At 34.9% G+C, this 551,571-nt stretch overlaps 71 protein-coding genes, 5 long non-coding RNA genes, 2 other non-coding genes and 12 pseudogenes across 152 annotated transcripts in view; 45 read left to right on the top strand and 45 right to left on the bottom strand.

The window, feature by feature from the left end:
- The first annotated feature begins 1,790 nt into the window (after nucleotides 1-1,790).
- On the top strand, nucleotides 1,791-2,506 carry PSAK (photosystem I subunit K). Its single transcript, XM_018114668.2, has 3 exons — nucleotides 1,791-1,981; nucleotides 2,079-2,159; nucleotides 2,231-2,506. The coding sequence occupies exons 1-3, from the start codon at nucleotides 1,901-1,903 to the stop codon at nucleotides 2,456-2,458; spliced, it is 390 nt and encodes a 129-aa protein (XP_017970157.1). The 5' UTR covers nucleotides 1,791-1,900; the 3' UTR covers nucleotides 2,459-2,506.
- Nucleotides 2,507-4,298: 1,792 nt separating this feature from the next.
- Nucleotides 4,299-12,676, top strand: LOC18607075 (DNA damage-binding protein 1). Its single transcript, XM_007041057.3, has 19 exons — nucleotides 4,299-4,577; nucleotides 4,808-4,856; nucleotides 5,009-5,068; nucleotides 5,158-5,249; nucleotides 5,800-5,851; nucleotides 5,988-6,050; nucleotides 6,160-6,209; nucleotides 6,626-6,701; nucleotides 7,101-7,310; nucleotides 7,422-7,528; nucleotides 7,683-7,791; nucleotides 8,508-8,708; nucleotides 8,806-9,021; nucleotides 9,296-9,406; nucleotides 9,680-9,955; nucleotides 10,234-10,508; nucleotides 11,052-11,400; nucleotides 11,502-11,786; nucleotides 11,933-12,676. Exons 1-19 carry the CDS (start codon nucleotides 4,474-4,476, stop codon nucleotides 12,512-12,514), a joined length of 3,267 nt encoding a protein of 1,088 aa, XP_007041119.1. The 5' UTR covers nucleotides 4,299-4,473; the 3' UTR covers nucleotides 12,515-12,676.
- Nucleotides 12,677-13,442: 766 nt separating this feature from the next.
- Nucleotides 13,443-15,129, bottom strand: EDA35 (temperature sensing protein-like protein). The gene is made up of 2 exons (XM_007041060.3): nucleotides 15,024-15,129; nucleotides 13,443-14,632 (listed from the first exon to the last, which is right to left on the bottom strand). The coding sequence occupies exon 2, from the start codon at nucleotides 14,587-14,589 to the stop codon at nucleotides 13,585-13,587; it is 1,005 nt and encodes a 334-aa protein (XP_007041122.2). The 5' UTR covers nucleotides 14,590-14,632; nucleotides 15,024-15,129; the 3' UTR covers nucleotides 13,443-13,584.
- A 4,309-nt stretch (nucleotides 15,130-19,438) lies between these two features.
- Nucleotides 19,439-34,776, top strand: LOC18607077 (ABC transporter C family member 2-like). Its single transcript, XM_088803370.1, has 28 exons — nucleotides 19,439-19,597; nucleotides 20,014-20,431; nucleotides 21,342-21,520; nucleotides 21,694-21,733; nucleotides 21,920-22,076; nucleotides 22,489-22,603; nucleotides 22,689-22,769; nucleotides 23,127-23,151; nucleotides 23,901-23,957; nucleotides 24,498-24,563; nucleotides 24,656-24,730; nucleotides 25,838-25,945; nucleotides 26,388-26,522; nucleotides 26,706-26,812; nucleotides 26,931-27,024; nucleotides 27,672-27,839; nucleotides 28,078-28,218; nucleotides 28,695-28,895; nucleotides 29,181-29,279; nucleotides 29,384-29,536; nucleotides 30,141-30,526; nucleotides 31,114-31,294; nucleotides 31,555-31,878; nucleotides 32,102-32,858; nucleotides 33,152-33,273; nucleotides 33,432-33,677; nucleotides 33,818-34,244; nucleotides 34,418-34,776. The coding sequence occupies exons 2-28, from the start codon at nucleotides 20,099-20,101 to the stop codon at nucleotides 34,513-34,515; spliced, it is 4,875 nt and encodes a 1,624-aa protein (XP_088659496.1). The 5' UTR covers nucleotides 19,439-19,597; nucleotides 20,014-20,098; the 3' UTR covers nucleotides 34,516-34,776.
- Nucleotides 34,777-35,082: 306 nt separating this feature from the next.
- Nucleotides 35,083-53,925, top strand: LOC18607078 (ABC transporter C family member 12). 4 transcript variants are annotated; one of them, XM_018115241.2, is made up of 29 exons: nucleotides 35,083-35,405; nucleotides 36,323-36,364; nucleotides 36,462-36,807; nucleotides 37,180-37,358; nucleotides 37,796-37,835; nucleotides 38,508-38,664; nucleotides 39,152-39,266; nucleotides 39,352-39,432; nucleotides 39,583-39,607; nucleotides 40,037-40,093; nucleotides 40,347-40,412; nucleotides 40,873-40,947; nucleotides 41,130-41,237; nucleotides 41,843-41,977; nucleotides 42,596-42,702; nucleotides 42,796-42,889; nucleotides 43,483-43,650; nucleotides 44,163-44,303; nucleotides 45,693-45,893; nucleotides 46,018-46,116; nucleotides 46,206-46,358; nucleotides 47,129-47,520; nucleotides 48,082-48,262; nucleotides 48,658-48,981; nucleotides 49,529-50,285; nucleotides 51,150-51,271; nucleotides 51,846-52,091; nucleotides 52,344-52,767; nucleotides 53,647-53,925. In XM_018115241.2, the coding sequence occupies exons 3-29, from the start codon at nucleotides 36,475-36,477 to the stop codon at nucleotides 53,739-53,741; spliced, it is 4,875 nt and encodes a 1,624-aa protein (XP_017970730.1). In that variant the 5' UTR covers nucleotides 35,083-35,405; nucleotides 36,323-36,364; nucleotides 36,462-36,474; the 3' UTR covers nucleotides 53,742-53,925. The 4 variants fall into 4 exon arrangements, with proteins under 4 accessions (XP_017970730.1, XP_017970731.1, XP_088659497.1 ...); XM_018115242.2 differs by having other exon boundaries at nucleotides 35,083-35,299; XM_018115243.2 differs by lacking the exon at nucleotides 35,083-35,405 and adding an exon at nucleotides 35,813-35,965.
- Nucleotides 53,926-55,987: 2,062 nt separating this feature from the next.
- Nucleotides 55,988-60,719, top strand: LOC18607080 (ABC transporter C family member 2-like; annotated as a pseudogene). Its single transcript, XR_016024759.1, has 7 exons — nucleotides 55,988-56,122; nucleotides 56,656-56,874; nucleotides 56,986-57,717; nucleotides 58,452-58,573; nucleotides 59,016-59,261; nucleotides 59,497-59,913; nucleotides 60,597-60,719. The product of XR_016024759.1 is annotated as an ABC transporter C family member 2-like (transcript).
- Nucleotides 60,720-60,941: 222 nt separating this feature from the next.
- On the bottom strand, nucleotides 60,942-65,680 carry LOC18607081 (benzoyl-CoA reductase subunit C, putative (DUF630 and DUF632)). 2 transcript variants are annotated; one of them, XM_007041067.3, is made up of 7 exons: nucleotides 65,420-65,680; nucleotides 64,956-65,188; nucleotides 63,682-64,520; nucleotides 62,822-63,003; nucleotides 62,325-62,545; nucleotides 61,557-61,887; nucleotides 60,942-61,433 (listed from the first exon to the last, which is right to left on the bottom strand). In XM_007041067.3, the coding sequence occupies exons 3-7, from the start codon at nucleotides 64,472-64,474 to the stop codon at nucleotides 60,984-60,986; spliced, it is 1,977 nt and encodes a 658-aa protein (XP_007041129.2). In that variant the 5' UTR covers nucleotides 64,475-64,520; nucleotides 64,956-65,188; nucleotides 65,420-65,680; the 3' UTR covers nucleotides 60,942-60,983. The 2 variants fall into 2 exon arrangements, with proteins under 2 accessions (XP_007041129.2, XP_017971930.1); XM_018116441.2 differs by lacking the exon at nucleotides 64,956-65,188.
- A 4,969-nt stretch (nucleotides 65,681-70,649) lies between these two features.
- On the top strand, nucleotides 70,650-76,943 carry CCC1 (cation-chloride co-transporter 1). Its single transcript, XM_018116197.2, has 13 exons — nucleotides 70,650-70,964; nucleotides 71,043-71,192; nucleotides 71,427-71,505; nucleotides 71,974-72,065; nucleotides 72,374-72,488; nucleotides 72,643-72,743; nucleotides 72,930-72,991; nucleotides 73,280-73,504; nucleotides 74,004-74,118; nucleotides 74,583-74,777; nucleotides 74,906-75,306; nucleotides 75,448-75,609; nucleotides 75,741-76,943. Exons 1-13 carry the CDS (start codon nucleotides 70,813-70,815, stop codon nucleotides 76,829-76,831), a joined length of 2,940 nt encoding a protein of 979 aa, XP_017971686.1. The 5' UTR covers nucleotides 70,650-70,812; the 3' UTR covers nucleotides 76,832-76,943.
- Nucleotides 76,944-79,347: 2,404 nt separating this feature from the next.
- Nucleotides 79,348-82,391, top strand: LOC18607084 (cationic amino acid transporter 1). Its single transcript, XM_007041072.3, has 3 exons — nucleotides 79,348-79,481; nucleotides 79,858-80,273; nucleotides 80,749-82,391. Exons 2-3 carry the CDS (start codon nucleotides 79,859-79,861, stop codon nucleotides 82,146-82,148), a joined length of 1,815 nt encoding a protein of 604 aa, XP_007041134.2. The 5' UTR covers nucleotides 79,348-79,481; nucleotide 79,858; the 3' UTR covers nucleotides 82,149-82,391.
- Nucleotides 82,392-84,445: 2,054 nt separating this feature from the next.
- LOC18607085 (cationic amino acid transporter 1 pseudogene) lies at nucleotides 84,446-86,397 on the top strand (annotated as a pseudogene).
- Nucleotides 86,398-87,940: 1,543 nt separating this feature from the next.
- AIR9 (Outer arm dynein light chain 1 protein) lies at nucleotides 87,941-105,131 on the bottom strand. 2 transcript variants are annotated; one of them, XM_018115618.2, is made up of 38 exons: nucleotides 104,654-105,131; nucleotides 103,192-104,060; nucleotides 102,417-102,488; nucleotides 101,786-101,851; nucleotides 101,592-101,663; nucleotides 101,431-101,496; nucleotides 101,259-101,321; nucleotides 101,087-101,152; nucleotides 100,907-101,006; nucleotides 100,636-100,737; nucleotides 99,858-100,090; nucleotides 99,618-99,732; nucleotides 99,201-99,321; nucleotides 98,904-99,079; nucleotides 98,283-98,418; nucleotides 97,647-97,747; nucleotides 97,502-97,549; nucleotides 96,711-96,895; nucleotides 96,499-96,616; nucleotides 96,194-96,321; nucleotides 95,725-95,893; nucleotides 94,822-94,940; nucleotides 94,494-94,662; nucleotides 94,268-94,352; nucleotides 94,091-94,164; nucleotides 93,886-94,005; nucleotides 93,580-93,775; nucleotides 93,365-93,486; nucleotides 92,913-93,120; nucleotides 92,566-92,639; nucleotides 91,920-92,058; nucleotides 91,561-91,742; nucleotides 91,047-91,202; nucleotides 90,189-90,320; nucleotides 89,518-89,576; nucleotides 88,985-89,017; nucleotides 88,757-88,888; nucleotides 87,941-88,353 (listed from the first exon to the last, which is right to left on the bottom strand). In XM_018115618.2, the coding sequence occupies exons 2-38, from the start codon at nucleotides 104,038-104,040 to the stop codon at nucleotides 88,177-88,179; spliced, it is 5,163 nt and encodes a 1,720-aa protein (XP_017971107.1). In that variant the 5' UTR covers nucleotides 104,041-104,060; nucleotides 104,654-105,131; the 3' UTR covers nucleotides 87,941-88,176. The 2 variants fall into 2 exon arrangements, with proteins under 2 accessions (XP_017971107.1, XP_017971108.1); XM_018115619.2 differs by lacking the exon at nucleotides 104,654-105,131 and adding an exon at nucleotides 104,208-104,349.
- A 3,487-nt stretch (nucleotides 105,132-108,618) lies between these two features.
- Nucleotides 108,619-111,355, top strand: ACD11 (Glycolipid transfer protein (GLTP) family protein). The gene is made up of 4 exons (XM_007041077.3): nucleotides 108,619-108,908; nucleotides 109,088-109,260; nucleotides 110,433-110,578; nucleotides 111,168-111,355. Exons 1-4 carry the CDS (start codon nucleotides 108,717-108,719, stop codon nucleotides 111,272-111,274), a joined length of 618 nt encoding a protein of 205 aa, XP_007041139.3. The 5' UTR covers nucleotides 108,619-108,716; the 3' UTR covers nucleotides 111,275-111,355.
- A 1,095-nt stretch (nucleotides 111,356-112,450) lies between these two features.
- CPSF30 (cleavage and polyadenylation specificity factor 30) lies at nucleotides 112,451-117,974 on the top strand. 3 transcript variants are annotated; one of them, XM_007041078.3, is made up of 8 exons: nucleotides 112,452-113,074; nucleotides 113,634-114,011; nucleotides 115,035-115,197; nucleotides 115,408-115,518; nucleotides 115,773-115,841; nucleotides 116,086-116,172; nucleotides 116,754-117,680; nucleotides 117,791-117,974. In XM_007041078.3, the coding sequence occupies exons 1-7, from the start codon at nucleotides 112,674-112,676 to the stop codon at nucleotides 117,639-117,641; spliced, it is 2,097 nt and encodes a 698-aa protein (XP_007041140.2). In that variant the 5' UTR covers nucleotides 112,452-112,673; the 3' UTR covers nucleotides 117,642-117,680; nucleotides 117,791-117,974. The 3 variants fall into 3 exon arrangements, with proteins under 3 accessions (XP_088659949.1, XP_007041140.2, XP_017971687.1); XM_088803823.1 differs by having other exon boundaries at nucleotides 112,451-113,074; nucleotides 113,634-114,047; nucleotides 116,754-117,974; XM_018116198.2 differs by having other exon boundaries at nucleotides 112,453-113,074; nucleotides 116,754-117,974.
- A 757-nt stretch (nucleotides 117,975-118,731) lies between these two features.
- Nucleotides 118,732-119,103, top strand: LOC18607090 (uncharacterized). Its single transcript, XM_018115189.2, has one exon. It carries the CDS (start codon nucleotides 118,750-118,752, stop codon nucleotides 119,101-119,103), a length of 354 nt encoding a protein of 117 aa, XP_017970678.1. The 5' UTR covers nucleotides 118,732-118,749.
- Nucleotides 119,104-119,241: 138 nt separating this feature from the next.
- LOC148763887 (F-box/kelch-repeat protein At1g57790-like) lies at nucleotides 119,242-120,595 on the top strand. The gene is made up of 2 exons (XM_088803242.1): nucleotides 119,242-119,257; nucleotides 119,409-120,595. Exons 1-2 carry the CDS (start codon nucleotides 119,242-119,244, stop codon nucleotides 120,593-120,595), a joined length of 1,203 nt encoding a protein of 400 aa, XP_088659368.1.
- A 728-nt stretch (nucleotides 120,596-121,323) lies between these two features.
- LOC18607091 (uncharacterized) lies at nucleotides 121,324-126,503 on the bottom strand. Of its 3 annotated transcripts, XM_018114627.2 has the most exons (16): nucleotides 126,201-126,503; nucleotides 126,027-126,077; nucleotides 125,217-125,336; nucleotides 124,570-124,629; nucleotides 124,361-124,462; nucleotides 124,160-124,243; nucleotides 123,961-124,079; nucleotides 123,753-123,854; nucleotides 123,441-123,557; nucleotides 122,961-123,059; nucleotides 122,734-122,800; nucleotides 122,214-122,267; nucleotides 122,050-122,139; nucleotides 121,915-121,974; nucleotides 121,760-121,798; nucleotides 121,324-121,627 (listed from the first exon to the last, which is right to left on the bottom strand). In XM_018114627.2, the coding sequence occupies exons 2-16, from the start codon at nucleotides 126,027-126,029 to the stop codon at nucleotides 121,508-121,510; spliced, it is 1,236 nt and encodes a 411-aa protein (XP_017970116.1). In that variant the 5' UTR covers nucleotides 126,030-126,077; nucleotides 126,201-126,503; the 3' UTR covers nucleotides 121,324-121,507. The 3 variants fall into 3 exon arrangements, with proteins under 3 accessions (XP_017970116.1, XP_007041143.1, XP_007041142.1); XM_007041081.3 differs by lacking the exon at nucleotides 126,027-126,077 and having other exon boundaries at nucleotides 126,201-126,502; XM_007041080.3 differs by lacking the exon at nucleotides 126,027-126,077 and having other exon boundaries at nucleotides 122,961-123,026; nucleotides 126,201-126,500.
- Nucleotides 126,504-127,705: 1,202 nt separating this feature from the next.
- LOC18607092 (uncharacterized protein At5g08430-like) lies at nucleotides 127,706-134,762 on the bottom strand. Of its 2 annotated transcripts, none has more exons than XM_088803167.1 (11): nucleotides 134,494-134,762; nucleotides 134,216-134,376; nucleotides 133,642-133,721; nucleotides 132,894-133,081; nucleotides 131,719-132,589; nucleotides 131,061-131,170; nucleotides 130,596-130,655; nucleotides 129,997-130,047; nucleotides 129,676-129,747; nucleotides 129,100-129,352; nucleotides 127,706-128,458 (listed from the first exon to the last, which is right to left on the bottom strand). In XM_088803167.1, the coding sequence occupies exons 2-11, from the start codon at nucleotides 134,311-134,313 to the stop codon at nucleotides 127,935-127,937; spliced, it is 2,307 nt and encodes a 768-aa protein (XP_088659293.1). In that variant the 5' UTR covers nucleotides 134,314-134,376; nucleotides 134,494-134,762; the 3' UTR covers nucleotides 127,706-127,934. The 2 variants fall into 2 exon arrangements, with proteins under 2 accessions (XP_088659293.1, XP_088659292.1); XM_088803166.1 differs by having other exon boundaries at nucleotides 131,719-132,595.
- A 1,698-nt stretch (nucleotides 134,763-136,460) lies between these two features.
- On the bottom strand, nucleotides 136,461-138,736 carry LOC18607093 (Exostosin family protein). The gene has a single exon (XM_018115294.2). It carries the CDS (start codon nucleotides 138,170-138,172, stop codon nucleotides 136,667-136,669), a length of 1,506 nt encoding a protein of 501 aa, XP_017970783.1. The 5' UTR covers nucleotides 138,173-138,736; the 3' UTR covers nucleotides 136,461-136,666.
- Nucleotides 138,737-140,804: 2,068 nt separating this feature from the next.
- LOC18607094 (disease resistance protein At4g27190-like) lies at nucleotides 140,805-145,363 on the top strand. Of its 3 annotated transcripts, XM_088804116.1 has the most exons (3): nucleotides 140,805-141,698; nucleotides 141,886-143,997; nucleotides 144,152-144,339. In XM_088804116.1, exons 1-3 carry the CDS (start codon nucleotides 141,330-141,332, stop codon nucleotides 144,206-144,208), a joined length of 2,538 nt encoding a protein of 845 aa, XP_088660242.1. In that variant the 5' UTR covers nucleotides 140,805-141,329; the 3' UTR covers nucleotides 144,209-144,339. The 3 variants fall into 3 exon arrangements, with proteins under 3 accessions (XP_088660242.1, XP_017970780.2, XP_088660241.1); XM_018115291.2 differs by having other exon boundaries at nucleotides 141,886-145,363; XM_088804115.1 differs by having other exon boundaries at nucleotides 141,575-141,694; nucleotides 141,886-145,363.
- Nucleotides 145,364-145,590: 227 nt separating this feature from the next.
- LOC18607095 (putative disease resistance protein At1g61300) lies at nucleotides 145,591-172,420 on the bottom strand. 7 transcript variants are annotated; one of them, XM_088804121.1, is made up of 3 exons: nucleotides 149,784-149,936; nucleotides 147,302-148,680; nucleotides 145,591-147,169 (listed from the first exon to the last, which is right to left on the bottom strand). In XM_088804121.1, the coding sequence occupies exons 2-3, from the start codon at nucleotides 148,665-148,667 to the stop codon at nucleotides 145,758-145,760; spliced, it is 2,778 nt and encodes a 925-aa protein (XP_088660247.1). In that variant the 5' UTR covers nucleotides 148,668-148,680; nucleotides 149,784-149,936; the 3' UTR covers nucleotides 145,591-145,757. The 7 variants fall into 7 exon arrangements, with proteins under 7 accessions (XP_088660247.1, XP_088660246.1, XP_017970781.1 ...); XM_088804120.1 differs by lacking the exon at nucleotides 149,784-149,936 and adding an exon at nucleotides 172,321-172,420 and having other exon boundaries at nucleotides 145,591-148,675; XM_018115292.2 differs by lacking the exon at nucleotides 149,784-149,936 and adding an exon at nucleotides 172,321-172,420 and having other exon boundaries at nucleotides 145,591-148,680.
- LOC148763888 (uncharacterized) lies at nucleotides 158,094-165,531 on the top strand. Of its 4 annotated transcripts, XM_088804109.1 has the most exons (11): nucleotides 158,094-159,308; nucleotides 159,386-159,532; nucleotides 159,616-159,732; nucleotides 159,810-159,956; nucleotides 160,038-160,154; nucleotides 160,232-160,375; nucleotides 160,514-160,636; nucleotides 161,344-161,470; nucleotides 161,587-163,156; nucleotides 163,298-164,918; nucleotides 165,248-165,531. In XM_088804109.1, the coding sequence occupies exons 1-10, from the start codon at nucleotides 158,218-158,220 to the stop codon at nucleotides 164,878-164,880; spliced, it is 5,166 nt and encodes a 1,721-aa protein (XP_088660235.1). In that variant the 5' UTR covers nucleotides 158,094-158,217; the 3' UTR covers nucleotides 164,881-164,918; nucleotides 165,248-165,531. The 4 variants fall into 4 exon arrangements, with proteins under 4 accessions (XP_088660235.1, XP_088660232.1, XP_088660234.1 ...); XM_088804106.1 differs by having other exon boundaries at nucleotides 161,587-164,918; XM_088804108.1 differs by having other exon boundaries at nucleotides 160,044-160,154; nucleotides 161,587-164,918.
- Nucleotides 165,743-169,207, bottom strand: LOC18607097 (disease resistance protein At4g27190-like; annotated as a pseudogene).
- Nucleotides 172,421-173,379: 959 nt separating the features above from the next.
- Nucleotides 173,380-180,499, top strand: LOC18607098 (disease resistance protein At4g27190-like). Of its 5 annotated transcripts, none has more exons than XM_088804111.1 (11): nucleotides 173,380-173,400; nucleotides 173,583-173,888; nucleotides 173,961-174,068; nucleotides 174,428-174,526; nucleotides 174,612-174,728; nucleotides 174,805-174,948; nucleotides 175,096-175,218; nucleotides 175,931-176,096; nucleotides 176,215-178,948; nucleotides 179,232-179,886; nucleotides 180,163-180,499. In XM_088804111.1, the coding sequence occupies exons 2-10, from the start codon at nucleotides 173,587-173,589 to the stop codon at nucleotides 179,846-179,848; spliced, it is 4,410 nt and encodes a 1,469-aa protein (XP_088660237.1). In that variant the 5' UTR covers nucleotides 173,380-173,400; nucleotides 173,583-173,586; the 3' UTR covers nucleotides 179,849-179,886; nucleotides 180,163-180,499. The 5 variants fall into 5 exon arrangements, with proteins under 5 accessions (XP_088660237.1, XP_088660239.1, XP_088660236.1 ...); XM_088804113.1 differs by having other exon boundaries at nucleotides 176,215-177,784; nucleotides 177,926-178,948; nucleotides 179,232-180,499; XM_088804110.1 differs by having other exon boundaries at nucleotides 179,232-180,499.
- A 330-nt stretch (nucleotides 180,500-180,829) lies between these two features.
- LOC108660602 (disease resistance protein At4g27190-like) lies at nucleotides 180,830-187,000 on the bottom strand (annotated as a pseudogene).
- On the top strand, nucleotides 183,802-185,913 carry LOC108660911 (uncharacterized). The gene is made up of 3 exons (XR_001926618.2): nucleotides 183,802-183,887; nucleotides 185,006-185,059; nucleotides 185,878-185,913. It is a non-coding gene; the product is annotated as an uncharacterized LOC108660911 (long non-coding RNA).
- A 726-nt stretch (nucleotides 187,001-187,726) lies between the features above and the next one.
- On the bottom strand, nucleotides 187,727-190,595 carry LOC18607099 (disease resistance protein At4g27190-like; annotated as a pseudogene).
- A 7,631-nt stretch (nucleotides 190,596-198,226) lies between these two features.
- Nucleotides 198,227-199,785, bottom strand: LOC108660832 (uncharacterized). 2 transcript variants are annotated; one of them, XR_016024858.1, is made up of 3 exons: nucleotides 199,709-199,785; nucleotides 199,396-199,517; nucleotides 198,227-198,808 (listed from the first exon to the last, which is right to left on the bottom strand). It is a non-coding gene; the product is annotated as an uncharacterized LOC108660832 (long non-coding RNA). The 2 variants fall into 2 exon arrangements; XR_016024857.1 differs by lacking the exon at nucleotides 199,709-199,785 and having other exon boundaries at nucleotides 199,396-199,663.
- Nucleotides 199,786-200,068: 283 nt separating this feature from the next.
- Nucleotides 200,069-206,391, top strand: LOC18607103 (uncharacterized). Of its 2 annotated transcripts, XM_018115421.2 has the most exons (7): nucleotides 200,069-200,969; nucleotides 201,141-201,437; nucleotides 201,512-201,655; nucleotides 201,758-201,886; nucleotides 202,151-202,316; nucleotides 202,436-205,749; nucleotides 206,031-206,391. In XM_018115421.2, exons 2-6 carry the CDS (start codon nucleotides 201,145-201,147, stop codon nucleotides 205,709-205,711), a joined length of 4,008 nt encoding a protein of 1,335 aa, XP_017970910.2. In that variant the 5' UTR covers nucleotides 200,069-200,969; nucleotides 201,141-201,144; the 3' UTR covers nucleotides 205,712-205,749; nucleotides 206,031-206,391. The 2 variants fall into 2 exon arrangements, with proteins under 2 accessions (XP_017970910.2, XP_017970908.2); XM_018115419.2 differs by having other exon boundaries at nucleotides 202,436-206,391.
- A 213-nt stretch (nucleotides 206,392-206,604) lies between these two features.
- Nucleotides 206,605-210,515, bottom strand: LOC18607102 (disease resistance protein At4g27190-like). Of its 2 annotated transcripts, XM_088804117.1 has the most exons (3): nucleotides 210,286-210,515; nucleotides 210,090-210,189; nucleotides 206,605-209,654 (listed from the first exon to the last, which is right to left on the bottom strand). In XM_088804117.1, the coding sequence occupies exon 3, from the start codon at nucleotides 209,633-209,635 to the stop codon at nucleotides 206,708-206,710; it is 2,928 nt and encodes a 975-aa protein (XP_088660243.1). In that variant the 5' UTR covers nucleotides 209,636-209,654; nucleotides 210,090-210,189; nucleotides 210,286-210,515; the 3' UTR covers nucleotides 206,605-206,707. The 2 variants fall into 2 exon arrangements, with proteins under 2 accessions (XP_088660243.1, XP_017970911.1); XM_018115422.2 differs by lacking the exon at nucleotides 210,090-210,189 and having other exon boundaries at nucleotides 210,239-210,515.
- Nucleotides 210,516-210,821: 306 nt separating this feature from the next.
- LOC18607105 (mitogen-activated protein kinase kinase kinase 17-like) lies at nucleotides 210,822-212,546 on the bottom strand. Its single transcript, XM_018115424.2, has one exon. The coding sequence runs from the start codon at nucleotides 211,995-211,997 to the stop codon at nucleotides 210,906-210,908; it is 1,092 nt and encodes a 363-aa protein (XP_017970913.1). The 5' UTR covers nucleotides 211,998-212,546; the 3' UTR covers nucleotides 210,822-210,905.
- Nucleotides 212,547-212,671: 125 nt separating this feature from the next.
- Nucleotides 212,672-220,970, bottom strand: LOC18607106 (Beta-glucosidase, GBA2 type family protein). Of its 3 annotated transcripts, none has more exons than XM_088803721.1 (20): nucleotides 220,807-220,970; nucleotides 219,974-220,053; nucleotides 219,404-219,508; nucleotides 218,600-218,656; nucleotides 218,415-218,485; nucleotides 217,920-218,019; nucleotides 217,438-217,508; nucleotides 217,185-217,285; nucleotides 216,982-217,085; nucleotides 216,844-216,897; nucleotides 216,695-216,750; nucleotides 216,475-216,513; nucleotides 216,208-216,352; nucleotides 215,531-215,680; nucleotides 215,354-215,453; nucleotides 215,072-215,144; nucleotides 214,941-215,002; nucleotides 213,921-214,848; nucleotides 213,281-213,571; nucleotides 212,672-213,056 (listed from the first exon to the last, which is right to left on the bottom strand). In XM_088803721.1, exons 2-20 carry the CDS (start codon nucleotides 220,046-220,048, stop codon nucleotides 212,780-212,782), a joined length of 2,859 nt encoding a protein of 952 aa, XP_088659847.1. In that variant the 5' UTR covers nucleotides 220,049-220,053; nucleotides 220,807-220,970; the 3' UTR covers nucleotides 212,672-212,779. The 3 variants fall into 3 exon arrangements, with proteins under 3 accessions (XP_088659847.1, XP_017970912.1, XP_088659848.1); XM_018115423.2 differs by having other exon boundaries at nucleotides 215,354-215,421; nucleotides 215,499-215,680; XM_088803722.1 differs by lacking the exons at nucleotides 218,415-218,485; nucleotides 218,600-218,656; nucleotides 219,404-219,508; nucleotides 219,974-220,053; nucleotides 220,807-220,970 and having other exon boundaries at nucleotides 215,354-215,421; nucleotides 215,499-215,680; nucleotides 217,991-218,009.
- A 1,255-nt stretch (nucleotides 220,971-222,225) lies between these two features.
- LOC18607107 (cytochrome c) lies at nucleotides 222,226-224,415 on the bottom strand. Its single transcript, XM_007041102.3, has 3 exons — nucleotides 224,172-224,415; nucleotides 223,583-223,716; nucleotides 222,226-222,593 (listed from the first exon to the last, which is right to left on the bottom strand). The coding sequence occupies exons 1-3, from the start codon at nucleotides 224,281-224,283 to the stop codon at nucleotides 222,501-222,503; spliced, it is 339 nt and encodes a 112-aa protein (XP_007041164.1). The 5' UTR covers nucleotides 224,284-224,415; the 3' UTR covers nucleotides 222,226-222,500.
- Nucleotides 224,416-225,300: 885 nt separating this feature from the next.
- LOC18607108 (plasminogen activator inhibitor) lies at nucleotides 225,301-229,599 on the bottom strand. Of its 7 annotated transcripts, none has more exons than XM_088803950.1 (4): nucleotides 229,341-229,599; nucleotides 228,865-228,952; nucleotides 226,917-226,994; nucleotides 225,301-226,775 (listed from the first exon to the last, which is right to left on the bottom strand). In XM_088803950.1, exon 4 carries the CDS (start codon nucleotides 226,676-226,678, stop codon nucleotides 225,485-225,487), a length of 1,194 nt encoding a protein of 397 aa, XP_088660076.1. In that variant the 5' UTR covers nucleotides 226,679-226,775; nucleotides 226,917-226,994; nucleotides 228,865-228,952; nucleotides 229,341-229,599; the 3' UTR covers nucleotides 225,301-225,484. The 7 variants fall into 7 exon arrangements, with proteins under 7 accessions (XP_088660076.1, XP_017970972.2, XP_007041168.3 ...); XM_018115483.2 differs by having other exon boundaries at nucleotides 225,301-226,769; nucleotides 229,341-229,598; XM_007041106.3 differs by lacking the exon at nucleotides 228,865-228,952 and having other exon boundaries at nucleotides 225,301-226,769; nucleotides 226,953-226,994.
- A 2,400-nt stretch (nucleotides 229,600-231,999) lies between these two features.
- On the top strand, nucleotides 232,000-238,531 carry LOC18607110 (putative serine/threonine-protein kinase At1g09600). Its single transcript, XM_007041109.3, has 8 exons — nucleotides 232,000-233,491; nucleotides 233,820-234,104; nucleotides 234,542-234,859; nucleotides 235,219-235,446; nucleotides 236,135-236,235; nucleotides 236,680-236,794; nucleotides 236,938-237,444; nucleotides 237,749-238,531. The coding sequence occupies exons 1-8, from the start codon at nucleotides 233,006-233,008 to the stop codon at nucleotides 237,953-237,955; spliced, it is 2,247 nt and encodes a 748-aa protein (XP_007041171.1). The 5' UTR covers nucleotides 232,000-233,005; the 3' UTR covers nucleotides 237,956-238,531.
- Nucleotides 238,532-239,432: 901 nt separating this feature from the next.
- On the top strand, nucleotides 239,433-240,711 carry GXM3 (glucuronoxylan 4-O-methyltransferase-like protein (DUF579)). Its single transcript, XM_007041110.3, has one exon. The coding sequence runs from the start codon at nucleotides 239,572-239,574 to the stop codon at nucleotides 240,454-240,456; it is 885 nt and encodes a 294-aa protein (XP_007041172.2). The 5' UTR covers nucleotides 239,433-239,571; the 3' UTR covers nucleotides 240,457-240,711.
- Nucleotides 240,712-241,175: 464 nt separating this feature from the next.
- On the top strand, nucleotides 241,176-244,433 carry LOC18607112 (ras-related protein RABD1). Its single transcript, XM_007041111.3, has 8 exons — nucleotides 241,176-241,333; nucleotides 241,439-241,511; nucleotides 241,716-241,763; nucleotides 241,885-241,932; nucleotides 242,632-242,703; nucleotides 243,361-243,516; nucleotides 243,780-243,883; nucleotides 244,199-244,433. The coding sequence occupies exons 1-8, from the start codon at nucleotides 241,320-241,322 to the stop codon at nucleotides 244,287-244,289; spliced, it is 606 nt and encodes a 201-aa protein (XP_007041173.1). The 5' UTR covers nucleotides 241,176-241,319; the 3' UTR covers nucleotides 244,290-244,433.
- Nucleotides 244,434-245,062: 629 nt separating this feature from the next.
- Nucleotides 245,063-247,149, bottom strand: RAB11C (RAB GTPase 11C). The gene is made up of 2 exons (XM_007041112.3): nucleotides 246,773-247,149; nucleotides 245,063-245,766 (listed from the first exon to the last, which is right to left on the bottom strand). The coding sequence occupies exons 1-2, from the start codon at nucleotides 246,935-246,937 to the stop codon at nucleotides 245,284-245,286; spliced, it is 648 nt and encodes a 215-aa protein (XP_007041174.1). The 5' UTR covers nucleotides 246,938-247,149; the 3' UTR covers nucleotides 245,063-245,283.
- A 242-nt stretch (nucleotides 247,150-247,391) lies between these two features.
- LOC18607114 (putative 12-oxophytodienoate reductase 11) lies at nucleotides 247,392-250,830 on the bottom strand. Its single transcript, XM_088803309.1, has 5 exons — nucleotides 250,457-250,830; nucleotides 250,103-250,258; nucleotides 249,444-249,574; nucleotides 249,147-249,308; nucleotides 247,392-248,657 (listed from the first exon to the last, which is right to left on the bottom strand). The coding sequence occupies exons 1-5, from the start codon at nucleotides 250,525-250,527 to the stop codon at nucleotides 248,065-248,067; spliced, it is 1,113 nt and encodes a 370-aa protein (XP_088659435.1). The 5' UTR covers nucleotides 250,528-250,830; the 3' UTR covers nucleotides 247,392-248,064.
- Nucleotides 250,831-251,088: 258 nt separating this feature from the next.
- On the bottom strand, nucleotides 251,089-253,563 carry LOC18607116 (putative 12-oxophytodienoate reductase 11; annotated as a pseudogene). Its single transcript, XR_016024533.1, has 5 exons — nucleotides 253,119-253,563; nucleotides 252,652-252,792; nucleotides 252,319-252,449; nucleotides 251,900-252,061; nucleotides 251,089-251,821 (listed from the first exon to the last, which is right to left on the bottom strand). The product of XR_016024533.1 is annotated as a putative 12-oxophytodienoate reductase 11 (transcript).
- Nucleotides 253,564-254,013: 450 nt separating this feature from the next.
- On the bottom strand, nucleotides 254,014-256,529 carry LOC18607117 (putative 12-oxophytodienoate reductase 11). Its single transcript, XM_007041117.3, has 5 exons — nucleotides 256,280-256,529; nucleotides 255,442-255,582; nucleotides 255,211-255,341; nucleotides 254,905-255,066; nucleotides 254,014-254,820 (listed from the first exon to the last, which is right to left on the bottom strand). The coding sequence occupies exons 1-5, from the start codon at nucleotides 256,348-256,350 to the stop codon at nucleotides 254,228-254,230; spliced, it is 1,098 nt and encodes a 365-aa protein (XP_007041179.2). The 5' UTR covers nucleotides 256,351-256,529; the 3' UTR covers nucleotides 254,014-254,227.
- Nucleotides 256,530-256,689: 160 nt separating this feature from the next.
- Nucleotides 256,690-259,035, top strand: LOC18607118 (dolichol-phosphate mannose synthase subunit 3-like). Its single transcript, XM_018115335.2, has 4 exons — nucleotides 256,690-256,955; nucleotides 257,938-258,070; nucleotides 258,170-258,277; nucleotides 258,646-259,035. The coding sequence occupies exons 2-4, from the start codon at nucleotides 257,969-257,971 to the stop codon at nucleotides 258,703-258,705; spliced, it is 270 nt and encodes an 89-aa protein (XP_017970824.1). The 5' UTR covers nucleotides 256,690-256,955; nucleotides 257,938-257,968; the 3' UTR covers nucleotides 258,706-259,035.
- Nucleotides 259,036-259,782: 747 nt separating this feature from the next.
- Nucleotides 259,783-263,352, top strand: LOC18607119 (elongation factor 1-gamma-like). The gene is made up of 8 exons (XM_007041119.3): nucleotides 259,783-259,892; nucleotides 259,995-260,040; nucleotides 260,661-260,810; nucleotides 260,908-260,968; nucleotides 261,056-261,108; nucleotides 261,215-261,316; nucleotides 262,102-262,615; nucleotides 262,704-263,352. Exons 2-8 carry the CDS (start codon nucleotides 260,032-260,034, stop codon nucleotides 263,081-263,083), a joined length of 1,269 nt encoding a protein of 422 aa, XP_007041181.2. The 5' UTR covers nucleotides 259,783-259,892; nucleotides 259,995-260,031; the 3' UTR covers nucleotides 263,084-263,352.
- Nucleotides 263,353-263,531: 179 nt separating this feature from the next.
- LOC108660922 (very-long-chain aldehyde decarbonylase CER1-like) lies at nucleotides 263,532-267,154 on the bottom strand. Of its 3 annotated transcripts, none has more exons than XM_018115329.2 (10): nucleotides 266,808-267,154; nucleotides 266,476-266,702; nucleotides 266,152-266,384; nucleotides 265,861-266,068; nucleotides 265,381-265,759; nucleotides 265,171-265,278; nucleotides 264,879-265,079; nucleotides 264,176-264,271; nucleotides 263,913-264,086; nucleotides 263,532-263,820 (listed from the first exon to the last, which is right to left on the bottom strand). In XM_018115329.2, exons 1-10 carry the CDS (start codon nucleotides 266,865-266,867, stop codon nucleotides 263,656-263,658), a joined length of 1,851 nt encoding a protein of 616 aa, XP_017970818.2. In that variant the 5' UTR covers nucleotides 266,868-267,154; the 3' UTR covers nucleotides 263,532-263,655. The 3 variants fall into 3 exon arrangements, with proteins under 3 accessions (XP_017970818.2, XP_088660138.1, XP_017970817.2); XM_088804012.1 differs by having other exon boundaries at nucleotides 265,198-265,278; nucleotides 265,849-266,068; XM_018115328.2 differs by having other exon boundaries at nucleotides 265,849-266,068; nucleotides 266,808-267,147.
- Nucleotides 267,155-269,957: 2,803 nt separating this feature from the next.
- LOC108660604 (purine permease 1 pseudogene) lies at nucleotides 269,958-271,001 on the bottom strand (annotated as a pseudogene).
- Nucleotides 271,002-278,775: 7,774 nt separating this feature from the next.
- LOC18607120 (very-long-chain aldehyde decarbonylase CER1-like) lies at nucleotides 278,776-280,226 on the bottom strand. The gene is made up of 4 exons (XM_018115332.2): nucleotides 280,020-280,226; nucleotides 279,316-279,411; nucleotides 279,051-279,224; nucleotides 278,776-278,958 (listed from the first exon to the last, which is right to left on the bottom strand). The coding sequence occupies exons 1-4, from the start codon at nucleotides 280,224-280,226 to the stop codon at nucleotides 278,794-278,796; spliced, it is 642 nt and encodes a 213-aa protein (XP_017970821.2). The 3' UTR covers nucleotides 278,776-278,793.
- A 195-nt stretch (nucleotides 280,227-280,421) lies between these two features.
- LOC148763889 (very-long-chain aldehyde decarbonylase GL1-5 pseudogene) lies at nucleotides 280,422-281,536 on the bottom strand (annotated as a pseudogene). The gene is made up of 3 exons (XR_016024488.1): nucleotides 281,293-281,536; nucleotides 280,990-281,209; nucleotides 280,422-280,900 (listed from the first exon to the last, which is right to left on the bottom strand). The product of XR_016024488.1 is annotated as a very-long-chain aldehyde decarbonylase GL1-5 pseudogene (transcript).
- Nucleotides 281,537-283,669: 2,133 nt separating this feature from the next.
- Nucleotides 283,670-284,456, bottom strand: LOC108660605 (purine permease 1 pseudogene; annotated as a pseudogene).
- A 9,147-nt stretch (nucleotides 284,457-293,603) lies between these two features.
- LOC148763890 (uncharacterized) lies at nucleotides 293,604-294,385 on the bottom strand. Its single transcript, XR_016024736.1, has 3 exons — nucleotides 294,248-294,385; nucleotides 294,006-294,180; nucleotides 293,604-293,921 (listed from the first exon to the last, which is right to left on the bottom strand). It is a non-coding gene; the product is annotated as an uncharacterized LOC148763890 (long non-coding RNA).
- A 1,037-nt stretch (nucleotides 294,386-295,422) lies between these two features.
- Nucleotides 295,423-298,717, bottom strand: LOC18607121 (very-long-chain aldehyde decarbonylase CER1-like). Its single transcript, XM_007041124.3, has 10 exons — nucleotides 298,627-298,717; nucleotides 298,295-298,521; nucleotides 297,971-298,203; nucleotides 297,668-297,887; nucleotides 297,200-297,578; nucleotides 296,991-297,098; nucleotides 296,699-296,899; nucleotides 295,996-296,091; nucleotides 295,731-295,904; nucleotides 295,423-295,638 (listed from the first exon to the last, which is right to left on the bottom strand). The coding sequence occupies exons 1-10, from the start codon at nucleotides 298,684-298,686 to the stop codon at nucleotides 295,474-295,476; spliced, it is 1,863 nt and encodes a 620-aa protein (XP_007041186.2). The 5' UTR covers nucleotides 298,687-298,717; the 3' UTR covers nucleotides 295,423-295,473.
- Nucleotides 298,718-301,340: 2,623 nt separating this feature from the next.
- LOC18607123 (elongation factor 1-gamma-like) lies at nucleotides 301,341-302,327 on the top strand. Its single transcript, XM_088803748.1, has 2 exons — nucleotides 301,341-301,795; nucleotides 301,884-302,327. Exons 1-2 carry the CDS (start codon nucleotides 301,483-301,485, stop codon nucleotides 301,979-301,981), a joined length of 411 nt encoding a protein of 136 aa, XP_088659874.1. The 5' UTR covers nucleotides 301,341-301,482; the 3' UTR covers nucleotides 301,982-302,327.
- A 415-nt stretch (nucleotides 302,328-302,742) lies between these two features.
- LOC108663946 (very-long-chain aldehyde decarbonylase CER1-like) lies at nucleotides 302,743-306,041 on the bottom strand. The gene is made up of 10 exons (XM_018129866.2): nucleotides 305,967-306,041; nucleotides 305,635-305,861; nucleotides 305,310-305,542; nucleotides 305,007-305,226; nucleotides 304,537-304,915; nucleotides 304,323-304,430; nucleotides 304,031-304,231; nucleotides 303,333-303,428; nucleotides 303,068-303,241; nucleotides 302,743-302,972 (listed from the first exon to the last, which is right to left on the bottom strand). Exons 1-10 carry the CDS (start codon nucleotides 306,024-306,026, stop codon nucleotides 302,808-302,810), a joined length of 1,863 nt encoding a protein of 620 aa, XP_017985355.1. The 5' UTR covers nucleotides 306,027-306,041; the 3' UTR covers nucleotides 302,743-302,807.
- On the top strand, nucleotides 303,310-305,175 carry LOC108663947 (uncharacterized). Its single transcript, XR_001930040.2, has 2 exons — nucleotides 303,310-303,632; nucleotides 303,768-305,175. It is a non-coding gene; the product is annotated as an uncharacterized LOC108663947 (long non-coding RNA).
- Nucleotides 306,042-315,754: 9,713 nt separating the features above from the next.
- On the bottom strand, nucleotides 315,755-318,649 carry LOC108663945 (very-long-chain aldehyde decarbonylase CER1-like). 2 transcript variants are annotated; one of them, XM_088803745.1, is made up of 8 exons: nucleotides 318,562-318,649; nucleotides 317,893-318,430; nucleotides 317,568-317,787; nucleotides 316,939-317,308; nucleotides 316,751-316,858; nucleotides 316,365-316,661; nucleotides 316,123-316,291; nucleotides 315,755-316,033 (listed from the first exon to the last, which is right to left on the bottom strand). In XM_088803745.1, the coding sequence occupies exons 1-7, from the start codon at nucleotides 318,619-318,621 to the stop codon at nucleotides 316,211-316,213; spliced, it is 1,674 nt and encodes a 557-aa protein (XP_088659871.1). In that variant the 5' UTR covers nucleotides 318,622-318,649; the 3' UTR covers nucleotides 315,755-316,033; nucleotides 316,123-316,210. The 2 variants fall into 2 exon arrangements, with proteins under 2 accessions (XP_088659871.1, XP_088659870.1); XM_088803744.1 differs by having other exon boundaries at nucleotides 316,118-316,291.
- A 3,842-nt stretch (nucleotides 318,650-322,491) lies between these two features.
- Nucleotides 322,492-325,301, bottom strand: LOC18607124 (very-long-chain aldehyde decarbonylase CER1-like; annotated as a pseudogene). Its single transcript, XR_016024490.1, has 9 exons — nucleotides 325,211-325,301; nucleotides 324,856-325,079; nucleotides 324,542-324,774; nucleotides 324,217-324,436; nucleotides 323,588-323,957; nucleotides 323,399-323,506; nucleotides 323,012-323,308; nucleotides 322,760-322,933; nucleotides 322,492-322,675 (listed from the first exon to the last, which is right to left on the bottom strand). The product of XR_016024490.1 is annotated as a very-long-chain aldehyde decarbonylase CER1-like (transcript).
- An 11,850-nt stretch (nucleotides 325,302-337,151) lies between these two features.
- Nucleotides 337,152-340,108, bottom strand: LOC18607128 (very-long-chain aldehyde decarbonylase CER1-like; annotated as a pseudogene). The gene is made up of 9 exons (XR_016024667.1): nucleotides 340,029-340,108; nucleotides 339,674-339,897; nucleotides 339,360-339,592; nucleotides 339,033-339,252; nucleotides 338,404-338,773; nucleotides 338,215-338,322; nucleotides 337,828-338,124; nucleotides 337,576-337,749; nucleotides 337,152-337,491 (listed from the first exon to the last, which is right to left on the bottom strand). The product of XR_016024667.1 is annotated as a very-long-chain aldehyde decarbonylase CER1-like (transcript).
- A 4,103-nt stretch (nucleotides 340,109-344,211) lies between these two features.
- Nucleotides 344,212-346,270, top strand: LOC18607129 (uncharacterized). The gene is made up of 3 exons (XM_018116028.2): nucleotides 344,212-344,385; nucleotides 345,192-345,462; nucleotides 346,015-346,270. Exons 1-2 carry the CDS (start codon nucleotides 344,310-344,312, stop codon nucleotides 345,425-345,427), a joined length of 312 nt encoding a protein of 103 aa, XP_017971517.1. The 5' UTR covers nucleotides 344,212-344,309; the 3' UTR covers nucleotides 345,428-345,462; nucleotides 346,015-346,270.
- Nucleotides 346,271-346,897: 627 nt separating this feature from the next.
- Nucleotides 346,898-350,295, bottom strand: LOC18607130 (RNA-binding KH domain-containing protein). Of its 3 annotated transcripts, none has more exons than XM_007041136.3 (8): nucleotides 350,161-350,295; nucleotides 349,914-350,037; nucleotides 349,466-349,551; nucleotides 348,965-349,104; nucleotides 348,620-348,754; nucleotides 348,426-348,542; nucleotides 347,592-347,735; nucleotides 346,898-347,508 (listed from the first exon to the last, which is right to left on the bottom strand). In XM_007041136.3, exons 2-8 carry the CDS (start codon nucleotides 350,015-350,017, stop codon nucleotides 347,350-347,352), a joined length of 885 nt encoding a protein of 294 aa, XP_007041198.2. In that variant the 5' UTR covers nucleotides 350,018-350,037; nucleotides 350,161-350,295; the 3' UTR covers nucleotides 346,898-347,349. The 3 variants fall into 3 exon arrangements, with proteins under 3 accessions (XP_007041198.2, XP_007041199.2, XP_017971516.1); XM_007041137.2 differs by having other exon boundaries at nucleotides 349,914-350,040; XM_018116027.2 differs by lacking the exon at nucleotides 350,161-350,295 and having other exon boundaries at nucleotides 349,914-350,050.
- Nucleotides 350,296-352,038: 1,743 nt separating this feature from the next.
- Nucleotides 352,039-358,471, top strand: LOC18607131 (regulator of nonsense transcripts UPF3-like). 2 transcript variants are annotated; one of them, XM_007041139.3, is made up of 13 exons: nucleotides 352,039-352,469; nucleotides 353,045-353,151; nucleotides 353,524-353,619; nucleotides 353,714-353,833; nucleotides 353,964-354,043; nucleotides 354,485-354,598; nucleotides 355,038-355,185; nucleotides 355,381-355,454; nucleotides 355,809-356,250; nucleotides 356,478-356,570; nucleotides 356,680-356,792; nucleotides 356,891-356,944; nucleotides 357,707-358,471. In XM_007041139.3, exons 1-12 carry the CDS (start codon nucleotides 352,330-352,332, stop codon nucleotides 356,927-356,929), a joined length of 1,566 nt encoding a protein of 521 aa, XP_007041201.2. In that variant the 5' UTR covers nucleotides 352,039-352,329; the 3' UTR covers nucleotides 356,930-356,944; nucleotides 357,707-358,471. The 2 variants fall into 2 exon arrangements, with proteins under 2 accessions (XP_007041201.2, XP_007041200.2); XM_007041138.3 differs by having other exon boundaries at nucleotides 353,735-353,833.
- A 672-nt stretch (nucleotides 358,472-359,143) lies between these two features.
- Nucleotides 359,144-363,488, top strand: LOC18607132 (FAD/NAD(P)-binding oxidoreductase family protein). 2 transcript variants are annotated; one of them, XM_018116527.2, is made up of 10 exons: nucleotides 359,144-359,464; nucleotides 359,541-359,764; nucleotides 360,226-360,336; nucleotides 360,827-360,880; nucleotides 361,150-361,437; nucleotides 361,666-361,857; nucleotides 361,960-362,118; nucleotides 362,261-362,497; nucleotides 362,634-362,957; nucleotides 363,366-363,488. In XM_018116527.2, the coding sequence occupies exons 1-9, from the start codon at nucleotides 359,176-359,178 to the stop codon at nucleotides 362,946-362,948; spliced, it is 1,869 nt and encodes a 622-aa protein (XP_017972016.1). In that variant the 5' UTR covers nucleotides 359,144-359,175; the 3' UTR covers nucleotides 362,949-362,957; nucleotides 363,366-363,488. The 2 variants fall into 2 exon arrangements, with proteins under 2 accessions (XP_017972016.1, XP_017972014.1); XM_018116525.2 differs by having other exon boundaries at nucleotides 359,145-359,464; nucleotides 363,189-363,488.
- Nucleotides 363,489-367,151: 3,663 nt separating this feature from the next.
- LOC18607133 (shaggy-related protein kinase kappa) lies at nucleotides 367,152-372,261 on the top strand. Its single transcript, XM_007041142.3, has 13 exons — nucleotides 367,152-367,462; nucleotides 368,579-368,818; nucleotides 369,018-369,110; nucleotides 369,226-369,285; nucleotides 369,379-369,651; nucleotides 369,983-370,057; nucleotides 370,416-370,472; nucleotides 370,552-370,692; nucleotides 370,787-370,837; nucleotides 371,172-371,267; nucleotides 371,356-371,439; nucleotides 371,568-371,670; nucleotides 371,786-372,261. The coding sequence occupies exons 2-13, from the start codon at nucleotides 368,672-368,674 to the stop codon at nucleotides 371,872-371,874; spliced, it is 1,269 nt and encodes a 422-aa protein (XP_007041204.2). The 5' UTR covers nucleotides 367,152-367,462; nucleotides 368,579-368,671; the 3' UTR covers nucleotides 371,875-372,261.
- A 1,180-nt stretch (nucleotides 372,262-373,441) lies between these two features.
- Nucleotides 373,442-376,492, top strand: PUR2 (Glycinamide ribonucleotide (GAR) synthetase). Its single transcript, XM_018115965.2, has 4 exons — nucleotides 373,442-373,827; nucleotides 374,147-374,517; nucleotides 374,849-375,379; nucleotides 375,889-376,492. The coding sequence occupies exons 1-4, from the start codon at nucleotides 373,554-373,556 to the stop codon at nucleotides 376,303-376,305; spliced, it is 1,593 nt and encodes a 530-aa protein (XP_017971454.1). The 5' UTR covers nucleotides 373,442-373,553; the 3' UTR covers nucleotides 376,306-376,492.
- A 200-nt stretch (nucleotides 376,493-376,692) lies between these two features.
- On the bottom strand, nucleotides 376,693-379,017 carry LOC18607135 (Octicosapeptide/Phox/Bem1p family protein). Of its 3 annotated transcripts, none has more exons than XM_007041147.3 (4): nucleotides 378,858-379,017; nucleotides 378,548-378,615; nucleotides 378,067-378,343; nucleotides 376,693-377,859 (listed from the first exon to the last, which is right to left on the bottom strand). In XM_007041147.3, exons 3-4 carry the CDS (start codon nucleotides 378,242-378,244, stop codon nucleotides 377,009-377,011), a joined length of 1,029 nt encoding a protein of 342 aa, XP_007041209.1. In that variant the 5' UTR covers nucleotides 378,245-378,343; nucleotides 378,548-378,615; nucleotides 378,858-379,017; the 3' UTR covers nucleotides 376,693-377,008. The 3 variants fall into 3 exon arrangements, with proteins under 3 accessions (XP_007041209.1, XP_017971455.1, XP_088659730.1); XM_018115966.2 differs by having other exon boundaries at nucleotides 378,959-379,011; XM_088803604.1 differs by lacking the exon at nucleotides 378,548-378,615 and having other exon boundaries at nucleotides 378,858-379,005.
- A 1,972-nt stretch (nucleotides 379,018-380,989) lies between these two features.
- LOC18607136 (uncharacterized) lies at nucleotides 380,990-381,835 on the bottom strand. The gene has a single exon (XM_007041149.3). It carries the CDS (start codon nucleotides 381,655-381,657, stop codon nucleotides 381,166-381,168), a length of 492 nt encoding a protein of 163 aa, XP_007041211.1. The 5' UTR covers nucleotides 381,658-381,835; the 3' UTR covers nucleotides 380,990-381,165.
- Nucleotides 381,836-382,596: 761 nt separating this feature from the next.
- Nucleotides 382,597-387,414, top strand: LOC18607137 (MACPF domain-containing protein At4g24290-like). Of its 3 annotated transcripts, none has more exons than XM_007041150.3 (7): nucleotides 382,597-382,751; nucleotides 383,368-383,723; nucleotides 384,212-384,450; nucleotides 384,681-384,882; nucleotides 385,162-385,354; nucleotides 385,689-385,855; nucleotides 386,321-387,414. In XM_007041150.3, exons 2-7 carry the CDS (start codon nucleotides 383,463-383,465, stop codon nucleotides 386,981-386,983), a joined length of 1,725 nt encoding a protein of 574 aa, XP_007041212.2. In that variant the 5' UTR covers nucleotides 382,597-382,751; nucleotides 383,368-383,462; the 3' UTR covers nucleotides 386,984-387,414. The 3 variants fall into 3 exon arrangements, with proteins under 3 accessions (XP_007041212.2, XP_088659636.1, XP_017970932.1); XM_088803510.1 differs by having other exon boundaries at nucleotides 385,168-385,354; XM_018115443.2 differs by lacking the exon at nucleotides 382,597-382,751 and having other exon boundaries at nucleotides 383,561-383,723; nucleotides 384,208-384,450.
- A 286-nt stretch (nucleotides 387,415-387,700) lies between these two features.
- On the top strand, nucleotides 387,701-392,633 carry LOC18607138 (MACPF domain-containing protein At4g24290-like). Of its 3 annotated transcripts, XM_088803508.1 has the most exons (8): nucleotides 387,701-387,945; nucleotides 388,231-388,522; nucleotides 388,811-389,049; nucleotides 389,368-389,569; nucleotides 390,174-390,240; nucleotides 390,356-390,544; nucleotides 391,017-391,183; nucleotides 391,695-392,633. In XM_088803508.1, exons 2-8 carry the CDS (start codon nucleotides 388,274-388,276, stop codon nucleotides 392,385-392,387), a joined length of 1,806 nt encoding a protein of 601 aa, XP_088659634.1. In that variant the 5' UTR covers nucleotides 387,701-387,945; nucleotides 388,231-388,273; the 3' UTR covers nucleotides 392,388-392,633. The 3 variants fall into 3 exon arrangements, with proteins under 3 accessions (XP_088659634.1, XP_017970930.2, XP_088659635.1); XM_018115441.2 differs by lacking the exon at nucleotides 390,174-390,240 and having other exon boundaries at nucleotides 387,702-387,945; nucleotides 390,358-390,544; XM_088803509.1 differs by lacking the exon at nucleotides 387,701-387,945 and having other exon boundaries at nucleotides 388,030-388,522.
- Nucleotides 392,634-394,157: 1,524 nt separating this feature from the next.
- LOC18607139 (MACPF domain-containing protein At4g24290-like) lies at nucleotides 394,158-399,408 on the top strand. 2 transcript variants are annotated; one of them, XM_007041152.3, is made up of 8 exons: nucleotides 394,158-394,303; nucleotides 394,762-395,066; nucleotides 395,367-395,605; nucleotides 395,959-396,160; nucleotides 396,725-396,793; nucleotides 396,908-397,094; nucleotides 397,567-397,733; nucleotides 398,245-399,408. In XM_007041152.3, exons 2-8 carry the CDS (start codon nucleotides 394,806-394,808, stop codon nucleotides 398,929-398,931), a joined length of 1,812 nt encoding a protein of 603 aa, XP_007041214.2. In that variant the 5' UTR covers nucleotides 394,158-394,303; nucleotides 394,762-394,805; the 3' UTR covers nucleotides 398,932-399,408. The 2 variants fall into 2 exon arrangements, with proteins under 2 accessions (XP_007041214.2, XP_017970929.1); XM_018115440.2 differs by lacking the exons at nucleotides 394,158-394,303; nucleotides 394,762-395,066 and adding an exon at nucleotides 395,152-395,260.
- A 706-nt stretch (nucleotides 399,409-400,114) lies between these two features.
- Nucleotides 400,115-404,020, bottom strand: LOC18607141 (multidrug resistance protein). 9 transcript variants are annotated; one of them, XM_088803156.1, is made up of 4 exons: nucleotides 403,586-403,817; nucleotides 402,424-402,525; nucleotides 400,911-401,339; nucleotides 400,115-400,482 (listed from the first exon to the last, which is right to left on the bottom strand). In XM_088803156.1, the coding sequence occupies exons 3-4, from the start codon at nucleotides 401,187-401,189 to the stop codon at nucleotides 400,339-400,341; spliced, it is 423 nt and encodes a 140-aa protein (XP_088659282.1). In that variant the 5' UTR covers nucleotides 401,190-401,339; nucleotides 402,424-402,525; nucleotides 403,586-403,817; the 3' UTR covers nucleotides 400,115-400,338. The 9 variants fall into 9 exon arrangements, with proteins under 9 accessions (XP_088659282.1, XP_088659283.1, XP_088659281.1 ...); XM_088803157.1 differs by lacking the exon at nucleotides 403,586-403,817 and adding an exon at nucleotides 402,710-403,556 and having other exon boundaries at nucleotides 402,424-402,520; XM_088803155.1 differs by lacking the exon at nucleotides 403,586-403,817 and adding an exon at nucleotides 402,710-403,556.
- A 1,283-nt stretch (nucleotides 404,021-405,303) lies between these two features.
- On the bottom strand, nucleotides 405,304-408,485 carry LOC18607142 (large ribosomal subunit protein uL3y). Its single transcript, XM_007041155.3, has 6 exons — nucleotides 408,374-408,485; nucleotides 407,364-407,469; nucleotides 406,871-406,981; nucleotides 406,382-406,686; nucleotides 405,854-406,263; nucleotides 405,304-405,749 (listed from the first exon to the last, which is right to left on the bottom strand). Exons 2-6 carry the CDS (start codon nucleotides 407,446-407,448, stop codon nucleotides 405,491-405,493), a joined length of 1,170 nt encoding a protein of 389 aa, XP_007041217.1. The 5' UTR covers nucleotides 407,449-407,469; nucleotides 408,374-408,485; the 3' UTR covers nucleotides 405,304-405,490.
- A 4,623-nt stretch (nucleotides 408,486-413,108) lies between these two features.
- On the top strand, nucleotides 413,109-414,722 carry LOC18607143 (alkane hydroxylase MAH1 pseudogene; annotated as a pseudogene).
- A 7,186-nt stretch (nucleotides 414,723-421,908) lies between these two features.
- LOC18607145 (uncharacterized) lies at nucleotides 421,909-426,586 on the top strand. Its single transcript, XM_007041159.3, has 2 exons — nucleotides 421,909-424,855; nucleotides 425,842-426,586. The coding sequence occupies exons 1-2, from the start codon at nucleotides 422,290-422,292 to the stop codon at nucleotides 426,240-426,242; spliced, it is 2,967 nt and encodes a 988-aa protein (XP_007041221.2). The 5' UTR covers nucleotides 421,909-422,289; the 3' UTR covers nucleotides 426,243-426,586.
- Nucleotides 426,587-429,910: 3,324 nt separating this feature from the next.
- On the top strand, nucleotides 429,911-436,721 carry LOC18607146 (uncharacterized). 3 transcript variants are annotated; one of them, XM_007041160.3, is made up of 10 exons: nucleotides 429,911-430,045; nucleotides 430,973-431,038; nucleotides 431,445-431,506; nucleotides 432,135-432,288; nucleotides 432,888-432,952; nucleotides 433,107-433,463; nucleotides 434,095-434,592; nucleotides 435,125-435,337; nucleotides 435,834-435,998; nucleotides 436,297-436,721. In XM_007041160.3, the coding sequence occupies exons 2-10, from the start codon at nucleotides 431,011-431,013 to the stop codon at nucleotides 436,474-436,476; spliced, it is 1,722 nt and encodes a 573-aa protein (XP_007041222.2). In that variant the 5' UTR covers nucleotides 429,911-430,045; nucleotides 430,973-431,010; the 3' UTR covers nucleotides 436,477-436,721. The 3 variants fall into 3 exon arrangements, with proteins under 3 accessions (XP_007041222.2, XP_007041226.2, XP_088659886.1); XM_007041164.3 differs by having other exon boundaries at nucleotides 432,135-432,213; XM_088803760.1 differs by having other exon boundaries at nucleotides 429,945-430,065.
- Nucleotides 436,722-437,239: 518 nt separating this feature from the next.
- On the top strand, nucleotides 437,240-441,191 carry LOC18607147 (Pseudouridine synthase family protein). 3 transcript variants are annotated; one of them, XM_088803230.1, is made up of 10 exons: nucleotides 437,240-437,622; nucleotides 437,802-437,858; nucleotides 438,175-438,252; nucleotides 438,569-438,622; nucleotides 438,741-438,823; nucleotides 439,605-439,704; nucleotides 439,787-439,849; nucleotides 440,016-440,195; nucleotides 440,531-440,591; nucleotides 440,712-441,191. In XM_088803230.1, the coding sequence occupies exons 1-10, from the start codon at nucleotides 437,380-437,382 to the stop codon at nucleotides 440,816-440,818; spliced, it is 1,026 nt and encodes a 341-aa protein (XP_088659356.1). In that variant the 5' UTR covers nucleotides 437,240-437,379; the 3' UTR covers nucleotides 440,819-441,191. The 3 variants fall into 3 exon arrangements, with proteins under 3 accessions (XP_088659356.1, XP_007041230.2, XP_007041228.2); XM_007041168.3 differs by having other exon boundaries at nucleotides 438,744-438,823; nucleotides 440,016-440,294; XM_007041166.3 differs by having other exon boundaries at nucleotides 437,241-437,622; nucleotides 440,016-440,294.
- A 700-nt stretch (nucleotides 441,192-441,891) lies between these two features.
- Nucleotides 441,892-442,632, top strand: LOC148763891 (uncharacterized). The gene has a single exon (XM_088803344.1). It carries the CDS (start codon nucleotides 441,987-441,989, stop codon nucleotides 442,344-442,346), a length of 360 nt encoding a protein of 119 aa, XP_088659470.1. The 5' UTR covers nucleotides 441,892-441,986; the 3' UTR covers nucleotides 442,347-442,632.
- A 91-nt stretch (nucleotides 442,633-442,723) lies between these two features.
- LOC18607149 (DNA-binding bromodomain-containing protein) lies at nucleotides 442,724-446,770 on the bottom strand. 4 transcript variants are annotated; one of them, XM_007041171.3, is made up of 8 exons: nucleotides 446,654-446,770; nucleotides 445,598-446,195; nucleotides 445,400-445,477; nucleotides 444,756-444,999; nucleotides 444,368-444,464; nucleotides 444,140-444,260; nucleotides 443,658-444,062; nucleotides 442,724-443,142 (listed from the first exon to the last, which is right to left on the bottom strand). In XM_007041171.3, the coding sequence occupies exons 2-8, from the start codon at nucleotides 446,189-446,191 to the stop codon at nucleotides 442,948-442,950; spliced, it is 1,734 nt and encodes a 577-aa protein (XP_007041233.2). In that variant the 5' UTR covers nucleotides 446,192-446,195; nucleotides 446,654-446,770; the 3' UTR covers nucleotides 442,724-442,947. The 4 variants fall into 4 exon arrangements, with proteins under 4 accessions (XP_007041233.2, XP_007041234.2, XP_017971778.1 ...); XM_007041172.3 differs by having other exon boundaries at nucleotides 445,598-446,225; nucleotides 446,654-446,764; XM_018116289.2 differs by having other exon boundaries at nucleotides 445,598-446,191; nucleotides 446,654-446,696.
- A 440-nt stretch (nucleotides 446,771-447,210) lies between these two features.
- On the bottom strand, nucleotides 447,211-447,570 carry LOC148763892 (putative AP2/ERF and B3 domain-containing protein Os01g0140700). Its single transcript, XM_088803260.1, has one exon. It carries the CDS (start codon nucleotides 447,568-447,570, stop codon nucleotides 447,211-447,213), a length of 360 nt encoding a protein of 119 aa, XP_088659386.1.
- Nucleotides 447,571-452,090: 4,520 nt separating this feature from the next.
- LOC18607151 (uncharacterized) lies at nucleotides 452,091-458,740 on the bottom strand. Its single transcript, XM_088803345.1, has 12 exons — nucleotides 458,518-458,740; nucleotides 457,666-458,260; nucleotides 457,398-457,475; nucleotides 456,686-456,929; nucleotides 456,062-456,359; nucleotides 455,210-455,442; nucleotides 454,686-454,897; nucleotides 453,921-454,343; nucleotides 453,633-453,836; nucleotides 453,413-453,505; nucleotides 453,230-453,337; nucleotides 452,091-453,140 (listed from the first exon to the last, which is right to left on the bottom strand). Exons 2-12 carry the CDS (start codon nucleotides 458,155-458,157, stop codon nucleotides 452,745-452,747), a joined length of 2,781 nt encoding a protein of 926 aa, XP_088659471.1. The 5' UTR covers nucleotides 458,158-458,260; nucleotides 458,518-458,740; the 3' UTR covers nucleotides 452,091-452,744.
- A 1,358-nt stretch (nucleotides 458,741-460,098) lies between these two features.
- On the top strand, nucleotides 460,099-461,078 carry LOC18607152 (transmembrane protein, putative (DUF679)). The gene has a single exon (XM_007041175.3). The coding sequence runs from the start codon at nucleotides 460,325-460,327 to the stop codon at nucleotides 460,988-460,990; it is 666 nt and encodes a 221-aa protein (XP_007041237.2). The 5' UTR covers nucleotides 460,099-460,324; the 3' UTR covers nucleotides 460,991-461,078.
- Nucleotides 461,079-461,509: 431 nt separating this feature from the next.
- Nucleotides 461,510-461,912, top strand: LOC18607153 (uncharacterized). The gene has a single exon (XM_007041176.3). The coding sequence runs from the start codon at nucleotides 461,529-461,531 to the stop codon at nucleotides 461,796-461,798; it is 270 nt and encodes an 89-aa protein (XP_007041238.2). The 5' UTR covers nucleotides 461,510-461,528; the 3' UTR covers nucleotides 461,799-461,912.
- Nucleotides 461,913-464,341: 2,429 nt separating this feature from the next.
- LOC18607154 (putative DNA (cytosine-5)-methyltransferase CMT1) lies at nucleotides 464,342-471,115 on the top strand. Its single transcript, XM_007041177.3, has 22 exons — nucleotides 464,342-464,658; nucleotides 464,757-464,797; nucleotides 465,199-465,292; nucleotides 465,397-465,504; nucleotides 465,606-465,728; nucleotides 465,828-465,927; nucleotides 466,102-466,286; nucleotides 466,392-466,457; nucleotides 466,543-466,824; nucleotides 467,029-467,087; nucleotides 467,172-467,238; nucleotides 467,359-467,688; nucleotides 467,766-467,834; nucleotides 467,940-468,026; nucleotides 468,102-468,189; nucleotides 468,797-468,918; nucleotides 468,999-469,103; nucleotides 469,188-469,231; nucleotides 469,320-469,389; nucleotides 469,482-469,585; nucleotides 469,913-470,109; nucleotides 470,198-471,115. The coding sequence occupies exons 1-21, from the start codon at nucleotides 464,443-464,445 to the stop codon at nucleotides 470,082-470,084; spliced, it is 2,532 nt and encodes an 843-aa protein (XP_007041239.2). The 5' UTR covers nucleotides 464,342-464,442; the 3' UTR covers nucleotides 470,085-470,109; nucleotides 470,198-471,115.
- LOC18607155 (uncharacterized) lies at nucleotides 470,780-474,104 on the top strand. The gene is made up of 7 exons (XM_007041178.3): nucleotides 470,780-471,334; nucleotides 472,013-472,153; nucleotides 472,369-472,524; nucleotides 472,632-472,753; nucleotides 472,859-473,020; nucleotides 473,447-473,507; nucleotides 473,705-474,104. Exons 1-7 carry the CDS (start codon nucleotides 470,885-470,887, stop codon nucleotides 473,888-473,890), a joined length of 1,278 nt encoding a protein of 425 aa, XP_007041240.2. The 5' UTR covers nucleotides 470,780-470,884; the 3' UTR covers nucleotides 473,891-474,104.
- A 1,131-nt stretch (nucleotides 474,105-475,235) lies between these two features.
- On the top strand, nucleotides 475,236-477,433 carry LOC18607156 (uncharacterized). The gene is made up of 6 exons (XM_007041179.3): nucleotides 475,236-475,488; nucleotides 475,574-475,864; nucleotides 475,953-476,061; nucleotides 476,425-476,554; nucleotides 476,875-476,932; nucleotides 477,038-477,433. The coding sequence occupies exons 2-6, from the start codon at nucleotides 475,581-475,583 to the stop codon at nucleotides 477,219-477,221; spliced, it is 765 nt and encodes a 254-aa protein (XP_007041241.2). The 5' UTR covers nucleotides 475,236-475,488; nucleotides 475,574-475,580; the 3' UTR covers nucleotides 477,222-477,433.
- A 537-nt stretch (nucleotides 477,434-477,970) lies between these two features.
- LOC18607157 (ion channel DMI1-like) lies at nucleotides 477,971-483,958 on the top strand. 3 transcript variants are annotated; one of them, XM_007041181.3, is made up of 12 exons: nucleotides 477,979-478,811; nucleotides 479,001-479,069; nucleotides 479,434-480,063; nucleotides 480,255-480,437; nucleotides 480,646-480,705; nucleotides 480,792-480,995; nucleotides 481,421-481,669; nucleotides 481,932-482,030; nucleotides 482,263-482,457; nucleotides 482,583-482,675; nucleotides 483,131-483,397; nucleotides 483,523-483,958. In XM_007041181.3, the coding sequence occupies exons 1-12, from the start codon at nucleotides 478,215-478,217 to the stop codon at nucleotides 483,739-483,741; spliced, it is 2,865 nt and encodes a 954-aa protein (XP_007041243.3). In that variant the 5' UTR covers nucleotides 477,979-478,214; the 3' UTR covers nucleotides 483,742-483,958. The 3 variants fall into 3 exon arrangements, 2 of the variants coding, with proteins under 2 accessions (XP_007041243.3, XP_088659575.1); XR_001926741.2 differs by lacking the exon at nucleotides 483,523-483,958 and having other exon boundaries at nucleotides 477,971-478,811; nucleotides 482,599-482,675; nucleotides 483,131-483,270; XM_088803449.1 differs by lacking the exon at nucleotides 479,001-479,069.
- A 175-nt stretch (nucleotides 483,959-484,133) lies between these two features.
- On the bottom strand, nucleotides 484,134-485,532 carry LOC18607158 (glyoxylase I 4-like). Its single transcript, XM_007041187.3, has 3 exons — nucleotides 485,199-485,532; nucleotides 484,359-484,687; nucleotides 484,134-484,267 (listed from the first exon to the last, which is right to left on the bottom strand). Exons 1-3 carry the CDS (start codon nucleotides 485,384-485,386, stop codon nucleotides 484,179-484,181), a joined length of 606 nt encoding a protein of 201 aa, XP_007041249.1. The 5' UTR covers nucleotides 485,387-485,532; the 3' UTR covers nucleotides 484,134-484,178.
- Nucleotides 485,533-488,729: 3,197 nt separating this feature from the next.
- On the bottom strand, nucleotides 488,730-490,876 carry LOC18607160 (Ubiquitin carboxyl-terminal hydrolase family protein). The gene has a single exon (XM_007041189.3). The coding sequence runs from the start codon at nucleotides 490,858-490,860 to the stop codon at nucleotides 489,592-489,594; it is 1,269 nt and encodes a 422-aa protein (XP_007041251.3). The 5' UTR covers nucleotides 490,861-490,876; the 3' UTR covers nucleotides 488,730-489,591.
- Nucleotides 490,877-493,635: 2,759 nt separating this feature from the next.
- On the top strand, nucleotides 493,636-493,708 carry TRNAK-UUU (transfer RNA lysine (anticodon UUU)). Its single transcript has one exon. It is a non-coding gene; the product is annotated as a tRNA-Lys (tRNA).
- Nucleotides 493,709-493,778: 70 nt separating this feature from the next.
- Nucleotides 493,779-551,571, top strand: part of LOC18607161 (embryogenesis-associated protein EMB8-like) — a 63,441-nt gene continuing 5,648 nt past the window's right edge. Inside the window, exons 1-14 of one of the 2 annotated variants that reach the window (XM_007041190.3) lie at nucleotides 493,779-494,162; nucleotides 494,272-494,361; nucleotides 494,440-494,501; nucleotides 494,647-494,753; nucleotides 494,873-494,962; nucleotides 495,080-495,202; nucleotides 495,755-495,832; nucleotides 496,530-496,615; nucleotides 496,701-496,749; nucleotides 497,069-497,125; nucleotides 497,194-497,324; nucleotides 497,891-497,974; nucleotides 498,340-498,403; nucleotides 498,604-499,241. In XM_007041190.3, the coding sequence (XP_007041252.2) occupies nucleotides 493,795-494,162; nucleotides 494,272-494,361; nucleotides 494,440-494,501; nucleotides 494,647-494,753; nucleotides 494,873-494,962; nucleotides 495,080-495,202; nucleotides 495,755-495,832; nucleotides 496,530-496,615; nucleotides 496,701-496,749; nucleotides 497,069-497,125; nucleotides 497,194-497,324; nucleotides 497,891-497,974; nucleotides 498,340-498,403; nucleotides 498,604-499,041 (1,827 nt within the window). In that variant the 5' untranslated portion in view covers nucleotides 493,779-493,794 and the 3' untranslated portion in view covers nucleotides 499,042-499,241. Of the gene's footprint in view, nucleotides 494,163-494,271; nucleotides 494,362-494,439; nucleotides 494,502-494,646; nucleotides 494,754-494,872; nucleotides 494,963-495,079; nucleotides 495,203-495,754; nucleotides 495,833-496,529; nucleotides 496,616-496,700; nucleotides 496,750-497,068; nucleotides 497,126-497,193; nucleotides 497,325-497,890; nucleotides 497,975-498,339; nucleotides 498,404-498,603; nucleotides 499,242-538,997; nucleotides 539,062-551,571 lie in introns of those variants that run through there. The other variant, XM_088803251.1, reaches the window with a different exon arrangement.
- On the bottom strand, nucleotides 501,109-545,683 carry LOC18607162 (uncharacterized). 2 transcript variants are annotated; one of them, XR_016024480.1, is made up of 7 exons: nucleotides 504,693-505,046; nucleotides 504,142-504,217; nucleotides 504,026-504,043; nucleotides 503,429-503,503; nucleotides 503,313-503,330; nucleotides 501,924-501,998; nucleotides 501,109-501,825 (listed from the first exon to the last, which is right to left on the bottom strand). It is a non-coding gene; the product is annotated as an uncharacterized LOC18607162 (long non-coding RNA). The 2 variants fall into 2 exon arrangements; XR_016024481.1 differs by lacking the exons at nucleotides 501,109-501,825; nucleotides 501,924-501,998; nucleotides 503,313-503,330; ... (1 more) ...; nucleotides 504,026-504,043; nucleotides 504,693-505,046 and adding exons at nucleotides 545,465-545,560; nucleotides 545,655-545,683 and having other exon boundaries at nucleotides 504,204-504,217.
- Nucleotides 501,157-501,307, bottom strand: LOC148763893 (U4 spliceosomal RNA). The gene has a single exon (XR_016024960.1). It is a non-coding gene; the product is annotated as a U4 spliceosomal RNA (small nuclear RNA).
- Nucleotides 507,742-551,571, bottom strand: part of LOC18607164 (uncharacterized) — a 47,966-nt gene continuing 4,136 nt past the window's right edge. The window contains exons 2-7 of the mRNA XM_088803254.1: nucleotides 509,822-510,030; nucleotides 509,115-509,132; nucleotides 508,899-508,925; nucleotides 508,426-508,455; nucleotides 507,991-508,167; nucleotides 507,742-507,904 (exon numbers count right to left, since the gene is read on the bottom strand). Of these exons, the coding sequence (XP_088659380.1) occupies nucleotides 507,755-507,904; nucleotides 507,991-508,167; nucleotides 508,426-508,455; nucleotides 508,899-508,925; nucleotides 509,115-509,132; nucleotides 509,822-509,989 (570 nt within the window). The 5' untranslated portion in view covers nucleotides 509,990-510,030 and the 3' untranslated portion in view covers nucleotides 507,742-507,754. The remainder of the gene's footprint in view (nucleotides 507,905-507,990; nucleotides 508,168-508,425; nucleotides 508,456-508,898; nucleotides 508,926-509,114; nucleotides 509,133-509,821; nucleotides 510,031-551,571) is intronic.
- LOC18607166 (uncharacterized) lies at nucleotides 539,895-542,458 on the bottom strand. Its single transcript, XM_007041197.3, has 4 exons — nucleotides 542,173-542,458; nucleotides 541,154-541,336; nucleotides 540,909-541,067; nucleotides 539,895-540,543 (listed from the first exon to the last, which is right to left on the bottom strand). The coding sequence occupies exons 1-4, from the start codon at nucleotides 542,395-542,397 to the stop codon at nucleotides 540,376-540,378; spliced, it is 735 nt and encodes a 244-aa protein (XP_007041259.3). The 5' UTR covers nucleotides 542,398-542,458; the 3' UTR covers nucleotides 539,895-540,375.

Consider the following 551,571-nt stretch of genomic DNA (forward strand, 5'->3'; position numbering starts at 1 on the left):
GACTATTCATAAAGAATAGGAAATTGTTTACTACTTTAAAAGTAATTCTTAAAATTAAAGATAGAATTTTAATTTTTGGTGATTCATAAATAATAGGAATTTGTTTCATAGTTTAAAAGAAATTCTTAAAATTAAGGATAACATTTTAATTTAAAAAATTCATAGGAAATAGTTTCCTACTTTAAAAGAAATTTCTAAAGTTATGTGATAGCATTAAACTTTTCTTAAAATTTTGGTTTGACTAGAAGTTTTCAAAATTTGTTAAGTCACCATTTAGGTAACTTGAATAAGATACAATTTAGGAAACTAATCCATGATCTAAATGTTAGAAATTAAAATATTGTTGTAAAAATGTTTTAGGAAGTTTACCTAAAATAAAGAGTTTTTCAAAATTAAAAGGAGTTTTAATTATGGAAAGAATTAAAATGGAAAGTCTTAAAATGAAAAGTGTTATTTTAATGAATTTCTATTTAAGTAAAAGGAGTAAAAATGTTTACTTTAAGTGTTTTGAAAATGGGAATTCTTAAACACTAAATTAAAATAAAAAAATACAAAATAATTTGAGTTTAGCACTTTAAGTGAATTAATTGATACTTTTCTCAAATAACACACAAAATCACCAAATGCCATTGAGCTTGCATTTATTTCTATACTATTGATTGTGATTATAAAACATGAGAATGAGTATAAACTTAGACCTTAGAAGATTAGGTCATGAATGGTTAAATTTATTTCTCATTATATTTATTTTAAAATAGGATCTGCGCACCCTACATTATCTCTATTTTCTCTAGATTATAAAATTTTTTTTCTCACCTAGCTCCCTTCAAATATAGCTCGAGACTTCTTGATTATAGAATGTAATTAATTAAATCAAAGTGTAAATCTAGGGTTAGATAATAACATTTTTGTAACTTGAAGATAGAGATACAAAGACACCATAGAGATTCAAGGAGATTACAAATAAAGCTTGAAGACTATGTTTAAAAATCCTCTAGGAATTTGACCAACTAACCCTAATAGAACAAATTTATAGTAAATTAAATCTCTTTCTTTTTTTATTTGTTTATTTTGTCCTCTCATTCTTGTATAATTGAATTACTTAACAACAAAATCCATTTTCTAGAACGCCAAAAAACACTTTCTTTCTCACGTGTAGATTTCTTCCCCTTTATTTGATTTTTAAAGTCAGGGCCAATGTACCTGATTCCATGTTGACATAATCATGTGTTTTGTACATGATAATCATGTCCAGGATTCAAAACGTAAGCTTAGCTAATTAGGATGTTGGGTTAGACTACTGAAACATAAACAAATTTTTTATAAATATTTTTTAAATTATCATACATTAAATTAATCGTGTTGTATTCATATTTATTTATTTATTTATTAATACTCTAATATCATAGATGATAAGGTTACGACATGAATTCAAAACTATAAACTCAACCACTTATTTTCTGAATTTATGAAAGAAAATAAAAATTAAATGCGAAACTGATGCTTAACTCCAATGGTTGAAACAATTGGCCACAAAAGAGGGGAAAATGAAAGAGAATTGTAGAAAAATGACATCTTTTAAATCTTAACTATTTTAACTGTAGCAGTTCCAGCTCAGCATATACGCAAAACCATCAATCTTTAAGAAAAGGAAAAACTGCAACCTTATCCAAGTGAGAAGGAACCCAATGGAGCACTGCCAAGTCATCGACAAGTATCAAAGTGTATCCAATTCTGGCTTTCTAAAGCCACAAATTGCTCATGTGGCTCCAAGGGTCTGCTAGGTTTATGTTCTCTTTTAAACCCAAAGTGAAAAGAAAAAATCATCGAAGTGTCAAACTAGAAACAGAGGGAGAGAAACTGCTTTTGATTATCATTTCTTCTGCTTTGAGATTAGCAAATGGCAGCCACTGCAATGACCACTCTCCCTCAGTTCAGTGGGCTAAGACCCAGAATTTCTGCAGCTCCAGTTAGGAGCCTGGTTAGTGATTCTTTCAACTTGGTCTTTCTGGTTTTGTAGGTTTAGTATGAACTTTCAGTTCATAAGTCTTGCTAGTTTAATTGTGTGGAAAACGCAGGCAGCGGTTCAGCCAATGAGGCGCAAGGGGAAGGGAGCTTTGGGTGCTCGCTGTGGTTACATTGGTTCTCCCACAAATTTGGTGAGGATTTCATTGATTGTTTTCAGATCTTTTTAGTTCTTGATTGACTGATATTTGGGGTGTTGGGACAGATAATGGTGACAACAACAAGCCTTATGCTCTTTGCTGGGAGATTTGGGTTGGCTCCCTCAGCAAACAGGAAGGCCACTGCTGGGCTGAAGCTCGAAGCAAGGGACTCCGGGTTGCAGACTGGTGACCCTGCTGGTTTTACTCTCGCAGACACCTTGGCTTGTGGCTCTGTTGGCCACATTATTGGTGTTGGGATTGTTCTAGGCCTTAAGAACATTGGTGCTCTGTAAAAATTTAAAAATAAAATAAAATTTAAGCACTGTTCTTTTTTATTTGAACCAAGCTTCTCGATTTTATTTTACTGATATTTTTTTCATAATTTTACATTACTATCTCCTCACAGCCTCGAGCCACAACAATTTGAACAAGCAATTAAGAATCTCGATGATCATAAGCAAATTCAGCTTGCTTCTTACATGCATTGGTTTCGTGATGGTCATGTTGAAGAAAAAAGAAAATTTAAAAAAAATAAAAGAAAATTGGAAGAGAAAGTAAACATGGGCTTCCAATTAAATCAGCCTACATCTTTTTGGTCTCTTGGGCCAATTGCCCATTAGGCATCGGAGCTTTTGGATCGAGTTTGAGTTTTTTGTTTTTAAATAATTAAATAAAATATAAAATTTAAATTCAAATTAAATACATTAAAAGACTAAATTAAAATTTTAAGAAGTTTAAATATATATATTGAAAAATAGAAATACAGTTTTTGACGTTTAATAAGCAGTGATATAATTATGTATATAAAAAATACTTTTAATTAATTTTTTATATATATTATTGATATCTTTATTGAATATGATTAATTTATTAATTTTATTTTTAAAATTAATTTTACTGAATATTTAAAATAACAAAACTTTTCGAATTCCATCTAAAAAATTTATTTAAATTTTGTCTCAAATTTCAACTATGAAATGTTATAAACTCACATTTTAAACTTAAAAAATACATCCGATAAGTGATGAAAAATCTATATTTATACAATTAATATATGTAAAAGGGAAGGACTTTTACATTAGTTTGAGTTTATCTTGACTCTTATATGTTTTATGGATCTCACGTAAGTAAAAATCTAAAGTCTACTCTTATACCATTTGTCATAAGTCCATATATTAAATTTAAAAAATATATCTAATTGATTATGAAAAGCTTATATTTATATACTTAAAACTCACTTCATCTTAAAATTCATGACACAAAGTACGGACCCTATTATGCAAATATCTCAATCTTAACTCTTAAATAGATAAGAGTTGATACATCTAAATCAATATTTAAGAACAAGTCAATCAATTTGAAAAAAAAATTAAAAGAAAAAATATTTTAAATACTATATTTGGAAATTGAAATTACTAGTAATTTAATTATTTGTTTTAACATATGTTATCTAATTTAACAATTAAAAGACCATAACGGATGAATATGTATTAGTGTATTTTCTCTTTCTGTTCTTAAATGTATGTTTATTTTTAAATTTTATAAAAATTAAGATAAAAATTTTGATTTTGATATGTTTTATATTAAAATTTAAATTTTTTATAATAAAAATAAATAAAATTATTATTTAAAAAATGTATAACAAATTTTATATTTTAAATTTTAATATAATGTAAATTCTTAAAAAATATAAAAATGTAAGAATATCAAGAATTTAAAATACAAAAAACTTCATTTTTTATAATATAAAATATATTAACAATTGAATTATGGAAAAACTTTTTAATAATATAAAATATTAAAAAAACTTTTTAATATAAAAATATTAAAAAATTTTAATATAAAAACTTTTTAATTATGGAAAAACTTTTTAAAAATTTTAAATTTTTTTAATAATATAAATATTAAAAAACTTTTTAATATGAAAAGGTAAATAATTATTTGAAAAGTAAATTTATAATATAAAAATATTAAATATTAAATATCTAAATAGGAAAAAAAACTTTTGAACATTTCAAATAAGAAAATAAATAAATAAAATAGTAAAAGAGTATTTTTTTAAAAAATAATTAAATCTAAAAATGAAAAAAAAAAAAAAAAGGTGTGGTGCTACTAGAAACGAAGGGAAGCCATGACGTGTTACCTAAATACCGGCTGTCTGCAACACCAGCGCCACTGTAACAGCGAAGCGAAGTCGCTAGAGGAAGAAAGCTGAGCTTCGCAACCTTTCCAGAAGCAAAGCCAGTTGCGACAGACTTACCCTAGGGCTTCCCCCCCTTTCAACCAGAGATCTGCCGGAAGAGGAAAAATGAGTGTATGGAACTACGTGGTGACGGCGCACAAGCCTACCAACGTTACTCACTCTTGCGTCGGCAACTTCACCAGCCCTCAAGAGCTCAATCTCATCATTGCGTATGTCTGCTTTCCGGGCCCCCTCTCTTTCTTTTTTCCATTCTGATTATAATTTCTTTGCCCTAATTTTCACTTCTTGAATTTTTTTCCTTATTTGTTTATTTTTCGATAATACAAGAGCTAGGGTTTTAACGTAGCTGTGCAATTTCGGTTTTTATTGATTAATAGCGAGGAATTTGAGTCCAGCAACTTATAATTACTAATTCGATTAAGTATTCTTCTGCTTGCAGGAAATGTACTCGGATTGAAATCCATTTGCTTACTCCTCAAGGATTGCAGGTGTCTAGTTTAATTTCTGGTTGGAGATGAAATAAAATATGAAAATTAGTGGCTTTTCATATTTCTTTTCACTGCACAATTAGAAATGGTTTTTTTTGTCTTTCCTGGTTAGGAAAAAATAAATTTTGAGAATTGCATTTTTCATGTTTCAGCCGATGTTAGATGTGCCAATATATGGAAGAATTGCAACACTTGAACTTTTCCGTCCACACGTGAGTAAATATCTTTGTTATTCTAAATATTCTTTCAGAGTCGAGCCGGATAATATTTAATTTAATATAAGTTGTGCATTTTGTAACAGGGTGAAGCTCAGGATTTTCTATTTATTGCAACAGAGCGATACAAGTTCTGTGTTCTTCAATGGGATGCTGAGACATCCGAGCTTATTACAAGGTTTGAAAAAAGAAAAAAATATATGTTTTACTTATTTATTTTCGTATGGTTCATTTTCTCATCCTTAAACTAGTCAGACTTTATGTGTGCATACTTTATGTTATAGCACTCAGTTTGCCTTGAACAATTAGTTTTGGCATCTAACTCACATCGGTTTCTCTCGTGGGACTATTGTTTTTGTTTGTTTTTATTTCCCTAAATTTAGGTATGATTTTTCTTGGTGGTTCTAATCACAAACAACATCACATCTGTTTATGAAGTTAGACAGAGGTGATCTGTACTGTGTATGAAGCCGTGGGGAATTTATCTCATCTGTCTGCTGTGTGATTCTTGTTAAATTACTATTTTTGTTAAAAAAGAGGAAAAGGTGGAAGACAACAGTGGTCCATCTTCTTTCTTAGATTGTCTATTGTGGTCGTTCTTTTCTCCAAAGTCTTCTTCTGTTGATGCAATTTGGGCGATGATGATGTCTATAAGAATTTGTGGGGTGTGTTTCTGATTTTCTTTGAGCAACATTCTTTGAGCTAAGATCATAGGCTGTTACCTGCAGAGCAATGGGGGATGTTTCAGACCGTATTGGTCGACCCACAGACAATGGACAGGTAATTATTGTTTATTTCAAAGTGATTCTTGTGGTGGGTACAAATGTTTCTCAACAATGCAAAGTTTATTTTTTGTTGCATCCTTCAGCAAAATTCTTTTCATTGACTCCTTCCCCCTTCTTTCCATTTTCTACAGATTGGCATAATAGATCCTGATTGTAGGTTAATTGGACTCCATCTATATGATGGGCTTTTTAAGGTATGCACACTTGGTGTGGCAAATTCCTACTTCAAGTCTATATAATTTGTTGTTTATTATTCTCATTTCTTGAGACAGTTGTACATCATATTTTTTGTGGTTTTCTCAGGTTATTCCTTTTGATAATAAAGGGCAACTCAAAGAAGCATTTAATATAAGGTATTCTTCTTCTTCTTCTTCTGTTTTTCTTTTCTCCAGTCATTCTGATCAATACAAGGTTCTTTTTTAGTAAGTAAAGAGATTGGTTATGATCCTAACCAAGAGTGAATAGTAGATGCTGGATGAACCACAGTTTTGGTAAACCCTAAATTTAATTTTTCTTACATACTGCTTCACTTTTGTTGCAATAAACTGTTTATCATAGATTAAATGCTGCAGTAGCTCAAATTAGTTTTGGGCCATGGCTTGTATTTCAATGAGCATCTGATTGTTTCTTTATATTACCTCTTTCTGTGCTGTCAATAAATCTTTTAACTGATCAAAACAAAGTTATTATGTTCAATTAAGAGCATTAGATATTCATTTAAATTGGTGTCCTTGATTTTATTTCCGTATGACTGCTATTTGTTTTTCAGGCTTGAGGAACTTCAAGTTTTGGACATCAAGTTTCTATATGGTTGCTCAAAGCCTACAATCGTAGTTTTATACCAGGTCCCAATTTTCTTTCTAAATGCATATCTTTATTCTAGATTTGTGCATTATCTCTTTTTTTCTTTCTTTTTTTAACATTTTCCAAGTTTAGGCACAAAACTTCTAAATTTTATTGCCTTGAGCTAAGACTTTTTTAAGTAATCTGAACTTAGTTAAAAATAATAAAAGGAAATAGTAGTAACTGGTGCTTGAATTTTACAATACAGAAGTAATTTGATTGAGTTTTTGCCTGTTATTAAGCTCGAGTCAATAGGATATTGTCATTTTGTTAGCTGTATTTGTTGGTAATGGTCTAGTTCTCTTGCATTTATTTCATGGATTGTATTTTATCATGTAAACAACACAGATACACTGGGATAATTGTTTCTGTTGCCTTTTATTTTGTGCTCTTACATACAGGACAATAAAGATGCACGTCACGTTAAAACATATGAGGTTGCTCTAAAGGAGAAGGACTTTGTCGAGGGACCATGGTCCCAAAACAATCTTGACAATGGAGCTGATTTGCTCATACCTGTACCCCCACCTCTCTGTGGTGTCCTTATTATTGGAGAAGAAACAATTGTCTATTGCAGTGCGAATGCATTCAAAGCAATCCCAATCAGACCTGTAGGTCACCTATGGACTTACTGCTTAATTTTTATAAGTTCTCTAAAGGATCTTCACAGTAATTCCTTGTAGATTTGACATTTCTTGCTGATATTTGATGTGTACTTCTAGTCAATTACAAAAGCCTATGGAAGAGTTGATGCTGATGGCTCTAGGTATTTGCTTGGCGATCATGCTGGCCTTCTTCACCTGCTTGTCATAACCCATGAGAAAGAAAAGTGAGTGAGCTTTCATTCTTCTTTTTAAATGTTTGTTATTGAACAGTAGAAGATATTTTGTGATTGAAAGAACATATCAAAGCTTGGTTTGGTTCTAGACAGGGTGCATTACTGGGGCATTCTTAAGAATATGTTATTCATGTGCATCTTGCAGGGTTACTGGGCTCAAAATCGAACTCTTGGGGGAAACTTCCATTGCATCGACAATATCATATCTTGATAACGCATTTGTCTATATTGGCTCAAGTTATGGAGATTCACAGGTATGGTAGACATGAATATTACTTTTGACTTTTTTGTCCTATAAAGCTATCTCATGATACATTTATTATCTCTGAACTTTTTGAGTTCGATTTTATACTGTTTTCCCAAGCTACATGAATGAAATAACTTATATGTTCTGAGTGTGACCTTAGTTCAATTAAGTGCAAACTACTTTCCAGTTAGTTTATGCTCTATGCGCTATTACCATTACAACATGATTCAATATAATTACCAAAAATAAACTGAGGGGTAAAGAAGGGGTCACAAGTTGATAATTATATGGAGTACTCTACTCTCAAATCAGAAGGGTTGATGTAATTGAAAAAAGTGAGGTTTTTAGGGAGTTATGATACTCATGCTCAACTCCAAACTTTCTCCCCCCTCCCTTATGGAAAACTCCCAAACAAATTAGAAAGAAAAAACCCTTTACTCTCTTTCGATCTACTCTTCTACTCTCCCTCTATCCAAACTCACTGTAAGAGTAATATTCCTCTCAATTGAAGAACACTTTCCAATGCCCCAAGGATGTTTTCTTATGTTGGCCTCTTCTGGACCTGCTTGATACGATACAGATGTGAGTGAAGTGTCATATGTGATCACATACTTGTATGTAAATATTTAATGACTAGGCTGCCTGACCCATGCTTTTCACCTCGTCATCATTATAATGTCATTTGTGATAATGTATTGACATTCTGTTATGGAATCAATGCAGCTGATAAAGTTAAATCTACAACCTGATGCAAAAGGTTCATATGTAGAAGTTTTGGAGAGGTATGTCAATTTGGGGCCTATTGTTGACTTTTGTGTGGTTGACCTTGAGAGGCAAGGGCAGGGTCAAGTTGTAACTTGCTCTGGAGCTTATAAGGATGGTTCCCTTCGCATAGTTCGAAATGGAATAGGAATCAATGAACAGGTCCATCTTGTGTTTTAAGGAATTTCTTTACGCTTAATAAAGTTAACCTTTTTATATTCACATAAGTTACATGTTGTTACTGTTATGCATGTTATAGGCCTCAGTAGAACTTCAAGGTATCAAAGGAATGTGGTCATTGAGATCCTCTACAGATGATCCATTTGACACGTTCCTGGTTGTTAGTTTTATTAGTGAGACGCGTATTTTGGCAATGAATCTTGAGGATGAGTTGGAAGAAACAGAGATTGAGGGATTTAATTCTCAAGTGCAGACATTGTTCTGCCATGATGCTGTTTACAATCAACTTGTACAGGTGAGAGTTTTTGCCATCAAGTTGGCAGCAATCATTGCATGAGCATACAGTAGGTGAAGTTTATTTGTGTAACGTTGCTGTTTTCATTTAAGCCAGTGTTAGCATCTACATACTCTAGCTTTTCTTTTTTGTAGTTTTACTTGCCCTGCGAATAGAGTTTTATTAGATGATCACTAGCTCATATGATTTGCCTGTTGATAGTAAGAGCAAGCAATATGTTTATGACAAAAAAATATTATATGTACTTCATGCCAACTGATGAGCATCATGGCAGGTCACTTCAAGCTCTGTAAGGCTTGTGAGTTCAATATCTAGAGAGCTACGGCATGAATGGAATGCTCCACCTGGGTATTCAGTCAATGTTGCCACTGCTAATGCCACCCAGGTACCTTTTCCTATCCCTTTCTAAAATGTCGAGACTGGCAGTTTTGTTTGTATGTAGGTTTCAAAACATGTTTATACAAACAAATGCCTTTTTCCTATCTTTTTCTAATGATAATAATCTTTCCTATTTCTTTCCAATGATAATTTTGTCCTTTTTTGAGATGGTTTTGCAATGGAAAAGCTTGATGTAAATCTTCTTCTGCCTTTCTACTCTTCACAAATGCCTTTTATATAAGGGACTTCTAGTTAAGTCTTTGCATTGTTTGTATTACAGGTTTTACTCGCAACAGGGGGTGGTCATTTGGTTTATTTGGAAATTGGTGATGGCACATTGACACAAGTAAAACATGTGCAGCTGGAGTATGAAATCTCATGTCTTGACATTAACCCCATCGGTGAGAACTCTAACTACAGTCAGCTGGCTGCAGTTGGAATGTGGACAGATATAAGTGTGAGGATATTTTCACTCCCTGACCTGAATCTCATCACAAAGGAGCAATTGGGAGGAGAGATTATTCCTCGTTCTGTTCTTCTTTGCTCCTTTGAAGGGGTATGAGTTTATTTGATGTTTCTTCAGCTTTAATCTTATCTCACTGATTTATTTAGCTTCTCTTATGATGTGTGTGATATTGCTAAGTGTTTTAATGTTGGCCTAGCTGCAAAGCAATACATTGATTATTCATCTCAAACTTGTATAATAAGAGCACTGCAGTTAAGACCGTGCTGGCCATGTGGAACTATGATATTTGGCATTTGTCTTTCTGTGTTCTTGATTAGTTAACTATGTTGTCATACCTATGTTTAAAAGTCTTTTTGTTCCTTTTGCAGATCTCTTACTTGTTGTGTGCCCTTGGAGATGGTCATCTTCTAAATTTTCAATTGAACATGAGTAGTGGTGAGTTAACAGATAGGAAAAAGGTTTCTCTTGGGACCCAGCCCATAACGCTTCGTACTTTCTCCTCTAAGAATACCACCCATGTATTTGCCGCATCTGATAGGCCAACTGTCATTTATAGTAGTAACAAGAAACTACTCTACAGCAATGTCAATCTGAAGGAAGTCAGTCATATGTGCCCTTTTAACTCTGCTGCTTTTCCAGATAGGTATGCTTCTCCTATTCTTTTTCGTAGATCTGTTTTTTCTAACTTGAAAGGAAAATATTTCTCTCGTTATATTGGTTCATTTGAAGTTCTGTCTATCCTTAGACCAAGTTATTTTTTCCCATAATTCAGAAGGTTTTGCATGCAAAATTAAGCTTTGCTGCGGTGCATATGACAGAGGCTAACAGACTAATATTATTAATCTGAAATTTGGTGCTCAGAAGTGGCTTAATTTACATTGTTTGATCATACTGCATAGTTTCTCTCAGTATTGAGGTAAACTTGTATATGAAACATGTGTGTAGCATTTATTATTCATAATATGTAATACCTTCTGCTTCTGCAATTCTTTGCTATGTAATACTAGCTCCAGTCTGAAGTAACCTATTGAAGGTCAATTTCTGTAGTATTAGTGCTCTAATGACCAGATACTAGCATTGATTGGTTTGGAAGTTTAGTGCTGGCAAATAAGCTTTTTACTATTTAGAGTTCTTTCTTAAAGACATACTTGGGTTAGGAGTACTTATTACTGTCTTTTTTCACCAGCCTTGCCATTGCGAAAGAAGGTGAACTTACTATTGGCACTATTGATGATATCCAGAAGCTTCACATTCGCTCTATCCCACTTGGGGAGCATGCTCGTCGCATCTGCCATCAGGAACAGTCTCGGACCTTTGCAATATGTAGTTTGAAAAACCAGCCTAGTGCTGACGAATCTGAAATGCATTTTATCCGCCTGTTAGATGATCAAACCTTTGAGTTCATTTCGACCTACCCTCTTGATACTTTTGAGTATGGTTGCTCCATACTGAGCTGTTCATTCTCAGATGATCCTAATGTATATTATTGTGTGGGGACTGCATATGTTTTGCCAGAAGAAAATGAGCCGACTAAGGTGTCATTTCATTCTTGTTTTTTACTCTTTTTAGTTTTTGTTTTTAAATCAAAGGCTTTTATATGAAAATTTCTAATTTCAATGTTTAACTTTCTTCACAGGGCCGTATATTGGTTTTCATTGTTGAAGATGGGAAGTTACAGCTTATTGCCGAAAAGGAAACTAAGGGGGCAGTTTACTCTCTAAGTGCTTTCAACGGCAAACTACTGGCTGCTATTAATCAAAAAATCCAGCTGTACAAGTGGATGCTTCGGGAGGATGGCACCCGGGAACTGCAATCTGAATGCGGACATCATGGCCACATACTTGCCCTCTATGTACAAACTCGTGGGGATTTCATTGTTGTTGGTGATCTGATGAAATCAATATCCTTGTTAATCTACAAAGTAATTAGGCTTCCGAAACACTCTGCTAAGCCTTCACTTGCAATCATGCTTATTTTCTGTTTGTGTGCATTTCTTGGCTTCATTGCCAGTGATTTAGATGTCAAACAACTTCTGTTCTTACTAATTGGTGCACAATTTGATTACAGCATGAGGAAGGTGCAATTGAGGAACGAGCCCGTGACTATAATGCTAACTGGATGTCAGCTGTTGAGATTCTTGATGATGACATCTATCTTGGTGCTGAAAACAACTTCAACCTCTTCACAGTTCGGAAGAACAGTGAAGGGGCCACTGATGAGGAACGGGGCCGTCTTGAGGTGGTTGGTGAGTACCACCTTGGGGAATTTGTCAACCGATTCTGTCATGGTTCCCTTGTTATGCGATTGCCAGATTCTGATGTAGGCCAGATTCCAACTGTTATTTTTGGCACCGTTAACGGTGTCATCGGTGTCATTGCTTCACTTCCTCATGAGCAGTATGCCTTTTTGGAGAAGCTCCAATCGAACTTAAGAAAGGTAATAAAGGGTGTTGGAGGGCTGAGCCATGAACAATGGAGATCATTCAACAACGAGAAGAAAACTGTGGAAGCCAAAAACTTTCTGGATGGTGATTTGATCGAATCATTCCTTGATCTGAGCCGTGGTAAGATGGAGGAGATTTCCAAGGCGATGAGTGTTTCAGTGGAGGAGCTTTCCAAGAGAGTTGAGGAACTGACGAGGTTGCACTGATAGGTTGTTGAATTTAATTTTTTATTCTTTGTTTGGCCTTGTTTAGAGACCCTTTTTATTGGCATGCGTAGAAGAAGATTTGCATTTTCTTTGAAAACTGAGATGCATCTGTATTATAATTTTATCATCTCGTTGTTCATATGACATTTCTTTTGCACTTGATGACCACTCCCATAGCTATTGATTTGGCAGTTCTCAAGGAATTCCATCTCTTTGGCTCTGTTCTGAAGTTCTCTACATCCGAAGTCCGATCATCTTTGTATTCCTGTAACTTCATACTTTTTATTTTGTTGTGGAGAGTTTTATCTTGATATTTAGCCTTGCCACGGGATTATTAACCTCTTCTCGAAGAGTTAAATCTTTTTTGTTCGATTTTTAAAACGTTGGACGTAGACTGTTTTGATATCATTTACGTTTATAATTTTTTTTAAGATCTTTTTATCTATTTAATATCTGATGTGAAATTGAAATATTCTATTTACATGTTAAAAAAAAGCGTACCGAAATTCTTTCGCCGTTATTGCAACGAATTTCAAATTGAAAAATGTTAAAAGAGGTTCTTCTATGAAGAAAATGTAAAGAGTTTGATGTCCGGTTTTCGTCTGCCTTGGCACGTTATATTCTCAAGGCACGCATGCACCATTAGAGGTAGTCTCAAAACAGGCTTGCTTGTCCTTCAAATGTTTGAAAACTACTTCCTTCGCAGAAACAGATGCAGTAACAAAGTAGAAGAGAAAGACAACTCGATCACTGCGTACGATCAAAATTATCTCGAATCTGTTTTTTCTTAGTCAGTTTGTCACAGGCAGCATTGCAGAGCGGTTGAAGTATGCTACACCTTCCATCAAACCAACCATAGATAATCGAAAAGGGTGAACACCAACAAGGAAAGTCACAACTGTTAGAGGCTCGTAATAAGAACTCAAAATTTTGCAGTTCCTGAATAAAGTACTGATCATGCATTAGATAACAAAGTAGAAGTTCTGGATCATGCATTTGACTTGGTGATACATGTCTTGGGAGGAATGACTATTACAACATCAACATTGAAAACTCAAAAATGAATGTCCTCAAGCTCCTGCTTCAGGAGACCTGGTTTGTAGCTGCAATTCTTCATCAGCATTTCTCAGGAATTGGTCCCAGCCACTCCCGGGGCTAGTATCCAAGTAATCATATGGAACCGCTGTCTTCAAACCTGGCCGAACAGCACATTGGCTCTCTACAATTCTGAATTCCAAGCAATCTCCTTCTCTCGGTTTTTGCTCCAATTCCTCCCAGGTAAACAGCAGAGGCAGTGTAAATGCACCCCAAGGATTGAAATCCAACACCTTGACACGCTCATCCTTTGTAACATAAACATCAAATGTGTAATCTTCTGATTCAAATTGTAGCCTCACATTGTCATTGAAGAATTCTTTAACCAACATTTCAAGATCATTTTTCTTCTCACAAAGAACAGGATAAAATGTAGTGACCTCCCGCTGTGAAACTCCAACAAGGTGCTGGCCCTGGACAAAGCAACGGAATTCCATTTCTGGTCGTAGAGATGGATACCACTTACGAAGGGCAAGGAAGAAATTTGGGGGTCTTGACATGTTTTTGTCACTGCATGAATCATATGCATGACATAAATCATGGGTTAAGGAGTCAGATGACCGAAGCAAGAGAGCAATCTCGCTGAATGTAGCACAACGGAGAGTCCCAGATGTGCTTATCCATGCAGAGTCCTTTGGTGCACTCCAATTCAACTTAGGAAAGACCGCACCTCCTAAGGTTTCAATCGACTCCTTAATCTTCAACTCAAGTTCGGGGAAAGAAGGGGGCACTGAAGGTTCTGCTTCATCTCCAGATCCTTCTGATACTTGATAGTCTTCTTCCTCTTCAGGATTATGAATCCTATTTGGCAAGGCATCCTCATTTGAGATGGAAACAGGGAGCAGAAATGGTCCAGAATCATCAAGCAGGTACTGGACAAATGATTCAGGAAGCTCGTGAATGAGGGTTCTAATTGACACTGACTTAAATTTTGGGTACCATTCTTGAATCTGACATCGATTTACTTCTTCTTCCTTCATTGCTGCAATGATGCAGTAACTGAAGACTTTTCAACTTTGCTATCTGGTGTCAAAAAGCCAATTCAACATGATCAAATTCAGCATCAATGAATTCATATACCATTTCCCTCGAACAACATTCTCAAACAACAGAAGAAGAGTCACAAATACATGCATACATACATCCATACATAATCAATCGGTAAGAGAGTAATTGATATTAACGAACTAACAAAAAAGAACCATAAAAAGGGTCTATGGAAACACCAAATTTGAGATGAGAAACAACTGAAAATCATAGGAAATTTTACGATTTAAAAAGGAACCCAGACGCAAATCAATGGTACTTGGCACTAACAAATGAATTCTCTCTCTTAGCCATATAATTTTCTCAACCAATATTGTGCTAACCACACTTTGCCTAATCACAATTAATTAAAGAACAAAGAGCTAACCTCCTTTCAGGGTTTTGCAGGCGACGGCAGCAGAAAAGGGTTGCCGGAACGATTGAGAGAGAGTGAAGAGTGCTTGCGGAAGCAGAGGGTGAAAGCAGAATATCCTGAAAAAAGAAAAAGCGACTGGGCTTTAGAATCGAAATAGAGATCCAAAAAGAAAATGATTGGGCCACCTAGTTGCTCAGTAATGACTACTCTTGGGCCATGTATTTGGGTTCAATTCTGGGCCAGATATTCTGATTATACAACATTATGTTGGCTCTGTTCATTTGATTTTAAAATTTTAAAAATCGAATTTAATTGAATTTTAATAAAAAAATAATTAAAATTGATCAAGTTATACTTAAAAAAATCGAAATTGATATATTTTAATCAATTTGATCAGTTTTAATTATTAATAATATCAATATATTTATATAAAATACATTTTAAAAAATGTTGATAATATTTTACTATAAAGTCTAAATACCTTTAATTTAATCGTGTATATATATATATATAATACTATCAATCATTTATTTTTATTATTGGTTCATATTATATATTTTGGACATAAAAAGTTAATCAAAATAATTAAATAAATTATCTCTCTAACTAATTAATATCGAAACCCAAAAAACTATTAAATTAATCGAATGATAATCAATTTATATAGATTAATACTCACATTCACAAATGTATCATTGTCCTTATTTCTTACCCAATCTTTCTTTCTTTCTTTATATTTTTAAAAAGAATTTAGAAGATATATAGGTGGGGTCTTTGTTATCCAAGATTTGATTGACATATCTTATCACAATGGAGAAGATTCATGCTCTTTTACTATTTTTCGTTTTGTCATTAATGGCCCATTATAAAAAGCAATTTTCACTAATGCTGGTTCTATTCATGATCAGTGGTAGAGTCAAAAATTTCATGTTTGGGACAAAAATAATATTTATAAAACAGTTATATTAGAAGTTTAATATTTGTAAGGATCAAAATTATAAAATTTATATATATAAAAAAACATAATACTCAAATAAGTCCTTAAACTATTTAAAAATATTCAAATAAACTTTTATAATTAATAATTAACTACTTACCATTAGTAAAAATGTCAATTATTGTTTTATATCCACATGACATTGATATGATATTGATGTGAATGATGAAAAATATTACATGATTAAATTATCATGTCAAATTAACATATCATGTCATTATCAGTTATGATATATTAACATACCATATCATAATCAATTATGATATTTTAGCATGCTACATCAACGCCATGCAATATAAAATAATAAATGAGATTTTAACTAAGTCAATATTTAGTTATAAGGACTTATTTGACTCAAAATAAAAAGTACAAGAGTTTATTTTGATCAAAATAAAAATGCAATAGCTTAATTGAACACAATAAAAAGTATAAAAGTTTATTTGATTTTTTTATAATTTAAAGGTTTTTTTGTATATTATGTAAAAAAAATTTAAAATTTTAAAATTTTTTGAGGCATGAGAACCCCTATTAGTCCCCTCCCTTTGCCTTTGCTCTAACATGAATCATGTAACAAATATATATATATATATATATATATATGTATATTAAAATTTCTCCAAGTAAATATCTAGTACAATCGGTAGTTGAATTTAACGAGAATTGATTGATTTGTCAATTTTGTATATTTGTTTTATTGTTTTTGTAATACTTTATCTCGTATCAGATATAAATGAAATCATTACGATTTATATTAGAATTTTAAGTCAATTACTATTAATAATTTGAACTTAAATTTTTGACAACTATATGATTTAGACTTGAAAATAATTAAACGAAGTAGTGTTTGAATCTACATCATTTGAATTTTAATACCTTGAAAGGGAAAAACCAATTCCTATCGTGAAGAAAAGGCGAAGCAACCAATGGTTTTGGATCTTGTTTTCATCAATCAAAAATGGGTGACTCGATTGATAACCTTTTTTGGAATGCAAGCATAGCCATAGAAAATTACAATGTGGATAATGGGAAGCCAAAACTTTTCACAGGTTTGGAAATTGATAAAAGCCTTTCTGGTGATAAGACAAGGACAAGTAGCTAGCCAGAATCTTTTGATTCAAGGAACAAGAGTTGCCATCAACATTAGGTCCTACCTTGCTTTTCTCCCTCACTCTGTCTGTATAGTTATCAAAGCAAAATGGACAAAAAAATTGGAGTTAGTCTTGTCTGCCATAATGATCAAAGCAACAGAAAAGATCCTTTTATTATCGCATATCATGTACAATTGTACGAAAATGGTTTTTAACTTTTAATGTAAAATTTTTTTGTTATTTATCTCAAATTAAATAACACTATTCATCTCAAATTTTCTTTAAAAAAAAAATACAATGATTTAATTAAATAGAATAGAAGAATAAAAACTTATTTCAATTTCTTTAAACAAATTTTTAAAGTTTTTCTTTGAATGTTGTATAAATTGCCAATACTAAATATATTATCTTTTAAAATAATAAAATCCAATTGTTTTCGTAATTTCCTCGTAAATCTTGTTGTCTCCATTGATTCAATGATCCACGGTTGCCCATAATTACCTTAATTAAATTGGAAGACAAGTTAGGGACCAAATCAGGCTGTTAATTGTGATTGAATATGACGGATTCCTGCTAGTCAGACCTACAAGTCACACCTAACATTTCATTATTTCTTTAAGTCACATAATCCAATCTTAATCTGGCACCTGCTTTGGGTTCATAGTGTTTTTATTACCAAAGTTGTCTTTAATTGCAGTTTCCTCCCCAATTTTATTTATTTTTTTCAAAGAAGGAAAATGAAAATAGTATACATTATCCAATGGTTATCAGGTCCAACTCATTTGCTAACATTCAATCTTGTTAGGCCGTTTGAACTATTGTTTTTTTCTAATTAAGTTCTTAATTTTATATGATATGCAAATGAGTCCTTAATCTTTGATTTGCACTTAAATAAACTTTTAACTTTAACAAAAAAAATTAATTATTATTAGATATAATACCTAATTGTTTTTTTTTTGGTCAAAATAACATAAGCTATTGACATAATTTACACATTTTTTTGTGTCAATTATCATGTGATTACGTTAATTGTTATGTAATCATATCAGTTTATCACAATAGCATAAAATACCTAGTAGTGTTGAGTTTTACAATGGTTAATTTTTCATTAAGGTAAGGATGTATTTGAATAAAAATCAAAATTTAAAAACTTAAGGTCAAGGGGGGTTAAGATGCAAAAAATAAATTCTTCGGCGGCTATGTATATTTTATCAATTAGATGAGTTCAAAGTCCAAATAAGGAAAAGATTGGTGTCTTGCCTTACCAACCTCTCGTGATTTAGTCAAAGTATTATTCACTTTACTTAGACTGCTAGTCATTACTTTTTTTTTTTCGAATAAAATGCACATAAAATATTTTTGTGGTAAATATTGTTTTTTTAAATAATTTTTAGTTTTCTTGGTAGCCAAGTTGCATATTTTGTTTGGAGTCAACGAAAATGATGTTAAATTTAAAATTTAATCCCTTTTTTAGACTTCACATTCTATTTGAATTTCTAGGTTGAACTGTGTAATGATTATATCGTAAAATAAATTAACAACAATTAAAATAGGGAAAAATTTACTTGAAAAAAGGAAAAAAATTTGGGGTGGACTTGGAAATAAAGGAAATAAATCACCAAAGACAATTGGTCTTTAATTAAATTAGCGTCTAAATATTATTACTTTGAGGTAATTTCATCTACATTTTTGTAATTTTAATTTTTTTATCATGACATTTCGTGATTTTTTTCATATAAAAAATAAAAATCTCGTATTTTTTTTCTCATTATTTATGCTCTTAATTTTGAAATTATGAGGATTTTTGTTGCTATTTATGAGATACTCTAATCAATTTCCTTTCCTAAACTATTGTATTAACATATTAAAAACCTATTTTAATAGCTAAAATTTACAAAATTTTCTCAAAATTGAACATTAATTTTATTATTGTAACTTGAATTGAACCATACATTTTGGACCTTGATGAGAACATGACCAAAGGAAAACAAAATGATGATACGTCCAATGTCTTCAATTGTCCAAAAAAACCTCAAAATTGTGGACTTTCCGCTTCGTAAATTATTGGCTAATAATTACGCAATTATTCCCGTCCCCTGAAATTTATCACTCTCGAACTTCGTAAGCGGTGACGCAGATATTTTCGTCGCCATAAACTCTTTTTTGTTTTTTTTTCCTTAAATATTCAGAAACATATTTGTTTGTAGTACCACCGAGTAACGACGTTGTGTCTTTCGTGTGACAGAGAATTCGATTCTCCTCTCGAATCCAACTGGGAAAATAAAGAAAGAAAAGATAAAAGAAAAGGGTAAGAGCATGAGAATCTGTCGGTAAAACTTGTAAGCCTTTTTGCGGGAACGAAAATGATTTTTTGTTCCCTTTAGAAGTGCCAGACATTGATGCCCTTTCTGTTCTGACTCGCTTTTTGATCCAACAAAACTTGTGTTCTTTATTTTTGAAGCTTTCTTTTAAGTTTTTTTGGCTCAAACCTTGTATTACCGGTAATTTTTTTTACCCTTTTTTTCGTATGGATTTGTTCTATTTTTGATTATTTTTAATGAAATGATTTTGGGTTCTTTTTATTTTCCTTCTTTCGAATTCTTTTTTGTATGTTTTGGCCTCATTTCTTTTTTTTTTTTCCAGCTTTGGGTTTTATCATAAATGCTTTTTTTTTCTAGTTAAAATCCTTTTTTTTATCGATATAAACGAAGAAGAGTTGTTCCTGCTTGTTGTGGGGACGTGTTTTTGTTTGGTTACTGAGAAAACATGGTAAATGAAGAAGACTTTAATATTTGAAGGTCAACCACCATTTTAGTTTAACAAAAAGCAAACGGAAGGAAGAACATACTCTCTCTTTATGCTTTATATATTTTGATTCTCTTTATTTGACGCTAAATTTATTTTAAATTGATCGCAGGCAGAATGATGAGTAATATATAGGAGGCTGGAGGATTATGTGCTTTTAAGTGAAGAGAATTGTGTGAAGAAGCAACAAGGAAATAATGGCTTTTGAGCCATTGGTTTGGTACTGTAGACCAGTGGCCAATGGGGTATGGACAAGGGCAGTGGCTAATGCCTTTGGTGCATACACACCCTGTGCAACTGATTCTCTGGTCATCACCATATCCCATTTGGTATTATTGGGCCTTTGTGTTTATCGGATATGGCTGATCAGGAAAGATTTCAAAGCTCAGCGGTTCAGTCTGAGGTCTAAATATTATAATTATATGCTGGGTTTGTTGGCTGCTTATTCTACTGCTGAGCCTTTGTTCAGATTGATCATGGGGATTTCAGTTTTAAATTTGGAAGGACAGCCTGGTCTTGCTCCATTTGAGGTAGATTTTTCAACCTTATGCTGCCTAATCATTTATATATTTGTTTTTGTTGGCTTTGGTGATATTTTGGTTGAGTCTATATTTTGTTGTACATCACCCTTTGGATGAGCAGTTTGAATTTGATATGAATTAGCTTCAAGTTTAATGTGAAATTGGGTTATATTTTTGTGTAACTGCTTTCATTCCTATTGGAGGGTGGAATAAGATGATAGCCATTGAGCTGCATTTCATGAGCATGGCCACATGCAATCTTTCTTCCCATAAGATAGGGAGGAAATTCCACAAAGTAGGGTGGCAAAGACGCTTTAATCTATTCTGTATAATGTTACTGGAATAAGTTTTAAGTACATTGATGGTAGTTTGTAGCATAGTTTCTTCTACAGCCAGCTGCTCTTTCTCATTATCAGTTTTCTTGGTTGGAGAAGCATTCGATAATTGAACTCTCGTGGTGAATAAAGAAGTTTTCTGTGTCCGAATGCTGCTATATGGCTTAAAGGCAATTGGCATTGCAATGTTCAATGTTCTATATATACATCTGGGAAGAAAAAGGATGTGTGTTGGTCTGAATTGTTCCATTGACTATTTTCAAGAATTTTTCTAGGTTCTAGTGCTATTCTCTGTTCCTGTTGTTCAGGAATATTATTGCCCTCGATGGAAGTATGTTATTTCTAAAGGATTCAGGAGTCTAGGATGGAAACTTTATTGTTAACAATGATTTTATGGATTCCGGGAATTTTTAACCCTTAAGAACATGACCGTCTATTCATGCTAAGTTGAAAAAGTTATCTTCAAGGACTTGATTTTGTCAATTAAAAATGCTTGAGCAGTTTATCTGTCAACCATATTTAATCTAGTACAGTAGGCTAATGCAAATCATATCTGAGGCTTTTTATTTTCATTCGTTGAGCAGATTGTTTCTTTGATTGTGGAAGCTGTCACATGGTGCTCTATTTTGGTCATGATTGGTGTGGAAACTAAAGTTTATATTTGTGAGTTTCGATGGTTTGTCAGATTTGGCCTCATTTATACTTTGATAGGGGATACAGTGATGCTCAATCTCATTCTTTCAGTAAGGGAATTTTACAATAGGTATGTTTCTCTTGGATGCTTAAACTGCCTTTGTTTTGGATTGAGATGGCCTCTTTTCATGTCTTGATTCTCTTCTTCTTCCTTTTCCCTCAACTACTGTGTTGAAATTTGCATATTTTTTCAATAAATACAGTTTGCCTTGATACACTCACGTTTGTATTATACTTGTGCAGCTCTGTCCTGTATCTGTACTTCAGTGAGGTCTTTATGCAGGTGTGCTATCTTACGTTTCTTTTATATCCTCAAAAGGCTATTGTTAGGGACAGTTATGAGTTTGCCTCAAAGGCCTGAGGACAACAATGACATGGCGGGTGATGCAATAATTACATTGCATCAATTATCATTGCTTGTTTCGTGTTATGATTACACTATTAACGATTGGCTGATGTTTTGGTTTAGGCTTTGTTTGGTATATTGTTACTGGTGTATGTTCCTGATTTGGATCCTTATCCCGGTTATACGCCAATGTGGACTGAATTTGTGGATGATGCTGAATATGAAGAACTTCCTGGAGGAGAGCAAATATGTCCTGAGAGGCATGTTAATATCTTTTCCAGTATGTATACCTTTCTGTAATTTATCTTTGATGCCTAGTTTTGAGCCCTGAATGACCATTATATGTTGATTAAGATATAGATCCTTATTCTCAAAAATGAGAAAATTGTAAATTGTATGCTGCCATGGTTGGACTACATATGACAGTTCAGCCAGTATTACATACTCATAATGAGTAATTTTAACTTTTGAAAATGATGACATCACTTGTTTAATTGAAATGGTAGTTCTATGTGCTCATTGCTTTCTAACCATGCAATTATCGTGAAGGAGAAATGGATATAAGGATGATCATTCTAGCGATACTTTACTGTATTTTAATGCTACCTGTTGGTCTCTCTGGAGAATCAACAAATAAATTTTGTACTTGTGATTTGTTAAGAATTCTCTTTTATTCATTTCCCTTTTGCTAGAAATATTTTTTTCCTGGATGAGCCCCTTGATGAAGCAAGGCTATAAAAGACCTATCACGGAGAAGGATGTCTGGAAGTTAGATACTTGGGATCGGACTGAAACACTAAACAACAAGTGTGTGCCGACTTTCTAGTTATTTTGAATACTTGAATATTTAATGTATCACAAGGATGTATAATATCTGTTTCTGACTCTGTAGGTTTCAAAAATGTTGGGCTGAGGAATCACGAAGGCCCAAACCATGGCTTTTAAGAGCGTTGAATAGTAGCCTTGGGGGAAGGTAGTAAAATATAGCTTACTTATGAGTCTTATCAATTTTGGTTGTGTGACTTAAGTTAGCACGTGGCTTTCTTGTTGATAGTATTTCATTAGCTAATTTCAGGAAAAAAAGAAAGCGACAAGTAATTAGATAAATAGCAGTGAAAGTGGTAGTAACATTGTTTCTAGTGGAGATTGACATATTGTCTGAGGAAACTATCAAAATACAAAAGTAGTTAAATTTCTGAGCTATGGTCCTTTTGTATGTATATGGATGAGAATGATATTCATCTATTGAAATAGTTAATACTATATACTGTGTTGTGCAAAGTTTGTATATCTTCATCTTTGTCTAATTCATCCCCTTCTCTGTTTTTAGGTTTTGGTGGGGAGGCTTCTGGAAGGTAACGAATTCATCTTAAATATTGCATTCATTATTTGGAAAATTAATTTGATTCTTAGAGAGGCACAATGTTATAACATCTTTAATGAATTGCAAATTGTTTACCAACCTCTGTTTTCAGAAATGTCTGGATTTATTTATTGTGTTCTGATGCCTTGCATTCATGGAGCTTTTATACTCTAAGCTGTTTTTATAGAGTTATAAATTTTTTGGAGAATTTTGGGTAAGTCCAATGCTTTGTGTGTCTTGAAAGTGTCAGCTTCGATCCTTCCAAGCTTTTTATGCTTGTGACATGAACATCCGAGAGACTTTTCTATTTGCAACGCCTGATCATTTTGTTTCATAGCATCCTCAATTAAAATGTAAGACTGAATGTGAAAGAATCTGTTCAAAGCATCCTTACTTCATGTTTTCCACTATTCGACCATGAGGTCTGGGCCCAATGGTCAGGTACTCCACTGTAAGGCAGGGTAGAGGTCTGCCGGCTGAGTATGAAACACCAATCCTGCCTACCAGGGAGTGTATCCCCTTCAAAGAAATTGCCTAGGAAAAAATGGTCTTGCATTTTTATAATTTTGATGGCTTTGGAGGTTTGTTTTTCTATATTTTAGACATGTCCTTTTTTTAAATCTTCATTTGCTAATGGTATGTGAAGTTTCTCAGTACAATAATGCTAGTGTCCGTTGTGGAATTGCATTACCCTTGATATTTTCTCCGTTAAACCTGCTGCCTTGTTCTTTAAACCTGTAGATTGGCAACGATATTTCTCAATTTGTGGGGCCGCTTATATTGAACCAACTGTTACAGGTTTGCTACTTGTATCTATGCTTTCTTCTGTATTTGTCTGTGATCAAGTTCTTTTTAGTGTATGGAATTATTTAATTTTTCTGAATAACTAAGTTTGTCTCATTTCTTTTTTAGTGAATGAAAGCTCTCCTTAACTTCTGATGTCAAACGTAAAAAAAATCAGTGAATGGAAGTCCTTTGTTTATGTTGCATATACATGTTGTAGAATTACACTTCATGCTTGTAATATCCTCTTATGTCCTTTGCGAATATTCTGATTTTCTCTTCTAAATGGAAGTACTTTTATATTTATATTATTTCCTCAATGCTAATATTATTGCTTGACTCATTTAAGTATGTTAAAAAAAAGAGTAAATTATGATGGAGAGCCCATGTTATTCAGGCACAGAGGTAAAAAGAAACAGCTATCACTAAGAAATCTACGGTTTTCTCTTACTATTGGCCAACTAACACACATTCTAAAGCACACATGTATGGTTGATCCATCTTTTTTCTTTATCACCTAATATTTCCCTGTATTTGTTGAATGAATTGCTGCAGTCAATGCAACAAGGTGATCCAGCTTGGATTGGTTACATCTATGCCTTCTCAATTTTTGTTGGAGTGGTATAAATTTAATCCTTTGCTTACATTGGAGGTTCTAGTTGCTTTCTTAATAAAAATGCACATGGAATTTGATTGGTTGAAACTTGATCCAGGCCCTTGGGGTGTTATTTGAAGCTCAATATTTTCAGAATGTCATGCGAGTTGGTTTTCGGCTGAGATCTACTTTGGTAATCTTGTATTTATCTTGGGAACAATTTATTTCATTCAGATTTGCTTGTCTTTTGGAATATCAACAAGCTTATTTATTTCTTTTTCTTTTATTTTCTTCATCTGTGGGAGAGGTTGTTGAAGACCTGGCTAAGAGAGCCTTTTGTCTCAATATAATGACCTTGCATACTTAGTACTTTTGGATCTTTTATTATCTAGGTTATTTGACTTGGTTTTAGCTTGCTACGGTTGAAATTTGTCTTTTTTGGAAGATTTGTTTGGCAGGCCTAGCTTGGCTTATTTATTTTTAGGCTTGGTTAAATTATCTGCTTCTTGTTCACATTGACGTTGGTTGCTTCTGTTGCCAGAATTTTAATGGCCATTTTGCCATTGGAGATATTTAGCTTGGCCTTGAGAAGCCCCATCATGGTCTTAAGCCATGAATGAATATTAAAGATCATCATTGTTACATCATTCTGAGCTTTCTCTATTTGCAACTTAGCTAAGAAGTTATGGTTTTGGGTCATATGACTTAAATTATTGCGGGGCCCTATCCTGGTTTTAGGCCAACGAATGACTATTAAAGATCATCGTTTTTACATAATTCTGAGCTTTTTCTATTAGCAAATTAGCTAAGAAGTAATGGTTTTGGGTCATATGACTTAAACTATAGCCAGCAGTGTAAATCTTATTTGATACCTTCGAATTGTGTGTCAGTTATTATAGTTGAAGGTTGTTAGCACTGTTGCTATTATTACATTCTGTTTCATAATTCTGAATGTATATTAACTTATTGATTTTTTTTTTTTTGAGAAGAAGTTATTGATTAGTTACCATCATCACTAGTTAAATAGATCACATGACTTGAATTATTGCCACAAGTGTAAATCTTATTGAGGCCTTTGAACTGCATGTTTGGTGTAATTGTAGGTTGTGAGCACCACTAGCTCTCTCTATAATCAACTATCATTTTGTTTGGTAATGCTGGATACATGTTAGACAATGTCTTAGATGACTTGTCTGTATAAGAGCCTTATATTATGGAATTCCGTTCTGTTTGTTGTAGAAAGTTACTAACGTTTTGCTTCTGCATTATATTTTCCTGACTATACTCTTATCTTCTCTAGGTTGCTGCTGTGTTTCGCAAATCTCTTAGGCTTACTCATGAGGGCCGCAAGAAGTTTGCTTCTGGCAAAATAACCAACTTGATGACAACCGATGCTGAAGCACTTCAGGCATGATCTTCCCTTACTACATCTTTATGTGTATTTAAAATTTTTTATGGTGCTAAAACTAGTCTGACTTTCTATGATGTGGGATGGGATTCTGTGCAGTCTATTGTTTCTTCTAAGCATGTACTCTACTAGCTATTAGAATTGCACTATGCCCTTAATCTTTTTGGTTTTCCGTTTCTCCTCTTCTCCTGAATAATGTCCTGAAGCTGGTAGTAGATGTTAAAAGTGGTGTATCTTCTAGGCATGTAGCTACTAGCTATTGACGTTGGATCTTTCTTTTCTAAAAGTTTATAATGAGTTTCCATTTAGAGCCTGGTTGTTGTTGTTTATGGGGAGCAAGAAACGGCAAAACTCTGGTTGTGAAAACAAATCAGTGCATTTTTATTTATTTCCTTTCAGCTCTTTCTGTCTAATGAATTATTCATCCTTGTTCTTTTTGCAGCAAATATGCCAATCACTTCACACTGTGTGGTCAGCTCCCTTTCGAATAATTGTTGCAATGGTACTTCTGTATCAGCAGTTGGGTGTTGCTTCACTTCTTGGTGCATTAATGCTAGTCCTTATGTTCCCTGTGCAAGTACGTGATTTTCTCCCTTACATTTCTCATTTTCTATCTTTAAGATAAATTCTTATTTTTTTAGTGGATGTTGCACTTTTTATTCCTTGAATTGATAGGGTGGTGTTAAACTTATATCGTCCTGCATTTTATTGTCCTTGTTTCTGTCTTCTATCTTACTCTCTTTTGTCCTTTTGCAAACAGACTGTAGTTATAAGCAGAATGCAAAAATTGTCAAAGGAGGGCTTACAGCGTACAGATAAGAGAATAGGCCTTATGAATGAAATATTGGCTGCAATGGACACTGTAAAGTATGATTTATTTCCAGAACAACTCTTTCATTTTCCTTTCAAGGTTTTTTATAGACCTTTTGAGTATAGTACAAGGTTGCTTGGTTACAACTCTGATTATATGCTGGAAATGTCTCAGATGTTATGCTTGGGAGAATAGTTTTCAGTCTAAAGTTCAAAGTGTCCGGAATGATGAGTTGTCATGGTTCCGCAAAGCTTCCCTTCTTGCAGCGGTATTCCTCTGATATATGCATCTAATTCCCTCTGTTGCTTTCTGTTTGTGGAAGTCTTAATTTAACTATGATATATACATGTTAGCTCTTCGTGTTTTTGAAGCATGATGCACTTAGAAGAAAAATGTTAGTCAATTACCATAGTCCACATCTCTGTTGTGTTCAACACCAGGTGGCCAACTTAAAAGTGACATTGTGTACATGCTAATGGTTTCATGCTATTGCTTTTACAAGTTTTATATGACTGTTGCTGTTTGAGACAAATGAGTTGTATTAAATGATTGTTTCTCGAAAAAAAAAAAAAAAGGTGGTAGTATCTGTTACAATGTGTTTTTGTATGATTCTTGCATGCATGGGATGGGTTATCACTTTTTTTTTTTGCAATTGTTTAATAAAATATTTATTAATCAGAAGAAAAACAAATAGAGCAGACTTTTGGGTATTTAAGAGAGAGTTACAGGTGGCAAACTAAATTTTCTTCACTTCTGCTATGTGGGTAGAGTTGTGCATGATGTATGCTTTTCATGGGTCATCAATTTAACTAATTGTGATCTGATTGTAAGTGTTGGTATGGATATAGGTGTTTTGCGTAGGGATCATAGCAGCAGCTCCTTTTCTCTTGTCTGATTTTATCTCTTGTTTTGCAGTGTAATGGCTTTATACTGAACAGCATTCCTGTTGTGGTGACTGTGGTTTCATTTGGCTTGTTTACTTTGCTTGGAGGCGACTTGACACCTGCAAGGGCATTCACATCTCTCTCTCTCTTTGCTGTGCTTCGTTTCCCCTTATTCATGCTTCCCAATATTATTACTCAGGTTATCCTCCTTGCCTCTTTCAACTATCCATGCTATCCATTTAGTGCTGTGGCGTTTTAACTGGCATTTTGGTTGTAGAGAGGACATATGATTGTCTTTCTCCGCACTTTGAATGGCTTATTTTCTGTATCATTCTCTGTTGTGTAAAGGTGGTATACTCTTCTGGTACATAGAAAGGGGGAATGCACCAAAACTAGTGGTGTTGTTTTTCTTGGTTTCTAATGCTGAAGTTTGACAGGTGGTAAATGCAAATGTATCACTAAAACGTCTGGAGGAGCTGTTCTTGACTGAAGAGAGAGTTCTTCTACCAAACCCTCCTCTTGATCCTGAACTACCAGCCATCCAAATAAAAGATGGTTTTTTTGCATGGGATTCAAAGGTCTTGTTTTTATATTATCACCTTAAACCTTCCTTTCAGTCTGTATTTTGCATGAATATGTACAGATTACATGTTTAAGTTAATCTATAATTAATTCTTATTCTGTAAACATAAATTGTTGGTTATTTTAATAATTTGCTTGTTTATTCAAGAACGGCTACATTAAAATCTTAATATGATAATCCCATTAAGCAACATAAATTCATGAACTTTAAAGATGGTTGTTACAGAATAGATCTTTTATCAGTTGATTTCTTTCACTTAGTTGAAATGAAATGTTGGTTCTGTTTGTACTAACCCACTGAGACAAAAGTTCTATACTATGTTGCTTTGTGTCACTATTTTCTTTTCCTTGAAAATTTTTTTAGTTAGATGAAGGTTTTACAGCTTCTTGTTATGTCCTTTGTGACTTTGCAAATATTCAAGTGTGCTCTTTCATTTATTGCTTACCTTATAAAATCTTGTTTTTGTTTCAGGCAGAGAGGCCCACATTGTCTAATATTAATTTGGATATACCAGTTGGAAGCCTGGTTGCAATAGTTGGCAGTACTGGTGAAGGAAAGACCTCGCTTATATCTGCGATGCTTGGGGAGCTTCCTCCAATGTCTGATGCTAGTGTTGTTATCAGAGGAACAGTTGCTTATGTTCCTCAAGTTTCATGGATTTTCAATGCTACTGTAAGTTTTGGCTTGCTTACCTCTGGTATATATTTGTGTTTGTGCATGTTTCTGGGCTATCTCACTTGTTTAGTTATTGGCAATCAGTCATGATACTATCTTGAGGAATTTTATGGAAATAGGCAATATAGGAGCATATGTAATCTCCTCCAAGATGATTTAGATATCTTTTATAGTGATTTTAGATTTACTTAGCTTAACATGATAAAAAGTCTGTACTTTTCAAATTTTAGAAGTTTACTTGCTGTTATGTGAATTATTAATCTTTGGAGTTTATACCTGCAGGTACGTGATAACATATTGTTTGGATCTCCCTTCGAAGCAGCAAGATATGAGAAGGCAATAGACATTACTGCATTGCAGCATGATCTTGAGCTATTGCCTGTAAGTGTTTCACAAAGTTGTAACATGACGGTGTAGTGAAAGGGCAGAAGTCGCTATCTATTCAACAGTTTTGGATCTGATAGTGTGTCTGTCTTTTATGTTAGGGTGGTGATCTTACTGAGATTGGTGAAAGAGGTGTTAATATTAGTGGTGGTCAGAAGCAAAGGGTTTCCATGGCTAGGGCTGTGTATTCCAATTCAGATGTGTACATTTTTGATGACCCATTGAGTGCTCTGGATGCACATGTGGCTCGACAGGTAACTGGTTCACAGTAGCATTTTGTTGGTTCTATTTGCACCTTAGGCCTTACTTTGTACTTCTGTTTTTTCTGAACAGAATTATGTTTATTGCCATGTAAAAAAACCTTGTCTTTATTGATCTTACTTAGGATATTGCCCCAGAGAGATCACAGTGGCAAAATAGAATCCATGTACTTAGTTCATTGATGTTGTTGCATGTTTAATATCCTTGGTCCCTCTTTTTTTCTTGTTAATAACTATATGAAGGTTGTCAAGATCAGGATTCCTAATATCAATATGATGTTCAAATTGTGGGACGGAGTAGGACGAACTATACTAACCTATCAAATTAGGAAAAAAAAAATCATGCATGCCTGCATAAAATCTGATTGTCTATGTATTATAATTGTGAAAATTTTGATTTATATGAGTTACTGTGCATTACATATTTTTATCTAATGTATTTTTTTTTTTAAATTTCATATCGCCTATAGTATTTCTTTTTTTATTAAATATTCCTCACTTATTGCAGACTTTATTTGTTTTCAGAAATTTGATAATGATAGTGTGGTTTTTATTTTGATAGAGCATTGGCCTGATTTCTGCTACCAATTATGTTCAGGTTTTTGATAAATGTGTAAAGGGAGAATTGAGAGGCAAAACAAGAGTTCTTGTCACAAACCAGCTGCACTTCCTTTCACAAGTTGATAGAATTATCCTTGTTCATGAAGGAATGGTAAAAGAGGAAGGAACTTTTGAGGACCTCTCCAATAATGGTGTGCTGTTCCAAAAGCTAATGGAGAATGCAGGAAAGATGGAAGAGTATGAGGAAGAAAAGGAGAACAACCATACAGTTGATCAGCAGGACTTTAAACCTGTTGCTAATGGGGTAGCAAATGACATGCCCAAAAATGCTTCTCAAGCAAAAAAATCAAAAGAAGGCAAATCTGTTCTCATTAAGCAGGAAGAGCGAGAAACTGGAGTGGTTAGTTGGAAAGTTTTAATGAGGTAAAATATGTTGATTTCACTCCTGTTTCAAAATTGCATTGTTTCATGTATGTAATGCTAGTAACATGTCTTTAGCTCCACCAAATTCAATGATAACAAGCTACTCATCTCTACCTAAGTAGACTGATAGATGTAGAAAATAAGAAAGGCATGGTGTTCCTTTCAACCACAACTTTCCCCGTATTCAAGATTATCAATCACTAACTTTTCACCCTTCTTTTATGCTTAGAGGAAAGGTGACAACATATTCTCCTGCTGGTGGCTCTCATCCAAATGCAACCTCTCAATACAACTGAATTAAAAGAGTTATCTCACTGAAATACCATTACTTTCCTGTCTTCTACTAATAGTTTTGGTTCTCTGCTTTTCTGCTTTGTTAGTGAGGATTTACTGAGCACATTTATGGTTTTGTTATGTTAAGTAAATGTGTGAAGGTAATTGGCAAGCCATCCATCTTGTATGACTTGGGAGTGAGGGAGGGATTTTTAACAATCCCTGCTGTGATTTTTGCTGAAACCTTTTTTTCAATTTTTGTTAAAAGAAAAAGAAAAGGCAATGAATGCAGTACCTTTCTCTTCTCTTCCCAGGTACAAGAATGCATTGGGAGGTTTTTGGGTGGTAATGGTGCTCTTTGTGTGTTACGTCCTGACAGAAGTTTTACGAGTTTCAAGTAGCACATGGCTGAGTTCTTGGACAGATCAAAGCACTAAGAAGACACATGGACCTGGTTACTACAATTTGGTCTATTCACTTCTATCAATTGGTCAGGTATGAGCTTGTTCGATGTTAATTGGCTTTAAGTTTCATTACACAAGTTCCTCTTGCTCAGCCTTCAGAAGTTCTCTTTTATTTACATGAGACGAGAAGCTTTATTTTCCTGAAGAGTTAGGAAGTTTTCTTTTCCTATTATTCCAACAAATAATTGTATCTTTATTGTCAGAAAAACTTTCACCACATTTTAGTGAATTGTGTTACTGGTTTCATAGCTCATATTTTTATATATTTTGTTCTTCCCCATGTGGTTTCAGGTCATGGTGACATTGGTAAATTCATATTGGTTAGTCATATCAAGTCTTTATGCTGCCAGAAGGTTGCATGATGCCATGCTTACCTCCATACTTAGAGCTCCAATGGTCTTCTTCCACACCAACCCACTGGGACGAATTATTAATAGATTTGCAAAGGATTTAGGTGACATTGACCGAAATGTTGCTCCATTCGTCAATATGTTTTTGGGACAAGTGTCGCAACTCCTTTCTACTTTTGTCTTGATAGGAATTGTGAGCACTATGTCTTTGTGGGCCATAATGCCACTTCTGGTTTTGTTTTATGCAGCTTATTTGTACTACCAGGTAAATGAACTTTGACCTCATCTTTTATTTATTGATATATTGGTTTTCTTTTCTAATCCTGAAAGCCATAATCTCTTTTCTTGTAGAAAGTGCCTTTCTTTTACCATTTCTGATTCTCTAGCTGTCTCGGTTACTAACACCTAAAATTGAACATATGGAGGTCTCTGCAATTGGATGTTTCTGTATGTTTCTCATGTAACCATTATTTTGTTTGATTTCACAGAGCACAGCACGCGAAGTGAAGCGTTTAGATTCTATAACTAGATCACCTGTATATGCACAATTTGGCGAAGCACTTAATGGTCTGTCAACTATTCGTGCATATAAAGCTTATGATCGCATGGCTGACATAAATGGGAAATCCATGGACAATAATATCAGGTTCACTCACGTTAACATGAGCTCAAATCGCTGGCTTGCAATCCGTTTGGAAACTTTGGGTGGGCTCATGATTTGGTTTACAGCAACCTTTGCTGTCATGCAGAATGGAAGGGCAGAGGACCAGCAGGCATATGCATCTACTATGGGTCTACTTCTTAGTTATGCTTTAAACATTACAAGTTTATTGACCGCTGTACTCAGACTTGCCAGTTTGGCTGAAAATAGTTTAAATGCAGTCGAGCGTGTTGGCACATATATAGAGTTGCCTTCAGAGGCTCCACTTATTATTCAGAGTAACCGTCCCCCTCCTGGATGGCCTTCATCTGGATCTATCAAGTTTGAGGATGTTGTCCTTCGTTACAGACCTGAACTTCCTCCAGTCCTGCATGGGTTGTCTTTTACAATTTCTCCTAGTGACAAGGTGGGGATTGTTGGAAGGACAGGGGCTGGAAAATCAAGCATGTTAAATGCTTTGTTTCGAATTGTAGAGCTGGAAAGAGGAAGGATCTTGATTGATGATTGTGATATTGCAAAGTTTGGACTGATGGACCTTCGTAAAGTACTTGGCATTATACCTCAGTCACCAGTTCTTTTCTCTGGTATGCCCCACCTACAATCTAGATTGTAATGTTGATGATAGCTGTGTTTCTCCCATAATTTGACTTAAAATCTTTCTATCTCTTTTGCTAGTGTTATATGTATGTTCTTTGCCTGAATATCTGTTGACTTATAAAGTGGAGCTAATCTGACGGATGCCATTTTTGTGGACTTGCTTTTATACTTTTTACTAGATTATCCATTAGTTTGTAGGCTCTGCATCCCATGTCACCTTTCTTATTTTGTTGCTATTAAAATATATGATATTAATAATGATTTTGTTTATTTTGTCCAGGAACTGTGAGATTTAATCTCGATCCTTTCAATGAACACAATGATGCTGACCTTTGGGAGGCTTTAGAGAGGGCACACTTGAAAGATGTCATTCGGAGGAATTCTCTTGGTCTGGACGCTGAGGTGTTTATGAAAAAGTTTCTAACAGAAATTTCTTTAACAGTTTGCAGTTGTTGGGAAAATAGAAATGATTAATTGGTGGTTTAATTTGAAATGTTCATAGTTGCTGAAGTCAGCATGGTTCTTGGTTAACAACCATGGAATTCTTATGTTTTGTTCAGGTTTCAGAGGCAGGGGAAAATTTTAGCGTTGGACAAAGGCAATTGCTAAGTCTTGCTCGTGCATTGTTGAGGAGATCAAAGATACTTGTTCTTGATGAAGCAACTGCAGCTGTTGATGTCAGAACTGATGCTCTTATTCAGAAAACTATTCGGGAAGAATTCAAATCTTGTACCATGCTCATCATTGCTCACCGGCTCAATACTATAATTGACTGTGATCGCATTCTTCTGCTTGATTCTGGCAGGGTATATGCACAATTTTAAATCTTGTTTAGCTCACCTTGAAAGACTTCTAAGCTATACAAAGTGTAATTTATTCATCAGTAGTTACTATCTTTTTCCCGTTTGGCTATTGGTTGATGTATTAGTGTTTATTCTCACCCCAGGTTCTGGAATATGATACACCGGAGGAACTATTGTCAAATGAAGAAAGTGCTTTCTCCAAGATGGTTCAAAGTACAGGGGCTGCTAATGCTCAATACTTGCGTAGTTTAGCACTCGGAGGGGAAGGAGAGAACAGGTTGGGCAGAGAAGAGAATAGGCAGTTGGATAAACAGAGGAAATGGCTGGCATCTTCTCGTTGGGCTGCTGCTGCCCAGTTTGCACTTGCTGTTAGCCTCACTTCATCACAGAATGACCTTACGCGCTTGGAAGTTGAAGATGAAAGTAGCATCCTCAAGAAAACAAGGGATGCCGTGATGACTCTTCAGGGAGTTCTGGAAGGGAAGCATGACAAAACAATTGAAGAGTCGCTGGATCAGTACCAGATGTCCAAAGATGGATGGTGGTCGGCACTTTACAAAATGGTTGAAGGTACAAAAGGAAAATGCCGTATATTTGAATTTTTATTATTCTTCTTTACAGGACTCGAATCAACGATTCTGCCTTTCTTATACTGTAATTTTAAGAATTTGTTAGTTTACGTAACAGAGTCAAGATTATGTTTAATCATCATATCTTATATATCTATGTTTTCCTTCTTCCAGGTCTTGCTATGATGAGCAGATTGGCAAGGAACAGGCTTCAACAATCCGATTATGGTTTCGAAGACAGATCCATCGACTGGGATCAAATTGAAATGTAGAGAGCAATCTCTCTCCTCTCTGGTGCAATAGGTCTGATAGCCTTGCTTACGACTGTCCATGACTGGATATTTTTGTAGTATAGTAATCTAGAAAATTGTCCAAAGTTTCCCAGCAAGGATGATAACCATGAATCATTGTAATCTTGCACAAAGTTTTGTTCCCCGTTACTTTTGGGCCCTTCAGAATTAACATGCTTATACTTTTTTTTTATATAAAAAAGATAAGTATAGTTATTTATATAATTTATAAACTTATGGATATGCTAAAGGATCATCACTCACTCTTTAAAAAAATTTTGGTCCATTGCGTCCGATAGAAGATACCGGCCCTATGGTCAGGCCTATCTGAGAAGCCTTAGGGGTCGGATCAGCCGACAGTGGGGTGATCCAATTCTCCCAATTATATTTTGAAAAAATCATTTTCATTTTTTACTAGTGTAATTTTATTGTAAGCACTATAGCTGTAAATAGCCACGTGGCGGACTAATATAAGTGCCGCGTGGCCTGAATGGAAACGCTTATTGGTGTATCACAAACTCACCGACATTCGGTGAACGCTATTTTTAGGCTTGCTAAACATTTGCAGACCAAGAAAGGAAAAATCGTGGCTGCTCAGTTTTAACTATTTTCTGATGAAGCCGAGTTCTATGCATCGGCGCAGGGACAAGGGAAGCGTTTGCTTGAATCAAGAAGACGGCGTTACCTCGCCGGTAGACATACTCGAATCTCGCAAGCCGAAATGCAGGACCGGCGGGAAAATTCATTCAATCGAAGAAGAAAAATGGTAATTCAACCCCGATTGACAGCGTTCACTAAATATTGCACTACGGGTCATCGGAAAACCGTTAGGGTTAAGAGTATCAAAGAGGAGGGGAAAAGAGTTAAATTGGGTAAAGAAAGATTCTCATTTTCTATTCAATTTCTCCTTTCTTTTTCCAAAAAAGGAAACTTTCTTTTACAATTTCGAGTTTTTCATCTTTCTTTTTGGAAAATGTTGATTTGGGTAAAGAAAGACTGAAGAAAGATTCGCAAATACGAAGGGTCTTTTGTTTAATATCCAGCTCTATACAGAATACAGAGAGACGAGTATTAGCACTTAGCAGTGTATTTTTTTTTACGTGTCTTTGTCGTTTTGCAAATTATACAAGCGTGTCACGTAAGCCGTGACGCATGTTTGGCTACATCTATTTTTGGTGTTTTCTGACTCTTGTCTCTTTCTCAACTTCCTTTCTCCTTTTGTATATTGTAATAATAATACAAGGTTCTTACTTATTCTCTGACTCTTTTTCAAACTATATATACATAGTAAGTAACCATGCATTTGGCATATAGCAACACGGTTCTCCCCCAGAATCTTTGGTTTTTTGTATCTTTTGTCCATGTTTCTCTTAAGGTTTACTTCTTACAGCCTATAATCTACAACAACACTGTCCTGTCCGCAGTCGCCGAGGTGGCAATCTGAACTTTTGGTTGCAGAGAGATGAATGACGATTCTGAACTTTTGGATTTCTTGTTGCTTTGAAACGGAACAACTTAAATATTTATTTTACATTGAGTGGGGATGATTGTTGAAACTCGAATCTTTAATCCCATTTTCTTTTTATGAACAGAGTTGGTTCTGAATCATCATAATTTGAAATGGTTTCTTGGTCAGGCCGAGAAGTTGTTTTAGTTGCAAATTACCTTTTTGGTTTTATTACATCTGAATCATGGTTACAAATTGAATTCCTTTTTTTGTATAATTCTCGTTGGGATGCCTACAATTTTTAAATGATTGAAGCATGATTGTGGTTTGTTCTCAATGCAGATTGTACATTGTGTTGAAGGGCAAAGCCTGTGCAGTGTTTTAGTAAGTGCTTAACCAGGCATAAAATTTCCTTTAACATTTCTATCATGAGAAGGGAAGATGAGTTGAGTGAACATCTAATCTGTTTTGTGTCTTGCAGGGCGTGGCTACTGATGGCGATTGAACCCCTGGTTTGGTATTGTCAGCCCCAGGTCAATGAGGCTTGGGCTAAAGAGGTTGATGGCGCTTTTGGTGCATACACACCTTGTGCTATCGACTCTGTGGTGATTTCCATTTCTCACTTGGTTCTTTTGGGCTTGTGCTGTTATCGGATATGGATGATGAAGAAGAATTCAAAAGTCGAGAGGTTTTATTTGAGGTCAAAATGCTATAATTATGTGCTTGGCTTGTTGGCTGGTTATTGTACCATCGAGCCATTACTAAGGTTGTTGATGGATATTTCAATCTTTAATTTGAATGGAGAGACTGGTCTTGCCCCCTATGAGGTGCGTTTCTGTTAAGCTAGTAGGTGGCCCTGTATTTATTCGTGGCTTTAGTGATTTGAACTTTATCTTCAAATACAACTCTTACGCACAAGAACAAGTACTAAAATTTAACTATTACTAGTTTAAAATGAAGTTCTGTATTTTTAGTTAAAATTATGGAGGACTGTTATAGATACTATTATTGCTTTAAAAACAGACCACTGGTTTAGTTATGCTGAATTTGTTTTTCTTATTTCATCCTATTTACTTTATTTGGTTCCAGGTGATGGTTAGATGTTACATTAGTTCTTGCAATTCCATTTGTTTATCTGCTATGCGCAACACAGAAGTGTGCTTAAACTTGTCTATGCTTTATATTTTACACTCTTGCAGGCAACTTCTTTGATTATTGAGGCTACTGCTTGGTGCTCTGTGCTTATCATGATAGGATTGGAAACAAAAAGTTACATCAAGGAGTTTCGGTGGTATGTGCGTTTTGGAGTTGTTTATGTTCTGGTTGGGGATGCTGTGCTGCTAAATCGTGTTCTCCCGATGAAAGATTTGTACAGTAGGTCAGGTTCCACCCATTCCTCAATTTAGTTTCTTTACCAAAAGCCTTTAAAAAAAAAATCCATAAGCATTTTACCTTTTTTTTTTTTGTTTTGGGTGGGGGGGGGGGGGGGGGGGGGGGGGGGGTTGAGTTATTGCTGATTCTAAGTACTAGGGAATATGAGGAATAAATTGTTATATATGACTTGCAATTCTTTTCTTTTATGCATGTTCTTTTATAAGCCTGATCCCATGAATGTGATTGAATCATTTAGTAAATGTTTGTTCAGAAATCTCTGACCAAAAATAGCTTACTGGTAATGCAATTTATCCTTTTTATTTTTTTTTATTCTCAAATACTGGCATTTATAGAAGATAATGACTCTTTAACTACTTAGATCATAAAGAAATTTGACCATATATTAACTTCTCACAGTGGCAAGTTTATTTGCTCTTGCAGCTATGCACTGTATTTGAGCATCAGCTTGGTTTTCTGCCAGGTTTGTTGTGTATATTTGCCTTTTATCCTACTCTGTCTTTTCAAGTGTTTTTATAAAAGTGGCCTTTACCTGCTTTTTTATTTGCCTTGGTGCCACAACACCTGTTTTAATTTTATGTAGCCACTTGATATCTGGCTAAAGTTGTGTCCATTAGCAAGCTATGATGTATAAACATTAGCATGAAAGTTATAGAGAGGCATAGCTCTCTCTCTCTCTCTCGCGCGCGCGTGCGTTCACTGTTCCCACTATGATTGTCTCTTGAAATATTATCATCACCACTTTTTCCAAATATTCATCACCCTGACCATTTACATGCCTACTTTTAGGTTGACATCAATTAGCTTATTTTAGCCACCTCCTTCCTTTTATGGGTTATAAGTTAGCACTTTCTCACTTACCATACTGGAAAGTCATAGATGGACAAAAGATATAAGCCTGTCTTAAGTAGCATGACTAGTTTTTGTGCAGAATGCTCCTAGATAATTGAGGCCATTATAACTTCTTGGGATTTTGACGTAATTAAGTTGAACTCCTGGTAATGTAATGTTTGCTGGGGCAGTCTTAAATTAAATCCTGTGGGACAGAAAAACCTGGATTCTTTCTTTGACAGAGAATTTTAATGCTTTTATCTTAAAGCAGTTTCATTTATTTGTGCTTATTTTTCTGATGTAGGTTTTATTTGGGATTCTTCTATTTGTTTATGTTCCCAATCTTAATCCCTGTCCTGGATATATTTTGATAAAAAGTGAGTCTCTTGATGATGAAGAATATGAACCACTTCGTGGAGGAGAGCAAATATGTCCCGAGAGGCAAGCCAATATTTTTTCAAGTAAGTACTCTGATACCATTTTTTTCAAGTGGTCAAGATGCCACATGTTAGAAAGTTAAAATGGCTGCAGGTTTGCTAGCTATTTGTAGAAAAGCATCATTTTGATGGAACTATAACTGGATAATGACTTGGCTAGACCGTGAATAAGCGACCAGCATAGTAGCAATATGTGCAAGTTTTGGGATGTTCTACATTTGAAATATTTAATTCTTTGTTAGAAGTCTGGTATCCATAGTGTTCTTTTTCTTTTCAGTTCTTTTCACCTGTGTCCTGTCTGTCCCCCAACCTACTCCTCTCTCCAAGAATGGCCATTTAGCAAGATATGGTCTGTGGGTTGTACTAGGAAAGACAGTTGAGTTTGGTTTGCTGAGTTTAAACCTTCACTATTATGTTACAATATCAGTTTTGGAGTAATCTCTGGCAAGTGATGCTTTACTATAAACTTGTGAGCTTCTAATTGAAAGTTCACTGCAATATGCTATGACAGGAATTGTTTTTGGATGGATTACTCCCCTCATGCGGCAAGGTCATAGAAGACCTATCACTGAAAGGGATGTTTGGAAGTTAGATACATGGGATCAGACTGAAACACTGATTCAGAAGTTAGTATTCTGTTGCTTCCCTTGCATTTGCTTCCACATGATAACATATACAGCTATTCAGTGATAACAATTTTTCCCTTTGCAGGTTCCACAGATGTTGGGTTAAAGAAACTCAAAGACCTAAACCATGGCTTTTGAGAGCATTGAATAGTAGCTTAGGAGGAAGGTTAGTTAGCTATGTGATAATGTTTTTTTCTTCCTTTCCTATATGATTGGTAACAAGAACTTATGCATCCTGAATAGTTTCTCTTCCGAGCATAGATGTCATCTTGTCTTACTTATACTAACTCTCTTGTTTCATAAATGAGTCATGCAGGTTTTGGTTAGGAGGCGTTTTCAAGGTAATGAGCATTGCTCTCATATTTCTTTCATGGAATTTCGCATCCTTATGTATGGAGATGTAGTTTATTGGAAGTGATGTTCCTTCAATATCTACTATCTGAAACTGTAATACTTAAGTTGTGCAATATTCATACTGTTGACGGGCATGTGTCATGACTGTAATAATTTTGAGCTAAAATGCACATAATCTCATTTTCTCAAGAGATTTTTTATTGAGCTTTTTGATTCTTGTTCTTAAATATAAAGTTATACCTAATCTCATGATAAATCTGCTGACCATGCACATTTTGTATAGATAAAGTGTGAAGTTTTCCTTCTAGAAAATGTTATGGAGATTTAACATTTCATGAAGATCTGACTATGTTGTGTAAAGAATCTGAAACAAATTTGTGAATGCAAGCTTATAGCTTCTTATTTGATCATCACAGATTGGAACTGACCTTTGTCAGTTTGTGGGGCCTATGTTATTGAACCATCTCTTACAGGTCAGTGCTTTTTTTCCCCTGGCTAAGGCCTGTGTAAAAGATGACCTTGTTTTTCTTTGTTTGGTTTGCTACAGGAGAGAAATATTAGCTTTTTATTTTATTTTGATAATTTTTTCTACAGATTTACTAACCCTATATTAGTGATGATGGTAGTCAATTTTTTAATTCTATCCCATTTTAGATATAACATGACCCTACTTTGTGCATTCTATCTGTTGTGTTAATTTTGTAACTCTCTTGTTATGGTCTGCAGTCAATGCAACGAGGTGACCCAGCCTGGATTGGTTATATCTATGCCTTCTTAATGTTTCTTGGAGTGGTATGATCCTTATTCTATGTGTTTCCTTATGAGGAGTTATGGTTTAATATAAACCAAAATCTCTCAGTTTAGACACGGTATCTGCTATGGATTATGTTTTTCTTTTCAACTGTTTTTGAATTGGTGGGTGTGTTTCACCCAATGAATGTATTTTAGGGTTTTATTGAAGTTTCTCTCTCATTTCTTCTGTAATTTGATTAGCTCTGTTGATATCCTTGTCTTTATCAATGTGTTTGTTGAGAACTATCGGTTTCTGCAATCCTTATAAATGCCATTTCATGGCCCTAAGTGAAATGTTTGCATGAGCAAAGTAGGTTCTTAGTTTGCTCTTTCAGCAAAAGATAAAACGCTGCTTCCATTAGCTCTTCCTGTGATTGATATAATTTAAAATCAAAGAAATGATTCCTTGTAAAGCTGTTGCTGCAGTTCTGATATTGTGATTTTTTTCAACTCATGTCAGTTATCTGTTGTACTACTCGAGTCTCAGTATATGCAGAATGTCTGGCGAGTTGGTTTTCGTCTACGGTCTACTCTGGTAATATATTTCCTTCATCCTAAAATGCTTACAAACAAGCACATGGAGCTATTTGAGTGTGTTAAACTTAGCCTCCTTTGACTTTCAAGATTTCACAGTTGCTTTCATCGGAGCATATTTTGGTTTTTGAGTTATCTTTTTCAAATTGGTTGGCTAATTTTATTTTACTGTTTCTGTTTTAGGTGGCAGCTATATTTCACAAATCTCTGAGATTGACTCATGAAGCTCGCAAGAATTTCCCATCTGGAAAGATAACAAATATGATCACAACAGATGCTAATGCGCTTCAGGTATGGGTCTTGTTCAATTGCTGTGAAAATGCATATGTTAAGTGATGCTAAATATGTATATTATGCATTCAGAATCAGAGTCCACATGAAGACAAAAGACAGTATATCACAGGAAACTGTTAGTAGATTCCTGATATATTTTAAATTTATGCCTTATGTCATTACTTTAAGAAAGATGATTGATCCTTTGACAGTAATTATGAAGAATGCAGTATTGATGTAATCAATATAACTGGCCAGTTGAAATTTGAGAATTTGAAATATCAAATGAAGTACTATGCCTCTATACCCCTAAATATGGGATATATTGGCCAATTTTGCTTCAAAAACAAATATTTTAGAGTGTGGAATTCTGATGTTTGAGCTAGAGAAGGCTTTTTTTTTTTTTTTAATTGTGTTAAAATTGATGTGTACGTTAAAATCTGATAACTTCTCCTATGGTAAATTGTTTTCTCGGAACTCTGGTACATAACTTGTTGACCTAGTAAGAGGAACATAACCATTGGGGAACATCTAGAATGTTGCAGATTCGGGAACAAAAGCATAACATTTGCATATTAGAGGGTTGACTTAAACTATTATTGATACTACTTTATTTTTTGCAGCAAATATGCCAACAACTTCATGTATTATGGTCAGCTCCATTTCGTATCATTATTTCCATGGTTCTTCTTTATCAGCAACTCGGTGTTGCTTCACTTCTTGGGGCACTAATGCTGGTTCTCATGGTCCCACTGCAGGTAAAAAAGTTTATCCCTCTTTTTATTGAAACTCTTCTTCATTAATCGTTTCTACCAGTTTCACTTTTTTAAGATGTTAGATTTATGTATTTTTGGATAATTAAAAAAGAAAAAGGAAAGTAACATCTTAAAATGTGAAACTTGTGAAACAATTAATGTAGAATCTACTTGATGAAATGTAACAGCTTAGATTTCATTTTCCTATCAAAGAGAGAATTTACTTGAGGAATTGATGCTTGCCATTGTAATTTCTGGCAGCCTACAAATATGTAATGCTGTAGTTTATTCCCCTTTCTCTAGAGTTAACAGACAACTGATCTCCATAATTCATGCAAACTCCTACTAGATCAGAGAGAAAGAAAGAAAGCAAAAGAGCATCAGGAGTGGCAGAGGTAGGAAAACCAAATCATTGGATTAAATCTTGTCTAAAAGAGAAACCTGCCAGTCAAGGCAAGCAACTGTGATGATTTTAAGTTGGGAAATGATTGTCCATGTCGATGATCTTCTAATATCTGCTGTTACCTATTTTTCTTGCCATCCAAGATGAAATTATTTAAACAATATCTCTGATGATTAATCTTGTCTTGTCTGATTTTTCTTTATGTCTTCTGGGGACAGACCATTGTGATTAGCAAAATGCGAAAAATGACTAAGCAAGGACTGCAGTGGACTGACAGGAGAGTCAGCCTTATGAATGAAATTTTAGCTGCTATGGACACCGTGAAGTATGGTTGATTCAGAAAGCACCGTCCATAGATTTCAGTATATTTTCTTGCCATTCGACAGTGACGCTGGCTCTATGCTTGAAAATGTTTCAGATTTTATGCATGGGAGAAGAGCTTTCAGTCTAGAGTTGACAGTATACGGAATGATGAGCTGTCATGGCTTCGGAGAGCTCAATTACTATCTGCTGTATGATATTTGAAATTCTAGTCCTGCTTCCTTTTGTGCGTGTCTTTTATTTGAAAATGCCAAAACACGATATGACATTGCTTGTTGCCATGTGAAATTTTGCTTTCACCAATGTTTGCTCTGGAAAATGTAATTGTGGTGGTCACCAACCATAACATTGGACATGTTATGCTTTCACTATTTTATGCATTTTCTTTTGCAAGGGAAAATGTGATTATGATGGGCTTCATCCATGATATTGGATCCACAAGTTTAAGCCAGTTTATGGGAAAAGGTGGCTTACATTATTGCTACCCTGATTCTGCTCTATGACCAGAGTATCATATACTTGCTTTTGATGTGTGTTTGTACATTTAAGTGTAGAATGAAATGACACAAATCCATGGTCTATCACTGCATTGTAGAGTATGTAGGTTGGTTATGCAAGTTGCATACAACAAAACATGGTTGGATGCTCATTATCGATCTGGCTGATCTGAAATTATGCATGTTGTACCAGCTGTTTAAGCTACTAGCCTTCAAGCTACATGAAGTATGAATGGGTTTTTACCACTCTTTTTTCATTCTTTTTAACAAGTTGCCTTTTCTTGCAGTTCAACAGTTTCATACTGAACAGCATACCCGTTGTCGTGACAGTAGTTTCATTTGGGACATTCACTTTGCTTGGTGGGGGTTTAACACCCGCAAGGGCATTCACATCACTTTCTCTGTTTGCATTGCTTCGAATGCCTCTGAACACACTTCCTAACTTGTTAAGTCAGGTTTAACTTATTTCACCCTTATACCATTATATTTAGCAGAATTCAATTGGCTTGCAGCTTTATGTCTCCCATTGCTAGAATCTTATTGTTGGGAAAACATTTTAGGTACAGTTTGTTTATCCGATATATTGTCTTTGTAGTTTACTGAAAATTTGAGTTTCACACGGTCAATTTGTTCGTACCTTAGTCTTTACACCTGTTTAGTTGTCCAAAGTTATCATAGTGCTTAATTAACCTTTCTCAGTCTGTTGTCTAGACAAGAAAGCTGTTCAGTTACTCATTAACTGAAGAGCTTATTGATAAAATTAAGGAATTTATGGTGATGAAAAGAGAATAACCTTAAAAGATGTAAAATCTATTTAAATTTTTTGTTGATCATTATCTGCAATGTAATGTAGTTGGGACAATTTCGAGGTTCACTAATCATTAAGTTTCTTTACTTTAGCAGTATTGCTAAAAAATTCAAATAACTTTTATTGTCTTCTCGACAGTCTAATGCCCTGGTTTTTCAGGTTGTAAATGCAAATATATCTTTGCAACGTCTTGAGGAGCTTTTCTTAGCAGAAGAGAGAGTTCTAGTGCCAAACCCACCCCTTCAGCCAGGGCTTCCAGCCATCTCAATTAAGGACGGAAACTTTTCATGGGATTCAAAGGTCAATCTATAGTTTTATTCGGTTTTTTCTTAAATTATGAGTCAATTACTTTGAGAAAATGGGACTTTTGCATTTGATTTTGCTTATTAAGGGTTTACTAATGATCAGTCAATACATTGAGTTTGCATCATGCTTTGCAAGAGATTGGAAAGGCAGAGTTGTTAGGTATTGATTTCTTCCTCAAGGCATCTGGCTGGAGCATTATAGCTTTGGATGTAATAAGGGTTAAGGGAAGGAATATCAGAAATGCTGCAAGTATCCTTGATGTAAACATTACTTTGCCCCCATATTAATAAATTTATACTAACCTAATAAATTGGGTGCTATTTTAGAGGGCTTCCATCATTTTAGGTCTTTAAAAAAAATAACCATCACAGAAGCAGATTAATGATGGATGTAACTAGATTTCTTTTGGTTCACACAAGAGGATGCTTCTTTAATGTCATCATGGAGCACATGTCACGGGGGTTTTCTCTTGACCTGTGCGGGCTAGCCTTTGCCTTGCTTAAGGTCGGTTAGAAAGGCTAGCAGCCTTCTCAAGTTAGAAGTTAGGATCGATTTTGGCAAGCACAAGAGAGTTGAGAGAACAAAGAGAGAGCTTTTATTGATAGAAATTCCAATACAAGAGTCATTAGTCCCAAATGAGGGGGCTCAAGGGGTTTATATAGCCTAGGAACCCTTGGAGCCGTTACAAGGCAGTTCCCAACGGCTAGGGGCTGTTTTGAACTCTGCTGGGCCCCTCTGACGCACCTCTGGCACTGTTGCCAACGGCAGGCAACGGCTGCCCCGCAGGCCTCAGGCTGGACAGTGTTTCCCGCGCTTCTGGCAGACTGCCTGGGCAGTTCGCGCCCACCCGCTGCGCGTCAGTCTGCCAGCTCTGCTGGGTGCCATTTTCCTGCGCGCCTGCGCACCCCCGTCTGCGTACTGGCCCGCGCACACTGCCTGTCTAATAGCTGGCCTGCGCGCTCATCCGCCCATGGGTGCCAATGTCTCAAGTCCCTTGGCGCCAAATTGGGGTTGCAGCCCTCATTGCTCGCCCATCTTCGAGCTGGCTCACCCACTCCCGAGCCTCAAGCCCTTGCCATCGGGCTGTCCTGCCCTCCTCCAAAAAAGGGGCGTGACACAAACACTTGTTTATCTTCATTACAAATTATTTACTTACCAAATCAACCACATAAGCGGCATATTTACAAACATGTAACTCTTTGGTTGGTGCTTATGATAAGATTGGCTAACACATATACTAAGCAGAAGCCTAATGACCGACCATGCACTATTCCCAGCTTTGTAATAAGGAAGTTCTCACGTACTGTATTATCATAAACATCGTTGATATTCCAATGTGCTTCTTTCCTGGATGAAGACAATTTTGAAATTTTATTTTTCCAGGCAGAAAAGCCCACTTTAGCAAATATCAATTTAGATGTGCCAGTTGGCAGCTTAGTTGCAATTGTTGGTGGAACTGGAGAAGGAAAAACATCACTTATATCAGCAATGCTAGGGGAGCTTCCTTGTGATGCAAATTCAAGTGTTGTCATAAGAGGGACTGTTGCTTATGTTCCACAAGTTTCATGGATTTTTAATGCTACTGTAAGATGCAGGTTGCTTTTGTTGTTTGCTTTCATTTCAAATATCTACCACTTCCAGTATTTATTGAATATTAAAGTTTCCTACTACCATGCGTGCATCTGACCGTCAAAATTTATTTTCACAGGTTCGTAATAACATATTGTTTGGGTCTAGCTTTCAACCAGAACGATATTGGAAGACCATTGATGTGACAGCTTTATGGCATGATCTCGACATACTTCCTGTTAAGTGGATTTAATACATCTCTCTTTGTAATTTCTTTATTGTGAAATGTCTCCATTACTAATTAACTAATCTGATATTGCCCTTCAGGATCATGATCTCACTGAGATCGGTGAAAGAGGGGTAAATATTAGTGGTGGGCAGAAGCAGAGAGTTTCCATGGCTAGAGCTGTCTACTCCGATTCGGATGTGTACATATTTGATGACCCTTTAAGTGCCCTTGATGCACATGTTGCACAACAGGTAATCTGTTTACTCTGATCAACATTCGCAAATTTTGTCACATTCTACACTGCTTGTAGTACATTTCATATTATGTAGACGGGAAAGAGGCTTTATCAAACTGACATGAACTTATTACGTGTATACGAAATGAGAAAATTAGGTTTTGAGGCTAAATTTTAGGGTTAATTGAGGTCAAAATGAAGGGAAATTGTCAGAGCAGCTGTATAAGATCTGGTATAGGTTTAAACTTGAGGTGAAGAAATGAGAGTCCCAATGTGAAACATAAAAGCAACAGTGCTGAAAAGTTCTATGATGATATTTTGTTTTCGTAGTGTAAAGATCACACCAATATATAGATTCATAACACTCCAATAAGAAACTACTGAGCTAGTACTTAGTGTCCAGCAAGGACGAGGAGTGCTTAGGCTCTAGTAAAAACTTTGTTTAAAATAGCTCCAAAACCATAAACAAATCATAACATCAGGAAACCCAAAAGAAACAAGGACCATAATCACAAATATTCTTGGAATTGAATCTTGGCTTCTCTTCACATCTTTTCTATCTCCATCATGACCAGTGTTGTTGAAGGATGGTTTTTTTTTCCTCAGCTTGTCTGAAATATTCTTTGGAAATAAAATGTACCGTCTCTTCTTTCTTAAGAGAAAGGATTTTCAGTTCCTATCTGGATTTATTTTCAACTTTTTGGGAATAATCATTCATCTTCTCCGATCTCTAAAAATGAGTTCTTGAGGTTATGCCATATTGGTCTAATCTGAAGTGATTTGCAGGTTTTCAACAGGTGTATCAAGGAAGAGTTGCTAGGGAAAACTAGAATACTTGTCACAAACCAGCTACATTTTCTTCCACATGTAGACCGGATCCTTCTTGTCTCAGATGGTGTAATTAAGGAAGAGGGTACCTTCGAGGAAATCTCCAAAAACGGAAGGCTATTTCAGAAACTGATGGAAAATGCTGGCAAAATGGAGAAACAAGGAGAAGGAAAGGAAGATGGAAAAAACTCTGACCTGGAAGACTTAAACGCAACTTCAAATGAGATGGTTGAGATAGATGAGCTGCTAAAAAATGCAAATCCTGCAAAAAAGAGAAAAGGAAGGAAAGCTGTACTTGTAAAGCAAGAAGAAAAGGAAACAGGTGTTGTCAGCTGGAATGTTTTGATGAGGTAATTTGTGATAACACTCTAGACTTTACAACTAAACCTATCAAACTAATGCTTTTCAAAATAACTTTGATTTTAGTAATTGTTTTTGTTGAAGACATAAACTCAGCTGGGAAAATTATATTCTTCTTGGTCAGCTTCTTTTGGTTAATGATGTCTGTCTCTCTATAGCACTCCAACATGGAACAAGAATTTCTGTGAAGAGTTGGAAATTTTAGTGGTGATAGAATTTGTATATAAAAGTTGGGGCCCTTTTCTGTCAAGTTAAACTGTTGGGTAAATGGTCACTCAACTTACATTGTACCAGAGTAGAGGTCTTGTGTTTGCATCCAAGAACCTTACCTACTTTTCACTGATTATTTACCCAATCTTTTACTCATTGGACTTTATGGAATTGCTCTTTAACCCTTATTTAGCTCTCACTTTTTTCTACATATTAATTCACATGTAGAGCCCATTAATAATTAATTAATTTACTTGTAGACCCTAAACCAAATGCATATTATATCAATTCAGCTTGTGATGGGCATAGAACTGATTTTCTTTTATTGTTTCTATTTTCAGGTATAAGGATGCTCTAGGAGGCCTATGGGTGGTTATGATACTCTTTACATTCTACTTTTCAACTGAAGTTCTTAGAATTTCAAGTAGCACTTGGTTACGCTTTTGGACAGATCAAAGTACTTCAAAGAGTTATAAGCCTGAATACTACATTCTCATTTATGCTGTTCTAGGATTTAGTCAGGTACGTTTGTGTCTGCAGCTAACAAATGGTCTGCATTGATAATCATTTACACTCATGGCTTGTTCTGGATTGAAAGCTTATAATCATGGCTTACTTTTCAATATGATTTTTCAGTTATTCAAAGAACATTAAGTTCTTTTTTAAAATGAATAGTAGTTTAGAATGATACATGTTTTATGTACTCAGAAAATGCAATGAATGCAGGGTTAGTGAGAAGAAATTCCTTGAAGTACAAAAACATAAACTTTATAGCATAACATGTTAGGCAGTTTATCAGTGTGTGTGTGCGCCTGCCGCGACTGTAAATTTAATTCCTAATCTAATCTGGCACAAACTTTTTATCTTCTACTTTGGTGCTTATTATAATGAGTTGTTTATCATTTTAATGGATTCAGGTAACAGTGACACTGACAAACTCTTTTTGGTTGATCACTTCAAGTCTTCGTGCAGCCAGAACATTACATGATATGATGCTAAATTCCATCCTAAGAGCTCCAATGTTGTTTTTCCAGACCAATCCAATTGGGCGAGTAATTAATAGGTTTTCAAGAGATCTAGGTGATATAGATCGTAATGTTGCCAATTTTATGAATATGTTTATGAATCAGGTGTGGCAGCTTCTTTCGACTTTTGCACTGATAGGATTAGTGAACACATTTTCATTGTGGGCCATAATGCCACTTCTCATCTTGTTTTATGCAGCCTATCTATATTATCAGGTATGCCCCATAATTGTCAGTCAGTTCCCCACCTGTTTAAAAGCCTTTGATTTTCATGTTTCCTTACCTGTGAGATTACTGAAGGGTACCTGTGTGCCACATGTATTTGTTTTAATGAAATTTCATAATGCATTAATCATAATAGGGAACCGTCGTTCACCTTTTACAAGGATTTTGCAAGGCCATGCCCCTTACATAAGTTAATAGGGGTATACCAGCACAAAATCTCCCACAATGCCCTTAGGCCATCTCAGAAGTTTCATAACATGCTGTGCCACAATGCCCTTACTGAAGGGTACCTGTGTGCCATATGTATTTTAACAAAACAAATTTCGCTGTTAATTATCAGATGATGCTGAGACTTCTTTCCAGCATCATAGGATGCACTCATTTGGTGGAATGGCATTTTATTTTCCTAGTTCACTGTTTAATATAAGCAAGTGTTCTACCTAGTGGCATGTACATCTGAATATTCTTTGGTGATTATTGTCTCTCATATAACACATCTTTGCTCTGAACAAGTCTCAATGTTCATTTGCTATTGCAGAGCACATCTCGTGAAGTGAAACGCTTAGACTCCATTACCAGATCACCAGTGTATGCACAATTTGGAGAAGCCTTAAATGGTTTGTCATCCATTCGTGCGTACAAAGCTTATGATCGGGTGGCCAATATTAATGGGAAGTCAATGGATAATAATATCAAATTCACCCTTGCAAATAGCAGTTCAAATCGCTGGCTCACAATAAGGTTAGAAGCATTAGGAGGTCTCATGATTTGGTTGACAGCAACCTTTGCAGTTCTGCAGAATGGAAGAGCAGAAGACCAGGCAGCATTTGCGTCAGCAATGGGTCTACTTCTCAGTTATACTTTAAATATCACTAGTCTATTGAGTGGTGTTTTAAGACAAGCAAGCCGTGCTGAGAACAGCTTAAATGCTGTTGAACGTGTGGGAACATATATCAATTTGCCTGCAGAGGCTCCAGATGTAATAGAGAGCCACTGTCCTCCCGCTGGTTGGCCTTCATCTGGGTCAATTCAATTTGAGGATGTTGTCCTACGGTACAGGCCCGAACTTCCGCCAGTCTTGTGTGGATTGTCCTTCTCTACTTCTCCAAGTGAGAAGCTAGGGATAGTTGGAAGAACTGGTGCTGGGAAATCCAGCATGCTGAATGCATTATTCCGGATTGTAGAACTGGAAAAAGGAAGAATCTTGATTGATGGTTGTGATCTTGCTACATTTGGACTGACAGATTTGCGAAAGGTTCTTAGCATTATACCACAATCACCTGTTCTTTTTTCAGGTACTAACTTTGACTTTTGAGTACACTCTGTCAAGTGCTCGGATTTATTTTTTAGTATACTTGGTCAACCCTATAATTCCTGTTCATCAGGTTTGCAGAAATATTTTTCCATGATCAATGCATTGTCACTTTTCTGTGTTGAAATTATTAGAGACTGTTACTGTATGGTTTTATGACTTGTGGCATTTTACAATCAACTAGATTGGTGTAGGAAGAGTGAAATACCACGTGAATTCTTGGTAGTATTCTTAGACCCGGAAACTGTAATCAATGCAATTTCTTGGCTGTGAGGATGAAGATACTCACTGTTAGCTACCGCAGAGCGGAGAAATGAGGGAAGAAGAAAACTAATAAGCCTTTCTTTTATGTAAATAAAAATATGTGATGAACATGAATTATAACAGAACTAACATTAGGCTTGATTAATGCATTTTTTTTTTTTTTTGTGTTGCCCCCAGGACTATTTTACAATTAATATAGGGTATTGAACTGGATGAATCCTAGATAAAGTAAATAATGGAGGATTTGGAGACAAAAGATGGTTAACTCTTGGATTTTTTCAGCAAGGTTTCCTCTGTTGTGACCGCAAATCATATTCCCCAATGTGACAATCAACCTAAGAATTAAATGTCTGTTGTGCTCACTCCTTGTAACCTTGTCAATCTATCTATTTGGTTACCTGTTAATTTTTAACTTTGCTGTACCATTTTTAGACACAGTTATGTTTTGCTCAAACTACAATATATCTTTAAGTAGGAAGAAACATTCAAGAGTGAAAAGTTAATCCATTTCTCTTTCTCCACAATATTTTCTAATACACTATTTAAAGTGTCTCATTTTTATGGTCATTTTTAATTTATCCAGGAACTGTGCGATTAAACCTTGATCCATTCAATGAGCACAATGATGCTGACCTTTGGGAGGCTTTAGAAAGAGCGCATCTGAAGGATTTCATTAGGAGGAATTCTTTTGGTCTGGACGCTGAGGTATAGGGCTATGCTCATGGAAGAATTTTTTTTCCGATTAAATTTAATTGGACAAGAACTATATTTCATAATTGTACTTGCCCTGAACTCAATTTTCTGGTAATGGCTTGCAAAGGCACTTGGGTTGATTGGCTACCTAATTTCAGTAAAGATGCCAATAATCTGCTGACATGTGTCGGTCTCCTTCCGACTTATTAAACAAATTGAAAATGTATTCTGGAATTCAACATGGTTTTTAGTTTTATGTTGAAAGTAAAAGATTTTCAGAGTTTTGTGGTCAAACTAATCTGAATTAACTTCAATTGTTGCATAAACTACAACTAGGTTTTGCTAGAGATATAACATTGGCATGCATTAAGATTGATGGTATTGAAGATGGAAGTTAAGTAAAATCAAGTGTTTCTGTAAACAGTCCCTTGAACTCTATGTCTTAAGCTTTCCATGGTGTCTAAAGTAAAATTAGGAATATGTATAACCATCTTTGATTGAACAAATTTTTTTTTTTTGGTATATATTGCTTAAAACAAGAGAAAGCGAAGTATTGATGAAATGATTCTGCTTCAAATGTGTTAAGGTTTTGGAGGGTGGGGAGAATTTCAGTGTTGGGCAGAGACAATTATTATGTCTTGCTCGAGCATTGCTGCGAAGGTCAAAGATTCTTGTTCTTGATGAAGCAACTGCAGCGGTGGATGTTAAGACTGATGCTTTTATCCAGAAAACCATTCGTGAAGAATTCAAATCATGTACGATGCTCATTATTGCCCATAGACTAAATACAATCATTGACTGTGACCGGATTCTTGTGCTTGATGCTGGCCAGGTGTGCCTTCTTATTATTATTCTTGGGTATTTCTGGTTTATTTATCTGTCTGCAATTTTTCACCCCATTCAATAGACATCTGTAGCTATATGATATCCATAAGGGATGATTGACTCCATTCCAGGAATGACTTGGAAAATATTTATACATGAGGACTTTCTCTATGCTTGTTTAGCTCTTCTTTCGATTGGGAAAAAATAAAGAAGATGCTTATTAGTTGTGACTAGATAACTTCCAATGTTGCTCTTTCAGGTTTCTGAACATGATACTCCAGTGGAACTGCTAACTAATGAAGAAAGCACATTCTCTAAAATGGTTCAAAGTACAGGGCCTGCAAATGCTGAATACTTACGTAGCTTAGTTCTTGGAGGAGAGGAGAATAGGTTGAGCAAAGAACATGGCACGCGGTTAGATGGTCGGATGAGATGGCAAATTTCATCCCGCTGGGCTGCTGCTGCACAGTTTGCCCTAGCTGTTAGCCTCACTTCTTCACAGAATGACCTTCAAAGGTTTGATGTTGGAGATACGAGCAATATCCTCAAGAAAACTGAAGATGCAGTCATAACACTGCAGGGTGTTATGGAGGGAAAGCATGATGAAGTTATAAATGATATGCTCCAGCAACACCAAGTACCCAGAGATAGATGGTGGTCAGCTCTTTACAGAATAATTGAAGGTACACATATAATATCTCTCCATACATGTAAACTCCACTCAAGAAATCCACACATAATGCACACCAACACAAGCATGTGTGTCATGCTAGTCCATACCTTCTTAATGAGGTCCTTGTCAGTGATGATGATTAATTTACTTGAATATCAGATGACCATAGGGAATAAAAAGGCACATAACATTCAGAACATAAAGAAGCAAACAAGACTTTTAGCATTACAGAATTCTATAATGGTAGTCAAAACCCCTGACAACTGATAGAGAACCAAACCCCCACCTCCCCAGTTTAAGAGAAAATTAGAACATACAAGGAGGCGAAACCCCTGAGTGACAACTGATAGAGATCCCCTCCCTCAATTTAGTGTCAATCAGGAGAGCTAAGAACATTGGGCAAAGCTCCATGGTTTTTTTTTTTTAAAGTTAAATATTATTATTCACTCAGAGGAAACGAATGGTTCGCCTCTGGAAGGAGTACAAACAATTCAGACTGGTCACTCCCTAAAGCAAAACTCCATGGTTGACGTTGCAATGAGTCAAGAGATGATCAAAATGGGGTGTTCCTTGTGATTTACAAGTTTTATTCATTGTTGTCCTAGTAAATATTGTACGTTAAAAGGGAATAGTATGACACCTACTGTCTCCTGAGGAAGAATGGCTCCCTCAACTACAAAAATGTGAAACAACGAGCTAGTTCACCGAAAGAATTTGACTGCTTTGTCTTAATGCATGGAACAATTTAAGATCATTTCTGGCACAGGCAATAGCAATCATAGCATAAATATTTGTATCTCTGCTATAATGAATCCCCATGCATTAACACTGAAGAATAAAGTTTCTTGTTATCTACTCTTTGTGATCGATGATTGATCCTGTGTTTCAGGTCTTGCTACATTGAGCAGGCTAGCTCAACATAATAGGCTTCAACAATTAGAGTTTGACTTTGAAGACAGATCCCTGGATTGGGATGATACATAAACAGATAAGGGAAACATTCGAGGTAAATATTTGTAATTGAAGATTGGAGTGGACAGCTGCATCCTGATGTGCCTGATATTAAAATGTCAATTTTCTAATTGATCTGATATTCTTATACCTGTAACTGGTCTCAAACAGAAAGCTATCATCATCAATTTTTAACAAAATTTTTATTTTTGGTTTAGTTTCCAGTATGTGGTGGAAAGGGACTCAATGCCCGTGCCAATTTTAGCTTGAAATCAGTATTTTAAAAGATAATGGCTTGATGGGATTTTACGGCTGTTGTGGATTCTTGTAGAAAATAAGTTTGTTTGTGGGAGTTTGAAACGAGCTGCACAAAATGAACCAGGACAGGAGAAATTTTTTAAGAATATATGGATAAAATGATTTTGGTGGGACAATATTCATTTCCATATCAGATCTTCCTTTCTCTAGAAGTATGTGATTATTGCTTTTTGGGTTTCAAGATACGGCTGTGTTCTATGATGAACCAAGAATAAAATGGCACCAAGCATGGAGGAATTCTGATGGCCTGATGAGGGAGAAGCTTTTTCCAGTCATCGGCATCAGAAAGTCGTGAATGATCTTTGATGGGAATGGAATTTTCTTGCCGTGAAGAGGAAAAACTACATTCTATTATAATTTTCCATGTCATATTTACAGTGTGTTCCCATGCTACTATAATCAGAACTCCATAAATTTAAAGTATTCATCGTTCTCTAACGTGGCAAACAGTTGGGTATCGACAATTTCAGACAAAAACATTTCAATCAATTCCTCAGTTCGGTCAAATTTAGTTTGAAGATCTCTGATGCAGTACGAGGAATTTCTGACCGGGAGTAGCCATGAATGGCCTCGAAGGCCTGAGCAGAAGCTCTCGAGAATCCCACCAATGCCTGAAATACATTGGGAAGGCTAGTTTTTAGATTGTTTAAAGTGAGAATGTTTGCCTCTCTCCACAGCCTACGAACTGTGGATGGGCAACGATTCTGTTGGGGGTCATCCACAAGGCAATCAGTGAGTTGGATCCACCTGTACAGTGTTCTTACATACTCGGACAGAAGCTGTGATGCCAGAAAGAAACCTCAGTCTCAAGCTGAGTTGTAGCCTCACAATTGGATTCCGTAGTCACGTCCATGCTTAAAATATCAGTGAGATCATTCGACTGCTGTGAAATATGGTTCTGCACTTGATGAGATTTGTACATCATTTCCCACATCTCCATCAGCCTGTAACTTGGAAGATTAGACAATTTGAGCAAAACCACGATTCGATCTTATGCACTACATAAATATAAACCATTATTCAATCTTCCCATCAAAAACTACCCAAGGCTTGTCGAGAATTTCCCTTGGAAACTGACATAGAATTTCAAGCATCACCATGCTTCTCAAAAAAAAAAAAAAAAGAATCGCTATTACCTTCACTTCCTCGTAAAGCTTCTGCTCCGCAACATATAGCTTATCAAGGGTAATGCAACGAGCTCCAGGCTTGCATGGTTCCATAGAAGACCAGCTCCATGACAACACATCAAAAACCTTTGCAGTATTGCAGCTCTTTCCTGTAGTGTGGACATGTATGGAAACAGTGAGCATTAAACACTATGCAGCTACCTGATGCTGGCTATTTGTTGAACAAATCACGTACTACAAGATCAAATAATGATTACCAACGCAAACGATTTAAAAGAAATCACTATAAGGCCTGGATTAGAATTCATATTGCCAAGACAGCAAAAGAACAATCAGCAAAAAGCGCACAAAGCATGAAATGCAAATCTAGTTCCACCCAGGTTGGCATTCAAATGTAAACTAGCCAGTAGCAAAACTCACCATTGTTACCGGCTTTTCTTGAACCAGGCCTAAAAGAAGAAGGTGATGGAGAAGGAGGCAACTAGAAAGGTGGAGAGGGAGACAATGTCAGGCCATTAGAGGAGGGAAAAGAGCTAAAAAAAAGACGAATTTGAGAAAGCGATCGCATTGCCAGTGGTCACATTTCCAGGTCTTTTTTTCTTTTTTTGGTTTTCTTCTTGGAAAATGTTGACTTGGGCAAGGAAAGATTTACGAAAGACTCGCAAAAGGCAAGGATTCTTTGTCGTTTCCCCAATACAACTGTGTCAGCGTCCGCCGTGACGCTTGTTAGCCTACATCTATATTCTTTTTCTGGTGATTTTTGACTCATTCTCAACTTCCTTTCTCCTTTTGTAAATTTTAATAATTCAAAGCTGTTACTCATAATAAGTAACCATGTATTTGACATATAGCAATACTGTCCTCACCCAGAATCTTTGGTTTCTTGAATTCTTGTCCATGTTTCTCTTAAGTTTTACTGCTTAAAAGCCTTTCCACTACGACGACACTCTCTTGATTCCAGTTACACAGGTACCAATCTTGGTTACTGTTGTTCTTGTTATGTTTGGTTGCAGGGAGATGAAAGACGATTCTGAGCTTTTAAATTTCATGCTGCTTCGAAGTGGAACAAGTTTAATGTTTCCATTCCCCTTAGACTTACGTGCTTAGTATGCTTTTTGTTGTACGAGTGGGGATGATTGTTGAAACTTGAATCTTTAATCCCATTTTCTTTTTATGAGTTACAGAGTTGGTTCTGAAACATCATAAATTGAAATGGTTTTTCTGTTCCTTTATGCCCAGAAGTTGTCATTGTTGCAAATTAACCTTTTTGGTTCTATTACCTTAGAATCTTGCTTTCTGTATGCTTCCTGTTGTGATGCCTAAAATTATCATTTGCTACAAATTTTTGAATGACTGAAGCATGGCTGTGGTTTGTTCTCAATGCAGATTGTGCAGTGTTTTAGTAAGTAATTAACTAGGCATTTAAAACTTCCTTTTACATTTCTATCATGAGAAGGAGAAGATGAGTTGAGTGAATGTCTAATCAGTTTTGTGTCTTCCAGGGCGTGGCCTGTGATGGCGATTGAGCCCTTGGTTTGGTATTGTCCGCCAGTGGCAGATGCGGCTTGGGCAAAAGAGGTTGATGGTGCTTTAGGTGCGTACACACCTTGTGCTATCGACACCGTCGTGATTTCCATTTCTCACTTGGTTCTTATGGGCCTGTGCTGTTATCGGATATGGATGATGGAGAAGAATTCAGAAGTCCAGAGGTTTTGTTTGAGGTCAAAATGCTATAATTATATGCTTGGTATTCTACATTTGTGGCATGCACATCTAAATATTCTTTGGTGATTATTATCTTTCATATTGTACATCTTTGCCTGCTATTTCAGAGTACATCTCGTGAAGTTAAACGCTTGGCTTCATTTACCAGATCGCCAGTTTATGGGCAATTTGGATTCGTGCATACAGAGCTTATGATGGGGAGGCCACTGCTAATGGGAAGTCCATGGATAATAATATCAGATGCACCCTTGCAAACACTAGTTCGAATCTTTGGCTCGCAATAATATTAGAAATATTAGGAGGCCTCATGATTTGGTTGACAGCAACCTCTGCAGTTCTGCAGAGTGGAAGAGCAGAAGACCAGGTAGCATTTGCATCAACAATGGGTCTACTTCTCAGTTATACTTTGAATGTCACTGTTCTATCGAGTGATGTTTTAAGACAAGCAAGCCACGCAGAGAACAGCTTAAATGCTGTGGAACGTGTGGGAACATATATCAATTTGCCTTCAGAGGCTCCAGGTGTAATAGAGAGCCACCGTCCTCCCCCTGGTTGGCCTTCATCTGGGTCAATTCAATTTGAGGATGTTGCCCAACTTTGTAGGCCTGAACTTCCGCCAGTCTTGTGCGGATTGTCCACCACTGCTTCTCCAAGTGAGAAGCTAGGCATAGTTGGAAGAACTGGTGCTGGTAAATCCAGCATGCTGACTGCATTATTTCAGATTGTGGAACTGGAAAAAGGAAGGATCGTGATTGATGGTTGTGATCCTTCTAGATTTGGACTGACAGATTTGCGAAAGGTTCTTAGTATTATACCACAATCACCTGTTCTTTTTCCAGGTACCCAATTTTGCTTTTGAGTATACTCGGTCAAGTGCTCGGTTTACTATTTTAGTATACTTGGTCAACCCTATAATTGCTGTTCATCAGGTTTGCTTGAAATCATTTTCCCACAAATTTGGATCAATGCATTGTCACTTTTCTGTGTTGAAAGCATTAGAAAGTGTTACTTAATGCTTCAAGAACTTGTGGCATTTTACAATCAAGTAGATTTGTGTAGGAAGAGTGACATACCACGTGAGTTCTTGGTATTATTCTTAGACCTTGCAACTGTAATTAATACAATTTCATGTCTGTGAGGATGAAGAGACGATCACTTTTAGCTACTGCAGAGTGGAAGAAATGTGGAAGAAGAAAACCGATAAGCCTTTCATTTAGGTAAATAAAAAGATGTGATAAACATCAATAATAACACATTAGCAGTAGGCTTGATTGATGTAATGTTCTTTCTGTAGTGCGCAGGACTCTTTTACAGTTAATCGAGGGATTGAACTGGATGAATCCTAGATAATGTCAGTAATTGAGAATTTGGAAACAAAAGATGGTCAAGTATTGGAAGCAAGGGTTTCTCTTTGTGACTGCAAGGCATATTCTGCAATGTAACAATCAACCAAGTATTAGATGTCTGTTGTCTCCAGTCCTTGTGACCTTGACAATCTATCTTTTTGATTATCTGTTAGAATATGTTTTAACATTAAAGTGTCTCAATTTTATGGTCATTTTTTATTATCCAGGAACTGTGCGATTAAACCTTGATCCATTCAATGAGCACAGTGATGCTGACCTTTGGGAGACTTTAGAAAGTGCACATCTGAAAGATGTCATCAGAAGGAATTCTTTTGGTCTGGATGCTGAGGTATTGGACAATAACTATATTGAATAACTGTACTTGCTCCATGCTGTCATGTTACTTGAGATCAATTTGCTTGCAATGGCTCGCAAAGGCACTGGGTTGATCGGCTACCATATTTCAGTGAAGACGCCAATAATCAGTTGATATGTGTCTCTCTCCTTCCGACTGGTTACAAGTTGAATATGTATTCTGGAAATCAGCATCATGTTTAGTTTTTATGTTGAGAGTAAAAGATTTGCAGAGTTTTGTGGTCAAACTAATCTGAATGAACTTAAATTGTTGCATAAGCTTCAACTAGGTTCTGCAATAGATATTACATTGGCATGCATAAGATTGATGGTATTGCAGATGGAAGTCAAAAGTTAAATCAAGAATTTCTGTAAACAGTCCCTTGAACTCCATATCTGAAGCATTGATGAAATAATTCTGCCTCATCTGTGCCAAGGTTTGGGAGGGTGGGGAGAATTTCAGTGTTGGGCAGAGACAATTATTGTGTCTTGCTCGAGCATTGCTGCGAAGGTCAAAGATTCTTGTTCATGATGAAGCAACTGCAGCAGTTGATGTTATGACTGATGCTTTGATCCAGAAAACCATTAGTGAAGAATTCAAATCGTGCACAATGGTCATTATTGCTCATAGACAAAATACCATCATTGACTGTGATTGGATTCTTGTGCTTGATGCTGGCCAGGTGTGCCTTCTCGTTTATTGTTATTCTTGGATATTTGTGGTTTCTTTTCCTTTCTGCAGATTTCTCACCCCATTTAATAGACGTCCTGTAGCTATATGACGTCCATAAGGGATGATTGACTCCATTCCAGGAATGACTTGGCAAATATGCTTGTTTAACTCTTCTTTCAACTGGGAAAAAAGAAAGAAGATACTTATTATTCTTGAATAGATAACTTCTGATGTTGCTATTTCAGGTTCTAGAACATAATACTCTAGAGGAGCTGCTAACTAATGAAGAAAGCACATTCTCTAAAATGGTTCAAAGTGCAGGACCTGCAAATGCTGAATACTTACGTAGCATAGTTTTTGGAGGTGAGAGAATAGGTTGAGTGAAGAACATGCCACGTGGTTAGATGATCGGATGAGATGGCAAGCTTCATCCTGTTGGGCTGCTGCAGCGCAGTTAGCCGTAGCTGTTAGCCTTACTTCTTCACAGAATGATCTTCAAAGGTTTGATATTTGAGAAGCGAGCAATATCCTCAAGAAAACTGGAAATGTAACCCTGCAGGGTGTTTTGGAGGGAAAGCATGATCAAGTTATGGATAACATGCTTCAGCAACACCAATTTCTCAGAGATAGACGGTGGTCAGCTCTTTACAGGATAATTGAAGGTACACATATAATATCTTTCCATACACGTAAACTCCCCTCAAGAAACCACACATAATGCGCACCAACACAAGCATGTGTATCATGCTAGTCCATACCTTCTTAATGAGGTCCTTGTCAGTGATGATGATTAATTTACTTGAATATCAGATGACCATAGGGAATAAAAAGGCACATAACATTCAGAACATAAAGAAGCAAACAAGACTTTTAGCATTACAGAATTCTATAATGGTAATCAAAACCCCTGACACCTTATATAGAACCAAACCTCCGCCCTGAGTGATGGCTGATAGAGATCCCCTCCTCCCTCAGTTTAGTGTCAGTCAGGAGAGCTAAGAGATGATCATAAGGGTGTTCCTTGAGATTTAAAAGTTTTGTTCACTGTTGCCCCAAGTAAATATTGTATGTCAAAAGGGAACAGTATGACACATCTACTGTATCCTGAGGAAGAATGGCTCCCTCAACTACAAAAATGTGAAACAACGAGCTAGGTCACCCAAAGAATTTGGCTGCTTCCTCATAATGCATAGAACACTTTAAGATCAATACTGGCACAGACAATAGCAATCATAGAATAGATATTTGTCTCTCATCTATAATCAATCCCAATGCATTTAACACAGAAGATCTAATGTTTCTTTTTACCTAGGCTTCATGATTAATGGTTGATCCTGTGTTTCAGGTCTCGCTGCAATGAGCGGGCTAGCTCAACATAACAGGCTTCAACAATTAGAGTTCGACTTTGAAAACAGGTCCCCGGATGGGGATGATTAATAAGCAGATAATGGAATTTTGATCGCCTGATGATGGAGAAAACAACATTCTATCAGAATTTTCCATATCATATTTGCAGGGTGCTCCCAGGTGATATTTTCTCTGTATCATACCAATTTTTTTTGTTTTATCATTGACATTATACAAGCTACTATAATCAAAACTTCATTAATCCAAAGTATTTATCATTCTCTAACATCGCTAAGGCCTTGTACTCTCGCTCTCTCCCTCAGTTCAGCTCACATATGGAGTATTGACTAATTCGGGGCACAAAACTATTCATACAATCCACAAATCAGTTTGACGAGTTCTCTGATGCATTACAAGGAATTTCTGGCTGAGGAAGGCCATGAATGGCCTCAAAGGCCTGAGCAGAAGCTTTCGAGAATCCCATCAATGCCTGAAATACATTGGGAAGGCTAGTTTTTAGATTGTTTAAAGTCATGGTCTTGCAAACATGGACTGAGTTTAGATGTTTGCCCTTCTCCATGTCAACCCGCTTCTTTAAGGCCTCAGTTTTGGCTCGCTTCAACAATAAAGGATGCTTAGGGCTTAGGGTGGAGTTTACGTCTGAAGCAGCTACACTACCCTCAACCTTTTTCTCCATCTCAGTCAGTGACATTAACTCCTTCTCCAACCTTCTCTCAAGCTTATCAGATTTCTTTTGCTGGTTGTGTTCCTCAACCTGCTGTCGGATTATGGATTGGATGGCCAACAAAAAGCTCTTAATGGCCTCTGAAGCCACCTGCAAGCACAACAGATTAGTAAGAGATAGCTCCAAATGATACCACCAGATGAGATACTTCAACAAAGGGCTGATTATGTGATACATCCCTTATGCTCATATAATGATCATGGCAAAGTGTACCTTATCAGGTAATTTGTCAAAACCACGCTGCCATTCTTCACAGAGCCTACGAACCGTAGTTGAGCAATGATTCTGCTGATGGTCACCCACAAGGCAATCAGTGAGTTGGATCCAGCTGCAGAGTGTTCTTACATATTCTTGCTGAGATTTTACAAGCTTACAGAAGCTGTGATACCAGAAAGAAACCTCAGTTTCAAGCTGAGCTGTAGCCTGACGATGGGATTCAGTAGTCAGGTCCACGCTTAAATTATCAGTGAGATGATTCAACTGCTGTGAAATATGGTTCTGGACTTGATGAGATTTGTACATCATTCCCCACATCTCCATCAGCCTGTAATTGGAAGATTAGACAATTTGAACAAAAAACCATGATTCAAATTTATACACTACATAACATAAACCACCATTCAATCTTCCACTCAAAAACTACCGAAGGCTTGGGCAGAATTTCACTTGGAAACTGAAATAGTATGGGGAAGATATATTTAAGTTGGAATTTTAGTTAAGAAGGCTTCAATCAAACACTACTGTTGGTTTTTTTTCCTTGAATTGTGGATTCATAACTTTCATTAAAAGTTCCTTCAAAAATAAGGGTCAAGAAAGAAATTGAATCATTTTAGATTATCTTGCATTGTGAGGAACCTTGTTGCATTAGAACTGTGAGGCTTTTGGAGTATCCAAAAAATTATTTCTTATTCTCCATTTAGAGTATCACCAAACCCATTTTAAATTTAAAAAAGAAAATTGAAATATGTGACCAAATCTTACCCCGAAGTCAATGCAACCAGCTGAGGATGTAGCTCCTTATCAATGAGCTCCAATATAGATGAGCAGGTTGTACTTATTGATTGTTGCAGCCGACTTATGTCAGTCTCCAAATTCTCAACACTTGATCGGATTTTCTCAGTCTTGGTCCAGTCATGGTTTTCGTCTTGCCTTTGTAGCAACATCAATTTCCTTTCAAGCTCTAATTTTGCAATTTCTTCCTCCTACAAACGTCATTATCCATGAGGATGCAAAGACTTATACATATGAGAATATGGAAACAGAAAACTGAGGCAGAGCATACTCATAAGATAGTCATCATCAACGCCACCAGTCAGGCATTGAAAAAACTCCAAAACTACCACGAAACTATATACATATTACATAAAGGAATATGGAGATCCAAAGGCAGCAAAAATTTGATGGAGAAACCATAATCAAAATGCAAATTCTGATTATTGAAGAATTGATGTAATGACCACGCTAAGTATCACTCTTACCTTTACTTCCTTGTAAAGCTTCTGCTCTGCAACATATAGCTTATCAAGGGTAACGCAATGAGCTCCAGGCTTGCATGGTTCAATAGATCCACACTCAACAGCATCTCTAGCAAACTGAAGGGACTTAGAAGACCAGCTCCATGACAATGCACTAAAAACCTTTGCAGAATTGCTCCTCTTTCCTGTAGTGCGGACAGTATGGAAATAGTTAGCATTGAGCACTATGCAGCTACCAGATACTGGCTATTTGATGCACAAGTAATTTACTACAAGATCAAACAATAATTACCAAAGCAAATGATTTATAAGAATTCACTGAAAGGCCCGAACTAGGATTCATATTGCGAAGACAGCAAAAGAACAATCAGCAAAAATCACACAAAGAACGAATGCAAATCTAGTTCCTCCCTGGTGACACTAAAAAGTAAATTAGCAAATAGAAAGTGATAAAAAAGTCAAGCTCTTAAGTGGACTTGCTCTTACATCTTATGGTTCCCATCTCTCCCTACATCCTTGGGATTGGGGGTTAACATCATTGAGTAAAAGAGAAAATATCCTTCTACTGATGAAGGATTGGACCTTAGATATTTAGGACTTTAGGGCCCAATCCACTGGCAATGAGAGCTGTACACTGGCACCAAATGCACCTTAGAAACAGGTTTGAAGCCATCCTCACTTTAAATTTATATAAATCAATAACTTTCTGCAATTAGAACAGAAAGTACAATGATGCATAAATTATAAAAGAGTCAATTCCATCAGATAGAACTTCCTATCCAAGTTGATACCGTAGAAAATCAAGTAGCAAACAGAAGGAAAGAAATACACATAAGTAGTGAATTGTTGAAAGGTTTGCTTACTTTTGTTTTCCTTGAGTTTCCATGGAAGAGAATTGTCCCCTATGTTGATGTCTGTAAAAACAGCAATTTGCTTCCCACCAGCTGATGCTTTCAAAAAATAGTCATCTAACTCCTTTATAATTCTCTCCAACGTCTTCTTGTTCTTCCATACTACCATGGACACATCTGTAGAGTCTTTATTATACCAGCTCATCATTGATGAGTTATCATCAACAATTTCCCCAGGCTGACGCTTCTCAGGGAGAGGACTTACTGCAGTATTTTCAACAAGCTCCTCTTCCCTATCTTCATCCTCAAACTCCATCTTACTCTCAGCCCAATTTTCTTCCTCAACTGGTTCTACAGCTTCACTCTGTTTTGGATGATGGAGAGGTGAATTAGCCTCCCAAAAGTCCCAATAATTCCATGATGAGCTTGCACTAGGAGGTGGTGGGGTAGAACAATCATCCTGATTAATCTCTATGCTTTCTTCTTGGGCAGCTTCTCCTTTAACATTTTCACCGGCCTTTCTTGAATCAGGGCTAAAAGAAGGCGGTGGTGGAGGAGAAGGAGGCAATGGGGAAGGTGGAGAGGGAGGCAATGTCAGGCCATAAGAGGTATTTTCAAGTTCCAACGTGTCCGACTCAGTAAACTGCTTAAGAGTTACACCAGTATTCTTCAATGCCCTCAAATAGGCCAACTGCGCATCTGCAAATTCTCCTCTATATCCCACCAATTGTTTCATAAGCCTCTTCCGCTCCTTACAAACCTGAACCCTTCCTTCCTTATCGATCCTTGAAGCAACACAGCCCATTTTTTCAATCAGGGATCATAAAAGTCTTTGAACTCTCTAATTTAACCTGCAGTAGAATACATTAAACACAAAGCAATCTCAATTTTCTACACCATATTCTGTTGAAAAAAGACAAGTAAGATCCCAGCAAATTTATAAGGTTGATCAGATATTCTCCAAAAGCCAAATTTGCAATTCTCATACATATGCATTCCTTTCCTGGAAATTCAAAGACCTCAAATATAACAGAAACAACAGCAAAACGATCAGTCAATGCCAAGATCTCTACAACTCGTAAATTACTCAGGAATGAGTGCTTTCCCTGCTAATAATTTAGTTCCACAGGCTAAAATGATACTCATAACCAAAAATTCCAGCTTCTACAGAAACTTCACACCTTACTTTTACGGTGATCAAAGGCCTCATAGAAGACAAAAGAAAAGAAAAGAGACTAGAAAACAGGAATAACCAGTTTCTTAATATACTACCATCATCCACCTACCCATAAAGTAGCAATAGATTCAAATGGATGCCCCTTTGATTCGATGATTCTAAACAAGGTTTCTCAGCCAAAATGATGATCTTTATAACGCAAAGATCAAAACTTTCAAGCCCAAAATTTCTCTCACACTAAATGCATTTTCAACGTCTGCTGATGCAGATCCTCAGACAAGACAACAAGAACACCACCCCAGATGCACCCAACTTCAAAAATCTCCATAGCTCAAACTAAAGCTGCAATAGAACAATCGAGAAAAACAGTTTAAGACCAAAAAAGGGTCTTACTCTTACGAGAGTCTTACAAAATATTTCACTAGTAATATTTAAAAGAAAAAAAATGAAGAAAAACGACAAGAAAACAACGTGGCTGAAATAGAAACTGCCAGAGACAGAGATTTGCTTGTTCTGTTTTTTTCCTGGAAAATAAAATAAAAAAAACAGTAAAAACAAAAGGAACCAATATACCTTATTACTGAAACAAAGGATCTTTTGGTTCTGGGTTTCGTTTGAAAGCGTTAAAACTCAAAAACAGAAGGGAAATGAGAGCAATGCTTTCAAGGTGATAGAACTTGTGGAAAATCCCACCAAAGAAGAAACTTGGAAAGATCTCTTCTTTGCTTAGCTTTTTCAAAGAGGAGGAAAAGAAAGAAGGAGCTCGACACCCGAGGACAGACCCCATTACCATGAGAGAAGCATCCAAAGCAGAGGGAAGCTGAGCTGGCGCATTATAGCAACTCTCAAAGGGTCAAGTCCCGACATTTATTTTTTCTTCCTGCTTTAATTAAAGAAAAAGCCTTTTCCACGCCAGCATGCGTGCCTAGGATTAATCCGTTTGAAAAAAGGTCCACGTCACTCGCTGACTGCGTACTATAGTGTGTGCCGGCAGCTGCGCACGTTAGCCTCCGACGGCTGTACAATTTAGCATTAGACCATAAGATAAGACATACTCCCTTTTTTATTTACATTTAAATAGAAAATATCATTTAAACATTTTGTGAAATTTTTTTTTCTTATTTTAGTTGGTAAAAATGAAATTGATGAAATATTTGTTAATTTTGAATTATCCGAAATCAAATTTAATTAACACTTAATTATTCATATCTTACTCAAATCCAATTAAAAATCAATATCTAACACTCAAACTTTATTATTAATATTTGTTAAAACAACGGGAACTCTAATAATAAAAATGAATATAAAATTAAATTTTTTATATATCATTAATAAAAATAAGAATAATAAATTAAAATTTAGAATTATATTTTAAAAAATTAATAAATTCTAATAGGTATTAAATTAATCACAAATCATAAGTAATTTATAAATAAAAAGTAATATATAAAATTAAAATTTATTTATAATCAAATTTTGATAATGGATATCCTATGACCATTATTCGAATTTTATAAGAACCCTAATAATAAATTTTTTATCTAAATCTTATCCAAATTCAATTATACTAAATTCAAGCAGCCAAAAATCAAATAAGGATCAAAAGTTGTTTGAATGTAGGCAGCATAGTAGTTTGACTATTTAGTTTCTACCATTTATTTTTCCTTGTGCTTTTTCTTTAAAGCATATGCCATGTCAGAAAAAGGATAAAAAAAAAAAAAAGGGTGCGCAGTTTAGCTGAGGGTGGTTGGTTAAGTTAAAGCGGTCACTTTATTTGTAAAACAAGACAAAAGGAAATCCAAGTTCTAAGCCCAACCAGCTTTAAGCATTTAAAAGGAAGCAAATCTTTTGGTAAAATGCCCTTTCCGGGTGACTAATGATAATGATTTGTCTCCCTAGGTTTAGTTACTTTCAGCTGTTCCCTTTTCTCATGTCGCCCACTTTGCCTCCTCCTCTCTCATTCCTCCCTTTTCTTTTCTTTTCTTTTTTTATTTAAATGGATATAATGACATAAAAAAATAAATCTTTACAAAAAGAAAATTACTAATATTTACGATAAATATTTAAAAACGGAAGGAGTACTATGTTATTTATATATATATATATATATATATAAATCTTTATTTTAAAACTAAACTAAAATTAAGAATTTTTTTAAAAGAATAATATAGAAGAAACAAAAACGAATAAAAGATAGATAATATAAAATATCTCGATCCTATAGCAGTGTCCCACCCATTATGATTTTTCACTCATAGAGAAAAAAGATTCACCTTGATCCGAATTTATTTTGATATTCGTATCTACATTAGTGAGAAATTAGATAAGTTTTAATATTATTTATTACGAGTTAATATTTTTAATTCAAAAAATATATCTATTAAGTAAAATAATATTCTTACTTATAAACTCATTCTCTTTTTTATTAATTTGAGATAGTGGAATTAGTACTTTTGAAAAAAAAAATATTTCTCTTTATTGCATATGTGTATTAGGCTCCAAATGTTTGTTTATCCAAATCATGAATTGGGTTGGGATGGGGAGATGGAATTTTAATTTGGGTTGGGCTTGGTTTTATTTATTGGGTCTAGGACTTAAATTGGGGCCGAATTGGCCACGAGGCCATCTCAAGTGTTAGAGTCAAATGCGCTAAAGAGCATTACCACATTCTCCAGCATTTGAAATGATCATTTCAATTCAGAACTATTCTCGATCAATAATCATTTTAGTATTTGATTTATTTATTTATACTAAACAATAATTATTTCCCAAAATATTTATTTCGTAAAATTTTTGAATAATTATTACCGACTCTCTTCCGATACTAGTAACATTATATTTACTAACAAAAACTTTGGTTACCATAAAAAGTAAATAACCAACTGTTGCTTACATACACTTTCCACCAAACCCCTTTTTTTGGCATGGATTTGGCTGAGATATAGCATTCATACTCTTTTCCTTTGCTAAGCAACAATTTCCTTCCAACTTTCACGCACGTGACTTCTTCTTTTGTGCTTTGTCATTTTTCATTAAAAGATGTTATTTATTTGTTAATTCTCGTCTTCATAAATTAATTAAAAATATATTTAGTGCTTGGTTGGTCTAATTTTTTGTTCAATTTATCTACCTCTTAAAAATAAAAGTTAGACCAAATATAAATTTTAAAAAGTTATTAAAAAAAGTAATTTTTTTTAAAAAAAATAAAATTTTGAAAAAAAAATTTCTTGAAAAGCTACTGTGAAGAGTTTTTTCTTCTTTTCTTTTAAAAATATAAAAAAAATTTATTTTTATTTTAAAAATATCTTCATCTGTTAAATATAATTACAATATTACTCTCTTAAAAAATACATTTTATAATAATTTTAACTAAAATTATAACTTATAAAAAAATTTATCAAACGACTTTAACTTAATTTTAAAACCTATTATTTTTCATAATAATTTTTAAATTAAAAAAAATCAAGCCAAACAAGCTCTTAACATACAAGATAATAAGATTAAAAGTTTTTCACCACACTGACACTTAGTCACAATCGAGACTCCAATGTGACGAAAAAACGTTTGAAAATTTTTCACCGTACTGGAACTTAATGGCCATCAAGGTTTCAATGTGATGAAAAGCCTTTCATTTGTTTCAATTTAATAAAGAAACGAAACTTTAGAATTAAAATGAATGTAGGTTTTGAAAAATTATTATTGTTATGATTAAAAATTAATATCTTTATTGGTATTTTTTTTATTTATTAAGAAAAGTAAAAGGAAATTATATATATATATAAAAAAAAAACTCTTTTGAGTGTCTATATGAAATATAAAAACCTAACTTGCTCATGAAGGATGCCTCCATCACACTCACAGAGTCTCTCACATGAATCAAATTCACTGCAATTTACAACTAAAAAAGTGTCCTGCGAAATCAGCTTGTCCCCACTCCATGATTCTTTGACGGACTGGCGGCCAACATGAACGTCCCATAAAAATAAAATCACATTTCTTTTGGAATAATGTTCTCAGCATGATAAAAATTTTATAGTACAACATACATATTTATAATATATATAAAAGTAAGATATTTTAATTTTTTTCAATTTGTTTTAATTGAGTCTTCAATTGAATGACAAGTGTCATTCAATTAGAACACTTTTTTATTTTTTAGACCTTTCGTTTTTTATTGAATTAATTTTTTTTACACCTTATGTCAAAAATAAGTTGTTTTTACATTTGATGAGTTTTTTTTATATTTATTTATTTTAATAAAAAAACTTAAAAATAATAATTTTTAACTTTTAATAATTAAAAAATAGATTCATTTAATATTTATCAGTTACAATTTAATATCTATAATATATATAAAAGTAAGATGTTTCAATTTTTTTCAATTTGTTTCATTTGAATAACAAGTGTCATTTAATTAGAACTCTTTTTTATTTTTTGGATCTTTCGTTTTCTATTGAATTAATTTTTTTTACACCTTATGTAAAAAATAAGTTGTTTTTGACATTTGATGGGTTTTTTTTTTACTTTTATTTATTTTAATAAAAAAATTTAAAAACTATAATTTTTAATTTTTAATACTTAAAAGATAGATTCATTTAATATTTATCAGTTACAATTTAATATTATTTTTATCTATATTCTCTTATTCTGCATGAATCTGCAACTATAGTATATAGATATATCTTTTATACTTAATATTGTATAAAAGGCCTTTTAAATTAAAAAAAAAACTCATAATTATGTCTATTTACATCAATTTTAAATTTTATTTTTTTATTGTACTAGGTCTTTATATTTTAATTTTTGTTCAATTTTAATAAAAATATAATAATTACTGAATTCAATGTCAATCGATATATTTAGCCACGTAATAATATGAAAATTAATGTGATCACAACAACTGCCATATGAACAAAAAATACTCATTGATATTATATTTGACCACAATTAATTATCTATTAAAATTAAGAATTTATACGAATATAAATTAAAACATAATAATTTTTTAAATACAACAAAAATATAAATTTTTTTTCACATAACTATAAATGATTCAAAGGTTTTTTTTTAAACCTTTTAACAATGTTGTACATGCCACTACTAAGATCAAAATGGCAACCTAACTCGGAGAAATAAAAACGGATATAATAAGAGATAGCGACATCGTAGAATCCAGGATTTGGATCATTAATTTTTCTTATTTTTTTATTAGAGGTGCCTAAATAAAGTGCTATTTTACTTTGACCTACACCGAATTTGGAAAAAATATTATTTTTTTTTGGAAGATAAATGTATTCAAAGTTGAAGATTCTTTTTTTCAATAAAATTTTTTTATAAGAATATAAATAAATTAGCCATAACATCTCTTAATAAACAAGCAATTACAGTTATGTAACTTTTTTTTTCCCTTCAAAGTTACCTTCATATTTTTTACTAGTAGTAAAAAAATTGAACATTTATATATGTATAAATTAACTCTGATTTCACCTAATTAAGATGGTAAAAACATATAATTCTCAAAAAATTTATTGTAAGCATTAACGTGTGATGGATAAATTTAAAAAAAATTATATATTATAATTATTTATTTTTTTATTACATTTAAATAAAATTTTTAAATTTTTTATTAGTTTTCAAAAAACACGAAGAATTGAAGATTCAACGTGGCTTTAAAAGTCTAATTTAAGTTCGTTTTATTTATTTATTTTATATTAATACTATCATTCAAGGGAAGTTTCCTCTTATATTAATCAAAGAAAAGTAAAAAAAAAAAGGGAAAAAGAAAGAAAAAATGTCGCCATTACCGTAATCCGGTTTATATAAATAAAATCCAATTTTAATCTGAGATCTCTCTGGCTGGCTTTCCTTCCCTCTCTATCTTTTGCAAATTGGGCATTTCATTTCATTTTTGGATCTGAATAAGAAGAATTTAGATCTAAAATTTACTTGAAGGATTGAATCCGAAAATGAACAATGGGGATTTAGAAGGCGGCGGGGACGAAGGCTTCCATGGAGGCGGCCGCAAGTACAGGCCCGTCGTGGCGCACGATCGCGCTGTTCTCGAGATGTCCTCCATGGATCCTGGATCTTCTTCCTCCGGTTCCCAATCTTCTATCAGGTAATCCTCCGTTTTGTCTTTCTCTTTTGCTGTGAGTTTTTTCTTTTTCTCATAATGGATAGTAATATATATTGGCAGGAAAATAAAAGTGGTAACGCAGGGGAACTCGGATTCTGATGGAAGGGAAGGTTCGATTCCTGAGAATGGTGGGGCCAATGGTCCTCACAGGGAAAATAAATTGGAATTGTTTGGTTTTGATTCTCTCGTCAATATTCTTGGTCTCAAAAGGTATGTGGTTTGTTTTCCATTAATGCTTACACTCGCATTTTGTGCGCAATGATCAAACGATGTTAGTATTTCCTTTCATGAAGCATATAGCTATGCTTCTTCATGTTAGTACTTGCTAATTAATGTTTCTTGGTAATTAACCAATGAATAGTTTGGGTTGGCCGGACAATTTTCCTTTACGTAAGTTTTTTTTTTTAACTTATGATCAGTAGCTGCTTTTGACTTGTTTTCCAGTATGACAGGAGAGCAAATCCCGGCACCTTCTAGCCCAAGAGATGGTGAAGAGGTTTCGATCACCAATGGGCATCCAAAGGTAAGCTATCCTTTCACTTTAGCCTGATTGATTATACTACTTCCATTTTTCATTACTGGCATTGTGTTTCATCATCAACATCAATGTTGTTATGCTTGAGCAAAAGCAAATAAGCTATGAGACGAGGATTAAATTAATAAATTGTTGAAGAATATGGGTGATATTGGGGTATTTACCCTGTTATTAGTTTTTGAATTTTTCTGATATGTAATATGACGAAAGAACAAAAAGATACTCTTGTTTAGTTTCCTTCCGCTAGGTCCGCTAGGCATATAAGTTAATTATGTCTGACTTGGTCGAAATAGTAGTGAGTATTGAGAAATTTATGTACGGGCAACGAAATACTATGTATCAGATTGTTCTTTGTTTTTTTTTTTTTTTTTTTTGTCTTCTTTCTTAATGAAAATTAGAAAACTGTACATTACAGCCTTCTGATGCTGTTTTATGTTATGTGCACACATCATGCAGCCCTCTGATGTCAAAATGGGTACAATGATGGGGGTATTTGTCCCATGCTTGCAAAATATTTTGGGTATTATCTACTATATCCGGTTTTCTTGGTAAGTCCTATTATCTCACCTTTATTTTGTCTCAGTACAAAAGTGCAGAAGTGCATGTGCAATTGTAAATTCAATGTGTGCTTTGTTTCTAATTGATGCTGCTGTTTTTGAATTTAAAGCTGAGCTTCTTTTCAATAATTTGAATTTCACAAGACACTGTTGCTTTATATTTGATATATGGTCTACAGACACACACACACACACACACACACACACACTCTGAGTTACGCCCTTGAACAGTACCCTATGCAGTAAAATAGGTGGATTTGGTAATTTTGGGTTCTAAGGTTCAGTTATGAGAATTTCAGGATTGTTGGCATGGGTGGCATTGGCGAATCACTGCTTCTGGTATCGTTTTGTGGTCTGTGTACTTTCTTGACAGGAATATCATTGAGTGCAATTGCAACTAATGGTGCAATGAAGGTACAAGTTCTTTATATATCTTCAACAGTCATTTTTCAGTTCACATGTGATGCCTTAAATGGATAATTTACTTAGGAGTTGAATTCTGGTGTTGTTACCTTGAATTTGGAGGTTTTTTCACTAAATAGTTGTGTGTTGTTATAATTACTGCTAGGGTGGTGGTCCATATTATCTCATTGGTCGTGCCCTTGGTCCCGAGGTTGGAGTTAGCATTGGACTATGTTTCTTCCTTGGCAATGCAGTGGCAGGAGCGCTGTAAGTATATCTTCTGGTCCTTTCATTTTTTTTATAACACTATTTCGTGCATGGTTCAAGGATGTAGTTTAATGGAATCACTCACCATGATATATGCTATCTTGATAGCATAATGTATTACGTATTTAACAATATTGTACACATGCTTATACTGGTATCTTCCTTGTGCTTTGGTTGTGGTTGTAGTTATGTGTTGGGAGCTGTAGAAACCTTTCTAAAAGCTCTTCCTTCTGCTGGGATTTTTACTGGTAATGATTGATTGCAATTGACAGCACAATTGTTGTTTTATTTTATTTTTAGAATCTTTTTGCCTTTTTAATTATCGCTTTTAAAGATTTTGAGGCTCTTGTCGCCGCGCTTGTGTCTGGTCTTTAGCTGATAACTTGGTTATATACATTACTTACACTAAATGTGTAGTGATGGCTACACAACAAGCATGGCGAATGGCTTGGTATCAGCACAATAGTATAGATTCAAATGTGTTTAAAAAAATCTTGTTCCAATTCGTTTCTAATATCCTCGTGCTTGCGATGCAGAGACCACTACAAAGGTGAATGGCACGGTATCAGAACCAATACAGAGTATAAGTACACATGACTTGCAAATTTATGGGATTGTCGTGACTATCATCCTATGCTTTATTGTGTTTGGTGGGGTGAAAATGATCAATCGGGTTGCCCCTGCTTTCCTTGTACCTGTTTTATTCTCGGTATTCTGCATATTTATTGGGATCTTTTTGGCAAAGAAGGATGACCCTCAACGTGAGTGTCTTCTTTATATTCTTTTTGCCCTCTCTCTCTCTCTCTCTCTTATTTTGCCCCAAGAGAACAACTTGTAGAGTTGATTCCTAAAGTGTCATGCTTACAAGGTAGTGATGTGTAGCTCTTGAGCATGATAGGATAAGCTATTTTGGTTGGATAAGTGTTTGGTGTGTCACTACATTTTTACTTACGTTAAAAATTTGTTTCATTGGACATATTGCTCTTGTACCAATGCTCATGTCATTAACTTATCATTTGTGGCTTTTGCATTCTTATGAAGTTGGTCTTAAAGTCAAATGGCATAGGCATACATGCCTGTCGATATTTGTCCCAGGTTGAATACAACAGTGGCCTATTCTTTGGTGCGAGCCATATGTCATTGCTCAAAATCAATTTGAATTTCCCCTTTGTTGAGTGTGCATGCGTTTCTTGTCATTTTCTGTCCTGATATCTGGATTTATGTGGATATACGAAACATGTTACTTGTGATGCTTGACAGCTGGAATTACGGGCTTGAGTTTGGAAAGCTTTAAAGATAACTGGAGTTCAGATTATCAGAATACAAACAATGCTGGTATCCCTGACACTGAAGGAAAGGTGCACTGGGACTTTAAGTAAGAACCTTCAAGGCTGCTAGCATTGTACTTATTAGAGTTAAATTTTCTTGGATTCTGAATGTGTTACATTATCAAAGGATGAAGCACTATTTCTGGAGGGCTGGTTCAGACAAACATCTGCTCTCTTGATTATTTTCAATTCCTGTTGTTGATTGTACAAATATAGCCCTAATAAGCACACACTCACCTAATAGCATTTGGAACTTGTTTGATAATGGAGGTCTGGAGGAGTATGGATTATAAGTATTAAAATTGGTGGCCATACTGCTTGTCCAAAAAGGAGGAAACAAGTTCATTGCCCCTACCTCCACCTTTTTAACTATCAAAAGAAAAGGAAAATGTTGTTCCCCTACTATCAAGTTTTGATGTGTGTTAACCACATACTTTTCTCATATCTGATGAAATGGATGTAGCTTCTTTCATGGCTTTTCTAACTCCTTTTTGTTTATATACTTTTTCAGTGCATTGGTTGGTCTCTTTTTCCCAGCTGTAACAGGAATCATGGCCGGTTCAAATCGATCAGCCTCACTTAAAGATACTCAGCGTTCGATCCCCATTGGGACATTGGCTGCCACACTTACTACTACTGCGCTTTATATTGTTTCTGTCTTACTTTTTGGAGCTGTTGCCACCAGAGATAAGCTTTTGACTGACAGGTATCATATTTTCTAGTCTTACACGAAAGTTTTCCATGGATTCTACTGGTAATGTTTCCCCTGTGCATTCTTGTATTTAAGATTTAAGGTTTAGATATTGTTGTAATATTAAACCACCTTCGATGCAGGCTTCTTACTGCTACAATTGCTTGGCCTTTCCCAGCTATCATTCATATTGGAATTATTCTTTCAACTTTAGGTGCAGCACTTCAAAGCCTGACTGGTGCCCCTCGTCTTCTTGCAGCAATAGCCAATGATGATATTCTTCCTGTTCTCAATTACTTCAAAGTTGCAGATGGTAGTGAGCCTTATATCGCTACCCTCTTTACTTCTTTCATCTGTATGGGGTGTGTCATCATTGGGAATCTGGATCTTATCACACCAACTATAACTATGTTTTTCCTTCTATGTTATTCGGGTGTGAACTTGTCTTGCTTCCTTCTGGATCTTCTAGATGCTCCCAGTTGGCGTCCTCGGTGGAAATTTCACCACTGGAGCCTCTCTCTCCTTGGAGCATCACTGTGTATAGGTATGCTTTCATTGCATACAGTGCAATTTTAGATTTAACATTTTGTGTCCCTTTTAGTTGAAAAAATCCTGCATACTAGCACCGTTGTATTTTCATTAGAGGCTGATGCTCAGCTGTTTTCTTTGCTTTTGTTTGTTGCAGTGATAATGTTCTTGATCTCGTGGTCATTCACTGTAGTGTCTCTGGCCCTCACCAGCCTCATATATTATTATGTGAGCATTAAAGGAAAGGCTGGGGACTGGGGGGACGGTTTCAAAAGTGCATATTTTCAACTAGCCCTTCGCAGCCTTAGATCTCTGGGAGGTACTTGTTTTGTTATGCGTATCTTTATTAACTCTGTGCATGCATGTGTATGCATGCTCTACTTGTGTTTTGTACGTAGACATGAGTAGGCCTCCTGTGTTCCTGTCGTTGACCTATTTATTTATTTGCAGCAAACCAAGTTCATCCAAAGAACTGGTATCCCATTCCTCTTGTATTCTGTCGGCCTTGGGGTAAGCTGCCAGAAAATGTACCTTGCCATCCAAAACTTGCTGACTTTGCCAACTGCATGAAGAAGAAAGGCCGTGGAATGTCCATATTTGTCAATATACTAGATGGGGACTACCATGAACGTGCTGAAGATGCCAAGGCTGCCTGCAAGCAACTTGATACCTACATTAACTACAAGAACTGTGAAGGTGTTGCAGAAATAGTGGTAGCACCTAATATGACTGAAGGCTTCCGTGGAATTGTGCAGACCATGGGTCTTGGCAACCTCAAGCCCAATATTGTAGTGATGCGGTACCCAGAAATATGGCGTCGTGAGAACCTAAATGAAATCCCAACCAGATTTGTCGGTATAATTAATGACTGTATTGTTGCAAATAAGGCAGTTGTCATTGTCAAGGGCCTCGATGAATGGCCCAATGAGTATCAAAGGCAATATGGTACCATTGATTTGTATTGGATTGTGAGAGATGGCGGTCTCATGCTTCTTTTGTCACAGCTTCTTCTTACTAAAGAGAGCTTTGAGAGCTGTAAGATTCAGGTCTTCTGCATTGCAGAGGAAGATGCAGATGCAGAGGGTCTCAAGGCTGATGTGAAGAAGTTTTTGTATGATCTTCGGATGCAAGCTGAGGTGATTGTTATAACAATTAAGTCTTGGGATGTGCAACCAGAGGGTGGCTCTCAGCAAGATGAGTCGCTGGAGGCATTTAGTGCTGCTCAGCAGCGGGTAGCTGGTTACTTATCGGAAATAAAGGAAGCAGCGAAGAAAGAAGGGACCCCTTTGATGGCTGACGGAAAGCCTGTAGTTGTGAATGAGCAACAAGTGGAGAAGTTTCTCTATACCACTCTGAAGCTGAATTCAACGATATTAAGATATTCTCGAATGGCTGCAGTTGTGCTTGTAAGCTTACCCCCACCTCCTGTCAGCCACCCAGCTTACTGCTACATGGAGTACATGGATTTGTTGGTAGAAAATGTGCCGAGGCTTTTGATTGTAAGAGGATACCGTAGAGATGTTGTAACTTTATTCACATAGTCTTCCGATGATTGAATCATGACTGTAATTTTGGTACTGTTCATATAGGTTTTTTCCCCGAATTTCTTGTAGTCAAAGTGTTACATTCATTCTTTTCAGCCATTTTGATTCATGGCATTTTTTTTAATTCATTTAATAGGTTTTTTCCCCCTCTGAAAAGAAAAAGAAATTTTGCAGAAGTATTCCTTTTGGGTTGAGCTCTGACTTGTGATTTCTTCTGGTCTGGATTACTGGAACGACTGATATTCAATAGACAATCAAATTTCTGTATTGCCCCTTGCCGGCTATAGTTGAGGTTCATTTTGAACCTAAAACACCCTGAATCTGAAATAGTTGGAACTCAGAATATCATCAAATGTTAACGTAACATTCATTTCAAACTCAAACGTGTTGTTCAAATCTATATTTATTTTAAACGGAATGACTAGAATCCAAAATGATCAAACACGTCTCTACGATACATAAAATTCAAAATGATCGCTATACATAAAAACCCTATAAATCCTGGACTGAAGCACAAGGGCAATACCGAAAGGCCTGCATAACAGGCTTTGTTTTGGCCTTTTGGTAGTTGAGAGCTTTACACGATGACAGGAAAACAAGAAACCAAAGGGAAACACAGGCTCAAGCCCATCACTGGAACCTGTAGCTGCCAGTTCGGCCTAGTTGCAATAACTTTCCCTCGCTTGTCCTTGTATTATTATAGCGTTTCATAGATTAAGAATAAAAAATATATATTTTTGTTAAATGAAAAGGCAATCGGGAGCCGTAAACCGGAACATCTATTTTGCTTTCTTTAGAAAGTTCAAAGCTAGACCACATGGTCTTAGTTTTCCATCCCACCCTATCGGATTAGTCAAATGATAAAGCTCGACATTGAATCCCAAAGTCTCCCACCTAGTACCCTCTTTCTGAATTCTACCCACCACAGCTTATCTTATTTCCATTTGTTTACATACTTGTTCACATCACAGCCTGGCTTTTTGCTTTAGCCATTTGACAAGCATTTTTGTATTGCAGGAACTAGAACAAGAAGTCGACTTCAAAGATATTAGTCCATGTCGACGACGACCTATTTTGGGTGTTTTCCAAGTCGGCCAAAGCACGTCGCTGTGACCATGACCGCTGCCTGTTATTGTCAACACTCCAAACCAATTCTGAGGTGGATGAGCCATCTGCCAGCTTCAGCAATCTATAAACACTGCGTGTGGTTATCTTCTAATTCTACTTTCCCATACTTCCCTTCACGTAACCTTTATCTGTACCAAGGCCATCTCTTGTAAATCGAAGTCGTTTTGATACCTGTCTGTACCCCCCAGTCAACACCTCTATTTCCGACCATAAAAAAAGGGGTCTCTCTCCCAAATGATAATGATGATTTCATTGATGTGTAATGACATGTGCATTTGACTTGATATATTAAAATAGTCTAACATAGACCATTTTTTATTTGAAGAAAGAGCATAAAGGATTGGAATAAACTTCCACATCCAATTCATAAATACACTCCCAAGAGTTCATTTCAATTTCAAATTTCAATATAAGATGACATTTTTTTTGAATTTATCTTCAATTTTATCTCAAATTCATATATATATTGAACTATTATTATGAAATATATATATATATGTGCATTTTATCATTAAATCAAACATTTAAATATTTTAAGGTTTTAGTATTTTATTCCAATATTTTGTAGAAAATTGAGTTGAAAAAAATATTCATATGAAAATCAGTCAAAAGTTTTCAATTTATTTTTTTTGGAAAAATATATAAGAATTTCATTAAGAGAAAGATTTACAAAAATTATCCTATAGTAGTAATGTAAGAGAGAAATAAAATCTTACTTATTTTATAATTAATTAATTTTTTTTAAAAAAAGAGAATTTGAATTCATACTTTTTAAATAAAAAAGTATATAATAATTAATAAATCAAGTATTCAAATATTATAATTAATTATTTTACGTTATTTGATTGGTTTAAATAAAATTAAAATATCATATAGTCAGATTCAAGTAAGATTCTATTACCGTAGGATTCAATATTCAGGTTACAACAAATTAATAAATAAGAGAGTATCAAAAAGGGGAATGTTGTTATCTTTTTTTGTTTAAAAAGGAAGTCCAGCTGTTAACTTAGAGATGAAACCTGAGCCGTGGGATTGGCACGTCGACCTTTAAAATAAGAACAAACACAAAGATGGCGTCCAAGTACACCCACGACTCGCGTCCAGCGTTCACATTCTTAGCGTCGTAACGCAACGGTATCGCTCTTTAAATAAATAAATAAAAAATAAAAGTCGTAATCTCGGCTAATTATTCGGTAAAACCACTAGTTTAGGCCCCATAAATTACTTTGAGTTATCAGTAATTCAGTTAATCCCGCAAAAAAAAAGTTAAAAACAAGGAGCACCGTAACTGACAGTTTGGCCAAAACTTAACAGCCAGCTGTCGTTTTGACTTTCCAACCCAGCTGGAAACAACCCGCTCCCACCACTCTCCCTCACTGCTTCTCCTTCTCCATATAAACTCTCACGTGCTCTCACAGATTTCCCGCGTTCAATTATAAGAAGGCCTCTCTCTCTCTCCCTTCGTCGTCGTGTCATTTCAGACAACCACCGGCCGTCAACGGATTCTCGCTTTAACCAGGTTTTGTATCGTTTTAGATTGTCGTTTTGTTCTTTAAATAATATAGGTGTTAACGTGGAATCTCTGCTTCTTGTTTATTGATAGTTATGGTGATTAGGTTAATCAATTGTTTATTTGTTGAAATTCTTATCGTGATTGAGTAATGGAAAATTTTCAAAATTTTTTTAATGAGGTGATGGATATGTATTCGTATACGAATCCTTGTTTTCATCGTAACACTTTTTGTCTTCGTATCTTTCGCCGGATTACGACTCTAGCTTTGCTCTTTATTTAACATTCGAATTTCACTGTCTCTTTTGTATGTTTGGTTTGTGAGAAAAAAGGGTAAGAAAATTAAATAAAAGCATTGGTTTTTATTTTTGGTGGTGGAAAATAGGATGGGGGTGAACGGTGCAGTCGGAGAGGAAGGGATCAGGAGAAGAGGATGTTCATGCACAAAAGACGATTTTCTCCCTGAGGAGTCGTTCAAGAGCTGGGGCAATTATGTACAAGCCCTCAAGGAAACTCCGAGCCGGTTCATGGACCGGGTGCTCACCCGATCGCTCGACTCGACGGAGCTCCACGAGATTAAGGGTCGGAGCCAGCATGAGATGAAGAAGAACCTCTCATGGTGGGACCTCATTTGGTTCGGTATCGGTGCCGTCATCGGCGCCGGCATTTTCGTTCTCACCGGACTCCAAGCGAAGGAAGTCGCAGGCCCCGCCGTCGTGTTATCCTACGTGATTTCCGGTGTCTCCGCCATGCTTTCCGTGTTTTGTTACACTGAGTTTGCTGTTGAAATTCCTGTTGCAGGTAAAAAAATCCTACCATACTAAATTTACTAGGTAATCCGTATTCGTTCAGTTTTGATTTTATCAGTATATAGGCTTTGAAGAATCTTTACTCAACCGGTAAAAAGGATATCAAAGTTTCAAAGAATCTGGCTGAATATCCCACGGAATTTTGGCCCCATTTACTTTAACTAGTATATCAAAGTTGACTTCTGAGTTGATAGGAAAGAGATAAGAATGGGACCCAGAGAGACGTAATTATTTCCAAGTGTTGAAATTAGCAAACCTGCGAAGTTCTAAAGTAATTGGTCACTTTTCTTTTCTTTTTTGTATTTACAAGGGATCTTGTAATGAATATTTAACAATTTAATGAAGATTTGGTGGGTGGGATTGATTTCCATGGCTACTTGGAGCTTGTCGACGTTGAATCCTGATTGCTTTTTCCCTGCAGTTTTTGACCTGATTATAAAATAATTGCTTTACCATTTTGCTTTCAGGTGGCTCGTTTGCCTACCTTAGAGTGGAGTTAGGTGACTTCATGGCCTTCATTGCAGCTGGTAATATTCTCCTGGAGTATGTTATTGGAGGTGCTGCGGTGGCCCGGTCATGGACTTCCTACTTTGCCACTCTCTGCAATCACCAACCTGAGGATTTCCGCATCATAGTCCACAGCATGCCAGCGGACTATGGGCATCTTGATCCTATTGCTGTTGTTGTTGTCTCTGTCATCTGTGTCCTCGCTGTCCTTAGCACCAAGGGCTCATCGCGCTTCAATTACATTGCCTCTGTCATCCATGTTATCGTCATTCTCTTCATAATCATTGCTGGCTTCACGAAAGCTGACCCCAAGAACTACAGCGATTTTACTCCCTTCGGTGTTCGTGGTATTTTCAAGTCTTCAGCTGTGCTTTTCTTTGCATATGTTGGTTTCGATGCTGTTTCAACAATGGCTGAAGAGACCAAAAACCCTGCTCGTGATATCCCTATTGGTCTTGTTGGCTCGATGGTTATAACCACGACTGCATATTGTTTGCTTGCTGTGGCATTGTGCCTAATGCAACCATTCTCGCAGATTGATAAGGATGCCCCATTTTCAGTAGCATTTGAAGCTGTCGGGTGGTCATGGGCTAAGTACATCGTTGCTGCTGGTGCGTTGAAAGGCATGACAACTGTTTTGCTCGTCAGTGCTGTTGGTCAAGCACGATATCTCACACATATTGCACGAACCCACATGATGCCACCATGGCTCGCACAAGTGCATCCAAAGACTGGGACGCCCATCAATGCTACCATTGTCATGCTTACTGCAACAGCAATCATCGCCTTCTTTACAGATCTTGGCATTCTCGCAGATCTTCTATCAATATCAACATTATTCATCTTCATGCTTGTTGCTCTTGCTCTTCTCGTTCGCCGTTACTATGTCAGTGGTGAGACGACTATGGCAGACCGTAACAAACTCATCGCCTGCATCGCCCTCATCCTTGGATCTTCAATTGCATCAGCTTTGTACTGGGGTATAAGTGATGACAACGATTGGATTACATACGTGATTACAGTACCAATCTGGTTCTTTGCCACCATGGCAATTCAGATTTTCGTCCCTCATGCTAGGAATCCAAAACTATGGGGTGTACCATTGGTACCATGGCTACCATCGGCTTCCATTGCTATCAACATTTTCCTCCTGGGATCAATAGATGGAGCATCCTTCATCAGGTTCGGTATTTGGACTTGTGTCCTGCTATTGTACTATTTCTTCTTTGGATTACATGCATCCTATGATACCGCAAAGGAATCAGGAGAAAACAAGGTTGCAGATGGATGGAAGAAAGTCGAAGAAGGCGTCACCTCTTCAGAGGCCAAGTCTGGCTTACAAGTTACAAATTCTAGTTAGTTTAACAGTATGTTCACTTTAATATATGGGAATTGCGATCAATGTGTGTGTAATTGGTCTTTTATTCTTATTGTCTTACTTTCCGGAACTTCTCTCTCGAAGGAGAAATGAGTGTTTGTTTATATAGGAAAGTACAAAGATTTTCTGTTCATGTTGTCGCAGATTCCTTTCGGGGTTCAGTGTGAATATTTTATCTGTGAAAAAAAAAATAATAATAATAACATGAAAAAGAGTTTGATTTAATCATGCTTTCCACACTTGGTATAAGCATGAGATTTCGTGATTAATATTCCCCTAATCTCCTCTCCCGTGCGGAAATTGAGCTCCTACAAATTTCTTCCTTAATCATTTGTCGCCGTGTTCTTAATTGTTTAAGAGTTTCTATTTAATATCTACAATATTAATAAATTAAACAAAATTCAAACGATACTTTCTTTATACATATACCGATAGATTATTGTCCTATTCTTTCTCAACAACTATATTCAAATTTGATTCAGTACATATTCTATTATATGATTGCAAGAAATCTATAGGTAAATGAAAATTTTCTTTTATTTGACTACCCAAAGAAGCAGAAAAATCTGCTACAGTTTATCCAAGGGGAAAACAGTACACAACATTGAAAATTTGAGACCCCAACTTTCACATAATCTCGTGTTTCGTGTCTTAAATGATCACCTGCCGCCGCAGGTGGGGTTGTGATCATTGATTATGCATGGGAGGGAGGTCTGCTAGAATGTCTGCAAGATTTTCTAGCTTTGCAGACCAAGCTAAAACGAAAGGTAAACGATGCACATGCAAGTGAAAAAATTAAGCTTAGGGAAAGTTGGTTAGCTTTAATCCTTAAAGAGAAAAATGATTTTCTTAGAGTCATATACTCCACCCACTTTTCGAATTTGTCCATGGAAACTTCTCAAAGAAGTAAGTTTCTAGTCTGAGTCTTCTTACAAGTTACAATTGGTTTTCACCATGAAATTTTCACCATGTCTGCGTAGAGAACAGATGGTCATGACCTACCATTAATGTTGCATGTTATTTTGACCAGATTCAGTTAGCAATTTAATAAAACCACGATCAGACAAAGACTTGATCTTTTATTTCAATTAATAAAATAAAATAAAAAATCCTGCTTCCTTATTTATTAGTGCATGAAACAAGAGGCAATTAAAGTTTTCATGCCATTTTTTGCTTTACAGGTTGTCCATTTAATGATCCTTTCAGCATGCTATCACCACGTTTCAAACCATAAGCATGGAAAGTGACATGTTCTTCTCCTTCTTCACCTTAATTAAAAGCTAGTCTGAATTTAATGTCCAAGCCTCACCTCAATTTGTTTTCGTGCCAATCTTCTAATTCCCAGCATTCTTCTTTTATTTCAATGTGAAAGAGGATCATGGTTAAGCTGGCTAGCTATAATATTTTCTTTAATTAACTTTGTTAAATAGTAAAATTGTCTTAATGAATTATATGTATGTGTATATATACGCGTGCACGTTTATATATCGCAGAAGTGTAAATGGACTTTTTCTAATATTTAGGCTTTATATCCAGTGCTTTGCATGAGATGAAGACAGTTCCACCTAAACAGTAAACTAGATATCAACAGATAGATTGGATCAAGGTAGAACGGGAAATATTCTCAATTTTCTCGCGTATATTTAGCCTTGACCAGGAATCTGTAATCCCATTGGCCATTGTTTCATAATTATCAGCCTTCAGAGTTCAAAGAGAGCTGTTTTTCCATCTGTTTCTGCCCTCCAGCTTTACTCAGCTTTCAAGCTTTTTCAAGGTATGATTTCTTCCTCTTTTTCTCTTGCTCCCTCAGTCCCAGGCACACACAAAATCATTCCATTTTCTGGTATGCTGTATGGGGTGTAATCTTTGCTATTAGAAAGCAACAAACTAAGAAATATAAGAACATAAACTATAAGAATCTGTTCGGATGAGTAAGACAGACTTGTCAAGAAAAAAAGGAGCAGGTTAACTGCATACGATCTGCTTTTGCCTTCCCATTTTCCTTATCTTTCTTGGTTATATATTTAAGTTTTGAATTATTAATGTTAGTCTCCTTTGCATTGAACCCAGCCTTAGCCTTGGATTTGGGCTTCTAGGTAGAGCCGAAACCAAGACCAAGACCAATCCCAATTTGGAATGTCCCTCAAGCCTCTGAGGCAGCCTATGGGCCTTGTACAAACAAAACCATTTCGGAAAATGAAACTGATAATTTCGTAACGCTTTAGTTGTTCGATTTCCCCAATGCTGATACATGATTCATTTTACTATTTCTTAGTAAAAAATGGCGATAGAAACTAATGTTGGTGATGGCAATGGTAATGATCTTAAGAAGAGGCGATGTGGTTGCAGCAAGCAAGATTTCTTACCAGAAGACTCATTTCAGAGTTGGACAAGCTATGTCAATGCATTGTCCAACACAAAATCTAGGCTCAAAGACCGTCTGCTGGCACGTTCCATGGACCACGTAGAGCTGCATGAAATGCGTGCTCGTAGCCAGCATGAAATGAAGAAAACCCTGACTTGGTGGGATCTCATTTGGTTCGGCATGGGAGCTGTGATGGGTTCTGGGATATTTGTCCTTACCGGTGAAGCTGCCAGGAACCACTCCGGGCCTGCTGTCGTGGTTTCTTATTTTATTTCAGGTATAACTGCATTGCTTTCAGTTCTGTGCTACACTGAATTCGCCATCGAATTGCCTGTTGCTGGCGGCTCTTTCACGTATCTCAGAGTGGAGCTTGGCGATTTCATTGCTTACGTTTCAGCTGGAAACATTCTCTTTGAGTATGTAGTAGCTGGTGCTAGTGTGGCAAGGTCCTGGACTTCTTATCTCGCTACTCTGTTCAACCATGCTCCCGACAGTTTCCGCTTTCATGTTTCATCCTTTTCTGAACATTACAGCCATTTAGACCCCATCGCAGTTGCTATTTCAGTAGTCATAGGCATTGCCGCAGGTATAAGCATGAAAGGGTCAGCCAGGTTTAACTCTGCCGCCACCATTGTCCAGCTGGTAGTCATCCTTTTCATCCTCATCGTTGGTTTAACCAAGGCTGACCCCAACAATTACTCCGACTTCGCCCCAAATGGGATCCCTGGCATTTTGAAAGCTTCCTCGATTCTCTTCTTTGCTTACGTGGGGTTCGATGGAGTGGCAACCTTTGGAGAAGAGATCAAAAACCCTGGTCGAGATATACCCATCGGCCTAATCGGCTCCATGTTGGTTATCATAACGGTGTACTGCCTTCTCGCAGCGACACTGTGCTTGATGCAGCCATACTCCCAGATCGATGTCAATGCACCATTTACACTGGCGTTCAAAGCCGTAGGCTTGAAATGGGCCCACTACATTGTTGCGTTTGGTGCATTGAAAGGCATGACCACGGTTTTGTTAGCCAACTTGGTTGGCCAATCTCGCTATTTCACCCACATCGGTCGCACCCACATGGCACCACCGTTCCTTGCACACATCAATGAGAGGACGGGAACACCGGCTAACGCTACGATCATGATGACCATCTTGAATTCCATTGTGGCATTCTTCACCAGCCTTGAAGTGTTGGCAAACCTCCTTTCCTTAGCCACATTGTTTATCTTCTCAATGGTTGCATTGGCTCTCCTCGTTAGACGTTACTATGCCAAAGGTGAGACGACAAGCTGTGACAGAAACAAGCTCGTCGGGTTCCTGGTCCTGATCTTGGCATCCTCGATTGCTAATGCGGTGTACTGGGCCGTAGGCAAGAATGGGTGGATCGGCCATGTAGTGACTGTCGCAGTTTGGTTCTTGGCAACGCTTGGGCTAAAATTGCTGGTGAAGGAAGCGAAGAAACCCAAGCTGTGGGGGGTGCCGTTGGTTCCATGGTTGCCATCAGCTTCTGTTGCCATTAATGTGTTCATCATGGCCTCAGTCGACGGGGCATCTTTCATGAGATTTGTGGTATGGACGTTGGTCTTGCTCGTCTATTACATTTTCATTGCACTCCATGCCTCGTATGATGCAGCCAAGGAGATTGAGGAAACAAGAGCCACCGCAACAAACCTAGAGGTTGGACAGCTTTAGGATTAATGCAACTATTGTTTCCGACGAGTTTATAATGTTCATAATTTTTGTTGATGACACGTACGGTACTAGTCTATAGCTCCTTGCCATGGCAATAAAATCCAAACAGACAATGCACAAGAGAGTGATAATTTTATGTCAAAACCTTTAATCAATCTGATATAAAATTCATAACTTGGAAGAATTTTTCATTGTTTCCCAGTTTATGTGATTGGCTCCTAGATCTGTTTTTTTGTAATCAGGAGACAATTTTTGGACAAATGTGCAGGTAATGAGAGTAACCTTTGTTGCCTCAATCCTCCATTAGGGAAATTCTATACTTTTCAAAAAAAAAAAAATAGATTATATATTTTTCAAATGTTTTATATAGTTTCGGGATGTGTGGTGACATATACATAGGCTCATGATCAATTGAAAAATTCATGATGATGTTAATTCTAAAACAATGTTTTTTGTTTCAATGACCATTCTGCTTACTTGTATACAAATTTGCCTTTTATCTAAAAACTTTTGATTGGTGATTAATCTAATACATGGTAACACTATAGTTTTTCCATTTCATTCTCAAGATTTTATCTAAATTGTTTAATAGAATGCCAAAATGAAAGGCAAGAAAATGGATCACAAAAGTCAAGAGTAATTAAAGACAAGAAAGAAGAGAGAAATAGAGAATACAAAGATTAAAAAAATTCATACAATAATAAAACCGAAATGCATAAAAAAGAAAAAAAAATACAAATTGCAAATAAAAAAAAGTAAAAAATAAAGAAGAACAATAATTAAACAAATCAAATATTAAACAAAACAAAGAAAAAAGCAAGAAAACAAATAAATAAAGCAAAAAAAAATAAAAAACGAAAAAAGAATACATAAAGATGAGAAGAATGGAGAAAGTAAAAAAGAGTCAGTGGAGAAACCCAGGAGAATGGAAAAATCTGGAAGTTAGCAATGGAGAAAGTAAAAGGAGGGAGGGAAGAGGAGCCTAGATGGAAAGGATAAATCTAGAAGAATACCAGTAAAATATCAAAAACCCATGACCCGAAGATCAAAAGATCAAACTCATGTCTGGAAGCCTCTAAACTTTACCAACCCACGTGCTAGATAACTAAAATGTCAAATGTCGAGGCAAGAGCTTTGGTTTCTTTTTATATATAGTTATAGAAATTTAGTTATATAAGACAAGATCAGTATTACTAAGTTATTACATTTTACAAACCTTTCAACAATATTATCATATATTTTTTAAAAAAATTACAAGTTAAATGTCAACTTGTGAATGCTCATATTTATGTCCTATTTCAATTTCAAAGTTCTGATCGTGGATCAAAATATTAGCTATAAATATAAAAGCAACACCAAGGCATTATATATATATTGAGGGAGAATATATTACCAATTAATTTTATATTGATCTAAAATACTCTTTAACGATAAATATGCACACTAATATTGATCTCAGCAGACAAACCTCGAGGGTGGAGCACGAGGATGAATGCGTATGCCATTGCTCTCCGCCTCTCCCACTCTCTCTCTTCTCGTCAAGGTTAGACCGCTAATTGCTTTGGACAATATCCAAAGGTTTTTTCAAGCATTCATGTTCGAAAAGGTTTAGAACCTAAAGGAGTTTTTGGCTACTGGTGGTCTCTTTAACATGTTAAAACTTTGATCCTTCCTCGAACCGACAAGGCAAAAAGGATCAAAATAAGACGAACTAAAAATATTGCCAATAGAGAAGAATATTATGATTCGAATACTGAGATACACAATAAGTGAAACACCCCTTCCCAATGCATTGAACACTGAACACTGCATGTAAAAAATATATTAAGATGGCAATGAAATATGGCACAAATGGGGAAGAAAGGAGAAAAAAAACCCCTTTGGTGAGAGAAAGCACACAGACCTAAAAACCCTACGGTTGAATGCTTTTTGATGCGTTTACATTTTCTGACCAAATTATGTCTCTATCTTGAGTAGAGAATTGAGAGATGTACTATTAAACCGCTGAGCAAGACCACGGATGACAAGAACAATAACATCCCTGAGGTGTCGTGAATGCACCATGAGGTCTACTTCATTCTCGCTGTCCACCACGATCCTAAGTCGACGTTGGTCATTTCGGAAAAGCTCCACCTGTCATAACCGACCTGGAACCTTTAGTTTTTATGAAAAATAAAGAATTCATAAATGAATGGCCTAAAATATCAGTATCCCTACTTTAACAGCCTACAAATCTTCTCCTAAAATGCTTCATTTGATGATTCAGGTACCGAAAGAGGCCTACTCCTAATTTCTTGTTTAGGCCATCAATTCTTGAGTCTTCATAAGCAATCATTCATCACTAATTTATTATTATTATTATTATTTTTCAGTTATATTAAAAAAAAATTCTACTTTTAAAAATTTTGAAGGTTCTTGAATAGAGTTTATCAATTCATATGATCCTATAATTTAATGGACCAACTAAAGGAGAGCAGCCGTGGATTGCCTTGTCCACCAGAGACATAAAATCAGCTCTAACAAGAAACAAGCTTACATGAAAAGGAGGAGCATAGCTTCCACGCATTTCAGTAGTAGGAAATGAAGTCTTTGATCCTGGCTTCACAACCTTGACTCGTTTTCTATTAATTTCTAGGACTCTTCTCTCAAGACATCCTTCTCCTGGAACCTGCAATATAATAATGATAAAATAGATCATTTTTTTTTTCTTTTTGAAAAACAATAACCACATCTAAGAAGGACAAGATAGAAATGAAATAAGAACCTTTTTAGGATTACGGTCCTTGTCACATAGTACCTGTTTCAGAGATTTAAGCAGTAAGTCTAGGAAATTGAAAAGTATAAACGAACTTTGCCAGTCCAAATGTCAAGTCATATTGTCTAAATTTTTTTTTCACTAGGATAAGTCTTCTGGTAAATTTCTAATTAATTCCCCATTTTGGCTCCTTTATTTGGTTTGTAGTACTTAACAACTTTTCTGAAATTGATATAACATTGATTTATAAAAAAATTTTAAAGCATCTCTTAGGAGCTTCACGAAATTCTAAGGAATTTCCTAAACTGGTCTTGAGACTTTTGATGTTGAACGAGTAAGGGCAGATTGTTTACCTGTATATTTCATAGTAACAAAAGTAAAAGATACTCCGCTTGAAAAATCCTTTTGTTATTTGCTTTTTACTATTTACCTTTTGTTTTCTATTCTTTTTTTTTTTTGGTTTCTATTCATTTTTTGCCAAAAAAAAGCAAAAGCATTATGATTAAAAGAAAGTCAATAAAAAACAAGGAATATAATCTCACCTCAAACTTTACAGAACCAAGATCAAGCTTCTGTTTCACTTCTTTAAAAACATCAGGCTCTGCAAATTAGACAATGCCCAAATAAACAACAGTATAGAAACAAAGAATATGTTAAAAGTTAGAGGACAATATGTACAACAGTACAAAGCACCTGCACCATGCTGAAGTCCGCCTTTCTTGTAAGACAATGTATACATCTAAATCATTCACGTCTAATAACTAAGAATGGAAATATGAAAAGTTATCTAATACCAGCTAAAACCCAGCCAAAATATAATCTTTATGCAGAGCTCAATCAAACCACCTGATGTGAGTTTACCCAACAAGAATGTGATGAAAACTTCCATGAATAAAGAGATGGATACAATTCAGCATGTTAACTTAAACAGACAAGAAAATTCACAATAACAAACCTTTAATTTGGCATTTTTAGAGTACAATGTAGGTTACCCAAAAAAACATAGAATTATGCTTTCAAAACATTTTTGTAAAAACTATGAGCTGCACCCCACAAAGTTCAAACGAAGTTTAGGTTTTTATTTGTCTGAATGCTATACGACATTAATGAAAAGTTGTTCATTTGATGTCATTTTGAACATCATGGTCTACAATATTAATACCAGTAATAATTATTAAGTGAAAAAAGAGTAGGAGGTGAGCCTCAGAATTACCAACTGCAATTGGCTCTGTTGATGCAGAAACAGGTTGCCCTTCAATGCCATCCTCTCTTACTGGGGTATAAATAGCCACCAACCTGTACCCCACATCATCCACATTAGCTTCATACATTCTCCCTGTTTCACCTGCAGCATCAGTCAATCTTTCAGAACATATAAATAGAAGGTTTGGAACTTGGATATTATACTTTAAATTTTCAGTTAATTTCCCTTATAATCTAATAAGAGAAGTTAAATATCTTAAGAAAAGAAGGTTAAAGCTGTCAGCACGTAGCCAGGCACTACATACATTATATATTACTTTTCCGCAACGTCCTACAAAACAAGATCAAAGGTAGCTATTTGAACTACAATCAGATACCCCTCACTCCACTGAACTTGCTGATATGACGCTGAAAACATAAGTTCTTTTTTGTGCCTTTACACCGAATTGCAAAGTGTCACAGTGCAAGCCAATAAGTTGTCTGTTCAGGTAATATGGCTGGAAGCATATTGTTAACAAGCTAACATCAAGTTTCCACTTTCTCACAGATCGTAATGTCACTGGATCCTTTTGATTCAGTAAACAAAAATGGAGGCTCAAGAATGTAACCGCATAACAGTCGGTATTATGCTTAATAAACTAACATCAATTTCAAAAAGTAATGCAGGGTTGACTTGATTATGTTTCCCCTTCATTGCTGATGTCTCTGATTCCAAAATAAATGTTTCCTACTAAGAAAATTAAATTCTCAACTTTTGACCAGAAACAAGGGCAAAAATACATTCTGCTGGAATCCAATGATTGGATATTTCGACCAACCAACCATGTCAATAATTGAAATCCTTAGCAGGCCCAATGATTTAGCATACCTGGTATGGAGATAAGATCAGGACTGCCAACCATTGACCTAAGCCACTGAATCTTACTTTTTCCTTCTTTTCCTCCAGTATAAATGCCACGGACAGCATATAAATTGGTGTGAAAGCCCCTTCCTTCAATCTCTAGCTTATCAATTCTAGGAATCCCTGAATATAAAGAGACCTTCAGTATCAAATGCAAAAACAGATGAAAAGAATAAATAACTAAATGATTCTTAATATAAAAACAACTGCACTAATAATTCTTATTTAGGATGTCTTTTGATATCTCCAATTTCTATTAAATTATTTCCTCCACCAACGCAAGCACCTGTTTTGCCTAAAGAGGAGTTTTATCCTGACTTAAAAACTGGAACCTAATATTACTATACCTCACTCAAGATGATTCTGACTTTATGACCATTTCATTTGAAAATGAAGATAAATTAGTGAAAGAGCTATAATCATACTAATTTCTTAAGCAAGAGAAACTTTTCCTTCCGAGTGAATGTTAAATGCAAATAACCTGGCAATACAGATGCAGTCTCAGCATATGCTGGCTCACTTGACCTTCCAAACACATCAGTCACAATACATTCGCATCTTAGGCATCTACCAATGTCCTCATACCGAACTTTGAAAGAGCAGGAACGTTGTGAAGGTAAAGGCTCAAAGGATTTTCTATCTCCTGTTTCTGATGAAAAGAACCTGCAGGATCCCATATGTCACATTTAAAACAAAATGAAATAGCAACTGCTGATATGAGAAAACAAAAAAGTATTTTTATTGCATTGTTTATGTTCTAAGCTTTTTAATGCTTCAAATTGATTCCCTTCACAATTGAGGTTCATGTTAAAAGAGTTCATGGTGACATGGAGACAATACCATTGATAGTGGACATCTTTCTTGTACTTGCTCCAAACACATTGTTGAATTTCACTTTTTGGAATCACTTCAACAGCAGTTAGTACATCACCTTCTATTGCCTTTCCAGTGAGAGCGAGCATCTCTACTATTGGAACCTCTGAAGGGCAGGAATTTTTTCAAGTCAAATGAAAATGATGTTTTTCAAGTTGCAGAAAATAACTGAATATATATTTTGTACTTAGCATCAATTAGGATGTGTTCAAGTGTGAGGGGAGGTTAGAGGTTTGGATAGAAATTCTACGATTGAGTGGTAATACTCTCCTCTCATATACCAAAAATATGCAAGAATACATTGGTTGCTGATATGAACACCAACAACTTAGTTAAATGAAATGAATATGGTAAATTGTCAAGTTCACGCCTCAGTGGACAGGCTTGAAATCATAACTCACATAATTGAAGCTGAAATATACAAGGGCAACATGGCAGCAGGACTAGACCAGATGGAACAGGGGATGCAAGTAAAGAAGAGAATACATAACAAACAAATGATGAAATGCTTGTCTTCTTGATGAGATGAAAATTCCATATCGTCTTGCCCTCTACAAAAATAACTATCTCAAATAATGTTTCGCTTCCCAACAAAGGCAAATGTTTCACTTACCAGGGAGAACAATTTCAGTTGGTTCAGACAGGCTAAGCTCTCCAACAACTGAATCTGAACGAACTGGTGTGTACCTGAGAAGCATTTCACAGCTTAAAATGAACATACAACTAAATGTAAGCAATAAGGCTTCTAATGGTTTGGATATTAAATTTAGAAGGGTTAATACACTATGTTCTATGTAAAGAAAACTCAATACATGATCCTGACATTCAACAAATTTCTAAAAGAAACAAACAAGACAATAAGCAGTCAAGTTTCAGGAAAATTATTTGGTAAGGACCAGATAATACTTTTCTTAGAGAATATCTAGCCTCCTAGTCAAAGGAGTATAATGGAACACTAACCCAAACAACAAACGGCTGTTGTAATCTGCATCAGTGACTTCATAAGTTTTACTGTTAGCCCCATTGATAAGAATGATTGTTCCATCATTAGCTTCTCTGTACCAACTAAAGAGACTTGATCCCTCATATCCACCAGAATATTCTCCCTCCCCAGAATATAGCCCTGAAGCCAGCTTCTCCACATGAACACTAGAAACTACTGGAGGAGCTGCAATATTTTTCACATTTAATGTGTTAAAGGAAAAAAGGATTCGAAAAGAAATAACAAATGCAGCATCTGCATATTATATGAACACTCAACCATTCAAGCTCAACAAAAAGTTTTTAACCATGAATATCATACTATGATAAGATAATGCTTTGTAAAGACTTTGGTTGGCAGGTGCACAGGTGCATGTCATTCACTATCAAGCAAAAATATATGAAGTATAAGTGAAGGAAAACAGATATACCTGGTATAACTGGTGAGTTGGAAATTGCAACTAATAGCTTTCCAGATCTGCCGTCAACACGAATGGGTAGCCAATGTAATGCTAAATAAGCACCCACATCTTCAAGTGATGGAGTATAAGTGCTGCCAAAGTAGCAGATCTTAATAAATGTTTATTTTATAGATGCAGAACAAAATAAAAAATCCTGGAACCTATCACATCATATTAAAACTTACAATGTTTGACCACACGTGACAACATCTTCAGAAGAACTAGATATATCTGTCAATGCCGACCTGTCTAGCTTAGTCTTTGTTCTGTACCAAGTGTACTCTCCAACACCTTCCAGTCCACCAAAATATGTTTTCTGAGGGACAACCTCCTGGTTCTCATGGCAATCAGGAATGACAAGGTCCAACCCCACTGGGTCCGCTGATACAAGAAAATTTTGGGTTAGGTGAGAGCAATAGGCATGGGATCAAGTGCAGAAATAAAAAAATAAACAAACAAATCAATAATCAGCTGTTCACCATACAACTCACCAGGAGAAATTTCACCAGTTATTACGCTCTTAGGATTCCCTTTGACTCCATCTTTGCGCATGGGAGTATAAACAAGTTCAATACTTCTTCCCACATCATCAAGAGTTAAATCCAGAAACTCTGGGAAGATACGCAAGAATTTCAGCCTTGCACCTCCAAATGGCTATCCAGAATATTATAATTAACATTCAACAACAAAACTCACCATCAGTACTTAGTTTCTCCTTGACACCATTGTTTTTCACTCTAAACCATTCATGGAAACAGTCTCCCCTCTCCCTGAATCACAAACAAGAAATTCAGTTTGACATGTCTGATTACTACAAGTAGGATACAAAACTCAGCCTCATCAAAGATGATGGCATATCACCAAGGGTCTCACCCTCCAATATATGAAGCAAGGAAGCTCAGCCGCTGTCCCTCCATCATTGATCCAAGAAACTCCAGAGATTGACAAGTAGGGGGACCTGCATTTCAAATTTAATTTTCAGTTTACATCTATTTCCATTATTCAGAACTGAAAGAGGTAACCCAATAGGTAAACAAATGAATGAAGAAAAACAGCAAAAAGAACGTTCTAGAAAAATCTCAGAAAGTTAACTCCATACCAGCGACTATAGGTCCAATTTGTTCAGAAAGAACAATGGGACCACGAGCCCAATCACTTCTCACAGGCTCACATGAAACTGAAATAAAGAAGCCAATATCATCAACTGACAGCATATATGATGAGGCACTGGCACGCCTAATCTCACATTGCGAACCATCTGAACTAGTCTGCAGATACAAATTCTTGATTAATAAGTCACAGAAAGAGCAAATAAAATTCTACAACGCAACAAACATGAAAGAAGTGTAATAAAATTTCACCCATTTCAGCTCAGAAAACCATTAAGTTTTTTCAAGGGCTTTACAGAAAAACAGTCAACTAATTACCCGAAACCAGCGAAAAACTGAATCTCCCTCTTCACCACCCCAGTACTTTTTGTCAACACTCAGAACAGTCCCTTCAACAGCATGTCCAACTATCTGCAAAGCAAGTAATCTCGGGCTTCCTGATCATAAGAGGCACTCAGCATAAGAATAAAATTAAGTTGTTCCAAATTTAACAACCATAAATTCACCACAATAAATTCTCCTTTAGAAGCAGCACAAGACAAGCAAAAGGGCTTCGTTGACAGGGCAAAAGAAACAAAGATTACTCCATTATTAAATTGCAGAAAGAAAAACAAAAATGGATATCAGACATGCAAAAAAAAAAACGTGTACTTAAGTGCATTCTAGATTAGACATGTCACAAAGTGGATATGGAACATGTATTTACTATGCTTCCCACCAAAAGCATATTATAAGAATCGCATATTTGATAGTAAAGCCACCATATTTATCCAATACAAGTTTATTCGTGCATCCTTTCTAGTAAATAGGGTTATTTTTGCAGTATGACAATAAGGAAAATGTACTAAGTTAGAGAAGACGTAACTTATAATGGATTTCAGAAGAAAACAATATATTAAGATGGTGGCTACATTTGAATCAATCCAATACAATCTAGACCGTCTCGCTAAAATAAGCACAAAGCCATCAAGTAGATGAAACTGGGTAAAAATGAGACAATCTTACAGTCCTAAATAACAAACTTCTCTCAAATGTCACTTTTTCCAATTCAACAATCATTCTCCAAATAATGTAAATGATTACAAAATACTTTTTTCCAATTCCACTACAAAAGTTCAACTAGTTAAAATTTAACATGTTGGAGGAGGAAAGAACAAGATAGCATATGATTATACACTTAAATTTTAAAAGATAAATGTTGAGATAAAGATAAAAATTTACCAGGACGAACACGATCCTGTCCCAAGCAAGTTCTTGGCTCACCTACAATCCCATCATCCCGCACTGGGGTACACTGAAAAGAGATGAATTTACCAATCGCATCTTTGGTTACGCGATACTGAAGAAGCCCTGAAACCTCATGAATCAGAGCACCAGTGTCATTTTCAACCTACAGATTCCAAGAACATATAAGTTAGTAAGAGCAAAATTCATGTACAAACTTATGTTGAATGCATCTAATGCCTTTCTCTTTTCTTGATATTTTGGTAGTATTTTTGTATTCTCTTGCCCCCCCTTTTTTTTCTTTTCTTCTTCTTCTTCATAATTAGAATAGAATCAAAAGATTAAAAGAGTTTCACATGAAGCTTAATACATTTAAAACATCAAACTTAACATTGGGAGTAAACTCAACACCATTTTGCAAAGTTAACAAAACCATATGAGAACCCTAGGTAACAGAAATATATACCTCATGAAGGTACCAATTGTATATACTCTTTCCTTCATGACCCCCTATATAGCCATATGATGCTGTCAGGATACTGCCTTCAGTGTAATCACCCGTGATAGATAAGAAATTTAGGCTGGGGGGAAGAGCTGTAATGAAAAGTATATAAACATGTACATGAATTACATAAGTGACTTATGGAAACCAAAAGGACAAAAAAGGTTGAGATCAAAGCACCAGTTAATACTTTAACTAGACTTCCCTTATAATTCTCTTCCATTAAAATCCAACATGAAAAGTCCAGAAATAGGAAAAAGTTTACTTACTCTCCACTGCTCTTTCCGATATAACGTATACTGGTTCACCAGATTCACCATCAGGAGTCATTGGAGTATATTTTGCAACAATATAATAGCCAACTGCTCCTAAGGGTATTCGGAATGCCTAAATAACAGTTTGGCTCAAATAAGAATTCGCATCGAGTATACAAGTGCAAAGATAAGAGACTACATGCGCAGATGTTTTAATCACCACCTACCTTCGCAACCTTGGACGTGCTCATTGCTTCAAGGTCATTCACACCATTGAATGTCGAAGAATTTGTCTTAAACCATTGTACTCTGCTTGAACCTTCAGTACCTCCAGTGACTGAACCAGTCACAGTAACCTTACTGTTTTCCCTCAAATCACCAATTATCTTAACATTTGTTACTTTCGGTGGAGCTGGAAATATAAAAAATAAGGCCTCAAAACCAAAGAATTTAAGAACAGGAAAGCAAGTGTGCAATTACACATCATGCTGACTAAGCATTAATCGTCTTCTATAAGGATGATAAACAAGGACTGAAATCTCAATATCATTGCTAAATTTCTCATCCCAAGTAGGAATGTCATATGAATAAGATGGTAGAGCACAAATAATAAACAAGCTGGAAACGTAAGAATAGCTTGCAATCAGTATAAACAGATAACAATACCTCAACATACAAATTAAAACTATTTTAGGGTAACATTCAATAAGTCTGAAGTCAAAGACAAGTGAGAAGTTTCCAGAAAATATTAGAAAGGAGTACTACAATTGTCCTTTACAGTAATGATGATAGAGAAGGTGCCACAGTTTGCAGCAGACTTTTATTTTTTTTTAACAGGTTATGCATGATAAAGAGTATAAGAATCCACTCCTAAAAGCAACCTGAGAGTTGCCCATAAAAATTAAGTTAAATCACTATGATATCAGTTTCTCAAACACCAAACTTTTTTAATAATGGATCTACTACCAGTTTAATAAACAAACAATAATAAGAGAAACATAAACATAAATGGGCATACCTTGCCTCACTGTACCAGAGACTATTGACACAGATTCCCCTTCCTGTCCTGAAAATTGTGAATACCACCACATTACTATACAATTCAAGGTTCCTCGATGGTAAACAAGCATGTAAAACTTCAAAACAAGGGGACGTGGACATACCCTCAAAGTTTATAGGTATATATGTGAAAGCCAAGCGTCGACCAACATCTTCTTTGGTCAAAGTATACTCAGATGTACCACTTGTCACCAATAAAAAGTCTCTGTCAACAAATTCCAGTGAATGGAGATGTGAAAAACTTAACTAAAATAAAGTAATGTAGCAAAACTGTATGAAAAGAAAGTTTAGTAAAAGCCTCTAGCAATAATGTTATAATCCACTCATCAAAATAAGGGAATTCTTGAGAAGTTATTTCCATACAGCAGAAAGTACAACTCAAACACAAACATAAGAGAGCCTAAGTGAACAATGAAACCATATAAAAATAAGGCAACATAACAAACTGTACATAATTTATATTAAATATGAAGATAGATGAAAAGCTTAGGAAACAATTTTCTAAAAATAATCCAGCCATCAAGATAAAGAAGTGCCCATGAAGTTATCCATACACAACAGAAAAAAGAGCTGTGTGCGTAAGAGGAATGCCCACAACAAATATATATAGCGAGAAAGAACACAAATGAACAACAGTCTGTAAACAGAATGAGATTAACTTCAACTTTTGAACAATACAATAGGTGAAGAATTTTATTTACTTATGTACTCATTGCAGTCATGGAACAAAGTGTACTAACCCAGTCTCCTTATTCTCACGTAACCACTCAAACTTGCTGGGACCCTCTCTTCCTCCAAAGTAATTGCCAACTCCTCTGATAACATTTCCTTCTACAGCATCTCCAATAATTCGGACATTACTGACGGACGGAGGAGCTGCAAGCATGATCATAATCATTTAAAATTGAAATTGCAAAATTGGAATAAAAACAGAAGAAGAGGAACAATAGGGCATATGCTCCCCATAACATCTAATTGCAGTCCTCAACTTGGAATCTCTTTGTTGAACTGTAAAAACAAGGAACAGATGACCGGCCTCAACAGAAATGTAAACCTGAATCTAATTACAAAGATGCCAAGCCTTCAAGAAGACATCAATGTCTTTTGAACAATGACCCGACAAAGTATAACATGCAGCTTACATGCATACAACAATGTGAATCAGCTGATTCAAATCCAAACAACTACCATAGAAATCACATACAACTAATATGGAAATAAGTTATCTGCCAGAAAGAAAGCGAAAGCATAAATTAAAAAATTGTGATGCAACCAACCAACTTTAGTGATAGATTTAAGAAACAAAAGTAAATTAAATCAAAGCTGGAAGAACAAGTTATAGACAGATTTTGCCCACGAACCTGCTTTTACAAAATCAGTATACTTATATTGAGGCTCCCCTTTAGCACCTTCCTCTGTGACTGGTGTATACATAAAGACCAAACTGGAGTCAATGTCAGCTATGGTCAATCGATACTCCTCATCCTCTGCTCCAGTGATTACCACTGGGCTGCTGTTCCACCTTCTCCTTAACCAGCTGAAAATAGTGGACAACAAACAAGTTATCCATATAGTTTCCTTCAAAACGAATCCACAAGCAAGCATGTACATTTATCAGTTTATACAAGTCCTGAAACTACTTTAAGTGGCATTTGTACCTAGCAACACCCTTCCCAGGAGTCCCGCCACACCATGCAACCTTAGCATGACCCTTGATTATGTTACCTTCCACCAGTTCCCCATCTACTTCAAGGTTTACAACCTTTGGAATTCCATTCCCTTCACAAGGCAGAGAACTAAGCTTTAAAAGTGGTGAATATAAGACTGATTTGTACAAAATGATTAAACACACTGACAGTGTGCTTGTGCATAGACATCCCACAGACATGCATGGAGATTCTGCTATCTGCATGCACACTCACAAAGGCATATTGCAAAACAAAGAAGCAAATTATGTTTTTGATGTGAATCCTTAATTACAATGTCAAAAAATCATCATTAAGCTAACACAAGTTCAAAAGCTAAATGCCATATAGACAAGAAAAAACTTAATAGCTACAGGGCGTAGGGTATACCTCGTGCAATTGGGGACGATATGGCAAAAATTGGAGGATACTCAGTTTGCCCTAAAACTGGAGTACATTCCACTTTCAAAATTTTACCTATTTCGTCATGCTTTGGCCAGTAAACCTACTTATTACATGATAATATAATAGATTTAGCCCAAAAAAAATAAGAAAGAAAAAGATGCCATTATAAGCCACAAGATAGAAGTATTAATTGACCAAAAAGATTAACGCACAAGAATCAATCACCTCTTCATCAGCATCAGGAATAGCAATGAAATTCGAAAGTGTTCTCTCTCCCAAAAACCATTTATACTTTAAGATTATATCTGGATCAGTGCTCAGCGTGCTCTCCTGACCAAAAACAATGTGGCAGTGACAAGCATCCTCTTCAAAAGGCTTGTCAATGGAGGCTTCTTTAAGCAGATATCCAGGAGGAAAATGATCCTTCCATTGCTCAAACAGGAAGCGAAATGTTGAGTCTGCTGACAAAACCATACATTAAAACACACAACTTCTACAGGAGACCATGTATGATTTTTACATGCAATTATCCCCATGCAGAATACTGAGTTGAATCCAGCAATCCTAAACTCAGCCCATATGCCACATATGCTTTAGGATCAACTAAAAAGCGAATATTCAAGTCCAATGAATATATAAATGTTAGGAAAATATAAAACATTTCAAGGCCCAACTACACTTCATCTTTGTCCCTTTTCTGTTATTGCTGTAACAATATAACAACATCAAAGAAGAATGCTTTCACAAGTACATATCCCTCCCTCCCCTTTTTTACTGCCATATGAACCTATTGCTGGAATCACATTAATCACGTGCTATTCACAGAATGACATTTATGCATGAAACTTCTCCTAAAACAAGTGGCATCATATACTCGACAAATTGTGCATACTGTTAACTGTCCCAAAGATGCAATGCAAGCTTGATACACTATTGAAACTATGGCTATTAGCAATAATTAGCAAAGGAAATGATAATAGGGAGTGTGTTACAAAATACAAACCTGCTGCCTGCTCTGGACGGGAAAACTCCCAACCATCCCTGATGCACAAAGCTGTATGTGTAGGATAGCGCTTTGCAAGTGACAGCTCATCTCGGGAAAGATCTATGAGAATATCCCATTTTAATCCCAAAGGGCATTGAAGCAAACTAACTTATAGATAGTAAAAAACAATGTTTCTCTCTCACTTAGAAATAGATAATGCATAGAACAACAAAAGAAACACTCTGCAGTTTCCTAAACCAATATATAAATATACCAAAAATAATAGTACCTCTATCATTAAATTTCTTCAAGGTAGGACCAACAAGCAAAATGGAAGCTGCTTCCAGATGAGGCATCTTAAGTACAGGGTTCTCCTCCACTCGCAAATGCTGCAACACAGCAGAATTAGAGAACACATTATGATGTAGCATATACAAGTTCATATTACAAACTCATGGCACTAACTAACCTCAAGGACAGGAAGATAAGGAAAACCCTTTAGAGTTGATATTCTGTTTTTGCTGGCAGCTAAAACCTGTGCAGGAAAATATGAAACAAATTATATCAAGAGTATACAATAAACCACGAAATTAAATGAAGAACAACCAATAATAAGCAAACAATCAAAACAGGAAACAAACCTGTAATCGAGGTTGGCTTGCCATTGAAAGAGACTTCAACTTGTTTTGAGCAACAGAGAGAAACTAGAGAAAAAAGGGAAAAGCAAAAAAAAGTGCAAATATTTAGAAGGCCATAATAAAATGTAAATTATGAAACATGATCATCAAAATAGATACTCCTTTAAGAGCTCACCTCCAAGTTAGGAAGCTGAGGTAAGCTAACAAGTGAAGTGATTTGGTTGCCAGCAAGATATAATTGCTACACAAGCAATAAATATATCAGGACCATAATGCATGGAGGACACCAACATTCACTCTTGGCATTCAAGAATGAAGTATGCAAGAGAGGCAAACCTGTAGAGCTTTGCAATTCTCAAGAGGTTCAAATCCAGGCCCTTTAAAATCATTAAAGCTCAAATCAAGAACCTGGAAAGAATTTAGTCTAAAATCAATTACCAAGTTAGTCATAAATATAAATATAATAAATAATTTCCTACGTGTCTTTAGGTGTGTGAGAGACAAAATGTGTAATTCACAAATTAACAAACCTTCACTCGTGTCAATATTTCAACTCCTTCCAGTGTTGATAAGAGATTGTCTCTGAGATAAACAAACTGCCCAATAAAAGAATTAGTAGAAGGAACAATAATAGGAAATTCAGAAAAACTTCTCAAGTAATATTCTATTCTCATCACATAGTCCTGCCAATATGAACAATAAATATAATTATATGAAACTGATTTCACTTCAGTTCCTAAGTTGCTTCGTCCGTGCCTCAAACTTATATTCTCGATAATAATTATGAGCACACAAGCTTTACAGTTATACAAAGTTGTAGGAATCAAAATTTATTAAAACATCAATAATAAATTTAGAATCCAGGCTCTCAGTCCCTACGTCAACGAGTAAGCATGTCAAGTTCTCAAAGTTCTCAACAAATGGGATCTTAAAATGGAGAATACCCCAAACAAATGAGCAAATGTAGAAGCCATACACTAGCAACCAAAGGGCTAAGTGTCTTATCAGACCTTAATTATAAAGAAGTTTCAGAGGGCTTTTACAAGCGGAAAAAGAGAGAGGAAATTGTCTGAGATGGTGCAACGCTAAATTACATAAATTAACAAAATTTGATTAATGGGATGGATTTATATTAGTATATCTGATAAGGAATTAGTTTACCTCTAGGTTTGGTGACAAGTTCAAGCCACTAGCATTGAGGCTGCGCACTCTATGGCCCCTAAGATCCAATCTCTGACAATGCAATGGGGAAACAAAATAACTGTATCAAATAGAAGCTTAGCCAGAAGAAATATGACATTTGATGAGTAGTTATCTAAACAGCCATAGGAGAATATAAATGTGTGCGTGTGTAGGTAAATTTACAAACACAATCAACAAAAAGTACGACTTCAATAACAGTGTAAAGGACTGGCAGATATCTACTTGGGGAAAATGGCTCATCTTATACACGTCTAGGCTATAGTTTTGGTCTTCCTAGTATGAGCAACAGTCAAGTATTCATGCATGAGGAAATCAGCAAATAAGTGATGTCCCTAAAACATAGTTGATTCAAAGATGAGTTTTTCTTACTGCAATCATTCTTACAATGGTCACTTTAAGATAAATCCTATAAAGCAGACTAGATGGTTCCACAAGCATATCAAGGATTACTATACCTGTTTTCCAGAATTGGGACCAAACTTAAGGTGTGGCAAAATCCAATTGTAAAGTATACATGTTGAAATCAACAGAAAAAGCAATGTCACTGAAACATATTAGGTTCTTTATTCATATTGCTAATGCACATATTAGGTTCTTCATTAACACCAAATCCTAGAAAGCAGACTAGGTAGATCCAGAAGCATACCTATGATAACCATGTCTAAATTAGGGACACAGTTAACAATATTGATGCATACCATCACACATGCTCTGCTGTGACAAATATTCTTACCACATCATCACCAGCTTTGATCTCCACCTGTGGAAGAACAATGAAACGTGAATCTCTACTTTCTGGGGTGGCTGCTTTCTTCCGCCCAGATAAATTAGAACTCCTATCCAGAGATGATGACAAAGACCCGGCTCTTAAACCACTGGATACTGAAGGTGACCTAGCAGTTGGAGAAGCAACCTTTGAGATTGTCTTTCGACTTGTGCTACTCGCAGTGCTGTCCAGTGATGAAGAAGTAATCTTTTTCAAAGAAGAAGAGGTTGATAATGCAGGCTTTACTGTAGATTTTCTCACAGTCTTTTGTATACTAGTATCGGATGCAGTCGATGTACTTAAGCGTCCTCGGAGCATCTCCGGTGACACCGGAACTGATTTCCTAGTCTCTGAAAGGTTTGCTCGAGATGTGTGTTTTATTGCCACTGAAGGCAGTGAACTTCTTCTGAGTTCTGGTAGGGACCGCCTAACTGACTCAGTAGCTGAAGGAGTGGTGGGTTTCTTGCCTGCAATAGTATTAGCATTATTTTGCTGTCTTGCATTAGAGGCTGATGACTTCTCAGGCACGCCCCCAGTGCTGTTTCTTCTTATCGCCGCAACAGAATTTGATGATCGCAGTGAGGAAGATACAGTTGATCTGGCAAAACCTGAACTCAATTCAGATCCATTTCTAGTATCACTTCTCTTTTTGGTTGAATTAGTCAGTTCTGAGACTTTTGACTCTGCTGCTTCACTAGATTTCCCAGATTTATTAAACTTTTTCACGCTCTCTGCTGGACTTGCGGCGACCTGGTTCTCCAAATTTAGGGGCTCTTCCACCGGATCTTCGCCAGGTTGTGCTTCGGGGTCCTCCATTTTAAGCTACGAAGCTAGTTCTAGCAAATCAAAAACAAATGCGTCATTCAACTCCGCGAGAGTTCTAATCAACAAACTCAAAATTGAAACTTTCCCACATTGTTCTCTGTTTAAGAAATACCAAAAGGCAAAAGCAAAACGAAAGGAAACTAAACAGTTATGCTTACAAGAAATTTGCTGCTCATCTATCTTAATTGAGCTTAACCAAAATAAGTTAAATTCCCAGTTGCTTCAAAAGCAAATTAAATTAAATAAGTAACCAAATTCATTCTTAAATTTCATTTTCTTTGTAATATGAAAGGTGATTTGGTCACCGACAAAACATGGTTAAAAAAGAAAAGAAAGCAAAAAACAAGCATTGACTTTAAACGTTCACAATGTTCACTCACTGTAACCACTGTTTAAGTTAAGGCGTCTCTTTCAGTCCTTTAAAACCAACCCGAATACAAAAATAAAGTTAAAAAACAAAATGGGAGCTCTTTTTCCTTCCCACTTCCCTAACTTTTCTTAGCTACCAAACGGATAAGAATGCAACCAAAACCGAACCATATTACGCCTAACAAAATTCAAAAATGAACCAAAATTAAAAAATTTTTTGAAAAAAACGACTTACAAAGTGCAAGGTTCAGCAGATAAGTTTGGTATGAATATTATATGAAGAGAAAGATCATGCTTGGATCTGGCAGAAAATGCAGGTTCTTTAGCTAAATTTGAAGCGTTTTTACTCGATCTGACGGGGAGAGTGTGTTAAAAAAGAGAGAAGAAGTCGACGAGGAAGACAAAAGCAAAATGTGAAAGAAAAAGCAAAAAGAAAAAGAAGAAAAAAAAGAGAGAGAATCTTTATGGTCTTAGCTGAATGCAGAGCAATGTAGATCTGGTGAAGGGAAAGTACGAAACAGTTCTAGAAAGAAATTAGTACTAATTACTATTAGGGTTCTTAGATTTTAGCAGAAAATAAGAAAAAGAAGTGATGTTGGTGAGAAAGGGGCACACAAAACAAAGATAAAAAAGGTAAAGTAGGAGAGAGAGAGACAAAGAGAAATGGGGGAGTTGGAGAAGATAAGCTGAAAGGATTAGAAAAAGAGAGAGAGAGAGAGAGAGAGCAAAGACAGAGAGGAGAGAGTGCATGCGCTTGTTTTGTTGTCTTTAAATAACTTATATTTTTGAAAAATGTTTCTATGTGTGATTAAATAATTGACGCCACATTTTGAAATGGCGGAAAATACTGTTTGAAAAATCTGACGAGCTCACTCACTCAGAACTCCTCCACCTGAGTTAAAGAGTCTGACTCGAATCTGTTTTTGGATAATACGTTACTTTCAAATCGTTTTTCCTTCGTTTTTTTGGGAGGGCCGATTTGAGACAATACAAGGAGTGAGTATTGGGTGGATTTAGATCATTGGGTCTATTTAATTTTAAATTTTTGAATATTTTATTAATCGAATTCTTTGACAAAATAATAGAACTATATTTAAAATTAAATTTAATCAATTTATTATTTTTAGATTTTATATTATATTATAAATAATAAATAGTTAAAATTAATCAAAATAATTGAATAAATTAAATTCAATAATTTCAATCTCAATGATTTATTCGAATCCAAATACAATCATAACCTAACAAAGTAAGAAAAAAACAAAACAACGTCTTTAATTATATAATAATTAAAAACATTATACATGTATTATAAGATTTTTTTTCATTATTAAAAGTAACTTTTAATAATATTATTCATGCTTACTTTTTTTACAATAAAAACTTGAATTACTATGAAATAATTATGAAAAAATTAAAAAAAAAAAACAACTGATCCCAAGAATTTATGCTCGTAAGAAATAAAAGAAACTATTGATATTTAAGGTAAGAGGAAAGGACATTCAAACATTTAGTTCATTCATTAATCTCAATTTAAAAAGTACAATTTGAATTTTTTTTAATAAAAAATTAAAAAAATGTGATTAACATTAATATATATATATGGTTAATCAATATATATATATATATATATGTGGAATTAATAGCATACTAGCATATTATATTAGAAGAATAGAGAATCTAGAGGAAGAAAATAAAGTACTGCTAATCGGATTCAAGTGCTTGAATGTCAAAGCTCCCTTCAACTTTTGGCTACAGGCACCGAGAGCACGTGAATGGTGAATCATAGCTTTAGTCCCACCAACAAAATTGCAGCCTATCAAATAATCAAAGTCGTGCCTCTTTTTCGACCAAAAGGAAAACACATTACTCTTTGGATGAATAAGAGAAACAAAAAGTTTATATTTATCGAATTATGATTATTTTTATTTATATTTATATAAAGTCTTAATTTTAATAAAAAATTAATTAATATCATTTGATATTATCTATTCATGTATATATATATATATATATATATATGACACAAACAAACAATTAATATAGTTAGTTTATATAATCATAACAACACCGATTGTCAAGTCAAATGTTAAGTAAATATAAAACAATAATTTACATTAAAGTTCATAATAATTATTTTTATTAAAATTAAAAAAATTTGAATATAAATTAAAATCTTGCACAAATACGATGTAAATAAAAATTAATTGAAAAATAAATTTAGTCTAAGATTTTTTACTATTTAAGAAAAAAAAAAGACAAAACTTACAATTTCTTGATAAATTGAAGGGCTAAATTTTCCGTTGGTTTGAATAAACATGGAAGTCATTGGCATGACTACAAAAACAAGAGGGATACACGTTAATTAGATTAGTGTTTTATTTTCAAAAAAAAAAAGATTATTGTTTTTTAGTTCATTCAAAGAATGGGCGGAACACAATTGCCATGGAAACACAGTAATTAGATCATTTAAATACTTGCACAGATCAAAAGATAATTTAAAATAACAACTACAAAAAAGGAAAAAATAATTGAAAATTCCTACTCTCTCTCTCTCTTGTCCAAAAATTGAATAAGCAACACAATAAGAAAATAAAGACAAAAATCAGAACCAAAAATACTCTCAAGAATTAGTGTTGAAAGGCAAAACTGAAAAGAAAATAAAACCAAAATGCTCAATTAAATTGAAGTACCTGAAAGATTGAATCATTTTCTTCAACGTTACTGTTCGGCACCATGATCAAGTAGAAGGTAAATAACAGCTGATCCAAAAGGTCAATCGTAGCTCTCCCAATCGACTTAAAAACTGCAGAAGAAGAATAAATTTCAGACGAAATCTTGGAGTAAATTTACCGCAGAGAAAAACAAATTTGGAAGCCATCGTTGAAGACAATTTTAGACGAGCAGTGTAGGAGAAGAGGGAAATTCGAAGAAGGGATTTTATTTTGACCGCCCCCGTCACGCTCTCAATTTCAAAATTGGGTCGTACAAGAAGTGGGCTAGTGTTTGGGCCCTATACATAGCCTGTCCAATAACAATTAACGTCTAAATTTGAAATTAATACAAAAAAATTACAAATCGTGATTTATTTAATTTAGACATTATATCTTATATCTAACGATAATTTACGTTTTAATTTGAAGTTAACACAATCACATTCTCAATCGTAATGTGTTTGATTTTAATCTTGCTTTTAAAATGTGAAATTTTATAATAGATCTATTATGAGTTATTAACAGGATTAATAATTTATGACGCATTAATTATTCGATAAAAAAATATTAATATATATAGTAAATTTAAGGATATGAATGGCTTGTATAACTTGTTCTTTATGCAATAAAAGGAAAGTTGACGTCTATATGCAATACAATATACTCCTATGTAAATATACATAAATAGTTTGTATAACTTATTCTCTTTGTATAATATCATCAAATTTTGCACTATGATATAAGATAATTATTTTCATTGAGTAACCTAAGACTAGATTGACATCAATATGTACAATAAAAAAAATCAAAGTATGAATAGTTTCTATAATTTGTTACTTTGTTTTGAAAGATGAATTGTATGTAAAGATAGTACTATTATCTTCTTGTTAAGGGAATAAGTTTTATATTTTATATTAACATAATTTAAATAGAGCCCCGAGATCGGGAAAATCTTAAAAAGTTTTATAATATCATAAAAATTTTGTAAAGTTGAATTTTTTAAAATTAAGTCATCATGACATCCCTTTCAAAGTTCCAATTTTGCTTATTTATTGTCCAATTAAAGCATGTTTATATTGTTTTATGATATTTTTGTATAAGAAAATATAGAAATTAAAACTTGAGACACATGTTATGTGTATAAATAAATAATTAAAAAATAAAGCTAATAGCAGTTTTTAATCATAATAAATAAATTTAATAATAAAAAATGAAACAAGATCATTTACAAGAGAAAAAAAAAGGGAGAAAATTAGGCATTGAGCTTGATAAGATTATTACTAAGTAATTTTAAGTAAGAATAATGATATATTTACAACACAGGATAATCTAGATCACGTGGACAGGACAAAAGCTATACGGCTGAGCTGTTCGAGATCCAAAACCAGCGCCGGACAATCTTAATCCGTAACAGAATATACCGCATTAGTAGCCAAACAAGCGCCAAATATTGTCCCCTGGATGCCTCGTTCTTTCGGCGTCCTAGTGCAGCAAAGAACATTCCCCTCGCTAATATTGACCAGACACAGACAAAAGAATTTAACTTCTGATAGGCAGAGAGAGAGAGAGAGAGAGAGGTCAACAATGGTGGATTTAGAGAACGAAAAGACACTGAGAAAGATCTCTGATGCGTTCAAGGAACTTGCAGCAACCGTAAACTCGCAAGCCGCGGATATGGATGTGGCTCCTTTTTCACGCGCCTGCTCTTTAGTCTCTCCCTTGTTTGGTTGTTTGGGCATCGCCTTCAAGTTCGCGGAAATGGATTACGTCGCCAAGGTACGGATTTAGTTGATTCGAGTAATTTGAAATGTTTTGATTCAATAAATTTTACGAGAATCGAGCAAAAAATAGGAAATAGCAAAAAATGTCAGACCAAAAAAGCGTTGCCGAATGATTCCTAATAATCATTGATTTTGGGAAACTGTTTGATTTTGTGAAGTGGTTGGTGATAACAGGTTGATGATCTTGCAGAGGCGTCGAAGTCAATTGCAACGCTAAACGCAATGCTCGACAGGGATGTAGAGGGGAACTGCGTTAGGAAAGCTGGGAGTCATACAAGAAACCTTTTGAGAGTGAAACGTGGGCTTGACATGGTCAGGGTACTCTTTGAACAAATTCTAGTTACAGAGTAAGAGCCCAATGCCTATATTCAATTGAAACTAAATCATCAAGCTGCTGCCAATTTATGTATAACTCAATATGATTAGTTTGTGAGAAATGTATCTTTGCTGTTACAAGTTGTTTGCAGACTTTAACACCAAAAGAGTATAACATTCTCTAGTATCATTATGACTTGATAATGGAATATAGATGGCCTCTTGTGCTAGCTGTCTGCTAGGATTTCGAAATGTATACTTGACTTTATGGCATGTGGCTCAGCTCTGGGGCATCAAATCTTTTTTTCCAATTTTTCTAAGGTTTAGGTTTGTTTTTTATTCTTTTCCTCCTTAAAGGCATGAGAAATTTTGTTTGCAAAAAGATTTTGAGAACTCAAATAACCTTGGTCTGCCAGTGTACAACAGTCCTTACTGTTTGATTGAAGTGTAACCAAAGTATTAACTCATGGCTGGGGTGATTGGTACTCATTGAAAGTACGTTGATAAGTGTTTGAGAAAAAAGAGAAAATAAGCAAATGACAAGCCACTGTGATGTGTGAATCAGGTCATATGGATCTCTTATGTGTTCTTTAATTCAGGTGACCTTGTCCGTTACTCCTGTTTTATGTAGTATTATTGCATCTAACTAATTAGGCACCGCTTTAGTTAGAAACCATTGTTCTCCAATGAGCTCCAAAGAAATAAGCAATTGATGATAGTCTTTACTATAATCCATGCTACATGGGATAGAAACATATGCATCTTCCAATAATCTTCTTTAAGAGCTTCTTTGTTTGCTGCAGGGTTATATATGTAATTATGTAATCTTTCTATATCCTTTTTTTTCTCTTAATAGAAAATTTTCTAGATCTTTAGAGTCACTTTTTGTTTACATATAGTTGAAAGTCAGCTTTAGAATGCTCAGAAGAATGATTGAGAAAATTTTCCTTTGTGCAGATCCATAAGTATTATATATAGACAAGAGCTGTTAATGCTCCTTTCAATGCTAGTTTGCCTAGTATATTAACTTTGTTATGTTGTGACCTTTATGGTTTACTATTCAGCAAATTAATCTAAAATTTATTCTATAGAATATTGAGACAGGAATACTCATGTGATTGCAACTTGCATATATAAGCAGACTGCAATTAATTGTGAGGTTGAAATTGTTGAATGAGTTTACTCATGGATCTTTCCTTGGCAGGGGGAACTCCTTGAAAGATCCAGCTTCCAGGGCCTATGCGCAGGTATTTGCACCCCACCATGGGTGGGCAATCAGGAAAGCTGTAGCTGCAGGAATGTATGCTCTCCCTACAAGGGCGCAGCTGTTAAAGAAGCTAAATGAAGATGGTGAGCATGCATGATTTCTTTTTTGCAATCAAATAACTCTTAATAAAGTACTTGATGCAGATGATGTACTTGGTATTCTTATCTGTTTCCATTAGCTTTTGTTTGAAAATTGTGCATCCCGATAGAGTGCAGGCGTTTGGTGACGCAAAACTAAACCTGTCAAGCATTAACCTATGCCACCTATGGTAGATTGAGCATATGTGGAATTGGGACTGTGTTTACATTTGGTGTTTCCATTTTTCTCTAGGAAGATGTTTAATGATTATGAAAACAGATTAGTAGAAGGATACGGTTCAGTCTGTAGCATAGGGCTTGGTTTGCAATCAAAATATTGCTTCAAGATTGGATGAGGTTGTGTCTTTGGACATGTTTGAAAAACCATAGTTAGAATTTGTATTGGTTGAAAGATGGCTTAACTTTAACTTTCACACCATTAATGTTTTCCTCTTAAAAGGGAAGTGGCTTCTCAATCCACTCTGCACTTAATAGAGGTAGACAAACGTAGATCAACAAATGGGGGCTTTTGTTTTAAAAGTACTTGACTCGTATTGATAATTTGATGTCATTTCTCCACTTCCTTTTCTTGCAGAGGCATCAGCAAGGATTCAAATGCAAAACTATGTAACAGCATCTGGCCCCATCATTTTGTACATTGACCAACTGTTCCTTTCAAGAGAATTGGGTACAGATTGGTAAAAGATATTGTATTCATGGATATCTATTTATTGTGATAATTTCAATCAAGCAAAATAAACCGGATTTGTCCAGTTGTGTCAATTATTCCATTTTTTCTGCCTCTCTTTTGCCTCATTTTCCTCTTTTAGAACATTGTCTAGTATAATTGTACAGATCCTATTAAACTATTGGATGGTCGAAACCAAACATGAAACATGATTGACACCATGATGTGAATTAAATTTTCATAGCTCTGCTTTATTTGGATCAGATCATATTGAAACCAAACATGAAACATGATTGACACCATGATGTGAATTAAATTTTCATAGCTCTGCTTTATTTGAATCAGATCATATTGCTTGCCGGTGTTTTAATCTGCAGAAAATAATTTATAGCAAAATTACTAGCAGCAGGTGCTATAAACTTGCTGGACAAGGAACTGGAAATCATGAGTACCATTTCCATAATGTGCCTTAATGGGACTTGCATCTGGTTCAGAAGTCCAGTTCACCATTATATTCTCATTTCTTCTATCTTGCATTGCTGCATGGATGCAATGTCCAGTCAAACATTTTCCAACCGTTGTTTATATCTAATCTCATAATATATGATGAACATAATTTGATTCCAGACCTCCATGTGCTTGGATTTCATTAGGTTTTTTGTTTTTACCAAAATTTGTGTTGTTAAGTACCATTTTGTATTTTATTAAAAATGTGATTATTGAGAATATAATATTATAACATTTGTTATATGCAAGAAAATGTTTACAGGAACGTAATTATTGGACAGATTACTGTAATAAATAGAACATTTCAAAATTTCTTTTTCCATTTCTTTGAAAAAAATATTGTTTATGCAATTTTATTTTTTAAGATTTTTTCAAACATTGTAATTTTACATTCTCAAAATCACTTTTAAAACAATTAGAAATCATGAAATCTTAAAATATTTAACATCATTTATATCCTTTTGATATATATAAAAAAATCAAAAGACATGGAGTTCATTAATTTGGAAATTCATATTTAATTTTAAGGAAAATAGATAGATTTTTTTTTAAATAAGCAAATTGCAAATTGTGAGTGTTTCACCAGCAGTAAATTAACCTCCAAATGAAATTTACAATAGTATAATTAAGAATATACGTGAACCCATTTAAAAAGGACCAACAAAAAAATGGAAAGACAAAAAATTCTAATCGTAATAAGTACATAAGAAAAAAAAAAAAAAAAAAAACACTGCAACCTTTCTTTGCAAATTGAAAATTCGAAGTTAGAAGTTCGAAATTCTAATTCTAGCTCCGTTACCCTCTCAATCTCTCTCTCTCATGATTTCCGACAATAAACCCTAAACCAACCAGAAGAGTGAAAAAAAAAAAAAAAAAAGGAAAAGACGAAAGGTCACGCGCGTCGAAATGGATGACTCGGAGGGAGGTCTCAGCTTCGATTTCGAGGGCGGTCTCGATGCGGGTCCCGCCGCGCCAACTGCCTCCATGCCCGTTGTCAACTCCGATCCTTCGGCCGCCGCCAACAACAACAGCAACAACAACTCGGCGGTCCCAGGCGCTGCCCCTACTTCGACAAATGATCCCGCCGCCGCTGTGGGTGGCGGAGGAGCTGGGCGAAGGAGCTTTCGTCAGACTGTATGCCGGCACTGGCTCCGCAGCCTCTGCATGAAGGGCGACGCCTGCGGTTTCCTTCACCAGTACGACAAGTCCCGCATGCCGGTCTGCCGGTTTTTTCGGCTTTTTGGTGAGTGCCGGGAGCAAGATTGTGTCTACAAACACACCAACGAGGATATTAAGGAGTGTAACATGTATGCTCTTTTTCTTTTACTAGTTTAATTGCTTGCTTTATTGTTTCTTGTTCTTTGTTGTACGGAATGTACCTTATAGGATTGAGCTGAATTAATCTATAACTTTTATCTTTACTGAATTTTGTTAATAGCTGATAGAAATTTTGCTTTAAATTGGTAAGGCTAACTGAAGAAGACAATGGATATTTTGTTTGGAAGTCATTCGATCTCCAAATTTGTTTATCTAAGTGAAAGGAGGAAGAAGCTAAAAAGAAAAAGGAAACCTCATATTATGGAAGCAAGTAAAACCAAAGGGGGTGGGAAGATGAGGCTTTAGTTGCATAGAGAATGTGTACTAACTGGACAAAAGACCTATTTGGCTTTTCTTTAATGCAGACTTAAGCAACTGGGAGATTATCTAGCTAGTTTATTAGTTTCTTTTGGTGCTAATATTACTCCCAAAGATGACTTACCTTGAATGCACTGTAAAACACAAACCGTGGAATTTCTTGAATATATTAGTATCAATTCTGTTTTCTCATTAGGATGACTGCTTATACACAAAATTTCATGGTTGCAGGTACAAGCTAGGTTTTTGTCCTAATGGTGCTGACTGCCGATATAGGCATGCAAAGCTCCCAGGACCTCCACCTCCTGTGGAAGAAGTCCTGCAAAAGATTCAGCAATTGAGTTCTTACAATTATAACAAATTTTTTCAACAAAGGAATTCTGGCTTTGCCCAACAAACAGAAAAATCTCAGATTCCACAAGGACAAAACAATGTAAACCAAGGAGCAGGTGGAAAACCTTCAACAACAGAATCTGCTAACATGCATCCACAGCAGCAAGTTCAACAGCCTCCACAACAGGTCAGCCAGACCCAGATACAAAATGTCCCCAACGGTCAGTCTAACCAGGCAAACAAAACTGCTATACCTTTGCCTCAAGGAATATCTAGGTGTGTTCAGAGTCCTGGGGTCTTTAATTGGGTTTTGTAAATCGTTAATTGTATTTTATTTTGGACATATTTATGAGATGTCCGTTATTCAACAATAATTGCCTAAAGGAATTCTGTCATCATCTATGAGGTGTATTTAGTTTCATACAAACCTAAATTAGTTGTGCTTTTTTCTACACATTTATGCTGTATTATTCAAATTTGAGAATTGAATGATTTCCTATTCTTTTCTGTGTTGTTTTCATCCTTCAAGCTCTTGTATTTTTTATTTTGCAAGGGCATCCATAAAAAGGTGAATCTAGTGCTATCTACCTGTAACCTTTTGGCTTAGATAGTGCAGTTAAGGACTGAATAGATTAACTCTTCTCCTTTTTTTTCTTCTAAACTTGTTGAAGCTTAGATGCAACAAACAACTTTCTTTTGATGGTGAAAAGGATTATTCTTCTATACCGTTTTAGGGTAAGGGAAGAAAACTAACATGTCTTGTCTTTGATTTGTATTTTAGAATTTTGGAGTATTTTTCTACAACTAGACCAACTTATTTACAAGGATGTGATAAAGTCTTGTGTTATTGTGTTTGTTGGTTTAGAAGTATGAAAGTAAATCAGTCGCTGTTTTCGTATGTGCATGCTTATTTTGCTACTTTTGACTATTAAGTTACAGCTTCATGTTTTTTCTACTTTATATGTTAAGATTCTAGAGTTTGAGGATCACTATAATTAGAAGTTATAGTTGCAACGCTAATTTTGAACAAATTGAAATGCTCAGTAATAAGAACCCTAAGGTTCAAATCTATGGTTAAGTTTGCCTAAAAATCCTTGGAGTAGTATTTTATTGGATTTGCTTTTGTCCATCTGTCAAATGGGTTGAAAACTGATATGCCTAAAAATCCTTGAGTTTATGTTCAGGCTTATAATTGACAATCTAACATTAACAAACCTTATGCCTACTATGATACTTTGTACTTAAAAAAACTGCATTGACTTAATGATTGATTACCGGCTCATGTATATGGCACCCTAGGTATTTTATTGTTAAAAGTTGCAACCGCGAAAATCTGGAACTATCTGTTCAACAAGGAGTATGGGCAACTCAAAGAAGCAATGAGGCTAAACTGAATGAAGCTTTTGATTCTGCTGAAAATGTGATTTTGATCTTCTCAGTTAATCGTACTCGGCATTTCCAGGTAGTTCAGAAATCTAATATCCTCTATCTATTCAATTTGAGAATCAGCACCTGTGTTGTTCCTAAATAACTTGTTACCCATGTCTTACTAGGTCTTGCATAACTATCTAGTCAGTCCTTTATTTGGTCTTATGATATTATCATTAGTCCAAAATTTTGCCTTTTCGTCTTTTATGATGTGGTAGGCATTACATTGTCTTTGGCTTAATAGGGTTGTGCCAAGATGACATCAAAAATTGGTGGATCTGTTGCTGGAGGGAACTGGAAATATGCTCATGGAACTGCACATTATGGACGAAATTTCTCAGTAAAATGGTTAAAAGTACATTTCTACACCCCCTTGTTCTCTTCTCATTTTGAGAACAAAATTTTCTGTAATGCTAAGTTCTAAGGAACTAAAAGAGTTAAAAATATCTTTAGCATGGAGCTTATTTTGATATTTTTTGTTCATTTGATTTAATTTTGCTACATTTTTAGTGTTTGAGTTGTTTAATGCCCTCTATCAGGTGCAATATTTTGATAATTTTTTGGGCATGCATAAAGATCTATATACTTACGGCTGTTCTTGATATGTAGTTATGTGAGCTGTCCTTCCACAAAACTCGCCATTTGAGGAACCCCTACAATGAGAACTTACCAGTAAAGGTACAATTTGAGGCCCTCAAGGGTTAATCCATAAAATTGGTTGAGGATAATTTTACTTAGAAAAAGTTTTGTCAATTAATTAGTTTAATGTTCTGGTTTTTATGAATTATTATCTACCATTTTACCATGTATCTTTATCTGCAGTAATAGTGTCTGCAATAGGTGATATTTCCACTTACATGTTGCTGTTGGTTTTGAGTCAATTTTACTTTCAACCTTATTGGTGTACTTTGTGCAAATGCAGATAAGTAGAGATTGTCAGGAGTTAGAGCCTTCTATTGGTGAGCAGTTGGCCTCCTTGCTTTATCTTGAGCCAGATAGTGAGCTTATGGTATGCTTATTTTATTTTAATTTTTCTAACATCTGAGTTCCAAAACAAATAGAAATAGAATTATTAGAATGGAATAGAGAAATGTTAAAAAAAAAAAGGGAAATAAATGAAAAGAGAGGGAAGCAAGTCTTGCGTTCTAGTGCTTGCTTGGATGCAAATTAGTGTGATCTCATTTATATACCATAATATGAGGTCCTTGTATGATATAAGTATGAATTAAAGACTCATACAGGCTAATAGCCTTCTAGGAAGTTAATAGCCTTCTAGGAAGTCATGCTATGCATGTGGATTTAGTGATAAGATTGTCTAGAGTGGTTTAGGGGAATTGAGCAATGATGTTGGGCTTACAAAATTACACTATTATTGTTTTGGTATACTTAAAGTAGAAGATGCAGTTGAACCATCTTTGTTTAGTTTATTACATAGCTTTCATTTTCCTTGCTTTTGGTTGTTAAAATAAAAGGAGGCAGCCTAATACTCAGATGTCTGTATTGCATATTGACTTGCCCTTCATTTTATTGGATATCCACAATAAATGAATTTGTATGGTGTATTCAATTTTTTATTCCCTTGGGGTACAGGCTATTTCGGTGGCAGCAGAATTAAAACGAGAAGAAGAGAAAGCAAAGGGAGTCAATTCAGATAATGGAGGAGAGAACCCGGACATTGTGCCATTTGAGGACAACGAAGAAGAAGAAGAGGAAGAAAGTGAGGAGGAGGATGAAAGCTTTAGTGCTGCAGCTCAGGGAAGAGGAAGAGGCAGAGGAGTCATGTGGCCCCCTCACATGCCACTTGCCCGAGGTGCCAGACCCATGCCTGGTATGCGAGGTTTTCCACCTATGATGATGGGTGGTGATGGCTTTTCGTATGGACCCGTAACACCTGATGGTTTTGGGGTGCCAGATCTTTTCGGTGCTCCCCGTCCTTTTCCACCATATGGGCCAAGGTTTTCTGGAGATTTCACAGGTCCTGCATCTGGCATGATGTTTCCAGGGCGACCTCCACAACCTGGGGCTATGTTTCCTGCTGGTGGACTTGGGATGATGATGGGTCCAGGTCGTGCTCCATTTATGGGGGGTATGGGGCCCACAGGTGCAAATCCTGTTCGAGGTGGCCGCCCAGTCAGCATGCCCCCTATGTTTCCCCCACCCCCAGCACCTTCATCCCAGAATTCTGGCCGGGCAGTTAAGAGAGATCAGAGGACACCAACCAATGACAGATATGGTGCAGGATCAGAGCAGGGTAGAGGTCAGGAAATGGCTGGTCCGGGAGGCAGGTTGGATGATGAGACACAGTATCAGCAAGAAGGACAAAAGGCTCACCACGAAGATCAGTTTGCTGCTGGAAACAGCTTCAGAAATGATGAGAGTGAAAGTGAGGATGAGGCACCGAGGAGGTCAAGGTATGGCGAAGGGAAGAAGAAAAGAAGAAGCTTAGAAGGAGATGATGCCAATGGTTCTGATCACTAGATGCGAATGGCTCTGAAGTTGTTAGTGATACTGCCATCAGTTATGCCTGCTCGCAACCACAATCTCTCTATGGTGTTTCCTGCCATTGCAGAACATTTTTAAGAAACGGACTTTGCCTATCTAATATCTTTTCATCTTCCAATTTGCAGTTTTGGAGAGATGGAGAAAGACTTAGGCGCAGATCTTCCTTTTTTTTTCCTTTTGGTGAATTGTTTTTGCTCCAAAATGCCGAATTATATTGTTTATTGTGTATAATCATGCACCAGAAGCTGATGGGAAGGGTTATAGATACTTGTAGCATGATATATTGTTAAGTACAGTGTTATCCTTGGATGTTTGTGTAAGATTCCCTATGTACCAAAGCAAAAGGGAAAAGAAAAAAAATTGCTTTTCAAAGTAGAAGAAAATTAGTTAAGATGACAAAAATAGAATGACTATTCTATTCTTCTCAACCAGACATGCTAATACTTACCCCAAAACAAAACCTTCAAGATTGTCGATACGAAAGCGCTTAGATCGAAAGAACCCATCAGCAACTCGAGCAAACTCTACTTCGTACTTTCTTGCTCATCTTTCAACATTTTAATTTCTATATTTGTGTACTTAATTTCATTGTCATCTTTTTCGCTACAGTCTTGAATTAGTTTCAAACTCAACACCCTCCTTCCATTAATCTCATTTGTACGTAGTTAATTCAGTTATGCATGTTAGGAGCCTTGACCCAAAGCCCACCAGTTGCTGATTTTACCCCCATAGCTCTGTAAAATCATTGCACAACCTGTTTGAGAGTAAGAGATAACAAAAACGCAAGAGACAACAAAAATAGAAAAATAACATTTAAGAAATAAAAAAAAAAGAAAAAAAGATTTAATTTAAGATGATTACATTATATTACGTAGAAGAGTAGAGAGTGAACTTTGAGTTATAATACAATATTAGTTAAATTATAATATCTAATTAGAATTATAATAAAATAAAATTAATCTTATATATATATATTATATCAGATTAATCTGTTTTTTTTTAATCGTGTTTGAAAGCGAGAACCAACGGCCAACCAAATTGCTTGCATAAGCACGAGGATGAGGAAGTGACAGGAAGAAGGGAGATGGCGGCAGCGTCGTTCAGGTGGATACTCCAACTCCACAAGGACGTTCCGAAGGCGGCTAAGTTCTACTCCCAAGGGCTCGACTTCTCTGTAAATATCTGCACTCCTCGGTGGGCAGAACTCCAATCCGGTCCTCTCAAGCTTGCCCTTATGCAATCTCCCAGTGATAATGTGAAGCAGAATGGATACTCCTCACTTCTGTCATTCACAGTGAACGATATTAACAGTACAGTAGCAAAATTAATGGGATTAGGAGCTGAACTAGATGGTTCCATCAAATATGAAATCCATGGAAAGGTTGCTGCCATGCGATGCATTGATGGTCACATGATTGGCCTCTATGAACCTGCATAAATGCTCTAGAGATGAGTCCCTTCAGCGCAGTTGACCAACTCACGGTTTAAGTCTTTCGAATACATAGAAAAGACATGAGAAACTTTTCCTTTCTTTGGATTCCCTTCAACTATTGTAGGTGATTTTTTATCCAAATCAATGACAGTTGTGCATTGTGTGTAAAGAGTTAGACCTGAAAATAATGCCAATAGCGTGAGCTAGTAACCATTGAAGAGAAGATTAATCTGTTTTTTTAACATATATAATTATATCATACAAGATTTTGATGAATTAAAACTCTCTTTTTTATCCTTTTTCTAACGAAGATGAAGGTATAACTTTGAGAAACAAAGAAAGAGATTGGTCTGACCTTCCCAATGATATTATTAGAAGCATAATGAAAAAGCTTTATTGGTCGCATCGAATTCGGACGCGTGCAGTTTGCAAGAGCTGGCTGCAGACAGCCCTCTACGGGAGCTGGCTGCAGATGCCCTTCTATGGGATTTCCACCATTAATGAAGTTGTATCGTTAATGCCTGAAGTTGCATGGCTAATGCGTTTCGGATGTGGGTTTGACGGAATCATTAGTTTTTGTAATCTTATTAGCATCTCTACCTGCAAAACCATCGACGTTGAAGGAGGCATTAAGGGGGAAAAGAGACTCCTTTTTCAGACTTCTAGATGCGGTTGGGTTCTCTTCGGAAGAGGTCCAGAGGAGAGTCCCAATCAATGCTACAGCTTTTTCTTGTACTCTCCCTTCACTGATGAGATCATCGAGCTGCCCAAGTTGGATTTAGATTGTGCTATCTTCCCCTCGTCCTTGGTTGCCACGTTTTCGTTGAGTCTATATAATCCAGATTGTCTTGTTTTCTGTTTGCATATAGGAGATAGAATTATCGGTGTTAGCACATGTCGTTCAGGTGACGAGACTTGGAAGACTTTGAAGTTCCAAAGATTTCCTTCGTCTAATCGGCCACGTAGTGCAACCTATTTAGATGGATCCTTTTATTGTGTTTTCTCAGACGGTCAATTGGGTGCCTTCAATGTTGCTCTCCAGGAGTGGACTTTAATTGGAGAATCATCATGGCCAGGCTCCGCTTATCCAACTTCAAATTCACCAGTTGCTCTCTGGAGGTGGACGACTTTACTTAAGAGAATCATCATGGCCAGGATTTGGTTATCCATTTGCTCTCCAGAACTTGAAGAATCATCATGGCCAGGTTCTGCTTATCCAACTTCAAATTCAGCAGTTGAGTTCATTGCAACTCCTAGATTAATGCCATGTCGACCGTATCACCGTTATTCATTTTTAAGGTTTGATTTCTCAAAGAAGTGTTGGGTTAAGGAATTGGGTACCATATTCGAATCGGATCCTCATCGAAGAATCTTACCATTACCAAGCGAAGTGTTTGAGTCATCAAAAACGAAGTTGCATCTTAATGCATGTGTACCTAATTTACTTCATGTAAACCATTCTGTACAATCTATATATATTAAACTTACTTCGACGTAACTAGAAGACTTTCAGGAATTCAAGTAATTTTTATATATATATTTTTTTGTATTACTGTTTTTTTAGAATTGTTTTCAGGAATTTAAGTAATTTTTATTTTTTTTCCTATTACTGATTTTTAGGGTCTAAGCTTTATCAATTGGTCGATGGTCTCAAAAATATTAAACACCTGATGAGACTTGCTGTATAAATGGATTATACAAATCAAATTATATAAATCTACATGATAATTTGACATACTAAATGTATTTTCAGTTTCGTAGCTTAATACAATATAATTAGTTAAATTATATTATGGTCAGGCTCTGGTTTTAAAGTTTGATTTCTTGGGACTCGACCCTCATCCAAGAATCTCAAGAATCTTTTCAAGCTCTCAAGCAGTGGGTGAGACAGCAAACACGAACTTGCATCTTTATGCATGTGTATCTTTGCCAGTCATTAGTATGTATATGGGGATGCTGTGGAATGCATATGTATTGATTTTTTTGGAGTAAAATCTTTGTTTTTTTTCCTATTAGTGTGTTGGATTCTTTTTTTGAAAGAACTATGCAATATTGAAGACAACCCAAAACAGTATATATACAATAAAAAAATCTCCTTTAGTTTCCATTGTTAGGGCCTTTTAACTGACAGAAGCTGTTATTCCCTTGAAACTAAAGGAATTAAATGATTATTGAAGGTGAAGCAAAGAAACGAAGAAGCTTATGCAATACAAAAAAGCCAAGAACTTCGCAGAATACAATTGTAAAACAGTACAACATTTCTAATCAACAAAACATATTTACATTGTCATTCAATGAATAATGAATAACAATCTCTTACATCCAAATTTCCTCACAAATTTACAATCCTTTACCTTGTGAAAAAAAAAAAAAACCATATGATTGAGAAAATCATTTGTACTCTAAATAATTAGTGAGTGCTTTTGTTAACTGATTGTTGGTAAGGATCAACCCAACATTTGTCCTGGTTGACAGCATTTTCCCATCTTTTACGGAACATTTGCATTTCAATGAAGGACTGTCTTCTCACCTGCAAGCATTTTATAGTTTGTATGTATGTATTATAATGGTTGCATATGTATGTATAAGTATCTATACTGAACTATGAGAGAAAATGGAATATGTTAAACAACTTATAAAGCAATGTCTAAGTGGCCCTCACTTCAGGTCTATTGTCAACTTTATGAGATTCAGATGGTGCCTGCAATTTAAAAGAAGGTGAACAATGCTATTAATTAAGAAGCATTTGTGTTAAGCAAATTCATGTTCAGGAAACATAGCATTTGTGTTAGGCAAATTCATGTTCAGGAAAAATACCAATGTTTCCGAGTCAGAGGAGGGCTGCCTCCGAGTAATGTTAACTCGTGTAGAATTTAACTGCATCATAAAAAAATGATAGACAGTCAATAACTAACAATGAATTCCATTTACCTGGATTTGATATAGACTTGCCTCATTTTCAGCCAAAACACCAAGTGTAGAAAGACCCAAATGAACTATGTACTCAGCATCAACAACACCAACATTTTTCATACGATCACCCTGAAAGAGAGTCCAAATATCACTGGAATGCCCACAAGAATCAGAAAAGGATGTCACATGGTTTGAAAAGTTACTTGTGCACAATAACCAAGCTGCATATCAAGGCCCCAAGCATGGATCAAGTCATTCTGTAGGGCAAAGGAATATTAAGAAACGGTTACTATAAAGGTAGATGCAATGAATACAAGCAAAAGCCAAATTGAGATCTTAAAAGATACCCAAACAACCAGCTGCTATATGAATTTGAGGTTAAACTTTCCTGAAGTGTACATGGGATTTATTTCATGGCCTTTTTTGTTTTTTATAAAGATCAAACAAATCGTGCAATTTCGGTACACAAGTAGTATACATGAAGTAATGATTTTTGAATACTTTCAGCTAATAGAAGCAAATTAGATAGAGAAGAAAACAAAGTAACTGAATCTTATTTGAAAAATGCCTTGCCATTATGTTGCACAGTTTACCATGAAGTTCAAAATGTTGTTGGGCCACTCAGTTCAATAACAATGGCCAAAAACAATGAGAATTCAAGATGTCAAATACTCAGCCTTTGTGCAGCCAATATGGCTGAGTGCATACGAAAATATTTCTTACCTGGATCATATACCACGCACAGCGCCAGGCAGCTCTTGAGAATACAGGGGCCATCATTTCCACCCAACTGCAAAACAGATTTCATTAACTGTTGCTGTCTGGTCATAGCTGATGTCTCCTTTTTCAAATAATTGAAAAGCAAATACTCAAAAATAAACTAGGATATCACATGAGAAAAATATTAAATTTTAAAGAAAGCATCCAAGAGCTGTGTAGTACTAGTTTACCCTATACATGGAGGAGCAGTGCTGCGGCCATCACACCTTCCACTGCCTTTAAACTTGTACATCCTTCTGTTCAAACGAGATGGATTTATAGTGTCATAACTAGCAAGATTAAAAGGACATCATTAAGACATACAGGAAAATACGTCCTCTGATCTTCATGAACAGTATAATGAGATCATAAGACAGATTTGTCAGTTAAAAGGAAGGTTTTAGCTCTTAATTGTGACAGCTTGGCTACAAAAACACATAATCTACTCTGCAACCACTGAGACATGTCCATCTATTACCGTGCTACTGAAGAACCAAACATCTTTTGTATTGCAAATGGCATGTTCTACACAATAGGAATTTCAGTTACACTGAAAATATTTTGAACCCTTATTAACATGTAAAAGCTAATTCTCCAGTAGACAAGGTCCTGGTCAGACCAAACAGGGGACTTGTTCTTGAAAGGATCTTCCAATGGTTTACACAACTGACCTGTGCACTCTTGAATTCCTTCTGCGAGCTGTGATTTGATGATGCACCTCTGACTTAACAGGATCAAGTGCTGGTTGTGATATCTCCAGCCCCTCATCTTCAACTATAGACAAATATCTACAAAAAAGTTTGGTATATTTTAAGCTCAAAATCTAAATTACAGTTCTAGTAAGTGTGTGTGCAGACAATGTTACAGACCAAGCTAAACAGAGCTTGACATTTAAGTATGTATGCATGCTGATGTGCATAGGAGTTTGACGTGAAGGACTATGAAAATTTCAGACTTTTTTCACATAAATGTAGAATACTTACTGTTTTGGATCAAAGTTATCTACTCCAAGGTCCTCATCCCAGAGAAATAAGTACTTGTAATCAGCAACTATGTCTGGATGCAAGAAACGTTTGGCAAACCACCTATAACAACATATCTTAACAGCTGATTAGCATGGATATGACATATGTATCAGGTGCACACTGCTGTGAACAAGAAAGATAAACATTTGGGACTACACAAAATTACCATTTTGTTTGATTCACTGCAGAAACATGTATGGCATGATCACTCCACTCCAAATCTCTCCATTCATCCACAATACCATCATAGTGGAAAAGCATCACAACAAAATCACTTGAAGGGAACTGCAAATTAGTGATCAGTATTAAGCCTAAACATAATAATATAATTTTGAAATAAAAAGGCATTTGAGAAGTTGAGGTACCTTTTTAATAATTTGATTTACAATTTCCTTTTGCTTAATACCTACAGCAATGGCTAACAAGTTTGATGATGGCTCTAGATTGCCCTGAAATTGCAGTATAAGCATATAAGACAATCAAATAAGATCAATCAAGTAGCACATGAAAGTGTCTGTGTGTGTCTTAGTCTAGAAAGTTTTCAACGTAAAGTATTAAAACAGTACATTCTTCACAGTGTCACTCCATAAAGGTCGCATTTCCAAGTTTGATGTTTTGACCACAATTCCTTGAGGTAATGCCTCACTTCCGGGAGGCCTGCATCGAATCTGTGTGGGAAAAAAATGATTTATAGAAAATCATATATCACAATACATTTCAAAAGACTTGACATTTTATTCTAAAACAAAACATTCTCTGCCTAAAGAAAACCAACCTTGCATATATTGGATTTTGAATTCTGAAGCATATTAATCACCTCCCATCTCGATAACCTCTGTATACATGATTTACAGAAAGATAATCTCAGCAAAAAATCTTTCAGACATGGTGTTCCAAGAGAAGACATCCATGAAAAGTTGAAGTCACATTGAACCATGAAGTTTGAAAACAAAAAAAAGGTTTGGCAAAACCAAAGCATGGAATTTAGATTGTGTTCAACAAACAGTTGCGTGATTAATTTAATTAAAGCTGTTTTAAACTTCATCTGACAGTGAAGACCCTTGCATGTGGACATACTATTTTTTCCCTTACCCAACCGTGGTAAGTTTCTATAGATTTCCTTTATTTCATCCGCCAACCAATCTGATATTGCACTTTCATGCATCAACAAGTGGAATAGAGCTTGAATTTTATAACACTGTCACGGGAAGTTGACAGAGTTAGAAGGATTCCGTGTTAGCTTTAACTACTTTTTCATATGCCTTAAGCAATGCTGAGTATAACACAGTTCCAAATTCCAAGATAAGGAACATTTTCACCAATCAAAATCCATGAAAGAAATGACTCAACACCATACCATTCTGCCTCACGAAAAGGAAAAAGTAAATTTCAACAAAGAATTACAAAAGTAGAAATACGTACATCTTTGTATTCCTTAGCAATAAATGCACCACTAATGAAGTAGGCACCACAAATCAAAGAAGCTACAACAAAAAGACGGCAGAGGCATGACCTAGTCTTTGGATCCGACACTACAGAAGCCTGCAAGGAACATTCAAGCAAGAAGAATTATAATTATATTCCATATCATGACAAGATTAGAATCTCGAATAGAACAGCAAAAACAAAATAACTAAGAAATCCCTGATCAGACACCATGCACTGAAACGAGGAAATAATAAAAGGAGTGACGGAGACCAACTGAAAATCAGGCAAGTCACAGGCCAAATCATTCAAATAGCTTTGTAAAAAACAATGCAATCCAAATAAAATTGCAGTCAGTTTTAGTCATTATAATAGAAAAAAAAAACATAATAAAATATTCAAAATTCAAAATCCTCTGTTCTCTGCAATCTTCTCTCCAACCAAACCGTGGATTACAAAAGTTCACTGAAGATTCTGTACCAGATTAAATCAAACTCAAAAGCAGAAGAATCACCACATACTTTTGTCACAGCTAAAACACCAGGAAGGAAAATCAAATAAGAAAATTAGAACTTAACTTTGAATCATGAAACAAACAAAATAGGCTTCCCACATTTATAAAACAACAGTAACAGTAGGACTCAACATGCTGCAGATTCTATCACAGCTCTTTCTTTTCTCAGCAACCAAGCAGGAGCTAAAAAAAGCAATTATGATGGTAACAATCAAGACCAGCAAACTAATCTTCCCTACTTATTCAGTTCTAATCACTCAAATTATAATCACAAGTAAACCAAAAACAATCACCATTCCTCATGCTCCACCAAAACCAAAAGACCCTTTCAAGTTCATTGGACACTGAAACAACAAAAAAACCAAAGAAGTAAAAAAATTGAAGCAGACAATCACGAAAATGAAAGAAAAGAAAAACAACTTCCAACCCATAAATTATTGAAGCAGAGAGTTCTAAACAACACTTACACAATTGAAAGCCTTCATCTTTTTGCATTGAAAAAACCCAAAACCCAGATAGAGATAGAGAGATACAGAGATGCCCAAACCAAAAAAAGTTTTCTTTTTGCTATGACTTACAGCATGAGAAAGTCTACAGCAAAAAGCAAAGAATGAAAAAGAGAGAATATATATTAAAGTAGCCAACTTCTGCAATGTAAAGAAAACGATGTCGTAATTTGAAAGCAAAAGCAGAAATCCCTCAGAATCAAAGAAACAAAGAGCAAAATCAAACCACTGCCTTTAAAATAAAAATGGGTAAAAAACATTTTGAGAAAGAGAGAGAGAATGCAGTGAAGCATTTTAAAAAGTTATTTATTTATTTATTTAATGTTAGTTGGCTGTCGTGTTCATTTGATGGATTTCAGGTTTTAGTAAGTTGCAAAGATATACAAACGCACGCGCCGGATTCGACGGAAAGATGGTAAGAACGTGCGAGTAGTGGAAAGAAAGTGGTCTGTTCGAGTGTAGGAAACAGAGTATACTCGCTGTTATGTAATCGCCACGTGTCAGACACAGTCCAATGTTTTTTTCGACTTTTTTCAGGTCTCGTAGACTGAGAATGTGGCTTGCCAGTTGGACTCAACAAACGTGCCCCTGTCTTAAAATAGTAACTTTTTTATATTAAAAAATTTTTAAATTTTTTTATAATATGAATATTTAATATTTTTTAAAAAATAAATTTACAAGGAAGGGATATAATTTTATATTTAAGTTTAATAGAATTCGTTAATATTAAAATAATATGTAACATGGCATGATGTCTCAACAAGGTATCCCTTAACTTATACTGTTAAGAATAATATTAAGAAAAAGGGAAAGGGCAAAATGAGAATGGAATCTCCCCAATAGCAAGACATGGGGAAGGATACTTTGAATTTAGTTTAAGTCAAGTGTTCTATCAATTGCAAATTTTTTTTATTTTAATTTAAAAAATAAGATAATCTTTTCTTCTAACATGATCTTATCTGAGATTCTAAGTGTCATCAGTGGTTGGAAGTTGGTTTTGGATACTATATTATTATAATTATTATAAGGACATGAAAAGAAGTTTTCTTTACATGTGTCATTTTTTCGGTTTTATTTTTTAATATGTCTTAAAATGATTTTTTCGTTAAATTTTGAAAAAACCCAAAAAAGAAATAAACATTTAAAGACATAGAAAGTATAATTTATGATTCATCGAAATCAGAATCATTTGAATAAAATTATTTATCTTTTTATGTAAAGTTTTCTTTTGCTCATCATTTTTATGTAGGTAAACATGAAGATCAGTTTGAATAAGAGTTTATCATTTATTTTATTTTGACTACTTTATGAAAAGTATCTTTTGTTCCCCACTCTAATCTCCCCATGATCTTTCCATTACACCAAGAAATGAATGAATAAATTTAAAAAAAAAAATTGAAGAAATTAGGATGGAAGCTGCTGAAAATGGAAAGAGAAGGATCCCAATTCCCATGCCAGCCTACAAATTCAGACCCAAACTTTAGTCGTAGGATTTCTTTTTCCACCAAAAGGGGTATGTCTGTATTTCACTATACTGCTTCATGCACAAAAATTTGGTAATTTAACTAAAACAAACTATAAGTATTCAAAAATGTTTGAAGTTCATATCAGAAGTTATTGTTCTATGCTCCTGTTGCTGGCATTGCTCTTTTGTGCCTCCGGCATGTCTTCTGGACAGCAAACGGTATTCCTTGACTAGCTGTTGAAAATCCGTGGGATAGCATCGGTCAGAAGAACTGCCTCTTCTGGTCTCTGACCACTCTTCAAAACCTTGAATTGTAACTGGCAACAGCTAGACTCACTCCATTGTTTAAGCACTGTCATAGAGTAAGGGCCCTTGATGTTACCGGTTGGACTGATACAATACCAATCCCGATCCTCGAATGGTTGCTGGCTCACTGCAACCTTGGCATCTTTTTCATCATCGCTTAACATAATCACTTCAACTTGCTTTTCCACTTCACCAATGTTTGCTGGCTGATTTACCTTTTCCCCAGCGGCATCACTATGTTGCTTTTCCTGATAAACAGTATTGGTTTGGCCATCAGAAAATTGTTTTGGCAGTAACTGAGGAACAGATGTCCCGGGACAGCTCTGTTTTACTTGTTGAAAATGTTGATTCCTTTCTGTTTTATCACCTTCAACTCTAGTAGCAATAAATTTAGAGTGATGAAGATGATCATCAGAAATAAATGCTTTCGTGGGTTGCTGCTTTGCTTCTGGAATAGGTACACCAAAAGCTTTTCATTAGTGGCTCCAGCAGCTTTGTCAAAAAAAAAAATCATATAAACTTGCACATGGAAAACTTTTATGAGATATCTTTTTGTGATTAAATGAGACAATTTTTTCAGTCCATAGCAGTAAACTTCAAGAGTTTTGCTCAATGATGGCAACTTTCCATGCGGGGATGAAGTTTATTCAAGATTGTTTGATCTCAAATTTCATCAAAAGGAATTAACTTAGGATTTGCTTGATATATTTTTCCTGAAACTCAGGGCACTGGCTTCCCTGAATGGTATCATGCATGTGAAGGACAAGAATTTGGGTCTTCCCCTGCTATTGCATGCAAAGTAGGAATATTGAATTTCCTCGAGACTCAAAAAGTTAAATCTACATTTGACTATTTGATTTTGGATGCAATTGTGGAATCAGTTAATTCCATAACTAGATATGACAATGTAGAGATAACACAACAACAAAACAGCACCAGAACAAGTTAGATGAGAATTACTCATTAATGCTCTATTCTGATTGAAATTAGATTTCACCTTTACTGTTCGAAATCAATTTCATCATTGAACAGAAATAGAACTGTAGAAATTATGACAGAAACAAAGTGCAAATCATAAGCACGTCATACCTGCATCATCCATTCCATCATTCCGGCAACAAGAAACTCCATTGTTCTCCAAGATACTTGTTTGAATTCTAGAAACCGATCTGAGGGTTGACTCTGACAAGGTTTTATGTTCTTCTTTGTCTTCTCTGGGAGAGTTCTCAGAGGCAGGTTCAGGCTCTGCAACATCAGCAACCACTTCTGGAATCTCATGTATTAAGCGTGATTGTTCTGCAGGCATCTGAAGCAATAGCATTCTATCCGTGTACTCAGAGAGTGTAAAAAAATAACAAGGTTAAGGGTTACTTTATCTTCTTCTTGAGATATGTATCGTACCTGATAAATAAACAAACCAAAACTGGCAGGGGCGTATCGTGTGTGAGAGTGAGCTTTTAGATATCTAGAGAAAGTAAAAATGAAACTAGCATTATGTTCATATTTGGCATTGCAAAAGCATATTAGAAAATGTCCGAACAAATGGATGACTTGGGAATGATACACCATTGTTATTGAGTATCCTACCCATTGAAATACTGATTAATTATTGATAACTTTCAGTATATCTTACTATATAAACTCGTGAAACATTCTCAAAGGATATTCTCTCCTCCATCCTTTCTCATTTGCCCGATTGATCTGGTTTTGCAATAGAACCAGCTCCCTCATAATCCACTTGTATATTTTTTCAGGACAATGCAGCAAAGTTAGAAGTAAAAAGTTAATTATAACATCAAAGGCAAGAAGAGCAAACAGAAAGAATGCTTAGAAGTCCCACTGAACATGGTTTTACAATACTCAATAATCACCCATCAATTCTCAACATATCTAAAATCCATCTAGAAGTTATTGCCTCGTGCATCCCCGCAGTTATAATATAATTCAAAACTCATAATTCTTAGATATTGTATTCAGAATACCTACATGTTTGGTTATATCCTTATGTAGGCTTCTGGCTTTCTGCTCAAGCTCCACCTGTCAAACAAGGCATTCAGGTTAATATTTTTTTATTTTTAATTTCACTCACTAATTGTCATTTTCTCATATAAGGTATGCAGCTCTTTTTTGTTTGTGTCTTTTCATTCCCCTTCTCCTTTCAAGGGATAGTGCATAATTATGTTCAAGCATGCAAAGTAGTAAAAATATGAAAATACTCTCACATATCTTGAAGGAAACATGTTAATGGAAATATGATACAAATATAATGGTAATAGACTGATAAATTTCCTTGGCAGATGTTAACTTGGTCCATAATAAGATGGCACAACCCCATTTGGTGTTCATTCTGTGAAAGCAAAATTTCTTGCAGAAACAAAAACTTGTAAACACTAATCGTTTATAGCTAAGTAACAATGCTATCATTATTCACCATAAATGTCATCAATGTTTGAAGGATGCTTCTAGCCCACACAGTATATAAAGAAATGTGAAGAAAACATATCTATATTATAGCTGATTTTCAAGAAGTGATCCTGTAAACCAGCTCTAAGTCCCTAAAAATAATGTAAAAATTAAGAACTTACAACAGTTGGCCTTTCAAGCCGGCGACTTCTCATTCGCTGATATAAATCCTCACATTCTTCCTGCAAACAGGACTAGACAGGTAAGTCCACTATCACTATCTGGCAATTTGTAAATGAAGAAAATGATAAAAAATCTCCAAGAAAATCACATCATTCTTAGAAATGGATCATTAGAATTCATATTCAAGAAATTTCTATTTTAACCAATTGTGAACAACCAAAATCCTCACAGAAACCTGTCCTTGGTTTCCAAGAATTTTACTGCAGCAAGTCTCACAACTGAAATTAAATTGATATAACTTGAAAATTCAAGATTTTATAGAGTTGTCAGGGATAAGAAACTTTTTATTCCAGTTGATTCTGACCTGCTAACTATTAAGATTCTGTAGTTCCTGTTTCAAAAGAAAAAGATGGAAGGACCAATCAAAAGAAAAGGAAAATTCAAAATATTAACATCATAATTACCTCAGTGAAGTCATCATCTGATAGCTTGCAAACAGGAACATCATTCACCATGTTAGAAACTTGCAAGAGAATTATAGAATTCATACCTTCCTTTGAAGTTTCTTTTATGCCTGAGAAGAAGCAAAATAACACTATGAAGCGAAGGCTGATCAGTTAAGTTCGAAGAAAGTTTAGATATAAATATATAAAATAATAGCATTCCACGTTAAGAACATCAACTGTTGAAGCAGTGAGGGTAAACCATACCAGTAAAGATAAAAAAATAATAATAAGCCAGATTTTTTTTCCTAAAAAATGATTACATAATTCCTAGGGTTGCTATTTCTCTTCAGTCTCCCTTTGAATTTTTTCCCATATGGCACCTGCTGTAGTTCAGAAATATTGTAAATGCTTCTTAAGGGGAAAATTATGCCCCAAGCATATCCAATAAGCCATAACTTGGATGAGAACTACTCCCAAAATACATTTCACTTTTCTTTCGTTTTACCAGGACATGGGTAAGAAATATTGACATCAAATTAGAGGAGCAACTACCACAAGTTGTATGCATTATAGATAGAGAAGATTTCCTCAGTTTCTTTGTTAAAAGTACAAATTAATTAACAGTATATGATGCTATCACTTGCTTAAAGAGATTAATAGTTGTTTAAACAATTACCTTTAACTTGCACTAGCATGTGAGAATTTTTCTGCAAGTAGTCATTTGGGTCTGACTTTACCCTCACAAAACTCCCCATCATTTTACCATAAAATGTATCAAGTTGTTTTGATAGCTCCTGTACCAAACTCCTCTTCAGATAGACAAGCTTTATATTTGCAGAAACTATGGCTGCCCAATAGCCTTGCCGTGGATTCAGAGCTATTTCCTTTTCCTCAAACTTTTGATCAGGGCTAGACTTTCGCTGCCGTTTACAAGGAACTAATATATTATCATCATCTTCTTTTGAACTAAATCCTACTGAATCCTCTGATTGCTCCCAGTTCTCAGCAAAATGAACTGCCAGGAGCTTATAAATACCATTTTTGTTGACTGATTTCCTTCCCAAAAGAGACTGCAATCTTTCATCACAAACAACTTTCTTCTTTTTTTCTGGGTCAAACAGCTTGTGTTCTCTGCAGTATTCTGTAACTATGGTAGCCACATCATGCTGAGACAATTCTTGCATCACACTTTTACCAGCAGATGTGAGGAATTCAGTAAGTTGTTTTGATGCCCATCCGAGGAATTCCTTTTTGTTTGGCTTTCCCTTTCTTTTAGTCAGAGAAAGCTTTACTCCCTTTCTTTTCCTACGTTGCACTTGGTTATCACTCAAATCATCATCCTCAGAAACAGTAAGCTGACCATCATCTTTAAAGTCACTGGCTTCTTCTTCTCCATAATTGTTTGCTTGAAAATCATAATTTTTGCCATCCTTCAACAATTGATATGAAGAATGCACTTGTTCTGAAGTTAACCCTTCCTTTTCTTTCACCAACTTCCAATAGCCTTTGAAAAAGAATTCATACGTTTCTCTATCATTGAAATCTACCTTCAACTACAAATCAACTTGGTCAGTCAAAGAACAAGGAGTAAGAAACCTCAAGTTCATTTTGTCCAGACAAGAAATGAAATCCTAAAAAAACATAGTGTAGCACTTTATCAATTGAATTTCAGAGTTAACATGTATCAATGATCTTTGGCTGAAAAGAACATGGTAGTGACTTATTGAGAAAGTCATTTTACACCGCTATTCTTCCTTCAAAAATGAATAAGTAATATATCCCAAAAGAAATGGAATCTCACAAGGAGTTCTAAATAAATTTTCGCAGAACTTAATACGAAAAAACCCATACCCCATTGGAGTTGGCGTCCTTCTTGTCTTCTATAAGCAGAACAAGCTCTAAACATGTATTGCAGAAACCCCTTTTCCCTTTGACTAACGCAAATTCAGCATCACAAAGACAGCGCCCACACACAGCAGATGGACAAGAAAAGCAATGAAATTTGGCAGGTTTACTGCAAATGAAGCAAAAGTGCCAACCTGAAAGATAGATGCACCATGTAAGCCAATACAATATGTTCTACTAATGATGCATCATGGAGTAAGAAAGAAAAAAAAACTCTGATAATTTTTAATTAGTCCAGCCTGTTACTCTGTTTTAAACTTCCAATCATCCTAAGAAAGGATTGAAAACATGCAAAAATGTTAGTGTGATTAGCGAACACTATAACATGTTTTCTCCAATATTTAGTTGTCAAATGCAATAGCGTCAGGTTAAAATTTAGTTGAAGTAAGAAATTACATGAGACATAATTTAGCAGTGATGAATAGCAAATTAACTTCTCTAATCATTCAAGACTACAAGATTTAATTATCTTATCAAGGTAATTCCCATAACATGTTTAAGTTAATACAGGTGAATAGGACAAGGGTTTCTATGAACCATTCAATGTTGTTTCTTTCACACCATTTTGAATTGCAACGGAACATCAAGACTCCATTTGATTGCAACTATTGGAACTTGCTTTTTGCTTTCACAACTAAAGCAGAAAAACATAAACAGCTAAACAATAAAGTATGCTTGGCTACCAAACACTTACCACAAAACCAGCGTTCTTCAGTCTGCAACAGAGAATCGTCCCTTCCCACACACTGGGGATGAAAACTTTTGAGACACTTCCTGTAAGAATCAAGTTGCAATAATGAAGTTTTCGAAAAGAAAGGCCGCCACCGGGCATTATACTAAATTTTTGAGCTAGCCAAAAGTTTGATTTTAAACAGATTAAGATTGCTCTAATCACAATAATTTGATAATAACAACCATTATTATTGATAACATTGTTACACCCCAAGTATATATATATTTTTTATTCAGGAATTGGAGAAAGGGGAAGATTCCAACTTTGCTCTTTTGAAGAGAGGGACTATACATGGATTGCGTCAAATGCTCTGGGTGTAGAACAGTAGAAGTTTAATTTTTTTATTAAAAAAAAAAAAAGATCTACCCTTGGGGCACTGCGCAGAGACAAAAATGCTCGTACCATCTCCAACTCAGCCATGTTAACATGTATCCTTTATACATAAATAAATGAATGAAACAACGACTAAGAGTTCACCTTGTCCTGCTTGTACAAGTACTAATAATAAGTTGGGCTATGGGTTTAGAGTACTCACCTATAGTCACAGACCCTGAGCAACCCACCATCTTTGCAAAAGAAGCAGTAATCTTCTGCTATGTCTTCCTTCTTTCTCCTACTGTTCTTCCTCCCCATTTTTCTTCCTTCAAACTCCCAAAGCTACTATCTTTGGAACCCCAATTGTTTCTCCCAAACCCTCTTGAAAAATCAGTAAAAAAAAAAAAAGGAAGAAACATAGTAAATCTCAACTCTTAAAACCAACAATTACAATGCAATTCGTCTCCCCTGGTGATCGACCCAGAGATGGAAACATACCTTTGAACTTCCAAACGTCAAGACTTTAATTTTGTAGCTCTGACAAAAATATTTTGTTTTTCCTTTTAGGAAAGTAAAGCCTCCAGAGAGAATTAGAATGTTTTGAGACGTTTCATTGCCTGGAAAAAGAAGAGAGTGAAGCAAACGTGGCTTGGTGTTAGAATGGAATGCGCCGGAAGCAGCAGCAACGAGGAAACCATTACACCTGAAAACATTTGCCTCGAAAAAAGAGACCAAAAACCTCCATGGTGGCAACTGGCAGGGGAAGATCAAAAGTACAACTCTGATTTAGTGACGAGGAGTATAATATTTTATAAAAAAGTAATGGTAAATTGTGGTAATTACTAATTAGAGATTTTTTTTGTTTTAATTTTCATAAAAATTAAGATTTTATTATAATTGATGTCAACTTTTGAAATTTCTAATAATACAAATATTTAACATTTTTTAATAAAAAAAAGAGTATAAAGTATTTAAAAAAAGAAAAATATTTTAAAATATCTAAAAAAATAGATGAAAAAAAAGTAATTTTTTCTTTTCTTTTAAATATTATATCTATTTTTTTTTAAAAAAGGCTACCCATGAATTATGCATGTTTCTCGGTAAGTCATGAGTAATGCATTTTAGGAAATTTATACTGTAGACTAATACGGTGATTAGCCATAAAAAATATTACTATGTATGGTAATGAGTGATGACTAAGATATATTTTAGCCAATTGAAGAGTGATAATGCTAGTGTGGTTCAGCAATAAATGCAAACACATAATTAAAATATGAATTTTCCAGGGATAACAATAGGTGGTAATTAGAATACTAAAATTTATAATCATAATTAAGGATATTTAATTAAGATATTATCCGAATTAAAGTTGCTCCAAATATTTATTCTAGGAGCATATATATTGTCTTTTATCATAACGAGATTACACCTTAATACATTGGAATATAAGTAATCATCCTCGTCTCACTTCTTCTTCTTATAGTGAAATAAATTAATTTCGTAATTCTCTTAAAAATAGGAGAGAAAAACAAAGTACTTTATCGAGAAAAAATATATAATACTAGTAATACTAACAATTGAATAATTAAAATTTAATGAAACCAAAGTTACTAGTAAAAATAGTCTCACAAAATATGAAACATGTACCCTAATTAACGTTACAATTTCTTTCTTTTTTGGGTTAAATCAAAGATATTTATTAAGTAATCAAAACATTATAAAACTAATCAATAATTAACCGATCAAATAAAGTTGAGTGCTGATTTGCACAAAATTTGAGTAAATATTTTGGATTTGCTTCGGATTTAAAATTTTTTTCAGATGGGTAGATAAATTATTTAGGTGAGAGTTTTGATTTTTTTTTTTAATTTTGAATTGAGGAGATTTAGTTGTGATTGTTGAGATTTAATCCTAGGAGATTTGTCAATTAATCCTATGGAGAGGGGACATCATATAATGCGGGGACTTGAAGTTTAAATTTCTAGTTTTAGCTTAGGAAGGGGTAGTATTAGTGTTGTTTTGTTTTTTGAATATTTTAAATATTTGAAAACCGAAAGCTATGATATAATAAAAAATTACATATTAAGTGAAGGAATTTTATTTTTGTCTGAGTCTATTTTGATTTTGTTATCTCTCATAGACATTAAAGAGTTAAGTCTGCTTTGATATCATTAATCACGGACCTATTAATTCCTTATTTATTAATTTAAGACATATCTCATTTTTTATATTGAGATTCGTGATGTTTTCACTTTAAATGCAATAAGTACATATTAATCGAAATAATATCACTCTTTCGAATTATCAACGAAAATAAAAACATTTTGATCTGTTGACGCCAAATATATTTCACCAAAACATACAAGAATGTCTTCCATGGATGTCAAAATCTAGCAATATGAAGGTGAGGGTCCCCAATCCCCATTGTACTTTTCTTCGTCCCCACTGCATTTAAAGTCAAACCAGAACTGAAAGCTTTAAAGCATTATCTGCAATAAATAGCCGATATCGTTCATGCATGCAAAGGGCAATCTGTAAGCAAAGATCAGAACGTGGGTATGCATGTTCACTCGTGTAAGCCACGTACAAACTGAAATTAATTCACAACAACTACCTCTGCACACACTTCGTTTTTATGAATTTATTGGCTCTATCCTTACTCTAAAGCTAACTACCTAGACGCAGCAATGGCGTTGTCGTCTTGTATTTTGGTCCTAACATGGTGTGCCAGGGCTTCAAGCGCAACGTCGACAGCATCTTCAAACCCGAGATCGGTACTGCTCGCATTAGGGTGCGCGTAAGTGAGCCTTGGGATCATATCGATCACCGTAGCTCGCATTCTCTCCACCTCTTCTTCCGATATCTTCGACAGCTCCTCTTCTATTCTTTTGCTTCCGTTGCCTTGTTCATCAATATAAACCGAATATTCCGACGTCTTCTCAGGCAAAAACCAAGCGTACTGCGTGTACGCCGTGTGCCGGGAGAAGAACACCGGTATACAACCGGAAAGAATAGAGTCGAACGTTGACCTCCTCGTGAAGGAATCGCCGGGGGCTTGCAGGCAAAACTGGGATTCTCTCATCACTCTTAAGATTTCGGCAGGGTTGTAGCACTTGGGGTTTCCATGGTTACATTGCTGCAGCTTGCACCGGGTGGACTCCGCGCATTGCTTTATCATTTCGTCCCTGATGGCTGCTTTGTCGACGCCCTTTCGTGGGGCCCCGATGAAGGAGAACAAGTAGGGCCGATTTGATCGCCGCATCATGCGCTGCCATGTCAACATTTGGTCTGACGTGGACGGGTGGAAGTAGGAAGGGTAAGGGATGCCGTGTTGGTTTGAGCCTTGCCAGGGATTCCTCTCCACGGTCAGCACCGACATGTTTTTCACAGGTGGCAGATTTAGAAGACAGTTCGCACCGAAATCGGGCCCACTCTCAATTCTCATGAAATCCCATGAGGTTCTCCCCAGAGCAATGAAGTGGTCCTTACCGTAATGCTCGCGCCACGCGGGTTGGTCTTGGAGGTAGTCACCCAATCGAACGGCTAACGCGTCGCGCATTGTGTGATTCTGCTCGCGGAACTTGCTGGACACGTGGAGACCACCGTAGAAAGGAACGTAGAAGAGATTGGCCTTAGCGGGATCCCTCGTGCGACAAGGGTGGTTCTCCACACGTGCGTGGAAAATCATCTCCGCTATGAACTGGTGGGTCGAGAACCAGGGATTGACGTCGCTCGAGCCGAGGTCCATGTTGTCCAGCGGCTGGCCTAGACCGCGGTTAGCCACATGGGGACACATGTTGGTGTAGACATTCAAGTGGCTGCAATCCTCCAGGAGGCCGACGTTAAACTCCGCAGGCAAATTATACACATAGACTGACACCCTCCCGTTGCATTTGGGAGATGACAATGTTGCCGTTGTTCTGGGATTTTGATGAACTCCATAAGAAGTGGTGGTGGTGGTGACGGCGGCAACGGTGTTGGTGGCGTATTGGGTTTTTGTCGGTGGGAACCAAAACACTTGTAACAAAAACCAAAAGGAGAGAAACACGAAAAGAAAGGCAGTGTATCTAAAGTGGGGATTGAGCAAGAACTTGAAGTAAACGTCTTTGCTTTTTTGGTATTTTTCTTTCTCTATCCATGGAACTGCAGCAGAAGGCTGCTTTTTGGACAGAAACATGAAGATTAAGACAGAGACAAGGAGATGGAGGAGAGAATCAGATCAGTAGGAGCAAGCAGGTTTTGCTGGTGGGCACTTGGAAGACAGAGACTGCAAGACCTCCACATAAAGAAAAGAAATTCTTCTTCTGAATCAGTCCTACTTGTCTACTAAAATAAAGGAGAATTATTCCATAAACTATACCTACCACAAAAGAAAAAAAAAATGAAGGCAGTGGGAAGATGGAAAAGAAGGCAACACCTAAATTTGATGCGTTATGAGCTGGGGCAGGAACAATCTATAGGAAAGCGTTTAGTCACTTACTGTTTGGTAGTGAAGAAAATGGAAAAGAAAACAACAGAAACTCAAAGGGTGGGGACAAGATTGAGTGAAGAAGACAAATGGTGTGGCCAGCTTCCATGCACATGTGTGTCACGATCTTACGACGTTGACAACCATGGAGAAAAAGAATTGTAGGTTCAACCATGTGCTTGTCGTGAAATGTACACTTAGCCCTATAGCCAGCTTCCACGTTCACCAAGCTTGTTGTCACACTCCATTGAAAAAACTTCCCCGCCCAGCCAAATCAACTCGGTTTTTCCACTAGCCATGGAGCGTCTGTAGGCATAGAAAGAAAGCAAGCAATACAGAAAGAAAAGTCAAGTCTATTAATTGAAAATTAAAGAAGAATATGAAGATTCCCTGGAAACAATGAGTTTTCAAAAGAAGAAGAAGAAGATGACAAAAGACTGAGAATAGAAGAATCAATCACCCCATTGATTTTGCTGCATTCGACTAGGTAAATCCCAATTTATATATTCTGATTCATATAGGCTAGTCCTTTTTTTTAATCATTTTTTTAGAATAAATTTATTTTTCATAAATTTTTATTTTTTTCATATTAAAAAATATTGAATATCTATGTTATAAAATTTTTTAAAATTTTCATATAAAATATATTAAAATTTTGGTCTTAATTTTCGAAAAGACTGTCGAATATGTCACACAGCTAAGGCCCCTTCTAAATTGTGACTAATTAAAGATCAATAACATAATCATATTTTAATACCTATTTATTTATTTAATATATGTTGATGTTTCGTAGCCTAATAATTTGTTCAACAAAAAGAAAAAAAATGGTTGTTAAATTTGGTAAATGATGCCATTGGTGGATTTAATTAGAATGCTAGACAAATGTTTGAGTCAGGATTTAATTCAAATGTCCTTGCAGCATAATAAATTATGCTTGAAAAAATGAGTTTTGTTAGTTAAATTATTGAGTTGAATATGATTAATTGTCAATCAATCATGCTCTACCAAAATTAAAAAACAAATTCATCAATAATGAACCAACATTAAGTGACATTCTAACAAGTCGTATATTATAATGATTTTATAAAAAGTTTTTTTTCAACTATTTTGAATGTGACTAAATGGAAGAAAAAATGTTGGACATTTTTAATTTAAATCAAATTAAAGTTTCTAAATTTCAAAGAAATTTGGTAACAATTTAAAATGATTTTTTAATTTTTAGAAAATTATAAATTGAGAGTTTTTAAATTAAAACGAGGACGAAGGATGGTTTTCTTTGGAGCATTAAGAGCGTAAACTTTCATTAATTACATATGAAATAAGAAATGGTAGAGAATAAAAATAATTGAATAATTTGAATAGCACAAAGATTTTGACATAAAAATTTATTAATTATTCATTTAAATAATACTCGCTAAATCATTATAGGTTCAGGCATATGTTTCATTTTGATTCCATTTTAATTATATTTTATTATTATTATTACTGAGTATAATGTGACGAAAAAGAAAAATTTAAACTTTAAATCTTGATATTGTACTTAAAAAGTAATATTTATGGACCGTCAATTTTTTATTTCTGTATAATGTTAAATAAAATTCTTAAATTATTTTTAAAAAAATTCAAATAAGTATATATTCTTCTATTACGTTTAATGAAGACCCTATATTTTTACTTTGAGTTAAATGTACTCTTATGACTAACAATTCCTTATAATTGATAATTAACTAATTATTTTAACTAATGACAATTAATAAACGATTAATGGTTAGGATTTTCTTTTGATTGAAAATATAAAGATTTGATTACAATTTCTTGCATTTGTTATCTAAAACTTTATGCTCCTTTTATTATTTTTTTTTATAATTAGCATGGTAATGATGCTTTTCATGGAATTAATTTGACTTCTTAAAAATATTTTTACTTCAAAAGATTTAAAAAAACTTTGTTATCTCAATGTAAAAATAGTTAAAAAAAGGTCAAAAAAAGGATAATTTTAATGGGGAGTCCCATTTAAAATAATTTTGGGTTAAAGAGCCCACAGGGTTAGAATCAGGCCCATTGGAAATAGTTCAACTTTGTACGAGCTCTCCAGGTCCACATGGGCCATTGTTAACTGCCCAGCCCAATATTAAAAAAAAAAGAAAAAAATATTATCTAAATCTTTTCGGGTCATATTCAGTCAAGATGCTCTTCGATGAAAAACCTTCAAATTCTGCAGATATTAGTATCCCTTGCGTCAAGTAACTTGACTTGAATACAATATTCTAATTCATATTCAAGAAGTTGCTTGTACTTGTTAGAATAAACCAAATGAAATTGACTGTCGTATCAGATTTCTTTGATCGTTCTAGTGTTCTGCTTTTGTCATGGACGACTGTTCCGGGACCTGTCCACAACGGCACTGGAATCTAGTTAATATTTTTTGTTCAAAACATTTCATTGTGACCAATTCTCCTTCTCTTCTCTCTTTTCCTTTCTCTTCCGCTTTCTCCTGAGTTTTCAATCGTTTCTTTCTCAATTTTCGTTCAAGGTTCATTCCCCTGTTTTCTCAAATCTCTCCCATCTTCGGTTTCTCTTGTCATATTCTGTTGGTTTGATAATTTGTGAAAGATTTGAAGTAGCAGAGCAGTTGGTTGATGGGTTCTTTTCAGCATTATGGTTTGCGGGTGTGTTTTGGGAGGGACCCTGACTGAAACCTGATGAATGATAAAGCCTGGAAAAACAGGGGAGGAGAACCCGCACTTTCCTGGAGCAGCAGTTCATCTCATTTACTATATTATGTTTTGTTGGAGTTGCTGCCTCTGGTGAGCAGCAAAACAATAGATGTGGCTCTCTCTTTTTGAATTGGATTTTTGATATAGTCATGCAGCTCTTCAGGAAGCTCCTACGGGACAGCGATTTAAGCGAGACGCTCTCGTTTCCAACCGAAAGTTTGAAGGCTTTTAATTTACCTGATGGAGCTGATCCTTCCATGGAGTTTGAAGCAGAGGATGCCATGGGGCATCCCTGGCAGTTCCAACTCACCATTCAACCGCACGGACCTGATCGCCTCCATCCCGAACCAACTCTCAGCTCAGGCTGGTTTCACTTCGTTTCCCAAAAGGGTCTCAGGGCAGGCGATGAGGTCGCTTTCTATAAGAAGGAAGATGGGAGCAGAGGACCGCCATTCAAAATTGAAGTTCAGAAAGTGAACACATTCTCGAATCCTGATATACAGCCCACTGTGCAGTACGTATGTACATTTAAACATTTTACTCTGTTTTCTTTTTTTTTTAAAATAATATTTAAGGAATTGGGTTCAAATTTCTTTTCTTCCGAATCGAAAAAATATAACAAATGATATCTATAGAACTTATAGTACTTGTATGATGCTCTCAAGCTATTGCAATGTGGAAAGAATTGATCGTTGGCATTTGCAGATTGAGAATGGGAAGGATCCAAATGGCAAACAGGGCGTAGCTTCTGATATTCAGTCAAGTGAACCAGAGCCTGATGATCGAACTGTCACTTCTGCAGTTATCACCACATCCAGTGGCAAAATGCAGAGTTCAGACAGCAAGCTTCCAAATTTGCGGTTCCGCCAGCAAGCACGTCGGAAGGTACACTGTGATTTTTTTTATCAAAACCGTAAAAAGTTTAAACAAAATAAGGAGGTGAGGAAGAAATGTAAGGTGTTGAGCAGGAAGAAGGATGCTTTGCTCCTACTTTTATCTTATCCCATGGTTATGATGGACAAAGATCAATCGGAGAAATGGATTGCCGAGTCACAAAAGATCATGAGAGATGTGAAATCAAATGAAGAAAATTTGTTTGGTGAAGAGGCAGAAGAATGGCAGAAGAGGCTGCAGGGACTTTCTGCACGTGTGCAGAAGCAGCTGGATGTTCCCCTCACGGATGATGTGGAGGGAGTTTTACCAGGAGACATAGTTGAGAAACTGTTTATGTCTGCAGAAGCTAATATAGGGCCCCAGTTGGAATTGGATAGAAACCGGAACTTGGTTTCCGGAGAGACATCAGAGTCTACGGTCTCATCAACACACTGTGAAAGGGAAGTAACAGGAGAGCAAGATAAAACACAGCTAATGGCTTCAACAAGTTATGCTGATCAAGTTGAAGAAGTTGAGTTAATCGCGCACGAAGCACTGCCTGTGCCAGAAGAAGTATTTGATGTTGCAGTTGATTTCGCTGTTCGTCAGACTTTGGATTGTATAAAGAGGGGAGATATTAACCGTATTCGAATAACTGGGAGAAACGAGCAGAGGGTGATAGAGGCTATAAAGCACCATCAAGATGTGGCTCCTGAATTTAGATATATCCTTGGTTTCACTTTACCGGAGCATCAAAGTAGTGCAGAGGTTCATGAAGTTATTGACCGGCAGTTGGATCTTAGGCTAAGCAGATGCTCTGGTTCTATTAACCTCGCACCTGAATTTAAACTGTCTGACAACTTGCAGTCCTTAGGAATTTTTTTGCTTTTGGAGGATTCTTACAAAAAAATGAACTTTGATAATTTGAGTCTCCCTTTACAGATAAACCTTAATGATTTGGATAATCATTTACATCCAAGTGTCATGATCTTTAATTCTAAAATGGCAGCTGATCTGGAGATTAGAATGGAGGATCATCTATTGCCATGGGAGGTCTTCTGCAGGAATGCAGGTGAAGTTCTGCTTTCACCTACTATCCGACAGATAGCAGCACGTATAGTTAAAGAGTGCCGAGGAAATCTAGAAGCCATCCTTCTAATGGCCAGGTCCTTGAAGACCGTTACTGATGATGTCAGCCTGTGGGAACTTGCGGTTCAAAAATTGTCCAGGCAGCCGACATCTGAGGTAGAAGATATTGACTATGTCATGGTTAATGCATTAACATTCATTTGGGAACGCATGAACAATAAAACAAGACATTGCATCAAACTTTGTACATGGTATCCCTTGGGAGAGAAGATTGATAGAGCTTCACTAATATGCCATTGGATCCAGGATTGTCTGGTTGACACGTATGATGAAGGAAATGATATTCTCCAAAGCCTTGTCGATGCCTTCCTGGTGGATAATTTGCCGGAGTTAGATTGCATCCAGCTGCGAAGAGAGATCTATGATGTCTTAGTGAAGGTTCTTATACCTAGAATGAGTCCAGTATTTCTCATGCTAGGTAGTCTAAGATTGACTGAGCCACCAAAAGACGAGGAATGGGATGCCAAAGAGATACACTTGATGGATAATGAACTATCTGAGCTACCTGAGTCTCCAAAGTGCCCCTCTCTGATTGCGTTGTACCTGCAGAAGAACTTGGATCTGATGGCTGTACCTTCCTCTTTCTTCAAGCACATGCCAAATCTTCAAATCCTGGACTTATCACATACCAGTCTCAAATCTCTGCCAGAATCACTGTCCAGTTTGGTTACACTGAGAGAACTCATTTTGAAAGGCTGTGAACTCTTGATGGAACTGCCTCGCTATGTTGGAGAATTGAGGAATCTTGAGAAACTTGACCTTGACAAAACTGAGATCATAGATCTCCCAGCAGAGGTTGGAAATCTTTCCAAATTAAAATTTTTGAGAGTGTCATTTTACGGATTTATGAACTGTAGCAAAACAAAGTTGTGCCGGGACACTATTATTCACCCTGGAACAATATCAAAGCTCTCTGAGTTAACCGAATTAAACATTGATGTCAATCCAGATGATGAGCGTTGGAATGCAACTGTGCAAGCTGTTGTTGAGGAAGCGTGCAGCCTGAAAGCTTTAAGACAACTCAATCTACACCTGCCAAACATCCAAATATTGCAAAAACGTAGAGCAGGTAGCACATCTTTGGTGCATTATCCATTACCTCGATTCAGATTTACTGTTGGTTATCATAAGCAACAGGTCATATCACGAGTTCCAGAAGAAGCTGAAGCTCACTTCAAAAATGGGGAAAAATGCTTGAAGTTTGTGAAAGGCAGGGATATCCCAGCTGAGATGAAAATGGCACTGAACCACAGCACAGCATTTTTCCTAGACGGGCATGCCACTGCCAGGAGCTTGTCTGATTTTGGGTTAGAAAATATCAAGCAGCTTAAGTGCTGCTTACTAGCAGACTGTCATGAGATCCAAACCATTATTGATTGTGAAGAGGCTCACGAAGAACATGATTCACTCGAAAAACTACAGTACTTGAATGTATACTGCATGAAGAATTTACAGAGCATTTGGAGAAGGCCTGTTCGTAAGAATTGCCTAGCTAGCCTGAAGTTCCTTGCAGTTCACGCATGCCCCAAGTTGACTACCTTGTTCTTGCCGGATTTGCTTGCTAATCTTGTTCTGTTGGAAGAGCTTATAGTTGAAAAATGCCCACAACTAACGAGCCTAGTGAACCTGACAGACCATTCATTCTCTAACCCAGCAACTGATTGTTTTCTTCCTAGCTTAAAAAAGATTTCTCTTCTTTATCTACCAGAACTGGTTAGTATTTCTAGTGGTTTGTGCATTGCATCAGAACTGGAAAGTGTAGGCATTTACAACTGCCCAAAGCTCGAGAGCCTTTCTACAGTGGAAATTTCAAGTGAAAACTTAAGAGTGATCAAAGGAGAAAGTAAGTGGTGGGAAGCATTGAAGTGGAAAGAATCAGAATGGGGAAATCGGCTAGATTATCTGAATGGTATCTTTTCTCCAATTATCAGGGAGAATGATATAAAGACACAATTGGCAGCAGAGGGACTTGTAGAACTTAGTTTTAACCAATAGACAACAAGAATGGTAGGTAGGCTTGGCAACTGCAGGTAATTTTCGTTGTAACTCTCAGAATGTCCAACTGCAGGTACTTGAATGTTACAGCAAAATAGATGAATGAAATATTCAATTCAGTCTTTGTATATTTAGTAGCAAAAATACTTTCTTTTTAGGAATCAATTTCTGTAGTTTCATGTTTTATGGAATTTTGCCATTTCATTTCCTTTTGCTTTTTGCCCCAAAATATGTCAAAATCAAAGAGGACAAAATTTTGATTTGGAGAGAGTCGAGGATTATATCTGGTTGGAATTTACATCAATTTGATAGTTTGGGGGCGAGCTTGCTTATACCTGTACAACTAGGAAAAGCATCAATAGCACCTGTTAAAAACTAAAATCAAACACAAAGTCCAACAATATGTCCTTGGCTAAAAAATTATGAGGAATCTCCAAATCCAACAGCTGTTAACACTACGAAGCTACAACATCCACTCAAACTAAAGCAGTTAAAATCTTATGTTGTTCTTAATTGTTATCATTACAGCAGTGCAACCTAGAATAACCAGAAGAAAACATTCACCTGAGGCTGCAGAAGGATTGAAGGTGGTCTCTAACCTCACTGTCTTGCCACTGCAATGCTTCCCACCATAGTTGTTCTCCTTCTATTAATTTTAGCTCTGTTGCATTGTTTTTACTGAAAGGTAGTGATTTCACCTTGGGACATCCAAATATCTTAAGCACCTTTAACTGGGGCCATGCCAATGACTCATCCCCAGATATAGTTCTTAATTTCGGCATGTCAACCAGTTCCAAAATCTCTAGACTTGGAAGCTCAATCAACTTTTCTATCTTGAAGCAACTTTCCATTACCAATTTTTTGAGTTTTGAGAGCTGTTGAATCACCCCATTGGAAAATAGCTTTGTCAACATTGGACAACACTTCACTACAATAGTATGTAGTTTTGACAAGCTTTTTCCTGAAATGGGGCCTTCGAAAATGCTCTTCAGAAGGAGCAAATTCCTTAAATGTAACTGTTCCAAGATCGGTAGAATGTCCATTTCTCCTTCCCTTTCGGCATCTATAGTACTTGTGATTTTATCGCATCGCTCAATCAGACAACTGCGAACATGGTTCAGGCTGGCAACATTCATGAAGTCTGATAGACATTTGATGTTGTTGTGACCGATCAATTCCAATGCATCAGTTTTAGGAAGGACATCACGAACTGTAGAATCATCATTGCCAGTATAGCAGTATCGCATATATCTATTTACCTTGTATTCCAAACAGTCAAGAATCAGAGGGTTGTTTTCGCTTTCACAGCCAACAAAAAACCAAAATGAGGTTAATTGTTCGTGATCCCTCCATGATGGCCTGTTTTCAATAAACATTTTGAGGATCTCTGGTCGCGGAAAGCTTATTCTGAGAGTAGTTAAATTCTTCAAGAAAGCCACCTCCTGAATGACTCTTTTTGCAACATCAATGCACCAATGGCCATAGGGGGTCACATCAATCATCAGTTCCTCCAATCTTGAAAGACTTGAAATCACTTTGTAATCAATTTCCTTATCACGATAGTCTTCTGTATTGCTGCATTTATGGTATGACATGCGCAAGCACCTCAGGTAAACTAATTTGCCAATAAGAAGAGGTATGAATATTATCTTGCAGCCTCGAATGTCAAGCACCTCAAGAAAACGAAGTTCTGCAACTTGGGGAGGCAACTTTGTTATGCTGGGGCAGTCATTTAAGAAAAGAGCCTTAAGTCTAGTCAATGTTGATACAGATAATGGCAGTGATGCTATTCCTGTTCTGTACAAGTCCAAAACTAGAAGTTTCTGCATGTTCTGAAAAAATGATGGTGGGATGGTAGCCAAATTGGGATTTCTTTGAAGCAATAGCGACAAAAGCTTGTTGCAATTTGGACTTTCTGGCAACTCATGCAGTTTTCCTTCAATCATAGAGATCCTTCTTGCCTCTTGCCAATCTGTAATATTTTGAGGATAAGATGAATGTTCACCTTTTAAAGCAATGAATTTGCAATCAGGCTCTTGTGAGGAAATGTATAAGGCAACTTGTCGGACACTGTTGTTCACTTGAACATAGATCATTTTCTCACCTTTCTCTAGCAATGACACATTGACTAGATGCCCCAATATGTCACGTCCTTTATCCCGTGCAACTCGAAATTTCCACCTGTCATCAATAGTGCCAAGTAGTCCTTCAGCAGCCCAACACTCCACTAAATGATCAACATATATCTTGCTATCAGCTGGATATAATGCACCATACAGAAAGCATTTCTTTTTCTTCTCATCCTTCAGCTCATGATAACAGAACTTAAGGAATGCATGCATGTTTGTTAAGCCTGGGATCTCAATTTCTGGCCATTTTTCAAGTTCTCTCAATCCATTCCTCCATTCAGAATCACTGTCCTTTAATTTAAAGGAACTTGCCACTGTTCTGATCACAAGTGGGAGTCGATCACACTCATCTGCTACCAGCCGAGCAACTGGTTCAACATCAGGGAGATCTATTTTCTCAGCTGCTATCTGTTGAAACATCCTCCATGCCTCATCTGAAGATAATCGATCCACTTTGACCATTCTTTCTGTCATTGACGAACAAACATGACGGAATTCAGTAGTCAATACCACTTTGCTACCATTTCCATTATCTGGGATTCCAATCTGCTGCAAATCAATGGAGTCCATGACTTCATCTAGGAGCAGCAAATACTTCTTATCCTTCATCTCTTCTGATATGATATTTGCAAGTTCACCAGGGCACATAGCAACTTCCGTCTTGAGTTTAAGTCGCTGTGCAATGTTCAGTTGCAGTTTCTCATCATTCCTCTCGCTTGAAACATTTACCCAAATGACTATATCAAACATTTTGGCAACTTCTTCGTGGTTATTCAAGTTCTTCATTATTGTTGTTTTCCCAACTCCCACTGTGCCAAAAATGCCGATTCCTTTTAGTTTATCACTTCTTAGCAACTCCAGTATTTCTTGTAATGATCTTTGGAGGGTAGGAAATCCTTCAAGGTCTGGTGCGTTCAACTTTAAGATGGCTTCTGGAGGCTTATCTACCAAAAATCCTCCTTGAAAATCTCCCTCTTCCACAAGTCTCTCAACTTTCTTGCACATGGTAATGGCCTTGCTACTATAATTTGAGCCGTGCCTCCAATCTGAGGCTCGCACACTATCATATTCAGCTCTTAATGTTTCCACTTGTTGAAGAGTCTTTGCAACGCTGCTAAGCCACTTTTTGTAGCATCTGGTGGTTGTTTTTGTTCTATTTTGTTCCACCGTCCCCTCATGATCATCCCTTTTTGCCTGGAGCTTTTCTGCAGCAGTTATCATCATGTCGAAATTATTATCCATGTTGTTCCATGAACTATGCTTCCCCATAAGGTAGTCGAAAGCTCCTTTTGCCCCATCTTTTGCAATTTCTTGTAGCAATTCCTTTGCCAATTCAGCCATTGTAACTTCTATGCTGCAACATAGCATTGTGACAAAATCAGATGCCTGCTCATATTTATTGGAAGGAAAGAATGGAAGAAAGCATGAAAGTATCACAAATTTCTGAAGTGATCAGGCTAAGATTTTGCAGCCAAAATATTTCTGTTTCTTTTTAGGAAAATTGATTGATTTCTTTGTGTAATGGTTCTGTCTATTCTCCTATTTTTGTATTTTAGTAGCAGGATTTTTTTCCTTTTCTTTTGGATAAATAAAACTTTTTACTTCAAAAAAAAAAAAAAAACAGATGCATGCTGAGCACCGGCAATTGTTAAACCCCAAATAAGCTGATCATCTCATCATAACTTGCCAATCTACCTTTTTCAATGCACCATTCAATCCTAACTACATTATCTAGAGGAGGGTTCAAAGCTTCATGCATAAACCTGAAATCTTACCCAGAAAACAGAAGTAGAAATGGCTCTCCAGATTCATTCCAACAGTCACAATCCAATTATATTTGTTCCAACATAAGAAAAAAAACATATATCAAATTTCTTACCTTTTATTTGCTCTCGACTTCAAGTCATGAAAAGAGTTTCATGCAACAATCTGTGGGCTTATACTCTTTATGTTTTTTTTGTGTCTTGTTTCTGGTGTGGTGTTGTGCTGGTTGTAAAAGAGTCTGTTATGAACTGGGTCTTTGGGGAGCTCTGCTTGTATCTGGGCAGGGGAGAAACAGGGTTATTTTCCTGTTTCAAGATTCTGAGTCTACAGGGTGTGGATGTTGTAAGGAAGAATTATCTGTTGTGTTTCTTGGGTTGCTGTGAGCAGACAAGGAGAAGAGGGACTCCCCTCATCTAGAGGGGAGGTTCTTCCCTTGACTCTTGTTGCAATTAATAAAATTCAACGGGTTTACTTGAGAGTTTCAAACTAGTTCAAAGAAACAAGAAAAATCTAGCTAAGGTTCAAAGATCAAAACACAATCAATCAATCAATCAACCAACTTTGATTGAAACGACAAGCACATAAACTACTTGGTCTTGTACTGTCCCGAAGCATTCTCAAAAGCACCCGACAAAGATTTATGTTTCAAACCATATTTTGATGAATTGTGTAATCTACTAACAGAAAACTTACATATGTCTACTGGCAGATGATGGACCGTTGACTCAGGAGATGCAAGAGATTTTTTGGCTCTGATCTGGAATGCCCATACACCACTTGAATCTCATGACTCACTTTTCATATGTCTTTGTAAATAGATAGATTATTGTCTTTGCTAGATATAATGCAAGAACTAGTTATTACATCTGTAACATACAAGAAGTTTCAAATGAGCTTCCTCTAGCCACGTGGAAGATAAAAAAAAAAGAGAGGTAGAAAGAGAAAGAAAAAAGCATGTGAAAAGGAGGTTGAAAGAGGCCCGGGCCATAGTCTATTATTCTTAGATGTTATCTCCTGATCAATAATTGTATGCCATGACACCATTGTCCTGTCCAAACTACTGTAGTCAAAGTCAATGTCTGGCGCTAAAATGTCAATTGTGGTTTGCCTTGGTAGGTGTATTTTTTTTTTTTAAAAATAAAGAATTTAAATTCTACTTTTCTTTCTTCAATAATTTTTTTATATGAAAGAAATATATTAACTTAAACCAAAATTACATCACCTTTGACCAAATAATATCAAATATATCTCAAAATAAAATAATAAAAATATTAGATGGTGGTCTATCAAAAACATGTAAGCCTAATGAAAGATTATTATGATGTGTTGCCATCCAATCTACACATTGATTGACTTTAGGATGTACGTGAGTTACACAGCAGTCTCAACTTCTCTGTAACAGATCTTTGATCATTTGCAGTAAATTAGCATAAAGGTCCAAGTTAGAAATTTTTTTTGTTATTTTTTGGAGCACCAGCAAAGAGTCAGTTTCTACCAATATCTTTCTGTAACCTCGTTTCCAACATATTTCTAATCCTTGATATAAAGCCCATAGTTCTGCTGCTAGAGAGTAAGTAATTCCTATTTTGCATATGAACCAAACTAACCAGAAACCATTTTCATCTTTGACAATACCACCTGCTGTTGTGAGACCTGGTTGTCCTGGAGCACTACCATCTACATTAAGTTTGACAAAAGAGTGCAATGGTTTTGTCCAATGTATCATCACTTCCTGCCTGGTTCATCCTCCTTGTTTCCTTAAGATATCCCAGTCTTCTTTAGCTCTTGTCTAGATTTGTTGCCAGTCATTGTTAGGCCAAACAAAAGATGCATTGGACACTTGTAAATTCTGTCAGTACCACAAAAGCCAAATTCCATGAATGAAAATAACGGTCCATGGTATATCTTCAATCTCTGCTGTATTAAGTACATTGGAAGTCACCCGCTGGTTTAAATCCATCTGATAAAATTTTGATTGGATAAATGAAGGCTTTATGCGACTCCACAAGCTCCTTACGCATCTACAATCTCTAACCGCATGTAATATGGTTTCCTCATGACTCTCACATCTAGGACACAAATCCATATTGCTTATATTTCTTCTTGAGAGCCAATATCCCGTTGGCAAGGAATTGCGTAAGACCTTCCAAATGAATAAACAGACTTTCCTAGCACAAGGCAACTTCTAAATAATTTTTCAGAAACTAGAGTTGGCACTAGCACTTACTTGTTGGCATTTGTAGGCTGAGTTAGCCGTGAACTCCCCGTTGCTAGTAAGTATCCAAACTGTGGCATCATCTTTTTCGCTATTGGGATCAATGAGAACCGCTGCAATACGTAGAACAATGTGCATAGGTAAAGCTTGATTCAGGTATTCTAAATCCCATTGTCCATTTTCATCACAAAAGCTTACAACTAGTAAGCTGGCTTCTATATTTGATATGTCCCTATTAGCATAATCAATCAAAGGTCCACAGTAGAGCTAAGAATCAACCCAGAATCTCGTTGCAATGCTATTAGTGACAACCTTCCCCAAGCCTTTCACTAAAGCATTTCTTGCTTTCAAAATACTTCTCCATACATGAGAGTCCGATGACTTAACAGTCACTGTCATGAGATTATCATCTCGCAGATATTTCTTTTGTAAGATATCTACCCATAGATGGTTTGTATCCATTAACAACCTTCAGCCAAGTTTCCCCAGTAGTGCTAAATTTAAAAATCTTAAGTTTCTAAGTTGCAATCCTTCTTCCTCTTTAGATGAACAAAGTTTCTCCCAGCTTACACCATGATTCTTTTTATTACCACCAAAATGTCCCCATACAAAGTTTCTATTCATCCTTTCAAGCTCTTGAATCACATTTTCTGGTAGAAACGAAGTCTGCATCAAGTATGCAACTATTGAGCTTGTTACAGACTGTACCAATGCTACTCAGCCTGCCATTGATAATTGTTTGTTGCTCCAGTGTTCTAGCCTTGCCTTGACTTTAATGATGACGTCGGTGTAGGTAGTTTTCGAAACTCTACCATGTATGACTGGGGAGCCTAGGTATTTTCCAAAATCCTTGGTCAATGGAATTTTCGCAGCATTACTCAAAGCTCTTGCTCTTGATAGGGGAACATTGGAAGACACTAGCATTCTAGATTTCTCAAGGCTTACTTTCTGAACTGAAGCTAAGCAAAATTTATCAAGAACTCTCATTATAATTTGAACTTGCTTCACTGAGGCTTTTTTGAATAGCATCAAGTCATCCGCAAAACAAACATGTGTTAAATAAGGACCCCAGGTTGTCACTGCTAATGGTTTCCATCTTCCAAGATTGACTTATTCATTTATCAACTGTGAGAGTTTTTCCAAGCACAAGACAAAAAGATATGGTGAGAGAGGATCGCCTTGTCTTATTCCTCTGGTGGGAGTAAAAGTTTCAATTGGTATCCTATTCCAAATAATCGCAAAAGTTGGTGATCTCACAATGAACAGAATAATGTTGATCCAAGATAAAGGCATACCAATTTCCTCCAGAACTTCTTGAATGAAATCCCATTTGAGTCTGTCATAAGCTTTCTCTAGATCTATCTTGATTGCCAATGCACCCTTCTTCCTTTTTAATCTTCGCATCGTATGAACAGCTTCTTGAACCATAATAATATTGTCCGTCGCTTGTCTCTCTGGAATAAAACTGCATTGTGTTTTTCCCACTAAGTCATTTAATAGCAGGCTCAATCTATTAACTAGAACATTGCTAATTAATTTCATTGGAATTGTGCACAGACTAATAGGACGAAATTGAGATATCTTCTCTGGTTTCTCTATTTTTGGTATGAGAGTAATCAATGTGTGATTGAGTTCAGCAGGGAAATTACCATTTTCATAAGCACGTTGTACAAATTTAACCAAATCATGACCAACAGTCTCCCAATTCTTCTGAAAGAAAGTAGGTGGAAATCCATCAAAACCTGGGCTTTTATTAGGTTGCATGTCGAACAAAGCTCTTTTTAACTTCCTCAAATGTAATGGGTCTGGCCATCTGTTCAACTTTATCATCACTAAGCTTCCTAACCAAAGAAGAGTTTAAAGGGACTCGTATACCATCATCTGAATAGAAGTTTGAGTAAAATTCCACCACCATCTTCGTTAGCTCTCTCTTGTCCAAACACCATGAGTTATCATCCCTCTTAAGAGTATTAATCTGCTTCTTGCGTTGCCTCCCTTCTACAATTGCATGGTAATATTTTGAGTTGCAATCTCCATACTTTAGCTAATCAAGCTTAGCTTTCTACTGCCACATGACTTCCTCTTGATACAGAATGAGATTAAACTCCTCTACTAACGCCACTTCTAGATGCTGTAGATAGTTATTAGGGCCTTGAGCTAAACGTATGTGGATTCCTTTTAGTCTGGCTAGAAGACGCTTCTTTTTCTTAGCTAAATCCCCAAAAGTCTCGAACTTCCATTTATTCAATGCTTCTACCAATTTTCTTAACTTTGTGGAATTTATAACTCCATCACAATCCTAGTGTGCTTGGAGAAATTGCTGGAAGTCAGGATGGGCCATCCATGCATTTTCGAAGCGGAATGTTTTAGCTAAATGGATATTTCGGCATGCTTTTAGACAATTTACCAGTACTGGATGATGGTTTGAATGAGTTCTAGGAAGATTAAAGATTTTGGCTTCAGGAAACATTGTACTCTATCTGTCATTTGCCACTGCTCTGTCTAATCTCTCTCTGGTGAAATTGAAGCCATCATATTTCCTACTCCATGTGTATTTTGCACCAAAAGCTCCAAGATCTGATAGATTACAAGAACATAAGCAATCAATCATCTGTTTATAGTGAGCCACATTGACGCCATTCTTGCCAGTCTTCTCATCTGGCGAAAGAACTTGGTTAAAATCACCTATAACCATCCAGGCTAGATCATGTATCTCACTAGACAGTTTCAAAGAATGCCACAGCCATTTGCGTTCTTCTGCCTTCGGACTACCATAAACTGCTATCAAAAGCCATTCATCATTATCTGACCTAACTGTCATATGAACTAACTGAGATGAATATGCCAGAATATCTATTTCCACAGCTGTTGATTCCTATAGCACCCATATGCCTTCTGAAAATCCTTCCGCCTCAACTAGAAAATACTTCGAAAGTCCAATTCTTCTATAGATTAAGTTGGCCTTTTCCCCTGCAATTCTGGGTTCCAAAATAACTACAATGTTTAAACTATGGAAACGGATTAAGCTTCTAATATTCCTAATGCTTCTACGAGAGGAAACTCCTCTCACATTCCGACTCAATATTTTCAACATAAATTAAACTAACAAGTTGGATATAAATATCAAACTTGCAGATTTATATCTTCATAACTTCCATCACCTCTGCTCCTTGATCACTGTCGGCATTAGCAGGAACAATGTCCATTTCAAAAGAATCTTCCATGCTATTGGTTTCTTTCTCTCTTGCTACGCCATTCACACCTACTCCCACTTGATCCTTTGACCCCTCTTGATTGCAAACTGTATTACCATTGACCAAATTATCTTGAGGTGGTTGGTTGTTCATATCAGATTTGTCTTCCAGCCCTATAGTATGAGTCTTCATTGCCAAATTGCTCTTCTTAACAGCTTGATCTATGCCTGTTCCATCATTTTGTTTACTTAGCAGGTCCGAATAGACTACACGGACTGCACTTGCCACCTTTCCTTTGCCTTTGGTGCTAGATGAGGCTAGGTTTCGATTTGACATCTATACCACACTTTGTAGACTCTTTTTTAACTCCTCTTTATTTTTACCCCCCACCATCTGCTGCTTTGTATTTGCCACATTGTTTCCAATTGTGTTCTGTTCCAGTGATTCCGGGACCACTACTTCATTATCAACATCAGAGAGATCTTCTTCAAGAACTGTAAACCGAGAACCAGTGTTAGTTGTCTTTTGTGTTGTTGCTTCTTTGTCTACTATTTTGACTCTTGAGCTTGGTGGCTTTCTATAATTCTTTCTGGCTATCATCCATGGCCCAAATTTTTGGTTTTCATACTCCTTATTCCAATTGTTGTTCTGCTCTTCCATATTCAAATCTTTATCTTTATTTTCAGTTGCTTAGTTCAGATTCTTGGCAGTGCAAACTTCTGTGTTATGCCCAAACCTCCCACATTGAAAGCACACCATCCGAATACCTTCATACTCAACTTTCTGCCAACGTCTACCGAAAAACACTTTTGGCACCAAAGGTTTTGGAAGATCCACCTCGACACACAGCCGTGCAAATTTTCCTCCGGAAATATCAACTGTGGTGCGATCAGTTTCCACCATTCAGCCTACTGCATTTCCAATCCTCGTTAGTACAACTTGATCATAGAACTCTAGTGGCATTCCTGGCAATCTGATCCATGCTGCAACGGAGTCCACAGTTCCTTCTTCTGATCTAAATCCTGGAGACCAACGTCTAATGGTGAGATAATGTCCTGCAATGATCCATGGCCCATCAGTGAGAACATAAAAATAATCCGATTTGTTGTTGAACCGAACGCAGTAATACCCACTGTCCAAGTTTAACGATTGAAACTCTCCTTGTAATGACCATAATTGCCTGATTCTGTTGCATAGATAAGTACAACTGATGTCATGACCTAGCAGCTTCACAATCAGGGTATGCTTCCAAGGCTGACGGATGCATTTCTTTTCCTCCTTAGTCAATCGAATAGAGGGTCCCTCTGGTGCCTGGTCTATGGTTTCATCATTAGAATCAGTTTCATAAATAAACTCTCCATCCTCCTCAGTATTATCATTCTCTAGTCCGGTAACATGGCTATCTCTAACAAGCATATTGCGATAGGAGAAGTTCGCATTCTCTTCTAGTTCTGAGTGTGAAATGTGCCCAGTTTCAGTATTCTGCCCAGATCTATCAACGGTTTCTTCGATGCTTGACCGAACTCGTTTATATCGTGCTTTCTCGTTTGGTAAGGATTCACGAAAACCAGCCAGTGAAGGAGGCTCCCCTGCCGGATCCGCCTCCATGAAGAGACAGAGGAAAATTTAGGGTTCAGTGAAGTAAATTTTGCTTTTTAAGTAAGAGATTAAAATATTGTGACAAGGGACAAGGGCGTGCCGACCAAAGTTTGGTTTTCGCTAGTTCAAAGAACATATGGGCGTTTCTTCAACTTGCTCTTCATTGTTTCATTTGACTAAATTCATGGAGCAGATCTTGGGAGTGAGCGGGCGGCTCTCGCTTCTTCTCACATGAAGTTTGAAAGCTTTCAACAACGCTACCGGAGTGTGGAAGAGTCCATGGCAGATAGGCTATTGATGAGATGGGAATTAATCATGGGGGGTTGATGCTCAGCATTTAACAGGTTGGTACCCGAATCCCCTACATATGCAAGCCAGATTGGTCCTTTTTGTTGGATGAATCATCCTCCCAGGGATTAGATTTTTATATTTGAGACGTAATTTTTATGCAAAGAAGACTAATAAGATTTAATTACACAGGTGGAGCACTTGATTTCCCAAGTTTTACTACATTTGGAAGCTCTCGTCCTCCATTCATTGATTACTAGTGAATTGTTAACCGGCATTAGGGAAGTAAAAACCATCTGCCAAACTCGTATCAAGGTATAGCTGGACACAGTAAGAGTACAATTTCAAGTTTAACTGAGCCTGGAAATTGTTAACTCTGAGCGCTCAACTATAAATTGGATACGACAAACTTTTCCTGCTAATTCTTTCATTTTCCAACCCTTACGGACTTTTTTTTTTTAATTTGACAACTTATTCTCGATTCCTGGTGCAAATTACTACATGCTTTCAGCTTCGAATTCACTAATTTTCTATTCTTAGATGCCAATGTCCTGCTACTTTTTGGCTTGTATTCAATCACACTTGCTGGACGAAACCTTATCTCCTATTGTCGAGATTTTATGGTAGTACATCTAATTCTTTCTTTCTTTTTTTTTTTTTTTTCCAATAGAGACATGGAGAGCTGGGAACGTAAGAATGTTAGAAATGAACTAAGACAAGGAAGGAAGCTAGCAAAGCAGCTCCAAGCAAATCTCAAACAGTCATCTTCCTAAGAAAATCCTGAGTTAGTCCAAAAGATCGTATCTTCCTTTGCAAAAGGCACTTTCAAGGCTTAACTGCAGCACCTCCTCTATGACAGCCAAGCTGCAGCCCATAGCTCACGGCTCGCTTGCTCGTGATGGAAGTCACCAGAGTAAGGACTCTGACCATGATATCATGGAGCAAGAATTCAAAGTTTAAGATTTCTTCATGAAAAGGTACATGTAGACATATGGGAAATTTATGATGACATAAGATGGAAACCTAAACCAATTTATGCTTAATTGCAGTGAAGTAACTGAGTCACAGCCTAAAGGACTTGCAACTGGAATGTCTAAATTCCCGCCTCCTTTTAGTGGAAGCTTCTCAAGTATGGACTCCTCAAGTACGGGAAATTTGGAAGCCTTTGACGGGTATGTTTCCTCTCCTTTTTATGAAAGCGATACGGACTCTGACTATGGATTCAAGGAGCAGGAGTTCAAAGTAAACTACGATATCAATAAAAAAGTACTTTCTCTATTTCTTTTTTTATCTAATTTTTTAAATGTCATATAATATATTTCATATTTCTAATTTATTTTTTCTATTAAAAATATTAAATATTTACTTTATAATTTTTAAAAATTTTAATATAAAATATTTCAAAATCAAAACTTTAATTTTAATTTTCATGAAAAGAGTACTTGGCAGGAGTACTTAAGATGATCTATAAAAGGGAAAACTAAACCAATTTATGCTTGAGTGCAGTGAGGCAGCCGAATTAAAGCCAACAACTGTTTATGATAAATAAATAAATATACAAAAAAGCTGCCGCCGGAAATAAGATATATAAAATAATATTAGAAACGATTGTTATAATAAATAATTATTGGAGAAATATTGGAACTGATTTTGCAAAAATAGGCAATAATATTTGCATTGACTTAGCTTTTCTTTCTGTTTTTCAAAGTCAAATAATTTGCCCGAAAGTGTTCAAGGCGGTTCATGTCATCATCTACCCAAAAATTTCTGCTCCTCTCTTTCCCTTCTCTATCCCCGAAAGGACCTTTCTTCATCAGCAGCATCGTCGATCATGGACTCTCAATTTCACGCCGGGGAGCCACCGTCAAAGCGTCAGCTACAAATCCAAGGTCCACGCCCCCCCCCTCTAAAGGTCAGCAAAGACTTCCATAAAATCAAAAAACCACCTCACCCACCATCCCACGCCGCTGGTCCCGCAGCAGCAGCAGCAGACCAACGCCGTCCCGAGCCAGTAATCATCTACGCCGTCTCACCAAAAGTCATCCACGCTGAAGAATCCGATTTCATGTCTATCGTGCAACGCTACACCGGACTTTCATCCGGTACCTTCTCCGGAGACGGCGACGTCTACCGGGCGGCGAGGTTGGCAGCGACGGAAAAGGCGAGTTCTAGCTCGAGAGAGAAAATAGGGGACGTGGGGGTCGCGGGTGAAGGTGCGATGGAAGAGGGTTTGATTCGAGCACTGCCAGGGATACTTTCTCCGCCGCCGGAGACGTTGCCAGAGGTGGCGGTGGGATTCTTTTCCCCCGTCGTAGCAGGGGGGACGTTCTTATCGCCGGCGGCGAGGTTGGCAGGGACGACAAAGGGGAATCCTAGCTGGAGAGAGAAAATAGGGGACGTGGGGGTCGCGGGTGAAGGTGGGATGAAAGAGGGTTTGATTCGAGCACCGCCAGGGATACTTTCTCCGCCGCCGGAGACGTTGCCAGCGGTGGCGACGGGAACATTCTTTTCTCCCGCCGTAGCAGGGGGGACGTTCTTATCGCCGGCGGCCAGGTTGGCAGCGACGGAAAGGGCGAGTCCTAGCTCGATAGAGAAAATAGGGGACGTGGGGGTCGCGGGTGAAGGTGGGATGGAAGAGGGTTTGATTCGAGCACCGCCAGGGATACTTTCTCCTGCGTCGGAGACGTTGCCAGCGGTGGCGGCGGGAACATTCTTTTCGCCCGCCGTAGCAGGGGGGACGTTCTTATCGCGGGCGTCGGAGGCGAGAATGATGTCGGCAGACATCATATATGGTCAATCAAATAGTTGCAGTTTGAAAGATGAGTCAAAGCCTGCGGGACTTGCAAACATAATGTGTAAGTCCTTGTCTGGCTATAACTTGGAGGAGCAAAAGCTCACAGTAAGTGATGCTTCCAAGAAAAGGTGTGTATAACAGGCATATGGGCAATTTATGATGATATAAAAGGGACAACTAAACCAATTTTGTGCTTTAACTATAGTTCTGCAGGTGAGTTACTACCCACAGAAGTTGAGTTTAAAAAGCCCAAATCCTCGCATTATCTTGGCGAAAGCCTCCCAAGTAAGGACTCTGACTATGATTTCAAAGAGGAGCAAGAGCTCAAAGTCAATGAAACCTTCAACAAAAGGTATACTGTATATATATTTATGGGTAATTTGTGATGATAATTAAAAGGAAATCTGAACCGATAATTTATGGCCAATCAAATAGTTGCAGTGTGAAAGATGAGACAAAGCCTGCAGGACTCGCAAACGTAATGTTTAAGTCCTTGTCTGACTATAACTTGGAGAAGCAAAAGCTCACAGTCAGCGATGCTTCCAAGAAAAGGTGTGTATAACAGGCAATATGGGCAAGTTATGATGATATAAAAGGGAAAACTAAACCAATTTTGTGCTTAACTATAGTGCTGCAGGTGAGTTACAACCCACAGAAGTTGAGTTTAAAAAGCCCAAATCCTCGCATTATCTTGGCGAAAGCCTCCCAAGTAAGGACTCTGACTATGATTTCAAGGAGGAGCAAGAGCTCAAAGTCAATGAAACCTTCAACAAAAGGTGTGCTGTATATATTTATGGGTAATTTGTGATGATAATTAAAAGGAAATCTGAACCGATAATTTGTGGTCAATTAAATAGTTGCAGTGTGAAAGATGAGACAAAGCCTGCAGGACTTGCAATCGCAATGTTTAAGTCCTTGTCTGACTATAACTTGGAGAAGCAAAAGCTCACAGTCAGCGATGCTTCCAAGAAAAGGTGTGTATAACAGGCATATGGGCAATTTATGATGATATAAAAGGGACAACTAAACCAATTTTGTGCTTTAACTATAGTTCTGCAGGTAAGTCGCAACCCACAGAAGTTGAGTTTAAAAAGCCCAAATCCTCGCATTCTCTTGGCGAAAGCCTCCCAAGTGAGGACTCTGACTATAATTTCAAGGAGCAGGAGCTCAAAGTCAATGAGGGCTCCAGCAAAAGGTATATATAAGGGCATATGAGCAATTTATAATAATACATTGCCAACTAATCAAAAAAAAAAAAATTACATTGCAAAGAGAAGGCCTCAATTAACCTTTTATCTTAAATTGGTTTGAACAAAACAATTTCATGTTGCAGGAAGGATAGGGAGAGGAGGACAGTATTGGTTCACTCTGGTACGGTCCTAGGGGAACTTCCTCCTGATGGTTACAATTGGAGGAAATATGGACAGAAAGTTATTCTTAATGCAAGATTTCCAAGGTAGAGACACTTTCCTCTTTTAGCGCATATTATTAAAAGCAAGATGCAATTGATGCTTTAATTAAGGCTCAGACCGCTCCGTTTAGTTGTTATTTTTTCTGTTTTTTTTTCTTCATAAAGCCATTAAGTGTGTTATTTAGGGTTATAGGTTAATCAGTTTATTCTTTTGAGAGTTAAAGTTCACACTTTTCTTTTTTGGTATATGGAGAAGATTTTCTTCCTTCCTTATTATGTGTTTCATATAGCCATTTTCGTATTTCCCTTCAGAATGCATTGCTTTAGAGTAACACTTGAGACCTTCAGTAAAAAAAAAAAAAAAATTGCTGAAACATTATCACATAAAATCAATGTAGGCCAAAAACCAACTCTATGTGGACAGCTTAAACTGGACTTTTATTCCTCTGCAGTTCCATTATTATCTGTTCCAAGCAAAAGATGTTTTATCAGTATGAGCATTCTTGACTGCATGCTAGTGCAGCACCTTGGTGCCTAACCAATGGCATGATTTAATATTTTTTTCTGGATTTAATGTAGAATAACTGTTCTAGACAATTGTGTATATTTGATAATAACTCCCATTTCCTTGAGAGCTAGTGTCCCAAAGACATGCCATGTAGATGTATTTCATATATCCTATTTTTGATGAAACAAATTTCAAAATTCACTGAGCTTTAAACATGAAATAACCTTTCTTCTCTGTCTTACAGAAAGTACTACAGGTGTGAACATCGACACAGCCAAGGCTGTAAGGCTATAAAGCAAGTCCAAAGAGAGGATAAAGATCCAACGATTGCCTGGGTTACTTACTATGGAGGACACACTTGCACACTAGCTGTACAAAACCTACTTTTTATCATGTTCCATTTAGATTAAGGTCTTTCTTAGATAGATTAAATTAATTTAGATACTGATATTCTAGTGATATAAGTATTTTTCATGTATGTTTGCAGCCTTTGGATACTGTACTTGGCGCCTATGGAGATGACAAAAAGGATTCACAATCTAATCTTCAGTCAAGTGTACACAGTCCTGACAATCAAACTTGCATTTCGTCAACCGAGCTGACAAGTGAGGTTCCAAATTTAGGGCTCAACCTGAATGTGTTTCCTGAGAAATCATTTGAGTCATATCCAATGTGGGTAAACTTTCATGAAAATGAAGTGAGGAAGAATTGGAAAGTGCTGAACAGGAAGAAGGATGTGCTACTCTTACTTTCATCTTATCCTATGATTATGATTGACAAATCTGAAACAGATAAATGGATTAGTGATGTAGTGGCAATCATGAGACATGTGAAATCAACAGAAAAGATTTTATTTGGTGTAGAGGTAGCGAAACATTTGCCAGGAATCACTATGCTACACAAACTTTCTGGACGTGTGCAGAAGTTGCTGGATGTTCCCTTGATGAATGATATTGAGGGAGTTTTACCGGTAGACTTGGTTGAGGACCTATATAGGCCTACAGAAGCTGATTTAAAACCCCTGTTGGAAGTGAAACACAATATAATTAGCGGAAAGACATCAAAATCTAGAGGTTCACCAAGTAACAGTGAAGGGGCAGCAATAGAAGCTGAAAAACAATTGCAGCCAATGCCTGCAAAATGTAAAACTCTGGTAGAAGATACTGAGTTGTCAGCCAAAGGAACACTGAATGCACCAGAAGAAATATTTGACTTGGCAATTTATTTAGCTGTTTGTCAGATCGTAAAATGTATAAACAAAGAATATATCTGGTGTATTACAATCAGTGGAAGAGATAAGAAAAGGGTGCTAGAAGCAATAAAGCAGCACCAAGATATAGGTTCCGATTTTGGATATATCATTGTATTCACTGTGTCAGAAGATCAAAGTGGGGCAAATGTTCATGGTGTCTTTCACCTGCGGAAGGGTATTTGGCTAGGTGGATGCGTTGATCCTGTTCACCTTACACATAAATATTTTGACAACTTGTGCTCCCCAGGAATTTTATTGCTTACAGAGGATGATTATGACAAGAACATGAACCTGGATCACTCTACACTCCCATTTTCGATAAACCTTAACAAGTTGGTTGACCATAAACATAGTGATTCAAGGTTCATAATCTTTACTTCTGAAATGGCAGCAGACATGGAGATAAGAATGGAGGATCATTTGTTGTCATGGAAATTGTTTTGTAGGATTGTGGGTGAAGGTTTGCTTTCTCCTAGTATCCAACAGATAGCAGCAAGTTTGGTGAAAGAATGCCGTGGCAATCTCCTCGCCGTCATTCTAATGGCCAGGTCCTTGAAGAAAGTTGTTGATAATGTCAACTTGTGGGAACTTGCTTTTAAAAGATTGACGATGCTACCTCCATCTCAGATAGAAGATATAGACAATGTCCTGATTAATGCATTAGCGTTCATTTGGGAGCGTATTAACAATAAAACAAGACATTGCATTAAGCTTTGTACTTGGTATCCCAAGGGAGAGAAAATTGACAGAGTCTCACTAATACAACATTGGATCCAAGATTGTCTGGTAGATACCTATGATGAAGGTACCAACATTATCCAAAATCTTGTTGATACATTCCTGCTTAATATTGTGGAATTAAATCACGTCCAACTGCGAAGAGAGATCTATGATGTATTAGTAAACCCACTAATTCTTCAAATGCATCCATTATATCTTATGCTAGGCGGGGCGAGATTGATTAAACCACCAGAAGAAGAGGAATGGGATGCCAAAGTGATCCATTTGATGGATAATAAATTATCTGACCTACCAGAATCTCCAAAGTCACCCTCACTAATTGCATTGTACCTTCAGAATAACTTGGATCTCATGGCTATCCCATCTTGTTTCTTCAAGCACATGCCTTTGCTTCAAATCCTAGACTTATCACATACCAGTATAAAATCTTTGCCAGAGTCAATTTCGAGTTTGGTTAACCTTCGAGAACTCCTTTTGAAAGGCTGTGAACTCTTAATACGACTCCCTAGGCATGTTGGAGAACTGAAGAATCTTGAGAAGCTCGACCTTGACGAAACTCAGATTATAGATCTCCCAGCAGAGATTGGACATCTTTCCAAATTAAAAATTTTGAGGGTCTCATTCTATGGATATATGAACTGTAGCAAAACAAGGTTGCGGCAAGATACAATAATTCCCCCTGGAACAATATCAGGTCTCTCTGAATTAACTGAATTAAGCATTGATGTTGATCCAGATGATGAACGCTGGAATGCTACTGTGAAAGCAATTATTGAGGAAGCTTGCGACCTGAAAACTTTATTACAGCTTAATTTGTACCTGCCAAACATCGAAATATTGTGGAAACGAAGAACAGGTAGCACATCATTGCTCCATTACCCCTTGCCACGTGTCAGATTTACTGTTGGTTATCACAAACAGCAGGTCATATCTCGAGTACCAGAAGAAGTAGAAGCTTACTTCAATAAGGGCGACAAATGCTTGAAGTTTGTCAAAGGCAAGGATATCCCAGCTGAAATGAGAATGGCAGTCAACCACAGCACAGCATTTTTCCTGGAAGGTCATGCTACAGCTAGGAGTTTGTCGGATTTTGGAATTGAAAATACCAGGCAGCTAAAATTTTGCTTATTGACTGAATGTAATGAAGTCCAAACCATCATTGATTGTGCAGAGTTTCCTGAAGAGCAGACTGATGCACTTGGAAACCTACAAGACTTGACTATATATTACCTGAAGAATTTAGTGAGCATTTGGAGGGGGCCTGTTCATAAGCACTGCCTAGCTAGCCTGAAGTTCCTTGCACTTCATAAATGCCCCAAATTGAGTATCATTTTCTCGCCAGATTTGGTTGCTAATCTTGCCAATTTAGAAGAGCTCATTGTTGAACACTGCCCTCAACTGACCAGTCTTGTGAGCCTAATAGGTCATGCATCCAGCAACTCAGCACCACAACCAAATTGCTTTCTTCCAAGCTTGAAAAGAATATCACTGCTTTACGTGCCAAATCTTGTTAGCATTTCTAGTGGCTTGTGCATTGCTCCAGAGCTGGAAAAAGTAGGCTTTTACAATTGCCCGAAGCTTAAGAGTCTTTCTGCGATGGAAATTTCAAGTGAAAATTTGAAGATGATCAAAGGAGAAAGTCGCTGGTGGGAAGCATTGGAGTGGAAGAACTCAGAGTGGGGGAACCGGCTGGATTATCTGCATAGTATCTTTTCCCCACTTATTAAGGAGAGAGATGTGAAGGCACAATTGGCCGAGGAGGGAATTATGCACCAAGCTTCAACTTAAACAAGGAGAGAGATGTGAGGGCGCTGGGCAACAGCCAGGTAATTTCTTTTAAATTAAGAAGGTGTCCTTTTATTTGTCATCCAAGTAGTACAAGTAAATAAGCAGATAATGGGCTTAATAATGGAGGATGAGCAATTCACGAAAGGCTAATATCTGACTCCCCTAACCCCACACCTCCCCACAACCCACCACCACCCCCCCCCCCCCCCCCCCCCCCAAAAAAAAAGAAAAAAAAGAATCAACAAAAACAGTAATAAGAACCACTGGGCACTTCTGTTCTTTTGTTTTTTGTCAGATTTCTCTATGTTCTTCAGACTATACTTCTCATGATTTAAGTGATTAGTCTTGGACAAAACTGTATTTCCAGGAGTCCAAGAGCTAAATGTGGAACCATGACAGTTTACATTGGTGGCTCGGATTTTGAATAAATTGAAGGTCAAAACCTCACACCAACATGGATGATAGTTTATTTTGTCTGAGTAGGCAGCTGCAGGCGTAGCTTGCCGATAGTGTATGCACCTTTTGTTTTTTCCTGATATTAAACCTTTTATTGGATTTCTGAGAGATACATTTCTAACATGTATATCATCACGTTAAGGGTTCAATGCCAGAACATTGGCGGGTATTTCAAGAATTAGTTGTTTGCTATAATCCCTGTCAAGTTTTATTCTGATTATGTTGAAATTGTGATAAAGAGCTTTTGCATCCTTTTTTGTCCTCTTGCAATCTCTGTTCTTTGAATGAAAAAAACTGAAACTCTGTGAGGATTTTGAACCAATTGCTTTATAAAATTTCAAGCATATTGACGTATCCTCGAAGCAACCTAGAGTTAAAGCAGCAAATAAAAATTTGTTTGGGACCTAGAGTTAAGGCAGTGCAAATTTTAGGCTTATGTCCAAAGTTTTTCTTTGTGCTATAGTAAAAGGTAACTAGTATGAGGAATCTACAACATCATTCAAACCAAAGCAGTGCAAATCTTTTGTTGTTCTTAATTATTCTCATTACAGCAATGCAAACTTGAATAACCAAAGAAACATTCACCTGAGGCAACAGAAGGATTGAAGGTGGTCTCTAACCTCACTGTCTCTCCACTGTAGTGCTTCCCACCGTATTCGTTCTCCTTCTATTAATTTTAGCTCTGTTGCATTGTGTTCACGGAAAGGTAGTGATTTCACCTCGGGACATCCAAATATCTTAAGCACCTTTAAATGGGGCCACGCCGATGACTCATCCGCAGATATAATTCTTAATTTCGGCATGTCAACCAGTTCCAAAGTCTCTAGATTTGGAAGCTCAGTCAACTTTTCTATCTCGAAGCAGCTTTCCATCACCAATTTTTTGAGTTTTGAGAGCTGTTGAATCTCCCCGTTGGAAAATATCTTTGTCAACATTGGACAACTCTTTACTACAATAGTATGTAGTTTTGACAAGCTTTTTCCTGAAGTGGGGCCTTAGAAAATACTCTTCAGAAGGAGCAAATTCCTTAAATGTAACTGTTCCAAGATCGTTAGAATGTCCATTTCTCCTTCCTTTTCGGCATCTATAATGCTTGTGATTTTATTGCATCGCTCAATCAGACAACCCCGAACATGGTTCTGGCTGGCAGCATTCATGAAGTCTGATAGACATTTGATGTTGTTGTGACCGATCAATTCCAATGCATCAGTTTTAGGAAGGACATCACGAACTGTAGAATCATCATTGCCAGGATAGCAGTATCTCATATATCTATTTACCTTGTATTCCAAACAATCAAGAATCAGAGGGTTGTTGTTTCTTTCACAGCCAACAAAAAACCAAAATGAGGTTAATTGTTCGCGATCCCTCCATGATGGCCTGTTTTTAATTAACATTTTGAGGATCTCTGGTCGTGGAAAGCTTACTCTAACAGTAGTTAAATTCTTCAAGAAAGCCACCTCCTGAACGACTCTTTTTGCAACATCAATGCACCAATGGCCATAGGAGGTCACATCAATCATCAGTTCCTCCAATCTTAGAAGTCTTGAAATCACCTTGTAATCAATTTCCATATCAGGATAGTCTTCTGTATTGCTGCATTTATGGTATGACATCCGCAAGCACCTCAGGTAAACTAATTTTCCAATAACAGGAGGTATGAATATTATCTTGCAGCCTCTAATGTCAAGCACCTCAAGAAAACGAAGTTCTGCAACTTGGGGAGGCAACTTTGTTACGTTGGGGCAATCATTTAAGAAAAGTGCCTTAAGTCTAATCAACTTTGATACAGACGACGGTAGTGATGCAATTCCTGTTTGGTACAAGTCCAAAACAAGGAGCTTCTGCATGTTCTTAAAAAATGATGGTGGAATTGTGACCAAATCGGGGTTTTTTTGTAGTAATAGAGACAAAAGTTTGTTGCAGTTTGGACTTTCTGGCAAGTCATGCAGTTTTCCTTCAATCATAGAGATCTTTTTTGCCTGTTGCCAATCTTTCAGCCTGTGGGTATAAGGTTAAGCTTCACCTTTTGGAGCAAAAAATTTGCAATCAGGGTCTTGTGAGGAAATGTAAAAGGCAAATTGTCTGACACTATTGTTCACTTGAACATAAATCATTCTTTCACCTTTCTCTCGCAATGACACATTGCCACATTGGTTAGATGTCCCAATATGTCATATCCTTTATCTCTTGCATCCCGAAGACTCCTCCCGTCATCAATATTGCCAAGAAGTCCTTCAGCCGCCCAACACTCCAGTAAATAATCTGTATATATCTTGCTATCAGCTGGATATAATGCACCATACAGAAAGCATTTCTTTTTCTTCTCATCCTTCAGCTCGTCATAACAAAACTTGAGTGCTGCATACATTTTTGTTAAACCTGGGATCTCAATTTTTGGCCATTTTTCAAGTTCGCTCAATCCATTTCTCCATTCAGAATCACTGTCCTTTAATTTGAAGGAACTTGCCACTGTTCTGATCACAAGTGGGAGTCGATCACACTCATCAACTACCAGCCGAGCAACTGGTTCAACATCAGGGAGATCGATTTTCTCAACTGCTATCTGTTGAAACATTCTCCATGCCTCATCTGAAGATAATTTATCCATTTTGACCATTCTATCTGTCATTGGCGAACAAACATGACGAAATTCAGTAGTCAATACCACTTTGCTACCATTACCATATCTGAGATTCCAATCTGCTGCAAATCAATGGAGTCCATGACCTCATTCAGAAGCAGCAAATACTTCTTATGCTTCATATATTCTGATATGATCCTCGCAAGTTCACCAGAGCACGTAGCACGTTCCGCCTTCAGTTTAAGTCGCTGTGCAATGTTCAGTTGCAGTTTCTCATCATTCCTCTCCCTTGAAACATTTATCCAAATGACTACATCAAACATTTTGGCAACTTCTTCATGGTTATTCAAGTTCTTCAGTATTGTTGTTTTCCCAACTCCCTCTGTGCCAAAAATTTCGATTCCTTTTAGTTTATCGCTTCTTAGCAACTCTAGTATTTCTTGTAATGATCTTTGAAGGGTGGCAAATCCTTCAAGGTCTGGTGCATTCAACTTCACAGTTTTTTCTGGAGGCTTCTCTACCAAAAATCCTCTTTTAAATGCTCCCTCTTTCACAAGTTTCTCAACTTTCTTGCACATAGTAATGACCTTGTCACTATAATTTTTTTTTTTTAAGATTAAAAGTATTTCCATTAAATCAGGGTGAAATCCCCGATGTACACAAAATGGAAAGGACTAGGAGAGACTTGGTCCAGGTGCCCTTCCTGAAGCTTGGCATACAAAAAAGCCAGCTGAAAACAAAATGCTATACAACTACAAAATTTGATATAAGCAAGACTCAAAGAAGTTACAGCCACCCTTAACAGCCAAAAAGGGCGAAGGGAGAGCAAGAGTGAGAAACATGGCCATTTTGGATGTTTCTCCCTCTTGCAAATCCATACTCAAGCAAAACAACCCAAAAAGCTATTGGCCTTATTATGCAAAAAGTGATCTGCACCAGCAACATAGCAGTAAACACAGTCAAAAGCATGCCCAATCACTCAAGCAGTTATGGAAACACACATAGCAGATCATGTCACTATAATCTGACAGCCACATAGAAAGTGAGGACCCTTCCGTTTCATACTCAGCTTGTAAATTTTCCACTTTCTTTTAGAGTCTTCACAACTTCAGTAGGCCACGTGTTGTAGCTTATGGAAGTTGTTTTTGTTCCGTATTGTTCCACTGTCCTCTCATTGTCGTTCCTTTTTGCCTTGAGCTTTGCTGCAGCAGTTTTCAACATGCTGATATTATCATTATGCTATTCCATGAACTACGCTTCCCCACAGCGTAGTCCAAAACTCCTTTTACCCCATCTTTTACCAAATCATTTAGCAATTCAGCCATTATAACTTCGACGCTGCAACTGGCATTCAAATTAAAAAAAAATCAGATTTTTTTGTAATTGTAACCAAATCAGATGTCTGCTTATATTTAAACTGTTTGGAGGGAAAAAATATACAAGTCAGATTCTGTAATTTGTTCTTTTCTTATTTTTTCGTATTTGTTTAATTGCTAGTCCAGTTAAAATAATGGATACCAACTGTTTGAAGAAAGTTCTGCAGATAATGGGTCTGTCTATTCTCTTATTTTTTTTTATCTTTGTAACAAGATGTTGTTTCCTTTTCTTTTGGATAAATAAAACTTTTACTTAGAAAAAAAAAAATCAAGTGCAAGCTCAACACCAGCAATTGTTAAACTCCAAATAAGCTGATCATCTCACCATAACTTGCCAATCTACCTTTCTCAATGCACTAAGACGTTGTGAAGACATCAATCCCACTAAGGTAAATAATAGTTAAAATCTCATTTATTTTCTGAAAAAGAAAATAAACACTTCTGTTTATTTAAAATTTTTTTTTTATTAATTCTCAACTTAGATGTGTCTAATAATTAACTTAATAGGATTTTATATAACTATTCGTAAGGAAGAGAGCTTTTTACTTTTTTTATGTAAGATTATTATATTTTTTAAATAAATTAAATAAGAAAGTAATTTAATTTAAATTTATTTATAATACAAGTAAAGTAAAAGATAATTAAAAAAAGATAATAATAGAAATAATCTTTCATAACTTAACACGCAAGTAACTTAATATCATAGTTATATGTTTAGTATATTTAGTTGAATGTTACAGTAAAATAGTTGAATGAAATATTCAATTCAATCTTTGTATATTTAGTAGCAAAAATACTTTCTTTTTAGGAATCAATTTCTGTAGTTTCATGTTTTATGGAATTTTGCCATTTCATTTCCTTTTGCTTTTTGCCTCAAATTATGTCAAAATCAAAGAGGACAAAATTTTGATTTGGAGAGAGTCGAGGATTATATCTGGTTGGAATTTACATCAATTTGATAGTTTGGGGGCGAGCTTGCTTATACCTGTACGACTAGGAAAAGCATCAATAGCACCTGTTAAAAACTAAAATCAAACACAAAGTCCAACAATATGTCCTTGGCTAAAAAAATATTGAGGAATCTCCAAATCCAACAGCTGTTAACACTACGAAGCTACAACATCCACTCAAACTAAAGCAGTTAAAATCTTATGTTGTTCTTAATTGTTATCATTACAACAGTGCAAACTAGAATAACCAGAAGAAACATTCACCTGAGGCTGCAGAAGGATTGAAGGTGGGTTTCTAACCTCACTGTCTTGCCACTACAATGCTTCCCACCATATTTGTTCTCCTTCTATTAATTTTAGCTCTGTTGCATTGTTTTTACTGAAAGGTAGTGATTTCACCTTGGGACATCCAAATATCTTAAGCACCTTTAACTGGGGCCATGCCAATCACTCATCCGCAGATATAGTTCTTAATTTCGGCATGTCAACCAGTTCCAAAATCTCTAGACTTGGAAGCTCAATCAACTTTTCTATCTAGAAGCAACTTTCCATTACCAATTTTTTGAGTTTTGAGAGCTGTTGAATCACCCCATTGGAAAATAGCTTTGTCAACATTGGACAATACTTCACTACAATAGGATGTAGTTTTGACAAGCTTTTTCCTGAAATGGGGCCTTCGAAAATACTATTCAGAAGGAGCAAATTCCTTAAATGTAACTGTTCCAAGATCGGTAGAATGTCTATTTCTCCTTCCCTTTCGGCGTCTATAATACTTGTGATTTTATCGCATCTCTCAATCAGACAACTGCGAACATGGTTCAGGCTGGCAACATTCATGAAGTCTGATAGACATTTGATGTTGTTGTGACCGATCAATTCCAATGCATCAGTTTTAGGAAGGACATCATGAACTGTAGAATCATCATTGCCAGTATAGCAGTATCGCATATATCTATTTACCTTGTATTCCAAACAGTCAAGAATCAGAGGGTTGTTTTCGCTTTCACAGCCAACAAAAAACCAAAATGAGGTTAATTGTTCGTGATCCCTCCATGATGGCCTGTTTTAATTTCTGAAGTGATCAGGCTAAGATTTTGCAGCCAAAATACTCCTGTTTCTTTTTAGAAAAATTGATTGATTTCTTTATGTAATGGTTCTGTCTATTCTCCTATTTTTGTATCTTTGTAACAGGATTTTTTCCTTTTCTTTTGGATAAATAACACTTTTTACTTCAAAAAAAAAAAAAAAAAAAACAGCTGCGTGCTGAACACCGGGAATTGTTAAACTCCAAATAAGCTGATCATCTCATCATAACTTGCCAATCTACCTTTCTCAATGCACCATTCAATGCTAACTACATTATCTAGAGGAGGGTTCAAAGCTTCATGCATAAACCCGAAATCTTACCAAGAAAAGGGAAGTAGAAATGGCTCTCCAGATTCATTCCAACCCTCACAATCCAATTATATTTGTTCCAACATAAGAAAACACATATATCAAATTTTTAACCTTTTATTTGCTGTCGACTTCAAGTCATGAAAAGAGCTTCATGCAACAATCTGTGGGCCTATACTCTTATGTGTTTTTTGTGTCTTGTTTCTGGTGGGGTGTTGTGCTGGTTGTAAAAGGGTCTGTTATGAACTGGGTCTTTGGGGAGCTCTGCTTGTATCTGGGCAGGGGAGAAACAGGGTTATTTTTCTGTTTCAAGATTCTGAGTATACAGGGTGTGGATGTTGTAAGGAAGAAATATCTGTTGTGTTCCTTGGGTTGCTGTGAGCAGACAAGGAGAAGAGGGACTCCCCTCATCTAGAGGGGAGGTTCTTCCCTTGACTCTTTTTGTAATTAATAAAATTCAATGGGTTTACTTGAGAGTTTCAAACTAGTTGAACGAAAGAAGAAAAATCTAGCTAAGGTTCAAAGATCAAAACACAATCAATCAACTTTGATTGAAACGACAAATACATAAACTACTTGGTCTTGTACTGTCCCGAAGCATTCTCAAAAGCAGCCGACAAAGATCTATGTTTCAAACTATATTTTGATGAATTGTGTAATCTACTAACAGAAAACTTACATATGTCTACTCGCAGATGATGGACCGTTGACTCAGGAGATGCAAGAGATTTTTTGGCTCTAATCTGGAATGCCCATACACCACTTGAATCTCATGACTCACTTTTCATGTCTTTGTAAATAGATAGATTATTATCTTTGCTATATATAATGAAAGAACTTGTTATTACATATTCTTAAATGTTATCTTGTGATCAACAATTGTATGCCATGAAATTGAAAATGACACTACTGTCCAAAATGATGTAGCCAAAGTCTGGCTCTAAAATGTCATTTGTGATTTGCCTTGGCAAGTGTATTTTTTTTTAAAAAGAGAGAATTTAAATTCTACTTTTGTTTCTTCGATGATTAAAATATTGGGTAGAAAACCGTGAATGATTAAAGTATGGACAAGTGACAATGGCGTGCGGACAAAAGTTTGGTTTTCCCTAGTTCAAAGAACATATGGGCGCGTATGCAACTTGCTCTTCATTGTTTAATTTGACTAAATTCATGGAGCAGATCTTGGGAGTGAGCGGGCGGCTCTCGCTTCTTCTCACATGAAGTTTGAAAGCTTTTAACAAGCCTACCGGAGTGTGGAGAGTCCATGGCAGATAGGCTATGAATGAGATGGGAATTAACCATGGGGGGTTGATGCTCAGCATTTAACAGGTTGGTACCCGAATCCCCTACATATGCAAGCCAGATTGGTCCTTTTTGTTGGATGAATCATCCTCCCAGGGATTAGATTTTTATATTTGAGACGTAATTTTTATGCAAAGAAGACTAATAAGATTTAATTACACAGGTGGAGCACTTGATTTCCCTAGTTTTACTACATTTGGAAGCTCTCGTCCTCCATTCATTGATTACTAGTGAATTGTTAACCGGCATTAGGGAAGTAAAAACCATCTGCCGAACTCATATCAAGGTATAGCTGGACACAGTAAGAGTACCATTTCAAGTTTAACTGAGCCTGGAAATTGTTAACTCTGAGCGTTCAACTATAAATTGGATACGACAAACTTGTCCTGCTAATTCTTTCATTTTCCAACCCTTACGGACTTTTTATTTTAATTTGATAACTTATTCTCGATTCCTGGTGCAAATTACTACATGCTTTCAGCTTCGAGTTCACTAATTTTCTATTCTTAGATGCCAATGTCCTGCTACTTTTTGGCTTGTATTCAATCACACTTGCTGGACGAAACATTATCTCCTATTGTCGAGATTTTATGGTAGTACATCTAATTCTTTCTTTCTTTCTTTCTTTTTTTCCAATAGAGACATGGAGAGCTGGGAACGTAAGAATGTTAGAAATGAACTAAGACAAGGGAGGAAGCTAGCAAAGCAGCTCCAAGCAAATCTCAAACGGTCATCTTCCGAAGAAAATCCTGAGTTAGTCCAAAAGATCGTATCGTCCTTTGAAAAGGCACTTTCAATGCTTAACTGCAGCACCTCCTCTATGGCAGCCAAGCTGCAGCCCATAGCTCACAGCTCGCTTGCTCGTGATGGAAGTCACCAGAGTAAGGACCCTGACCATGATATCAAGGAGCAAGACTTCAAAGTTAAAGATTTCTTCATGAAAAGGTACATGTAGACATATGGGAAATTTATGATGACATAAAATGGAAACCTAAACCAATTTATGCTTAATTGCAGAGAAGTAACTGAGTCACAGCCTAAAGGACTTGCAACTGAAATGTTTAAATTCCCGCCTCCTTTCAGTGGAAGCTTCTCAAGTGCGGGAAATTTGGAAGCCTTTGACGGGTATGTATCCTCTCCTTTTTATGAAAGCTTCCTCGATACGGACTCTGACAATGGATTCAAGGAGCAGGGGTTCAAAGTCAACTACGATGTCAATAAAAGCTATTTTCTCTGTCTCTTTTTTTTATCTAATTTTTCAAATGTTATATAATATTATTTATATTCTTAATTTATTTTTCGTAATTTTTTTATTTTTTATATTAAAAAATATTAAATATTTATTTTATAATTTTTTAAAATTTTAATATAAAATATTTGAAAATCAAAACTTTAATTTTAATTTTCATGAAAAGAGTACTTGGAAAGAGTACTTAAGATGATCTATAAAGGGGAAAACTAAACCAATTTATGCTTGAGTGCAGTAAGGCAGCCGAATTAAAGCCAACAATAATTGGGACCGAATTTGACCATGATTTCATGGAGGAGCATGAGCTCAAAGTCAATGAAACCTTCAATAAAAGGTATACTATATATATATATTTCTGGGTAATTTGTGATGATAATTAAAGGGAAATCTGAACCAATAATTTATGGTCAATGAAATAGTTGCAGTGTGAAAGATGAGTCAAAGCCTGCAGGACATGCAAAAGTAATGTTTAAGTCCTTGTCTGACTATAACTTGGAGAAGAAAAAGCACACCGTCGGCGATGCTTCCAAGAAAAGGTATGTATCACAGGAATATGGGCAAGTTATGATGATATAAAAGGGGAAACTAAACGGATTTTCTGCTGAACTATAGTGCTGCAGGTGAGTCACAACCCACAGAAGTTGAGTTTAAAAAGCCCAAATCCTCGCATTCTCTTGGCGAAAGCCTCCCAAGTAAGGACTCTGACTATAATTTCAAGGAGCAGGAGCTCAAAATCAATGAGGGCTCCGGCAAAAGGTATATATAAGAGCATATGAGCAATTTATCATAATACATTGCCAACTAATCCAAAAAATTAAAAAAAAAGAATTTACATTGAAAAAAGAAGGCCTCAATTAATGTTATATCTTTAATTGGTTTGAACAAAACATTTCCATGTTGCAGGAACGCTAGGCGGAGCTGGACAGTATTGGTTCACTCTGATATGGTCCTAGGGGAACTTCCTTCTGATGGTTGCAATTGGAGGAAATATGGACAGAAGGATATTCTTAATGCAAGATTTCCAAGGTAGAGACATTTTCCTCTTTTAGTGCATATTATTAAAAACAAGATGCAATTGATGCGTTAATTAAGGCTCAGATCGCTCCGTTTAGATGTTATTTTTTCTGCTTTTTTTTTTCTTGATAAAGCCATTAAGTGTCTGTTTATTTAGGGTTATAGGTTAATCAGTTTATTCTTTTTAGAGTTAAAGTTCACACTTTCCTTTTTTGGTATATGGAGAAGATATTTCTTCCTTCCTTATCATGTCTTTCTTGAAGCCATTTTCGTATATCCCTTCAGAATGCATTGCTTTAGAGTGACACTTGAGACCTTCAGTAAAAAAAAAAAAATTGCTGAAACATTATCACATAGAATCAATGTAGGCCAAAAACCAACTCTATGTGGACAGCTTAAACTGGACTTTTACTCCTCTGCAGTTCCATTATTATCTGTTCCGAACAAAAGATGTTTTATCGGTATGAGCATTCTTGACTGCACGCTAGTGCAGGACCTTGGTGCCTAACCAATGGCATGATTTAATATTTTTTTTTCTGGACTTAATGTAGAATAACTGTTCTAGACAATTGTGGATATTTGATAATAACTCCCATTTCCTAAAGAGCTAGCGTCCCAAAGACATGCCATGTACATGTATTTCATATATCCTATTTGTGATGAAACAAATTTAAAAATTCACTGAGCTTTAAACTTGAAATAACCTTTCTTTTCTTTCTTACAGAGAATACTACAGGTGCGCACATCGACACACTCAAGGCTGTTTTGCTACAAAGGAAGTCCAAAGAGAGGATGAAGATCCAATGTTCATCACTGCTACTTACAAAGGAATGCACACTTGCACACTAGCCCCAGATTTGATGCCTCCAGGACCACCTGAGATACTAGCTGTACAGAACCTACTCTTTATCACGTTCCATTTAGATTAAGGTCTTTCTTATAGATAGAATAAATTAATTTAGATTCTGATATTCTAGTGAAATAAGTACTTTTCATGTATATTTGCAGCCTTTGGATACTGTACTTGGCGCCGATGGAAATGACAAAAAGGATTCACAATCTAATCTTCAGTCAAGTGTACACAGTCCTGACAATCAAACTTGCATTTCGTCAACCAAGCTAACAAGTGAGCTTCCAAATTTAGGGCTCAACCTGAATGTGTTTCCTGAGAAATCATTTAAGTCATATCCAACGTGGAAAAACTTTTATGAAAATGAAGTGAGGAAGAATTGGAAAGTGCTGAACAGGAAGAAGGATGTGCTACTCTTACTTTCATCTTATCCTATGATTATGATTGACAAATCTGACACAGATAAATGGATTATTGATGTATTGGCAACCATGAGACATGTGAAATCAACAGAAAAGATTTTATTTGGTGTAGGGGTAGCGAAACATTGGCCAGGAATGACTACGCTGCAGGAACTTTCTGGACGCTTGCAGAAGTTGCTGGATGTTCCCTTGATGAATGATATTGAGGGAGTTTTACCGGTAGACTTGGTTGAGAACCTATATAGGACTACAGAAGCTGATTTAAGACCCCTGTTGGAAGTGGAACAGAATATAATTAGCGGAAAGACATCAAAATCTAGAGGTTCAGCAAGTAACAGTGAAGGGGCAGCAATGGAAGCAGAAAAAGAATTGCAGCCAATGCCTGCAAAATGTAAAACTCTGGTAGAAGATACTGAGTTGCCAGCAAAAGGAACACTGAATGTACCAGAAGAAATATTTGACTTGGCAATTTATTTAGCTGTTCGTCAGATCTTAAAATGTATAAACAGGGGATATATCTGGTGTATTACTATCAGTGGAAGAGATAAGAAAAGGGTGCTAGGAGCAGTAAAGCAACACCAAGATATAGTTTCCGAGTTTGGATATATCATTGTATTCACTGTGTCAGAAGATCAAAGTGGGGCAAATGTTCACGGTGTCTTTCAACTGCAGAAGGGTTTTTGGCTAGGTGGATGCTTTGATTCTGTTGACCTTACACATGAATATTTTGACAACTTGTGCTCCCCAGGAATCTTATTGCTTACAGAGGATGATTACGATAAGAACATGAACTTGGATCAGTCTACACTCCCACTTTTGATAAACCTTAACAAGTTGGTTGACCATAAACATAGCGATTCAAGGTTCATAATCTTTACTTCTAAAATGGCAACAGACATGGAGATAAGAATGGAGGATCATTTGTTGTCATGGAAATTGTTTTGTAGGATTGTGGGTGAAGGTTTGCTTTCTCCTAGTATCCAACAGATAGCAGCAAGTTTGGTGAAAGAATGCCGTGGCAATCTACTCGCCATCATTCTAAAGGCCAGGTCCTTGGAGAAAGTTACTGATGATGTCAACTTGTGGGAACTTGCTGTTAAAAGATTGACCATGCTACCTCCATCTCAAATAGAAGATATAGACAATGTCCTGATTAATGCATTAACATTCATTTGGGAACGTATGAACAATAAAACAAGACATTGCATTAAGTTTTTCACGTGGTATCCCAAGGGACAGAAAATTAACAGAGTCTCACTAATACAACATTGGATCCAAGATCGTCTGGTTGATACCCATGATGAAGGTACCAATATTATCCAAAATCTTGTTGATACATCCCTGCTTAATATTGTGGAGTTAAATGGGGTCCAACTGCGAAGAGAGATCTATGATGTATTAGTAAACCCACTAATTCTTCAAATGCATCCATTTTATCTTTTGCTAGGCAGGGCAAGATTGATTAAACCACCAGAAGAAGAGGAATGGGATGCCAAAGTGATCAATTTGATGGATAATAAATTATCTGACCTGCCAGAATCTCCAAGGTCACCCTCACTAATTGCATTGTACCTTCAGCGTAACTTGGATCTCATGACTATCCCATCTTGTTTCTTCAAGCACATGCCTTTGCTTCAAATCCTAGACTTATCACACACCAGCATCAAATCTTTGCCAGAGTCACTTTCTAGTTTGGTTAACCTTCGAGAACTCCTTTTGAAAGGCTGTGAACTCTTCATACGACTCCCTAGCCATGTTGGAGAACTGAAGAATCTTGAGAAGCTTGACCTTGATGAAACTCAGATTATTGATCTCCCAGCAGAGATTGGACAACTTTCCAAATTAAAAATTTTGAGGGTCTCATTCTATGGATATATGAACTTTAGCAAAACAAGGTTGCGGCAAGATACAATAATTCCCCCTGGAACAATATCAGGTCTCTCTGAATTAACTGAATTAAGCATTGATGTTGATCCGGATGATGAACGCTGGAATGCAACGGTGAAAGATATTATTGAGGAAGCTTGCAACTTGAAAACTTTAAGACAGCTTAATTTGTACCTGCCAAACATCGAAATATTGTGGAAACGCAGAACCGGTAGCGCATCATTGCTCCATTACCCTTTGCCACGTTTTAGATTTACTGTCGGTTATCACAAGCGGCAGGTCATATCTCGAGTACCGGAAGAAGTAGAAGCTCACTTCAATAAAAGCAACAAATGCTTGAAGTTTGTCAAAGGCAAGGATATCCCAGCTGAAATGAAAAAGGTTCTGAACCACAGCACAGCTTTTTTCCTGGAAGGTCATGCTACCGCTAGGAGTTTGTCTGATTTCGGAATTGAGAATACCAGGCTGCTAAAATGTTGCTTATTGACAGAATGTAATGGAGTCAAAACCATCATTGATTTGTCACAAGGTGGTGGACACTCACAAGTTTACACAAGAGGAAAAGGGAAGAGCGAGTCACTGAGTATGTGATAGGACTTCCTTCAAATGATTTTTTTTTCCTCTTCTTGTTATCATTTCGTTTCATTACATAGGTATTTATACTACTCAATAGATGATTCTAGACTCAAACATTAAATTTAAAACATTCATTTAGATTTACGAATAATTAGGTTCATGAATACCTTCATAAATAGTAATGTTCATCTAGCTTCATGAATAATTAGGTTCATGAATTCATATTAACTTTAAGTTTAATATCCAACAACTGAGCAAAAAAAAGTTTAATATCCAACATGATTGTGCAGAGTTTCCTGAAGAACAAACTGATGCACTTGGAAATCTACAAGACTTGAATATATATTACATGAAGAATTTAGAGAGCATTTGGAAGGGGCCTGTTCATAAGCACTGCCTAGCTAGCCTGAAGTTCCTTGCACTTCATAAATGCCCCAGATTGAGTACCATTTTCTCACTAGATTTGGTTGCTAATCTTGACAATTTAGAAGAGCTCATTGTTGAACACTGCCCTCAACTGACCAGTCTTGTGAGCCCGACGGGTCATGTGTCCAGTAACTCAACACCACAACCAAATTGCTTTTTTCCTAGCTTGAAAAGAATATCACTGCTTTACGTGCCAAATCTTGTTAGCATTTCTAGTGGTTTGTGGATTGCTCCAGAACTGGAAAAAGTAGGCTTTTACAATTGCCCAAAGCTTAAGAGTCTTTCCGCGATGGAAATGTCAAGTGACCATTTGACGAGGATCAAAGGAGAAAGTCACTGGTGGGAAGCATTGGAGTGGAAAAACTCAGAGTGGGGGAACCCGCTGGATTATCTGCAGAGTATCTTTTCCCCACTTATTAAGGAGAGAGATGTGAAGGCGCAATTGGCAGAAGAAGGAATTATGCACCATGCTTCAACTTAAACAAGGAGAGAGATGTAAGGGCGCTGGGCAACAGCCAGGTAATTTCTTTTGAATTAAGAAGGTGTCCTTTTATTTGTCATCCAAATAGTACAAGTAAATAAGCAGATAATGGGCTTAATAATGAAGGATGAGCAATTCAGGAAGGGCTAATATCTGATTCCCCTCACCCCCCACCAAAAAAAGGATCAGCAAAAACAATAATAAGAACTACTGGGCACCTCTGTTCTTTTGTTTTTTGTCAGAGTTCTCTATGTTCTTTAGACTATACTTCTCATGATATAAGTGATTGGTCTTGGACAAAACTGTACTTCCAGGGCTCCAAGAGCTAAATGTGGAACCATGACAGCTTACGTTGGTGGCTCGGATTTTGAATAAATTGAAGGTCACAGCCTAACACCAAACGGGTGATAGTTTGTTTTGTCTGAGTAGGCATCTGCATGAGTAGCTTGCCGATAGTGTATGCACCTTTTGTTTTTTTATGATATTAAACCTTGTATTTGATTTCTGAGAGATACATTTCTAACATGGATATCATCACGCCGAGGGTTCAATGCCAGAACATTGGCGGGTATATCAAGAATTAGTTGTTTGCTATAATCCCTGTCAAGTTTTATTCTGATTATGTTGAAATTGTGATAAAAGAGCTTTTGCTTCATTTTTTGTTCTCTTGCAGTCTCTGTTCATTGATTGAAAACTGAAACTCTGTGAAGATTTTGAACCAATTGCTTTATTAAATTTCAGGCATATTGACGTATCCTGGAAGTAACCTAGAGTTAAAGCAGCAAATAAAAATTTTTTGGGACCTAGAGTTAAGGCAGTGCGAATTGTAGGCATATGTCCAAAGTTTTTCTTTGTGCTATAGTAAAAGGTAACTAGTATGAGGAATCTACAACATTTATTCAAACTAAAGCAGTGCAAATCTTATGTTGTTCTTAATTATTCTCATTACAGCAGTGCAAACTTGAATAACCAAAGAAACATTCACCTGAGGCAACAGCAGGATTGAAGGTGGTCTCTAACCTCACTGTCTCTCCACTGTAGTGCTTCCCACCATTTTCGTTTTCCTTCTATTAATTTTAGCTCTGTTGCATTATGTTCACTGAAAGGTAGTGATTTCACCTCGGGACATCCAAATATCTTAAGCACCTTTAAATAGGGCCATGCCGATGACTCATCCGCAGATATAATTCTTAATTTCGGCATGTCAACCAGTTCCAAAATCTCTAGAGTTGGAAGCTCAGTCAAGTTTTCTATCTCGAAGTAGCTTTCCATCACCAATTTTTTGAGTTTTGAGAGCTGTTGAATCACCCGTTTGGAAAATATCTTTGTCAACATTGGACAACTCTTTACTACAATAGTGTGCTGTTTTGACAAGCTTTTTCCTGAAGTGGGGCCTTCGAAAATACTCTTCTTAAGGAGCAAATTCCTTAAATGTAACTATTCCAAGATCGGTAGAATGTCCATTTCTCCTTCCCTTGCGGCATCTATAATGCTTGTGATTTTTTTTTTTTGAATAATAACGACTATTATTAGCTAGGTCTGGAAAATGAATACAACCCTGAAGGAAGAACAAGACAACAAGGTAACAAGGGAAACAGAGATTTGCCTGATAGATCTCTGTTTCTCATAGTACCCAATCCAAGACTCAATCCCCTGAGTAATCGGAGCATCATTCAAAACAAAAGAACAACCAAGCTCCTTGAGAAAATAAAAAGTGATGTACACTCCCCTGACAAAAAGAACACAACCTCCCTTATTCTAGACAGCAGAACCCCAGAACCTCTTCCCAGACTCCAGCCCTCTAAGATGAGAAAGGAGAAGAAACAAAGGGGGGCACAGATTCATGACAATGCTCACATAGCATCAAAGTTCTGCCTAACATCAACCTGCCTCACCATCAATTTAAAACATACACAATGTTCCAGAGCCAAAATTCGCTGCATTTTTGGCGAGTATATCAGCCTCCTGGTTTGCTTCCCGCAGAGTGTGAGTTATCTTCCAAGGCCCTAGCTGTTCCTCAATCATTTCAATTAAAATAACCCATATGCTTGTGATTTTATTGCATCGCTCAATCAGACAACCGCGAACATGGTTCAGGCTGGCAACATTCATGAAGTCTGTTAGACATTTGATGTTGTTGTGACAGATCAATTCCAATGCATCAGTTTTAGGAAGGACATCACGAACTGTAGAATCATCATTGCCAGGACAGCAGTATCTCATATATCTATTTACATTGTATTCCAAACAGTGAAGAATCCAAGGGTTGTTGTCGCTTTCACAGCCAACCAAAAACCAAAATGAGGTTAATTGTTCGCGATCCCTCCATGATGGCCTGTTTTCAATTAACATTTTGAGGATCTTTGATCGCGGAAAGCTTATTCTAAGAGTAGTTAAATTCTTCAAGAAAGCCACTTCCTGAATGACTCTTTTTGCAACATCAATGCACCAATGCCCATAGGAGGTCACATCAATCATCAGTTCCTCCAGTCTTAGAAGTCTTGAAATCACCTTGTAATCAATTTCCATATCATGACAATCTTCTATATTGCTGCATTTATGGTATGACATCCGCAAGCACCTTACGTCAACTAATTTTCCAATAAGATGAGGTATGAATATTATCTTGCGCAGCCTTTAATGTCAAGCACCTCAAGAAAATGAAGTTCTGCAACTTAGGGAGGCAACTTTGTTACGCTGGGGCAATCATTTAAGAAAAGTGCCTTAAGTCTAATCAACTTTGATACAGATGACGACAGTCATTGAATTCGTGTTTGGTACAAGTCCAAAACTAGGAGCGTCTGCATGTTCTTAAAAAATGATGGTGGAATTGCGACCAAATCGGGGTTTTTTTGTAGTAATAGAGACAAAAGTTGGTTGCAGTTTGGACTTGCTGGCAAGTCATTCAGTTTTCCTTCAATCATGGAGATCCTTTTTGCCTGTTGCCAATCTTTCAGCCTTTGGGTATAAGGTGAAGTTTCACCTTTTGGAGCAAAAAATTTGCAATCAGGGTCTTGTGAGGAAACGTACAAGGCCAATTGTCTGACACTATTGTTCACTTGAACATAAATCATTCTTTCACCTTTCTCTAGCAATGGCACATTGGTTAGATGTCCCAATATGTCATATCCTTTATCTCTTGCATCCCGAAGACTCCTCCTGTCATCAATATTGCCAAGAAGTCCTTCAGCCGCCCAACACTCCAGTAATAATCTGTATATATCTTGCTATCAGCTGGATATAATGCACCATATAGAAAGCATTTCTTTTTCTTCTCAACCTTCAGCTCGTCATAACAAAACTTGAGTGCTGCAGACATTTTTGTTAAACCTGGGATCTCAATTGTTGGCCATTTTTCAAGTTCGCTCAATTCATTTCTCCATTCAGAATCACTGTCCTTTAATTTGAAGGAACTTGCTACTGTTCTGATCACAAGTGGGAGTCGATCACACTCTTCAACTACCAGCCGAGCAACTGGTTCAACATCAGGGAGATCGATTTTCTCAGCTGCTATCTGTTGAAACATCCTCCATGCCTCATCTGAAGATAATTTATCCATTTTGACCATTCTATCTGTCATTGACGAACAAACATGACGGAATTCAGTAGTCAATACCACTTTGCTACCATTACCATTGTAATACCCCTCACAAAGTATTTATTAAAAAAAAAAAATTAAATTAAAATTATTAAGTTATAGTTTTATAAAGATAATAAGTAGATATTATTTTAGTATTTTATTTATTTGCAATTATGATCTTGGGTGTCTTAATAAATAAAAAAAAATAGAAAAAATGGTTTTTAAGTAAAAGAAGAAGTTTAATTAAGTCAGTTTTATTATCACGTTTAAGTTAGTGGGATTAAGGGTCAGTTTATTTATCCCATTTAAATTAGTGGGGTTAGGTAGTTTATAAGTTTTAAAAGAACAGACAACAACTTACGTTAGTTCATTCATCAGATTCAAACAACAGACAGTCAGAAAAACTTAATATCAGGGAAGAAGAAAGACAGAGGAGAGGGAAAGATATTGCTGATTAAGGTATGTTTGGGAATTATATTTTCATAATTTGGGTACAAAAACCCTAAATTAGATATATTTTTTTATTTTTTTTATTTAAATTCGGCACTTTTCTGATGACTTTCCGGTAGCATGATGGGTACCAATGGAAAGGTCTTGAAAAGATCTTTCCAATGGTTTTTGTAGCATCTTGTTTGGCCTTATGGTTAGGAATATATGAATTTTTGAAGTTAATTAGAAATCTAGTTTTCAACAGTTTTGACAGCCCGACTTTGGGTCACCGGAACTCCATATTCCGGTGACGTTTTTGGTCGTTTCTTTGAGGGCTTTTGAAGTATGAAATTAGATTTTTAATTTGGCGTCAATGTCTTGGTTAGAGGCTTCCTGTGTTAAGAGAATTAAAGCCTCAAAGTAGGCTCATTGATACTGGAAACCCAGAAATCTGGGTATTTCTGTGATGATTTCTTGAATTTTGGCTTTCGAAACTTAGGAATCTTGTGGTCTTTTTAATCGAAACAAATTTTGGTCTTGTATTATGATATGCATACTTTAAATTGGTGTTGATTTCATCACTGGATATAATTCGGGTTAAAAGATATGAGAGCTTGAAGTAAGCCAAATGGCCATCCAGATTCTGAAAATTCCAGAAAACAGAAAATTTCTTTTTTTTAAATTTGTTTTAAAAATTGATTTTAATTATTATGTGATAAATTCTATTGTAAATTTCATAAATATTGGATATGTGATTTCTACTGTATTTTTATGTTAAGAAGTATGTATCTTTATATTTTATAAATTTATTTCTTAAATTAGTAGATTTTATTAAAATATCAAAATTTATGAAATTAATTACAAATATGATTTTTACAAGTGAAATTAGTATTATTTCTCTATCTGAAATTTAAAGTCCTTACTGATTTTATGATTTAAGTTTAATTCTCAACCTTATTGAAAATTTTGTTTAATTCAAAAATATAAATAATAATAATATATTACCTTATTAACAAAAAAAAAAAAAGTTCATAAATTGTAATAGGAGTCGCTACACACCCTAAGTGCTTAGGATGGTCAACGAAAAGTCGCCTTGTAGGATCTGTTTGCAAATTTAGTTCTGATTTTTGTGTTTCTCGAAATACTAGGCTACTAAGAGGATTTTCGGATTTGCTACTTGAAAGTAAAATTTACGAGATCAAGTAAGTGACTGATATCCCTTCGGTGTTTTCACACCTTAAAAATTAGCTTCAATCTGAATTTGTACATGAGATATAATATTTTGTCCTATGATTTATTAAAATTGGGTTGAGCATGCAAAATGTATATGTATATAAGTTTATATGTTAGATTTAAAATGTGATTTATGCAAAACGTGATTTCTGAATTGGAAATTTGTTCATGACTTGGTTTAATGTATACGTATATGTTTTTGCGAATATAAACATAAATGTTTAGTTTGAAACGAATATGCTTTTAAGGTGTATGAGATATGCTTGAGAAATTTTATATACTGTTTTATGAACTTTGGGTAATCTAAAAATATATATTTCTGTTTTGTCTCCTAGTATGGCTATGCTCTGATCCTGCCAATGGGGGTTAAATGTTGGCCATGTCGACATGTATTCTGTGATTAGAGATCGATCTCCCAACCGCACCACCGGTTACAGAATAGTGGTATCTGTGATATCTGTTCAGTGCAGCCAATGGTTGCTTCTTCTGACCCATGCCACTGGGGTTAATTGTGGTTCTATTTCTGACCTATGTCACAGGGGTTAAGTGTGGTCGTAGCATGTTATAGGAGACCATTAAAAGTTAAATATTGTGAATATATTTGTTCTGTTATTTGAATGCGCAAATTTTGAAATATGTGATTCCAAATAAGATTACCCAATATTTTGTCTTAGCATTTGTAAATGATATTTTGCCCTGAATGTTTTAAGCATGCTTAATTCGACCGAAGGGATGTTAGTTACTTGCTGAGTAGTTGGACTCACCCCTTCCTTCAATTTTTTTTCAGGTTGTGATTTGGTCAACCACGCGGGAACTTTGGGGAGTGATGTTTAATTTAGTAAGACTTAAATTATCTAGGATTTATTTAAATATTATGAACATCGTACTATCTTAATTAGTATTCAGACTTTTATCTTGACTTAGTAGCTTTATGGTTTTGGAGATTTAATTTTGAATATTGTCGAATTATGATATTTGGAAATTCTGTCAACAGATATAGTTTATAAATCACTAAATTCTTCAGGTATATCAGTATCTTTTAGTAATAGTTTAAGATATATATTTTAGAGCCTTGCATGTCTGTAGAATTATACTTTACAGGTATGCGACGTCTGTCATGTCTCGGGTCTGGGGCGTGACAACCATATTTGGGATTCTAATCTGCTGCAAATCAATGGAGTCCATGACCTCATCCAGAAGCAGCAAATACTTCTTATGCTTCATATATTCTGATATGATCCTCGCAAGTTCACCAGAGCACGTAGCACGTTCCGCCTTCAGTTTAAGTCGCTGTGCAATGTTCAGTTGCAGTTTCTCATCATTCCTCTCCCTTGAAACATTTATCTAAATGACTATATCAAACATTTTGGCAACTTCTTCGGGGTTGTTCAAGTTCTTCATTATTGTTGTTTTCCCAACTCCCACTGTGCCAAAAATTCCGATTCCTTTTAGTTTATCGCTTCTTAGCAACTCCCGTATTTCTTGTAATGATCTTCGAAGGGTAGGAAATCCTTCAAGGTCTGGTGCATTCAACTTCACAATTTTTTCTGGAGGCTTATCTACCAAAAATCCTCTTTTAAATGCTCCCTCTCTTTCACAATTTTTTCGAATTGTGCACCCAGCTTCAACTTAAACAAGGAGAGAGACGTAAGGGCGCTGGGCAACAACCAGGTAATTTCTTTTGAATTCAGGGGGTGGCCTTTTATTTTTCATCCAAGCAGTACTAGTAAATAGGCAGATAGTGAGCTTAAATATGGAGGATGGACAATTCACAAAGGGCTAATGTCTGATTCCTCCAACCCAAAAAATAAACCCAACAAAAACAATAAGAAAAACCACTGGGCACCTCTGTTCGTTTGTTTTTTGTCAGAGTTGTCTATGCTTTTTAGAATATTCTTCCCATTGTTCATGATTAAAGTGATAGGTCTTGGACAAAACTGTATTTTTAGGAGTGCAGGAGCTAAATGTGGAACCATGGCAGTTTACATGGGTGGATCTGTTCTTGAATAAATTATCTAAAGAAATGCTGAAGGTCGAAGCCTCACCAACATGGGAGATAGTTTATTTTCTCTGAGCAGGCATTTGTAAGTGGTATATGCACCTTTAATTTTCCCTGATATAAAACCTTTTATTGGATTTAGAGAGACACATTTCCAACAGGATATCATCACGCTAAGGGTTCAATGCCAGAGCATTGACAGGTATTTCAAGAATTAGTTGTTTGCTACAACCCCTGTCAAGTTTGATTCAGATTATGTTGAAATTGTCTTTGGCAAATACCTATAACTCCATGCAGCAGTTGGAAATAAAGAGCTTTTTCATTATTTTGTTTTCTCCTGCAATCTCTGTTCTTTGATTGAAAACTGAAAATCTGTGAAGATTTTTAACCAACTGCTTTATTGAAATTCTGGCATATTGATTTTGTATCCTGGGAGTAAAGCAACAAATTTCAGGCATATGTTCAAAGTTTTTCTTTATGCTACACTGAAAGGTAACTAGTACGAGGAATTTCCAAATCCAACGGCTTCTAACATTTCAAGTCTACAACACCCATTCAATCAAAGCAGTGCAAATCCTATGTTGTTCTTAATTGTTGTAATTATAGCTGTACAAATTAGAATAACCAAAAGCAACATTCACCTTAGGCTGCAAAAGGATTGAATATGGTCTCTAACCTCACTGTTTCGCCACTGCAATGCTTCCCACCATATTTGTTCTCCCTCTATTATCTTCAGCTTGGTCGAAATGTCTTCGTTGAAAGGTAACGATTTCAACTCGTGACATCCAAATATCTTAAGGACCTTTAAATACGGCCATGCCAATGGCTGTCCTGCGCATATAGTTCTTAATTTCGGCAAGTCAATTAGTTCCAATATCTCTAGGCTCGGAAGCTCATATGAAAATGGTTCAACGCCCCAACAGTTCTCAATCAATTCTTCTACCTCGAAACAGCTTTCAATTGCCAATTTCTTGAGTTTGGAGACCTGTTGAATCACTCCATTAGACAGTATCTTTCTCAACATTGGGCAACTCTTCACCACAATGGTATGTAGCTTTGACAAGCTTTTGCCTGCAATAGGGCCTTCAAAAACACTCTTCAGACAGAGCAAACTCCTTAAATGTAACTGTTCCAGAATTGGTAGAATGTCTATAACTCCTACCTTGTTGCCATCTAAAATAGTTGTCATTTCATTGCATCTTTCAATCAGACAACCACGAACATGGTTCAGGCTGGCAACATTCACGAAGTCTTATAGACATTTGATGTTGTTATGACTGACCAATTCCAATGCATCAGTTTTAGGAAGGACATCACGAATTGTAGAATCATCATTGCCAGGATAGCAGTATCTCATATATCGATTTACTTTGTACTCAAAGTAGTCAAGAATTGGAGGATTGTTCTTGTTTTCACAGCCAACAAAAAACCAAAATGAAGTTAATTGTTTGTGATCCCTATATGATCGCTTGTTTTCCATTAACATTTTGAGGATCTCTGGTTGTGGAAAGCATATTCTGAGAGTAGTTAAATTCTCCAAGGAAGCCACTTCCCGAATGACTCTTGCAACATCAACGCACCAATGGCCATAGGAGGTCACATCAATCATCAGTTCCTCCAATCTTAGAAGCCTTGAAATCACATTGTCAACAATTTCCACATCACGACAGTCTTCTGTATTGCTGCATTTATGGTATGACATCCGCAAACACCTCAAATAAACTAATTTTCCAATAAGTGGAGGTATGAATATTATCTTGCAGCCTCGAATGTCAAGCACCTCAAGAAAACGAAGTTCTGCTACTTGGGTAGGCAACTTTGTTATGCTGGGGCAATCATTTAAGAAAAGAGCCTTAAGTCTAGTCAATGTTGATACAGATAATGGCAGTGATGCTATTCCTGTCCTGTACAAGTCCAAAACTATAAGCTTCTGCACGTTCTGGAAAAATGATAGTGGAATAGTAGCTAAATTAGGATTTCTTTATAGTAATAGAGACAAAAGTTCCTCACAGTTTGGACTTTCTGGTAACTCAAGCAGTTTTCCTTCAATCATAGAGATCCTTTTTGCCTGCTGCCAATCTGTCGCATTTTGAGGATAAGGTGAATGTTCACCTTTTAAAGCAATGAATTTGCAATCAGGCTCTTGTGAGGAAATGTATAAGGCAACTTATCGGACACTGTTGTTCACTTGAACATAGATCATTCTCTCACCTTTCTCTAGCAATGACACATTGACTAGATGCCCCAATATGTCATATCCTTCATCTCGTGCATCTCGAAATCTTCTCCTGTCATCAATAGTCCCAAGGAATCCTTCAGCCGCCCCAACACTCCACTAAATGATCAACATATATCTTGCTACCAGCTGGATATAATGCACCATACAGAAAGCATTTCTTTTTCTTCTCATCCTTCAGCTCATGATAACAAAACTTAAGGAATGCATGCATGTTTGTTAAGCCTTGAATCTCAATTTCTGGCCATTTTTCAAGTTCTCTCAATCCATTCCTCCATTCAGAATCACTTTCCTTCAGTTTGAAGGAACTTGCCACTGTTCTGATCACAAGTGGGAGTCGATCACACTCTTCGGCTACTAGCCGAGCAACTGGTTCAACATCAGGGAGATCTATTTTTTCAGCTGCTGTCTGTTGAAACATCCTCCATGCCTCATCTGGAGATAATCGGTCCACTTTGACCATTCTTTCTGTCATTGAGGAACAAACATGACGGAATTCAGTAGTCAATACCACTTTGCTACCATTACCATTATCTGGGATTCCAATCTGCTGCAAATCAATGGAATCCATGACCTCATCTAGAAGCAGCAAATACTTCTTATCCTTCATATGTTCTGATATGATCCTCGCAAGGTCACCAGAGCATGTAGCACTTTCCATCTTAAGTTTAAGTCGCTGTGCAATTTTCAGTTGCAGTTTCTCCTCATTCATCTCCCTTGAAACATTTACCCAAATGACTATATCAAACATTTTGGCAACTTCTTCGTGGTTATTCAAGTTCTTCATTATTGCTGTTTTCCCAACTCCCACTGTGCCAAAAATTCCAATTCCTTTTAGTTTATCACTTCTTAGCAACTCTAGTGTTTCTTGCAAAGGTCTTTGAAGGGTAGGAAATCCTTCAAGGTCTGGTGCATTCAACCTTACAATGGCTTCTGGAGGCTTATCTACTAGAAATCCTCCTTGAAAATCTCCCTCTTCCACAAGTCTCTCAACTTCCTGGCGCAAAGTAATGGCCTTGCCACTGTAATCTGATCGGCGCATCAAATGTGAAGATCGTTCCTTATCATACTCAGCTCGTAATCTTTCCACTTTTTCAAGAGTCTTCACAACGCTGCTGAGCTACGTTTGATAGCATCTGGTGGTTGTTTTTGTTCTATTTTGTTCCACTATCCTCTCATTGTCGTCCCTTTTTGCCTGGAGCTTTTCTGCTGCAGTTATCATCATGTCAAAATTATTATCCATATTGTACGATAAACCACGCTTCCCCATAAAATTGTTGTGTTTTGATGGATATATGAGAAGTATGAAAGCACAGCAAGTGAAAAAGAGTTTTCTGGAGTAACAGAAGCTTAATGTTTTTGATATGCATTAACTTAGTTTTTAATACATAGCAAAGCTTAACTAGTAAGCTTAGATCAGTATAAGGCACAAGAATACATGCTAATCATTGCATAAGTCTTTCACTAGATGCATAGCTATCATAATAAGATAGGAATCTAGCTGTCTTAATACAAAATGATCACATATGATCCTAAGGTTAATAGCATGCACTGATGTGGTTTTCAATGCAAGTCCTATTTCAACAAAAATAGTTCCATGCTTCCTTTGCCAATTCGATTGTGACTTCCAGCCCATCGTTAGCCATTATAACTTCTACGCTGCAACTGGCATTCCAAATTGCAAAAAAAAAAAAAAAAAAGGATCAGGTGTCTACTCTGCTCATATTTATATACTTTAGAGGGTAACTCAAATTCCTGAAGTGGTCAGGCTAAGATAATTTGCAGCCAAAGTACTCTTGTTTCTTTATAGCAAAATTCTTCTTTTATGTCTTTATTCTTCCTAAACCCCAAACAATGTCAGTTACTATCTTCTTTAACCTCTTCCGAGTTCAATTCAAAGCTTCATGTATAACCCTGAAATCTTACCAAGAAAACAGAAGTAAAGAAATCTCTCTCCAGATTTATTCCAACCCTCAGAATCCAATTATATTTCTTCCAATATAAGAAAAAGATATATCAAATTTCTTACCTTTTATTTGCGGTCGAAGACAAAGAAACTTCCACGACATGCCCAGCAGTTCCTGGTAGCTTTTTCTACACCTCGGCTGTATCTCTTCCATGCACTGAAATTCCAACTGGAAAACAAGAACACAAACGTGATAATGGCTACCTGATGAGATATACAATTAGAAATTGACTATGTTCATTTGAATTCAGAGTTTTAAAGTACTTTTACTAAAGAGAAAGATCGAGCTAAGGTTCAAAAATTAAAAAAAAAAACAATCAATCAACTTGGATTGAGGTGATTAAAGATTCTCTTAACATTCGGGATGTTCCATCTTCCCTACTAGATGGTGACAGCCCCATTTTCTCTTTGTGGTAAGCTTCAACTAGTAGTTGCCTTGGTAACTCTATTTCTAAGAAAATATAAATATAATTTCTACTTTTGTTTCTTCAATAATTTAAAAAGTTGAAAATCATAACTTTGTGAGTCTCGCGTCCCCTTGTCTGCTTCCCATTGATTAAGGAAAACCCTTAGGCTTAACGCCGATGGTTCAACTACCTGCTCCTGTCGAAATCCTTGGGACCCCTTCAAGTCTGGGACAGGTGACAAGGTGACAGCTGGGAGATGGAGAGAAAACAGTGCATACCAGCCTTCTCACATGAAGTTTGAAAGCTTTGAACAAGCCTGCTGGAGTGGTGGAGGCCGTGGCAGAGAGGCTGAGTATGAGATGAGAAAAACAGGGGAGTTGCTGCTCAGCATTTAATAGGTTGGTCTAAGCTTGTTTCGCACAAGACTTCTCTCCCGCTGATACAGATACATATGCAAGCCAGGTACTCGAATTCCTTACACTAAGCAATTTGTTTGCATGATTTTTTTTTTATTAAAAAAAATAGCCCATAAACCAAGTTGATCCTTGTGGAAGCACTTCAAGAATAAAATTTTGAATGCACTAAGTCGACGTTAGAGAATGTGCCTTTAAGGTTGTCTGGGCAAGATTGTATCATTAATGCATGCTCATCATCTTACCTTGCGTATTATTATTATTATTATTATTTGATAGCTAATTCTCGACTCTTAGTTCATATTGCTACATGCTTTCAGCTTCGAATTCATTAATTTTCCATCCTCAGATAACAATGTCCCGCTGCTTTTGTCTTGTATTCAATCACATTTGGTGGACGACACCTCATCTCCCATTGTCTAGACTTTATGGTACTACATCTTACGTCTTTCTCTTTCTCTCTTTTTTTCTTTTTTCGATAGAGAAATGGAGAGCTGGGAACATAAGAATCTTAGAAATTAGCTAATACGAGGAATGAAGCTAGCAAGGAAGCTTCAAGCGTATCTCAAAGCTTCCAAAGAAGCTTGTGAATTACAGAAACAGATTCTATCCTCCCAAGGAAAGGCATTTTCAATTATTAACTGCAGCACCTCCTCCACGGCAGCCAAGCCAAAGTACATAGCTCACAGCTCGCCTACTCGTAAGGGAAGTTGCCGGAGTGAGGACTCTGACCATGATTTCAAGGAGCAGTAGTATGGAAGGCACACTTGCAATATAGCCTCAGATGTGATGCCTTCAAGACTACCCAAAATACTAGCTGTACAGAACCTACTCTTTATCATTTTCTGTTTAGATTAGGGTCTTTTTTATAGATAGATTAAAGTAATTTACATACTGATATTATAGTGAAATAAGTATTTTTCATGTATATTTGCAGCCTTCGGATACTGTAGGTGATGTAGATGGATATGATAAACAGGATTCAAAATCTAGTCTTCAGTCAAGCGTAAACAATCCTGTTGATCAAACTTGCATTTCATCAACCGAGGTGACGAGTGAGCTTCCAAATTCAGAGCTCAACCAGAATGAGTTCCCAAACCCATCATATACGTCACCTCTAACAATCCTTTATGAGTATCAAGTGAGGAAGAACTGCAAGGTGCTGAACAGGAAGAAGGATGTGCTACTCCTACTTTCATGTTATCCTATGATTATGATTGACAAATTTGACTCAAAGAAATGGATTACAGATGTATGGCATTCATGAGAGATGCAAAATCAACAGAAAAGATTTTATACGGTGAAGAGGTAGCGGAAGATTGGCCATTAATAATGAGGCTACATGAACTTTCTGTACGCTTGCAGAAGCTGCTCGATGTTCCCTTGACGAATAATATTGAGCGAGTTTTACCAGGGGACATAGTTGAGAATCTATATAGGCCAACAGAAGCTGATTTAAGACCCTTGTTGGAGGTGGAACAGAATATAATTGCCGGAAAGACATCAAAATCTAGAGGTTCACCAAGTCACAGTGAAGGGGCAGCAATGGAAACTGAAAATGAATTGCAGCCAATGCCTGCAAGATGTAAAACTCAGGTAGAAGATACTGAGTTGTCAACCAAAGAAACACTGTCTGTACCCGAAGAAATATTGGATTTGGCCGTTGATTTAGCTATTCATTAGATCTTAAGATGTATAAACAGAGGAGATATCAGGTGTATTACAATCAGTGGAAGAAATAAAAAAAGGGTGTTAGAAGCAATAAAGCAACACTGAGAAATAGGTTCCACGTTTGGATATATCATTGTTTTCACTGTGTCAGATAATCAAAATGGGGCAAAGGTTCACGGTGTCTTTCACCTGCAGAAGGGGTTTTGGCTAGGTGGATGCTCTGATGCTGTTGGCCTTACACCTGAATATTCTGACCACTTGTGCTCCCTAGGAAACTTATTGCTTACGGAAGATGATTATGATGAGAACATGAACCTGGATCACTTTACACTCCCATTTTTGATAACTGGTTGACCATAAACATAGTGATTCAAGGTTCATAATCTTTACTTCTAAAATGGCAGTAGACATGGAGATTAGAATGGAGGATCATTTGTTTTCGTGGAAATTGTTTCATAGGATTGTGGGTGAAGTTTCGCTTTCCCCTAGTATCCAACAGATGGCAGCATGTATGGTGAAAGAGTGCCGTGGCAATCTACTTGCCATCCTTCTAATGGCCAGTTCCTTGAAGAAAGTTACTGACGATGTCAAATTGTGGGAACTTGCTGTTCAAAGATTGACCATGCTACCTCCATCTCGATAGAAGATATAGAAAATGTGGTTAACGCATTAACATTCGTTTGGGATCATATGAACAAGAAAACAAGACATTGCATTGAGTTTTATATACTGTATCACAAGGGAAAGAAAATCAACAGATTCGAACTAATACAATGTTGGGTCAAGGAAAATGTGGTTGGTACCTATGATGAAGGAGACCGCATTCTCCAAAGTCTTATTGATATATTCCTGCTTAATTATTTTGTGGTGTTAAATTGTGTCGAACTGCAAGGAGAGATCTATGACGTATTAGTGAACCTAGTTATTCCCCAATCCCAAATGCATCCATTATGTCTTATGAAAGGAGGGTTGAGATTGATTAAACCACCAAAAGAAGAGTTATGGTGGGATGCCAAAGAGATCCATTTGATGGATAATAAATTATCTGACCTACCAGAATCTCCAACGTGCCCCTCACTATTTAAACTGTACCTTCAGAAGAACTTGGATCTGATGGCTATCCCATCTTGTTTCTTCAAGCACATGCCTCTCCTTGAAATTCTAGACTTATCACACACCAGTATCAAATCTTTGCCAGAGTCGCTTTCTAGTTTGGTTAAACTTCGAGAATTCCTTTTGAAAGGCTGTGAACTCTTCACACAACTCCCTAGTCATGTTGGAGAACTGAAGAATCTTGAGAAGCTTGACCTTGATGGAACTCAGATTATAGATCTCCCAGCAGAGATTGGACATCTTTCCAAATTAAAAATTTTGAGGGTCTCATTCTATGGATATATGAACTGCAGCAAAACAATGTTGCGGCGAGATACAATAATTCCCCATGGAACAATATCAGGTTTTTTTGAATTAACTGAATTAAGCATTGAAGTTGATCCGGACGATGAACGCTGGCATGCAACTGTGAAAGCTATTATTGAGGAAGCTTGCAACCTGAAAACTTTAAGACAGCTTAATTTGTACTTGCCAAACATCGAAATATTGTGGAAATGCAGAACACGTAGCACATCATTGCTCCATTACCCCTTGCCACGTTTCAGATTTACTGTCGGTTATCACAAACAACAGGTTGTATCTCGAGTACCAGAAGAAGTTGAAGCTCACTTCGATAAGGGTGACAAATGCTTGAAGTTTGTCAAAGGCAAGGATATCCCAGCTGAAATGAGAATGGCACTCAACCACAGCACAGCTTTTTTCCTGGAAGGTCATGCTACCGCTACTAGTTTGTCTGATTTTGGAATTGAAAATTCAAGGCAGTTAAAATTTTGTTTACTGACAGAATGTAATGAAGTGCAAACCATAATTGATTGTGCAGAGTTTCCTGAAGAACAAACTGATGCACTTGGAAATCTACAAGACTTGAATATATATTACATGAAGAATTTGAGGAGCATTTGGAGGGGAACTGTTCATAAGAACTGGTTAGCTAGCCTGAAGTTCCTTGCACTTCATAAATGCCCCAGATTGAGTACCATTTTTACACCAGATCGGATTGCTAATCTTGCCAGTTCAGAAGAGGTTATCGTTGAACACCGCCCTCAACTGACTAGTCTAGCGAGCCTAATAGGTCGTGCGTCTTGTAACTCAGCACCACAACCAAATTGTTTTCTTCCAAGCTTGAAAAGAATATCACTGCTTTACGTACGAAAACTTATTAGCATCTCTAGTGGTTTGCACATTGCTCCAAAACTGGAAAAAGTAGGATTCTACAATTGCCTGAAGCTTAAGAGTCTTTCTACGATGGAAATGTCAAGTGAAAATTTGAAGGTGATCAAAGGAGAAAGACACTGGTGGGAAGCATTGGAGTGGAAGAACTCGGAGTGGGGGAACCGGCTAGATTATCTGCATAGTATCTTTTCCCCACTTATTAAGGAGAGAGAAGTGAAGGCGCAATTGAGAGAAGAGAGAATTATGCTCCATGCTTCAACTTAAACAAGGAGAGAGATGTAAGAGCACTGGGCAACCGCAAGGTAATTTTCTTTTGAATTAAGAGGGTGTCCTTTTATTTGTCATCCAAGTTGTACTAGTAAATAAGCAGATAATGGGGTTAAAAATGGAAGATGAACAATTCACGAAGTGCTAACATCTGATTCCCCTCACCCCCACAAAAAAAAAAAAACATCAACAAAAACAATAAGAAGAACCATTGGGCACTTCTGTTCTTATGTTTTTTTGTCAGATTTCTCGATGGTTTTCAGACTATACTTCCCACTGTTCATGATTTAAGTGATTGGTCTTGGACAAACTGTATTTCCAAGAGCCCAGGAGCTAAATGTGGAACTATGACTGGAACAGGTTGTATGATTGTGTCTCAGTATGCTTTGTTTATGTTCGTTTGTGATGTCTGGAACAGGTTGGTTCTGGTTGATGGTTTGCTTTAATGATGGCTGTTGAGGGCATGATAGGAGTCTTTGCTTCTGGAATTCTGTGTGTACAGTCTGGCATGGGATTGGCTCTGTTATTTTTGGTTAGGGCCAGTTTTGTTTTCTGTCTTTGTAGTCTCTAAGCTATGGGAATTTTGTGAAAGATGCTTGCAGAAGTGTACATAGGGGACAGGATAAGGCCTGTGAGAGGATTTTGGTATGTTATACTCGAGTGGAAGTGTAACAGGTCAAAATCTTGTACCTATCAGAAGGTGAACAATGGTTCCCTCTTTTTCCAATGAATTCATGACTTATCAAAAAGAAAATGTGGAAGAAAATCAGATAATTTAGAGGGGAGCTCAAATTCATGAAGTGGTCAGGCAAAGATAATTTGCAGCCAAAGTACTCCCGTTTCTTTATAGCAATATTAAAATATTTACTTGAACCAAAAAATGAAAATCGGATGCAAGTTGAACACCGGCAATAGTTAAAACCCCAAGTAAGGTCAGTGCTAATACCCTCTTCCGAGGAGAGCTCAAGGCTTCATGTATAAACCTGAAACCTTACCAGGAAAACAGATCCAGATATATTCCAACCCTCACAATCCAATTATATTTGTTCCAACATTAGAAAAAAGATATATCGAATTTCATACCTTTTATTTGCTGTCGGTCGACTGTTGCTAGCTGAAAACAATAACAGTCTTGCCTATGCAATATGTAAATATGCTCAAATTGATTGTAAATTACTAGCAAATAACTCGTGTAAGTGTACACGGTCGTGACAAGTAGTAAGTAATGAGTAGGATGTCGAATCTCGAAGAGTTGGTATAATGATTGCTGTTAATTACCAAAATTGACACAAGCTAACCTTATCCAAAGAATTAATTTTGAACTAAGATTAAATAGAAAATGTAAAATAATTAACTAGAATCTACTTTAAGTGATGCAATTAATAAATGAAAATGGTATCAATGGTCTATTAATCTAGGATTATGGTGTCCTCTATTACTTCAATTAGAATTGACCTTGGTTAGTTATTTAATCTTAATGGAATTTGATATTAGTCTAGGATCTTAAGTTATGTGTAATCCTCTATCAAGGTATTGCACACTTGCCTAATCTATTTGCCTCCTTATATGTTTATAAGAAACAAATAATTTAAGCTCTTTAAGTTAAAGAAGTCCTTAATAACTAAGTGTGGCAATTAGTTGTGTTTCCACCCTAACTACACATCAAAGCACCAACATTCATTTTTAATGTTTTGAACACACTCTACTCAAGCCTAAGTCCAATTTAGATTAACTTTTTCAAGTTTCATCCAAATACTCAAACTCAATTAATTGGTGATCAATCAATTAAATGAACAAAAGATTTCAACTTGAATAAACATCAAGATTTGCATTAAGAATAAACAATCAACCAACCAATATCCCAACTAATTAATAAAGTGAACCATAATCCTAGGTAAATGGGTTTTGCTCAACATTTCAAATAAATAGAGTACACGATACAGCAGAAAGAGCATAATTTTACAAAATGAGAGAGAGAGAAAGCTTCAAATCTAGAGAGAGAGAGCAAAACAGTCTGTTGCAGCTTTAGAATCTCCTCCCCTTTTAATCTTCCTTATTTTCCCGTTTTGTTGCAGCTCCTCTTGCCAAAAATGTCTCCTCCCCAATCTCCTCTTTTTCTGTGCCAAAGGATCTATTTATAGTCCCCTCATTCACCCTTTACCTAGGTTTTCGAGACAGAATATTCCCCTTTCTGAAGCTTTCTCGCTGTAGTGAGTTTGGATTCTCGCTGCAGCAAGCTTAGCTGACCTGGCATCTGCAAAGCTCGCATTTCTCGCTGTAACGAGTTTGGATTCTCGTTGCAACGAGAATCTTTCTGCTTCCTTATGTTCTGTTCTCGCTGCAACGAGAAACTCTCTGTCTGGACAATTTGTTGCTGCAGCCTTGAGCCCTTTGCCACCATGCTCTCCTCCTTTGAGCCACCAAATGCAGGGTTGATGAGGTCCATTCTTCAGCTTTACTTTCTACCACCATTCTTTCAAAAAATCAAAACGAGATTAAAAATAGCATAAAAGGGATTTTTGACAAAACAGATAGAGTTCAAATTGACTAAATGACACTAGACACAGTAAAAACTTGACTCCTACTAAAAAGTATGAAAATTTGCTAAGAACTATGCTAAAAATTAAAAGAATAAGTATAATTCATGCTCCCAAAATTGTATGATAACTCTATGTAATCGACTTCAAGTCATGAAAAGTGTTTCATGCTACAATCTGTGGGTCGAAGACAAGGAAACTTCCACCATGTCCAAGCAGTTCCTAGTAGCTTATTTTCTTCATCCCGGCTGGTAAACATCCTCCATGCACTGAAATTCCAACTGGGTAAAAAAGCATTTTTATTGATTTTACTTGAGAGTTTCAAACTAGTTGAACGAAAGAAGAAAAATCTAGCTAAGGTTCAAAGAGAAAAAGACACAATCAATCAACTTTGATTGAAACGACAAGTACAAAAAATACTTGTCCTTGTACTGTCCCGAAACATTCTCTAAAGCACCCGACAAAGATTTATGTTTCAAACTATATTTTGATGAGTTGTGTAATCTACTAAGAGAAAACGTACATATGTCTACTCGCCGATGAGTGACCGTTGACTCAGGAGATGCAAGAGATTTTTTGGCTCTGATCTGGGAAATCCAGCAAACGACATCCGAAGCAAACTTCGTGAGTTATGAAGATCTAAACCTGGAATTACATGATGCAAGTCAACATTTCTGTAAACTCTAGAAGTAAAGATGTTGCTTAATTATTAGCAATATTTTAAACATATTTCTTTATCGAATTACCAGTAGAAGTAAAAGAAAAAGAAGCATGCTAGATTTGGAAGGGACTTAGTGTGAAAAGGAGGAATGAAAATTTTGCTTTAGAAAAAGCACCTAGCCAAGAACTTTGCTTTGAATGTCAATAAAATCCACTAAATGAATCTCATGACCCAAACTTTTCACACATCTTTAGAAGTAGTTAGATTATAAATACAAATGTGTATCCAATCTTGCTATATAGAATGGAAAAACGTGTCGTTCACGTATTATTAGAATGTGATAACTAGTCAATAATTGTGTACTTTAATGGATCTCTACCTCACTCCCCTTTCCCACATGTACCCCTAAAGAATAACATAACATGATCATTGAGCTGGACCCCAATGATTGGCACACCCCCTTAGGAGTTTTGAACACCTGGTAGATTAAAAGTAAAATGAAAACAAAGAAAACAGTGCATATAGTGCAAAAGATATCATGGAGCAGATCTTGCGAAGCAAGTAACAGTTTAGCCACGGTAAGCAGGATGAGAGCCTTTTTGTTGCGCTGACTTTTGTGTGAATAGGGATAGGGAGAGTTTTTGACTTCTGTGCAGATCCTGTTATGAGCTGGTTAGGGCGATTTAGCACTGTTAATCTCAACTGTGTCTAACAGGGCTAAATCTTCCTTGTAGGCTCCTCAGAGGGGAACGTTTGCTTTCCTCTGTTTTATTAATACCCATTGAATATTCAAAAAAAAAAAAAGGTCTCACTTTGAAATTCATTCAGCTCTAAGTTGCTAGGTTTGGAAAAGAGCTACATTCTGAGACCGGGTAACGATATGGCAGACAGCCTAGCCAAGGATGGGGTGGGAAGAGTAGGTGATCTGTTACGTATTTATCCTTAATGATGCTGCTTTATATGCTGTGAGCTGGCAGGTTCTTTTTTCTGCTCCTTTTGCTTTTATCTCTATGATGTTGAGGAATTTGAAGCTCCTGGTGAGTTTCCTTCCATGTGTTCTGTAAAGGTGCTGTTTTTGCTCTTGTGATCCTAGGCTAGAAATCAGATTTATGCCAGTAAGGAAGGGAAACGGAAAGTCTGTTGTTTCCACTACTTACTGGTATTCGACCTGAGATATTTGGATTCTTGATACTTTATAGGAAAGCTTCTTTCGTATAGAGCTCTTTGTAATGGCCGTTTTTTGCAAGCCAGCTCGGCATCTGACCATAACACAAAGCCAGAGCCTTTTGTAAGTTCAGGGATTCCCTGCTTGATCAATGAAACTACTCATTACTTATTCAAAAGACAAAAGTCTCACTTTGAAGTTTGAAAGCTTCTAACAAGCCTGTTGTAAGGTGGAGTCCGTGGCAGATAGGCTGAGGACAAACTTTTTCCTGGTAATTCTTTCATTTTCCAACCCTTAGTTCATATTGCTACATGCTTTCCAGCTTCAAATTCATTAATTATCTGTCCTCAGATACCAATGTCGCTGCTGGTTTTTGGCTTGTATTCAATCACACTTGCCGGACCAAAAACCTTTATTTATTATTATTAGTTTTTTTCCATAGAGAAATGGAGAGCTTGGTACAGAAGAATCTTAGAAAGGAACTAAAACGAGGAATGGAGCTAGCAAGGAAGCTCCAACTGCATCTCAAAGCTTCAAAAGAAGCTCGTGAACTACACCGACAGATTCTATCTTCACAAGGAAAGGCACTTTCAATGCTTAACCGCAGGACCTTCTCTATGACCAAGCCACATTCCATAGCTCACAGCCCGTCTGCTCACAATGGAAGTCCCCATAGTGACGGCTTTGATCTTGATTTCCAGCAGCAAGAGTTCAAAGTCAAGGATGCCTCCATGAAAAGGTACACAATAGACGTATGGGAAATTTATGATGTACATAAAATGGAAAACTAAACCAATTGATGCTTTACTGCAGTGAGACAGCCGAATCAAAGTCAACAATAGTTGCATCGGAAGTGTCTAAATCCCCATCTTTTCTTTGTGGAAGCGTCCAGAGTAAGGACTCTGACTACGATTTCAAGGACAGAGAACTCAAAGTCAATGAGGTGTCCACCAAAAGGTATACATAAGGGCATATGAGCAATTTATAATGATACAAGGCCAACTAATCCACAAAAGAGAAAAAGACTTTACATTGAACAAAACAATTTTCATGTTGCAGGAAGACAATGTCGAGCTGGACAGAATTGGTCCCATCGGATACGGACCTAGGGCTAGGGGAACCCCTTCCTGATGGTTACAATTGGAGGAAACATGGACAGACAGATATTGTTGGAGCAAGATATCCAAGGTAGGGAAACTTTCCTCTTTTAGTCCATGTTATTATCATTATGAGCATTGCTGACTGCATGGTAGTGCAGTACCCTGATGCCTAACCAATGGCACGATTTAATTGAATCTATGTTCTTCTCGATTTAATATAGAACAACTGGGCTTAGACATTTGTGGATATTTGATAATAACTCCCATTTGCACCCCAAAGACATGTCATGTAATGATTTTCTAGATTCACCGAGCTATAAACATGAAATAACCTCTCTTTTCTTTCTTACAGAACGTACTACAGGTGCGCACATCTACTTACTGTAGGCTGTTTGGCTACAAAGCAAGTCCAAAGAGTAGATGAAAATCCAATGATCTTCAGTGTTACTTACTCTGGAAAGCACACTTGCAATCTGGCCTCCGATGTGATGCCTCCAAGACCACCCCAAATACTAGCTGTACAGAACCTACTCTTTTGTCATTTTCCATTTAGATTAGGGTCTTTTTTATAGACAGATTAAATTAATTTGGATACCGATATTCAAGTGAAATAAGTATTTTTCACCTATATTTGCAGCATACGGATACTGCATGTGGCGTAGATGGAAATGACAAACAAGATTCAAAATCTAATCTTCAGTCAAGTGTATACAATCCTCACGATCAAACTTGCATTTCATCAACAGAGCTGATGAGTGAGCTTCCAACTTTTGGCCTCAACCTGAATGTGTTTCCCGAGGAATCATCTGAGTCATATCCAGTGTGGAAAGACTTTCATGGATATCAAGTGAGAAAGAACTGGAAGTTGCTGAACAGGAAGAAGGATGTGCTACTTCTACTTTCATCTTATCCTATGATTATGATTGACAAATTTGACTCAGAGAAATGGATTACCGATGTACTGGCAATCATGAGAGATGCAAAATCAACAGAAAAGATGTTATTTGGTGAAAAGGTAGCGGAATATTGGGACGTAATAATGAGGCTACATGACCTTTCAGGAAGCTTGCAAAAGTTGCTGAATGTTCCCTTGATGAATGATATCGAGGGAGTTTTACCAGGAGACATAGTCGAGAACCTTTATAGGCCTGCAGATGCTGATTCAAGACCCCTGTTGGAAGTGGAAAAAATTATAATTAGTGGAAAGACATCAAAATCTAGAGGTTCACCAAGTCACAGTGAAGGGGCAGCAATAGAAGCTGAAAATGAATTGCAGCCAATGCCTGCAAGATGTAAAATTCAAATAGAAGAGACTGAGTTGTCAGCCAAAGAAACTGTACCAGAAGAAATATTTGACTCTGCAGTTGATTTAGCTGTTTGTCAGATCTTAAAATGTATAAGCAGAGGAGATATCAGGTGCATTACAATCAGTGGAAGAGATAAGAAAAGGGTGATAGAAGCAATAAAGCACCACCAAAATATAGGTTCCAAGTTTGGATATATCATTGAATTTACTGTGGCTGAACATCAAATTGTGGCAAAGGTTCATGGGGTCTTTCACTTACAGAAGGGTTTCTGTCTAGGTAAATACTCTGATTCTGTTGAATATTCTGACAACTTGTGCTCCCCAGGAATCTTGTTGCTAATGGAGGATGATTATAATAAGAACATGAACCTCGATCACTCTACACTCCCATTTTCGATAAACATTAACAAGCTGCTTGACCAGATACATAGTGATTCAAGGTTCATAATCTTTACTTCTAAAATAGCAGCAGACATGGAGATCAGAATGGAGGATCATTTGTTGTCGTGGAAATTGTTTTTTAGGATTGTGGGTGAAGGTTTCCTTTCTCCTAGTATCCAACAGATAGCAGCATGTATGGTGAAAGAGTGCCGTGGCAATCTACTTGCCATCATTCTAATGGCCAGGTCCTTGAAGAAAGTTACTGATGATGTCCAATTGTGGGAACTTGCTGCTCAAAGATTGACCATGCTACCTCCATCTCAGATAGAAGATATAGATAATGTCCTGGTTAACACATTAACATTCATTTGGGAACGTATGAACAATAAAACAAGACATTGCATTAAGCTTTTTACAAGGTATCCCGAGGGACTGGCAATCCACAGAAGCTCAGTAATACAACGTTGGATCTGGGATTCTCTGGTTGATACCTATGATGAAGGAACCCATATTCTCCAAAGTCTTGTTGATGCATTCTTGCTTAATATTGTGGAGTTAAATTGTGTCCAACTGCGAAGAGAGATCTATGATGTATTAGTAAAGCTACTAATTCCCCAAATGCATCCATTATATCTTATGCAAGGCGGGTTGAGATTGATTAAACCACCAAAAGAAGAGGAATGGGATGCCAAAGAGATCCATTTGATGGATAATAAATTATATGACCTACCAGAATCTCCAAAGTGCCCCTCACTATTTGCATTGTACCTTCAGAAGAACTTGGATCTGATGGCTGTCCCTTCTTGTTTCTTCACGCACATGCCTCTGCTTCAAATCCTAGACTTATCACATACCAGTATCAAATCTTTGCCAGAGTCACTTTCTAGTTTGGTTAAACTTCGAGAACTCCTTTTGAAAGGCTGTGAACTCTTCATACAACTCCCTAGCCATGTTGGAAAACTGAAGAATCTTGAGAAGCTGGACCTTGATGAAACTCAGATTATAGATCTCCCGGTAGAAATAGGACATCTTTCAAAATTAAAAATTTTGAGGGTCTCATTCTACGGATACGTGAACTGCAGCAAAACATGGTCGCAGAGAGATACTATAATTCACCCTGGAATTATATCGGGTCTCTCTGAACTAATTGAATTAAGCATTGATGTTGATCCAGATGATGAACGTTGGAATGCAACTGTGAAAGCTGTTATTGAGGAAGCTTGCAACCTGAAAACTTTAAGACAGCTTAATTTGTACCTGCCAAGCATTGAAATTTTGTGGAAACGCAGAACAGGTAGCACATCATTGCTCCGTTACCCCTTGCCACGTTTCAGATTTACTGTTGGTAATCACAAACAGCTGGTCATATCTCGAGTACCAGAAGAAGTTGAAGCTCACTTCAACAATGGTGACAAATGCTTGAAGTTTATCAACGGCAAGGATATTCCTAATGAAATGAGAACGGTACTCAACCACAGCACAGCTTTTTTCCTGGAAGGTCATGCTACCGCGAAGAGTTTGTCAGATTTTGGAATTAAGAATACCAGGCGGCTAAAATTTTGCTTATTGACAGAATGTAATGAAGTCCAAACCATCATTGATTGTGCAGAGTTTTCTGAAGAACAAACTGATGCGCTTGGAAATCTACAAGACTTGAATATATATTACATGAAGAATTTGGAGAGCATTTGGAAGGGGCCTGTTCATAAGAACTGCCTAGCTAGGCTGAAGTTCCTTGCACTTCATAAATGCCCCAGATTGAGTACCATTTTCTCACCAGATTTGGTTGCTAATCTTGCCAATTTAGAAGAGCTCATCGTTGAACACTGCCCTCAACTGACCAGTCTTGTGAGCCTAATAGGTCATGCGTCCAGTAACTCAGCACCACAACCAAATTGCTTTCTTCCAAGCTTGAAGAGAATATCACTGCTTTACGTGCCAAATCTTGTTAGCATTTCTAGTGGTTTGCGTATTGCACCAGAACTGGAAAAAATAGGCTTTTACAATTGCCCGAAGCTTAAGAGTCTTTCTACGATGGAAATGTCAAGTGACCATTTGAAGGGGATCAAAGGAGAAAGTCGCTGGTGGGAAGCATTGGAGTGGAAGAACTCAGAGTGGGGGAACCGGCTGGATTATCTGCATAGTATCTTTTCCCCACTTCTTAAGGAGAGAGATGTGAAGGCTCAATTGGTGGAAGAGGGAATTATGCACCATGCTTCAACTTGAACAAGGAGAGAGATGTAAGGGCACTGGGGAATAGCCAGGTGATTTCTTTTGAATTAAGAGAGTGTCCTCTATATGTCATGCAAGTAGTACTAGTAAATAAACAGATAATGGGCTTAAAAATGGAGGATGAACAATTCACGAAGAGCTAATGTCTGATTCCCCCAACCCTCCCCAAAAGAAAAAATCAACAAAAACAATAAGAAGAACCACTGGGCACTTTTGTCCTTTTGTTTTTTGTCAGAGTTCTCTATGTTTTACAGACTATAGTTCCCATTGTCCATGATTAAGTGATTGGTCCTGGACAAAACTGTATTTCCAGGAGTCCAGAAGCTAAATGTGGAACCATGACAATTTACTGCCTAAGGACATGCTGAAGGTCAAAGCCTCACCAACATGGGTTATGGTTTATTTTCTCTGATTGGGCATCTGCAGGCGTAGCTTGCTGGGAGTGCATAAACCTTTTCTTCCTGATATAAAACCTTTTATTGGATTTAGAGAGATACATTTCCAACATGGATATCATCACGGTAGGGGTTCAATGCCAGAACATTTGGAGGTATTTCAAAAATAAGTTGTTTGCTATAATCCTAGTCAAGTTTTATTCTGATTATGTCGAAATTGTGTTTTTAGTAAATACCTACAACTGCAGCAGCAGTTGGAAATAAAGAGCTTTTGCATTATTTTGTTTTCTCTTGGAATCTCTGTTCTTTGATTGAAAACTGAAAATCAATGAAGATTTTGAACCAATACATTTATTAAATATCTGGCATATTGACATATCCTGGAGCTAAAGCTGCAAGTAAAAATTTTTCTTGGACCTAGAGTTAAAGCAGTGCAAATTTCAGGCATATGTTCAAAGTTTTTCTTTGTGCGATAGTAAAAAGTAACTAGTATGAGGAATCTATAACACCCATTCAATCAAAGTAGTGCAAATCTTATGGTGTTCCTAACTGTTGTAATTACAGCAGTGCAAACAAGAATGACCAAAAGAAGCATTCACCTTAGGCTGCAAAAGGATTGAAGGTGGTCTCTAACCTCACTGTTTCGCCATTGCAATGCTTCCCACCATATTTGTTCTCCCTCGATTAACTTTAGCTCAGTCGCGTTGTCTTTGTTGAAAGGTAACAATTTCAACTCATGACATTCAGATATCTTAAGCACCTTTAAATATGGCCATGCCAATGGCTCTCCTGCACATATAGTTCTTAATTTCGGCAAGTCAACTAGTTCCAATATCTCTAGACTTGGAAGCTCATATGAAAATGGTTCAATGCCCCAACAGTTCTCAATCAATTCTTCTACCTTGGAACAGCTTTCAATTGCCAGTTTCTTGAGTTTTGAGAGTTGTTGAATCACTCCATTAGACAATATCTTTGTCAACATTGGGCAACTCTTCACTACAATAGTATGTAGCTTTGACAAGCTTTTGCCTGCAATAGGACCTTCAAAAACACTCTTCAGACAGAGCAAACTCCTTAAATGTAACTGTTCCAGAATTGGTAGAATATCTATAACTCCTACATTGTTTCCATCTAAAATAGTTTCCATTTCATTGCATCTTTCAATTAGACAACCACGAACATGGTTCAAACTGGTAACATGCATGAAGTCTGATAAACATTTGATGTTCTTGTGGCCAATCAATTCCAATGCATCAGTTTTAGGAAGGACATCACGAATTGTGGAATCATTGTTGCCAGGATAGCAGTATCTCATATATCGATTTACTTTGTACTCAAAACATTCAAGAATTGGAGGATTGCTCTTGTTTTGACAGCCAACAAAAAACCAAAATGAAGTTAATTGTTTGTGATCCCTCCATGATGGCTTGTTTTCCATTAACATTCTGAGGATCTCTGGTTGTGGAAAGCATATTCTGAGAGTAGTTAAATTCTCTAAGGAAGCCACCTCTCTTATGACTCTTGCAACGTCGATGCGCCAATGGCCATAGGAGGTCACATCAATCATCAGTTCCTCCAATCTTTGAAGTCTTGAAATCACCTTGTAATCAATTTCCATATCGCAACAGTCTTCTGTATTGCTGCATTTATGGTATGACATCCGCAAGCACCTCAGGTGAACTAATTTTCCAATAAGAGGAGGTATGAATATTATCTTGCAGCCTCGAATGTCAAGCACCTCAAGAAAACAAAGTTCTGCAACTTGGGGAGGCAACTTTGTTATGTTGGGGCAATCGTTTAAGAAGAGTGCCTTAAGTCTAATCAACTTTGATACAGATGATGGCAGTGATGCAATTCCTGTTTGGCACAAGTCCAAAACTAGGAGCTTCTGCATGTTTTTAAAAAATGATGATGGAATTGTGGCCAAATCAGGGTTTCTTTGCAGCAATAGAGAAAAAAGCTTGTTGCAGTTTGGACTTTCTGGCAAGTTATGCAGCTTTCCTTCAATCATGGAGATTCTTTTTGCCTGCTGCCAATCTTTCACACTTTGGGTATAAGGTGAAGTTTCACCTTTTTGAGCAATAAATTTGCAATCAGGGTCTTGTGAGGAAATGTACAGGGCAACTTGTCTTACACTGTTGTTCAGTTGAACATAAACCATTCTTTCACCTTTCTCTAGCAATGACACATTGGTTAGATGTCCCAATATGTCATATCCTTCATCCCGTGCATCTCGAAGCCTCCTCCTGTCGTCAATATTGCCAAGAAGTCCTTCAGCCACCCAACACTCTACTAAATAATCTGTATATATCTTGCTATCAGCTGGATATAATGCACCATACAGAAAGCATTTCTTTTTCTTCTCATCCTTCAGCTCATCATAACAGAACTTGAGAAATGCATGCATGTTTGTTAAGCCTGGGATCTCAATTTCAGGCCATTTTTCAAGTTCTCTCAATCCATTCCTCCATTCAGAATCACTGTCCTTCAATTTGAAGGAACTTGCCACTGTTCTGATCACAAGCGGGAGTCGATCACACTCCTCAGTCACCATCCTGGCAATTGGTTCAACATCAGGAAGATCAATTTTCTCAGCTGCTATCTGTTGAAACATCCTCCATGCCTCAGCCGAAGATAATCTATCCACTTTAACCATTCTTTCTGTCATTATATAGCAGACATGACGGAATTCAGTAGTCAATACTACTTTGCTACCATTACCATTATCTGGGATTCCAATCTGCTGCAAATCAATGGAGTCCAAGACCTCATCTAGAAGCAGCAAAAACCTCTTATCATTTAGCTCTTCTGAGATGATCCTTGCAACTTCACCAGCGCATGTAGCACCTTCCCGACTCAGTTTAAGTCGCTGTGCAATGTCCAATTGCAATTTCTCCTCGTTTCTCTCCCTTGACACATTGACCCATATGACTACATCAAACATTTTGGCAACTTCTTCATGGTTATTCAAGTTCTTCATGATTGTTGATTTTCCAACTCCTACAGTGCCAAAAATGCTGATCCTCTTTACTTTATCATTCGTTAGCAACTGTAGTATTTCTTCTAATGACCGCTGAAGTGTAGGAAACCCTTTGATGTCTGGTGCATTCAGCTTCACAATGGCTGCCGGAGGTTTATCTACCAAAAAACCTCCTTGGAAATCTCCCTCTTCCACAAGTCTCTGAACTTCCTGGCATATATTCATGACCTTGCCACTATAATCCGATCTGCGGATCAAATGTGAGGATCTTTCTCTGTTATATTCAGCTCGTAAGCTTTCAACTTTTTCAAGAATCTTCATAACGCTGCTAAGCCACATGTTGTAGCAGCAGGTAGTAGTTTTCGTTCTATTTTGCTGGACGGTCCTCTCATTGTCATCCCTTTTGGCCTGGAGCCTTTCTGCAGCAACTATCATCATGTCGAAGTTACTATCCACATTGTTAGATAAACTACGCTTCCCCACTAAATAATTCCAAACTTCTTTTGCCAATTCGATCGCGACTTCCAGCCCGTCGTTAGCCATGTGAGAATCTACCCTGCATCTGGCATCTCAAATTATTAGATGCAAGTTCAACAGTTGGAATAATCCAAAAAAGGACAGTCACTGTGTTTCTTCAATTTCTTTTCTATTGCAATCTTCAGTTATAATTCCTTAAAGAAATTTGCACAACTCAACTCATCTCCCATAATTTTGGCCATCTGAAATACCTTTCTTAACATATCATTTAATCAGTAAGCTATCTGGGATACCTCTATAACTAAGAATAGTTAGAAGTTTAAGCTCAGTTTCAGATTTTGTTTGCATCATGGACCATACATCTTTAGAAAATGAATACAAGAATGTGCAAAGCTTATAACAGAACTGAGAAAGCTAGGACTGGAAATCAACCAAATCAATCTTCAGAACATTGAAAATGAACAAGAAGGAAAAAGAATAGGAGCTAAAAATTCAACAAAACAGAAAAATTATGACTAACCCAGATAATATTTATCCAGATATTGTAAATTCGGCAGCAATTAGATATTCCAAATCAGTAGATCACAGATAAATGCCAGTAGGGTTCTGGAACCTGGAGACTAGAAAGTTTTTTGATTAAGTGAGTGAATTGATCAAAGAAAAACTTACATGTTTGAAGACACAAGCTGTGAATTAAGTTAGTCTTGCTGCTAAACCTGACAGATTATGTCTGTTGACTCGACAGAAGCAAGAGATTTGGCTTTGATATGAGAATACTACAGATGAAGTCTGTCAGAAACTGGGAGAAACCCAAGACTTTGTAGCTTATGAAAATGCAAAAACTGGTATTACACGGCTTGGAAAATGCAACCATAGATAGACTTTCCTTGAGACGACCTGACATCAATTAGTCAACTTTTCTGTAGTCATTGGAGAAAAAGATGTGCGTAGATAGCCGAGTTTTGTTGACCAAAACAAATTGGGCAAGAAATTCTTATTCCGCTGTTTTTCTTTCATATATATCCCAATGACAGAATCAAGATTATTAGATTCTTATGCTTATAGATAGATGTTATTCGATATGTTCCACAGCGGTTGGAATTAAAGAGATTTTGTAATCTCTTTCAACCTATGCAATCTAATTAAGAAATGAAAATCTGTACAAAGATTTTGATGCCTTGTTAAAATTCTGGGCTATTGATGTATCCTGGAAGTGAACTGGAGTTGGCATTGAAGTTTTTCTCAAGGAGTATAGTTGCACAACCTATTTATTTATTCACTGCACATTCAGATTCATCTATCTATTATTACAAATGTCTTTTGGATCAGATGAAAACTACAATTGTCCACCAGATCTAACAGTAATCCAATCTTCTAACGAATCCAGGGCACTTCCTGCCTGCTGCCTTCTGACTGTTCCCTTCCTTTGAATACAATGCCTTGTGGAAAATGGGTTAGTGTACAGGGACTCTCCCTCATTGCAACTCTCTGACTCATCTGAATCATAATCATAATCATCATACATGCCAATATCTAAAATGCTTGCAGGTGAACAAACATCATCTGTGCTGGAATTCCTGACTGATCTTCCTAATATAAATGGATGTTCAAGCAATTCCTCTGCTGTCCACCTCCTCTTTGGATGCCTGTCCAAACATTTACTCAAGAAATCCAACCCTTCCTTCGAAAAGTTTGATGGAAACCGAGGCATCTCGTTGCTACATGCAATCTTCAACATTGCTGCTGCTGGATTTGAAACCTCATCACTCCAAGGTGGCCTGCCTGTGGCCATTTCGATCACTGTGCACCCCAGGGACCAAATGTCTGAAGCATAATCCAATCCTTCATTTCTCAATACTTCAGGAGCCATCCACAAAGGAGTCCCTCCAGCATATTGCTTAGACGGCCCTGACTCCCCATTGTTTTTCATGTACTTGAGCCTCTTTGCACATCCAAAATCTGTCAGTTTTACATCTCCCGAGGAGCCTAAAAGCACATTCTTGCACTTGAGATCACAGTGCACAATCTCATTCTCGTGAAGGTACTTCAAACCCTGTAGGATCTCTCGGGTGTATAACCGGATCACTTCTTCACCCAATGCTCCACCGAATTTCTCTGCCACATCAAACAAACTACCACCAGCCATATACTCCATGAATATGTTGATTCTACGTTCACCGTTTGATCCATGGGATAATTCCTTCCCTATGCACTGAATAACGAAGGGGGAGGTCAGCCCTTCAAGAATGGTAGCCTCATTCTCTAGAGATTCAAGTCCAGCACGAGACTCTGTAGACTTCACAACAAAAAGTGCACCGGTAACCTTGTTCATGGCTAAATGGACAGTTCCAAAGGATCCTGACCCAATAACTTTGCCCTTCACCCACTCCCCAGGAAAAGGGAATGAACAATGGCGACTCCCGGCCATTTCTCTGAATTCTTCGTTAAATATGAACGAGAATCTATGCAACTAGTCCTGGATTGGGTACAGAGACCCAATTCACAAGAAACTTTTAATCCTTTGATAATCATACAGTTCGCAAAATCACAATGATAAAAGACCCAATTGCCTTCGGTTACAGGAAGAATGATGAACAAAGGGATTTCACAAGACTTGAAATTTCATTAAAAAAAGGGAAAAACTAAAAGAATTCAACAACTGGTAAAGGTCTCACTTGATGAAAAATGAAATGGAAATCTGAGGAGCGGTTTCCCATGAACTGGAAAACCGCCCTTTGCTGAGCAAGATAGTTTTGTAGCAGAGATCGTTGATGTCTTTGGTATCAATCAATGCCAACAGAGTTCTTGTGGAAAAGGAAGATAGATTTAAAACTTGTAAGAAACAAGCGGATTTTCTAGACAGAGGAAGTTAAGAATGAAAAAAAACGGTTGATCATCCTATTTTTATGGAAACTCTTTGGTTGGCTGAAACTGGTCAGATAAATAGGCAGTTATAGTTATTTACCGTTAGCCTTATCAGGTTGGATGTTACTTGTTTTTCTTAAATCCCAAGGTACTATGACACATGAAATCAAACTATGTACTAGCAAATGAAGAAGAAATCAGGAACCAGTTAAAAGAACAAATCAACTATACAAACACTTAAAAATGCTATCTTGAGTCGAAGATTGACTCAAGTTTTCCGATTATTGAATAATAAATCCTCAAAGCCACTGTACAGTGTACACAATAATAGTTACACGCACCTAATTAAATCAACATTCTCTTGCAAGTATAGTCGAACATAACCTGTAAAAGGCTCCTGGTTCCTTGCTCTTCGGGCAACTTTAGAAGCCGAGCAACTTTGGAGAATCCGGCATGGTGTATACGTAAGGAATCTGCTTTCAATTCAGGTTTTGGCTCCTGCTTAGGAAGCTTTTGTCTTGATAAGGCCCATTGCATAGCCCATATGGCCAAAGGGCGCATGTAAGCTAGAGATCTGTACTGATCATCTACATTCCAAGCTTCCGGAGTTTGAAATGAGTAACTGTCGACAGAATAGCAACACATTGGTGAACGAAAAAGACGAATATTCAGCCAATAGTTATCCATGTGATATTTCAGGAAGTGGGAAAGGAAAGTTACATAATCTGTAAATTCCATTCAGTTTTAAAACCTTCAGTCTATTCGTATGTTACTCAAACTTTAGGGGGTCAGTTTTCCACAAAAATCATACCAACTTTAGAAAGAAAGAAGGAAAAGCCATCTCACCCAAGTCCTTTTTCAGACCAAACCGCTTCAAAGATTCCACCTGCAGTATGAAATGCCATATCCACCAAATCTTCATGGATCATTGTTGCAGCCACCGCATATGTTACTCCAGACCATATTTCTCTTGATTGCATTGATGACATATCAACTCTTCCATCAGGCAGCATCCCATTTACAGCCCCCCGCTTTCCATCTTTCACTTTTAAGACATTGTAATTGTATATCTTCTCTAATGTGCTTCTCGCTTTGTCTTCATCAACTATTGGCAAAAGACCACATGCCCTTGCATACCTACAAAGATCCTCTAATTCATCACGGCAGACCAAAATAATGTAAAGAGATTTAGATGGGGTGGAAAAGGCACATGCAACAAAATGAACATACATAAGATTCTCAAACCTACAAAGTTCATATGCATGCAAATATACCAATAAATAAATTCAAGTCAGCATCATTTTTTAGATGTGATGGTTATGTTTTCTAACCAGAAAAGAAATAGGAGAAATTCCGATGTTCAGAATTAAGAAAATGCTTTTGAAGTGCAAATTAAGAAATATAAAATTCTAACCAAAAGCATGTTCTAGATTATCTGAAAGTAAACACTGAAACTAGAATACAAGTTATATCCATCATTACAGACCATTGTCCAGCCAATTGATCAGCCTGAATAGATGAGCTTGTGCGACTGCCACTGTCGTCGTAATTGAAGTAAGAGCCGTTCCACAATTTTTGATAGACAGCTTTGGCCTTCAGAAACTTGAACCAAAAATAATCTTCAGAACCCTTGTCTCCTACTTCACGTGCAAGGGCAGATGCAGCCTGTAAGGCTGCGACCCATAGCCCGCCACTATAGGCACTTACACCAGACACAGACCATGTATCATATGTCTGATCAGGGAAGCCTTCATTCTCAATCATCCCATCTCCATCCTTGTCAAATTGATCCATATAAGCCATTGCAACATAAACTGAGGGCCAAACAGCTTCTGCAAACCTCTTGTCACCAGTGGCAACCACATCCCTATAAACTTGGAGAACAAATTTTGGATTCAAGTCTTTCCATCTATCAGTGTCATAAAGGCAGTATGCATTTACTTCAAACCATGGGTCATCGATTCCAATATCATGTGGAACAGCTCCAAGAACCTTTCTTGGAACCCATTGTCCATCATGTAAAAGTTTCATTTTACTAGGATCGTGCATCATTACTGCAGCTGCAAAGTCTCTCTGGATACTGAGTTGAAGTTTTGGAAACAACATGATTAGTGCAAAAGAAGCATAGAAATGAACATCATACGTGTTCCACATGTGATATTCAATTCCTTCAAGATAAAGGAATTGACCGATGTTTTCTTCTCCTTCTTGAAGCAAATTTGTTCCAAAAGCAGAATTTGAAGCAATTGGAGTGTGTATTTGCTCAAGTATTGAAGTCATCCTTCCGAGAATGTCAATGGCAGTACCATTTTGATGGGGAACATCAATAATGCTTTTCAAACCTAACTGTGATCTATCAAGGGAAAACTTCCTTCCTCCAATGCTTACTAAACTATGGACTGGAGGGGATCCATCTGCAGCAAAAAAAAAAAAGGGAGGGAAAAGATAAGCACAAGCCCTTGACAAGATATCCAAATTTTGACAATTGAATGCAATATCTAGGCACCTGTCCAAATTGTTCCCCCTGAATTAAGATAATAGAGCTCATTGAATAAAGTGACAGGGTACCTGTGAGAGGGTTCAGAAGAATTAGAGCCTGATGGCACAAGCAATTGCAAATATTAAGTCTGAGCTAACCATTCAGGAAGCCTCTTGTCTTCGAGTATAGGCCTTTGCCATGCTTCAATCAGTGACTCCCAATGACTGTGCCCTATGTTTCAGGAAAAATAACATGACATGCAAAATAAGTATTATAAATAATGATAAATTTTACTAAATAAATTACAATAAGAGGCTGGTGAACTTAAATATTGAGGCCTAGAATTTCCAATAACAATCTTATTTCCTAAAACTTATAGAAAATATATTCTTCTAAAATTGAAAACCACAATTAACATTATGAGAACAGAGAATTATTACCAAGAATAGCATCGTGTGCGATATTTGCTGCAACATCCCCATCGGTTCCATAGAATTTTGTATAACGCCTGTAGATACACCTATTCAGCATGCAGATAATCTTTCAAAGTAGTGATATTTCTTGTACAAGAGTTTCATCAAACACCTGTGATAAGTCTTTCCACCAAGAAAGTCTACCTCAGGACAGTCCCATGCCAATGAAAAAGTAACAGTGCGTACAGCATCAGATGGAATTGTCAGAGAAGCTGCAATGGCTGCCCCAATAGAGGAACCCGGCTCTGAAGGCACTGATGCATCAGTGGACTTTAAATGCTCAAAGGAGCCATGCTATAGAAAAAAAATTGAGCAGTCTCCAGTTCAGTGGAAGCAAATATTACATTTTGCTTTTGGAGGAAAAGGAAGCAGCAAAAAAAGCAACCAAAACAGAGCCAAAACATTCTTGCTGGCCTAAACTTTGAACCATGCTTAAGTATCTCTTAGAGGCAAGTTTGCATTAACAAAGACTTAAGCACTGAGTGCTTATAAGGGCAACAGCTATTTTGAGAAAAGCTACAATGACTTAGATCACTACTAGGCTATCACAGCTTATATGCACCATTGTGGCTATAATTGAACTGCTATAAAGCAAACAGGGGCATTTATCTGCAACTGTTGCATATCCTTGTCAAAAAAGAAGATATATGAGAAAGATAACAAACCCCAGCAAAGTGTAGATAACTCAAGTCTCCTCAATCACAGTCATCGAAATATAGTTAATGATATGTGAAAGTTAATGGCCAAAACAGAGATGGAAGTTAATGATCATAACATACATTGTGGACAATGGAAATTGGGAAAAAAAAAAGTCAGCAAACCTCTTTTATTTCTTGCCACATGTCTTTTGCAGTTATGCCTTGTGAGTTCCCTGATATCAAAAAGCAGGGGCACTCTGAAACACGAACACCATCAGTCTCCTGTGCAGCAATTGCAAAAGTCACAGGAGGTAGTCCATCTGCAGTCCTGTACCAGTAAATACGGGGTGTTACTTGTAGAAAGCAGAAAGATGAAATGCAAAGCTACTGAACCAATCAAACCAAGTTGAAATTTTTTTTTTTTATCTCCCATCTACACCATGACCTTACATGTGATGTAAAAGGATGCCATGCACGCTATCCTTCATCCTAGCAAAATCAATCACTCGATAGGTTAGTATGAACCACAATATGTTACAAAGAGATAAGGAATATTCCATTAGAAAGAACTAATAACTAAACAATTAAATTCATAAATGAGTAAAATTGAAAATCAGCACAAGCACACACATATATAAAAGTCAAGCTTAAGGAAGCATAACAGTCTTACATTATTTTCGAATTGGAGTGACGACCAGAAAATTCAGAAACTCCTCCCACAGAATTCTGAGTAGACATGCACAATATAATTTCTCATGAGTGCCAATGGTTAATCAAGTTGAGTAAAAAGACATAAAAGGAAACAAAAAAGTTACTCACAGCCCAAGTGAAAAGCAAGGTAACATCTGCAGTGGTCTTTCCAGTATTATATACCTGAAAAAAAAAATTCAACTGATAAATACCCAAGCAAGTTGTCTTCACCATACCAAAGCAAATTTTTAGAAGACCCATTCTCACAGTGAAAGTAAAAGCTGAAACAGGAAAGCTGCTTTCTTTGTAATTATCAGGAATAACAGGTGAAATTTGGCGACAAACAATTTTAAGTTCGGGGTCAGGTTCACCTGCATTTTCAGACACAAAGGTGACCAACCTATAAGATGATATATCCAAGGATAAGGTCCTAGATAACAAATAAGTTCATCATTTGATAATGCAGATACCTTCATATACTGTCCAAGCCCTTGGGTATAAAGCATGATATGTGGAATTATTACCCTTCAGATTCCAGTCCCAAGAACCAATTCCTGAGACTGCATTTTCTCTGTTAATGCACACAATATTTGTAAGATAAACCTTTTCTGGTTCTAACTTTGATATCTTTTCTATCAAATTCATACATAAACGACAGTACTGCTCTCAAGAAATCATGGCATTCAATCATTAATCATAAGAGACAAAAGAATATTTGCTTACTTAAGCAGCTCAGGACTTGCTGGGCACAGTACACTGGAATACTTCTCACCATTGGAGCGCGAAACAAAAACCTGCAGGAAGCGTTTACATTTGATTGAGACAGATTAATATTCTTTTTTGCAAACAAACAATTATAAAATATTCTGACCCATCTTACATATCACTCCTAGGATTCAAAAGAAATGGTAAGGACAGTTCAAAAAGAAAAGGGAGGGGCAAGAATTCTCAATCACAACCCTATCATCTTGCGGTCACTTGTTCCAGAAAGCCATATTCATCAAAAAGTATTAGCAATGTCACAGACTCACATATTTAAAGAAGCAATGCATAATATGCTCAATAGGAGATTTTCAGCTTTATAACATGCCTACTTTTCATAGGACATGCATCTGTTTTAAATTAATTATTGCTGCTGAGAATAGCAATTATGGAACACCAGCAGATTTCCTTTTCTCTATTCTGGCTAGAGATATCCAACTTACAGAAAACTGATTTGCTAAAACTGGTTTCTCTTCACATATTCTAGGGAATAGTTGCCAGCGCTGAAATTCACCTTTGTAACTTCTTCCAATGCTCCCGGCGCTGAAAGTTGTGATTGTGAAGGGGGAAAGAGAGAGAGGGAAATATTAAAAGCATTAGTCACAAGATAGTCAATAAAACAAACAAGCACAGAAAGTAAGTACAACTGAAAATTTCATTCAACCTTATGATACTGCCAACATTTTCTTCACATAAATTTTGCCATATCCAAAAATCCACCAAAGCTATAAATATGTGCAGCATGTCTACATGCTTAAATAATTTTAATCATTAAACTATTTCATTTGATTAGTAATTTAATAAATATAGGAGTAGCTTGGGTTGACTTCACAACATGTCTCTAAATAAACACTTAACCACTAAACGAATAAAACCATTCATTCTTAACCATTTAAGTAACAGGCAATTAAAAATTTGTGCAAGTAAGGAAGACCTACCCGACACCACCTAGAGGAACACCATGACAAGATGTGATATAGCGCTTAGCAAATGGGTTGATAAAAACCCGCTGCAAAAGAAAACAAGAAGATGTAATGTCAGAAATGGACAGGAGAAACTAGGTTAAATGGTAATCTTAACTATTTATAACACATCATGCTGAGAATGATGTTTAAAAAATTACCCTTCCTTTGGTTGATTGTTCTCGGATATGCTGCAAAAGCCGAATACCTATAGGAGCCTATCAAAGAAAAAGAAACCAATAGTGTATGTAAATAACAAGAAAAGGCATGCATTTTCCATATACCTCTAGCAAATGCATATTATACTGTATAGAACTTCTCTTATCTGGTTTAAAAAAAAAGGCCAAAACATAACAATATTTGCCACTGAAAAATGTGTTAAATGTGTGTCAGAGTCTGTCTTCCCCATGTACTTCCGCTTACCAGAATCGAACATCAGGGTGCTATAATTTATTGGAAACTTGCTGGATGTGTTGGCTATAGATATTTGAGAAGACTAATCTCGTCTTCACTATATCTGACATGATGTGATAAATTTTAAAAGCTTTAATTCATTAACATAAAATTTATTGAAGATCTTGTACAGTTTTATTCAGAGAATTCTAGAACTTGTATGATTTTTCTACAAACAAGCACACTTTCTCAATCATAGAGTAATACATTCACTTATACCAAAACAAAAGGGTGTGTGATTCACATAAACAAATTCCTATGCAGAGTTTTAGGACTTTCCACGTTCAACAGTGTACACACAACATGTGCCTGTTCACAGTCATTGCGACAATCTATAGTTCAGCTTAAGCTATTTTCTGTTTAGCCAATTAAAATAGTGTCTCTATGAGCATTGCAATGCATTTTACTTACACTTCAAGGAATAAAAATTAAATTATGCAATGTATACATCAAGAGGTTTATGATATGTAAAGACTATGAAAACTTTTGTTGTTTAAATTTTGTAAACATACCATATGAAGTTTCTCCTGAAACGTCAGAGTGAACATTGAAGGAACATATCCCTCACCATTTAGTTTTCGATTCCAAGTTAGTGGTGCAGGTTTCCTGGGGTCAACCTTGATCCAAACATACAAAGTAGTTACAGATGTAGATATGTATAAAAGAGCCTTCAAAATGTAGAAATGTAATATATCAAATAAAATCATAATAAGACATTAAATGCACTTCTGAAACATAAAAGCAGTAAGGAAATTGACTGTCATCAATGAGGGATTCATTTATCAGAGAATATTTTGTAGACTTATAATGTCATAAGCACCCTTCATCTGTATATTGCCAGCCAAAGGATGGCTTCAAGATGTAAATGCAGGACAGGAATAAATCATGAAAATAATCTGACTTTCCGATCTGGTTGCACTAGGTTTTACACTTCTTTCTTTCTCCAATAAGGATCAGATGCCTTTAGGTCACTTAGAACCTTCATATGAAGGCTTCTAACCCAAATGAAATCAAGTCAAACACTAGCAGATATGGCCTTATTGCAATTCTATAAAGCTGAAGGAGCTAAGAACATAGATTACTTTATTTATTGAATGATTGGATGCATCTTTATCTCCTTCATCAAAACCATTATCCAAGATCTTTCTCTCCGACATCTTTCCTGAATTAACAAATTACAAATAAATCAGCTCAATTGCATTCAAAAACTCACAACAATGAAACAAAAATAATAAAACTAAAAATTTTGTTAAATTGGTTCTGATTTTGCATATAGTTTTCCCTCTCTCCATCCTTCATACAATCACCAAGAAGTACAAATCTTCCAAAGTTAGAATTATTCAGGCAGTACTTTAGAATTATCATACCACATCAAGAATGCCACAATAAGGCATCAAGAAGCATCACCAGATGCATCACCAACATACTTTTACACACCGCAAGCAGATGTAGAAAGCTTGGATCCAATCCAAATTCCTTTCTTAGCTTGCTTTTTTTAAAATTTTTTAAACTAAATTGATCAGATTAAAAAACTGAATATAAGATCCATAGACTGCTAATCAACTAAAACAATATTCAGTTGAACCAAGATTTCCCAGTTCCCGGAAATCGATTCTAACAGACATAAACTAACTGTAGACACATTCATACCCCCATGCCTACACACATACATTCATACGTCCCTCTCCAACCAAATACATACATACATACATATAAGTGGTCAACGGCTAGAATTCCATATCCATTGACAACCCATTGCCCCTGCAATCCATGATCATCTGCATGGCCGAGAAACTTCATACACATTCAACATACATAAAATATACTAATGAATTACGTGTAAAACACCAAAAAAAAACATGGAAAAAATAATAAAGCTTGATTCAAAAAATAAATGAACAGTGAAGTCTCGAACCTGAGATAGAAACTGAAATGGGTATTTGGAAAAGAAACTGCAAGGGTAGAATGTTAGAAACTTGAAAGAAGGATCAAGTTCTTGAATTATGGGATTTACTGAATAACATCAGTTTTAAATTAGAAGACTGTTCCTTTGTGTTTTGTATCCCCCGGAGTTTCTGATTCGGACAAGATATTGTTGCCTAATTATTATGTAATTACTGTAGGCCCCTGGTATTTTAGTTTGTTTTCCTTTTAAATCCAAATTAATTTATTTAATTTTCTTTCCTTATCAACCAACATTCAAAAGGAAACCTCCTACGCAAAGTTTTTTTTTTTTTTTTATTTCTTAAGAGTTACGAATACGTTTTAATGCCTTCAAGAAGGTTTTATTTTTTATTTTTTATTTTTTATTTTTATGATTTCTGTGGAAAGAAGAAAGGGCATGATTGAAAAAAAACTTAAATCAATAGAGGCCAAAGTGAAAATAAGTGAAAAATTGGACGAACAAATCAAAGAAAATTACATGATTTTCTTCTTGTGTTGTTTCTTCTTGGCTGTGTAGCATATTATTGCCATTGACTAATTCTCCGTGGAAAGTTCCAACAATGCCCGTTTCGCAGTTGCAATCAAGAGCATGTACTTTGTCAAAGTTCCTAATTCCAATTTTCACCCCAAACAAAAGGTACAATTACATATATGGAAAGGTAAATTGGTGGAATTATTAATTTCATCTAAAATTTAAAGTCTCTTCAATACAATTTTTTTTCATTTACAACAATTTCATTTATTTAGATCATTTCTAATGATTCGTATTGTAGTGTTATAACCATATCGTGTTTACGTAAAGTATTAATAATTATATAAATAAATATATCTACAAAACGATTGATTAAACAAGTTAAAGTTTTAAATACATGTACAGATGCGTTATTACACATATATTATATAAATTGATGCATATTAATAATCATGTCATATACAGGTTAATCAAATTGGCTCATCGTATCCTAAACGTAAATCGGTATTATGTTATCGAGTCACATATGACAAAAGTCAAACCTAGACACCCTTGACTACTCGATCAATTGCATATTCTAGGGAAAAAGAGTCAAAACATGGAGGGCCACCCTCATTCCAGCACTTATCAACGGCCCAAATTCATTTAACCATCGACCATCCCAATCGACGAAAGCAATGTATATTGGTCCAATTGGACGGCAGATTCCTGGCCAATCTAGAGAGGCAGGAGCAGGCTCACGTATGTCTACTTTTTTTTCTCTGCCACAAACGGACGAACGCAGAATCTTTGCTTCTGCCTAACTCAAGTAGTTAACAAGTACTATTTGGGTTTGACTAGCCATATGTCAAGGGTCAGGAAAAAATGTTATCCCCATCAAGATATCATAACAAGTGAACAGCCAGCAAAACAGTGCAATTGTCAATAGGCTCAGAGCCTAAATAAATCATCAAATGTTTGATGGAAAATGTGGAATGCCTCACCATCATGAGATTGGTCTTGCACAAAATCTTTCCACTACTTTGCTACAACTCCAGAACCCAAATTATCTTGGACCCATTAATGGTTTTTTTATTTCAAGAATCGCGTAGTTTTCTTCATGTAAGAAAAAAAAAATAAGAACTTCAGAACCTAGAATCATTGATCAAAACTCTTCATATTGTTCCAAAATAGCTGATTATAAGGCAGATGCATCAGGCAGTTGATTCCTTCAGATAAGCAATGAGGTCGACACGTTCCTGTGGCTTCTTCAATCCAGGGAAAACCATCTTTGTCCCAGGGATGTACTGCAAAAGCAAATCAGCAAATAATTAATTGTTATAGTAATTCGACAATGGAAATTCCATGGTCAAGGAGAAAAAAGAGAGTGGTAAACTGAAAGTGAGAAAGTGCTTTCCTCACAACCCAAGATCCAAATCAAGCTAACTCAGGTTTGTTAGTATAGATATATCTACTTCGTACCTATCTAAAGTTAGTCAATTGCACCTAAAGCACAAAGCCACCAGTGTGGAAACATAGTACCAGCTAATGTTAATGCAACAATCAGCAATCATGATAAAATCACAGAAAAGAATTCTTCCTACAATGAGAAAAATATGCTAGAAAGCATAACTCTAGCAATAGAAACCAACATTAACAACACAGTGCAACTATAAAAGAACAATCTTGTAAGAAATCACCATTGCCACACAGTAGCAAAAAGAGATGATTTCTCAGAGTCCCATAATATGCTCCTTGTTTATACATGGAGGACATTCTTGCCAGTTGCCAGTTCATGTCAAAAGAACAGAACTGTACACTATATTTTAAGCTAGATAAAAATCCTTTGTGCACCTGAATTTCATTTATGACACTAAAGGTCCACCAGTAGCACTAGCATACCATTACTCTTATGTGACCGACAAGGTAATCAATATCTATCACTTCCATGTTATCAGTTCCTCATGATGGTTTTATCCTAGTTTGAATGCAGAGAATAGCTAGCCTCAACTATAAATGATCCCAAATGAAAATTGTTTATTAAAAAACACATGACTAGTTCATAAGACAAATTAATATATTAGCCTATACTATATATGATCCCAAGTGAATGCAACATTCAATAAAGAAATGAAGCGGCTCTACTTAACAGTAGTATTTCAAAACCATAAGACAATCCATGCCGATGAACACTTCAAGCAATTCATTCTTTGTATATTCAAAAGCTAACGAACTTACAATATCACGCAAAACTCACAAGCATCATACTGAAGAGGAAACAAGATTTGTGGCATACCTTCTTAGGATTAAGCAAGTAGTCATATAATGTGTTCTCTTCCCAAATCACAGCCATGTTCTTGTTAGCAGCAGAGTAGGAGTATCCTGAAGTTGTGCCGGACTGCCTCCCAAAAAGCCCATTCAAATTCGGCCCTGCAAATATCAAAATCTCAACTTATATTTCCCTAAATTTAAATAACAATAAAAAAAACCTTCAAATTCTATCAACAGGCTATCAGAATCAATAGAAAATTCGGTATGAATCAACTTGTTTCAATGTATATCTAAGTACATTAATATCGTATCCTTTCTTTTCCAAATTTAAAGCCTCTTTCTAATCAAACCAAATTAAACACATACTTAATCAGTTAGCAAATCAGAACTAAAGAGCTATTGAATCTGACAACAACAAAGATTAAATAACTTCAACTAAAAAAGGTTTAAAAGGTATCAACATCAAAAAAGAAAAGTCAGGAGAAAAACAGGTAAAATGACATGAAAGAAAAGGCTAAAAAAAAAAACTGATAGATGTTAAATCTCATTTGACGTGAAAACAATCAAAATCAAAGAACAATAAAGTCAGATCTGAGAGAGAGAGAGAGACCGACCTTGCTTGTGACCAGCGCCTTTCTCGACGGTGTGACACTGGGCGCACTTCGTCTTGAAGATCTTCTCCCCGGCTTTCGCATTTCCAGGCGGTGCTTGATCGAACGAGGCCATTGCTTTTGATTTCAGTTGAGGATTTTGTTTTGCCTATTTGATCAAAGGCTTTCCTCGTCAATGGTTTTTGGATCCAAGGTTCAAAGAACGGTAGAGCTTTCGTTAGGGTTTTTGCGTATATTAATATAATAAGGAAAGTTTAAATGTAGTATTTAAGAAAACTGCATGAATAAATCATGCGAAGCACGCGCCGGCGCCAGTAGTCTAAGACCAATCGACGGTTGACTCCGAGAATGACCATAATGCCCATTTTCGGTAGATTAATCTTAAATTAGCCTTTTTTGTGGAAAAAATAGTAATTTGCATTAAGTTCTCGTTTAAATTAATTAAATTAATCAAATAAATTAAAAATATCCGGTTAATTTAAATTAATTTGATTAAATCGATTAATTTAATCGATTTTGATTTGAAATTTTTTTAAATTAATCGAATTACAGATTTTAATATTTTTTTGTTTATTTTATTGAAACATTTTAATATTTTTTATGTTATTTAAAATATGTTAATGTTATTTAACATATGATGGTATAATATTTTCATAATTCAAACTAAAATTAAAAATTTTAAATTTAAGTAAATTAGAATTCATGAATGAAAAATTTTTCCACTAATTACATTACTAATTAATTTAATTTGATGATTCAATTAATTATTAAATTATATAATTAACTTGATTATAAAAACATTTAATCGGATTTTCTTGACAAAAATTGTGAGGGCGGGTACAGGTAATATTCCATACTCGAGAAGTTGTTTGTCACATTTTCAACCTGTTCAACTTAGCTCCTATCAAGATTTGTCGTCGATTCTTCAGGAAGCTGTTTGTTCTTTAACTTTTCTACCACTGCTAGAAAATCATCATCTCACTATGCTAGACCGGCCGTCGAGTTCTCCGGCAATACGGATTAACGTTGACGGTAACAACAGAGTACTTCAATCCCCCATCAAACAATTAATAAAAAAAAAAAACTATAACTTTAAATCATGAATGCAGATGAAAAAAAATGGCTATAAGAATGTTACAAAAGGGGGATTCCGATTATAAATTCCATCAAGCAAAACCATCAGATCTAAAATTAGAGAAAAGGAAAAACAAACCAAGAATAAAAATCCTTATTGAAGCTAAACCCTTTACAATCAGTTTTTCTTTACCACAAAATTGATATTTCACCACAACTACGCAGTTTTCTTGCTCACTTTTTTAGGGTCCATGAACATGTATAGGAGGACGCATCGGCCAGCCCAGAAGAGGAGGTGATCCTGGTGGGGTTGCATCTCGGCTGGGAGAGAAGAGGCTCAGTTCCACGAATGCACCAGCCGAGGTCTCATCTTTTTCAAAAGTCCGGAAAGAAATTGATCCACGCTTGGTAGAGGCATCGGAGTTCCTCTCGGGGCTAATTCCAAGACTTCCTTCAATATGGCTCTGATTAGCGATGAGAGAAACAGTGTCATTCTGATCATCAAGAACAACCCTCCTCCTAGCCTCCAAGTCATGAAGGTTCCCCAGGGCTAGACAATCCGCAATTGGGCAGTATACAAGCATGAAAATACAGACCAAAGCACAACACAGTAGAACAAGAAAAGCTGAGAATGCAAGAGCTTCAAACAGGAATTGCTCTGGTTCAGATAAAACAGATAAACCAAGTAAAAGAACCCTTAATGGAAGGAAACTTGTAACCGAGAATATTAAGGTGTAAACTCTCTTCTGCAAACCCTTATTGATAACCAATTTCAAAATCCGCCTTCCAAGCCAAAACAAGTAGGCGGTCAAGACGGTGGCAAAAAGCCCAAGAAGGATGGTATTCAGTAAAGGGTAAGTGCAAAGAGAAACGTCATCAGAATATTGCGGGGCAGCTGTTCTTGTGAAATACAACGGTAAATCTCTCCTATCCTTGTTTAACTCTGGTCCAATCACAATAAGAATTAGTTGAAGAACAAAGAGAGGGAGGCAGTACAGAAAAACATAGCCTGCTGTTTTCCCATTCCATTTTCTGCTTAGAATTCCTGTGTCCATCTTCTGTAAAGGTGCACGAAGAAGAAACACTAGAGTAAGGAAGAGGCAAGGTTCTGCAAAACCTAGATTTGAGACAATGTAACATTTGCAGACGTTTTCTTGCCATTTCAAATTGAGTGCATTCAACACTCTTCCTTGCCGTCTTAGAAAATTTAGCCGTATAATTTCACCCAAACCCCACAAGATGGCAAAAAAAATGAATGTGATTCGGATGATCCAAGGACCACTGAAATAACTGAGCTGAATAAATCCTTGTCTAAGAACACGAGAACGCAAGTAAAACGAGTATGCGATGCAGACCAAACCAAGAAGAATCAACAGAGCAACTAGACAAATTGTCAACACACCGAATGCATCGGCAGAATATCTCGTCAGGGGCATTACCCGAAACACAGATTCCACGCATGCTCTCTGCCAGCATGGATACAAGGATCCTCTGATAGTGCACAAGCTTCCTTCTGAGAATTATTTCCTGAAGCTATTACCGAATTAATACAAGATGATGCTAAGATTAACTACATGAGAGGATGAATAAACAGCATTATCAACAGAAATCATGTATCTTCTTGCCAGTCTACCAGAACCATGTATGTCAAGCATTAACTGATTCAAAACTTACAAATTTCACATTTAGACTGCTGTTTCAGCCAACAACCTTCAAGCTTTAACTCAAAATTGGATTATTCGATCGAAGAACCTGTGGAACAGGAAACAAGAGTAAATCAACAAATAGACCAAAAAATTATGAATAAAACTCTAAAACAAAAAGAAGATAGATTTCTATAGCATGCAAAAAGGTATGATAAAATCTGCCACCTTCAGCTGCACACCTAATACACAAAACAATATCACAAGAACTTCACATGTGTTGTAGGTAAACCCTAATAGAACCAGTTATATAGCCGCATAGAGGACACAAAGACAGACATGAAAATTAATTACTCGGCACACATATGTCAAGTTGCGCTGGTGCAGACTCACTCAAGCTACCATATAAATCAGCATTAATTCCGGTCTCATTTACAGAAATGCGTTTAGGAAATATCATCATTAATTGTCAGTGAGAAAGAAAGAACATAAGTATTCACTGCCACGTGCATCACTATCAATGTCTTACGTCACTTGGGAAACAATTTCTTACATGTCACCTTAATTAACATTTAAGATGACAACTAGAGATACAAGAGAGGCCATAAGCCCCCACATCAACAAAAGCAACAGTAACGCCGCATATTGACTATCACAAAAAGAACAAAACAAGTGTTATTGGTAAACCCTAATTGAACCAATTCTATAGCCAAATAAAGTACAAATAAACAGAGATGAAAAATTAATTACTCAGCCCACATATGTCAAGTTGCGCTGGCACAGACTAACTCAAGCTACCAATAAATCAGCATTAATACTGGTCTCATTTACAGAAATGCATTTAGGAAATATCATCATTAATTGTTACTGAGAAAGAAAGAACACAAGTATTCACTGCCATGTGCATCGCTATCAAAGTCTTACGTCACTTGGGAAACAAATTCTTACATGTCACCTTAATTAACCATTTAAGACGACAACTAGAGATACAAGAGGGGCCATAAGTCCCTAAATCCACAAAACCAACAGTAACGCCACATATTGACTAGACTAGAATACAAATATTAGCTAAGATCTTAATAAAACATTTAAGTAATCATTGATGGTAAGAGAGACAACCTAAGTTTATACTAGATTAGCAAATCAAAATCAATACTTTACGTCGTTTAGAAAACAATATTAAAATCACTTCCTTAAACCGGTAACTGAGCAAAATCCTTTATGAAGCAGATGTTCAACTAAAACATCCAAATAGGTTTGTAAGCAAAACAGTCACATACAGTTCTGAAAACTATGATTAACTAATAATTACCCCAAAATTTGCTCCATTTAATCAGTCCCTGATCCCAATTAACACAATTCCAACAATATGCTTAACCATGCCCTTAGCTACAAAGATGATGAAACAATGTTAGAGCTATCCATATGTCACTAACATACTAAGGACATTACATTAAAACTGTCTTATGAATGAATTTCGAAGCTTACACCTCCCTTACATATCTATTAATGTCCCTCCTGGTAGAAAATTTTCAGCATAACAAGACACGTAACTTAAACAATGTTAGAGCTACAACGATGATGAAACAATGTTCGAGCTATCCATATGTCACTAACATACTAAGGACATTACATTAAAACTGACTTATGAATGAATTTCGAAGCTTACACCTCCCTTACATGTCTATTAATGTCCCTCCTGGTAGAAAATTTTCAGCATAACAAGACACGTAACTTAAACAATGTTAGAGCTACAAAGATGATGAAACAATGTTCGAGCTATCCATATGTCACTAACATACTAAGGACATTACATTAAAACTGTCTTATGAATGAATTTCGAAGCTTACACCTCCCTTACATGTCTATTAATCTCCCTCCTAGTAGAAAATTTTCAGCATAACAAGACACGTAACTTGGTTTCCTAATCATGACACTCTCAATTTCAAGTCACGGATATTAAATCAATGGCCTAAAACCTCATTGCAAATCCAAGCCAGTTAACATTGTCTGCCATCTCTTTGAGCTAAAAAAAGAACACTGCTATCGAAAAGGGAAACTTTTTTCCTGCAATTACCATTGGAGCATATAAGTACGATTTTCTCAAATTTTAATAAGAATTAACACAGATAAATTGCAAATCTATAAATATTTTCTCCCTCCGCTTGTCATCAACGATAAATTATTCAAAACAAATCAAAGACAACACCTCCAGCTAACGAACACTTCAAATCTAAGCATTTTGCAACAATTAAAATCAAAATAGACAGATTAATTTCAATTTTCTAACGTTCATTGTCAGCACTACTGCATGCAGTACAATCATTAAGCTAAAAATGCCACCAAAATTCCTTAAAAAATAAATAATCCAATAATTTCAGTGACACCACACAAAGAAAAAAAATCCCAAAAAAAGAAACAAAATGAAGAAAAGTCGGATCAGTGGAGAGCTTACGAAGAGAAGTATCTTGATCCGGCGAGGACGGGAGACGAAACGGGGAAGCGCCAAAAGGAGATCGACAAAACCCTAAAACTGGTTTGTAAAGTGGAAACGGAGATGCACAGAGAGAGAAAGAGAGAGAGAAAGCAAGGAAGAGGAGGACGAAGAAGGAGAGAGAAAGGGAGAACGTAGTTAGGGGAATAGGTGAGTGGGACTTTGTTGGTGACAGCCTGTCTCCAGCTGTGTCGTCCGAGCCTCTTGCTTCGGAGTTCCTCGATGGGTTAGGCTCGTCTGTTTCCCTTCCCTACGTGGCTTTTGCCTTGGCGGCGTTTTCGGCGACTGCTTCTCTTTTTTCTTTTTCTTTTTTTCCTTATAAAGATCATAAATTTATTTAGATGTAAAAATTAATATAAAAAATAAATATTTAAATGTAAAAAGTAATTTATTTCTTACTTATTATGGAAGATATGAATCTATCAATATGGAAATAAAATCCTGCATGAATGGATTTGAAAAATCAAGGATGAATAGGACATAAATTAACTATTATAAAAATGATAATCCAAGAATGCTTGATATCTTGGGTGCAAAGTTCCAACCATATACAATGTATTATTATATTTCATTAAAATAATTCAATGTATATTATCTATACATTATTACTTTATCGTAGAATCACATATCATAAATACGAGGTGATTATAATTGATTTATAAACAATATATATACGAACAATACATCAAATATAATTTAAAAAAAAAACATGTTTAATTTCGATTTATAGATAGTATTTTTTTCAATTATTAGTAAATATTTACATGTTATCACTTAATTACAAAATGATACCTTATAAATATGAAAATGTAAAGATTTAAATTTATTTACTAACAAATATTGTATAAAATTTATATATTAATAATGTATCTAATATAATTTTTTTAATTTTATGTTTAATTTCGATCAATGGATAATATTTTTTCCAATCATTATTAAATATTTTAAATCAATCAAGTTAATGATTGATTTACTAGAGTTGTTGTTTGAAGACATTGTTTTCTTTCATGTTATGTCACAAATTCATCAAAATAATTAAAGAATGATTAACAAATTATTTATTATTTAATTTAAATAAAAAAAAAAACAAAATGAAGAAACCCTCTAAGACAATTGATGGGTCATGGAGGGTCCCATTGTTTAGCACTTTTCTTTTCCTTTTTCTGTCTGATTTTATGTTATTTCAAAGTATTACTATTAAGCTTTTTTATTTGTCAAAGTATGCTGGCTAAACCATCTTAATTAAATTTGTGTGCTTTTACTTGTATATAAAAAGCTCGAACCGACCGAAGAGATGCCAATGGATAATATACTCGATACTATTGAATATGTTTAAATAAAAATTAGATATCTTATAAACGGGTTTAAGTAGAATACAAGATAATAATTTTAAAATATTTATTATTTGAATTTAATTATAAATAATAAAATTTTATTTTAAAATTTTAAATTTTATATTATTTTTTAGTATATATATTATTTATAACTGACAAATTATTTATTTCAATTTTATAAACTATCTAAAATATAAAATTAATGTTGACTTTATTATTTTAATTTTGAATAATCAGTACACTAAAAAATACGAAATTCTATTTTTTATAATTAAATTTGAGTCGAGCGAAATTTTATAACAAATGCCGATGTAATTATTAACTAAATAAACTGATTTAATTTTAATAAAGTATTGTTAATCTAATTCAAATTAAATATGATATCCATAATTGTTTCAAATGAACTGCAAATAGAAATAATTGTTTAGAGCTTTTTTGTTACTCCAAAAATTGCAATGTTGCGATAAAAGCTTGATTAGTTGAATAATAGACTAAGTAACAACTTGAATGTTTTTAATCCTTATCATCGCCTGCCTTGAGTGCTACATTCCTTCAAACAAAGGTGTGTAGCAAGGAAAATCCACTATATCTTTCTTACTCCAAAAAAAGTAAAAAAGTAAAAAAGTAATAGCAAGTTTTTTTTATATATATTTTTATTTTTTTAAGCAAAAAAAAATCTTATGAATTGTGATATATCTTTTTTCTTGAATTACATGTCCTTAGATACTATTGAGTATTAATAAAAATATAAAATGAAAAAAAAAAGGAGAAAACTTAACATTTTTATAAATAAAGGATAATTAAATGTTTAAATTTTGATTAAAGAAAATGAATGAATTTTGATTTTTAATATGAAATAAGAGAGAATTCGAATATAGTTTTTTAATTAAAAATATATGTGTTCGATATTGAATCAAATAATTAGATAAGCATTTTACTCGTTAATTAATGTATGCTCTCTCTACATAAAAGAGTAAGATTCGATTTTTTTTTAAAATTAAAAAAAAAAGAGAAATATCCGGACGAGAATGTTGTTTTGGGTCATTGAACCATTGGGCTCAAAGTGAAAAGGCCTAGCCTCTCATTGAGCCGAAAATATCAACCGACTCAGCCCAGCCAAGCCCAACCCCTTCGAGTCACGTCGCTGTCACCTAGGATATTTCTCAGTGGGGACCGCATCCAATTCTCCCCTCTGGTGTCAACACCATTGCCACGTGGCATAACCTCCACTCTCCACCCGTGCGGCGCGCTTAAGCAGAGATCCCATCTCACTCTCCTCCTCCCCTTCTCCCTCCCACGAGCTTCCTCTTTTCTGTAAACAATCCTTTTGTTTTCTTTCTCCTCTGTTTCAAAACGAAAATCAGGACAAATTTTATTTTCTTCTCTTTTATATTATTTTACATTTTCAGATTACAAATACATTTTTATATTTTGTTTTTCCATTTTCGTTTTCTTTTTTTCGGGTTCAAGCAGAAAAAATGAAGCTGATTTTGTTGAGTTGGAATTATGGACACTCTGTATTAGCCAAAATTATTATTTAGGGGCTGTTCATAGTTCTAGGATTGATACCCAGATCCGCATTTCTCTCTATAAGAACGAACATTCTCACAATTCGCCATGTTCTAAAAAAAGGAATATGTTTTTTTCAAGTAAAATAAAATTTTCAAAGACCTGGCAAAAATATTTTTGGTTAGTTTTTGCCTAGGTTTCGTTGTAATTTTTTCTTTATGACACACTCGCTTCATTTTTCTGTCTTTAACAAATCTAGACAACAGAATTATTACATATTTACAAAATATAATTGCTATTTTTGTTTTGTTTTTTGAATTTTCATTGTTGGTTAATTGACAGTTTGACACCTGCATTTTTTTTTGTTCCATTTGTTCTTTGAGGGGGGGCCAAAGATGCCTTTTGGGGTTTCATAATTTGGGTCAAGGAATCCCCATTTTGATCCGTTTCTAACTTTTTGAGTTTTTTTCTTTGATTTGGGGATCTGGGTTGTTGTTGATTTGTAGTATAATCATTTTGGGATCTCTCAAATTAGCATATGATTTTGATTTGGGATCTGGGGTCTTCTTCATTAAGTCGAAAGTTGCATTTTTTTTATACCACCCAAAATCAAGAAATTTTCATATACACCAGAGAGAAGATTAAGACACATTTTTTTGAGGAAGGTGGATTGCTAATCCTGAGAGCGTTATTTATCTGGGATCATTGAATTCTATAACATAGGAGAAAAACTGCATTGAATGAGGCAGTTTCCTGTTTGGAAAACGACAGGGGCTCTAAATTATGGGTTGCATTTGCTCGAAAGGAACTCGAGCAAATGAATATGTTGAAAACAACCGTCGCAAAAGAGACAAGGCCCACAAGGACTCCGGAAAAACATCAAAAAAGTTGTCTGTTTCGTCTAAGAGGGACAATGTTGTGGTGGAGGCAGATGCCACTGCACGGCTGATATCGAATCAGCAGGCAAATCACAATGCCGGTTATGCGCCAGCATCCTCTTCTGATGATGAGGAAAAGAAGGAAGCATTGGCGGTTGTTGAGAGCTCTAAAAGGACCCCACCCCAGCTGCAAAGGCGGGCAACAATGGAGGCCGGGCTAAGGGGCGGACAAGGGCAGCAACCGAGGATGTCAAGGATCATGAGTGCAGCGGGTGGCGAGAGAGGGGCACAGGTGGAAGCTGGTTGGCCTTCTTGGCTAGCAGCTGTAGCTGGAGAAGCCATCAATGGGTGGATACCTCGAAAGGCAGACTCATTTGAAAAGTTGGAAAAGGTCTGTACAATAGATGTATTTTTTATGACTTATTCATTTATAGCTTTGTTTGGATTCTTGTGTCCTGTCCATTCCTAATTGTATTGAGTGGCTCAGAAATTTGTGTTTTTCTTATTTGTGTTTACTTTGAAATTTATATATTAGCTAGTACAGTGCGGTGCCTAGGTTTTGTTTTTCAAAAATAAAAAACAAGAGCCTATGTTTTGTTAATGTGCATTTTCATCCACATTATTGCAACCTGCAAGGGGCTAGCTCTTTGATTTATTCTTGCAAAAAGATCATATTCTTTTCTTCTTTCAATAACTTAACTGTCCTGCTAATTATGTAGATCGGTCAAGGAACTTACAGCAGTGTGTATAAAGCTCGTGACCTTGAATCAAACAAGATAGTTGCCTTGAAGAAAGTGCGATTTGCTAATATGGACCCTGAAAGTGTTCGTTTCATGGCAAGAGAAATTATTATATTGCGTAGGCTTGATCACCCTAATGTCATGAAGCTTGAAGGTCTAATTACTTCTAGGGTGTCTGGAAGTTTATACCTTATATTTGAATACATGGAGCATGATCTTGCAGGCCTTGCAGCAACATCTGGGGTTAAGTTCACTAAGGCCCAGGTATAGTCATATCTTCTATATTTATTGATTATATCATTAATGTTGTTCAGATCAGAGTAAAACTTGTGATTCCATAATCTTCTGTACTTCAAGACAGTTATATCTGTGATGGAAGAACACTATATTATGAGATGTCTGTTACATCATGAACTGTGAATGGCTTTTCATTGGTTTTTGACAGTACACTTAATGCATGATGCAAAAACTTGTTACAATTTACATCTCAAAGGGAAAAGAAACTTGTTGGAAACTCCTTTCTTTGGACATTAGCTGCTTGTACATGTGGTAGCAATTTTATGTTGAACCTTCACTATAATGCGCCATTATGAGATGGTGAAGAATCATATATAACCCATTTTTAGTTTCTGGCTCAAATGAAAAACAATGAACTCAGTTGTTTGGGTGTTCAAGTGCTGAATTTCGTGTTATCTATGCAGATCAAGTGTTATATGCAACAGCTGCTTCGTGGACTTGACCACTGCCATAGTCGTGGGGTTTTGCATCGTGACATCAAGGGCTCAAATCTCTTGATAGACTATAATGGCAACCTCAAAATTGGTGATTTTGGACTGGCAACCTTTTTCTGTCCCAGTCAGAAGCAGCCTCTAACAAGTCGTGTAGTAACTTTATGGTACCGCCCTCCTGAGCTTTTGCTTGGTTCTACAAACTATGGAGTCGCTGTCGATCTGTGGAGTTCTGGTTGCATTCTTGCAGAATTATTTTCTGGAAAGCCTATCATGCCTGGAAGAACTGAGGTACTTATTTCAGTTTTTGGGGTATTCACACTTATATATTTTGGATCTTGTTATGTACAACAAGATTTAAATGAATTTTTTGTTTCTTTTGTTTGAAAAAAAATCCTCCTTATGATGACATAGAATTATAACCATCTGTATGTATGTATGCATGGCCGTATATTTGTATGGTTGTGTGTGTTTTTGGGTGTGTGGATATCAGTGCACAACCAAAAATGATGATCTCATTTAGGGATTTGGTAATGAATTGTCTATAAGTCATGCAAAATTTACCCATAGAACTGTCCAAAGGGTAGTACACTTGAGTTTTGTAGTACAAAATTTGGGGGTGCAATCATCTCAGCATATATAATTTGTAGGTGGAGCAACTGCATAAAATCTTCAAACTCTGTGGATCACCTTCTGAAGAGTATTGGAAGAGGTCCAAATTGCCACATGCAACTATTTTTAAACCTCAACTTCCTTATAAACGTTGTGTTCCTGAGACATTCAAGGACTTTCCTTCATCTGCTTTGGCCCTTTTGGAGGTTCTTCTTGCAATAGAACCTGAGTGTCGTGGAACTGCTTCTTCAGCACTTCAGAGTGAGGTAAAATTTAATGTTGTGTTCCTTGTAGTCATTTATTTTGATCAAGATAATAAAAGCTTTTTTAGCCACCACCTATTTACATGTTCATCTTTTGGGATTAATCTTTCTGCTAACTGCTTCTGTTTATTCTTTTTCCCTGAGAACAATGGAAGGTGGTACCTCTCCATGTACAAGCAAGAAGAGATAGGGACCCTCATGCCTTAATGGCTTGAACTGTATTTTGACATATTACCATTCACAATCTTCATAAGAGTACCCTTTAATGCTCAGTTGCTAATTTCAGATGTGCTTATTGGTTAGTTTGCTAAAGAGGAACAAATCCTTCTTATGATATTTCAAGAAGCTTCTTTTTGCATATTAACTGCACTTGAGATATTAATTTGTTCTTTGTAATTGTAACCTTTTATATTTAGTTGGGAATTTCCAGATATCCAGCTTGTTGGTTTATTAGCAAACAGCAGCTCTTCTTTATACTTGAGAAATGACATGTTCGCTAAAGTTAACTATGAAATAGTTACTGCACAGCATGTCTCTGGGTCCTGCTGGATAGTTGTCATTGGAATGTCAATTAGATTGGTTGCTTATGATTATCCTACCTTTTCATCCTTAATACTTGTCATCTTAACCTTCTTGTTGTTTACAATCTTTCATTTTGGTGATTTTTTTAACTCTTAAATTTGTCTTACAGTTCTTTACAACAAATCCTCTCCCATGTGATCCATCTAGTTTGCCCAAGTACCCACCTAGTAAGGAGTTTGATGCCAAGCTTCGAGAAGAGGAATCTAGAAGGTATTCTGCTCCTACTTTTTTTTGGCCCAGTTCTGCATCTACTTTGTATTGAAAAATTTTGATTCCTTATCAAAGTATTTTAGAACAAAAATTTGGTGAAAATTGTCATGTGGCTAATTAAACTTTTCTGTAAGTGTGGTGACATTTACTCATTGTGGTAGAAGCTCTAAAATTTCTTCTTTGTGATTTGCATATGATATTATGTGGCGAGAATTGGGAAAATCATGATCCTTTTGGCTCCCATCCTAAACATAAATTTTAATGGCTCATTAAATAAGAAAGAAAAAACCGAAGAAACTAAAATCTCTCCTCCCACCAGAAAGGGATGAAAATTCTCAATTGACTTAGCTTCTGTTATTGATTATGTTAAATTAAGCACTCTCTAAATTTTCCCAAAAAAGTATAAAAACAACTGTTCTACTTGTTTGGTAATCGTAAAACCAGGCGAAGACCAGCTGGTGGAAAAGTACATGAACATAATCCAGTTAGAAAGGTTTCCAGAGAATCTACAGCCGTGCCAGCCCCAGATGCCAATGCTGAGTTACAGGCATCCATACAGGTACTTTTTAACTTGCAAGGTTTATTTGCTTATGCATAATACATCTGTTTGTGACAGTATGTAACTATGGTGTTTGAACTTTTTTCAATGGAACATTAGCCCCTTTTGTGTCATGACAAATATTTATTCTTTTGCTTGTACAGAAGCGGCAAGGACAGTTCAATACTAAAAGCATCAGTGAAGTACACCATCCTGAAGAAGACAGGGGCGCTGGCTTTCGTATTGAGCCTCCAAAAGGAACAGCAAGAGTTGTATACTCTCATTCTGGCCAGTCAATGCACCCAAATAACTTTGGATCATCACGGAATATGAAGGCACATGAGATTGAGTCTATGAAGGCTTCTGCTCGAGCATTTGGTTCTCCAAGGAAGCCTGAAGAGTTGAGAACTCAGACAACATATGTCCATCGTGGAGCAGTGGAATTGTCTAGATTTTCTAACTCCGTTGCAGTTAGAGGCAGTTCACGATTTGCTATGACCAAAGAGACTAGCATAAATCCCCACTGGCCAGAGGAGCGTTTTACTGCCAGATATAACCATATGGATAATGCTGAGCCCTCTGAAAAGCATGAATGGTCCCATCATTTACTCGATAGGCCAAAGACTTCCCATGAGAAGGATGAACAGCCATCTTCCAAGGAAACGACAGTGGTAAGGGAATTCCTGACATAGAATCAGTTTTGTCAATCATGTTTGTTGTTTTAGACATCCTGTTTCTTTTCCTTTAGTGACAGATCCAATCCCTGTTCTCGTGAAAACTGATTTCTGAATATAAGGCTTTTATTTGACAGCCGTGAAAATTTGAAGCTAAAAGCATTTATTTGGCAAAGAACATAGTTTGCAACTTTTCCTACTGCCTTAGTCTGCTTTTACAGTTTTCATGGCATAATGGAACACAACATCCACAGTCTAACTGTCTGGAGTTACATACTAACACTTTTGTGTGTGAATCCAGGGTTATGTTCCCAAGAAAAATCGAATCCACCATTCTGGACCATTGCTGCCTTCTGGAGGAAACCTTGAGGAAATGCTCAAAGAGCACGAGAAACGAATCCAGCAAGCTGTCCGCAAAGCTCGTTTAGACAAGACAAAGACAAAAAATGACTTCGATGATAATGGACAAACTGAATTGCTGCTTTACCGCACGAGAAATGGCAGGTGACAATTGGAAAGAAGTTTATACTGGCATTATTTTGATGCAGAAGCTCTGCAGTGTGTCATAATTTAATTATTAGAAAGAAGTATTGTCTGTTGGAGGTCTGAACAAGTCTTGCTGCTAGAAGAGGTTCAAATAATCATAAAATTCCTATGAATTTTCAACCCAGCAGCTTGGTACCTTTTTTGTCTTAAGTTCACTTCTAACCACAGAAATCTTTTCTGTTTTAAGTTCACTATGAAGTTCTAACCACAGAAAAACGGTAGAAGATTGAGAATGGTGGGTGGTACATGGTGATTGCTGTTGAGATTTGCATGCTGGCCATTTTTTTGGTTGCCTTAGGGAGAGTTCCCTGACCTTATTCAACTTTTGGAACTATGCTTTGTACAGCTAAAGTAAGTTTCTTCCAATTAAGTATACTGCATTCTTTGTAAATGTCAAATGATCTGTTCGAATTTAGTGAACTTCACTCACAGGCTAACATTGTATTAAGACAATAGCCACAAAGACTGGTCCTTACAGAACACATCAGTTGGATCTCCAATTTTTCTTCTTTCTTTTCTTCCTGCTATTTCTTGTCAGCCAATTGTTTCTGATAACGTTTTATCATATTATCTTTACACGATCGGTACTTAGGATGCAAGGGCTATCGTGAGCTCCCTATAACATATTTCCTCGTTGTTTCCTGTGAACATTGCGTGATGTTATGTGCCATATCAAAAATTTAAGAAGAAATAGACATATCAGGTAGGTAGGTAGGTAAGGCATCTTGAAAAGTTTATCATCGTAAGTGTCATACATTTTTATCAAATTAATCTTTTGAGAGAAAGTAATAGTCTCGTAATAAAGTGATATAAAAGCGAATTCAATTTAAATTTGATTCACGTTAAACACTTTCAAAAGAGAAGTAAGCAAGGTGATCATCAGTAACGAGGGCGTTGACTGTTGCTAAATTGAGCGGGGGGGAAGGAAGCACTCACCAATGCACTATTTGATGGCTGGTACTGCTTTGTCATCTAAGCTTTCTTAATCAGAGAAATACTAGAAATGAACAGTAATGGTGCCCCATTAACCAAAGGTAAGAGTATAAAACAACTGAAATAGAAAAACAAACTTCCACGTCCCTTTCAATCACAACCATTAGTCCATTACTGTTAGCAAAGATCAGTCAGCCAGCAATCCTGAAAACAAAGGCTTCTCTAATCACCCATCGCTGTTGCACCTTAAAAATAATGTTGGGGCAAAGAAACAAATTGGGAAATTTTGGAAGAAGGAACCATGTCAATATCCCATTAACTTGCCTAAACAGAAATCAAGCCCTGATTTCTAATGAATTCCACCAAACTTGTAGATGTGCCAACCGTAGTGTTGCTTCATCCAGAATCCATGTAGCTCTCTTGTCTTCATCAAGTATCCGATGTCCCTTCGCTTCATGTCCAAGCATAATGAAACAGTTTTCTGTTGCAACACCAAAATATAACCATACATCACCTAATAGGCTAATACTCCAAACCTCCATATCTTTCAAGGATTTTTTAAAGCTCAATAATATCAGAAAGGGGAAAAGATACGATCAGTTTTTTGTGTTTCTCCTGCTGATCTTTCAAACAATTCAGACCAACATGAGGCCTAAATCCAGTCAAGCTCTAAGCCTTAAGGTCCTCCTGCTAGGGGTTTTCTTTGCTTTTCTCCTTCTTTTTGTGTTGAGATCGAGTTTATCATCTTCCCAGGAAAATTCTCCATCTCCCATCTTACAAACCTTTTCACCAGCTAAAACCTCTAATGCTATTAAAGAGAGCAAAACTGCAGCAAACTGCTCGCCATCTTGTGACAAGATACCACGTTCTCTCGCCCAAGCTCTGATCCACTACTCAACTTCAGCGATCACCCCACAGCAAACACTGAAAGAAATCTCAGTGACAGCCAGAGTTCTAGAGAAAAAATCACCCTGCAACTTCCTGGTATTCGGCCTAGGCCACGACAGCCTTATGTGGAGTTCACTCAACCATGGTGGACGAACAGTTTTCCTTGAAGAAGATGAAGCCTGGATAGAGCAAATCCGACGCCGGTTTCCCATGCTGGAATCCTACCATGTCGCGTATGACAGCAAGGTGAACCAAGCTGAGAATCTCATGGATGTGGGCAAAGGACCTGAGTGCACAGCCGTTGGTGACCCTAAATACTCAATGTGCCAACTTGCATTGAAAGGTTTGCCAAGTGAAGTTTATGAGATGAAATGGGACTTGATCATGGTCGATGCACCAACCGGGTACTACGAGGAGGCTCCAGGGAGGATGACTGCAATCTACACTGCTGGCATGATGGCAAGGAATAGAGAGGAGGGAGACACTGATGTGTTCGTGCACGATGTGAACAGGGTGGTTGAAGACAAATTCTCCATGGCATTTCTCTGTCAAGGGTACATGAAAAAACAAGAAGGAAGGCTAAGGCACTTCAGAATCCCAAGCCATAAAGATGGCCCGGACAGGCCCTTTTGCCCAGAGTGATCGATTTCACAATTTTGTTCCTGGCCTTTTTCCCCTTCATCAATTCCCTTTTTTTTGATGCTGTTTCATGGGAAAATTATCCTTTTCTGTGTGCATCTATTTCCAAAAGGCAAAATAGGTGAAGATATATGGCATGGACAAATTCTCCATTGCAAATTGTTATGCATGCATGATGCCAGAGCCTGTAACGTTTTCATCCATCTGATATACAACTGCAGAAAGTTTAATAAAACATCAATTCAAAAATTCTCTCTACACTACTCTCTATTTGTTATAATTTGATTTTTATAAATAATTTGGTTTAAATTTACCAATAAAGACCTCGACATGTCAGATAATACTAACATGATATTGATATGTCTTCATCTACTGATTTTTGTTTTAATATCTAAGATTTATAAATTAAAATATAATAAAAAATGAAAATAAAACCAATTTAAAAGAGTAAGAGTAAATATTCAATTACAATGTGGGAATAGAAAAAAGGGATTTGCAAATTGGGGTACTTAACCCTTGTTAAAAACTTGAAAAATACATAATTTATTGATTATTAAATTCAATGAAATTGAATCCTTATCCTATTTTACTATTTCTTTCATGATTCCTTCGTTATTGGTCATTTTACCAAAAGGACGAAAACGAAAGAAATTAAAAACTGACAACTGCCCCACGAATCCATTCCACACATTAAGGTTATTTCCGACATTTCACCTAATTACTACAGAAAATGGAAATTTTTAAATAAATAAATAACAGGAAAAGACCTCGGTTTCCGTTGCAATAAAAACAGAAACTTTCCCTTTCTCTGCCAAACACACCGCAATTCGTCGCCAAAGATTTTCCTGTTTTTCAATTTCCCAATCATGAGCAACGAATAGTGAGCCCCGCTTCCCTTTCCCCTTCCATTTGATTTCTACTCACATTTCTTTCAAAAGAATAATTATTCTTTTATTTTTTGCTTTTTTTTTTAATTTTTGTGTAGCGATTATCTGTTCAAGCTTCTGCTCATCGGCGACTCCTCCGTCGGAAAATCCTGTTTGCTTCTCAGGTTCGCTGTAAGTAATCTCTTGTGGAACTTTTCTTTATTTAAATTTGCTTTTTCAGTTGTTATTTACTACTTGTTGTCGGATTGTCGGTTTGGCTTTTTAGTTTAAACAGTAAATTAAGAAGTAGAGTGATTAATGAGCTTGATTTTGAGGTTAATCTTAGAGTAATTAAGGTTAAGAATTTTAAGTTTTTTTTTTAAATTTTTTTTTCAGGATGATTCTTACGTGGATAGCTACATCAGTACCATCGGTGTTGATTTCGTTAGTTTCTTTCTCTCTGTACAATTTTTTTTTTTTACATTTTAATATTTTTCTATATGTATTATGGAATTTGTTTCATGGACTCAAAATTTGAAATTTATTTAATTGTTTTTATATTTAGAAAATTAGAACTGTGGAGCTGGATGGCAAGACAATCAAGCTGCAAATTGTGAGTATACTATGTTTCTTCACAGAAAGTTTTTTTTTTTTTTAAGTTTATTTACAATGCAGTTGCACTCAATGTTCATTTAAGCCTGTAATTTCATTCTTTCGAAGTTTAATTCGGCTCAAACCTTGTTTGAATATTGGTATCTTCAAGCTTTTTTTTTTTAATCTTTTTGAAACTTTTTGGGACTTTTAACTCTTATGATTTCATGTGCCATCCAAGAAAGCTATATGACTTGCGAGATTCTTGAGTCAAGTTGTTGTTTTGGAAGAAAAATAAGCTACAATTTAGATTATGATGTTGAATTATACTATATCTTTGAGCATTATGGCTACTGTCTAAAAGGGCCACAGCTAATGTTTTTCTTGACTTATAAGATGGGTTTTTTATAAATGATTGAGCAGAGATACTCCTCTGTATTAGTGTGCTAGTAAGCTATGGCTTACATATCTAAATCACTAGAGTTGGTTTGTAACACTGATGCAGGAATTGTCCAGTGTTTGACCCATAGGAAGGTGTTTATAAGACAAGCTTGTTTTCTTAATCCAATTTGATTATTTTCTCACATTTGACTGAGGCTGTCTGGTGTTGGAAACATTACGGAAGAAGAGTTGTGCTTTGCTCCCCTCTAAAGGATTTTTCCCCCTTTTTTAGTTGGCTTTCAGTTAATATATGACATTTTATTCTTGTTTCTTTGTTTAGTGGGATACTGCTGGACAGGAGCGTTTTCGGACTATTACAAGCAGCTATTACCGAGGCGCACATGGGATAATAGTAAGAAACCGAACCCAACTGATTTGAGGATCATAAATTTTTATCCCAACTAGACCTTGGGGTTGGGGTGTGGGGGTGTTTTTCAAACAAATTTGATCATCAAGTTATCTTTTTTTTTTGGCTCAGTACTTTCAGATCATCAAGGTATCTGTTAATTAATTTTCCTTTGTCTTTCTTGCATATATAATAAACTTACAGTCAATATTCTGGGGTTGTTTGTTTCATTATGCAAATTGTGATGTGAGCCCAAAAGTACCTTTGTTATTATGTAATTCTTGAATGGTGAAAGAGAATGGGGCCTGCAGTAATGAATATTAGTATTACTGGCTTTCGAAATGCCGTTTTGAATGTGTTGTTCCGGAAGTTGTGTTTCTGAGTCTGTGATAGTGTTTATTTCCAATCAAGAATGCAGGTGAGTATCATTATTATGTTCACATCTGTCTTCCCCCTATTGAATTTTTATCAGCAAGGTTTCTCTTAAAACTTTCTTGCCAACCAATTAATCAAAACATTATCAAATCTTAGCATGTCAAACAGCAGATAGGTAGAAAATGATGCGGTTTGCTCTTCTGAAATGATTGTTAACGATATCACTTATTTCATCTTTTGATCCTGTAAGTTTTTCAACATCCTTCTTGTATATTGGGATTGCAACAGATTGTTTATGATGTTACTGAGATGGAGAGCTTCAACAATGTCAAGCAGTGGTTGAATGAGATTGATAGATATGCTAATGACAGTGTATGCAAGCTTCTAGTTGGGAACAAATGTGATTTGGTTGAGAATAAGGTTGTTGACACACAAACAGCAAAGGTTTGTTATGTTATTTTTAGAGTTTTTGCTTTTATTTACCAAGGTTGTTAAGTTCATTGTCTTATTTACCAAGGGTGTTTCTCGAAGGTTTTAATCTATTCCTTGGGTATTTTTGGTTTCCCATTTGAAACTTATTTTGAATTATTGATGATTAAGATGACAAATTGGCTGAACTAATGGAATCTTGCTGCTCCTGATGAGATAATTTACTGCAGGCATTATAATTTGATTAATTTGCGATTCTGTTCTTCAATGAACTGCAGGCATTCGCTGATGAACTTGGGATTCCCTTCCTGGAGACAAGTGCTAAAGATTCAATCAATGTGGAGCAGGCTTTCTTAACAATGGCTGGCGAGATCAAGAAAAAGTAAAATGAGTTCCACTCTTCTTACTTCCCATTTCCCAAATGATCTATTTACCTCTTTGCTAGTAATTGATTTACTGTTTATTGGTAATATGTTACCATTGTCACCTACCAATAGGTTCTCAACATACTTCAGATCATTTAATATGATGCTCTTGCTTTTGATATGTTAGTCTGTCGCATTGCATACTTTTTCTGGAGTTGATGAGTCCAGATCAACTGAAAATCATTTCCCATTGTTGTCCAATCCTTATTTGATTTTTCCATATTCTTAATTATAAAGTTTACCTATATGATTTTGTATCAAATTCTTTGCAGAATGGGTAACCAGCCAACTGCGAACAAGTCAGCAGGAACTGTCGAAATGAAGGGACAGCCAATCGAACAGAAGAGCAACTGCTGTGGCTAGTAATCAATGTTATGATTTAACTCTGTTTTAGACAAGTAAAACATGTTGCATATCATATGAATCTTTCAGGAACTGAAATGCTGCCTGCTTGAACCCTTCTTTGTGTAAGTGCTAAGTCGAAGTTGTGGTGCTTGTTCATGCGTATCTTCGTATTTTCCTGATAGATTAGATTTACTTACCATGTATTTGCTTAAAAAGCCGAACTGGAAAAGACAGAAAACAAAGGGTAAAGTGGTCCACCTTACTGGAATTAGAGCCAAAATGTCTCCCAGTTTTACACCAATGAAGGTGGAACCAATTACAAACAATGGCTTCTTACTAACTCCCTAATACTCTGGGACCAGCTGCTTCACTTCCTGATGGCCCTGTCTAGCCGACAGAAGGTTCTTGTAGCCAGATTTCTCAGCCACCCGTGAGGTTGATAATGGTTAGCAGTGGTCAATTTATTGCCCTATTCCTTCCAGATGTAAATCTCAATTCAGCTAGCAATTTCCATGAAGGTTATTGCCCACCCGGGAGAGTCATTGTGAAGAAACAGAAGGGTTTCAAAGCCAAATATATAGGTGGCAGGAGATTGGGGCAATCACCATCACTCCCTGGAAGCTGGAAGCTATGGGATAAATTTATGGTGCACTGTAAGAATTTCAAAGGTAAATTGTGAATCTCTTATCCGTTGTGTATTAATTGTTTTTGTGAGACAAACCAAAAGTAAACAATTCATACAGATAGTGCTTAAAAAGCATGACACAAGCTGGGAATAAAAGGCAACCGAATGCAACTTCAACCCATGACAAAATCATCACTAACTTGCAAGTGCAACAATCAAAGAACATGAATAGTTCAAAAATTTTCAAATATTTGTAATGATACAAAATAAAATATGATAGTAATCAAAAGAGCCGATAGTAAAACCCTTGCCTTCGAGAGGAAAAAGGAGGAGACACAAATTTAATACAAAAAGAAGAATGAAAATTGTAATGAATAAAGATCATGTTCAAGATGATGAGCAGCAAGCCTTTTTCGTGTTGGCCTCTTGTGCTCCGACAATGATGGTCTTCCCTTCTTTGATACTTGCAGGTGCCGGCTCATCTGAAGAAAGCGACTTCTTACTAATTATGCGGTATATTTCAGAGAGAATGGTCTGGAAAGCCTTCTCAACATTTGTTGCTTCCAGCGCAGATGTCTCGATGAATGAAAGGCCTTCTTTCTCCGCATAGCTTTGACCATCCTCCGTGGCAACTGCTCGGAGATGCTTCAGATCGGTCTTGTTCCCAATCATCATAATCACAATATTAGAATCTGCATGGTCCCTGAGCTCCTTCAGCCATCGGCTCACATTTTCAAATGTTGTTGGCTTGGTAACATCGTAGACCAGAAGAGCTCCAAGGGCACCCCTATAGTAGGCACTGGTTATTGCTCTGTACCGTTCCTGACCAGCAGTGTCCCATATTTGAGCTTTCACAGTCCTTCCCTCGACCTGACAGAAAGTATGTTAGGAACATTTAATAACACCATTCGACCAGCAAGTGTATTTCTTATGGCTAACATTCAGGAGAAAAGGCTAAGAGAAAGACAGACATATGACAGTCCTTGAGCCTAGGTCTCTGCCAAATAAGATAAGCACGCAACTCAAGTGCGTCTCAATTTTCGAAAGGTTCAGATAAAGAAGGGAACATCATCAACATAAAAACCGACATCTCCAATCTTGTTTCGATCATAACAGCAATTCTAGAACAAGCAATGAACACATCATCTTCTTCTTCCAAAGTAATTTTCACCAGATACGAAGTGAAAACTATCAATACATGTAGAAGGACGATTTCGATTAACTCATTCACTAAATTAAAGCTTAATATCTTGTTCTAACATTCAACATTTTAGTATTAAAAAGATACCCTTTAATCCAAAAACATCAGTAACAAAGAAAATTTGCATACTTTTTCCAATCAAAATGTGGATTAGCATAGCCAAGAGGACCATGTTACAATGCTTAGGCTCATTGGATTAGCAAACAAAAGCCCATAAACGTAAAAACCATTTCCTTAATTTGGGCTGATACCATATCCCAAAGCAACTAAACTGATGGGATCGCAAGTTTCCATATTTCCCCTAAAGAATTCATTGATTGACTGAGAAACAAAGCCCAAAAACCAAGACTCGATAAGAAAGATTACATTTTTATTCAATTTTCTCATTGATTTAACACAATTCAATCATAATTCCATGAGAATCCATCAATGAGTTAATTTCATTACTGATTGGCTCAATCCAAAAACGATCTAAACACTTTTTTTTTTAAAATTCAAGAAAATTACAGAAATTCAAACAAAAAAGACAGATTAAACAATGAACAACTCAGATCTACTGCATGATTAGAACTAAACATAATTGATCTAAATCTAAACATCTAAAAATCAAAAAACCCAAAATTAAACATCATTAGAGAAATTCAAATAAATTAAAATAAAAAAGTGGAGATTTACTTGGAGAGTGCGGGTGGCGAATTCGACTCCGATGGTAGATTTAGATTCTAAGCAAAACTCGTTGCGAGTAAATCGGGAAAGCAAGTTAGATTTTCCTACACCCGAATCGCCGATTAGAACAACCTTAAACAAGTAATCGTACTCCTCGTCCGGTCTCCTCGCCATTTTTTCGTTCCTGTTGGCTTTTTTTTTTAAAAAAAATTTTTTTGGTGTAGATAAATATAGAAAATGAAAATATCAGGGAAGTCCTTTTCTTTCCCAAGGAGCGGTCTCTATGAGAAAAAGAAAGCTTGGGAAAACCAATTGACGGGATTTTCAAATCAAAAGGCAGAAGCCCAAAATTCCGTTTACGCCTACACCATTGGGGGAAATTTGATGTGATATTATATCCGCTGATTCATGCGGCGATGATGATTTTGATGGGCAATATTGACTGAAATGCCCTTAACGTTACTATATATTAGTGCCACATGATAGTGGTATAATGGGAAATTCAGCTATTTTTTTCTCTCTTATTTAGATATTTTTTATCAATGAAAAATAAATAAATTCTCAAAAAAAAAAATTTTATTTGGTTCCTTAATGAGTTAAAAAAATATAATTATATAAAAAATAAATATTAGATAAATGAATTGCATACCTTTGAACTCTTAATTACGCACACATGAACATTTAATTCAATAGAGACTCGAGTATTTCTTAAATTGTTCTTGATGAAAATGATGGGGTGTAGCTGGCATGTGGGTGCTGTAGGGGTAGTTATATTTAGTGCTCTTTAACATTAAGACAAGCATGGAGTAGTAGATGCAAGAACTAGACTTTACATATGAATCAGTGTGCCAACTCTTAACCTTAAAGATACATACTTGCTTTCCCTGTCAACGTTTTGCTCCCCTGCCATGGCCAAACTCTCTGCACATTGTTTTGTCTAGGTTTATGCATCTGTAATTCTTGGCCTTCGATGGATGGGGATCATAGATTCGGAGTCCTGGGGCTGCTATATGCACAAAGGGAGACACGTTCGGCAAGTATGCCAAGTCGACAAAAGATCAGAGTTGCATCACTGGAACATCAAGCATGGCTTTGCAGATGAACTTCATGACACCAGAATCCATTTCATAAAAGTAAAACATTTTCACCTTGACCAGTTTTGGAATTACTTGCTGACACTTATAATCTCCATATGGACCATATTTGTACTCTTAACAGCAGATGCATGTCCAAAACGTATATAGGAATGACAATTTCATTCCTTGAAAGTATTTTAAGGTCAAAAAATGGTTATATAGGACTTAAGGCTCTAGAAATGGATAATCAGTATAGCCAATGACTGGATCAGAAAGGTAGAAGGTGGTCTCATCATATCTATTTAGAGGAGCATTTAGCTCCAACCGCCTTGGCAAGTCTGGATTAGCCAAGAACAATCGTCCAAATGCTACTAAATCTGCATAATTACTAGCAATAGCCATGTTCCCATCTTCACTGTTGTACCCCCCAGCAACAATAAAAGTTCCCTTGAAGGCTTTCCTCATTGGAAGAAGGCTATAAGGGGTTTCATACTTGTCATTTATTTTAATTGCCTTCCCTCTTTGCTGAATTACGTGAAGATAAACAATACCAAATTTGTTAAGTGCATTTGCCATGTAAAGGCCTAGTGCTTCAGGGTTGGAGTCACCAGCTTCCATGCCTTTGCTGTAAGGTGAAAGTCTGATTCCAACTTTGTCTGGTCCAATTTCATTAACCACAGCTTCAACTACTTCCAAAGCAAAGCGGCACCGATTTTCTAAACTTCCACCATATTGATCGGTTCTATCATTTACTTGATCTTTCATGAACTGCTCGATTAAGTACCCATATGCACCATGGATCTCAACCCCATCAAATCCTGCAAAGCAAAAAGCATATTTATGCAAGAAAAAAAAGGATGTTAGTCCTTAGTGCCTGAACCACAATCCTAAGATTTTCAAAAGCTTGTGCCGTTGTTGAATGTTAAATTCTCTTAGCCTCATGTATAACTAATAAAATCAATTTAACCGAGGCTATGGTATTTCCAAGCTTGAATACTCAGGTTAACAACCAAAACATGCAGTATCTTTTATAGTTTACAGCGGTAGCATATATTCTGCTGAGGTAGAGTTTCTCTCTGTATTATCTTAGTATCTTAAAAGTATGGTCAAACTGGAAATCAAAAAACAAAATCATGTAGTTATGTATAGAAGATGCAGAAACTTGATGCTAAAAGATTAAGTGTACTATTGTAAAAATTCTTGTTTATCTCATTATTTGTATACATTAATGGTTATGAAAAACAAAAATCGACCATTGTTCATAAGCTGATCACTAATTTACTTGACGAAGACAGGATAATGCTCACCTGCCTCAATGGCATTACATGCAGCAAGCCTGAAATCATTAATAATGCTAAGGATTTCATTAGTCCTTAGCCGTCGAGGAGGTGACCAATCTTGTCCATCAAGGCCGGGTGTCAACCCCTTGTCAGTACATGAGATTGGAGCCACCCCATCAGGCTGAAATGCTGCATCACATACAGTTTATTAGATATTAGACTTGTCCTTTTAGTTTGAAAGGAATAAATATAAACAGGTCCAAATTGTGCCAAAATCTTATCAAGAAATAGCTAACCTATCATGAGATTTTACTTCAAGCATACCATAATTAGATGCGCGGCCTGCATGGCAAATTTGGCAAAAGAAGATGGCTCCCTTCTCATGTACAGCTTCCACAATAGGCTTCCATGCTTTTACTTGCTCTTTTGTCCAAATTCCAGGTATGTCTTGGTAACTTCAAGCAATGCTATTTACAAAAATTAGTTACCTGAATACTGCTCATAATACATAAAGATCAAATCTTTTAAATACTGAATTACATTTCACTTCTATATTCAACAATAACAACAGTATTTACTTGGTCGACATGCATGTCAGCAATCATGAGCATCCATGTGCTAAATGCTCGACATCCACATGCATCTGTCATCCACAGAGGCTCTATACTCAAGATTGAACAATCATGATACTTCTGAGATGTGACTGTCTTTTAGCATTTTCCATAACGAAAGCAAAAGCACTTGGGGACTAACATTTCCCCTCCCCTGTACTTGTTCAGATGAAACTATACTGTTATTCTCACTGACTGACTAGTAAAATTTATAATTCTTGTTGACTGTCTCAGAATAACAACATTCACTGCTAATAATGTGCATTTGGTGGCATTATTTTGATATTTCCCGTACAATTTTGTTCTAATCAAAACTTAAACTAGTTCAGAAAGGGTGATTATATAAAATGAATTGAAGGAGAAAGAAATTACCCTTGTGCAGTACTAGCAACCCCAGTGGCTTCAGAAATGAGGAAACCGCCGTTGGTTGCACGCTGAGTGTAGTACAAGACAGCATGTGGTTGGGGTACATTGTTGTATGATCTACATCTTGTCAATGGTGCTAAAACTATCCTGCAATCAAAGTAGCTTCATAGAGCACAAATGATCAACAGATCAAAATAAACTTTCCTAAAGGCCAAAATGGCACTAAATTTTCAGTCCAACATCCCCTCTTTTCACACAATTTAAGTATCAAAATACTAACTAAGAGAGGTGAAATTCCATGACCCAGAATTTCAAAGTCACCATAAATGAACTCTTCTTCATGATTAGAGAAGTACAAACCTATGAGAGAGGTTGAACTTTCCCATCTCGTATGGAGTAAGAAGAGGGATCATCGCTTCCTTGCCTGCCATGGGAAATATTTCTTTCTCCTTCTGCAGCTTCCTTTTCCCTTTCACAGCACTAAACTTCTCAACTGCATTTCTATGCAATTCCAACAAGGCTACTCAACAAGAACTGTGCGCCAAAGGAAAATCATAAGGAAAGAATGGGATGTTGAAACGATTGAAGAAAAACAAAGATTGGCGGCGGTCACAGTTTGAAGCCTACTCAGTGCCCACGCAAATTCTCCGACAGGAAGAAAGAAGAGACTGGAACTGAGAAATGAGACAGTCCTTGAGATTGCCTACAACTGGCGCTACGTTACGGCGGTTAAGACTTGCATCCCCCAATCGTCGGATTAGTGTCCGAACCACAAGTGCCACGTCATAAAATTACAACATATTAAACGAATTTGGGTTTAAAATATTGGTTTCTATCTTAAACATATTGATACCTTTAAAGATATGACAATGTCATGTTTTAAACTAGTCAAATTCATGTAACCTACATAATCTACATATAATAAATTTAATTCATTTAATTAATCATGTTATGTTTATAATTCATTTATAATATTGATTAATAATAAAAAATGAAACATGAACAAATTTTTATTGATTCACTTGGAGAATGACATTGATCTCTTGATCTTTCAGCACTTCAATTTCCATATCCCAAATTTTCCATGAAAATCAGAATTACACAAACGGAAAACAGACAATTTCCTTTCCTTGTATATGAAAACATCAAATTTCAATTCAAGTAGAGGTTTCAAGAAATGGGTAATCAGTGTAGCCTAGGACAGGATCAGAAATGTAGAAAGTGCTGCGATTGTACTTGTTAAGAGGAGCATCCGGTTAGCCAAGAACAATCTCCCGAAGGAAACCAAATCCGTGTAATTATCAGCCACAGCTTTGTTACCATCTTCTCTGCCATAGCCTCCAGAGGCAATCAAAGTCCCCTGAAAAGCTTTTCTCATGGGGAGAAGGCTGTGAGGAGTTTCAAGCTTGCCATTTACTTCGATCATCCGAGGTTCAATCACGTGAAGATAAAGAATGTTGAATTTGTTGATTGCATTTGCCATGTGGACGCCTAATGCTTCAGGGTTTGAGTCAACAGCCTCCATGAAATCGCTGTGAGGTGATATTCTCAGCCCGACCTTGTCTGCTCCTATTTCATTTGCCACAGCTTCAACTACTTCGAGTGCAAATCAACACCTGTTTTCCAAGCTTCCACCATACTCATCGGTTGTGTCATTTATTCCATCTTTCAGGAACTGCTCCATTAAGTAACCATTTGCACCATGAATCTCAACCCCATCAAATCCTGTGTAACAACAAGAACATTAAGCAAAAGAAGGCCTAAAGTTTTACATATATAAGCTACTAAAGAGGTGGTTCTGACCTGCTTCAATGGCATTGCGAGCAGCGAGCCTGAAATCATTGACAATGTGGGGGATTTCATTGGTTGTTAATCTATGAGGGGGAGACCAATCTACTCCATCAAGACCTGGTGTCACCCCTTTGTTAGTGCAAGAGGTTGGAGCTTCACCATTAGGCTGATACCCTGCATTTATATGCTGTCAATTAGCCGATTTGGGAACTTCTTTTACTTTTAAAATGTAATCAACTGAGGATAAGATTCAGGATTCCATTTTCTTCCTTCCCCTAGCCTTGTCCAAGCTATTTTTTTTTTTTTGTATTTTAAAACAAGAATATAATCAGAATATCAGATACCAATGGGTCCTGATTCCTGAATCACACTTCAGGAATAAGTATCAGATGCAAGGTGTAAATAGGTGTACATAGAACTTACAAGCGTACCATAAGTAGAACAACGGCCAACATGCCAAATCTGGCAAAAGAAGATGCCTCCCTTGGCATGAACAGCTTCCACAATCCGTTTCCATGCTTCCACTTGCACTTTTGTCCAAATTCCAGGTGTATGTGGGTAACTTCAAATCAAAATGCAAGTTATAATCCGTGTTCTAACTTCTAAACAAATCACAAGAAGAAAAATAAAGGGAAACCTCTTAAGATTCTGCCTTTATTCTGACCAAAATCTTTTGAATGTTAATGAACGAATCTATCTCCATTTTTCTGTCACATAAACACTTCCATAATAAGAACATGAGAGGTGAAGGGAAAAAGAATTACCCTTGAGCAGTATCGGAAACCCCAGTTGCTTCAGCAATAAGCAATCCACCATTGGTCGCACGTTGAGAGTAGTATAAGACCGCATGTGGTTGGGGTACATTGTTGTATGATCTACATCTTGTCAATGGTGGCAAAACTACCCTGCAATTATTTTATTTCAGAGCTAAAATCAGAATGAGAATAATCATTGCAGACATTTTAATTAAGGCTGGATTGAAGCCATAGTATCTTTAATTTCTATGAAAAGATTTGCTTTAAAAAACCAATAAATTCTCTTCCTCCAGTCATGGAAGGTTCTTTGTCAATCACCAAAACTTTAGCAAAAATTGCAGGAACCACTTTGCATAGAAATCAGATTAACAAGCAGAGGAATGTATTTTTCTGGGGAAGTTTGTCTTAGACTAGAACAGCAATAACTAGCACTATCTGTAAGAGTTAAACGAAATATATTTGCTGGAAATACAAACCTATGAGAGAGGTTGAATCTTCCCAATCTATATGGACTGAGCAGAGGAATGGTGGTGTTGGCTGCCATCTTTTCTTCTTCTTTTCCTTCTGTTTTCCTTCAGGGACTTCAGCTTTCTTCCTTTCTGCAAGCACTGCCCCGTCTCCTCACCTGAGGTTTTATACAATTGTTGTTAGACTAACAACAGGCTACCATGATTAAGCAAAAATCAATAAAATAACACTCAGAAGATTCTGGGAAATTAGCTTGAAAAAGGAACAAGAAATAGAGACACTGACTGCTAATCAATAGGATTTTAGTAATATGAATCGACCAATGTTTGGTATAAACATAAGAAACTTGAAGGGGAGTTGTACCTTAGCTAGAATTTAATAAAAATAAAAGGGAATTGACCCAAATATAAAATTTGTAGCATTAAGACTGAACCTTTTCCCCCAGATATAAAATGTTTCTGTACACTGAATTTTGATATAGATACAATTGGCTCTTGTCAAACTCTGGTTGAAGCTGTAGAACTACCCCTGGTTCTGCTTGGCGGCTAGCGTTAGCAGCCATTGAGCACTACCGAAAGGTGGCGATTAGAAAAAGTTTTGAAGTATAAATAAATAAAAGTGGTACATTGGATTCTTTGTTTCTTTCCATTTTTAAATTCTAACTAATATATATAACTTCATTTGATCATTTGTCGAGATGGAACGTGCTTGGATTTACACCTTGTTGCCTGGATGCTGTTTTTCATGGAAGGCTGGAAGTAAAGTAAACATTTTGCTCACTCCAGTCACTTCATACTAGCAATAACAATGATGGAAATTGAGGTTGAAATGTGACTGTAAAGCCGATAGGAGTTTGCAGTTGAGCTGTTCAGGACAACAGACTTAAATGGACACTCATGTTACTTTCGATTATGAATAAAATAATAATTATTATTAAAAAAAATAACAATCCTATTATTGGATAAATTATCCGTCTTTGCAACAATTTCAATTAATAAACTTATACTAGAGATAGAGAGACATCCCAAATCAGTTGAATCCAAACTATTTTGAAAACTTAAATATAATAACATGATATTAGAGTAGACACTGTAACCTTTCGTTGATGATTTTTGGGTTAAGAAGAATGTTCAAGGAATGGGTAATCGGTGTAGCCAATGACCGGATCTGGGATGTAGAAAGTGTTGCGATTGTACTTATTAAGAGGAGCATTCAGCTCGAATCGCCTTGGCAAATCCGGATTAGCCAAGAACAACCGTCCGAAGGCAACCAAATCCGAGTAATTATCAGCAACAGCCTTGTTACCATCTTCTCTATTGTACCCTCCAGCAGCAATGAAAGTCCCCTTGAAGGCTTTCCTCATTGGTAGGAGGCTGTGAGGAGTTTCATACTTGTCATTTATTTTGATCATCCGTGGCTCGATGACATGGAGATAAAGGATGCCCAACTCGTTAACTGCATTGGCCATGTAAAGGCCCAATGCTTCAGGGTTTGAGTCAGCAGCCTCCATGTAACTGGCAAATGGTGATAGTCTCATTCCAACCCTGTCTGCTCCTACTTCAGTCACCACAGCTTCGACTATATCCAGGGGACAACGGCACCTTTTTTTTAAGCTTCCTCCGTATTCATCTGTTCTGTCATTTACTTGGTCTTTCATGAACTGATCAAGCAAGTAACCATTTGCACCATGTATCTCAACCCCATCAAATCCTGTTTGATGCAAAACCATTTTTATTAAATACAATTCTAGTTAAGATCTCATGATTATAATTGCCTAAATTGGGTAATTCTCACCAGCTTCAATGGCGTTTCGTGCAGCCAGCCTGAAGTCATTGACAATACCAGGGACTTCATCGGTTCTGAGCCGACGAGGAGGTGACCAATCCATCCCATCAAGGCCTGGTGTCACCCCTTTATCAGTACATGAGATTGGAGCTTGACCATCAGGCTGGAAAGCTGCATTTCAAAATTGTACTTGATTAATCATCATTTTCTCATGGAAACTTTACATCAGAGAGTATAATGCCTTCCAATAATTGAAACCTTGGGGTTGTTTTGTGCGTTTTTGCAAGGGCAAAATGAAGATGCTAATGCACATACCGTAGCTAGAGGCTCGACCTACATGCCAAACTTGACAAAAGAAGATGCCTCCTTTCTCATGAACAGCTTCCACAATTGGTTTCCATGCTTCCACTTGCTCTTTTGTCCAAATTCCAGGCGTGTCTGGGTAACTTCAAATCCAATCCAACACCATAATTTAAGAAAGTTAAAAGTACTGTCGACACCCACTTTTTTCAAAAAAAAAAAAATGAAGGAAAAGAAATAAATTACCCTTGTGCAGTATTGGAAACCCCAGTTGCTTCAGCAATGAGAAATCCACCATTGGTTGTACGTTGGGAGTAATACAAGATGGCATGTGGTTGGGGAACATTGTTGTATGATCTATTCCTTGTCAATGGTGCTAAAACCACCCTGCAAAAATATTAATTTCAAATGGTTAAAAATATATATAATATTTTATTAATTAGATGTAAAATAATGTTTTCTTCCACTGCTTTTATCTTTCACCAAAATTAACATAAAAATTTTTATTTTAATATATTTCATATTCAAGCAAGGGTGAGTAAGGCCTGCTGGATTTGAGTTCAATTCGAATTAAACGTGAACAAGACCTGTTCGATCTGAACTCAATTCGAATCAAATGAGTTGATAGGATTAATATTTCCAAGAGTGGAGGAAGAGACGGGAAGAGTGATAATAATAGTAAAACATGCATGGGGCATGGCCCTCGCGTAAAAATGAAAGGCAAAAAAGAAAACCTTCAAAATATCTCTGCAATGGTGGTCTTTGTCAATCACTACCATTTTCCAAAAGCTTTAAAAACAGATACAGGACCACAAATTTTGTATCCACAAATATCATTGCTTTTACTCACTTGTTTTTTCTTTTGTAAAAATGAATGTTCATATAATTTACTACTAGAAATTAGCAGCATGATCATTCTTTTTTGACCCAACGAGTCCACATTAATTCTGTATGCTTAATGCATATGTTGTTCTATAAGATTTGCATACTAAAGGATCAATGGAGGAAAATAGAGAGAAAGACTAAGAATTACATACTGAAGATCATTTGACTGACCAATATTTTACTTCTACACGAAACAAACCTGTGAGAAAGGTTAAAGTTTCCCATTTTATAGGGAATGAGAAGAGGAATGGTGGTGCTGTTGGCTGCCATATTGCTTCTTTCTTCTCCTTCTTCTTTTCCTTGATCTTCCCCTCAGCTTGTACTTCTTTTCCTTGCTAAATTTTCTGCATGCAGCTAGTACTAAACTTCCCAGATGATCAGTTTTCAACTTTCTATCCATATTCCAGAACAGCCACAATTTTGCATGATTAGCTACAGGAAATTGATAGTGATGGCTTAAAGGCAAGAATGGTTGAAAATGGAGAAGGCTCTGCTTTTTGCAAAGCTTGGCATTTGGCTAGACGGGTTGGGCTTCCAAGTTTTGAGTCCTTTGGGCTAATCTGAGCCTCGGCCCATGTTTTGTTTCTGCAGCATTGTTTTTTACTATTTCGTTGAACTTTTTTTTATCTCAGCGGAAGTCACAGCGGCGCCACCAGCCACCCCGCTACCTTCCTGCCTTCCTCGGTTCTTCACGACTCTTTCTTCTTCTCCGTCTTCCTCTCTCTCTCTCACGACTCTTTCAGTTTTCTTTCTTCCTCTCTCCATAACTGCTCGATCACAGCCGTCTTCCTATCTCTTTCGAGCTTCACAGTTGGTCCGGATCGTCTTTCTGTGGAGTTTCCTTGATCGCTTTCAAGAAATCGTTGCTTTCGAAGGTAAACCCAGACTCTGATTCACCAATTTTTTTTGTTGAGGTTTAATTTTCAGAGCTTTTTGATCAATTTCCATGGAAAATGTGCGAAAAGAGAAGGAAAATTAGAGTTCTATAATTCTTTTAATTCAACGGTTCAGATTGGACCTCTTGTTTTGATTTTCTGCTAGGTGTTATTGGTATCTATGAAAAAACTGGTTTTCTGTGACTAACCACAACAAGGGAATTGATTTAAGAGTCTCAATTGATATAAACTTGTGGAAATAATTTCCTTTTGCATTCACACATCAAAAACTTGATGTAGTCTTTTGGTTTCATGGAGAATAAAAGGGTTGTGATCAACTAAGGAACTAATCTACGTGACTTAAGTAGTTGTTCTGTGTTGGTTACTTTGTTTGCGACTTTAAGCTTTGCACAAATGCTGGTCCTTTTTAACAAGCTAGATGTTCTTGGAACAAAAACAGATCCAATAATGAATAATTACAGTGGGAAATTATGCAATTTGACTTTACTGTTAACCATCCCTCCTATCTTGTTCCTAAGCTTCCTTGTAAGCAGCTTGAACAGATATGAACCGAAGAAATGCCTGTATGTTCAAAGTCAGATAGCAGAAGAAGGGATTAGATTGAGTTAAAAATTTCAAGCTATATGTTTCTGTAGTACTTTATCAATCACTTTGAAAATGGGTTTGTTTGTCACCAAAATGAATAAAAGAACTATTAGCCCTTGGATGCATCCGAATTTCATGCATTATGTTCAATTTATTATTTTTGAAATGTTGGTATTTGGTTCGAAATGAAAGATTTTTATGAATTGCTCATTAATTTCCATTTTGGCTTCATAAAAGATCTTTATCAAAATGATTTATATATGTCAAGACTTGAGTCTTTTATACATCACTAGATTGTATGATGCGTTTTGCTTTTTACCTAAATACCATCTGTCTTTATCTGTTTAAAGTTTTAAGTGGTTTGAAATAAAATCAGGACTTGTGAGCTAATTATCATTGCCAATCCGATGAAGCATGTTTTGAAGATTTTCTCTCTACTGGTGGCCATCTCTGGGCTTTGGATTGGCCTCTTGCAGGCATCCATAATACCACGAAGCCATACTTGGTTGGTGAGTTTCCTTTTATGCCTTGATATTCTTGTTTTATTTATATCCACTTGCTCTAATGCCTTACCACTTACTTTGCACTATTGCTGTAACTTTTTCCAGCTACCGATCTACTTTATCGTGTCACTTGGATGCTATGGTTTATTAATGGTTGGAGTTGGTCTAATGCGATTCCCAACGTGCCCCCAAGAAGCATTGCTGCTGCAGCAGGTATTTCAGTTCTCAATTTTTCAACCGATCAGCTGATGAGTCATTTTAGGTCATTATCATTATAAGTGTTCTATGAATTAATTGGTAATTAATGATGAATTTCTTTCGCTTTTCCTTTCCTCTCCTTTTGTTCTCCCCATAATACTTTGAGCAGGATGGTAATGTGTCGTCTAATGTGGTTGCGACTTGAACTTTGTTTTGTATCTGCCAAAAGCAACTTGAGACTGTATTTGCCCAGCTCATTAGACTTTCCGAAAACTTTTAATAAATTGGTGGTTACAATTATCAAAATTTGTCTTACTTAGAGATCAAATTCATTGGTGTAATTTGTTTTTCTGCGGTTCCATAATATGTGGTATGCTTTATAGGATATCGCAGAGGCCAAGTACTTTCTGAAGCAAAGAGGGGTTGATGTTGACTCCGAGTGATGGTTTCTTTCTAATTTCAGTCCTCGCCTCGAGCTTTACCAACGGGATTGCTGTTTCCGAACCAGGTAGAAGAATTACAGATTGGTACTAACTTCGAAGCTTAAGAAAGGATTACAAGCCTTTCTGAGGGAGAGCCACTTTTGGATGCCAAGTTCTTTCAAGTGATTTTGCCCCCTGTTAAGAACCCTGTAGATTTCTTGTCTGTCAATTTTCATTTGTGATTCTGGTGTTACACTGCCAATGCTTGTTATGATATCTTTGTAATCCTTTGTTTTAATCCCACAGTATTTTTTTTTCATTTTTAAGAAACATAATATTTTTACTTTTTTATATTATAAATTTATTTTTTTACTTTTTCATATTAAAAAATTTGACTACATATATTATAAAATTTTTAAAAATTTTATATAAAATAATCAAATTATAATTTTTATTTTAATTTTCATGAAAATAAAAACAAAGGATGAAGAAAAATGGACGAAAAGAGTAATATTTTTGTATTAAATAAAAAATTAAAGAATTATTAGATAAATGGGTTCTCGTAAAATTTTCATGACCTATCTTGTTTACATTTTTGCAGTGGAATCTTTATATTTGTATCGTGTCTAATTAAATTTTTTCTTTTATTTATACTCAATTAAGTTTTTATTTTTTTATTTTATATAATTGAGTCAATAACACGTAAATTACAATAAATTCCATATCATTAGTTTTTTTTTTGTTTAATTAATACATCACGATAAATTTCATGTATACAATTGACAATTGTCATTGAAAAATGAGAATAAATTCATTGCATTTTTTTTACGATAAATTCATTACATTTTTTTTACAAAATAAACTTTGTTATGTAATATAATTATAAAAAAATAAAAGCTCAATTAAATATAAATAAAATAAAATAAAATAATTAAAATTGAGTAAGGTAAAAATATAAAAACTTAATTAAAAAAACGTATATAATGTAATTTAAAGATTTTTATTATTATTTTAACCAAAATAAAATATCAGGTCCAAAATTTAGAAACCGCGGATAATAAAAAAGTGGATCCGGTTCCGGATCCGAACCGATCCAAAAAGATTCTTAACGCATATGCCCCCTTCTCGCCCAGTCTACAAAAACCCTAGTCCGCCTCATATGTTTCCCTCTTCCTCTCACACTCTCTCCTGCTTGCTGCGGCTTCAAGGTTCTCTCATTCTCTTCCTCCCTTCTTTTTCACTTTAATAGGTGGGAAACAAGCATTTCTCTTAGGAGATTGTTTCTAACCTTAATTTCATTCTGTTTTCAGATCTGAAATCAGAGCTTCCCTGCTTTCCAATTAAGCCATGGCTCTGGTGAGTTTTTATTTTTATTTTAATTTCGTTGCTTTTTGTTAACTCAACGGTTAAAAAGAATTGAAAGAAGTGATTTTCAAGTGGAGTTCGAAGTGAAATGTAAAGTAGCAGTTTTGGATGTGTGCTATATAGTAAGTAGAAAATGAATATGTTTTGTGTTCTTTGTATTATAATTCAATGGAGTAGTTGAGTGATTTAATGATATTAATAACAATCGGGAATGGATTTTTAAGTGTACTGCTTTCGATATCAATTGCGATTAACCAGCAGAAAGAGAAAGATGGAGATGCTAAGTGTTCTCAAGTAGTTTGAAATGTGAAAGTGATTATTTTTTAAGATCTTTAAAAGAATTTCTTAAAGGAAAAACAGATCTTTTTTCGTTTTCTTTTGGGGTGTTGCTGAAAGTAGATCTTGGTTGAAATAAATATTTGTATCTGGACTCTAGTATTCGGCTATTTGTTTTTAGAGTGAAATTTTTTTTTTCATGTGCTATATATATGTTTTTGTTGTTTGATTAGTAGTGTTTTTCTGTAGCGATTGGATGTGGTGTTCGATATTTGATTAAGTTTTTAGACATTCTGGTTGTTATTGACTAATGTGGTTGTTTGATATTCTTGCAGGTCTTGCACGCGGGAAAGAACAACAAAAATGCCGTCAAGGCACTCATTGCTGCACAATACTGTGATGTCGAGGTCAAATTAGCTGAAAACTTTGAGATGGGTGTCACAAATAAATCTCCTGAGTTCCTCAAGATGAACCCTATCGGGAAGGTAAGCATGCCTATTCATATATTAAGTATAGGTGGGGAATATACTTTTATATTGAAACCTTTTTTTTATTTGCTGATAAAATCTTTTACTTTTCTAGGTTCCCGTTTTGGAAACACCTGAGGGTCCTGTATTTGAGAGCAATGCCATTGCTCGTTATGGTTAGAAGACATACTGGCTCGATATCCTACATTTTCTTCCTCTAATGTTTGTTTGAAACTAATTGGTATCCTTGCTTTTCTCTGCAGTTACTCGCATAAAGGCTGACAACCCTCTATTTGGTTCTACATTGATCGATTATGTAAGAGGCTTTACTACCATGATTCTTGTTGTTCTTCTAGCATCAATTAAGATGATTTTAAACCATTGAACTTATTGTTTGTATATATTTGCTAAATTTCTCTCAGGGTCATATTGAGCAGTGGACTGATTTTGCAGCCATGGAAATTGATGTTAATATTTCAAAATGGCTCTATCCAAGACTTGGATATGGTGTACACCTTCCTCTGGTAAGTTCTATTACTGTAGCTTTTGAGACTTTTTTTTTGTTTTCCCCAGTTCTCTTGTCATTCTAATTGGGCTTTATTTGCTAAGATCAGAATTGGCATTTGATTCTATACTATTATAAGAGAATAGGTCACAAGTTACAATTGGACTAAGTTAACTTTATCCGTTGATTTATTTCTACAACAATAAACTTCTTTTGTTTATTGCAATATCGATTATAAACAATAGACAATGAGATTTTGATATTTTAGAAACTGAACTTTGCTAGTCTACATGGTATGCACTATGTGTTCAGTAAAAATAAATAAATAGTTAGAAAAAACTATTAGATGTTAATATAGGCAGAGAGCAAATAGGACTGAGTAAAGTGAGTTAAGTACAACTTTTTAAAGAGATAATAGTTAAGGGAAAAAAAATACTAGTTTTATACAATTTTAATGAGAATTGTAAAGGTAGTATGACAACAAGCAGTAATGATGGTAATGTTTTCTGTTCATAATGTCTGGACTGGGATGGACACAAGCAGTAGAAATCAAATTAATTTTATGGTACAAAAGATGCCCATTGAATTGATTAATCAACTAGGCTGGCTTTTTTATTTGAATTTATTTTGAATAGATTAGGATGTTTGCTTTCTCCCATCCTAATTTATTAATCTATATTAGGAATCAAATTGTTTATGTTTTATAAATTCACTCACGAACACATTTTTCCTTTGATTTTGTCATTTTTGACCTTTTAGTCTGACTTAAATTTCAATTTATTTATGTGAATATTTTGCATGTAGGCTGAGGAACATGCTATTGCTTCATTGAAGAGAGCACTAGACGCATTAAACACTCACCTTGCTTCCAACACCTATCTGGTTGGACATTCAGTCAGCCTTGCTGACATTGTCATGACATGCAACCTCTATTTGGGTTTCTCCCAGATCATGACTAAGAGCTTTACCTCTGAATTCCCTCATGTTGAGAGGTACTTCTGGACCATGGTTAATCAACCAAATTTCAAGAAGATTCTTGGTGAAGTGAAGCAAGCAGAGTCTGTGCCACCTGTTGCCTCAAAGAAGCCTGCTGCCCAGCCAAAAGAAACTAAACCAAAGGCCAAGAATGAACCAAAGAAAGAACCCAAAAAGGAGGTTGAGAAACCAGCTAAGGCAGAGGCTGCTGAGGAGGAAGAGGCACCAAAGCCCAAACCAAAGAATCCTCTTGATTTGCTGCCTCCAAGTAAGATGATACTGGATGAGTGGAAGAGGCTGTACTCTAATACAAAGACCAACTTCCGTGAGGTTGCAATTAAAGGTATCCTTGTTGTTTCCGTTATAGTACTGTCATCTCAATGAAGATCTTTTGTACTGTGTTTCGTGTACTTATTCCCTGTTTATTACAGGATTCTGGGACATGTATGATCCTGAGGGATACTCACTCTGGTTCTGCGACTACAAGTACAATGAAGAGAATACAGTCTCATTTGTCACCATGAACAAGGTAGGGGGATTCCTGCAGCGAATGGATTTGGCACGCAAGTATGCATTTGGGAAGATGCTCGTGATCGGCTCTGAGCCCCCATTCAAAGTGAAGGGATTATGGCTTTTCCGTGGACAAGAGATCCCCCAATTTGCCCTCGATGAGTGCTATGACATGGAACTCTACGAGTGGAAGAAAGTTGACATCTCAGACGAAGCCCAAAAGGAACGTGTCAGTCAGATGATTGAAGACTGCGAGCCATTCGAGGGAGAGCCTCTTTTGGATGCCAAGTGCTTCAAGTGATAAAATTATCTCTTAAGCTTTATGTTTACTATTGCTATTTATTGCCTTGCGGTCTTTTGGTAGAGTTGTGTGTGTTTCACTATTTCAGGATTCAGATAGACCCAATAGTAACCATATAAACCTTTGTTCCTCTTGTCTCATTTTTGAGTTCGATTCAGATATCTTTACAATCAAGTCGACTTGTCAGATGTCTGAATGTGGATTCGGAATGTGCTTATTTTTGTTCTACAACTTGTTTTTTTATATATTAAAGAGGTTTTGTTAAAGCATGAGGAAGGAGTTTAGCATTGCGTCATGTGCTGTATTATGTCTAAATTCAATTTCTCACGTTTTCATAATAATTAAGTTTAAAGTTTATGAAAAATGAAAAATATTATTTTTTTAAATTAATTAATTAATTATTTATTTATTTATATATGCATGCACCGCTTGCGTGGACACGTATATGTATATGGGTAGAAAAGGTATGAACTTCATAGATATGATGTCCAATTTATTGCTGATAAATTTTACGAAACAAAAAAGCCTTGTCTGTGTAGAGATTTCTTATTCTTTGAGACAATGGGCCATAATTAGATAGAGAGTGACAAAGGGCAAAACCCATGGTGGAGAGTGGCCTCCCAAACTTTGTCCATGCTAAACATGGTTTGACCGCATTCATGGACGTTCCATCCTTCCAGACCATGAACGATCCCAGCCACACGCCATGCACTTATCACCCTTCTTGCCAACCAATTCTGTCATCATTTTTATTGTTTATCATGTGCCAAATTAAAATTAAAAAATCAACTAAATAGGAGAAAATAGACCTGTACATGTATATGCTAACCTCGCAAGAGTGAATGTTGTCAAGAGATTTTGGAGCCACCATGGCAGGAGTAGTGTGGTAGTAGCAGTCCTTGAGCAGTTTCTTTGGTGGGAATTGCGTGAAGGGAATAAACACTGTCCCTTTGGTTGCCTTGAGCTGCTCTTTGTCTGTCAATCCTTCCCCCACCAACCATATCTGCCCAAGTTTGCAAATTATAACCTGTCCTGATTCTTTAAATGGGATTAGGAGTTGGGGGCTTGGGACCAAATTTTTCATAAATTTACCTTTTGGTCATAGTTTTCTGCAAGAACCAAGTTTTTACCAAACTGGCAGTCACTGTCTTGTAACTTCTGGTACTCATCCTCATTCATTGCAGCCACCTGCCTCATCATCAAAATTAATTTGTACTTTGTGAGTTTATGTCATGGCCGAACCAGGGCAATCTTGATGTGTTAATGAGCAGTTTTAGAGTTAAAAAAAACCAAGCAGCCGAATGTTTAGCAAATGATGGAGTCAGACGACATGGTTTGAACAGCTCTGCATGCCCTACTTTTTATTGCTCTTCAAAGAGATTAAGGCCAGGTTTGATGGTGTTTTCTCGCTTGCTGAACCTGATGTGAAGAACTGATCTTACATGTTGATTTAAGTTCAGATGCTTTTGAGTTATTGAATCATGATGTTGAGTGCATATTTCTGGTTTTGTCTTTGAATGATCTGGTGGAACAGGCAACAATACATGGAAACTCATGCCCTGTGTTTGTGTTTGTTTTGGTTGATTGATTTTGCTTAATTGTACATAGACGTCAGGGGATGTTTGTAAGGGTTTGATTTTTTGTTGATTGACAAACCTGATTCGAGATGATATGCTGGTTTGGGCATAACATCTTAAAATCAAGTGCTGTTTCTGGAATCACAAGGGTGCTTTCCCTGTTTCAGAAATGAAATCTTTTAATTTTCAAAAAAATAAAAAATAAAAATTTGAAGTACCTGGACACCTTTCTGGCATAAAGCAAGGGCTATGGCATAACCAACTTTAGAAATCCTGCCTGTCAGGAGAACTTGGGTTGTTTCTTTGGGAATGCTGTTCACCACCACAGCAGCAGCTAAACTGCTCCCATCCACCAGCTTGATTCTAAGCTGAGGTTGCCTCTGGATATAGAGCTCTCCATTCCCATTAAGCTCTTCATGCTGCATAATTAACATTGATTTAGTTTGAAGGAGTATGAAATTAAAGTAGTAATTGGAGGAGGGAACGATGATTGGGGAAGCATAAGCATGCCTGGTTCAGAAGGCCTAAGCTCACCACCTTAGCTCCCTTGCTATCAGCTTCTAGCAAAGCCTCTTCGATTAAGTAATTGAGATCCTTCTGCTCCCTTTGCAAGAGGTACTGGGAAAACGATCATGTAAATCAAATTGATAAGTATACCAATCTGAAAGAAAAAGATATAGAGGGGTAAAAGGAAGGAGAGAAACATGATATTGTTTTTACGTGCATGGTGTATCTTGGAACCACCCAAGATTGCAGTTTGAGGTCATTGAAGGTGTTGCTCTCTGAAACAAATGTACGGCCATAGAACCAAGCAAGGACACGAGACCAACATGACAGAGGCCACATCGCCATGGTGAAGTACCACTTGAAAGCGTAGGGCTTGGAGGCCAAGGAAGCAAAGCCGAGCCGCAAATGGTAGATGGAGTCTGTCGTGGTTAGATGCGTCAGGTGTACGATGTCTGGTGACTCTTCCTGCCTTTTCAGTGAAGTCTCGTACAAATCATCCGAGGACTTGTCCACAGTACCGTATAAGTAATCGTACATGGGCATGAATAGCGAGTAATTGGTCCGAAACTGAGTATGATGCAAAGAGTGATACCTGGAACAATAATTCAGTGATCATGCTACGGAAAAGAACAGTTTTAATTCAGGTAATTTAGGTATATATGATCAAATGGTAAAACTTACGAGGGAGTGTACATGAGAAACTTGAGAGGGGGGAAGGTCGAGAAGACCCACTTTGGAACCAGTTCGAAGTTGCAGTGTCCCATATTGTTCATGAAGTCAGTGTAAGTTATGTAACTAGATATTGCTGCAATGGAAGCTGTTCCGGTTAACACCATTGTCATTAAAGGTATTGCAAAGAGCAAGAAGTATGCAACTTCTTCTGCAAACGGGTGGATGACAGCTGCAAAAAAGAACCATGTATAATTGATTTGTCTTGCGTTGGAATTCATTAGTTCCATGACATGGATTAGAGTTGTGGCTTACAGGTAATGGGCTCAGTGGCAATGGAGGAATGGTGATGGGAGTGGTAACGAGAGTAGAGGAAATGATGGTGCAGTGCCCTGTGCAACCAATAGTACAGGAACTCCACAGGACCCATATGGAGTAGAATTACGATTATAAATCCATCTGATCTCCATAGGGGCAAGTGAGATGCTCCTGGCATTATCATATTTGCCAAGTAGAACAGAATTCCGTTTAAAACGATCTGGTCATCCCTGCCAACCATCCATCATTTCAGAATATCAGGCCCAAATCGAAAGAGAAGAATAACATAGATATTAGCTGGAGCTAATTACTGACTAATACCAGTTGCTTTCTCTGTCAACTTGCTCAAAGTCGATGCCCTTGTCAACGATCCTGTTTTTTCCTTTGGCAGTTCGGTAACGAGAAAGAGAAATCCATATCTGATTGTGAAGGACTCTTGTCATAAGTAATGGGAATATGAGTAAGTAGCCAAGGTCTGCCTCCTTTTCCCCTTTACTCATCACCAAAGAGTAAGTGCTGTGAATCACCCATGGAGTCAAGATAGCATACTGCACCATGCAAACAATGCGTCCTAGCAGTGATCAGTCAATATAATATACAATTCCAATCACACTTTAACAAATGTAAATAAACATGGAGATCAAATCAAGGACCTTGAAGTTCCCAAGAGGTTTCCAAGGCCAGTCTGTGAGAACGCCTGGTTTGGTTGCCATATTTCTCTGCAGCTTGCCGTGGCAGTCTGATCTCCACGCACCCCCTAGGCCAACACTTTATAAGGAAGTACACTACTTGGTGGCAGTTGGCACAGTCCCATCGAAACTACCGGTAATTAAGAGTTTGATGTGTTTTAAGGCTTCAGTTATTTGAGGATATGTTTATGTTAAATGAGAAAAATGAAATTCAGGAAAACATTTTAAGAGATGGAAAAACATGAACCCTTGCAACTCCCAATATTCTACCATACTTTCCTCATGTTGCATGCGGTGCTTCAAGGAAGGAAAAGCATTCAATTTGCCTACCCATTCTTGTGCTTTTGCATCAACAATCCTAAGTCCTATTCTGCCAGCTCTATATACAAATTCTAAATCCAAAAAGATGGATCGAACCTTGATTTCTTCCTTTGATTACGCTTTTGTTACTTACTTTTTGCTTGAAAAATTAGTATATAGTAAAAGTAATACCGTAATTGATTTAAAATGAATAAATAATTAAAATATAATATTCTAATTATAGAGAATCATGTATTTCTTTATCTATAAAAGAATATAAATCATGCATGCAATCTTTCAAAATTTTATTTATTTTTATATCTAACCACACTTTTTATATTTTATTTTTTCAAACAAAAACACCATGAAACTAGACCTTTGATTTTAGTTTCGCTTTCCTAGTTAGCCATCACAATTATCTCGAGCAACTCATGTGAGGAAGACTTTGATGAATACCCTCTTTAATTTATTTATTTTTCCCAACTAACTTAGTTGAAGTTGAACAAGACAGGAGACACAATTTTAATCGTTAACGTTTTGGATTTATACGATATTGTTCGGATCAAATTTCAATACACTATGTAGGTGACATATACATATGCATTTAAATTTATACAAATTTATATATGGATCATATTTCGTTATGCTATTTGGTTACGAAAATATTGTTGTGGGTGGCATTTATTGTGTTTAGCTTTTTGTTGTACTGATTGGATTTTATTAGGCCATGTGGGTAAAATGTTGTTGGTAATATTTATCATGTTTGGGTTTGCACGATATTGTTCAGATCAAATTTTGATACACTATGTGGGTGACATGCGTGTGCATTTGAATTTATACGAAGTTATAAATGGATCAAATTTTGTTACACTATGTGGTTAGGAAAATATTGTTGTGGGTGACGTTTATTGTGTTTAGCTTTTTGTTGTACCGATTGGATTTTATTAGAATAGGTGAATAGAATGTTGTTGGTAATATTTATCATGTTTGGCTTTGTACGATATTGTTTATTGTGTTTGTACGATATTATGAATAGATTTTATATAGAATGATTTTTTATTAATTGATATTTAATTTCCATTTTCAATACACTACTTGTTATTAGTTAATCACAATGATTATGGTTATAACTTACTACCAACAAAGTCAATCATAACTTCAAAAATTAGAAATAAGGATAATTACTTTTTTGGAATATTAAAATTTTATTGAGAAATAAAAAATAAAAAGGTATTTGAAATTGGAATTGGAATATGAATAATATATTTAATTCTTTGTTAATGACTTTAAAGAGTTAAGATTGATTATATATATGAAAATAAAATATGTCCTAATAACTTTTTCTAAATGACACAAAGAAAGATTTTATACTTTAATTCACTTCATATTAAATTTAAATACAATGCGGTGTTTATTAATTAAATGCAATGTGTGATAAGATCATTATTATCTACTTACATGGTCTATTTTAAATATTAACGTGGTTCATAACTAATAGTGCCGCAACTGATGTCTTCCAACTCCGTACAAAGCCAATATCGTACTTGGCTGCAATATTAAATACAGTGTTTAAACTGCCTGCAATATTTGCTTTGGAAGATGCAACACAATCTCAAGAACTCTGTTGATAATGGCATGTGCAGTTACGTACTTGTAGTTCATGGGCATTTGTTCAAAACTCTAATAACTGTGTTGTTCTTGTATGACCATTTCTTAGATCTAAATTTTTCTAAGAATCAGTGAGAGAGAGTTTAAACAGGAAGAAAAATTATTTCATATTTTATATAATTAAATGTTATAAATTATTGATATTTATTTTTAAGGATTTAATGAATTTTAACTTTGTTTAATGATAATGTGTCATTTTTGTGATTGACTGACAAAGTATAACTTTTATAAATTATCAATGCATCAAACATAAAACCTTAAAATAGACCATATAAGGAGATATTAATGATCTAAGCCACACACCACATCTAGTTTATGTAGTTTGGAACACATCAATTGTGGTCCTATATATTTGCTATGAACCAGCTTAATCTTCATTCATTCCTTTAAACTAAAAACATATATTCATGGCCTAAGTCGTACGTCACATTTAATTTATGTAGTTCGGAGTTGGAAGACATCAGTTGCGGCACTATTAGTTATGAACGACATTAATATTTAAAATAGACCATGTAAGTAGGTAAGAATGATCTTGTTACACATCGCATTTACTTAATAAACACTGCATTGTATTTTAATTTAATATGAAGTGAATTAAAGTATAAAATCTTTCTTTCTGTCATTTAGAAAAAGTTATTAGGACATATTTTATTTTCATATATATAATCAATCTTAACTCTTTAAAGTCATTAACAAAGAATTAAATATATTATTCATATTCCAATTCCAATTTCAAATATTTTTTTATTTTTTATTTCTCAGTAAAATTTTAGTATTCTAAAAAATTAATTATCCTTATTTCTAATTTTTGAAGTTATGATTGACTTTGTTGGTAGTAAGTTATAACCATAATCATTGTGAATAACTAATAACAAGTAGTGTATTGAAAATGGAAATTAAATATCAATTAATAAAAAATCATTCTATATAAAATCTATCAAGTAGTGTACTAAAAAATGTTGTTGTAGGTAAAATCTTACAGTGTGAACTGTCTTATATGGATACAAGTAATTTATCTTGGCAAGCATGTAGCTTTAAAAATGATGAATTCCATATAACTACTAATTTTTTTTCCTAGTTTAATAACATAATTAAATGGAAGTGACTCACAAACCATTTTTTTTCTCAACCAAGATATAGATTTCATTAATAAACTGCATAAATCAACAATATTTACAAGCACTACATGGTATCTATCAAAACCACCAACATATACAAGTGAAGGTCGTACACTCTTGCTAGTAGACATGAACCACACAAACTAAACAATGTGTACGACAAAACCGAAAGCTTGGAATTAAAAGAGATGCAAAATAACTTGAGAGCCACTAAAACTTGAGAGATACAACCATGCTGAAACATGGAAACCTTGTTAACACCATGCTTAAGGGTTTCCAAAGTATATACTAGGCCATTTCTGTTTCTGAAGCTTGATTTTTCTTCTTGTTTTCTTTGAGCTCACCATAGAAGTAAGACAAAGAACCCCAAAGAGATAAAGCTTCGAATATATCTTTTTCAGCTTAGAACTTTTCATGGAAAAACAATACAGATAATGATTCTGTCACCGGAAGTAAAGCTCTCTTGAAATTGCCTCAAATTATTTGTGAAAATGCATCCCAATGGTGCAGAAAACAATAGCTGAAAATGACATAACCATTTACATCTCCATTACCAAGGAGTAAGAAATAGTCTACTTTGCTTTCTTGTATGTTAACTCAATCATCGGTAACACAAATCCATAAAGTACTGAAGTGGCAAGTGTTATAAAAGATCTCAAGTAATATTGACGGTTGGATTTTTTTGCTGGGCGATCAGAACTTATATGGAGAGCAAGAACCACTGCTCCGATAGTTAATAGAAAAACCGAGTCGATGGAAAAAGATGTGAACTTCTACTTGACCAGTAGAAAGGCAAAAGCAGTAGTAAAAGCCAATTGGGTTGAAACTATCAGAGCTGAGGTAGAGACTGAGAGGTGAATAACACCATAAGCATACAAAAAGTCACCACACCAGTAAAATAACAACACTAGCCAGAAACAAAGGAGGTTTAATGAAGAAAAGCTCAATCTGAGGGCCCTTCTTTCACCTTTCAAGAAGTAAAGCCTCATTATAAGGGGACCACCAACATTGCCAAGGCTAAAAGTGTGCAATTCAACACAAGCAAGGATCTCTTCAAGCCTTTGCTCATTTTCTCCTCTTTGTAGGGTACTTGGTTGTCGCTAGTGCGAGTATCCCTTGTTAGAAATCAAAACACAAAATGAAAGACCAAACAAGCAAACATCATACTTCAATAGAAACAACTGATAAAATGCTCCTTGAATGACTGATAACTCTATAATATAGAGTTATTTGAACATAATTTTGATAGTATTTTAACTTAGTTCTTGTATAGAAATTAGTAGGTTTTATTTAATTATTTTAGGTTAGTTAATTTAGGTGAATCAATCTAATCTTAGTTAATTTTAAGCTTAATTTGGTGTTAATATGATTAGGATATATTGTTGTTCATTTATTTGTACTTTTATAGGTATTTAATGAAGGAAAAATTTTAATGGAAGAAGGAGAGCAATTTCAAGGTGCAAACTTTTACTGCATCTATTTCAGTATTTTTACCATAACTCTCTCTACAGAGCTCTAAATGAGATGATTTTTGAACCATTAGAAATAATAAAAAAAAAAGTTACAACTTTCATGTTTACCACTTTGCCCAATTTGGTTTGAAAGGTAGTCAAAAATATTGTCGAAGTTGGTGCACTGCAGTAGTCCTAGAACAATTACGATATTTGCTATTTAAATGGTCAAGGCCTCAGCCTAGGTAATCTGATGAGGAAATTCTTATTAGAATGGACTTCTTTTTTCACATAACTTGACTTAACTTCAAAGCCCTACAAAAGTAACATTTCGGAGGACTTTTAAGATATAAGAAGACACTAGATTGATAGTTGAGATTCAAGCTACAAAATCGTGGAAAGAAAAGTCTCATTGGAGCTGAAAGAAAATTAAAAGATTCAAGAAGATTTGGAGATCAAGAGTTTCACTCTTGGAGTTTCTTTATTTTTTTTTCTTAGTTTAGTTTCAATGTTTAAACTTTATTTGATGATGATTTGTGACTTGATGAGGAACTAAATTGTTTATTTAAGATTATGATTTAACTCAATACGTAATCTGATTTATTTATTTTTCTTTTGCTTATGTCTGATGGATTTAAGTTATTTATTTTATTCTACTCTTAATGCTTCTGATTGACTGATCACCAATTAGATTGAATTGAAAACTTAAGTTAAACATTGATGAAAGAAATTTAACTAGACCTTGAATAGAATGGCGTATGATCGAATACACTTAATTGATTAGGTGATTTGATTTGCATATAGGGTAAACATACATCTATAACCCATACGTAGCCAAAATTAGAGTTTGAACTTAATGAATCTTTCTCTAATTTAATTTGTACAGACATATAGTAAATTAGTTAGCAGAGATAGTTTTATGAGAAACTTGACAGAGACTTGTAAATAATTTAGGACTCTAAGTTAGCAACTTAATCTATTAAATTAAGTTAAGAGATAGAGACAATAATCAGAAAAACTATTAAGAGATATCATAATCTTAGGTTTGGAAGTCATTCGAATTTAATAAAATAATTTTGTTAATAAATTTTAGATTAGTTTTAATTATTAGTTTCAATTTTTCGTTTTAATAATTAAGTTGTTTGGATGTTATAATTTTTATAGTTAACAATTAGGAAATAATTCAATTTTTTGTAGAAATGAATTCTACTTTCTATTATATTACTTGTTAATGATATATGCAGTTGGATGAGAAATCAACAACAATGACCAAATATGGGACTAAAAAACTAACCAATGTTGTTGAGAGCTAAATTTCTATGAGGAGCCCATCCCATGAATGTTCCAAGATCGCAACCACATTGTAGGAGAAGAAGCAGAAAAAAAAAGTGATGCTTGCAAAACCCAGAAGGACAGAAAAACATAACAACTTAACTAAAATCCAATGACAATGCAGGAACCCAACCAGACGATAGAAATGAAAATGTCAGCAATCAGCAACCATCAAAGCCAATCTAATAGGCAAAAACTCAAAAGATTCAAAAATAAAAAAGAAATAATCTTACAAGGAAGATTTTTCCATACTCCAAAGATTATTAAGGATGATGTCCTCAAACACCTTGGAATTAATCCCAATTGTAAGCCAACATCCCATATGGCCTATGCTTCATTTGAAACAATAGCCTTTCTATTGTAAAAATCCCCATCAGAAGATGATGTAAGGCCATGCTGATCGTTGGGAGATGATGTATTAGAAGATAGAAAGTCATCTTCAAGATTTGGCAAGCAACCTGGGCAATCAGTGGAAAATTCACTTACAAAAAGTTGATAAATCAAATTACCCATAGCTAGATGCACATGTTCTTGAATGGTTTTTTTTTTTTTTTTTTTGTTTATGGTGATGAGCATGGTGCCTCTCTCAAAAAAATTCAGCTTAGATGATTCTTCTCCCAAACAGAGATAAAATCCCCATAAAGCACCAATTCAATAAAAAGTGCTATTATTCCAAGCATGAACAAGAACCCCTGAAATTGAAAGCCAACAATGCCTTTTTCTAGTTTCCACATTAGGGGACCAAGGTTGAACATTAGAAAACCATTCATCAAGCCAGTCCCAATTTGTAGATTTACCTTGCTCAAACGTCAGATTATCAGGAAAAGAAATGAGGTAATGAAACCCAAATAATCGTTTGACATCAAAACCCAATTTTCCACAGCATTTGAAAGATTTTAACACATCCTCCAGTTCCTGTTTATTTTTGTAGTAACCCACAACATAACTCTCTAACCAATGAAGAGCTTCATCTTCAATGTGACCCAAGCGAAATTTGGACGACTCAATGGAAAGGGGAGGAGGAAAAGACGTCAACGGTTGTTCAACAGGAAGAGGGAAAGGTTGTTGCCCCATTAAAGCTTGAAGATAGCATTTACCTCTATTAGTTTCAGCAGAAGAATTTGTGTTAGATTTAAAAGCTTGGTTTTGTTGAAGTTCAGAATTAAGTGAGGGAAAATATGGGAATTGGGGATAACTTGGGTTTGTTTGGGATTAGCTTAAGACTGACTATGAGAGCTTTGTTGGTTTGGGAATGAAGGTCTCTTTCTTGTGGCAGGCCTAGGATTTGACTGATGTGCTAGATTCAAGGCCAGCCGATGATAAAAAAATCTGACTCCATTTAATCTACTCATAACCTTGTAAACCTCACTCGGAGAAGCAAAACGAGCAAAACCTTAGACCCTGCCAAAACGAGGTTGTCTCTGTAGGATAAAAGTATCAACAACGTTGCCATGATTTCTACAAATCGTGAAGAGCCATTAATTTGTGATGCGAAGAGGAAGATTGGCAATATGAATAGTGGTGATATCATCTGAACAATTTCGATTGTTGCCATCAAGGAGGTGCCAATCACTAGAGACCTTTCCCATTCCCTTATTGCTTTTATCAATGAATGAAGTTATGGCAAACAATTATCCTATTTCATGTATGCCCTTTCTTTTCTGAAATTGAGTACTTCAATCCAAACATCAAGTTAGGTTTAATTTCTACCTAATTTAAGGGCATGCTAAAGGGAAGCCCGAGCCAACAGAATGTGGAGGTGGATTCCAATGGGCATGTTAAGCAAAAGCAGGCATTGCTCAGTTTGTCAAGTTTGGTTCTCAGAGTCAAAAAAGTTACTTTCTAACAATCCCGATCAAGGTCTTAAACTGACTCATAAACCATTTTAATTAAATTTAGCCTAAAATTCTAGACCAATCAGAGTCCAATTAACTCATTTGTTTATGGTATAATGCTCAAATAAGTTTGTCAATTCTTATTTTTTATTTAAACTATTCAAAAAAATTTAAATAAATTTTTATTTTTTATTGCATTCAATTAAGTCTTTGTATTATTATTTTAGGTCAAATAAATCCTTATAACTAATGATTGATTAATTGTCTTTAATCAAAATATCACTTATTACTTTATATCCACATGGCACTAACGTTGATATGAAGAGCTAAAAATATCACATGGTCATATTATCATGTTAAATTAGTATATCACATTATCATTAATTATAAATATGTTAATATATTACATCGTCATCAATTATGATATGTTAGCATGTCATTTCAACGTCATGTGTCATAAAATAAAAAATGATATTTTGACTAAGTCAATTATTAGTTATAACTTATAAAGGCTTATTTGACTCAAAATAAAAGTATAAAGATTTAATTGAACACAATAAAAGTATAATAACTAATTTGAATTTTTTTGAATAGTACAAGAGTTTTTTTTTTTAGATATTATGTCTTTGTTTATTATGTGAACATTGTAGACATAGTAGTTATTTGATTAAGCTCAAGCCCAAATTCTAAGGCCACGGATTAACCAAAGAAAAAATTAATTATTTTTTTGCAATTTATAATATTCACATATGAATTCTTTTATCCTTATTTTCTCTTTCTTCCTTGTTTTCAATAAAAAATACCTTATTTTTTTTAATTTTAAAAAAATCTCATTTAAATATATAAGCCTTTAAAGTGATTGAGTCGTTGCTGCACACACATAGAAGCTACTGACCTACTATTAAACCAAGAAAAGAAAAGCAGCCATTGCATTTGTGTTCAATTCTCATTACCATTACTTTCTTAATTTAGCTTTTGTTATAATTTATTATAGTTTTGAGTTTCATAATAAATGTATTGAAAAGAAATAAAAAAATAATAGAGGTGAGTTCAATTTTTATATTTATATCTTTTAATTATGAAAAATCTCGTTATACCATATAGCGAAGAAAACATTTTCTTGAATGACATCTGCATTTCACTCTCTATGAATCTGATTTCGTTAGATCATGCAATTAAAAAATGTTATTATGGTTACATCTTTTCTGTTTGACCTTTTAAAAAATTATATTAATAAAATATCGTTAGATCATATAATTAAGAAAATATTATTGTGAGTGACATATGCAATGCCTAGTTTTTTACAGAAGTGTATAAATTAGATTTTTGGTAAAGATTGTTACATTTACCTTCAATTTTGGTCAAAAAAAGTCATACCGGTATCAATTTTTCCAAGGAAAGGGGCAATAATGCCTAGCATCCTTACGGTTTGTATAAAAAATTGAACCCAAAGTCATGATTAAACATATATATGTATCAAAAAGATTATTAAAGATTTTATGCATAATTGGATATGAAAATTAATTAAAGAAGTATGAACATGAAAACCTAATTTTAGGCTCGTTTTTTATGTGGTTTGAGATGTTCTTTGGTAAGTAGAAGATTTCTTGGTATGTAATATAACCACGTGTGGACCTATCATCCATAAGATTTTTTGGTATGTAGCATGACCACGTGTCGACCTATCACAAATAAAGGACCAACTTGTCATTAAATAAAAAGGGGTGGGGAAAGAGAAGGTAACACCTTAAAGATTTGATTATTTGCAAAGCTAAACTAAGTTTACGAAATAATTAATATGATCAATTAAAAAATAAAAATGCTCTATCCATCAAACTTCAAATGCTAATAGGAATATCTACAGCAATGGGCAAAGTCAAAATCTAATATAGAAAAGAGAGACTAAATTCATTTTTAATTTTACCCAACTCAAAATAATATTAATTACTGATTATTAAGCTAAGCAGCTTCAGAAATTATGTGATCAAAACATATATATTGTTGTTAAAATATTGATAAAAGAAACTTCATATCAATTACATTAGAGATATCATGGATATATAAACTCTTTAGTATAGACCTAATTGAAAAATTATAAGACAAATTTATCAATACAACTTATTTTATAATTTTTTTAAAAGCATGAGTCTATCGATTGACTAAAAAAGAGTACATAAATGTCGATTCAAATCTGCTGTAATGAATAAATGGACTGCAGACTCTTGGGCATCGAAATTACTTCAAAAAGGATAGTCCCCCTTCCCCCCTTCTGTTGTAATTATATAAACTCTTTTAACTTGCTTAATCAACGTGTACCAGAAAAATTGCTAATTTCATTCAGACTTGATTTTATTGAAGAATAATAAAAATTTTACACAATAAATTATTTTCACACCTCATCTTAAAATTCAAATCAGAGATTGAAATTTTAAATTTTAATTATTAAAAGATGTTTCATTTGAGATTATCCCTATAGATGTTTATAAAATCAATTAATTGGCATTCGAAAACATTACAATAAATTACAAGGACTTTATTAATTATCATCTAAATATAAATGATATATTAATATTTGTTCCTCAAGGCTCTAAGTGGAGATTGACAAAGGACAAAACCCGTGTTGAAGAGTGGCCTCCAAACCATGAATTATCCCAGCAACTCCTCATTACCATTCTGGGCAACCAATTCTGTATCACTTTAAGTAGGAAAGAAAAATTAATTTATTGGAATTAATCTTGCATCTTAAGATAAGGATGAATCCCAGCACTAACCTCACAAGAGTGCATGTTCTTAAGAGATTTAGGAGCCACCATGGCCGGAGTACTGCGGTAGTAGCAATCTTAATTTGCGAACTTTCCTTGGTGGGAATTGGGAAAATGGAATGAATATTGTTTCTTGTGCTGCCTTCAACTGTTCTTTCTGGGTCAACCAATCTCCCACCAAGCATATCTGCAAAATATAAAAGTGAAGTGAAAAAATTGAATATTTCAATATAATTTTCTTAGGGTCAAAATACCTCAACAATCTCTTTACTCGAAATGCAAGCACAACAAACTACTTTCCATCAACTCTAAACCCTTAGTTTTGATTATATATTGCTTTATTTTGTTGTTTTTTCTTTTCTTCCCTCATGTTTTTTTTTTATTTTTTTCTCTTTTTAATTTTTTTAATAGTATAAGGTTTATTTTTTAATATTATGTTTTTGTTTATTATGTGAACATCATAGACATGATAGTTATAAGATTAAGCCCAAGCCCAAATTGCAAGGCCAAGGATTAACCAAAGAAAGGAGCCAAGTCCAATATAAAGTGCTTTAACCTATTTTTATATTAGGTGCCTTTAGAATATATAGTATTACAATGCTATAATTAATTAGTTATATGTCAAAATCAGAAAAATAAAAAAATATTAAATTGGGTAATATTTATTGTTCGATATTGTCGTAATTTTTTATTTATTTATGAATTATATCATTTTGTTTATTCGGATAATGTATCGTCAAATAATAAATGTAAGGTAAATTAATAATATACAACGAAAAAATGGTTGGCTATTTTTAGTGCAAACACATAAATTTGCTTGTAAAAAAGGGACAAAAGTTTTCGTAATTCATGAAATTAATTTTACCTACTAAATCTTTATATTTTATTAATTTCCTGTATAATAGTGCTTATTATTGAATTAATTAATCTTTTTTAATATTACAAAAAAATAATATTATATAATAATTAAAGGATTGTTAATTAACTGCAAACAGCGACAAAGGGTGAAACCCATGATGAAATGCAGCCAGCCAAGCTTTCTTGACGCTTAAAATAATATTTCTTGACGCTTCCGAATTTATTAATCTATATTAGGAATCAAATTGTTTATGTTTATAATTCACTGATGAACACATTTTTCCTTTGATTGTCATTTTTGACCTTCTAGTTTGACTTAAATTTCAATTTATTTTTGTGAATATTTTGCATGTAGGAATATTTTGTCATTTCGTCATGTGTTGCATTATGTCTGAATTTAATTTCTCACGTTTTTCATAATTAAGTTTAAAGTTTACTAAAAATAAGAAATATTATTTATTTAAAAAAATTACATATATATGCATGCATACGTGTGTATATGAATAGAAATAGCATGAACTTTATAAATATAAAGTCCAATTTATTGCTGGTAAATTTTACGAAACATAAAAGCCTTGTGCGAGTAGAGATTTCTTATTGTTCTTCTGTGAGACAATGGGCCATCATTAGATAGAGAGCGACAAAGGGCAAAACCCATGGCGGAGAGTGGCCTCCCAAACTTTGTCCATGCTAAACATGGTTTGACCACATTCATGGACGTTCCATCCTTCCAGACCATGAACGATCCCAGCCACCCGCCATGCACTCATCACCCTTCTTGCCAACCAATTCTGTCATCATTTTTATTGTTTATCATGTGCCAAATTAAAATAAAAAAATAAACTAAATAGGGGAAAATAGACGTGTACATGTATATGCTAACCTCGCAAGAGTGAATGTTGTCAAGAGATTTTGGAGCCACCATGGCAGGAGTAGTGTGGTAGTAGCAGTCCTTGAGCAGTTTCTTTGGTGGGAATTGCGTGAAGGGAATAAACACTGTCCCTTTTGTTGCCCTGAGCTGTTCTTTGTCTATCAATCCTTCCCCCACCAACCATATCTGCCCAAAGTTTGCAAATTATAACCTGTCCTGATTCTATAAATGAGATTAGGAGTTGGGGGCTTGGGACCAAATTTTTCATCAAATTTACCTTTTGGTCATAGTTTTCTGCAAGAACCAAGTTTTTACCAAACTGGCAGTCACTGTGTTGTAACTTCTGGTATTCATCCTCATTCATTGCGGCCACCTGCCTCATCATCAAAATTAATTTGTACTTTCTGAGTTTATCTCATGGCCGAACCAGGGCAATCTTGATGTGTTAATGAGCAGTTTTAGAGTAAAAAAAAAAACCAAGCAGCCGAATGTTTAGCAAATGATGGAGTCAGAAGACATGGTTTGAACAGCTCTGCATGCCCTACTTTTTATTGCTCTTCAGAGAGATTAAGGCCAGGTTTGATGGTGTTTTCTCGCCTGCTGAACCTGATGTGAAGAACTGATCTTACATGTTGAGTTAAGTTCAGATGCTTTTGAGTTATTGAATCATGATGTTGAGTGCATATTTCTGGTTTTGTCTTTGAATGATCTGGTGGAACAGGCAACCATACATGGAAACTCATCCACTGTGTTTGTGTTTGTTTTGGTTGATTGATTTTGCTTAATTGTACATAGACGTCAGGGGATGTTTTTACGGGTTTGATTTTTTGTTGATTGACAAACCTGATTCGAGATGATATGCTGGTTTGGGCATAACATCTTAAAATCAAGTGCTGTTTCTGTAATCACCAGGGTGCTTTCCCTGTTTCAGAAATGCAATCTTTTAATTTTAAAAAAAATAAAAATAAAAATTTGAAGTACCTGGACACCTTTCTGGCATAAAGCAAGGGCTATGGCATAACCAACTTTAGAAATCCTGCCTGTCAGGAGAACTTGGGTTGTTTCTTTGGGAATGCTGTTCACCACCACAGCCGCAGCTAAACTACTCCCATCCACCAGCTTGATTCTAAGCTGAGGGTGCCTCTGGATGTAGAGCTCTCCACTCCCATTAAGCTCTTCATGCTGCATAATTAACATTGATTTAGTTTGAAGGTGTATGAAATTAAAGTAGTAATTGGAGGAGGGAATGATGATTGGGGAAGCATAAACATGCCTGGTTTAGAAGGCCTAAGCTCACCACCTTGGCTCCCTTGCTATCAGCTTCTAGTAAAGCCTCTTCGATTATGCAATTGAGATCTTTTTGCTTATTTTGCAGGAGGTACTGGGAAAACGATCATGTAAATCAAATTGATAAGTATACCAATCTGAAAGAAAAAGATATAGAGGGGTAAAAGGAAGGAGAGAAACATGATATTGTTTTTACGTGCATGGTGTATCTTGGAACCACCCAAGATTGCAGTTTGAGGTCATTGAAGGTGTTGCTCTCTGAAACAAATGTACAGCCATAGAACCAAGTAAGGACACCAGACCAACATGACACAGGCCACATCGCCATGGTGACGTACCACTTGAAAGCGTAGGGCTTGGAGGCCAAGGAAGCAAAGCCGAGCCGCAAATGGTAGATGGAGTCTGTCGTGGTTAGATGCGTCAGGTGTACGATGTCTGGTGACTCTTCCTGCCTTTTCAGTGAAGTCTCGTACAAATCATCCGAGGACTCGTCCACAGTACCGTATAAGTAATCGTACATGGGCATAAATAGCGAGTAATTGGTCCGAAACTGAGTATGATGCAAAGAGTGATACCTGGAAAAATAATTCAGTGATCATGCTACGGAAAAGAACAGTTTTAATTCAGGTAATTTAGGTATATATGATCAAATGGTAAAACTTACGAGGGGGTGTACATGAGAAACTTGAGAGGGGGGAAGGTCGAGAGGACCCACTTTGGAACCAGTTCGAAGTTGCAGTGTCCCATATTGTTCATGAGGTCAATGTAAATTGGGTAACCAAATATTGCTGCAATGGAAGCTGTTCCGGTAAACACCATTGTCATTAAAGGTATTGCAAAGAGCAAGAAGTACGCAACTTCTTCGGCAAATGGGTGGATGACCGCTGCAAAAAAGAACCATGTATAACTGATTTGTCTTGCGTTGGAATTCATTAGTACCAAGACATGGATTAGAGTTGTAGCTTACAGGTAATGGGCTCGGTGGCAATGGAAGAATGGTGATGGGAGTGGTAACGAGAGTAGAGGAAATGATGGTGCAGTGCCCTGTGCAACCAATAGTACAGGAACTCCACAGGACCCATATGGAGTAGAATTACGATTATAAATCCATCTGATCTCCATAGGGGCAAGTGAGATGCTCCTGGTATTATCATATTTGTCAGGTAGAACAGAATTCCGCTTAAAATGATCTGGTCATCCCTGCCAACCATCCATCATTTCAGAATATCAGTCTCAAATCGAAAGAGAAGAATAACATAGCTATTAATTAGAGCTAATTACTGACTAATACCAGTTGCTTTCTCTGTCAACTTGCTCAAAGTCGATGCCCTTGTCAACGATCCTGTTGTTTCCTTTGGCAGTTCGGTAACGAGAAACAGAAATCCATATCTGATTGTGAAGGACTCTAGTCATAAGAAATGGGAATATGAGGTAGTAGACAAGGTCTGCCTCCTTTTCCCCTTTACTCATCGCCAAAGAGTAAGTGCTGTGAATCACCCATGGAGTCAAGATAGCATACTGCACCATGCAAACAATGCGTCCTAGCAGTGATCAGTCAATATAATATACAATTCCAATCACACTTTAACAAATGTAAATAAACATGATCAAGGACCTTGAAGTTCCCAAGAGGTTTCCAAGGCCAGTCAGTGAGAACTCCTGGTTTGGTTGCCATATTTCTCTGCAGCTTGCCGTGGCAGTCTGATCTCCACCCCCTAGGCCAACACTTTATAAAGAAATACACTGCTTGGTGGCAGTTGGCACAGTCGCATCGCAACTACCAGTAATTAAGAGTTTAATGTGTTTTAAGGCCTAAGGACTAGGATTAACACGTCCCGGAAAAGCTTCAGTGATTTGAGGATATGTTTATGTTAAATGAGAAAAATGAAATACAGGAAAACGTTTTAAGGGATGGAAAACATGAACCCTTGCAATTCCCAATATTCTACAATACTTTCCTCATGTTTAATGCGGTGCTTCAAGGAAGGAAAAGCATTCAATTTGCCTACCCATTCTTGTGTTGGAGTTAATGCTTGCATGTATTAAGTGGAGACAATGACAAGTGACAATCCACTTGGATATCATGCATGTTTGTATGTTTTTTGCTTAGTGTTGAAGACCACTACGTGTAGCTATGCATGTTACTATGATAATAATGTTTTACACTTGTTTCTCATTTATTAACAAGTGTTATATCTATTGATGATTTATGATAATGAAGCTGTATATATATTTGTTGACTATGAATGAAACTAGTGTGACCTTCTCTCTTTGTTTACAATGTTTTAGAGATATAAAACAGAAACCGCATCCAGTAGCCATTTACTCTCTTTCTCCCAAAATTATAAAATCTTGTGCTTTTGCATCAACAACCCTAAGTCCTATTATGCCAGCACTATATACAAATTCCAAATCCAAAAAGATGGATCGAAGCTTGATTTCTTCGTTTGATTACGCTTTTGTTACTTACTTTTTGATTGACAAATTAGTATAAAGCAAAAGTAATACCGTAATTGATTTAAAATGAATAAATAATTAAAATATAATATTCTAATTAGAAAGAGTCACGTATTTCCTTATCTATAAAAGAATAGAAATCATGCATACAATTTATCAAAATTTTATTTATTTTTATATCTAATCACGCTTTTTGTATTATATTTTTTCAAAAAAAAAAATATGTGTGCATTTGAATTTACACGAAGTTATATATGGATCAAATTTTGTTACATTATGTGGTTAGGAAAATATCGTTGTGGGTGACATTTATTGTGTTTAGCTTTTTGTTGTACTGATTAGATTTTATTAGACCACGTGGATAGAATGTTGTTGGTAATATTTATTATGTTTGGCTTTGTACGATATTGTTTAGATCAAATTTCGATATACTATGTGGTTTAGAAAATGTTGTTGTAGGTAAAATCTACAGTGTGAACTGGCTTATATGGATACAAGTAATTTACCTTAGCAAGTATGTAGCTTTAAAAATGATGAATTCCATATAACTACTAATTTTGTTTCCTAGTTTAATAACATAATTAAATGGGAGTGACTCATAAACCATTTTTTTTCTCAACCAAGATATAGATTGTATTAATAAATTGCATATACCAGCAATATTTACAAGCACCTATAGAAACCACCAGCATATACAAGTGAAGGTAGTACACTCTTGCTAGTAGACGTGAACCACACAAGCTAAACAATGTGTATGACAAAACTGAAAAGCTTGGAATTAAAAGAGATGCAAAATAACTTGAGAGCCACTAAAACTTGAGAGATACAACCATGCTGAAACATCGAAACCTTGTCAACACCATGCTTAAGGGTTTCCAAAGTACATACTAGGCCATTTTTGTTTCCGAAGCTTGATTTTTCTTCTTATTTTCTTTGAGCTCACCATAGAAGTAAGACAGAGACACCCAAACAGATAAAGCTTCGAATATATCTTTTTCAACTTAGAACTTTTCATGGAAAAATAATATAGCTAATGATTCTGTCACCGGAAGCAAAGCTCTCTTGAAATTGCCTTAAATTATTTTTGAAAATGCATCCCAATGGTGCAGAAAACAATAGCTGAAAATGACATAACCATTTACATCTCCATTACCAAGGAGTAAGAAATAATCTACTTTGCTTTCTTGTATGTTAACTCAATCATCGGTAACACAAATCCATGAAGTGCCGAAGTGGCAAGTGTCATAAAAGATCCCAAGTAATATTGATGGTTGGATTTTTTTTTTCTGGGTGATCAAAACTTATATGGAGAGCAAGAACCATTGCTCCGATAGTTAACAGAAAAACTAAGTTGATAGAAAAAGATGTGAACTTCTGCTTGACCAGTAGAAAGGCAAAAGTAGTAGTAAAAGCCAATTGGGTTGAAACTATCAGAGCTGAGGTAGAGACTAAGAGGTGAATAACACCATAAGCATACAAAAAGTTATCCACACTAGTAAAATAATAACACTAGCTAGAAACAAAGGAGGTTTAATGAAGAAAAGCTCGATCCCAAGGCCCTCCTTTCACTTTTCAAGAAGTAAAGCCTCATTATAAAGGGACCACCAACATTGCCAAGGCTAACAATGTGCAATTCAACACAAGCAAGGATCTCTTCAAGACTTTGCTCATCTTCTCCTCTTTGTAGGGTACTTGGTTTTTGCTAGCGCGAGTGTCCCTTTTTAGAAATCAAAACACAAAAATAAAGACCAAACCAACAAACATCATTCTTCAATAGAAACAACTAATAAGATGCTCCCTAAATGACTGATAACTTTATGATATAGAGTTATTTGGATATAGTTTTAATAGTATTTTAACTTAGTTCTTGTAATAATGTATAGATATTAGTAGGTTTTATTTAATTATTTTGGGTTAGTTAATTTAGGTGAATCAATCTAATCTTCGTTAATTTTATGCTTAATTTGGTGTTAATGTGATTAGGATAGGTTGTTGATTTATTTGTGCTTTTGTAAGTGTTTAATGAAAGAAGAATTTTAATGGAAGAAGAAGAGCAATTTCAAGGTGCAGACTTCCACTGCATATATTTCGATATTTTGATCATAACGCTCTCTACAGAGCTTTAAATGAGATGACTCTTGGACCATTAAAAACAAAAAAAAAAGTTACAACTTTTATGTTAACCACTTTGCCCAATTCGGCTTGAAAGGTAGTAAAAAATCTTATCGAAATTCAAGCACTGCAACAGTCTTAAAACAATTACGATATCTTTTATTAAATGGTTAAGGTCGCGACCCACGTAGTTTGATGAGGAAATTCTGATTAGAATAGGCTTTTTTCTTCACCCAACTTGGCCTAACTTTAAAGCCCTACAAAAGCAACATTTCGAAAGACTTTTAGGATATAAGGAGACACTAGATTGACAGTTGAGATTCAAGCCACAAAATCATTGAAAAAAAAAGTCTCATTGGAGCTGAAAGGAAATTGAAGGATTCAAGAAGATTTGGAGATCAAGAGTTTCACTCTTGGAGTTTCTTTATTCTTTATTTTTCTTGGTTTAGTTTCAATGTTTAAACTTTATTTGATGATGATTTGTGACTTGATGAGAAACTAAATTGTTTATCTAAGATTATGATTGAACTCAGTACGTAGTTTGATTTATTTATCTCTCTTTTGCTTATGTTTGATGGATTTAAGTTATTTATTTTCTTTTGCTCTTAATGCTTCTGATTAACTAGCCACCAATTAGATTGAATTGGAAACTTAAGTTAAATCTTGACGAAGGAGATTTAGGTAGACCTTGAATAGAATGACGTATAATCGAATACACTTAGTTGATTAGATGGTTTGATTTGCATAAAGGGTACACATACACCTATAAGCCATATTTAACAAAAATTAGAGCCTGAACTTAATGAATCTGTCTCTAATTTAATTTGCATAGACATATAGTAAATTAATTTAGAGAGATATTTTTATGAGAAACTTGACAGAAACTTGTAAATAATTTAGAATTATAAGTTAGCAACTTAATTCATTAAACTAAGTTAAGAGAGAGAGAGAGACAATAATCAAAAGAAGTATTGAGGGATATTATAATCTTATGTCTGGTAGTCACTCGAATTTAATAAAATAATTTTGCTAAGAGAATTTAGATTAGTTTTAGTAATTAGTTTCAATTTTTTTCTTTTTAATAATTAGGTTGTTTGGACAAGATTAAGGTATCATAATTTTAGTAGTTAGCAATTAAGAATTAATTAATTTTTCGTAGGAACGAATTCTACTTTCTATTATATTACTTGTTAACGAAACGTGTACTTGAATGAGAAATCAATAATAAGTTTTTGACGCTGTTGCCGGGGAATTGATTTTCAATTCTTTCTTGTTAATATTAATACTAAGCATTCCTAATCTTACTTCAGACTTTTCTTTTCTTTATCTTTCTTTTCAATTATTTTATTTTATTTATTTATTTGACATTAATCTCTATTTTTTTTCTTTTTGTAGTAAAAAAAAATCCTCCTACAAGTGACAATGAGGAAGATGACAATAAGGAAAAGGAGGAAGATTATAGCTTCTTCAAATTCATTTAACCGTAAGGGGAGTATTCTTTACCTTTTCTTTATTTTTTCTAACATTAAGGATGATGTTTAGTTTAAGTTTGAAGGGGTAAATTTATTTTTCTGGTAGTGAATATTTTGTGAAAGTTTTAAATTGTATTTTATTTGCATGTTTATCTAGATTTATAAATAATTTAGAATTAGTTGGTAAATGAATTTATTATTTGTTCGAATTTTAGGAATCTAAAATAAAGTTGTGCCAAATTTTTCGATAATTTCTCTATCCAATAATGATAACTAGTTATCTTGAATTCTTATCTTTTAGTGAAAAAGGTTTTTGCTTGAATTCATGCTAAATGCTTTTGTTAAGTATCATCGTTAGAATGTGATTTCCACAATTTTGAGCACTTTATCTTTTATTTTGAGTTACGGTAAATATTTAGAGAAGGTTCATATTGATGTAAATTTTAGATTATGTCATGAATTTTAGAATTTGCTTGATTTTTTCTCAAGGTAAAATTCTAGGCAATTCTTAGTTAGGGAGATGATTTATGCCATCTTTGGGCCGTTTGAGCATAAAAAACCTTGTTAAATTTTTATCCTTAGTGTAACCCTTTGAACCTAATTTCTCTTTTCTTTTGTTTAATTACATAATAATTGAGCCTAACCTTAATATAAAATTTCCAATTTTGCAACCTTCATTCCTAAGAATGTATATTATTTTAGGAAATATATATTGAGCTAAATGCATATGGTAGAAAGGTGATGTTGATGAGAAAAATTCAAAATATTAAAAATCATCCCATTACTTACAATAAAAAAAAATAAGTTTGGAGGTGTGAAATTGTGAAAAAATGAAAAAGAAAAGTTCAAATGTGGAAGAAAATGTGTACTTGGAGAAGGAAAATAGAGCTTTATGTATAGGTCATAGAATAATTATGTGCTTAGGATGATTTGAGCCAAATTATTATCTTTTATCCTACCTTGACCTTAGCCATACATTACCAGCTTATTAAAGTCCTATTGATCCCTAGCTTAGTGTTAGTCTACATTAGTGAAGAAAGAGATGAAAAGTAAACTTATGGTGTTCTAGTATTAATTTGAAATTTGTGTAGGTATAAATTCATCTGGATGTTATGATATTCTTGATAAAAAATTCACACACACGAAAATTCATTCAAAGATGTGCTTGCATTGGAATTGAAACATGAATTTAAATTATGTCTATATTTTTCCTTAAGTTAATGATTGATAGACATACTTTTGAAGAAATTATAGGGAATCATTAAATTGGTGCACTTTAGTAGTAGTAGTAGTAGTAGAAAAAGTAATAGTACTAGTAGTAGTAGTAACTATATTTATTGTAGTTTTCATTAATTGAATTTGATTTTTGTAAGTTAGTTTCTTTTTTCTGTTTTGCTCTAGGATTAGCAAAATCTTAAGTTTGAGGGTGTGATAACTCTATGATATAGAGTTATTTGGATGTAATTTTGATAGTATTGTAGTTTAGTTTTTGCAGTAATGCATAAAAACTAGTAAGTTTTATTTAATTATTTTAGGTTAGTTAATTTATATGAGTCAATCTAATCTTAGTTAATTTGATGCTTAATTTGACATTAATGTGATTAAGATAGGTTGTTGTTGATTTATTTGTGCTTTTGTAGGTGTTTAATGAAGGAAGAATTTTAATGGAAGAAAGAGAGCAATTTCAAGGTGCAAACTTTCACTGCACACGTTTCGGTATTTCAATCATAACACTCTCTCTATAGAGCTCCAAATAAGATGATTCTAGAACCATTGGAAAGATAAAAGAAAAAGCTACAACTTTCATATTTATCACTTTGCTCAGTTCAGCTTAGAAGGAGGTCAAAAATCTTATCGAAATTAGAGAATTACAGCAGTCCTAGAACAATTATAATTTCTACTATTTAAATGGTTAAGGTCGCGGCTCACGTAGTCTGATGAGGAAATTCTGATTAGAATAGACTTCTTTTTTCACCAAACTTGGCATAACTTTAAAGCTTTATAAAAAAAACCTTTCGAAAGACTTTTAGGATATAAGGAGACACCAGATTGACAGCTGAGATTCAAGCCACAAAATCGTTGAAAAAAATTATCATTGGAGCTGAAAAGAAATTGAAGGATTCAAGAAGATTTGGAGATCAAGAGTTTCACTATTGGAATTTCTTTATTCTTTATTTTTCTTGGTTTATTTTCAATATTTAAATTTTATTTGATGATGATTTGTGACTTGATAAGGAACTAAATTAGTTATCTAAGATTATGATTAAACTCAATATGTAGTATAATTTATTTATCTCTCTTTTGCTTATGTTTGATGGATTTATGTTGTTTATTTTATTCTATTCTTAATGCTTCTGATTGACTGACCACCAATTAGATTGAATTGGAAACTTAAGTCAAATTTTGAAGAAAGAGATTCACGTAGACCTTGAATAGAATAGCGTATGTTTGAATACACTTAGTTGATTAGGTGGTTTGATTTACACATAAGGTAGATATACACCTATAAGCCATACATAATCAAAATTAGAGCATGAATTTAATGAATCTGTCACTAATTTAATTTATACAAACATATAGTAAATTAATTAAGAGAGATATTTTTATGAGAAATTTGACAAAAATTTGTAAATAATTTAGGATTTTATATTAGCAATTTAATCCATTAAATTAAGTTAAGAGAGAGAGACAATAATCAGAAAAAGTATTGAGAGATTTTATTATCTTAGGTTTGGTAGTTACTTGAATTTAATAAAATAATTTTGTTAATAGATTTTAGATTAGTTTTAGTTATTAGTTTCAATTTTTTCGTTTTAATAATTAGGTTGTTTGAATAAGATTAATATGTTCTAATTTTAGTAGTTAGCAATTTTTTGTAAGAACGAATTCTACTTTTTAATTGTGTTACTTGTTAATGATACGTGCACTTACGTGAGAAATCAACAATAATGACTAGATACAGGACAAAAAAACTAACCAATGTTGTTGAGAGCTAAATTTCTATGAGGAGCCCATCCCACTAATGTTCTAAGATAGCAAAGACATTGTAGGAGAAGAAGCAGAAAAAAAAAGAAAAGAAAAAGCGATGCTTGCAAAACCCAGTAGGACAAAAAGACAGAACAACTTAACTAAAAGCCAATGACAATGCAGGAACCCAACCAGAGGATAGAAATGAAAATGTCAGCAATCACCAACCATCAAAGCCAATCTAATAGGCAAAGACTCAAAAGACTCAAAAAATAAAAAATAAAAAAGAAATAATCTTACAAGGAAGATTTTTCCATACTCTAAAGATTATTAAGGATGATGTCCTCAAACACCTTGGAATTAATCCCAATTGTAAGCCAACATCCCATATGGCCTATGCTTCATTTGAAACAATAGCATTTCTATTGTAAAAATCCCCATCAGAAGATGATGTAAGGCCATGCTGATCGTTGGGAGATGATGTATTAGAAGATAGAAAGTCATCTTCAAGATTTGGCAAGCAACCTGGGCAATCAGTGGAAAATTCACTTACAAAAAGTTGATAAATCAAATTACCCATAGCTAGATGCACATGTTCTTGAATGGTTTTTTTTTTTTTTTTTTTTTGTTTATGGTGATGAGCATGGTGCCTCTCTCAAAAAAATTCAGCTTAGATGATTCTTCTCCCAAACAGAGATAAAATCCCCATAAAGCACCAATTCAATAAAAAGTGCTATTATTCCAAGCATGAACAAGAACCCCTGAAATTGAAAGCCAACAATGCCTTTTTCTAGTTTCCACATTAGGGGACCAAGGTTGAACATTAGAAAACCATTCATCAAGCCAGTCCCAATTTGTAGATTTACCTTGCTCAAACGTCAGATTATCAGGAAAAGAAATGAGGTAATGAAACCCAAATAATCGTTTGACATCAAAACCCAATTTTCCACAGCATTTGAAAGATTTTAACACATCCTCCAGTTCCTGTTTATTTTTGTAGTAACCCACAACATAACTCTCTAACCAATGAAGAGCTTCATCTTCGATGTGACCCAAGCGAAATTTGGACGACTCAATGGAAAGGGGAGGAGGAAAAGACGTCAACGGTTGTTCAACAGGAAGAGGGAAAGGTTGTTGCCCCATTAAAGCTTGAAGATAGCATTTACCTCTATTAGTTTCAGCAGAAGAATTTGTGTTAGATTTAAAAGCTTGGTTTTGTTGAAGTTCAGAATTAAGTGAGGGAAAATATGGGAATTGGGGATAACTTGGGTTTGTTTGGGATTAGCTTAAGACTGACTATGAGAGCTTTGTTGGTTTGGGAATGAAAGTCTCTTTCTTGTGGCAGGCCTAGGATTTGACTGATGTGCTAGATTCAAGGCCAGCCGATGATAAAAAAATCTGACTCCATTTAATCTACCCATAACCTTGTAAACCTCACTCGGGGAAGCAAAACGAGCAAAACCTTAGACCCTGCCAAAACGAGGTTGTCTCTGTAGGATAAAAGTATCAACAACGTTGCCATGATTTCTACAAATCGTAAAGAGCCATTAATTTGTGATGCGAAGAGGAAGATTGGCAATATGAATAGTGGTGATATCATCTGAACAATTTCGATTGTTGCCATCAAGGAGGTGCCAATCACTAGAGACCTTTCCCATTCCCTTATTGCTTTTATCAATGAATGAAGTTATGGCAAACAATTATCCTATTTCATGTATGCCCTTTCTTTTCTGAAATTGAGTACTTCAATCCAAACATCAAGTTAGGTTTAATTTCTACCTAATTTAAGGGCATGCTAAAGGGAAGCCCGAGCCAACAGAATGTGGAGGTGGATTCCAATGGGCATGTTAAGCAAAAGCAGGCATTGCTCAGTTTGTCAAGTTTGGTTCTCACAGTCAAAAAAGTTACTTTCTAACAATCCCAATCAAGGTCTTAAACTGACTCATAAACCATTTTAATTAAATTTAGCCTAAAATTCTAGACCAATCAGAGTCCAATTAACTCATTTGTTTATGGTATAATGCTCAAATAAGTTTGTCAATTCTTATTTTTTATTTAAACTATTCAAAAAAATTTAAATAAATTCTTATTTTTTATTACATTCAATTAAGTTTTTGTATTATTATTTTAGGTCAAATAAGTCCTTATAACTAATGATTGATTAATTGTCTTTAATCAAAATGTCACTTATTACTTTATATCCACATGGCACTAACGTTGATATGAAAAGCTAAAAATATCACATAGTCATATTATCATGTTAAATTAATATATCACATTATCATTAATTATAAATATGTTAGTATATTACATCATCATCAATTATGATATGTTAGCATGTCATCTCAACGTCATGTGTCATAAAATAAAAAATGATATTTTGACTAAGCCAATTATTAGTTATAACTTATAAGGGTTTATTTGACTCAAAACAAAAGTATAAGGATTTAATTGAACACAATAAAAGTATAATAACTAATTTGAATTTTCTTAAATAGTACAAGGGTTTTTTTTAGATATTATGTCTTTGTTTATTATGTGAACATTGTAGACATAGTAGTTATTTGATTAAGCTCAAGCCCAAATTCTAAGGCCACGGATTAACCAAAGAAAAAATTAATTATTTTTTTGCAATTTATAATATTCACATATGAATTCTTTTATCCTTATTTTCTCTTTCTTTCTTGTTTTCAATAAAAAAATACCTTATTTTTTTAATTTTAAAAAAATCTCATTTAAATATATAAGCCTTTAAAGTGATTGAGTCGTTGCTGCACACACATAGAAGCTACTGACCTACTATTAAACCAAGAAAAGAAAAGCAGCCATTGCATTTGTGTTCAATTCTCATTACCATTACTTTCTTAATTTAGCTTTTGTTATCATTTATTATAGTTTTGAGTTTCATAATAAATGTATTGAAAAGAAATAAAAAAATAATAGAGGTGAGTCCAATTCTTATATTTATATATCTTAATTATGAAAAATCTCGTTATACCATTTAGCGAAGAAAACGTTTTCCTGAATGACATATGTATTTCACTCTCTATGAATCCAATTTCGTTAGATCATGCAATTAAAAAAATGTTATTATGATTACATCTTTCTTGTTTGACTTTTTAAAAAATTATAGTAATAAAATATCGTTAGATCATATAATTAAGAAAATATTATTGTGAGTGACATATGCAATGTCTAATTTTTTACAAAAGTGTATAAATTAGATTTTTGGTAAAGATTGTTACATTTACCTTCAATTTTGGTCGAAAAAAGTCATACCGGTATCAATTTTTCCAAGGAAAGGGGCAATAATGCCTAGCATCCTTACGGTTTGTATAAAAAATTGAACCCAAAGTCATGATTAAACGTATATATGTATCAAAAAGATTATTAAAGATTTTATGCATAATTAGATATGAAAATTAATTAAAGAAGTATGAACATGAAAACCTGATTTTAGGCTCGTTTTTATGTGGTTTGAGATGTTCTTTGGTAAGTAGAAGATTTCTTGGTATGTAATATAACCACGTGTGGACCTATCATCCATAAGATTGTTTGGTATGTAGCATGACCACGTGTCGACCTATCACAAATAAAGGACCAACTTGTCATTAAATAAAAAGGGGTGGGGAAAGAGAAGGTAACACCTTAAAGATTTGATTATTTGCAAAGCTAAACTAAGTACACGAAATAATTAATATGATCAATTAAAAAATAAAAATGCTCTATCCATCAAACTTCAAATGCTAATAGGAATATCTACAGCAATGGGCAAAGTCAAAATCTAATATAGAAAAGAGAGACTAAATTCATTTTTAATTTTACCCAACTCAAAATAATATTAATTACTGATTATTAAGCTAAGCGGCTTCAGAAATTATGTGATCAAAACATATATATTATTGTTAAAATATTGATAAAAAAAACTTCATATCAATTACATTAGAGATATCATGGATATATAAACTCTTTAGTATAGACCTAATCGAAAAATTATACGACAAATTTATCAATACAACTTATTTTATAATTTTTTTAAAAGCATGAGTCTATCGATTGACTAAAAAAGAGTACATAAATGTCGATTCAAATCTGCTGTAATGAATAAATGGACTGCAGACTCTTGGGCATCGAAATTACTTCAAAAAGGATAGTCCCCCCTCCCCCCTTCTGTTGTAATTATATAAACTCTTTTAACTTGCTTAATCAACGTGTACCAGAAAAATTGCTAATTTCATTGAAACTTGATTTTATCGAAGAATATTAAAAATTTTACACAATAAATTATTTTCACACCTCATCTTAAAATTCAAATCAGAGATTGAAATTTCAAAATTTAATTATTAAAAGATGTTTCATTTGAGATTATCCCTATAGATGTTTATAAAATCAATTAATTGGCATTCGAAAACATTACAATAAATTACAAGGACTTAATTAATTATCATCTAAATATAAATGATATATTAATATTTGTTCCTCAAGGCTCTAAGCGGAGATTGACAAAGGACAAAACCCGTGTCGAAGAGTGGCCTCCAAACCATGAATTTTCCCAGCAACTAATTATTACCATTCTGCGCAACCAATTCTGTATCATTTTAAGCAAGAAAGAAAAATTAATTTATTGGAATTAATCTTGCATCTTAAGATAAGAATGAATCCCAGCACTAACCTCACAAGAGTGCATGTTCTTAAGAGATTTAGGAGCCACCATGGCCGGAGTACTGCGGTAGTAGCAATCTTTGCGAACTTTCCTTGGTGGGAATTGGGAAAATGGAATGAATATTGTTCCTTGTGCTGCCTTTAACTGTTCTTTCTGGGTCAACCCCATCTCCCACCAACCATATCTGCAAAATATAAAAGTGAAGTGAAAAAATTGAATATTTCAATATAATTTTCTTAGGGTCAAAATACCTCAACAATCTCTTTACTCGAAATGCAAGCACAACAAACTACTTTCCATCAACTCTAAACCCTTAGTTTTGATTATATATTACTTTATTTTGTTGTCTTTTCTTTTCTTCCCTCATGTTTTTTATTTTTTTCTCTTTTTAATTTTTTTAATAGTATAAGGTTTATTTTTTAATATTATGTTTTTGTTTATTATGTGAACATCATAGACATGATAGTTATAAGATTAAGCCCAAGCCCAAATTGCAAGGCCAAGGATTAACCAAAGAAAGGAGCCAAGTCCAATAGAAAGTGCTTTAACCTATTTTTATATTAGGTGCCTTTAGAATATATAGTATTACAATGCTATAATTAATTAGTTATATGTCAAAATCAGAAAAATAAAAAAATATTAGATTGGGTAATATTTATTGTTCGATATTGTCGTAATTTTTTATTTATTTATGAATTATATCATTTTGTTTATTCGGATAATGTATCGTCAAATAATAAATGTAAGGTAAATTAATAATATGCAACGAAAAAATGGTTGGCTATTTTTAGTGCAAACACATAAATTTGCTGGTAAAAAAGGGACAAAAGTTTTCGTAATTCATGAAATTAATTTTATCTACTAAATCTTTATATTTTATTAATTTCCTGTATAATAGTGCTTATTATTGAATTAATTAATCTTTTTTAATATTACAAAAAAATAATATTATATAATAATTAAAGGATTGTTAATTAACTGCAAACAGCGACAAAGGGTGAAACCCATGATGAAATGCAGCCAGCCAAGCTTTCTTGACGCTTAAAATAATATTTCTTGACGCTTCCTAATTTATTAATCTATATTAGGAATCAAATTGTTTATGTTTATAATTCACTGATGAACACATTTTTCCTTTGATTGTCATTTTTGACCTTCTAGTTTGACTTAAATTTCAATTTATTTATGTGAATATTTTGCATGTAGGAATATTTTGTCATTTCGTCATGTGTTGCATTATGTCTGAATTTAATTTCTCACGTTTTGCATAATTAAGCTTAAAGTTTACGAAAAATAAGAAATATTATTTATTTAAAAAAATTACATATATATGCATGCATACGTGTGTATATGAATAGAAATAGTATGAACTTTATAAATATAAAGTCCAATTTATTGCTGGTAAATTTTACGAAACATAAAAGCCTTGTGGGGGTAGAGATTTCTTATTGTTCTTCTGTGAGACAATGGGCCATCATTAGATAGAGAGTGACAAAGGGCAAAACCCATGGCGGAGAGTGGCCTCCCAAACTTTGTCCATGCTAAACATGGTTTGACCACATTCATGGACGTTCCATCCTTCCAGACCATGAACGATCCCAGCCACCCGCCATGCACTCATCACCCTTCTTGCCAACCAATTCTGTCATCATTTTTTTTGTTTATCATGTGCCAAATTAAAATAAAAAAATCAACTAAATAGGAGAAAATAGACGTGTACATATATATGCTAACCTCGCAAGAGTGAATGTTGTCAAGAGATTTTGGAGCCACCAGGGCAGGAGTAGTGTGGTAGTAGCAGTCCTTGAGCAGTTTCTTTGGTGGGAATTGCGTGAAGGGAATAAACACTGTCCCTTTTGTTGCCCTGAGCTGCTCTTTGTCTGTCAATCCTTCCCCCACCAACCATATCTGCCCAAAGTTTCCAAATTATAACCTGTCCTGATTCTATGAATGAGATTAGGAGTTGGGGGCTTGGGACCAAATTTTTCATCAAATTTACCTTTTGGTCATAGTTTTCTGCAAGAACCAAGTTTTTACCAAACTGGCAGCCACTGTGTTGTAACTTCTGGTATTCATCCTCATTCATTGCAGCCACCTGCCTCATCATCAAAATTAATCTGTACTTTGTGAGTTTCTCTCATGGCCGAACCAGGGCAATCTTTCTGTGTTAATGAGCAGTTTTAGAGGAAAAAAAAACCAAGCAGCCGAATGTTTAGCAAATGATGGAGTCAGACGACATGGTTTGAACAGCTCTGCATGCCCTACTTTTTATTGCTCTTCAGAGAGATTAAGGCCAGGTTTGATGGTGTTTTCTCGCATGCTGAACCTGATGTGAAGAACTGATCTTACATGTCGAGTTAAGTTCAGATGCTTTTGAGTTATTGAATCATGATGTTGAGTGCATATTTCTGGTTTTGTCTTTGAATGATCTGGTGGAACAGGCAACCATACATGGAAACTCATGCACTGTGTTTGTGTTTGTTTTGGTTGATTGATTTTGCTTAATTGTACATAGACGTCAGGGGATGTTTGTAAGGGTTTGAGTTTTTGTTGATTGGCAAACCTGATTCGAGATGATATGCTGGTTTAGGCAGAACATCTTAAAATCAAGTGCTGTTTCTGTAATCACCAGGGTGCTTTCCCTGTTTCAGAAATGAAATCTTTTAATTTTCAAAAAAATAAAAAATAAAAATTTGAAGTACCTGGACACCTTTCTGGCATAAAGCAAGGGCTATGGCATAACCAACTTTAGAAATCCTGCCTGTCAGGAGAACTTGGGTTGTTTCTTTGGGAATGCTGTTCATCACCACAGCCGCAGCTAAACTGCTCCCATCCACCAGCTTGATTCTAAGCTGAGGGTGCCTCTGGATATAGAGCTCTCCATTCCCATTAAGCTCTTCATGCTGCGTAATTAACATTGAATTAGTTGGAAGGAGTATGAAATTAAAGTAGTAATTGGAGGAGGGAATGATGATTGGGGAAGCATAAACATGCCTGGTTCAGAAGGCCTAAGCTCACCACCTTAGCTCCCTTGCTATCAGCTTCTAGCAAAGCCTCTTCGATTAAGTAATTGAGATCTTTTTGCTTCCGTTGCAAGAGGTACTGGGAAAACGATCATTTAAATCAAATTGATAAGTATACCAATCTGAAAGAAAAAGATATAGTGGGGTAAAGGAAGGGGAGAAACATAATATTGTTTTTACGTGCATGGTGTATCTTGGAACCACCCAAGATTGCAGTTTGAGGTTATTGAAGGTGTTGCTCTCTGAAACAAATGTACGGCCATAGAACCAAATAAGGACACCAGACCAACATGACAGAGGCCACATCGCCATGGTGAAGTACCACTTGAAAGCGTAGGGCTTGGAGGCCAAGGAAGCAAAGCCGAGGCGCAAATGGTAGATGGAGTCTGTCGAGGTTAGATGCGTCAGGTTTACGATGTCTGGTGACTCTTCCTGCCTTTTCAGTGAAGTCTCGTACAAATCATCCGAGGACTTGTCCACAGTACCGTATAAGTAATCGTACATGGGCATGAATAGCGAGTAATTGGTCCGAAACTGAATATGGTGCAAAGAGTGATACCTGGAAAAATAATTCAGTGATCATGCTACAGAAAAGAACAGTTTTAATTCAGGTAATTTAGGTATATATGATCAAATGGTAAAACTTACGAGGGGGTGTACATGAGAAACTTGAGAGGGGGGAAGGTCGAGAAGACCCACTTTGGAACCAGTTCGAAGTTGCAGTGTCCCATATTGTTCATGAAGTCAGTGTAAGTTAGGTAACCAGATATTGCTGCAATGGAAGCCGTTCCGGTAAACACCATTGTCATTAAGGGTATTGCAAAGAGCAAGAAGTATGCAACTTCTTCGGCAAATGGGTGGATGACCGCTGCAAAAAAGAACCATGTATAACTGATTTGTCTTGCGTTGGAATTCATTAGTACCATGACATGGATTAGAGTTGTAGCTTACAGGTAATGGGCTCTGTGGCAATGGAGGAATGGTGATGGGAATGGTAACGAGAGTAGAGGAAATGATGGTGCAGTGCCCTGTGCAACCAATAGTACAGGAACTCCACAGGACCCATATGGAGTAGAATTACGATTATAAATCCATCTGATCTCCATAGGGGCAAGTGAGATGCTCCTGGCATTATCATATTTGCCAAGTAGAACAGAATTCCGTTTAAAATGATCTGGTCATCCCTGCCAACCATCCATCATTTCAGAATATCAGGCCCAAATCGAAAGAGAAGAATAACATAGCTATTAGCTAGAGCTAATTACTGACTAATACCAGTTGCTTTCTCTGTCAACTTGCTCAAAGTCGATGCCCTTGTCAACGATCCTGTTTTTTCCTTTGGCAGTTCGGTAACGAGAAAGAGAAATCCATATCTGATTGTGAAGGACTCTTGTCATAAGAAATGGGAATATGAGTAAGTAGCCAAGGTCTGCCTCCTTTTCCCCTTTACTCATCACCAAAGAGTAAGTGCTGTGAATCACCCATGGAGTCAAGATAGCATACTGCACCATGCAAACAATGCGTCCTAGCAGTGATCAGTAAATATAATATACAATTCCAATCACACTTTAACAAATGTAAATAAACATGGAGATCAAATCAAGGACCTTGAAGTTCCCAAGAGGTTTCCAAGGCCAGTCAGTGAGAACTCCTGGTTTGGTTGCCATATTTCTTTGCAGCTTGCCGTGGCAGTCTGATCCCCACCCCCTAGGCCAGCACTTTATAAAGAAATACACTACTTGGTGGCAGTTGGCACAGTCCCATCGAAACTACCAGAAATTAAGAGTTTGAAGTGTTGTAAGTCAAATGAGAAAAATGACATACAGGAAAACGTTTTCAGAGCTGGAAAATACATGAACCCTTGCAACCCCCAATATTCTACCATACATGTTGCATGCGGTGCTTCAAGGAAGGAAAAGCATTCAATTTGCCGACCCATTCTTGTGCTCTTGCATCAACAACCCCAAGTCTTATTCTGCCAGCTCCATATACAAATTCCAAATCCAAAAAGATGGATCAAAGCTTGATTTCTTCGTTTGATTATGCTTTTGTTACTTACTTTATGCTTTATAGTTTTTGAAAAATGAGTATAAAGTAAAAGTAACACCGTAATTGATTTAAAATGAATAAATAATTAAAATATAATATTCTAATTATAGAGAATTATGTATTTCTTTATCTATAAAAGAATAGAAATCATGCATACAATCCTTCAAAATTTTATTTATTTTTATATCTAACCACGCTTTTTGTATTTTATTTTTTCAAAAAAGAAAAAAACAACAACAAAAGCACCATGAAACTCGTGTGAGGAAGACTTTGATGAATACCCTCTTTAATTTGTTTATTTTTCCCAACTAATTTAGTTGAAGTTGAAAGAGACGAGAGACACAATTCTAATCCTTAACGTTTTCTCCCCTAAACCTACATTGATTGAGAAGAAATAAAAATCTGTTTATGTATTTAAATATTTAACTCAATAATATATATATATATATATATATATTATCATCGTATTCAAAGAGTTAAATTCAAATATTTTTTTAAAAAAATAAAAAGAATCCTACGATCATTCCCCGTGGCAATGCCTAGCTTTGCCTTGACTAGGGGTGGCTTAATAACTTCAAAGACCTAAAACTAAATATTTAAATGAGATTTTTTTATTGAAATTAACAAAAAAAATTTATTAAAATTTTTAGTTAAATTTCTAATTCAATAAATCAATTATCATATAAAATAGAGAAAATATGACAATAAAATATAAACTCTAAATTAAAGTAAACAAATTTGTAAATATTAGAATAATAGTATCTAATTGTTAAATGTTTATTATAAACAGTAAATGAGGCTCGAGGTTTTATAAAAATAATAGTACAATAGACTTTTTGCATATTCTTTGAAAGAAAATTGAAGTTAAAAAAAGAAAAAGCAAATAAGAAAAAAAATTCAAAGTTGGATATTATAAATTGAAAAAAATAATTGATTTTATATATAAAAAATAGCTATTGGAGATAATTAAATACATTAATTGATTGAGAATAGAAGAAATAGTTAAGAAAAAAATGTTGTAGATTATTAAATACTTATTAATGTTAGTTGATTGGAAATAATAAAAATAATTGAGAATTAATAGTATTGTAGAGATTGGGAAGTGATAAAAAATTTAGATTTATTACCCACATAATTAGAGAAGTTAAAAAATATGTTATTTTGTTAATCATCTTAACTTTTACATGAGAAATGAGTCAAATAGTTGAGAATTAATAGAAATGTGAAAAAGGGATAAAATAGATATTTATTAAGTCTAAGAGAATAGATAGATATTTTATTAATTATCTTAATTTTTATATGTTTTTAATATAATTAATTATACTATTATTATAAAATTAGAAGTCTATAAAAATTTGGGGCCTAAAGCCACCGTTTTGGTGGCTTTACCCTTGAGCTGGCACTGGCCTGGACGGTTGTTAGTGAGAGTGGAATGACAGGATCGAAGGATCACGGAAAAACGTACACAAATTGAATTTTCTTGACAAATGCCAACAAAAATTCTTTGAAAGATAAATAGAAAATATAATCTCTTCAAGAAATAAATAGAAAAAAAAAAACAGACAGACATATAGACTAAAGATATCATTTCCACACGAGTAAAACAATCATTGAAAACTAATAAACAAAATATAATGGAGGGGAGCCAAATTCTTAATATTTATATCTCTTAATAATGAAAATTTTTGTTAGACCATTTAGTTAGGAAAATGTTGTCGTGGGTGACATGCATGTGCATTTGAATTTATACAAAATTATATATGGATCGAATTTCGTTTCGAAAATATTGTTGTGGGTGACATTTATTGTGTTTAGCTTTTAGTGGTATCGATTGGATTTAATTAGACCATGTGGATAGGATGCTGTTGGTAATATTTATGATCAAATTTCAATACACTATGTGGTTTAGAAAATGTTGTTGTTGCTAAAATCTACCATGTGAACTGGCTTATATAGATATATACAAGTAATTTACCTTGGCAAGCATGTAGCTTTAAAAATGATGAATTCCATATAACTACTATTTTTTTTTTCTGATTTAATAACATAATTAAATGGGAGTGACTCATAACCCATATTTTTTCTCGGCCAAGATATAGATTGCATTATAAACAGCATAAAGCAGCAATATTTACAAGCACTGCATGATATCTACAAAAACCACCAGCATATATAAGTGAAGGCAGTACACTCTTGCTAGTAGACATGAACCACACAAGCTAAACAAAGTGTATGACAAAATCGAAAAGCTTGGAATAAAAGAGATGCAAAATAACTTGAGCCACCAAAACCTGAGAGATACAACCATGCTGAAACATCGAAACCTTGTCAACACCATGCTTAAGGGTTTCCAAAGTACATACTAGGCCATTTCTACTTCCGAGTTCCCTCATGTTGAGAGGTACTTCTGGACCATGGTTAATCAACCAAATTTCAAGAAGATTCTTGGTGAAGTGAAGCAAGCAGAGTCTGTGCCACCTGTTCCCTCAAAGAAGCCTGTCGCCCAGCCAAAAGAAACTAAACCAAAGGCCAAGAATGAACCAAAGAAAGAACACAAAACGGAGGTTGAGAAACCAGCTAAGGCAGAGGCTGCTGAGGAGGAAGAGGTACCAAAGCCCAAACCAAAGAATCCTCTTGATTTGCTGCCTCCAAGTAAGATGATACTGGATGAGTGGAAGAGGCCTTACTCTAATACAGAGACCAACTTCCGTGAGGTTGCAATTAAAGGTATCCTTGTTGTTTCCGTTATAATTCTATCATCTCAATGAAGATCTTTTGTACCGTGTTTCGTTTACTTATTCCCTGTTTATTACAGAATTCTGGGACGTGTATGATCCAGAGGGATACTCACTCTGGTTCTGCGACAACAAGTACAATGAAGAGAATACAGTCTCATTTGTCACCATGAACTAGGTAGGGGGATTCCTGCAGCGAATGGATTTGGCACGCAAGTATGCATTTGGGAAGATGCTCGTGATCGGCTCTGAGCCCCCATTCAAAGTAAAGGGACTATTGTTTTTCCGTGGGCAAGAGATCCCGCAATTTGTCCTCGATGAGTGCTATGACGTGGAACTCTACGAGTGGAAGAAAGTTGACATCTCAGCCGAAGCCCAGAAGGAACGTGTCAGTTAGATGATTGAAGACTGCGAGCCATTCGAGGGAGAGCCTCTTTTGGATGCCAAGTGCTTCAAGTGATAAAATTATCTCTTAAGCTTTATGTTTACTATTGCTATTTATTGCCTTTCGGTCTTTTGGTAAAGTTGTGTGTGTTTCACTATTTCAGGATTCAGATAGACCGAATGGTAACCATAAAAACCTTTGTTCCTCTTGTCTCATTTTTGAGTTCGATTTAGATATCATTACACTCAAGTTTCTTGCCAGATGTCTGAATGTGGATTCGGAATGTGCCTATTTTTGTTCTACAACTTGTTTTTTTATATATTAAAGGAATTTGTGTTAAAGCCCAAAAAAGGAGTTTAGCATTTTATGTGTTGCATTATGTCTAAATTTAATTTCTGACGTTTTTCATAATTAAGTTTAAAGTTTATGAAAAATAAGAAATATTATTTATTTAAAAAAATTACATATATATGCATGCATACGTGTGTGTATATGAATAGAAATAGTGTGAACTTTATAAATATAAAGTCCAATTTATTGATGATAAATTTTACGAAACATAAAAGCCTTGTGCGTGTAGAGATGTCTTATTGTTCTTCTGTGAGACAGGGGCCTATAATTAGATAGAGAGTGACAAAGGGCAAAACCCATGGAGGAGAGTGGCCTCCCAAACTTTGTCCATGCTAAACATTGTTTGACCACATTCATGGACGTTCCATCCTTCCAGACCATGAACGATCCCAGCCACCCGCCATGCACTCATCACCCTTCTTGCCAACCAATTCTGTCATCATTTTTATTGTTTATCATGTGCCAAATTAAAATAAAAAAAAAATCAACTAAATAGGGGAAAATAGACCTGTACATGTATATGCTAACCTCGCAAGAGTGAATGTTATCAAGAGATTTTGGAGCCACCATGGCAGGAGTAGTGTGGTAGTAGCAGTCCTTGAGCAGTTTCTTTGGTGGGAATTGCGTGAAGGGAACAAACACTGTCCCTTTTGTTGCCTTGAGCTGTTCTTTGTCTGTCAATCCCTCCCCCACCAACCATATCTGCTCAAAGTTTGCTAATTATAACCTCTCCTGATTCCATAAATGAGATTAGGAGTTGGGGGCTTGGGACCAATTTTTTCATAAAATTTACCTTTTGGTCGTAGTTTTCTGCAAGAACCAAGTTTTTACCAAACTGGCAGTCACTGTGCTGTAACTTCTGGTATTCATCCTCATTCATTGCAGCCACCTGCCTCATCGTCAAAATTAAATTGTACTTTGTGAGTTTATCTCATGGCCGAACCAGGGCAATCTTGATGTGTTAATGAGCAGTTTTAGAGTAAAAAAAAAAACCAAGCACGCGAATGTTTAGCAAATGATGGAGTCAGACGACATGGTGTGAACAGCTCCGCAGGCCCTACTTTTTATGGCTCTTCAGAGAGATTAAGGCCAGGTTTGTTGGTGTTTTCTCGCTTGCTGAACCTTATGTGAAGAACTGATCTTACATGTTGAGTTAAGTTCAGATGCTTTTGAGTTATTGAATCATGATGTTGAGTGCATATTTCTGGTTTTGTATTTGAATGATCAGGTGGAACAGGGAACCATGCATGGAAACCCTTGCACTGTGTTTGTTTTGGTTGATTGATTTTGCTTAATTGTACACAGAGGTCAGGGGATGTTTGTAAGGGTTTGATTTTTGTTGATTGACAAACCTGATTCGAGATGATATGCTGGTTTGGGCATAACATCTTAAAATCAAGTGCTGTTTCTGTAATCACCTGGGTGCTTTCCCTGATTCAGAAATGAAATCTTTTAATTTTCAAAAAAATAAAAAATAAAAATTTGAAGTACCTGGACACCTTTCTGGCATAAAGCAAGGGCTATGGCATAACCAACTTTAGAAATCCTGCCTGTCAGGAGAACTTGGGTTGTTTCTTGGGGAATGCTGTTCACCACCACAGCCGCAGCTAAACTGCTCCCATCCACCAGCCTGATTCTAAGCTGAGGGTGCCTCTGGATATAGAGCTCTCCATTCCCATTAAGCTCTTCATGCTGCATAATTAACATTGATTTAGTTTGAAGGAGTATGAAATTAAAGTAGTAATTGGAGGAGGGAATGATGATTGGGGAAGCATAAGCATGCCTGGTTCAGAAGGCCGAAGCTCACCACCTTAGCTCCCTTGCTATCAGCTTCTAGCAAAGCCTCTTCGATTAAGTAATTGAGATCTTTTTTCTCCCTTTGCAAGAGGTACTGGGAAAACGATCATGTAAATCAAATTGGTAAGTACACCAATCTGAAAGAAAAAGATATAGAGGGGTAAAAGGAAGGAGAGAAACATGATATTGTTTTTTATTACGTGCATGGTGTATCTTGGAACCACCCAAGATTGCAGTTTGAGGTTATTGAAGGTGTTGCTCTCTGAAACAAATGTATGGCCATAGAACCAAGTGAAGACAGCAGACCAACATGACACAGGCCACATCGCTCTGGTGAAGTACCACTTGAAAGCGTAGGGCTTGGAGGCCAAGGAAGCAAAGCCTAGCCGCAAATGGTAGATGGAGTCTGTCGTGGTTAGATGCGTCAGGTGTACGATGTCTGGTGACTCTTCCTGCCTTTTCAGTGAAGTCTCGTACAAATCATCCGAGGACTTGTCCACTGTACCGTATAAGTAATCGTACATGGGCATGAATAGCGAGTAATTGGTCCGAAACTGAGTATGATGCAAAGAGTGATACCTGGAAAAATAATTCAGTGATCATGCTACTGAAAAGAACAGTTTTAATTCAGGTAATTTAGGTATGTATATGATCAAATGGTAAAACTTACGAGGGGGTGTACATGAGAAACTTGAGAGGGGGGAAGGTCGAGAAGACCCACTTTGGAACCAGTTCGAAGTTGCAGTGTCCCATATTGTTCATGAGGTCAATGTAAGTTATGTAAATAAATATTGCTGCAATGGAAGCTGTTCCAGTAAACATCACTGTCATTAAAGGTATTGCAAAGAGCAAGAAGTATGCAACTTCTTCGGCAAATGGGTGGATGACCGCTGCAAAAAAGAACCATGTATAACTGATTTGTCTTGCGTTGGAATTCATGAATACCATGACATGGATTAGAGTTGTAGCTTACAGGTAATGGGCTCAGTGGCAATGGAGGAATGGTGATGGGAGTGGTAACGAGAGTAGAGGAAGTGATGGTGCAGTGCCCTGTGCAACCAATAGTACAGGAACTCCACAGGACCCGTATGGAGTAGAATTACGATTATAAATCCATCTGATCTCCATAGGGGCAAGTGAGATGCTCCTGGCATTATCATATTTGTCAAGTAGAGTAGAATTCCGTTTAAAATGATCTGGTCATCCCTGCCAACCATCCATCATTTCAGAATATCAGGCCCAAATCGAAAGAGAAGAATAACAATAGCTATTAGCTAGAGCTAATTACTGACTAATACCAGTTGCTTTCTCTGTCAACTTGCTCAAAGTCGATGCCCTTGTCAACGATCCTGTTTTTTCCTTTGGCAGTTCGGTAACGAGAAACAGAAATCCATATCTGATTGTGAAGGACTCTTGTCATAAGAAATGGGAATATGAGGTGGTAGGTAAGGTTTGCCTCTTTTTCCCCTTTACTCATCAACAAAGAGTAAGTGCTGTGAATCACCCATGGAGTCAAGATAGCATACTGCACCGTGCAAACAATGCGTCCTAGCAGTGATCAGTAAATATAATATACAATTCCAATCACACTTTAACAAATGTAAATAAACATGGAGATAATCTCAAGGACCTTGAAGTTCCCAAGATGTTTCCATGGCCAGTCAGTGAGAACTCCTGGTTTGGTTGCCATATTCCTCTGCAGCTTCCTATGGCAGTCTGATCTCCACCCCGGCCCCAAGGCAGCACTTTATAAAGCAATACACTACGTGGTGGCAGAGCACAATTAGCACGTTCCGGAAAAGCTTCACAAGGTTAGTTGGGGATATGTTTATGTTAAATGAGGCAATGAAATACAGGAAAACGTTTTCAGAGCTGGAAAAAAACACGAACCCCTTGCAACCCCCAATATTCTACCATACTTTCCTCATGTTTCATGCGGTGCTTCAAGGAAGAGAAAGCATTCAATTTGTCTACCTATTCTTGTGCTCTTGCATCAACAAAGCATTCAATTTGTCTACCCATTCTTGTGCTCTTCCATCAACAACCCAAATTCTTATTCTGCCAGCTCTATATACAAATTCCAAATCCAAAAAGATGGATCGAAGCTTGATTTCTCCGTTTGATTGATGCTTTTGTTACTTACTTCTTGCTATAATTTTTAAAAAATGGGTATAAAGTAAAAGTAATACCGTAATTGATTTAAAATAAATAAATAATTAAAATACAATATACTAATTATAGAAAATCATGTATTTCCTTATTTATAAAGGAATAGAAATCATGCATACAATCCTTAGAAATTTTATTCATTTTTATATATAATCATGCTTTTTGCATTTTATTGTTTCGAAAAATAAAAAACAAACAGCAACAACGTCACGAAACCAGACCTTTGATTTTAGTTTCTCTTTTCCTCTTAACCATCACAATTATCTCAAAGCAAATTGTGTGTGGAAGACTTTGATGAATACCCTCATTAGTTTGTTTATTCTTCCCAACTAATTTAGTTGAAGTTCAAAGAGATGGGAGAGACAATTCCAATCCTTAACGTTTTCTCCCCCTAAACTCTACACTCCTTTCTTACACTTTAGGATTGATCGAGGAGAAATAAAAGTCTCTTTTTGTATTTAAATATCTAACTTAATAACATATATATATGTTTGTACCTAAAGAGTTGAGTTTAAATACTTTTTTTTCTTAAAAAGAAAATAAAAAGGATTCTTTGGTCATTCCCCGATGGCAATGTCTAGTTTTGCCTTGACATTTGTGTTTGAAAAATAGTGTATTTCATAAAGTTTCAACATCCCACATTGTTAATGTAACGACCCCCTTGGTCACCACCGGCGTCCGAGACTTTCAAGGAATTTTTTGCTAAGTCCCGAATAAGCCTCATTTAAGACTTCCGCTAGATTCATTAAATATATATAATCACGAGCGTAAGTGAATATTAATAATTAAATTACTATCTACTCCATTCAAAATAATAACAATTCATGTTTATAAGTTAACAACATTTTGTCAACATCTAGCAAATTTCGTTCTAACACAACTCTAAACAGTGGAGCGACTTAGAGCGAGCTAAGAGATACCTTTACCTATTCTAAGTAGACTAAACACGTCGATGAGTATGCGCTAGGCTGATCTCTGCCTGAAAAAGAGAAAATAAAAGGGGTGTGAGTCTCATAGACTCAGTGATCATCATCGACCCCGTTAGCAGGCGATGAGGGAAAACAAACATAAAGATGGGATATTTATAAAACCAAGAGTAAGCGTAGAAAACAAACTCTATTAAACTGAGAGATTTTGTTTTATATACCTTACAAGTCTTAAAAATAATAAATCACAAGCAAACATATATGAAAACGATTGTATTTTAGATACTAGCAAATTCTTTCAACTTCGATATCCGATCAACTATAAATCCAATGGCAAGTGTAGAATGAAGAGTCTCAAACAAAAATGTGAAATAACTGATTAACAATGAATATGTAAATTTCACTTACCATTTAATAGTAAATTTCAAGTATTAATGCCATGCATTGTATAATAAAAATCCACAAGTGAGCATCATCCTTAGGTAGGTTTAGTATAGCCCTTAGGCTTACTTTCTCAGATATCATCACTTACTTGTGGGAATTACCTACGCCATCATATGAATCGGGGCTTCAGGTCCCATTTTACCTACTCGTGAGAACTACTTATGCCACCCATTATAAATCGGGGCTTTAGGTCCCCCTTTACCTACTCGTTAGAACTACCCACGCAACCCAATAATAGAATTCTGCTTAAAAAAGGGGCAAAGAGTTGCCTCTTTCGAGTGAATATTTTTTAGGCACGAAGTTCGAGATGAATTTTTACCGAAGCGTCGAGATAAATTCGAACTCTAAACTCCAATACCTGTTAAGTCAAATAATCGTTGTTAAAAAAATGACATATATATTAAAAAATAATAGATTTACATAATATCGTATTTGAACTTATATTAGTTAATTAGTTTAAATAAATATTACTAAATAAAGTTAATTTAATCGTTAAAGAAAATAAATTAATTAATTATTTGATAAGCTATATAATCAAGTAAAATATTAATGAAAAAAACGTTAATTAAAGGATATGGATTTAAGTAGAAAGCAAAAAATATATAAAAATAAATAAATAATTCATGAAAAAAAATAGATAATAATAAACATATAAACAAAATGATAAATTATTAAATACATAGTTGAGTGAATTATGAACCACCTAATTCAATAAACGCGTGCATGTAGACATCAGCATTTTATCCTGTCATAGCACGCCACATTTATCTTGCAAATGGTGCGGGAATCCCGATGATGGGATTTCCCCGAGGAGCTTGTAGAGACGAGTTCTTCCGGAGATATCTCTAGGTGAGAAAAATTTCGAGACTTCACCAAAATGTTGGGATGGTCTTCGAATGATTTTCCAATAAAAGATTACCGACTTCATTATTTAAAATAAGCAAGTCATGACATCATTTTACACTTGCATCATGTGCATACGTAAAACCAAATAAAAAAAAACCAAATAAAAGACTCAGTCAGTCAATTTAATAAAAAATTTAGTTAATAAGTATGGATTAAATCAAAAGTAGGCTATAATAGGATAACTTAAGATTAAATGGTACCGTTCATGGAACGGGCGCTACGGAGGTGCTAACCCTTCTCCGTGTGTAACCGCACTCCCGAACCCATCTCTAAAAAACGTGGATCAGTTCTCGTTCTTTCGACGGACCTAAAATTAATTTAGGACTTCGTCAATTAGAATCGGGTTAATAGGTGACCAATCACACCTATAGAAAAAAAGATTGGTGACCACTCCTAAACGATTTAATTTTCACCTGCGTCTGGCGGTCGGGTTCCCGGACCCACATGTTACAATAGTGACATCTATCCTGACCTTCTAGGAAATTGTACATATCAAATTTTATTAAATTATGTAGTTGGGAAGTAAAAAATGGTGATGACTTTTAAATTTTATTTTATTTATAAAATATGGAGAATGAAAGTTTCATTCTTCTATATATTCATATTTAGTTTTTCTTAATATTTACATCTCTTGATAACAAAAAATGTTGTTAGATCATCTAGTTAGGAAAATGTTGTCGCGAGTGACATACATGCGCTTTTAAATTTTTATCAAGTTTTATATGGATGGATTTCGTTACATCTTATGGTTAGGAAAATATTGTTGTAGGTGACATTTATTGTGTTTAACTCTTTGTTGTATGGATTGGATTTTGTTAGACCATGTGGTTAGGTTGTTGTGGGTAATATTTATTATGTTTGGCTTAGTACGATATTGTTGGGATCAAATTTTGATACTCTATGTGGTTAGTAAAATGTTGTTGCGGGTAAAATCTATCATGTGATTTGGTTTATATGGTTAAGACTTTGTTAGATTATGTAGTTTTTTTTTGTTTTTTGAAAATTAATCTTCATTTCATATCAAAAATAAGGGAGAACCTCATACGAATGTAGGTCTTTTTGTTAGATTTAATCAAGTCTCGATATTATTATTTTAGATCAAATAACTGATGATTCACTAATTGGCTTTAATTAAAATGTCACTTGTCATTTTATATCCACATAGCACTAATATGGCGTTAATGTAGAGAGTAAAAAATGTCACATAATCATATTATCATGTCAAATTATCATATCACGTTATCATCAATTATAATATCTCAGCATGTTACATCACCATCAATTCTGATATATTAATATGTCACATTAGTATTACGCAATAAAAAATGATAAATGATATTTTAATTAAATCAATCATTAGTTATAAATAATTATTTGACTTAAAATAAAAATAAAAAAATTGATTTGACTCAAAATAAAAGCTTAAGGATTTAATTAAATGTAATAAAAATATGAAGAATTTATTTGAATTTTTTTAAATAATATAAAAGCTTTTTTAAATGTTATGCCTTTGTTTATTATGTGAGCATCATAGGCATAGTAATTATCTGATTAAGCCCAAACCCAATTGCCAGGCCTAGGATTACGCAAAGGAAGGAGCCAAGTCCAATATATAGTGTTTTAACCTATTTTTAGATTAGGGACATTTTAGAATGTACAGTACTACAATGCTATAATTAATTAGTTATATTTTAAAATCAGAAAAATAAGAAAATATTAAATTGGGCGATATTTATTGTCTGACATGGTCATGATTTTTGATATATTTATGAGTTATATCATTCTATCTAATCTGATAATGTATCGTCAAATAATAAATGTAAGACAAATTAATAATGAACAACGAAAAAACACTAGTTATATTTCATACAAACACATAAATTTGCTTGTAAAAAGGGAGAAAAAAGTTTTCATAATTCTTAGAATTAATTTTATCCCCTAAATCTTTATATCTTATTAATTTCCCATATAATAGTACTTATTGATTGGAATAATTAGTTTTTTTTAAAATATTACAAAGAAATAATATTATATAAGAATTAAAGGCTGGTTAATTAACAGCAAACAGCGACAAAGAAACCCATGTTGGAAAGCAGCCTGCCGAGCTTTCTCGACGCTTAAAATGGTGTGACCGCACTCGTGAAGGTTCCATCCGTCCGAAGCATGAACGATCCCAGCCACTCGCCATGCACTCATCACTCTTCTCGGCAAACCCATGTTAAGAATGGGATGCTTTTGTAATTTAATGTAAACTGTTTGATAGTTTATGTATTAAGATTCCTAATTTACAGTTAATTATTTGATATTATTAAATTTTCTATTTGACTGAAAAAAAAAAAAGAAAAACCATTACTTGCTTATTGAATTTTGGTACCACCCAAACTTCAAGTTTGAGTTTCTGGAAAGTGTTCCTCTAATACAAACGCATGACCAGAAATGCGAGCCAAGAACACATACCAAGTTTTCATCGGCCACGAAGCTTTTAGGTAGGATTCAGCTTGGCGCTCAGACTGAGAGGTCGAGGAGGCAAATCCCAGCTGGAGATGGTAGATGGGATTTGCCGTGGTCGGATGCCTGAGATGTACAACATTAGGCGACTCTTCTTGCCATTTTAGTGAAGTTTCGTACAAATCATATGAAGATTTGTCCACAGTTCCATAAATGTAATGATAAAACGACATGAAAAGGGAGTAATTGGTCCGAAATTAAGTGTGATGGGGAGAGTGAAATCTACCATGTGTCATGTAAATATTACGATTAATTAATGTTAAAAAATCTTTCTATATTGAAGCAAGACGATGAACAAATACCATAAAAATACTATCTGTTAAGAGGAAAAAATCAAAATTAAGAACGGGAAAGCAAATTGTATATATATATATATATATATATATATATATATATATATATATATATATATATATATATATATATATATAACACTCACGAGGAGGTATACCTGAGATACTTGAGAGGAAGAAAGATTGAGAAAACTCATACTGAAATAAGTTCAAGGTTGCAATGGCCCATCTTATTCATGAAATCAATGTAAACTTTGTAACCAAACAATGCTATGATGGAAGCTGTTCCCTTTAAAACCATTGCCATGATTGGTATAGAAAAGAGCAGGTAGTACACAATTATTTCTGCAAATGGATGAATAACCGCTGTCAAAGAAAATTTATGAGGTTCATTAGAATGATAAAAAAGACTAATTCTTGTAATTATTCTAATTATTATTTAAAAAATATTGAATCATGTTTATTAATTGGACCCAATAAAGAAGAATTGTGGTTATAACTCCATCTAGTCTCCATACTGGCAAGGGAGACGATCTAGTTTTATCATATTCAGTAAATATTTTTTATTTTTTTAAGAAAGGTAAAAATATTTTTTTTTAAATAACAATAAAAAAAGTTTTTATCTCTCTCCAACTCTCTCTCACCTAATCTCATCTTCTTCTCTCCATTTTTGTCCATTAGAAACCTAAATCTAGTGATTGTTGCTATAATTAAACTCAAATTCTATTAAAACTTGAATAAACTCAAATTCTATCAAAACTGGAATGGAAAAATTGGTGTTTGTAATCGTTCATAATCAAACTGCTATACTGAGGCATGATACTGTTGTTTAATCAAAAGATAAAAGAGTCATCGGAAAAATCAATAAAAAAAAACTGATCCAAAATTAAAAATAAAAAAGAAAGTAAAACTAATTGAAATTCATTTTCAAAGATAAACGTAAAGAACTAAAGTCATTTTTCTCTAAATACTACATCTGAATTATCAGCTATTTAGTAAAGACACCAAGAGAATCAAAGTCAAAATTTGCTTAACCACTTGATAGCTGTTAATTTTTCATAATTTTCCTTCCATTGAATTGTTTTTAGAAATTAGTTAACTTTCTATGACTGGTAATGGATGAAAAAGGAAGCTGAGATTGGGTGAGAGAGTTGGAAAGAGATTAAAAATTATTTTTATTTTTTTAAGAAAATTAATAATATTTATTATTAAGTTCATCAAAGAATTATATTTATTTACAGAAAAAGATTATAAATTATAAAGACAATTAATTTACAGAAAAAGATTCAACGCTAAAGAAATATGAGCTTGGCAAGATTGTCAGCCTTTTTCTTTTGTTTTTGTTTTTGATAAATCGTAAAAAATAAAACGATGAAAAAAAATAAACCTTGTATTAAATGGTTGTGAGGAGGATGAAATTTACGACCATTTGTCCGGTAAGGGGTACCGTCATCGGCATGGACGAATTTAGAAAAAATTTTTAATAATGTTATGATTAAAATAATAATAATTTAAAAAATATTGATATTTAAATTATAAAAGAAAAATATTTTATTTTTTATGTTATATTTAAATATTAGTATATAAATTACACTTTAATAAATTTACTTTCATTTGGAGGTTTTGACTCTATTCGTTATAAAATTATAAAAAATTTAATAAATTTATTAATTAATATCATTGATTATATTAAACTTTAACTTAAATAACATAACAAGGAAAATTTTAGTTACTTAAATGGTGTCATGTGACACAATTTGTCTTAATGTAGGTCCACCCCTGACCAGCTGAACTCAGGTGAGGTGCAGGTAAATGGTGACCCACTCTTTACTCATCATTTATGAATTCGGTTGCAATTATTTTTGGTTGGGAGGCTTCACGTGATTGCTATGGTTGGTCCTAATAAATGAGCACTTAATGCTTAGTGGAAAAGTTTAAATGCTGTCAGAGAACCGGTGCAGGCAAACAAAGCTGAGCACATGACTCTCCTCTGCTGCAATAACAGCAGCAACAGCAAAACACTTCAGAGCAACTCAAGCTCAATCTATGTGATACCTCACATTTCATATTGCATCTTATATGAATATAATTATTAAAATTTATATAATAATTTAAATTCATCATTTCTAGTAATTTAAATTTAAATTTTTAAAAATTATATTATTTTTTTTTGTCAAGCATGATCATATGATTTATGTTCAAAAAATTACTAAGTCAGTGATTAAATTTGAGTCGTTACAAATAATATCAGAGTTTACACCAATCTAATATGAGCTTTTACATTACTCCAATGAAATATTAAGTCCGTAGATATGATATGTGATTTTGATGAAAACATAAAAAATTTGAGAAAGTGAAATTGTGATATTTCACATCTCACATTTGATATGAATATAATAATTAAGATTTATATAACAACTTAAGTTCATTATTATTAACAATTAAAATTTAAACTTTTAAGGGTCATAACCGTGTATACCTAACACCCCCTTGGCAGACTGATCATCCATCTACAGCCCCATTCCAGTCTCCTATAATTAACTACATACACCATAATACTTAAATAAAACATCTGTTAAACACGTAACATCAAAGTATTACAATACTTGCAGTTCACTACCTATGAGCTCTGTTCCTTAATTTGCTGCAGAAGTGTTGAAACTTTGTAGGCCAGAACACGGGACGCTGCAAAAATTCACCCAAAAACAGATCAAAATTTGATTTTATCCTCACTGGTACCCCCTCCTAGGAAGCAACCTATTCATTTTGCAAGAGCATCATTTCCAAAATTAGCTCCAAACCACCTCCAAAAAATTCCATGGAGAATTTCCAAACTACCATGACAGACTGTCTGGCAACCTTTAAGCCTATACCCAGCCTCATCTTAGCTCCACAAAAGCATATACCCAGCCACCATTATTTACATGGCAAAAACCATGAACACCTTTAATGCAAATATAAGACCTGCATCTTCTACTCTTGCGAGAAACTTTTATGGAACATATAGGTGTTATGCGAATCAGGAGTCTTGGTTTGATTTGGGTTGGGTCATTGCACTATCATCCGGCAGATCAGGTTGGAAAAGGGCTTTACCGGTAGATCAAGGATTTGAGTGGAGTCTATCACTACTAGGAACTTAGACCTGAACTTTTAAGGGTCGTATAGTGAAACCAAGTGGACCAGTATTTGAATTTGGGTCATTACGCTATGTTCCATTTTTCAGATGATAATGTCTATGCTCCATGTGGGGAGAATGAGAAGCTTTGGGTGCATGGGCATTTAATGCAGGAAAGCTTAATTTATGACTTAGATACAGAATTTGAGACTCATTTTCGAACCGGGATTCGTTTGGCTGATTTCGGTGCATTTTAATGGCTGATTTTTGTGAGATGGTGAAGAAAAAAGTCCAATTACAAATTCAAAACATAACTAGCAGTGAAAACAAGAACCAGGAAGAAACAAGAGAGCAGTGAAAAAAAGAAACACCCAACCTAGTATCAAAAGAATCAAAAAATATATATTCAACTCTTGCCAATCTCCAAAGTTCTCATCCAAACCTTCACGGTGGATTTCATAAGTCCTTCCTCGAACAAGGAAAAAGATTCTGAATCAACATTATCTCACAAATGTCATTTCTGTCGACACCCAACCTCCTAAGAGAATCAATACAGTAATTTACTTATCTAAATATATTCTAACAAAATACAACTTATAATATCATGAAAAGTATTAATCTATTGAGAATTTATAATGATATAATATCCAAAAAAACTCTTAAGTTATTTTAAAAAATTTAGATAAATTTTTATTTTTTTATTTTATTCAATTAAGCACTCGTATTTTTATTTTAATGGATCCTAATTAAAGATTGACTAATTGTTATTAATTAAAATATTACTTATCATTTTATATCAAGTTGTTGACAGGACATATTATAAATGATGATGTGACATACCAATATGACATGATAGTATAATCTTATGGTATTTTTGACCCATTATATCACTGTTACATGGATATAAAATAACAAATTATATTTTGACTGATAATAATTAGTCAATTATTATTCATAAGTACTTATTTGACCCAAAATAACACTACAAGGGCTTAATCAAAAGCTTATTTGAATTTTTTTTAATAATGTAAAAAGTTTTTTCAAGCATTATGCCACTTAATATCAATTTCAAAGACATTACGATAAATTACAAAATACAAAGATTATTCCAAATATCTTATTAGTTATCATCTGAATATAGATGATATATTGATATTTATTCCTCGAGGCTCTAAGCAAGGATTGACAAAGGACGAAACCCATGTTGAAGAGTGGCCTCCCAAACTTTCTCAATCCCAAAAATGGTGTGACCGCACTCGTGAACATCCCATCCTTCCAAACCATGAACTATCCCTGCTACTCGCCATGCACTCATTACCATTCTTGGCAACCAATTCTGTATCATTTTAATTAAGAAAGAAAAATTAATTTATTGAAATTAATCTTGCATCTTAAGATAAGAATGAATCCCAGCACTAACCTCACATGAGTGCATGTTCTCAAGAGATTTAGGAGCCACCATGGCCGGAGTACTGTGGTAGTAGCAATCTTCGCGAACTTTCCTTGGTGGGAATTAAGAAAATGGAATGAATATTGTTCCTTGGGATGCCTTCAACTGTTCTTCCTGGGTCAACCCATCTCCCACCAACCATATCTTCAAAGTATAAAAGTGAAAACATTGAATATTTCAACATAATTTCCTTAGCAAACAAGCAACACATGTTTACCTTGTGATCATATCTTTCTGTAAGAACCAAATTGTCTCCAAACTTGTCTACGTGCTCTAACAGCTTCTTATATTCATCATCGTTCAATGCAGCAACCTTGACACCCTTTTGGCACAAAGCCAGGGCTATGGCATAAGCAACCTTAGAAAGCTTGCCCCTCAGAACTACTTGCCTTGTTTCTTCAGGAATGCTGTTCACCACCACAGCCGCCGCCAAACTGCTTCCATCCACGATCTTGATTTTAAGCTTAGGGTGCCTTTGGATATAGAGCTCTGCATTCCCGTTAAGCTCTTCATCCTGCATATTTAACTGACATTGATTAAATGGAAAGCCTTATGAAAATGAATAATTTGGAAATTATAGCTAGACACAGAGAAGAAACATGCCTGGTTCAAAAGCCCTAAACTCAGCACCTTAGCTCCCTTCCTATCTGCCTCTGATATAGCTTCTTCAATTAACTTATTGATTTTCCCTCTTTGTCCTCGAGAAAGATACTGTGAAAAGATTCAATATATGCATATTAATTAATGAAAAAAATATGGAGAGAGAAATGTATGCTTTGGTTAATTATTACTTGCATATTGTTTCTTGGTACCACCCAAGATTGTAGTTTGAGTTTCTCGAAGGTGTTCCTCTCTGAAACGAAGGCATGGCCGTAAATCCAAGTCAACAACACAGACCAAAACGTGACGGGCCACATGACCATGGTGGGAGCCTGGTGGGGCTTGGAGGCCAAGGAAGCGAGTCCTAGACGAAGATGAAAGAGGGAATCTGGTGTGGTCAAATGTGTTAAATGTACAACGTCGGGTGATTCTTCTTGCCTTTTTAACGAAGCTTCATACAGAGCATCGGCGGACTTGTCCATTGTTCCGTAAATATAATCATAAAACGGCATAAAAAGGGAGTAATTGGTTCGGAATTGAGTGTGATGGAGAGAATGAAATCTGCATATTGTTTTTGTAATCGGTCAAAAATTTTTTTATTAATATCAAGATAATAGAAGCTCTCAACATCTGATATAAAAATAAATAATCAAACATTCGAATATATACAATAACTTGACATTTTATAAATAAATGTCAAAATTTGGTTCAAAATTATCAGAAAAATAATGTGATAATTGAAAAATCATGTTTTTGCAGTAGAAAAAATTAGACACAATTACGAATTTAAAAAGAATGAAAAAGTTAATCAAATACTTACGAAGGAGTGTACATGAAATACTTGACTAGAGGAAAAATTGAGAAAACCCATTTCGGGGTGAATTCAAAGTTACAATGTCCCATGTTATTCATGAAATCAATATAAGATATGTAACCAAATAATGATACGATGGAAGCTGTTCCCATCGATACCGTTGTCAACATTGGTATCATAAAGAGCAGAAAGTAGGAGATTATTTCTGCAAATGGGTGAATTACCGCTGCCAAGGAAAAAAAAAATTGCAGACGCATTAATCAAATGAAAGAATATGTATACTCGAAATCATATGGAAAATTAATGATGATTGCATAGTTCTGCAACTTACAAGTAATGGGTTCGGTCACTATAGAAGAATGGTGATGGGAGTGGTAGCGAGAGTAGAGGTAATGGTGGTGCAATGCCCTGTGGAGCCAATAATAAAGGAACTCGACAGGACCCGTATGAAGTAGAATTGTGATTATAACTCCATCTGATCTCCATATGGGAAAGTGAGATGCTTCTGGCAGTCTCATATTTCCCAAGTAGAGTATAATTCCACTTAATATGATCTGATCATCCTTGCCAAACATATCCATCATTTTCAGCATGTTAGTGTCGAGATCAGAGGCAATCAGACAACAATGGAGTATAGAGATTGACCAGTTGCTTTCTCTGTCAACTTGCTCGAAGTCGATGCCCTTATCAATGATCCTGTTGTTTCCTTTGGCAGTTCGGTAACGGGAATAAGAAATCCATAGTTGGTTGTGAAGGATTCTTGTCAAGAGAAATGGGAATATGAGGAAGTTGGCAAGGCCCCTCTCGTTTCCTGCTTTCGTCGCCCATGAATAAGCGCTGTGAACCACCCACGGGGCCAAGATCACGTACTATTACCCAAACATGCAAAAACGGTGTGAAAAATCATCAATATTTCCAACCCAAAGGAAAATGAAAAATTGAATGAATTAATCTTAACTCATGCAATAAATAATATTGTAGAGAAATGAAGCCTGGATACCCTGAAGTTCCCAAGTGATTCCCATGGCCAGTTAGTGAGAATCCCAGGTTTCGTAGCCATGTTTAATGATCTCTCTCTCCTCTACCGTTTCTTCTTCTGTATCTTTTGTTGTCTAGAATACCCAATCATTTTATAGACCATCGAGAATTATTTATATTTACTTTTACAAAATTATATCGATAAGATTTCATTAAAAAATAAAATTATATCGATCAGATTTCGTTAAATCATTTAATTAACATTTATCATATGTCTGATTTTTTATAAAATTGTATGAATTAGTTAACACCCTTACAAATTGAACCCAAAATTGGTAAGTGGTTATGACCAAACATAAATATATATCAAAAATATTATTGAAGATTTGAAGTATAAATTAATTAAAGATATATTAGCACGAAAATCAGATTTTTTGGGCCCATTTTTCATGCGGTTAGGTACTAATTGAAAAATATTCCCAAGCATGATATGCGTTTGGTATTCCTTTGTAAGCAAAAGACTTTTTTTTTTTCCCTTAGACATGTGACCATGTGTTGACATATCACCCAAAAGATTTTTCTATGACATTAGAAAATAAAATAGTGAAAGGAAATAACAGTAATTTGGACATAATTATTCTTTAAAAAAATTTAGATTCATTTATTTTTTTATCTGAAAAAAATTATAAATTAATTTTTATAATTTTATTAATAAACAAATAAAATGAATAGCTAATGCAGAGTCATGCATAAGATCAAGATCACATATTGTCAACTTGCTCGAAGTCGATGCCCTCATCAACGATATTGTTGCTCCCTTTGGCAGTTCGGTGACGGGAATAAGAAATCCATATTTGGTTGTGAAGGATTCTTGTCAAGAGAAATGGGAATATGAGGAAGTTCGCAAGGCCCCTCTCGTTTGCTGCTTTCGTCATCCATGAGTGTACGCTGTGAACCAACCACGGGGCCAAGATCACGTACTGTTGCACAAATATGTGAAAAATCATCAACATTTCGAACCCAAAGAAGAATGAAAAATTCAATGAATTAAATCTTAATTCATGCAATAAAAAATATTGTAGAGAAATGAAGCCTGGATACCTTGAATTTCCCAAGTGATTCCCATGGCCAGTTAGTGAGAATCCCAGGTTTCGTAGCCATGCTTAATTCTCTCTCTCTCCTCAACCACTACTATGGGACCCTGTGCTATCTGCAATACAGACGATTTTATACACCATCGAGAATTAATTAATTTTTAATACATTATTTATGCTTAATCATATTATATCAACAATTTGATACACTAAATAAACTTATAATATTCCACTACATAATTGAGAAAGAATAAATAAAAGGTGAAATACATTCACCTCTTCAACTTTTGGTCATAATTATACGTGTATTTATTAGTTTTTAAAATAAACATTTCGTCTCAAATGCGTAAACTACATTAATGCTTAAATATGAAATGTTTAAAATATCATTTTTTATTTCATTCCTATCTTTTCTCCCAAGCTGGCTAGCAATGTTCCCTTACATCGACCAGCCACCTTCCGACCAGATCTAACCATGGCATGCCAAATCTGGTCAAGTCTCCCTTGAGGAACACCCTACGCTCTTCATCATATTATTTATAATATCCACTTATAAATTCTTCTTTCCTCATTTTCCCTTTCTTCTTTAATTTCAATAAAAACGATCTTATTTTTTTAATTTTTTTTAAAAAAATAATCGATTTGAATATTTAACTTTAGACCTTTGATGTTATTGAACCGTCCCTTTACACACACAGAAGTTGCCAACCTATTATTAAACCAAGTAAAGAAAAGTAGCCATTGCATTTGTGCCCTATTCTCATTGCCATTACTTTCTTAATTTAGCTTTCATTATCATTTATTATAGTTTGAGTTCCACAATAAAAATATTGAAAAGTAATAAAAAAATAAAAGAGATGAGTTCGATTCTTATATTTATATCTCTTAATTATAAAAAATCTCGTTATACTATTTAGTGAAGAAAATGTTTTCGTGAATAACATTCATCTACATTTCACTTTCTATGTAATTAAAAAATATTATTGTGGTTATATCTATTCTATCTGACCTTTAAAAAAATTATATTAATCAGATATCGTTAGATCATATAGTTAAAAAAATATTGTTGTATGTGACATATGCAATGTCTGGTTTTTTAAAAGATTGTATAAGTTAGATTTTTGGTAAATATTGTTGCATATACTTTCAATTTTCACCGAAAAAAGTCATACCAGTATTAATTTTTCCAAGGTAAACGGCAATAATGACTAGCATCCTTACAATTTGTACCAAAAATTGAACCCAAAGTCATGACTAAACTTACATATCTATCAAAAAGATTCTTAAAGATTTTATGTATAATTGGATATGAAAATTAATTAAAGATATGTCAGCAAGAAAACCATCCATAAGATTTTTGGGTATGTAATATGACCACTTGTCGACCTATCATCCATAAGATTTTTTGGTGTGTAATATAATCACGTGTCGACCTATCACCCATAAGATTTTTGGTATAAAATATTGTCACAGATCTCATATCAGTAAGAGATAAACGGGTTTTGGATATATAAACATGAATCTTCCATTACCTTAAGCATATCTTTTAGATTGAAAATTTGAGCTTATAATTTATAAACTTATTTAAATTCTATTTTCAAAGTTTAAAATAGCACATTGAGGATATAAGAGTTCCTCTTCTCTATGGGTCAAAAGCTAATGCAACGAGAGCATTGCACAATTGAATGTAGTAGAATATCAATAAAATATCATGAATCAATGAAGACGTTGCACAATTGAATGAGGTGGAGTAAAATATCATGAATCAACGAAGACGTTGTACAATTGAATGAGGTAAAAGATCACGAATCTCACATCAGTAAATTAAGTGAGGTAGAATGTCATGAATTTCACATCAATAAATTGAGTGAGGTAAAATGTGATGAATTTCACATTAGCTCATGTGACAATATGATCACTTCTCGACCTATCATTTATAAGATTTTTGGTATGCAATATGACCACGTGTTAATAAAATAAATATATTAAGTTATTAATAAAATATTAGCAATGTAAATTATATATATATATATTAAACAAAGTAGGGATTTGATTATTTGCAAAGCTAAACTCAGTACACAAAATAATTAGTATGATCAATTAATAAATAAAAATGGTCCATCCATCAAAATTCAAACACTAATAGGAATATCTACAGCAATGGGCAAAGTCAAAATCTAAAATACAAAAGAGAGACTAAATTCATTTCTAATTTTACCCAACTCAAAATAATATTAATCACTTATTATTAAGCTAAGTGGCTTCAGAAATTATGTAATCAAAACATATTATTGTTAAAATATTGATAAAAGAAATTTCATATCAATTAAATTACAAATATTCTGGATATATAAATTCTTTAGTATAGACTTAATCAAAATATTATACGACAAATTTATCAAGATAACTTATTTTATTTTATTTTTTTTGAAATGTATGAGTCAATTGATTGATTAAAAAGGAGTACATGAATGTCGATTCAAATCTGTTGTCATGGATAAATCAACTATAGACTCTTGGAAACCCAAATTACCTAAAAAAGGTAGCTCCCTCCCCCCTTCTGTTGTAATTATATAAACTCTTTTCACTTTCTTAATCAACAAGTACTAGAAAATTTGCTAATTTCATTGAGACTTGATTTTATCGAAGAATATTAAAATCTTACACAACAAATTATTTTCACACCTCATCTAAATATTCAAATAAGAGATTCAAATTTCAAATTTTAATTATTAAAAGATATTTCGTTTGAGATTATTCCTATGAATGCTCATAAAATTAATTAATGAGCATTCGAAATCATTACAATAAATTATAAATACTTTATTAATTATCATCTGAATATAGATTATATACTATTATTTTTTCCTCGAGGCTCTAAGTGGGGATTGACAAAGGACGAAACCCATGTTGCAGAGTGGCCTCCCAAACTTTCCCAATCCCAAAAATGGTGTGACCACACTCGTGAACATCCCATCCTTCCAAACCATGAATTATCCCAGCAACTCGCCAAGCACTCATTATCCTTCTTGGCAACCAATTCTGTACCATTTTAATTAAGAATGAAAAATTAATTTATTGAAATTAATCTTGCATCGTAAGATAAGAATGAATCCCAGCACTAACCTCACAAGAGTGCATGTTCTCAATAGATTTAGGAGCCACCATGGCCGGAGTACTGTGGTAGTAGCAATCTTTGCGAACTTTTCTTGGTGGGAATTGGGAAAATGGAATGAATATTGTTCCTTTGGGTGCCTTCAACTGTTCTTCTTTGGTCAGGCCGTCTCCCACCAACCATATCTGCAAAATATAAAAGTGAAGTGAAAAAATTGAATATTTCAATATAATTTTCTTAGCAAACAAGTAACACATGTTTACCTTGGGATCATATCTTTCTGCAAGAACCAAATTGTCTCCAAACTTGCCTACGTGCTTTAACAGCTTCTTATATTCATCATCTTTCAATGCAGCAACCTTGACACCCTTTTGGCACAAAGCCAGGGCTATGGCATAAGCAACCTTAGAAAGCTTGCCCCTCAGAACTACTTGCCTTGTTTCTTCAGGAATGCTGTTCACCACCACAGCCGCCGCCAAACTGCTTCCATCCACGACCTTGATTTTAAGCTTAGGGTGCGTTTGGACATAGAGCTCTCCATTCCCGTTAAGCTCTTCATCCTGCATATTTTAACTGACATCGATTAACTTGAAAGCCTTATGAAAATGAATAATTTGGAAATTATAGCTAGACACAGAGAAGAAACATGCCTGGTTCAAAAGCCCTAGACTCAGCACCTTAGCTCCTTTCCTATCTGCCTCTGATATAGCTTCTTCAATTAACTTATTGATTTTCCCTCTTTGTCCTCGAGAAAGATACTGTGAAAAGATTGAATATATGCATATTAATTAATGAAAAAAATATGGAGAGAAAAATGTATGCTTTGATTAATTTATTACTTGCATATTGTATCTTGGTACCACCCAAGATTGTAGTTTGAGTTTCTCGAAGGTGTTCCTCTCTGAAACGAAGGCATGGCCGTAAATCCAAGTCACCAACACAGACCAAAACGTGACGGGCCACATGACCATGGTGGGAGCCTGGTGGGGCTTGGAGGCCAAGGAAGCGAGTCCTAGACGAAGATGAAAGAGGGAATCTGGTGTGGTCAAATGTGTTAAATGTACAACGTCGGGTGATTCTTCTTGCCTTTTTAACGAAGCTTCATACAGAGCATCGGCGGACTTGTCCATTGTTCCGTAAATATAATCATAAAACGGCATAAAAAGGGAGTAATTGGTTCGGAATTGAGTGTGATGGAGAGAATGAAATCTGCATATTGTTTTTGTAATCGGTCAAAAAATTTTTTATTAATATCAAGATAATACAAGCTCCGAACATCTGATACAAAAATAAATAATCAAACATTCGAATATATACAATAACTTGACATTTTATAAATAGATGTCAAAATTTGGTTCAAAATTACCAGAAAAATAATGTGAAAATTGAAAATTCATGTTTTTGCAGTTGAAAAAATTAGACACAATTATGAATTTAAAAAGAATGAAAAAGTTAATTAAATACTTACGAAGGAGTATACATGAAATACTTGAGTAGAGGAAAGATTGAGAAAACCCATTTCGGGATGAATTCAAAGTTACAATGTCCCATGTTATTCATGAAATCAACATAAGATATGTAACCAAATAATGATACGATGGAAGCTGTTCCCATCAACACCGTTGTTAACATTGGTATTATAAAGAGCAGAAAGTAGGAGATTATTTCGGCGAATGGGTGAATTACCGCTGCCAAGGAAAAAAAAATTTGCAGACGCATTAATCATATGAAAGAATATGTATTCTCGAAATCATATGGAAAATTAATGATGATTGCATAGTTCTGCAACTTACAAGTAATGGGTTCGGTCACTATAGAAGAATGGTGATGGGAGTGGTAGCGAGAGTAGAGGTAATGGTGGTGCAATGCCCTGTGGAGCCAATAATAAAGGAACTCGACAGGACCCGTATGAAGTAGAATTGTGATTATAACTCCATCTGATCTCCATATGGGAAGGTGAGATGCTTCTGGCAGTATCATATTTCCCAAGTAGAGTATAATTCCACTTAATATGATCTGATCATCCCTGCCAAACATATCCATCATTTTCAGCATGTTAGTGTCGAGATCAGAGGCAATCAGACAACAATGGAGTATAGAGATTGACCAGTTGCTTTCTCTGTCAACTTGCTCGAAGTCGATGCCCTTATCAATGATCCTGTTGTTTCCTTTGGCAGTTCGGTAACGGGAATAAGAAATCCATATTTGGTTGTGAAGGATTCTTGTCAAGAGAAATGGGAATATGAGGAAGTTGGCAAGGCCCCTCTCGTTTCCTGCTTTCGTCGCCCATGAATAAGCGCTGTGAACCACCCACGGGGCCAAGATCACGTACTATTACGCAAACATGCAAAAACGATGTGAAAAATCATCAATATTTCCAGCCCAAAGGAAAATGAAAAATTCAATGAATTAATCTTAACTCATGCAATAAATAATATTGTAGAGAAATGATGCCTGGATACCTTGAAGTTCCCAAGTGATTCCCATGGCCAGTTAGTGAGAATCCCAGGTTTCGTAGCCATGTTTAATGATCTCTCTCCCCTCTACCTTTCCTTCCTCTGTATCTTTTGTTGTCTGGAACACCCAACCATTTTATAGACCGTCGAGAATTATTTATATTTACCTTTACAAAATTATATCGAGAAGATTTCATTAAATAATAAAATTATATCAATCAGATTTCGTTAAATCATTTAATTAACATTTATCATATGTCTGATTTTTTATGAAATTGTATGAATTAGTTAACACCCTTACAAATTGAACCCAAAATTGGTAAGTGGTTATGACCAAACATAAGTATATATCAAAAATATTATTGAAGATTTGAAGTATAAATTAATTAAAGAATATTAGCACGAAAATCAGATTTTTTGGGCTCATTTTTCATGTGGTTAGATACTAATTGAAAAATATTCCCAAGCATGATATGCGTTTGGTATTCCTTTGTAAGCAAAAGACTTTTTTTTTTTTCCTTAGACATGTGACCATGTGTTGACATATCATCCAAAAGATTTTTCTATGACATTAGAAAATAAAATAGTGAAAGGAAATAACATTAATTTGGACATAATTATTCTTTAAAAAAATTTAGATTCATTTATTTTTTTATCTGAAAAAAATTATAAATTAATTTTTATAATTTTATTAATAAACAAATAAAATGAATAGCTAATGCAGAGTCATGCATAAGATCAAGATCACATATTAAATGAAGCCTGCAACCTAAGATTTGCCATAAATCTTTGATTTGATTTTGATTCCCAAAATGGAAGGTTTTTAAGATTAGAACTATATATATAACTATATACTAAGTTATTAATAAAATAGTACTAATGTTAATGTAAATGGTTTCATTCGCTTGATATTATTTTATAAAAAAATAAAATAAAATATCAAAAATAGATAATAAAATAACAAATATTAACTAAACGAAATTTATATTTCCAACCCAACTTATAGGCCGAGTTCAAATACTTGGACCACCACAATGAAACCAAGTTGGCCATTTGTGTAGGTAAGCATCCATATTCATTATAGTTCATACCTAATTCCATCAAAATTTTTTTGAACTTAAGATGGATTGGGTAGTTTAGTCCATTATACTTAAAGATCAAATAGATCAAATATTTTTAAAAAAACCGACCAAATATAAATGAAGACCAAATTGACCAAAAATAGATTTGGTTTAATTGGTCTGGTTTTGGACCAATGGACTAAAATTTTATCACTTTTTTAACAAATTATTATATTAAAACGTATAAATTTAATCCATAATTATACTATATACAAATTATGTATAAATTAAATATAAGTATATATAATATATTATTTTATTATATATATAAAATTAAATACACAACTTATATGCTTTAATATTTTAATTTTTATATCAAAGTTTGTATAAATAATATGTTATAAACATTAAACCAAAAACTAAAAAATTTATTAAGTGTAATCATATACATAAAATCTATCATAAGTTATAGTAATATTTATATATAAATTAAATGTGTGTATATAAATAATACATTACTTTATTATGTATATATGAAATTAATGACAAACTTATATGTTATAATGTTTTATATAAAATTTATATAAGTAATAACTAATTATAAATAATATGTTATAAAAACTAAGGTGATAATTAATAAAGTTATTAAGTGTAATCATATAAATAAAATTTATTATAAGTTATAATAATACTTATGTGTAAATTATCTATATAATGTTTATACAATTTTATATATGTATATATATTATGAAATATTACTAAATGTAATAATTATAACATATTAATACGTAGGATATTTACTATCATATATTATAATATTAACATATAAGTTATATCATTTAAAATATATAACTTGTAATTTCATATTAATACAAATTTATAAATAAATAAATAAATAAAATTGCTATTATTATAATTTGTATACATACATATAATAAATTAATATATGTTAAATATATTATTAATTAAGTTTACTATCAATTCTTCTTAATATATATAAAAAAAATTATATATAACAATATATATAAAAATATATTATAAAAAATTAATTTAGTTTTTTTGGTGGATTGGTTTAAAAATTTTAAAATCCAGAACCGATCAAAAAATCAATTTGACCAAATATTTTGGACTAATTGATCCAATGGACCAATTAGATCGAACTGTTTTACCCAAATCACATTTAATTGGAGTAGGTAATTGGTTTGGTTTAGTTTTGTTCATCCTTACCAAACAATATACTGAGTCCTCAACATTTACACATTATAAAAAATTTTAAATAAATTTTTGTTATTGTATTATATTTTATAAAATTTTATACTTTTATTTTAAATTAAATAAATTTTTATAATTATTAGTTGATTAACTAACATTAATCAAAATCTTATTTATTATTTTTATATATACGTAACGTTGATATAGCATTTAACATGGAAGATGAAAAGTTTACAAGTTATATCATCATACTATATAAGTATATCACATCATCATCTATCATAACACGTTAATATACCATGTAACGTTTTAATTAATTATAAAGGTTTGTTTAGTTTAAAATAAAGATATAATCACTTGATTTAATATAATAAAAAATAAAAATTAAATTTTTTTGAATAATCGAAAAAATTTTTAATTTGCATCTTTTTTTTTTCACAAAAATGAGTATTTAGTATTTACAATTAAGTAGGGGTGAGCTGATAGGTGGATTGGGTGGTTTGGTCCACTATACCTAAAAACCAAATTGACCAATCATTTTTAAAAAATCGATCAAAATCGACCAAATATAATAAAGACCAAATCAACCAAACATAGAATTGGTTTGGTTAGTCCGGTTTTGAACCAATGGACCAAAATTTTATCACTTTTTTTTTTACAAATTATAATATTAAAACTTATAAACTTCATCCATAATTATATATATATATATGAAATTAATGATATAACTTATATGTTATAATAGTTTATATCAAAATTTGTCTAAATAATAACTAATTATAAACAATATGTTATAAAATCTAAGGTAAGAGCTAATAACCTTATTAAGCATAATCATATAAATAAAGTTTATTATAAGTTATAGTAATGCTTATGTATAAATTAAATATATGTATATATATATATATATATAATACATTATATTATTATTATTATTATATATATAATTAATTATACAAATTATATATTAAAATGTTTTATACAATCATATAAATAAAGTCTATTATAAGTTATAGTAATGCTTATGTATAAATTAAAAATATGTATATATAATATATGACTTTATTATATATATATATATATATAATTAAGGATATAACTTATATGTTATAATATTTTATATTAAAGTTTGTATAAATAATAACTAATTATAAACAATATGTTATAAAATCTAAGGTGATAACTAATAAAGTTATTAAATACAATCATATAAATAAAGTTTATTATAAATTATAATAATGCTTATGTATATGTATATATAATATATTTATACAATTATATATATTCTCATACCATTGGATATTACAAAACATTACTAAGGTGTAATAATTATAATATATTAATATGTAGGATATTTACTATCATCTATTACAATATTAACATATAACTTATATCATTTAAAATATATAACTTGTAATGTCATATTAATATAGATTTATAAATAAATATATATAACTAATATTAAATTACTATGATTATGATTTATATACCTACGTACAATACCCTAATATATTTTAAATATATTATTAATTAAGTTTACTATCAATTCTTCTTCATATATAGAAAAATATTATATATATGACTATATATATAAATATATAAAAAATTAGTTTGGTTTTTTAGATGGATCGATTCAAAAATTTTAAAACTAAGAATCGACTAAAAAACTAATTGGATCAATTGATCTAATGGACCAATTAAATCGAATCATTTTACCCAAATCGTATTTGATTTTGGTGGATAATTGGTCTAAATTGGTTTTGCTCACCCTTACAATTAAGGGACCAACTTGTCATTAAATGGAAAAAGGGCGGGGACAAGAAGGTAACAGCGGAGGGAAAAAGTTCGATTTGAAATAATCAAAATTTACAGGGGCCAAATTGCAAAAAACAGCTTCTTTGTCAGTGACAATTTCGAAAAAAAAAAAAAGAACCAAAATTCGCTTTGTAGGCCGCAAAAGACCGATTCCTCTTTCTCTGCCCAGCGAGAGAGAGAGAGAGAGAGAGATTGAGAGAATGACTGAAATTTCAAGACGTAGATCGCTGCGTTTTCTACTGCTTTTCGCTTTCGTTTCTCTATAATTCATTTCAGGTTTCATTCCTAGATCGCTTTATACTCTATATTTTGTGTGTTTGTATTTTTTTTTAGATTTTTTAATTGAATTTTCAAATTAGTTTGGTCGAAATTCCGATCCTTAATTGCATGAAAATCGAGTCTATTTGTGTTATTAATTTGCGCTGTTTATTTGTTCATCGAGATCGCGAATCTCCCCTTTAGTTTTATTTAATTGATTCGTGGAAGCTCTCTTTTTGGCTGCTGTGGAAATTAGCATTGAATTAACATAAAAATATAGCATTTTTTTCCCTTTTTGGGGGAGGGGGGAGAGTTTTGGAAAGGAAATTTTTTTTAATTAAATTTTATAACTTTATTGTTCTGCTTTTAACAAGAAATTTTTACCTATAAAGTTAGATTTTTTTTTTTTTTTTTACTTTGAAGAATGAATTGAAAGGCATATGTAATATCTGTGATTTCAAATTGCTATTATGATTGTTACACTCTGTAATAAATCTGCTTGTAAGCGGAAAAAGCTGGCAATTAGGATTGGATCAAGCTTAAGTTGTGATTCCCATAAGCGGAAAAAGTTCTAAGCTTAAGATTAGAACTATATATATAACTATATACTAAGTTATTAATAAAATAGTACTAATGTTAATGTAAATGGTTTCATTTGCTTGATATTATTTTATAAAAAAATTAAATAAAATATAAAAAATGGATAATAAAAAAATAAATATTAACTAAACGAAATATATATTTCCAAACACTCCGACTTATGGGCCGAGTTCAAATACTTGGACCACCACAATGAAACCAAGTTGGCCAATTGTGTAGGTAAGCATCCATATTCATTATAGTTCATACCCAATTTCATCAAAAAATTTTTGAACCTAAGAACCCAAGCTATTCAATCCAAACAATTTTATATTATCACTTTTTTAACATAGAAAAAAATTTTATCACTTTTTTAACAAATTATTATATTAAAACGTATAAACTTAATCCCTAATTATAATATATACAAATTATGTATAAATTAAATATAAGTATATATAATATATTACTTTATTATATATATAAAATTAATGACACAACTTATATGTTATAATATTTTAATTTTTTATTAAAGTTTGTATAAATAATAACAAATTATAAATAATATGTTATTAAAATTAAAGCAACAACTAAAAAATTTATTAAGTGTAATCATATAAATAAAGTCTATTACAAGTTATAGTAATATTTACATATAAATTAAATATGTGTATATATATAATATATTACTTTGTTATGTATATATGAAATTAATGACAAACTTATATGTTATAATGTTTTATATAAAGTTTGGATAAATAATAACTAATTATAAACAATATGTTTTACAAACTAAAATGATAATTAATAAAGTTATTAAATGTATCATATAAATAAAATTTATTAAAAGTTATAATAATGCTTATGTATAATATATATATATATAATGTTTATATAATTTTATATATGTATATATATATTCATAACATTTTATGTTATAAAACATTACTAAAGTGTAATAATTATAACATATTAATACGTAGGAAATTTACTATCATATATTTTAAAATTAACATATAAGTTATATCATTTAAAATATATAACTTGTAATTTTATATTAATACAGATTTATAAATAAATCAATAAATTAAATTAAATTGCTATAATTATAATTTGTATACGTACATATAATAAATTAATATATTTTAAATATATTATTAATTAAGTTTACTATCAATTCTTCTTAATATTAATAAAAAATATTATATATAACAATATATATAAATATATTATAAAAAATTAATTTAGTTTTTTGGGTGAATTGGTTTAAAAATTTTAAAATCGATAACCGATCAAAAAAGCAATTGGACCAATTGATCCAATGGACAAATTAGATCAAACCGTTTTACCCAAATCACATTTAGTTTAAGTAGGTAATTAGTTTGGTTTAGTTTTGTTCATTCTTACCAAACAATATACTGAGTCCTCAACATATACATATTATAAAAAAATTTAAATAAATTTTTATTCTTGTATTACATTTTGTAAAATTTTATATTTTTATTTTAAATTAAATAAATTTTATGATTATTAATTGATTAACTGACATTAATCAAAATCTTATTTATTATTTTTATACATACATAACATTGATATGACATTTAACATGGAAGATGAAAAATTTACAAGTCATTTCATCATATTATATAATAATATCACATCTATCATGACACATCAATATACCATGTAATGTTTTAATTAATTATAAAGGTTTGTTTAGTTTAAAATAAAGATATAATAACTTGATTTAATATAATAAAAATAAAAAATTTCAATTTTTTAAATAATTTCAATTTTTTTTAATTTACACCTTTTTTTTTTTTACAAAAATGAGTATTCTGTATTTATAATTAAGGGACCAACTTGCCATTAAATGGAAAAAGGGTGGGGAAAAGAAGGTAACAACTATAGGTGAGCAAATGGATGGATTGAATGGTTTGGTCCACCACACTTAAGGACCAAATAGATTAATTATTTTTAAAAAATCGATCAAAACTGACTAAATAAAATGAAAGACCAAACCAACTAAACATAGAATTGGTTTGGTTGGTCCAATTTTGAACCAATGGAACAAAATTTTATCACCTTTTTTTTACAAATTATAATATTAAAACTTATAAACTTCATTCATAATTATATATTTATATGAAATTAATGTTATAACTTATATGTTATAATGTTTAATATCAAAGTTTGTATAAATAATAACTAATTATAAATAATATATTATAAAATCTAAGATGAGAGCCAATAAACTTATTAAGCGAAATTATATAAATAAAGTTTATTATAAGTTATAGTAATACTTATGTATAAATTAAATATATGTATATATATATATATAATATTACATTATTATATATATATATATAATTAATGATATAAATTATATGTTAAAATGTTTTATATAATCATATAAATAAAGTCTATTATAAGTTATAGTAATGCTTATGTATAAATTAAATATATGTATATATAATATATGACCTTATTATATATATATATAATTAATGACATAACTTATATGTTATAATGTTTTATATCAAAGTTTGTATAAATAATAACTAATTATAAACAATATGTTATAAAATCTAAAGTGATAATTAACAAAGTTATTAAATAAAATAATATAAATAAAGTTTATTATAAATTATAGTAATACTTATGTATATTTATATATAATACATTTATACAATTATATATATATTCATACATTTTATATTACGAAATATTACTAAGGTGTAATAATTATAACATATTCTTATATAGGATATTTACTATCATATATTATAATATTAACATATAACTTATATCATTTAAAATATATAACTTATAATTTCATATTAATACAGATTTATAAATAAATAAATATATATATGTATAATTAATATTAAATTATTATAATTATGATTTGTATACGTAATAATACCCTTATATATTTTAAATATATTAGGTTAGATCCATATCTGAAAACACTTTATTTTTTGTATGAAACTCCAGGTTAGATCCATATTCCAGTTCTCCTCTCAACCACTGCATTCTGCCCACAGCTGGAATCTTGAATCGCTGCGTCTCTGATCTTTTCGAATGTGGCCTTCTTATCAAGCTTTAAACCTTCGGTTGAAGCCTGCACAGTGAAAAGGTACAAATTTGTCCGGTCTCCTCAGAATACAAATAGGAAGGACATGCTTGAGAATAAACTACTGCTTTGCCAAGCAATCCAGGAAGAGTATGGCATTTAAGTTGACAAGGACATTGGAAATCGATGCATAGTATTTTCAATAGACTTTTGACCAAGAAAAGGGAGTCAAGATATGCTCAAAACTGATCATATTTCCCAAGTAGTGTACAATTCCACTTAATATGATATGATCATCCCTGCCAAACATATCCATCATTTTCAGCATGTTAGTATCAAGAGCACAGGCAATCAAACAGCAATGGAGTATAGAGATTGACCAGTTGCTTTCTCTGTCAACTTGCTCGAAGTCGATGCCCTCATCAACGATATTGTTGCTCCCTTTGGCAGTTCGGTGACGGGAATAAGAAATCCATATTTGGTTGTGAAGGATTCTTGTCAAGAGAAATGGGAATATGAGGAAGTTCGCAAGGCCCCTCTCGTTTGCTGCTTTCGTCATCCATGAGTGTACGCTGTGAACCAACCACGGGGCCAAGATCACGTACTGTTGCACAAATATGTGAAAAATCATCAACATTTCGAACCCAAAGAAGAATGAAAAATTCAATGAATTAAATCTTAATTCATGCAATAAAAAATATTGTAGAGAAATGAAGCCTGGATACCTTGAATTTCCCAAGTGATTCCCATGGCCAGTTAGTGAGAATCCCAGGTTTCGTAGCCATGCTTAATTCTCTCTCTCTCCTCAACCACTACTATGGGACCCTGTGCTATCTGCAATACAGACGATTTTATACACCATCGAGAATTAATTAATTTTTAATACATTATTTATGCTTAATCATATTATATCAACAATTTGATACACTAAATAAACTTATAATATTCCACTACATAATTGAGAAAGAATAAATAAAAGGTGAAATACATTCACCTCTTCAACTTTTGGTCATAATTATACGTGTATTTATTAGTTTTTAAAATAAACATTTCGTCTCAAATGCGTAAACTACATTAATGCTTAAATATGAAATGTTTAAAATATCATTTTTTATTTCATTCCTATCTTTTCTCCCAAGCTGGCTAGCAATGTTCCCTTACATCGACCAGCCACCTTCCGACCAGATCTAACCATGGCATGCCAAATCTGGTCAAGTCTCCCTTGAGGAACACCCTACGCTCTTCATCATATTATTTATAATATCCACTTATAAATTCTTCTTTCCTCATTTTCCCTTTCTTCTTTAATTTCAATAAAAACGATCTTATTTTTTTAATTTTTTTTAAAAAAATAACCGATTTGAATATTTAACTTTAGACATTTGATGTTATTGAACCGTCCCTTTACACACACAGAAGTTGCCAACCTATTATTAAACCAAGTAAAGAAAAGTAGCCATTGCATTTGTGCCCTATTCTCATTGCCATTACTTTCTTAATTTAGCTTTCATTATCATTTATTATAGTTTGAGTTCCACAATAAAAATATTGAAAAGTAATAAAAAAATAAAAGAGATGAGTTCGATTCTTATATTTATATCTCTTAATTATAAAAAATCTCGTTATACCATTTAGTGAAGAAAATGTTTTCGTGAATAACATTCATCTACATTTCACTTTCTATGTAATTAAAAAATATTATTGTGGTTATATCTATTCTATCTAACCTTTAAAAAAATTATATTAATCAAATATCGTTAGATCATATAGTTAAAAAAATATTGTTGTATGTGACATATGCAATGTCTGGTTTTTTAAAAGATTGTATAAGTTAGATTTTTGGTAAAGATTGTTGCATATACTTTCAATTTTCACCGAAAAAAGTCATACCAGTATTAATTTTTCCAAGGTAAACGGCAATAATGACTAGCATCCTTACAATTTGTACCAAAAATTGAACCCAAAGTCATGACTAAACTTACATATCTATCAAAAAGATTCTTAAAGATTTTATGTATAATTGGATATGAAAATTAATTAAAGATATGTCAGCAAGAAAACCATCCATAAGATTTTTGGGTATGTAATATGACCACTTGTCGACCTATCATCCATAAGATTTTTTGGTGTGTAATATGATCACGTGTTGACCTATCACCCATAAGATTTTTGGTATAAAATATTGTCACAGATCTCATATCAGTAAGAGATAAACGGATCTTGGATATATAAACATGAATCTTCCATTACCTTAAGCATATCTTTTAGATTGAAAATATGAGCTTATAATTTATAAACTTATTTAAATTCTATTTTCAGAGTTTAAAATAGCACATTGAGGATATAAGAACTCCTCTTCTCTATGGGTCAAAAGCTAGTGCAACGAGAGCATTGCACAATTGAATGGAGTAGAATATCAAAAAAATATCATGAATCAACGAAGACGTTGCACAATTGAATGGGGTGGAGTAAAATATCATGAATCAACGAAGATGTTGTACAATTGAATGAGGTAAAAGATCACGAATCTCACATCAGTAAATTAAGTGAGGTAGAATGTTATGAATTTCACATCAATAAATTAAGTGAGGTAAAATGTGATGAATTTCACATTAACTCATGTGACAATATGATCACTTCTCGACCTATCATCTATAAGATTTTTGGTATGCAATATGACCACGTGTTAATAAAATAAATATATTAAGTTATTAATAAAATATTAGCAATGTAAATGATTTCATTTGGTTGCTATTATTTATTAAAAAATAAATAATAAAAATATTAACTAAACGAAACCGGGCTTGCTTATTCGGCTGAGTTAAAATACTTGGGCCACAAGGCAACCAAATTGGCAAATTGTGTAGGTAAGCATTCATATTCATTATAGGTCATACCTAATTCCATCAAAACCTTTTGGAACCTAAGAACCCAAGCTGTCCGTTGCAGCAATACACTGGGCCTGACCATATATAGAGTAGTTCTTAAAACTTTTGCCAACATTAATCTCTGCAACCGTTTTGGTTTATTTATACAAGATATAAAATTACAGCTTTTAAAAAAAAAAAAAACCTTAAAACCTTTTACAAGGACGTAAATTACAGTGAATTATGGCTAACAGTCCTAAATTCATTGAAATGAATTTTGCTTAACAGCTCTGAGCTTGTAGGAATTTGATTGGTTGGGTGCACGAGGAGAAAGATACAGTGCCTTGTTTCAAGCCAGGGGACCATCAATCAATTAATTCAAACGTTTCACTACTTAAAATTATATATATATATTAAACAAAGAAGGGATTTGATTATTTGCAAAGCTAAACTAAGTACACAAAATAATTAGTATGATCAATTAATAAATAAAAATGGTCCATCCATCAAAATTCAAACGCTAATAGGAATATCTACAGCAATGGGCAAAGTCAAAATCTAAAATACAAAAGAGAGACTAAATTCATTTCTAATTTTACCCAACTCAAAATAATATTAATCACTTATTATTAAGCTAAGTGGCTTCAGAAATTATGTAATCAAAACATATTATTGTTAAAATATTGATAAAAGAAATTTCATATCAATTAAATTATAAATATTCGGATATATAAATTCTTTAGTATAGACTTAATCAAAATATTATACGACAAATTTATCAAGATAACTTCTTTTTTTTTTTTGAAAAGTATGAGTCAATTGATTGATTAAAGAGGAGTACATGAATGTCGATTCAAATCTGTTGTCATGGATAAATCAACTATAGACTCTTGGAAACCCAAATTACCTAAAAAAGGTAGCTCCCTCCCCCCTTCTGTTGTAATTATATAAACTCTTTTCACTTTCTTAATCAACAAGTACTAGAAAATTTGCTAATTTCATTGAGACTTGATTTTATCGAAGAATATTAAAATTTTACACAACAAATTATTTTCACACCTCATCTAAATGTTCAAATAAGAGATTCATATTTCAAATTTTAATTATTAAAAGATATTTCGTTTGAGATTATTCCTATGAATGCTCATAAAATTAATTAATGAGCATTCGAAATCATTACAATAAATTATAAATACTTTATTAATTACCATCTGAATATAGATTATATACTATTATTTTTTCCTCGAGGCTCTAAGTGGGGATTGACAAAGGACGAAACCCATGTTGCAGAGTGGCCTCCCAAACTTTCCCAATCCCAAAAATGGTGTGACCACACTCGTGAACATCCCATCCTTCCAAACCATGAATTATCCCAGCAACTCGCCAAGCACTCATTATCCTTCTTGGCAACCAATTCTGTACCATTTTAATTAAGAAAGAAAAATTAATTTATTGAAATTAATCTTGCATCGTAAGATAAGAATGAATCCCAGCACTAACCTCACAAGAGTGCATGTTCTCAATAGATTTAGGAGCCACCATGGCCGGAGTACTGTGGTAGTAGCAATCTTTGCGAACTTTTCTTGGTGGGAATTGGGAAAATGGAATGAATATTGTTCCTTTGGGTGCCTTCAACTGTTCTTCTTTGGTCAGGCCGTCTCCCACCAACCATATCTACAAAATATAAAAGTGAAGTGAAAAAATTGAATATTTCAATATAATTTTCTTAGCAAACAAGTAACACATGTTTACCTTGGGATCATATCTTTCTGCAAGAACCAAATTGTCTCCAAACTTGCCTACGTGCTTTAACAGCTTCTTATATTCATCATCTTTCAATGCAGCAACCTTGACACCCTTTTGGCACAAAGCCAGGGCTATGGCATAAGCAACCTTACAAAGCTTGCCCCTCAGAACTACTTGCCTTGTTTCTTCAGAAATGCTGTTCACCACCACAGCCGCCGCCAAACTGCTTCCATCCACGACCTTGATTTTAAGCTTAGGGTGCCTTTGGATATAGAGCTCTCCACTCCCGTTAAGCTCTTCATCCTGCATATTTTAACTGACATCGATTAACTTGAAAGCCTTATGAAAATGAATAATTTGGAAATTATAGCTAGACACAGAGAAGAAACATGCCTGGTTCAAAAGCCCTAGACTCAGCACCTTAGCTCCCTTCCTATCTGCCTCTGATATAGCTTCTTCAATTAACTTATTGATTTTCCCTCTTTGTCCTCGAGAAAGATACTGTGAAAAGATTGAATATATGCATATTAATTAATGAAAAAAATATGGAGAGAAAAATGTATGCTTTGATTAATTTATTACTTGCATATTGTATCTTGGTACCACCCAAGATTGTAGTTTGAGTTTCTCGAAGGTGTTCCTCTCTGAAACGAAGGCATGGCCATAAATCCAAGTCACCAACACAGACCAAAACGTGACGGGCCACATGACCATGGTGGGAGCCTGGTGGGGCTTGGAGGCCAAGGAAGCGAGTCCTAGACGAAGATGAAAGAGGGAATCTGGTGTGGTCAAATGTGTTAAATGTACAACGTCGGGTGATTCTTCTCGCCTTTTTAACGAAGCTTCATACAGAGCATCGGCGGACTTGTCCATTGTTCCGTAAATATAATCATAAAACGGCATAAAAAGGGAGTAATTGGTTCGGAATTGAGTGTGATGGAGAGAATGAAATCTGCATATTGTTTTTGTAATCGGTCAAAAAAATTTTTATTAATATCAAGATAGTACAAGCTCCGAACATCTGATACAAAAACAAATAATCAAACATTCGAATATATACAATAACTTGACATTTTATAAATAGATGTCAAAATTTGGTTCAAAATTATCAGAAAAATAATGTGATAATTGAAAAAGCATGTTTTTGCAATTGAAAAAATTAGACACAATTACAGATTTAAAAAGAGTGAGAAAGTTAATCAAATACTTACGAAGGAGTGTACATGAAATACTTGACTATAGGAAAGATTGAAAAAACCCATTTCGAGGTGAATTCAAAATTACAATGTCCCATGTTATTCATGAAATCAATGTAAGTTATGTAACCAAATACTGATACGATAGAAGCTGTTCCCATCGAGGTCGTTGTCAATATTGGTATCATAAAGAGCACAAAGTAGGAGATCATTTCTGCGAATGGGTGAATTACCGCTGCCAAGGAAAAAAATATATTTGCAGACGCATTAATCAAATGAAAGAATATGTATACCCGAAATCATATTGAAAATTAACGATGATTGCATAGTTCTGCAACTTACAAGTAATGGGTTCGGTCACTATAGAAGAATGGTGATGGGAGTGGTAGCGAGAGTAGAGGTAATGGTGGTGCAATGCCCTGTGGAGCCAATAATAAAGGAACTCGACAGGACCCGTATGAAGTAGAATTGTGATTATAACTCCATCTGATCTCCATATGGGAAGGTGAGATGCTCCTGGCAGTATCATAATTGTCAAGTATAATATAATTCCATTTAATATGATCTGATCATCCCTGCCAAACATATCCATCAATTTCCGCATGTTAGTGCCAAGATCATAGGCAATCAAACAGCAATGGAGTATAGAGATTGACCAGTTGCTTTCTCTGTCAACTTGCTCGAAGTCGATGCCCTTATCAACGATCCTGTTGCTTCCTTTGGCAGTTCGGTAACGGGAATAAGAAATCCATATTTGGTTGTGGAGGATTCTTGTCAAGAGAAATGGGAATATGAGGAAGTTGAAAAGGCCCCTCTCGTTTCCTGCTTTCGTCGCCCATGAATAAGCGCTGTGAACCACCCACGGGGCCAAGATCACGTACTATTACCCAAACATGCAAAAACGATGTGAAAAATCATCAATATTTCCAACCCAAAGGAAAATGAAAAATTCAATGAATTAATCTTAACTCATGCAATAAATAATATTGTAGAGAAATGATGCCTGGATACCTTGAAGTTCCCAAGTGATTCCCATGGCCAGTTAGTGAGAATCCCAGGTTTCGTAGCCATGTTTAATGATCTCTCTCCCCTCTACCTTTCCTTCCTCTGTATCTTTTGTTGTCTGGAACACCCAACCATTTTATAGACCGTCGAGAATTATTTATATTTACCTTTACAAAATTATATCGAGAAGATTTCATTAAATAATAAAATTATATCAATCAGATTTCGTTAAATCATTTAATTAACATTTATCATATGTCTGATTTTTTATGAAATTGTATGAATTAGTTAACACCCTTACAAATTGAACCCAAAATTGGTAAGTGGTTATGACCAAACATAAGTATATATCAAAAATATTATTGAAGATTTGAAGTATAAATTAATTAAAGATAAATTAGCACGAAAATCAGATTTTTTGGGCTCATTTTTCATGTGGTTAGATACTAATTGAAAAATATTCCCAAGCATGATATGCGTTTGGTATTCCTTTGTAAGCAAAAGACTTTTTTTTTTTTCCTTAGACATGTGACCATGTGTTGACATATCACCCAAAAGATTTTTCTATGACATTAGAAAATAAAATAGTGAAAGGAAATAACACTAATTTGGACATAATTATTCTTTAAAAAAATTTAGATTCATTTATTTTTTTATCTGAAAAAAATTATAAATTAATTTTTATAATTTTATTAATAAACAAATAAAATGAATAGCTAATGCAGAGTCATGCATAAGATCAAGATCACATATTAAATGAAGCCTGCAAACTAAGATTTGCCATAAATCTTTGATTTGATTTTGATTCCCAAAATGGAAGGTTTTTAAGATTAGAACTATATATATAACTATATACTAAGTTATTAATAAACTAATGTTAATGAAAATCGTTTCATTTGCTTGATATTATTTTATAAAAAAATTAAATAAAATATCAAAAATAGATAATAAAATAACAAATATTAACTAAACGAAATTTATATTTCCAACCCAACTTATAGGCCGAGTTCAAATACTTGGATCACCACAATGAAACCAAGTTGGCCATTTGTGTAGGTAAGCATCCATATTCATTATAGTTCATACCTAATTCCATCAAAAATTTTTTGAACTTAAGATGGATTGGGTAATTTAGTCCATTATACTTAAAGATCAAATAGATCAAATATTTTTAAAAAAAACCGACCAAACATAAATGAAGACCAAACTGACCAAAAATAGATTTGGTTTAATTGGTCTGGTTTTGGACCAATGGACTAAAATTTTATCACTTTTTTAACAAATTATTATATTAAAACGTATAAATTTAATCCATAATTATACTATATACAAATTATGTATAAATTAAATATAAGTATATATAAGATATTATTTTATTATATATATATAATTAAATACACAACTTATATGCTTTAATATTTTAATTTTTATATCAAAGTTTGTATAAATAATATGTTATAAACATTAAACCAAAAACTAAAAAATTTATTAAGTGTAATCATATACATAAAATCTATCATAAGTTATAGTAATATTTATATATAAATTAAATATGTGTATATAAATAATACATTACTTTATTATGTATATACGAAATTAATGACAAACTTATATGTTATAATGTTTTATATAAAATTTATATAAATAATAACTAATTATAAATAATATGTTATAAAAACTAAGGTGATAATTAATAAAGTTATTAAGTGTAATCATATAAATAAAATTTATTATAAGTTATAATAATACTTATGTGTAAATTATGTATATAATGTTTATACAATTTTATATATGTATATATATATTATGAAATATTACTAAATGTAATAATTATAACATATTAATACGTAGGATATTCACTATCATATATTATAATATTAACATATAAGTTATATCATTTAAAATATATAACTTGTAATTTCATATTAATACAAATTTACAAATAAATAAATAAATAAAATTGCTATTATTATAATTTGTATACATACATATAATAAATTAATATATGTTAAATATATTATTAATTAAGTTTACTATCAGTTCTTCTTAATATATATAAAAAATTTATATATAAAAATATATTATAAAAAATTAATTTAGTTTTTTTGGTGGATTGGTTTAAAAATTTTAAAATCGAGAACCGATCAAAAAATCAATTGGACCAAATATTTTGGACTAATTGATCCAATGGACCAATTAGATCGAACTGTTTTACCCAAATCACATTTAATTGGAGTAGGTAATTGGTTTGGTTTAGTTTTGTTCATCATTACCAAACAATATACTGAGTCCTCAACATATACACATTATAAAAAATTTTAAATAAATTTTTGTTATTGTATTATATTTTATAAATTTTTATACTTTTATTTTAAATTAAATAATTTTTTATAATTATTAGTTGATTAACTAACATTAATCAAAATCTTATTTATTATTTTTATATATACGTAACGTTGATATAACATTTAACATGGAAGATGAAAAGTTTACGAGTTATATCATCATACTATATAAATATATCACATCATCATCTATCATAACACGTTAATATACCATGTAACGTTTTAATTAATTATAAAGGTTTGTTTAGTTTAAAATAAAGATATAATCACTTGATTTAATATAATAAAAAATAAAAATTAAATTTTTTTGAATATTTGAAAAATTTTTTAATTTTCATCTTTCTTTTGTTTTACAAAAATAAGTATTTAGTATTTACAATTAAGTAGGGGTGAGCTAATAGGTGGATTGGGTGGTTTGGTCCACTATACCTAAAGACCAAATTGACCAATCATTTTTAAAAAATCGATCAAAATCGACCAAATATAATAAAGACCAAATCAACCAAATATAGAATTGGTTTGGTTAGTCCGGTTTTGAACCAATGGACCAAAATTTTATCACTTTTTTTTTTACAAATTATAATATTAAAACTTATAAACTTCATCCATAATTATATATATATATATATATGAAATTAATGATATAACTTATATGTTATAATATTTTATATCAAAATTTGTATAAATAATAACTAATTATAAACAATATGTTATAAAATCTAAGGTAAGAGCTAATAACCTTATTAAGCATAATCATATAAATAAAGTTTATTATAAGTTATAGTAATACTTATGTATAAATTAAATATATGTATATATATATATAATACATTATATTATTATTATTATTATATATATAATTAATTATACAAATTATATATTAAAATATTTTATACAATCATATAAATAAAGTCTATTATAAGTTATAGTAATGCTTATGTATAAATTAAATATATGTATATATAATATATGACTTTATTATATATATATATATATAATTAAAGATATAACTTATATGTTATAATATTTTATATTAAAGTTTGTATAAATAATAACTAATTATAAACAATATGTTATAAAATCTAAGGTGATAACTAATAAAGTTATTAAATACAATCATATAAATAAAGTTTATTATAAATTATAATAATGCTTATGTATATGTATATATAATATATTTATACAATTATATATATTCTCATACCATTGGATATTACAAAACATTACTAAGGTGTAATAATTATAACATATTAATATGTAGGATATTTACTATCATCTATTACAATATTAACATATAACTTATATCATTTAAAATATATAACTTGTAATGTCATATTAATATAGATTTATAAATAAATATATATAACTAATATTAAATTACTATGATTATGATTTATATACCTACGTACAATACCTTAATATATTTTAAATATATTATTAATTAAGTTTACTATCAATTCTTCTTCATATATAGAAAAATATTATATATATGACTATATATATAAATATATAAAAAATTAGTTTGGTTTTTTAGATGGATCGATTCAAAAATTTTAAAACTAAAAATCGACCAAAAAACTAATTGGATCAAATATTTTGGATCAATTGATCTAATGGACCAATTAAACCGAATCATTTTACCCAAATCGTATTTGATTTTGGTGGATAATTGGTCTAAATTGGTTTTGCTCACCCTTACAATTAAGGGACCAACTTGTCATTAAATGGAAAAAGGGCGGGGAAAAGAAGGTAACAACGGAGGGAGAAAGTTCGATTTGAAATAATCAAAATTTACAGGGGCCAAATTGCAAAAAACAGCGTCTTTATCAGTGACAATTTCGAAAAAAAAAAAAAAAGAACCAAAATTCGCTTTGTAGGCCGCAGAAGACCGATTCCTCTTTCTCTGCCCAGCGAGAGAGAGAGAGAGAGAGAGATTGAGAGAATGACTGAAATTTCAAGACGTAGATCGCTGCGTTTTCTACTGCTTTTCGCTTTAGTTTCTCTACAATTCATTTCAGGTTTCATTCCTAGATCGCTTTATACTCTATATTTTGTGTGTTTGTATTTTTTTTTAGATTTTTTAATTGAATTTTCAAATTAGTTTGGTCGAAATTCCGATCCTTAATTGCATGAAAATCGAGTCTATTTGTATTATTAATTTGCGCTGTTTATTTGTTCATCGAGATCGCGAATCTCCCCTTTAGTTTTATTTAATTGATTCGTGGAAGCTCTCTTTTTGGCTGCTGTGGAAATTAGCATTGAATTAACATAAAAATATAGCATTTTTTTTCCCTTTTTGGGGGAGGGGGGAGAGTTTTGGAAAGGAAATTTTTTTTAATTAAATTTTATAACTTTATTGTTTTGCTTTTCACAAGAAATTTTTACCTATAAAGTTAGATTTTTTTTTTTTTTACTTTGAAGAATGAATTGAAAGGCATATGTAATATCTGTAATTTCAAATTGCTATTATGATTGTTACACTCTGTAATAAATCTGCTTGTAAGCGGAAAAAGTTGGCAATTAGGATTGGATCAAGCTTAAGTTGTGATTCAAACTCAGCCTAATTACTCTCATTTCCATGGAATGTTGGGAATTCATGCATAGCTGATCTAGAACTTTGTAGTTTTGTTGCATACATCGTTAAGGGAGATGGTTCCGTATCCCTTATTATTTGAGTACTTGGTTGTTTAGCTTTAGTTGAACCATTTTGCAGCTGAATTTGATTGGAAGTCTGATTAAGTTGCTGTGATGGACTTTAAAGTAGAGATTGTTCTTATCGCTGCTTAGCAAATTATTGAAAGTGTTAATCAATTTTTCCTTTCAGGTTTTTCTGATGACTCTACAAGTTCAAAAAACAGCTCAAAGACCAAGTCTAATGCGAGTAGTTATACTGGGACCAAGGTAGTCCTCATATTGCTTGGGGTTGTTGCAGTAGGGTTGTTTTCGTTTTTCCTTTTCAAGTTATGGCAAAAAAAGAAACGAGATGAGCAATATGCTCGTCTTTTGAAGTTGTTTGAAGAAGATGATGAGCTCGAGGTTGAACTTGGCCTTCGGGACTGACAGCATCATTGAAAGCTATGCTCATCCTGTTTGAGGTGTGTACTTAAACTGCCTTTCTGGTCCTCAATTATGGAGATTTAATTTCAACCCTTGTTTTGTTTGTAATAAGAAAATAAATTTCATTATCCATGTTATGCTAGTAGTGAACACTATAATGGTTGAACTTAAATGTGCAAAATTATAATTTATGGTGACATTGTAATCATTTACACTGCTCTAGAACTTCGGGCTTCACTTTGTTGGGCAGTCCCCATGCATGTCGAAGTCTGACACTCAAGTCTGTATCCCTGTGCGTCTGTGTCTATTTCTCCCCTCTCTATGTACCTATCCATGCAACATAGTAGCAAATAGAGAAGTTGGTGGCAGCGAGACTTAATGCCATCATTGCAGTGTAATGTGGACCTTTTGTTCGAATTGTTTGGCTCTTGAATTTAAGACTGCTTCATGTTGATTCTTTTCAATAGATACCTTATGCAATGATTGCTCTTATCTGATCATACTCACCATTTCGATGTTTTATTGCATCTATCCTCCTTTTTGTTTATTCTATTAACTGTTAACACGAGTTTCTTGCTCTTGATTTGCAGGCTGAAATGGCATCAAAGGGTTTTGTTGTTTAGAAAACTCATTTGTCTGGTGATCAAAATCAGGATTTAGGCATTATCCTGTGGTGAGGTCAGATAATTTTTCAACCATAAGTTGTAGTATTTGTAATGATATATTCAAATGAAATTTCCTCTGAATTTAAGTTTTGTGCCTACGTAGAATGGGGATGGTACCATTTTGTACAAGATGTTTGAAGAGTGTTAATTCTCTGTTTGTAAAGAATGATTTTTATATTCATTTGCATTCTTAAAGATATAGATATGTTTATGCTATAGGGGTTGGTTCTCCATTGTTCCCTACCTGCTAGCATTCAATGAGAAAATAAGTAGTTAAAAATTTACCTTAATCTTACAATTGCTTGTGGCTAAAGTGTGTGCCATACAAGGGTTGAAGCCTGAAGCCCTCATTTTGAGTTCCAAGGGAGAGGAATTTTTTGATTAAACCACCACGAACACTTTCTGTCAAACGATTCTGCTTTGTGTATTTGTTTAGAAAGGACACCGATGAATGTATCAATCAAAGATTCACTAGTTACCGTGTATTCCCTGCAGGCAACCTTCAATCATTGAATTCTTAAACTATGGTGTATATCACAATATAGGTAAAATATAATGGTAAAAGAAAGGCAAGAGAACTCAACATATTGAAATTTTGAAATAGCAGCAAAAAAGAAGAGAAATCAGGTAACACTGCCCTGAACCAGAAGGTACAATCAGAATCAGTTAGAGAGCTGGCTCATAGCTCACAATTTCAGTCCCCATGAAACAAATTCCTACAAGCATCTGCCATAACCATTTCTTTGCATGAATGGATGCATAACAAGTACATATAAACCAGTTATGTTACAGGCAGAGACATACATAATAAACAAGATAAGAGAGAAAATACTTATTATTAAGTCAAAATACAATACAATGACCAATCGTATCTTATAATCAAGGGCATGCATATATAGAGATATGCATAAAATATTGGAAGATTGTCAGTGCAAAGAATCTTCGAGTACAAGGTTACGAGACCCAGAAGCAGAAAGAGCACGGCTAAAGTAATTAGGGAATAGGTTATTTTTTAACTAATGAAGTAGGGAAGTAAACCTTATGGGGAATGATACATGAAAGAACAGGAACCAATGAAGAAGATGATAACCGAGATGCAAAACCATTATGGCCAAAAACTGACAGGAGTTTGACTATCTCTTCCTGACTCAACCTCCCTAAGTTATGGTGAAATTAATCCGTCACAAAGCCATCAGGATTTTCATTTAACCGGATGCAGTGAACCGGCAACAAACAAAGATTCATCGTCAATGTATAAGGTCATATTCCTGTCTTGGCTCGTTTCATTCCTGTACTGTTAAAAGGCGACATACTTGGGCTCATACTCGGGCTCATTCTTGGGCTCTCTTCTCTCAATGTACCATTTAGCAAAGCCAACTCCCTAAGCTGTTGTTTTTTATAGTTATCCAAGGATTCATCCTGAAGATGGTAGAAAGGAAGGAGTTAGAACATACAGAAAAGGAAGGGTAACATAAAAAACCACAAACTGGTTTTCTTCATACCACAGGCTTCAGAAGGTTCTCTAGTATTGCAACAGCATAGTCCAAACGAGAATTTATCATATCCTCAGGAAATTCAGCCTCCACCAACACATGCAGTGGCTCGTTAAGGTGCTCATATCCAGGCTTATCCTTTAGTTTCTCTTCCTATAGAAAAAGTCAGCAGCCAATTGTGAGACTTTAAAGGAAGTATAAAGGAATAGCAAGAGAAGCACACATCAAACGAAATGACAACTTAAAAGAAGAACTTGATCCTAGAAGTAAATATCAAGATGATAACTTCAGTTCAAGATTGCAAATCCTTTCTATACTCTAAATTTCAGTCCTATATGCATTTCACTTAGCTAGCAATGGCCTGGCTTTAATTATGTCAGAACTTGCTTATGCATGAGTGTATTAACAACAAGTTACTTTATTTAGTAGAAGCGATCATTGTATAGATCATAATAGTTCCTAGTGCTAAAATTGAAAAGATCAAATAAACATAATACTGAAGTTTGCTGTAAAATGTCAAATGCAAATGGAGACGCACCATCACCATCATATATGAACTAGACGAGCAATTTTCACATCACCTACAATTTAAAATGGCCTTACTTTAGAATATGTATTGAAATGAAAGATATGTAAATTAGGATATTACACTCCGAAGACTAGCCCAACAATCAGCCACACTCCAATTTGCAAGAGAAAGCAGAACACACTCAATTATAATCAGAACCTGTATAAATGACTGAGCAAGAAGCAGCTTAAGACTCAAACCTTTAGTTCATCCCAAGCTACATTGCATTACCAAAATTACATGTTGAAAATAACAGAATTCATGATTGACTTTACCTTTACAGAATCCTTGACAGATCCTTTGCCTCTTATGTACACCCTACACTCAGTCACGGCTTCAACTCTCTTCAAGGAGTTTCCTCGTGGTCCTAATATTCGGCCAACAAAATTATACTGCAAAGCCTCTGTGTCAGAACTATTATTTTAGAAGGAAGTAAACCAAAATTTACTCAAAATTCAACATAACTTACACTTGGATATTTATCCACAGGTACATCAAGTCTAACAACTCGCTTTACAATTGGTGTTGTAGGGACTCCAGGCAAACCAGGCCAACCCATTGATGCAGCTTGAATTGGAACAACTCGTTGCAGATGCCCATTTTCCTGAAGCAAGATAATTTCATTAATGAGAATTCATTTTCCTCTCATATAACATTAATGAGAAGCAAATTATTAATCTTAACAATAATTCATATCGGGGACCCATAACAAGGAAAATGGAATTTCTTAACCTGGTAAGCAATTACAAGCTTTTAAATAAAAAAATTATTTAAAAAACAACATGGTGTGTATAGAACCATTAAACAGCACTACCTCTGTTTGCATTACAGACCATCCCTCCAAGTCCATCTGTCTCCCATTGGGATGTTGGCCAAGTGACCTAAAAGGACTATCATGTTCAAATCTCTCATGATCCATAAAACTGGGATTAACACCCGATACCCTTCTTATCTCTGCAGTGACATGAGACAAAGAAAAAAGTGACTTGATATGTTGGCCGATATATAAATTACCTACAGCAGGAAAGGTCATCATTTGTGGTTATGTTTGCCACTTGTGATTATGGATCTATGGAACAGTCTAGCAGATTGAATCTTATATTTAATTAGAACAAGAGTGTAAATGGTAACTTTAGGCACAAGATTTGACATCCTTGAGAAGTGTGTAATGTAATATGTAGTGATACAGATTGTTTTATTCCTAGAAATGCTGTCCATTCAACCAAAAAACAAACACACCAATGTCTAATGATACAAACCATAACTGTTAATGAATCTTATAGGGCCGAAAAAGGAAAACAGAAGATTCAGTAACCTTGATTAAGAAGCCTGGTGCATAGAGGCAGAACTTGAGTAAATGGTACCAACTTCTGTTTCTCTGCCAATAATTCAGCTAAATACCTGCCATTGTTACTTAATTGTAAGATATCATTGAAGATAACGATAATACAGTAAGACTGGAGCTAGACAATACAAAATATATAAAGCACACACATACAAATATGTGCATCTACTTAAGCAAAAACAGAACCATCAATTAACAAACATAAGCTTTTCCTTAAACCATCAAATTACAGAAACAAACTATAGCTTTTCCTTGAAACCAACTTCCAAATCCCACATCAATCAGAACAAGGAACGCTCAAATTATTAGACCAATCAGACAAAAACCCATCAATAATTAGAGCAAAACTTAACCAAGAGAAAAACAAAAAACATGGGATTGGATTGATTGAGGTAACTTCAAAAAAAATAAAGCTGACCTTTCACGATCTGTAGGAAGAGAAGAAGGTCTGTGAGGAGAAGCAGGAACGCCAGAAGGCGAGTACTGAAAGTAACTCCCTGGTGGGATTCTCTCTCCCATCATATACTCACCTCCCCTTAAGCCTGCTTCATTCATTCAACATAAGAAAAATTCTTCAGAGTCAACAATCCAACGTACACCCACATATATATAGATACCACATATATATTTATATATATAAAGAGAAAGGAAAAGCAAGAACTTACTTTGATAAAGGAGAAAGGAGAGAGAAGAGTGGCAGATGAAGGAGCTAAGCAAGGAGAAAAGGGGGGCAGAGATGCAAAGTCTGCTACCCTCTTTATGTGGAGAAGAGTGTCAATGAGAGACCGAAGCCCTACTCCAAGAGGACTCTTTGATGCCTTGTTTCGCTCTATTTATACCCTCTCAATTTTTTACCACCACTTTTTTTATTTTCACTTTTTCCATGCACCTTATTATAATATTCAACTTGAAAAAAATATATTTATTTATTTTTTATTTTTAAACACCCAAGATCTTGCAAGATTTTATATATATATATATATATAGAAAATTTAATTGACAATTAATTTGGAGATCAAAATTTGTTTGACCTATAAAAATTTTAATGCAATTATCTTTCCAAGAAGAAAATGATTAAGCTCTGTGTGCAAAAATTTATGTACAATTAATGGTATCTAATGCTAATAATAATTAGATATATAAAATGGATTTAAAACATTGTTTATTAGAATTTCATTTAATTTGATATAATTGAATCAAATGTAACATATCTAAACATGAACATTCTCATTCTATGATTTTTTTTATCAATAATACAAAATAAGTATATAAGTATAATTCTACTTTGTTACATATGCCTTATATTTTCATCTCTAAATATTTTTTTTTAAATTTTCATATCTTTATATTATAACTTTTTTATAATATAAATGTTCGATGCTTTTTAATATTAACAAATAATTAATGAGTAATATTAAATTCCGTAAAAAATGAATTAGCAAGTAAACTTTAATTAATATTTTAGTTTAGTCTATACACCTACAAACTAGTTTAGCCCCAAAAAGGAATGCCATGAACAATTAGCAAGAGATTTGTCTAAATTTGACTATTAATATTATATTTCTAGGATTCCATTCATCAATTTTCAACCTTGACTATTCAATAATTTTCTTGGATGCTTAAGAATATGCTCTATTTTTTTAATAATAAGGATATTAAAAAAATAAAGATTATATTTTTTTAATACTAAATAGTTTGTTGATTTTTTTTTTAATTTCAAAGAAATTTATTTGTGAATAACTTTCAAAAGAAAAACATTTATTTTGTAATAATTATTAATCCAACCAATCCCTTTTATATATGTCACATGAATCAAAATATGAAATGATTGATGTTAATTGGTTGAAATGATAGATATTTTGAAGCTTTTCTAATATATATATATACAAAGCAAATGTATGTATTTATGCTTCTTCTTTTTTAAAAAAAATTAACCAATATATAAAGATAAAAAAGAAAAAATTTTCTATTAAAGAAAAAAAGCTTAAATAATAAAAATATATGTATATTTATACATTAATTTTTATTATTTTATTATATCAAAATAAACTATTATCTTTTTATTTGTATTCAATCAAATTATTAATCGTAAGAGTATTAATAAATATTTTCTATACACGTGACATATAACATAATCTGACAATATGATTAAGTAATATATTTTATATAAATTATCATTTGATATATTTCACATTAATTATCACGTGAGTTATTTAAATTGTCATATCATATTTTATTTTGAATAAAAATATTAATTGATAATGGTTAAATTTAGGTTAAAATTGAGAGTTTATGTATATATAAATTAAAAAATAAAAATTTAATTTATGTATTATGTAAAAATAAGAGTTTAATTGCATAAATAAATATAGGTAAAGACTTTATAAGAATTTAAACCCAAAAAAAAAAAGGCATGGTGCGCACTGCGCACATGTGTAATATTTAGCGATTCAGGCATAAACTTTGGTGCTAGATTTAATTACAGTCTTTAAATATATAAAAAAGAAAAAAGAAAAACCCAAAATATAAATAAAAACCTATCTTCCCTTAAAATCCTTTTTCATTTGTCTTAATTTATTCTGACGTTTGCTTCTTCTCTGTAAGAGTCTTGCATGGCGATTTGGGCTTCAATTCGCAAAAATTAGGGCTTCGCTAATCGATCGATTTGCCAACTTTGTTTTAAATAAGATGTGATCTCACAGTGGTTCTCGCGGTTTTTTTTTTTCCTTCTTCGAAGCCAAGATTTTATCAAGGACAGTCGGTCAAGTGGTTTCTTTTTTTAGAGGGGGGGATATTTGGGGTTTGGGATTTCTAGGGTTAGGGTTTTGGAAGGCATGAAGGGGGCTTTGGATCGAACTAAAGTGATTCTCCGCCACTTGCCGCCGGCTATTACGGAGGCCATGCTTGTCGAACAAGTCGATAGTGCTTTTTCTGGCCGTTACAACTGGCTCTCTTTTCGTCCCGGGAAGAGCAGGTGGGTTTTTAATTTTCCTTTTTTTTTCTTGAATTATATTCTTAATTGCCCTTGTTTTTCTATGGTTTTGTCAATGGGGTCTCTCTCTCTCTCTCTCTCTCTCTCTTTCTCAACTGTATTGTATTTTCCTTTATGGAAGGGTTCTAGGGAGTGTTGGTTTTGCATTTACTGTATTATTACTGTTTTTAGCACTGACAGTGGTTGTTTGTATAAGATATTTGTTCTTCTATGTATTACTTTGGTTTCTCATTAGGAGATTTTGTGATTTTGGGGATTATTCCTGGTCTCTTGTGAATGGGCATGTGTTGTTTTGCTTTATATTTGGCCTTCTTTTACTTAATTGAAGACTCGTCTCAGTCTCCTCTTATAGGAAGGAGATTGTGTCATGTTCTAGGTCATTTCGATCAGATATGAATAAATCATTTAGATACTGTTCAGAGACTAATTCACCCCGTTGTTCTTGCATATGTTACCATTGTAGTTTTTCTTTAATTTTTCATTACCAGAATTCCAAGGTTAGCATTCAGAAAAGGTATTATCTTATTATAGTTTTACTTTTCGAAATTATTTTGCAGTCAGAAGCATCAGTCCTATTCCAGAGCATACATAGATTTCAAGAGGTCTGAGGACGTGTTGGAGTTTGCAGAGTTCTTCAATGGGCATGTGTTTGTCAATGAGAAGGGTAATTTCTTGAACTTTAAAGACATTGATGTAGCATAGCATACCTTTGTTATCAGCAATACTATTATGAGTTATTTATTCCAACTGGATAAAATTTTTCCTCTTCTCCAAAAGGCTAATGAATCTGATTCTCTCGTTTAACTAACAGCTCAGAAATCTATGAGTTGTTGGGGATGTTAGAGGACCTTCATTGCTAAATAGAAAAAGAGATTTTTGACAGAACCATGATCTAGTATTTTTGACAAGCTTATGTTGGATAACTGATTTTTTTTTTATTAATCTGTTTGCATTAACCTCTATTAAGATGAGAAGCTTGCAATAAACTGATGCTAGACATGGATTTCAAAATAAAACTATTGCTTCTCTTTTTTAGGCACTCAGTTTAAAACAATTGTTGAGTATGCACCTTCCCAACGTGTTCCAAAGCGGTCTTCTAAAAAGGATGGTCGTGAAGGGACTATACTCAAAGGTAATAAGCTAATTTTCTTCAAGTATGATTCAAATGTAAAATATATTTTATGTTGACTTATCTATGCCACTGTTTTCCTGTTCATAAATACAAGTATTTCTTGATGAACATCTAGATCCTGAGTATTTGGAGTTCCTTGAATGTCTTGGGAAGCCAGTTGAGAACCTTCCTAGTGCAGAGATACAATTGGAGAGAAAAGAGGCAGAAAGAGCTGGTTAGTTACACAAAAGTTATTGTGTTGGAAAATTAAAAAAAGAAAAATCTTTAGTGCAATTAAATGACTAAAAAATCGGCATATTTATGTATTGATATTTTTTTTGTTATGCCATTAATGCCCTTTTCAGGTGTACCAAAGGATACTCCTATAGTTACACCTTTAATGGATTTTGTTAGACAGAAAAGAGCTGCTAAGGGCGGATCACGGGTAATATGTTGTAATCCCTATATCAGCATACTTGACTGTAAAATAATGAGCAGTGTTTTGTTTGCTATCATTTATAGGTGTGTTTTGTTACCGAGCTTTAGAGAAGCCAAGTAGGCTTTTCTTTGGTTTGTTGGATATCAAAGTGATTTGTTAGAGCAAATACCATGTTAAAATCAATTAATGGCATCATTATCAATGAGAATGAATTGCTAAAGAGTGATAAAATATTACCTAAGCATTCAATAGTTTTACCCTGTCATCTTTTTTGATGTATTGATATTTGGACAGAAGTAAGATTTTTTACTTTTAACTTTTGCCTGGCTTTATTTATATTATTAATGCATTAAATTCGTTTCTTAGTTACTTTCAATGCTTTCCTATGAACTACTCGTGCTAATGGTTTATCATATACAGCTTAATTATTCTACTAATTTATGACAGAGGTCACTGTCCAATGGGAAACTGAGCAGAAGAGCTGGTGGGTCATCTGGTGGAACTCCAAGTTCAGCATCATCGAAAAGAGGTTCTGAAAAGAGAAGGGGTTCTACTACAATGGTATGCATATATTTGGTTAATGTAGCCAAAACCATCTAATGGCTTTTGAGTTGACATGATTCTACCCTTTTTTTCTTCTTATATAGTAATGGTGTAGTAATTTTATGGCCAATAAAATATGAGTTAGTTTAACCAGTATGTGTGAAATTGCCGTGCATACATAGCCTTGAAGTAAAATTATGAACATTTGTGGTGGTTCATTAACATATTAGAGTACATTGTGAAATAATTTTGAAAGTTTTGGGAAATAAGATTTCTTTTGTATGTGTAACTTAGATGATGACATTTACAATTGGGTATTTTACTGATTTTTATTTTTTTTCTTTTCGTTTTTAATATTAAATAAATCTAGTTTGACTTTGTTTAGATCCATGATGGATATACTGGTGAGATGTTGGAAGTTTGTGGATTATTAATACCTTGTCTTGTATGGTGGCAGTATGTTCTGAGGGATAGTTTGAAAAATGCAAGTGGCAAAGACAAGTCAACTTACATTTTGGTTTCTAAAAGGGATGAGCAGCAACTTTCTGATAAGCATGTTGCTTTAGCTTCATCTATGGGAACTGAAATATCTGAAGAGGAAAGTGGTATGGGTGATAATGCATAAATGCCCATTATAAATCATTCTAATTTTTCCTTCCTTTATTTAATGAGCTATTATTGTTTATTATTACTTGTTATGCTTTAGCTGGCAACGCTACCAGGCAAAGAATTTTTGGTTTTGTGGTTGCATTCTCATGTTTCATGTCTCCCATTTAAATTTCTCATTCCCACTTTTCCAGGAGTTCCTGGAATTACTGATGCTGTTAAGAAGAAAGTTCTGCTTCTTAAAGGGAAAGAGAAAGAAATTTCTCCTGTGAGTCTCTTGTTCTTCTATATTCTCATGTTCTAGCGGCTCTACCTTTCAGTCTTGGTCTATGCTCTCATTCTTCATTCTTTGTACCGATGGAGGCTGGGAGTAAATTCATAGGGTACATTTGTGCATACTCAGGGAGAAGGGGAGAGTATTTTAGGGTGGGGGGGGGGGGGGGGGGGGGGGGTGTAACTTGTCGGAGAAAGGAACAGGGCTCCTCTCATTATATAGTTGATCTTGTTGCTAATGGACACAGTGTTGGCACGGTTTGGAATCAGTCCATATGGTCAGCAGTATAGTTCTCTAATTGCAATGTTGTGGAATGTTACATTCCTTACGAGCTTATTCTTTGCACAGGTGGCTGGAAACGTGTTGCATCAACAGAATGCTACATCTCCAATTAAAACTATACTTGGTTCGACTCCTACCAAACAGAACTCACGACGTGAAGGAAGAATGATTAGAGGCATACTTTTAAACAAGGATGCTCGTCAAAATCAGTCTTCTGGGGTCCAGTCGGAGCAGCAAATTCGGACCTCAAATTTGGAAAAGGACAGACGACCGCCACGGCATTCACATTCACATTTAGTTTTGAAGGATACAAACACTGCTTCAGATGACAAGGTTGTTGGGAATGACTTGCATGGTAGTGAGAAGCCAGAAAGACGTTGTAGAAACAAAGATAGACCAGATCGCGGTGTGTGGACCCTCCGCCGTTCTGATGGATCATATGCAAGTGATGAGTCCATGTCATCATCTGCTTCTCAATCTGCGCTGATACCTTTAGATCCTCTAGAAGGTATGGATATGTTAAATCTCTGGTATTCTTTGTTCTGTGGGAACATCATTGCCCTGCAGATTCTCCACAAAGTGGAGTTGGTTGCTATCAAGACACAAATGCAAATTCAGACTTGCATACGATTGCATTATGTGCTCATGCCTCAGTGAATAGCAACAACCAAAACTGAATTTTTCCTTTAAGGAGAATATGTTTTGATGTTTCTTTATGTGCATACAATTGTCCAGGGACTTATGGTGATACTAAAGTTGATTTGTCAAATGTACGGTCTGTGCAAGTTAAAACTGTTGGAAGTGGACGCAACAGTTCTTTAGATAATGGTTAGTTTTGATTTTGGAAGCTGAACAAACTTTGTGTTCGTCATTTATTTGTTTGTAAGTTTACCATTTCATCAACTTCTTTTTCTTTTTTTTTTTTAAATTTATGCAGGATCCCATAATAAACATGTCAGCCGTCGTGGAGCTGTTGCCGATGGATCTTCTGTTATGAGTGATGGAAAACCTGGAAAAAGAGGCTGTGCTGCTGGCTATGGTTCTCATGAGGTGATTAAAACTATGCTTGGATATCAGATTTGTTTATTTGTCTTCTGCTACAATTTTTACTGACCAAATATTTTGATGTTTATTTTCTAAATTTGCAGAAACAAGTCTGGGTGCAGAAATCGAGTTCTGGTTCTTAGTGAACCTTTAAAATGGTAAGCATTTGATTATTGTCAACTTTGTGGTTTACCAATATTCATTTATTTACTGTGATCAGAAATGGTTGGCCAATATCAAGCTTAAAAATTATATAGCAGTTTAGACTACCAATAAATATTTATTCATTGAAAGAAAGGATGAATGGTAGAAAGTTTTCAGCATTGGCAATCCTGGTCTTGTATATAGTGGTGTTAGGAGATTGTTGGTAGCAAGCTAAAGTATCAGCATTGGTGGTGGCAGTGAGCCTGATGGTAGTTTTGGTGGCGATTGGTGACGGCAAGATAAGTTGTAGGTGAGAGAACCAAAAGTGTGGACTTGTCTACAGTGTTCATGATGGCCATATTGCTGCTAATGGGCGTATTGGCGATGAAATGATGTGCGTGTTGATCTTATCATGATATTAACATTCAGATTCACCAATCTCAGTTAAGAGTATAAAATCTGCCTGAATTGATTCATCTAAGTATAATCTCTTTCTCTTAGTTGGAGTAACTTTTGGTGTGTTGAATGGGATTGTTACCTTCGTAGTTGATTTAAATTTGCCTACATAACTGATCTCTCAAGTATCGTGAGGAACGATAGGTTTTACTTTCCATTTTGTCACATGAAAGATAATTTCAGGGTAAGAGTTGTTGGAAAAAGTTTCTAACTCACTGCATGCTCTACTGCATTCTGTTTTGGTTGTTCAATTTTAACATTTTTTCTTCCATGGCTTTTGTCAAGGTGTGTATTGATTCTCATTTAACATTATTTTGCAGCAAATTGCTTAGTCACATGAATATCGAGCATGCATTTGCTTTTTGCTGGAGGCTGTCTCGTTTTGCATAACCCATGATCAGGTGTAATCAATGTTTCAGCAGCAAAGTAGGGGAAGAGGTTCAGTTGACCTAGAGGTTGCAGATACCATTGTAATTAATACTTGGTTGGTTGAAGGAATCCCAATGTTAATACTTGGTGGATTGAAGAAAATCTTGATCTTAGTCAAAGATGGGTCGGAATAGAAAGGAACAAGAAGCAAAGAGAAATAAAAAGTTATCTTCTTAGTAATCGCACTGCATCACTGTTTTCATTGCTGCAGGCCATAGTGGATTTTGTCCAGCTGAGGCGCTATGAATCTCCTTTGATTCTTGCCATTGACTCGACTTGGTGCTGGCATATTCTGATTTTATTGGTCGGTTTCCTCCCATAGCTGGAACTGTAAATATAAACGCAGAGCCCTCTACATACTCTCTGCTTTACTGAGTTATCATACGTGTCTTGTTGAGCAGTCCACCTTCTGTGTAGACTCAAGTTTAGCATTTGTCTGTATGGGTTTGTCCTTCGTGCAGAAGAGAAGGAAAGCTGGGGGAAACTTTTACCAGCCTGCAGCTTGTTTTGAATCATGGCGGATTTATGTTACTAGGCATTGGAGTGGTTTGGAGGAATGGTAAATTTGTATGTCGGTGGGAACCCATTTTGGTTTTTGTTTTGGCTTGGGTCTTATAAAGTGATATCCACAATGTGAGTGTTAATGTTTGCTGCCACTTCCATATGAATATGTGATTGCTCAACATTTCTAGCAAATATTGTTTGAAAATTGGACGAAGTTTCTTTCTAAAAGAAATACCCTTTCTGGCCAAGAAAAAGGGAAGAAGGGAAATCAGCCTAAGTATCTAAGTGTCAATGTGCGTTCTTCGATCTTAATATTTGTAACAGGATTTCTCACATTAGTGGAGTTAAGCAAGTTATTATATCACTTGTTAAAGGTTTATATTTTCAATTTAAATGAAAAAATTAAATTTGGAAGTTTAAAAGTTATTTTATTTGTTACTGACATGAGATTTATGAAAATAACGTGTCTTTATCATTAAACAAAAACATGAGATGTCGAATATAATGTTTTAATTTCGTAATAATTACCAATTAGTCAATCATAATAAAAAATTAAGGACAAAGAATAATATTTATCATTAGATAAATCTTATACATATATGATTGTAATTGAAAATTATAATGAAAAATTTACATTTTGGTGCTACCCTATAATCTTTGTAGTATCAGAGTCAGACACAACCGACAGCCGGAGAGCTTTTGCCTTTAGACGTTCGTTGATGAGAAGCTGGGTTGGGAAAGTGTCACCATGCTTCCTACGGCCCAAAAGAAAACGCTTTGTTAGTTTGGACTTTGGACTTTTGGAAGATAACGGACTTAACGGCTATCCCAAACACATGCGGTAGGAACTGGGGAAATGACGTGGCTAGCTTCTTTAGCAGAAACAAGGAGCTACCATGAACGAACGCCTTGTTCTTTCAATTACCTCTCCATAAACTGTTCTGATCGCTGCTTTGTTAGTTTGCTTTCAACCCTTTTTAGTTTACTTTCCATGGAATTGGGCCTTCAATTTGGCCGTCCTCTGTTCCCAGCTGGTTTCAAATGCCCACCGTCCAGAAGAACTCTTTTGGCGCGAAGTTCCAACGATAGTCCTGGGTTTTCTTCCAATGGCTCCGTCTCTGTCAAGCCTGCTAAAACTGTTCCAGGTTCTCTCTCTCTCTCGCCCCACATTTACACTTGCCTTACAATTGCCTTATGAATTTGTTGATTGATGATTTGCAGGGAAGCCAGAGGCTGATGTTGTTGTGATTGGGAGTGGTATTGGTGGGCTATGTTGCGCGGGACTTCTTGCTAGATACAACCAGGATGTTCTCGTGTTAGAAAGCCACGATCAGCCTGGTGGTGCTGCCCATTCTTTTGAGATTAAAGGCTACAAATTTGATTCTGGTCCATCTTTATTCTCTGGTTTTCAGTCAAGAGGTCCTCAGGCGAATCCTCTTGCACAGGTGTTTGTTACCCCCCCCCCCCCCCCCCCCCCTCCCTATTTTTGTTTTCCACATGTTTTTCTACATCACGACTTTATCTTTGTCTATGGTATAGTGTTAGCCAGGTATAGTTTCCATATGAGCCATAAGGAAAAAAGAAGCAATTGATCTTGTACTCTTGGTCGTTGTTCTAAGATTACTTTTTGTAGTCGCATTCACTCAGCTTCGAGGGTCGATGAACAATGATTATGATTGAGGCAGTGGTGTTTGTCAGTTCTATTTATGTATTAAGATACCTGGTAATTTGGAACATGAATGTGCCAAAGCAGAAGCTAGCTTGGATAGCTTAGGGAATTTCTGATGTGGTGAACAAGTCAATGTAATGTCACCTTGGATGCAGTTCATCTGATTTCTCTGATCGATATAGTTTGCGGACGCTGGACACTCATCCTTTATTTTGATTATAAATCCTTGAGTTGCAGGTCCTGGATGCATTGGGTGAGTCAGTTCCATGTGCAAAGTATGATTCTTGGATGGTATACATTCCTGAAGGTGAATTCTTATCACGCATTGGCCCAACTGAATTTTACAAGGTGGACTGCCATTGTTAGATTTTTAAAATTCAAGCCCTTTTCATATTTTAATATGTATTTTGATATTTCTTTGTTTTCATGTTCGTTTATCTGTTCTACATGCATTTTTTAAGAGTAGAACGCATCCAAATAATCTGGTTATGTAGATTTTTCTTGGTTATGCAATGACTGATACAATGAGACCTCATCTGCATCTTGTCTTAAAACACCAATTGCCAACAACAGAAGTTGAACACTGGTAAAATGAGCTGGAAACTTCTGTCAGTGGAATGTTTCTCTATTTGATGTTATTAATTGGTACCATAATTACCTTCTTATGTATGATCGTGGTATAAGTTCTCTTTGAAAACATTCCTGCCATTGTTTGCTGATACATTCTTTGAGAGGCAAAGGTAACAAAAGGATTATGCAATGAGGTTATCCTTAAAAAAAACACTTGGTGCTCTAAGTTCAAAGGGTATTACTCTGATTAACTTTTCATTCTTTTCAGGACCTTGAAAAGTATGCAAGTCAGAATGCCGTGCAAGAGTGGAAAAAACTTCTTGTGAGTTCCAAAAATTCTGCACATTATTGTCAATGTTTGAATTCAGATTAATTGTAGGAAGAAGAAATGTTGTTTCTGTTCATTTTTCTTTTAGGAGCTGACAGCCAATCCTTCAGTTTTTGTTCCCCTTCTACTTATGGAGCTCTCTTAGTTTATAATAATTTTTTCTCAAAATAGAACTTTCAAAAGACCTGCCTCCAACAAAATAATTGATACCACAACTCTATCAGATTAGTTTTTCTCAAATTCATAATGCAATTTGGCTGCAGGATGCAATACTTCCATTATCTGCCGCTGCAATGGCTCTGCCGCCTTTATCGATCAGAGGAGATTTGGGTGTTCTTTCCACTGCTGCCACTAGATATGCCCCTTCCCTGCTGAAATCATTTGTAGAAATGGGACCTCAGGGAGTTTTTGGTGCTTCTAAGCTCTTACGACCCTTCTCAGAAATCATGGACTCATTGGAGCTGAAAGACCCTTTTATTAGGAATTGGGTGGACCTTCTGGCTTTCCTGCTTGCCGGGGTGAAATCCAATGGTATACTTTCAGCAGAGATGGTAACTATAAGGATATTCATGATTTTTAGCTTGCCTTTCTAAAGAATTGTGACTGTTCAAATCACCATTTGTATGATGCTTCATGGATGTCCTTGTAAATGTACTTTTCCTGAAAAGAATGTGTTTCTTTTTCATGCTTAATGCTTATATTCTGGGTGAAACGCCATTGACATACATCAAGTTCTTGTAAAATCTGACTTTGTTGAGTTTACTTCCAATTTTTTTCAGGTTTATATGTTTGCAGAATGGTACAAGCCTGGTTGTACTCTGGAGTATCCTCTTGATGGAGGTGGAGCTATTGTCGACGCTCTTGTTCGAGGAATGGAAAAGTTTGGGGGACGGCTATCTCTAGGAAGTCATGTGGTGAAGATCATTGTTGAGAATGGTAAAGCTACCGGAGTTAAGCTGAAAGGTGGTCAGGTAAACATAATTCCAATGATGGAAACTGAACTTTAAAATTGTCTGAAACAGATTCTGTCTTCCTGAAATGCTATTGTCTGAAGATATATGTGTTTGCTGCAGTTTATACGTGCTAAAAAGGCTGTTGTTAGCAATGCATCCATGTGGGACACTTTGAACCTGCTGCCCAAGGATCAACTACCAAAGTCATACATTGATAGGATTAAGACAACACAGCAATGCGAATCATTCATGCATCTCCATCTAGGCTTTGATGCAGAGGTTAGAAATATTAGCAACTGGCAACATAGTTGTCTAATTAGTTTTCCTGTCGGTTACTAGGTTCTGAATCTTTGGTCTCCTTGTGTGTTCTATCTCCAGTACACACCTCATTAACCACTTTTTAAGCATAAAAAATGTCCAGGATCTGTGCGAGGATTTGGGAATCCATCATATTGTTGTTAATGACTGGGATAGAGGAGTTGATGCTGATCAGAATGTTGTCTTAATATCTGTACCTAGTGTACTTAGTCCCAATCTGGCACCACGGGGGAAGCACATTTTACATGCTTACACACCAGGAACTGAACCATTTGAATTGTGGGATGGCCTCGATCGCAGAAGTCCAGAATACAAAAAGCTTAAAGCTGAACGATCGGAGGTAATCAAAACTTGCTTGCTAGCTTTTTCTGCTAATTCACAGTACTTAAACTGTTACACCAGAATCAAGATTGACAGGATCAAACTCCTTGGTGTAAAATGTAACATTTTCTCAAGGTAATGCTTTCATAAACCAGGTATTGTGGAGAGCTGTTGAACGAGCACTTGGCTCAGGTTTCAGCCGGGAGAAGTGTGAGGTGAAAATGGTCGGAACTCCATTGACACATCAAAGGTTTTTAAGAAGGAACAGAGGAACTTATGGACCAGCTATACAAGCCGGACAAGACACTTTTCCAGGACATTCGACCCCCATCCCACAGCTTTACTGCTGTGGAGATTCTACTTTTCCAGGCATTGGAGTCCCTGCAGTTGCTGCTAGCGGTGCCATTGTTGCCAATTCGTTAGTTTCCGTTTCACAACACTCCCAGCTTCTTGATGCCATTGGAATTTGAACCCCATCGGTGAGTTTTGATTATACCCTTTGGAAACCATATCCTTTCAGCCTAATCATTACTGTACATAAGCAACATGGAAATTGGAAAGGAACCCAGTTTTTGTTTCTTTAATTTACAACCAAAATCTTATGTTTCATGATGTTTGAATCTCTGATAACCTGTCTGAGTGCAGTGTTATTACAACAAAATTTAGAGGCCTTTTCCACTCATTCTGATGAACAACTGTTTTGCACTTAGGGTCCAAAAAGAACATCATGGTGCTTGAGTTGAAATGCGTGCCTGACATCATCACTGTACTTTATCTTGGGATATTGTGCAACACAAAGAAGATTTATGTATTGGGTCTTATGTTTTTTTTTTTTAAAAACTGCACTCTCAGATCTTAAAGTCTTAACATTACTTTCTCATTTTCAGTTTGTTTATCATTCTTGGTCGTTCAATGATGGACAGCTGCAGATGTCGGGAATTTTCAATGTTGTACTGTGCTTATACAGAAACTTGGTCATGAATTTAGAAAGTTCCGTGTCATGTTGTAAATGTACGCAGGCAAGGAGCTCACTTTATAGTAATATTTTTTAGATATAATATTTATAAAAAATCTGAATTATTTTTAAAAAATAAAATAATTTTATATTTTTTATTACGTTCAATCAAGTTTTATAATATTATTTTTAGTTAAATAAGTTTTTATAATTAATAATTAATTAACTATTATTAATCAAAATATTACTTATCATTTTATATAACACAGCGTTTATATGATATGTTAACATTTTATAATAAATAAAAATATAATATGATGACATGGTTATATAACATTTTCACCGTCAACATCAAGAGTCATGCAGATATAAAATAATAATTATATTTTAATTAATGACAATTAACTTATCATTAATCATAAAAATCTATTTAATTTAAAATAAAAATATAAAATTTTGATTAAACATAATAAAAGAATAAAATCTTATTTAAGCTTTCTTAAGTAATTTAAGAACTTTTTTAAGCATTATACCTTTTCTTTTACAAGATTATAATTTCGAGTAAAAATATTAGTTAATTTTTTTTATGGTACATTTTATGTAGCGAATAGAAAAATCTCGAAACTATAATTATTTTTTTATCAAAAAATATATGTTTAAGATTTAAAATATTTTTCTTTTTGAGTGATGACAAAAAGGGAAGAAATCAAGCGAGAAAGGAAGATGCTACCTTTCAATTTTCCATAGTAGAGCAAGGAGTAAACTTGCTTGTGAAGAATGAATCATGGAGATTTCAAACAAATCAAAGAATAATTTTTACAAAAAAAAGAAGAAGAGAATTTTAGAGACAAAGTCTCCAATTTTTCAAACCCTTTTTCATATATGGCATTGGACCACTTTATCTTTCTTAGGCACTATGCTTAATAGGGACTATGAATAGTGGAGGACCACCTAACTTGTTCCTTTATTCATCACACAGCACACTTTGCTCTGCTTCTTTGCTAATACTCTTTCCCCAAATTTTTTTTTTCCCACACTTGGAAGCATGCAAATGAAAAAGCTTGACAAAGCTAACATGCTATGGGTTCCACAGCATATGGTTCTAATCTAATCTACTCTAGATTTTTTTTATTAATTATTTTTCGTAAAATTAACATCTCAAAAAAAATTACACCCATCATCCTCAAAATTTTTATTCTCAAAAAATTGGGTATTTGTCAAATTAATAAATATATAAATTAAAATTTTAAAAAATAGAAAATAAGTATAATTTATGTTCGACATTTTCTGTTATATTTATTTAATTACATTTGTATATGTCAAAAAAATAAATAAATAATTAAATTGTGCCAGCAATAATTCCAGGAGTTGCATGAGGCGGTGGAAGTACCACGCATGCAAATCGACAATCACAAAAAAAAAAAAAAAAAAAATTTACCTTCCATGACCAACCAAATCAATAATCATCATATAAATATATTTTTTTGAGGGTCAACATTTTCATGCCATTTTTTAAAAAGATTTACGTGGAATTTCTCAACCGTCGACAATTGTCCTATTTTTAGCAACAACAGAAAGAGATTTTCCTTTTTATTTTTGATAATGATAATATTATTATGAATATGATTATAATATCAAGAGTGACAAACAAGTCAACAAAAGCGATGGTGTGTGATCAGATGATTTAATCATGAGTACGTTGAACACCCATGATGATGTGCTACATGGGACCCCCATCATCTTGGCATGATGATTTTGCTGCCACATGTCATCAAGTGAATATGCATGGTTATATTTTAATCAAATAGGTGTTATTCGAAAAATATTTATGAGTATTTGATTTATTAATTAATATATAATTTTTTAAATAAATAATATAAATTTAATTTTTTAAAAAAATTAAAAATTAATTTATTGCGTTTGCTCGGTTTATAATTTTTTATTTTGTCGGTATTTTATTTTTACATTAAATAAAAAATTTTGAAAAAAGAAAAAATAGATAGGGACTTAACAAAAAAGAACAAGACTGTATGGATCAGGATATAAAAAGGAGCAATATTCGACTATTCTGAATTTTTGTTTGATCTTATCTTTTGCTATATCCATTTGGAACCCTTTTTGTCACTCACACATTATTTGTTTATTTATTTATTTGTTTATAATAAATTTCCTTTTCAAAACAGGCTAAAGGACATTGATTTCAGAATTTGATTGGTCGTAAGAAATACCCTTTTTCGATGAAATTTCAACAAACAATTTCATCGAAAATTTAACAAAATGATTTTTATTTTGTTATAATACAATATATATATATTTTGATAAATATTTTCATTTTAAGCAAAACCCATAAAAAATAAAGTTCAAATTCAAGCAATCAATTATCGATGTGGCTTAGATTTGCAATAAATTAAATGAAAATAAATATTTGATGAGAAGCTAAAGGAATAGAAGACATTGTACCCTAACTCATGAAAGTCAATAATTGATCAAAGCATATGACCATGATTTAATTAAAAGCCTTTGGCATTTTGCTTGAAGACAACTCTCCAAAATTAATTTCTAAAGGGGGTAAATAATTTAATAAAATAAGTACTTTTTTCTGTATCTGAATGTTTATTTTTTTCGAAAATTAAGGTAAAACTTTTGGTTTTAATATGTTTCATATTAAAATTTAATTTTTTTTATAATATATATGTATTAGGGGTCGAAAAGAAAAGAAAATTTTATTTTGGGATAACTAAAAAAAATGGAACGGAGAGAATATATTTTTTGAAATATTAATAAAGTTATTCCCAAGCAAAATGCATTTTATTAGTAGAAGAACAGCAAAAAAATATTCTTTTTTTGAAAAATTAACACAATATTCCCACATATTGTACATTTAGTCTTCAAAGAATTATGAATTTTGATGAAAAAAATAAAAAAAATTCGAAGATACATGAACGTACGAATGCTTGGACCACAATCGAGAACAAATAATGAAATTTCGCAATCCATAATTATATTTTTTAACTTATTAAAAATTATTTCATGGGGTTGTGTTGGTCTCCCCCAAGTCGATAATCCAAATAATTAATGGAATAAATTAAAATTAATGAAATTCATTAGTGTAATTCCCATTGCATATTTGAACAAAGAAAAAGATAATGCAAAAAGTCAAAAGTAGTTCAACTTTTGAACAAAGACAAACGCCCCTCCTCTTCTGTCAAATCCTTTACCAAAGCAAATAATTATAACTACTTAATTACTACCAGAGACTTTAAGCAATAATTCAATTTAGTAAATCCATTAATTCGGTTTCACATTTAAAATTAATTGAGAGTATTAATTTTTGATCAATTTTTAGTATTTAAAATTTATAATTGAATTAATCGAACAAATTGATTATTAATAAATAAATCAACTTTAAATTTATTTTAATTTTTAGACATCTAATAATATTTTTATTTTTTAAACTTATTTTTGAAAAATAAACATATTTTTATTTTAATTAAGGTGAAGGCCAAAAAGAGTGGGGATAATTTACTTAAAAATAAACATACAAGGACAGGAAAAAATTATTTATAAAACTAATGCATCTCACTTAATTATTAAAATAATTATTTATATTTACTGTCACTGTACAGTATATTTATAATAGTAAAGCTTAGAATTAAAAAATAAATTAATAATTTTAATAATTGGTAATAAGTTGAGTGAAGATTGTCAGGTAATTGTCAGTTCTTATTCAAAAAAACATCCATACACTCCACCAGACACTCTCTCCCTCAATCTTTCTCTCTCTCTTTCTCTCTTTCTCTCTTTCTCTCTCCCCCTCAAAATATATAGAAAAATAAAATTAAATTAAGTTCAAAAAAGAAAAAAAATCAAAAATCGAGAAAGTAGAAAGCTTGATCAGATCAGAAACAGTTCGCAGTTTCCTGCGTTTAATTTTTTTTTTTGGCTTTGAAGTTCTTAATCAAAAGCCGAAGATTGAAAGGAAAAAAAATGCGCTTGATCTGTTTTCAGTTTCGTTCCGAACAGTTCCGAGTAAGTATCCGAAACTCAAAGATCGTTTCCTCGATCTGTTTTTCTTTTTTTTTTTTTTGTAAGTGATGATTTTGCTTTTTTTTTTTTCAATTTTTGAGGAGAAAATGTTTTATTTGTAGGAGTTTTTTCTCTTAAATTTATCATTTAGAGTGGAAAACTTTGTGGTGTTTTGATTTTGGTCAGATTAGGGTTTAGATCTGATGAAGAGCTCCGTGTAAGAATAACAGAGAATTTCACGGCGTGAATCACTGTAAAATTTTCTTTATTATTTTTTTTTGGTTTGAATTTTACTATTGATAGATCACACTGATAATGTTAGCAAAAAATTCGCAATTTTTATTTGAAACAAAGTAAGAAATACGAAGATTAGTAATTTAATGGAAAGAAAGCTCATTTATTAAGCTGAATGATTAGCTGAAGATTGAACAAGCATTTAATCTAAGGCATGTTTTCAGATAATTTAACGTTAGACTTCACTGTACCAAGGAAGCGAATTTATGTAGCTGATCTTACTAGTTTGATGTTAAGCCTAGTTGTCTGTATTAACTGAAAATCTCTTTCGTGTTTCATTTCATTGCATTTTTTCACATCCACATTTTGAAAATTATATTTGTAGATGCTACATGGGGAAGTAATTGTTAAATTTTTAATTCCCTTGTGATTTCCATATTCCATTCTATCTGTCTGGTCTCGTAATTGTTTACTCAAATGCTTGAAAGCTTTTGAGTCGCTTGACCATCATACACATGCCATCCTCGTGTCCTGTAAGTATATAGTTAGGGTAGCAATTAGTGTGCGTGGATTGCTTTTTGCTTCTTCTATTTTGCACCAGCGTAAGATGCTAGAGTATCTGACAACTTTCTGATTGGCTCAAGAGAATTGTTACTAGAGGATGTCGTTTAATTAGTAGTAAAAGGTTTCTGCTATTTTATTTTAAGAGTTTATTCTTGTGATGTTGTCTAAGCAACTATATCCCTGGTGCATTTTTTTCTTTGTTTAGATCTTTTATCTTTGTCAGTAGGTCATATTATTTTTGCATGGGAATCCGTGATATTAATCATTCTATATTCATCATTTTTTTATGTTTCTGACTTGGTAATTTTGTGAATCTATTAGGAAGATAGGTGTTTGGACGGGCTGGGCAGCTGCACTACAGAGTATTTGGTGGATAGCAAATACTAGAAACTTGAACATTTACCTGGCTGAGTTATGGCATCAGCAAGCCTAGGAAATGGAGGAGTAGGTAGTTCCAGGTCTGTCAATGGTTTCAAAAGTTCATCCAGTTCAGTTGATTGGCTGGGGAGAGAAATGCTTGATATGAGATTGAGGGACAAGGTGGACCATGATGAAGACAGAGTAAGCAGCTCATTCTATAATGTTTTTTTTTTTTTTGGGGGTGGTTGGGGTGTTGAACTTGTCAAAATTTCTTCTGAAGCGGTTTTACAACAGTGCTTATGGTAATTGAAAATTGAGTACTTGACTGTTGAAAGCTTAGACAGTATTTTACAATTTTTGCAAAAATGTTTCTCTGATCCTTTGTGTTTTATCCATGCAGGATAGTGAACCAGATGTAGTTGATGGAGTGGGTGCTGAAACTGGGCATGTGATAAGAACTACCATTGGCGGTCGAAATGGTCAATCAAAGCAGGTTGAAAGAATTATTAATTTAGTGTGCAAATTTGCCATGTGAGATTCAAATGAATTGGTTTTTTTGTTGTCCTGCATCATTCTCAACATATATCTATTGTTGTGTGGGTTGACAGAATGTCAGTTATATTGCTGAGCATGTGGTTGGAACTGGTTCCTTCGGTGTTGTTTTCCAAGTATGTAATTCTATAATATTCTTATTCACAAAGTTGTTCTTGACTTTGTTCAATTAGATTATAATCTTGAGATAAGTTGGCTGTTTGCTGCAGGCAAAATGTCGGGAAACTGGAGAAATTGTTGCCATCAAGAAGGTTCTTCAAGACAAGCGCTACAAGAATAGAGAGTTGCAGATAATGCAAATGCTAGACCATCCAAATATTGTGTCCCTTAAGCATTATTTTTTCTCAAAAACAGACAAGGAAGAACTCTACCTTAATCTCGTACTTGAGTATGTTCCTGAAACTGTTAATCGTACAGCAAGATCCTACAGCAGGATCAACACGCGAATGCCTTTAATATATGTTAAACTCTATACCTATCAGGTAAATCTACATTTTATGAAACAATGTACTTATTGATACATGGATTGATGGAATTGGAATATATTTTTCTTTCAATTACTTTTTTCTAGGTAATTGGGTAGTCTGGAGTTGTTTTAGAAGTGATTTATTGTCTGCCTTTGATATTGTTGCTTTCTTGTATGGTAATATAATGAGAAGTCATCCTTCACTGTTGAATTTAAACTATTACCCTTACATAAGATTGGTCAATTCCTTTTCTTTTTCCCTTTCCTTTTTCAATTTGGTTTAATACTTAAAGTTTTAATTGAATTGAAGAAAATTTAGCTAATTGTTTTCTTCTTCTGCATTTCAGATTTGCAGAGCACTTGCCTATATACACAACTGTATTGGTATATGTCACCGCGACATCAAACCTCAGAACTTACTTGTAAGACTCTTCTTCTAGGAATCAAGGGTTTTTTACAGAAGACATGGTTTTCATGTAATAGTGTACACCTTGCATTTAAATGTATTGTTTGTTATTCTAACTGATCAAGTCTATTAACCATAGTGACAAAACCCTGTAATTTATTGGTCATTAATTTTTGTCATTGCTAAAGATGTGACCTCATAGTAGTTATATGGTGCTACCCTGATACAAATAGGGTAGCTTGAGAATGTATTAGTTTATTGTGTTTTTTGTTTCTTTAAAGAAAAAATCTCAACCTGGTTAAAAAAGTTCATATTTTGGAGCCAAATTGTCATTCTCTGTTTGGTGAGACTCAAATACTATGGTTTATGGCCAGGTGAATCCACATACACATCAGCTGAAACTTTGTGATTTTGGGAGTGCAAAAGTGCTGGTAAGTTTTCACTCAATAGTAATTATTGTCGCCAGATCTTGTTTCATCACTTGAGTGTGGGTGCTTTCCATGAATTCAGGTGAAGGGAGAACCAAATGTTTCTTACATCTGCTCGAGATATTATCGTGCTCCAGAACTCATATTTGGTGCTACTGAATACACAACTGCTATAGATATATGGTCTACTGGTTGTGTGATGGCTGAACTGCTTCTTGGACAGGTGATTTTGGACAACTATGTTTAATTGGAGTACTGTTATAAGTCACTGTTATCTTCATAGATTGTTGTTTCTAACTTACAAGCATACTGTGCAGCCATTATTTCCTGGTGAAAGTGGGGTCGACCAACTAGTTGAAATTATTAAGGTGATTACATCTATCAGTTCTCATGTTTTTCAGAATGTACTTGCTTTTGATGCATGATTGTGTTAATAATGAAATTAAACTACTCTTGGGATGCTTTGATAGACTCTGCAGATATTGACATTTTCTGAAAGTTGCAAATGAGTTTCTGCAATGTCACTTGCTTATATAACCAATTTCCAGTTCTAGAGATAGAAAAATTGAACCAAAAACTTTTAGGATTTTATTTGCCCTGTCTCTACTGTTTTTGACTACGATGTTTTGAAACATATACAATCAAAGTTTCCCTAAGGAAGTGTTCAGTAATGTTTCTATCTAATTTGAATTTGTTGTATAGGTTTTGGGGACTCCAACAAGGGAGGAGATCAAGTGCATGAACCCAAACTACACTGAATTCAAGTTCCCCCAGATAAAGCCACATCCATGGCACAAGGTATGTGTGTCCCCTTTTTTTCTCATGATTTATGCTCTCATCATAATATATTTCGATTAAAGTTCATAATACATTTTCTTGCATACAGGTCTTCCAAAAGCGCTTACCTCCGGAAGCAGTAGACCTTGTCTGTAGGTTCTTTCAGTACTCTCCCAATTTGCGATGCACTGCTGTAAGTACCCCCATTCATCCTTTCTGGCTACCTTGAGTAGTAATGCTAAAGCATCATTCATAATCAGCTTTTTGTTTTTCCCTCATTTTCCATATCCGTGCCTGCTTGTGGTGGTGATACTACTGCAGTTAGAGGCTTGCATTCACCCTTTCTTTGATGAATTGAGGGACCCGAACACTCGCCTCCCCAATGGCCGTCCGCTTCCACCACTCTTCAATTTTAAGCCTCAAGGTCAGTTGCACTTAGCAAAAAACAAAAACCAAACTGTCGTAAGATTTATAGCTTTGCAACATGCTGACTTAATCTCTCGCTTCCTTACTCCTTTTTCTTCCCCCTTCATCGGCAGAACTCTCCGGCATCCCCCCTGAAGTCGTCAAGAAACTTATTCCAGAACATGCTCGTAAGCAGAATTTATTCATGGCGCTGCATACTTAGCAAACTAGTTCAAGTTTCTTATTGCTTCTGCCTAGCCCATCCCACGCCATTTTGCTATGTATCAACATATGTATAAAAAAAAAAATACCCCTTGGCTCGTCTCCCAGTCATGGTTCTACTAAGAACAGAGTGCTTGAAAAACAGATCTACTCATTAGAACGACAACGGAGAAAACCCAAGGCTTTGGTTGCTGCTGGTGAAGCTCTGTTTTCGTGGTTTATTTCTTAAAAAAAAAAAACAAAAAAAAAAGACAAATTTATAACTTTTGATGTATATTTATTTCTGATCACCCTGTTTTGGGAGGTTTTAGTTGAAAAAAAGATTAAAAAATGGTGAGAATGTATGTATTTTTTACCCTGTGCTGAGAACCTTTTTCCCAAGGTGTAACTCTGCTTTCCATCTTCAGTCAATTTCTTTTTACCCTTCTATACAATAAGATCGAAATTACCCTTTCTTTCCTTCTCCAATCTTTGCTTATTACTCCTAAAATCATAATAGAACTATAATGGAACCACTTGGCAATTATATAAATAAATAATTAAATTAAATTAATTATATTAAGATTTTAAATATATACACATATGTGTTAGTTAAATATATATATATATATATAGTTATATAATAAATGTGTAACATGATATGATAGAATTAATATATTTATTAAGCATGTAGAATTAAATTTTATATAAAATGACATAATTAACAGGATTAAAATAATGTAATTAAGATATAATTTTATTATTTAAATTTATAATAAAAATTATATACATATAAATATTATTATAAAAATATTAATATGTATATGTATCAATAAATCAATCTTAATCGCTTATTAATGTGCTTATATACATATAAATATAATTAAATAAATAAATAATAAACGAGTATGAATGCACGATTAATTAATCTTATCTTATACAAGTTTTAAATGAGAAATCGTATTGACATCATTGACATACAAAAATCTAAACTCTAAATGTCAGTTAATGCAACTCCAAACTGTAAAACGACCCAGAAAATATTGCTTTCTGCTCCTTTTTCTTTTGTAACTGTGGGAGTGGGATGGAATTTTTCCTTTCTCTAGGGGTTGTTGGGGCTCAAAATAGAATACCAAAACTTGGCTCGGAAAACAGTGAGAGATTGGAAGTGAAACAGGCAACTGCTAAACAGACAGCAGCACATAGAAAGATTTTCACTTGGTTTGCACACATATCTAGTCAGGCTTTGGACAAGTATAAAGTAAGGGATTGAGGCTTGCTAACTGACTGCATTCTTACAAAATTTTTGCTGGTTTTTGAGTTTGTACTTGCTACTGCAAATCTCAAACTTACTTCTGGAATCTTGGTATGCCTCTCTCTCTCTCTCTCTCTCTCTCTCTCTATATATATATATAGTAATAAGTAATTTCCATTGATTTACTCACAAAAATTTGCCATGGAACCCATTGCTACATTTGATTTTTCTCTTTCATCTTTTAAATTTTTTAATTTTTATGTCAAAAATTTTAAAATTCTCTTTTATCCACTATAAGGTAAAATATATTAAATGAGCAAAACATTAAAATGACAAAAAAAAACCCTTAAACCCTACAATCTCTTGTTCCTTCCAATATCAAGCCTAACCAAAAGAAAAACTCTGTGGACGGCTATTCCTTTTGCAGAACTTGGAAACCAAAAGGCATGGCCTTTACGACCCTCAATTTCTCTCCTTCACTGAAGCTCGTTACCAACAACAATGGCTTCTTCGGATTCTCCAAGTCCTTTTTTCCGTCAAATTTGTTCCTTGGGAACTCTTCTTTCTCTTTGGGAGCTCTCAGTTTCACCACCAATCATCAGAGCTCGGGCCGCCTCAACATAAACGGCTCACGATGGTCCTCTACCGCCTTCAGATGCTTTGCCCAGAAATCAGAGCCCTCTGTTTCGGTTGATGGCCATGGCAGTAAGGGTACTTCTGGTAAGATAAGAACCACTCGAACCCCCCCTTTTTTCCATTTATTTATTTACTTTTGCTTTACCCTTTTGTTTATTTTCTTTAGTTTTGTTGTTTTCAGTTCATCTTTTTGGTAATCCAAAAAAAAAAAAGTGGGAATTTCATGTATAAAGCAATTTGTGCAAATGGGGTTTCGATATTATTGAACTACAGCTTTTAGCCTTATATGATTTTGATGTTGTGCGTGTGTTTGAATTATCTACCCAAAGGGACTGTTGAGAAGAGAAACAGGGTTTGAAATGAGTGAAATTCCTCTAAATTTTGTTGTTTGCTACTGCTGCAGAGAGGGTGGTTGTGCTGGTTATCGGTGGAGGGGGAAGAGAACATGCGCTTTGCTATGCATTGCAGCGGTCGCCGTCTTGCGATGCCGTATTCTGTGCACCAGGCAATGCAGGGATTTCCAATTCGGGGAATGCGACTTGCATACCTGACCTCGACATTTCCGATAGCTCAGCTGTGGTTTCTTTCTGCCGGAAATGGAGTGTTGGGTTGGTCGTTGTAGGGCCAGAGGCTCCCCTTGTTTCGGGTCTTGCAAATGATTTGGTAGAGGCCGGAATCCCGACTTTTGGCCCTTCAGCAGAGGCTGCTGCTTTGGAAGGTTCTAAGAACTTCATGAAGAGTATATGTGACAAATATGGAATTCCTACTGCTAAGGTTCATTCCTGGAGGCATTGTTGCTAAATTTTTTAGTTGCAAAAACATGTTTTTGCATTGATTTTACTTGGTGTTTTCGTTGCATGATGAGACTTGCTTGCTATTGTTTGAATTTTATAAATTTATCACCGTTGGATGATGAGACTTGTTTGCTATTGTTTAAATTTCATAAATTTATCAACTTTACTCGGGTTATATGGAACAGAAAAGGGCTTATAAAGCTGAGCAAATGTTCTTCATTCTTACTGCATCGCAATGCTGTGATTTAAGCTTGTGTTGATCCTGTTCTTTACTAGAATACTTATGTCAATGCTTTGAACCTTTGGTGCAGTATCAAACATTTTCAGATGCGTTGGCTGCAAAGCAATATATTAAAGAGCAAGGAGCACCTATTGTTATCAAAGCAGATGGACTGGCTGCTGGAAAAGGAGTCATTGTTGCTATGACACTGGAAGAGGCATATGAAGCCGTTGACTCAATGCTTGTTGAGGGTATTTTTGGTTCTGCAGGTTGCCAGGTCATTGTTGAGGAATTTCTTGAAGGAGAAGAAGCATCATTCTTTGCCCTGGTTGATGGAGGGAATGCCATACCGCTAGAATCTGCTCAAGACCATAAACGGGTAGGCGATGGTGATACAGGTCCTAATACCGGTGGGATGGGGGCATACTCTCCAGCACCAGTCTTAACTAAAGAACTTCAGTCTTTGGTCATGGAATCCATTATCCTCCCAACGGTGAAGGGAATGTCAGCAGAGGGATGCAAATTCGTTGGGGTTTTATATGCTGGACTAATGATCGAGAAGAAGTCCGGCTTACCTAAATTAATCGAGTACAATGTGCGGTTTGGAGATCCGGAGTGTCAGGTCAGTTATTGACTGTGCTGGTTTATGTGCATAATTTAGTTTTAAATACGCCATGATATTATTGCTTGGATCGATTCCTTGAGTCAGTTGTCAGTAGTCTGATGCTCTTTAGTGGTGCATGCTATAAATATCATCGATTTCTAACATCTAAATGATTTCCTCATGGTGATTCTGATGCTTTTTAGTGGTGCATGCTATAAATATCATCAATTTCTAACATCTAAATGATTTCCTCTTGGTGAATCAGATTCCTGGCATCTGTCACCATCAGATCATGTTTACGATATATCCCTATAATATCTTATGAACAACTTGGCTGCTCTGACACCAGATGCTTTTGATCCTTCTGTATTGTTCTCTGATTATCTGTCTTTTTGCAAATCTAGTTTCAGACTGTTATTATCATTGGCTCATTTCTACTTAGATGTAGTATGACCTGCACAATTTTGTTGGTCAGGGCATATCTGGATGAAGAGTCTTAAATTGTATTATTGTGGATGGCTACACAGGTTCTGATGGTTCGTTTGGAGTCTGATCTTGCAAAAGTTCTGTTAGCAGCCTGTAAAGGAGAGCTAGACGGGGTCTCACTGAACTGGTCCCCTGGGTCTGCCATGGTGGTAGTAATGGCAAGCAAGGGTTACCCTGGCTCCTATGAGAAAGGGACCGTGATTCAGAACCTTGAAGAAGCAGAGCTCGTTGCTCCTTCAGTCAAGATATTCCATGCTGGAACTGCCCTTGATTCGGATGGCAGTTTCATAGCTACTGGGGGTCGTGTTCTTGGGATTACTGCCAAGGGCAGAGATCTCGAAGAAGCACGGGATAGAGCTTACCAAGCAGTTGAAGAAATCAACTGGCCGGAAGGATTCTATCGGCGGGATATTGGATGGAGAGCACTTCCCCAAAAACAGTTTGCTACGAATGCATAGCTTAACATTGAAATACAAATGTTCTGATGTAAACTGGCTCTTATACGAATTCAAATCACCTATGGAAGAGAGGCAAAAGAAACTTACTAGTCGGCCAAAAATTTGTCACCCTGAAAGTTCTACATTCCCTGATAATCCTCTGTGCAGTTTGTGTATATTTACCGATTATATTCAGAGATTTTACACATTTATGCTTTGTCGATGAAAAATTAACCTAATTCACCACAGGCAAAGAGAAAAAGGGAAATTAATTTATCCACCATAGGATAGCAACAGATTGTGCAAGCACAAACTTCATATGGAACTGCCTCAAAAAGCCACATTCCAGCATAGAGTTCTCTAGTACAAAGTAATAGAACATAATGGAATATATAAACTCGAGGAAGATTGGAACATAGGAAGTCATCTTTTCAATTTACATTTCTGTAGATATGTACATAGTTTCTTCACAGATATTAGCCATAACCTTGTATGGTACTTCATGGCAATCAAAATTCAAACAAAGTGAGGGTAAAAGAAAATGGAGAATCAACACCAGTTATGTATAGAACGAAGAAAAAGGAATTCTTCTATACAATATCTATACCTTTTTGGTTGAAGGAATTTCACCCTATCCAACCAAAAAAGAAAAAAGAAAAAAAAACTATACATCCAACTTTCTGTTCTTCACTCAGATGGTCAGTATGGTATTGGATCCAATGCTCTACTCCCAAATATGGTTCCTGGGACTATCTGCCTTTTCAAGCCCTCCACTTGCAGGAACGCTACTTCCTCTAATAAACCTTGCACTTGCATGAACCAAGCACTCATCGTAGCAACCACAACTGCCGCATCCATACCCCCAATTGTGTTGACCTAATGAGTAGACATGGTTTGTTGGACCATGACGTTGCCCCATAGCACCCCACCCAAAGTCGTGTGGCCCCGATGGCCTTTCTGTCCGAAAATCTTGAGGTTGTCGTGGAGATTGAACGCTGTATGGCTGTAGTTGCTGGTGATTTTGGTGGTAGTAATAATGAGGCTGGTACGCTTGGTGATTGCTATGGTTGTTGCTTTGGTTATGGGGTGTGCTAAGGCTGCAAAGGCTGGGAGAACTCTGGACTTTAGGCATGAAGGGTCTATTACGATGGTATCCACTCAACAATGGTGACTCCGAAGGCAAAGAATCAATAGCTTTACCATCAGGAGAAGCTGATTTAGGGGAAGAACAAGCAGAGATGCTGAAGTTGGGGCGGTTTGCATTGACAGGGGTGAGCCTTCCGCTAGTGTTTGGACCCGGACGAACTATGCCATTGACAGCTTCGATATACCGCTGCTCAATGGCATGGGGGTCAACAGGGTTCATCTGGTTCTCCAGTACAATAGGACTCAAGGGGAACAAGAAAGCACGAAGCTTTGGAGTCCCTTCACTTTCAAGACGATGATACTCATCAACCAGGTGTCTAAGATCCTCATCGGATCTTACAGTTACCAAGGTATCAAGTTCCTCAGGGATAACCTGGTATTTCAGAATCATGTCCCCTTCAACCAGAGTGTTAAGCTTCTTCATCAATTCTGTGATGTATCGAAAATTGATTTCTCCTTTTGATTAGTACTTTCATTCTAATAACAATTCATCGTTTCCTATCTAAAAAGAAAAATTCTAGTAACAGAAAAGCAAAGAATTTACCTAAGAAAAATACTGTCCAGGGAGCAATCAAAGGAAAGGACAAATTACTCTTGGGTATAAAAGCTTAGTATTAAAGAAAAACGAGGGCAAACCTGAAAAATTGATATCAGGAGGGACCGCCACCACACGAGTTTCTCCTCCAACGTACTTGAGGTTCGCGTCGCCTGGCCTCGCCACTATTTTCCCGCCATAGCTGCACAGAAACTTCACCTTATTCCTCGGCGATGTAGCCACACCTTCATCGCCACCGATGGTTTCGCTTGCCGACATTTTGAACTCGCCTATTTCGCCGGGTTCAGCTCTGTTTCCCGCTCAATCTCGTCTCAAAAACGCCGGAGTTGTGTGTGCTAGCGTTTTTCCTCCCACAATCTGCGATTCGCAATGAAAATCAATCTATTTAAAATTAAAATAAAAATGATTATCGTTAAGGATTGAAACAACATAAACAAAAGATCAAATTTAATAAAAAAAATAAATAAACAAATATTTCCAATTAATCGAAAACGAATTCGATTTACAATTGAGATGAAAGCTTATCGACTCATAGTTCCACAACATCTTTTACAAACTCACCGTCCACCGACTCAACTCCGAGACCGCTTCTAGGCACCGAGTCACTTAACAATGGCTTCCGTCGCAATCTATTGAACAATTTAATTGCATAGTATTAAATAGAAAAATAAATTTAAACGGCGAATATTAACAGAACCTTGCTTACATTTCCAGACACAAGAAATCAGTTTAAGCAAATGAATCCATAAAACAAATATGTCTGAAAAATAAATGAATTCATATCCTAATCTACGTTTGTTTAAAAATTGAACAGATAAACCAAAAATAGCAAAAAAAAAAACAGAAAAAAATTTGGAAATATTATGCTTACCGTAGATTTTCTGTTTCCTTTGATAAAATTTTAATTAAAATTTGATTAATTTTCGTTGTTTCTCAGCAGAATTTGAATTTCTGTTCGGTTCTCTAAGTTACCTGAGAAACTAGGCAACACCCTCTCGATCTCTTCCCTCCTTTCCCGACCTTATTTCAAGGCTGGTTTCCCTCCATTTTCTTTATCCTTAACGACACGTGTCATCAGAGAACAGCTTCCACCAGGCCCCACCAGTGCTTGAGTGGCACAATCTGAGACTCGGTTTTGGCATCTTGTTGGGTCCCAGCCTAATTCACATCGGTGACGTGGCATTGATTTAGACGTAATCCTCGCGGGGGGAAGAGGTCGCTGTGCGCTGGCACGTCACTTGCCAATGAAACAAGGTTGCCTTTCTCTTTCTGCAGGGAATATTTGGGATTTGTTCTGGTGTATATAAAAAAAAGACGACATTCATTCAATTATAAATGAAAGAGAAATCAATTTATTCCCAATTGTTTATAAATAAAAAGATAATTATGATTGAAAAATAATATATATTTCAGTTATATATATAATTAAAATTTTTGTAAATTATTTAACGTTATTACTATTAAAAAATAATTTTTATTTAAAAATTGAATAATTTTATTAACATTTATTTTAGTAAATATTTTGAATGGTAAGTCATTCGATACAATTATATTAAAAATGAGATAAATTTTAATAATGAATAATAAATAATAATATATTTTTTAAAAAAAATAAAAAATATAATGAATAAAAGTGATTATTTTCATCTATCAAAAAATTCTTCAATATTTGTAATTATATATATCTTATGAATATAGATGTATTAACTCGATCACTTTTTTAATTTGTTTGCTTTTTATTTTGAAGGAAAAGATTGGAATCCAGTCATTGAACAATTTGATACGTATATTTACAATTGAGTCAATCCTTAGAAATTTTTTATTAAGAAAGTACATGTTAAACACGAATAAAATTCATAATTTTATGTAAAATATCAAATTGAATTGAAATTAATATGTATTTAATTAATTAATTAATGATAAATCATATATTATAATATAGTATTAATTGTGTCCTACATAATTGGAATTTGATAAAATTTTTACCACCAGGCCAAAAGAAAAAAAAAAGACATTGAAGAGATTAATACTTTAGTATCCGATGCTGAAGAGGTTAATACCTACAAAACGGACATTGAAGGATGATGGCATGGCATTTTGGACTTTATATAATATAATTTTGGACTTTGTGGTACTAAAATTCGAGCCGCCATGCCAACTGGTTGGATTGAACTTCGTCTAGTTAGGACAGCGATAAGTAATATGTAAAAGGTTGTCTCTGTTGGATCTATTTAAAGTAAAATTAAGATATTTTATAAATAACTTTGGATGAAATATAATATAGTAATTTTAAAATATTTTTTACTTAATACAATTTAGAATAATGAATTTTTAATATTTAGATTATTTTTCGATGTATCTATAATTTATAATTGATAAATTATTTTAATATAAAATTTACTAATTTAATTTTGATTAATAACATACATAAAAATGATTAAATTTTTATTTTTATTATTAAATTTGAGTTGAATTAGGGGTTTTATAACGTGCGCTCACATGATTTTTAATTAAATAAAGGAGTTCAAATATTAATCAAATTTTAATAAAAATATTGTAAATTGAATACAAACAAAATACGAATATTAAATTTTATAATCAAATTTAAACATAAATACTTTAAAAAATTAACCAATACTCTACCCCGTTGCCATTCCTAAGATTAATATGGTTCTTTGCATCTATAATTCCAATGGTATAGCCAGCAAATAATGGCTTGATGTGAAAAGGGACAAACCAAGCCATATCATTATGCCCACAATTGTTTCTTTGAGTAATGTTTCATGACCAAAGGTTGTCAAGTTTGACAGCAAAATGATTAATTAAGAATTCTAGACAAGTAATCATAACATATCCAGGATCCTAATCTGAGATTAGTCAAATCTAGCAAAAGTAAAATTAATCCTTGAATTAAAGATATTGCAAAATTTTAATCTTTTTAGCTCTTTTTTTTTTCTTGAAAAATACTAGTACCAAGTTTAATTTATCATGGAAACATGGCAATAAAGGAAGATTGTAGCCTTATAATGGAAGTGAGGAGAAACAAAGAAAAGATAAAAGCATCCAACAATGGAGGAGTTTAACAAGACAGCAGAGCTTCTGGGTGGCTGATTCTCTGTGAGAAAAAGAGCAAAGCAGATTCGAAGAACTAAGTAAAATATAGTAGTAGATAAAAGACACTACAGTCCAAAAAGTTTCTTCCATGCTTTAAGGATCTTGCCTCTGCTGTTCTTCTTCTTCTTTGCGGATCTTCTTGTTCCAGTTGTGTCCAATTCTTCATCATCAAAGGGTGAGGCTAAAGTCACAGACTGGTCGTGGATCCTGCAGTACCTTTCGGAGACAGAAGAAGATCTTCTCATGGAGAATGCTCTCTTCACAGCAGCTTGGAGTGCATAAGAAGAAGACACAGAGCTGTTTCTTCTCAATTTGGGACCGAACATCTCCTCATTATTGCCTTCTTGCTCATCTTCTTGCTCTGATGAATCTTGTTGGGTGGTGATGGGGTTTGAGTTCTTGATGACCACCTGGTTGATTTCTTGGTTCTTCTCCGTGTGGTTTGGGGTGATACTAGAAATGGGTTTTGGGGTTTGAGGCAGTGGCATGAGATCTGAAGAGTCCATGGATCTTGAACTTCCATTGCCAACAGCTTTCATCTTGGAATACCCGTTCATTTTTCCCCTTTTCTTTTGGTCCTTTCCTTTTTGGGCTAATGGCAGTGGCACTAGGAATGGTAGGTGGGGTTTATAGGGATTGCTAATGTTTGACAGGTTTGAGCAAGGAGCTAGAGCCTGGCAATGGGGGACAATATATAAACTGTGGATTTCGAAAGTGGGGTAAAAAATAATCAAATGAATACAAGGTTAGAAAACACCAGACACATGTTTGTGGATCAGACAGTACATTTATTGAAGGTAGATTCGGAGATATGGATACAGATAAATAAAGAGATTGAAAATCTAAGAAATGCCCTTACATTTTTAACAGTTGCTGCAACTCAGGGTGGAAATGTGCTTGGTAAATTGGTAATGTGTGGCAGCACAGTGTTCCCATTGTATCAGAACAAAGAAGAGTCAAAATTAGACACAAAATCACATGCATAAACAAAAGGCTTGGATCTGTTTGTTTTACCATATAATTTATATGTTGACTAAAAGGCTGTACCTTCGAATGCTCCAGCTCCACTCATCTCTGGTCTTTGGTCAAAAAGGCTTCGTCACTGGCCACATGACCCAAGCGGTCGACTTTGGATTAATTTGGATATCTTGATTATAAAATGCCTTAAATCTATTTAACGGAGTCAGGTGATATAAGGTATTCTCATTGTTGTTGTTAACTGCAGACAAGCTTGGACACGATGCTTAGAACCAATGAAACAACTGTTAACCCAAGTTAGACATGGCCATGGGCAGTTACCCACGTGGTCGGCAGTTCTTTTTGGTATTACTTTCTAGAGGAAAAAAAGTAGTAAGGTAGTAAAGTCAAGAACAGCTTTTTCTGGGTAGGGCCCAAAGGGGTCAATCTGTACACTTAGGCCCCACACTGTCGAGATTCTCACTTTATAAAATGGAGTCCTAAGCCTGGAAGTTGGATGGAAACTTGATTGTATTGAGCCGGAAACATAAGAAATCTACAAAACTAAACTACATATGGAGAAACGTCAAACTCATGAACACCAATTATTTTTTCCTTTTATTTTTTTGTCTGAAGACATTTAATTTCATTCTTTGCAGACGTTCTGGATTTTCAGACAGCTGCAGACGGGTAGGTAAGTGGAGTATCTTCCAAATCTATCTCTCTTTTTTTAAGTTTCCTTATTCTGGATTATCATTTGGATCTATGTTTGGAGTTGGTACATGGACCAAGATAGTTGGTAATGATGAGTTTCTATTGATTAGTTTGACAATGTTTATACCATGTTGATAGTTTATCTGCTTGTTAAATTTTGGTTTGTTAAGATGAAATGAAGATTAGTAGCTAGAACCATCTGCTTCATTTGTAAAAATAGCAGAAAGATTGGTTAGTTTCATTTGACAACATTGGATAGGTTTGTGGGGATGTATGTTTTGTTCCTGGTGTTTCATGCATGCATGCATGCATGTGGAACACATATATATACACATCCATGTTCATGCACCAGAGACTTTTGGTTCATCGGAGCAAAGTCCACCCACCTTGGTCAATGGTTAGAGTTATAAGATTTTCATTGTAGTTAAAGTGGTTGAGATATTCCTTAATCCTCCCTAACCCAGATAGGTGATGTTGGAGTTCAAAGAATTGGGAAATATGGGATATGGGTTCTTTTTCTTGTACATCAATTGTTTGGAGAAAGTTTATATTTTGACTAATTTTCTGCCTGAATTATGTTTGTGAAAAACATGCAGTTTCGGGTTAATTTGAGGTAGTGTGGGCATCCAAATCTACTTGTAAAGTTTGGAGTGGGAGTTTTGTTTGGTGAAGAAAAGTGATATACTCAGCAATGGCACTCAAGGTTCCAGCTCAGAAGGCAGCTGAGATTGCAATTGGGTCAATTGGGCGTGGATATGATCTAGCTCGTGATTTAAGGTTGAAATATTGTAGTGGAGATGCAATGGATTTGCCTTTGATTGAGTTCGATGAAGTTGGGTGTTATGATGTAGCTCTGCCTGGTGGAATTTCTATCTCAAATGTATCCAAATTGATAAAATGTAACCAGGGTGAGGCCATGAGGATCGGGTCTGATGTTACCTCTTTTCAGCAGGTAAATTTAATTGTTTCAGCTGGTCAATTTGATTTCTTCCAACAGTTAACTGATAATCTGATGTTTACCTATTTATTTTCTTCGACTTCGATAGTTGTCAGTTAGGATTAAATTGCCTTCTTCAAGTTATCTTCTTTCTGCCTTACTATGTTGTTTCTTGTTAACTCAGTTCTGTTCTGGTGAATGAATTACTGTGTCTGTGGTGTGTACATACACTGGAAATATGTATTATACCTGGAATTAAGATGGGTTCTGGGATTCAATTATTATTGCTGACATGAACCTTTGAAAACTGATCATTATTGGTTTTCTTACTGCCAAATCAACTCCGTTACCTTTAATTTCTTGAGTGCATAATTCATGTTTCTTTCACTAGTAATAGTATATAATTTGGTCTTTTGGATGGGCAGGAAAGCCTAAAATGTCTTTTATCTTTCTCTCTAATTTATCTCTAATTTATCTTTCCTTCATTTTCTCTTTCTAGGCAGATGTCAGAACGGTTCAACCATGAGATGTCTCTGAGTGGTAAAATTCCTTCTGGTTTTTTCAATGCGATGTTTGACTTCTCAGGCTGTTGGCAGAAAGATGCAGCCAATACAAAGACCCTAGCTTTCGATGGGATGATGATCACACTTTATACAGTTGCACTTGAGAAATCTCAATTGGTACTAAATGATCATGTTAAGAAAGCTGTTCCATCCTCATGGGAACCTGCTGCCTTAGCAAGGTGAAATTGGATTACAAATGTGTTCACAATCAAATGTGTGGCAATACAGTTTTCTGTGCTGTCTATCTTCTCTCTCCCCTCCTGTCTTGTTCACCAATATTAATCTAAGTGTGTGGCTTGACGGTGCCAACCATGAATAAAAGTTTAATGTTGCTGAATAAGTTCATATAACTGAATGCACAATCTAAGTGTTTTTGTGAGAGTGTGATGATTTATTTGTGCCATTCCAGATTCATCAAGACATTTGGAACCCATATTATAGTTGGTGTGAAGATGGGCGGGAAGGATGTAATATATGTAAAGCAAAAGCATTCATCAATTCTTAGACCTTCTGATCTACATACAAAATTGAAGAAGATGGCTGATGAGAAGTTTTTACAGAACGATGGACGAAATCGGATTGATTGGAAACAAGTCAAGCTACAAAATGAGGTTTTAATAAAGCTATCCATGTAACTCTTTTGCACATAAGCTTTTAATTTACCATTTTGTATCATCAAATATCTATCCGGTTGCTTTGGATCAGTTCAGATCAAAGAGCAATTGTTGAGGCTTGTAAAATGTAAATGCAGTCATCATCTTCTTATTTGCCCAAAGACTTGTACCCATCAATAATACTCTTGAGCCTGGTTAAAATCCTTTAGGAGAGTCCCTTGCCACTTTTCGGGTTTCTTTTTATAAGTAGTACATGCTCTCATTTATTGATTTCAGATGCAGGATATCTCAATAATTTACCAAAGGAGAGGTGGAAAAGAGGAAATGAACTTATCCCATGCTAAGTGGTTACAAACTGTTCAGGTTCAGCCTGATGTGGTCTCAATGTCCTCCATACCAATTACCTCTTTGTTAAGTGGAATTCCAATGAGCGGATTCTTGAACTATGCCATAAATCTCTATTTACGATGTAAGCAAGATGGATTCTCTTTATTGTTTGTGAATTTACTGCATTTTTTTTTGCCATTGTTAAAATCTGCAATCATTTTTTGTTGTTTTTATAGATATCAGCATATCTATTTTCTATTTTGTTTCTGGAAAATATATACTTTCAGCCCTTTAATTCCATTATTGAACAAGTATTACATATGAGTTGAAGTAAACTGATAACAAACCGAATGCATGCCTGAGGAATGACAGTAACTTTGTTGCAAGAGTCATCATGGTGTTAATTGTAAAAAATACTATTTTAGACTATTTCATACAGATGAAAATTTATCATTCTTCTGCATCTAATCTGGCAGATAAACCCCCACTTGAAGAACTCCATTTCTTTTTAGAATTTCAGCTGCCAAGGCAATGGGCACCTGTTTTCAAAGAGGTTCCCCGTGGTCCACAGCACAAGCGACAGAGCAATTCATTTTTACAGTTCAAGTTCTTGGGTCCCAAGCTTTATGTTAACACCATTCCAGTAAAGTTTCTTATCCTCTAATCTTTGCTCTTTCTTTTTGGCTCAGCCACAAGTAGTTTATCATTAAAACGTTCCAAGTCTTTTCTTTTTATATTGGCTGCACCTATGTGTTTTTTGTCATGCAGTTGCCATATTCATGTATGCTGTTAGAGAATTTACTTTTGAATCTGAAAACATAACATGTTGGTTTTACCGGTGTAGCATCTTTAGAAATGTTCTCATGGGTACTGTCTTTGATGCTAGAACTTACATTAAGAATCCAATATAAGGGACTTGCTCTTGTTTATAGGAAATATCTCTGTCCATAACCATTTGATAAACATATTTATGTTTCCTCTGGCTACAAGAAATTCCTTTCTGGGAGATCATTTCATTCAATTCTTTATTATTAGCAAGGGAAATTCTATCATATGTGATCATTTGTTTCTGTTAAAATCAGAACTTACTATAATTGCCAAATAATAGGTTGATGTGGGTAAGAGACCAGTTACAGGTCTCCGGCTCTATCTGGAGGGGAAAAGAAGCAATCGCTTGGCTGTCTACATGCAGCACCTTTCTTCTCTGCCAACCTACTTTCAACTTGCGGCTGAACCCGATGATACCTTCCCTGAAAAGTCCTATGATAAAGGATACTTTGAAAAAGTTAGATGGAAGAACTTCTCTAGAGTCTGCACAGCTCCTGTAGAGTCTTTCAATGATCATTCCATAGTAACTGGAGCTCAGCTACAGGTAGAGAAATATGGGTTCAAAACAGTTCTCTTCTTACGACTTCGTTTCTCCACTGTTTTGGGAGCTATAATTGTAAGACATTCAGAGTGGGATGGATCGTTTGGAGTTTCGCCTCAGTCAGGAGTCCTATCAGATTTGTTCATCAGGCCTTTAACACCAGCACCACCACAACCTGAGCCACGTACAAGCTCTTCGGTTTACCCCGGTGGCCCTCCAATGCCTAATTATACCCCAAAACTATTGAAATTTGTTGATACAGCTGAGATGATTAGAGGGCCACAAGATCCTCCTGGATACTGGGTTGTCTCTGGGGCAAGACTAGTTGTTGAGGAAGGCAAGATTGCTCTACGGGTCAAGTACTCCTTACTGACAGCTACAATACCCGATGAACATACCTGAGGAGCACCGCCCCATTTTTTTTATTTGGTTTTTGTAAAACGGGAAAATACAGTATTGGTTTTTGTTTAGGTAAAATGGGTTTAGGCCATGGAGTTTCCATTAGGGAGGTAGAATATATTTGGACAGTTTAGCTTCTGCATGCCCTGTCTACCATGTCGAGATGACGGAAAGCAGAGAATTCAAGGGATCAAAAGTTTTGAAGATTGGCTGGCCTGTCTGTCTGATTGGGGGAGATGTTACAGGGCAGAGTTCAGCATGGAGATCAATGCTAATGATTCTGCTGAGTCCTCAAGAACAGGGCATACTCTTAGCAGGGAATTCAGTTGATTATTTTAATTAAAAACTTGAGCCATTTCATCATTTCATGTAAATTATAATTTTGGGAACTCTGTAGTTCAAAGTTCATGCAATTCAATCTTTCATTAACTCTAGTTGATAATACTGATCTTCCCAAACCCAGATTTCATTGCTTGATTACTATTAGTAGCCCTAAAAATGGAGGAGAAATGAAGAATTTTTGTAGAAAATAGAAATAAGACAAAGCTTTGAGCTTATGTCTGCAATTAATTTTTTACCTAATAAACAGGGCAAGCCTAGTAATTACAGTCACTAGAACTTTTACTTTTAGTTTTAGATTTGTAATTACGACATTCTGTATTTTGAACTCAGATTAATGGAGCAAAGATTGGCGGTGTAGAAAACTAGAATTACAGGCAGTGAAGTTAGAAGAACCACAGCGTTGAAAGCTCCACGTTGACTCTCTGTTTCTCTCTCTCTCAATAAAACTCCCAGTTAAAGTCTGAATCTAGCAAGTCAATAGAACCTCGAAACCGAACAAAGGGTTTGACATTTTCGGGCTTCAAATTGCGTGAGCTTCACTTCGATTGGTTTTTTTAGCATAAAAATCTGCTCAAAAAACCCACACCAAAGATTTCCATTTTTGTCCTTGGACTGCAAAAAATGTACGACTTTTTTTTTCTTTGACTAGTCTAAGCGAGCTTTCATTGCTTTTTAGCCTGTTTGCACATATTTGGATCTAGTTTTTTTAATGAATTTAGGGATATTTTGTTGAATTTGAACTATATTTGGGTTTGGAATGCCGTTATTTTGTGAAAATTGTTTGATTTTCTTGCTAATTTGAGCTAGATTGGTTTGAGTTCTGCTTGCTTCTGGAAAAAAAAAGCATGAAATTTGCTTTCATTTGAGCTATTTATAGGCTTCTGATCACGTGTAGAATTTGGTTCCAGTTTTGGTGGATAAAGAGTGTTGCGCTGAGGAAGGGCGCTTAGGATGACAGCTCCAAAAGCGGCTGAGATGGCCATTGGGTCCATTGGATGTGGGTATGATATCGCAACGGGTCTTAGGCTGAAGTACTGTAAAGGGAATTCAAAAGATTCGTGTCTTATTGAGATTGATGAAGATAGAATCCATGAGATTGTTTTGCCTGGTGGAATTTCAATACCCAACGTGTCCAAATCAATTAAATGCTATAAAGGGGAGCGCACACGATTCAAGTCGGATCTCCTCTCCTTCGGACAGGTAATAGTTTATTGTTTGTTCAATGCCATGTGATCGATATATTTGGCTTCTATTTTTTCCCCTTCGCCAAGTTGTCTGTTCAAACTGAAAACTACATGCTAAGTAGCTATCTAGCTGCTATTATCAATGTCCATATATAATGGTTGTGGCATGAGTCAAATCCTGTGGAAGTTATATGACAAATGCTAGTCATGTTTGGGATTTGATTCTGTTTTTGTAATTTTTTTTTTTTTGGTGTTTGGCCTGAGAGTCTGATTTTTCTCATTTTTTTTCTTCTATTTTCTCCAGATGTCAGAGCAGTTCAACCAAGAAATATCTTTGACTGGAAATATACCTTCAGGCCTCTTCAATTCCATGTTTGAGTTCTCTGGTTGTTGGCAAAAAGATGCTGCCAATGCCAAGACGCTTGCTTTTGATGGGGTGTTCATCACCCTCTACTCAGTTGCACTGGAGAAATCTCAGATGGTGCTACGAGATCATGTCAAGAAAGCAGTCCCATCTTTTTGGGAACCTGCAGCATTGGCAAGGTGAATTTCTGCAGATATTTGATTTTTGTATTCTGGTGATGGAGTCCTCAACCTGGCATCTAGGAGGCGTGTTCTTGCTTATTTAACGAATTGCACTTCAGCCCTTTCTCATTTCTCTCTCCCTCTCTGTGGATTTTGCCATCACATGGAGACTAATTCAATGATCAACTTTTTATAATTTTCTTCTACTGGTTCAGCATGTACATTCTTGACAAAAATAAGTAGAATGCTGATGTCCACTGCCTGTTTTATTTAATTTTCATTACTTTCTGCTGTAAAGTATTTGACGTCTGTTATATGATGTTGATGACATCCCAGGTTTATTGAGACTTATGGCACCCATATTACTGTTGGTGTGAAGATGGGAGGGAAGGATGTTATTTACATGAAACAGCAGCATTCCTCAAATCTTCAACCTGCTGAAATCCAGAAAAGATTGAAGGATGTGGCTGATAAGAGGTTTTTAGATGCCAATGTACATTCTAGCATGGCAGCTGAGCAAGTTTTCCAGAGTGACAAGGTTTGCAATAGAACTGTCAATGCTATTCTTCTGCATACTCTGCTACACACTGCTCCTGGTCTCCTTTTCTGATTCAGCAGTCTTATATCTTGATAACTCATGCTTCTTGTTGTTTGGACTGAATGAAATCAGTATTCCTAGTTCAATATTATTTTACAATGGGGTACAATCTCAATGAGAGACCTCGCAAGCAGGATGTTATTGTGTAAGTTATTGCAGGTTCTTTGAAGCATATTGGCTCCAAATTTTGTTTTGAGCACTGTTCAAAAGGGGAGTTCTCTCTCTCTCTCCGTAATGTTTAATGAGGATATTTTTATCTTCCAGGTCTTTCAATTAGGTGCCAATTTTGTTTTTCTTATTACGCGTTGACACTCTATGCTTCCATGGCTTGCCTTTGGTTAGTAGAGATTAATAGTCCATAGAATAAAGAAATTATGGCTCTTCATCTGCATATTTCTGATCTTATGCCATCTTCCATAGTGAAAACTTATTTGTTTAAATTTGTTATTGGGTTTAATTTATCTGTCAATCATCCTTAAAAGTGAACCATTTGCATAATTTGTGATACCTTCTGAGGTCTCTTATCTAATCATTTCTGTTTCAGTTTGAAATCACAGAGCAGCAGCTAAGGTTTGCACATAACAGTCCAACAAGTTCATATGCACATAAAGAGATTTGAGTTCTGACTTTCATATGGTGTTCTTAGCTTATTAGTTAAGACACCTTGATGAAGGTTAAAATTTTTTTTCCCAATATCAATGTTGTCATTAATTACCTAAAAACTGCAGGATATTATAAGCATTTACAAAAGGAGAGGTGGAAGTGATAATAGAAACCTATCTCATAATGACTGGTTACAAACAGTTCAGTCAGAGCCTGATGTGATCTCAATGTCCTTTATCCCAATTGCTTCTCTATTGAATGGAGTCCCGGGTAGTGGATTTCTGAGCCATGTCATAAATCTGTATTTGCGATGTAAGCAAGACCTATTTTTTTGTGTACCTAAGCATTTGGTTTTCTGCTACTAATTAGATCAAACTATTGTATCTTATTTTTTAAAACATAGAATTCATTTATTATTTTCTGGAAGAAGTATGCCTCTGATTTTTGTTTTTGGAATTTATTTTAAATTTTAAATGTAAAATACCATAAATTCGCTAACCATCTTATTGTTATGAAATCCTAAGGTAATCAAACACAAGAGTTATGAGCTTATTTTGGTTGAAACTTTTGTTAAATAACCATTAGTTGTCAGTAAGGACCACAGTGCATCAACTTAATCCTCAACTAGATGTGTCATGAAGCAATGAGAACAAATTTTTGGCCTGCGATGGCTCTTCTGATTGACTTCTTTTTCCTTCATTTGCTTACTGCTGCAAATAATACTTCTTTGTTATTATAGCAAACAGTCTACACATGTTTCATCCATAAGCTATTGCTCTTACAGATAAACCACCAATTGAAGAACTCCACCAGTTTTTGGAGTTTCAGCTTCCAAGGCAGTGGGCACCAGTTTTTAGTGAACTTCCTCTTGGTCCACAACGAAAGCAACAAAGCACTGCATCTTTGCAATTCAGCTTCATGGGGCCTAAGCTTTTTGTGAACACTACAACGGTAAAGGATTTTCTCACATTGAAATTTTTCTGACTTTTTTTGTTGTATGCACAGAGTGTTTTACCATGTAGGTTTCATCCATGTATGTGAGTAGTTCTTATTGCCCTTTGGCTAGATAAACTTCATAACATGTTGGTGTACTGGTGTTCGATTTATAGATGATCGTAGAACCTCTAAAGCATTTTAAATTAAAAAATTTTATGCCATGATGATTGCATGTCACAAAGGAAATAGCATTTTGTAATTAGATAAGATTTAATTATCTGTAGTTATATCAAAGAAAATGCTGCTAGGGAACTCACATCCGTGGTAATTTATCTAAGACTTCATCTTCTTTAGGTCTCCCAAAGAGAGAACAGTGCAACTTTGTGACATAGTGTGGATATAAAGTTGCAAACTGATGTTAACTCTCGCATCATTGAAGTGGCAGCCTTTTTGGTGGAGTCTTATACTTTGTTCATATCAAAGAAAGGAGCTATAGCTAATTTCTAGTTATATAACTTCATGACAGGTTGATGCGGGTAAAAGGCCAGTGACTGGCCTCCGACTTTATCTACAAGGGAATAGGAAAAACCGCTTATCCATCCACTTGCAGCACCTTTCCTCCCTCCCAAAAATCTTCCAACTTGCAGATGATCCAAATGGGAACTTCTGCCAAAAGTCTCATGATCATAAATACTACGAGAGAGTTTATTGGAAGAACTACTCTCACGTATGTGTTGCTCCTGTTGAGTCTGTGGGGGATCTTTCCATAGTAACTGGAGCCCAATTGCAGGTTGAGAATCATGGTTCTAAAGATATTCTCTTCTTACGGCTACGCTTCTCAACTGTCTTGGGAGCTATGGTTGCTAAGCATCCAGAATGGGATGGATCACCTGGGTTGGCACCCAAGGCAGGACTCTTATCCATATTAAGCAGTTCTCTCGTCTCAGACATATCATTTAAGGAGCCACCTCCAAGGCTAGCTGATGTAAGTATAAACTCTGCTATTTATCCTGGAGGCCCACCTGAGCCTGTACAAGCCCCCAAGCTTTTGAAATTTGTTGATACAACAGAGATGACAAGAGGGCCGGAAGAAATTCCTGGATATTGGGTCGTTTCTGGGGCAAGGTTAGTTGTTGAGCAGGGAAAGATCTCTCTCCAGGTTAAGTATTCTTTATTGACTGTAATAATGCCTGATGAAGAAGCAATAGAGGAGCACTAGCCGATTTCTGTCACCACATATTTAGCTTTCCTGTTTCTCTTTGCCCAGCATGGAAACAAATATAAGTAGGAAACAGTTGCTGAAGATCAGAGAATCCAACAAAAGAGAGAGAAAGGAGTAGGAATGGTTTACACTGAGGGGATAGGTTTGGGTGTGTTGGTGGTGGCTGGCTGGCTGGCTGGCTGTTTCATTGTATTCATTACACATTTTTTCTTGCAATATAATTTCTTTTTTCTTTGTTTCTAATATGCAATGAGCTTTTTGGTTATAAGGTATCCCCTGCTCTGTTTGATGCTCTATTTGCAAGGGCTTGTTTTCTTTGTATGTAATATGCTTTTCATATGATAGCTGTATACACAACAAATAGCTGTATGCTTTACATTGATTAACTCAGCTCTTCAAAACATAATCAGGTTACATCAACATATCCCATTCTTTCAGTTGAAATTTTTGTTCTTCTTTCTGGGTCATGCACCTATTTTTCATTATTTAAAAAAAAAAAAAGAACTATGAACTCTGTAGTTCAAAGTTCATGCAATTCAATATGGAATTATGGGCTTGATTACTATTATTTACACTGAAAAACCACTATAAATGGAGGAGAATTGATGAATTTTTGTAGCTATAAGACAAAGCTTGAGAAATTATGGGCTTGTGGGTCTCTCTTTCCATCATAAAATTCCTCCAAGCCTATTTGTGCAATTAATTTCTTGCCTAATCAAGAGGCCAAACATTCCATTTAAGACCACAGATTTGTAGTAATTGAAACCACTACAACTTTTATTTTTAGTTTAAGAATTAAAACTAATCATTCCTCTAACGATTTTGATTGTCATAATATTACATAATTACAACAATAACCCATCATTAATCAAATACTAATTTGCAATTTATTTTTAAGCCAATTATGAACTTCCTTTCGGTTTATAAAAATGGAAACGTTGACCACAATCAAGTTGAAACATGCCACTATAATTTACTTCATAGCTTTAAATAGAAGTAGTACTATTTGCTGTCATGATGCGTTATACTTGTGGTTATTTAAAGTATGTGTTATGCTTGATAAATTATTATTAAAATAATTAGATATTTAAATATTAATAAATAAATAAATATAAAATTAAATATATTCAATTAAATAGATTAAAATTTTAAATATGTACATGATTACGATTATTACACATTTTACACATATAAACATGATTATGTCATTTTAATTTAAACCTGTCATACGAAAGTTAAACAATTATGATATTTCTTAAGATTTGATAATTTCGTATCTTAAATATGTTGACGGTTTAAAACATTATGGATGATTTTAAATTTAAATTTAAATCTTTAATTATGGTAAGATAATTAAAATTAAGAAACTTGATAGAGCAAAGATTGGCGGTGGAGAAAAGTAGAGCAGCAGGCAGTGAAGTTAGAAGAACCTCAACGTTGAAAGCTCCACTTTGACTCTCTGTTCCTCTATACCCCCATAGAACTCCCAGTTAAGAGTACGAGTGTCACATGTCAATAGAATCTTTCATTTCAGTCAAACCCATTTTTACTACTTTGTCTCTCTCAACGCTACCCTTTCTTAGGGTTTCTCTTTCTCTCTCTCTCTCTCTCTCTTTCTCTCTTAATTATTTTAATTTTTTTTCACCGCTCTCTAAGTTTCTCCATCAAAGACCCAATCTTTCGTTTTTTTTAAAGTTTGGGTTTTGTTCTTGGAATTTTCCCAACGTGGAAATCTCGCTGTTTGGGGGGGGGGGGGGGGGCGGGGGGGGAAAGCCTCGAAATCGAACAAAGGGATTGACATTCTGGGGCTTCAAATTGCGTGAGCTTCGCTTCGATTGGTTTTTTTGAGCATAAAATCTGCTCAAAAAACCCCCACCAAAGATTTCCACTTTAGTTCTTGGACTGCGTAAAATGTACGACTATTTTTTTCTTTGACTAGTCTAAGCTAACTTTCTTTGCTTTTTAGCCTGTTTGCAGTTTTTGGATCTAGGTTTTTTTTCATGAATTTAGGGATATTTTGGTGAATTTGAACTATATTTGGGTTTTGAATGTTAATTTGTGAAAATTGTTTGATTTTCTTGCTAATTTGAGCTAGATTGGTTTGAGTTTGCTTGCTTCTGGAAAAAAATATGAAATTTGCTCTCATTTGATATGAATATGAATATTTGAGTTATTTATAGACTTCTGATCTGCTCAGTTCAGTAAAATATGCTTTTTTTAAACAAAAAATTGTTTATGATGGTCTTTCCCCAGCTTTGACAAGTTGAGCTATTTGTAGAATTTGGATTAGGTTTATTTATGGAAATGATTGAAAACTGTTGCTTGACATGGACTGAAGTTTGTTTATTTTGAATAATTTGATCACGTGCAGAATTTGGTTCCAATTTTTGGTGAGAAAGAGTGATGCGCTGAGCAATGGCGCTTAGGATGCCAGCTCCAAAGGCGGCTGAGATTGCCATTGGGTCCATTGGATGTGGGTATGATATCGGAATGGATCTTAGGCTGAAGTACTGTAAAGGGGATTCAAAAAATTCATGTCTTATTGAGATTGATAAAGACGGAGGCCGTGAGATTGTTTTGCCTGGTGGAATTTCAATACCTAACGTGTCCAAATCAATAAAGTGCGATAAAGGGGAGCGCACACGATTCAGGTCTGATGTCCTCTCCTTCCAACAGGTAATAGTTTATTGTATGTTCAATGCTATCTGATCAATATATTTGGCTTCTACGGTTTTTTTTCCTCACAAAGTAGTCTGTTCAAACTGAAAAACTACATGCTACCTGCGAAGTAGCTGTCTAGGTGATATTATTGATGTCCATATATGTACTGGTATTTGGATGGTTGTCGCATGCGTCAAATCCTGTGAAAGGTATATGACAAATGCTATTCATGTTTGGGATTTGATTGTTTTTTTTTTTTTTTGTGTTTGTCTTGAGAGTGTGCTCTTTCTCATTATTTTCTTCTATTTTCTCCAGATGTCAGAGCAGTTCAACCAAGAAATATCTTTGACTGGAAAAATACCTTCAGGCCTCTTCAATTCCATGTTTGAGTTCTCTGGTTGTTGGCAAAAAGATGCTGCCAACACTAAGATGCTTGCTTTTGATGGAGTGTTCATAACCCTCTACTCAGTTGCACTGGAGAAATCTCAGATGGTGCTACGAGATCATGTCAAGAAGGCAGTCCCATCTACATGGGAACCTGCAGCATTGGCAAGGTGAATTTCTGCATAAATTTGGTCTTTGTATTCTGGTGATGGAGTCCTTAAATAACACCCTGGCATCTAGGAGGCATTTTCTTGCTTACTTAACAAATTGTGCCTCAGCCCTTGCTCATTTCTCTCTCCCTCTCTGTGAATTCTGCCATCACATGGAGTCTAATCCAATGATCAACTTTTTAATAATTTTCTTATACTGGTTCAGCATGTATATTCTTGATGAAAATAAGTAGAATGCTGTAGTGTTGGTTGGTTATAAATCTTCTGATGCCCACTGCCTGTTTTATTTAAAGTTCATTACTTTCTGCTGTATAATATTTGACGTCTGTTATATGATATTGATGACATCGCAGGTTTATTGACACTTATGGCACCCATATTATTGTTGGTGTGAAGATGGGAGGGAAGGATGTTATTTACATAAAACAGCATCATTCCTCAAATCTTCAACCTGCTGATATCCAGAAAAGATTGAAGGATATGGCTGATAAGAGGTTTTTAGATGCCAATGGACATTATAGCATGGCGTCTGAGCAAGATTTCCAGAGTGACAAGGTTTGCAATAGAACTGTCAATGCTATTCTTCAAATCCATAGTTGTATATCTTGATAAATCTCATTTCTTGGATGGAATGAAATCAATATTCCTAGTTCAATATTCTTTTACAATGGGGTACAATCTTCATGAGAGACTTGGCAAGCAGGATTTTATTGCACAAGTTGATGCAGGTTGTTTGAAGCATATTAGCTTCAAATTTTGTTTTGAAAACTGTTCAAAAGGAGAGTTCTCACACTCTCTCTCTTAACTTACTGTTTAATGAGCATAGTCTTATCTTGTAAGTCTTTCAATTAGGTTGGCAATTTTGTTTTTGGTATATTACTTTGACAGTCTATGCTTTAAATGTTTGCCTAGGTTAGTAGAGATTAATAATCTGCAGAATAAAGAAATTGTGGCTCTTCATCTGCATATTTCTGATCTGCTGCCATCTTTGACAGTGAAACTTATATGTTTAAATTTGTTATTGGGTTTAATATGTTCTGTCAATCATCCTTATTAGTGAACCATTAGCATTATTTGTGATATCTTCTGAGGTATCTTATCTAATCATTTCTGTTTCAGTTTGAAATCAGGGAGCAGCGGCTAAGGTTTGCACATAACAGTCCATCAAGTTCATATGCACGTAAAGAGGTTTGTGTTCTGACTTTCGTATGGTGTTTTTAGCTTACTAGTTAAGGTCCCTTGATAAAGTGTTAAATTCTTTTCCCAATATCAGTGTTGTTATTAATTACCTAAAAATTGCAGGATATTATAAGCATTTACAAAAGGAGAGGTGGAAGTGATAATAGAAACCTATCTCATAATGACTGGTTACAAACAGTTCAGTCAGAGCCTGATGTGATCTCAATGTCCTTTATCCCAATTACTTCTCTATTGAATGGAGTCCCGGGTAGTGGATTTCTGAGCCATGCAATAAATCTGTATTTGCGATGTAAGCAAGACCTATTTTTTTGTGTACCTAAGCATTTGGTTTTCTGCTACTAATTAGATCAAACTATTGCATCTTATTTTTTAAAACATAGAAGTCATTTATTATTTTCTGGAAGAAGTATGCCTCTGATTTTTGTTTTTGAAATTTCTTTTAAATTTTAAATGTAAAATACCATAAATTCACTAACCATCTTATTGTTATGAAATCCTAAGGTAATCAAACACAAGAGTTATGAGCTTATTTTGGTTGAAACTTTTGTTAAATAACCATTAGTTGTCAGTAAGGACCACAGTGCTTCAACTTAATCCTCAACTAGATGTGTCATGAAGCAATGAGAACAAATTTTTGGCCCGCAATGGCTCTTCTGATTGACTTCTTTTTCCTTCATTTGCTTACTGCTGCAAATAATACTTCTTTGTTATTATAGCAAACAGTCTACACATGTTTCATCCATAAGCTATTGCTCTTACAGATAAACCACCAATTGAAGAACTCCACCAGTTTTTGGAGTTTCAGCTTCCGAGACAGTGGGCACCAGTTTTCAGTGAACTTCCTCTTGGGCCACAACGAAAGCAACAAAGCACTGCATCTTTGCAATTCAGCTTCATGGGGCCCAAGCTTTTTGTGAACACTACACCGGTAAAGCATTTTCTCACATTGAAATTTTTCTGTCCTTTTTGTTGTATGCACGGAGTGTTTGACCATATAGGTTTCATCCATGTATGTGAGTAGTTCTTATTGTCCTTGGCTAGATAAATTTCATCTCATGTTGATATACTGGTGTTGGATTTATAGATGATCACTAGAATCTCTTCAGCATTTGAAATTTAAAAATTTTGTGCCATGATGATTGTATGTCGAAAAGGAAATAGCATTTTGTGATTTGACAAGATTTAATTATCTCTAGATATATCAAAGAAAATGCTTCTAGGGAACTCATATCAGTGGTACTTTACATAAGACTTTGTCTTCTTTAGTTCTCCTAAAGTGAGCACAGTTCAGCTTTGTGACATAGTGTGGATATAAAGTTGCAAACTGATGTTAACTCTTGAATCATTGAAGCGGCAGCATGTTTTGGTGAAGTCTTATACGTTGTTCATATCAAAGAAAGGAGCTATAGCTAATTTCTGGTTATATAATTTCATGACAGGTTGATGTGGGTAAAAGGCCAGTGACTGGCCTCCGACTTTATCTAGAAGGTAAAAGGAGCAACCGCTTGGCCATCCACTTACAGCACCTTTCCTCCCTTCCAAAAATCTTCCAACTTGTAGATGATCCAATTGGGAACTTCTGCCAAAAGTCTCATGATCGTAATTACTATGAGAAAGTTTATTGGAAGAACTACTCTCATGTATGCACTGCCCCTGTTGAGTCTGATGAGGATCTTTCCATAGTAACTGGAGCCCAATTGCAGGTTGAGAATCATGGTTTTAAAAATATTCTCTTTCTACGGCTACGCTTCTCAACTGTCTTGGGAGCTGTGTCTGCTAAGCATCCAGAATGGGATGGATCACCTGGGTTGGCACCCAAATCAGGACTCATATCCACACTAATCAGTCATCACTTCACAACAGTACAGAAGCCACCTCCAAGGCCTGCCGACGTGAATATAAATTCTGCTGTTTATCCTGGAGGTCCTCCTGTGCCTGTGCAAGCCCCCAAGCTTCTGAAATTTGTTGATACAACTGAGATGACAAGAGGGCCGCAAGAAATTCCTGGATATTGGGTCGTTTCTGGGGCTAGGTTACTTGTTGAGAAGGGGAGGATCTCTCTCCGGGTTAAGTATTCTTTATTGACTGCAATAATGCCTGATGAAGAAGGGATAGAGGAGCACTAGCAGATTTTGGTCATCACATATTTTGCTTCCCTGTTTCTCTTTGGCCATCATGAAAACACATACAAATAGGAAACAATTACTGAAGATCAGAGAATCCAAAAAAGAGGAAAGAAAGAAAAACAGAAAGGAGTATGAACCGAACGGTTTACACTGATAAACTTCTCGGGGATGAGTGAAGGGAAAGGGAGGTTAAAGAGCCGAGGGGATAGGATAGGGTGTGTTGGAGATGGTGGCTTGGCTGTTGCATTGTATCATTCATTACAAATTTCATCTTGTAGTGTAATATTTTTTTTTCCTTTGTTTCTAATATCAATTCGTCAAGTTGCAATGTGCAATGAGCTTTAAGGTTTATAAGGTATCCCCTCCTCTATTTGATGCTGGATTTGGAAGGGCTTGTTTTCTTTGTATGTAATGTCCTTTTCACATTATAGCTGTATACGCAACAAGTAGTTAATCTGCTGATATGGACTGACCTCATGAGTAACTCTTCCTATTATTTTAGAAGAAGTTTGAGATGGGCTTGATTCTTGGAGGTCTGCAATCTCACTCATTAACTCATCTGTATAAAATATAACCAGGTTACATCCATACATCCCATTTTTCCAGTTGAAAATTTGTTTTTCATGTGGGGTCTTTTTTATTTTTTGTTCTTTATTCAATTTTTACAAAAAAGTGTAGAAAGCAAATAATGAAAGTATTAACCATACGGAGTTTTAAGTTTTTCCATTTGACAATACTCTTAAAATCTATTCAATGCTCCATGGATTGGAGTGTCATGAATGGTCGTAGGTGTCGAGGGTTTATGTTTTCAGTACTTGTTGCACGGGTTCCTTTCACTCAAAGGGGAGAGAAGCCCTCTTTTGTTCAAGTCACCTCAATCTTAGTATTTTTCTACACGTGTCTAATCTAAAAAACATGTCTGTTAAACAGAGGACAACTTTTTATATTTAAGACGCATCTTATCTCTTGCTGCAGCGAGGCTGGTGACACTAGGCACTTGCTTCTTTTTCTATACAAGTTAATGCAAGAGTTTTGGTAGCCCAAATTCAGTAACTTCACAAACAGTCTTATTGCAGTTGAAGTAACTTTTATGCAAGCATAAACTTAATGGTTTACTGTTAAAGAATCAGCTTAACAAAGAACTCGAGGAAATCATAGGAATATAGGCCTTTCGAATTGGTCATTTGCCGAATCAAAAATAGATTTGTTGAGGCATTATCTGACTGTCGATTTTGGACTCACTAAGCTGCTGAAGCACTACATCCTGCACAAGAGTAGTTTTCTCGGCAGACCGGCTTCAAGATAACAATATTTCATTGGACAATGGAGTATCAGAAGGGAGGAAGGTTGATCGTTGATAAAATATACATAGGATGATGCTTTGAGTTTTTATGTATGACTACACGCTTAAGGAAATACAAAATTATGTTCATGGGAGGGCCAATAGATGCCTTCCCTTGAGCAAGGGAGGGGAGCAGGTTGAGCAATGTAGGTAGGGTATTGCTCTCCTGGCATCACTACGGAGAAATCAGATGCATATGATGTCGATACCTGCCATCAGAACATAACATCAAAGATCAGTTCCAATAATGGATGGAAATAAGCATATTTCGTAAATCGAAATGATCTTCATAAGCAGACTTATATACATAAGTGATTAGAATTAGTTAATTATTACAGACAGAACCTCAGCAGAAACAGGCTACATTTCTGTAGTGTGGTTCTCCTAATTATTCTGCTAGTAGATAACAGTGAGAGAAATTGGTAAAATCATTGCTGAATGAGAAAGGGTTTTCCATCCAAAATTCATGATTGAGAAAGGGTTTTCATCCAAAATTCATGATTTAGTATCTGTTTGAAGTTTCTTTTTCTGAAAGGTTGCTGCCAGAAGCGTATGTAGATAGTGCAAACAATAAAAAGAACACCAGAAGAAAAAATTCAGGGTTTAAGTTAACAGCCCTAATGAACTGGGAACTTACTCTCTGTGGATTCCCGAGTTTCTCTGCTTCTCCAGACTCGGTAACTTGATCAGGTGAAGAAAAGCCAGGATTCGGCCGAAAAAGGTGTTCAAAGATGGCCATGATAAGAAACATTGATATCAAGATGGCTGTAGCAACAAAGCCGAAAGAAATGGCATTCATGGACGCCCCGAAGCTTTTCCAGGGAGTTTCCCTATCGACTACTGCTTGAGATGGACTCGGATCTGAACTTGTGTATATGTTCCATGGCCTTGATCTCTCAGTACCAAACTCATTCATAGTTGTTTCAGAAAGGCTGGTAATAATCCTTCTCGTAGGAACAAATGGTCGTTGAATGATCAAAACATGCTTAAAGCCGAGTTTAAGAGGTGGCTGCAGGTTGTTGTTCTCAGAAAACGCCTTTCCTCATTCATGAGTTTGCCATAGTCCCTGGAAAAAAATTGACAAAGGTAATCATCAACACTCTAATACACAGAAGATGGGCAAATTTTCAATCAAGAAACACTAACCATACAGCATATTTCAAAGGCAAAATGGTCTCCTACGAAAAATTGCCAATACGGCGGTTAATCACATGAAAGAAGGGCATTCAGTACCAGGAACTAGTCTCATTCGAAAACTGATGAAATTGGTAATTTGAAAACTTGGCGAAATCCGAAAGTGTGCTAATAAGAGGAGAGGGTGTTGCCAATGACTGTGTCATGAATCATGATATCAGTTGTATTGAAGAACCCTATTTCCTGACAGCAGAAATGCTTAAGAAATGCACTAATTTTACACGAAAAAGTATGGATAAAACAATGGACAATAGTTCTAGGGGCCATAAAAGAAAAAAGGTCTCCTCAACTCTCAATAGCTGACCCACGTTGTTGATATTTTCACTTACAGGACACAAATTACTTTTTGTTGATGAGTGAAAACATGATAGGAATTATTTTCAAGTTTCTGAGAAGGAAAAGAAAAGAAAGGAAAGTCATTTTTCAGGATATTTCAGCCATTGTGTGTGGCAAGAGAGATGGGAACGGAACTCTCAGGCTGCCGTAGAAAAATGGCCAAAAAAGAAAAAGGGGGTGCCACAGAATCAAGTCCCAGTTAACTGTAGTGGTTTCTTCACTTAAGAGAGAGAAGAGAGATATCCACATGGCTGATTGAACACATTCAGAAGGTAGAATGTTTTCATGCAAAATTGCCAAGACAGTTTTCATGCAAGAGGATTCCTGCTCAGAAATCACAAAGCCAAACTGAATTCTTCCTAATTTGGAAGAAGTCATAATTTTGTGAATGAAAAAACTGAACAAAGGACATTGACCCAAAGTTGCAGAGCACATATCATGATCTAAGTTTATAAATTCTTCAGCAGCAGTGACTGGAATTGCAGTGGCATAGTTACAGTATGAAAACAAACTGATCAATACTTACCAAGATAGGAAAAAAACAAAAAGAAAGATATTGAGGCAGCAGATTTTCAATGTTGCAAGTGAATTCTTGGTAGCATGAAGACATGTAAACCAACCTGTTCTTAAAAGAAAGTTGTGAAGCTAGACTTGGATTATGGTCCTGGGAACTAGTAGCAAACGCTATCTTTAGTCCTCCGAATCCTATAGCTCTAACTGCCCTGGGAAAACAGGACACCCACACTTCTTAATGAATTATTTAAAAGAAAGCAGCTCAGACCAGCTAGCTTTATACCCCAATTGAAAATGTAAAGACAAAGTTATATGATAATCCCAGCAGTGCACTTTGCTTTTGATGTCTTTGATGTTACATGATCCTGATGCCTAACTTAATGAATACTATACCTTGTCTGAAGAAGCAAACCCAAAGGAAATCAAAAGCATGGGCCTTCCTGTCTGGAGAGAGCTGAAAATAAACTTAAAAAAGAAAAGAGTGGCCTGTTGGTTCTTTTTAAAGCTGGTCACTTTTTTAATTGCTGAAATTTACATATATTCAGGTGGGAATTCTGAATTCATAGCTCCAACCCCCCCACCTCCCACCCCTTAACCCAGGGAGGGTGACAAGTTAATCATTCCTCAACCAATCCAATACTTATAATTATTCACTGCATTTCAAGGTAAAAATTTTCAAAAGATATAATTATTTCCACTAACTGTTTCAGCAAATTTTTTTCACATGAAAGATGATTATAACTATCATTAAGAATCAGTACATAATATTTTGGAGGGATTACACGAGGTAGGCTGGAAAGTTAGAAGAGTTAATGAGAGTTACTTATAGCTAAAACCTATATCCATGAGCACCTGGATTAAAGGGGGTTAAAGGTCTTGTAGATATCATTAATGTCTGACCTGATTCAATTTGCCAACATTACCATTCAGATGTAATCATGGGAAAGATGGCAAAATCTCCACATAATCTCCCACTAAATCAGCGAAAGAAAGAAAGAAACAAAAGATAAAGCTGCTAGAGAGAATATTTTAAAACTGAAATAAGTAAAAAAGGCTGCTCTCCAAGGTTAAACTATATGTTATATACACAAGATTTCTGAATAATTAACTCAGGTATTGAATCAGCATGTGATCAAAGCAAACACAAAACAATAATAGGATAGAATTGAATATTTAAGAGAAAAAGAGGCGTAGGTGTGTGTGTGTGTGTGAGAGAGAGAGAGAGAGAGAGACAGAGAGAGAGCGAGAGAGAGAAGACATGTTGGATACCTTACAGCTATGCGGTACCAGAAATGTCATGATTCAAGAGAAGAAAGAAAGGGTCTGTGGGCAAAAAGGAAAGAGCTAGAAAAGGGTGTGATGTAGACCACAATTATTCCTCATATCCTCATATTTTTTGTTAAAGTAACCTGGTAAGAGGAACCCCATAACCCCATGACTTTTGTCAGAAACACTAAAGCCAATCAGCTCTATTATTTTGGCAAAGTTTTTCATTGTTTTTAAACAATAAAATTCCAAGCATCCAATCTTAAAAACTATACCAGTACTGCCATCAGTTTGCATCTTTGTTGAACAGACCAAAACATTGCTCCCTCTCTTTCCCGCTCTCACAGACAAGGATTTCCATCAAGCCAAGAATTCATATGCTATATTCTAGAAAAGAAATATGAAGCAATAATTACAGCATAAATTATGAAAAGGACCCCCCTCCTGAGAAAGAAAGAGGTTCTTCCCTTTTACCTAAGATAGCATTGAGTAAGACTCTTTGTCAAACAAGATAATCAAAATGTCTGAGAGTGATGTGAAAGCCTATCTAGACCTATCCGAAAAAATAAAAAATAAATGAATTCACAAAGTTTTGAATTTAACCCAAGTTACATTCCTGGACAATATAAGCAGAAAAACTTAACAGGAACATATTTATGTTCAACCTGCTAGTCATCCATGGAGGAGAGAGGGTAGTAGGGAACAAATATCCATTCCAAAGCAAGAATCACCATGTTTTCCTGCCTGGGTTTGTAGATAAAAATTGATTCAACTACAAGGGAATCGGAATGCATGCTTTTATTATTCAGTTTTGACTAATTAAACAAAGCCAATTCGTGCACAAAGGTCATTTCAAGGAAAAGATGATTGTTTCCCATTTCCATGTAAGACATATTTCTAAAAGAGCTAGGGTCCCATGATAAGAAAGCACAATAAAGCAGATTTTGAAAAACATAAAAACAGGTTTCAAGCATATATTTCTTCACCTTTATCTTTTTTCCCTTCTTTTTCACAACCAAGTCCCTGACTCAAGCAACCTTTTCCTTTCCCAACAATTTACCAAGAGATTTTGCCTTCGGAGTCTTGTAAGCAAAAACAAACTTAAAGCAAAGATTGATATTCCATGTGTTAATTCCCATAGGTAGCGGAGGCTTTGTTTTATATTAGCCTATGATTCACTTCTTTGATCTTTGTCAGACTCGTAGCTTTTTGCTTTTTATTTTTTCTTTCTTTTGGCTCATTCACCACTGAACTCCCACTTGTTTCCATGTGCGACCCTTCTCTCTCTCTCTCTCTCTCTTACTGTGCGTGTAGGAATGATACCATTGCTGAACCCGATACAGATTCAAAAGGATAATGGATGATTATTGTTTGTATCTTCATGTGCAAATGAAGAGAGAATTGAGACCCAGTTACGAAGTTAACATAATAGGAATTTGGGCGCAGCTCCTTTTGGCAAACATGTCCCGGGTCCCCATCATTTGCTGCAATGCAGCGACATGGGCCCTTAAGGCTTATCAAGGCATGAGAAATAGTACTGGTTCAACGGAATTTACTAGCAAAGTCTACCAACTTTAGCTATTTGATTTGTCACTAGACAGACTTAAGATGACTAGGCTCAAAGTGAAAATTTTGCTGCATGTAAACCCCAAAGTACATTATAGCATCCAAGTTGGCTTAAAAAAAAAAAAACAGTACCATATACAATGAGGGCATGTAAATTGGGAACCAAATCCTGCAACTCATGATAAATAAAGAAAAATATTGTCAAAATCATGGTCCGAATCTACAACATTAAATTGGTACCAAGTCAAACAAAATTGAAATTTGCTGGAAATTAAGTAAAAGATTGTACCAAAAGAAAAAATAAAACAGATATAAAAGATAATTCCTCCTTCAATAAGCCTGTCAAGCCTTGAGCTTCCCATAGAACTTGGCCTTTTCCTGTGTTGTCTGGAAGCGACCATGTCCAAACTTGGATGATGTATCAATGAACTTGAGCTTGATCTCCTCGAGGGCAACCCTAGAAGTTTGATGCAACAGGGACTGCCTCAAAGTCACAACACGTTTCTTTGGCCCAACACAGCAGCCTTTGATCAGCACATAATCCTCTTTCACCACACCATAATGGGGGAATCCACCCATCGGGGTAATGTCTTTCTCAGTCCTGGAAAATTGGTGACAAGGCAAAGAACAATTAAACATGTCTCACTTGCAATAATTTACCGTAGACTATTATAAAGCAAGCTGTGTAGAGGACTCTTGGCTAACCTGTCATAGTCAGTCATGGCAGAATGTGACTCTTGGCCAGCCTTCCCAAGCTTGTAGACTTTCTTGTTCATCTCAGTACGGTGATGGTAGCCATTTTGCCCAGCCCTGGCAACAGTAAATGAAACCCTAGCTGGATGCCATGCACCGATACAAGCAACCTTGCGAAGCCCACGATGGGTCTTACGGGGTAGACGTGTCACACCCCATCTGGTCACAACACCTTCGTACCCTTTACCCTTGGTCACCCCAATAATATCAATCATCTCATCTTTCTGGAACACAGCATCAATTGGAATTTGTTTCTCAAAGAAACTGTATGCAAAGTCAACTTTTTGAGCAATATTCCCCCCATTGACTTGAATCTCCATTAGATGGGCCTTCTTCTGCTTCAAACCCTTCATTTTCCTTATCTACGGAAAGGAAAAATTGAAGACACCAAAGAAGTCAAGAGTAATATATTGGTTAAAGCATTCAAATATCAAGAATCGTGCCTAAAACATAGCATAGAAATATTCCAGGGGAATTTACCTGGGTGTGTGCCAAAACACGAATTACAGTACAATATTTTTTCAATTTTTCCAGCTGCAACTGAATGTCCTTTTTACCATCTTCAGTTTCAAACTTCTTTGAGTACTTGGTGAAAGCCTTCTTCTTAGACTTGCACCAGTGCTTGTAGAACCTCCGTTTCACCTCTTCATTCAGATGCTGAGCCCACACAGTGCCCAAAGTGCGAAGACCACGGGGTGTTTTGACATATCCTACAACTCCAACAACAACCATGGGTGGTGTCTCAATGATAGTAACTGCTTCACAGGTCTCCTTCTTGTGAAGCTCTGAAAGAAAATAACATAAAAATTAAAAACATTAAACTATCTACCTAAACAAGGAGGAAAATAGACCATACAATGAAGCACGTAAAGAACACATAGTGTATCATTTCTAAACCAAGTAGATCAGAAACAGACTATTTATTATTTCACAATTAACAAAATATGGGTCAGAGGAACAAAAGCATACTTGATCCAGGCTTTTCGACTTCCCTCACAATATGGGTCATTCCAGCTTTATATCCCAGGAATGCAGTTAATCTGCATGGCTTGGTAGGATCATCTTTTGGGAAAGCCTTCACTAAACCACCATGAAAGAAGAAACAAAAATCAGGAACACATTGGTTAAACACAACTACAGCAGGAACTTAGATGCATGCTGAACATGTTAAAACGTGACAAACTAAACATGTTAGCCTATTAAAGTGACAAACTGCACAAGTTAAGAAAAGGGACGGCATTAGCAATTACAACCTCATGGATTAGTAACAAATTATAGCAGAAACTACTAAACCAAACTGGGTTCAATTGAGCCAGCCATTCTGCATCAATATGATTACTTAAATGCAAAAAAGCATTTTGAATAACAAGGAAATCAGCAAATAATGACTAACAATATGACAAATAAACATCAACAGTTACTAACTACAAAATATTTACGGGGCGTAATTAAAAAAAAAAACCTTTTCCTCTGTGGCGAGAGGCTCTTTTCCTTGGGAGAAACCCCAAAGAGCCATGCCTTGGATGCTCAAACTTGCGATGAGACATGTTTCTTCAACAATAAATACTCTGCAAAATTTCGCAACACTCAATTCCATTTTTAACTTAGGCATTAGGATAATGGATTCAAACCTCCAAAGAAAACCCTAAACTAAGGCAAATGCACGATAAAGGAAGTAGGAAATATTTGAAAAAAATATGGACAAACCAAACAATTAAAATAAGGGCAATATCATTGAATCACATCAAAAGAGAGACAACAATATAAATCCTAAATTGGGCATGTGGAGATTTCAATCAGTACAGAATTACTCAAAGCATCATAAAGATCTGGAAAAAACGACTAACAAACAATTCAAGCTAACAGCACAAGCAAAATAAGAAACAACAAAGAATCTTTAACTAGCAGACCATTTGATCAAGCGACAAAATGTTTTACTTTAGCTAAATCAGCTCATCTGAAGTTTTAAATCAGGATAGAATCGTTTCAAGCAACATAAAATACTTTTTCAAAGAAATTAAAGAACTTGAATCAGTGAGCTAATCGTAAAATTAAAACAGTTAAAAAAAGTTTAACCCTTGATGTAGAAACGTATGGTGAACAGCAGATCTAGCGAATTGAATAGAAATGGAACCCCACGACCAAAGGCCTATGGCATAAAACTAAGTACGCCAATTCTCGGGCTCCTCTGGTATTTCTTTCCAAAAACCCCTCCTTTTCTTAGGGTTTTGGCGAAGAGAGCCCTTTTCGAGACACCAGCCTTGATTTTTTCCAACCTTGTCTTTTCATGGGGAAATCCATCTCAATCATCGCCAGAAACTGAAGCTACATCAACATGTTTCCATACACCAAGAGCTATAAAAACGAAAAGAGAAAAACACCAGAAATTCGCGTAGAACTAACGAATATAATCATCAATTGGATTCAAAAACTTAAGATGGAATTTGCAATGAAAAAATTGAACGATAATACCTCGAGATCTGAAAGAGAAGACTGAAAATGAGAGAAGCACGAAAAGGACTATTGTTTTACACTTTTACTAAAAACCCTAGCTTTGTATAGCTAGGGATTTATAGAATATTAGATAAGAACTCTACGGCTACGATTAGCTTTCTTCCATTTATATCGGCCGTTGGATTACAAAACTAGGGTTTTCGAAGTATCCAAATGGAACCCTAATTTTAATTTATTTATATTCTATTTGAACCCGGAATTAAAATTAACACTTAATATTCGAATTCAATTATTAATTAACATTTATCACAAAATATCCGAAATAAAAACAAAATCAAAATCAATTTTTCTATATAATAAATTAAAATTAACTTATAAAAAATAAATTAAAATTTAATAATAAATAAATTTTAATAAATATTATATTAATTATAAATAAAAAATAACATATTAATTTATTATTTATAATCAAATTGGAATAATAATTATTTTTATAATAATTACTCGAACTCCACTTGACTCCATAAGAAATAATAATTTTATTAACCTAATTCGAAAATAAGATATTAGCGAGTTGGGTAATGCAAGATTTTTAATTACAAAATACTCATTTGGATTCCTTATTTTGAAGGCCCCGAAATATGGTAGGCTGTTCAGTAGTACAAAATGGGCTGACCCGAAAACTTTCTTGGTACAGTTGGCCCAATAATTTTTCATTTCTGCCTCTTTTTTCAAGTTTTTAGAATGGGTTGGATTGGCCCAATAAATCTTTGGCTTTACGGGCCTTCATTACAGAATTACGGTAGTACATATAAACACATATTAAATTAAATTATATTTCTTCTATTTCAAAATATTTGTTTTTTTTAATTTTTAAGAAATTAAAAAAAATTAATTTTAATATATTTAATATTAAAATAAAACTTTATTTGTATAATTTGAAACTTTTGAAGAAAGACAATACCACATATGGAGTACAATAAAGAAAAATTTTCTTATATTTCATAATTCTCATCTCTCTTCGTAATATTTGAATTTAAGATCGCTAAATCGGAAAGATCAATAGCTACCCTATATTTTTAATTTCAATTTGTTTATGATTAAGGTCACCCTTTGTTGTAAGGGTGAGTAAAACCAATCCAGATCAATTACCCACTTAAACTAAATGCGATTTGAGTAAAATAGTTCTATCTAATTGGTCTATTTGATCAATTGGTCCAAAATATTTAGTCTAATTGGTTTTTTGATCAATTCTCGATTTTAAAATTTTTGGACCAATTCACCCAAAAAACCAAATTAGTTTTTTATATATATTTTTATATATATTAAGAAAAATTGATAGTAAACTTAATTAATAATATACTTAAAATATATTAGGGTATTATATGTACATATACAAATCATAATCATAACAATTTAATATTAGTTATATATATTTATTTATAAATCTGTATTAATGTAAAATTACGAGTTATATATTTTAAATAATATAACTTATATGTTAATATTATAATATATGATAGTAAATATCTTATATATTAATATGTTATAATTATTATAGTTTAGTAATGTTTCCTAATATAAAATGTTATGTATATATATAATTGTATAAATATATTATATATACATATATTTATTTTATACATAAACATTACTATAATTTATAATAAACTTTATTTATATGATTACATTTAATAACTTTATTAGTTATAACCTTAGATTTTATAACATATTATTTACAATTAGTTATTATTTATACAAACTTTGATATAAAACATTATAACATCTAAGTTATGTCATTAATTTCATATATATATATATATATATATATATATATATATATATATATATAATAAAGTCATATATTATATATACATATATTTAATTTATACATAAGCATTACTATAACTTATAATAGACTTTATTTATATGATTACACTTAATAACTTTATTAGTTATCACTTTAGATTTTATAACATATTGTTATAATTAGTTATTATTTATACAAACTTTGATATAAAACATTTTAATCTATAATTTGTATCATTAATTATATATATATAATAAAGTAATATATTATATATACATAAGCATTACTACAACTTATAATAAACTTTATTTATATGATTACATTTAATAAATTCATTAGCTATCACCTTAAATTTTATAGCATATTGTTTGTAATTAGTTATTATTTATGCAAACTTTAATATAAAACATTACATCATATAAGTTATATCATTAATTTGATATATATATATATATATAATTATGGATGAAGTTTATAAGTTTTAATATTATAATTTACAAAAAAATAGTGATAAAATTTTGGTTCATTGGTCCAAAACCGGACCAACCAAATCAATTTTATATTTGGTTGGTTAGGTTTTTTTTTATATTTGGTCAATTTTTTAAAAATGATTAGTCCATTTGATCCTAAAGTATGATAGACCAAACCACCCAATCCACCCATTTGCTCATCCCTATTTTGTTGCATAATTGGAGTTAAGATTTCTGTTTTTTGAGCACAAGTTGTCTATTTTTGCTTTGCATCTATAAACTAAATAGTTTAATTTTTCTACTTCCTATGTCTTTATATAATCTACAAAAAAACAAATTTAATGTGTAATTATTTGATGCCAAAAATCTCAAAAAAAAAAACTTATCAATCAATCTTAAATATGGGTATTTTCAATTTTTGCCAATTATTTAGTGGTCAAATATAAAGGAAAGAAAGAGTCTTGATTCTTGGATAAATTCAATAAGTTTACTTTGGGGTTAAAAATTTATAGAACCTGTTAAATCTTTTTGAAATTTATTATTTTAAAATTATTTTTATATATAATTTATGATTATATGTAATTAGGTTTGGTATCAATAGCATTGTCCACAATTTATGTAGATATTTTCAATGGAAAATAAATATATCTAATGACCTAGCTATTGCCTATTGGTTGTCTTTGCCCTTCTTTTAGGTAAAAATAAATAAATTATAAACTAGGGGTGTTATGTTGTCTTTTTATTCACATTTTAAATGATATGTCATATCTTTCAAAAGCATTTTTAAAAATAACCCTTATAAATAAAATATTTTTAAAAATAATTTTTTTATAATTTTAATTATTTTTAGTCAAATTGGATAAAATTACTTTTAATGAAATTACACGCTATGTACAAAAACATGTTATACGTTATCGTTAGGTTGTTACATAACATGTACAAAAACATGTGACACGTAATAGTTCGGTTACTACACGGCATGTACAAAAACATATTACACGCCATGTACACAAACATATGACACGTTACGGTTAGGTTGTTACACGGTATGGTTAGTTTGTTATACGTCATGTACAAAAACATGTGATACGCCATTGTTAGGTTGTTACACGTCATGATTAGGTTATTACATGCCATATTGAAAAGAAAAATTATTATTGTTACACATCATATTCAAAAACGTTTTGTTACATTTTAATATATAAAATGTTGTTGTTACTTACGAACCAAAACTTCAAATCTTCTTAACTCTCTTCATTTCTTTTTGTTTTTTTAATAATTTAGCATCGATTAAAGTGTTTCTAACATGTTTTCATAAATCAAAATACAAATTTTCTTATCTAAAATACCTATTTTGACTAAAAATCGAAAAAAATTTCCTTTGAAACCCTATATTTATAAATTTTAAAATTTTGAGTTTATTAGTGTTCAGGTCCTGAATTGATTCAATTAAAAACTATTTTAAACATTTGTGATCATTTCTATCATTCTAGTTTTATCCAAAATATCTAAAAATGAAAAATTTCAAATAGCTATCTAGCTGAGCATATTAAAACCATCGCTTCGTGTCTTGAAAACGCATAAAAGAGAAATGTAAAAACGCAGGGGAGAGAAATCGGGAGCATAACAAATGAATATCGAAGAGAGAAATCGATAAAATTAGAAAGAGTGGAATGGTGAGAGAGAAATCGAAAGCACAAATGAGAAGAAATTGTGATGAATGGTTTAATTTATTTGAAATAGTTTCAAATGTAATTTTGTCAAGTCCTGACTAAATATGATTAAAAACAGTTAAATTTATTTTGATGGTTATTTTTGAAATGCCATTATCAAGAAAAGTTATTCCTCATAATTTTCTCTATCTTTTATTCACATTTTATAGCTTATTATTTAATATTCTAGTGTACAAATCTACATCTTATTGAATAGCCTATGCGTTGCTTTGATTAAAACTACAAAAAGTTTTACACCTTATTAATAGCCCATAGCCTTATTGTCGACGGGCACATTTTGTTTTTAAATGAAATAAGATAATTATTATGGAATTTTGTTGACTAAAATTGTCGCTCTGATTTTATTTTAATTTTAATTAATAAAATTAATTTTAATATAACAAAATAATAATAATAAGAAAACAACAAATACCTTTTATTATCATTTATCATCGTCAACACGTTTCGTTTTTGAAATAAAATAAAATAATTATTATATAATTTAGTTCATTAAAATTATGATTCTGACTTTCTTTCAATTTTAGTAGGTAAAAATAATTTTAAGATAACAAATACCTTTTTATTATAATATTTTTTAAACAAAATACAAAAGGGTTGAAGATTTCCATTCTGGTTCCAGCAATTGAAACTTGCATTCTAAGAGTAATTACACCATTTCGGCTATTAACATTGAACCTTCGAGTATAAATACAGCTATTGTTTGAGCTCCAAATCATGCATTATAACAGAAAAACCATTGATACAATATGGATACCTTGGCCTACATTCTTTTGTTCATCTTTGCTGTTTTTTTCTTCTTTGCTCTGAATCGTTCTAAATCCTCCAGTGGTCTCCCAGGGAACAACAGGCTCTTCCTTGTAATTTTATCGTTGCTGTTCCCCAGCTTAGACCTGCAGCTTCACGATAAGATTGCAGAAGTTCTTGAAAGAAGCAAGCGTACGGTTCATATCGACCAGTACTCATGGATCACCGGTGGTACCAAAATCTTGGTCACGAGCGACCCTGCGAACGTGCGCCACATACTGAGCACGAACTTTTCCAGGTACCCCAAAGGGTTGAAATGGAGGGAGAAGATTGATATTCTGGGAGACACTCTTTTCAGTGTTGATTTGGAGGAGTGGGAGCAGGAAAGGAAACTGGTTCGTGGTTTCACCGGTCACCAGAAATTCCACCAGGTCATGACGAATATCATCTGGGAGAGAGCAGAGAAGGGGCTCATCCCTGTGCTTGAACACGTCTCTGAACGAGGTTTAGCGGTTGACCTCCAGGATTTGTTCCGAAAACACATCCTTGATATTGCTTGGATGATGGTAATCGGCTATAACCCCAACTCTCTCAGCATCGAATTCCGAGAAGATCAGTTCTCAAAAGCCTTGGAAGATGCCTGTGAGGCATCTTTTTCCCGTTATTTAATGCCAGAAAGTTTGTGGAAGTTGCAAAGGTGGCTAGGAATTGGCAAGGAAAAGAAACTAAAGGATGCTTGGAAAACCATTGATCGTGTGTTTGCGGAATGTATATCTAAGAAGCAAGAAGAATCAACCAAAGGAAGCTTTAATTTCGAAGGTTTTTATTACTCGACTGGACATGATGATCAGGCCTTCGGATCCGCACCTACTCGCAAAGGCTTGAGGGACAACGTTATCAGTCTCATATTTGCCACACAAGACACAACTAGTTCAGTTCTGACATGGTTCTTCTGGATGGTTTCCAAGCATCCATCTGTGGAAGCCAAAATCAGAGACGAAATAGCAAAAGTTTCACAGGAAAACCAGGATGCCAGGAGCAGCAAGAGCGAAATACCATTTCAGCCACAAGAATTGAACCAACTTGTTTATCTGCATGCAGCATTGTGCGAAACACTAAGACTATTCCCACCAGGACCCGTCCTGTCAAGAACAGCTCTTCAACCAGACACCCTTCCGAGTGGCCACGGAGTTGATCAAAATACAATCATTCTGATTGCTGTACACGCAATGGGAAGGATGACATCGGTTTGGGGAGAGGATTGCCATGAATTCAAGCCAGAGAGATGGCTCACCGAAGGAGGAGATCGTCAGATCAAACATGTGCCACATTACCAGTTTGTAGCATTCAGTGCAGGTCCCAGGATTTGCCTAGGGAAAGAGTTGGCTTTTACCATGATGAAAGCCACAGCAGCAACCATCATTCATAACTACAAAATTCAGATACCGAGGGACTACCCGGTCAAGCCCGTGAATAGTGTCATCTTTCACATGAAGCATGGCTTGAAGGCTAGGATCAAAAATAGATGGACTTGATCGTATTTGTTTTAATTATGATCAAAGCCTTTATTAGATATTTTCTTACTTGAAAAGTAAGTCCCTTTTATCATATTATATGTCACAGTTAAATAATGATGAAAAAATAATAATTAAAAAAGAGAAATAATCACTTAATTAATTTAAATATCTCTGTTTTGTTCACAATTTATAAAAAAGAAAAAAAGAAAAAGTGTTGGCCCAAAAGCCATGACGCATGGGCCTTTCATGTGCTCATCATAGACTTTGAGGATTGAGCAAAGAAGTGATAAAAGCCCATTTATTGAAGGGCTTGGGCTGGAAATATAGGTAAGTTTAGCAATATCTTGGGTTTGTTCTAGTAATTAATTTGTTTATATTTTATTATTAATCCTCCAAAATAAAATCCCTAATTTACTATTTGATTTTATGATTTATTTTGATTTTAAAATAATTTTTCTAATTAAATTAGTGTCACTTATTTGACCACAAGAGTACCCCAAAGTGATTCGAGCTTCTAGAATTAGTTCTGGTTATTGATTTTGGTAAGAACGTGTACTATTTTTGAAGCTAATTGGCTTTGACTAGAGTAGGATTTCCACTCTCCACAAGCAAAATACAAAGCAGTACTTTATTAGGGAAGATGTCCCCACTTTGCAATATTTTCAAAGATATCACTTAAAACTTAACTTTTCGATATCTCTTAAGATTTTATTGTATTGAATATATGAGAATTGGGAGAGTCCTTCAATTCCTTCGGTCTCTTTTTTTTTAATCACTTTTTTATTTTATTCTATGATATTTAAAAAAAAAAAAAGAGAGATGGATCAAGTAATAATTAGGTCAGAATGGTGAATATATGCATGCTTTGAGCATCTGAAGTAGTACTGATGGTGTCAAAAGGATATTGAGTCACAATGATATTCAATCAAAAAGACAAGGAGTGGACAATCCCACTTGAATATGACTTGGATTTCCACCATATTTCCAGGATGACATAATCCCACAATGTCAAGGTCAATCCCATGATGTCAAATGGGGGCAAATGGGGTTTATATATTATATCTCCAGCTACTCATATTTGTAGCTTGGCCCCAGACCTTCCTTCTAGCTAGCTAGGTTTTCTTTTAGGCATGCCATATTAAAAACCCCTTGCTTCCACCTTCATTTGGGTAAAAGTTTCAATGGATTCCTTATCTAGTTATCTCACCAGAGTATACTCCTCTTGGGTACCCCCCACATGACATTTCGTGCATATAAGAAAGTAACATTTTGTAAACGTATCAATCAAACGAAACCTAAATATGATTAAAAAAATAAGATAATATAGAGGTCCGAATGCTCTAATCTCGAAAAAGAAGAAACCCTAGATGTAGGTAGAATAACATACATAAAAAAAGGCAAGTTGCTTACACATCATTGGTATAGTGGCTGTTATCACACCCACTTTTAGCTCATTGTGGCATGAAGAGTAGTCATATATCATGTTCAAAATTGGAGAATTTAAATCAATAAAAAGGTCATATTTTCAAGGAAAAAAAGAAAGAAATTAACAAAACATATAATAAAGACAAAATTTGGGTAATGTTTAATTAGGGGGTATGTCATGTGTTCCTTGCGTGGATTTTATGGTATATCTCTAACTTTTGCATGGAGCTAGCATTGGATCTTTTGCTAAGTAAAATCTCTGGACTAAAGAATATTCTCCACGATTGTTAGTGTAGATTTTGTGTAATACTAAAAGATTATGAAGTTGAAAAAGCTGTTAGATCAAACAAAAAGACAAAGAATTTACGAATTATGAGGTTTCCTTTTGTAGCTTTTGCATGTATTTTGAGATGGTTAATGACAAAAACTTGGTAAAGACTCTCTCTCTCCCACCATGGAAATTATTGTCTTGTTATATGCAACAATGGTGGTTTGTACTTTTGAGGCATATTAGATTTTGATAATCCAAAAAAAGATTAGAAAACCTCCCCAAAATCCCCATAAAAGATCTCTGCCAAATGCCAATGTCTCATGGTTTGGTGATTTATATAATGTTTGGTTTCAGTGTTGCATTATTGTACATAGTATACAAATATTATTCCTAAACATGAACAAAATTTTTTACATTGTATCGGGAGAAAACAAATTTATATTTGTCCACATAAACCACAAACAAGTATTTTTAGATCATATGATTATCTGTAAATCATCCGACATATAATCATAACAATGAAAAAATCCAATTATTAGAGACCCTACACTCAATATGCTTAAAAAGTTCCAAAGTTGTATTGGCTATGTCCATGGAAGTGCCATAGCAACCAATATTGACTCAGCCGAAGAAAAAGTTCTCTTCTAGATTTGAGAGAGGGAGAGAAATGTGGAGGGAGTTTACCTTTGTCCCCGCAAGCCGCAGAACAAGTGCTTTACACACTGAAAGGCGTTCCAAAGTTGTACAGGCTATGGCCAATGGCCATGGAAGTGCCATAAACATTAAAAAGGAAGAAAAAAAAAAACAATCAAAGGCCAATCAGTAGATGCTGCTGCTTTATTTTATTTAGCTATACTGATCCTTTGAGAACTACTAGTCATTTAGCTGCCTTACTAGGGAGGTGTGACTTGTGAGCAGTGTACCACTCCATCTCCAAGGTTGCTTTGCTAGTAGTTCGTGCACTGTACTTTTTCATCATATCCTTGTTGAGTTATGGAGGATGGTGCAAAACCCCTTTTTTTTTCCCAAAAAGAAAAAATACCCAACAAAAAATTCATAAGCATGAGTAGCTTTGGGATATTTATATATTATTCAAGTTTATAAAATATCAAGAGACGATAACAGTGGAGAGCTACTCCTTTGCTTTAGCTAAATTTACAAGCTTTAGAAGCATTCTTTTGCTTTTATTCTCTCCTTTTCCTCATAATTTCCACCCTTTTTTTATCTTTGCCAACGGCTCCATGGCCATCTTCCAAAGATTCTTCCTTTAGTCCTTTAAGAAAATAACCAGCCAAAGTTGTTCAAAGAGTTCAAGCGTGATAGCCCTACTCCTAAGAGCCTGGTGTCTGTCTGGCCATCCTAGTCAAAGGACAATAATGTTCTTTTGCATCCCTATCTTAAGTGACAATAATTATGTTGTCTGATATCCTTAATTACCAACCCCCAGAGTGCCACCCATGTTCAATTTGCCCTTCCTTTTCCTTCTTTTGTTTTTGGAATTGGACCTTTAGTTTCCATCTTTTGAACTTTTCCCTTTATCTTGTGCTAGCTAGTGAGAACGAGTTCATCATCATGAGAATTTTGACTCTTTATTAACTGATCTGTTATTCAATCTAATTTCTCATTCTCGTTTCGTTTCTTTTCAATGGGAAATTCATGACGTAACAGTTCTGATTACTGGTTTCTGTATTTCCTGTTCAACCGGATTAATTCAGGCTGGTACTGTGGTTGGTGGGTGATCAAATAATTGGAAGGTTGACATTTAAGGTATCATAACTGAGAGTTTTATCTTAACTTTAATCATTCACAAGCTAATGATAAATGGAATGAACTTTGAACATCAAGATTTGTACTTGAGTGCGGTATGATTTTCCATTTCATCTTCTTTTCCTGGTCCAGATTTTGTTAATGATAAGCTCCTTGGTTATCAAGACTTTGACCAATGACAATTCCTGCTGATAAATGAGATTAAATTCCCAATAAAAAGCATATTCAAATTAAAATTATCCTTAGGAAAAGAAAGACTGTAAATTTGAGAGAATCTGCAGAGGTCTTTCCACTACCCAGCCTACTGAATCATCATAGCTTTTCAATTTCCATGACTACCAAAAACCAACAAATTCCTTGACACATTGCAATAACTCAAATGATTAGTTTATCCGAAACTCAACAGGGAAATGAATCAAAACCCAATACAAAATAAGGAAAGATGTAAAAAACTTGATGATCAGATTGTCCTGTTTTTTTTTCCCCCTCTTTCAAGGATACAGGTTTCATGCTATGCTGATGCACGGCTTGGGGGGCCAGGTGACATTGGACAAGCATTTTCCTCTGCCTTGACTGGCTCGTTTCCTCCACGCGACGCTCATTCATCATGTGGTACTTTGAACACTTTCATGACGTAGTATGATTTTGTATCAGAAAAACTTTCGGCCATGGGGAAATCTCTTGCCCCTGGAGACATTTCCTGTTTGTCTTTGAATACGACAGTCTCAACTATTCATCGGTCGTATTCTTTATCATTGCAGTATGGGAACACAAAATTATTCACTGAAGATGGGCATGGGGTACAAAAAATTATTCGCTGAAGATGGCCATGGGGTACAATTTTGTGTTATTCTATGGAATTAATAAAAGAATCAACATAATATGGAGAGCAAAAAATATCGAGGAAGACATTCATTGTGTCAATTTCGACTTCATTCACAGATAAGTAAATAGAATCATAGATTGAGTTGTTAATAAGCTAAGAAATATATGTTGTTCTTTTGATTGGTTTGTTATTAGAATCTAATAAAATATGAGAAATTGAGTTAATTTCAACTTCATTCACAGATGAACAAATAGAATCGCAAATTGAAGTGTTATGAAATTAATTAAATCTCAACAAAATATGAGAAATAAAAATTATCACAAAAAACATCCGTTGTGTCAATTTCAATTTCATTTATAAATAAATAAATAGAACCGTCAATTGAATTGTTAAGCAAACAAGACATACCCAATTTGTTAGACAATTTTAGATAACAGTAGCTATGTACTTATTCCATCTCCAACCATCAAGGAAGATTAGGCTGAATATATCAGCAAGATCAATTTTTAACCCAAAAAAAAAAAATACAGTGATTGATGGCATAAATTTCACATCCATTATATATTTCATAAAACTTTTTGGAATCCGTACTCTTTATACTCTTAAATGTCAATTATACTACCGCCCAAGAATAAATGAACAAAACCTGTGCACATTTCAAAGCAGCTTTAAAAGAACTCCAAGAGAAAGAAATGGAACCTGGTTCTCTCTTTCTGGATTCTCTGCACAGTATGCAAAGTCAACTATTGTTCCTGGTTTCCTAATCTAATATTTCTTTTTCCTTTTTCCCTGTCTGCCTGATCCTTTATTTTTCCACTATGGGTTTTTTTTAAATCTGCAAACTTTCTGGCCAAGGCAAATGAATATCGGAGCAGAATCATTCATAAAGAAGGGTACAAATGCATCAGTGGCTGCAACAGGTTTGTATCAATTGCTGTACATGGCTTTCACCAGGATAGCAGCACTGTGAATTGATAATGGCCCCATGTTTTTGTTTTTTCAATTACTATGCAGGCTGGAGTTAGTGAAGAAAACAAAAAAAAAACTAACAGGATTTAGGACTAACCAAAATAATCAGCCTTCTTTCCTTTGAAGATCTTAAGGTTACCAATCACTTCTATTTCTTTTGACATTAATAATTATCCTGTCACTTGAAAAAGGAAAAGATTACACATTTCTAAAAGAATGGGGTGGTTTGATATATTTCGACATGAAAGATTTGGACAAACCCTTCAAAGGGGCCAGACCTGCCATCAATAAGACAGATAGGGACACCTCAAAAGCACTCCAACCTAGCTCAAATCGCTTGCCCCATTGACAGTAGCAGCCATCAAGCACAAAGGTGGAGCCAACCACTATTTTATGACATTGCCCACATGAGAGACAGAAGTTCATGCTGTTACAAGAGCACTCTTTCCCATGAATAGGGGGGGGGGGGGGGGGGGGGGAGGGGGGGGGGGGGGGGGGGGGGGGGGGTTTGTGGATTTTTCTTTTGAGAAAGAGAGAGGGGTGGCTGTTGATTGAGTTCAAGTTAATACAGGAGCGCTCTTTTCCATGTGAAGAAGAGGGGTCATGGATTTTTCTTTTTCTTTTCTTCCCTTTTGAAGTGGAAGATCAAAAGCAGATCATATCCCTGCTTTTACTTTTCAGCTCTCTCTTTAAGACTATTCCATCTTCTATTAAAGCTCAAATCATGCACATTAACACAGAGAGTTGGTCCCAGCTCTGTAAGGCAAGTAAGGAGAGATGGAATAAAGTTGATCAAACCAACAAAAAATAAAGCTTCCTCTGGTTCCTTCCTTCCATGCAACCTATCCATACAACATAATTATATATTGATCATTCAACAAACATAGTAATGATATATTAATAATCATCATCTTTTTTACCTCCTTACAACTCTTCTGCTGTCTGCAGGCACATGTTCCCAACTCAAAGACTAAAAATCTTCACTCCCCTTGGCTTACAAAGAATTACCACTAGTATATATCTAAACTTTGCGTGAAAATACTCGAAACAAAAGAAACAGAAAAAAAAAACCATATGTTTGGTTGTTTTAACTTTAAATCCATTTCTGGTCCAACCTATGGTTGAGGAGATTTATGATGCTGTCAGGGTGTCAAGACAGTCGTCAGTTGACAGAATAAAACATTAGTTTTGATATTTATCATGAAATTACCTTTTCAAATGGGACCTCCATGCATGCATCACAAGTTGATCACCCTATGCTTTTCCTGCTCCCAAGTTTTCTTTATATTCTTGTTGGACATACTATTGTTAATGGAATTTCTCTGTTCAACTTGGTTTCTGATCGAGCCAAAGCCTATGATACTACCATAGTTCAGAAGAATACATGAGCAACATCTGAAATGCTGCTGCTATTTCTAGTGAAATTGATGACAGTCATAAGTCTTAATCAGGGAAGTTTCATACAGTTTCTGATCATTTACATTTGTTTAATGTGAAAACTGGGAAAGTCCCAGATTTGCAACCTATCCAAAGAATCAAAAGATAGAACAGTAAGAGACTGAATATATTTTGAATCATTCTCAAAGCTTTGAGACATAAAAAACACAATGACATGGTAATTATGGCAAAAGCATGGATGACTATCCCCACATGTTTCCATTAACAAACTGAATATAGGAAGAAAAAATCTTAAAATGGGATTGCATGGTTGTCAAATTGATCGAAAAGCAGCAGAACGATTGAACCATTTTAAAATGATCTTTTTTTTTTTTTGAAAAATAAGCCATTTTAAAATGATTGAAAGTGCAATTCCATCATCTCTCTCATTCAAAGCAAAAAAGAGCATTCTTTGATTAAAGCTAAAGGGCATTTTTGTCATATGAATAAAGGAAGAGAGAGCATCACCTTTGCCTTTTTTTTTTTTTTTTCCCTTTCTTCCCCCTATAATCTCAACTTTAAATTTCTGTTATCCAACGGCACTGATAAAAATAAATAATAATTCCAACAAAATCTCTCTGCTTTTCCCTTTTCTGCTCTTAGCTTTCTTTGCATAAGGTAGAGAGAGAGAGAGAGAGAGAGATATGAATGAGCAGGCTAAAACCATGACCAGCAGAATTTCAATCTTCTCTTTCTGTTCTTCTTCTTTGAGAGAAAAGAAAGGAAAAGAAAAGAGAGGAAGGGAAAAAGGAGAGGCTTAGCTTCTTCCTTGTATCGGAAGACTCTTTCTATCAAGATGTTTGATTCCTTAAGCCTATACACACCTGAAGTTTCTCAGATTCCCTTCACTTTTCCCTCCTTTCCTGGAAAATCTTTTATTGTTGGAGCGCTTAAATCCCCTTGTCTTTGCTTCAAGTCCTTCCAAACTCAATCCTCTGAAAGAAACTAGTTTCCCAAACAAAAACATGGTCCCTCTCATTGTTTTAGCATTATTCTCTCTTCTAAGCACCTCTTGTTCTGCTTCTTTAGTTACTGATATTCATGTCTTAGTCACACTCAAAGAGGGATTTGAGTTCCCTGAACCTCTCTTAAGCTCATGGAATTCTTCGAATCCGAGTTTGGTTTGTTCTTGGGCCGGGATAGGATGCTCCAGGGGACGAGTTGTTTCATTGGACTTGACAGATATGAATATGTGCGGCTCTGTTTCACCTCAGATTTTAAGACTCGATAGGCTAGCCAACCTCTCTCTTGCTGGCAACAACTTCACTGGCAGCATTGAGATCGCGAATTTAAGCGACCTTCGATTTCTCAACATTTCAAACAACCAGTTCAACGGTCACCTGGATTGGAACTATGCAAGTATCGCCAACCTGGAAGTATTTGATGCCTATGACAACAACTTCACTGCTTTACTGCCGGTTGGGATTCTTGGCTTGAAGAAACTCAGGTACTTGGATCTCGGTGGCAATTATTTCTACGGTAAAATCCCACCAAGCTATGGCACACTAGGAGGATTGGAGTACCTTTCACTGGCGGGAAATGATCTTAATGGAAAAATCCCTGGTGAGTTAGGCAACCTCATAAACTTGAGAGAGATTTACTTAGGGTATTTTAATGTTTTCGAAGGTGGTATCCCCGTAGAGTTCGGTAATTTGGCAAATTTAGTTCACATGGATCTCTCAAGCTGTGAATTGGATGGTGCAATTCCTCAAGAGCTGGGGAACTTGAAGCTGCTTGATACTCTCTATCTGCATATCAATCTACTCTCAGGTCCCATTCCTAAGCAGTTAGGCAACTTGACAAACTTGGTATATCTTGATCTCTCCCACAATGCGCTCACAGGAGAAATCCCACCTGAGTTCGTCAATCTTAAGCAGCTTAGGCTTTTCAATCTCTTCATGAACAGGTTACACGGATCTATTCCAGACTATCTTGCCGACTTACCTAATTTGGAAATTCTGGGGCTCTGGATGAACAACTTTACTGGTGTGATACCCGAGAATCTTGGTCGAAATGGGAAGCTGCAATCGCTCGATTTGTCCTCCAACAAGCTCACCGGTACAATTCCTCGAGACTTGTGTGCTTCAAATCAGCTAAATAAACTAGTTCTGATGAAAAATTTCCTATTCGGAACCATTCCTGAAGACCTGGGGAGATGTTATAGTCTCACCAGAGTAAGGTTGGGGCAGAACTACTTGAACGGTAGCATCCCAAACGGCTTCATTTACTTGCCAGAGCTAAGCTTAGCAGAGTTGCAGAACAATTACCTGTCGGGAACATTGGCCGAAAATGGTAATAGCTCCTCGAAACCTGTTAAGTTAGGCCAACTTAATTTGTCAAACAATCTCCTTTCCGGTCCATTGCCATATTCACTCTCCAACTTCTCTTCTCTTGAAATCCTCCTGCTTAGTGGAAACCAATTCTCAGGTCCAATACCACCTTCTATAGGAGAACTCAGGCAAGTCCTGAAGCTTGATCTCAGTAGAAATTCACTCTCCGGTATTATTCCACCTGAAATTGGAAATTGTTTCCATCTCACATACATCGATATTAGCCAAAACAACCTCTCTGGCTCAATCCCACCTGAGATTTCCAATGTGCGTATCCTGAATTACTTGAATGTATCAAGGAACCATTTGAATCAAGCCATACCCAGAACCATTTGGTCAATGAAAAGCCTCACCGTTGCCGACTTCTCTTTCAACGATTTCTCCGGGAAGCTGCCAGAACCCGGCCAATTCGCCGTCTTCAATGCTTCATCTTTTGCAGGCAATCCTCAACTTTGTGGTTCTCTCCTGAATAATCCTTGCAATTTCACTGAAATTACAAGCACCCCCAGAAAGGCCCCTGGGGACTTCAAGCTAATCTTCGCGCTAGGCCTGTTAATATGCTCTCTAATATTTGCCACTGCCGCCATTATCAAGGCCAAGTCGTTCAAGAAAAATGGTTCGGATTCTTGGAAGATGACAGCATTCCAAAAGCTCGAATACACTGTTTCTGACATTCTTGAATGTGTTAAAGACGGCAATGTGATTGGAAGAGGAGGTGCAGGGATCGTGTATCATGGGAAAATGCCCAATGGCATGGAAATTGCAGTCAAAAAACTACTCGGATTGGGCACTAGCAGTCATGATCATGGTTTCCGAGCAGAAATCCAGACACTGGGAAACATCAGGCACAGAAACATTGTCAGATTACTAGCATTTTGCTCCAACAAGGAGACCAATCTCTTGGTCTATGAGTACATGAGAAACGGGAGCCTAGGAGAAGCTTTACATGGGAAAAAGGGTGCGTTCCTCGTATGGAACTTGAGGTACAAAATTGCAATTGAAGCAGCTAAAGGCCTGTGCTACCTTCACCACGATTGTTCACCTTTGATCGTTCATCGAGATGTAAAATCAAACAACATTTTGCTAAATTCAAGCTTCGAAGCACACGTTGCCGATTTCGGACTGGCCAAATTCTTGGTCGACGGCAGTGCATCAGAGTGCATGTCAGCTATTGCAGGCTCCTATGGCTACATTGCTCCTGGTATGTACACAAAATTTTCCCCGCTATTTTATTTTCTTAATTAATTAACGCTTTCTAATTATGTTAGTTAAGTTAGTTAATTTGTGGGCCATGTTAGTAGTAATCCCAGCCGTTAGATTGTCCTTGTTAGATCAATCAGGGGAAGAAGTTGCCTCACCTAGTTAGCTCTGACTTTGTACTTTCTACGATCACAATACTTCACAAGAAACAAATAGCCGTTCGTTATTAATCGGACGGTCAGAAAAAAATGTCATTCCTTACATCGGACGGTCAGGCGTTATCCGTATGCCAGCATGCAAAGGGTGATTAATACCAACTGTAAACTAGAAGCGTAGTACTTGATCTTAGCCTTCTCTGCTAAAACGACAGCGCCAAAAAAAACACAACCCGTGATTTGTGCTACTATTTTTAAGGACAAGACAAAGATACGCCCAGACAGAGTATTTTACGGGTAATATAACCACACAAAAAAATAAAAAAATCTCTGTTGGGGGGCCACGAACTCTTCCGATCTCAGACGGAGAGTGGTCAATCGGACAAGCTGAAAAAAACGTAATAGAAATTCTGACTGTGACGTCTACCGTAACAGGACGTTAGAGTGTCGTGAAAGGTAACCGACATGCACGGCTATTTACACCACACCACCACTATCTTTTTCTATTTTTATTTTTTGAAAACTCTTTTTTTTAGGTGGAAATTGGAATAATATTTTTATTTTTTAAAATTTATGTTTCTTATGTTGATTTTGGTCTTACGTGTAAAGCTTTTTTCTCTGCTGCTTCCCACCCACAAAACCCTTTTGGCTGCTTCGTGCTTTCCGTGACAACTTGACATGTCCTTTTGTCTAGACAAGGAGTGCTTTTAAAATTAAATTTTAATTTTAATATAAAATATACTAAAATTAAAATTTTTTGTGTTGATTTTCGTAAAAATTAGATTTTTTTTTCTAATATCATTCTTAAATTTTTTCTTTTTTGTTGTTGCAGAATATGCATACACGTTAAGAGTGGACGAGAAAAGCGATGTCTATAGCTTCGGAGTGGTAATTTTAGAACTTATAACCGGTCGACGACCTGTGGGCGATTTCGGAGAAGGTGTAGATATAGTTCATTGGGCAAAACGAGTGACAAATTGTCGAAGAGAAGAAGTCATGCGCATTGTCGATCCAAGGCTAACAACTGTGCCCAAAGACGAAGCAATGCACTTGTTGTTCATCGCAATGCTATGTGTACAAGAAAACAGCATCGAACGTCCCACGATGAGGGAGGTGGTTCAAATGCTATCAGAGTTCCCTCGTCACTCTCCCGAGTACCAATCTTCGTCTTCTTCACTCTTTCACTATCAACAGAAAAATCTTGCGAACGAGACAAGTTACCCTAAAAAATAAACAAAATATTTGAGTTTAAGGAAAGTGAACTCTTTTCTCTCTTTTTTTTTTCCCCTTTATTTTAGAGTTTTTATGGTGTTTAAATTTGTTGTTATAGTTTGCAATTTGCAAAGTATATATCTTTTTTTTTCCTCATAAATTTTTAATTTAGAATTTAGGAATAGGAGATTTGGTGAAGAAAAATAGAATTATAGCAATAATCAGTTCAATGCAATCCCTTTCTAAGGGGTGCCCTACAGCTAGAGAGAGCTTTGCCACCTTTAACATGGGGTCATGCTTATGCACCACCCCCTTGTACTATATTCTATATATACATGCTACATTTGATTTTGTTTTACTTTATCCATTTATTCTTACTTTTTTTTTATATTACAATATTTTTTATAAAAAAATAAATATATGTATTATAAATAAAATTCAAAATCTTAATATAAAATACGTTAAAATTAAGACTTTTATCTTAATTTGCGTCAAATAAAAAATTTAATAAATATTTAGAAATGAAAAGGATATATTTTTACTTAAATTAAAAAATTTATTTCGTCTCTGCAGCCATAATTATTGTTTATGGCAAGCTTCAAAGAAGCATCATAATTGGCCAGCATGGGCGTGTCTGTATGATGAGTAGCCTGCAAAAACAAAATAAATAAAAACTATGCCATCATTGCACTCGTGCATATAAATATATATATATATATATATATTAAAATTAATTAATTAAAATAAAAAGTAGCAATAATGACTCATGCCAATTAAGATCTATTCTAAATTAAAATATGGTTGGAAAACATATGATCTCTATTCAAAGGAATGATTAGTTTCGATAATAAAATGGAGAAATATGCTTTTTAACATTTTTATAATGTCAACCCACCTACTATCTTAATTATTGTTTGAGACAGAAACTAATTAAACATGTGTTTAATTACCTCGATTATTTATTTTATTTCACATATATTATAAATTTTTGAAAAATTTATCATTTTTGTAAGATATTTAACATTGTATCAACATAGAAATATGATCTTAATATCCATATTACTGGTTGGACAATTAAATTTAAAAAAACTTGAAATTTTGTTTTCTGTTTTATATATAGAAAACAGTTAAAAGTTCCATGATTTTCTTTTGATATCTAGTAAAATTCATAATCTATTAATTTTGCTGGGAAGAATTGAATTAATAATCTTGGATTTTACACGGAAATACTTATGATTCGCTTGGTTGATGTGATGTAAGTTTATGGTTGGGCAAAGCCCAACAAGGGGCCAGAGAAATGTTTTTCTATGGGCCATCTTATCAAACATGACCTTGGGCCGGATTGAACTACTGAACTGTTTTTCCCTTGACAATGGGCCCATGGGCCAGTGTTTTGAAAGCTCCTATTGCATATATATGCTAGTGTCACGGCGTGAGATTCACGGTCAAGACCACTCGATTAGGCTAAAGATTCGGCAAGTGATATTAACATTTAATTAATATATTTAATCTTGAGTTTAAAATTTTAAGGTCGAGGATTATAATGGAATTTTAGAGAAGTCTATAAAGAAATTATTACTCCCTCCGATTTGTTCCTTTTTAATTTTCATCAAAATTAAAACAAAAATTTTGACTTTGAAATATATTATATTAAAGTTTGATTTTTTTTTATAACATATCTGTTCAATACTTTTTAATATGAAAAATTTTTAAAAAATCATAAAAAATAAATTTGAATATATGTAAAAGAATAATTGGGTATTTTAAAATAAAACAATTACTTAAAAAAAAGGAGAAAGGGAGTCAATACTGAATTAGACAAAAAAACAAACGTAAAAAGAAAGTTTAATTGCTTATTTATTTATTTATTAAATTTGAGTGAAAATTAGAAAAGATAAAAAAAAAAATGCTTATGAAATACTATGTATTTAAAGCTTGTCTAAGTATCACACTAGTCACGTGCCATATATCATAATTATTCATTTTTTAAAATATTTTTTTATCTGAGTTTTTCATTATTGAGTCGACGATTTTAATATGATGTGATATTAAAGGAGAAAGTAAGGAATTAATTTAACGTTACATCCAAAATTTAATTAAATTTATCATTGAAGATCATATCTTTTTATTGTAATCATTTAAACCCTTGAATATATTTCTATCTATTTAAATTCTTATATAAAAAAATATCATTTTAATGTTGTTAAGAACAGTCAAACGTAGAAATATAAATGGTCATGCGACGAATGAGTCAATGAAAAAATGTCGACATGCGAATTCATTTTGCACGGAATACTCTTTTTTTGGGGAGATGTGATTAAAATAGATTGTTGGATTTTAATAAATAAAATAAAATTATTTTATATAAATAATTAATCTAAATTAGAATCTAAAATCCCTCCATGTAAGGCTTAAATAGGTATTTTAATTGATTGTAATAAAAGAATAAGGTTTAAACAATAGATTTAATTAAATTTGGAGGGTTTTTTTATTTATGTATGACACATATAATATAATTCAGTAAAAAGTAATTAATTTAGTGTTAGACTAAAAAAATTAGATAATATCCACTTAAACATGCAATACCTATATGCATTTGCATAAAAACAAAAAAGAAGATGGGGAATAAATAAAAAATGATATATTTCTTGGTGTATTTTGAGTGGAATAAAATCATTAAAAAAATTTATTCAAATTATATTTTATAATATGAAAAAGAATGGGAGAGATTGAATAGCCCACGGTGCATTCCCCACACGAAAATAAAAAAATATTAATTTTTCAATTCCCAACACTTGACTTGTGACTTTCTTGTAACCTCCGTCTTATTTTGACACTCATTATTTATAAATTTGGTAATTTATATTTTAATTATATTGTGTAAATTAAATATATTAGCTGTTATATAAGTAAATATAAGTATGATATGATTAATTAATTATATTAAAATTTTAAATATATATAAGATAAATGTGTACCACGATATAATATAGTTAACACGTTTATTAAATGTATCCGATTAAATAATATTATATAGTTAACACGTTTATTAAATATATTTGATTAAATTTTATTATGACATGACGTGATTATATAATTTAAAACATGCTTATCCTATTAATAAGGTTGATACGATTAACCCACAATTAATATGTTAACACAATTAAAATATAATTAAAATAATTAAATTAAAACATAATTTATAATAAAAATTTACAAATATCATAATATATATTAAATATATTAAAATTCAACATCAATAAACTATTACTATTTATATGAATTAATAAATTGATTTTACACGTGTCTATCCAATAGTAAACATTAAATAAATGGATTATAAACAAATCACGAATTATACAAATATTTGATAACACGATTAATTAATTATATTTTAGAAAATTTTAAACAAGTGTGACATGATTTGTTGATGTTTTAATAGAATTAACATGATTAATATGCAAATTCACTTAAATTAACGTTGTATATAAACTTATTAGATTTGATAGTACATTTTAATTAAATTATATAAATATAAAAAAATAAATTCAACACTATTAGTTATTATTAAAATTTTAAATATATTTATTAAACATAAAACCTAATTACCTTTCCATATTTTCCAATTCATTTTGACCGAAAGAAAAAATAACCGAATCTTTTCCTCACTTTTAAAAGCGCTTCGCTGTCAACATTTGTTCTCTCTCACTGCCTTTTCTACTTCACTCTCTGCAGAAAAACAAAAACCCCGCTGTTTCTCTATAATCGAAAGCGGGAACCCTAGCGGGTGCCCGATCCGTCAGATCGGGTCCGGTCTTTTCCCGGTGGGTATCGATCCACTCTGGTTTGCTTCCGATTTATGCTTCTTTCTAACTTCTCGAAATTCTTACCTTTGTTTCTCTTCCCTTTTCCCTTGAAAACTTACGCAAGATTTTCAAAATTTTGAACTTTAAATTAATCTCGAATTTACGTACGGTTTTCTTGAAATCAAAAGCCCTTTTTCTTGGCAATTTTTAGTTTTTATTTTTTAGTTCACAACCAAGCTTTCCCGGGGTAAAATTGAAAATAATCGTTGATATTTTGTTTTCAGTGGTAAGATTATTGGAAATTCCGATTTTTCCTTCAAAATATCTCAGCTTTGATTTTTCTTTTCCTCTCACAAGAATCGTAAATTGACTGTACTATATATATTTATTTATTTATTTTTCTGGCCTAAAAATTTTGATTTTATATATTATTTTGAAAATTTTTAAATAAAAAAAGACACAAGAATCGTAAATTGACTGTACCATATATATTTATTTATTTTTCTGGTCTAAAAATTTTGATTTTATATATTATTTTGAATATTTTTAAATAAAAAAAGATATCTTCAACAGAAAAAGAGAATCTTTTTGCTGTCCATTCATGAGAAAAGGATCGAATCTCTTTCTTTCACACCCATTTTATGTTTTAACGATTAATTGGGCACATTTTAATCCGCTTCTTATTTTTTATATTTTTTTAATTTGGTAAATATTGATATATTTGATTTTTAGATATTTTTTTTATAATAAATAATTTTGAGAGATACCTTAAGCACTAAGGCTGTGACTATGACTTATCAATATAGTTATTAATTGTTTTCCTTTCCTTTATTGGAAATATGTATTGTTTTGGAACCAGAGTTGCACTTCTGTAAAAAGACTGCGACTTTAGCTTTTATAATAACCCTTTTGGTCTTTCTCTATTCTCCTACATTTTGTTCTTAGGTCAATTGGGTTTCTGAAGATTGTTTGATATTTCGATAATGGCCGGTGAAAAGATGATGGACAATCGTATCCTTTGTTTCACTGCTGATTAATTGTTATGACATTTGGGTGTATGGTTTTGAATTTGTGATGGTATGTGATTTTTATTGGTTGACTGTTGTTGACCATAAGTCTGGTTTTATTTAGCTCAGAGATTGCGGATTTCCCCATTTACATGATGTTTACGTTTGAGAGCAGAGAGTAAGAATCAGTGGGGATTAAGAAATTTGTTTCGCATCTCAGTTGGGACGGATGGAATTGGTAGACTGATCTGAATCGGTCTCATGATACCAATTTGATTACGAGAAGCAGCTGTTTTATGCGTTGAAAGTTTTCTTCTTGCCAAAAACTCATGCTTTGACCTGCATTGATTGTGATTGTATAACCTGTTTTTCTGAATTGTCTGATGTTTTTACTTAACCATATAATTTAGCTGAACCTGTGAGTGCGGTTTTGAAGTCAGAAGTTGTTGCCAAATTGGCTGAGCAGGATGTGGTATGTCATAAATTGTTTGAATTTTTTATTTATTTTGAATTTGTTTTGCAATTGAACTCCGTTTTTGCTTTGGCAATTACTGTGACTGGGTTAGCAACCTTGGCATTTAATTTCTGTGCATCAACATGCTCAGTAGGTTGTCATTATTTTATTTTAAAATTGTGAAAACTATGTGTTGGGAACATTTATGCAACATTTTGCTCTTTTCCATTTGATTTATAAAATGGGCAGAAATAAACCTACTTGGTAAACTTGTATGTACTGGAAATTTGTATTGTATATATTAAATTTATAAGTGAAAGAAAAAAAAATCCTCATGAATAGTATTACAGAAAGTTTGATGTTTCTTGTTTGAAATGTGTTTTAGTTATCCATGAAAAGTTTTTTCATTGTAACCTACAACAGTGTGTAGTGTGGGTATTGAGGGATGAAGCAACTATGAAAATCCTTATGATTAGTATTACAGAAAGTTTCATGTTTCTTGTTTGAAATGCGTTTTAGTTTTCTATTAAAAGTTGTTTCATTGTAACCTACAACAGTGTGTAGTGGGGGTATTGAGGGATGAAGAAACTATGAAAAGTTCTTTTTGTTTTCTTATTTACTTTGAGCACGTTTTAATGTTTTCCAGCCTTCTGGAAAAGTTGGAATGCCATCTGATTTGACTTCAACAATGTCTTCTTCAACATATCCTTCTTCTGGTGTGAAAGGTGAGAGTCATCAAGACTTGGTTGGAGAACCTGGTGTCAATCAACCTACTAGCTTTTACAATTATTACTACCCAGGTTAGATTATATAACAGTTCTTTATACTGACACATAGCATTCATACAGTGTTAGAGTCTAGCATTGCCATGGGTTTGATTGCAAATGGAATTGGGTTTTATTTACTGCGATCCATTTCATAATAATAGAAGCTACTTTGTTTGTGGGCATAAGGTCTGCTTTCAAGTGAATAGTGCATTTGTATGCAAAAGTGTTTATAAATCATTATGAAATATATTGGTAATGTAGGTTTTTAAATCATGATTAAATCATACAAAAGTGGATTTGTGTGAAAAGTGTTTCTCAAGTCAAAGATTTTTGGAATCATTAAAAATGTGTACATTATGTGTAAATTCACTCTCAGAATTTGTATGAAAAACAAAATCCAAACTTGCTCTACAAAATTAATTCCAAGTAAAGCATAAAAGTTTCGAGGGAAACAAAATTTTTAGGCTTTAGCCCTATTATGTTTAGAGCAACACATATGGATCTAAATTTATTGTGTGATGTGTCATTCTTTTTTTGTCTTCTGCAGTTTGATCTACCTTGGTTTAAGATAAAACAATTAAGCAGTTCTATTTAATTTTGTAAAAGAATATTAATTGGAAGGTTTTTTGCAGGATATAATGGGTCACTCGTTCAATCTGATGATAACAGTTATTTTCTTGCCAATGGTTCACATACGGTATGTTTTTCAGCTAGTTCCTTCAATGCACATTTGGTTACTCTATCATTCCTTCATAGGATGCTATTTTGATTGTATCTACACTTTACCAATGATGTGGTATTACAAGTTCAGTATGGTAACTGTTCTGGTTTTTATTGGGTTGTTGCTCCAGGGTATGCAATCAGAGAATGGTTCACTGGTCTATTATATGCCTGGCTATAACCCATACGCAACTGGGACTCTAATGGGTGTTGATGGACAATGCGTTGGCCAACAACCATATTTTTCATCAGGATATTTTCAGCCTCCTGTTTCCTATGGATCAGAAGCCATGCCTTGTTACATATGGGATTCAACATATGCTGGAGAGGTTTTAAATGGAAATGTTGACGGTTTTGGAAATGTAAACTATGGTTCGGGTTCTGCTTTTGCAAAGTCGAATGGTTTCAACTCTTTGAAATCAAATGGCCTCGTTGGTACAAAATTACCAAAATCTACTCATACACAGCCTATCAAAGCCCTAAACAAGGTACTTAAGTCTTGAGGTGGCATTCAATGCAGAGATTATAATCTCTTTTTCAGCAAAGCTGTTGCTTGATTTTATTCCTAGTTTTAGCTGGGTTCATGGTTTCAAAGAATGCAGCTAGAAAAGAACTGTGCTGCTGTTGCATAAAGTTGGTAATTGGCGGTTTGGATTAGTATATTTACAAAGATAAATCTTAATGTTATAGAGGAAACATTTTTTGAATAGTTCTTTTTGGTATTTGATTAGAATACTTGGTGAAATTTATGGCCCAAACTGTGATTAATTAATACCTGGTCAGACCTTCTCAATGACATAGCCTTTGTTATGCTACCCGTTGTCAATGAATCTGGTGTTGCTCTGCAAACCAGAAGGGAAGCTTGTAGTGTCTTCCCTCTTCTTCAGTAATTGCTTTATTTTCTCATCTCTGATACGTCTCATTATATTCTAGATCTCCTATTCTTATTGTGGGACTTCTATCAGTCATAAATTTCTGCTTTTATGGTGCAATTCATTTGTTTGAATTTATTTTGAAGATAATTAAAAGGCTGTAGTTTAGGGTTTTCAAATAATTGCTTTCTTTTTTTTTAGCCCCTTGGGATTTCCAATGTTTTGATTATCTGAATTCATGTTGCAGGGGCCTCATTTGGGTTCTGATCTATCGGCAGGATCTTATGGATACCACCCAGCTGGAAAATCTCCATCATTTAACAACCAAAAGGAAGGTCTTTTCCAACATAATGGTCCTATGAACTACAGACTAAATGGGAGAGGATGGAATCAAAATGATAGATACAAGAAATCCAACAGAGATTTTGACTTTCAAAACTCAGCTGAAGTAACTCGTGGTCCAAGGGCCTGGAATAGGGTTTTGGACTCTTCTGTCAAGAGGGAAGACTTGGGGCTCACTTTATGTAAAGATAAATACAACCCACTAGATTTCCAAACTGAGTATGACAATGCAAAGTTCTTTGTCATTAAGTCTTACAGTGAGGATGATGTTCACAAATCCATGAAGTATGATGTGTGGTCGAGTACTCCAAATGGTAATAGGAAGCTAGATGCAGCATTCCATGAAGCAGAAGCTAGAGAAAGTGAGACTGGCACAAAATTTCCGATCTTCCTCTTGTTCTCGGTGAGCTGAAATAGCTTTCGCAAGAGTTTCCACATCTTGTTACCATTTCCCCCAATCCATCAAAGTTCTTACCTTCCAAAACAATTTTTGCAGATTCTTCTCATCCTGGTTTAATTAGTTAATTTACATTATTATAATTAGTAGTTTCAACTAACCTCTATGGCAGGGCCGTGCAGATCTGAAAATTACTGTCTCGAACTTGTGTTCAATTACTAAGCTGCTTGTTTTTTTAATTTGCATAAATACATATTTAAATCCTTTTATATGTAGGTTCTAACTGACATATTTGAATAACAGAAAAGAAAATATTCATGCTGAGTGTATCCGTTATTTCTGTATATTTTTATGAGTGGCTGCTGCCATCTGCATGGTATTATTGTTCTTTTATGTTTATTTATATTAGACACTTTAGCAGATTACTTAGTGTTGTTTATTTTTAATTTCTAGCCAGTTACTTGCTCTTTATTCCCTGAGATGCTGTCTACATGCATATTATGATTTCTTATGTTGTTTCATGACATTGTAATTTCAGGTGAATGGAAGTGGACAGTTTGTTGGCTTAGCTGAGATGATTGGGAAGGTGGACTTTAATAAAGATATGGACTTCTGGCAACTGGACAAGTGGAATGGTTTCTTCCCTGTTAAGTGGCATGTTATAAAAGATATCCCTAACAAGGAGTTGTCCCACATCATCCTAGAAAACAATGAGAACAGATCTGTAACTTATAGCAGAGACACTCAAGAGGTATTTTGGCTATTTCTCTTGCTTGACAACATTTTACATGTATGGTTGCTGATGTTGAAAGTCATTCAGCATTGTGGATTTAGTTTCTTTCTTTGATATGTTATGTGCTATTTTATTGGGAAGAAAGCAAGGGACAAATTAAAATCTAAGCAACACAAGGTACAAGCTAATGGTTACATCAAAGATATGAAGAAACCTTCTCTTCTCTTCCTTCCCCTCCCATCTTCCTTTTTTTTGTCCTTCTCTTTCTCCTTGTACATGATCAGCCGAAAGGAGTGATATTCTTTGGAATGAGTTTAAAGTGCTGTAGAGTTAAATCAAGTTGTTTTGTTCTTTTTGTCTGAAGAACAAGTTTTGTTCTTCTTTTAAATTGCATCTGAAAATTGAGATTTGAGTGACTATTAGCAATATTGCAAAAGCCAATTTATGCAGTATGTTATTTTATTATCGTCATGATTGTCAATGAGACTAATGTTATTCTTATTGGAATTTGCAGATTGGTCTCAAGCAAGGGTTAGAAATGCTGAACATTTTTAAAAGATACTCAGCAAAATCATCATTGTTAGATGACTTTGGATTTTATGAAAATCGAGAAAAGACTCTTAATGCAAAAAAGAATTACAAGCCCGTTACTCTACGAAACAAGGAAGATGATTTTACCGTGAGCTCTCTCTCTCTCTCTCTCTCACACACACACACACACACACATCATTGGTATCGCAATCAATTTGTGGAGGAGTTTGTTCTGATTGCTGTCACCGTAGCTTATCTCCTTAATGGCTTTTGTGATTTGGAAGTATTACTTTATAATTAATGGTATCATGTTCATAGTCATACAAGGTGCCGAACTTGCAGAAATATCCACGCCCAACACACACACACACACACACACACACCAAGCATTGGCTTTGTAGTTTCTTACTTTATAGTTTAATATTGGGGTTCATTTCTTGATCCAGAAGCAAACTAAAGCAGGAGAGAGGAAAGTGGAAGAAGACTTGAGGAGGACCAAGAAAACCAGTGATGCAACATCCCTCATCAATCTCACCAAAAATCTGTCCCTCAATGGCTGCACTCTAAAGAACAGTGCTGTAAAGAACCCAATAGAAAGTTCATTTCCTTCCTTCCCGACACCATAGCTATTCAACTAATAGTAGTTAAGATCAGCTAGGAGGGTTATTTTCTGTTGCAGTCTTCTTCCTTTATCTTTTTACTTTAAAATTCTTTTTCGGGTTTCTTAGTTAGCAAGCAGTGAATTTGAATTAGCATTTGTTGGAAGATTATGGTTCATTTCTGAAATAGTTAAGTTCTTTGCTTGTCGAATCCAGTTCCTTACAGAATAATAACATATCGGATCAATATGATGATTGGTATCTGATTTAAAGATCGATTCAATCTCGAATATTTAGGACTAATATTGATTTGGGTTGTGCTTAAATATTTCCCGCCTCCTGAATTGAGAATTCTATCTTAATTCTTAAGCTTGGAACTTGAGATCTTCACCCAAAGGTTCTATCTTTATCAGCAAATCATATTTGTTCGAGTACTCCTTTTTCTGTAATTTGCTTTAATAAGGGAAAAAAAGCCAGAGAACTCCTTGACCCAAAGTTTGGTCATTTATTCAAACATGATTAATTAAAAGTGTGAAGATTGATATGATTAATTAAACATGAATGTGTTAAGATTGACATGGTTATTTAAACGAGTTAAAATAGACATGATTAATTAAATGTAAATGTGTTTATACGATATGTTTATTATATTTAATAAAAAAAATTAAATTTTATTTAATACAACACTATTTGTAATATATTCAAGTGATTAATACCATTTTGATTTTCATATTTTTATGAAAAATATAGTTTTATACTATTTTTGATTTGTACGAAGTACTAATTTCCATTCCTACCAAAAAGAGAGAGAAAAGAAATGGGTCCTTTCGAAATACTTACAAGTCACTTAAAACCCTTTTAAAACCCACAACTTTAACGTTTGGAAGGTTTGTTTGGAGCCTGAGAAACTGAGAGAAAAAGGTATATGAAATGTCTGAAAATCCCAAGCACTCTCTGAGCACAACACCTGAATCATCCAGACCTTCGAAAATACCGAAAACCCAAGATCACAGCGACCAAGAAAAAGAAGAAGAAGATAAACAACAACAAGAATCAAGCATGAGCAAGAACCCTAGAATCCAACGCTATTTAGTAGCTATTGAGTACATTGGGACTCGCTTCTCTGGCTCGCAGCAGCAGCCCAATTTCCGCACAGTTGTTGGTGTATTAGAGGTAGTATCTTGGTCTCCGTTTTCTTTTGATTGCAAAGGAAATGAAGATGAAAAGAAAAAGTTTTGAAATTTTTGAATTTTGCAATGTAATTTAATATGCCCTTGTTTCATTCATTTTATTGCAAGGTTATTAGGTTCAGGTTGAGTTAATGATGGAGTGTGGTGATGTTGGTTTTGTAGGAGGCTTTTCTTAAATTTATTGGACAGCCAGTTTCAATTTTCTGCTCTAGTAGGACTGTAAGTCTTCATCCTTATGCTTAACACTTTGTTGTTATATTTTTTAATCTACTTTTCCATTGCTAATTATACATGTAATTTGAGGGCTACTTTCATGAATTAAGGTGCACAGAGACAATAATGTTAAGGGGGGTGTTTTTCCGAATTGAGTCTTTATGAAGTCAAACTGTCAGGATATTACCAAGAAGTTTACTTGGGGTGATAATTTCTAAATCAATCAACTTTAATTTTCTTGGATTTGAAAAAAAATTCGATTGCGATGTTTTATTTTATTCAGAACATTGCATGGATGTTTAGTATTTTTCTCCTATTGTAGGATGCTGGCGTACATGCCTTATCAAATGTTTGCCATGTCGACGTGGAACGCATAAGCAAAAGGAAGCCTGGTGAAGTGGTGATTATTTACACATGAGTTTAATCTCCTTTTTATTCTGAATTTCATTTTGATTTAGTACTGGAAAAGGGTGGAGGTTTTTATCTTGTTATTTGCTTTTCTTTTTTGACTAAAAGTGATGGAGACTTAAGGAGGAACTTTTGCACACATATATGAGCTTTCTTGATGTTTAATCCTGACATTTTCAGGCATGTTTGCTGTTTTCATCATATGGATTCCTCACTATATATATGCACTTATTGGAGTATTTTGCAAATAACTGAACTTTAGGATATATGGCAACCACATAATTACTTTTTCTTGTGCTAAAATGCAGTTACCACCTCATGAACCATCTGTTGTTAGAAGAGCTGTGAACCATTTCTTACAGGTGTGTTTTCTGATGATCTTTCTAGTTTATGTATTAAGATGTCGTGTCTGTCTCCATTACCTTGATCATGTTGCTGTTGTGTATCTACTAACATGTGGTTTAATTTGGTTAACTTTAGAAGAGTGAAGGTGATATTACGGTGATTGACGTTCGATGTGTTCCAAATGATTTTCATGCCAGATATAAAGCTCAGGAGCGCACGTAGGTATTTGTGACCTTAGTTTCTCTGTGGAGACTGTAACCATGTGGCTCAGCTGACATATGTTTATGGGTGATAGAATTGTCTGTTGGAAGTTAGCACTTTCTTGTGGAACCTTTGAAGTCCAACTTTTCCCCTGTCAAATAAAATCATGGTTAACAGGACATATTACTATCTATTCTTGTTTTAAAGATTTGAAGAAAATAGATGAAAAGTTGTGCATTCTGTTGCTAGAGCCCTGTCCTAGTCGATGAGTTTGTTGCTTTGTGCTTATATTTTAAATTAAAATGCAAAATCAGTGCCTTGCTTTGCATGTGTATTGAAATAGACCTTGGCACTATAGGGTTTATGAATGTACATCATGATATGAAAAAAAAAAAGGAAAAAAGAAAAAAGGGTCCTACATGTGAGACTCATTACTTTGAGAGCTATTTGAGCTCTCCAATCTGTCTTGGCTTGCCCCATCTTTCAAATTGTCTTTTTCAGCTTGTTTCCAAATGAACAGCATGCATTTTTGTTTTTTTGGATTTTTTTATACTTAAACACAATATGTTCTTTATGATTTTTTTTCCCACCTAACACAAGTGTAACAATGAGTAATTTAAACAGATGTTATATTTTTAGGTTTTACCAAGGCCCTATTTACCACTTACTATGATTAGAAGCACATTGATGATTCTTTATGATGCTCTAAAAGTGCAAGACAGTGATTTTTGTTTCTTTGTATTTCATGAATTGAACCATGTAAGATAGATGTTTGAATTTGTCGGAAAAATTTCCCAGGTACTTCTATCGCTTGCTATCTGGCTCAGAACCTTTGTCTACCTTTGAAAAAGAGCGGGCATGGCATGTGCCGGAGAAACTAGATCTATATGCAATGCAGGTGGTTTATTTATTGTGTTTCCCTTATTTGATTTAATTATTGGTTTCTTCCACAAAGAGAGTATTAATTTATATACTTGCAGGAAGCATGCAAAGTTCTTGTTGGTCATCATGATTTTAGTTCCTTCAGGGCAGCAGGTTGCCAGGTGGTTACTTTACTCATGCTCATTATGTACTACATGGCTCTACATGTGCACATACACATACATGCATGTATATGCCTTCATGACATACATAATATGCTAACTCCTGATCATCTAAATTTTCCATCTTTCAAATTTGATTGACTATTCAAAAATGCTGTATGTGTAGGCAAAATCACCAATCAGAACTTTAGATGAACTCCATGTTTCTGAGGCACCTCCAACTCCTTATTTTCCATCAATCTCAGAGAAGAAACAGAATAATTCAAGCACGGAAGATTCTCATGCATGCTCCAGGGAGCCTGAGATTGACCTGCCCATTGATTCATTCTCCAATAGTGATGATGAGGTAGGCTCAAATGGTATAACTGATCTAGGATTTGGCATAAGGAGAAGACATCACTGCTATGTGGTAACAGCACGTGCACGCTCTTTTCTTTACCACCAGGTTTATGTTATTGCCTTTTTATATACAACTTTCGTGACCCCTTTATTAGTTGTAAAATTCGTTACTTTGCTCAATTGTACTTTATACTTTACACAACTATTCTCAACCCAATCTTAGGGGGACAATGATTGATGAACATTTATCTTTATTTTATGTCTTCTTTATCTTACTGGTAATCTTTGTTGGACATACCAGTTCAAGTATATATATTCAATCTTCTGCTGAATTTAATGCAGGTCAGACTACTTGTTGGTGTTCTCAAATGCGTTGGCACAGGAGAATTGACAACTTCTGATGGTTTGGTTTCTTGTCTTTTGCGTTTATGTGCATCTAGAGAATTTGCATATGGTAGTCTAGTTTTTAACATTATATTTTTTTTTCTGGTGGGTGGTCATGCATCAAAATGAAAAATTTCAGTGGAAAGAATTTTGAATGCAAAAACAGTGACTGCTGCAAGTCCTATGGCCCCTGCATATGGCTTGTACCTTGGATGCGTGAAATATGATCTGCCACGAGATGCTTAAGTTGCTGTTTCCTATACGGGCTTCTGCTCTGGAATCTGATAGGGCAGAATAACCATGCTACTTAACATTGCCTAGCATTACTTCGAAAATTGTCAAGATAGACAGGTTCTGTTCTTGCGTTTAACATCTTCTGGAGAGCTGTCAACTGCGTCTTGCTAAACCTCTTCTTCAGCGAACAGAATATCTTGGGATTGAAGAAATAGGAACCTTGTGTAGACTTTGGATACTTTTTAACAATCTGCATTGAGGTCATTAAGAAGCTGAATCCAAAAGTAGCGATTTTAATTAGTAGATTCAACTTTCTGGGAAACTCAGTTCACTTGTATGGTTTCCTTATTTATCAATACAAATAATTAGAAACTCCTTTGTCTTATTATAGCAGATGAATGACAGAAGAATTTAAATATGAGACTTTCATATTACCCCTAATTCCCTATGTTTTTACATTTTTTTGTTCCTCAAGCCTTATCTATTCCAGTAACACATGCAAGCTGCATAGGGTTGTAAACATCCTCCCCTCCCCCCAAAAGAAAAACCCAAACCCAGATTCAACAATAAAACCAGTTTGTATCAGCTTATTGTTGTTTTGCAAATGGACAAACATTGCTTGAGCCCAAAACATTTTCGGGTTGGTTGTTTTTGTCTTGTCTACGTGGTTATTGCAGGTTATTCTCGATAGTTAGGATAAAAGCAATCATATAAATGGGGATTATTCAAACTTGCAGGTCTGCTGTGGCAGCCGTTATCATTTTGATTGATGTGGTGGCAAACCAGCAATGGTTTTATTTTATATTGGGGCCAGTGGGGATCCTATAATTCAGAACTCAGGTGTCAGACAAACTAACAGTAATTTAGGAACTAAAAGATTTTGGCACTCTTGGTTTGCTGACTTATAGTCAATTTTCCAGCCAACCACAACTATATTTGACAATTACAGAGTGAAGATAGATAAGGAGGTGAACTAACGAGACGGTCAAAATTTCCCAACCATTCACGGAGACTTGAACGCAAACTTACCTACCTGATAAGCCAAACCCACCATTGATCTTGGTATATAAACTCACCACCACCCTTGGTTTTCCTCACTCAACACATAAAACAAGAAGGAACTCCTTTGCTTTGAGTAAAGATTCCAATCTTTGTTTCATACATTGGAATTACTGCAGAAATGGGTTCTTTCAATTGCTTCATCTTAGCCTTCTTCGTGGCGCTTACGTTTTCCAGAGTCAATGTTGGCCTAGCAGCTCGTCGGCTTCAGCAGTTGCCACCTTTGCCCCCTATGCCGACTTCGCCAAGAACAGGGGCGCTGCCACCGTTGCCATCTGTTCCAACACTGCCACAGCCTACAATACCGACTCTGCCAACCACCCAGCCAACGCTGCCTTCACTTCCTAGCATTCCCAACTTGCCTAGTGTCCCCAGCTTTACACTGCCACCGCTTCCGAGCATGCCTTCAATCCCCTCAATATCAGCCATAATTCCCCCTATTCCATTCCTCTCTCCACCACCTTCGACTACCAGTCCTTGAGACTTTGCAGATCATAGTCCTTGAGACCTTGCATTGATCTGCTGTCTATCGTTTCTGCTTTCTTCGATTACCATGGAGATGCTGGAGAGTTTTCACTCTTTTTATTTCAGTTCATTTCTTCTTTCGTGAGCAGTGTGCTTTTCTTTTTCTCTTCACATTATTTCATCATCTTAGCATAGATGGGAGTCCCCTTTTTATTTGTTGTACCATGTGAGATACTATTTTATGGATTTATATTCATCATTGTATTGTGATTTTATTCAGCATCGTACTCCTACTTTCTTTATCCTTCTATTGTAACAAAACACCTTGTCTTCTCCCCTAAGATCCTTGTTTTAAAGATAGAAAGTAAATGATGAAAATAAATGATTATAACATTTAATCTAAAATGAAAGATCACACTTATATGATAAAAGGGTGAAATTAAGAATTTTTCAATATTTCGTGTGCTTGGCATCTAATAATTTACAGCTGTAAAATAGATTGCTTGCAATGCACAGGCTAATCACCTATTTTACCTAGACAGATTTTCCAGGGTTATGTCAAACCTTCTTGACAAAGGAACCAGAACATATACCATAGAAGGCATCCTTAAAGTAATCTACTTCATGAAAGTCTCAATAGCTGCATGAATTGGACTAGTTCGGGAAACCTGATTCTTCACCAAGGAATGAGGGCCACTCCAAACAGACTTCTGATTGTTAGGAAATAGAATTCCACATAAGTTGAGGAGAATGGGATTTTCAATGCAGAAGCTCTCCAACATTTTAGCTCTTTGTTGTCTTTCTTGTGACTCCTGTAATTACATCAACATCATCAACTCAATATATGACCCAAATGCATCCTAGCATAATAGAATGCAAAATGTGAACATGCAAAATCGAAACCTTGAAACATAACTATGCTGAGAACTTTGTGTCAAAAGGGAAAATAGAAAATTAACAGTTCTGTATCCATTTACAGTTCTCCGATTTCTATAATGGAAGAATCCCTTGTGTCTAAAATCTGATAATATCGCTTCATCATTACCACAAAAATATCCAATTTCCAAATACAGTGTACTCTTAACTTTCTTCCTACTTGATTGGGACAAGGATTAAACACATTGTAAAATAAACTTCTTGCTTCTGTCAAGCATGAACAATAATATGGTTGGGAGAAATGAATTTGGCTGTCCTACATCATTGATATGCCAACTAAGTTGCAATTCATCCAATTAATGCCAAAAAGGAAAAGAAAGAGAGACTAGGGGGGGAGGGGGGGGGGGGGGGAGGAGAGAGAAAGGAAAAGGAGAGTGGGGAACAGAAATACCTTGTGTCTCTGTTGCTGAACTGCTCTACTTTCTTCCTCATTTTGTGCTAGAGTAGATACTTTCTGAGTTGGGGCTACTGCATCAGACTTATCCACTGCTTCAGGCTGAGATTTTCTACTATGCTCCTCTGACAATCTATCTGCAAACTGTGATTGCTCTTTTGTTTCGCCTTCACCTTTGTTCATAGTCTTTATCTCATTTTCTTCCTCATCCTCCTCTTCCTCTTCTTCCTCGTCATCCTCCTCCTCGTGCCTCTCCTCCATATGGATGTACTGCTGCTCAGACACCTCCACTTTCACCTTCTCTCCTTCACCTTCCACCTCAGCATCTGCATCTTGGTCCATCAATTCATCCATATTTAATGATGAATCCTCAGCATAAGGACTATCAACAGGTGAAGACTCCTACAGTCAAGAAATGGCAAAGAGAAGTTATTTTTCTGTTACCTAAACATTAGTCAAATAAATTAGCAGTAGCATACCTCTTGTTGGAGCTCCTGAACTCCAATCTGACCTTTAGCCATTCGTTCATTTGCCTCACGCTCTCTCTTGCGTCGCTTCAAAACACATATAGCACATAAACAATCGCTTTTATGGCGCCTTCTGCAAAATTAAAAGAGAAAAACAAATAAGAAAAAAATTCATTAAAAAAAACCTTAATGCGGTTGAAACTGTCCAGACAGTACTATAGCACGTCAGTAACAACATACCCGTGTTTTTTATTTTTCATTTTTGATTGACCAGCTTTTATCTGCATTTTCCCCTGGCTGGACAGTGCAGCATCCTCAACTTCACCACCTTCGGCAGCTGTCACAAAGGAAATAAACACTGCTAATACAGCCATGTCTATGATACCAAAGTAATCATTTCCTCCACATATAAAAGCAATGTTTTTTCTTTTTTTTTAAAAAAAAGGGACCAATATTGGGAGGTTTTGTTTTTGCACAAGGACCAGAAAGGCCAATAGATGTTATAAAGACACTTGCAAATTTTAGAACCTTCCAGAAAAATTAGAAATAACAAATGCATAAGCAAATTCAGCATAAAAAAAAAAAATGCATCAACTGATAAGTAGCACGAGTCAACATGAAACCTCACCATTTGTTCTCCTCGACTGTTCACTGTATAATCCAGCTGCTGTCCAATACTTCATGAAATTCTTCTTAACCCGCCTCATTAGGTCCAAGATAGCATCACCTTTGTTGTTGTACTTGCAACAATTATCCCAAACATACTGTACATCCTTAAACACATCCTCTGAATTCATGTACTTATCACCGTTTTCAAGATTGTTGCATATTGTTCCAAAATCCATTGGTGTGTCTATGATATCAAAATAGTCCTTTGTTCCATACAGGAAAAACAAAGAAAAAAACATGTCTTGTTAGACCTTACAAAGTAGGAATGCCAAAGCTATATGGCATAAGGCAAGACATAAATGTATCATTCATTTAAGTAACCAAGCCAAATATACGAGGAGCTGCACACAAATAAATAAAAAACCATTTTCTTCCCTACAATGATATTTCTTTTAAAAGATCATCTACAACTTCCTTAGAGAACAGTATCAGTAGCCAAAATGCCACAAGTGCATTGATATTCCAGAATCCTGAAGAAATTAACTACAATCTAAAAACCTTTTGATGCAATGACTTCTTACAAACAAAAAAAGAACAACATGCTGCAAAAGTTTGAAACTTAATATCCCTAGGCTATAAATATAGTTAGTTATTTATGCTTACAGGTATCCCTAGAGCTTCAGGGTTCACAGGCTCATTGAAAGGAGCAGCTGCTTCCATTTTCATCACTTTCTTAATGACCTAAGGAGAGGAAACAACCACAATGGCCAGAAAAACATTAATCTAGGAACTGCACAATGAGAAAGACAAAATTAATGGTAATGGTAATCAATGGTAATCAATTTTAAACCTCCAACATACCGTCAAAGCAGAATCAAGTTCCAGCTTATTATACCGAGAACCCTGACAAGGCATCTTTACTTCTTTCTGGAAAGAACTTTGGCGTTCTCCTGCTACAGTATTACCACTCTTATCAACATTTGAACTACCCAAAACCCTCGAAGGCTTAATCTTTATGCTTCCGGCTTTCCTCGACGCACCACTAGAAACACCCATTTTCACCTCGGCTGATGAATTAGCACTATCTTCCATTTTCTCATTAACCACACCTGGTCTCTCAAGCCCTACTTGAGGACTGCTCTTGTCAGTATCACTGTGTGATGGCACATCAGATTCCAATGCTTTAGATGATGTCTTGAGCTTCACCTTAACACGACCAACTGGCTTTCCTATAGCCTTATCAATGGAGCCATCAGGATTTATGCTAGCAACATGCAATGCCTGATCGGTTCCGGTGGATGAAGGAGTATCAACTTCCATTCCCGACTCATATTCATCATTAACAGAATTCTCTTCACTATTTACACTCACAACATTCACAGCTGCTTCATTCACCGCCGCAGCAGCATTGGCTTTAGCTTTGTTCCCTTTCTTATGCCCTCTTTTTCGCTTCATCTGTCTGAACAAAAAATTGGTCTTCTCTTACACACTACAACCAAATCATATTCATAAAAATAACACAAATTCAATCAAATCCCATTCCACTACTCCAAATATTACTTCTTTTTCCAAAATTACCCATAAACCCAATTCCCTAAAAACCCTAGCAAGTCCGTTCTTTTCTTGTTTTTCTCAAAGAGATATCTTCGAAAGAAAGGAAAGGCAAAGAAACGCTAGAATTAGCATAAGCAAGTAAAGAGAAAGTAAAATTCAAAATAGCAGTTCGGGTTCTTCTTGGTCTAATCACCGACCGAGAAAATAATGGCGGGGCGGATCAGCAATCACCGAAATTTTTTAAGAAATAATAATTAATAATAAAAATCGTTTGAAATAAATAAGAAAAAGTAATTTATTTTATTTTAAGAAGATAAATAAAAAGAAAGATTGGTCGGAGAAAAAGAGAGGGAAAGGGCGTACCTTTGTTGTTAAAATCCGAGAAAGAAACGTTGGGGGGTTTTAATTATAACTGTTAAAACAGAGGCCGAGGTTTGCGTTTTTGACTTCGGAGGTTCGGACGTTGTCCTTCGAATTGGATGCAACGACGTCGTTTAGTACAGGTCGGTTAACACTATTTTTTTTCTTCGGGTTTTTCCATAATAGTTATAGTTTTAAACCATGTTAAACTTTTTTTCAATTGTAGGCATTAAAAATTTATTGAGTAAATGCTTTGCATTTACTTAATTTAATTGTATTTTAACTGTGTCATATAAATATAAATTATTAATAATGAAATAACAAATATAAATACATCCGAACATTAAGTCAAAAAAAAGAAATTTGAAAATATAAAAAGATTAATAGATACAATATTAATTAAACTTAGATCAAAGCATTTTTATCCTTACAACAGTTGAAAGTTGAAGCCATAGGCATTGGAAAAGCTTCTTTGCTATATTACACAAAACAGTGAGACTCCTTGAAACCATAGGCATTGGAAAAGCTTCTTTGCTATATTACACAAAACAGTGAGACTCCTAGGAAGGGAAGACCGAAGCACCAAAAATTTTAAGTGGTCTTTGCACTTTGACACGGTACTTAACAGCGCCAGCTTGTTCTTCCGCACTGTAAAACGCAACTCTATCACCAACCCTCAGCTGTTTGCTGCAAACAAACTCTCGCCATCCCTTGGTAAGAACCGGCTTCAGGAAATTGTTGTTGCTCTTCTTACGAGTGTAAATTCGAAACTTCCAGACATGGCCACTCTCCTCGTCTTTAACCGCAAAATCCACCATATGCTTGTTACTTAGAGGAGGGAAATGATGGAGGGACTTGCTTGGGATCGTCAATCGCTTCTCCAAATCCGTCTTCTTAAGATTCTTTAAGAATATCGCCATTGATGGAAGTAAGGGCTAGAGAAAGACCAGAAAACTGTGGTTTGTGCCTAAGAGAAGGAATTCCTCCCATATATAAAGAAGCTATCGAGTTGCTACTTCAACTACTCCATTGACTTCACTGTCTTGTCTTCTTTAAGTAATCCTCTAGGAGCCTTCCTTCTTGTCTCTGACTACTTCTTCTTTAAATAATCCTCCAGGAGCCTTCCTTGTTGTTTCTGATTGTTGAACTTATGGCACTTTGATTGTGACTGTATGTTCTACGTCACCCCTTGTGGCTATGGCCAACAAAAAAAAATGTTTAAATGAATCTGTGGGAGACAATTTATGGTGGACGAATACAAAAATTATACGGTTAATAAAAAAACTTCTCTAATCAAATTGATTCTGCCAAAGTCCCCAACCCAATATCACTTAAACGATTCCCATAATTTCAATTCAATCAGAATTAATTAACTGCATTCAATGATTCATTTTTCAAAAGTTCAACATAGAAACACCGTCCAATTATAATCAGCATAAAGCCAAGTCCAACAAAATGTTGGTGAAGTCCACTAAGCATCATCCTCTGCATCTGCAGCCTGAAAAAGGGCAGGAAAATGTTTATACACAATTTATTGGCAGAACTGGAACTATATAACATAACCCCGATGCATAGCTAGAGTGACCAAATGTACAAAGATTTCAAAGGGCCAATATGGAATGACGAAAAAGATGTTTTCCTTATGTCATTGACAAGTTGATACTAGAGAGCCTCTACAGATGAGTAATAGGCTGTAGCATTCATGAAAGGCAATATTATACATGCTCATGAAGATCTTTGCAAGTTTTGTGATTTGCAAACCACTTATTCACTTAAAATAAAATCTAAAAATCCCACAATAAGTAAGTTTTCAAGAAAACCATTCCACAACTGATGATGAAGTCGAAGCCTTTTCCCAATTCCAACAAGGCAAGTTTGGTTACTAAGATCACATTACAATCTCATGCACTATTAGGACCTTATACTAAGAAGATCCAAAAAAATATAACCAAGCAGTTTCTCCTTTCATGGTTTCCACCAATATTCTCTGGCCCTCATTCCCCATTTCCACATGGGTATCCTCCATTAAATCACACACTCTTATAGGAGTGTGTACAGACTATAGACCATAATCTCACACCTCCAAAGTCCAAACCACCTCTCTAAGATAAACAGTTTTCCGATGTCATACACTACAATTTCCACATTATATGTGCTAATTATATTAAACACTTTTACAACCAAACGACAAATGCATGAAATGCTACTTCCAAAAATATCCAATTATTTCAACTCCATAGCAAATGCAATTCTGCAACCATTTATGTTTTCAACAGTCGAGATATTGTCCTTAGGTTTTTGGATGTCTCTATGCTTCCGGCTTTCCTTGACGCACCACTAGAAACACCCATTTGCACCTCGGCTGATGAATTAGCACTATCTTCCATTTTCTCATTAACCACACCTTGTCTCTCAAACCCTACTTGAGGACTGCTCTTGTCAGTATCACTGTGTGATGGCACATCAGATTCCAATGCTTTAGATGATGTCTTGAGCTTCACCTTAACACGACCAACTGGCTTTCTTATAGCCTTATCAATGGTGCCATCAGGATTTATGCTAGCAACATGCAATGCCTGATCGGTTCCGGTGGATGAAGGAGTATCAACTTCCATTCCCGACTCATATTCATCATTAACAGAATTCTCTTCACTATTTACACTCACAACATTCACAGCTGCTTCATTCACCGCCGCAGCAGCATTAACTTTAGCTTTGTTCCCTCTCTTATGCCCTCTTTTTCGCTTCATCTGTCTGAACAAAAAATTGGTCTTCTCTTACACACTACAACCAAATCATATTCATAAAAATAACACAAATTCAATCAATTCCCATTCCACTACTCCAAATTTTACTTCTTTTTCTAAATTACCCACAAACCCAATTCCCCAAAAACCCTAGAAAGTTCGTTTCTTTCTTGTTTTTCTAAAAGAGATATCTTTGAAGGAAAGAAAAGGTAAAGAACCGTTAGAATTAGCATAAGCAAATAAAGAGAAAGCATAATTCAAAATAGCAGGTTTGGGTTCTTCGTGGTCTAATCACCGAACGAGAAAATAATGGCGGTCCTGATCAGCAATCACCAAAATCTAAAAAGAAAAAATTAATAAAAAAAACTTTTGAAATAAATAAGAAAAAGTAATTTATTTTATTTTAAGAAAAAAGAATAAAAAGAAGGATTTGCTTGGAGAAAAAGAGGGGGAAAGGGCGTACCTTTGTTGTCAAAATCCGAGAAAGAATTTAACGTTAGGAGGTTTTAATTATTACAACTGTTAAAACAGAGGCCGAGGGTTATGTTTTTGACTTCGGAGGTTCCAACGTTGTACCCTGAATTGTATCCAACGACGTCGTTTGTTACAGGTCGGTTAACTTTAAGCTTTTTCTTCCGTTCTTTGAGTTTATACCATGTTAAACTTTTTTCCACGTAGGCATTAAAAATTTATTAATATTTTTTTATGAAATGTTTTACATTTACTATTTTAATTATAACCTAATCACATCATATAAATATAATTTATTAATAATTAAATAATAAATATGAATATGTCCTAATATTAAATTCATTGATTGGTAATTTTTTTATTAAAAATAAATAAAATTCACATTCTCTTCCCTAATTATAAAAAAAATAATAGATTCCAATATGATACTATTAATTCAACATATATGAAAGCATTTATATCCTCACAACAGTTGAATTTTTTTTTTTTATATAATTAAAAAAAAAAATTCGAATCTTAATCTTAAAGTAAAAAAATTATACACCAACAACACAACAGTTGAAAGTTGAAACCATAGGCATTGGAAAAGCCCCTTTGCTATATTACACAAAACAGTGAGACTGCTAGGAAGGAAATACGCAGCACCAAAAAATTCGAAGTAGTCTTTCCACTTTGACACGATACTTAACAGCGCCAGCTTGTTTGTAAAACGCAACTCTATCACCAATCCTCAGCTGTTTGCTGCAAACAAACTTTAGCCATCCTTTGGTAAGAACCGGCTTCAGGTACTTCTTTTTGTTCTTCTTACGAGTGATAATTCGAAACTTCCAGACACGGCCACTCTCCTCGTCTCTAACCGCAAAATCCACCATATGCTTGTCACTTAGAGGAGGGAAAGAATGTAGGGCCTTGCTTGGGATCGTCAATCGTTTCTCGATATCCGTCTTCTTAAGATTCTTTAGGACTATCGCCATCGATGAAAGTGAAGAAAGAGTTCGCTCAAGGTTTTTCTGTCTTGGCTAAACAAACGATGTGGCTTTAAATAAGGAGAAGAAAATGGTCCCAACAGGTTCCGTAACGGATCTTTCACTCCTAAACAGATTGTATGAATAGACCCGAATCTGGCGATTTTCAGAGAAAAGGTGTCCCAATGCTTAATAGATAGTGCGGTCACAGCCGATTCTCAGGTTTTCCCTGATTTTGCCTTGTCTTCTTCAAGGAATCCTCGAGGAGCCTTCCTTCTTGTTTCTGACAACTTCTTCTTCTTTAAATAATCCTCCAGGAGACTTCCTTCTTGTTTCTGACAACTTCTTCTTTAAATAATCCTCCAGGAGCCTTCCTTCTTGTTTCTGATTGTTGAACGTATGGCACTTTGATTGGGACTGTATGTTCTACGTCACCCCTTGTGGCTATGGCCAACAAAAAAAAAATGTTTAGATGAATCTGTGAGAGACAATTTATGGTGGACGAATACAAAAATTATACGGTTAATAAATAACTTCTCTAATCAAATTGATTCTGCCAAAGTCCCCAACCAAATATCACTTAAACGATTCCCATAATTTCAACTCAATCAGAATTAATTAACTGCATTCAATGATTCATTTTTCAAAAGTTCAACATAGAAACACCGTCCAATTATAATCAGCATAAAGCCAAGTCCAACAAAATGTTGGTGAAGTCCACTAAGCATCATCCTCTGCATCTGCAGCCTGAAAAAGGGCAGGAAAATGTTTATACACAATTTATTGGTAGAACTGGAACTATATAACATAACCCTGATGCATAGCTAGAGTGACCAAATGTACAAAGATTTCAAAGGGCCAATATGGAATGACGAAAAAGACGTTTTCCTTATTTCATTGACAAGTTGATACTAGAGAGCCTCAACAGATTAGTAATAGGCTGTAGCATTCATGGAAGGCAATATTATACATGCTCATGAAGATCTTTGCAAGTTTTGTGATTTGCAAAGCACTTATTCACTTAAATTAAAATCTAAAAATCCCACAATAAGTAAGTTTTCAAGAAAACCATTCCACAACTGATGATGAAGTCGAAGCCTTTTCTGAATTCAAACAAGGCAGGTTTGGTTACTAAGATCACATTACAATCTCATGCACTATTAGGACCTTATACTAAGAAGATCCAGAAAAAAAAAAAAAACCAAGCAGGTTCTCCTTTCATGGTTTCCACCAATATTCTTTAGCCTTCATTCCCCCTTTCCACATGCGTATCCTCCATTAAATCACATACTCTTATAGGAGTGTGTACCGACTATAGACCATAATCTCACACCTCCAAAGTCCAAACCACCTCTCTAAGATAAACAGTTTTCCAATGTCATACACTGCAATTTCCACATTATATGTGCTAATTATATTAAACATTTTTACAACCAAACGACAAATGCATGAAATGCTACTTCCAAAAAATCCAATTATTTCAACTCCATAGCAAATGCAATTCTGCAACCATTTATGTTTTCAACGGTCGAGATATTGTCCTTAGGTTTTTGGAAATTTAATTTTCAATCAATCTACTATAAGTACTTTTCATAATAGTTATGCCCACCAAATACTTGCCTATATGCTTAGAACCCTACATGCTTAGAGCCCCTCATTTTCAAGACCAACTTGGCCAAAACAGAATGTTTATCAGCACTTGCAGCATTTACAATTTTAAGCTAATTAGTTAACATGCCCAATAAAAGGTCACTACTAAATATTTACAAGGCAAATAAGGAGAAAAAGAAACAAAGAAACCTTCCAATAAAAAAAAATTCAACTCATTGAATCTGCATGACTTGATGACGATGATCATTGTAGCTGCTTTGAGTGCTTGGGAGATTTGAGAGTATCAGAAACAGTTAGAAATCAGCATAACAGTATGAGTGTATGAACCCAAAAGGTTACCTGTTCAGAACCCAAAATTTTTGAAGATCCGCCAATCTTCTCAAGAAACTTCTCCATGTTTGAATTCATTCTAGCTATGTACGTTTCCATAAGTGCATATTTTTCCTCCATGGCCTCCATTTTCACCACCATCTTGCGCACCTCTTCATTTGCTGACTTTTTGGCCTCAGAAGCCATCCTCACAAGGTCATCACGACTATGTCTTGGGCCAAAAACAGCAGTATGAGTGGCACCCAATCCATAAGTTTGCACACGGTTGCATTTTTCTTTTCCCATAACTTGACAGAAGGTGTCATTTGACTCATCACTACCTTGTGAGTTATTCTGTCTCTCAGCTGCTTGTTTGCGGAGTTTTGACTGCGATGATAATACAAAACTTATCAAGGAGTGGACAGATTTACATATAAATAGCACTAATAAGAAATAAATTAATTACTTATACATACAATAAATGCTGCCGCTGTCTCATCAACAGGCTGCCCATTCTTGCGTGTATGTGTTAATATATAAAGCTCAGCTCTAGTAGGCTCCTTCCCATCAGGCCTCTTGTTTCGCTATTTCCGAAGCAACAGGAACAACTGCTTTCAATATGGATTTCAAAACGAAAAAAGCAAAACATGAGAAATTACCTCCTCCTCACGTATCCTTGCATAACTCTTGGTGCCTGATGCATGTCCACCCTTCTGTTTTGCACGGTTAGCCTTATTTGTAGCACAACGCTTCTACAAATGGCATATGTAGAGAACATGTTTCCACATTTCTAATGCTAGAGAGGAGAATTTTGAACTACCAATAAAATTTGCACCAGAATAGAAGAATTGGAATGTGCAATTGCTGCTCCTCACGTACCTTTGTGTCATCAGAGTTCCAATATGAGATAAGGCTTGGCCATTGCTCAGGAACCACCCTTGGATCACATACCTTCAAGCGCTCTTCATCGGTATTAAGAGCATCATAATATGATGCCTTTAACTCTGCCTTCCAGTCCCTCCATTTTGTAGCAAGAGACTGCATGACCCAAGACTTGCAACTTGGATCAAGGTCAAACTTTGTCTATAGCACATAGAGGAGGCAAAATGTCACTAAAAAGAGAAAGCAATAAGACACAAAAAGAAAGGGTAAAATGTCTTATCATACCTGAACATATTCCCAGATTTCCTCTTTGTAAGAATCCGGCATTGCCCTCCAGTGAAAAAAAATAAGGGGTGCCCTGTGTCCATTCCGTGCTATAGTGCCCAGGAAGCTGCTTAGCTTGGCTGACTCAGGACCAACAGGCTGTCCGAGCTTGTTGTCATGGACAAATATCCGCTCACCATCTGCCAGGTCATTCAAGATGAGGCAGCAAGTGGGACCTCTTCCCCTCTTCTTCTTTTCAGGGAGCTGTGGCATTTGATGTGGCTGTTCCTGGCTCTGTGGGTTCTGCTCAGACTGGAGTTCAATGGGGCCCAACTGATCCTGATTTTCTAGGTAAGATTTGCTGGTTGTGGGGCCAGTGGAGTACCTGAGTGCACATCTAATACCCCTCAAGGCAGAATCTGTAAGTGACAAGTGTGAATGTTCCGCAAAGAAGGGAAAAAAACAGATGCTAGCCACCCAAAATTAAAACCTAATATAAAAAGTTACATCAAGACTGAAAATATTGATGCATTTGCACACAGAGGAAAACAAACTACAGACTTACACATTAGATAAGCAACATAACTCATGATGCAATTTGACAAGTAATTCCCGATAATTATGTTTAGCATTTGTTTATTTTCATTACTGCTTTTCAGTTGGTGCTGATGGTTAAATTATCAAATTGAATGGAAGATAAAATCATCCATATAAAATTACATAAACACCAGAGTAAGTAGATAGTTCATATACCAGGTGACAAAGAAATAGCATATAGACAGTACCAATATCAACATTATCTTGTAGCGGGGATGACTCAGGCTGGCAAGGGCTTGCCTGTGGCTGCAGTTGCTGTTGTTCAATAGATTGGCCATGGCTCAATGAGAATTGTTGGGGATGTGATTGGCTATGGCCGACAACCATGGGATCCACTGGACACCAAGGCACATACCCACTGCACCTTGTATAATCTGCTTGTGGCAGTGAGTGTGAGTGTCCTAGCAAAGATAAAGAGAAGTTAGATATAGTTACAACACAAATTCCTCTACAGTGGAATCTTCATCTTTTATTTTACATGTGATTGCAATACGTTGTGCAGATCCTTCGGGGAAAAACATGTAAGTATATAGAGACAAATGAAAAGAAATTAAATCTTGGAGTAATGCAGAAATGATGAATGCTTCTGAACTCAAAACCTGTAATGCTGGATTATCAAATAAAGAAACAAAATAACTATTGAGAATGTAATGTCCTGATTACAAGCTAAAAGGCAGTGCAAAGATTACTGATGAACTGCTGTGCTTGCTTACCACCATCTGCAACAGCCTGCAATTGAGAGGGTTGGTTGATGCTCTGCTGCTGCTGCAGACCATATGGCTGATTGTGGCTCAACTGGGGCTGTTGCGAGTGGGAATGACTGGGTGCCCCTCCATATATTGAAGCTGCAGGACCCATAGATGTATTCTTTTTGTGTTTCAAGGAAGATGCATGCTTTTTGTGTTTTGGGGCTATGTCTTTAGGTGGCTGAAAATGCGAATATCCGACAAATTCATTATTGATGTAAGAGAGAGAAATGAAAATAGCTTGATGGTAGTTGTCACATGCTGATGGCAGATAGAATATGATCAACAGAGTAAAGTGTAGATTCATTCAATATTATTGGTGTGAGATGGTGTGATACACTTGCAAGACTATTATACTTGCGAAAGATATTCAAAGTCATTTAAATCTAAGTATAACATCGACAAAGAAAAATCATAAGTGAATTTGAGGCATGGTAAATGATTTCATAAAAAATTACACTAGTCATATCTTTGCAAAAATTAAAAGACAACCACAAAATCCCTTCTTCTCAAGTTTATAATCCCCTTTCACTAAGCACAAAGTTGAAAGAAAGCATTTATTGGATTCACATGACAGAAGAACTGCTAGTTTCCAAAGTTTCATTAATGATTTTAAAAGGTAAACAATCCAAATTAGAACTGTGCAAAGGGACATTGCTTGAAATTGAAATATAATTAGCATGAGTTCTTAAGAACTATAGTTTTGAACAAGAAGAAAGGAAAGATAGATTAAAAAGTTAAGGTAGAGTACAACACAAGCACTCAATCAAGTAAATATTGATAGAACTGATGAATATATTACCTGCACTGTTACAGCCTGTGCAAGCTTGTAATTGGGAGAATTGTGGCTGGTTGTGCTGTGATTGACAAGGTTGATGATAACTCACTGGGGGCAACTGGGAGAACTGTGGCCTTGCAGTGCTTGGAGGAGGTTGCTGTAGTTGATGAGGTTGGCTATAGCTTAACGGAGGCAAGTATGGATGGGGCTGATTGGTACCCAATCTATCCTGCTGTATCTGACTGGCACCATCTACTGCAAGGCCCACTGGACTGAAGGGCTCACCTCTGCTATACCTTGTGGCATAGTCTTTCATAGATGGTTCATACGAACGTCCCACTGAATGAAAATCCAATGAATAAAATTAAAAATGAATATACAAAGACCAAAACAAAATCCTCATAATGTATTTATGATTGAGAATTCAACACAAATCTCAGACGTATAACTAGATTCATTGAGAAAGATAAAGAAAGTCTATCTATATGTATATTGGATTGCTATCATTTTGATACCGGCTGCACTAGTTAGTTCTTCAAGGGAAAAAATGGTGAAGTAGTCAATATAATGAAAAATCTCTTTCCAAGAAGCATCTGATGTTTATCACTGTTAATTTTGGAAACCACCTGAAAAGTAAAAAACAAGTAATAATTGTCAACACATACCATTGATATTTCTTGATTGTTCAATGCGCAAGCCAGCGGCTGTCCAATACTTCATGAACTTTTTCTTCACTCGTTTCATTAGATATACAATACACTCTCCCTTCTTGTTGCACTTGCAGCAGTTCTCCCAAATGTATTGTACATCGTTAAACACATCTTCCGAGTTCATGTACTTTATGCTATTTTCTAAATTACTACATATCATACCAAAATCCATCGGTGTATCTATTACATTGAAATAATCCTGTTTCCAGTAAACCACAAACCAAAAGGGAGGAGGGAGGGGGGGAGAGAGGAGAGGGAGAAAGTTAGTGAGATTAATCGTTTTATCATGGATCAGAGTGGACAAAGGAATTGAAGTAAGTTCACATGCATTTAAAGGTATCAAACGGTGCTCTGTGCAGAATATAAAAAATGATAAACATGTAATTGGGTCTTTTATATTATACTTTAGGTGACATGATTGAATAATATGATACCAGTAATTTGCGTAACATTTTTAATGATAGCTTAGGAAATATGAAAAAAAAAATATAAGGGGACCAGCCAGCAGGCCTTCAACTTAGGCAAGACCCTTAGGTTGACCCTCAGGTTGACCCTCATCAGTCATCCCATTCAAGTCACAAGCACAGATTCAACCCATAGCAAGCAAACCCTATTGAAAGATAAGTTTGGCAATGCATTCATAAATTACATAGCAATATTCACTTACAGGTTTTCCCAGAGCAACAGGATCTACAGGAACATTGAATGGTTGAGCCTCATCCCTTTTCATAACTTTCTTAATCACCTAATAAGTTGAGAAAGTCGTAAACAGAAATAAGCACAAAATGCATTAATCCTTTCAAACAGATTGGTAACAATAAACCAAGACACTGTTCCATTAGAAATTTGACAGTGCTTTTTCTGTCCATCTCAAGCATTCAAAGTGCTAATAAACAATGTCTAAAAATTAGCATCAATAACGATTCTCAGCATACCTCCAATGCAGCTTTCAGTTCTTCCTTATTGTAGCAAGGATCCTGCTGAGGCATCTTAAATTCATTTTGGTTTTTACAGGAAGAACGCAATACCCTAGATGACTTAACATCCTCTTTCCCCACTTTTTTAGGCAATTTACTTGGTTTCTGCTTTCCATTACCGCTTCCTTTAATCGATTTCCTAGATCTCCTGCCAACTGTTGATGAGTCATCAGAGCTACTCTCTTCAGCCCCGAATGACTCATCACTGTCACTTGAAGATGGCGATGACGATGACGATGAACTACTCTCAGCGTCATCAGATTCAGAGTCGTTCTTATCAACTACTTCCAAATCATTTGAGTCAGCAGACACAGAATCTTCTTTATTGTTTTGGTTAACAAAACTCAAAAATGCTTCCTCATTTTGGATCGTCGCTTTTTCATTTTGGGCCAATGCAGTTGATTTTTTGGCTGGAGGTTTCCTCCATGCTCGTCTTCGCTTCGTCCTCATTCTCTTTCAACTACTTCAAAAGCTTCACAATACTTAAACTCTTTTCACTTCAAAGATTGTTACAAAATGCAGATTGCTTCAAATTCCAGCTCATGGTTGTACACTAGAAAGATAGTAATAAATTCAGCAACATAATAGGAAAAAAATTAAAAAATTAACCAAAAAAAAAGGGAAAAGCCAAAGCAAAATTTGATCAAGGAAATAAATGATTATAAACTACTAAAATCCTAAAAAGCCTAAACGAACAAAAATTTCTCGCTAATTCTTATCTTAAGATCTTCAACCATTAATGACTAAGTAACTGAGCGATCAAAGCAATTGTTTTAACTTTACATTGAAATCAGAGAGAGAGAGAATTACATTAATGTAAGTGAAATAGAGAAGGGAGATTAAGGCTAGAGTTTTAGGGGAAACCATCAGGTTTGAAGTGAGAGCGGGAGTAGAATTTCAGCTGATAAGCGTGACGATCATGGATTCACGGCGCCGCTAAAAGCAGAATAAACGAAGGAAAGCTACGTAAGAATTTCAGCGACAGTTTTTTCAGATGTATTTACATGCCGATGAGGGAAAATGGGACAAAAATCTGACGGTCACGATTGATTGTTTCAGTTTTCTGACGTCATTTCTCTTTTCACTGGCAGTTTGGCCTACCCCACGGACCGAAAAAGCATAAAGAAGGAAAACAACATTAAATTTTTTTATAAAATTCCTATTTTTTCTTAACTTTAGATTATAATTTCACATGATCTATTAATTTTTTATATATATAATAAGATTCAAAAATATAAACATGCATTAAGTATTTGATTCATTGATGTATAAATTTTTTACTTAAAAAGTAGAATTCGAATCTATTTTTTTTTAATAAAAAAATATAAAATATAAACATAATTAGTAAAAAATATTTTTTTCTCTTTTATTTTTTTCTCTCAAGTCATGTGACCAGTCAATGTCGTATCTATTCCACCATCCCACAATTGAATCTCGCCATCTATAATTTGATTCAGCCAAATCTAGAGCACGACCAAATTGTGCTCCCGAAGGACAACGCAGCAAATTGAGTCGGATTTGACCAAAGCCGGCCAAGTGATGATCAGTTGATGAATGGAAGTACCATCAACCAATCACATCGTTTGAAAGGAAAACAAAATTTTAATAGAAAAATAATTTTTTTAAAAAATTATAATTCATATATTATGTAATTCTTAAAATTAATTAAAAATAAAATTATTTAAAAAATATTATTATGTCAATAAACTAACAAAAATATTAAAAATGTTAACAATTGAATTTATGTATCTAACAAAAAAATAATTTTTTGAAAGGAATCATTTATTTTTCATATTAATATTAATAAATTAACATAAAATTTTAATTAAAAAAAAGATTTTTTTTTATAACGCAGCTTCCTACCAGAAGGCGTGCTTGATCTTTACTTTACTGGTACTGCTTCTATTTTTGTTAGTTTAACTGCGTATTTGCTTGTGTTCTTTGTTTTTCCTTACTAATTTTTGTTACAATGGATTAAACTAAGGTAAGCAACATTCCCAGGCATCAGCTAACAGCAAAAGAAACTTGGCAATGGCCATGGATTCTTAGGATTTCGAACTCGTATGCAAGCATCAGCGACATTATTTCCTTGTTAGAAAAGCAATTTTCCTCCACAAATGTCAACTTTTTCTCAGTTATTCCCATTACCCTATCTACTAGCCCATTGGGTTCGTCTGTACTATATACGTGTGTGTTAGCGTGTATATGACTTCAAATCGTGGCCTCTCATGGCACATCATAACGTGTACCAAAAGCTTCCTTTTGCTTGGGGTTTAGGGAATCTGTCTCCTCTTCGGAGAATATGTCAATTTTGATATTTCATTTGACATTGTTATTGTATAGTTTATAACTTGACGTCAAGCATTGGTGAAATGCTTTAAATATGGGATAACGGCACATGGACTATGGACTTGATCATGTCTATACGTTGCTAACAGGAAATTCCGTGGAAACAATACCTAATCCCTTTTATATTAGGAGCAAGCTGCCATCCGGCTTAGAACTCCCACATTTCATCCGACTAAAGTCTACACGGTCAGTGCATCTCCGCCGTAACAACCGCCGTAACCACCAGTTTGGGTTGAAAGTTTTTGTGAGTATTTCTTGATTTCTAGCGATGTCGGAAACGTCTCTGAGGCCGAGACCTGTTGTTTCCAAGCAAGCATCTCAATCAAGAAGCAGCACCAACAACCATGAGCCTGGTGAAACACCAAGATCCCCATCGAAGCCACCCAGTTTATCTCAACGTGCGATCTCGCAGACCTTGACAAGCACGGCAAACTTAGCCAACCTTCTTCCTACAGGCACGCTCCTGGCCTTCCAACTCCTCATGCCGATCTTCACCAACAACGGATCGTGCGATTCCGCCACCCGCCCCATGACCCTCGTCCTCCTCTTGCTCCTCGCCCTTTCCTGCTTCCTCGCTTGCTTCACGGACAGCGTCAAGTCATCGGATGGACAAGTTTACTACGGTTTCGCAACGTTCAAAGGGATATTCCTGTTTGACTACCCCGATCCCACAGGTTCAACCCTGCCCGACCTGAGCAAGTACAGAATCAAGTTCATTGATGGGGTTCACGCAGTCTTGTCTGCGCTCGTGTTCGGTGCTGTGGCTTTGAGAGACAAGAACGTTTTGAGCTGTTTCTATCCGACACCGAAACACGAAACTCAGGAGGTTCTGAGCATCGCACCAGTCGGAATCGGGCTCATTTGCAGTTTGTTGTTTGTGGTGTTTCCAACCAGAAGACACGGAATTGGCTACCCGATCACACCTGCCAAATAGTTGTTCATTTTGTTCATCTTCCCCTTCTCCCTATTTATTTATTTATTTTATTCAGAAATAATAGAATAAATTACACAAGTTAAATTAATTTTGACTTTTTTTCCCCCATTTTTATGTTTATTCTCTGTTTACTCCCATTTAATTTATTGTAAAGTTAGATATAATGAAATACGAATTCACTGTAAACATATAATATTTATACATTATCATTTAATTATAAAATACTTCATAAATGTAAAAAGATAAATATTTAAAAATATTTATATTATGAGTTTATAATATTAATATATGGTAGCCACAATTTTTTTCCAACAAATATCATACTAACTAAATTTGGCCTTATCCTAACACAATGGACTTTAGCCTGAACGGTGCTGGAAACAAGTTGAAACAGTCAACCTTCATTGGATTACGCTGGACTCTAGCTTGAATTTTGCAAGTTTCGTGGACCTTGTCTCTTTGGTTCATGTATATAAGTAGTAAATTCAACTCCAAATAATAAAAAAAAAAAAAGACAATTTGAAAGTAAATCAGCAGAATGTCTAGCACCAAGGAGCAAACTTCCCCAAGGGGCGAAACCCAGAGCCAGAGCCAGAAGAAAGAAACGCTGGAAGGGCTACCTTTAGAGAGCAGCCCTTACGTCAAGTACCGAGATTTGGAGGATTACAAACGCCAGGCCTACGGCACGGAAGGACACCTCCCAGTGGAGATAAAGCAAGGCGCAAGCGGCAGCACTGATGCCCCTACGCTTACCGGAGCCGCCGTGTCCGACGCTAAGTCCATCCTCACCAATGCTTCCGGCAACTAATTAACGGCATCATGTCGCATTTAATAATATATCAAAGTTTTGATTATTATTAATTAATTATATTATTAGTTTTTTTTTAAATTTGGACCGTGAAAAATAATTAATATATACTTCTTCCTTGTAGTTTTAATATATATTTACGGAAATTGTAATTAATAACTAAAATGTATGTATATTTCATTCATAAAATTAGGTTTGATTTTTTTAGGGGGGATTCAAGTTATGTACTTCTGTCCGATAAATGTTGTATTAGTTTGACTTTTCAATTAAAGATTTTTAATTGACTTCATTAAACTGTAACAAATGAAAACTCGATTTTAAAAACATTTAATTAAAATGATTAATTTATAAAAAGTTATCAAACTTAAAGAAATTTGTTTTAAAAAAATCAAAGTCAAATGTTAATTATAGGGAGTATCTATTATCTTATAAAATTTGTTTGGCTAAATGTTTAAATTGGGGTTAAATGTTTGAGTTATTTTTTGTTAAGGTCAAACATTTCAATTGTAACAGTTAATAGCTAAACGTTTTCGATTCTTTATAATTAATAACTAGGTTGACAAGTTGATGGAGCATGCATTACATGAGACAAGAAATAGCATTAAAAATATAATTATTATATGTCATTTTGAAAATTTAGTTGTTACATCATGTTAAAAATTTAGTTATTATACACTGTGTTGAAAAATATAGTTGTTACACATCATGTCAAAAATTGAATTGTTACATGTTATGTTAAAAATTTAGTTATTACACGTCATATTGAAAAATATAATTGTTATCTGCTATATTGAAAATTTAGTTGTTATATGTCATGTTGAAAAACGTAATTGTTACACGTCAAGTTGAAAATTTAGTTATTACATGTCATATTAAAAAACATAGTTATTATCCGTTATATTGAAAATTAAGTTGTTACACGTCATGTTAAATATTTAGTTGTTATATGTCATATTGAAAATTTAGTTTTTATACGTCATATTGATAAATGTAATTATTATCGGATATATTGAAAATTTATTTGTTATACGTCACGTTGAAAAATGTAATTGTTACACGTCATGTTGAATATTTAATTATTATACACTATGTTGAAAATTTAGTTGTAATACACCATGTCAAAATATAGTTACTACTTGTCATATTGAACATTTAGTTGTTACACGTGCATTTTCAAAAATATAGTTATTACACACCATGTTGAATATTTAATTGTTATATATCATATTGAAAAATTAGTTATTACACATTATGTTAAAAATTTAATTATTACACGTTATATTATAAAATATAATTATTATACATTTTATTGAAAATTTTAATTATTACACGCTCACACCATAATTTGAACCGTTTTAACTTGACAAAAAATTTTTTCTAACAAAATTACTTTCTAAAATCAACGTTCATGATATGCGCGTGTCTTACATGCGGTCTTAAATTGATAAAAACTAAAAAATTTTGATCTCAAATTGAATATTTAGTCAAATTATTTTAATAAGAAGAAATGATTTTTATTTTTGAGTTTTCTTCTATCTAGTAAAATTATAAAACTATTCATAGGTCGAGTTAAGTCTATTGAATAATTTTTTAAAATCAAAGCTCAAACTTGACTCAACCTATTTATTTAATTATTTATGAATAACTAACTTAATTGGTTAGGTTTCAAAATATATGTCTAAACCCTTAGTTAAGTTGAATTGACTATGTGAGTTTAGACGAGTAACTGGATCTTCCAACAGTTTTACAAAGATATATAAATATGTTAATTTTTTTATTTTTTTTATTTTATTTTTTAAAATAAAAATATTTTTATTTTTAAAAGTTTTGATTAAAATTATACGGAGATTTATTAGTCTTCCAAATAGATATTCCACTCTCAAAATTTTTTTTTCGTTGTACACATAATTTAAGCTGTTAGTCAACTGTTAATATTTCTATCAATTTACTGATGTCGCAAACATAAAAAGATAATTTTACTTTTTGTTGATTTTTATAATTATTATTATATTTTTTATTAATTAAAAAAAAACTCCTCATGTAATGGAGAGTATCAATCGGTGATTTTATTTTTTATTTTTTAAAAATATAATAATAATTTATTAAATTAATAAAAAAATATTTTAGTTTTTTTTTTATAATTTCTGTTCGTATTATTAAAATGAAATATTTATTTTGAAAACTAATATATTTTTGTGTAATTTTAATAAAAATTTAAAGAGTGAAGATATTTTACCTTATTTTTTATGATAACGATGAATTAATTATTTAATTAAAGAATATTTTTTCCTTCCATATTGTGCATCTATTCTTTGTTTTTTTTGGCAATTGTGCATCAATTATTTGAATTCCCATTCTTCCAAACAAGTAAAAAATTAAAGAGAAAAATCATGTGCTGACGTGTCAAATGGTGACAGGTCTGTCACCCTCTTAAATACATAAACTATCACCCCGTAAAACAAATTTTGAACCAAAATTCCCGCCCGCTGACCAAAAATATATTTTCCCCCAGAAAGGAAACTTTCCCTCCAACCCAACGTCTATTTTCTTTCTTTCCAAACACCCAAAAAAGGGGAAAACCCTTTCGCATCCCTCTATTCATTTTCCATCTCCGAAACTCTCTCCGCTTTGTCTCGAGCTGCAAATGGGGAGGGGTTCAAAGCGAAAGGTCGAGAAGCAGCAGCTCGATGAATCGATCGATTCGGAATCCGAAACCCAAAACGAGGATTCGACTACCTTGTTACATCCTCGATCGAAGAAAGGCCGAAAGGTTGCACGTGACGCCGAGCTCTGTCTCGTTGGCCCACCCATTGCGGCAGATGAAGCCCGACGACGATGGCCGTTGAGATATCAGTCAAAGGTTAGATACATTAAAATGAAGATTATTTTGTTTCTTTTTCCTTTTATAGCATAGTTTTGCCCTGATTATTATTTATTTTTGGTTTTTCTGGATTGCAGAATAAGGTTAAGAAGCAGGCTGTAACTGAGACTTCAAATGAGTAAGTTCCTTTACTTTTAAATCGCCTAAGTTTATAGTATTCGTTAAAAAGCTGCAGTTTTCTTTTTGAATGATTTACAAGTTACGTTGCTGCTATATTACAGTGACGAATAATTTTTGTTGTTGATATTTTAGAAAATTTTTAAAGTTGATCACAGCTCATGGAAAAACAAATCTTTTGTTATTTTAAACATAACAGAAACTTGTGAATCTATGAACAGTGTGGTAGATTGAGTTTTAGTATATAGGTTATATAATTCGCCTTCACTTGGTTGATTTTGGGTGTTTCTTTGTTTTTTTTTTCACAAGAATGTATAAATTGATTGTTCATTTGTTTAGTTGATTCTTGTTGATGACTTTATGTTCTTAAATTTTGGTTTGTGTTTTTTACCCAATTATAAGTGAGGAGGACGACGTACTGCAAGCAAGAAATCATTATGATAAGTCTAAGGTTGACGGTTGTCTCTACAAATTAGGTGATAATGCGTATGTTCAGGTTTGCTATTCTGTGTCTTTATACTTTTGTATATCAAAGCTTTCTGTCTTTTTATTTTTTAATTACATTGTGTATAAATTTTAAGTATGGTCTTTTGCTTTCAGGCAGAAGATGGCAATCTTAATTACATTGCCAGGATTGTTGAATTATTTGAAACAATTGATAAAAAACCATATTTTAAAGCTCAATGGTTTTATAGGGCTGATGATACAGTGAGAACATCTTTCTTTAAAGCTTGGTGATTTTGATAGTTTATTTCTTAGTTCAATTTGTTTTAAAACGTATTGATTGTTCAATGTTTGAATATTTCTAGGTTATTAACAAGGATAATGCACATTTGATTGATAATAGACGAGTGTTTCTCTCTGACATCCATGATGACAATCCGTTGAATTGTATCCTCTCCAAAGTAGAAATCGCTCAAGTTGCACCAAATGTATGACTAACATTTCTTTCACATTAATTGTTCTTAGTATATTGATGGTTTGTTATATATAGCTAATATAAGGTTTAAACTATTTGCTTCTTGCCTCAGATTGACCTAGTTGCAAAAGAGAGAACAATCCCACTGTCTGAACTATATTACGATATGAAGTACTCCTTACCGTACTTGACATTCAAAAATATAGTCACTGGTAATATGTTATTATTACATTGATTTTGGAGGATATCTATAATTACAATTAAGCTACAAATTAAATAAATAATACTTGTCTTCTATTTCTTAGTTGTTGATGCTGCTGTATTTTTTTGTTGATTATATGATTTACTTGTTTCGTGAACTATGAGAACTTTCTTGATAATCGCAGAAACTCCAAAAAGAGATAGTGATACATCATCAGTAGTTTCTAGTGAGTGTGGTTCGAGTGAGTGCGGTTCAAATAATGCTACTTCAAAAGTTGAGAGGTCTTTGCTAGATCTATATTCTGGTTGTGGGGCTATGTCCACTGGCCTTTGCATGGGTGCCTCCTTATCTGGTGTAAAGCTAGTCACAGTAAGTTAATAATTGAAGTTTCATAACATTTTAACCCTGTTCTTTAATTTTTCACTTCTAGTTGGTATTTGATTGAGAGTTTTTCCCCTACTTTTGGCATGGCAGAGGTGGGCTGTTGACATAAATTCTTATGCTTGTAAAAGTTTGCAATGGAATCATCCTGAAACTAAGGTAAACAGTCTAATGTTCGATAATTATTAATAAAATTATTATATTATTTCACACTGACTTATATATCTCCTCAAATGATAATTAGGTGAGAAATGAGGCTGCAGAGGATTTTTTGTGTTTACTAAAGGAGTGGGAAAAGTTATGCCAGAAATTCTCCTTGCTTGGAGCAGACAAAACACTTGAAAATGGTTCAAGTGAAACTAGTGATGAGGAGGATGATGATGGCCAGGGATGTGAAGAGGAAGAAGAAAAAGAAAGAGAAGATGGAGACTCGGAGGATTCCTCTGAAGAATTTGAAGTTGAGAGATTATTGGATATTTGTTTTGGTGATCCTAACCAGGTGAACAAGCCGGGATTATATTTTAAGGTATCGTTATATCTCTAAGAATGAAGAATTGGTACTAGCTGATGATAGTTCGTTAGTTTTATTATTATGTCATATTCTGTCTTCTTTTATTTTAGTATATAATGGCTTTGGGAAAGCTTATGTGCACTAACTATTCATTACAATTAAGCTTTTCTTTCTGGATTAATGCTTTTACATTTTTATTGTTTTGGATCTTAAATGTAGGTGCGTTGGAAGGGTTATGATGCAAGTTATGATACTTGGGAGCCTATGAAGGGCTTGAGGTAATTTGTTTCAATGAATATATACCCATCAGATCATTGATTTACCTTGTGATTAATTTTTTTAATGTATAATCATGTTTTCAGTAAGTGTCAAGAAAAATTGAAGGACTTTGTAAGGAAGGGGTACAAGTCAAACATATTGCCTTTGCCTGTAAGTGTTTTGATTGTTATATAGACTCATTAGATTGGTGGTATTTGTAAAATAATTTTCTACTTTACATTCAGTGTAATGATGGTTTATTTTATTTTTCTTTATCTTTTGTTTTTGTAGGGAAATGTTTACTTTATATGTGGAGGGCCCCCGTGTCAAGGCATAAGTGGGTTTAATCGCTTTAGAAATGGAAATGCGCCGTTGGATGATATAAAAAATAAGCAATTAGTGGTATATATGGATATTATAGAGCATCTGAAACCGAGATATGTTTTAATGGAAAATGTTGTAGACATTTTGAAGTTTGCTAAGGGTTTTTTGGGACGTTATGCCATCGGCCGTCTAGTTTCCATGAATTATCAAGCTAGAATGGGGATGATGGCTGCTGGATCTTACGGGGTTGCACAATGTAGGATGAGGGTTTTTCTGTGGGGTGCACATCCTTCAGAGGCAAGTATTTTGAAACTTTACAATATGATGACATTATAAGATTGTTAGTCTAATACTTCGTTGTCTTTTTCCTTTAGAAATTGCCTCAATATCCATTGCCAACTCATGAGGTTGCATCTAGAGGACATGTTCCAAATGAGTTTGAGGTATATATGTTGCTTAACTAAAGTAATTTAGGTTGCTATAAGAATAAGATCTCATTAGTAGACAATAACTCTTTTTTTAATTAAATCTAATTGTCTTGAATCTAGGAAATCAATGTTGCGTATAGTAAAAGTGACACCTGTCAGTTGGAAAGGGCTCTTACTCTTGGTGATGCGATATCTGATCTTCCACAAGTATGTGCTTTTTCCTCAATGAATGATTGAGTAGACTTGGGACCCTATTATTTGAGTTTCGTTACATCTTATTAGGTTAACAATGATGAGAGTGAGGATCAGAGGAAGTATGGCAAAGTTGCTCGAACAGAGTTCCAAAAATATATTAGATTGCAAAGAAAGGGTATGTTTCCTTTCACAAAAGAAATACAACATCGACGTACCATATTCTAACATGGTAGATGTTAAGTCGTGGCCCTTGTGAACTAGTTTATCATTTGGGTATTGGTTAGACTTTTTCTTGCTTGCTACTATATGACTCCTGCATTGACTTCTTTCCAGTGTACCTTTTTTCATTAACAGCTTTGAAAAGTTTTTCTTCTCTTTGAGTCTATCCTTTGATCATTCAGTGCTTCACATCATCAGTTGCTCTAAAGTAAATTCTTTGTGAAGTGTGGAAGAAGCCATACTGGATAAGATTGACATCCACTTCCACCACTTTCCATACAGAATTTTGAAAATGTTAGATGCTGCCTATTTTGGGGTTAAGAAGCCATACTGGCAGATTAATTAGTCATTTGATATGCCTACTTTGAAAACTGTTTTAGTTTTACTCCTTAAACTGCCACTGATCTGCCAGAAACTAATCCTGTAGTCTTGCACCTGCATCATCTAAAATTTCAGTAATCATCTTTTAGATTTTCTTATATATGCATTATTATTAAAATGAAAACCAGCATGTTGTCCTTGTCCTCTTCATTATCTTACAACTATGTTTTTGCAATATGTAGATGTAACAAATTTGACAGTTGATACTCGACATGCATCATCCTTGGGAATGCTATATGATCACCGGCCGTTGCAATTGAATGCTGATGATTATGAACGTGTTTGCCGCGTTCCAAAGAGGAAGGTATGTGCGGTTTACCTTTTTATGGTGCTTGGGCTTGGCATATTTCTCATTTCTCAATAGCTGAGCTTTTGTTTTTCCAGGGTGCGAATTTCAGAGACCTACCAGGTGTAATAGTTGGTGAAAATAACAGGGTAGAGTGGGACACAACAATGGAAAGAGTGAAGCTCAAATCTGGGAAACCATTGGTATTATGTTGTGCGCAGCTCTCTTATTGTTCATTAAATTTACTTCACGATAACTTTTTCCTAATTTGTTAATTATTTTAATAGGTGCCTGATTATGCCATGAAGTTTGTCAAAGGGAGGTCAACCAAGTAAGTGCCGAATAACTATTACTAGTGAATTCTGACTTTTGCTTCAATGTTATATTCCTAACAACCTTACCTGATACTTGGAATTTAGGCCATTTGGTCGTTTGTGGATGGATGAAATTGTTAAGACAGTAGTAACAAGGGCTAAACCTCATAACCAGGTTTTTTCTCCTGTTTTTATGTCCTGGGTGTAAGGGTGGGTGTTATCCAAATATATTCTAGTGCATACTTCCAAATCGAACTCTTTTGGCAGAGCATCCTTCATCCTTCGCAAGACAGGGTACTCACAATCCGTGAAAATGCTAGACTACAGGGGTTCCCGGACTGCTATAAGCTTTTTGGGTCTATCAAGGAGAGGTTTGTTGAGCAAAGTTAAAGTTTTTAAGATTGCCATAATTTAGTATTATCCATATTTGTTGGACGCTCAGTTTTTTTGGTATTGAAGAACATTTATTGCCATAGGGAATCTCAATGCTGTTTTTAGCATATCTTTAGTTCTAGGTATCTCTTTTGATCCATTTATGTAGGCGCCCTTACTTAATTACAATGGTTCTGCTAAGTAATAATGTCAATGTTTTTCTTTCAGTGGGTGAAGGTCACCAACTTACAATAGTCTCTTGCTTTATTTCACATTAGAGTAGTACAGGCTAATTGCACACATTGTTTTTTGTCTCTTTTTTGCAGATATATACAGGTTGGAAATGCTGTTGCTGTTCCAGTTGCTATTGCATTGGGATACGCATTTGGTTTAGCATGCCGAGGAGTCTCCGATGATGAGCCCTTGTTGATCCTTCCTTTCAAGTTCCCAAAGTGTCTTGCACGGTCTTCACAAATAGAAGTAGATGATTCTGATTGAGGAAGTTCCAAGCAAATACAATTTGGTATTACCCCCTGCATCCTTTTTACCACTCATGTTTGCTGTCGATTGCCAGTTGAGTGGAATTTGACAAAAATATAAGCATTTCTCAGGAGTTTTGCCTCATTTCCAAGAATAACAAGAAGGATGTTGACTGCAGAAGGACGTTTACCGGCAACGGGCATCTCCTTTCGTGGTTCTCTATATAAATCCTCGTCGGGTTGAATTGGATTAAGCATGTTGTTGTGCTTTAGACTTTTATGCAATCAAATGCACAAAGTGGGGGGGTGGGGGTCGGGGGCGGGGGACTGGGCTAGCACCCCCTTTGGGATTATTAACCATTGCTTAGATTCTGGGGTTATGGTGGCAGCTTTCGACTGAACTAAGATATTCTCATTATTTAATTTTTAATTTAATTATTTCAGACAAAGTTATTTTTTACTTTGACTCTCCATTCTCTTCGTGAATTTGATGACTTTGATGTAAAAATATTATATTATACTAGCAGGATAGTTTTTCATCTTTTTACAGAAGAAAAATGAAAGTAGAGAAGAGTCAGAACATGCATGCCACATTGATTGGCTTATATCTGCCACTTAAGATTTCATGTCCTTACGTGGCACATGATGTGGTCCCAATACGAACACCCAATCACTATGGCTGCCATAGTCCCACGGTAGTTTCCGTCTAACACTCTTTTAACTCTTGACCATGTTTTGACAAGATTTTCTTTCTCTTTGATAGGAACAACTTCCAGTTCCAGGTTCCAAAACAGGTGAAGTCGAGAAGTTGGACTTTGTATGCAACTCTACTCATTCACTCTTTCAGTTGAATCAAAGAAGCATAGATTCAACATGTCCCTCACTTTAAGGCTCAGTCCCTTCCTTTCTCCACCACAAAACCATCTGAAATTCACATTCAGACCCCACCCATCCAAACCCACAGTTCTTTCACCAAAAAAATTCACTTCTCCGCCTACAATAAAGTGTGTCCGGGGGAACTCTGAACATCTTCCTCTCACTCCAGCAAAACCCAGATTGGAAAACGTGTTATCTACCGCTGCAAGCTTGTACCCTCTGTATGTGACAGTTGGTGGCATTGTGGCTTGCTTGCAACCGTCGACTTTTTCATGGTTTGTTAAGAGAGGACCTGGTTCATATAGCTTGACACTTGGGCTAATTATGTTGGCTATGGGTCTCACTTTGGAACTCAAGGACTTGCTCAATTTGTTCATCCAAAGGCCTCTTTCTGTGAGTTTTTCATTAATGACAATGATGGTTTTGTTTACTAGTAATTAATTTCTTTTAGTGAAAATTAAGGGTATACTTAATCATCCGAGTTGATTTTATGGAAGATTATATAGAATTTAGCAGGAATTTTTTGGGACAAATATTGTCTTGGAAACAATTTGGAATTCATTTCATTAACATTTTGTATATGTTGATATGCGAATTCTGTGATTGTTCTATAATTGGAATTTTGTTCTGGAATCTGAGAATGGTATTTTGACTTGCTTGCTTCATGAGTTAATCTTAAGAGAAGTGACGCCGAGTTGCGCAAGGTTTTTCAGATCAAGTAAAAACTTTTCGGACATGATCGTCAGATTGTAATTTACATTGTGGAGCAATTAGTTGGAATACTGACACATCTTTTCTATTTTCCTTCATAAACATTTACTAAATATTTTATAGTACCTGTCTGTCTGCACTCTGTAGTATGCCTATTTAGTGGTATTAACTGGAATTGTAAATCGGGGTGTTGAGGGATTGGTTGATGCTGCATACTTGTCTATACCTCTGTAAGGATAATGTTTTCCTCCTTTGTGAAGGGGGTAGATGTTTTAATTTTAAACTCGAGAGCACGAACTAATCTTGTTTATCACATACTTGCTGCCTATGAACATCAATTTGTTCTCCTACTTTCATCAGATTCTGTTTGGATGTGTTGCTCAGTACACAATTATGCCAACTTTTGGGATGGTTATTAGCAAGACTCTGGGGCTTTCACCATCTCTTTCTGTTGGTTTGATTTTACTTGCTTGTTGCCCTGGAGGTGCTGCATCAAATGTGGTAAGAGTTTCTTTACCCATCACGTTCTTTTGCTCAACTATATACCTTAAAACTCTGTTGGAAGGCCCTTTGGCAGAAGTTTTTTACTTTTGGAAGATGCCTTTTATTCTTGTTACAGACATTTGGAAGAGTTCGTTGATATATTAGAGCACCTAAAATAGTTGCTTTATTTTTCATAAGATGCATTGTTTTTATTTGCTGAAATAGTGTTACAGGTGACCTTAATTGCTCGAGGGGATGTTCCACTATCAACTGTACTGACTGTTTGCACGACTCTTGGAGCAGTGATTGCCACTCCTCTTTTGACTATGATTCTGGCAGGGACTTATGTTCCTGTGGATGCTGTTGGACTTTCCATCAGTACCCTGCAGGTTGGCTAACTCTATCCTTGAGTCATATAAACTTTGACACATCAAGATGTGTTCAATCTATTTATTGTTCTTTTTGGAATTCATAGTTCTTATTATGTCTCGTCCAGGTGGTGGTTGCTCCGGTTCTGCTAGGTTCTTATATACAGAGCTCATTTCCTGTGGTGGTGAAAATTGTTACACCATTTGCCCCATTATTTGCTGTTTTAGCTTCATCACTACTTGCATGCAGGTTTATCTGTTATTCAAATTTATCCGCTGGATACTTACTTTCTCCTCTCTTGTGTTACCTTCATTTGTTCCTCTAATTTTTGGTTTCTGGAATTCCTTTTTCCAGTGTTTTCTCAGAAAATGTTGTTCGTCTTAAGTCCTCAATGGTTAATGCAACATTGGCTTCTGATGCCACTTCAATCGATCGCCTCCAATCAATATTATCTGGAGAGCTTGGTGCTGTAATACTTTCTGTGCTGTTATTACATTTTGCTGGTTTCCTTGTGGGGTAAGAGTTGCTCTTCATTTCTATTTTTCGATTGTATGAATTTGGTATGGTGATTAGAATGAAACTGAGAAATGGCTGAAGTTTACCTGTTACGTTTAGATTCAGTCTAATTTTCTCTCTTGTTATTTGACCCCAGTGATTTCATTTTGACCTTTTTTCCATCCTTGAACTGGAAAGCTTTTCATTTTTCTTTTGTAACCATAGACCAATCCAATACTGATCCTTTGTAAGCTTTCTGCCACCTAAAACAATGAACTGCAATTACATAGGTGGATTTCTGTGTTCAAGCAAGTTCTGAAAAAAAAAAAAAGATTGAAAGAGAGCGGGGGAGGGTGTGTGCTCGTTCTTCTAGTCAATCATTCTGCCCCCCTTCTTTCAGTTTTGCTATTTATGAAGTGTATAAGTTAAGGAGTTGTTTATGTGCAGGTATTTATCAGCAGCAATATGTAGATTCAGAGAACCAGAGCGGCGAGCAATTTCAATTGAGGTACATGCAAGTTCATATTGATCCTTTATGGCCGGAAGTTTTAACATCTTGGATTTAAAAGCAATTGCAGTCCTTATCAGAAATTGTTTGATCAAATTTTAAGTATTTCAATTAATTCTTCTTTTCTTATCTTCTGTCATAAGCTTGTTTACGCTTTGATGGCGACTCTCATATACATGACACTTTCTCTCACTCAGGTTGGCATGCAAAATTCTGCCTTGGGTGTGGTATTGGCAACATCCCATTTCACCTCTCCAGTGGTAGCATTGCCCCCTGCCATGTCCGCGGTGATTATGAATATAATGGGAAGCAGTTTGGGCTTCTTTTGGAGACATATTAATCCTTCTGATCCAGGGACTAGTCAGGAACTTGATGAAAAGTGAAGACGAACCCCACTTATTCTCTTTTTGTGTATCACCTGGGGAAGCTTCATTCATTGGAGTTTAGCCACTTGATCTGGTAAGCATTTTAATATCGCAAAAACAGTCTTTTGATACATCTTACTCAAAACTCTGTACCTCTTTTGTTGGATAAGATGATGAAATCCCGTTGAATTTTTAAGATAGATATCTATATTTAAGTTTGCAGAATACTCCATATGAGATTTCTTTTATCACCATTTCAAGGTCTCAACATCTGATCGAATTAGATGAAACACCCATAATGAAAATGATCAAGAACTTGTTGAAAAGTGAGGATGAACACTCTTTTTGTTGGACAAGTTGATGATATCAAGGGGAGAGCTTTAGTCTGTTTTTTCGGTTTTCCTTTTATGATCGAACCAGCCGAACCAACTGAATGTTCTCTCCAATAATATCCCAACATCTGATTGAATTAGACAAAGCATCCATTATCATAAAAAATGAATATAAGTCACTTTAGAAAAGATTTTATATCCGAGTTAGTTTAGCTATAAAAATTGATGGGGCGTTGCTTTCCCTGGTTGGAGTGAAAAGGATTGGCTTTGACAGGATACTACAAGACACAACACTAGGTAACAATGGCAAAACCAAAATGAGTAATAACTCCAAGAAGACAGAGCATGAAACATGTTTTAATTAAGATTTTTCCCTTTCGAAAAGGATTCAGTTGAGTAATGTTTGTGTTGTCTTTTTAGTATTTAAACCCAGAAAACATGCCTTGCAATTCCCAACATAAACTCCTTTGGTTGCAAATTTGTCTTATGGGTATGATTGTTTCTTGTTAATTATCATTACAAGTTTACAACGTAGACAAATTTATGAATTAAATAACTTGGGAGACTCGGTCTCTGGACATGAAAAACACATGATCATCATCCACCTTCCAACATTCTCTCCAATAATTACCTTCTAATTTATAGCAAAATCACATTGAACTTGTTTATAAGTGGTTAATGATGGTTATAATTATCATAATTCAGATTTTATTTTAATTAAATTATATATGACACAACGCGATAAATTTACATAAACATATTAATACATTGAAGAAAATATTATAAACAAATTATACTATATAAATTGATATAGTAACACGTTAATTAAATGAGTTTAATTTAATGGGTTTAACTTGTTTAAGATATAAAATTTTATTTAAATATATCGATACGTTTAAGATATAAAATAAGATAATTTTAAATTTAAACTCGTATAATTTTGTGTGGTCATTAAGATGTGTCCAGCAATTTGACGAGGTCTACTTGTAAAGCAAGTATAAAGAATGGATTTTAGTATGGTGGCAGATGATGAAACTATTTTGTCGGCCAAATGATTGCAGCCTACACAGCTGCATGAAATAGCATGGACTCACTTGCATCTACATAAAAAGTTAAATTCATTTAGAACCCATCGAAAGCCTGCTCCCATCATCATCATCATCCCCAATTCCTCATGGCGTTATTTCCAATCTTTCTCTTTATATGAACCCAGCTGAATTCCTTCAGTAATATTCCTTGTTAGTAAGTAGTAAGAGAAGAAGTAGACAGCTGACTTCTGTTCAGGTAAACATCATTTTCTACTTAAACCTGTTGTCTTTCATGCAAAGTTTAGTTAAGGTTTATTTGATGTTCCTGGACCCATGAACAGCTCGAAGATGGAAGATATAGCAGCAGCAGATGCTGGATTTGAGCATAAGAAGAAAGGGTGGAAGCAAGCAAATGACATGTCTCAGACGACCATTGATTTGTTCAGGAAATATCTTCTGTCAAAACCTCAGGACCACAACGTTGGTAAGACCAACGAGGAAGAATCAGAAGCCTTGAAAAAGAAGCTTCCACCTCGACCTCTTATCCCTTTATTGCCACCTAAGTTTGCCTCTGACAAATTTTCTCGACTCCCCACTTCTTTTCTGCAACAAGAATCACTCCCAGGAATCAGGTTTGTTCGAAAACTCCTTCATCTATATGCAAATTATACACAAAACCGCAACTGAAAAATGGCTCCCCCCCTGGATTTTGCTGTATAGGTGCGACGAAATACGAACAAGTTCAACTGGTGTGGTGTCCTCGAAAGCACAGCTAACGATTTTCTATGCCGGGGTTATCAACGTGTATGATAATGTTCCAACTGATAAGGTGAGAAAACATGTTTATAATGCTCGCAACCACATGATTTTTCTTTTTCCGATTATAATTAAGAATCATAATCTTATAATCTAAGTAAATCAAGATATTTTAATCGATTTTTGATTCTCAAACGTTTCCGTAACACACGATTTAATTAAGATTAGATATTTATGTTCTTATGCTGTTATGTTACAATAACTTGTTGTTATATACAAAACTTTTTCTATAATAATATTATGATCTGTAACCAATTTCATGAGATGTTTGAATATACTAACCTGGATTGCTTCTGTTGTATGTTGGGAATTTCTTTTGGCATAGAAGGTTTAAGCATGTGATATAAATGATAGATATATGTATAATTGTTTGTAGGCCCAAGCCATCATGCTTCTGGCTGGAGAGAGCTCCTTGTCGAAGCCTATTGCAAATGAAAAGCCCCAAACCGACGCAAAAACACCACTTCCTCCACCCAACGTGGAATCTTCTTGCAAGCTACAAGCAGGTATAAACACAATTTGAAAATTGAATTAATCAAATTTTTCTAAAAATTTACGAAAATTCGAAAATGACTTATCTCTCGACGAATCTCAATCAATGGGTTATTTTTCAAATATATTTTAAAAATAGTAATAATATTTTAAAAAATATTATTAATCGAAAACCGAACAAATAATTGAATAAACAGCTCCTTATTGATTATTTTTATTTGAATTAATTAATGTTCACCCTTAACAATTTCTGTACTTGCCATGTAATACTTTAAATTATGTAAACATTTCATTTTGGAATGTTAACCAGCTAGTTTTAATCCCCTATTTTCAGACCTTCCAATTGCAAGAAAAATTTCACTCCAGCATTTTCTTGCAAAACGCCGTCACAGGTATATATTTTTCCCACAAAATTTTCTGTCAAAAATATATTTTTCGAAAGATTTTCAATAAATAAATAAATTCATTAAAAAAAATTCGGGTTTTGGTTTTTGCAGGATAGGAAACAATTCTCCCTACGCACCAGCTGCCAACAAAGATGAAGAGAAGGTGGACAATAATGAGCTAAAATTAGAGAATAAGAATTCCAAAGACAATAATCACAGCATTTCGCTTTCGCCATTACCTTCAAGATTAGGATACTTTTTACCTGTAGCAGCTAACAGGGGTTGCCAGGCTTAGTACTAAGCGTAGTTATTAATATTTATTTCTAACATTTTAATGTTAATTATGCACTATTTATGTAAACTTGAAAGTGCTTCTAAAATTGTACACAATTTTATTTTTTTTCTCTACTTGCTCAAATTTAGTTTAATTTAAATGAAAATAATGTACGCAGTTTCGTATATATATGAAACTTTCAAATGTGAGAATATACAATTTCCTATTGAAAATATTTATTTTCTGTGGATTTAATAATTTATTCATAAAAAAAATCATGCCCTCTTAATTATTCTTGGTTTTTTTACCAAAAGTTGACTACTATGCCTTTACATTTTTCTTTTGTTTATTTAAGCATGTTAAAATGAAGATTCCATGCATAAAGTAATAAAAATTTAATTAATTTAATTTTTCTAACATAATGAAAAATAAAAAAATTGTCTATATTTATGCATAATGAAAATAAAAATAAAAATAAAAAACATAAAAATCATAATTTCATGGCAAAATTAGGAAGCAGATGCCAAAATATACGGAGAAACCAATTTCTCGGAAAGAAAAAAACATGACTTTCCGACCTGAGAGACTGTTGCAAATTTAACTTTCACCTTCCCAACATCCGAACATGTCTGAAATTAACCGAAAACTAAAATAACTGATCCCTGTCTTAGAAATTAGAGCTGTCCACGTCATCACCCCTGCCCCAGTTTTTGACGGCCCGGATCTACCAAAACCGACCCCGTCAATCATATGCCTTTTTAATAATTAATCAAAAAAAGAAAGTATAATACGAGAGAAAAAGGCAAGCAGAAGCATAAGCTCCCCACTGAATCTCACACCTTTTTTTTTTGTTCTTTTAACTGAATCTTTTTGCTTTTCTTTTTTTATTTTCGGTTTGAGATCTCTTCCAATGGATTCAGCGATTTCGATTGATTTAATTTCTGTTTGGAAGGGCTAATTTTATCACTCAAAATTTTTGGAGAAATCATAAGGAAAAAGAAAGAGACAAAAACAATGCAAAGCAAAGGCGGCTCTGGAGAATCAGCTTCGTCTCAATCGCCACGGAACCCTAGTCCGAAAAAGGCGGAGAGGCCGCCGGTGTTGAAGAAGTTCAAGACTATATCACCGGATGACCCGCGGCCCACCCCGCACTTTCATGGCCCACTTTTCCCCGCCGTTCGTCGCGTCACCAGTCTTCCGTCATCGTCCGATCGCCGCTGCTCCGTCGACGCCGATGCGTCCGCGAAGAACAGTAGCGGGAGCAATGTTAGTAATAATCTTAATAACGTCGATGTGAACAACTTATCGAACAGGGATTGGATGTATCCTCCTTTTCTCGGGCCCCACGCTGCGAGGAATCGGGTGGTGACGGTTAAGGCAGCCTCCAAGTCGCCGAGTCCAGGAAGTGGGGAGCGATTACCGGACGGGGTGCGTGGTAAGGTGGTGCATGAGAAGCAGAAGACTGACACTGCTACCAACAAGGAGGAAGTCAAAATTCTGGCGAGTCAAGTTTCGACAACTACGATGACGACTCAATCGAGTTCGGTGAGTTCGTCGAGTGGGAGGAGGGCTCGAGGGGTTAAATTGAAGCGTTATTTCATCTTTTCTTCGGTATGGAAATCTTATTTATTTTTCTTCTTGTAAGCAAAATTTATATAAAGGTCAAAATAGTAAAATAAACGTAAAAAATAACAAATTAATTTTATTAATTTCGTAAGAAAAAAATGAAATATAGAAATTTAGTTAAATTTATTGGTCTAAGATATTATGATTCTATTTTTTTTTATTTTTTAATTGCAGATTATTTTCAGTTGTATATTTCCTGTACGTTATGTAATTCACCTGAGAGATAAAGTTGCCAGACTAGAGGTAATATGCATTTGTATACTTTGCAGTTAAACTTCTTTCGTCATTAAATGTTTGTCTCACTTTAATTCTTACGAAAATTAAGATAAAAGAGTTGAATTTTTTATGTATTTTATATAAAAATTTGAAAATGCTGAGAGAATTTGGACTTCTTCATTGGTTGCTTAAATGGCAAGGAACTGGACTAAAATGAGCTAAAATGAATTATTCGTGGCTGAGTTCTTGGTTTCTATTTGTCTGAGGAAGGCAACTTTTTTGTAGATAAGAATTTGTGATGTTTTTTCTATAACATTATGCTCTTTGGTTTAGAACATTGATTCGGGTAGTTGTTCATCAAGTTTTGTAATTAGTGTCCATCTGCTTGCAGGAAGAGAATATTAATCTCCGTAGATGGTGTAGTGAAATCGATGTTGTTGGTAACAACAGCAGTGGAGTTTTGCAGCCCGAAGATGATAGTTCATTTCATTTTTTTAATAATGCTGACAGTAGAACTGTTGCTTTATATACCGTGGTGATCACACTTGTCATGCCTTTTGTGTTGTACAAATATCTTGATTATCTTCCACAAATAAAGAACATCTCGAAAAGAACAAAGCCTAACAAGGAGGAGGTTCCCTTGAAGAAGAGAATTGCATATACGGTTGATGTTTGTTTCTCTGTATATCCTTATGCAAAGCTGCTTGCGCTGCTTTTTGCAACAGTATTTCTTATTGGATTTGGTGGCTTGGCATTGTATGCGGTCAATGGTGGCAGCCTTGCCGAAGCTCTATGGCTTTCTTGGACTTTCGTGGCTGACTCTGGAAATCATGCCGATAGTGTTGGAACTGGTCCCAGGATAGTTTCTGTCTCTATAAGCTCAGGAGGCATGCTGATATTTGCAATGATGCTTGGGCTTGTCTCAGATGCTATCTCAGAAAAGGTTGATTCACTTCGAAAGGGGAAGAGTGAAGTCATTGAAAAGAACCATATACTAATTCTTGGATGGAGTGACAAATTGGTAATCCTCTTGAGTATCTTTTATTTATTTATTTATTGAAAAACTAATTGCTTATATAGAATTTTCCTAGACAGTCTTGAAGTGATCCTGAATCCCTAATTTGGGTCTTTTAAGACAGTAAGCGATAGATGGCTGAAGTCAAGGGTTTCAAGATAGAAAGCCTAGGGTTTAAGAAATCTTCTTTATTGTAGGGTTCACTTTTGAAGCAACTAGCGATAGCGAACAAAAGTGTTGGTGGAGGAGTGGTTGTTGTACTTGCAGAAAGAGACAAGGAGGAAATGGAGATGGATATAGCAAAGCTAGAATTTGACTTCATGGGGACCTCCGTCATATGCAGGAGTGGGAGTCCTCTGATACTGGCTGATTTAAAGAAGGTAATTTGACATTGTTATCATATACTTCTTTCATTTTCCAATCTATGTTGAGAGCTTTAAATCAGTTTAAGATTAAATGGATGCCAGATGAACCCTGAAGAACATTCAATGGGTTGTTGCTCTTATTTATATTTTGATCTTTTCATTTTCCCCCTTGTTTTTGCTCATTATACAACTGCATTTGGAATGATGTTGTTTTCAATTACAGGTCTCAGTATCAAAAGCGCGGGCCATCATTGTATTGGCATCTGATGAAAATGCAGATCAGGTTGCTCAAAACTTTCAGTTTCATCATGTTTCTCAACTTCTAGTATTTCTAGGGAAACATTAATAATTCTGTATTCTTGTTACCAGAGTGATGCACGTGCCTTGAGGGTGGTACTCAGTCTAACTGGAGTAAAGAAGGGTTTGAGGGGTCATGTTGTGGTGGAGATGAGTGACCTTGACAATGAGCCCCTGGTGAAGCTTGTTGGGGGAGATCTGATAGAAACTGTTGTTGCACATGATGTGATCGGGCGCTTGATGATACAGTGTGCCCTGCAACCTGGCCTTGCACTGGTTATTTGCTTATTTAGATTGCACTTTTAAATTACATAAAGGACTCTTCTTAATTTATTGAAGTATATCTATAGTAATTATCCATGAAATTGAGAAAATTTTGTTATTCGGGGATAAGGTCTTATTCACTCGTTTAGGTTTGGCTACATGAATCTTGGTTCGATGAAATGATTAGATTATTTTCCAAGTTATGTGCCTAATTGCTTTCTGAGCACCTCAAGTTGCATTATTTTTGGTCTTTCCCTGTCCTTTTAGCACTTAAGACTGAAGTGGCACCTTATTTGCCTAGTCTTTGTTTTGATTTTTCTAACATTTGTATTGATAGCATATCTTCATAATTCTAAGCAAATACTTATCCTGAGATTTTTTTATCAATTGAAAATAATATTTTCCCTTTAATTTGATTTTTAGTTTTGTATTGTCAGATATGGGAGGATATATTGGGGTTTGAGAATGATGAGTTTTACATCAAAAGGTGGCCTCAATTGGCTGGTATGCAATTTGAAGATGTGCTCATTTCATTTCCTGATGCAATTCCCTGTGGAGTCAAGGTTGCTGCAGATGGTGGGAAGATAATCCTAAATCCAGATGATAATTACGTACTAAAAGAAGGGGATGAAGTCCTTGTTATAGCTGAGGATGATGACACTTATGCTCCTGGTTCCATTCCAGAGGTACTTTTTCTTTTCTTTCATCTCCGTAGCTGACAGGATTCTTGAAAGCTGAAGCATTAGTAACTTATGAAGTTTCAAAGCTAAAACTTTTACTGATTTTCTAAAACCATATTCATAATTTCAATTCAGTTAATAAAAAGCATACTAATGTAGCATTTAATTATAGTAATTGCTTGCGTTTCCTCCTTAATCCTTTCAATTCTTTTACACAAGAGCAGTGGTCCTTCAGGTGTCTTTTCATGTGTGACATGCTGCATTGCAGGTGCGTAGAGTTGATTTCCCAAAAGTACCTGAACTTCCAAAATATCCAGAGAAGATACTGTTCTGTGGCTGGCGCCGTGATATTGATGATATGATTATGGTAATGCAATTGCTAATTGTTCAGAATTTTATACATTTTACTTTTCAATAGCCCTTTAGTTAGGATGCATTGGAAGACAATCAGGCTTATATATCTACATACAAAGGCAACAAGGGAATAATTCAATACTCATGGAACAGAATAGTGATAAAAAATTAAGAAACTTGAAGTTTATAGATACTCTGTTTCAGTCACATCTTGCTTATATGTGGACCCATGTTTCATTTTTCAGGTTCTGGAGGCATTTCTGGCCCCTGGTTCAGAACTGTGGATGTTTAATGAGGTTCCAGAAAAAGAGAGAGAGAGGAAACTGATTGATGGTGGACTTGATATTTCTGGATTAGTAAACATAAAACTTGTCCATCATGAGGGAAACGCTGTCATTAGAAGGCATTTAGAAAGCCTTCCTTTGGAGACTTTTGATTCTGTAAGTTGTTATATCCTCTCATCTTTTCCAGTTGGCCTATCTCCGAAGTACCTTTAGTTTCTGTTCCTGCACTCCAGCATTCATTGTTGGCTATAAAACAACTGATTACTAACTCTAAAGGACAGATTTTAATTCTTGCAGATGAGTCACTGGAGGACTCTGTAGTTCATTCAGACTCGAGATCTCTTGCCACCCTTCTCCTTATTCGAGACATACAGGTAAGTGTTATCCTGTCTTTCAACTTATGCAAACAAATTAGCTTACTGAAATCCTTGATTATGATTTCTTACTCTTTAGTCTTTCCTATGGGTAGTTTGATTCTGTGAGTAGCATAAAATAGTTTTCACATAATATGAGATAGGGTACCCTACTTATTAATAGAGTTCAAGATAAGGTACCTCGAAATTGTTGTGTACCTTGTCCGTTGACAATCCTATATAATATAAACCAACATCTTTTAGCTTCTTTGTGAATAGAGAAAAGAGGTCCCCAGGTACCAATTCACTGATCTCAAACGCTGACATGAACAGACCACCAAAACAGGAAAGAACTAAACACTAAGAAATTAGTAATTAAGGATTTTTTTAACCATCTTTAATAAGTAGCGTTAGACTTGTTATGTGTTGAAATTCCTGACCCTGACTAGTACTGTTGCTTCCTTCGTGGATTGCAGTCGAAACGTCTCCCTCACAAAGATACAAAGCCAACTTCTTTACGGCTCGCTGGGTTCTCTCACAGCTCTTGGATCTGTGAACTGCAGCAAGCTTCTGATAAATCAATAATCATTAGTGAAATTCTGGACTCTAGGACAAGGAACCTGGTTTCAGTCTCCAGAATCAGTGATTACGTGCTTTCAAATGAGCTTGTAAGCATGGCACTGGCAATGGTGGCTGAAGACAAGCAAATAAATCGTGTTCTTGAGGAACTGTTTGCAGAGGAGGTAACTCTTACACCCCATTCTTTTTCCGATGAAGAATGTTTACGCAGACAATCAAATACCATTGTCGCTTGCAAAATGAGAGCTACACAATCTATTCTAAATTGCTAGCTTCTTTCTTGCTGCAGGGGAATGAGATGTGTATCAAACCGGCAGAATTCTATTTATTTGACCAAGAGGAGCTATGCTTTTATGATATAATGATCAGGGGTCGCCAAAGACAAGAAATTGTTATTGGCTATCGTCGTGCGAATTCTGAGCGTGCGATCATCAACCCTCGGAAGAAGTCAGAACCAATAAAATGGTCTCTTGATGATGTTTTTGTTGTCATCTCATTAGGTTCTTGAACATCAGACTAGATCTATACTTCCCTCTGCCATAGTTCTGTAACTATCATCCTCGTCGTTCCTACCACTATTAACTGTAACTAGAGTTGTACTGAGAAGGATTATCTCCATGAAAGAAGTTAGGTAGAAGCCTTAACCGTAGGCTTTTAACCCGGCAATTATGTTATACGAATTGCACAAGATTATTGCTAAGAAAATGAGTTGATTTTTGTTCAAAGTTGATGCAGATACAGATGAACTCCATTGAATTTACAATTTGCAATTTTTGGTGAAACACAATTCGATACAGGACAAAATGATCACGATTGGATAAACTCACAACCAGGTTTTTACTCACATTACAATCTTTTTTCTCACATTCTATCCAACAATTTATGCAGAATATAAACATATTTTTCACCAAAATGGCATCAACATCCGATCTCTGTTCAGCTATGTCAAAATGATATGTCCAACATGTCCACCACCAAGTTCTCCATCATCGTGGCAGCTACCCAAGAACAAGGTGGCTCCCTGCTTTGCTTCCCTGTAGTTTTCAATGAATGTTAAAACAGTCAGCCTTTTTGTTAGCATTTTCGAGAGAATTAATCGAGTTGACTGTGCAAACAAAAACCCACCATATATTGAAGAAACTGCATGGTTACTGCTAGGATTGGGTAGCTTGAGAGGGCAAGAGGAGAGTGGAAGAACGGGAAGGTTCTGACAGTTGCATATCTCAACCATGTAGCCATCTGGGTCGTGGAAGAACAGCTGATCTACTTTAATCCCACCTTCTTCCACCACTGCTGTCACGTACTCGATGTTCATCTCTTCCAGTTTTTGCATCACCAGGTTCATATCAGAGCATTGGAATGAAATATGGTTGTCTTTTGGGTTGATTTTCTCTTTCTTTGTTGGAACACTCTCTGATTCTAGCAAGTGGATGCCGATTCCGTAATTGAACAACCTGAAAAAGAATACCCATTTTCAGATCATAATTCTAGTCAGCATCTGTAGCAGATTTACACAATCGATTCACATCTTATAAAGGATTTTGGGTTTAGAACAGGCTTGGAAGTTGCCATCAACATGGCAAATAGTGTCAATTGCTATATAAATTAATCATTCAATCTGTTTTAAGGAGAACAAAAAAATGAAATCAAAACACCCAATAATTTCTACCAATGAAGGATTAAATGCTGAAACTGGAAAGTATGGTGTGAAGAGTGAATGCTTCAAACATGAAGCATAAGCATTAAGAACGCATAGCCCTTATGAGATATGAAGATTTCTTGAAAGTCAGTGAATGATGAAGATGGATGTAATGCTAATTTAAGATCATATACTTTGTTATCTGAGAATTATTAAGTATTATTGAAAAGAAAAAGTGATAAGCACAACAGGTTAACTTGATTATGATCTTAAACAAAACAAAACCAAGACGAGTTACAGAGAAAAAGGGGTGTTAGTAGGCATACCAAGCTCCTTCAAACTTGAAAGAAGAGGGGCGTTTGATGAGCACAAACCCCAGAACTTCCTCATAAAACCTCACTGATCTGCTCACAGACTTGCAGACAAAAGAAACATGGTTCAAAGACAACAAAGGCAGTTTTGTTGAGGTTGAAGACAACCATTGCACCTCTTCAATTTCTCCTACATTTCCCATACTTTCTCTTTCCTCTCTCTCTCTCTCTCTCTCTCCTCTAAAGTCTCAAACAGCTTCTAAATACTTGACAATGCTTGCAAATTGCAATGCAGCTATGCAAAGTATACTTGCCAAATGAATCCTATGATGAACCCTTTTTATAGACACTGAAAATTCTAGTATGGGAAAAAAAAATAGTGTTTAATGTTTTAATTATTTTTTGAGCGAAAGAAGGCAAACGCCAACTGTATGATCATGATATGTGGAAAGGTAGAAGGGGACAACGGATTGTACGACAAGTATAATAATTGAAAAAAAAAAAAACACATCATTTTTCTTTGTTGCTTTTTCAATTTTCTTGGGTTTTTTTCCTCCTTGTATAGTCAGATTCTTGGGGTTGATCTTATCCACAAAAACTACTTTCTTTCTCTTACAATTCCATATTTGAAGCACATGGTTTGCATTTCCTTTCTTGTTTGTCGGTGTCATTAAAGTGGTTGTGACTAAACCAAAGTGTTCTCAGATATTTTTGTCTGCTCCAAACCTTGTTGAAACTCTTCTTCTCACTCTTGGGATCATGAGTTATGTTCTTCAATTGGGTTCTGCAGTTCGAGGGTTAGTCTGTTCATCATCTTAAAGCAAAGTAGGGGTTGCCATGTTAGCTAATTATTACAATCACTTGATTACAAGGGAGTATTTATCGTCCCCAACGTGCTTTATTCACTCAATCTTTTGAAGATACTCCCAACTAAGATGTTGATCTTTTCTTGCTCTTGAATTCCTTCTCAAATCCCAATTTTCCAATTTCACATGGCTTGTTTCCAGGATAATTGATGACATCGGGACTTTAATTTGTTAAAAGCCATATGATTCTTAATTTAATAAAAAATTAATTATAACATTTTTTGTGGATATGGCATGACAGGTGAGCTAAGGTTGTCAAAAAATCTGATGCATTTAATCATGTTAACTGTCAAGTGATTAATCAGTTTATCAAGTCATACGTCACATGAACAAAATTCATTTGAGTCAAATTAATATTAAGATTAAGGGCTTGTTTAAGACCTGTGCTATGAAATCATTTTGGATTCTGCTGAATTGTATAAACCAAACCTTTTCCCCAGGATTTAAGTACAAAATCTGATCCATCTTTTCCAGATCTTTCAAAATATAAAGATGTGGAAACATGGGACTGAGACAATGTTTTCCCCCCACAAACTACCAAATGGGAAAGGAAGAGGAGTGGGGGACTGGGAGGGGTTGTTGTTTCGTAGTTGGCAGAAGGAGGATGGGAAGCGCATGGTGGGCACAGTTCTTGGTTTGTACAGCCTTCTTCCATCTGAACCTTGATAAGTCTGATGAGAGATTCTTACGTTTGGCTGTGAATGATAAGAGAAGAGGAGACACGAGAAGAGAAGCCCATTTCTCTGTTGATAAGAGCTGAGCAGCGGCTATTCAAGGTACATGCGGATAGTACCTTCCCGGCCTCGTTTGCTTTGATCTTAGAATTTCTTCATAGATAAGAAGACCAACCCCATGACTTCCCTGCCGCCCCGTACAGCTCATCAAATCCCTCTCAAGATAAACAACACTCAAGGCTTAAAAAATAATAAAAAATTCTTAAATATATCTAATCATGCAATGAAATTTATAATTTTTTTATTATTATGACATTGACATGACATGATATGATGTAATATTTTAATATAATATGATTATATAATTATATAATTTTATTATTTTTACGATAATATTAAATCAATAATATGTAAATATAAATTAATAAATAATAATTAATTTATTTAAAATAAATTAAATGTAATAAAAATATAATAATTTATTTAAAATCTTTTAAATAATTCAAAAACTTTTTTAAATATTATATTCTTTTCAGCTTTTTTGAATTTCCTTTTCAGAAGCTAATTATTGTACCCTCCACGGGCCACAACAGTGCAACCAATAAATGTAGTTGGGGCCAAGTTGTGAATTATGATTTTTTTTTTTTTGGTTTAATTTTGTGACAAATAATGATGGGGATTTTTTTATTTTTATTTTGTTGACTTTATTTGCTTTGCATTGATTTTTTTTGGCTTCAAGTGGGACCTGCCAGATAAGATTTTTTGTACAGATCAATGCAATTAAAGCTGGTGGGCATACTTGTTTTTTCTTTTATCAAAATAAAAAAAGAAAAAAAATTCCTAGATAACTAAAGTTAATCCAATTAAATGTGATAAAATAACTAGTATTCTAAATTTCTAAGAGCTCTTATCAAAAATCTGAAAAACATTTCAATCAATCCTGATCATGTGAAAAGCATGCTTGGCTTTTATCAGTGTAAGGGAGAAGAAACAAACAAAGAAACAAAGAAAGAAGCAGTTAGCATGAGTGGAGCCATGCTGCTGTTGGCCTATTTAAACCCAGTGGGCCGGCTCACTGCTTCAGCAAACCCCTCGAACCTGGGGAGGGGTAACTCAATTACAAATTTTAGTTTTTTTATTATTATTATTTTTGTTTATAAATTACTTATAATAAATGTAATATTTAATAAAATTTATTAATTATTCTAAATATGATTATTTTTTTAGTTTTATATATTATGGTAATGTGAAACACAAGTCCAATTGATTGAAATTCCACCTTTTAAGAGAGAGGCATTAGAATATTACAAGGGAATAGGCAGAGTGGCATGAAGGCTGCAAAACAACATCATTACTGTTAGATGCTTCCATTGCAATAAAATAGACACTTCATATAGCTTCGATTTGTTCATATATTTCAATACTACTTTGTTGCTTTCTGATCATAGAACTGTCATCCTTGAGTATTCCTCCGGTCTAGCAACAACTTTTGGACCCAGTGTCAGTGGGCATAACAGTGTTTAAAAAGGAGTTAATTCCACCTGCTCTGTACTGCTCCCATGTGATGTGAGTGATGACCACTTTTTTGTTTACAATGTGAATCAGTTCAAGTCACAATTATGGTTGTTGGGTCAGTATAAAAATTCTTTGTTTAATGTTCAACTTCCACATGCTGACAATGTTTTGCATATGCTCTAAGTTTTCTCCTTTAGTTTTGTGATGATGACTCCTTTAGTCCCTTGTAATGACATATAGATGTCTTTGTAGGCCAAAATCTCACTAAAATATATTACCACATTTGTAACAATGGCTTTGGAGTTTTTAACCATGGTCTGCACCCAGTTGAACAACAACCACTTCCATTCCTTCAAGACCACCATGAACTTTGATGCTTTGCATTTGGCATCCCCGAATACCTCAACACAAGTATTTTCAATCAAGAACATTTAACATGGGCAAATAACACAAGTATTCCTGGTTTTTGACAACCAAGTATGTGCTAAGACTTGAAACAGTTCTTATAATATTTCTAAAAATTTCAATGACCAAAGACTTCGGCATAAAGCCGGTCTGGTTGCCACATCTTTCATTTAAACCTGACAAGAAACAATATTCATGTTTGGCATTAAATTTCTGACAGTATTAAACAAATTCGTACCTTTACAGTTAGCCATTCCGTAATCTTCGATTGTATGAACTTATGAAGTTCAATGGATTCTTCAAGCTTGAAATTCAATGTATAGGACAAGGGAGAAGCAACCTAAGAAGGAAGTACCGCTATATAATTTCATTAAAACAGGTCTCAGTTATCCAGCACCTATACAGCCACAAACCAAAGGTTTAGCAAACATTCAGGTTTATCCAAGGACATTTCGTAATAGTGAACTTCCAGATTTATCCAAGGAAGAATTTATTGATCAGTCTTTTCCATACAATTTGTAGCAAAACGGTTCCCCTGTCTAATTCTAGTATCTTCGAACAGAACATCTCCAAGCAGAATCTGAGTCCATGTTGAGCTAATGCCTTCTGTAGTTTTAAGCTTGGCAATTCTAAATCATCAATAACTTCACATCACTCATACGGCATTTCTTCTCAAAGTACGCTCCATTGTTCACATCACTTGCACAATTACCTTGCTCCTTCCAATCATCTCATCATCTTTCCTGTCACATAATTACTGACATCATCAACTTCGAAAACCAACAGTTTAAGAAATTGACCATCCTTCTAAGACCATGCTCAGTTTATGCTTCTTTCTCTAGCAGTGATGCAATTCTAACACATTGGTTGTCAAAGAAAGTAAATGCAATCAAAGCTTTCTCTAGCAGAATTCTCAAGCTCCTCATCTCAAGGTCGTGCCTCTGATATTTATGTATCTATTATCTGTGTTCTTGATGTCTCATCATTGGAAACATCCTCAAACTCCGAATCAGACAACTCATTAAAATTGTTATTTTCCCCCGTACTCTTATCATCTTCTTTCATAACTTGCCCTTTATCAGCAGAGGGCATAACCTCTCGTCTCCTCCTAAACCTTAAAACAACACCACTGTTCCGAAACTTCTCTGCCTTATTCATAAGATGAATGTACCTAAACCGCATACCCATCAATGGATGTTTCTCCACCAAGAAATCTTTCCTATAAGCTTCCCTAAGCACCACAGTCTGTGTCCTAATCTTATTCGAAACATAAAAAATCCCCGGAAAATGCACCAACGCCTTCTTAAATCGATTCCCAAACCCTAAATAATCTCCCAAACAAAACACATTCACTCTTTCCGTCTTCCTTGACACCAACAGCCATAACAGCTCGTGAAGCACCGCAACAGTCCATTTTTCTGCCTGATCACTATTAGGCCCCAAATGAAAGGCGTTCTCATAAGGTGAAATGTAAGGCAAATCTTGCCACGTGTCAACCCAATTCATCACCTTCTTCTCCAAATCAAACCCGTTGGGTAATTTCATCGAAAACCATAACGGCATTCCTTTTTTCACTTCCCTACCATTATAAAAGGACGCTCTCTTTTCCATTTCCGAAACTGCGAGCTCTTTTCTCCAAGAAATAAGCTCTAAAACAAGGGTTTCTTTACCATCAAGAGTATTTATACTTTCACAAATTTGGAAATATTCAGGATAATCGGAAAGAAGAAAAGTAATGTAATCAGAGGGAAGACCCAGATCAAATTTGAACTTGTCTATGATATGCAACGGCAGCCTACCTGATTTAGCCAGCATTAACAGCTTAGCCAGCCTCTTCACGGCGTCGTTTCTATGAGCGGGAGACTTGTGAATGGCTAGCTCTTCCTTATGGAGAGTCATGGCTTGAGGGGTGAGCTTGACGTGCAGAGGGAGAGAGGGAGAGGGTTGGAATTGGGAGAAAATGGCAGGGTACTTTTGGAAAACTTTGGAGGTAGAGGTGGGGAGATTGAAGTGAGGTTTGAGAGGGGAGAGTGAGGAAAGGGGGAGGGAACTGGAGGGAGACGAGACGATTTGGTTTTTGAGAGAAAGGATTTGTTTGAGGTTTTTCTCTCTCTCAACAGCGTTGTCGAGGTCTGGGTCACGAACCCATTTGATCTTGGCGTCGACGAAGGTCCGCACCAGATGCAGCCGGTGAGGGACTCTGGTGCAGAGCGCCATGGTTACCGTTGCAGGCGGGAAATACTGTTTTTTTTTTCTGTTTGAACTTTTAACCGTTTATAATATAGTTCCATAGAATGACAAAAAAGAAAATTGAATAAAATAATGGGGCAAAAGGTAATTGTACCAGGATTATTATTAATTAATAATTGTTTTTTCTATCAATTCAATTATAAATTTTATACATAAAAAATGGATCAAAATAATTAAATAATTCAAATCAAATTATTGATGCAAACTAAAATAAAAACAAACCGAACCTAATTAACCACATCTAATCTTTTCGATTTATTTAATTAAAATCGATTAATATTCACTCCTACTAGTATTTAATGGTTTTAATTACAACCATTACTAATTCTTCTTTGTCAAATACTCAAATTAAAGATAAAATTGTGTGAAAAAATGGAGAGAAATAAAGGTCATGGTGATGGTATAGCTTTTAAAAGCTCTTTATTGATCACTATTTATTCATTTAATTATTTATGTTAGTTTAAAATTTCAATATTGACATTTTTATTTATAATCATAATGACTAATTGAATTTGTTTGTCAAGTTATTTAAACTTTATGATAATGTATAAGATAAGGATTTAATTTGTGTATACCTAATTAAGCATATTAATTGTGGTCCTTGGCCTCCAAATTAAAAATCAAATCTCTTATTATAATTTTTTTAATTTTTCAAATTATTATAATTAAAGTACATATTATTAACTTTTTGGTCAAATTTTTAATAACTAAGTTAAATTGAAGATTGACATTATTTTAAGTTATTGTATTTTTTTCCTTTATTTCTTTATTATTTTTTTCTGGTGCACCTTCACTTTTTCTAATTTTACATTAAGAGAAAAAAATTTGAAAAATTATTTTAAGCAAGAGAATAGGGGTGAGCTAAACTAATCCAGACTAACTACCCACTCAAATTAAATGCGATTTGGATAAGATAATTCGGTCTAATTGATTCATTTAATCAATTGGTCCAAAATATTTGGTCCAATTAATTTTTTGGTTGGTTCTTGGTTTTAAAATTTTTGAACCAATCCACCCAAAAAACCAAACTAATTTTTTATATATTTATATATATTAAAATATATAATTTTTTTATATATTAAAAAGAATTGATAGTAAACTTAATTAATAACATATTTAAAATATATTAAGGTATTATACATATGTATACAAATCATAATTATAGTAATGTAATATTAGTTATATATATTTATTTATTTATAAATCTATGTTAATATGAAATTACAAGTTATATATTTTAAATGATATAAGTTATATATTAATATTATAATATATGATAGTAAATATCCTACATATTAATATGTTATAATTATTACACTTTAGTAATATTTCGTAATATACCATGTTACGAATATATATATATATATATATATATATATATATATATATAATTGTATAAATATTATATATATATATATATTTAATTTATACATAAGCATTACTATAATTTATAATAAATTTTATTTATATGATTATATTTAATAACTTTATTAGTTATCACCTTTGATTTTATAACATATTATTTATAATTAGTTATTATTTATACAAACTTTGATATAAAACATTATAATATATAAGCTATGTCATTAATTTCATATATATATACATATATATATATATATATATATATATATATATAAAATAAAATCTTATACATACATATATTTAAGTTATATATAAACATTACTATAACTTATAATGGACTTTATTTATATGATTATGTATAACATTTTAACATATAATTTGTACCATTACTTTTATATATATAATAAAGTAATATATTATATATATTTAATTTATACATAAGCATTACTATAGTTTATAATAAGCTTTATATATATTATTACACTTAATAAATTTATTAGCTATCACCTTAGATTTTATAACATATTATTTATACAAATTTTGATATAAAACATTATAACGTATAAGTTATATTATTAATTTCATATATATATATATATATAATTATGAATGAAGTTTATAAGTTTTAATATTATAATATGTAAAAGAAAAAGTGATAAAATTTTGGTCCATTAGGTCAAAATTGGATCAACCAAATCAATTATATGTTTGGTTGGTTTGGTCTTTCTTTATATTTGATCGGTTTTAATTGATTTTTTAAAAATGATTGGTCTATTTGGTCCTTAGGTATGGTATGGTAGACCAAACCACCCAATCCACCAATTTGCTCACCTTTACAAGAGAATACATGTGTTACAGATCAACATTTTCAATCTAAAAAATATACTTATTAGGTGGAAGATAGGTGGAAGAAAGTTCTTACTTAAAAATTATACTTATAAAAAAGGGATCTACATTAGTTTGGACCTACCTTAATCTTTAAGGTCTTATATTGGTGAAGAATTAGGTATATTTTGATATCACTTATCATAAGTTTTGTATTTTCAACCTAAAAACATGCTTGTTAAATATAAAAAATCTTATTATAGGTTTAAAATCCATCCCATCTCTTTTTCATACGAAATTAATAATACATACACGTATGAATAATCATTATTTTTATTTTTTTTTTTGATTACGAGACATCTTTAGAACCCTTATTCATTCTTATTATCTTTTTAATTGACCATCCCTTCCCCTTCTTATATCTTTTTTATAGGGGTAACTTCACTGACACTTTAATTAGAGATCAATATTTTCCTTTCAAATCTAAATTTTTAGATAAATTAAAAAATGAATTGACAAAATAATAGTTTATAAAGCCTGCACCAGGTCAAAGCCGTCTTAGCTCAGCCGGTAGAGCGCGTGGCTTTTAACCACGTGGTCGTGGGTTCGATTCCCACAGACGGCGCGTTTTGGCATTTTTTTCATTCGTCGATTAACCCGGTAAATATTTATTTCAACATTTTTCTAACCCAACCTTTCAACGACCACTCAATGCCGGGAACCCCAACGTTCACATATCCTTCCATCCTTTCTATTTCTACAAAGGAAACTCCCTCTCAGCGTTCCGATTTGTTCCCAGAACCTCCGTTACTTCCCCCAATGGGCTGCGAAACGTTGGCGGCAAACGCCGCCGTCTCTCCCTACGATCTTCTCTTCCAAGCGCTCGCTCTCATCCCCGTCTCCCATTATTTCATGGCCGCTTTCTTACTATTTCTCATTTTTCTATACAATTTTCTCGAGATTCATTTCCTTCGCGATTTGCTCACTCTTTTCAGAGGCGACCCTGTTACCTTAACTTACAACTCTTGCTCCGACCTCTGCCAATCAGTCGTTGCCAAGTGTAAGATTCTTCACGGAAGGTAATTGTTTATTCCGAAATTTCTCGATTAATCAGTTGAAAATTTCAAATTTTGAAAGATTTTGTGCTTGGTTTGTCTTTCTTTACAAAATTTTGAATTAATGGAGCAGGTACTCGGTGACTCCATGGCTTTCGAGTCCTCATCTTCAGACAGCTTTCTTGAGTATTTTTGGACGGGCTCCTCCGGTTACTTATAGACGGTGAGTTCGACTCTTTTCTTCCCTATTTTCAACTTCATTGTTTTAGATAAATGTTAATATACTATTTATTATTTACAGGCATTTATTCCGTGCTTTGGATGGTGGAACAATTGCTTTGGATTGGCTAACTTATTCTGATGGTCAGTATTTAATTTATTCATCTGCCTATGAATTTTTTATTTAATTTTGTTAATTAGCCTGGTTTTTTGAATCATTTCTCTAATTATTGAAATTGAGGAATATTTGGCCTGATTTTCAATATTATGCATCTGTAACTAATTACAGTTGTGGAAGGTACTTCCCGTGCAATTGATAGTTCCGCTGCTCTCAAAGGTGATAAAACTCCGATTATGATTGTGATTCCTGGCCTAACCAGTGATTCTGCTTCTGCTGTAGGTTCTATCTATTTCTCTTGCGTTTTATGTGCTAAGTTAGCTGGCTTTTTATTTTAAATTTTTTTCTCTCGTTTGTTTTGTTTTAAATACTTAAGGAAGTGTTGCTGTGTGAACAGTATGTGAAGCATCTTGCCTTCAACATGGCAAGACAGGGTTGGAGTGTTCTTGTAAGCAATCACCGTGGGCTGGGAGGTGTATCACTTACGGTGAGTTTTAATGGAACCTTTTCTTTGTTTTTTACGTAGATACTGAAATTACCATTATCAGATTTCTTAAGTTATTAGCTAACAGAATTTCGTCACTTTTTTAATATTTATTTTCAGTCTGATTGCTTTTATAATGCTGGATGGACCGAGGATGTACGGAAAATCATTGACCACATACGTTGTGAATATCCAGAAGCTCCTCTATATGCTGTTGGAACTAGCATTGGTGCAAATATTCTGGTATATGAATTGTTCTGATGTTCTTCATTTTTATGTTTATGGGCATCATGAATGTAGTTAAGTATTGCAACTTGAATGTCATTTTGACAAATTTCCTTGGAAGAGATAGTGCTTCTATTTTTCTTTTCTAAACTGTATCAGCTGTGAACATCTATGCAGTTTAGCTGAATTGTTATTACTGAACTTTTTGATTAGTATTTGATGTTTTCTTGGTGAGCTCCCATCAGGTTAAGTAAAAGAAATATCAGTTATAATACTGAGTTGAATTTGGGTTTTCCTGTTTGGAGGATGAATATAAATCCATATTATCAGTAACATCTTTAATATCTTTTTTGACACTGTCTTGATCCTATTGTACAATTTTTGCTGTAAAAACAATACAGCCTTCACAGGCTAATGTATCTGTAGGAATGCCTTGTCCTGTTTGACAAATGGTTATCCATATTGCTAAATACTCGTATATTTTGTTTTTTACATATAAACAGTTGTTTTGTATAATATGCAAGCCCAAATATATGTTTTCCCCTCATTAAGACCGAGTTCTACTTTCAGGTAAAATATCTTGGAGAGGATGGGGCTAATACTCCTCTTGTTGGGGCTGCAGCTATATGCTCTCCTTGGGACCTCTTGGTTAGTATCTTTATCTCTATCATACAACCAAATTTAGAGCTCTATTTGATCTGCATTTTTGGATTCTAGAGGGTTGAATCTTGTCTATCCTCTTCTTTCTCCTGCCACCTCTCCCCACTTCTCTTTTTGTTAGGTTCTATCTCACTAAAACGAAGATACATTTACTTTTTCCCTAAAATGGGGCAAAAAAGAGAGAAAAGGGGGATTGATAGTAAGATAATTTGGCTCTTGCTGGGATTCTTGTGTTGCATTAGAGTGTAAACTACCCCTTTTGGAAATAAAGCTGCTTGCCTTTTGTTGTTGGGGTAATTGCTCGCTGAAGCCCCATATTAAGGTTCAAGATTAGAACGACAAACAGAGATAGTTAACTGGCATTAGGTCGATCTAGTGCCACATGACCTTACCAAACACCAAGTAATTCCTTGGCTTATACAGGTTATCAGTTGAAAAGATGGTACATCATTGGAGCTTAAATGTGTAAGCATTTCTTAATGCAGATACCAAGGGAGAACACCTTCTGCTGCTGCCACTATTGCCATGGTTATCATGAATGGCTGTAGTGGTCACAGTGGGACCACTTTCTGCTTAAAACACTCTCACTAATTCCGTATCTGTTTCTCACTGGCAAACTCCTACTGAAAGCCCAGCCACTTCATCCTCTTTTTGGAATGTTATGTACTAAATCTCTTCCTTGCAGATATGTGATAGGTTCATCAACCGTAGACCTGTGCAGAAAATATATGACAGAGTGCTAACAGTTGGCCTGCAAGTTTATGCACAATTGTATGTCTGAATTACTTCGTTTTGCAGCATCAGTTTACTTATTTAGAGTTTGTCTAAACATAATATACTTTGTGCTTTAACGCAGGCATCAGTCTATCTTGTCTCGTCTTGCAGATTGGGAGAGCATTAAAAAGGTACTTACTAGGTTCTTGATCTGAAATGAAAATCAACCAGGCCGATCATGTAGCCGAAGCATTTTAGAGGAATAATAAAATAAGTTAAGAGTGAAATTGCCACCTTCTTTGGCACAGAGAGTTAGGTTTAGAAACTGAAAGTTATAGAAATACTAGATCCTCAATGGCATTAAACTCTCGCACCAAATCCAGTGGTGTCTCATCTCACATTTTCTTCATCCTTCTTTAGTCCTAACAGTGTTTGAATGAAATTGTCAAATTTCCTTTTTTTTTTCCTAATGAAAAATCTCCTAATTCTTTTCTGCTTGTGTTTTCACAGTCAAATTCGGTTCGGGACTTTGACAACCATGCTACTCGAGTTCTTGGAAAATTTGAGGTAAAAAATCGTTATTTCAATTCCTTCCCATATTTCCAATTACTAATAAAGGCCACCTTGTGTTCCAGACTGTGGATACATATTATAGGCGTTCAAGCAGTACTAATTATGTAGAAAACGTGTCAGTGCCTCTCCTCTGTATCAGTGCCTTGGATGATCCAGTGTGCACCAGTGAAGCTATTCCATGGGATGAATGTAGGTAGGAAATCACCTTCAATGCTATGATTACCTTTCTTTAAAAGCTTGTTTTCCTCTTTTTTTTTTGGGGTAACTCAGACAAATAAACGGTGTGTCTATTTCCTGCAGAGTCAAGTGTCATCAGAAACCATTTGATTCCTTATTATTATTTATAGATTTATATGTATTTAATTTGAAGTTCCACTAGAATATCATTTGTAGTAAGCATGACCTATTTTGTTGTGGAGCTCTTTATGTGTTTCTTACATTGCATCTCTCTTTTTGTACAATTAACACAGCAGTCACAGTAAGGTGGGTTATGAGCAGAGTATATTTATTCTGACATTAGTGAAAAGCTAAACTGCGAACACTAAAACGTGTCATTATATAATGGTAGTATACCCTGCTGATGTTGCAAATGCTTGATAATTTTCTCCATTTGAATGATAGTATCATAATGTTTTTTTACCACTGTTCAATGTCAAGCATTAAAGTGAAGCCACTGCTATTCCATCATTGTCTAACAAGTAATAACATTATACTTTATGTCCTTCTTTAAAAGATAACCTTCCATTTGGTTTTTTCCAGGGCCAATGAAAATATAATCCTAGCTACTGCGGCACATGGTGGACATCTGGCTTTCTATGAAGGGATAACGGCATCTAGCTTATGGTAAATTTTTTTCACCCAGGTTAGCGATAATGCATACACACATATATATAGACAATAGACATACATCTTTACCTGCGGGGAAAAACTTATATTCAAGTATCTACTTTAGACTGGAACCCCCAGTTGAAGATTACACAAGAATCAGCAAAAAAAGATCACTATAATTGGTGGGGTTGTTAGTGAAAATCAACAAGTACTTTTCATGATTGAGGACCTTATATGACATGTTATGAATATATATACTTGCGCATATTTTTCAACTTTTTTTCTTTAGATACTGGTAACTGTGCCTGATTACATAGCAAGTTGTAATTTAAAGTTCATTTGTGTTTGAATTGCATAGTTTTATATTCATGAAATCGCAGGTGGGTAAGAGCTGTTGATGAGTTCTTTGGTGTTCTACGCACTAGCCCATTTAGAAGGCAGAAGGTAAAAAGTTTCGGTAGTTTTATTTTGTAGGAAACAGTTGTTATACTTAAACTGAACTAACACAGTTATATCTTCACTTCCATATTGTGATAAAGCAAATTAGTCATTTCTCTAAAGGCAAGAGTTCTAAGAATTAAAATTATTTTGTACCTGCTGAGTAATAGAATTAAAATTCTCTTGACTTCTATGTTTTGTTGCAGATCCAAGGTTCTACCTTGCCCAAGCCACTGCAATCTTCAATAGATCAGGGGCCTTATTTGAATGTTATGGGAGATGGAATGGTGGCAGCAGCGGGCAGTGAACCAAGAGACATTGTACCAGAAGACATGTCGAATGAGCATATGATTCATAGTAAGAAAGAAGAGGACACAATTTCAGATAAAGGAACAGGTCCTGACTTGACAGACAAAATATATTCTAACAAGCACATCATGAGGCAAGCAGAACAAAATGTCAAGGATTTGATTGTCCCTGTCCAAAGACGCGTTGATCAGCTCTCTCGCCGGAGTAGGCGATCAATCTGGTTGCTGGCATACATTGCCATTATAACAACTTGGCCGTTTGTCGGTTCTGTTCTTATCTCAGTTCTCAAGAGAAGGTTCAAAACTTTTGTACCGGCTACATTATTTAAAAAATAGAGTTACTTCTACTCACAGAATTCTACTCAATCATGATTATTAGTCCCTTTGAAGGGATAATAAAGATGCTAACTGCATCTTGATGAAGAAGTATGCATAGTGTAAATTTTGGAGGAAATCAATAATGATTCCTCCATTGTTGTATCAGAAAATAATTTCCCCTTCTTTCTATTCTATCTTATTCTTCGTGTAGAATTCAATTTGGCATTCTCTCTACGAGGATGGAATGACAGTAAAACTCTCGTTATAATTATCGAAAGCATGAGGGAAGCACAATGGGTTTATGCTGAAAGCATGTGAGAACAATTTACAATATAGCATACTTTTTCCAGCTTTTCAAAAGAAAAAAAAAAGCAAAAGTTAGGGACAAAATCCTGAATGTGATCGTGGTCAGCTACGGCTCTACAAGAACTTGAACAAGGTCAGCTTCACTGCCCCCATTGGGCCTTCCTCCTCTGTTCCTGCCTGGCTTCTCGAAATATTTAGAGCACAACAAACCGAAAGCAAAGAGGATTGGCAAAGCACTTGTTTTGATAGGGCCGTCAAGATGTCGAGATATAAAAGAATAATTGATGGCTGTAACAACACACTGAAGGAAAGCACAAGCAAATCCGATGATCTCCCAGAGGCTACAAAAAGGCTTGCCGGTTTGTCGACAATGAAACCAAGGTACTCTGTCTCTCGGCTGCCAAGTAACTCTTTCCTTTTTACCTTTGTAAATAAGCTCAGCAATGCAAGCCACCAGTGCAATGAACGAAATTAACATCACAATATGCGCGTAATGAGAGTGATCTTTGGAGGAAAGCTGATCGAAAACCGCTGAAGGGAGTTCCAGGGTAAAGCTGGTGATAGGGAAAACCCAAGTTAAAACATCCTGCATTAAAACAATTTGATTATATAGATGTTATAGACTAGAAATTATAACTAAACTAAAACTGTTGGTTTGGATTCAAGTTTAACCTTTAAACGCCAGCCTTCTTGATTGTTAGCCATCGCTAATAGTGGACCATCAGGAGCATTCTCCAGCATTTGAATTTCTTGCAGGACCAAATCTATTTCATCATCCTTAGCCATTTCTTGGCCGATCAAATCTGCTTCACCATCAATAGCAATCGGTAGCTGATCCCGTGAAGCAGCCTACATTAAAAGAATTTAATTATTTAGATGTTAGAGCTGGACATCATAAATAAAATAAAACTGTTAAAATTGTTGGTTTGGTCAATTTTGAACTTTAAATTTGAACCATCCTGACTGTTACCGTCACTATTTGATTTCTCAACATACAAATGAGTAAATTATGTATCAATATTATTTTCATTTATAATTATAATAAAAAATATTGTTTCTTGCAACAAAGTAATTTGGATGATTGAAGTAAGTGAAATATAATACCGGAATGATTTCTTTATAGCAGGAACCCATCTGAAAAGATAACAAAGAAAGATAATTATAATAATATAATAAGAGAACAATGTAAAATATAAAAATATACATAACTATAGGAAAGTAAATTTAAAACGTTAAAGGATCAAAAATTGTCATGAACAAAAGAAATGTAGGCAACCAAGAAGAATATATCAAAACTGAACACTAATGAAGTTGGTCTTGTTCAAATACAACATCATCATAATTTGATTATTTAAATATTAGAGAGTAGATATCATAACTAAAACAAAGCTGTTGGTTTGGATTCAATTTTAAAATTTAAACCCGAACCATCTTCAATGTTACTGACTCTATTTGCTTAATCAATTTACAATTGAGGAAATTATATATCAATATGATTTTCATTTATGATTAAAATAAAAAAATATTGTTTATTCAAAAAAAGCAATTTGAATGACGACGTAAATGAAATATAATATCCAAATGGCTTATTCACCAAGTAAATGTACCTGAAAAAGTAACAAACCAAGATAATTATAATATAATAAGAGGATAATGTAAAATAAAAAAATATAACTATAGGAAATTTTTTTCTATAATACCGGAGTTTCTTCAAGAAAACAGCATCTTACCCACTTAATATTTGAATCACTTTCGCCGTCATGATGTCGGTCTGAAGCATTTGTTTTTGTTTGGAGCAGGAATTTGATCTGTAGATTTTTTTTTTAAGGCTTTACCCCGCAGGGAGCCCTTCCAGAAATTCTCAAAGGCCAGAGTCGAACCCAGGCCTAAGAGAGGGTTTGGAAATAGTTTTCAACCAGCAATAGACGCGCCTCGGTTAGAACCTCACTAGATACGTCATTGCCCCAAGCGCAAAGATAGATTTGAGAAAATTTTCTATATTAAAAGTATTTGATTATTTCATTTTTTTGAGATTTAATTTTATATTTTTGATGGTTGTTAAATTGTAGATCGAATATTTTTTAGACTTCTTTCTGTTTTTAAGGTTTTTTGTCTTACATTTCCAACCTTTTTTATTACCTTAACTTTTAAAAAATATCACATTTTTATTTTAATTGAATAGTAATATTTTTTAATTTCTAAAAAACAATTTAAATTTTTTTATTAAAAATAAACTATTTTTTTATGTTAATGTGAATTATAAGATCAAAAAAGTTCAGATTGATATAAAAAGATACTTTTATTTTTAATTAGATTTGAGATCCTTAAACAGGACACATTTCTACTAATGTCCAAACGTCAAAACTATAAGAAAATGATAGTAACAAAATTTTATCTTTACTAAATTCATAATAATAGAAACAAAAAAGCAAAGAAGAATTTTGAAAATGAATAATTGGAGTGAGTGAAATATAATACCTTAAGGCCTAAAATTTCCTGCAAAAATAGCAAAAAAAGATAATTATAATAATATAACAAGAGGATAATATAAAATTAAAAAAAAATAACTATAAGAAAGTATTTTTCTATAATACCATCCTTGCTTCTAGCAATTGTCTTTTCAAATCACTTTTGCTCTCATGACGCCGGTTTGAAGTTTTTTTTTTCGCCTGTAGAAGGAATTTGCTCAGTAGATTTGAGAAAAATTTCTATATTAAAAGCATTTAATTATTTCATTTTGTTTGAGATTTCATTTTTTATTTTTTGATGGTTGTTAAATTGTAAATCATATATTTTTTACACTTCTTTCTTTTTTTAATGTTTTTTCTCTTACATTTCTAACCTTTTTATTACCTTAACTTTTAAAAAATATCACATCTTTATTTTAATTGAATAGTAATATTTTTTATATTCTAAAAACCAATTTTAAAATTTTTATTAAAAATAAAGTATTTTCTTATATTAATGTGAATTATAAGATCAAAAAAGTTCAGATTGATATAAAAAGATACTTTTTATTTTGTAATGCATGTTTGACCTAGTTTTTTTTCAAAATATCTACATCTTAAAAGCAAAAGCCAAGTCAAACATGATTTTTTGAGAAACTTTTTTTAAGAACAAAATTTTTTATAAAAGAACTTAAAATTTCTTCTCTTCTTTTAAAAATACATTAATTTTCAAGAAATACTTCTCTCTCGATTAATCTCTCTGTCCTCTCTTTCCCTCTACAAATTACCATTCTTCAACAAAAATCACAATTTCTCTATTCTCTACCTCTCTTTATAAAAATTAATAAAAAAACAGAAGACCCAACAACAGAATATCAAAATCTAGAATTTTTTTGTTCTTACAAAGATTAGGAGAAAAAAAATCTAAAATTCAAAACTGCATTTAAATACTATTTAAATATTTTCTCTCTTTTTCATCAAAAAAAATTTTAATATTAAATACATCGTTTTTTTTTTTTTTTTTTGAGAATTGAAGCATCATGGTCTGATTGTTTGTTAGATCAACAAAAATTTAATAATATTGTTATTATACAAGTTTGAAAGTTATTAATTTTTTTATTAATTTTTTTAATTTTAACATCTAAAATTATATATAAACTTGAAACATTACATTATAACTTATTAAGTGATTGAAAATGATATGAATACCTTTTATGGTAATTTTAACCGAAATTAGAACTTATATAATTTATTTTGTTAAACGGTTTACCAAATAATTTTAACTTAATTTTAAAAGTTATTATTTTTTATAAAAACTTAATAATAGCTTTTAAATTAAAAAAAAAGTTAAACCAAACAGGCTCTTAATTAGATTTGAGATCCTTAAACAGAACAAATTTCTACTAATGTCCAAATGTCAAAACTATAAAAAATGATAGTAACAAAATTTTATCTTTACTAAATTCATAATAATAGAAACAAAAAAGCAAAGAAGAATTTTGAAAATGAATAATTGGAGTGAGTGAAATATAATACCTTAAGGCCTACAATTTCCTGCAAAAATAACACACAAAGATAATTATAATAATATAATAAGAAGATATTATAAAATTAAAAAAATATAACTATAAGAAAGTATTTTTCTATAATACCATCATGGCTTCTAGCAATTGTCTTTCCACATCACTTTCGCTGTCATGACGCCGGTTTGAAGGTTTTTTTTTTGCCTGTAGAAGGAATTTGCTTAGTAGATTTGAGAAAAATTTCTATATTAAAAGCATTTAATTATTTCTTTTTTTTGAGATTTTATTTTATATTTTTGATGGTTGTTAAATTGTAAATCGGATACTTTTTACACTTCTTTCTTTTTTTAATGTTTTTTCTCTTACATTTCTAACCTTTTTTTTACCTTAACTTTTAAAAAATATCACATCTTTATTTTAATTGAATAGTAATATTTTTTAAATTCTAAAAACCAATTTTAAAATTTTTATTAAAAATAAAGTATTTTCTTATATTAATGTGAATTATAAGATCAAAAAAGTTCAGATTGATATAAAAAGATACTTTTATTTTTAATTAGATTTTAGATCCTTAAACAGGACAAATTTCTACTCATGTCCGAACGTCAAAACTATAAGAAAATGATAGTAACAAAATTTTTATCTTTACTAAATTCATAATAATAGAAACAAAAAAGCAAAGAAGAATTTTGAAAATGAATAAATGGAGTGAGTGAAATATAATACCTTAAGGCCTAAAATTTCCTGCAAAAATAACAAACAAAGATAATTATAATAATATAATAAGAGAATAATATAAAATTAAAAAAATATAACTATAAGAAGGTATATTTCTATAATACCATCCTCGCTTCTAGCAATTGTCTTTTCAAATCACTTTTGCTCTCATGACGCCGGTTTGAAGTTTTTTTTTTTTGCCTGTAGAAGGAATTTGCTCAGTAGATTTGAGAAAAATTTCTATATTAAAAGCATTTAATTATTTCATTTTGTTTGAGATTTTATTTTGTATTTTTTGATGGTTGTTAAATTGTAAATCAGATATTTTTTACACTTCTTTCTTTTTTTAATGTTTTTTCTCTTACATTTCTAACCTTGTTATTACCTTAACTTTTAAAAAATATCACATCTTTATTTTAATTGAATAGTAATATTTTTTAAATTCTAAAAACCAATTTTAAAATTTTTATTAAAAATAAAGTATTTTCTTATATTAATGTGAATTATAAGATCAAAAAAGTTCAGATTGATATAAAAAGATACTTTTATTTCTAATTAGATTTGAGGACAATGATAGTAACAAAATTTTATCTTTACTAAATTCATAATAATAGAAACAAAAAAGCAAAGTAGAATTTTGAAAATGAATTTCCGCAAGTTTCCAAATCCGACGGACCTCACTGATGCCGGTCGTAGCAGTAAACTCGGACCCGCTCGTGCCAGAATGTGGATCCCGCCGTCTCCGCCGCCTGAGACTGCCACTATCTTTCATCGGTTCACTCCTTTTTACCTCCAACAAGAGCGCCTCCTTCACTTCAGAATACTCATTCACATGACTCTCCATCTTTTTTTTTTTTTAATTTCTTTTTTTGACGTTTTCAAATCGCATTTCCTCAGCTTCACTTAAATAGGAGAAAAATATCAACAAATCCAGAATAGGAGTCTTCCTTGAAAGGAGGTGGAAGTTTCAGAGACAATTTCTTGGACATTATTAATCAGGAAGACTGAACATGAATACTTTAATGTAGCAGAAGGGTAAAGGCAGCAAGGCTGCTACCAGGAAACTGCTACTTGTGCATAGCAGAAGAAGAACAAAGACTGAAGAAACGCACCGTTTCATTTTTATTAGGAAGAAGGCCATAAGTATTTCAATACTACACCGTTTTAGTTGATACTAAAGGATGTAATTAATTTAGTAGCCGTTAAGTTTGTTAATAGCCTGATTGGTTGTAGCTTTTGTCCTTTCTTCTTGGCTATTGTGTATATATATATATGTACAGAATTTCTTGTACTTTTTCTCTCTGAGAGAATGAATTAGAAAATGATTCGTCAAATATTATCTACTTCTCAACCATATTTCAACAGACATCTAATAATTCAAAAAGAAAACGAGTAAAATAAAGCAGGTCGATGTACAGTAGGGTCATCTGGTGCTTTAACGGCTAAAGCAAAACATCTGGTTAAAATCGATATTTCACTTACGAAGATGCTACAAGCTCGAGCTAGAATGGACGTGTTAGGATGTACCTGGGATTAATTGGATAGAATATATGGTCCCCGTAGATTTCCAAAAGCAACTGGGAATGGCAAAAGATGAAAATAAGATAAGTGACTTGATTATCAGCTTAAACTTAAACTAATCACGGTCCTTAACTTCCAATGATGAAAATTTGATTCCATAATATTATTTAATAAAGATGATCTGATTTTCATCTTTTGCCTGATTGGTTGATACTAAAGGATGTACTTAATTAGTAGCTGTTAAGTTAGTTAATAGCCTGATTAGTTATAGCTTTTGTCCTTTCTTCTTGGCTATTGTGTGTGTGTATATATATATAGACAGACTTTCTTGTACCTTTTCTCTATGAGAGAATGAATCAAAAAATGATTCCCCAAATATTATCTGTTTCTCAACCATATTTCAACATGGTATCAAAACAGGTCAAAAATGGTGCTTAAAAATTCATGTCTCGTGGAATAATGACAGCAGCAGAAATCGTGTGATCCCTCATACCTTCACCGTCGTCTCTGGTAACGTTACTACCCATCAAGATCTTTTCTGATATATTTTTTTCAATCCTTATTACTTTCATTTGATCTATCAGTATAGTATAGATTTGGTCTCAATCATGTCTAAAACAAGTGAATCGAGATCTCAAGGACCTCAACCTTCAACCCATACTTCATCACAAATAGCCTCTCAGATTTCACCCATTGAAGACCCCCAATCTCCTTACTATTTCCATCATACTGATCATCCAGGTTCAATCATCATCAACCCCGAGCTCACCACAAATAACTATGTGGCATGGAGCAGATTATTTCTTTTTGCCTTGTCCATCAGAAACAAAATGGGACTTATAAATGGATCTGTCCCCAAACCTGAAGGAATGGACCCCCTATATCCATCATGGATTCGATGCAACAATCTTATTGTTGCCTAGTTGCTTGATTCCATCACTCCTCCAATTGCATCAACTGTTTTCTATATGGACTCTGCCATGGATATTTGGAACACATTGAAACAGAGTTTTGCACAGCCAGATGACAGCAGAGTGTGTAATCTGCAATATAACTTAGGCAACATAACCCAAGGAACCAAATTAGTAGATACATACTACATTGAGCTTAAGGGAGTTTGGGAGGAATTAAGAAACTACAAGCTTTTACCTAATTGTGTATGTGGCAAATCACAATATCCTGATTGTGATTGTGGTAAGCTACGGCAACACAAGAAATTGAAGAAAGTCACTGGCGATGCCCACATCGGCGTTTTCTCCTCTGTTCCTGTCTGGCTTCTCAAACTATTTAGAGCACAACAAACCGCAAACAAAGAGGATTGGCAAAGCAGATGTTTTGATAGGGCCGTCAAAATGTAGAGAAATAAAAGAATAGTTGATGGCTGTAACGACACACTGTAGGAAAGCACAAGCAAATCCGATGATATCCCAGTGGTTACCAAAAGGCTTGCCAGTTGGTCGACAATAAAACCTAGGCCCTCTGCCTCTCCATTGCCAAGTAACTCTTGCCTCTTTACCATTGTAAATAAGCTCACCAATGCAAACCATTAATGCTATGAACGAAATTAACATCAAAATTGTTTATTTAAAGCAATGTTGGAAGAGAGAAGGTACGCGCTGTGCCATGTGGCTCAGAGGGAAGGATGACTAGGAAAGTAGCAATGGTGAGACTTGAAAGGAAAGGATATATATCAGAAACTATACACAAGAATTCCACATTGCATGCAGGTTTTACAAGCCAACCAAGAAATTATTTATTTGAGAGCAATACTGTTAATGAAAACCTGAATGCAATTCAAACAAGTTGAACACTGACAATGGCTGAAATTTCTCTCGCAATTTATCAGAAGATAATTTTTGAGTACACTTTCCCTTTCTTTCTATTCTATCTTATTCTTCGTTTAGAATTCAATCTTTCACTGCCCCTATATTAAACCGCGGGTTTCCTCCTCTGTTCCTGTCTGGCTTCTTCAAGTATTTAGAGCACAGCAAAGCGAATGCAAAGAGGATTGGCAAAGCAGATGTTTTGATAGGGCCATCATGATGTCGATAAATAAATGAATAATTGATTGTTGTAACAACACACTGAAGGAAAGCAGAAGCAAATCCGATGATCTCCCAGATGGTACCAAAAGGCTTACCGGTTGGTCGATAAAACCAAGGTACTCGGCCTCTCCACTGCCAAGTGACTCTTTCCATTTTACCTTTGTAAATAAGCTCAGCAATGCAAGACATCAATGCCATGAACGAAAATAACATCACAATGAGCGCGTAATGAGGGTGATTTTGGGAGGAAAGCTGATCGAAAACCGCAGATGGGAGTTCCATGGTAAAGTTGGTGATGGGGGAAAACCCATCCTAAAACATCCTACAGTACAAGAATTTGATTATATAGATGTTATAGACTAGAAATTATAACGAAACTTAAACTGTTGGTTTGGATTCAAGTTTAACCTTTAAACGCCAGCCATCTTGATTGTTAGCCATCGCTAATAGTGGACCATCAGGAGCATTCTCTAGCATTTGAATTTCTTGAAGGACCAAATCTAGTTCATCATCCTTAGCCGTTTCTTGGCCGATCAAATCTGCTTCATCATCAATAGCAATCGGTAGCTGATCCCGTAAAGCACCCTACATTACAAGAATTTGATTATTTAGATGTGAGAGACTGCACATTATAACAAAAATAAAATTGTTAAAATTGTTGGTTTGGATTCAATTTTGAACTTTAAACTCGAACCATCCTGATTGTTACTGTCTCTATTTGATTCTTTAACATATAAATGAGTAAATTATGTATCAACATTATTTTCATTTATAATTACAATAAAAAATATTGTTTCTGGGAACAAAGTAATTTGGATGATTGAAGTAAGTGAAATATAATATCGGAATGACTTCTTGATCCAAGGACTCCAACTGAAAAGATAACAAAGAAAGATAATTATAATAATATAATGAGAGAACAATGTAAAATATAAAAATATATATAATTATAGGAAAGTAAATTTAAAACGTAAAAGGATCAAAAATTGTCATGAACAAAAGAAATGTAGGCAATCAGGAAGAATATATCAAAACTGAACACTAATGAAGTTGGTCTTGCTCAAATACAACATCATCATAATTTGATTATTTAAATATTAGAGAGTAGATATCATAACCAAAACAAAATTATTGGTTTGGATTCAATTTTAAAATTTAAACTCGAACCATCTTCAATGTTACTGACTCTATTTGCTTAATCAATTTACAATTAAGTAAATTATATACCAATATAATTTTCATTTATGATTATAATAAAAAATACTGTTTCTTCAAAAAAAGCAATTTGAATGATCGAAGTAGATGAAATATAATACCTTAAATACACGTGTACCAGAATCTTCCTGAAAAAGTAACAAACAAAGATAATTATAATATAATAAGAGGATAATGTAAAATAAAAAAATATAACAATAGGAAAGTAAATTTAAAATGTAAATACATCAACATTGTTTTCATTTATAATTACAATAAAAAATATTGTTTTTTGAAGAAAAGTAATTTGAATAATTGGAGTGAGGGAAATATAATACCTCAAAGTCTTCAATTTTCTGCAAAATAACAAAGATAATTATAATAATATAATAAGAGGATAATATAAAGTAAAAAAAAAATATAACTATAGGAAAGTATTTTTCTATAATGCCTTTAATATTTCTAGAAAAGATCTTTCCCAATCACTTTTGCTGTCATGACGTCGGTCTGAAGTATATGTTTTTGCCTGGAGAAGGAATTTGCTTAGTAGATTTGAGAAAAAATTCTATATTAAAAGCATTGGATTAATTAATTTTTTTGAGATTTTATTTTATATTTTTGATGGTTGTTAAATTGTAGATCGGATATTTTTTAGACTTCTTTCTTTTTTTAAAGTTTTTTTCTCTTACATTTCCAACCTTTTTTATTACCTTAACTTTTAAAAAATATCACATTTTTATTTTAATTGAATAGTAATATTTTTTAAATTCTAACAAACAATTTTAAAATTTTTATTAAAAATAAAATATTTTCTTATATTAATGTGAATTATAAGATCAAAAAAGTTCAGATTGATATTACTTTTATTTTTAATTAGATTTGATATTCTTAGACAGGACAAATCTCTACTAATGTCCAAACGTCAAAACTATAAGACAATGATAGTAACAAAATTTTAATCTTTACTAAATTCATAATAATAGAAACAAAAAAGCAAAGAAGAATTTTGAAAATGAATTTCAGCAAGTTTCCAAATCCAACGGACCTCACTGATGCCGGTCGTAGCAGTCAACTCGGACCCGCTCGTGCCAGAATGTGGATCCCGCCGTCTCCGCTGCCTGAGACGGCTATTATCTCTCATTGGTTTACTCCTTTTTTCCTCCAACGAGAGCGTCTCCTCCACTTCAGAATTCTCATTCAAAGGACTCGCCATCTTCTTTTTTTTTTTCTTCAATTTCTTTTTTTGACGTTTTCCTGGACATCTAATAATTCAGTAAGAAAACGCGTAAAAGAAAGCGAGTCATAGTCGGGGGGTTACCGACAGCTTAACGGTTAAGCAAATCATCCGGTTAAAATAGGTATTTTACTTGAGAAGATGTTAAAAGCTGGAGTTGGGATGGACGTGCTAGCAAGTAAATTGACATTTCTCTCTCCTGGGATTAATTGGATACACTGTATGGTCTGCATAGATTTCACAAAAAGTTACTGGAAATGACAGAGAAAATGATGGCAAATGATGAATATAAGAGAAGTCACTTAGATTATCAGCTTAAACTTAAACTAATCATGGTTCCTTAACTTCCAACGATGAAAAGTTGTTTCCATAATATTATTTAACAAAGATGATCTGATTTTTTTATTGCAAGTCCACTTGAAGATTAAATTAATTACACCCACAAATGCATGCAAAAAATGCCTGCCCATTATTATAAAATTAATGTCAGAGACTCCCTACTCCAAGTTAAAAGATCATTAGACTTTCTCTGAAAAGTTTTCATTTGTTATGAGTGCCCAACTGACAAACCATCTAAGATTGGCTTTCATCATTGTAAACTGGTAGCAAGAAGGAAATCAAGGAAAAATAATCAACAAAACCAAAATCATATTTAATTAAATATTTGATGAACAGTACAGTCAGCTAGTTTAAAGCATGAGATTATTGTCGTTTGGGGCCCCATGTGCTGCCCGTCCTTTTCGTTGCAGCTATTTTTTCGTTGACTTTTTCTGTGTAATTGTTCAAGTTTTCTTATTTATATCGGTTTTTAATATCACGAGAGTCTTTAACCGATCAAACAAGAGACTTGATCAATCATCCGAGAGATTTTCTCTCGAAATGACGTAAATTGAATAAATTCACATTGAAAAAAAAAACAAATAACTCGTTAAACACTTGCTGACTAGCACACCTGGTCAAAGATGTTTATATTTTTTCTCTCTGAAACTTCCATCTACTTTCCAGAACGAATGTTTAGTTTACTCGTTTTCTTGTTGGTTAGTTGAATGGTCTTCCTCCTAGTTTCGGGATATTTTCCTCTTATATTGATCTTATTTACTTCCCTATACTTATATATATATATATATATATTGACTTCTTATTATATCATTTTAATTATATATGTTTATTACCTTTTTAGGAGACGAATAGATACGAATATCTATTCATCACTTATATTTCACTTATTTAAATCATTCAAACTACCTTTTTCAAGAAACAATTTTTATTATATTGTAATTATAAGTGGATACAATATTGATACATAATTTACTCATTTGTAACAATTAATAATCAAATCGATCAGTTACTAATAAAAAAAGGTAAACGAAGAGAACTTGTAATTTATATCAACTACTCCAGTCAAAAACAATGAACCTGCAACAAAGTAAGGGCCCAACACTAATAATTAAAAATATTTTTTTTATGTCAATCTGAACTTTTTTGATCTTATTGTTCACATTAACATAAAAAAATATTTTATTTTTAATTAAATATTTAAAATTGTTTTTTAAAATTTAAAAAACTTAAATTTACTTTACTTTGATTTTATAGTTTAAATTTACTTCCCTACAGTTATAATTTTTTTTTGATTTTACATTATCCGCTTATTATGTTATTTTAATTATATATGTTGTTATCATTTTAGGAGTTGGATGGATGATCGGTGGTTAGGAACCAGTGAGGTATCATATTTCACTTATTTCAATCATTCAAATTATTTTTCTCAAGAAACAAATTTTATTTTATTGTAATTATTATAAATGGGAACAACGTTGATATATAACTTAATCATGTTGTGAAAATTACAGAATTGTCTTTAAAGAGTTGTTTAAAATCTTACATAATCAATAAAATAAAGAAAGAAAAAATAATAAAACACACTCATAGAACACAAGAATTTAAGTGGTTCGGTCATGGGCACAATAATAGAGAAAAATTTATTAAGAGAAAACTCAAAAGATTACGAGAACAGTCTCAAGCTCACAACCCATCCCACGTACACCCAAATTATTCTCTCTAAATCTAGGTGATGACTATTCTTCAACCTCATAAGATCCTTTTATAGTACCAAGTACAATAATCTTATCCTAATATAATTAGGATATATTGTTATAGTCTAACTAAATTTAAATACTATCTTAACAAGGTATACTAGTTTAATTAAAATTAAACAATAGTAATCATAATACAATTTAGGACTATCCTAACAAATCTCCACCTTAGGCTTAAATTCACCAAGTTCCACCTCACAAACCAATATTTGTCGACACCGCCATTGCCCCAAAGGGGCCTTAAGCACTACAAACACCGATAAAGTCCAAGCAATGCTTGAACTTATCCCAGAAATTGATTTAATCAATATATTTGTTGGATTTTCAGTTGTAACTATTTTCTTCAGTACAATCTCACATCTAGAAACAATCTTTCGAACGAAGTTACACTTGACTTAGACGTGTTTGGTTCTCTCATGAAACATTTGATTTTTAGTCAAGTGTATGGCACTTTAACTATCACAAAACACAAGTATATATGCTTGTCCAAAACCAAGATCACTAGCCAAGCCTCGAAACTATAAAGCCTCCTTCACTGCCTCGGTCACAGCCATATATTTAGCTTCAATTATAAACAAAGCAACTGCTACTTTCCAACTGATTACAAACCTTGAGAGAGTGAACACGTACCCTATTCGAAATCTTTTACTATCTAGATCATCAGCAAAATCTGAATTGGAGAAGCTAACCAAAGTACAACTATTGTTTGCACCTCCTTCACACATTAAGCCATATATTTTAATTATATATGTTTATTATCTTTTTAGGAGACGGATCGATACGAATATCTATTCGTCACTTATATTTCACTGACTTAAATCATTCAAACTACTTTTTTCAAGGAGCAATTTTTATTGTATTGTAATTATAAATGGGAACAATGTTGGTATATAATTTACTCATTTGTAATAATTAATAGTCAAATCGACGATTACTAATAAAAAAAAGTAAACGAAGAGAACTTGTAATTTCTATCAACTACTTCGGTAAAAAACAATGAACCTACAACAAAGCAAGGGCCCAACACTAATAATTAAAAATAGTTTTTTTATGTCCATCTGAACTCTTTTTATCTTATTGTTCACATTAATATAAAAAAATATTTATTTTTAATTAAATATTTAAAATTATTTTTTAAAATTTAAAAAACTTAAATTTACTTTATTTTGATCTTATAGTTTAAATTTAATTCCCTACAGTTATAATTTTTTTTTATTTTACATTATCCGATTATTATGTTATTTTAATTATATATGTTGTTATCTTTTGAGGAGTTCGATGGATTATCGTTGGTTAGAACCAATGGGGTATCATATTCACTTATTTCAATCATTCAAATTACTTTTCTTAAGAAACAAATTTTATTTTATTGTAATTATTATAAATGGGAACAATGCTAATATATAATTTACTCATGTTGTGAAAATTGCAGAATTATCTCTAAATAGTTGTCTAAGATCTTACCTAATTAATAGAATAAAAAAAGAAAGAAAGAAATCAGTCACACCCACAGAACACAAGAATTTAAGTGGTTCGGTCCACGGGCACAACAATAGAGAAAGATTCATTAAGAGAAAACTCAGGAGATTATAAGAACAGTCTCAAGCTCACAACCCATCCCACGTACACCAAAATCATTCTCTCTAAATCTAGGTGATGACTATTCTTTAACCCCATAGGATCTTTTTATAATGCTAAATACAATAATCTTATCTTAATATAATTAGGATATGTTGTTCTAGTCTAACTAGATTTAAATACTATCTTGACAAGATATACTAGTTTAATTAAAATTAAACAATCGTAATCATACTACAATTCAAGACTATCCTAACAAATCTCTACCTTAGGCTTGAATTCACCAAGCTCCACCTTACGAATCAATATCTGTCAACACCGTCATTGCCCCAAAGGGTGTGAAACACTACGAACATTGATAAAGTCCAAGCAATGCTTGGACTTTATCCCAGAAACTGACTTAATCAACATATTTGTTGGATTTTCAGCTGTAGCTATTTTCTTCAATACAATCTCACATCTAAAAATGATCTTTTGAATGAAGTTACACTTGACTTGGATGTGTTTGGTTCTCTCATGAAACATTTGATTTTTAGTCAAGTGTATGGCACTTTGACTATCACAAAACACAAGTATATATGCTTGTCCAAAACCAAGATCATTAGCCAAGCCTTGAAACCATAAAGCCTCATTCACTCCCTCGATCATAGCCATATATTTAGCTTCAGTTGTAGATAAAGCAACTACTAATTTCCAACTGATTACAGACTTTAAGAGAATGAACACATACCCTGTTCGAGATCTTCTACTATCTAGATCACCAGCAAAGTCTAAATTGGAGAAGCTAACCACATTACAACTATTATTTGCACATCCTTCACACACTACGCCAACATCAATAGTACCTTTAAGTGTTTTCACAAGCTTCTATGTTTGATCCCAATGTAAAGACCCAATCTTTTTAAAGGACTCGACATATGTAATCACCTCACGATAAAAGTAAGGCTCATCAATTTCTACTTCTACAAATAAAACATAAGAATCAAAATCACCATCAATACAAGTAATGCTTCGTTTAGATACAAATTGTTGTACCTTTTCCAGTTCATATTGGATTTCACTATCATCTCACACTGTTACAAGAGCATTGATTTCAAGCTCCACCTGCTTGCCAACTTCTTGGTTGTCGCGACGTGCGGGTCCGGGAACCCGTCCGCCAGACGCGGGACGAAAATTAAAATCGCAAGGTGTGGGAGTCACCACCAATCTTTTTTATCTAGGTGTGATTGGTCACCTATTAACCCGGTTCTTAATCGACGAAGTCCTAAATTAATTTTAGGTCCGTCGAAAGAACGAGAACTGGTCCACGTTTTTTAAAGATGGGTTCGGGAGCGCGGTTACGCACGGAGAAGGGTTAGCACCTCCGTGACGCCCGTTCTACGAACGGTACCATTTAATCTTAAGTTATCTTAATATAGCCTTTTCTTAGTTTAATCCCTCTTTTATTAATTAAATTTTTATTGAGTTGTCAGACTGAGTTTTTCACTTGGTCTTACGTATGCATATGATGCAAGCGTAGAATGATGTCGTGACTTGTTTATTTTAAATGATGGAGTCGGTAATCTTTTATTGGAAAATTATTCGAAGACTATCCCAACGCTTTGGTGAAGTCTTGAAATCTTCCTCACCTAGAGATATCCCCGGAAGAACTTGTCTCTACAAGCTCCTCGGGGAAATCCCATCATCGGGATTCCCGCGCCATTTGCAAAATATGAGTGGCATGCAATGACAGTGTAAAATGATGGTATCTATATGCACGCGTTTATTGATTGTTTAAAAAAAATTTGGTTATTTATTTATTATTTATTATTTATTATTATTTATTTATTATTTTTATATATACTTTATTTTTTGGTTATTTAAATCCATGTTTGTTGTTGGTCAATTTTTACTTGTTTTCAAAACTTATCTAAATAATTAATTAATTAACTTTTAAATGATTAATTTAACTTTGTTTAGTAATATTTATTTGAATTAACAAAATCTTTCTACATATATTATTTTTTAATAATGACTATTTGGCTTAATGGGTTTTGAAATTTAGAGTTCGGATTTATCCCGACGCTTCGGTGAAAATCCGTCCCTGACTTCGTACTCGAAAATATCCACCGGAAAGAGGCAACTCTTTGCCCCCTTTTTGGTGGTAATACTCAAATATTTATTCCAATTATATTATTTATTATATTTATTTATTTATTTTTATTTTTATGATTATCACTATTTTTTATTTTATTTTATATATTTTTTTATTTTTTATTTTTTTATTTTTTTATCTAAAAATATAATATAATATGTATATTTGCATCATAAATTACTATTATTATTATTTATTTTATTTTTGCAAGCCTTCTAATATTTTTATAATATTAATATTTTTTATTATTTACATATCTTTATTAAAACTAAACAAATAAATAAAATAAACTAAATGAGCCCAAATCTACAAAAAAAATGGGTTAGGCCTCACCTTGCTTGGGCCGGAAGGATGGCCCAAGTTGTCTGGGCCGCGTGGAGGTCTGCCTGGCCCGCTTCCTTGGTCCGCTTGGCCCTCTCCTAAACGCACCGTTTTGGGGCTCTGGGGACTCCCTCAAACGACGTCGTTTTGGGGTCGACCCTTTGAATTCTTCCCTCTGCCGAAACGACGCCGTTTTAGGCCTTGGACTCGTGTATATAAACCCCGCTTCCGTCTTTTCCTCTCATTTTCAGCCTTTCAGTTTCTCTCTCTAGCGTTTCCTCTCCCTTCTCTCTAAAACTCTTCTTTCTTCTCTCTTCGCCGACGCCGGCGTCTTCCCCTCTCTTCTCGCCGACCTCCCTCTCTCTTCTCCCTACTTGCCGGCAGATCTCTCTCTTTCTTCGCTCAGATCTGAACCTTCCGTCGATCTTTCTCTCTCTTCGCTCGGATCTCCCCTTCCGTCGGCCTCTCCCTTTTCTCCCGGATCTCCCCTTTTCTCCTTGTTTTTCTTTTTGTTCTTTCTCTCCCCTTTTTTGTGGCTAACTGTTGTCCTTTGTTTCTTTTTTGTGCAGGGTTTTAAATAGCCGGGTTGTCCAATTTTTTGGACAACCCGGCGAGGGGGTTCTGGCACCCCTGGAGTTGGTGGCCAGAACCCCCCATCCCGCGTAGTGGGTGGGGGATGGGACGGCGACGGGATGGCTGGGCGTACGCCCAGCCATCCCGATTTTTTTTTATTTTTTTATTTATTTTATTTTATTTTATTTATATTTATTTATATTTATTTATATTTCTTTTATTTTTTAATTTGTGTGTCTACAGTTGCCCCTCTTTGCACATTCTTGAGAATCAAGGATAGTGCAAAGACGTAGACACCACATTTGGCTTATCTCGAAGCCAGTTGGTTTAATCAAATCGATCTAGAATCGACTTATCTCAAAATAAGTTCGATTTTAAACAAAAACAAAATTTCTAGACTTGATCTGGGCTTGACCCATGTTAGGACAAATTCAATTAAAATTCTTAGACTTAATCTTGGCTCGACCTATCTCACAACAGGTTCGATTTGAACAAAATTAAAATTTCTAGACTTAATCTAGGCTTGTCCTATCTCACAACAGGTTTGATTTAAACAATTGAAGTTCCTAGACTTAATCTAGGCTCGACCTATCTCACAACAGGTTCGATTAAAATTCCTAGACTTAATCTAGGCTTGACCTATCTCACAACAGGTTTGATTTAAACAATTGAAGTTCCTAGACTTAATCTAGGCTCGACCTATCTCACAACAGGTTCGATTTAAACAAAATTGAAATTCCTAGACTTAATCTAGGGTCGACCTATCTCACAACAGGTTCGATTCAAACAAAATTAAAATTCCTAGACTTAATCTAGGCTCGACCTATCTCACAACAAGTTTGATCTAAAAATTGAAGTTCCTAGACTTAATATAGGCTCGACCTATCTCACAACAGGTTCGATTTAAAAATTGAAGTTCCTAGACTTAATCTAGGCTCGACCTATCTCACAACAGGTTCGATTTAAAGAAAATTAAAATTCCTAGACTTAATCTAGGCTCGACCTATCTCACAACAGGTTCGATTTAAAAATTGAAATTCCTTTAATGCTAACTTAATTGGAATAACATGAAATGAAAAGACTCAAATCCTTCCATTGAAGTTTTACAATCTCAACCTTTTAGGTCGAGTGACTTTCTACCTTTGACGCTTGGAACATGAATTAATTTTGATTCTTGTCGAGTGCATGGCTAGGCATGTATGCATGATTGACATGATTGAATGCTTTTCATGTTTACGATTCATTAAGGTTCCAAGACCTTCCTCTTGCTTCATCCGATTTTTCACTGCAACTTTCGATCTTCTTTGCCTGTTTTCTTTCCTCCTGTAGAATTCAGGTAACTCCAAATTTTCCCTTAAGTACCCTCTCTCTTGACATCTGGCTCTGCCTTTGGTTCAGGGCTCTGCCATTCTTTTTTCATCCTTAAGTCTTTTGCTGAACAATGAGTGTAATTTCTTGCTTAATTAGTTTATTTCTTTTACCAATCATCATTCATTTCCATGACAATCATTATGTGAATCATGGGATGGTAAATAACGAAAGAGTTGAAATAAAGAGGCGAAGAAAAACTTCATATATGAGGAATCAAATAGTTCAAGGTAAACAGAATTTACAGGGCAGACATTAGATCTTTTAAATAATGAACACCCAGACCACTAAGAGCAAACAATCTGATACTCGACTTCAGGAATTGTCCTTGACTGATGCTTTGATCAAATCTGTAGGTTGCAGATTCCTTAGCTTCCCCTTCTTTGTGAAATTGTGGAGCTCCGTCCATGGTGTATTTAGGCTGACATCCCCAAATTCCATTCTATCTTTTTGTTTTTCGGCCTCAAGCCGCCCTTTTTCGGGTTTTCGGCATGAGCCTCCTCCCTTAGGTACGAGCTGCCCTTTTCGGGTTTTCAGCACGAACCCCCTCCTTTAGGTACGAGCCGCCCTTTTCGGGTTTTCAACACGAACCCCTTCCGTTTTTTTTTTTTTTTTAGGCATAGTACTTCTTCACCGCATCCGCATTTATTGGATTAGGCAGATCTCCCCCATCCATGTTGGCCAAAATCAAAGCTCCTCCTGAAAAAGCCTTCTTTACCACGTATGGCCCTTCCCAATTCGGCATCCATTTTCCCCGAAAATCAGTTTGATTAGGGAGTGTTCTCTTGAGAACCAACTCTCCTTCTCGGAACTGCCTGGGATGAACTTTTTTCTCGTATGCTCGCATCATCTTTCGTTGGTACATCTGACCATGACAAAGAGCCGTCAGCCTTTTCTCCTCAATCAGATTCAACTGTTCGTAGCGGGAGCGAACCCACTCAGCATATTCCAATTCCGCTTCCATCAACACCCTCAATGATGGGATTTCTACTTCCACAGGTAGGACTGCTTCTGCACCGTATACTAATGAGTACGGAGTTGCCCCGGTGGAGGTACGCACAGAAGTTCGATATGCATGTAGGGCAAACGGAAGTTTCTCATGCCAGTCTTTATAAACTTCAGTCATCTTTTCGACAATCTTCTTGATGTTTTTGTTGGCTGCCTCTACCGCTCCGTTCATCTTCGGACGGTAAGTTGTCGAGTTATGATGTTTGATCTTGAATTTTGTGCAAACATCCTTCACCATCGCACCATTCAAATTGCTTGCATTATCCGTAATGATCCTTTCTGGAAGGCCATACCGACATATGATCTCCTTTTGGATGAACTTGCACACCACCTTTTGTGTCACATTGGCATAGGAAGCTGCTTCTACCCATTTCGTGAAATAATCAATGGCCACTAATATGAATCGATGTCCATTAGAGGCTTTTGGCGTAATAAGTCCAATCACGTCCATTCCCCACATTGAAAATGGCCAAGGTGCCGTGAAAACGTGCAATGGGGCTGGTGGAGCATGGATCCTATCAGCGTATACTTGACACTTGTGGCATTTTCGAGCAAAGTTTATGCAGTATGATTCCAACGTCAACCAATAATAACCAGCTCTCATAATTTGTCTAGCCAACATATGTCCATTAGCATGAGCTCCACAAGTTCCTTCGTGGACTTCTTTAATTATTTTGTTGGCTTCCGCAACATCCACACATCTCAAGAGTACTTGATCTCGACTCCTTTTGTAGAGCACTTCTCTGCTAAGGAAGAAACCCATTGCTAACCTTCTAAGAGTTCGCTTGTCATTATCCGTGACATTCTCAGGGTATGTCTGGTGCTTGATGTATTGCATGATATCATGATACCACGACTTACCATCAACCTCTTCTTCAACATTCAAGCAGTGTGCGGAGACTTCACGGACTTCTAAATCAAAAGGGCGTACATCGGCCGCCTCTTTTATTTTGAACATCGCTGCGAGGGTGGCCAAAGCATCAGCAATCTGATTCTCTTCTCGAGGTAAATGGTTGAAGCTGATTTCTTTGAATTGTTTGCTTAATTCTGTAACCAGCTTTTTATATGGAACTAGTTTAGGGTCTCTAGTTTCCCATTCACCTTTCATTTGACATATCACTAAAGCCGAATCTCCGTAAACATCTATCGTGTCAACCTTCATCTCAATTGCTGCTTGTAATCCCATTACCAACGCCTCATACTCCGCCATATTGTTGGTACAATTGAAATTCAATCTCGTCGTGGCTGGATAGTACTTTCCGTTTGGAGAAATCAACACTGCCCCAATTCCGTGCCCCAAAGCATTGGATGCTCCATCAAAATACACCTTCCATGGATTAAGTTCATTGGGACTAACCTCTTCTATATGCAAGACGGCCATCAAATCTTCATCTGGAAAATCGAAACTTACAGATTCATAGTCCTCATTAGCTCGATCTGCAAGGAAATCGGCGATGGCGCTCCCTTTGATTGATTTTTGGGACACATACACAATGTCATACTCAGACAATAGCACTTGCCATCGAGCTATTCTTCCGGACAGGTAGGGTTTTTCAAAAATGTACTTGATGGGATCTAATTTCGCCACCAACCATGTTGTGTGATACAACATATACTGCCGGAGCCTCTGAGCGGTCCATGCTAGTGCACAACACATCTTTTCGAGCGCAGAATATTTGGACTCATACTCCATGAATTTCTTGCTCAAGTAATATACGGCTCGTTCTTTCTTCCCAGTTTCATCATGTTGTCCCAATACACATCCCATAGAATCCTTGTTCACAGTCAAATACAGAATGAGAGGTTTTCCGACCGTCGGTGGCATCAACACCGGCGGATTTGTGAGATATTCTTTGATTTTATCAAAGGCTATTTGACATTCTTCATTCCACTCTCCTGGGTCTCGTTTTCGAAGCAGCTTGAAGATTGGATCACATTTGCAGGTGAGCTGGGATATAAATCGAGCAATGTAATTCAGCCTCCCTAAAAATCCTCTCACTTCTTTTTGCGTTTTGGGAGGTGGTAGCTCTTGAATAGCTCGTATTTTATCCGGGTCCACTTCGATTCCTTTTTCACTGACTATGAACCCCAACAATTTCCCAGAGGTTACACCGAAAGTGCATTTTGCAGGATTCAACTTGAGCTGGAACTTCCGCAATCTCTCGAACAGTTTCTTGAGATTGACAGTATGATCCCTTTCTGTATGAGATTTTGCAATCATGTCATCCACGTATACCTCTATCTCTTTATGCATCATATCGTGGAACAAAGCTACCATTGCCCTTTGGTAAGTGGCGCCTGCATTCTTCAATCCAAATGGCATTACTTTGTAACAAAACGTTCCCCACATGGTCACGAACGTTGTTTTTTCCATATCTTCGGGCGCCATCTTAATCTGATTGTAACCAGAAAAGCCATCCATGAATGAGAACAAAGCATGTTTTGCCGTGTTGTCCACAAGAGTATCAATATGTGGCAAAGTGAAGCTATCCTTCGGACTCGCTTTGTTCAAATCCCTATAATTGACGCACATTCGAACTTTTCCATCCTTCTTAGGAACTGGAACTATATTAGCTACCCATTCAGGGTACTTAGCCACCTCTAAGAATCCAGCATCGAATTGCCTTTTTACTTCCTCTTTAATCTTCAGCAACATCTCTGGCTTCATCCTTCTCAACTTCTGCTTAATAGGCTTGCAATCTGGTTCCAAAGGTAACTTGTGAACAACCATGTCAGTATTAAGACCTGGCATGTCCTGATATGACCAAGCAAACACGTCCACGTATTCACGGAGCAATTCTTCCAGCTTCTGCCGTTCATCGGATGACAGCGAGGTGCCAATCTTAACCTCTTTCTTCTCTTCCCCATTTCCGAGGTTAATCATTTCTGTGATTTCCTGATGAGGTAGAATCTCCTTCTCTTCCTGTTCCAACATTCTCGACAAATTAGGGGGTAAGCTGTAGTCATCCACCTCCTCTTCATTTTTCAATTCATCAATGTTCGGAATTATCTCAAAATCGATATTCAAATCGTTGTCTAGATTGTCTTCGTGTTCATTATTTAAAGACCTGCAAACAGGTAAAGTTGGACGGGTGTATGGGCAAGTATTTATTGGCTAAAAGAATAGATGAAAGGAAATATGCAAAAAGATTGATGAATTATGAAACACATTATGCATTGTCATTTATTCAAATGATGAAGGTAACAGAAAGCCCTACTTAAACAGGAAATTAATCTTAACACCCTTGGGCATAGGCATTTAGATAAATTGTTCATTACATTTTGGAAGACTTAAAGATGATGGGCAGTTCTGTGGCTGTCCAATTGCTTAGCTCCTCTCCTGGCAGTACTGGATACACCATAGGGATCTTCCCATCAGGTTCTTCATCTCTGATCATATGGATTGATAGCTCATCAAATATCCGTAGAACCTGATTGACCTTTGGTGGCGCTTCGGGATGAATGAAACCTGCAGAGCGAAAAGTCTCATATAGGCGTGGGATTGTCCGTTCCCCGAATTCTTCTTCCTTTCCCTCAAGTTGAGCCATCCTTTTAATCTTCTTCTGAGCTGTCAGTTTCCTTCTCTCTTCTTTGGTAGGCTTGTACCCCAAACCAAACCTTTCTTCGTTCTTCATTGGAGCCAGAGGACGGTTAATTCCTTGTAAATTCTTTCCTAACCCCAAACCAGCACGGCATCCTTTACCCACAGTCTGCTTAACTCCCATTTTAGTGGCTACTGACAAACGAGGGGTCGGTATCACTTTCCTTTCCCCCACATAAGTAGCATTAACAAATTCAAAAGATTTGAAAGAGCATTCTGGGACTTCTTCTGTTGCCTCTACATAGGGAGCAGATGATGGTTGAATAGCCAGTATGTCTTCCTCCGCACATACACTTATCAGTTGGCCTTTAGCTATGAATTTAACCTTTTGATGAAGGGAAGATGGTATGGCTCCAGCCATATGAATCCATGGACGCCCTAACAAGCAATTGTATGACGGGGCAATGTCCATGACTTGAAATTGGACCTCAAAAATGCAAGGGCCAATTTTTATTGGTAGTTCAATGTCTCCTACCACCTCCCTTGTGGTCCCGTCGAAAGCCCTTACAACCATTCGACTGGTTCTCATATACGACACATTCACTGGCAACCTGGTTAAAGTAGAGCGAGGCATGACATTTAAAGCGGAACCATTATCGACCAAAACCCTAGGTACGGCATGGTCCTTGCATTTGATGGTGATGTGCAGCGCTTTGTTACCTCCTCGACCACCCGATGGTATTTCTTCATCATTAAAGGCAATGAAGTTTCCCACTGTAATGTTCCCCACGATGTGGTCTAACTTTTCCACTGATATATCTTGTGCCACATAAGCTTGGTTCAAGACTTTGAGCAGTGCGTTCCTGTGTGCTTCCGAATTCAACAGTAAAGACAACAACGAGATGCGAGCGGGCATCTTGGTTAATTGTTCTACCACACTGTATTCACTATGTTTGATAAACTTGAGAAATTCACCCGCTTCTTTCTCGGTGACAGGATTTTTGACCTCACTGTTCGGGGCAACTACGGATTCGTCAACTTGGTCCTTGGCAAATGTATCTGCTTTCTTTAGGCCTCCCTCTCCCTGTGATGGTTTCCCTTTTCCAACTCTTTCTGCTACCTCAGGGGAATAACATCGCCCGCTTCGCGTTATACCCCCCACACCAGTTAGGTCTTCAAAAGATGCTTGGGGGGCGGATGAAGCTGTGCCCAAAATATTGCACTCATAATTCCATGGGACAGCCTTATCGCTCTTGTAAGGGAATGGGCTGGGGACTTCGATGGTGATACCATTTCGGATCATAGTTGGGGACATATCATTCATCGGGCTTCTGTTTTCTTCATAGAAGATGGTGAGAGGTTTAGGTTTGTTTGCCCCGAATGAACTTGATGCCACTTCAGCTGGGGTGTCTCCGTTTATGGTTCCGACCAAACTCTCTTCAGCTCCTTCATAAAACTCAATTACCGATGAGTCCATCAATTCTTGCAACTTACGGCGAAAGCCATCACAATTTTGAATGGAATGCCCAATTGCCCCCATATGAAATTTGCAAGAATAAGCGAGATCATGCCCCAATTCCTTTGTGTCGATGGGTTCTGGAGTGATGACATTTATCTTGGACAACGCCTCAAACACTTTATCCATCGGCGTTTGAATCTCATCAATACCCTTTTTCACCCTTCGAATCATCCCTTCATGTATGGCATTCACAGTCGGTCTTCCATGATTAGGTAACGGGTTCCCATCAACACTCGAGCTGTCTTTTTTGGCAAAATTTAAAAGCCCTGCCTTAATGAGCGCTTGGACCTTGTGTTTTAAAGCAGTGCAATTCTCGGTGGAGTGCCCTTGAATTCCAAAATGGTAATCACAATGCGCATTCGGATCATACCATTTCGGGAAAGGTGGTCTGAGTGGTTCTAAAGGGGTTCGAGCAAGGAGTCGATTTTCTATGAGTTGTGGCAGTAATGTGGTGTAAGGGATTGGAATAGGATCAAATTTTGGTCTTTCTGGGGTAGTTCTAGGTCCTCTTTGACCATGGCTCGGATTATTGGTTGAAGCTATCGGCCTTGGTGGTGGAGTTTGTGGAAGAACATTGGTTTGAAATGTTGGTTGCGGGACGGGTTGGTACACATATGGGTTTTGTGTGACATTGCCTATGTGCGGATAGAAGGGTTGGTGTGGAGGGTACGGGTAATATGGGTTAAAGTTGTGGGCTTGTTGGCTGTCGTGAGCAACTGCTTGCACATCCCCTTCTTTCTTCTTGGGCGTACTCCCTTTCTTTGAGCTGGCAACTTCATGCCCTTCAATTTTTCCGCTTTTGATAGCTCCTTCTATTATTTCTCCCGATAAGACCAGATCTGCAAAGTTTTTCGTGGCATTGCCGATCAAGCGCTCATAGAATGGAGCTCGGAGGGTATTTATGAACAAAACAGTCATCTCCTTATCAGTGAGAGGTGGCTGAACTTGCGCTGCTGTATCTCTCCACCTTTGGGCATATTCCTTGAAGTTCTCGCTTTGCTTCTTCTCCATGGTTTGTAATGACAAACGATCAGGGGCTAATTCAGCCACATGCTTGTATTGGGCTATGAAGGCTCTTGCTAAGTCTTTCCAAGTCTTGATACGGTTTCGATCTAGCTGTACGTACCACCGAGCAGCTGACCGGGTTAAGCTGTCTTGGAAAAAATGGATCAGTAACTTATCATCGTGAGACTGTGCCGCCATCTTCCGACAATACATAGTAATATGTGCCATGGGACATTTTGTTCCGTCGTATTTTTCAAATTCCGGAACCTTGAACTTGGTAGGGATCAATACATCCGGCACTAAGCATAGCTCGGTTGCGTCCATGGTACCAAACCTATCAACTCCCTCGATAGCACGCAGACGCTCTTCCAACAGATCGTACTTCTTCTGATCTTTCTCATTTTCCCCCGTTTGTGACGAGTCCTTTCTCAGTTTCTCTTGCTCTTTTGGATCGTCTAAGTCTGAAACATTTATTGGTTCAGCAGGATTTATCCCAGAATATGGCCCAAATTGCCCCTGAATCGGTTGATGGCCTAGCGGGGGTGGTGCATTGTAATAGACTGGTGGGATCACTTGAGGGTGGACCCTTTGAGAGGTTTGAGCATGTGGTGGAGTGAACCCTAGGGGATAGGGTGGATCTTCCCTTTGGTTTCCACTGTCTTGTGCTGGTGGGTTTTCTGACGGAGCTGGCTCTTCGATCGCTCTTTTTCCTTTACTAAGACTCATCATTAATTCCATCATCTTTGCTAACTGTTCTCTCATTTCTTCCTGAGCTCTTTCCATTCTGTCCATTCGCTCTCTTTGTTCTTCTTCCATGATCCTTGCTCGTTGACGCGTATTATGAACACGTTGATCACTTGGCTTAGGTGGTCGAGCTATTTTGGAACCTTATTATTGATCATAAACATGAATTAGATGCGTATTTGATGCATGAATGAACCCATTATTTTTATTTTTAAATGGAAATATTTATTGCCATAAAATGATGATTTATGCATGTATGAATGATTATGTACTAAAAGTATTCATCACATGACACCCAACAACAAAAGTCATCCATTGCATAAGATATGTCTTAGATTACAACTCAAAGGCCATCTAGAAATATTCGCCAATCTTATTATAATGGCTATACACCTCATCTAAATACTTGATCAACTGTTGCTCTTGTTTTCCAACTGGAAAGATCTGACTTCTTAATATGTCCGTCTTCCAAGCCATGCTTCTCGCCTTGTAAGCCACCTCCCTCATTTGCCAAACCAAGTAATCCATCTGGTTGTACTTCTCTGTATAAGCTTGTCTGTAAGATTCACCCCATTCTTGGATTCTGGTGCTCTGTTGCTTGAGGCGCTCATATTCCTGTTGATAAGTCGTCATGACCCCTTCGAGCTCTTCATACTCCTGTCTTAGTAATTGGATGGACTCTTGTTGGAATCGTACTTGTCTTCTTAACCCATCATTGTGCGTTTGAAGTTCATTGCCCTGATTTTCTCTCACCTGTATTTCCCTTTGAAGTTCACTGGTTGTGGCAGAAAACTTATCATTCAGGTTCTCATACTTCCCTTCCATTTTTCGAACTTTCTTTCTTTGCTCACTTACTTCTCTTTTCATTTTCTCACACTCTTTTTGGAGGTCTTCATACCGTTGCTTCCAATTGGCATTTTCAGCTTCGGACTTCTTTCGAGCCAACTCACTTTCGAGCAAAGCGTCTCGTGGTTCTGGATCAACTGGGCCACGTAGTGCATCTTCTTTCGGATATACCACATCCTTAACTCGTTGGTCATGCCATATCTGATATCCGGTAGTCACTTCATCGGTGTACCTCCCTTGATCAACTCGGCTAGTTTTCTTCCAAGCTTGCGCAATTTCCTCGATCCTTTTCAGAAAACCTGGCTCTCCATAAGCAAACTCTAAAGTATTAAGTCGGTGTGTCATCGGTACAAACTGTTCTGACCCAAATTGTCTTCTCACCATAATTGGGGCGTAACTGATGGCTCCCCATGGCCCCATTAACGGTACCCAAGGTTCGTTTCCACATTTGTACAAGACCGGGTGATGCGGCATCCACGGAGCTCTCCATGTCACTTCCACACTCATGAGTTCCCGAAATCTAGAGATCCATTGCTCCTTAGTCCTATTTTCTGGCCATTCACTCTCACAAAATTCTCTGATAGGGGCGGTTTGCGGATGAAATGGCTTTCTGAACTTATCGACCTTGCATTCAAAGTGACTTACTATCCAGATGGAAAGAAGCTGTGCGCATCCCACAAATCGTCCCTCACCTTTTCTTCGACAGTAATTCAGTGATCTGAGAGTTTCCGCTAGAATAGAAGGCGAAGGATTGGCCTTGTTGACGACTTGCTCGAAGAAGTCTATAATTCCGACTTCTATATGTCCCAAAACTTTGGGGAAGATCACTAGCCCATAAATTGCCAAGGCCATCACAAGCTGTCCTTGCTCGGTGTCCCGTTGCTTCATGATATAACCACGTAGAAAACTCCACGGGATACATTCATTGTCCCCTTTTTTCCTTAGGTTCTGATCAACTTCCGCCGAAGTAATACCCATCATCTTGGCTAACTTTCGCCTGTGTCCGGTCTTCTGCCCTCTCCAATATATCTTGTCCGGATTATCGAGATCGATTTGCAGGAGAGCCGAGTATTCTTCGATCGTGGGGACCATATCCACCTTATTGAACACGAAGCATCTATACGACGGATCCCAAAATTGCACAATGGCCTTCAACAACTGTTCATCTACTTGGACCTTAAGGAGTCGAGCAATGTGACCATATTTCCTATCAAAATTTGCCCGAGTGGTAGCCCCCCACTTATCCCATATGTTGAGCAAATCGGTGAAGTCGTTCTGTTTGAGATCAAGGTGGACCCTATCAGGTAGTGATGAGAAGTGATCCTTTGACAAGCAATCTCCTTCACTTTGTTGGGTACTCGCCATATGCTGAGTCACTTGATAAATTCCATCGTAACTGGAGGATGGCCATGACGACTCCATGTATGCAATTGGATCTACTCTGTTAATGGTTGTCAGGTGACAAATACTTTTCCTATTATGATGCAAATATGCATATGACAAAAAATTCAAGTTAGCACTACAAACAAAAATTCCAAAAGATGAATGAAAGTAACTAGTAACCTGATACCTTTATTATTCGCGAAGAAGAATTTAGAACAAGGGGATTATGAAAATTCCTTCATGTGTACCTAGTCAAAAGGTATATTCTCACGGGTGAAGCTCTACCTAAGCAAAGGCGACTCTCGGTATTCTACATGCTGAGTTTGGGTTGAAAATGGAGCTAAAGGTTCCCAAATCGCTCCTCACTGTCGTCCACACGGACTAGTAAGGCACCCCGGTCCTCACCCATTACAGGCTTCAAACGGACTAGGTTCGATTTGAGTGGGAGTCTTCACTAGCCCATGCGGAGGTTATCACCTCACGAGAGCGTAGCTACTTAACTCTCTCCTAATTAAGGATAAAGCCCGGGTGGAAGGCTTATGCATGAATGCAAGATGTGTAGTGTGTGAGAAGGAATATACCGACCTTGGATCAATAATTTCACATTCCCCTTATCCTAAATTTCTCGCAATTATTAAAATAGTGAAGTAATAATAGCAAACAAATAAATAGATGCACTAAACAAAAATATGCAAAATTAATGCTAGGGAAAACAACAAATTATTTAAGGCTTAAGATAACTTATGATTAATTAATGGCTTGACTCTCATGTCCCCAGTGGAGTCGCCATCTGTCGCGACGTGCGGGTCCGGGAACCCGTCCGCCAGACGCGGGGCGAAAATTAAAATCGCAAGGTGTGGGAGTCACCACCAATCTTTTTTATCTAGGTGTGATTGGTCACCTATTAACCCGGTTCTTAATCGACGAAGTCCTAAATTAATTTTAGGTCCGTCGAAAGAACGAGAACTGGTCCACGTTTTTTAAAGATGGGTTCGGGAGCGCGGTTACGCACGGAGAAGGGTTAGCACCTCCGTGACGCCCGTTCTACGAACGGTACCATTTAATCTTAAGTTATCTTAATATAGCCTTTTCTTAGTTTAATCCCTCTTTTATTAATTAAATTTTTATTGAGTTGTCAGACTGAGTTTTTCACTTGGTCTTACGTATGCATATGATGCAAGCGTAGAATGATGTCGTGACTTGTTTATTTTAAATGATGGAGTCGGTAATCTTTTATTGGAAAATTATTCGAAGACTATCCCAACGCTTTGGTGAAGTCTCGAAATCTTCCTCACCTAGAGATATCCCCGGAAGAACTTGTCTCTACAAGCTCCTCGGGGAAATCCCATCATCGGGATTCCCGCGCCATTTGCAAAATATGAGTGGCATGCAATGACAGTGTAAAATGATGGTATCTATATGCACGCGTTTATTGATTGTTTAAAAAAAATTTGGTTATTTATTTATTATTTATTATTTATTATTATTTATTTATTATTTTTATATATACTTTATTTTTTGGTTATTTAAATCCATGTTTGTTGTTGGTCAATTTTTACTTGTTTTCAAAACTTATCTAAATAATTAATTAATTAACTTTTAAATGATTAATTTAACTTTGTTTAGTAATATTTATTTGAATTAACAAAATCTTTCTACATATATTATTTTTTAATAATGACTATTTGGCTTAATGGGTTTTGAAATTTAGAGTTCGGATTTATCCCGACGCTTCGGTGAAAATCCGTCCCTGACTTCGTACCCGAAAATATCCACCGGAAAGAGGCAACTCTTTGCCCCCTTTTTGGTGGTAATACTCAAATATTTATTCCAATTATATTATTTATTATATTTATTTATTTATTTTTATTTTTATGATTATCACTATTTTTTATTTTATTTTATATATTTTTTTATTTTTTATTTTTTTATTTTTTTATCTAAAAATATAATATAATATGTATATTTGCATCATAAATTACTATTATTATTATTTATTTTATTTTTGCAAGCCTTCTAATATTTTTATAATATTAATATTTTTTATTATTTACATATCTTTATTAAAACTAAACAAATAAATAAAATAAACTAAATGAGCCCAAATCTACAAAAAAAATGGGTTAGGCCTCACCTTGCTTGGGCCGGAAGGATGGCCCAAGTTGTCTGGGCCGCGTGGAGGTCTGCCTGGCCCGCTTCCTTGGTCCGCTTGGCCCTCTCCTAAACGCACCGTTTTGGGGCTCTGGGGACTCCCTCAAACGACGTCGTTTTGGGGTCGACCCTTTGAATTCTTCCCTCTGCCGAAACGACGCCGTTTTAGGCCTTGGACTCGTGTATATAAACCCCGCTTCCGTCTTTTCCTCTCATTTTCAGCCTTTCAGTTTCTCTCTCTAGCGTTTCCTCTCCCTTCTCTCTAAAACTCTTCTTTCTTCTCTCTTCGCCGGCGCCGGCGTCTTCCCCTCTCTTCTCGCCGACCTCCCTCTCTCTTCTCCCTACTTGCCGGCAGATCTCTCTCTTTCTTCGCTCAGATCTGAACCTTCCGTCGATCTTTCTCTCTCTTCGCTCGGATCTCCCCTTCCGTCGGCCTCTCCCTTTTCTCCCGGATCTCCCCTTTTCTCCTTGTTTTTCTTTTTGTTCTTTCTCTCCCCTTTTTTGTGGCTAACTGTTGTCCTTTGTTTCTTTTTTGTGCAGGGTTTTAAATAGCCGGGTTGTCCAATTTTTTGGACAACCCGGCGAGGGGGTTCTGGCACCCCTGGAGTTGGTGGCCAGAACCCCCCATCCCGCGTAGTGGGTGGGGGATGGGACGGCGACGGGATGGCTGGGCGTACGCCCAGCCATCCCGATTTTTTTTTATTTTTTTATTTATTTTATTTTATTTTATTTATATTTATTTATATTTATTTATATTTCTTTTATTTTTTAATTTGTGTGTCTACAGTTGCCCCTCTTTGCACATTCTTGAGAATCAAGGATAGTGCAAAGACGTAGACACCACATTTGGCTTATCTCGAAGCCAGTTGGTTTAATCAAATCGATCTAGAATCGACTTATCTCAAAATAAGTTCGATTTTAAACAAAAACAAAATTTCTAGACTTGATCTGGGCTTGACCCATGTTAGGACAAATTCAATTAAAATTCTTAGACTTAATCTTGGCTCGACCTATCTCACAACAGGTTCGATTTGAACAAAATTAAAATTTCTAGACTTAATCTAGGCTTGTCCTATCTCACAACAGGTACGCCCAGCCATCCCGATTTTTTTTTTATTTTATTTATTTATTTTATTTATATTTATTTATATTTCTTTTATTTTTTAATTTGTGTGTCTACATTGGTATGATGTATTTGCAATTCTAGACTTTATCCCATGAAGTAATGTAGACTTGTTAAAGGTAACATCCCCACTCACCATAAACTTGGGGAACATACAATCAATACACCACATCGATAACCTTTCACCCCATATGCATAACCTAAGAATATGCACTCTGTCACCCTTAACTCAAGTTTACCATCACTCACAAGAGCATGAACAGGACAATCAAATACTTTTAATATAAAGTAATCAACAGGCTTACCAGACCAAACTTCATCGAGAGTTTTAAATTCAATTGTAGTTGATGGAGATCAATTTACCAAGTAGCAAGCCATGTTGATAGCTTCTATCTAGAATACTTTAGTTAGACCAACATTAGAGAACATGTATTTTGCTTTCTCTAGAAGTGTTTTCTTTATCCATTATGCAACATCATTTTGATGTGATGTTATGACGACAGTGCGATGTCTAACGATGTCCTCATTCTTGCAGAACAGACCAAACTCACCTTTGTAAAATTTCAAACCTTTGTTTGTTTGAAAATTATCGATTCTTTTCTTAGTTTGCTTCTCGATCAATGCCTTCCAATACAAAAAGGTGGTCAACACTTCACTCATAGCCTTCAGAAAATACGTTCACATCTTTCTTGAAAAAACATCAATAACAATTCATATGTATAATGATCTATTTTTTGATGCCACCAGTGAAGTACTCCAAAAATCTAAATGGATGTAGTTTACTGCACTCTTGGTTCGATGAGTTGTAGTGTTAAATTTCGTTATATGTTACTCACAAAAATCTAGCTTCCCAGTCTTTTAACTATACAACAAACTACGCTTCCTCAGTTTTTTAATCCCTCTCGTGTTCATATGACCCAATCTCATTTGCCATAAACATGTTAGATCATCTTTAGGATTATTGGATGAGACCATGAAAATAGTTTCAATGACCGTGTTTCCTACCGGATGATAAAGGTCACCGGATAACTTGCCTTTCATGATAGTTAAGGCTCCTTTAGATACATTCTAGACACCATATTGGCTCTATATTTATAGCCTTTTTTATCAAACAAACTCAAAGATATCAAATTCTTTTTAATGTCAGGGACATGTTTCATCTCAAGTGTCCTTACCATACAATCAAACATCTTGATTCAAATTGTGTCAATCTCAGTAATTAAGAGAGAGAAATCATTTCCTAATTATACAATGGCCATATCAATAGATTGATAAGTTGTAAACCAATCACGCTTAGGACATATATGAAAGCAGCAAGCTGAATCCAAGATCCATGTATCCATTGGGTTATTGTTGGTTATTGCAAAAACATTATCAACTTCTTCAAAAGTATCAAAGTCATTTCCAACCACGTTTACACTACTTTCAAATTTATTGATCTTTTCATCATATTTGAATTTGATACAATCTTAACGGAAGTACCCTTTTTTACCACAATTTCAGCAAGTTTTCCTTTTTGTTTTAGATTTATCTTTTCTGTCTATAACCTTCTCCCTATCTTTTCCTTTATTCACAATCAGGCCTTCTGCTTGATTTTCATTCCGGATACATCCAACTTTCTTCTTCAATTCATTGAAATTTAAAGATGCCCTTATATCCTCGAAAATGAGTGTCTCGGCTATATTACATAGTATCCACGAAGTTTTCATACAATGGAGGCAAAGAACATAGAAAAATTAGAGCTAAGTCTTCATCCTCAATTTTAGCATTAATAATCTTTAAATCAAGAATAACTTTATTAAACTCATCAATGTGGGTATTAACGAACATACCTTCACTCATCTTGAGAGTATACAACGGTTGTTTCATGTAAAGTTGATTTGTCAGGGATTTGGTCACATAAATACTCTCAAGTTTAAGCCACACTGCAACAGTAGATTCTTTATCCGTGACTTCTCTTAACACCTCATCAGACAAAGCTAGGAGAATAGCACTATGTGCTTTTTTCATAAGGGCATTTTTCTCACCATCATGTAAATTCAAGAGAAGACTGTCTTTTCCCTTCAATGGCTTCAACAATCCTTATTGCACTAACAATGCACATATCTTAACATGCCACAAGCTGAAATTGTTTCTTTCATTAAACTTTTCAATCTTGTACTTAGTCGACGAAGTTACCATAGTGAGATTCAGATTGATTGAAAACCTTGAAGCTCTGATACTAGTTTGTTATGAAAATTGCAGAATTATCTCTAAACAGTTGCCTAAAATCTTACCCAATTAATAGAATAAAGAAAGACAGATATCAAGCACACCCACAAAAATATAAGAATTTACGTGGTTTGGTCTTTTGATTACCTATGTCCATGAGCACAGCAACAGAGAAAGATTCACTAAAAGAAAACTCAGGAGATTATAAGAACAGTCTCAAACTCACAACCCCTATCCTACGTATACCTAAATCACTCTCTCTAAATTTAGGTGATGACTATTTTCAACCCCATGGAATCCTTTTATAGTGCTAAATACAATAATTTTATCCTAATATAATTAGGATATGTTGTTCTAGTCTAACTAGATTTAAATACTATCTTAACAAGGTATACTAGTTTAATTAGAATTAAACAATCTTAATCATACTACAATTCAAAACTATCCTAACAACTTATTAGTAAGTTATTTTTACAATTAATATTCAAATTGGTTGATTACTAATAAAAAAGGTAAACAAACATAAAACATAAAGGAAAAATCTTACTAACCTAAAACTAAAAGCTTAGCTTAATGGGTTTAGAGAAACTTAAACAAAAAAGCTCTCTCTCTTTCATTCTATATTTTTTTGGTTTCAACCTTTTTTTTGCTTTCAATTGGATTTTTTTCAAAGAAAAGCTTAGATTTTCTTAGATCAAAGCAAAATTGAAACTCAACAAAAACAAATCTCAAAAACCCAAAAATCCCTTTTTTTCTGTCTTTACTTTTTATTAAACTATGATAACATATTCCAATTATACTATGATAAGATTAGCATACTTGGTCCAAGAGAGTTTGGTGAACATCTAGATCTATGTGTTCTTATAATCAGTAGACCTGTCAATATGGGCTAGCTCGACCCAGCCCTTGCGGGTTGAAAAATATAGGTTGGGTCGGGCCAGTCCATATTTTATATGGGTTGGTAAATTCATAGCTGGGCCAGCCCAGCCCTTCCTAGCCCATGGGCCTGGCTAGGCCAACCCATATTTTTTAATTTTTTTTTACTTTTTATTAATCTTGTAATGCATTGGGATGCACCTCCACCATTATCACAAGGCGAAAATGCTCTTTAACAGCCCATAAAATGGTACAACTCGTGTGTTAGATCATCATAAATATTTTGAAGAGGGAGGGAGATATACAGTAATTGATTTCCAGCTGAAGAACAAAAACTGTAGGTGTACACAAAGGGGAAAAAAACACATGCTCCTGCTCATAAATTCCTAGAAAATTAAACATCTTCTTGTCTCCTGGCTGACATAAATGGGTTCTCAAAGATGCTCAATATAGTATTGTCTTCGACAATGGACCATATTACGAACCACTACTCGGTTTTAAGACACACACACAAACGTTAAAGGGAAATGAAACAAAAAATATGACTGTTCTTCTCAACTAACTGATGAAACCACCAATTCACCCCTCAAAACAGGTAAGAAAGTGTGTAGTAATAAGCTACTCTTTCTTAGTCAAGTTACGTACTGCAATAGCCAAGCTCAGGATCAAGAGGGGTACTAGAAGGATTAGTCACTTTACCCATAACCCGTAGGTTTTTTTTTTGTGGCCCATCGGGCTGGCCCACCCCAATCCGGGTCAGCCCCCTAAGCAACCAGGCTAGCCCATTTAGGCTTGGTTTAAATATGGGCCAAAATTTTTTTCAACCCACCTACCCTATATTTAATAAAAATGGACCGACCCAATGGGCCAAGCCCATTTTGACAGGTCTAATAATCAAGCGTGGAACCTCCTTATGGCATGAGGGGCCATGGCCCCCCAAACTTTTAAAATTTTTTTACATATTAAATAAATTTTTTTAATTTTTTTATAAAGTTTCTTAATGGTCTCTCTAAAATAATTTTTTATTTAATAATTAATAAAAAATTAATTATAAAATAATTTCATATGCTTGACTTAATTTTAATTTTTTTTAATTTATATTATTATTTTATTTAATTAAGATGTAGATAGGCATACAAAGAACTTCAAAATGCTAGGCATGAAGCCTTGCAGAGAGGAAAAGAGGTTAGAGGAGGCTGAGGCATAGCTTAGCGTCGAAGCACACCACATCCATGTTGCTCGGCTCTTCAAAAGCTCCACCATCCGTGGCACATCGATTGGCCCTTAAAAAAACCTCATGGGCCACTATATTCCCCAGATCTAGGCCTTTTTCGAAATCCATAATGGCCTTTATTTGCTGAAGCCCATTTCCACTCATTAGTCTGCCAATTAAATGGTCTTCACAAACCCATTCAATGCAACCTGCGGCCTTCTCTTTTCGGTTAGCTGATCTCCCTTTTTTATCTCTTTGGACAAAACGAAGGCACGCTCACAGCTGCTGGGGGATCCACTCCACAGCGAGTACGTAGTTATACTCATCATTGGAGGCAAAGCAAAAATAGAAAAGAACAAGATTCTGATGTTCTCCTTAGCAGCCGGGCCTTATGGCAGAACAGATTTATCATCCTTATTCGAAACTGGACATGCGCTTTCTTCTGTTGTTTGTCTTGCTCTACTTTTAAACTGGAACAAATATATTTAATCGATGAATCTTAATTAAGTATATTGGTGGAGCCAAGGGTCAAATCTAAATTAATAGCATGCCCATCACCAATGGATTAATCAAGAATCTTCATATTCAATTGGAAAACTGAATCTTTAATCAGTTCTGCATAAAAATGTCAAATTTACGCAGCAAAGAAGCATTTTCCTGGATGTGACAATATCTTTGTAGCTATTAAGTGATAATATATTGCTTCACAACAGAAAAATGTAACTTACTAGTGAAGGTACAATTGAGGTCAAAAGGTCAAAGTAATGGAGATGGACTTGAAAGCGACTGGACAGTGTGAGCAATAAGTATAAACATGAATGACATAATTAATAATAAAGGAAAAATAAATTAAAAATAAAATTTTAAATAATAAAAATTTGTAATGAAAATATTATGAGTAGTATTAATGAGGAAGGTGTGCAGTATGGTATTTTATGTTGATCTTATTGTTTGTAAGGTGATGATAATATCATCAATCGAATATTATTAAAATAATATAATAAAAAGGTATCAGTAATTTGATCATGTTTAAAATTTTTAGTATATAGGCAGGGGCGGAGCCTCCTTATGTGATGGGGGGCGGGGGGGGGGGGCTAGCCCCCCAAAACTTTTAAAATTATTTTCATAATATAAAAAAATTTTTAAATTTTTTTAATATATTTTATTAATAACCTTTTCAAAAAAAAATTATTTAATAATTAATATAAATAATAAAATAATAAAATAATTTCACATATCTCACTCAATTTTAATTTTTTTCTCAATTATTATTATTATTATTATTTATTTTATTTATTTCTATTTTATTTATTCATATGTTATAAGTTTTTATAATTTTTTTTAAATTTCTACAAACTATTAACAATATATATTTTTTGTTATATAATATGTGGTATCTACCTTCTACTTATTATATTCTTCTTTTTTATATTACATAAATTTTATTTTATATGATTTTAATATTTAAAAATTAATAAATTATTATATAATTCTCAAATATAAATTGTAATGTTACATTGTTATTTAAAATTTTATTAATGTATCATTTTTTTATTAATCCTGATTATATAAGAAAAAATTAACTTGAGTATATTTTTTTATATGTTTTACGTTTTATATTTAATTGAAATGAAATTATCTTGAATCTATAATATTTAAATAATTCTAATTATATAAAAAAAACTATTAATTTTATATATTATTTTTAACTATTTATATTTTACAAAATATAATTTTATATTTAATTTCATATTTCTATTATTAATATTTTTATTATTAATCAAATTTAATATATTAATTTTTAAAAATTTTTAATTTTTATTCAACTGTATTTGACCTCTTAATAAAATTTGGTTAGCTTTGTCTTGTTGTTGTGGCATTTAATGATGACAGATGAATATCATTACGCTTTTCAAAAGAAAAAGAATTATATAATAATTTTCGATTTCATGGCGTCAGTCTATCATGTCTCGTCTGGCAGATTGGGAAGGCATTAAAAAGGTACTCAAATGTTTCTTGGTCTGAAATGAAAAGCAACCAGGCTGATCGTGTAGCTGAAGCATTTTAGAGGGATAATAAAATAAGTTAAGAGTGAAATTGCCACCTTCTTTGGCACAGAGAGTTGGGTTTAGAAACTGAAAGTTATAGACGTACTAGATCCTCAATTGCAATAAACTCTTGCACCAAATCCAGCGATGCGTCATCTCACATTTTTTTCTTCATCCTTCTTTAGTCCTGGCAGTGTTTGAATGAAATTGTTAAATTTCCTTCTTTTTCCTAATGAAAAATCCCCTAATTCTTTTCTGCTTGTGTTTTCACAGTCAAATTCAGTTCGGGACTTTGACAACCATGCTACTCGAGTTCTTGGAAAATTTGAGGTAAAAAATCATTATTTCAATTCCTTCTTATATTTCCAAATACGAACAAAGGCCCTCTTATGTTCCAGACTGTAAAAAAAAATTATAGGCGTTCAAGCAGTAACTATATGTATTAAATTTGAAGTTCCACTAGAATATCATTCTTAGTTAAGCATGACCTATTTGGTTGTATGAGCTCTTTTATGTATTGCTTACATTGCATCTCTCTTTTTATACAATTAACACAGCAGTCACAGCTAGGTGGGGTTATGGGCAGAGTATATTTATTCTGACATTAACAAAAAGCTAAACTGCTAACACTAAAATGTGTCTTAATATATTGGTAGTATTCCCTGCTGGTGTTGCCATATGCTTGATAATTTTCTCCATTTGAGTGATAATATCATAATATTTTACCAGTGTCAATCATTAAACTGAAGCCACTGATATTCCATCCGGGTCTGACAAGTAATAACGTTATACTTTATGTCCTTCTTTAAAAGCTAACCTTCCATTTGGTTTTTTCTAGGGCCAATGAAAATATAATCCTAGCCACTACGCCACATGGTGGATATCTGGCTTTCTATGAAGGGATATCAGCATCTAGCTTATGGTACTTTTTTTTTCACAGACACACATCTTTACCTGCTGGAGAAAACTCATATTCAAGTTTCTACTTTAGACTGGAACTCCCCAGTTAATGATTACACAAGAATCAGCTAAAAAAGATCACTACAATTGGTGGCGTTGTTAGTGAAAATCAACAAGTGCTCTCCATGATTGAGCATCTCATAAGACATGTTATGAACATAAATACTTGCATTGCATATATTTTTCATTTTTATTCTTTAGATACTAGTAACGGTGCCTGATTACTTAGCAAGTTGTAATTTAAAGTTCATTTGTGTTTGAATTGCATAGTTTTATATTCATGAAATTGCAGGTGGGTAAGAGCTGTTGATGAGTTCTTTGGTGTTCTACGCACTAGCCCATTTAGAAGGCAGAAGGTAAAAAGTTTCAGTAGTTTTATTTTGTAGGAAACAGTTGTTATACTTAAACTGAACTAACACGGTTATATCTTAACTTCCATATTGTGATAAAGCAAATTAGTCATTTCTCCAAAGGCAAGAGTTTTAAGAATTAAAATTCTCTTGACTTCAATGTTTTGCTGCAGATGCAAGGTTCTACCTTGCCCAAGCCACTGCAATCTTCAATAGATCAGGGGCCTTAGTTAAATGTCATGGGAGATGGAATGGTGACCGCAGCAGGCAATGAACCGAGAGATATTGTACGAGCGGACATGTCGAATGAGCATATGGTTCACAGTAAGAAAGAAGAAGACACAATTTCAGATAAAGGAACAAATCCAGACTTGGCAGACCAAATATACTCTAACAAGCACATCATGAAGCAAGCAGAACAAAATGTCAAGGATTTGATTGTCCCTGTCCAAAGACGTGTTGATCAGCTTTCTCGCCGGAGTAGGCGATCAATCTGGTTGCTGGCATACATTGCCATTATAACAACTTGGCCGTTTATCGGTTCTGTTCTTATCTCAGTTCTCAAGAGAAGGTTCCAAACTTTTGTACAGGCTACATTATTTAGAAAATAGAGTTACTTTTATTGCACAGAATTCTACTCAATCATGATTATTAGTCCCTTTCGAGGGATAATAAAGATGCTAACTGCATCTTGATGAAGAAGCATGCATAGTGTAAATTTTGGAGGAAATCAGTAATGATTCATCCATTGTTGTATCAGAAAATAATTTCCCTTTCTATCAATTCTATCTTATTCTTCATGTAGAATTCAATCTTGCTTTCTCTCTAAGAGGATGGAATGACAGTCAAACTTTCGTTGTAGTCATTGAAAGTATAAGGGAAGCACAATGGGCATATGCTGAAAGCATGTGAGAACAATTTACAAGATAATACAACAAAAATTTTCCAGCTTTTCAAAAAAAAAAAAACAAAATTTAAGGACAAAATCCTGACTGTGATCGTGGTAAGCTACGGCACTACACGAACTTGAACAAAGTCAGCGGCACTGCCCCCATCCGGCTTCCCTCCTCTGTTCCCGCCTGGCTTCTCGAAATATTTAGATCACAACAAACCGCAAGCAAAGAGGGTTGGCAAAGCAGATGTTTTGATAGGGCCGTTAAGATGTCGAGAAATAAAAGAATAATTGATGGCTGTAACAACACACTGAAGGAAAGCATAAGCAAATCCGATGATATCCCAGAGGCTACAAAAAGGCTTGCCGGTTTGTGGACAATAAAACCAAGGTACTCTGCCTCTCCGCTGCCAAGTAACTCTTTCCTTTTAACCTTTGTAAAAAAGCTCAGCGATGCAAGCCATCAATGCTATGAACGAAATTAACATCATAATAAGCGCGTAATGAGGGTGATCTTTGGAGGAAAGCTGATCGAAAACCGCTGAAGGGAGTTCCAGGGTAAAGTTGGTGATAGGGAAAACCCATGTTAAAACATCCTGCATTAAAACAATTTGATTATTAGACATTGTTTTATAATACTGCTATGCTCATCTTTTTGCTCAAGGGCAAGCAGTTATTTAGCTTTTCTTGCCTTTCGAGTTTAAGAGTTTAAGTTTCATGATCTTCACCTATGATTTCTTGTGCGGTTTTTTTTTTTTTTTTTGTAAGTGCACAGATTTCCATTGCTTGGACCATGTCAATGTGTCATGAAAAGTCTATTACAATAAACAAGAGACTTAAAATAACATATGGATCGCTGAGATTAATAAAATCACTTTTTAAAAAAATAATTTAATTATTTAGATGTTAGAGACTAAACATTATAACTAAAATAAAACTCTTAATTTGGATTAAGGTAGACCTTTAAACTCGAGTCATCGTGATTATTACTGCCTCCATTTTCTTCATCACCATTCGACACTTGAATATTTTGGCTGCCCAAATCTCTTTCAACATGATCAGTTTCTAGCGTTGTCTGTCTGAGATAATTTTCGCTGTCAGCATTTGCTTCACCAACTTTCTGCATTAAAAGAATTTGATTATTTAGATGTTAAAGACTAGACATTATAACTAAATTAAAACTGTTGGTTTGGATTCAAGTTTAACCTTTAAACGCCAGCCATCTTGGTTGTCAGGGAGTTGTTTTTGATCAGATAAAATACCATTAGCAATCTCTAGCAAATGGCTTTCTTGGTGGACCAAATCTAATTCATCATAATTAACAGTTTCTAGGCGGATCAAATCTGGTTCATCATCATTAGCAGTCGGTAGCTGTTCTGGAAAAGCACCCTACATCAAAAGAATTTGATTATTTAGATGTTAGAGACTAGGTATCATAACTAAAGTAAAAACCTGTTGGTTTAGATTCAATTTACTGTCTCTATTTGCTTTATCAACATGCAAATCACTAAATTATAATTCAACATTGTTTCCATTTATAATTACAATAAAAAAAATATTGTTTCTTGAAAAAAATGTAATTTGAATGATTGAAGTAAGTGAAATATAATATCAGAAAAGGTATCTGACAAAATAACAAATAAAGATAATTATAATAATATAATAAAAAATTAATGTAAATAAATATATATATAACAATAGGAAAGTATTTTTTTATAATACCTGAATTTCTTCTTGAAAATAGTAAGGTACGAAATCACTTTCACTATCATGACATGGATGAAAACTTATTTCTCGCGTCGTCGATCTGAAGTATTTTTTGAACTTGAGAAGGAATTTGGGGAATCCGAAGTGACTTCATAGTGGTAGATTTGAAAAATGTTTCTGCATTAAAAAGAATTTGATTATTTTAGTTTTTTGAGATTTTATTTTTATTGAATAGTAATTTTTTAAAATTCTTAAAAAGAATTGTAAATTTTTTATTACAAAAAATATTTTCTTATATTAATGTGAATTATAAGATCAAAAAAGTTGAAATTGATAAAAAAAAATACTTTTATTTTTAATTAGATCTGAGATCCTTAAACTGAACAAATTCCTACTAATTTCCAAACGTCAAGGACAGTAACAAAATTTTTTATCTTTACTAAATTCAAAATAATAGAAACAAAAAAGCAAAGAACAATTTTAAAAATGAGTTTCAGCAGTTTCCAAATGCAACGGACCTTACTGATGTGGGTCGTACCAGTAAACTCGGACCAGTTCGTGCCCGAATGTGGAGCCGGCCGTCTCCGTCGCTTGAGTTCACCACTAACTCTCATCGATTGACTCCATTTTTCCTCCGACGAGTGCTTCTCCTCCACTTCAGAATTCTCATTCAAATGACTCTTCGTCCTTTTTTTTTTTTTTTCAATTCGCATTCGTTGCGAAAATCGCTTCCTCAGCTTCATTTAAATAGGAGAAAAAGACCATGAAATAATCCAAAATAAGAGAGTCAGTCGTCGAAAGAAGGTGGAGGCTTCAGAGACGTTTTCTTGGACATATAGTAAGTCAAAAAGAAAACGAGTAACATGCTGACACGTGACGAAAACATGCTAACTCATGATTGTACCAGTCATGTCGTATGTAGTCATGGCATATGGTTAAATAACTTCCAATGATGAATACTTGTGTCCATAATATTATTTGATAAAGATGATCAGATTTTTTTAATGCGAGTGCACTTGAAGATTAAATTAATTACACCCACAAATCCATAAAAGAAAAGCCTGCCCATTGTTATAAAAATAATGGGGATGATTTTTTTTTACCCCTAAAAAATAAATCATTTAAAAAAAAATTCTTTTTAATTTTAATTGCTTTTAGTTAAGAGGAATGATTTTTAAACAACATTATCTTTAATGAAATCTCTTCTATTCAAATTACATGATCTGAAATTTGAGTTGACTCAAAAATAACAACTGAAACAGTTTCATTAAAAGGAAGTGCAGCTATGAGCCTGTTTTGCCTGACATTTTTCTAACTTAAAAGTTATTATAAAGTTTTTATGAAAAATAATAACTTTTAAAATTAAGCTAAAGATGTTTGGTAAATTTATTTTTATAAGTTATAATTTTTGTTAAAATTATCATAAAAAGTATTTTTTTAGAGGGTAATATTGTAATTATTTTTAACAAATGAGGATATTTTTGAAATAAAAATAAAAATTCTCTTGTATTTTTAAAAGAAGAGAAGAAAAAGCTCCTCATTGGAGATTTTTTTAAAGCTCTTTTTTAAAAAAAAAGTTGATTTTTTTTAAGAGCTTATCAAAAAATCATGTTTGGTCTGATTTTTGCTTTTAAGAAGTAGATAAGCTGAAAAAAAGTTAAGCCAAACATACACTACAGATGCAGTTGCACGCATGAGGAAGAGAAGAACAACAAGAGGTGCAGCATTTGGAGGGATTGTTAGGAGTATACTTCAGTTTTACACAGATGATGGATCAAGGCTCAAGATCTCTCCAAATGTTGTGCTTATCATGAGCATTGGTTTCATTGGTTTTGTTGCCATTCTCCATCTCATGGGCAAGTTGTACTTTATTTATAAGGAGGCTTGAGAAGTGCATTAACATTAGTAAAATTAAGTTCCAATATGTTGATTTTCAATTTTGTTTTGATAGATTCGATTTCTCTCTCTTTTCTTTATAATATCAGTTTTTTTAATTTTCTTTTATTAAAAAAAACCAAAAATCTAGTGATTCAAATTAGAAGATTTTGGATAATATCTTTTTGTCCGAATCCGTTTCATTCCAGTGACGTTAAATAATTTTTCAATACATATTCATTTTCATGTCAAATTTCTTTTTGATTTTAGACTTTTATCTTTATCGTGAAAGTGTTAAACTTTAAAAGTTTATGTCTCAGTAAAATACAAAGATAGAGAATAAGTTATGGGCTATATTTAAAAAAGATTGTTATTACATGTAATTTTTTAAAAAATATTGTTACAGTTGAAAAGAAGTTGTTACAAGTTTTAATTCCAAGAGTTTATGTTTTAATAAAATTCAAAGGAGCAAGTTACATGCCATATTCAATAACAAAAAAGAAAAACAAGACTCTGCAAGCCTAAGTATATGTCATACGTTTTCAGCAAAAGATGTTACACACCAAAACTTTAGTAGCAAATGTTACACTCCAAGGTCAAAGTTTCAACACTAGATGATACATGCTAAAGCCAAAGCTTCATCATTAGATGTTACATGCCAAAGCTCAAGCAAAAAATGTTACACAATAAAACTTCAGCAGCAGATGTTACATGCTAAGGTCAAAATTTCAACACCAGATATTATATGCCAAAGCCAAAGTTACAGCACTAGATGTTATATGCCAAAGCTTCCTTCTTCATATTGATGTTACACGCCAAGGCGTGAATCACTTTATTACATGCTAAGGTATATTCTACTAGACTTGAATTGTTGAAAAATTGAACACCATTAAATCTAAGAACTTGCTGTTACTCACCATGCCATATTTTTTTATCTATAGATCAACTATAAAGGGTTTTGTGAATGTAAATTAATAAATTCAATAATATGTTATTATTTTTCATGTTATATTCTTTGATCTACAGATCGATAACTATTTGACAAGATGACAAGAGATAGAAAGAGATGGTGATGGAGGTAAAATTAAAAAGAATTGGATGAAGAGAGAGAAAAATAGAGAGCGAAGCAAAATGAGGAGTACAACAGGTAGTGACGGGAGAGAAAAATTGAGAGCATTTAATTTGTTTGAAATATTTTTAATAATATTTTTATCATTTTATGACTAATTTTGATTAAAATAATTAAATTTATTTTAATAATTATTTTTAAAATTATTATTAATAAAGTTATTTTTTACAATTTTCTCAAAATAATGTTAGAGACTCCCTACTCCAAGTTAAAAGATCATTAGACTTTCTCTGAAAACTTTTCATTTTCCATGAGTGCCTAACTGACAAACCATCTAAGAATGGCTTTCACCATTGTAAACTAGTAGCAAGATGGAAATCAAAGGAAAAATAATCAACAACATCAAAATCATTCCTTCATAATTGCTCCAAACAATGATGAAATGTGATCCATGGAGGAAAAACTACCAAGTTTTTGAATGTATCAGAAGAGATCGTGGCAGTTGAGTTGTCAAGATTTAGACCCTCTGTGGGATACGGTCGGCAGAAAAGTGAACAGAAAAAAGGGTTAATGTCGGGTAACGAACGGAGATCACGTGAACGGTGGGTGTATTCTATAGTAAAGTAGAGCACGCGAACGGGTGAAAGTAAAAGTCAGAAAGGAGATAGGAAAGCCGAGGGAAGGAGTAGTTTAAAATGGGAGATGACCTAGTATGTGGGGAATATGGTGGCCCACGAGATGATTTTCTTAAGGGCCAATCGATGTGACATGGGAGCTTTTGAAGGGCCGAGCAACATGGATATGGTATGCTTCTACACTGAGCTATGCCTGTGCCTCAGCCTCCTCTAACATCTTTTCCTCCCTGCCTTCTTTTTCTGCAAGGCTTCTTGCCTAGCATTTTGAAGTTCTTTGTATGCCTCTTGAGCAGCCTTCACTCTAGCTGCTTCAGTTTTTGATCGAGCCTGCAATAGGAAGAAAAGTAAAACACAATCATGGCAACATTACCAAATTGGCATAGTGTATTTGATCCCATGAAGTAACTTCCAGCTGACCCACCTGTGAGCTGAGCTTGCACCGCCCAATTAAATCAATGTAGTACGGTACAAGGGCCGCTAAGCGAATCATGTCACTGTAGATATTAGATTTTGGTTAATACTGTTACTTTAAAGAATTATGTTACAACATAATGCTGTACACAAAACGACCAGAATAAGTGAAGTGCTACTTCACGTAGAATAATTAGAACAAGTGAAGAGCTACTTCACGCAGAACAAGTGAAGCGCTACTTCACGCAGAATAAGTGAAGTACTACTTAAAGCAAAATAATCAGAAAAAAGTAAAGTATTACTCCATATGGAACAACTAATACAAGTAGAACAGCCACTTTGAATAGAATAACCGCTTCACTTGGATGACAGTGAAAGTAACTCAGAATAAGTGGCAGGGTTCATGGGTTACTTTCATCTTGGGATGTTTCAGAGAGTTTGGCTTGGTGGCTCAGATATGGATGTAGTTAAGAGGTGTTCCTCTTAACCCTTTCCTGAAGTACAAGTGTTTCACCCTCTTACCTTGTTCTCGTATACTTATTCATGTACAGCTTATTCTCTTATACCTATTCTCGTACAGCTTATTCTCTTGTACCTATTCTTGTACACCTCTTTTATATTACCTTTACTTGAGAACAAGTCTTACTACATCCAATTACAGTAACGGTTACTTACATTAATATTCTTCATAATAATATCATTCATTAGGCGCATTAAAGCCTATTCTTATGTAACCGTCACTTTTAGCACTATATATAGAGCCTCACAATTCATTTGGGAGGACTCTTCTTGGCCCCTCCTAACACATTCTCAACTTGAGAGCTTCTCTCTCTAAATTCTCTCTCTAATTATCTTGTACTCTCTAAGTCTCTTTAAGTCTTTTCTTATTGTCTTCCACAGCACTTATTACTTCAAGAACTGCTTCAATCTTCCTCTCTGCCTCCTCTGGCACGTCCTCTTACTTGTTTGCAACACTTCCTCTCCCTATCACAAGAACCCCCTTTACAGTCACCAATGAACAGCGCTGTTTATGTATCAATAAAGATTAGGCTTAAACCAGGGAAGGATAAGTCGGAATGTGTAGAACATGAAAGGAAAGGATTACTGATCAACATTTCTGCATTTTGTCAAAGTCCAGCGTAAACCAGAGTAACAATTCGGCTCAGAATAAACATGAAAGTTTGACATCATGGGACATTTGAATATTCGATTCATTAATTGGTGCATTATTCTTTATTTAAAAAATAAGATTTGAATTTTCTTTCTTCCAATTAAAAAATAAAATTGACACCAGGGAGGGATACTACAAAATTTCAAGGTACCAAGGGACCTTGGAGAGTGGATCATAGATAACCATAGAGGGAGTCTTGAATAGGGTGAGGTAAGTGAAACTGCGAATGAGCAGGATTCAGTAGTGTGGGATGGAAATTCAACAAGACAAGCAGCTTAGACATAAAGAGGTGCTACTGTATGAGGGGGGCCATCGGCTGTCCATCATAGCCACAATGGAAATACAAGGACCATGTTGTCCGGGAGGGAAGGGGCGCTGGGGCCTGGAGGAGAAAGAGGTGGTCTGCGTTTGGAGTTTTGTTAACTAATGACCCAGTATAGTGTAAAATCTGCGAAAGGGCTGACTTTTTAGGGGCTCCGTACGTGAATGCGTTGTGTATGTCTCGCTGTTGATGGAAGTTACTATGCTGAAATAAGTCTTCATGCCTCAACACATAAAGGCAATAGACATGCATTGAGCTTCAAGTATTCCACACAGCATTCAAAGATATCAATACAAACAATGCTTTTCAATTATTTTTTTTTTCATAATTAATTTTTATTTAATTATTTTGTAATTAACATAAAAAAATGAAATTAAGAAAATTGAACTTGAATGCATGCTTATGAGTTTAAAAAAAAAAACTGGCGATATATAAAACTTCTTGTTTTTTATTCTCATGAAAGGATACTTATAGTTTTGATAGGAAGCAAAAATGAAATGGGAACAAGAATATTGTCAACTCAAACGGGATGTAGCTGGCTTATAAAACGAAGAAAAAAAAAATCCTGATCGGATCAGCATGTCCTATAACAAAAGTTAGTTAATTGCCATTCTCTCTTCATTCGAAGAATATCAACTAATCACACGCCATTCATTCCCCAAATACTGCCAAGTACCCAATTGGACGGTGGCCCAATTGAAACTAGACAGCTTTTTTTTTTTCCATTGTCTGAGTGGGTTGGCGGTTGCAAGACGGCCTTTTTTTGTTTTCTGTTAAACTAAAAAATAAGTCCATTTGAATGATAATATCATAATGTTTTACCAGTGTTCCATGTCAAGCATTAAACTGAAGCTACTGATATTCCATCATTGTCTAACAAGTAATAACATTATACTTTATGTCCTTCTCCAAAAGCAAACCTTCCAAAACCTCTTGGTTTATTTCTAGGGCCAATGAAAATATAATCCTAGCTACTACGCCACATGGTGGACATCTAGCTTTCTATGAAGGGATATCAGCATCTAGCTTATAGTAAATATTTTTCACCCAGTTAGCCATAATACATACATACATATATACAAACAACAGGCACTCATCTTTACCTGCTGGGGAAAAATCATATTCAAATTTCTACTTTAGACTGGAACTCCCCAGTTGATGATTACACAAGAATCAGCAAAAAAAAAAAAAAAACTCTTTAATTAGTTGGGTTGTTAGTGAAAATCAACAAGTACTCTTCATGATTGAGGACCTCATAAGACATGTTATGAATATATATACTTGCATATATTTTTCTTTTTTTTTTCTTTAGATACTAGTAACTGTGCCTGATTACACAGCAAGTTGTAATTTAAAGTTCATTTGTGTGTGAATTGCATGGTTTTATATTCATGAAATTGCAGGTGGGTAAGAGCTGTTGATGAGTTCTTTGGTGTTCTACGCACTAGCCCACTTAGAAGGCAGAAGGTGAATAGTTTTGGTAGTTTTATTTTGTAGGAAACAGTTGTTATACTTAAACTGAATTAGCACATGAGTATTGGGTTCAATAATTAATGTATGATGTCCCTGCTTAAAGAATAGAATTCGAATCCCTTGTCTCTAATTATAAAAAAAAAAACTTAAATTGAACTAACACAGTTATATCTTCACTTCCATATTGTGATAAAGCAAATTAGTCATTTCTCCAAAGGCAAGAGTTCTAAGAATTAAAATTCTCTTGTAGCAGCTAACTAATAGAATTAAAATTCTCTTGACTTCTGTGTTTTCTTACAGATGCGAGGTTCTATAGATCAGGGGCCTTATTTGAATGAAATGGGAGATGGAAGGGTGACAGCAGCGGGCAGTGAACCAAGAGACATTGTACCAGAAGAGATGTCGAATGAGCATATGATTCACAGTAAGAAAGTGTCGTAACACGTGTGGGTCCGGGAATCCGACCGCTAGACGCGAGCGAAAATTAAATAGTTTAGAAGTCGCCACCAATCTTTTTTTTTTCTATAGGTGTGATTGGTCACCTATTAATCTGATTCTAATCGACGAAGTCCTAAATTAATTTTAGGTTTGTCGAAAGAACGAGAACTGGTCCACATTTTTAGAGATGGGTTCGGAAGTGCGGTTATGCACGGAGAAGGGTTAGTACTTCCGTGGCGTCCGTTCCACGAACGGTACCATTTAATCTTAAGTTATCTTAATATAGCCTACTTTTAATTTAATCCCTACTTATTAAATTTTTATTAAATTGGCTGACTGAGTCTTTTATTTGGTTTTTTTATTTGGTTTTACGTATGCACATGATGCAAGCGTAAAATGATGTCATGACTTGTTTATTTTAAATAATGGAGTCGGTAATCTTTTATTGAAAAATCATTTGAAGACCATCCCAACGTTTTGGTGAAGTCTCGAAATTTTCCTCACCTAGAGATATCCCCGGAAGAACTCGTCTCTACAAACTCCTCGGGAAAATCTCATCATCGGGATTCCCGCACCATTTGCAAGATAAATGTGACGTGCTATGACAGGATAAAATGCTGATGTCTACATGCACGCGTTTATTGAATTAGGTGGTTCATAATTCACCCAACTATGTATTTAAATTTATCACCTTATTTATATATTTATTTTGTCATTTTTTTTCATGAATTATTTATTTATTTATTTATTATTATTATTATTTATTATTTATTATTTATTATTTAGATCCATATCTTTTAATTAACATTGTTGATTAGCGTTTAACTTGATTATATAACTTATCAAATAAACAATTAATTAATTTTTTCAAACAATTAAATTAACTTTATTTTGTAATATTTATTTAAGCTAATTAACTAATTTAAGTTTGGATGCAACATTATGTAAATTTATTTTTTTTAACAATGACTATTTGACTTAATGGGTATTGGAGTTTAGAGTTCGGATTTATCCCGACGCTTCGATGAAAATTCGTCTCAAACTTCGCACCAAAAAAAATCCACTTAAAAGAGGCAACTCTTTACCTTTCTTAGAAGAAATTTCTCAAACAATCATCTCATTTTTCTTATAGTTTTTTATATTTGTATTATGTCGTTGTTTTTTTTTTTTTTTGTTTATATATATATATATTATATTTACAAGTATCTAAATATGAATATTGATCTCAATTATATATATATATATATATATATATATATTTACTATTACAACCATTGTCATCTTTTTAGTATTTTTTTATATTTTTTTTGAATATTTGTTTATATCTATTTTTTATCAAATATTTACACATATTTTCATTTACCACTTTATATTTTGTTGTTATTTTTTTACTTTGAAATATCACATAATCTCTACATAATATATTTTTTATTTTAATTAAATTATCCTTATGCTCTTAATAATATGTTTTTAACATAAATAATTGAACCATCATAATGAATAAAATAAAAAATATTAAAGTAAAAAGACATGCAAGTTAGATCTTATCTTGTGTAGATTTAGATTAGCTCAAAAAGGACAAAATTATGTGGGCTAAAGCAAGTCACCAAAAGTACAACAACATACAAAAATTTCTCCAAACAATACCGTGAGGAGCCCCCCACCTCCTTTCTCTTTTTTCTTTTTTCTTTCTTTCTTTCTTTCTTTCTCTCCTAGCCGCTCCCCCCTTCTTCTCTCTTTCTTTTTCTTTTCTCTTTCTTCTTTTTTTCTCTTTCTTCTCCTTTCTTTCCCCCGCTGGCCTCTCCTTTCTTTATCTCTTTCTTTCTTCCTCCTTCTCTTTCTCTTCTTTCTCCCTGCCGGCATTGCACTCTTCTCCTCTTCTCTCTCCCCCTTCTTCTTTTTTTTCTTTTTGCTCTGTTTTTTTTTTATGTTTGATTGTGGCTTTTTTTGGGTTAATCGTTGTGTTTTTATTTTTTTTGGTGGATGGATCTTTTTTTATTGTGGCTAAGGTAGTTTGTTACTGGTAGATTTTTTTTTATCTGTGATTCTCTCCTTTTTTGGTTTTGCAGGTTTTTTTTTATCAACTGAGTTGTTTAAAAATTTGGACAATCCGATAATGAGGTTCTGACACCAAAGAATTGGTGGCCATAACCCCATCACGCATGGTGGTTGGGGAAGGGATGGCTGGGCGTACGCCAGCCATACCACTTTTTTTTAATTTTTTATTTATTTTTTATATTTTATTTTATTTTATTATAATTTAAATTTTTTATTTATTTTTTAGGTCTCTACAGAAGACACGATTTCAGATAAAGGAACAAATCCTGACTTGACAGACAGACTATACTCTAATAAGCACATCATGCAGCAAGCAGAGCATAATGTCAAGGATTTGATTGTCCCGACGTGTCGATCAGCTTTCTCGCTAGAGTAGGCGATCAATCTAGTTAATGGCATACATTGCCATCATAACAACTTGTCTGTTTGTCGGTTCTGTTCTTGTATCAGTTCTCAAGAGAAGGT

The sequence above is a fragment of the Theobroma cacao genome, chromosome 2 (genome assembly GCF_053813885.1).
Source record: "Theobroma cacao isolate CCN51 chromosome 2, ASM5381388v1, whole genome shotgun sequence".
NCBI lineage: Eukaryota > Viridiplantae > Streptophyta > Magnoliopsida > Malvales > Malvaceae > Theobroma > Theobroma cacao.

Coding starts and splice junctions, on each gene's coding strand:
- LOC18607112 (XM_007041111.3), top strand. Junction 241,764..241,884: donor GTACCATCGGTGTTGATTTC/GTTAGTTTCTTT, acceptor TTTTATATTTAG/AAAATTAGAACTGTGGAGCT. Junction 242,704..243,360: donor GAGGCGCACATGGGATAATA/GTAAGAAACCGA, acceptor GGATTGCAACAG/ATTGTTTATGATGTTACTGA.
- LOC18607141 (XM_018114611.2), bottom strand. CDS start 401,189: ATGAATGAGTTTGGTACTGAGAGATCAAGGCCATGGAACATATACACA. Junction 400,483..400,910: donor AACTCGGGAATCCACAGAGA/GTAAGTTCCCAG, acceptor TTCTGATGGCAG/GTATCGACATCATATGCATC.
- LOC18607131 (XM_007041139.3), top strand. CDS start 352,330: ATGAAGGGGGCTTTGGATCGAACTAAAGTGATTCTCCGCCACTTGCCG. Junction 353,834..353,963: donor AAAAGAGGCAGAAAGAGCTG/GTTAGTTACACA, acceptor TGCCCTTTTCAG/GTGTACCAAAGGATACTCCT. Junction 354,599..355,037: donor GAAGGGGTTCTACTACAATG/GTATGCATATAT, acceptor GTATGGTGGCAG/TATGTTCTGAGGGATAGTTT.
- LOC108660922 (XM_018115328.2), bottom strand. CDS start 266,867: ATGGCAACCAAACCAGGCGTTCTCACAGACTGGCCTTGGAAACCTCTT. Junction 266,385..266,475: donor GTTGACAGAGAAAGCAACTG/GTATTAGTCAGT, acceptor GATGGTTGGCAG/GGATGACCAGATCGTTTTAA. Junction 265,080..265,170: donor GCTTAGGCCTTCTGAACCAG/GCATGCTTATGC, acceptor TTAATTATGCAG/CATGAAGAGCTTAATGGGAA.
- LOC18607107 (XM_007041102.3), bottom strand. CDS start 224,283: ATGGCCTCGTTCGATCAAGCACCGCCTGGAAATGCGAAAGCCGGGGAG. Junction 223,717..224,171: donor AGGCGCTGGTCACAAGCAAG/GTCGGTCTCTCT, acceptor TGATATTTGCAG/GGCCGAATTTGAATGGGCTT. Junction 222,594..223,582: donor ACTTGCTTAATCCTAAGAAG/GTATGCCACAAA, acceptor TTGCTTTTGCAG/TACATCCCTGGGACAAAGAT.
- LOC18607117 (XM_007041117.3), bottom strand. CDS start 256,350: ATGGCAGCCAACAGCACCACCATTCCTCTTCTCATTCCCTATAAAATG. Junction 255,067..255,210: donor AGGTCGAGCCTCTAGCTACG/GTATGTGCATTA, acceptor TTTGAAATGCAG/CTTTCCAGCCTGATGGTCAA. Junction 254,821..254,904: donor ACGAAACGCCATTGAAGCTG/GTGAGAATTACC, acceptor TGCATCAAACAG/GATTTGATGGGGTTGAGATA.
- LOC18607142 (XM_007041155.3), bottom strand. CDS start 407,448: ATGTCTCATCGCAAGTTTGAGCATCCAAGGCATGGCTCTTTGGGGTTT. Junction 406,982..407,363: donor CTCTCGCCACAGAGGAAAAG/GTTTTTTTTTTT, acceptor ATGGTGGTTTAG/TGAAGGCTTTCCCAAAAGAT. Junction 405,750..405,853: donor GCCATGACTGACTATGACAG/GTTAGCCAAGAG, acceptor CCAATTTTCCAG/GACTGAGAAAGACATTACCC.
- LOC18607138 (XM_088803508.1), top strand. CDS start 388,274: ATGACAGCTCCAAAAGCGGCTGAGATGGCCATTGGGTCCATTGGATGT. Junction 389,050..389,367: donor GAACCTGCAGCATTGGCAAG/GTGAATTTCTGC, acceptor ATGACATCCCAG/GTTTATTGAGACTTATGGCA. Junction 390,545..391,016: donor CATAAATCTGTATTTGCGAT/GTAAGCAAGACC, acceptor TTGCTCTTACAG/ATAAACCACCAATTGAAGAA.
- LOC18607133 (XM_007041142.3), top strand. CDS start 368,672: ATGGCATCAGCAAGCCTAGGAAATGGAGGAGTAGGTAGTTCCAGGTCT. Junction 368,819..369,017: donor TGGACCATGATGAAGACAGA/GTAAGCAGCTCA, acceptor TTATCCATGCAG/GATAGTGAACCAGATGTAGT. Junction 370,473..370,551: donor TTGGGAGTGCAAAAGTGCTG/GTAAGTTTTCAC, acceptor CCATGAATTCAG/GTGAAGGGAGAACCAAATGT.
- LOC18607102 (XM_088804117.1), bottom strand. CDS start 209,635: ATGGCTAACGACGGGCTGGAAGTCGCGATCGAATTGGCAAAAGAAGTT.
- LOC148763891 (XM_088803344.1), top strand. CDS start 441,987: ATGGGTTCTTTCAATTGCTTCATCTTAGCCTTCTTCGTGGCGCTTACG.
- LOC18607166 (XM_007041197.3), bottom strand. CDS start 542,397: ATGAAGCTGAGGAAGCGATTTTCGCAACGAATGCGAATTGAAAAAAAA. Junction 541,337..542,172: donor GTACGACCCACATCAGTAAG/GTCCGTTGCATT, acceptor CTTTTGATGTAG/GGTGCTTTTCCAGAACAGCT. Junction 540,544..540,908: donor ACGATGACTCGAGTTTAAAG/GTCTACCTTAAT, acceptor GTTTTAATGCAG/GATGTTTTAACATGGGTTTT.
- ACD11 (XM_007041077.3), top strand. CDS start 108,717: ATGGTGGATTTAGAGAACGAAAAGACACTGAGAAAGATCTCTGATGCG. Junction 108,909..109,087: donor AAATGGATTACGTCGCCAAG/GTACGGATTTAG, acceptor TGGTGATAACAG/GTTGATGATCTTGCAGAGGC. Junction 110,579..111,167: donor AAAGAAGCTAAATGAAGATG/GTGAGCATGCAT, acceptor CTTTTCTTGCAG/AGGCATCAGCAAGGATTCAA.
- LOC18607081 (XM_018116441.2), bottom strand. CDS start 64,474: ATGGGCTGTGTTGCTTCAAGGATCGATAAGGAAGGAAGGGTTCAGGTT. Junction 63,004..63,681: donor GAAACTCAAGGAAAACAAAA/GTAAGCAAACCT, acceptor TCCGCACTACAG/GAAAGAGGAGCAATTCTGCA. Junction 61,888..62,324: donor CTGGTTGCATTGACTTCGGG/GTAAGATTTGGT, acceptor TTCCAATTACAG/GCTGATGGAGATGTGGGGAA.
- LOC108663945 (XM_088803745.1), bottom strand. CDS start 318,621: ATGGCTACGAAACCTGGGATTCTCACTAACTGGCCATGGGAATCACTT. Junction 317,788..317,892: donor AGTGACCGAACCCATTACTT/GTAAGTTGCAGA, acceptor TTTCCTTGGCAG/CGGTAATTCACCCATTTGCA. Junction 316,292..316,364: donor CAGAAAGATATGATCACAAG/GTAAACATGTGT, acceptor TATACTTTGAAG/ATATGGTTGGTGGGAGATGG.
- LOC18607123 (XM_088803748.1), top strand. CDS start 301,483: ATGGTTAATCAACCAAATTTCAAGAAGATTCTTGGTGAAGTGAAGCAA. Junction 301,796..301,883: donor CCGTGAGGTTGCAATTAAAG/GTATCCTTGTTG, acceptor TGTTTATTACAG/AATTCTGGGACGTGTATGAT.
- LOC18607077 (XM_088803370.1), top strand. CDS start 20,099: ATGGCTTTTGAGCCATTGGTTTGGTACTGTAGACCAGTGGCCAATGGG. Junction 24,731..25,837: donor TTCGGCTGAGATCTACTTTG/GTAATCTTGTAT, acceptor TATCTTCTCTAG/GTTGCTGCTGTGTTTCGCAA. Junction 27,840..28,077: donor TTCCCAATATTATTACTCAG/GTTATCCTCCTT, acceptor GAAGTTTGACAG/GTGGTAAATGCAAATGTATC.
- LOC148763892 (XM_088803260.1), bottom strand. CDS start 447,570: ATGGCGATATTCTTAAAGAATCTTAAGAAGACGGATTTGGAGAAGCGA.
- LOC18607157 (XM_007041181.3), top strand. CDS start 478,215: ATGCAAAGCAAAGGCGGCTCTGGAGAATCAGCTTCGTCTCAATCGCCA. Junction 480,706..480,791: donor CTGATGAAAATGCAGATCAG/GTTGCTCAAAAC, acceptor TCTTGTTACCAG/AGTGATGCACGTGCCTTGAG. Junction 482,458..482,582: donor CTTTGGAGACTTTTGATTCT/GTAAGTTGTTAT, acceptor TCTAAAGGACAG/ATTTTAATTCTTGCAGATGA.
- LOC18607146 (XM_007041160.3), top strand. CDS start 431,011: ATGGCCGGTGAAAAGATGATGGACAATC. Junction 431,507..432,134: donor AATTGGCTGAGCAGGATGTG/GTATGTCATAAA, acceptor AATGTTTTCCAG/CCTTCTGGAAAAGTTGGAAT. Junction 433,464..434,094: donor CTATCAAAGCCCTAAACAAG/GTACTTAAGTCT, acceptor TTCATGTTGCAG/GGGCCTCATTTGGGTTCTGA.
- LOC18607130 (XM_018116027.2), bottom strand. CDS start 350,050: ATGAATGAAGCAGGCTTAAGGGGAGGTGAGTATATGATGGGAGAGAGA. Junction 348,543..348,619: donor CTGTGGATAAATATCCAAGT/GTAAGTTATGTT, acceptor GAGGCTTTGCAG/TATAATTTTGTTGGCCGAAT. Junction 347,736..348,425: donor CTGTCAAGGATTCTGTAAAG/GTAAAGTCAATC, acceptor CTTTTTCTATAG/GAAGAGAAACTAAAGGATAA.
- RAB11C (XM_007041112.3), bottom strand. CDS start 246,937: ATGGCGAGGAGACCGGACGAGGAGTACGATTACTTGTTTAAGGTTGTT. Junction 245,767..246,772: donor TCGCCACCCGCACTCTCCAA/GTAAATCTCCAC, acceptor ACTTTCTGTCAG/GTCGAGGGAAGGACTGTGAA.
- LOC18607105 (XM_018115424.2), bottom strand. CDS start 211,997: ATGGCCGGGAGTCGCCATTGTTCATTCCCTTTTCCTGGGGAGTGGGTG.
- LOC18607149 (XM_007041171.3), bottom strand. CDS start 446,191: ATGAAGCGAAAAAGAGGGCATAAGAAAGGGAACAAAGCTAAAGCCAAT. Junction 445,000..445,399: donor CTGAAGCTCTAGGGATACCT/GTAAGCATAAAT, acceptor TATGGAACAAAG/GACTATTTTGATATCATAGA. Junction 444,063..444,139: donor TTCAGGAGCTCCAACAAGAG/GTATGCTACTGC, acceptor TCTTGACTGTAG/GAGTCTTCACCTGTTGATAG.
- LOC18607119 (XM_007041119.3), top strand. Junction 261,317..262,101: donor ATGGTGTACACCTTCCTCTG/GTAAGTTCTATT, acceptor TTTTGCATGTAG/GCTGAGGAACATGCTATTGC. Junction 262,616..262,703: donor CCGTGAGGTTGCAATTAAAG/GTATCCTTGTTG, acceptor TGTTTATTACAG/GATTCTGGGACATGTATGAT.
- LOC18607155 (XM_007041178.3), top strand. CDS start 470,885: ATGCAACTCTACTCATTCACTCTTTCAGTTGAATCAAAGAAGCATAGA. Junction 473,021..473,446: donor TTTGCTGGTTTCCTTGTGGG/GTAAGAGTTGCT, acceptor GTTTATGTGCAG/GTATTTATCAGCAGCAATAT. Junction 473,508..473,704: donor GGCGAGCAATTTCAATTGAG/GTACATGCAAGT, acceptor TCTCTCACTCAG/GTTGGCATGCAAAATTCTGC.
- LOC108663946 (XM_018129866.2), bottom strand. CDS start 306,026: ATGGCAACCAAACCAGGAGTTCTCACTGACTGGCCATGGAAACATCTT. Junction 304,431..304,536: donor TTCCAAGATACACCATGCAC/GTAATAAAAAAC, acceptor TCGTTTTCCCAG/TACCTCTTGCAAAGGGAGAA. Junction 303,429..304,030: donor TATGCCAGAAAGGTGTCCAG/GTACTTCAAATT, acceptor ACGATGAGGCAG/GTGGCTGCAATGAATGAGGA.
- LOC18607084 (XM_007041072.3), top strand. CDS start 79,859: ATGGGGGTGAACGGTGCAGTCGGAGAGGAAGGGATCAGGAGAAGAGGA. Junction 80,274..80,748: donor TGTTGAAATTCCTGTTGCAG/GTAAAAAAATCC, acceptor TTTTGCTTTCAG/GTGGCTCGTTTGCCTACCTT.
- LOC18607129 (XM_018116028.2), top strand. CDS start 344,310: ATGACTGAAATTTCAAGACGTAGATCGCTGCGTTTTCTACTGCTTTTC. Junction 344,386..345,191: donor TTCTCTACAATTCATTTCAG/GTTTCATTCCTA, acceptor TTTTCCTTTCAG/GTTTTTCTGATGACTCTACA.
- EDA35 (XM_007041060.3), bottom strand. CDS start 14,589: ATGAAGGAAGAAGAAGTAAATCGATGTCAGATTCAAGAATGGTACCCA.
- LOC18607152 (XM_007041175.3), top strand. CDS start 460,325: ATGTCGGAAACGTCTCTGAGGCCGAGACCTGTTGTTTCCAAGCAAGCA.
- LOC18607118 (XM_018115335.2), top strand. CDS start 257,969: ATGAAGCATGTTTTGAAGATTTTCTCTCTACTGGTGGCCATCTCTGGG. Junction 258,071..258,169: donor CACGAAGCCATACTTGGTTG/GTGAGTTTCCTT, acceptor AACTTTTTCCAG/CTACCGATCTACTTTATCGT. Junction 258,278..258,645: donor AAGCATTGCTGCTGCAGCAG/GTATTTCAGTTC, acceptor TATGCTTTATAG/GATATCGCAGAGGCCAAGTA.
- LOC18607108 (XM_007041106.3), bottom strand. CDS start 226,678: ATGCCCCTGACGAGATATTCTGCCGATGCATTCGGTGTGTTGACAATT.
- LOC18607114 (XM_088803309.1), bottom strand. CDS start 250,527: ATGGCAGGCAAGGAAGCGATGATCCCTCTTCTTACTCCATACGAGATG. Junction 250,259..250,456: donor AAGTTCAACCTCTCTCATAG/GTTTGTACTTCT, acceptor TGCTCTATGAAG/CTACTTTGATTGCAGGATAG. Junction 249,575..250,102: donor GTTGCTAGTACTGCACAAGG/GTAATTTCTTTC, acceptor CATTGCTTGAAG/TTACCAAGACATACCTGGAA.
- LOC18607139 (XM_007041152.3), top strand. CDS start 394,806: ATGGCGCTTAGGATGCCAGCTCCAAAGGCGGCTGAGATTGCCATTGGG. Junction 396,161..396,724: donor AAGATTTCCAGAGTGACAAG/GTTTGCAATAGA, acceptor TTTCTGTTTCAG/TTTGAAATCAGGGAGCAGCG. Junction 397,734..398,244: donor TTTTTGTGAACACTACACCG/GTAAAGCATTTT, acceptor ATTTCATGACAG/GTTGATGTGGGTAAAAGGCC.
- LOC18607156 (XM_007041179.3), top strand. CDS start 475,581: ATGGAAGATATAGCAGCAGCAGATGCTGGATTTGAGCATAAGAAGAAA. Junction 476,555..476,874: donor TTCTTGCAAGCTACAAGCAG/GTATAAACACAA, acceptor CCCTATTTTCAG/ACCTTCCAATTGCAAGAAAA. Junction 476,933..477,037: donor CTTGCAAAACGCCGTCACAG/GTATATATTTTT, acceptor TGGTTTTTGCAG/GATAGGAAACAATTCTCCCT.
- LOC148763888 (XM_088804106.1), top strand. CDS start 158,218: ATGGACTCTCAATTTCACGCCGGGGAGCCACCGTCAAAGCGTCAGCTA. Junction 159,533..159,615: donor AATGAAACCTTCAACAAAAG/GTATACTGTATA, acceptor CCAATCAAATAG/TTGCAGTGTGAAAGATGAGA. Junction 159,957..160,037: donor AATGAAACCTTCAACAAAAG/GTGTGCTGTATA, acceptor TCAATTAAATAG/TTGCAGTGTGAAAGATGAGA.
- LOC18607095 (XM_088804120.1), bottom strand. CDS start 148,667: ATGGCTGAATTGGCAAAGGAATTGCTACAAGAAATTGCAAAAGATGGG.
- LOC18607151 (XM_088803345.1), bottom strand. CDS start 458,157: ATGAGGACGAAGCGAAGACGAGCATGGAGGAAACCTCCAGCCAAAAAA. Junction 457,476..457,665: donor AACTGAAAGCTGCATTGGAG/GTATGCTGAGAA, acceptor TCAACTTATTAG/GTGATTAAGAAAGTTATGAA. Junction 454,344..454,685: donor TACAAGATAATGTTGATATT/GGTACTGTCTAT, acceptor CCCTTCTTTGCG/GAACATTCACACTTGTCACT.
- LOC18607103 (XM_018115419.2), top strand. CDS start 201,145: ATGGAGAGCTTGGTACAGAAGAATCTTAGAAAGGAACTAAAACGAGGA. Junction 201,438..201,511: donor AAGGATGCCTCCATGAAAAG/GTACACAATAGA, acceptor GCTTTACTGCAG/TGAGACAGCCGAATCAAAGT. Junction 201,887..202,150: donor GTTGGAGCAAGATATCCAAG/GTAGGGAAACTT, acceptor TCTTTCTTACAG/AACGTACTACAGGTGCGCAC.
- AIR9 (XM_018115618.2), bottom strand. CDS start 104,040: ATGGAGGACCCCGAAGCACAACCTGGCGAAGATCCGGTGGAAGAGCCC. Junction 101,497..101,591: donor AGAATTGCAAAGCTCTACAG/GTTTGCCTCTCT, acceptor TTGCTTGTGTAG/CAATTATATCTTGCTGGCAA. Junction 100,091..100,635: donor CCGTCCAGAGCAGGCAGCAG/GTTTGTATTTTG, acceptor TTTTGTCAGCAG/ACTCAACATTTCGCTTCCTG.
- LOC18607075 (XM_007041057.3), top strand. CDS start 4,474: ATGAGTGTATGGAACTACGTGGTGACGGCGCACAAGCCTACCAACGTT. Junction 7,792..8,507: donor CAAGTTATGGAGATTCACAG/GTATGGTAGACA, acceptor GAATCAATGCAG/CTGATAAAGTTAAATCTACA. Junction 11,401..11,501: donor AAGAAAATGAGCCGACTAAG/GTGTCATTTCAT, acceptor CTTTCTTCACAG/GGCCGTATATTGGTTTTCAT.
- LOC18607078 (XM_018115241.2), top strand. CDS start 36,475: ATGGCGATTGAACCCCTGGTTTGGTATTGTCAGCCCCAGGTCAATGAG. Junction 43,651..44,162: donor TTCCTAACTTGTTAAGTCAG/GTTTAACTTATT, acceptor CTGGTTTTTCAG/GTTGTAAATGCAAATATATC. Junction 46,359..47,128: donor ATGCACATGTTGCACAACAG/GTAATCTGTTTA, acceptor AGTGATTTGCAG/GTTTTCAACAGGTGTATCAA.
- PSAK (XM_018114668.2), top strand. CDS start 1,901: ATGGCAGCCACTGCAATGACCACTCTCCCTCAGTTCAGTGGGCTAAGA. Junction 1,982..2,078: donor CAGCTCCAGTTAGGAGCCTG/GTTAGTGATTCT, acceptor TGGAAAACGCAG/GCAGCGGTTCAGCCAATGAG. Junction 2,160..2,230: donor TTGGTTCTCCCACAAATTTG/GTGAGGATTTCA, acceptor GTGTTGGGACAG/ATAATGGTGACAACAACAAG.
- LOC18607106 (XM_088803721.1), bottom strand. CDS start 220,048: ATGTCGGAGAGAAAGATCTTGGATAATGGTTTTGATGAAGGAGATAAA. Junction 216,898..216,981: donor TTTCAGCTTTTACTTTCACT/GTGAGAATGGGT, acceptor TTTTTTTTTCAG/GTATATAATACTGGAAAGAC. Junction 216,751..216,843: donor CCTTGCTTTTCACTTGGGCT/GTGAGTAACTTT, acceptor ATGTCTACTCAG/AATTCTGTGGGAGGAGTTTC.
- LOC18607136 (XM_007041149.3), bottom strand. CDS start 381,657: ATGAACGGGTATTCCAAGATGAAAGCTGTTGGCAATGGAAGTTCAAGA.
- CCC1 (XM_018116197.2), top strand. CDS start 70,813: ATGAACAATGGGGATTTAGAAGGCGGCGGGGACGAAGGCTTCCATGGA. Junction 75,307..75,447: donor TGGAGCATCACTGTGTATAG/GTATGCTTTCAT, acceptor TGTTTGTTGCAG/TGATAATGTTCTTGATCTCG. Junction 75,610..75,740: donor CAGCCTTAGATCTCTGGGAG/GTACTTGTTTTG, acceptor ATTTATTTGCAG/CAAACCAAGTTCATCCAAAG.
- LOC18607154 (XM_007041177.3), top strand. CDS start 464,443: ATGGGGAGGGGTTCAAAGCGAAAGGTCGAGAAGCAGCAGCTCGATGAA. Junction 467,239..467,358: donor CAAACATATTGCCTTTGCCT/GTAAGTGTTTTG, acceptor TTGTTTTTGTAG/GGAAATGTTTACTTTATATG. Junction 467,835..467,939: donor ATGTTCCAAATGAGTTTGAG/GTATATATGTTG, acceptor TCTTGAATCTAG/GAAATCAATGTTGCGTATAG.
- LOC18607160 (XM_007041189.3), bottom strand. CDS start 490,860: ATGGCGCTCTGCACCAGAGTCCCTCACCGGCTGCATCTGGTGCGGACC.
- LOC18607147 (XM_007041166.3), top strand. CDS start 437,380: ATGTCTGAAAATCCCAAGCACTCTCTGAGCACAACACCTGAATCATCC. Junction 438,253..438,568: donor AAAGGAAGCCTGGTGAAGTG/GTGATTATTTAC, acceptor GCTAAAATGCAG/TTACCACCTCATGAACCATC. Junction 438,623..438,740: donor CTGTGAACCATTTCTTACAG/GTGTGTTTTCTG, acceptor GGTTAACTTTAG/AAGAGTGAAGGTGATATTAC.
- PUR2 (XM_018115965.2), top strand. CDS start 373,554: ATGGCCTTTACGACCCTCAATTTCTCTCCTTCACTGAAGCTCGTTACC. Junction 373,828..374,146: donor TGGCAGTAAGGGTACTTCTG/GTAAGATAAGAA, acceptor CTACTGCTGCAG/AGAGGGTGGTTGTGCTGGTT. Junction 374,518..374,848: donor ATGGAATTCCTACTGCTAAG/GTTCATTCCTGG, acceptor CCTTTGGTGCAG/TATCAAACATTTTCAGATGC.
- LOC18607091 (XM_007041081.3), bottom strand. Junction 123,060..123,440: donor AGGAATTCAAGAGTGCACAG/GTCAGTTGTGTA, acceptor TAATCTTGCTAG/TTATGACACTATAAATCCAT. Junction 121,975..122,049: donor GTGTTTTGGCTGAAAATGAG/GCAAGTCTATAT, acceptor TTTATGATGCAG/TTAAATTCTACACGAGTTAA.
- LOC18607120 (XM_018115332.2), bottom strand. CDS start 280,226: ATGCAGCATGAAGAGCTTAATGGGAGTGGAGAGCTCTACATCCAGAGG. Junction 279,412..280,019: donor TATGCCAGAAAGGTGTCCAG/GTACTTCAAATT, acceptor ATGATGAGGCAG/GTGGCCGCAATGAATGAGGA. Junction 279,225..279,315: donor CAGAAAACTATGACCAAAAG/GTAAATTTGATG, acceptor AACTTTGGGCAG/ATATGGTTGGTGGGGGAAGG.
- LOC18607137 (XM_007041150.3), top strand. CDS start 383,463: ATGGCACTCAAGGTTCCAGCTCAGAAGGCAGCTGAGATTGCAATTGGG. Junction 384,451..384,680: donor GAACCTGCTGCCTTAGCAAG/GTGAAATTGGAT, acceptor GTGCCATTCCAG/ATTCATCAAGACATTTGGAA. Junction 385,856..386,320: donor TTTATGTTAACACCATTCCA/GTAAAGTTTCTT, acceptor GCCAAATAATAG/GTTGATGTGGGTAAGAGACC.
- LOC18607132 (XM_018116527.2), top strand. CDS start 359,176: ATGACGTGGCTAGCTTCTTTAGCAGAAACAAGGAGCTACCATGAACGA. Junction 361,858..361,959: donor TTAAGCTGAAAGGTGGTCAG/GTAAACATAATT, acceptor TGTTTGCTGCAG/TTTATACGTGCTAAAAAGGC. Junction 362,119..362,260: donor ATCTAGGCTTTGATGCAGAG/GTTAGAAATATT, acceptor AAAAATGTCCAG/GATCTGTGCGAGGATTTGGG.
- LOC18607135 (XM_007041147.3), bottom strand. CDS start 378,244: ATGTCGGCAAGCGAAACCATCGGTGGCGATGAAGGTGTGGCTACATCG. Junction 377,860..378,066: donor TCCTGATATCAATTTTTCAG/GTTTGCCCTCGT, acceptor GATACATCACAG/AATTGATGAAGAAGCTTAAC.
- GXM3 (XM_007041110.3), top strand. CDS start 239,572: ATGAGGCCTAAATCCAGTCAAGCTCTAAGCCTTAAGGTCCTCCTGCTA.
- CPSF30 (XM_088803823.1), top strand. CDS start 112,674: ATGGATGACTCGGAGGGAGGTCTCAGCTTCGATTTCGAGGGCGGTCTC. Junction 115,198..115,407: donor ATCGTACTCGGCATTTCCAG/GTAGTTCAGAAA, acceptor TTGGCTTAATAG/GGTTGTGCCAAGATGACATC. Junction 115,842..116,085: donor ATGAGAACTTACCAGTAAAG/GTACAATTTGAG, acceptor GTGCAAATGCAG/ATAAGTAGAGATTGTCAGGA.
- LOC18607145 (XM_007041159.3), top strand. CDS start 422,290: ATGGTCCCTCTCATTGTTTTAGCATTATTCTCTCTTCTAAGCACCTCT. Junction 424,856..425,841: donor CTATGGCTACATTGCTCCTG/GTATGTACACAA, acceptor TTGTTGTTGCAG/AATATGCATACACGTTAAGA.
- LOC18607158 (XM_007041187.3), bottom strand. CDS start 485,386: ATGGGAAATGTAGGAGAAATTGAAGAGGTGCAATGGTTGTCTTCAACC. Junction 484,688..485,198: donor TTCAAGTTTGAAGGAGCTTG/GTATGCCTACTA, acceptor ATTCTTTTTCAG/GTTGTTCAATTACGGAATCG. Junction 484,268..484,358: donor TGCAGTTTCTTCAATATATG/GTGGGTTTTTGT, acceptor TGAAAACTACAG/GGAAGCAAAGCAGGGAGCCA.
- LOC18607153 (XM_007041176.3), top strand. CDS start 461,529: ATGTCTAGCACCAAGGAGCAAACTTCCCCAAGGGGCGAAACCCAGAGC.
- LOC18607092 (XM_088803166.1), bottom strand. CDS start 134,313: ATGGGGAGGAAGAACAGTAGGAGAAAGAAGGAAGACATAGCAGAAGAT. Junction 133,722..134,215: donor CTCAGGGTCTGTGACTATAG/GTGAGTACTCTA, acceptor TGATTCTTACAG/GAAGTGTCTCAAAAGTTTTC. Junction 130,048..130,595: donor GGCTTGAAAGGCCAACTGTT/GTAAGTTCTTAA, acceptor CTTGTTTGACAG/GTGGAGCTTGAGCAGAAAGC.
- LOC18607093 (XM_018115294.2), bottom strand. CDS start 138,172: ATGTTTCTGTCCAAAAAGCAGCCTTCTGCTGCAGTTCCATGGATAGAG.
- LOC18607090 (XM_018115189.2), top strand. CDS start 118,750: ATGGCGGCAGCGTCGTTCAGGTGGATACTCCAACTCCACAAGGACGTT.
- LOC18607110 (XM_007041109.3), top strand. CDS start 233,006: ATGGGTTGCATTTGCTCGAAAGGAACTCGAGCAAATGAATATGTTGAA. Junction 233,492..233,819: donor CATTTGAAAAGTTGGAAAAG/GTCTGTACAATA, acceptor CTAATTATGTAG/ATCGGTCAAGGAACTTACAG. Junction 235,447..236,134: donor CTTCAGCACTTCAGAGTGAG/GTAAAATTTAAT, acceptor TTTGTCTTACAG/TTCTTTACAACAAATCCTCT.
- LOC18607098 (XM_088804110.1), top strand. CDS start 173,587: ATGGAGAGCTGGGAACGTAAGAATGTTAGAAATGAACTAAGACAAGGG. Junction 174,527..174,611: donor AATGAAACCTTCAATAAAAG/GTATACTATATA, acceptor TCAATGAAATAG/TTGCAGTGTGAAAGATGAGT. Junction 174,729..174,804: donor GGCGATGCTTCCAAGAAAAG/GTATGTATCACA, acceptor GCTGAACTATAG/TGCTGCAGGTGAGTCACAAC.
- LOC18607094 (XM_018115291.2), top strand. CDS start 141,330: ATGCAGCTCTTCAGGAAGCTCCTACGGGACAGCGATTTAAGCGAGACG. Junction 141,699..141,885: donor TACAGCCCACTGTGCAGTAC/GTATGTACATTT, acceptor TGGCATTTGCAG/ATTGAGAATGGGAAGGATCC.
- LOC18607121 (XM_007041124.3), bottom strand. CDS start 298,686: ATGGCAACCAAACCAGGAGTTCTCACTGACTGGCCTTGGAAACCTCTT. Junction 297,579..297,667: donor TTTCTCATGTACACCCCCTC/GTAAGTTTTACC, acceptor TTATTTTTCCAG/GTATCACTCTTTGCACCATA. Junction 296,092..296,698: donor TATGCCAGAAAGGTGTCCAG/GTACTTCAAATT, acceptor ATGATGAGGCAG/GTGGCTGCAATGAATGAGGA.